Consider the following 576716-nt stretch of genomic DNA (forward strand, 5'->3'; position numbering starts at 1 on the left):
AAAAATGGCCAGGTCATTAAGGTCAAAATAGGCTGGGTCATGAAGGGGTTAAAGTTGACTCAATCTTTGTCCTGTGTCCTTGTGTGTACCACATTGAGCATGGAAGAAAGAAAGAAGACCAAAGAACTGTCTGAGGACTTGAGAAACCAAATTGTGAGGAAGCATGAGCAATCTCAAGGCTACAAGTCCATCTCCAAAGACCTGAATGTTCCTGTGTCTACCGTGCGCAGTGTCATCAAGAAGTTTAAAGCCCATGGCACTGTGGCTAACCTCCCTAGATGTGGACGGAAAAGAAAAATTGACAAGAGATTTCAACGCAAGATTGTGCTGATGTTGGATAAAGAACCTCAACTAACATCCAAACAAGTTCAATCTGCCCTGCAGTCCGAGGGTACAACAGTGTCAACCCGTACTATCCGTCGGCATCTGAATGAAAAGGGACTGTATGGTAGGAGACCCAGGAAGACCCCACTTCTTACCCCGAGACATAAAAAAGCCAGGCTGGAGTTTGCCAAAACTTACCTGAAAAAGTCTAAAATGTTTTGGAAGAATGTTCTCTGGTCAGATGAGACAAAAGTAGAGCTTTTTGGGTAAAGGCATCAACGTAGAGTTTACAGGAGAAAAAAAGAGGCATTCAAAGAAAAAAATCACGGTCCCTACAGTCAAACATGGCGGAGGTTCCCTGATGTTTTGGGGTTGCTTTGCTGCCTCTAGCACTGGACTGCTTGACCGTGTACATGACATTATGAAGTCTGAAGACTACCAACAAATTTTGCAGCATAATGTAGGGCCCAGTGTGAGAAAGCTGGGTCTCCCTCAGAGGTCATGGATCTTCCAGCAGGACAATGACCCAACACACACTTCAAAAAGCACAAGAAAATGGTTTGAGAGAAAGCACTGGAGACTTCTAAGGTGGCCAGCAATGAGTCCAGACCTGAATCCCATAGAACACCTGTGGAGAGATCTAAAAATGGCAGTTTGGAGAAGGCACCCTTCAAATATCAGGGACCTGGAGCAGTTTGCCAAAGAAGAATGGTCTAAAATTCCAGCAGAGCATTGTAAGAAACTCATTGATGGTTACCGGAAGCGGCTGGTCGCAGTTATTTTGGCTAAAGGTTGTGCAACCAAGTATTAGGCTGAGGGTGCCAATACTTTTGTCTGGCCCATTTTTGGAGTTTTGTGTGAAATGATCATTGTTTTGCTTTTTGCTTCATTCTCTTTTGTGTTTTTTCATTTAAGACAAATTAAATGAAGATAATAATACCAAAGAATTTGTGATTGCAATCATTTTCAGGAAGAAATTGAGCATTATCTGACAGAATTGCAGGGGTGTCAATACTTTTGGCCACAACTGTATAACCAGCATTAAAGCCCCCTTTACATTTAGCGATGCACCAGCAATCCGACCAGCGATCCGACCCGGTCAGGATCGCTGGTGCATCGCTAAATGATCGCTAGTGAGCTGTCACACAGGCAGACCTCACAGCGATGCAGCAGCGACGCAGCGCACGATACTCACCTTTCACACACAGCGATGCTGGCGTCCTCCCGCCCGCCTCCACACGTCGCTCGTCATCACAGCAGGAAGCTGACGAAGAGAAATGGAGCCGGACATTCTCGCGTGATCAGCGATGGACAGCGGGGGAGCCGGTCGGAGGTAAGTATCACACATAGCGATATCGCTAGCGATATCGCTATAACGTCACAAAATCGGTGACGTTATAGCGATATTGCTAGTGATATCGCTATGTGTAAAACCCCCTTTAGCTAAGTTTGAATTTATGTCTATACTGGCTGATCTATAACTTGGGCATGGTGCAATATGAAGGCTTATAGCAATCCTTATGCTGATATGAAGTGAGGTGATATGAAGCTATAATCAGTAATAAGCTAAGTTTCAATTTGTGTCTATATGGCTGATTTATAACTTGGGCATGGTGCAATATAACAATTAATAAAGTATATCTGTTTTTAAAAATTATTTTTTTGTTTAGTAGCCGTAATAACTGTTGTATCTACAGGAGGGTTGAAAAATGAATTGGCATAATGAACTGAAGATTTTTAATGTGTTAGGATAAATGTATTGCAAATTAAGTGTATTTGCCCAATTGTGCAGCTGAGACATGCAATCAGCAATCAGAGGAGTTATGATCAATAATGTGAACGTACTGTAAATTAATAGATCTAAGATGCCATTTCAGTTAGTTGCTTCACTTATTCCTGTAGTAAGAGAATCAAGTTACTTTGTCTTGCCTCTCAACTTATACTTGTGAACATTCCTTGTTTTTTTAAATGCTAAAACTTGTAAACATATATACTACAGTATAAATCAAATCACAATTTCACACTCTTAACAGCAGAGATGCAATGAATGGAAATAACAATCTGAGAACAGCATGATGTAGGGGCAGAGACCATGATTCCAGCAATGTGTCACTTACTGATCTGATTGCTGTCATTTGATAAAATTATTGTTTTATCTGTTATAGATTTACCAGTTCTCTGAGTGCTGAGCTCTGTATAGCCCCATCCCCATCACTGATTGGCCACTTTCTGTGCTCTGTACACTGTGCATTGCCAGCAATCTGCCTATCAGTGGTGAGGGCTGGTTATACGGAGCTGATGAATACAGAGGAGGACTACCTGGCAGCAGGTTTACTATTATTGTAGTGATAATCTCCTGCAGATAAAACAGTGATTTTATCAAAAGAACAGGAAGCAGCCCAGTAAGTGACACATTGTTGTAATTAGGGTCTCTATCTCTTCCTTATTGTGAACAGATTAGGTATAAAAACCTGGTGAACAGATTCCCTTTAAGCAGGTTTCTGTACAGTGAGAAAATATAATAAATAAAATAGATACAATTGCACACCATTTTTGAAGGAAAACGGCAGTCAGACTGTTCCAAACATCTTGGAGAACTAACCACAGATCATTTGTGGATGTCGGCTTGCACAAATCCCTGTCTTTTCGAGGGATGATTGTCCTGCTGCATAATAAATTTGGAGTTAATCAGATACCTCCCTCATAGTACTGCATGATGGATAAGTATCAGCTTTTAGGGCACTATGACCATGTCTGAATACTTATGACCATGTGATATTTCAGTTTTTCTTTCTTAATAAATTTGCAAAAATGTCTACATTTCTGTTTTTTTCAGTCAAGATGGGGTGCAGAGTGTACATTAATGAGAAAAAAATGAACTTTTTTCAATTTACCAAATGGCTGCAATGAAACAAAAAGTGAAAAATTTAAAGGTGTCTGAATACTTTCCATACCCACTGTACATTTCTCCTTGGAGCTGTATAGAACTCTATACCACAAGGTGTGGTGATTGATAAATATTGTAGGGATTCAACTCGCTCAGGAGCCACGGGAGTCAATCGGGAGGCACGTTCTTTTAAAAGTTCATAGGGTTTATTGCTTCATAACCCATAAAGCAGCACATAACACAAGGAATAGCCTTTAGCTCAGGCGAAAGCAAGCATAAGTGTCCATGATTTCAGGCTCAGTCCTGGAGCCTCAGCAAACACAGGAGGCTTATCCGTCCTCACATACAGCCAATATCCACAGCTCTCACTGGGTCAGCAGCCTCAGCACGTGGTCTTTAGGAAGGTAGCACACCTTCCTCCACCTAGGCCTGCCGGGACCTTCCACATGGCCCAATCAGATCCATGCGCTCTCTCATGTGAGCTACTCTGGTTACCTTATATGGTCAGTAGCCACGCCCACCGGATCACATGGCTATGACCTCATTGCAGGTCCTATATCATATTCACACACATACAGCTTAGTATGGGCGTTTTTAGACACACACCCCTAGGTGGGTTTGTAGGTAGCTGGTTCCTCCCATCTCACCAGCTACTTGGAAAGCTCTCACTGACACAGTGTAACAACAGCTCAGCAGTGCCTCTACTGATCAACACACATATTCAAGCTTCCATCCCAAGGCCACCTACCTTGAGATACATAATGGTCATTCAGCATCCTATACCCATTACCACAATGGATATGCCTGTAGGCCCGTCCTGGGACACCCACAGTGCCCACTAGTGGACATAGTGGTCACTACACCACAATATATAGCAATCACACCGCCTCAGCTGCTAAAAAACATCATATATGACTATTCTATACAGAGCTGTATAATAAACTTCACTAACTTCACTGTACATTACTGTATATGGGTTCTGAATACAGAAATTGCATCACCTTAGCTGCTGCAGAACATCATATTGTCATGCTCGCCATGTCTGTTATGTCCGCCATGTCTGTTTTACCTCATGACCCTGGAGCGGTGTGCACGTGCATCTCATGTCTGCTATCCTGCTTGTTCCCTAGAGCAGTGTGCACACTCACCTCATGTCTGCTGAGCTGCAAGATGCCTGCGTTTCTGCTTTGCCTTCTGTGATCTTCTCGTCATGTCTAGAATCCCTGATCATGTGTCTTTCCTAGGATCCTGCACTGTCTGGTTCTGCAATCATCTCGTCATGTCTGAAACTCTGATCATGTGACCTTTCCTAGGATCCTGCACTGTCTGGTTCTGCAATCATCTCGTCATGTCTGAAACCTTGATCATGTGATGTTTCCTAAGATCCTGCACTGTCTGGTTCTGTGAGCATCTCGTCATGTCTGAAACCCTGATCATGCGACTGCGCTCTGTGATCCTGGAGCATCTGAACTAGGAAGTTCTCCCCTGGTCCTGACCCGGAAGAGGAGGTGCTGTGCCCTATATTAGACCGCCCCTTCCTGTGCTCAGGGCCTGAGTATTGTGTGGTGTCCCTGCATGGCTGCTTGGTCTGTGGGGCGCTCCTTCTATTCTGTGCCCTTGCACTCTGCTCTGTCGTGCGTCTCTGCACACGCTCCGTGCTCGTACTCCATCTCTTGTCCCGTGCCTTGTCTTATGTTTGTCCATTGTGCCATGTTCGTCCTTGTCCTGCTTGGACTTGTAGTCCTGTTATTCTCTGCCTTGCCTGTTTTCGCTATGCCTTGTTTTGTACCTTGCCTTGCTCTGCCTTGTTCCTCCCTATGGTCTCAGTCTTTGCTTGCTCTGCCTCGCTCTCTCCTATGGTGCTCTGTAGTGCTCCCTGGCACACGCACCATCCCTCCTTTCTTTCGTGCTCCTTTCCATGTCTAGTCCCAAGGCTCTGCCTTGGCCCGGCTCTGGGCTTCGCCTATGCTCTGCTGCTAGACTCTTTCCTATTGTGCTCTCTTGCACGTTTCCAGGCTAGTCCCAAGGTTCTCCCTTGGCCCGGCTCTGGGCTTCGGTCTACACTCCGCTGCTAGCTCTGTTCTTGCTCTGACCTGATTCCGTGTTTCTGCCTATGCTTCCGTCCCTGGTTCTGTACTCTGTCTAAGCTCTGCCTGGTTTCTTGTCTTGTCTTCCCTTGCTGCTTCGTATGCTCTTTGCATGCACCTGGCCTTCCTGGCCTCCTGTTTGTGCCTCAGCTGTGCCCGCCCTAGCCGTGCCAGCCTGCTTGTGCCTCAGCCGTGCTCGTTGGTCAGTGACAGCTGTGTCGCCTGCCATGCCTCAGTCAGGTTTGCTGGAGTCTTGCCCGTCTGTCAGTGCCGCAGCCCAATCAGCTAGCCAGTGCCCCAGCCATGCCCTCTGTGCTCCCTTGCACTTCACGCTGTTTCCGCACTGTGCTCTGCGTGCTCTCTAAAGCACGCGCAGGCCCTCGCCTGCCCATGGCATACCTCCCCGTGCTTCTGTTAAAGTACGCGCAGGCCTTGCCATGTCCCCTGTCGTGCCTCTCTGCACGCGCAGGACTCTGCCTCGCCTGACCCTGGCGTGCCTCTTTGTACGCACAGGACTCTGCTTTGTTACCTAGTGCCTTGGCGTGTCTCTACACACGAACTCTGTCTTAGCTTGTGCTTTGGCGTCTCTCTACACACGCACCCTGTCTCGTTTTGTGAACCTTGGCGTGTCCCCTACACACGCACCTTGCCTTGAACCCTGGCGTGTCCCCTACACACGCACCTTGCCTTGCACCTAGCCTTGAACCCTGGCGTGTCCCCTACACACGCACCTAACCTTGGACCTTGGTGTATTCCCTAACACGCACCATGCCTGGATATCTGATGTGCCTCCTTGCCGGAACCCTGGTTTGCCTGCCGGATGCCCGGAACCTGCCGATCCCTGCCAGAGATCGTAAGCTGGATGACTGCGGCCTGATGTCCGGAGCTGATGTCCGCAGCCTGATGCCTTGATCATGTCGATCGTTGCCAGCTGTCCGGAGTCCGATGCCATTGTGCCTTTACCTGTACCTAGGCGTGCCACCTGGCACGTACCATGCTATGGACCTTGGCGTGCCCACGCACGCACTTTGCACGTTTTGCTTGTTCTCACGTTTTTACACTGAATGGGATTCTGAAGTTATCCTAATGAAGATACCTTGCACCTACGTCTTGTCTTGTCTTGCTTCTTGCTCGTCCTGTTGCCAGACACTCAATAGTGTCTCCTTAGCCGGCCGTCTGGTCCCAGCAGTCGTGGTGGCTCACCCCCTTGGTCTTGCCCCTGACACTCCCTGTACAGGGGGTGGGTTCTCACTAGGTCAGCTCGCCCTAGGTGGGTGGGTGGCACGGCCCAGAGGGTCCACTCTAAAAGGGAAGATGGGCTCAGCAGAAGCTGGGTCCGTCACACATATATGACTATAATATATTAAAATAGTCATATATGATATTCTGCAGCAGCTGAGGTGGTGCAATTTCTGTATTCAGAACCCATATAATGTACAGTGAAGTTTATTATACAGCACTGCAGCAGGTCTGTCTATAGAATAGTCATATATGATGTTCTGCTGCATACAGAACCAGTATAAGAAATACTATCTTAGGCTACTTTCACACTTGCGTTTTTTTGTGCTGCGCTGCGTGCGCAGTGCAAACGCGCATAAAAAACTCATCATGCGTTTTTATGCATTTTCTTGTTTTTTTGCGCATGGTTTTTACAAAAAACGCTTGCATTTTTTTTACGCTGACGTGCGCCTGATGGCCATGCGGCGTGTCCGGCTTTTGCTGGATACGGCAAAAAATGCCTGTCCGGTGTCTGCAAAAAACGTTCCCTGCAACGTTTTTTGACAGCGCGTGCCCCAAGACTCTCCCTTTCCTGCACCGCCTCTGGCCTAAACAAATGATCCGGCGGGCTGCAGCTTCTACCAGATCAGGTTTGACAACTTTTCGCCGCAGCCCGCCGGATTTCAAAAACTGGAGTGTGAAAGTAGCCTTACTGGACACAAATCACAATGGACAATTACCACTAGGTATGCTGACTAGAGTCAGCTGGCCATGGCTGTGCCACTAAGTTGACCTGGGTCTGGCCTGGAGCCGGAGGTCAAGTGACGGACCCGTTGGACAGGGACTGATGGAGGAGTACTGATGGTGGAGTGAAATGGGGCTGCATGACTTGAGACTGGAGAGGAACTATGTCAATCAAGTCTGTCTTATGTCTTTTTTTGCTAGTACTCTTAACGAGTCAGTCGACTGGACCGCATGACAGAAAAAGATGGCAGCTGGCATTGGTGTCTTCTGTTGTTGTGGCGAGCTGGCGGCCGGCGGGACAGGTGAGGAGGACACAGGGTGGTGCAATGGTTGGTAAGCACAGAAGAAGCTTACCACTATCTGGCTCAGGGCCAGGCTGACGTTGTGACACCTCCTGTCCTTCCAGACCAGGAAGCCAGGAATGTATATATGCGGTTTGCGAATGTGCAGTACTACACTTCGACGAAAAAAGAAAAATCACAGGTGATGCTTTTTTCTGCTGGACACTACAGACAGCAGAAAAAAGCACTTGGTTTTTACGGACTGTAAATAAATTTACGGATGGTTGGCAACTGCGATTGATGTGGCTCCAAACAGTAGTTGGATGTAGCTGGATAGCACTGGTTGCTGCGAGTTCTTAGCTGATGGCACTGCTGGACATCTTCCGATTTTGAAAGGACGTAAGCATGATGCGTTGTTCATCTGTTTCCTTGGCTGACTACTGTGTCTACGATCTTAAATGGTGCTCATTTCTTGATGCTTCTATAAAAAATCTTGAATAACACATATTGAATCCTCAGTCTGCTTTAAACTCTTTTACTTTGAGAGACCTTGGTGATGCAGTACAACTACCTTGTGTCTTGTTGCTGTGTTTGGTTTTATACGACCTGTGACATGAAACTGTCTTCCACAACCACATATTTTTAGCAGATTTTGACTGTATTTCACTCAGTTTTAAGCCTCCTACAGAGTTTTTTTTCCATTTCAGTTAATGACTGTGTTTCACTGTACATATAGTGTCAAAGAAGTAATGTTTCTCCTTGTGGAGAGTACAAAGTAGAGACTTAAAGGCCATGTAATGCTCCTCTGGGAATTTAAATATGCAAATAGCTTTTTCAGAAAGAAAGAGGACTTGAACGTCAGTGCCAACTATTTAATGTAGGAATCCTAAAAGCTAATATCGACCCCTTAAAGATCCTTGCCACTTGACTTAGGATAAGAAGCCAAATCAGACACTCCATTTGTAGACATTTTTTGTATAGTTCTCTAGGTTTATTAGAAAAAAAATCCAGTATAACTTGTATTTTATTCATTGACATTTCTGGCGCTTGTATTTTTGTGAGTCCAGGGCCACCCAAAAGACATAACGTATTTATCGGATTATGAGGGTGTGTGCACACGCTGTGGATTCTGCTGCGGTTCCACAGCGGATTTGGCCCTGCGGATCCGCAACAGTTTCTGCTGCGGTGTACAGTACCATTATTCCCTATGGGAAATGGAAACCGCTGTGCAGATGCTGCGGAATTTTCTGCTCAGATTTTCTGCGGTTTCTAAACAGCAGAAAGAATTGACATGTCCATTCTTTCTGCGGATTCCGCAGCGGTTTGCCATCTCCTCCATTGTGGAGATGGTATAACCGCAGGGCAAAACCGCAGGATAATCCGCAGGATCAATTCGCAGCAGATTCCGCAGCATGTGCACACAGCCTTAGACGCACTTTTTTCCCTCAAATTTGGGGGGAAAATGGGGGTGCGTCTTATATTGTGTATATACCTTACCAGTACCGTTGCTGCAGGCTGGAATGAGGGCAGTATTGGACTGGAGCACTTTGGGCCCACCAGAGAAAATCCTTCTTGGGGCCCACTATGTAGCTACATAGAAATAAATACAAGACCACCAATTGTGTGGTAAAACACGCTAATATCAGGGTATAATATAAGGTAGTACACGTCTTAATTATGTAGCAGGGGTTGGGGTAAAATCATAGAATCATAGAGGGGTAGCCCCCTCATAGAATATAATGTAGGGTCCCTCATAGAATATAATGTAGCCCCCTTCATAAAATAATGTAGCCCCCCTCATAAAATATAATGCAGTACCCCACAAAATATAATGCAACCCCCTCATAAGGTATAATGCAGTCCCCACCATAGAATATAATGCAGCCCGCATAGAGTATACCGTAGCCCCCTCATAGGGCATAGTGCTGCCCCCCTCATATAGTATGATGTATCCCCCCAGAATATAATGTAGTCCCCTGAGAGAGTAATGCAGCTCCACCACAGAATATAATGCAGCCCCCCCATAGAGTATACTGTAGCCCGCTCATATAGTAATATATAGCCCCCACAGAATATAATGTAGTCCCCTGAGAGAATAATGCAGCCCCACCACAGAATATAATGCAGCCCCCCATAGAGTATACTGTAGCCCCCTCATATAGTAATATGTAGCCCCCACAGAATATAATGTAGTCCCCTGAGAATAATGCAGTCCCCCCACAGAATATAATGTAGCCCCCTCATAAAGTATAATGCAGCCCCTCTCCACCCCCATCATTGTCCTCATCACCACCTCCATCATTACCTCTCCCCACCACCATCATTGCCCATCACCTCCATCATTGCCTCCCCCATCACCATCATTGCCCATCACCTCCATTACTGCCCACCACCACCATCATTGCCCATCACCTCCATCATTGCCTCCCCCCACCAATATCATTGTCCATCCCCACCACTCCTCTCTCACAAACACACAAAGCACCGCATCACTCTCTCACACTCACACACAAAGCACCGCACCACATACACACACGCAGACACACAGCACAGCTCACCTCACCTCACCTCCCCAAAGCAGCAGCAGCACATTCCGGCAGCCTCTTCCTCTCTGGCAGCTTTCTGTCTTAGACAGCGCACTGGATGATGACATCATCCAGCTGGGCTGTCTCAGACAGGAAGTGCCAGGCAGGAAGCAGGACGTCAGGATGTGCTGCGCTGTGTGTCTGTAGTGCGGTGCTGGGTGTGGTGTGGTGTGGTGTGGTGTGGTTTTACATGTGGGCAGTGCTAGCTGCTGCCTGCTATTAAAAAGAAATGGTATTCATGCCTCTCCACGCCCATACGGGCATGGGGAAGTGTGAATATTCACTTTGCTTTAGCAGCGGGGACAGGATCCTGTCTCCAGCTGCTGCTACGCTGGCACAGGGTGGGCCCCCTTGACTTAGGGGCCCCACAGCCACTGGCTGGGGGCCTCTGGAGCAGTGGTGGCCCTAGAAGCTGCTGGCCAGTATCCCAGTAGGTGTCAGTGCCTGGGCCCACCAGAGAATCCTCCGGTGGGCCAGTCCGAGCCTGGATGAGGGGGTGTCCGGCGGTACTGCGGGTGCCTGGCGGTGCTACAGGGGGTGTCTGGGGCTGTAGGGGTGTCCGGCGCTGCTGCCCGGGTCTCCGGTGCTGCTGCAGGGGTCACCGATGCTGCCGGGGCTCTAACGACATCTTGTGAAAGGCCAGAGCCCCGACAGTCTCATAGTTTCCTGTGCGGTGGACTCAGGGAAAATGGCCGCCGGGGGCGGCACATGCGCAGATGGAGATCTCGGCACCAAGATCTCAGGAGATGAGATCTCAGCGCAGATGTTCATTTATAATGTAATGATTGTATATATTATGTTTTCCTTGTAGTTTCACCGCACATCAATATACCATCCAGTTCAATAAAAGCACAGACTCAACCTACAGTCTCCTTATTGGACCCCGGTATAGCGGTTTAGCTGCCTGTATAGCTACATGATTTCTGCTTCATTTAGTGAGGACAGAACACATGGAGATCTCCAAACAAGTCAGGGACAAAGTTGTTGAGAAGTACAAGTCAGGGTTGGGTTCTAAAAAAAAAAAATACCCCAATAGCTGATGATCGCCTGGAGCATCATCAAATGTAAAGAACATGGTACCACAAGAAACCCGCCAAGAGAGGGCTGCCCACCAAAACTCTCAGCACGAGCAAGGAAGCAGCTCAGAGACCACAGTAACCCTGAGGGAGCTGCACAGTTCCCAAGTAGAGACTAGAGTATCGGTCAAATACAAACACAATAAGCCGTACACTCCAAAGAGGTGGCTTTTATGGAAAAGTGGCCAGAAAAAAAAAAAAACTTTACTTAAACACAAAATTATAAGGCTCATTTTGAGTTTCCAGAAGACATGTGGGAGACCCCAAATGTATGGGGAAGGTGCTGTGGTCAGATGTGACCAACAGGGGAAATGTGCAAATGTTTCGGAGTGGCCTAGTCAAAGTCCAGACCGTAATCCAGTTGAGAATCTGCGGTCAGACTAGGAAGATTGCTGTTCACCAGAGGAAATCATCTAACTTGAAGGTGCTACTGTGGGTTACTGCAGGGTAACACAATCTCCACTAGATGGCAGGAGAGTGGACAATGAACTGAATTGTGCAATGAAGCAAACCAGCAGTAACGCAGTGAAGCGACCACTAGGTGGCAGCGGAGTAGTCACAGAGGCGAGTCGATACCAGAGAGTAGCGCAGTACTAAGGTGAAATGCAAAGTCGCAAGTCAGTTCACATGCTAGGGTCAGAATGCCAGAGAAACACCGGATAAGCAGAGGAGCAATCACAAACAGGTAGTCTGAACATGGTCCAAAGGTCAGCCAACACGGGTCAGGTCAGAAGAATGCAGTAAGACAGATCAAGAAGTCACCAGACCAGTGTCTAGCTCATGCCGAAGGTAAGCAGTATAACTGGCACTGCACACAGGTTGCAGCACAGATATATAGTACACCTGACACAGGAATGAGGCAGGGAAAATTAACTCCTGAAATGACCAGACAGGAAAAGGAGAGATAAGGCCACTTTCACACTTCAGGCTTTTGGTATCCGGCATGGTGCGGCGAAAAACTGGACTGCCGGATCCGGCGCCTGTTACGACCAGATGCAGCTTTATCCCCGTGCTGTTTCATTGGTGCTGCATTGCGCCGGATGGCAATGTGGCGCGTCCGTTTTTTTCCGGATCTGGAGAAAATAGCCGGTCCGGCGTCTGGAAAAAACGTTGCATGCAACGTTTTTTCCCCAACGCCGGACCGGTTTTTCGCACTGCGCATGCCCGGAAAGCTTCTCTGCCAGGAATATATCCGGCAGAAAGAAGGATCCGGTGTCTGCGTTTGCGGCTGGATCCGGTAGTCTGGTTTTTCGCCGCACCATGCCGGATACCGAAAGCCTGAAGTGTGAAAGCGGCCTAAGACAAAAACCAACCTGAATCATGACAAGGAGCTCTACAAAGTACTGACTTTAGGGTGGTGTGTGAATATTTATGCACACTGAATTTTTCAATTATTTTGTCCTATTTGTTGTTTTTTTCACAATAAAAAGAAAACCAAATGTTCATAGTTGTAGGCATGTTCTTTACATGAACTCAAGCAAACCCTCGAACAAAAAAAAAAACTGACATTCCAGGTTGTATGGCAGGAAAGCATGAAAAATGCCAATGGGGGTGAATACTTTCGCAAGCCACTGTAGATATCAGAACAATGAACAAGTTTTCAAATTGCAACATAGAAACGTTTCAGCTTCAAAGAGGTTGACTAAGGATCTTTGCCAAAACACTGCTTTTTTGCACACATGGCAAATTAAAAGTTTGTTCATACTTTTAATACTTATATAGAGCGCTGCCTGGCTTATTTTTTGTATGCATATTTTGGTTACTGGGCTGTAACTTGAGGGCTGGCACCTAACATCTGATCCTTGTTAGTTTGTGCTGCCTCACTTTTTGTCTTAAAATAAGGGTATGTTTCCACGCTGCGTAGTAGCAGCGCTTTGGATGCAGCGGAAAGCCCGCTGTGCCCAAAGCGCTGCCCCCTTTTTATGCGCGGTGATAACGCATGTGCTCATTGAACACATGCAGAATCACCGCATCCTATCCATAGATTGGGTTATTTATCTTGCGGAGAAGGAGCGTCTCCGCAAGATAAATAGACATGCTGTGGTCTATAAAGACGTGCCTCATGTCCGATTTCGTGGGTGTGACACCCGCGTCTTTGTACACATAGTGGATACTGGATTTCATAAAATCCCCTCCTCTATGCTGTAACATCTGGACCCTGTGGATTGAAAGCTGTGACTATATGCAGCATTCAATCGGCAGCAAATCCTGATGTATTACGCCACGTGGAAACATGCCCTAAAAGTTCAAAACATTTAATAAATTCTGACAAGCTTAATAATTGTGAAAGTCTGTATATTAGTAGAAATGTCAAAACACCGCTTTCCCAAATGTTTAATCAGTTACTTTATATAATTTACTGATGATTCATAAATGTTTTATTCTATGTTTGCTCTTCCACATTTCATAGCAGTCAGACTCAGGATAAATGTAATTATTCCACTCCTGACTAATGCTCATTATAACAGCCGTAATAAGGAATCCCAAATTAGCAAATCCAAACTATACGGTATAATATACTATATAGCAGCAATGTTCCCTAATGATCGGAATGAGAACTAAGGATTTATTATACGGTTTCTTTGCAAATTACTATAGAAATAATCCTGCAGCTCAGAGTAAGGCTGGAGTCACACACAAGGTAGAAAAATATGGACCGTATTTTACGTCCGTAATACGCATAAATGGTCCCTAAATAGTGCTCCATATGTCATCCGTTGTCAGGGTGTGGCCGCGTATTATTCTCATGTAAGCATCCGTATGTAATCCGTATGGCATCCGTATACCGTTTTTTCTCGCAGGATTGCCAAACGGACATATAATGGAGCCCAATGACAGGTTTTCAAATGCAAACGAAAGAATAGATATATACACATAGAATACATATATATATATATATATATATATATATATATATATATATCCAACAATGTAGACCAGCTCACTCCTGTGAACCACCTGGAACCTCAGCTGACCTGGTTAACTCCGTTGTGCCCGGATCTGGATGTAGGAGTCCATCCATACAAATGTGAACAACGACAAAGCAAAGTCCAGCAATAACGTGAGCAATGCAGGATGCTATTAAAAAATTTCTTCTTTTTATTCATAAATCCATTAAAATGCAATGGTCCAAGCAGTTCAAAACAGCAATAACGCAGGAAAGTCGTGCAGATAGGACTACGCGTTTCAGCGGTAGAACCCGCCTTCTTCACGGTCCAGAAGGCGGGTTCTACCGCTGAAACGTGTAGTCCTATCTGCACGACTAGCATAACGTCCAGTTATTGCTGGACTTTGCTTTGTCGTTGTTCACACACATATATATATATATATATATATATATATATATATATATATATATATACACACACACACACACACACACGTCATTGAGACACATATATATTTATATTTCACAGAGTTCTTCATAGCAGAATAGCCGCTAATTCAATTGCCGGATTCTGTCAAATCATTCCCCAACCCAACATGAAATGACACATGGTTTACATACAGTAAACCATTTCATTTCATGTTTTCTTTTATATGTCCCTAACTAATAATTAGATGAGGGTTTGGGTGCAAAATTTGGGAGGTGTAGGTGTTAATTTAAGGGGTTAATTCGTTGTAAAAAAAATGCGTGTGCTCCCGCTGTAATTTGTCAACCAGAGAGGTAAAGCGGGTGAGTGAGGGCAGATTTTAATAGCCATGAGAGAGACCATTGTTTTTGGTCCCCCCCGGCTACAAAAATCTGCCCCCAGACACCCCAGAAATGGCGCATCTATAAGATGTGCCATTCTGGCACTTATCCTCTCTATTCCCATTGCCCTGTAGCGGTGGCAAATGGGTTAATATAACAAAGGGTTAATGTCACCATTCGATTGTAAGGTGAAATTAAGCCGATTAATAATGGAGAGGTGTCAATAAGACACCGATCCATTATTAACCCTATACTAAGAAAGGGTTAAAAACCACACACACACACACATTAATTAAAAAGTCTTTTAATGAAATAAATACACCAAGTTTTTGACAAATTTTTATTAGTCTGGTAATCCAAAATAAAACCATGACCTGCAACAAAAATAACATAAAAAATCACCAATATCCTTACCTACTAATCTACTACAAAATGAATTGATTCAGCTCTGCGCAGCCTCAATGGCTGCCTGTAGATGAACTAATTACCGTGGGAAAGTTTCTGACTTTTTTCCCACGGTCATTAGTTCATTCACAGATCAGCCGGGGGACTCCCCACAGCCTCAGAGACATCAGCAGGAGTTCCCGGCTGATCTGTGAATGAACTAATGACTGTGGGAAAAAAGTCAGAAACTTTCCCACGGTAATTAGTTCATCTATAGGCAGCCATTGAGGCGGCACAGAGCTGAATCAATTCATTTTGTAGTAGATTACAGTGAGGCTGGTCGCATTAGCACCAGTCCTCATTGTAAACTATTTTACCCCCTTCTGATGGATTGCAGCGTGGGACATGACTGAACTGCGGAGAGGTTTTGGTGATTTTTTAGGTTTATCGTATGAATTAGCGGGCTATTCTACTATGTAGAACTCTATGAAATATAAATATATAGGTGTCTCAATGACATGTGTATATATATATATATATATATATATATATATATATATATATGTATTCTATGTGTCTAGATCTATTCGTTTCTTTATTAAACCTGTCAGTGTGATTTTGCTGTATAGCGCACTGAATTGCCGGCTTTTCTAAAAGACACCGGGTGCGTATTTCTCGCAAGTCACACGTGTGGTCCATGTGTAATGCATATTTTTTAGCGCACCCATAGACTTGCATTGGCGTACTACGGCCGTAGTACGCTGACAATCGCAGCATGCTGCGATTGGCACGGACCGTAAAATATACGCAAGAAAAATACGGCTGATGGGAGCTACCCCATAGAGAATTATTGGTCCGTGTGCAATGCATTTTTTTTATCGCCTCTCACTCGTCCGTATTCCTCTCTAGTGTGATGCCGGCCTAAGGAACCATTGAGCTGGAACTCTACTAATCTGGCTACTGACATATAACGCCAAATTGGACACAGACCATGTACTTCTGCCAAGTAGCGTGAGTGTCCTGTAAGCAGGCAACCTAATAGTGTCCTACAGTAAAATAGCCTTAAAGAAATAAAGATTCTACATTATCAAACATTTCATAATATCAGAATGACAAGTAGAGGAGAAAATTCATTCAAGATCAGAAGTTTTCAGGTAAGAGAAACAGCCCAATGAATTTTAATGAGTAGCACACAATTAAACGAACACTACGCATCTCTCTCCCTCCAGAGCCACAAGGTAGAAAGTTCACAAGCCAAATCCGCACAGCAAAAACAATGGAATCCGCAGGAAAACCGCAAGGAATCCGCATCAATTCCGTAGGAAAACCGCAAGCGTTTTACCCTGCATTTTTCTGCCAAGAGTTGCGGATTCTCTGCAGAAAATTCCACAGGCTAATCCGCAACATGTGCACATACCCTTAATTTATTTTATGCATGTTCCTGAAACAAGAAGTCTTGTAGAAATCCTGCAAGAGTGTAGGGTTCGAGCAGGCTCACAGGATGCAGTGACGAGACACGAGACTGAATGTGGGGTGAAATATACTTTTATAAGTTTAAAGCCGCAAGGGCTAAACTGCTTCGATGAAACAAAAGGGGAAACACCTATTTGTCCTCGCAGGGACTCGTAAAACAAACATTCAAAACAAAAAGGGTCCTTATACTCTATAATGCACTTAGCCTCCCGGGCGTCGCTCGAGTCCACGAACACTCAGGGATTGCAGATGTGGCTGCCTTGTAATCCAAGATTTCACGGAAGGACTTGGGCTCGTCCGGCCCTGAAGAAACCAAAACGGTGGGGCGCAGCAGGCCCTGAAGGAACCGGAACGATGGGGCGCAGCAGGCCCTGAAGAGACTGGACGGTGGGGCGCAACGGGCCCTGAAGAAACCGGAACGTTGGGGCGCAACAGGCCCTGAAGAAACTGGTCGGTGGGGCGCAACGGGCCCTGAAGAAACCAGTACGATGGGGCGCAACAGGCCCTGAAGAAACTGAACGGTGGGGCGCAATGGGCCCTGAAGAAGCTGGAATGGTGGGGCGCAATAGGCCCTGAAGAAACTGTTCGGGGGGATAAATCTCCCAGGCGTCCGTTTAAAGGCGCTCGTCCCCCAGCCAGGTCATGACGCAGTCCAAAAACATAAAATCTTAACAAACTCTGCTCAGTGTCCCCTCAGTAAGCGGGACAGGGGCTCTGCGGCCGCCTATAGCGAGGTGGCGTCCCCTGATGTCGGTAATGACGGGGTCGCAGCTGTGGGAGAAGACAGGGGGGCAGTGTCCTGGCCACTATACCGGATTGCTGTCTCGTCGCAGCGGTTGCCTGAGATCCCGGTCCTGTCACAGCACGGAGGGAATCAGCGGGCATCAATTTATCTGTATGTATCCGGGGAGGGACTCCCGGGAAGAGTCTCTTATGCGCCGCTCTTCGGACAGTCTCAAATTTTCCTTTGACAGTCTCCTGCCTGTCTCTCTTCCCCACACCGTCAGTTGCCACAGTCCTCCCCCTGCCACATGGCTCTCTCTCTCCTGTCAGGCTCTCTTCCAACTGCCACCTCAGCGCGTCCCCTGCTCCTTTTACCCTCGCCCCGCCCCCTGTTGCCCTGACAACTTCAGTCGCATGTCTCCCTTTGTAATCCCCCTGATGTGGTTTCTTCAACAACCCTGATGGCGGTCCCCCTGGTTCTAGCCCAATCACTGTATGGGGGTCCTCCTCCCCACATTCCCCCACCCTGTAAGCTCGCCAGTCCTCGGGCGAGGGTGTTAGTCTATTGAGATTGGTCTGTAAAGGTGTCAATATTTGTTGCCATACGAACTGGTCTTGTTCATACCGTTCGGGGGGTTTGCCGGCTGTTGACCGCTCGGAGCGTCTAAGTTCGACTGGGGTGGAATCTTCTGGGGTGGTGGACGTCGGTGAGCTGCAAGATGCCGGTGGGTTAATTGTGTCAACTGGCTCATTATTGGGTGGAGGGCCCTTGGGAACTGGAGGGAAATCCTCGTCGTCTGAGTCCCAGCATATGGACTCCGGTTCGGATGTCTTCGGGACGGGTTCCAGTTGCTTCGGGTCGGAAGAAATACACAGGCGTAACATATTACGATGCACAATGCGAGTGGGCAGTGTTTCATCCTGCTCGGGCTGTATTTCGTACACAGGTCCTTCTGAATGGATACGGCGTAGTACCCGATAAGGACTCTCTTCCCAACGTGACTCCAGTTTATTCTGGGGGCGTTGATCTAGTACAAGCACACGGTCCCCACTTTGGAGATGGGGAGGGGAGGTTGTATTCTTCCCGGGGTGTTCCCAGTCTTGAAGTTTGGTATGTACAATTCGGTGAAGAGTTTGCAACCTGTGGCGATGATTTCGGACCCAAGACGACACTCCGGTCCAGGGCCGAGGCTCTTCGGGGTCCAACTCTACCTCCGTGATCCCTTTACCCTCTCGTCCGAACAGCAGGAAATAAGGAGTATAGCCCGTTACTCGATGTACCCGATTATTATAAACCCACACTAATTCAGAAACATATTCAGGCCAACGAGCTTTCTTGTCACTCTCCAGAGTGCGTAGCATTTGAATCAATGTCCGATTAAATCGCTCACAAGCCCCATTCCCTTGCGGGTGATATGGTGTGGTCCGGGATTTATCAATCCCATAAAGATGATGTAGTTCTTCCATAACTTTCCCCAAAAAACATGCTCCCTGGTCGGAATGTATGCGTTGAGGACAGCCGTACACTTGTAAAAAATTTCTGCAAATTGCGGAGGCGGCTGACTCCGCGGTCTGGTCTCGAGTAGGGGTGACCACAGCGAATTTAGTGAAATGATCCACCATGACGAGGCAGTGTTCGTATCCCTGGAATGCGGGACCAATGTGCAGATAATCCACCGTCAAGAGCTCCAAGGGTTCTGAAGTCACAATCGTCTGTGTTGCGGCCCTCTGAGCAGGCGGTTTGGCCAATTCACATAAGCGGCAAGTACGACAAACTTCGTCCACAACAGCCGACAAGCGTGGGTGATAAACTTTCTGTTGTAACCATTGCAAAGTCTTTTTGACTCCAAAGTGGGCCCCTTTTTCGTGAGCCTCTCGAGCCAGTTCGTGTAGTTGAGCTCCGGGCGTAACCACCTGCCAAACAGTCGTTGAGGTTGTTTGCGAAGTGATCTTACGGTACAGTAATCCCCTTCGGATAATCAGTCTCTCCCATTGTCGCAGCATCAGCGACAGGTCTTGGGTCAAAGCTTGTCGTTGAGTGTCAGTGGGTAATTGACCAGCAGCGACCCATTTCCGGAGAAGTCCAACTTCTTCATCTTCTTGTTGCTGTTGTATCCACTTATTACGAGATTGTTCCAGGATGCCCCTGTGGGCCTCTGGGGAAGATACTTTTGCATCAACATTGGTGAGCACGGCAGCGGTAAGAGCGAACGGTATTTCCTCTCCTTCTAATTCTTCGTCTCGATTCTGTCCAGGAGTTGTATGTCGAATCCTAGAGAGAGCATCTGCATGAACATTCTCGGCCCCTCTTTTGTAAATAATCTTGTAATTGTACTTCGCCATTCGGGCCACCCATCGCTGCTCCAAAGCCCCCAACTTGGCGTTTTCCAAATGAGCCAGTGGGTTATTGTCAGTTCGCACTACCACCTCGGAGCCCGCTAGGTACTCTGCGAATCTCTCTGTCATAGCCCACACCACTGCGAGGAGCTCGAGCTTAAAAGAGCTGTAATTGTCAGGGTTACGCTCGGAGTCATGGAGTGAACGGCTTCCATATGCGATCACCCTTTCCCGGCCATCCTGAACTTGTGACAACACAGCTCCTAGCCCGTGAAGACTCCCGTCAGTGTGCAGGATGAACGGCTGAGAAAAATCCGCATAAGCCAACACTGGGGCATCCGAGAGTGCAGCCTTGAGATCTCGGAAGGCCTCTTCCTGAGGGTGTTGCCACTGGATTTTCCGCCCATTGGCCCCAGCGGGAGCCCCCTTCAGCAGGTCATGTAGGGCTCGAGCTCGACATGCAAAATTCTTTACGAAACGACGGTAATATCCAGCTAACCCCAGAAAAGCCCGCACGTCTTTCACCGTCTCGGGGGTAGGCCATTCCTGGATAGCAGCAATCTTCTCCCGGGATGGCCTCACACCTTCTGCCGAAACGACATGACCCAGATACTCAATCTGAGAGTGAAATAGGTGACATTTCTGAGGCTTCACCTTCAACCCGTACTTTTGCAGCCGGCTGAGTACCTGTCCCAACCGCTTCAGGTGGTCCTCGAAGGAGGCGGCATAGACGATGATGTCGTCCAGGTAGATCAACGTGGCCTCAAAATTGAGATCCCCTAGACATCGCTCCATCAATCGCTGAAATGTCCCGGGGGCGTTGGCCAGCCCGAATGGCATTCGATTAAACTCAAACAGTCCCATGGGCACTATGAACGCCGTCTTAGCTCTGTCCTCTTCTGACATAGGCACCTGCCAGTACCCACTGGCCAAGTCCAGGGTCGAAAAATATGTTGCTTTACCCAATGCAGACAGAGATTCTTCTATGCGGGGCAGTGGGTATGAGTCTTTAATAGTGCAAGCATTCAATTTACGATAATCCACACAGAATCGTAGTGTACCATCTTTCTTCCGAACCAACACGATGGGGGCCGCCCAAGGGCTTTGACTTTCCCGTATCACCCCTTTTTGTAGCATCTGAGCCAGCAAAGTTTTCACCTCCTGATAGAGTTGTGGCGGGATCTGTCGATATCGTTCTCGGATAGGGGCCGCTCCTGCTGTGGGGATCTCATGAGTGATGGCGGTGGTACACCCAAAGTCGTCCTCATGACTAGCAAATACTTCATGGTACTGTCCCAGCAATGCTTTTACTTGTGAAAGTTGGGCCGCAGTTAGTCCAGAAAGCTCGGCCCGCATCTGCTCCAAAATATTTCGGCCCTTCTCTTGTGTCGAGACTTCGTGGGCCTGTAGGGTTCGTATTGTTACCTCCCCGGGATCCTCGGGGTGTACTCGTAATTGAACCGCAGCAGCGGGCAGCACTTCTTCTAGAGGCTTTACTAGTTTGGCCAGTACAGTCCGTGCTTTCAGAATGATATCTCGGTCTTCAAGGTTAACGCAGCGGACCAGGGCGGTTCCTTTTCGCACCGTAGCGAGGGAACGGGCCACCAGTATGCCAGGAGGTAAGTGCTCTGAGTGACACGGCTCCACCTGCACCTCTACGCCTTCCAAAGGTATCGGGGCCCGAATTGGCAGGGCCACCACTGTCTGTCCAGGAGGCAGCACAAGCAGGGGTGCCGCTGTCGCGATGACCTTGCCCAGAGCCTCACCCTCCTGGCAGTCCCGATGCACCCGCGCACCTCGCACCAGCTGCTGGAATACCTGTCCCTGAGCTGTGCGAGAACCCCACTGCTTCAGTGTCCTTTGTGTGGGATCATTAAGCAACAGGTTACCAAACTCTTTTAAAATATTCATGCCTAGGGTGACGGGGTGTCGTTGATCAGCTTCTCCTTGAGTCAGCACCACCCCTCTGCGGCCGAGGGGTTTACCGCACAACGTCACCTGCACCCACACTACCCCGGCAACCGGAACCGGCAGTTGGTTGGCGGCTACTAGTCTAATCATGGGCCCCCACTGAGGCCTTGCTGCCTCCGGAAAGTTTTGTTGAAAGTACGATGCGGGCATAGTGGTTACTTGTGACCCCGTGTCTACCAGACACCGGACGGCCCGGCCCTCTACTTCTGCCCAAACTTCAGGACACTTTGCTACCAAATCTTTGGGACTTCCACCACCCCTAGTTGTGGTTTTCGGCTCAGAGCGGCGTCCCCCCAGCCCGGAGCCCTTTAGTTTTAATGGCCGCCGGGGTGGGTATCTCCCACGCCGCGGACACTCTCGGGCGAAGTGGCCTGGTTCTCCACACTCATAACACCGGGCCGGTAGAGATTGACCACCTCGCGGAGAGCGTGACCCCCAGGGACCGGGATTAGCACTGGGTCGTCCAGTCTCCGGTTCGGTTCTTCTCTTTACTTCAGCCAACTCGCTCTTTATATTTTTCAATTCACGCTTCATCTCCTCCACCCATTGAGGTTCCTCAACTGTGTTCGAGGAGGCCTCCACACCTCGGACCTTCCCCACGGGGACCGCCATCCCCTGCTCTTGCTCCTGAACCCGTGCCTGACTTCCCACTTCTGAAAAGTCGATTTGGGGATTCATTCTGATCCGTTCCCTTAAAGCCTGCTTTATCAGTGGATCTCGCAGTCCAGTCACCAGTAGGTCACGTAGGGTTATGTCAACAGGTCCTACCCCTACCCCATCTTTTCTTTCAATAGCCGTATGCAACTCTTGGAGTACATTCATATACTGAGTAATCGTCTCCCCTTCTGCCTGCATCCGGCTAAACAGTCGGGTCCTTAACTCTCCCACATTAGTGGGATCCCCGTGGGTCTGTTCCACTATCTGCAACACCTTTTCAAAAGTGTTGCGGTGCCCCGGGGGTTTCAACATCACTGACCTCCGCACCTCCCCGTCTAGGGCCATGAGTGCCACTTCAGCTTCCAGGTCAGGGGTCATTGGGTGCATCCGAAAAAGCCCCCTCATCCGCTCTGTCCAGCTCCATAGCATAGTATTTGAGCCAGAGAATCTAGGCAGGTTGTTCAACATGGCCCCCAATGAGATGCTGGTACGGGGACCCTCATTATTTACAGAGCTTACAGCTCCCCCATGTTCGGGGCTACCACTGTCCGCGCTCGGAGACTGCATCCTGCCGACTACGCCAAGTGTAGGGTTCGAGCAGGCTCACAGGATGCAGTGACGAGACACGAGACTGAATGTGGGGTGAAATATACTTTTATAAGTTTAAAGCCGCAAGGGCTAAACTGCTTCGATGAAACAAAAGGGGAAACACCTATTTGTCCTCGCAGGGACTCGTAAAACAAACATTCAAAACAAAAAGGGTCCTTATACTCTATAATGCACTTAGCCTCCCGGGCGTCGCTCGAGTCCACGAACACTCAGGGATTGCAGATGTGGCTGCCTTGTAATCCAAGATTTCACGGAAGGACTTGGGCTCGTCCGGCCCTGAAGAAACCAAAACGGTGGGGCGCAGCAGGCCCTGAAGGAACCGGAACGATGGGGCGCAGCAGGCCCTGAAGAGACTGGACGGTGGGGCGCAACAGGCCCTGAAGAAACTGGTCGGTGGGGCGCAACGGGCCCTGAAGAAACCAGTACGATGGGGCGCAACAGGCCCTGAAGAAACTGAACGGTGGGGCGCAATGGGCCCTGAAGAAGCTGGAATGGTGGGGCGCAATAGGCCCTGAAGAAACTGTTCGGGGGGATAAATCTCCCAGGCGTCCGTTTAAAGGCGCTCGTCCCCCAGCCAGGTCATGACGCAGTCCAAAAACATAAAATCTTAACAAACTCTGCTCAGTGTCCCCTCAGTAAGCGGGACAGGGGCTCTGCGGCCGCCTATAGCGAGGTGGCGTCCCCTGATGTCGGTAATGACGGGGTCGCAGCTGTGGGAGAAGACAGGGGGGCAGTGTCCTGGCCACTATACCGGATTGCTGTCTCGTCGCAGCGGTTGCCTGAGATCCCGGTCCTGTCACAGCACGGAGGGAATCAGCGGGCATCAATTTATCTGTATGTATCCGGGGAGGGACTCCCGGGAAGAGTCTCTTATGCGCCGCTCTTCGGACAGTCTCAAATTTTCCTTTGACAGTCTCCTGCCTGTCTCTCTTCCCCACACCGTCAGTTGCCACAGTCCTCCCCCTGCCACACGGCTCTCTCTCTCCTGTCAGGCTCTCTTCCAACTGCCACCTCAGCGCGTCCCCTGCTCCTTTTACCCTCGCCCCGCCCCCTGTTGCCCTGACAACTTCAGTCGCATGTCTCCCTTTGTAATCCCCCTGATGTGGTTTCTTCAACAACCCTGATGGCGGTCCCCCTGGTTCTAGCCCAATCACTGTATGGGGGTCCTCCTCCCCACAAGAGCACAGGGTTAGTTTTCTTCCACCACTCCGAGGTTTGGTTGGAATGTTTTATCTGACAATTAGACACTTAGCGATGCACCAGCGATCCCGACCAGCGATATGGCGCGGTCAGGAACGCTGGTGCATCGCTAAGTGGTCGCTAGTGAGCTGCCACACAGGCAGATCTCACCAGCGACATTGCAGGGGTCGGGGGGGTCGTTACTTACCTGTCAGACGAGGCGATCCTGCGTCCTCCCGCCCGCGTCCACGCGTCGCTCGTCTCCACAGCAAGAAGCCCAGCAGGAAGCTGACGACGAGAAACGGTCCAGGACGTTCTCGCGCGATCAGCGATAACCAGCGGGGGAGCGGTCGGAGGTAAGTATCGCTATAACGTCACAAAAACCAGTGACATTATAGCGATATTGCTAGCGATATCGCTTAGTGTGACAGGCCCTTAAGATCACATTACTGAATTTTTAGTCTGATTGTTGCCAGTGAAAAAACGGATATCAGCACTACGAACAATGATTGTCAATAAGCTTGTTCAGATAAGTCTTTTTTTTCACAAACCAAATCTGCCTGTGAAAAAAAAAATAGTTCCATGAACAGGTTTCTTCTGTGTGCCAGATGAAACTCACCCATTCAAATCTATATGTCCACAAAAAAAAATTGTATTCCATAAGGGTGAAGATGAAGATAAAGGTGACACCATTTTGGAAACTACACCCATCTAGGAATTTAAATCCATAGGCGATTCATGGAATTGTATAATACATTTTTCCAATAAAATGCTGTTTTAGCTCAACAGTTTAATTTTCAAAAGGGCTAACAGGAGAAAATGGACCACATTGGAGTGTAGATTTTACTGGAATGGTTTGTGGATGCACAGTGTGGTAGTTAAACTCACGTAGTATGCTGGAGGAAAATACTGCGGTTTCATATCACTGGCGCCATTAAGCGCAGCAACACTTATATCCCCTCTATTACATTACCAGTAACTTTGTCATATATCCACTCTCCTCTGCCCAAAGCCGGTGGTTTTGGCACCTTTACTCGCTAAGCAGGGGAGTCTGGACAGGGCATCTGCATTCCCGTGCAACTTTCCTGGCCTATGCTTGAAATGAAACATGAAATCTTGTAGGCCTAAAAACCTCCTAGTTACCCAAGCATTTTTACCCTACTTTTCCCTCAACCACCTCAGAGGGGCATGGTCACATACCAGCTTACGGGTGTGTGCACACGCTGCGGATTCTGCTGCGGATCTGCAGCGGTTTTGGTCCTGTACCATTTGGTGTACAGTACCATTATAATCAATGGAAAAAGAAATCCGCAGTGCACTCTGTGCAGAATTTTCCACGCGGATTTGCTGCGGTTTCAAAACCGCAGCATGTCAATTCTTTGTGCGGATTCTGCTGCGGTTTGGCACCTGCTCCATGGCAGGTGTCAAACTGCAGGGGAAACCCGCAGGCTAAACCGCAGAAAATCTGCAGCTAAACCACAGGTCTTTTGACCTGCGGATTTACACAAATCCGCGTGGAAAATTACGCAGGACAATCCGCAGTGTGTGCACACCCTAAACCTGCTGCCTAGCAGGTAGTATCTCAGGGTATCTACAGCCCATTTTATAGCCAAGCACTCTTTCTCAAGGATGGCATAGTTTCTCACGTATGAAGAGAGCTTCCGGCTCAGATGCAGGATTCTCTTACAATAACCACGTGAGCGAATCTTCGGCCAAATCTCCGCTTTTTGTGGTCTACGGTCAACACCCCAAAGTGTCATTCCCTGTGGCTGTCACCTCAGATATTCCAGCTGGCGATTCCCTCATCAGGAACTTTTCCAAGATCTCGGAGGACACCAAAGAGTCTTTAGTAAAATCCTAGGAACGGATGAAAAGAAATACGGATAAGAGACATTTGCATTCACCTCTGTTTCATCCTGGAGATAAGGTCTAAAGGCTATCCATCGGTTTCTCGGGTTTGCAAACTATTATCACCAATTTATCTTGCATTTTTCTTCCCAGACTGCACCTCTGTTTCATCCTGGAGATAAGGTCTGGCTATCATCTAAGAATATCCACCTGATGTTATCATCCTATAAATTGGGTCCTTGCTTTATTGGTCCCTTCGAGGTGTTGAAACGAATTAATCCAGTATACAAAACCTACACAAGAAAAAATAAAAAAAAACCCTGCTGTAATTAAATACATAAAAAGCAAAAGTGCATTTAAATAATTCAGAGTTCTTAGTAATACTGTATTTGATCAAAAATAGCATAAAAGTCGTCCCACCGTCGACAAGGTGACTGATCGGGGCGGTCCTACACTGTCTAGTATTAAAAACCTTATCATTTGTCAAAGTTGATGTCAGTGTGTGAATAAGGGCAGACAAGGACCGGGTCCCTACCAGTGGACACCAGTCAGGGGAAGCCTTTAAATACAATTTCCAGCTCAGGAGAGTGAGGCCACACCCCGGCTTGCACAGAATGCAAAAATACCACACACAAAAAAAAAAAAAAAACTGAGCTTGGTTTAAGTTGGTATACAGTGGGGAAAAAAAGTATTTAGTCAGTCAGCAATAGTGCAAGTTCCACCACTTAAAAAGATGAGAGGCATCTGTAATTTACATCATAGGTAGACCTCAACTATGGGAGACAAACTGAGAAAAAAAAAATCCAGAAAATCACATTGTCTGTTTTGTTTTCATTTTATTTGCATATTATGGTGGAAAATAAGTATTTGGTCAGAAACAAAATTTCATCTCAATATTTTGTGATATATCCTTTGTTGGCAATGACAGAGGTCAAACGTTTTCTGTAAGTCTTCACAAGGTTGCCACACACTGTTGTTGGTATGTTGGCCCATTCCTCCATGCAGATCTCCTCTAGAGCAGTGATGTTTTTGGCTTTTCGCTTGGCAACACGGACTTTCAACTCCCTCCAAAGGTTTTCTATAGGGTTGAGATCTGGAGACTGGCTAGGCCACTCCAGGACCTTGAAATGCTTCTTACGAAGCCACTCCTTCGTTGCCCTGGCGGTGTGCTTTGGATCATTGTCATGTTGAAAGACCCAGCCACGTTTCATCTTCAATGCCCTTGCTGATGGAAGGAGGTTTGCACTCAAAATCTCACGATACATGGCCCCATTCATTCTTTCATGTACCCGGATCAGTCGTTCTGGCCCCTTTGCAGAGAAACAGCCCCAAAGCATGATGTTTCCACCACCTTGCTTTACAGTAGGTATGGTGTTTGATGGATGCAACTCAGTATTCTTTTTCCTCCAAACACGACAAGTTGTGTTTCTACCAAACAGTTCCAGTTTGGTTTCATCAGACCATAGGACATTCTCCCAAAACTCCTCTGGATCATCCAAATGCTCTCTAGCAAACTTCAGACGGGCCCGGACATGTACAGGCTTAAGCAGTGGGACACGTCTGGCACTGCAGGATCTGAGTCCATGGTGGCGTAGTGTGTTACTTATGGTAGGCCTTGTTACATTGGTCCCAGCTCTCTGCAGTTCATTCACTAGGTCCCCCCGCGTGGTTCTGGGATTTTTGCTCACCGTTCTTGTGATCATTCTGACCCCACGGGGTGGGATTTTACGTGGAGCACCAGATCGAGGGAGATTATCAGTGGTCTTGTATGTCTTCCATTTTCTAATTATTGCTCCCACAGTTGATTTCTTCACTCCAAGCTGGTTGGCTATTGCAGATTCAGTCTTCCCAGCCTGGTGCAGGGCTACAATTTTGTTTCTGGTGTCCTTTGACAGCTCTTTGGTCTTCACCATAGTGGAGTTTGGAGTCAGACTGTTTGAGGGTGTGCACAGGTGTCTTTTTATACTGATAACAAGTTTAAACAGGTGCCATTACTACAGGTAATGAGTGGAGGAAAGAGGAGACTCTTAAAGAAGAAGTTACAGGTCTGTGAGAGCCAGAAATCTTGATTGCTTGTTTCTGACCAAATACTTATTTTCCACCATAATATGCAAATAAAATGAAAAAAAAACAGACAATGTGATTTTCTGGATTTTTTTTTCTCAGTTTGTCTCCCATATTTGAGGTCTACCTATGATGTAAATTACAGACGCCTCTCATCTTTAAGTGGTGGAACTTGCACTATTGCTGACTGACTAAATACTTTTTTTCCCCACTGTACATGCAGCACATAAACGCATGTTTACATTGGCCATAAAGCATACAAAACCTACAAAAGACAGAAGAAAAAACCTTGCTGTAATTAAATAAATAAAAAGCAAAAGTGCATTCATATAATTCAGGGTTCTTAGTAATACTTTATTTGATCAAATATAGCATAAAAGCCATCCCACCGTTGACAAGGTGACTCTGTGATGGTGGTGGTCCTACACTGTCTAATATTAAAAACCTTATCATGTGTCAAAGTTGATGTCAATGTGTGAATAAGGGCAGACAAGCCTTTAACCCCTTAACCCCCAAGGGTGGTTTGCACGTTAATGACCAGGCCAATTTTGACAATTCTGACCACTGTCCCTTTATGGAGGTAATAACTCTGGAACGCTTCCATGGATCCTGGTGATTCGGACATCGTTTTCTCATGACATATTGTACTTCATGTTAGTGGTAAAATTTCTTTGCTATAACTTGCATTTATTTGTGAAAAAAAATGGAAATTTGGCAAAAATTTTGCAATTTTCCAAATTTGAGTTTTCATGCCCTTAAATCACAGAGCTATGGCACACAAAATACTTAATAAGTAACATCTCCCACATGTTGACATCAGCACAATTTTGGAACCAAATTTTTTTTGTTAGGAAGTTATAAGTTAAAAGTTGACCAGCGATTTCTCATTTTTACAACCTTTTTTTTTTTTTTTTTTTTTTTTTTTTAGGGACCACATCACATTTGAAGTCACTTTGAAGGGTCTATATGATAGAAAATACCCAAAAGTGACAACATTCTAAAAACTGCACGCCTCAAGGTGCTCAAAACCACATTCAATAAGTTTATTAACCATCCAGGTGCTTCACAGGAATTTTTTGAATGTTTAAAAAAAAAAAAAAATGAACATTTAACTTTTTTTCACAAAAAAAATTACTTCAGGTCCAATTTTTTTTATTTTACCAAGAGTAACAGGAGAAATTAGACCCCAAAAGTTATTGTGCAATTCGTCCTGAGTACGCTGATACCCCATATGTGGGTGGAAAAACTGTTTCTGCGCATGGCAGAGCACGGAAAGGAAGGAGCGCCGTTTGACTTTTTCAACGCAAAATTGGCTGGAATTGAGATCGGACACCATGTCGTGTTTGGAGAGCCCCTGATGTGCCTAAACAGTGGAAACCCCCCCAAAGTTACCCCATTATGGAAACTAGACCCCCCAAGGAACTTATCTAGATGTGTGGTGAAAACTTTGAACCCCCAAGTGCTTCAAAGAAGTTTATAACATACAGCCATAAAATTAAAAAAAAAAAAAATCATATTTTTGCCACAAAAATTCTTTTCACCCCCAATTTTTATTTTCCCAATGGAAATAGGACCCAAAAAGTTAATGTGCAATTTTTCCTGAGTACGCTGATACCCCATATGTGGGGGTAAACCACTGTCCATGTCCGCTCCTGGCACATTGCAGCTGACACCCGGCCACGATCAGCCGCGCTCCCCCCGTGAGTGCGGCTGATCGCCTATGACGTACTATTCCGTCCATGGGCATTAAGTCCCAGGGCACATGGATGGAATAATATGTCTAAGGTCATAAAGGCGTTAAATACAATTTCCAGCTCAGGAGAGGGAGGCCACATCCTGGCTTGCACAGAATGCAAAAACACAAGAAAAAAAAAAAACACAAAAATTGAGCTTGGTTTAAGGAGTTCTAAAGAGAATAAGCAAGTGGAACTTCAGTGTAACACAGTACTAAAAGCACCTAAAAATAAGCGCTAAGAAGGAGACTACACAACCCATCTGCATAGAGATTCCTAAGTTGCTTCCAGGCTAGCCAGCTCCTGTGCCATCTGTAATCAAGACCCTGGACTGCATTTGCCAAGCAAAGTAAAGGTAAAGAAACTGCATCCTGTTGTGTCCTTGCCTTCTTCCTGCAACCACGTCAGCACCGCTTCATCCCTGTGCCAGGCACTGCACCCTCTTCCTCAACACCTATCCTCACTGCCCTGGGATTACTGCCCTACCTGTGGAGGGCCACATCATGGCTGCACCACACCATCTGTCCCAGGGGATCAGTCCGCAGCGTCGGCTTAACATCTTCATTGCCGAACACCACAGGTGTCGTCACGAATCATTCACTCATAAACTTTATTCCCTCACTTAATCCCTTTTACATGGGCGCCCAGGGCCATGGACCGGGTCACCGCTGCTGTGACATTCCCCACTGAGAGACCGGCCCGGTACCGAGTACCCCACAGCCCTGGGAGGGCGACCCATTTTGGCGTCACAAACAGGATTTACGGAGCCCGGTGTCCCCGGGTCCTGTGTGCCAGAGACTGTTGTGTGCCATAGACTATTTGTGCAAATGCCGCCATTACCCAGCCGCTTGGCGCGCGCGGGAAGCAAAAGGGGCGGGCCGTCGTGGGCGGAGCCAGCCGAAAAGCGCAAAAAAGGGAAGTGCCGCACGGGAAGAGGCCAGCGCGAGAAGTGAGAAGCAGAGGCCTGCAGTCCCGGCATCCCCTGATCATCCAGCCTGCAGAGCTGCAGACGGTAAGCCAGCGCAACCCAGGGATTGGCCAAACGTTAACTAGGGGGGGAAGAGAATGTCTGAAGCAAGAGCAGACGCAGCGGTGGACGCCACTGCAAACCCCACAGTGCCGCAAGCTGCAGGGCCCAGCGCAGCTGCGGCTCCAATGGCACCGCAGAATCCAGCAGCCAGCGCTGCCTCCACAGCACCGCAAGAATCAGCACCCACCGCAGTGGTCCCCATCATGCCGCTGTCCATGCCCTATATACCGGGAGCGGCCTGGCTACCGCAGTACTCAGGGGAGTCATATACCTTGAGTGAATTTAAAGAGAGACTGTGCAGCTTGTTTGAGGTGTATCCTCTGTCTGAAAGCCAGAAAATGAACATCCTTATTGGACAGCTAACTGGTGCAGTGCAAAGTGAAGTAAAAGCCTGGCAGGACACTGATAAAGAGACTGTTAAAAAGATTCTGGCTAAGCTAAGAAGCACCTTTGACACCTGCCCTGCAGCTGAAATAAAGATGAGATTCTTTGGGTGTAAGCAGAGGGCGCAGGACAGTATACTGGACTATGCTCTTAACCTGCAGGAGGCGCTGCGAGCCATAAAGTAGATTGATCCTGACAGTGAGAAAGATGGAGACAGACTGCTAAAGGAGCAATTTATTGAGGGCCTCCTATCCAGTACCCACAGAGCACAGCTGCGCATCATAGCCCTACAAAACCCTGACCTAGACTTTGCAGACTTCAAAGACAGGGCTATTCGAGTGCTGCATGAACCAAATGTCAGCTGTCCAGCACCCCCTAGACACCCAGCGATCACATACCATCAAGAAGCAGCATCTTTCCCTCTCAGCCCAGTGGAGGCTGATGCACAGATTCTGGACAAAGACCCTTCTGCCGAACTGCGTCTTCAGGTCCAAGAGATGACCAAAAATATGTCTGCACTTGCCAAAACTGTGCAGTCCCTGCAGGTGTCAAAGGAGAAGATCCAGCTGGCCTCCAGTCCAGAGGATGTCCCATGGCTACGGAAGACGAGGATCCTGCCACACCGAAGGAGAGAACAATCGCTATGACCTGGACGGACGTCCCATCTGTCGTCACTGCCACAAGGCAGGCCACATTGCAAGGTTCTGTTATTTAAACGAGCAACCCCCGGGGCAGAGGGCCAACCCCCAGGAGTAGGACCACAAGGTCCAAAGAACTGGCGAGCCAAGCATGTTGGAGGGTGACCGGTCCTCCCAGTGGTGATTGACGGCATCCCCATGAACGCTTTGCTGGACACTGGCTCTCAGGTGACAACTATGCCATATATCCTTTACAAGCAGTATTTGTTGTGAATTCATTTTCTGGTTTACCTCTGGCTTCTGGTGAGGGTGGTGGAGCTGGCTGTGTTGACAGAGGAGTCATGAGTTCTCCTTCCGGGCTCCCTCTGGTGGTGACAGCAGGTAATGAAGCTGATCTAAATGGCAGAGACCTGCCACCTGAGGAGGAGGACTGTGACTGGACATCAGGAGTCTCTGACTGGATTTAAGACTGCCGACTCCCTAATTTTCTGCTGGTGATTTTTTCCTGCCCTGAGGTTCTGGTTTCCAGTTCTGTTCCTGCCTTCTCAAGCTAAGTGTGCTCTGCTATTTTTTCACATGAGATTTGGTCTGGTTTACTCAGTTTTTGTGGTCAGCCAGCCCCTGCTTTGGCTGTGCTGAATTTCCATTCTTATGTCTCTGTTTATGCCAGTTTGCTTTTAGTCCCTGATCAGATTGGTCTCTTTTTGCTCTGTCTTCAGAATATACTAGAGTGCTGATATAGGGAATTGAAGTCTAGCAACTTCGGGGTTTTTGTTATCAGAAAGTGTTGGACATTTTTTGGCAGGGTTTTGTGCGAGATTGCAGACAGCATCTTTCCTTTCCTGTCCTTTCTAGTTAGTGTGGGACCCATCGTTTGCTCAGCCTATCTTTCTATCTGTGTTTGTGTTTTCATCTTGTCTCACCGACAATACATGTTTGGGGGCTGTCTATTGCTTTAGGGTCTGCTCTGGGGCAGTTTAGATTTCCCCTTTTCTTGCTTTAGGCTTATTTAGTTCTCCGGCTGTGACGAGGCGTCTAGGATCATCGTAGGTACGCTCCACGGCTACTGCTAGTTGTGTGGATAGGATCAGGGGTCTGCAATCCACTTAGTTACCAACCTCTCTGGTTTTCTGGGGCTCAGCTTGTTTTTGTTTTGCCTCCTCGGTGACTCATTCATAACAGGTATTGGGCTGACTCTGAACTTACTCGCGGCCCAAGTGATGAACTCACAGTAGTTGCCAGCAATGGTCAGTCTTTGCCGCAAGTAAGATGTAAAGAGATTACTATTAAAGTGGGGTGAGTAGAGTTAAAATCTCAAGTTCTGATAGTTGTAGACATTGATCGACGAGAATGTAACCCAATGATGACCCTTGGTACTAATGTGATTGAAAATTGTCTTGCTGAGGTTATTGTTTTGTTGCAACAGGTAGCCGAGACTGGTTCCAGTGAACAACGAGTCCTGTAGAAGGAGATCAAGGCCCTGATGCAAAGACAGCAGGTAGAACTCTCTGGCGGAGAAATTGGCAGCGTCAGAGTGAGTGATCCTTTCCCCATTGCGATACCCCCCAGATGAGAAATGTTAATTTGGTGTCGGGCAGTCATAGGCCTTAGAGGAAAAGATTACCAAGCATTGGTAGAGCCAGTGTACTCTGATAGCCGGCCCACTGTCCTGACAGCCAGAGGGGTAGTTGATGTCCGCAGAGGGAGAATACCTGTACACCTCTTGAATTGTTGGGTGGAGGAAGCCACAATACCTCGGTATGCCACAGTTGCTAAGCTGCTTACTGTCAGTAACCATGCAATACGGGCAGCAGAGCCCTTGGTCTCTTCCGACCAGGTGGAGGACAATGGCTGTTATGATTGAGTCACCGTAGGAGGCAAAAATAGAAATGCTAGCTAAGTCCAGAAAACCAGAGAAGTTGGCAGCTATCGGATTGCAGACCCCTGAACCTATCAACACAACTAGCAGTAGCCGTGGGGAGCTCCTACGATGCCCTAGGCCCCTCGATCACAGCCGGAGGACTACATAGCCTAAAGACAGAAAGGGAAATCTAAACTGCCCCAGAGCAGACCCCAAAGCAAAAGGCAGCACCCCACATAATGACGGTGAAGCAACAAGAAAGAACAAAACACAGACAGAAAGATAGACTGAGCAAAGATGGGGCCCCAGCTAGCTTAGATAGGAAAGGACAGGAAGGCTGCTGTCTGCAATCCATGAAAAACCCTATGAAAATAAGAGCCAACAACTGACAGTAAAAAAGGCCCTGAAGACGCTAGGCTTCAAAAAAGGCTATGTCAGTACTCAGGAATATTCTGAAGACAGAGCAACAGGCAAAAGGAGATTCAACTCACCCCAGCAGGGAATGGCATAATCCAGAAAAGCAAGGAAAACAAAACACTAATGCAAAAAGGCAAAGCAAAAATCTTAGCTTTAGATGAGCAGGAATCAGACTGGTTTCCTAGAAGTCCACAGAGAAATCACCCGCAGGCCAGAAGGGCGTCGGCAGCCTTATATCCAGTCATTAACTCCACTCAGCCAGTCATCATCACCAGCCCCAGGTGTTTGACAATCAGGCTCACTACCTTTCTTCACCAGAAGAGGGAGTTCCTCGGGCCTCAGTAGTGAAGGGGAAAATGAACTCACAACAAATGGCTCTGTAAAGCAGCTGGAGGAGTGGTGTCAGCAGCTGCAGGTGGGAACTGACTCCACCCCTTCATACCAAAAGAGTGGGGTTTACCGAGTGACTCAGGAGTATGAGCGGGTATTCAATAAACACCCTCTAGACTTTGGGAAGGCAAGAGGGGTTCAACACCATATCCCCACTGGAAATCATCCACCCATTAAAGAAAGGTACCGGCCTATACCCCCAACACAATATTAATGTGCCAAAAGTATGTTGCGGGAAATGAAGGAGGCTGGGGTGATCAGAGACAGTTGTAGCCCCTGGGCAGCCCCAATAGTCTTTGTGAAAAAGAAAGATGGTACCATGAGAATGTGTGTTAATTACAGAAAAATTAACAGCATTACACATAAGGATGCCTTCCCATTACCCAGAATTGAGGAGTCATTAGCTGCACTTAAAACTGCTATTTTTCCACCTTAAATCTCACTAGTGGGTATTGGCAGGTTCCTGTGTCAGAGGCAGACAAGGAGAAAACAGCGTTCACTACCCCAATGGGTCTCTGCGAGTTCAACTACATGCCGTTCGGGCTCTGCACGGCTCCAGAGACATTTCAACGGCTAATGGAATTCTGTCTTTGACACAAGAACTTCGAGACAGTTCTGTTATACCTTGATGTCATTGTTTTCTCCAAGACTTATGAAGACCATCTGAAGCACCTGGCTGAGGTGTTTGAAGCCTTGTCCAACTTTGGCCTGAAAGTGAAGCCTTCCAAATGCCACCTCCTGAAGCCCAAGGTACAGTACCTCGGTCATGTAGTGAGTGCAGAAGGCGTGGCACCAGATCCTGACAAAGTCACTGTCATCCGGGACTGGCAGAAGCCCAGCAACCTCCATGAAGTACATCAATTCCTTGGGTTGGTAGGCTACTACCAAAGGTTCATCAAAGGCTTCACTGAAATAGCCACGCCTATGCAAAATCTTCTGGTGGGCCAGCCCAAGAAAGCCAGAAAGAAGAGTCCTACATTTGAATGGAATGAGGAACTGGAGAGGTCCTTCACTCGACTGAAGATGGCTCTCACAGGAGATGAAGTTCTGGCCTACCCAAATTATGACCAACCATTTGTTCTGTATCCTGATGCCAGCAACGTGGGACTGGGAGCAGTACTGTCACAGGTACAGAATGGCAAAGAAAGAGTGATCTCCTATGCCAGCAGGAAGCTTCGTCCCACAGAAAGGAACCCTGACAACTACAGTTCCTTCAAACTGGAGTTCCTCACCATAGTCTGGGCTGTGACTGAACGATTCAAGCATTACCTAGCTTCAGCCAAGTTTACCAACTTCACAGACAACAACCCATTGACTCACTTGGAAACTGCCAAACTAGGTGCACTGGAGCAGCGATGGATGGCCCGGCTGTCTAACTATGAATTTACCATCAAGTACCGAGCAGATCACAAGAATGCCAATGCTGATGCGCTGTCCAGAATGCCCAATCTGCCAGATGCAGGAGAAGACCCTGAGGCACTCGAAGAAATAGAGTTATCTGCCTTCCACCGGCCAATGGTGGCCCAATGTGCCCAAGGAGTGAGAAACAGACGGTCTATCATGAAAGAGGCCACCCTAAATCCTTTGCCTCAACATGACTGGGTAGAAACCCAGGATAGCGACCCCGAAGTCTGCCTGGTAAAGGAGCTACTGTCACAAGATGACTCACGCCCAGGTCCAGATGCTCCTGAAAAAACACAGCAGTTGTGGAAGGAGAGAGGCCGGCTGTTCATCTATGAGAGAAAGCTGTGCCGGAGGAGTATCAATGCCCGCACTCATGAGTTGGTCTGGCAAGTAGTAGTCCCAAAGAGGGAGGCGTCAATGGTCTTGGAAGCATACCACAATGGAGCTGGACGCTTCGGATGGAAGAAGTTGGAGGCCTTGCTCCGGGAGAGATTCTACTGGGCTGGTATGAGGAAGGCCATTGAAAATTGGTGCCGGGAGTGTGGACAATGCAACCTGCGCAGGAAGGACCGTAACAGTCATCAAGCTCCTTTGCAGCCAAAAATAACCAAACAACCACTTGAGTTGGTCGCCCTGGACCATGTGAAGCTGGTTCCAAGCCGTTCAGGCTACCTTTATGCTCTTACCATCGTTGACCACTACTCGAGATTACTTGTAGTCGTGCCTGTCAAGGATCAAACAGCCAGGACAGCAGCCAGAGCATTCCAACAGCACTTTTGTCGACCACACGGATATCCCGAGTGAGTGCTTACAGATCAAGGTCCAGCCTTTGAGGCAGAAGTGTTCCAGGAATTCTGTAACTTGTACGGTTGCAAGAAGGTCAGGACAACACTGTACCATCCACAGACCAATGGCATGTGTGAAAGGATGAATCAAGTGGTGATCGATCTACTGAAGACCTTGACTTTGGAAGAAAGGAATCTGTGGCCAGAGAAGTTGCCAGATCTGGTCGACCTCTACAGTCACATTCCTGTGAATTCCACCAACTGCACTCCAGCCTACCTAATGAGAGCGAGGCCTGGCAAGCTGCCTATTGATTTGGATATGGGAGTCCTGACACCTGAGGTAACATCACCAGATGCTGATTGGGATACAGAGCGTCAGCAACAGTACCATAGAGTACAAGAGTGCGTAGAAAAGAGTCTAGCTCAGGCGAGACAAAAACAAGAAAAGAACTACAATCAACATGCACCTGCAGTTCCCTTGTCACCAGGAGAACAAGTCCTAAAGAGAAAAAGAAGGATGCATAAATTGGATGACCAATGGGAAGCTGAACCCTACACCGTCTTACCATCAAACTTCGACAACACCAAAGTGTGCCTTATCAGCAAGGATGGAGGAGAAACCTCATCAGCAGTGTTGAGAGATCATCTGGAACTGTGCCCTGACCAGCTAAAGGAAAGGATGGAAGAACAAAACCACCTTCAACCCATAGAAGTAGAAAAGGTCAGCACTGTACTTGGAGAATTTCCTGCAAACTGGACAAGAGTGTAGTTCCTGTCCTAATCTTTCCCCAGCCTACTGCAACTGAAGTAGCAGAGACTCAAGACAACTCTGAAAATCAGGAAGTTCAGGCAGCGGATGTTACACCAGCAGTGGAGCCAGAGAACCTTTGCCCTGCCAGTGGTGAATCTGTCATGCCCACAGTGAGTCTAAGGCTGAGTTCACACGTGGCGTTTGTTTTGCGTTTCCACGGCGGTTTTAGCCGCGCGATTTTGCTGCGAAAACGTGAATAAGCATCCCATGCATTCCTATGGGATTCCGCAATGCTGTGCTAATGCTGCGGTTTTTACCGCGGCGGAATCGCTTCGAGGTAAAAAAACGCAGCATGCTCATTAATTTTGCGGAATCGCGGCGATCCCGCACCCATAGGAATGCATTGTTCCGCTTACTTCCCGCATGTGGCTGTGCCCACCATGCGAAAAGTAAGCAGAACAATTGCGGATGGTACCCACGGTCCGGAGGAGAGGAGACTGTCCTCCGGGTTTTTTGGTACCATATCCCTGTAAAAAATAGAATTTAAAATAAAAAATATTGTTATTCTCACCTTCCGACGTCCCACGCAGCCTTCCCGCCTCTCTCCACGCTCCCGTTCCCAGTAATCCTTTGCGAAAATGCCTGCGATGGCGTCTGTTCTCACGGGATAGCGAAGTCTCGCGGTAATTCGCGCGACGTCATCGCGAATTACCGTGAGACGTCGCGATCCCGCAAGAACGGACGCCATCGCCGGCATTTTTGCAAAGGATTACTGGGAAGGCTGCGCGGGACGTCGGAAGGCAAGAATAAACACCATTTTTTATTTTTTTTTTACATTTTATCTTTTACTACTGATGCTGCATAGGCATCCTCAATAGTAAAAAGTTGGTCACACTCGTCAAACACTGTGTTTGACGAGTGTGACCAACCTGTCAATCAGTTCTCCAAGCGATGCTACAGATCGCTTGGAAAACGCTAGCATTTTGCAAGCTAATTACGCTTGCAAAATGCTAGTTTTTCCACGGGAAAAATCGCAGGAATTTAAAATGCGATTTTCCCGCGGAATGGAATTCCGGAATTCTCGCAGTAATTTCCGCGAGAGTTCCGGTACGTGTGAACTTAGCCTTAGAGTTCACAGACGGTTACTACCTAGTTTACCCACACCAGTGCTACGTAGGTCTGTCCGTAGTACCCAAGGTATTCCACCCCTAAGGTTCCGCATATAGATAAGTTTTGTAAATGTTAATCTGTAAATATGCAACGTTTCAAGTTTTGGGCTTACAGAGACTCTGTAAGACTTTTTGGATATTTTCTTTTGTTTCAAAGGACAGTTGGACCACAGGACTATGTGTGGTCAAAACTCTACTTGTAAATAGTTTACCAACTTGCTCAAGAATTGGACCATGGACATTGACGCTTGGACTAACCGTCATCAGGACTATTTTTGAGCTTTGGTTTTTGTATTTTTCTTTTTTTTGTAAATCTTGTTATATTTATAATTGTTTATATGTTTACATGTTTTCTCTTCAGTCCGGGAGTACTGAATTGCACTAGGGGGGAATGTGGCACCCCCAGGAGTATGGCCCCCCAACAATGGCATTGCCTTCCTCCTAGGGAGTGTGATGTCATGCTTGCAAGGAATAAAGGATCTCTCTGGCAGTTAAATACAACATACAACAGCTCCCACTCCAGGCAAGCAGAGGGAGCTCTGAACCCAAAACTGGGGGAAGAGCTGCTCTCTGGGGGCCAGGAAGGGAAAATTAGTGAGTTCGTGTGAGGAGGGCAACGTGTGTGGACGTGGAGGAGAAGAGCTGGGAGATTGAGCAGAGAGTTCAGGCTCATTCCCAGCTATAGCGCATGATATGGAGCCCGGTCTCCAAGGCTGTATGGACACTGATGGTCCAGCAACAGAAACCGGAGGAATAGGAAGCTGTAAATGCTCTATTCCCACATAAGACTTGAAGGCACAACAGCGACGTGTGAGTCAGAAGAGGAAGGCTACAGCTGTCTGCCATACAAGGGAGTTCTAAAGAGAATAAGCAAGTGGAGCTTCAGTGTAACACAGTACTGCAAGTACCTAAAAATAAGCACTAGGAAGGAGACTACATAACCCTTCTGCTTAGAGAGATTCCTAAGTTGCTTCCAGGCAAGCCAGCTCCTGTGCCATCTGTAATCTGGACCCTGGACTGCATTTGCCAAGCAAAGTAAGGGTAATGAAACTGCACCCTGTTGTGTCCTTGCCTTCTTCCTGCAACCCCGTCAGCACTGCTTCATCCCTGTGCCAGGCACTGCACCCTCTTCCTCAACACCTATCCTCACTGCCCTGGGATTACTGCCATACCTGTGGAGGGCCACAACATCATAGCTGCACCACACCATCTGTCCCAGGGGATCAGTCCGCAGCGTCGGCTTAACATCTTCATTGCTGAACACCACAGGTGGCGTCACAAATCATTCACTCAAACTTTATTCCCTCACTTAATCCCTTTTACATGGGCATCCAGGGCCACGGACCGGGTCACCGCTGCTGTGACATTCCCCACTGAGAGACCGGCCCGGTACCGAGTACCCCATAGCCCTGGGAGGGCGACCCATGTGAATAAGGGCAGACAAAAGAACCGGGTCCCAACCAGTGGACGCTAATCAGGGGAAGCCTTTAAATACAAGTTCCAGCTCAGGAGAGGGAGGCCACACCCCGGCTTGCACAGAATGCAAAAATACAACAAAAAAAAAAAATTTCTCCTCCTGGAGAAATTTCTGACAGGCTTACAAAAGAGCAGGCATAAGGAGGGTACTCTATCGCCCGCATCTCTGCTTGCAGCCCTCTCTCCTTGCAGAGACATCAGCGTATTCCTCGCCAAGGCTCCCGTCCTGCTTCTTCCGGGACTGCTGCTGCCCAGGGTGCATACACTCCTAGCAGGTCTCCAGGCAATGTGCTTAGAGTGTGTGCACACTTCCTCTTTCTTAATGGGGCTGCGCGCATTCCTCTAAAGTGTCCCCAGCCAATAGGAGGTGCCGGTACAATGTTGTGAGTTTGTTCCTTACACGCTTGACAGTTCTCAGGTCCCTGTACTAGCATCTCAGTCTGCTGCACCCGCCAGTGCTTCCTTCAATGGTTCCAAAGCCAGCTTTACCAGCCAGTGCTCACCTCAATAGCAGCAGAGCTAGCTGCACCCGCCAGTGCTCTCCTCAATGGCAGCTGAGCCAGCTGCACCCGCCAATGCTCATCTCTCTGTCAGACTGTCCTGTTTGCACCTGCGGTTCCTGTCACCTTCTCTACCTGCCTGCATCTGTTGGTCATTCCCCCGGGCCATTCCAGCTATCCGCTCCTAGGGGTCAGCCGCCATTTACCCAAGGTCCGTCCTGGAGTACCACATCCCTCGTCTCTCCATGCACTGCGGTGTCGTTAGCTGCTGCATGTCTGTGGTCGAATTGGGTGAGGCTACTAGTCACTCCCTTCAGGTCTTCCTTGGGCTTTGGCACAGTGGTTCCACCACCCAGTCTGTTAGAATTAGTACAGAATGGACCACATTTTTTGCTTCAATTTTTTTCTATTCCTCCTCTAAAATCTAGGTGCGTCTTATAGTCTGAAAAATACAGTAGATTCTGTGTAACAGTAGCACACCCGCTCTTATGCACACATTCTTAACCTTAGAAGTAACATGACTTTGGGTAAAGGAAAAATGATCAATTGCGGATACTTGATCAGGATGACAAGAGGTTGAAACTGTGTACCCAACACTCAATAGCAAAATCACTGTCAATGAGATGTAAGGCAGAACCTGAGTCAACAAATGCAGATGTAACTAACTCCACATTTGGTAAACAAAGACACTTGTAAAATACAATTAGTAGTATGCATGAGAAAACCTCAAACCTTTAGAACCAGTGTCTTTACATATTAATGATTTGTTTCTTTCTGTCTCTCTTTAGCTTTAAGAAATTCATTATTGTATCTGGAAAAACTAAAACATGACATGACCCATTCGATCGCAGTACAGACAGAAATAAGCAGGTGTTTCAAGTTTCATTCCCTCCTGGTACTCTCCGCAGGCCCCATTTTGCATCGGTTCTCCTGCTTCAAAAGGATGAGAGGGAGAAGTCACTAAAACACCCTCAAAAGTTTTATTGTGCCTAAAGCCCCCGTTACACACTGCGATTTTGCTAGCAATATCGCTGTAAAGTCACAGATTTTGTGACGTTACAGCGATATTGCTAGCGATATCGCTACATGTGATACTTACCTCCGACCGGCTCCCCCGCTGGTTATCGCTGATCGCGCAAGAAGCTGCTGGACCATTCCTCGTCGGTCACTTCCTGTGGCGCTTCCTGCTGTGACGACGAGCGACGCGTGGACGCGGGCGGGAGGACGCAGGATCGCCACGTCTGACAGGTAAGTAGCGATCCCCGTCCCCTGCGGTGTCGCTGGTGAGATCTGCCTGAGTGGCAGCTCACTAGCGACCACCTAGCGATGCACCAGCGATCCTGACTGCGTCATATCGCTACTCGGGATCGCTGGTGCATCGCTAGGTGTAACAGTACCCTAAGACGTCTGTCCAAACGCACTACCAGTGACATGGCCTCATTCAGGGACAAAGGGGAGGGTCTATAAGCCATCATATCTCCTATCTTGATAGGAAGACCCTGTTTTATATATGACAAGGACCCTTACAGCAATTGTAGATATAGATTAAAAGCTAACCTTTAATAAAGTCTAAATATAAGACAACACAACCACACACTAATAACAAACAACCGTGTCACCTACTACACCCTACAATGGAGACCTGATATCACAAACTGCCTAACAACGGAGGTTGGCACCCTAAACATTGTCGAGATTGGCGCCCCTGTTCCGCGGCGGCTGTACCCTAAACCTCCTAGATAACCCTGAATAAGTGCCACATATAGTCACTCAATTATTCAGAAAAGGAGTGTATAGGAGTTGCCATTAGGTAGTATGGTAGGCAACTATAAAAAGAAGTGCAAAAATAGTGCAAAAAAGACGAGACATTAAAGTGACATGTGCAGGTTGGAGTACCTAACTATCTGTTCCCTGTATGTAAACACCTTCCTGTCAGCGGAGGTTGGCACCCTACTGGTCAGCGGAATGGCGCCCCCGCTCCACGACGGCTTACCCTAAAATTGCCCTATTGTGACTATTGATGGAACATTAGGGTAACAAAACAATATTTTTGAAAGGCAAAACCATGCAAATGATCCATAATGCAACAATATATACAATTTGTTGATAACAAATAGAGGGGTATTCAGATTTTGATGATGGATAGGCAAAACCTCAATGCGTTTCTCCTAACAGGATCATCAGGAGTTGGATAGTTAGATGCAGTGTGGAAAAATGACCAAACACCCCATATAAATAGACGCTTTAGCCAATTGATAATGCCCACTTCCTACATACCATAGAGATCTCTTAGGCTAGATGTCACAATAGACTCAAGACAATAGCTTTAAAACAGACCTCATACACACCAATTTGTGCTCTATCAACCAAAGCAAGTCCCTCATGAGTGGCCAGTTAGCCCGTCATTCAATCTCATAATGAGTAATTCAGAGGGATAATGCCGCCATTGCCCTAACGTCCGGCGTGCGTTCCACCATCAGCGCACCTGCATGACAGCTGATGTCACTCCCAGCGCTGCGATAATCCGGCGTGCGTGTCAAAGGCAACGCCGCGATAGGTGGGCGTGCGTTCCAGGGGAGGCGCCAATGCTTCCTGCTTTGGTGACGCATGCTCAGTGCGAGGAGCCGGGCAGCGCAGGACAGGAAGTGCCCAGTGTGGTAAACATCATGCGCCGTCATGACAACGCATACAACTCCTGCCCCTCTGACACTGCGCATGCCCAATAAGAGCACTACGTGGACATTATGTCCATTAACCCGTCCTGCTTTGGTGACGCATGCTCAGTACAAGGAGCCGGGCAGGACAAGAAGTGCCCAGTGTGGTACACATCATGCGCCGTCATGACAGCGCATACAATTCCTGCACCTCTGACACTGCGCATGCCCAATAAGAGCACTACGTGGACGTCATGTTCATTAACCCTTAGAGATAAATTTATCCTCCCTATCAAGGAGCTGCACACAAAGGCGAGCCACGCCAGAAAATATTGCATATACCACATATAGCATTACATTTTAGATATTGATGTGTGCACCAATATGCTCCTGTCCTTATAAAATTAAAAAAGGGGAGGGAGGAAAAGGGAAGGGGGCGGTTAAGACATTATTAATATTAAAGGCATAAATTGATAACAAATAATCTTATCCATATAGAAATATCGCACAATAATTTGTGCATCCCATAGCCATGGGAAATATCTGGTCTAGCATGACATTGCCCAAAGGAAACACTGATGCCTATAAAAAAACAAGCATAGGATAGACTCTCATTAAGGCCATTTGGCGACATGGACTCCAAGCGGTGAATCCAGGTGCATTCTCTTTGCAACAGTAACTTAAAGTAACTTGGCACTCAACTGAATAGTCCTTTGCAAATTAGATAACGTTTCGGCCTATTATCGGCCTTCCTCAGTCTGCTATATAAAGGTACAAAATATATACAGAAGAAAATCATAATGGGTCCTCATAAAAATATACAATGTTGTACAAACATATTGATTAATAATCTTGATGTAAATCACAGGTGATATAATCATATAGTGGTATCCGCATTGTATACAGAGAAATATATATCACAATATTGAGAGAGGAGAACCTATGGAGATCTATGGTGAATCAGGTGAATGGTTATGGTGGTGAAATATCTACTGATGGTGATATCAATAGGTGAATGTTGTGGTCATACCTACTTCAGAATGTCATGTTGATCTAAATGGTATCTCCTATTATTATGAGTGGATATACTGATTTAAATGCCTGGGAAATGAAAAATAAAAAACAGAATGAAAAAAAAAAAAATTGAAAAAACTGTGCAAAAGTTTATTTTTATCTTACAAGGATGAGTAAAAATGAGTGGAAATAGTCAGATTTTATACCTTGCAAAAAGGAATATATAACCATACATAGAGAAATGTATAAATCTCCTTGGAGGTATCATCGACGCTTAATCTGTTTGAAACTAGTGCTGTATAGTCCAGGAGGTAAATGGGTCCATATGAAGCTGAGGCACAAAAGGAAAAAAAACATGTATGCTCAGCAATAAAAAAGCCTCTACCAAGCCCTGTAATTAAGTAGAAAAGGGACTCTGCTGTAAAAGCATACCTTGTTTAGATATGGCGGTGGCATACACAGGTGGGACGCGGTATTCCCCCGCTCGTCAGCTGGCCACGTGTGCCCATGCCAGCAATCCTAAATAATGTGGAGGCGGGACAGCGTCCACGCTCACAGGAAGTGGTGAACAGGAAGTGTCCGGCTCACTGTGTCAATCATGCAGAGCCCCGTGTCTTGTGTATAGGAGCTGCTGCGCTCCAATGACAATGGAGGAGAGTGTGACATATGGGAGGACTGGGAGGAGCTGAGTGAATGGGATTAATCTGAACCTTTGCATAGGGAGAGAGAAAAAAAAAAAAGTATGTAAAAAAGGGAAGCCCTAGCGTTCTTAAACAGTAACATCCCTAACGATCAGAAGGGAAAACTGTAGTGTTGCAGTAGTGAAAAAATGATGAATTTAGTGGCCAAATAAATGGGAGAAAAAATTGGAAAAAAAAGGGGGACTTAAAATAAGGCTGGTTGAAGGTGTAGGTCATGACTTGTGGCTGTGCAAAATTTCCTTTAACCCCTTCCTGACATCAGACGTACTATCCCATCCATGGGACCCGGGCCCCTATGCCCATGGACGGGATAGTACGCCTACCGCGATCAGCGGTGCCCACGTGGTGAGCGCCGCTGATCGCGGCCGGGTGTCAGCTAATTATCACAGCTGACACCCGGCACAATGTGTCAGGGGCGGTCACGGACCGCCCCCGACACGTTAACCCCTTGCACACCGCGATCAAACACGATCGCGGTGTACCAGGGGTTAAAGGGAAGCATCGGCAGGGAGGGGGCTCCCTCCGTGCTTCCCTGAGCCCCCCACGGCAGCGCAATGTGCAGCGCTGCTGCGGGGGGCTCCTTTCCTGCAGCCCCCCGAATCCAAGATGGCAACGGGGGCCTTCGGGGGCCTGCAGGAAGCTGGCTTCCTCAGTGCCTGCAAAGCGCAGGCATGAGGAAGCCTTCGGCACTGCCTGTGACAGATCGCTGCTCTGTCACAGCGATCTGTGATGTGACAGATCAGCGATCTGTCACAGGACAGTGATGTCCCACCTGGGACTATTTAATAAAGTAAAAAAAAAAATTAAAAAAAGTGTTAAAATAATGAAAAAAAAATCGCCAAATAAATTAGAAAAAAAAAAATATTCCCCCAAATAAATCAATTTTTTGGAAATAAAAAAAAAACAATAAAAGTACACATATTAGGTATCGCCGCGTCCGTAACGACCCACCCTATAAAACTGTCCCATTAGTTAACCCCTTTAGCGAACCCCTTAAAAAATAAAAATAAAAAAACGAAGCAAAAAATAATGATTTATAATCATACCGCCAAACAAAAAGTGTAATAACGCGCGATTAAAAAGACGCATATAAATATCCATGGTACCGCTGAAAACGTCATCTTGTCCCGCAAAAAACGAGCTGCCACACAGCATCATCAGCGAAAAAATAAAAAAGTTATAGCTCGCAGAATAAAGCGATGCAAAAATAATTATTTTTTATATAAAATAGTTTTCATTGCATAAAACCGACAAAACATAAAAAAAGACCTAAATGAGGTATCGCTGTAACTGTACTGACCCGAAGAATAAAACCGCTTTATCAATTTTACCGCACGCGGAACGGTGTAAACGCACTCCCCCAAAAGAAATTCATGAAACGCTGGTTTTTGTTCATTCTGCGTTCATTCTGCGTTCATTTTTGTCCCAAAAATCGGAATAAAAAGCGATCAAAAAATGTCACGTGCCCGAAAATGGTACCAATAAAAACGTCAACTCGTCCCGCAAAAAATAAGACCTCACATGACTCGGTGGGTCAATATACGGAAAAATTATAGCTCTCAATATGTGGTGATGCAAAAACTATTTTTACAATAAAAAGCGTCTTTTAGCGTGCAACAGCCGCCAAACATAAAAACCGCCATAAATAGTAAATCACACCCCCGTTATCACCCCCTTAGTTAGGGAAAAATAATAAAATTAAAAAAATGTATTTATTTCCATTTTTCCATTAGGGCTAGGGTTAGGGCTAGGTGTAATGTTTTAGGTAAAACTACGTCAGAGAGTGGACCCTCTGGATCGCGGATCCGGAGCCCCTGGGCCGAGCACGCCAGGTGAAGACCGACCCCTATACAGGGATCGTTTGGGGCAGGACCACAGAGGACGAAGGCGCGACAGCCGGAACCAAGAGGGACGGCTCCACGGACACAAGGGGGCTCGGAAGACGGAGGGCTGAGATACGAGCAGAGACCGGAGGCACAGAGGAAAACACAATACGGGGAATGGCAAGAGGACAGGCCAGGGCTGACTGGAGACAGAGGAGAGGGGCACAGAGGATAGCAAGGAAGCAGCGCCTGGACAGACTGGGGAGGGCGAGGGAGACGAGGCCGAGGACGGCAGGGAGGCAGAGCCTGGTGGCCCTGGAGGAGAACAAGGCAGAGGACGGAAGAACTACAGGAGTACTGTAGTGGCCAGAGGGTGCAGAAGCTACACAATCATCAGGCGTCCTCCTAACAGCGGGGACGCCTGAAATATACTAACCCCCGGAAGTGCGTCCACCAGTCCAGCCCCTCAGCGCCGCCCACCGCTGGAGAGGGAGAGCGGGAGGGGGCGTGCGCGTGGCAGGGGGCGGGTGCCAGGAGCCGCAGTGAGGGCGAACGTGCGACGGGCGCGCGCCTGGACGGGGGCGCGCAGGTAAGGGGACGCTGCGGCGCGCGCTGCCGCTGGAGGGGCATCGGCGGGCATAGCCGCCGATGTCACAGTACCCCTCTCCTTACGTCCTCCCCTACTGAGATTGGCCAAAAAATTTTTCAGAATCCGGGGAGCGTTGATATTTTCTCGAGGCTCCCAGGACCTTTCCTCGGGACCAAAACCCTCCCAATCGATAAGAAAAAGGGTCTTACCCCTGACTCTTTTCATAGCCAAGATGTCCTTGACCTCAAAGACGTTGTCCGAGATAACAGGTGAAGGAGGGACTATGGAAACTGGTTGGAACCGATTCAGGACTACGGGTTTCAAGAGCGAGACATGGAAAGCGTTGGGAACCCGGAGCAAAGCAGGCAACCTCAGTTTATAAGCCACTTCATTAATGCGTCCAATCACTTCAAACGGCCCAATGTACCGAGGACTCAACTTGTAAGAGGGAACTCTCAGACGGATATGTCGAGTTGAAAGCCAGACTTTGTCACCTGGATGGAACGGAGGCACGTCCTTTCGTCTTTTGTCTGCATGTTTCTTGATTCGGTTGTTGGCACCCTTGAGCGCTTCCTTGGTCTCTCTCCAAATCTGCGAGAATTCCTTTGCGAGAGAATCAGCTGTGGGCACTCCCGTAGACGTGGAAAAAGGTAACGGAATACCTGGGTTTTGACCGGTTACCACAAAGAATGGTGACTTGGCGGTAGATTCGCTGGGATGGTTATTGTGCGAGAATTCAGCCCAAGGTAGGAGCGCGACCCAATTGTCCTGATGGGCGTTGGAGAAGTGACGTAGGAAGGTGGTTAACACCTGATTAATTTGCTCCACTTGCCCGTTGGTCTGAGGATGGTATGCGGAGGAGAAGTTGAGAGATGTACCAATAAGCCGGCAGAGAGCCCTCCAGAAGCGGGAGGTGAACTGGATCCCCCGATCCGACACAATCCGCTGAGGAAGACCATGCAGCCTGAAGATCTGGTGGATGAAGATCTCGGCCAACTTCGGGGCGGACGGCAGTCCCGGTAAGGGAACGAAGTGGGCCATCTTGGAAAAACGATCTGCTACGACTAAGATGGTGGTACATCCAGCTGAGCGGGGTAAATCAGTCACAAAATCCATGGCGATCTGCTGCCAGGGGGCCTCTGGAACTGGCAATGGGTGAAGAAGACCGGCGGGCAAAGTCCTAGCCACCTTGTTCTGGGCACAGATTGTGCACGAGGCTACATAGTCCATCACATCCTGGCGAAGCGTGGGCCACCAGTAATACCGGGAAAGCAGCAAGAGAGTCTTCTTAGTCCCAACGTGTCCAGCAACCTTGGCGGAATGCCCCCAGCGCAACACCTCTGTGCGTCTGCCTTGAGGGACGAAAGTTTTACCAGGCGGAGGAATAGAAAAATTCACAGGGGCCACGGTGATCATCTTAGTAGGCTCGATAATATAGGATGGGACTTCATCCCTCTCCGATGACTGTAACGACCTGGAAAGGGCATCGGCCTTGATGTTCCTATTACCAGGTCGAAAGTGAAGTTGAAAGTCAAAGCGGGAGAAATACAGGGCCCACCTGGCTTGCCGGGCATTGAGTCTTTGGGCAGACTGCAGGTAAGTCAGGTTCTTGTGGTCCGTGAGGATGGTGAAGGGATGTACAGCCCCCTCGAGTAAATACCGCCATTCAGCCAAGGCCATCTTAATGGCAAGTAATTCTCGGTCTCCAATGGAGTAGTTGCACTCCGCAGGCGAAAAGGCTTTAGAAAAGAAGCCGCAAGGGGCCAGCCATCCGGATGAAGCCTGCTGGGACAGGACCGCCCCCGCTCCAGTGGAGGAGGCATCCACCTCTAGGACGAAGGGCCTGCTGGTCACAGGCCGATGCAAAATGGGTGCTGATGCAAAAGAATGTTTCAGAGCCAGGAAGGCGTTTTCAGCTTCGGGGGACCAGCTGTTGGGCTTCGTTCCCTTACGGGTCAAGGCCGTGATGGGTTTGGTAACCGTAGAAAAATGAGGCACGAATTGATGGTAATAATTTGCGAACCCAAGGAACCGCTGGATGGCCTTTATCCCCACTGGACGGGGCCACTTGAGTACCGCACTGAGTTTTTCGGGATCCATCTTCAGACCGGAATCGGTGACGATATATCCCAAGAAGGGCAGTGACGTCTGCTCAAAAAGGCATTTCTCAATCTTGGCGTAGAGTTGGTCCTCTCGAAGGCGATGCAAGACCAAGCGTACGCTCTTGCGATGGGAGGACAGATCGGGCGAGAAAACGAGAATGTCGTCTAGATAGACGACCACACAGGAATAGAGTAGATCCCGGAACACCTCGTTGATAAATTCTTGAAACACAGCTGGGGCATTGCAAAGGCCGAATGGCATGACTAAGTATTCATAATGCCCGTCACGGGTATTGAAGGCCGTTTTCCACTCATCCCCAGCACGGATCCGGACCAAATTGTAGGCTCCCCGCAGATCTAACTTCGTGAAGATCCGAGCTCCTCTCAGCCGGTCAAAGAGCTCCGGAATCAACGGAAGGGGGTATCGATTTTTAACGGTGATATTGTTTAGGCCCCGGTAATCGATACAAGGCCGCAGTGATCCGTCTTTCTTCCGGACGAAGAAAAAACCTGCGCCCGCAGGAGAGGAGGACTTCCGGATAAACCCCTTGGACAGGTTTTCATGAATATATTCCGTCATGGCAGAGGTCTCGGCAGGAGAAAGAGGGTACGTTCTACCTCTGGGAGGAACAGCTCCGGGAATCAGGTCGATAGGGCAGTCATAGGACCGGTGCGGGGGCAGGGAGTCCGCTTCCTTCTTGCAGAAAACATCAGCGTAGGCGTGGTATGGAACAGGAAGGCCCGGGAGATCCGTTGGCCTAGGCTGAGAATGGGAACGAGCAAGGGTACACAAAGAGCTTGCATGGCAGGTGTGCCCCCAGCGCAAGATCTCCCCGGAACGCCAGTCGACAACTGGCTCATGCCGCCTAAGCCAAGGTAGTCCCAAGAGAATGGCGTGGGATAGTTGAGGCAGGACATAAAAGGCAATCTTCTCGGAGTGAAGTGCGCCAATTTGTAGTTTTACTTCAGTGGTAACCGTGGTGATGAGCCCAGGCAGAGGTTTTCCATCGACGGAGGTGATTGCTCGGGGATTACTTAAGACGACCACGGGAATCTGGAGTTTGTCAACCTCTTCCTGGCGGATGAAGTTGCCTGCTGCGCCCGAGTCCACATACGCCTCCACGGAGCCACGCCCCCGACCTGTAATAAGCAGAGCTGAAAGAGTAAGTGGAAGAGAGGGGGTCTGATCACCTAGGGGGCCCTCTCCTACCTGGCCTAGGCGGATGCGTTTCCCGGTCTCTCAGGACAAGTGCGTACGAAGTGATTGGCCCCTCCACAATATAAACAGAGTCCCTTAGTCATCCTCTCCTTGCGCCGTTGTTCGGACAGCTTGATGCGATCCACCTGCATAGGCTCGGGAGCAGAGTTACTAGAGAGAGCAACAGCGCGCGGAATGGGAGCTTGGTATAATCTAAAGGGCCTCTTCTCCCTGGCTGACTCTCTAGCGCATTCCTGAAAACGCAGGTCAATACGAGTAGCCAGAGAGATGAGATCTTCCAGGGTGGTTGGGAGGTCACGCCCGGCCAACTCATCCTTGATTTTACTAGAAAGACCTCTCCAAAAGGCACCGACCAGGGCTTCATTATTCCACCCCAGCTCCGAGGACAAGGTCCGGAAACGGATAGCGTATTGCCCTACCGTAAGGGACCCCTGGCAGAGGTTAAAAAGGGCCTCTGTAGAGGAAGCAAGGCGTCCGGGTTCATCAAACACCTTACGGAATGTTTCCAAAAAACTCTGGATATTAGTCACCACCGGGTCATCCCTCTCCCACAACGGATTCACCCAAGCCAACGCCTCTCCCTCTAGATGGGACACTATAAAGGCCACCTTAGCACGGTCCGTGGGGTATTGTTGGGGCAGAAGATCAAAGTGCAGTCTGCACTGGTTTAAAAATCCCCTACACAACTTTGGGTCCCCACAGTACCTAGGCGGCTTTCCAAGACGGGGAGGTGGGAAAGAGACGGCGTCCCGGACTTGGGTAGAAGCGGCCGCAGAGGACTGCAAAGAAAGCAGCCGATCATCCACGGACGCCATATACCCCAAAATGTGAGATTGCGCATCGCGCTGCTGTGCGAGCTCCTGCTGGAGGCTGACTAAGAGAGGTGCATGCGCTGGGTCAGCGGTTTGCAGGGCGGAGAGCCGGGTGTCCATGGACTTCATGAATGACATAATTCGGGTCTGATTCTCTCTTAAGAAAAGCAGTTCTTTTTGAGTGGCAGCCGCGGCACCGGCGGGGTCCATGGCCTGATGATACTGTAATGTTTTAGGCAAAACTACGTCAGAGAGTGGACCCTCTGGATCGCGGATCCGGAGCCCCTGGGCCGAGCATGCCAGGTGAAGACCGACCCCTATACAGGGATCGTTTGGGGCAGGACCACAGAGGACGGAGGCGCGACAGCCGGAACCAAGAGGGACAGCTCCACGAACACAAGGGGGCTCGGAAGACGGAGGGCTGAGATACGAGCAGAGACCGGAGGCACAGAGGAAAACACAATACGGGGAATGGCAAGAGGATAGGCCAGGGCTGACTGGAGACAGAGGAGAGGGGCACAGAGGATAGCAAGGAAGCAGCGCCTGGACAGACTGGGGAGGGCGAGGGAGACGAGGCCGAGGACGGCAGGGAGGCAGAGCCTGGTGGCCCTGGAGGAGAACAAGGCAGAGGACGGAAGAACTACAGGAGTACTGTAGTGGCCAGAGGGTGCAGAAGCTACACAATCATCAGGCGTCCTCCTAACAGCGAGGACGCCTGAAATATACTAACCCCCGGAAGTGCGTCCACCAGTCCAGCCCCTCAGCGCCGCCCACCGCTGGAGAGGGAGAGCGGGAGGGGGCGTGCGCGTGGCAGGGGGCGGGTGCCAGGAGCCGCAGTGAGGGCGAACGTGCGATGGGCGCGCGCCCGGACGGGGGCGCGCAGGTAAGGGGACGCTGCGACGCGCGCTGCCGCTGGAGGGGCATCGGCGGGCATAGCCGCCGATGTCACACTAGGGTTAGGGTTGGGTTAGGGTTAGGGCTAGGGTTAGGGCTGAGATTAGGGTTAGGGGTGTGTTGGGGTTCGGGTTGGAGTTAGAATTGGGGGTTTCCACTGATTGGACACATCAGGGGCTCTCCAAATGCAACATGGCGTCTGATCTCAATTCCAGCCAATTCTGAGTTGAAAAAGTCAAATGGTGCTCCTTCCCTTCCAAGCTCTGCCATGCGCCCAAACAGTGTTTCACCCCCACATGTAGGGTATCAGCCTATTCAGGACAAATTGCAAAACAATTTTTGGGGTCCAATTTCTCCTGTTACCCTTAGGAAAATAAAGAAATTGGGGGCAAAAATATCATTTTTGTGGAAAAAAATGATTTTTTTATTTTTACGTCCGAGCGTTATAAACTTCTGTGAAGCACTTGGGGGTTCAAAGTGCTCACCACACATCTAGATAAGTTCCGTGGGGGGTCTAGTGTCCAAAATGGGGTCACTTGTGAGGAGTTTCAATAGTTTAGGTACATCAGGGGCTCTCCAAACGCACATGACACCCGCAGACCATTCCATCAAAGTCTGCATTCCAAAACGTCACTGCTTCCCTTCCGAGCCCCGACGTGTGTCCATATAGTAGTTTTCTCCCACATATGGGGTGTCAGCGTACTCATGACAAATTGTACAACAACTTTTGGGGTCCAATTTCTCCTGTTACCCTTGGGAAAATGAAAAAATTGGGGACTAATTGATCATGTTTGTGGAAAAAATACGATTTTTTTATTTTCATGCCCGGGCATTATAAACTTCTGTGAAGCTCTTGGGGGTTCAAAGTGCTCACCACACATCTAGATAAGTTCCTTAGGGGGTCTCGTTTCCAAAATGGGGTCATTTGTGGGTGTTTCCACTGTTTAGGTACATTAGGGGCTCTCCAAAGGCAACATGACACCCGCAGAACATTCCCTCAAAGTCTGCATTCCAAAACGTCACTGCTTCCCTTCCGAGCCCCGACGTGTGTCTATACAGTAGTTATGGGGCGTCAGCGTACTCAGGACAAATTGGACAACAACTTTTGGGGTTCAATTTCTCCTGTTACCCTTGGGAATATAAAAAAATTGGGGACTAATTGATCATGTTTGTGGAAAAAATACGATTTTTTTATTTTCATGCCCTGGCATTATAAACTTCTGTGAAGCCCTTGGGGGTTCAAAGTGCTCACCTCACATCTAGATAAGTTCCTTAGGGGGTCTAGTTTTCAAAATGGGGTCATTTGTGGGGGGTTTCCACTGTTTAGGCACATTAGGGGCTCTCCAAAGGCAACATGACACCCGCAGAAAATTCCATCAATGTCTGCATTCCAAAACGTCACTACTTCCCTTCCGAGCCCCGACGTGTGCCCATACAGTAGTTTTCTCCCACATATGGGGTATCAGCATACTCAGGACAAATTGGACAACAACTTTTGGGGTCCAATTTCTCCTGTTACCCTTGGGAAAATAAAAAAATGATGACTAAAAGATCATGTTTGTGGAAAAAATACGAATTTTTTATTTTCACGCCCGGGCGTTATAAACTTCTGTGAAGCACTGGGGGGGTTCAAAGTGCTCACCACACATCTAGATAAGTTCCTTGGGGGGTCTAGTTTACAAAATGGTGTCATTTGTGGGGGGTTTCCACTGTTTAGGTACATCAGGGGTTTTCCAATCGTGACATGGTGTCCGATCTCAATTCCAGCCAAAAGCGTCAAATGGCGCTGCTTCCCTTCCGAGCTCTGCCATGCGCCCAAATAGTGGTTTACCCCCACATGTGGGGTATCAGCGTACTCAGGACAAATTGCACAATAACTTTTAGGGTGCTGTTACCCTTGGAAAAATAAGAATTGAGGGTGAAAAGATCATTTTTGTGGAAAAAATATGATTTTTTAATTGTACGGCTTTATGTTATAAACTTCTGTGAAGCCCTTGGAGGTTAAAAGTTCTCACCACATATCTAGATAAGTTGCTTAGGGGGTCTAGTTTCCAAAATGGTGTCATTTGTGGGGGTTTCTACTGTTTTGGTACATCAGGGGTTTTCCAATCGCGACATGGTGTCTGATCTCAATTCCAGCCAAAAACGTCAAATGGCGCTGCTTTCCTTCTGAGCTCTGCCATGCGCCCAAATAGTGGTTTACCCCCACATGTGGGGTATCAGCGTACGCAGGACAAATTGCACAATAACTTTTAGGGTCCTGTTACCCTTGGGAAAATAAAAATTGGGGTGAAAAGATCATTTTTGTGGAAAAAATATGATTTTTTAATTGTACCGCTGTACGTTATAAACTTCTGTAAAGCCCTTGTGGGTTCAAAGTTCTCATCACATATCTAGATAAGTTCCTTGGGGGGTCTAGTTTCCAAAATGGGGTCACTTGTAGGGGGTTTCCACTGTTTAGGTACATCAGGGACTCTCCAAAAGTGACATGGCGTCCGATCTGAATTCCAGACAATTTTGCATTGAAAAAGTCAAATGGCGCTCCTTCCATTCTGAGCTCTGCCATGCGCCGAAACAGTCGTTCCCCCCCACAAATCAGGTGTCAGCATACTCAGGACAAATTGCACAATAACTTTTGCAGTCCAATTTCTCCTGTTACCCTTGGTAAAATAAAAAAAATTGAACTTGAAGTATTTTTTTTGTGAAAAAAAGTTAGATTTTCAATTTTTTTAAATATTCAAAAAAATTCCTGTGACGCACCTAAAGGGTTAATAAACTTCTTAAATGTGGTTTTGAGCACCTTAAGGGGTGCAGTTTTTAGAATGGTGTCACTTTTGGGTATTTTCTATCATATAGACCCCTCAAAGTGGCTTCAAATGTGATGTGGTCCTAAAAATAAAATGGTGTTGTAAAAATGAGAAATCGCTGGTCAACTTTTAACCCTTTTAACTTCCTAACAAAAAAAAATTTTGGTTCCAAGATTGTGCTGATGTAAAGTAAACATGTGGGAAATGTTAGTTATCAAGTTTTTTGTGTGCCGTATCTCTGTGATTTAAGGGCATAAAAATTCAAAGTTGGAAAATTGCGAAATTTTCAAAATTTTTGCCAAATTTCCGTTTTTCTCACAAATAAACGCAAGTTATTTGAATGAAATTTTACCACTAACATGAAGTACAATATGTCATGAGAAAACAGTGTCAGATTCACCGGGATCCATGGAAGCGTTCCAGAGTTATGACCTCATAAATGTACAGTGGTCAGAATTGTAAAAATTGGCCCGGTCATGAACGTGCAAACCACCCTTGGGGGTGAAGGGGTTAATGAAAGCACTACAATTACTATACCCGTAATGCTATAGTACAGTATAGTGAAAGGAAAGATGAGGAGTTACGGTTACCAGTATCAATATTTTGCGGTCGGGTGAAAGGGTGATAAAGTGAAGTCCAGATGAACGTGATATGTGAGGATAGCCAATTGAGATCAGTAGAGGCGACTCTAGAATAAAGAAAAAGACAAAATTAATTTTCATAATATCGGCCAATGATTGACAGGTAAATATTCAATCATACAACGTGATATTCAATTTCCTTGTCGCCCACAGGAAACGAACACACAAATATAGCGAATCGGACATCATGGTCATAATTCCACATCATAAGTAGTATTACCAACTTAAAGAGAATTATCCTGAAATCATATGATGGATAATAGGTCATAATCTCTATTTAGTCCCCGAGGGGCAAGTGTTTGCAACTCATGAATCCAATAGGATTCTCTCTGTTTTAATAACCTGATCCGATCACCCCCCCCGTCTGGGCATTGGGACATGTTCGATCACTTGGAATTTAAGCTGTGTGACATTATGTCCGCGTGTGTGAAAATGGTGGGGCAAAGGGAGAAGTAAATTCTTACATCTAAAGGTCGATTTATGTTTACTAATCCTGTCCCTTATGGCCTGAGTTGTTTCCCCTACGTAGAGGAGCCCACACGGGTATTTTATGAGATAAACTACATAATTTGTGTCGCTAGTGGAGTAGTCTTTAATGGAATATTTTTTTCCCGGAATATGGGTGGAAGAATGCGTCTCCTTTTTGTACATTATTGCATTGATGACAATGTAGGCAAGGATATGTACCCATGCGAGGATTCTTCAAAAATCTCTGTGTGGATTTTCTATGTCTAGGGCCAATGTCAGCTCTAATGAGAGAGTCACGTATGTTGTTGGGCCTTTTTCTAACATGGGAGAAACGGGTTTTGGAATTCTGGAACCTCAGGGTATGCGGTAGATAATAAGCTCCAATGTTTCCTGATAGTTTTGTGCAAAATGTTAACATAGGGATGATAAGTATGAACAAATGGTATCCGTGAAGTTATCTTTCTACGGGTGGTCACTTGTAGCCCCAGAGCCTCAGCTAGTAATTCTTGTGGATAACCGCGTTCCCTGAACTTGGAATTCATCTGCTGTAATCGTATCTTTTGTTTCTCCGGATCTGAGACGATCCTACGGACCCTCGTGAACTGAGATTTAGGACTAGCCTTTTTAACAGCTGGCGGGTGTAAACTCGAGTAAAAGAGAAGGCTATTCCGGTCCGTGGTCTTGGTGTATAGGTCAGAACTCAGATTACCCTGCTCATCTTTAATGATCATTGTGTCTAAAAAACTAACCTGTGACACACTACTTGTGACGGTAAACGAGAGGCCGGGCCAGGATGTATTAAGAACATTAAAGAATATGTCTAATGACTCAGAGGTCCCAGTCCAGATGCAGAATATGTCATCAATGTAACGTTTCCACACCAAGCAATGTAATTGAAATAATGTGTTGGTATAAACACATTATATGGACCCATTTACCTCCTGGACTATACAGCACTAGTTTCAAACAGATTAAGCGTCCATGATACCACCAAGGAGATTTATACATTTCTCTATGTATGGTTATATATTCCTTTTTGCAAGGTATAAAATCTGACTATTTCCACTCATTTTTACTCATCCTTGTAAGATAAAAATAAATTTTTGCACAATTTTTTCATTTTTTTTTTTTCATTCTGTTTTTTATTTTTCATTTCCCAGGCATTTAAATCAGTATATCCACTCTTATAATAATAGGAGATACCATTTAGATTAACATGACATTCTGAAGTAGGTATGACCACAACATTCATCTATTGATATCACCATCAGTAGATATTTCACCACCATAACCATTCACCTGATTCACCATAGATCTCCATAGGAATCCTTACTTGGGTACCGGATTAGTATTTCGCGATAGCAGTCGGGTATGTCCCCTCTCTCTTCTATTTCAATTTTATTTCAACTTTATTTTTCCTTTTCACCTGGTTCTCCTCTCTCAATATTGTGATATATATTGTGATATATATTTCTCTGTATACAATGCGGATACCACTATATGATTATATCACCTGTGATTTACATCAAGATTATTAATCAATATGTTTGTACAACATTGTATATTATTTTTATGAGGACCCATTATGATTTTCTTCTGTATATATTTTGTACCTTTATATAGCAGACTGAGGAAGGCCGATAATAGGCCGAAACGTTATCTAATTTGCAAAGGATTATTCAGTTGAGTGCCAAGTTACTTTATTATTCGATTATGCCTGATGTCACCAGCATGTTCACCCACTCTGCGCCGAAATTCCCTCAGGGTTTTCCCCACATAATCATGGGGGTAGCTACAAGTAGCCATATATATTACACCCGAGGTTTTGCAGTTAGAGAAATCTCTGTGGTAAAAATTTTTTACATTATGGGAACTACTAAAAAATTTGCATGATCTCATAAACTTGCAGTTCAAGCAGTTCCCACATTTGAAAAAGCCACAGGTTTTATGGTCCAGCCATGTCCCAGTGGGTGTAGCTCTCCTAAAGAAACTGTGTACCAGGCTATCTCTCATAGAGCGCCCCTTTTTGAATGTAATCATTGGGCGTGGGCCAACGATGCCATTGAGGTCTGTGTCAGATGTTAGAATGTCCCAGTGTTTATTGAGAATACCTCTCACTCTCTTATTCTGGTGATCGTAGGTCCCTATAATCCTGGTTATATCAGGGACCCCCATTGGGCTATTATCTCGACTTTGTAATAAAGAATTCCTGTCTTTAGAAAGGGCATGTTGATAAGATTGTTCAACAATAGCTCTAGGATAACCCTTATCCAGGAATCTTCTTTTCATGTCTATTGACTTGAGTTGGAAGGTATCCATGTCCGAACAGTTCCTCGTCAACCTTAAGAACTGGCCTTTAGGGATGCCACGCTTTAATGCTTCGGGATGATGACTATCCCATCGAAGCAGGCTATTTGTACTTGTTGGTTTACGATAAATCTGAGATTTCAGAGAGCCATTATCCTCTTTCTTAATCAGAACGTCAAGAAATGGTAGGGTAGTCCTATTAATTTCATATGTAAATCTCATTCCAATGTTGTTATCATTTAGCTCATTAACAAACTGTACGAAATTGCTCTCTGTCCCCTGCCAAATGACAAATACGTCATCAATGAATCTGTGCCATATTCCTATATGTTCTTGCCACCAATGTGGTTCATCCGAAAAGACAATGGTTTCCTCCCACCAGCCCTGGAACAACCCTGCATAAGTTGGGGCACAGGGACTGCCCATAGTGGTGCCCCTGAGCTGGAAGTAAAGACGCACCCCCAAATTTGGTGAAGAAAAGAGAAAAAAAAAATGTTTTATGTTAAATGGAGGTGTGTCTTATATATGATTTGTAAGACGGACACTGGCATTATATGTCCCTCATCCTGGTATCTATATAACCCCCATCCTGGCACATGGCCCCCTTGTGCTGGCACATAGCCCCCCATCCTATCCTGGATATGACCCCCCCAGTCACTATATGCCCCCCTGCGGGCACTCACATGGCCCCCCTCTCTCTATATGCCTCCCTGCTGGTACGCACACGGCCCCCTGGCCCTATATTTCCCCTGCTGGCACACATTGTCCCCCTGTCCCTATATTCTCCCCTGCTGGCATTCACACAGCCCCCCCGTCCCTATGTTCCCCCCTGCTGGCACACATTGTCACCCCGGTCCTATAATCCCCCCTGCTGGCACACATTGTCCCCCCAGTCCTATAATCCCCCCTGCTGGCACACATTGTCCCCCCCCTCCATATATTTCCCCCTGCTGGCACACATTGTCCCCCCCTCCACATATTCCCCCCTGCTGGCACACATTGCCCCCCTCCATATATTCCCCCCTGCTGGCTCATATTGCCCCCTCCCATCCCTATATTCCCCCCTGCTGGCACACATGGCCCCTTGTTCATATATTTCCCCCTGCTGGCACACATTGTCTCCCCATCCCTATATTTCCCCCTGCTGTCACACATGGCCCTCGTCCCTATATTTCCCCCCTGCTGGCAAGCACATGCTAAAATAATAAACAGTTAACTCACCTACTGATGATCGCTCCTGCTCCCAGCTCCCCCGTGGCTTACCTGTGTCTGTGCTGAGTCTGCTGTCATCCTCCTACTGCAGGGCACACACAGCTGCTGCTCATTCAAGCAGCTCATTGTAGCTACAGGACCTTCCATGCTGTGACCAATAGGAGCTGCTTAGCTGCGGTCATGTGACTCGCAGTGCACACTGGGAGTCATGTGACCGCAGGTCCTATGGTCACATCATGCAAAGTCCTGAAGCGATGAGCTGCCTGAATGTGTTGCTGCTGCCGCTCACCCTGCAGGAGGAGGATGACAGCAGACTGGACACAGGAAAGCCATGGGGGAGCTGAGAGCAGGAGAGATCATCAGTAGGTAAGTGTCTATAGTGACTGGGGGTGAGTGCAGGCTCATGTAATATGCACCGCTCCACTGTCTACCAACTCGGCGCTGTTTCAGCACCGAGGTGATGGACAGCGGGTGCAGTGAATATTACATGAGCCTAATGAGCGGGAGCACAGGACCTCCCGCTGTCTCTGCAGCCCCCATCCATCCCATCCCAGCCCCCTGACTCCATGCCAGAGCCGCCCCCCCCACTCTATAGCACAGCAGCACACAGATTCGCTTTATAAGATGCACCCCCCACTTTTCCCCAAAATTTGGGGGAACAAAAGTGCGTCTTATAAAGCGAAAAATACGGTACTTCCTGTCAAAGAGGAAAAAATTCCTGACAAAATTTACTGCGGATAGCTGGGTCATTCAAGGAGGTTTCCACTGTCCGAACTGAGAGCAGTAGTCCTCCACACTACGATTTCCCTGAACCAACCTGCAGATCATTGATTCAGGAACAGCAACTTTATCAGGGTTGTCATAAATGGGCCCCAGAGCATATGAAAAAGTGTAAACTGAGGAGAGCACTGGAGAGTCCTCAGGGAGAGAAAATGTCCAATCCCGAGGATCTTCACGGAGCAACAACAGAACAATGCCCTAGAACGCATTGATGCTCTACTTCGGATGAAACAGGACAGAGATAAAAAAAAAAGCAACTTATAGGAAGAAACAAAAAATAGAAAACTTACTTTGGTCCCCAAAGAAACAATCTGGCAAATCTACCTTAGGCTCAGAAGGTGGTTTTAGGTGTAGTAGAACCTGCGTAGCAGCAGTTAACACATGTTGCTGTTGCTGCTTGATGTCTGTCACCTCCAATGACAAGGACTGCCGGTTCCTGTACAGACAAGAAATCTTGACCCCCCCCCCAGTCCCTAGTGATTCTTGCGTGAGGTGAGATAGCCCTAACCACAGATTAGAAGATGGCGACACGGACCTATGCAGCCTGAAATGCCATCGAGTGCTTCATGTTCCTCCTGAAGAAACGGAGGGCACAGTGAGTGCAAAGTACTGTGGTAGACCGGCTCACTCAGATGTACACGGAGGTATACACGGGAATACTGTCTCTTTAAGAACTTAATTTGATTTATTGTAGGCAGCATAAACCAAGATGAAGTAAAACAAACACGGTCCTTTGGGCAAAGCAGGAAAGCAAAACAAAATGGTAGCACAAAGCACAGTCCTTCCGCTCATTATTAGCAGAACATACACAGTTCAGGTTGGTTCCTGCACAACTTGTTCTCTGGAGTGTTTCCCTCCAGACACTAAACCCCGACCGCCACTGGAGGCTAACTATTTAAACCCCAGACCACACCCTGGAGTGGAGATAAGGTGGACAACCTCCCACCTGCTCGATGGTTGTCCACAAAAAACCCAGCCCATTAAACAAATTATCTGTTAACCCTTCACAGCACTTAATGTGCTGGAGGAAAATCTCTGGGTTTTATATCACTGATGCCATTATGAGCAGCAAAACACATCTCGCTTCCAGCACTTTACCAGTGACTTTGTCACAGTGCCTACAAAAGGAAAAGTGTGCTGAAAAAATGAAAAATCCCAGAGTGAGTAAAACAAACCATTGAATACAAAATAAAGAATAAAAAACATACTGTTAGATAATGACCCACATACTTTCTAAACAAAAACAGAAAATAGGAGAAAAGAACAGACACGGCATAGGGTAAAACCCTAGCTAGAATTTCACTGACTGACTTTAAACTACAACAGAATGGCTGAACATCTAAATGAGACGATCAACAGCAGGAAATGCCAGCAGGGAGAAAGAATATAAAGACGCACCTGAAAGGTGGTAGGGCAGACAAGTGAAAACACCTGTGCTATGCTAAACAAACTGCAGCCAGAATAACAGGACCTAAACATTCAGAGAAAAGGTGTGTCTACTGTGGCTTGGCGGACAGAGAAGCCTACCATCATACTTCTCAGGAAGATGACGGGCTCTGTGTCCCAGAGATGAATGTGATTTGGTTCAACATGTGCATATCAACTCAATTACAAAAGCAAAAGACCTTGTGAAGATGATGATGGAAGCTGGTAAGATTGTGTCAATATCTAGAGTGAAATGAGTACTGTATCAACATGGGCTGAAAGGACACTCTGCCAAAAGAAACATAAAATAGCCAGACTAAAGTTTGCAAATGCACACAGGAGCAAAGACCTTAATTTTGGACACATGTCGTGTGGTCTGATGGAACTAAAATTGAACTTTTTTGCCAAAATGACCATCCTTACGTTTGGAAGAAAAAGGGAGAAGGTTGGATGCCTAAGAGCACCATCCCAAATATGAAACACAGGGGTGGCAGCATTATGTTGTGGGGTTGTTTTGCTGCAGGAGGGACTGGTGCATTTCACAAAATAGATGGCATCATGAGAAAAGAAAATTATGTGGAAAAACTGAAGCAACATCTGAAGACATCAGCCAGGAAGATAAAGCTTCCAAATGGACATTGACCCGAAGCATACTGCCAAAATGGTAAAGTGGCTTAATAATAACAAAGTCAATGCTTTGGAGTGGCCATCACAAAGCCCTTATCTCAATCCTATTGAAAATTTATGGGCAAAGCTGAAAAGGCAGGTGCAAGCAAGGCAACCTACAAACCTGGATCAGTTACACCAGTTTTGTCAGGAGGAATGGGCCCAAATTCCAACCAACTATTGTGAGAAACTTGTGGAAGGATATTCCAAACGTTTGTCCCAAGTCATTCAGTTTAAGGGCAATGGTACCAAATACTAATGAAATGTATGTAAACTTTTCACTGTGCAGTAAGTAATAAAAATGTCTTAAAACATTCTCTCTCATTATTCTGGCATTTGGCAAATATTATTAATTATGATAATTTTAATTGACCTAAAATGGGAAAGGTTTATTCTGATTTCATGTCTGATACTGAGAAAAACATGCATATGTGTCTTTTTATATAGTGTATGTAAACTTCTAGTTTTAACTGTATGTTTCTTGTAGAATTATAACTAAACAATGCTGATATACTGTATAAAAACTCAGCGTTAGCCACAGAAAAAAAGTCTGGCTATTATATATAGGCACATTACTGTTTTTGAGGAGCAATAAAAACAAATCTTGTTGTCTATTATACAGTATATAGGCACATTACTGAATCTGGGGCATATGTAACTATTGCAAAAATAAAGTATAGCACAGTATAGTCTAATACAATATAGTAAAGCACAGTATAGGACAGTATACGGTAGCCACTCCGGTGTGACTCATTTTCTAGCCTCCCAAGGGCGGTAATGTGACTTATTGTCTATTTACCATAATGCTGTTAGACCACAAGTGCTATTTGTAAGCCATATAAAACTCTGAGCTGTTTAATCACTATTCAAGGACAATATGCTGTTGATGTAATACCAAGGGCTGGAGGGTTTAAATGCTTCTGTGGGAAAAAGTAAATAGTAAGGTTTAAAAATCTAAGCTCCAAGTTGATAGCGATAGCAATCACTACCCGGAATATATGAATATAAATGTATTAGAGTAGAACACGTTTGCTTCTACATCAGTAGTCTGTCATTCCCTTTCCCTACAAGCAGACTTTCTATATATGTTCAAAAATCGCTTGCCTCCAATGATACATCTGGGCCAGGAATGCACAAGATTTTCTGTTCTTCAGACCACACTATCCATTGTACAATTCTTATGGACCACAATAAAATGTTATCTAGTTGCTGACTCCCCAAATGCTATAAAGTCCAGATTGTTCATACCTGTTTTAAAACATCCTGCAGAATTATCCTTTCTTCTCTCACTCCGCCTCCATCAACGCTATGCCCCTGCTGTTTTTAGATACCTTGAAAAATGAAGTTTTACTCCGAGACCAATTAGAATGATTTCAAGCATGAAGGCCAAATGTTGCAGCCACAGTGTCGTGGTGATATGCACAAGAAATTACAGTTTTACAACAAATCATAGCTATTTACCCTTACCTAATTAATCTATTTCGTAAAAGGTAACTTGAAGAAAATAACTGTTTTTCCATTTTTTTCTTCTATTTTAAATAGGAGAAAATCTTGCACCACGTGGATGCTCTATACGATAAAGGGGTTGTCCAGTCTTAAGCTCCAAGTCTGCAGTCACTCTATTTGAGGACGTACTGCACGCAGTGAGGACTCTCAGGCATCGGGAACACAATATGCAAACTCCCAGCCACATTCCGACTAGACTGTTTACAGCCAGTATGCACATAGCATACTTGCAGTCACATGACTTCTGTTTTCGACACCGGAGAGTCCTCACAGCGTGTAGTGTGAGCGATGCGAGGATTCACAAGTCTGTATTCACATAGAATGACTACAGACTTGTAGCTTAAGACTGGACAACCCCTTTAAGAAAAAACAAACACATATAGAGTGGCAGAGGAATAGAACAAAAATATAGTATTATATCGTCACTTGGCTTGTAAGGGGATTGAAAATGAGTTTACCCACCAATTGCAAACATTACAGACTGTGGCCATCTGATCCGCCATTGCTTCCTGGTGAATTGTAGAACTATGGTAATGCCATATTAATGTTATATGTTTCTACAGTATATACACAAAGAATACATATATATATTTATATACATGTCATTGAGACATATACTGTATATATATTTATAGTTCATAGAGTTCTACATAGCATAATAGCCGCTAAATCAATTGCCGGCTTCTGTAAAATTATTACAAAACCCGACATGAAATGACACATGGTTTACATACAGTAAACCATTTCATTTAATTTAGTTTTTATATGTCTTTGACTAATAATTAGATTAGGGTATGCGTGTAAAATTTTGGACATGTAGGTGTTAAATTAACGTCACTGAGGCTGCGCGGAGTCCACGGCTGACCGGAGGTGAACTGACAGCGTGGGAAAAAGTTCAGAAACTTTCCCACGATTATTAGTTCATGCCCGGTCAGCCGGGGCGCCTGTGCAGACATGATTTCATTCATTCTGCAGTGGTTATAGGGGGGCCGGTAGCATTAGTACTGGTCCCTGTTGTGAACTAGTTAACCCCTTGTGATGGATTGCAGCAGGGGACCTGACTAAACAGCGGAGAGATATGGATATTGTTGGGTTTTTATTTTTTGCTTTTTTTTACAGGACAACAAGGGATTCTGTTGGATTAGCTGAATAATAAATGTAGTCAAAAACTTTGTGTGATTATTTCATTAAAAGACTTTTTAATTAATGTGTGTCTTTTTAACCTTTTACTACTATAGGATTACTAATGGAGAGGTGTCATATTGACACTTCTCCATTATTAAGATGGCTTAATGTCACCTTTCAATAGCAAGGTGACGTTAACCCATTATTATTAACCTATGAGCCACCACTAAAGGTAATGGGAATAGAAAGGCTAAGTGCCAGAAAAGGCGCATCTTATGGATGTGTCTTTTCTGGGGTGGATCGGGGCAGATTTTTTTTTTTAGTTGGGGGGGGCAAAAACATTGGTCCCTCTCTAGGCTATTAATATCTTCCCTCACTCACTGGCTTTCCCTCTCTGGCGGAGAAATTGCCGCGGGAGCCCAATTTTTTTCAACGAATTAACCCCTTAATTTAACACCTACATGTCATGTCCAAAATTTTACACACATACCCAAATCTAATTATTGGTCAAAGATATATAAAAAAAACTAAAAAACTAAATGAAATGAAATGTTTTACTGTATGTAAACCATGTGTCATTTCATATCGGGTTTTGTAATGATTTTGCTGAAGCTGGCAATTGATTTAGCGGCTATTATGCTATGTAGAACTCTATGAAATATATATATATGTGTGTCTCAATGACATATATATTGTGGTACGGTAACCTCTGTTAAAGCTAGGGGATGCTGTATATGCTACTCAGAATATGCATGTGGGCGTGTGTCTGAATGCCCAAGATAAAGCCTGTATGTGCGTGGCTGTATGAAATAGGACCTGTAGTGAGGTCATGACCATGTGATCCATACCTCACTTGTGGGTGTGGTCACGCACCATATAGTGTGACTGAGGTCTGGTCACATGGGTTGTGTGTTTGATCCTAAGTGGTCAGAGTGCAAGGTCCCGGAAGGCCTGTGTGTGTTGTAAGTGTCTGGGACTGAACTTCCTGGAAGAGCACATGGAAAGGCCCGGCCTTTGTAGAGTCTGTGACGGCTCTGCCTTGCTGTGGCTCTGAAACTGTAGACGGCCTAGTGAGCGAGGCACTGTCTGGAGCAGTGATCCCAGTACGGCCGCTTCCCTGATATCCCGTGAGGGATGAACTGTGAGTAACGCTGACCGGGGTCAGTAAGAGACTTTGTATGCTTTATGTGGTAATGCTGCATGTTTAACGGACGGTGTACTGGAAGCTACATGCTATTATGTTCATGAAGAGTGGTTTATGCTGATGTCTAATAAATCGAATGAACTGTTTAACCTGGAGTGTCCCTGAGCATGCCTCAAAGACCGGCCAACCGAGTAAATCCCTGTCCATTTATTTGGTGGATCGCTACAATATATATATGTATTCTATGTGTCTATATCTATTCTTTCGTTTGTGTTTTAACCTGTCATTGGGATCCATTATATGTCCATTTTGCAAGGCGGCGAGAAAATATCAGCATACGGATGCAATACGGCTGTCATACAGATACTTACATGCGCAAAAATCGCATCCTAGCCTTGCCAACGGAAGACATACAGATCACTTTTCAGGGAACATTTCTGCGTATTACGACCGTAAAATACGGACCGTATTTTTATACGTTGTGTCTGACTCCAGCCTAAAGAGAATTATCACATCAGAGACATCCAGAGATAAGCACCTGTGTGAGGAACTGTGATGCAGTAATAGAATAGGCCACAAGAGTGTGCAAGCTGCTGCATATCAACTGCTTCACTGCACCATTGCCAAGAGAGGAGATTGTGAGTAAGGGCCATGAGCAGGACTGTAAGATATATGCTGCACTTTGAAGGAAACAACAGGATTGTGTTTGTGTGAAGGAAATGTTGCTGAGGTGTTTGCCAACAAACTATAAGTACAAGAAAAGCATTACCAATGTTAACTAATTAATGTGTAAAACAACCAAGCAATAAAAAATTGCAGCATCATGTGAAAAATTAAAGAACCTTAAAAGTTAACCTTTTCTTAATAATTTAAATGATGTAAGCCGCAGCTATGGATATGCACACAATACAAGACAAATAAAAATATATACCGCCAGAGATCAGTCATTCACGGAGTATAATGAATATCAAAGGTCACAAAAATGACACCAGTATGCTATGTACTGTATCTGATGGATGGGCCTTCAATGGGAGGTCTATGTGAACAAAACTTGCAAAGATCCAGCTTCACTTAAATAAGCACTTCATGCAATAATTACATATGTTAAGTGTTTCATGACAGAATGTTTGCACCCAGTAAGCAGTGTATGGTAAATGTGTACAAAGCTAAACACACTAATGAATCTAATTCTTTGCTCCAAAGCAAGACAGAGACACAGTATTTAGTTCCATTCAGTATCAGGGGGAAGAAATACCCTATTATGTCAAGCTATAATGCCATAAAGTACTGTCACGACTCTGTTGTCAGGTGTCCGGGGACTAAGGGCTCCTTCCCTGTCCCTAACACTAGATGCACCCTAGCTCACCCTGTTCCCTGGATTACTTCTGATGTGTAACGCCAGTGACTCTGCATCCCCTTCCCTGGCATAGACACCGACACTCTCACCGCCGCAGCCCTGCACCTCTGACTCATCTTCCTGCCTTGTCCCCGGTTCCTTTGCTCTCTGCCTCCCTAATTCAGCATAGGCATCGACATACTCACCTCCGCAGTTTCGTGCCCCTTCCTCATTCTCCAGCAGCTGCCTGGGGTCTACGCACTGCTGGCAGATCCCCAGGCACAGCGCTTACGATGTGTGTTCGGTTCCGGCTTCTTAAAGGGACAGCACGTGCCGTCCTAAAGCGTCCCCAGCCAATGGCTGGGGAGCTCCTATTATCTAGGGCACCTCCATCAGGTGGGAGATGCCTGTACAATGTTGTGTGTTCTTAAACATCCTTCTCAGTTGTCAGGTCCCATCACTTGCATTCCTGTATACCAGCCTGTCTATCAGCTGTACCTGTCAGCACGTCTATCAGCCATGCCCTCCAGCCTGCCTATCCACCGACCCAGCCTGCACCTGCCAGTGCCCATCTTCTCACCATACGGTCACGTCTGCATCCGTGGTACCTGTCGTCTTACTCCACCTCCCTGTATCTATTGGACATTCCCTCAGTCTGCTTCACTACCCATTCCTAGCGGGACAGCGGCAATCTACCCAAGGCCAGTCCTGGAGTAGCACCTAGACCACCTCCCTTGTTGCTCCTTGGATCTCGGTATCGTACGCTGCTGCGTATCCAAGGTCAGATTAGGTGAGGCTCCTAGACACGTCCCACCAGGTCTTTCTTGGGCTCCGGCACAGTGGTTCCACCACCCAGCCCGTTACATGATGGTGAAGAGTGAAGATGCCTGGGCCATGTGCTTTGCCTTACAGTAGCTCCTGAATACGCCATCAGTATGTACCCTTCCCCCACCCTGGGAAGAGGGGAGTAGAAGTGTACTGTAATACACCAACCAGACTAACAATGTAATACAAACAGGAATAAAAGAAAACACCAATTATACAAATATACTCACATAAACAACAGAGGTAAACACCGGGTTATAGAAGATGGGGTGAAACCAAAGTAGGAGAAGGAGGGGAATTAGTACATAACCACAACCAAGAAACAGTCTCAGATAAATCCACCAAATGCCTTCACAAACAACAAACCACAATCTCCTAACCATTCAGCAGGAAGCTAGCTCTGGCATTGAGTGCTTGCCAGGGCCCAGAATATATAGGAGAGGAGTGATCAACAGTGAACAGCTGAGAGCCTTAATGCAGGAAACCTTCCAAGAGCTTTCAACTGAGCAGATTAACCCTTGCACTTCTAAAAGAAACTTGCACAGTTTAATATGTATGTTAAGTGCTTCTAAACAGTGCAGGAGTAGGAGAAATCAGAGGCTGCGGTCCTCTGGTTTGTGGTAAATCGGTGACAGGTACCCAATTAATTCCACATCTGACCCTAGATACAGAAATGCCCCGTATATAATTGTATATACACAATTTCAAGGGTGCCAACACTATTGGCCATGACTGTGTATATATATATATATATATATATATATATATATATATATAGATATATAAAATATATAGATATATATTTTGTGAGGCAGTGACAGGTGTTACAGGTAGAGGTCGCAGTTTGTTCTCCCCAGGATGCGCACGGAGGCATATTGAGGTCATGAGGGGCATTGCAGTCGCAGGTATAGCTATGATTGCAATGTTTCGCCTTCTTTTTACTATCACCCCCATACTTCTCTACTTCTCTCTAACTCCTGCAATACCTCCACCCAGTAAGGAATTTGTCATTTCCCCCTCCATCCTTCCCAGCCATCTCACCTCTTCGTCACAACTGTTCCTCCACATACAATCCTTTTTCGCCAGACACACACGGCCACATCATGTCCTATCCTGCTCCCACCTTCTAATGCTCTGTCTACTACTCCTCATTGCTGGCGACGTATCCCCAAATCCAGGCCCTCCTCAACACATCCCTACACTCACTTCTATCACCCTGCCACGATCCTCTACACGTCTTCACAACCATGATAACCTCATACCCATTCATCCAGCCCACACTCCCCCAACCCCCTTACCTGTCTGCAACAAGCTGTCATTTATCCATGACCTCTTTATCACCAACAAACTCTCCTTCCTTGCCATCACTGAAACCTGGCTCACTCCCTCTGACACAGCCTCTCCAGCTGCGCTTTCCTATGGCGGATTTCATCTCTCTCACACCCCTCTCCCCAGCAACAAACGTGGTGGAGAAGTTGGCTTGCTCATGTCTGATACCTGCTCATTAAACCCAATTCCTCTGCCACCCTCCGCTACTCTTCCCTTGTTCGAGGTGCACTCCGTCCGCATCTATTCCGCCTCCAACCTCCAACTGGCTGTCATCTACGGCCCCCCAGAACTAGCCATCTCCACCTTTCTCGACCACTTCACCACCTGGCTACTCCATTTCCTCTCTGCTGACATCCCCACCATCATCATGGGTGACTTCAACATCCCCACTGACACTTCCACCCCGGCTGCCTCTAAACTTCTATCGCTCACGGCTTCCCTTGGCCTCACTCAATGGTCCTCTGCAGCCACTCACACAGATGGTCACACGCTGGACCTTATCTTTACCCGTCTCTTTTCCCTCACTAATCTCAATAACTCACCCCTCCCCCTGTCTGATCACAACCTACTGACATTCTCTTCCCTCTCCTCTCCTACTGCGCAACCCCCACTTCACAAACTCACTCACCCTCGCAGGAATCTCAAACACCTCAATTTACAATCACTCTCTGAGTCCCTTCTCCCTCTTACAGACATAGCTTCCCTTCATGACACAGATGCTGCTGCCACTTTTTATAACACCACAATAACAGCAACACTTGATTCGGCTGCACCCCTCACGCAGAGCAAAATTCGAACAATCAACAGGCAGCCCTGGCTGACCAGCCTGACCAAAGAACTGAGACGGTTTCCAGGGCTGCTGAGCGGAGATGGAAGAGAACCCATTCTACTGAGCACTTCAGCGCATACAAGCAGTCCCTTGCCAGCTTTAAGTCCATGCTCTCTGCCGCAAAACAAACTTACTTCGCACCTCTCATATCCTCCTTGTCTCACAACCCTAAACAGCTCTTCAACACTTTCAATTCTCTACTCCGTCCCACAGCACCTCCTCCCCCTCCTCTCATTTCTGCTGAAGACTTTGCCTCCTTCTTTAAGCAGAAGATGGACACGATCAGAGAATACTTTGGCCCGCAGCCCCCAATGCCCCTCTTAGCCGCTCAGCCCTGTTCTGCAAAAGCCAGCTTCTCCACCATGACAGAAGATCAGCTCTCCACCCTTCTGTCAAGATCACACCTCACCACTTGTGCCCTCGACCCACTCCCGTCTCACCTCATCCCTAACTTGGCCACAGTCTTCATCCCATCTCTAACACACCTCTTCAACCTTTCACTTAAGGTACTGTCACACTTAGTGATGTACCAGCGATCCCGACCAGCGATATGACGCGGTCAGGATTGCTGGTGCATCGCTAAGTGGTCGCTAGTGAGCTGCCACACAGGCAGATCTCACCAGCGACATCGCTGGGGACTGGGGTCGCTACTTACTTGTCAGACGAGGGGATCCTGTGTCCTCCCGCCCGGCTCCACGCGTCGCTCGTCGTCACAGCAGGAAGCTGACGATGAGAAACAGTCCAGGACGTTCTCGCGCGATCAGCGATAACCAGCGGGGGAGCGGGTTGTAGGTAAGTATCACACACAGCGATATCGCTAGCAATATCGCTATAACGTCACAAGTTATAGCGATATTGCTAGCGATATCGCTTAGTGTGACAGGCCTTTTACAAATGGTGTCTTTCCCTCATCCTTCAAACATGCCTCAATCACACCCATCCTCAAAAAGCCTTCCCTTGACTTCATTTTCTGGAGTAAATTCAAGGTTGCCAACACTTTCGGCAATGACTGTATATGATTTACCTGATGGAAAAAGTTTAAACCCATATTCCATTGGTTGAAATTTTGCATTCTCTTATAGCAACCCACTAAATAATCAGATAAGTTACTTTACAAAGCTTAAACAGAATCACAATAAAACCATACTGGTATACAAACTATCACTGAGAGCCAAACAGACAAATCTGGATGTCTATTATATTCTTAGTGTGACATCTAGTGTTTGCAAATAGAAATATTAAGATAAATGCAAAACGCAAATGCTTCATGACGAAGGCAAGCAAGATATGTGCTGTATGTAATTAATTCATGGAAATGTCAGGTCCACCAAAGTGTGGGTCACTCCTTATAATGTCGCACTATTGGATTAGACACCCCACTGTTATTAAATACTGCTCTATTTGCAAGAAATAATTTATGAAATGTACTTTATGAATACATTGATTGTTCAAAACACACAAGAAGGAACTCTAAACTGAAAAGGAACTTTTTGGATTAATGTGCCTACGAGAAGTCACCCAATCTTAACATTACGATGTAAAAAATATATATATAGGCCAGTATTCCTTTAATATTAAATTATTGTGCCTGTATACAGATATACTGTATATACAAACACTATGCTATAGCACTCAGCAAACAACACGTTCCAGACCTGGCGATTTTTTATTTTTGTGCTTTCCTTTTTTTCTCCATTTTTCTAAGAACCATTGAGTTTTTATTTCTCTGTCAAAACAACCATATGAGGGCCATTCAAGGACTTGGCTTTTTGAGGGACTAGTTGTACTTTCGAATTATATCATCAATTTTATCATGTGATCTATGGGAAAACTGGGGATAAAAAATCCAATTGTGACAAAATTGTTTAAAATGCACAATTCCGCAATTTATTGTTTGCTTTTTGTTGAAACCCCCCCATCACAGGATGCAGATTTTAGGCATGTGAAGAGTTGAAACAAAAGCATGATGGGGTTCAAAAATAGCCGGGTTAATAGGTGTGCAGCAACAAACTGCGAACAAAGGTTCACCTCTCTTACCAAGGGCTGTGCAAATTTTCATATAAAAATAAGTTACAAGCAAAAATGTTACTAAAAAATGATACAGTTCCCACAAGTATTGCCACAGTCTGTGCATCAGACTGGGAGCATGGGTGAATAAAACACCTTATTTATTAACTAGGCTCATAATTTGGCTCACAGACAGCGCAAGACCCAGAACTGTAGGAAGCAGGAACTTACTTCTCATTTTGTTATTACTTACAACATATTGTGGCGTGGCTAAGGGTGGTATAGTTGATGGGAGGTATGTGGCTCAGAGATGGGTGCGCTCTGTAATGTAAGCCCTGATTAATATCATTCTATTTTTGATGTTTTGCAATGACCTGTGGTGAGGTCACAATCACGTGACCAGTCAGCTGCTGGGTTCGTGAGTGTGGCTAGAACTTTATAACCTACACTACTCCTGAAACGCAGGGCTGTATGTGAGGAGGGAAAAGCCTCCTGTGTGTGCTGAGGCTCCAGGACTGATCCTGAAGGAATGGACATTTATGTTTTTTCTCTTGAGCTGAAGGCTGTTTCTTTTTGTGATCTGCTGTTTTGGTATATGAAGCAAATAACCCTATGAATTTTATATGGAACGTGTCTCCTGATTGTCTCCCGCTGCACCTGAGCGAGTAGAATCCCTACAATTGATGCTAGACGTGCGGGCAGCGGTCCCAGCAGAGACTTGAGACAGTTGCTGCATGCCCTGGGTCAAGTTTTCAGCGAGTCAGCAAGCTCTACCTGGAATATTGGAGGACCTGCTGAATCACCTGGTCCAGTCCCAGGCACAGCAACAGGAGACCAAAAGGCTGTTGTTACAGCAGAGCCAGCAGAAGCACCGGAAGCAGTTCCAGCAGAGCCAGCAGGAGCAACAGCAGCATATGCAGCTTCTGGCAACTGCCATCCAGGAGGGCAGGGCGAGTGCCCCAACCCCAGGTCTGGCTGATGACACCCACGTCAGGAAGGCGGTAAGACGCGCATTACAAAAAATTACCCCTGAGGATGATGTTGAGGCCTTCCTGACAGTGTTTGAGAGGGTGGCTGAGAGGGAAAAACTTCAGCCAGAGCAGTGGGCAAAGGTACAGGCCCCACACCTGACGGGGGGAGCCCCAGAAGGCGTACTATGATTTGACTTTGCAAGATGCTAAGGAGCGTCCCAAACTAAAAGCCGCATGTTTGGGGGTGACAATGACTGTCAGGACACAGCGCATTCACCGCTGGGCCTATCACTGGGACAAAGCGCTGCGCTCCTAAATGTTCGACCTGTTGCACCTTGTCCAGAAATGGCTGCAGCCCGAGTCTTCTACGCCTGCGCAGATAGTAGAGCGAGTGGTGATGGATCGATTTGTGCATTCCCTGCCGAGACCCCTACAGACTTGGGTTGCCCAGGGTAATCCCCAAAATGCTGATGAACTGGTTGGGCTGGTCGAGAGGTACCAGGGGATGGAAGGTTCCTTGGGGAAGCAGCCCATTCCGTATTGGGGGTCCCAGCAGGGAGCGGAGTCCCAAAAAGGGGTGGGGCGTCCAAGGTCAAAAGGGGCGGGGGAGGCGGTGCCCAAGGTTCCCACGGGTGATATTATTTGTTGGAGATGCCAGGAGCCAGGACATATAGCTGCCCGTTGTCCCCAGACCACTAAGTGGATGGACTGCAGCATGGGACGCTGTAGTTCATACTATGCATACCCAGCCTGCAGTGTGAACTCTCCACCCAACGAGGGGCCTCAGGCGTGTCCCGTGAAGATGAACAATCGAGCAGCAATGGTGCTTCTGGATTCCGGGAGCTTGGTGACCCTTGTAAAGGCCACTTTTGTTTTCAACCTACTCCTGGGTAAAAAGGTCAGCGTTCGGTGCATTCATGGTAATGCAAAGGACTACCCTATGGCCAGGGTGAATATTGAAATGGCACATGGTAACGAGTCGCATGAAGTTGACGTCGTTCGGGACTTGTTGCATCATATAATTATAGGCCAGGATTTCTGTCTGTTTTGGGAGATGTGGGGTAAGGGTTCTGAGTTTGCTAGCAAGAGCAGGGAACCAATGCACCCAAATAAGGTATCGCCATCACCAGAGGCAGACGGGTTTCCTTTATGTGTCCTTGTGGGGGATAATGAGGAAGGGTCCCCTGTATCTGACATTCCGGAGTTAGGGGTGGCCGGTGAGAATTTTGGGACTGCCCAACATAGGGACCCAACGCTGAGAGAAGCATTCAACAATGTCACTGTAATTATGGGGTTGCACAAGAGCCGGGAGCAGACACCAGGTTCTCCTATGTTATGATGAGTGGGGACTTGTTATACCGGGTCATGAAAGTAAGGGGGGAGTTGGTAGAGCAGTTAATAGTACCTACCAGGCCCCTATAGACGGAAAGTGTTGGACATGGCCCATTCACACATCTTGGGGGGGACACCTGGGGGTGGAAAAAACACAGGAACGGGTTGTGCAGAGGTTCTATTGGCCTGGGTGTCACCGGGAAATAGCAAACTATTGCAGGTCCTGCACCACATGTCAGTTAACTGCCCCCACCCCTCATTTCCGGAGCCCCTTTGTGCCATTGCCCATTATTGAGGTACCATTTGAGAGAATTGCCATGGACGTGGTCGGTCCCTTAGTTAAGTCAGCCCGGGGCCATCAATATATATTAGTCATCCTGGACTATGCCACACGTTACCCTGAGGCAATTCCCCTGAGAAACTCCTCCACGAAGAGTATAGCCCGCGAGCTGGTCCATGTGTTTTCCCGGACGGGTTTGCCGAAGGAGATCCTGACCGACCAGGGGACACTTTTTATGAGCAAGGTGATGAGGGAGTTGTGCAGGGTTCTGCAAGTATCCCAGCTGAGAACCTCAGTGTATCATCCGCAGTCAGATGGCCTTGTTAAAAGATTTAACAAGACACTGAAGAGCATGCTAAGAAAAGCCATAGAATAAGACGGTAGAGACTGAGATTGTCTCTTACCGTATCTACTGTTTTCTATCCGTGAAGTTCCCCAGGCCTCCACAGGGTTCTTGCCCTTTGAGTTGCTGTATGGCCGACATCCGCGAGGTCTCCTAGATATAGCCAAGGAAACCTGGGAAGCCGAAGTCACGCCCCACAGAAGCATTATTGAGCATGTGGCACTGATGCAGCAGAGGATTGCAAAGGTGATGCCCATCGTAAAGGAACACCTCCGCCAGGCACAAGGAGCTCAGACCAGGGTCTACAACCGGACAGCCAGAGTGAGGCAGTTCAACACGGGAGACCGAGTTCTCGTGCTGATTCCGACAGTAGAGAGCAAGTTCTTGGCCAAATGGCAAGGGTCATATGAGGTTGTGGAGAAGCTTGGGGAGGTAAACTATAAGAACCACCAACCCGGAAGGCGGAAACCATACCAAGTTTACCATGTCAACCTCATCAAGCCGTGCCAAGATAGAGAGTCAGCGGTAACTCCGTGCTTGCTGGGCAACGTAGAAGGTGAGGTTGGAGCAGTTACCATAGTGGAGACGCTATCGAAGGCCCAGAAACAGCAGTGCCAGGAGTTACTCCAGAGAAACAGGGACCTGTTTTCAGAATTGCCGGGGTGCACGAAGGTCGTGGAGCACAAAGTTCTGACCGAGCCACATGTACGGGTGAATGTGAAGCCTTTTCGAATTCCTGAGACCCGTCGAGAAGTAATCTCCAAGGAGGTGCAGCGTATGTTGAAGCTCGGGGTCATTGAGGAATCCAAGAGCGGGTGGTCGAGCCCGATTGTCCTCGTCCCAAAACCGGATGGTGAATGGAGGTTCTGCAATGACTACCGGAAGCTGAATGAGGTCTCCAACTTTGATGCATATCCCATGCCACGTGTTGATGAGCTCATCGAAAGACTTGGACCTGCCAGGTACATCACCACCTTGGATTTGATCAAGGGATATTGGCAGATCCCCATGGCACAGGAAGTCAAGGAGGACTGCATTTTCTACACCAGACGGGTGCTTCCAGTATGTCCAGATGCCTTTTGGCCTGCAGGGAGCCCCGGCAACCTTCTGGAGGGCTATGGATAGAATCCTTGCACCTCATAAGCTACACGCTGCAGCGTACCTGGATGATATCGTCATCTTTACCCCGGACTGGGAGACTCACCTGGAAAAGGTCCAAGCAGTGTTTGATGCTATAAGGGAGGCGGGGTTTACAATAAACCCGAAGAAGTGTGCCTTGGGTAAAGAAGAAGCCAAGTACCTCAGATATGTAGTGGGACGTGGCGAGATCAAACCCCAAATCAATAAAGTGGAGGCAATTCAAACATGGCCGAGACCTCTGGCCAAAAAGCAAGTTAAATCCTTCCTGGGGATCATGGGATATTGCAGAAGGTTCATCCCAAACTTCGCCACGATGGCTGCGCCTCTGACTGATTTTCTAAAAGGGACAAAATCAGTAATGGTCAGATGGTCCGAAGAGGTAGTCAGTCTTCCAAGAAATGAAAGGGGTTCTATGTAAGCAACCCGTTCTGGTGGCCCTGGACTTTAAACGAGAGTTTATCCTTCAGACAGATGCCTCAGATGTCGGGATAGGAGCAGTCCTTTCCCAGGAGATATGTGGGGAGGAGCATCCTGTCCTCTACCTGAGTAGGAAGCTATCTTCTTGTGAGAGAAATTACTCAGTTGTAAAGAAGGAGTGTTTGGCCATAAAATGGGCAGTGGATACCTTACGGTACTACCTGGTGGGATGGAAGTTTAGGTTAATATCCGACCATGCCCCAATCAGATGGATGAGGGAAATAAAGGGTAAGAATGCTAGGATCACCCGCTGGTTCTTTGCCCTGCAAGACTTCAGCTTCCATGTAGAACATAAGGCCGGGAAGCTACATGGTAATGTTGATGCCCTCTCATGAATCCCTTGTCTAGTAGGTGAAAGTCCCAAGCCCCACGGCTTTAGGCAGAGGGGGGAGGTATGTGGTGTGGCTAAGGGTTGTATAGTTGATGGGAGGTATGTGGCTCAGAGATGGGTGCGCTCTGTAATGTAATCCCTGATTAATATCATTCTATTTCTGATGTTTTGCAATGACCTGTGGTGAGGTCACAATCACGTGACCAGTCAGCTAATGGGTTCGTGGGTGTGGCTAGAACTTTATAACCTACACTATTCCTGAAACTCAAGGCTGTATGTGAGGAGGGACAAGCCTCCTGTGTGTGCTGAAGCTCCAGGACTGAGCCTGAAGGAATAGACATTTGTTTTTTCTCTTGAGCTGAAGGCTGTTTCTTTTGGTGATCTGCTGTTTTGGTTTATGAAGCAATAAACTCTATGAACTTTACATGGAACGTGCCTCCTGATTGTCTCCCGCTGCACCTGAGCGAATAGAATCCCTACAATATTTTGAGACATTCTGTATTGAATGTCCATCATGAAGAAGTTTAACAATCCTTTCCATTGTTTCATCTAACTACTATATTATTGAGGCCATGTGTTCTTTCAATAGGGCAAGTTGAATGGCTTGGTAAGGTTTATAGATATTTGTTTTCAGTTTGTTTTTCACTCATTTTTCAGACCTCTAACGTTTTTTTAACTCTGAGTGATCCCGTCATTTTGTCTTCCACTTGATCAAGAAAAAAAACATATGCCATTAATTAAAAGGAATACTTTCATATGTTTTTACAGATCACAGCTAATCGCTAAAGTGATTACCCAATAGATTAACCCCTTAAGGATTGAGTCGCCTTTGGCGTTATTGACCAGGCCTCATTTTTCAAATCTGATATACTGTGTATATATATATATATATATATATATATATATTAGTGTTGAGCGACTTTTGTTTTTTTAGGGTCGAGTTTCGTTTCATGAAACCCGACTTTGCCAAAAGTCGGCGACTTTTGAAATTTTTCGACCCGTTTCGCTCAACTCTAATATATATATATATATATATATATATATATATATATATATATATATATATACAGTATGTCACTGTATGGGATAACACCTCTGGAATACTTCAACAGATCAAGGTCGATTCTGAGAAAGTTTTTTCCGAGACACGTTTTTCTTCATGATGGTTTTAAAAAAATTTAGGTCAGTGCTCAAGATCTTGATCAAGACTGTTATGTCGAAATGCGTCATCTGTTTCTGAAGTGTTTTTTTACATGCCCAGCAATCCTGTGCCATTCGTGTTTTAAACTAATGGATTAAAGATTATATTTTAGTCTGCGATCTACTCGCTGGTTTTTTCTTTTTTTCCTATTTCCAGCTTAAGGTTTGTCTGTTAAATGAACATAGTGTGAATATGCTTGTATACCAATTTATGTCTGTAGCTCATTTCTTTGATTTTGCTATAGTTTCTTGTACAAACAGGGGTGTGGCTCCCCCTTTTTGAGCTAGGCATTTCTCTCCATAGCTTCCCATGGGAAAGTATCTCAAACAGTCAGGTTCCGTCTTGCTCTAGCCATTGCTCTGTACATTAAGGTCGTCTGACAAAAGGTGAGGTTTTAATATTAGAGGATAGGACAGTCCCAATTGGAGTACATCTTGTTGCAGTGGGTTGGCTTTTACACTTTTTTGTCAAAACAGTGTATAATAAGTCCACTATGTTATTTATATTGTAGTGCAGCAGTGTCCACGCTGTGCAGTGATGAGGCAGTGACCCAAGCAAGTTCAAAAACAAATGTGTTTATTGTCTAAAAAAGAAAACTCACACAGTGCACCACACACTGTATTCTCCAGATCGCAGCCGGGAAAATCAAATACAGTCCAGGACTGGCTGTCGTGAGCAACGGCAACGCCGTGTATATGCTAGTGGTGTCAGACCTTTTGGCTCCGCTTGGCCTTGTGTTACCTCACACAGGGAGTGCTCTGCAAACCTACTGCTCTGTGTGCCAGCAAGCTCAAAACTGACTCACGCAAACCCTTCCTGCAGGGTTTTTTTTCCTTCACTCCACTCTGTGGCCACGGGCCGCTTGTAAGATCTGGGCTGGAGGAAACGGACCAGTCCCCACTACCTTCCTGCAGTCCATTTAAAAACTAAAAGCTCATACCGGGTTTTCCTGAACAATTCCTTGGTCAAGTAACTTGACCAAGTTCACACTTTTATTCTGCCTTGTGACTCACATGCATCCTGCTGTGACCACAAGGCACTCCAGCGGATCTAATACGCTTCTGAGCGCATCATGTGGGACACATAGCGACCCTCACATATGACTCCGGTCTCTGCCTCACAATATGTACTATTACTACTTATTTAATTACTGCAGGGTGTATGCTAATTGTGTTTCTATCTTAGGTTTTGTCTGTTATATGGCCACAGTTAACATGCTTATACATTAAACATGTATACCAACTTATGTTCCAGCTAATTTCTTTCATTTTGTCAGGGAAATGAAAGATTGCGTTTTTTCCAAAGAAATGTTGCTTTATCCCCAAATAAATAATTTTGACAAGGTAGCAGCAGAAAATTTACTCCACAATTTGTTGTATAATTTCTCCTGAGTATGCAAATTTGTCTGGAATTGATTGCAGACACCATGTAGCATTTGACGAGCCCCCAAAGTGCCTGAACAGCAGAAACCTCAAAGAAGTGACCCTATTTTGGAAACTACACCCCTCGATAAATTAATCTAGGGGTGTGATGAGCATTTTGAACCCATTGGTGCTTCACAGAATTTCATACTATTGGGCCGTAAACATGACGTATTACTTTTATTTAAGGGGAAAATACTGCTCTGGCTCCACATTTTTAATCTTTACATGGGTAACAGGAGAAAATGGACACCATAGTTTGTTGTGCAGTTTCTCCTGAGTAACCGATATTCCACATGTGGTCAGCAACAGTGGTTATAGCACACAGCAGGGTTTGAAGGGGAAGGAGCACCATCTCTTTTACTGCAGCACAATTTGGACTAGAATAGATTAGAGATACAATATCACATTAGGACAGTCCCTGAGGTGGCAAAACAGCATATCCCACGACTGCCACATGTAGCTTGCGGGCCCATGATGTGGGGCTCGCGGTTGTCTGCCAGCTTAGTGCATTAGCACCAGGTGTAGCAAACAGAGTAGATCTCTAGATAGTGACTTTTGTGTTTAGCCCTGCACAGAAGAGCAGATCTAAATGGGGGTAAGATAGAAAACCCCAGAGGCTGGCATACTGCCTTGGTGTGATTTCAGTGGAAAAACTTTGGCTGTTATTATACCAGTAATAGGGGGCTCTGGGTGTCATGACTGTGAGTGGGGCAGGAACCGGATGTGGCTCGCGACACGGTCTAAAAGCTGAATGTGGTTCGCAACCCTTTTTCATAGTTGAATGTGGCTCTCAAGGTCAGAAAGGTTGGCGACTTCTGGTCTACAGGTACACTGAGCATTTTAAACCCATTAATGAAATTGTATAACATTACGCTATGAAACTTAAAAATGAATTTTTTTTTCTACTAAAATATTTTAACTGCACTTTTTTAATTTTCAAAAGGGTAAATAGAAGAAAATGAATGACACAATTTGTTATGCAATTTCTCCTTAGTACATCAGTAGCGAATTTGTAGTCAGAAACTACTATCTCATTTGTTCCAGAATTTCTTTGGATTGTGGCATGATGTCTAGGTTCTGAGGTTCTTTAGGTCTACTTCACGAAGTCAGGCAGGTCCTATTTAACCCCTTAGCGACAGAGCCAGTTTGCAGCTTAATGACCAGACCAATTTTTACAATTCTGACCACTGTCCCTTTATGAGGTTATAACTCTGGAACGCTTTAATGGATCCCGCTGATTCTAAGACTGTTTTTTCGTGACATATTGTACTTCATATTAGTGGTAACATTTCTTCGATAAGTCTTGTGTTTATTTATGAAAAAAATGGAAATATGGTGAAAATTTTGAAAATTTTGCAATTTTAAAACTTTAAATTTTTATGCCCTCAAATCAGAGAGATGTGTCACACAAATTTCTTAATAAATAACATTTCCCACATGTCTACTTTACATCAGCACAATTTTGGAAGCAATATTTTTTTTTGTTAGGAAGTTATAAGGGTTAAAAGTTGACCAGCGATTTCTCATTTTTACAACAAAATTTACAAAACCATTTTTTTTAGGGACCACATCATATTTAAAGTAATTTTGAGGGGTGTACATGACAGAAAATACCCAAAAGTGGCACCATTCTAAACACTAGACCCCTCAAGGTGCTCAAAACCACATTCAAGAAGTTTATTAACCCTTTAAGTGCTTCACAGAAGCTAAAGCAATGTGGAAGGAAAAAATTAATATTTAACTTTTTTTGCAAAAAATTTAATTCAGAACAAATTTTTTTTATTTTCACAAGTGTTAAAAGAGAAAATCAACCACAAAATTTGTTGTACAATTTCTCCTGAATACACCGATACCCTATATGTGGGGGTAAACCACTATTTCAGCACACGGCAGAGCTCGCAAGGGATGGAGCGCCGTTTGACTTTTTCAACGCAGAATTGGCTGGAATTGAGATCGGATGCCATGTTGCGTTCGGAGAGCCCTTAATGTGCCTAAACAGTGGAAACCTCCAACAAGTGACCCCATTTTGGAAACTAGACCCATTAAGGAACTTATCTAGATGTGTGGTGAGCACTTTGAACCCCCAAGGGCTTCACAGAAGTTTATAACGTAGAGCCGTGAAAATAAGAAATCTATTTTTTTTCCACAAAGATGATCTTTTCGCCCCCAAATTTTTATTTTTTACAAGGGTAACAGGAGAAATCATACCCGCACAGTTGTTATGCGATTTGTCCTGAGTACGCCGATACCCCATATGTGGGGGGGAACCACTGTTTGGGCGCATGGGAGAGCTCAGAAGGGAAGGAGTGCCATTTTGGAATGCAGACTTTGATGGAATGGTCTGCGGGCATCATGTTGCGCTTGCAGAGCCCCTGATGGGCCTAAACAGTGGAAACCCCCCACAAGTGACCCCATTTTGGAAACTAGACCCATTAAGGAACTTATCTAGATGTGTGGTGAGCACTTTGAACCTTCAAGTGCTTCACAGAAGTTTATAACGTAGAGCCGTGAAAATAAAAAATCCATTTTTTTTCCACAAAAATGATCTTTTCGCCCCCAAATTTTTATTTTTACAAGGGTAACAGGAGAAATCATACCCGCACAGTTGTTATGCGATTTGTCCTGAGTACGCCGATACCCCATATGTGGGGGGGAACCACTGTTTGGGTGCATGGGAGAGCTCGGAAGGGAAGGAGTGCCATTTTGGAATGCAGACATTGATGGAATGGTCTGCGGGCATCATGTTGCGCTTGCAGAGCCCCTGATGGGCCTAAATAGTGGAAACCCCCCACAAGTGCCCCATTTTGGAAACTAGACCCATTAAGGAACTTATCTAGATGTGTGGTGAGCACTTTGAACCTTCAAGTGCTTCACAGAAGTTTATAACGTAGAGCCGTGAAAATAAAAAATCCATTTTTTTTCCACAAAAATGATCTTTTCGCCCCCAAATTTTTATTTTTACAAGGGTAACAGGAGAAATCATACCCGCACAGTTGTTATGCGATTTGTCCTGAGTACGCCGATACCCCATATGTGGGGGGGAACCACTGTTTGGGCGCATGGGAGAGCTCGGAAGGGAAGGAGTGCCATTTTGGAATGCAGACTTTGATGGAATGGTCTGCGGGCATCATGTTGAGCTGGAAGATGGGCCTAAACAGTGGAAACCCCCCACAAGTGACCCCATTTTGGAAATTAGACCCCCTAATGAACTTATCTAGATGTGTGTTGAGCACTTTGAACCCCCAAGCGCTTCACAAAAGTTTATAAACGCAGAGCCGTGAAAATAAAAAGTCTTTTCCACAAAAGTGATTTTTTAGACCCCAATTTTTAGACCCCCAAAGTTGGCAAATAGTGGAAACCCCTCAATTCTTGCTCCAACCCTAATCCCAACCCTAATCCCTAATCCGAATTCTAACCCTAATTCTAGTTCGCCCTAACCCTAATTCTAACCCTAGTCGTGACCCGAGCCCTAACCCTAGCCCTAGCACAACCCTAACCCTAGCCTAACCCTAGCCCTAACCCTAGCCTAACCCTAGCCCTAACCCTAGCCCAACCCTAACCCTAGCCCAACCCTAACCCTACCCTAACCCTAATGGAAAACTGAAAAAAAAAATATTTTCTTTATTTCATTATATTGGCCTATATAAGGGAGTGATAAACGGGGGGGTTATGTACTATTTTTTTTATTTTGATCACTATGATCGTTTATCAAAGTGATCAAAATAATGAATGGAATCTGCCAGCCGGAGACGGCAGATTCCCGGCGGGCGCACTGCGCATGCGCCCGCCATTTTCAAGATGGCGGCGCCCATCGGAGGATGCCGGCGGGACGTGGGACCACCGGGAGGGGACGGAGGGCCACGGAGAGGTACCGGGGGGGGATCGGGGACCCTATTTCTCTCTCCTCTGATGTGCGATCACATCAGAGTAGAGAGAAATTAAATGTAAAATCGCGGCTTTTTTTTTTTTTGTGGTCGCCGTTATAGGGTTAATAACGGCGATCGCAAAAGCGGGGGTCGGTAAAAACCGACCGATTCATGTTCGCTGGGGTCTCGGCTACCCCTGGCAGCTGAGACCCCGGAGAAAATCCGACACTGGGGGGCGCTATTCACTTAAATCACAGCGCCGTGAATTAACGGCGCTGTGGTTTTAGTACCCTTAATTACCGCCGTTAAAAGGCGTATCGGCGGTCGTTAAGGGGTTAAGTTACTTCTTGATTGAGAACAAGTGTGGCAGTATTCAGGCCTGAGCGAAGCAAGAGAGTTTGAAATCAGTTTCCCAGAGATGTGATAAACCACAGTTAATTTATGTTTTAAGGTGGTGTGCAATCACTTTTTCACACAGGACCCTGTAGGTTTGGTTTTCTTTTTCCCTTAATAATAAAGACCTTCATTTAAAACTGCATTTTGTGTTTGTGTTATCTTTTTCTAATATTTAAATTTGTTTGGTGATCTGAAACATTTAAGTGTGACAAACATGTACCTTCCATCTTTATGCGATGTCATCAACCTGCTTGCCTCGTGTCGCACTCCTGAGCAGGCGTACTGATCTGCCCTGTTGAGAACAGAGCAAAGTACAGCAGTGTGCAGGCGCCAGGAAAGGTCAGAGAGCCCCAGCGCCTGCGCACTGCAGTACTTTGCTCTGCCCTCAACAGGGCAGATCAGTACACCTGTGAAGGAGCACGACACGCAGCAAGGAAAAGGACGACATCGCATGAAGATGAGAGGCACCGGAACCGGGACCTGCGACACCCATCAGACCGGACCGCCCCCGGGTGAGTATAATAAAACGTGGTTTTCTTCTCTTTCAGGTCAGACCGAGAGCTTATCTACAGCATTACAGAATGCTGCAGCTAAGCCCCGAAAGGTGGTGGCCGCATCTTATAGCGGTAAAATGAGGTAACAGGTTCCCTTTGAGGACTCTCAAATTTTAATATATTTCTATCTACTGGTTATCACTGTACAAAAATATATATTTTTCCTGAACAATTGTTATGGATCTATAACTCATTTACGTTGTAGAATGGAGTTTGTTCTCTGGGATGTTATTTGAGCACAAATAGCACTTTATTATGGGAATTGATGATGCAAATGTAAGGAATAAATATACAACAGGGATGTCAAGAAAATGCAATTTCACATGAATAAAAGTATAGGGTGTGGGCAAGTCGGAATGACCTAATGTTCCTATGGACCGGTTATACCAGAAATATTAGTATCCATAATAAAACCAAATGGACCTAGGGGTGACAGATAGCGTCACATAAAAGTGACCTCTTCAGGGGTCTCAAAGTAGTATTAGGTACACTCTGCACACATTAAATAGTAAAAAAGTATATGTACGATGTAAATTATATTAACCCAGTACAGAGAAATATATGTGGAAACAAAAATAAACCACATGAATGAGAATGGTAAATAGGGAATCAGGTTATCTTACCCATAGTAACCCTTGTGATAGAGCACAGCAAAATAGCAACCCCAACGCGCGTTTCTCCACTCTATCTCTATATATGTTAGTCTATTTGCATTTCGATACAAAACTTGCATAGATTTAATTTTTTTTAGAGAAAAAAAATTTAAGACTGTAAAAAAAAACTGCTTTGTATCATCTGTACTGATGATAGTTCTGGTGATGTATTCAAGTACTGGTGATGGTACTTTTATTTAATTAACTCACATATATAGCACCATTAATTCCACAGCGCTTTATCATCATTATCGGCACTGTCCCCATTTGGGCTCACAGTCTACATTCCGTATCAGTATGTCTTTGGCTGGTGGGAAGAAATCGGAGCACCAGGAGGAAACCAAGGCAAACACGGGGAGAATATAAAACTTTTTTTTTTCATGGTTCTGGTGCCGTTTTCATGTAGTGATGGTGTTTCTGGTGATGTATTAATTTACTGATAATAGTTCTGGTGCCATATTCACGTACAGATGGTGATTGTGGCGACATATTCATGTATTTATAGTGGTTTTGGTGCCATATTCATGTACTGGTGAAAAAACATTTACTAAGTATGGCTCTAGTGTTCTATTTACAGTATGTACTGATGATTTTGGTTCCGTATTCTTGTACTGATGATGGCTCTGGTGATGAATGCATCACCAGAACCACTCTCAATACATGAATGTCACCACAGTCACCATCAAGCTGTATTTGTCATTTGATGGATACAAAACCCATCAGACATATTTTAGCTATAATAGGGTCTGTTTTGTTTTCATTAGGCTGTCCTCCAAATGCTGGACTCCTTAATTGAATTGAAACGGTCCTCATTATAGTTAAATTATATTAGTTTCCATGACAGTCCTTGGGTCTGACATTTAACCCCTTAACGGCCGCCGATACGCCTTTTAACCGCAGCAGTTAAGGGTACTTATTTCTCAGCGCTGCTTTTTAATGGCACTGAGAAATAAGAGTATAGCATCCCCCAGAGTCAGCTACCGGGGGTAGCTGAGACCCCAGAGAACATAATTCAGGACGATTTTTACCAAACCCAGTGTTCTGATCGCTGTTATTAATGAAATAATGGCAAACACAAAAAAAAGTCAGATTTCCCATTTAATTTCTCTCTCCTCTGATGCGATCGGACAGCAGAGGAGAAATAGGGTCTCCTGATATCCCCAGTACCTCCGGTGTCCCTGGACCCTCCTGCATCCCCAGGTCCTGTCCCCCGCACTGCTCATGCAACCGTCGAGATCTGATATAAGAGAGGAAAGCGACTTGCCTATATAATGGGAACACCGCATGTATAGGTTATATAAGCAAAGTTTATTGAGCAAAACCTACACAGACGTGGAATAACACTAACTCCATAAAAACATTTAAAAACATGTACACACAAGAAAAACTGGTCCCGTCGAGATCTGACACACACAGTCCAGGCCATCACAACATCCTTCGGGTAAAGTGAGGTAGGCGTGCTATCAGGAATCACAGAACGCCGAGTCTCTTGGTGCCCGACGAGGTCAACCTCAACAGTGACCTGGGCCTTTTCCTCCAGATTGATGGAAAGCAGAGATGGATAAACTTTTGTCTTGGTATCCTCACCCACTGACAACGTGGGAGCTGAAGGCATACACTCAGGATCCATATTCAGTTCGTTATCCAGAGGCAGACAATCAAGAAGCAGGGATGCTCCTGGGAACAGAACACTGGTATAGTCGTTGGAGCCGTGTAGAGAGAACGCCAACGCTTCCCCTTCATTGGAGACGTCATCACACCTAGACTCGCTGACTAGCAGACCAGAGGAAGAAGACGAGACTGCTGATGCATGGGAACCAGATACCTCTTGCAACTTGGTTGTTTCATCCGAAGCACCTTGCTGGGTCTCCAGACCTGAACAGGTAAAGGAGTTCTTGGCTCAGAATGTCCCATGTTCATACCAAACAGCATATGAAAGATGAACTTCTTTGTGTATAATTCTCCTACTTGGAGTTCAAATTGTCCCTGAAGGACAAGACTGTTTTAAATAGGGCTCGGCCATCACTAGACAACGCCCATGCCGGATTCTGGAGCTGTAGGATGGAGATCACTCACCGACTCCGTATGGCTGGCGGCTTAAACACACCAAAGCTCCCAGAAGGCAGAGAAACAGTCATAGATTTTAATGGAGAGGGAGTACTCTCGCCAAGGGCCACCTCTCCTACAGGCCCAGGGTTTTGGTGTATAGGCATCACAGGGCAGAAACCGTCAGGATTTCCTTCTCAGGACTAGACTCTGGCTGCAGCATTGCCAGCCCATTTTTATTAGACCTCTTGGATCTTGCATGGGAGACCGTCTTGGCAGCCTGTGATACAAGTGGGTCATGGACGATTATGGACAGATGAGACGATTTTCTCAAAGGTCACTTTCGTCTGCTGTTTCTGGAAGCTTGGGGGGGAACTTTTCAGGAGACTCTGTACTAGGCATGTCGAAGGCTTTTATATATTCAGGAGAACAGGAGTGATTGAATCCAAAAGGATTTATTTAATATCAAGCAAATTGCCAATTTATTAGTACAAAAACACATAAAAATATGTAACAATCATAGCACAGTTGCACATAATATATGACATCAAAAAGCCAGGAGGGATATGTGGGGATAATTAACAAGGCACCATCATGCTGAAGCTCATTGTGAGGGTATGGCCCCTGAATATAAACCCGCTATCTCTATAGAGTATTGTCAGAATCATAATAAATCAATAGTAGCGGTAGGGCCTCACACAAAAGCTCAATACGCATAGAAGATGGTAACAGTGTAACACGTTCCACAGTACGTCATTATACCCAAATGGAGAGGTAGCCAAAAGACAGGAACGTTTACCTAATGGTGCACAAGTCCCCCAGGTGGTGACACGAACGCTCCGACGCGCGTTTCGCGCTTCCCAATAGCGCTTTATCAAGGAGTCTCGAGGTGATGGGATCCCTTGCTTCCCAGAAAGGGTTAAGCCACTCCAAGGCATCCCCTGTTAGGTAGGACATTAGGAATCCTACCTTTACCTGATCAGAGGCAAAATGGGGAGCATGCCATTTGAAGAATCGTAGGCACCGCTCTAAGAACATACGGCACCGCTTTGGATCCCCATCGTAACATGGCGGATCCGCTGAGGGTTCAGCTTTAGGAGCGCATGCCTCAAGACTATTAAATACAGTTAGGTCCATATATATTTCATGCAGTCTTCTCTTTATGGTAGATTTGGATATTGATACGCCTACCTCCTGGAGAGTGTCGTTCACTTGGTTGGCTGTTGTGAAGGGGTTTCTCTTCACCATGGAGAATATTCCACGATCATCCACCACTGTTGTCTTCCATGGGTGCCCAGGTCTTTTTGCATTGATGAATTCACCAGTGCTTTCTTTCTTTCTCAGGATGTACCAAACTCTAGATTTTGCCACTCCTAATGTTGTAGCAATTTCTTGGATGGGTTTTTCTGTTTTTGCAGCTTAAGGATGGCTTGTTTCACCTGCATGGAGAGCTCCTTTGACCGCATGTTTCCTTCACAGCAAAACCTTCCAAATGCAAGCATCACACCTCAAATCAACTCCAGGCCATTTATCTGCTTAAGGCTATGTGCCCACGTAGCGTTTTAAACCGGACACTCAAAACCGGACTCCTTCCCAGAAAACGCGCGTTTTTTTCCTGCGCGATTTTGTTCGTGATTTTCGCGTGCGATATTCAAGCACTTTCCAAGCGATTTGAAGCATCGCTTGGAAAGTGATTGACAGATTGGTCACACTCGTCAAACATAGTGTTTGACAAGTGTGACCAGCTTTTTACTATTGAGGCCGCCTATGCGGCATCAATAGTAAAAGATAGAATGTTAAAAATGATAAAAAAATAAAAATCGGGGTATATTTATCTTCCGACGTCCTGCGCAATCTCAGCGGCGCTCCCATTCCCAGCGATGCCTTGCGAGACCTGTGATGACGTTGGTCTCGCGTTGCTATAGTGATCTCACGAGACCGGTAGAGTAACGCGAGACTACGTCATCACAGGTCCTTGCCGAAAGGCATTACTGGGAACGCTGAGGCCGGGAAGGCAGTGCGTGACGCTGGAAGGTAAATATACCCCGATTTTTTATTTTTTTTTACAGGGGTATGGTACCCAGGGCCTAGAGGACAGTCTCCTCTCCTCCACACCGTGGGTACCAACCGCACATGAGACGCTTAGCTTTGCGCATGGTGAGCATAGCCACATGCGGGAAGTAAGCGATTCTCATGCATTCCTATGGGTGCGGAATTGCGGCAATTCTTTGCGATTACGCAAAAAGAATGAGCATGCTGCGATTTTTTCCGCGATGTGATTCCGCCGCGGAAAAAAGCGCATTAGCACAGCATGTGCAGAATGCCATAGGAATGCATGGGGGGCGTTCTGTACGAGATTTTAAACGCTTTCATGCCAAAAATCGCAACAAAAACGCTTAAAAATCGCTACGTGGGCACACAGCCTAATTGTGAATGACATAATGAAGGGATTGCCCACACCTGTCCATGAAATAGCCTTGGAGTCAATTGTCCAATTACTTTTGGTCCCTTTAAAAACAGGGTGGCACATGTTAAGGACCTGAAACTCCTAAACCCTTCATCCAATTTTAATGTGGATACCCTCAAATGAAAGCTGAAAGTCTGAACTTCAACTGCACCTGAATGGTTTTGTTTAAAATCCATTCTAGAATCAAAATTAGAAAAATGTTGTCTCTGTCCAAATATATATGGACCTAACTGCAGCTCATTAGAGACTATGATTGTGGGTGGTGCAAGAAAAGTCTGAACTTCAGATTGGGTAAAGAAGTCATTTGATTGCTCACGCTGGCAGGAAAAAAGTTCATCTGGCTCCAAGAGCGAAAGGACATGGGACTCAGCGGGGACCTTGGCTCCGGCATTACAGCCTGCTCGGTCACCATTTTGCTCGATTTTCACAAATTAAATCCCCAAATATTTGGATTTGTTATAATCAGAAAAGTTCCGGGAAATCTGGAATAAAATCAGTTCATGTGGATTGTGACGTGAAATCCACACCCGCGCACACGGCAGCCTCAGCCTGTCACACTGGGAAAGAGAGGCGCTGCCCTGTCCACTCCGCTCTGCAGCCCGCCGCACCGTGACTGACTGGCTGGCTGGCTGAGCACACAGAGGCGGCGGCGCGAACGTCTCTGATTTACTCCGGAAACCTCGCGAGATCTCCGCCGCTTCCATGTTGCCACGTTCAATCCTCCTGGAACGCATGAGAGGAATCCCAGCTCCGGGGCAGGCCACGCCCACTATTGTGCTTTATTGGGGTCCAGGGCTTAGGGAATGGTCTCTTCCCGGGGGCGTGGTCATCGATGAAACCACGCCTTCATGTGACCGCTATTGGCCCAAATCTGCTGTCGGTCAGGAAATTGGGCGTGTCTTGTGAAACGGAGAACGGGGAGGTGGGTGGTCACGTAACAAAGCGTGGCTCAGGCTCGGTCCAGGTGAGGAGGCTGACGGCGACTGTCACTGCATCACTTCCCGGAGGGACGGCGCGGCTTCTGCTTTCTCTCACTTCCTGCTCTTCCATTTACCTCTAATACCCACAACGACAATCATGGCTCCCAAGAAAGGCAAAGCAGTGAGAAAAGGTCAGTGCCTCCAGTGCTCGGGGGTGAACTTTGACCTGGCAGTGAAATATTCCGATTTTTGGCAACAGCAAAATCTCCATGGTGTTGTGGGGAGCAGGGCATGATAGGAAGTGTAGTTCTCCCGTCTCACTGAGCCACATGGGTGATGCTGGCTGTGCGGGGCCGGGATCCTCTGTATCCGGCTATGGCAGCAGCTTCTCCAGGCAACGTTGGAGCAGTTATAGGTTATCGTCCTCATACACCTGTAGTGTGGGGTCATGGCTGGGACTGCTCACCAGGTCGCCCCACATGCCAGATCTCTCGCCTGCCGCCAGATCTTTCACCCGTCACCAGGTCGCCCGCGTGCCAGATCACTCGCCCGTCTCCAGGTCGCCCGCGTGCCAGATCACTCGCCCGTCACCAGGTCACCCGTGTGCCAGATCGCCCGTCACCAGATCTTTCACCCGTCACAGGTCGCCCGCGTGCCAGATCACTCGCCCGTCACCAGGTCGCCCGTGTGCCAGATCTCTCGCCCGTCACCAGATCTTTCACCCGTCACAGGTCGCCCGCGTGCCAGATCTCTCGCCCGTCACCAGGTCGCCCGCGTGCCAGATCTCTCGCCCGTCACCAGGTCGCCCGCGTGCCAGATCTCTCGCCCGTCACCAGGTCGCCCGCGTGCCAGATCACTCGCCTGTCACCAGGTCGCCCACGTGCCAGATCTCTCGCCCGTCGCCAGATCTTTCACCCGTCACAGGTCGCCCGTGTGCCAGATCACTCGCCCGTCTCCAGGTCGCCCGTGTGCCAGATCACTCGCCCGTCTCCAGGTCGCCCGCGTGCCAGATCACTCGCCCGTCACCAGGTCGCCCGCGTGCCAGATCACTCGCCCGTCACCAGGTCGCCCGCGTGCCAGATCACTCGCCCGTCACCAGGTCGCCCGCGTGCCAGATCACTCGCCCGTCACCAGGTCGCCCGCGTGCCAGATCTCTCGCCCGTCGCCAGATCTTTCGCCCATCACCAGTTCGCCCGCGTGCCAGATCAATCGCCCGTCTCCAGGTCGCCCGCGTGCCAGATCTTTCGCCCGTCTCCAGGTCGCCCGCGTGCCAGATCTTTCACCTGTCCCCAGGTCGCCCGCCTGATCAGTTTTTCACCACGATTTCTTAGGTGAGATGCATTCTCCTCTGTGATTGCCCCATGTTTTGGTTCACAGTGGAAATGAATGAGTTGCATTGCAAATGTCACTTTTTCTAATGGGTCCTATCCTGAAGCGTTGGTTTAACTATAGCAACTGCTATAGGGCCCAGAGGGTGAGGGCCCACCTGGGTGTCACAGGATGGCATTTTTCTGCTATCTCCAGCTACTATGTGGTAGTAGCCCATAACCCCACCTCGGATTCCTGGTGCTCGGGCCGCTATTGTAGGTTTTTGCCAATAAGTAGTGGGGATTAGTTTCATTTTTGCTCTGGGGTTCAGTGTTTTCTAGTTGGCTCCCTGGTTAGAGGTCATCATGTACAAGGCAAAGGTGGCAGGAATGCCCAGCTGCCATCAGGGGTGTAACTCATGGACTCCAGTGCTAAATTTTCAACTGCAGTTTTCATAGGTCGTTAATAGTATTGACTTTTTTAGGCTTCAGGACCCACATGCGACTGCAACCCCCGTACCCACTATAGCTACACTCTTGCCATCAGAGGTGTAACTTGAAGCTCGTGGTCCACAATGCAAAATGTCCAACCCCTGATATCATGGGTCTTTCATAGTATTAGTCTTCTCATATGGGACTTTTTTAGGCTCAGATGTGACCATCACCTGCTCCACTATCGTTATACCCCTGACCGTCAGGGCTTTCAGTGATCTGGGACTTTCTCCTGTGCTATTTTTGATGTCACAAGAAGCTGAGTTCCTGACTATAACATTTCCAGCTGAGCTGCCTTTGGGGCGGTGATCATCATTACTAAGTGAAAGGACATCAGGAATTTGCAGAGCAGTGATCTCAGATTAATGATTGCAGGACAACTCCCAGCAGTCACTGTGAATAGACATTGGCATCTGGCTCCTAAATCTTGGTGGTGGTTTTTTTTTTTAATTGATCACTTTGGAAGCTCTGGCCACTATGTCGGCCTCCTGCAGTCCTCCGGGCCTGGCCACTAAGTCGGCCTCCTGCAGTCCTCCGGGCCTGGCCACTAAGTCGGCCTCCTGCAGTCCTCCGGGCCTGGCCACTAAGTCGGCCTCCTGCAGTCCTCCGGGCCTGGCCACTAAGTCGGCCTCCTGCAGTCCTCCGGGCCTGGCCACTAAGTCGGCCTCCTGCAGTCCTCCGGGCCTGGCCACTAAGTCGGCCTCCTGCAGTCCAACAGACCCAGTAGCTCAATTGTTTCCAGACATGCAAGACATGTAAAATAAGCCGGCACTGTGACCAGCATTCATAAGATGTAAGGAAATGAAGAGTGAATGAACTGCTGTGTCTTCAGATGGAGAGAAAAATCCTTCCCATGTGGCTCTCCAGTCTGCTCACGTGTCACTTTGTAAGGGGGTCTAAGGAGATTCCGGAGGAGGGGTTCTGTGGAATGCAGCCCGCACCTCCCTGCTGTGTAGTGGAGCTGGTAGCACTAAGCTGTGATCCAGATGTTACAGTGACTGAGGACATTGGGCATGACAGGCCGGGGATGGATGGATGCGGCGTCCTGATCCTTCCTGATATCTATCACATTCTTTCTAGTTACACGTTAACAAGGAGAGGTGACTGCAGTTTATAAGCGATCCTTCACCTATCTTCACCATAGTTTAGGCCTTCACCCTTTATTCACTTGTTATCAGTTTACATCTCTGACAGTGTCATATAATTTGCACAGTTTCAGCTTATGGATCCCATTGACTTTGTTTTCCTGTTAAGCTTCATTCAGACGTCAGACTTTCACATACAGAACTCGTGCCCTTTATAGTCTATGGGGCTTTTCACATGATCTAGTGCAGGGTTCCCCAACTCCAGTCCTCAAGGCCCCCCAACAGATCATGTTTTCAGGATTTCCTTAGTATTGATAATTACTTCATCTGTGCAATACAAAGGAACTCCTGAAAACATGATCTGTTGGGGGGGCCTTGAGGACTGGAGTTGGGGAACCCTGATCTAGTGCATAGATGAAAATGGTCAGTTTTTTCATGCATACAAAAAAAGGACTTCTGCATGAATTCTTGGTTTCAACTTTTATTAAAGTGGTGTTCCTATCTGTGTGGGTCATGGCATAGGTAAAGGTGTGGCTCCCAGCTGTGAGATCCTTCTCTACTCCAAGTTCGAGGCCCTCTAGCGCGTTTCTGTCAGTATAGAGGTGGCTGCACATGAGCGTCTGTTGCCATTTATTTGTATCCAAGTGAAAGCAGGTGGATTCAGCATCCATTAAAGGAGTTGCCCAAGTTTGGCACGAAAGTCCGCAGTCACTCTGACTGCCGACTTGTTAATCCTCACATTCCACACAGCTCATCCGGTCAGTAGTCTCTGGGAGCATGTGACCGCAAGTTTGCAATGTGTATTCTCCTGTTCACATTCCAACTAGACATGCACAGTGAATTGGCCAAGGCTGCACACGTCTAGTCTTAATGTTGTCGGAAGTATGCAGATTTCATATTTGCGGTCAAACGACCACCTGATCTCGGCACCAGAGAATCCTGTTGCCTGACCAAAATCTCTGTGTAGCCTAGCCCAAACCTTGCTAATATAATGATCTTTTTATCTAGGACGATCAGTAGCCATTGTTACATTTTTGGACCGACCTCTTATGCATTAACGTTTTTTGACACTTCTGGACCATGTGGGCAGTAATGATCCCTGATGCCTTTGTAACATCTCTGCCCTTGGTGATGAGAAAAGCTCTTCTGTGGCTTTTTCAGTGTGGCAGAGGGCCATGTAATATCACTCCGGTGTATTTCATCCTAGGTTTACATGACGGCATTTACTGTCCAGCTGACATTAGTGGTTGTCCAATCGCTGCTGCTCCAGTAATGAAAGCTGGGCTCAGTAAGGTGGCAGTAATGTAGTGATGTGTGGTTCAGTGCATCACAAAACATCACAGCCGTCTACAAGGGCTGAGTCAGCTGTATCTTGGCTGGCAAAGATCATGGGACATTCCTTCTCTGAATTACATACCCGGGGCTTCATTAACCGTTTTGGCCCCAAGACTAGAAACAAATTCCTCCTACTTAGCCGAGAACTGGTACTTTTGCCTAGAGTTTTACAGCTGACAATGCACGGTCTGACCGTGGGCCTCTCGACTCGAGCGTGGCGGCCTCAGAGAAATATATGAAGCTGTCGTGCCCCGATCATGCCCTTAGGGTGTGTGCACACGCTGCGGATCCGCAGCGGATTTGGTCCTGCGGATCCGCAGCAGGTACAGTACTATTATAATCAATGGAAAATTAAATCCGCGGTGCACACGGTGCGGAATTTTCTGCGGTTTCAAATCCGCAGCATGTCAATTCTTTGTGCAGATTCTGCTGTGGTTTGGCACCTGCTCTATGGCAGGTGTCAAACCGCAGGGACCCGCAGGCTAAAATGCAGAAAATCTGCAGTTACCTGCAGATTTACACAAATCCGCACTGAAAATTCCGCAGCACAATCCGCAGCGTGTGCACACACCCTTACCCTCTCTTGCTTTTCTGTACAGAACTAAGAAACTTTCCTGGGCTTTCAAAGGCTATGTTCACATGTAGTTTTTTTTTTTTTTTTTTCTGTAATTTTTTTTAATGCAAATTACAGTGCGAGCAAAAGTTTTGATATTTCATAAGTCTCATGCATCACCAAATTCTCATACTGTTTTTTTTTATTTTCTTACTGAATTTTACAACTGCAGCGTTTTTGAAACATGCAGCATGTCAGTTCTTTCAGCATTTTTCGTGCAATTTTTGGTGAATAAAACTAACTTTAAATTTCCTAACTTTATATTTCTCACACTGCGAGCGGCTGACATCAGTAAAGTGACTTCAGTTCATCAGCTGTCACCTGCGTTAACCTTACTGACATTGGCAGCAACCCGATTCACATGCTACGGTCATTGTGTTCCGGCTGATGTGGTGAGCGGTCAGATGTAGCAGAATTGGGGATAGTCGTGTGGTGGTCTGATTATGGATTTACGGCAGACCCCTTTTTTAGATTATTTTATTTTTTAAAGGTAATGGGTAAAAAGTTCAGAGAATGCTTTTTACAATTAAAAGACTCCTCTGTATGTGTGTTTATTGCTTTTGACTATGGGGTTAGTAATGGGTGTGTCTGATGGACACCTCCATTACTAACCCCTGGGTTTGATGTTAGCAGGCATTAGACGGCTGATATGAAACCCCAAACTATTACCCCGATTTGCCATAGAGTATTGGCAGTTGGGGAGAGCCGAGGCTAGGTGTCAGAATTGGCACATCTAATTGATGCTCCATTTCTGGGGCAGCTGAGGGCTGGTGTTATATTGTCTGGCAGGTGGCCAATATCCATGGCCCCTTCCCAGTCTATTAATATCAGCCTGCAGCTGTTTGCTTAACCTTTGCTGGTTATTAAAAATAAGGTGGACTCCATGCCATTTTTTTCCCCATTTATTAGCTAAATACAAGTACAGAAAGCTACACATGCACAGCAATTATATCTATCTGTATTTCAGATTGTTTTGACTAGAAAACTAGCTTGAAATGACAGATAATTACTGTATGTAAAAGCTAATGTTAAAAACCCATTGCAAACAGATTGCATCCGCATGGAATACTGATGCTAGGTGATGGAAAAAAAAATGCATGACACTCGCCAGATGCGCTCCAACTTTGAGAATCTCAGCTACTTTATATACACAGATGTGAGAGAGCCCTTAGGCATGTCATACACATGAGATTGCTGTCTATCACATGAACTTTCAGCTGACTGCTTTCTCTCTCGATTTCCTGGCTGAGCGTTTGTGCGTTTTCAGTAGGGAGAGAGGAGAGAACTGCTGCCAGCCACCAGAAGTGACATCTCTGTGCTGCCAGCCACCAGAAGTGACAGCTCTGTGCTGCCAGCCATCGGAAGTGACAGCTCTGTGCTGCCAGCCACCGGAAGTGACAGCTCTGTGCTGCCAGCCACCGGAAGTGACAGCTCTGTGCTGCCAGCCACCGGAAGTGACAGCTCTGTGCTGCCAGCCACCGGAAGTGACAGCTCTGTGCTGCCAGCCACCGGAAGTGACAGCTCTGTGCTGCCAGCCACCGGAAGTGACAGCTCTGTGCTGCCAGCCACCGGAAGTGACAGCTCTGTGCTGCCAGCCACCGGAAGTGACAGCTCTGTGCTGCCAGCCACCGGAAGTGACAGCTCTGTGCTGCCAGCCACCAGAAGTGAAAACAATGAATCGGTGTTGAAATTCTGATTGCTCAGCCCTCATCTCGAGGGGCCACTATACTAATCATGGTGGTCGGTTGGTCCAGCTGAAATGTTTTTTGGGGTCTTTATTCAGGGGTTTGCATTATGGAGAATTTTGCAGTTTGTACTGCCCCACAAAGAATTCCCCGATTGATTTATTTCTGGGAGCCCAATTCAGCAGGAGAAAGTAACCTCCAAGCACTAATGGACTGAGAATATCGGACAGATATTGATTATCGTTGTTATTGTCTGAATATGTTATAGGGGAGCGTTTACACACCGTGGATCCTCTAAGTAATTATCCTAAATTAGGCTAACACGATGTGTCGCATGACTGTCATATCGCAGCATCAGATGGCGACGTTGCTTCTGATGATTTCTTACGGTGTCGCACGGCGACCTGTGACCTCCTGCAACCCCGCGACCTCCCGCAACACCAAGTCACAAATCAATTCCAAGTGTGTTTTATTTTGTCGCCAGTTTTAAGTTGCATGCGACTCGCTTGCCATGGAATTCACATGCAACGTATCTTCGATTTGGCCTTTTATTTTTTTATTTCTTTCTGTACAGCAAAATCACAGCTGTAAAATAGTCTCAACAAGTTGCACAGGTGTTTTTGGCTGCTCTGAGATTTGCTGTCGCCATGTAGGACTAACCTTAATGAGTGCCCTTTTTTTTATTAACGTCACTGGTGTTCAATCATTTTGCGACACATCGAAAAACAAAAATAATAATGAACGTAAGTAATGGTTCCCCTGTCACTTTAAGATTCCCATGGCTGTCATTGATAAGACTTGGGGCAGTTGACAGTAATGAGTCATTCCGGTTTAAGGTGTGCCACTTCTTCCAGATGAATTCTTCTGATAGTCATGATTAGTTTGGCAATGAATGCTATCAGTCTGATCAGTATCTGAGTTTGCGCACAACACCATGTTGCTTGCTCTTTATACCCCTGTATTGTATAGTGTCGCAATACAACCCCCTAACGTAGCCCGTGGGGCTCTGCTGCGCCTCCACATGGAATAAAAAGGAAATATTCCTGCGTGTAGTGTTAGATTGTTCTGTAAAATGTGCACAGTCTGTGAAAGGAGAACTAAGGGTGGCCCTCACCATCCCAATAAAACGTCCACTTTATTCAAGTTGCTTAAAACATCAGAGACAGGAGAGTCCCATGTGTCGCTCAATGGATGACGGCCGTTTCACGCAGTGTGCGCTTCTACGAGTCAAAAAGCTCCAGAAGTGCTGGAGAAAGACTATACAATGCCAGAGGTCAAAACCATAAAAAAGACTATGCGAGCATGTACTGAAGGGTCTACTTGTTGAAAACCATGGTGGGCTTGCCTCCTGAAAGAGACTCACTATGCACATATCTTACTACTTGTCCCTGTGCGCGAGTTATCCTGCCCCCTGGTGGCAGCACTTTGTTAGAAGTAATGTGCCTTTTACTGTGTTTCTTTCTTGTGGGTGGGACAAGGGACAATAAGGGCAAGTGGTGAATCCTGGACTCTTTGGACCTTTTTTCTAGTGAGATAAGCGTTGTAGAAATGTTTTACGTTGTGGATTCTTGCTCATCCCTAAACGCCACGATGCGAGGCCTAAAATCCTATAACCGAAGACTAATTTTGTTTTTGTTGGGTTGTCCCTCAAATTCAGATCTTGATCTCAAGTCAGAAGACACGTGTCATGAGGAAGTGACCAGCCTGGTAATTGTGTGGCCTTGGTGTTGTGCCTCTTGGTTGATGCCATATTTCTGCTCGTTTTTTGTGTTTCATACTTGCATGGTGTTTGTAACGTCTTTGATCTAATTATGCTGGTTAACAATGCATGGAGTGAGCAATTTCCGATTTTTATATGCTGTATATACAGGGTGGGCCATTTATATGGATAATTAAAATTTGCGCTTAATAATGAACCCCTTTAGCTTGTAGTGACCTAAAAAATACACACAAATGAATTGTATTGTTCCAAGTTAGGTAGCTATTACCTTAAAGTGTAATCTGAGCAAATGTCTGGACTCCAGAGGACCAGTAAAGAGCGCTGTGTGTCTTGATGTGAAGTCAGGTTGAATGATGTTTGCCAGATAAACGTGGGTTAATAGCACGGCTCTTCAGGAGTGCTGTCCCGGCCGGTGACTGAAACTCCACGCTCCCCTCTTCCTGCTGCGTGCCGTGTGCACGATGTGAAGCTGTGGCGTGAGATGAGCCAACAGGACCTTCGTGATGTCACTGGTCAAGTGATAGATTACAGGGAGCACAGTGGACCAATTTCTCTGCGACTAGTTTCGGAAAAAACCTGATGAAGGAAACCGCGTTTTTTCCGAAACTAGTCGGAGAGGAATTGGTCCACTGTGCTCTATCACATGACCAGTGACATCACGAAGGTCCTGTTGGCTCATCTCATGCCGCAGCTTCACATCGTGCACGCTGGCGCGCCGCAGGAAGACGGGAGTGTGGAGTGTCTGTCACCGGCTGGGACAGCACTCCTGAAGAGCCGTGGTATTAACCCACGTTTATCTGGCAAACATCATTCAATCTGACTTCACATCAAGACACACAGCGCTCTTTACTGGTCCTCTGGAGTCCAGACATTTGCTCAGATTACACCTTAAGGTAATAACTACCTAACTTGGAGCAATCCAATTCATTTGTGTGTATTTTTTAGGTCACTACAAGCTAAAGGGGTTCATTATTAAGCGCAAATTTTAATTATTTATTTATATTTTATTGATCACATTGGTGGGGTGTGTTCCTAATTTGCAGCAAGTGTTCCTCTCTCTTTTCTACAGTTACTAGCGCCACCTACAGTCTATACTAGGTCATTTATATGGATACACCTGGGTGGGCTGACTTCAAAATGGCCGCCATGGTCACCACCCATCTTGAAGAGTTCCCCCCCTCCCATATATTAATGTGCCACAAACAGGAAGTTGATATCACCAACCATTCCCATTTTTAATTTGGGTGTATCCATATAAATGGCCCACCCAGGTCTAACCTTTTAAATGGCCCATCTTGTATATTTTTTTTTTTTTTTTTTTTGTATTCAGGTAGTTCTGTGCATTTTTTTTCTTAATGTATTTACATTGTGGGCACCTGTAATCGTAGGGATTAGACGCATCCTTCCTACTGGTGAGAGAGCCAACACAGCCACCATTGGCTTATGTATGTGATTTTAGGGTTGTAGACATATTTTAGTGCAGTGATTAACCCCACGTGTCATGCTCCACGTAGGTGCATGCAGATACATCCGCTAGAAGCATGCATTCTGGATAATCTCAGTGTATCGACAGTGTGTAGAATGTGCTTAAAGTAATATCTGCACTTTTATTGTATTTTTTCTTATGTGTAATGTGAAGGTGTGAGGGGCACCTGATGCTTCGTACATGCAGTCTGATCTGTGGACAGCACAATGTAGAGGAGAAGCGGAGCAGAATGATCTACAGGTTTGTTGGAAAAATTCACTATAAATTGTACTTTAGTCATTGAATTCCCTGATGTATTTATTCAAGTCCTAGAGGTGCTCCTATTAGTCTGACAGCTATACCTGCATGCACAGTCCCAGAGGGAAGACTGTCAGTCACTTAATCGGACCGCCCACTGGACTCGTGTGCATACAGACATCGGGGATCTCATTGAATGAAATACAAGTTTTACTGAAACCTTTCCCATACAAGTGTATCAATCTGATCAGCTCCTCCTGCTCTAACGTTATTCCTGAAGAATAGATGCAAAAAACAAAACATTTTTTAGTTAACACAAAGCCCTAAGCCCCCATACTCATTAGAGTACCGTCCACCATTCCCACGGCATCAATAAGTTTGGCTGATGGTCTTTTGTTTATTGCGGCCTCCTTATTATCAACCGACCAGTGCTGTAGGGAACGGAACAATCTGGCTTGTGTGGTTTCGGAATGGCGATCCTTTTGTTCTCTAAGAGATCAGCCACCTTGTCTAGCGCAACTTTCTAATAGAGAACATGGGAGCGCCAGACAGAATGGGTGGTTTTGGTTACATTTTCAGCCTTGCTTTACCTGGCAATGTTGTCGTTTTCAATCTTAATGAATTTAAAGAAGCTCTCTCATCATAGTTTTTAACCTCTTACAGTATTGCAGTCTTCATATTATAGCTCTGCCCTGCGCTGCTCAAGCAGTTTTCTCTATTCCAGCTGACTGATGAAGGTCCTGAAACTGCCCTGGAGTGCTACCTGGCGACGACCTATGGCCAAGCCTAATCTCACCACCAGAGGCTCTAGCGATAACCAGGTTATTAGTCACACCCATCCAGGGTAAGCACGGCCCGTGACACAGTGGCTCCACATCCATCAGCATTACAGAGAGTATATTGCAGGGGGGAGGAGCCGAATAGCCATATAGAGGAGGGAAAAGAGAAGAATTAGCTGGGTAGCAGTGCTACAGTTGTGGCCAAAAGTATTGACACCCCTGCAATTCTGTCAGATAATACTCCGTTTCTTCCTGAAAATGATTGCAAACACAAATTCTTTGTTATTATTATCTTCATTTAATTTGTCTTAAATTAAAAAAGCACAAAGAGAATTGTCCTAAAGCCAAATTGGATATAATTCCACACCAACATAAAAAAGAGGGTGGACAAAAGTATTGGCACTGTTCGAAAAATCATGTGATGCTTCTCTAATATGTGTAATTAACAGCACCTGTAACTTACCTGTGGCACCTAACAGGTGTTGGCAATAACTAAATCACACTTGCAGCCAGTTGACATGGATTAAAGTTGACTCAACCTCTGTCCTGTGTCCTTGTGTGTACCACATTGAGCATGGAGAAAAGAAAGAAGACCAAAGAACTGTCTGAGGACTTGAGAAACCAAAGTGTGAGGAAGCATGAGCAATCTCAAGGCTACAAGTCCATCTCCAAAGACCTGAATGTTCCTGTGTCTACCGTACGCAGTGTCATCAAGAAGTTTAAAGCCCATGGCACTGTGGCTAACCTCCCTAGATGTGGACGGAAAAGAAAAATTGACAAGAGATTTCAACGCAAGATTGTGCGGATGTTGGATAAAGAACCTCGACTAACATCCAAACAAGTTCAAGCTGCCCTGCAGTCCGAGGGTACAACAGTGTCAACCCGTACTATCCGTCGGTGTCTGAATGTAAAGGGACTGTATGGTAGGAGACCCAGGAAGATCCCACTTCTTACCCCGAGACATAAAAAGCCAGGGGTTTGCCAAAACTTACCTGAAAAAGCCTAAAACGTTTTGGAAGAATGTTCTCTGGTCAGATGAGACAAAAGTAGAGCTTTTTGGGCAAAGGCATAAACATTGAGTTTACAGGAGAAAAATAGAGGCATTCAAAGAAAAGAACACGGTCCCTACAGTCAAACATGGTGGAGGTTCCCTGATGTTTTGGGGTTGCTTTGCTGCCTCTGGCACTGGACTGCTTGACCGTGTGCATGGCATTATGAAGTCTGAAGACTACCAACAAATTTTGCAGCATAATGTAGGGCCCAGTGTGAGAAAGCTGGGTCTCCCTCAGAGGTCATGGGTCTTCCAGCAGGACAATGACCCAAAACACACTTCAAAAAGCACCAGAAAATGGTTTGAGAGAAAGCACTGGAGACTTCTAAGGTGGCCAGCAATGAGTCCAGACCTGAATCCCATAGAACACCTGTGGAGAGATCTAAAAATGGTGGAGAAGGCACCCTTCAAATATCAGGGACCTGGAGCAGTTTGCCAAAGAAGAATGGTCTAAAATTCCAGCAGAGCATTGTAAGAAACTCATTGATGGTTACCGGAAGCGGTTGGTCGCAGATATTTTGGCTAAAGGTTGTGCAACCAAGTATTAGGCTGAGGGTGCCAATACTTTTGTCTGGCCCATTTTTGGAGTTTTGTGTAAAATGATCAATGTTTTGCTTTTTGCTTCATTCTCTTTTGTGTTTTTTTTTCATTTAAGACAAATTAAATGAAGATAATAATACCAAAGAATTTGTGATTGCAATCATTTTCAGGAAGAAACTGAGTATTATCTGACAGAATTGCAGGGGTGTCAATACTTTTGGCCACAACTGTATATGATATGATGACAGCAATATACTAAGGGTATGCAAACTGTTGAGTGCTTCTTTAATTTCCAAATTCTTCTTTCTGCAAGAACAAATGTGCATATAGAGTGCTGTGTATGAAGCATCTGCTTGCAAGGACTGTTGAAGCGTAAATTGTGTAATCACATGTGATGTAGCGTGCAGTGTCTGGCATATATATATATATATATATATATATATATATATATATATAGTATATATTTTTTTTTTTTTTAGGGGCAGGGTTGCTTATAGTTTTAAGTTCACAGGATATTGGAGGTAGAAAGAATGTTGTTCTGTCTTGGCAGGTTTCTCGTGGAATGAGTAGCATTTCACTTTACTATTGTGTAGCTGCAGCTCTGCAGATGATGTGTGACCTGCACAATGGAGGATCTATATCGCTGCCTGTATCATGCTTCTGGTCATTAAAGTCTAATATTCTGGGAACAAAGCCATCAAACAGAACATGTTATTAAAGTGTTCCTATCACCACGAATAACGCTTGTATCCTGCAGGTATAGGGTTAATCTGCAGGTTAACAGGATTATGATGCTGCCCGAAGCCTGCACATTGCCGACTGCAGCGGGGAGAACATGATGTTTATTCTCCCAGCCAGCTTTCAGTATTCAGTCATTGGGATGGGGCTCGCGCCAGTTCAGTCACCGCTCTGAGCTATAGGGGTGGGGCCAACGCCAGTTCAGTCATCGCTCTGAGGATAGGGGTGGGGCCGGCGTCAGTTCAGTCACCGCTCTGAGGATAGGGGTGGGGCCGGCGTCCGTTCAGTCACCGCTCTGAGGATAGGGGTGGGGTCGGCGTCAGTTCAGTCACTGCTCTGAGCAATAGGGGTGGGGCTGGCGCCAGTTCAGTCACCGCTCTGAGCAATAGCGGTGGGGCCGGCGTGGGTTCAGTCACGCTTTGAGTATACAGATTGGCCACTTTAACCGCGTCTCCGACCCTGACTGACAGCTGAGCCTCAATGAAGCGTTAATGTCGGTCGGGGGCACGGTTACAGCGGCTGCTCTGTATACTCAGTGTGACTGAACCCATGCCGGCCCTCACTCCTATGACTGAATAACAAATGTTGGGGGGGGGGGATAAAGATAATTTCTCCCCACTGCATCAGTCCCCAGGCAGCATCATAACACTGTTAGGCTGTGTGGATTCCCATCGGAATTCCATTCCGCTGGAAATATGCGAGAAATCCGCATTTTAAATTCCTGCGGAAAAACAAGCGATTTGCAAGCGTAATTAGATTGCAGAATAGCATTTTCCAAGCGATCTGTAGCATCGCTTGGAAAACTGACAGGTTGGTCACACTTGTCAAACATAGTGTTTGACGAGTGTGACCAACTTTTTACTATTGAGGCTGCCTATGCGGCATCAGTAGTAAAAATATATAAAGTTTAAAGTAATAAAAAAAAAAGTAAACAAACATGTTTTTCTCACCTTCCGGCGTTCCCAATCATCGCGATGCTCCCGGCAAGTTCCGTTCCCAGCGATGCCTTGCGACAATGACCTTTGATGACGTTGCGGTCTCACTGCGACGTCATCAAAGGTCATTGTCGCAAGGCATCGCTGGGAACGGGAGATGCTGGAAGCATCGGTGAGGCCTGGGGACGCTGCGAGGACCGCTGGAAGGTGAGAATAACATGATTTTTTTTATTTTAATTCTTTTTTTAGCAGGGATATGGTACCCAGAGCTTGGAGGAGAATCTCCTCTCCTCCAGACCGTGGGTACCATCCTCAAATGTTCTGCTTACTTTTCGCATGGTGGGCACAGCCACATGCAAAGTAAGCGGAACAATGCATTCCTATGTGTGCGGATTTTCCTGCGATTCCGCACAAAGAATGACCATGCTGCGGATTTTTCCATGATGCGAATCCGCCGCAGAAAAATCCGCAGCATTAGCACAGCATGTGCAGAATGCCATAGGATTGCATGGGATGCTTTTTTTTTTTTTTTTTTTTTTTGCGTTTTCGCGGCAAAATCGCGCGTTCAAAAACGCCGTGAAAACGCAAAAACAAAATCCGCTACGTGGGAACTCAGCCTAAACCTGCAGATTAACCCCATATCTGCAGACTACCAGGGTTATTCCTGGTGACAGGTGCCCTTCAACACTAACCCACAGCAGGACTAGGCTAGGTCATCATGGTGACTAGGAAATTATCTCTGGGTTTGCTCCCTGCCTTCCATGTATTTGGCCACATAATCTATCTAATCTCCCTGCAAAGGAGGTCAAAGACCAGGCCTTCTGGGCAGGGAGAGGGCTGATTTTTCCAGCAGTAAAACTTGCTGAGCGCTTTCTGCCAAAAGTGAAGTCATTCATGACATGAATTCAAAAACCGTTAGGCTGTATTAGTTTAATTGGCCCAATAATAAGACAGGTTTGTGGAAGCGCTCGCGACATTTTCTCCCACATTGCACATAGACAGGAGAGTCTACTAGCCGTAAGTTTCACCCATAGACTGAACGGACCTGATTATCCTGGTAAACGGCCTAGAAGGCAAAATTTAATCTCTGTATATACCTGTGTGACGTTCCTTTTATTGTACTATGATGAATTTGTAAATGTCTGACCTCTGTGCAGATTAGTGGCAGTAAAATGGCTTGAAACTGATCTAGAAGTCCTCCAGGGCATCCCCTGCCATGCCTATCTGTAATGCATGGGTTAAATACATCCAGATGTGACTGGCAGCAGCATGGCTATTTGTGTTTTATTAGCTGTAAGTGATTGTCTCAACTTCTTACATAAAAAAAAATTCCACAGTGCCTGTAAAAAGTGCAGCATTGCAATTAACCTCTTATTAAAAACCATTTCCGTCTCTCAAGAATGGAGATCAGCGGTGGCCAGTGTCCTAAGCAAGGAGTGCTATGCTTACAAGCTCTTTGTATTTGGGCTTGCTAGTGCTACTCTGTTGCGTTCAACGCGGGTCGCCACATCGTCAGAACGAAGCATGCGGAGGCATCTGCATACATCCGCACGACCTGCATACCCAATGTTAAAGATAGGGTACGCAGGCCGCATGCAGAAGTATGCGGACGTAGGCAAAGTTGACCGGAGGAGGCGCAGCAGGGGGCGGAGCTTCATGGCGGAAGTCCGCAGCCTTCCGCAGCTCCTCCATGCGCAAATGTGAAACCAGCCTTTAAAGGGAATCTGTCACCCCTTTTTTTCCGAATATCTACAAATAAAAAATAGATATAAAAATAGCTATAAAAGAAATGTCTGACTTTCATCTGTTCATTTTCATAGATTTTTGATTTATTACTTTTGTCAGATTCAAGTTACTGTATTTCTGTAACCATTGTGGGTTTTTCTGTCATTAAACGAGGGGTGGCAACAATTTTGACTACATGTGTACATGAAAATAAAATTATATAATGTTTTCATGTATACGGAGGCTCATACAGTATACAGGGGGCCTATGTAAGGGCTTATATTGTATGTAGAGCAGCTACTGTATGTGGGAGCCTTTACGGTGTGTGTTTGGACTCAAACGGCATATAGGGGATGTGAACATACTTAAAGGGGTTTTCACATGAACAAAGTAGATTTTAATCAATAGATCTTCTAGTTCTGCAATTAGATGTGTTAAAAAAATGTTTCTGTTCTAAGATAATCTTATAAATGGGCCCCTGCTGTGTACTGTGTAATGCCTGTGTCTGACCGTGCAGGAACATGGTGTGATCATACCACATCTCCTGGGCAGGGGAGGAAACAAGAGGTATTGCAGACATTACAGCATGGGAACACAGCTGATCCTTTCTGTGAGGTAAAACCTTTAAGCAAAGTTTTACCTCAGAGAAAGCAGCAGCTGTGATCCCGTGCTGTAGTGTCTGTATACTTTCCTCCCCTGCTCTGGAGCTGTGGTACAGTCAGACACGGCCATTACACAGTAGGGACACATTTATAAGATTATCTCAGCACAGAAACATTTTTTTTAAACCCATCCAATTTTGGAAATAATTTTAATCATTATTTAAATCTTTGAAAAATATACTGTGAAAACCTCCTTAATTATGTTCAATATTAAGTGATACAAATACTAATAATATAAAATTATTTTTATTCCTATTGAGCAGAAAATTGGCTTGGCCTTCCACAACAGTCACATTCTCTCATGTGGCATCTTGGGAAATGAATTTCCCACCTTTGGTCTATGATATACTGTGATACAGACATCAGATGTTTTACAAAATACACATTATTATACAGTATACTATCATCAGGTGTCTGTAGTCCCAGTTTATCATATGCTAGTCACGTATTTTCCTGTATACTGTGTGTGGTGCATTGTGTGCACAGACATCAGATGTTCTGTTCAGTATAATGTGTGATTGGCATAATATCTGATGGCTGTAGTCATGGTGTATTATACAGTATAACAGTCACATACTATCCTGTATGTAATATCTGATGTCTGTAGTCATAGTGTAATATCCTGTGTATAATATCTGATGTGTCCATCACTCTATAATACCGTATTTTTTGGACTATAAGAAGCACTAAACCATAAGACGTACCTAGGTTTTAGAGGAGGAAATTAGGGAAAAAAAATGAAGCAAAAAATGTGGTCAATTCTGTACTCCACATCCCCTATCCTGGTATATATGGTCCCATGATCCCTATCATTATACACATGGCCCCCTCATCCCTATCCTGGTATGCAGGGCTCCCATGTCGTTCTAGTATGCATGGCCCCATCCCTATCGTGGTAAGCATGGCCACATCCTTATGAATGGCCTCCACCCTCATCGTGGTATGCATGGCCCCATCAGAAAACATTAAAAACAAACATTTACACTTACCTTCCCGGCGCTCCCTTGCAGTGTCCTACTCCGTTGCCTGCAGCTGCTTTATGCTTGTAAACAGTGCATGGCAGGGACGTCATGCACTTCTCACAAGCTGAGCACTGCAGCCGGAATACTCAACTGTTCTACATGCCGGTAATGTGGTCACAGAGAGCAGTGAGTGTTCATTGCTCTTCAGTAGCGCACACAGTTTCAGCCGGAGCCTTCCTGCTGCTGCCGGCGGTCACGTGTGCCTGCTACTTAAGAGCAATGAACACTCATTGCTCTCTGTGCGCCCAGTCCCGTCGTGTAGAGCAGTGAGTATTCCGTCAGCTGTGCTCTGCTGGTGAGCAGCCCATGACGTCCCTACCATGTGCTGTTTACAAGCATAAAGCAGCTGCTGGCATTGGAACAAGATGCTGCGAGGAAGTGCCGGAAAAGTAGGTGTAATGATTTTGGTTTTTTTATTGTTTTTCTGATGGGGTCATGCATACCAGGATGGGGATAAGGGCCAATCATACCAGGATAAGGATGGGGCAATGCATACCAGGATGTGGGTGAGGGCCAATCATAAGGATGAGGCCAATCATACCAAGACACTATGAGAAATGAATATTCATTGCCCTCCACACCCATGGGTTTGGAATGCAGTGAATATTACCGTATATACTCGAATATAAGCCGAGATTTTCAGCCCGTTTTTTTGGGCTGAAAGTCCCCCTCTCGGCTTATATTCGAGTCATATACACCGGGGGTCAGAGGGGGAGGGGGGCGGGGGTGTCAGGTCATACTTACCCGTCCTGACGCTGTGTCTTGAGCCCCCAGCTTCTCCCCGTGCTCTCTCTTCCTGCCTTCAGCGGTCACGTGGTGCCGCTAATTAAAACTCATGAATATGCGCATATTCATGAGTTTTAATGAGCGGCACCACGTGACCGCTGAAGGCAGGAAGAGAGAGCGCGGAGAAACTGGGGGCTCAAGACACAGCGTCAGGACGGGTAAGTATAGCGATACTCACCTGTCCTGCGTCCATGGCTGCTTGCTGCTGTCTGTCATCGGTCAGTGACTTCAGACAGCAGAGGGCGCGGTGACGTGATTAGTGCGCGCCGCGCCCCCTGCAGTCTGAACGTCACTGACCGATGACGTGGCAGATAGCGGTGAGCAGCCATGGACGCAGGACAGGTGAGTATCTGACACCCAGCGACGGAGAGGTGAGTATGTCATTTTTTTTATTTTTACATGCAGCTGCACATGGGGGCATAATCTAAGGAGCTTCTTATGGGGGCAGCATATGGGGGAACAATATGGAGCTTCTTATGGGGGCAGCATATGGGGGAACAATATGGAGCTTCTTATGGGGGCAGCATATGGGGGAATAATCTATGGAGCTTCTTATGGGGGCAGCATATGGGGGAATAATATGGAGCTTCTAATGGGGGCAGTATATGGGGGAACAATATGGAGCTTCTAATGGGGGCAGTATATGGAGCTTCTAATGGGGGCAGTATATGGGGGAACAATATGGAGCTTCTAATGGGGGCAGTATATGGGGGCACAATATGGAGCTTCTAATGGGGGCAGCATATTGGGGAACAATATGGAGCTTCTAATGGGGGCAGTATATGGAGCTTCTAATGGGGGCAGTATCTGGGGGAACAATATGGAGCTTCTAATGGGGGCAGCATATGGGGGCACAATATGGAGCTTCTAATGGGGGCAGCATATGGGGGAACAATATGGAGCTTCTAATGGGGGCAGTATATGGAGCTTCTAATGGGGGCAGTATCTGGGGGAACAATATGGAGCTTCTAATGGGGGCAGCATATGGGGGAACAATCTATGGAGCTTCTTATGGGGGCAGTATATGGGGGAATAATCTATGGAGCTTCTTATGAGGGCAGCATATGGGGGAATAATCTATGGAGCATTTCCCACCCTAGGCTTATACTCGAGTCAATAAGTTTTCCCAGTTTTTTGTGGCAAAATTAGGGGGGTCGGCTTATACTCGGGTCGGCTTATACTCGAGTATATACGGTAATTTCTCTTTAGCAGCGGGCACAGGAGTTAGCTGGAGCTGCCAGCTTCTGCCTCTGTTACCCGCTGCTACCCCAAAACCGCTCCCCCACCTCCCCATCACAGCCAGAGCCGGTACATCCGGACTATTAAGACCCCCCCCCTCCGTTTTCCTCCACATTTTTGGAGGAAAGTTGTGCGTCTTATAGTCCGAAAAATACGGTACATACCAGTCACATATTATGTATATAATATCTGATGTGTCCATCACTGTATAATATAATACCAGTCACATATTATCCCGTATACTATATGTGCTATTCTATATGCACACATTCCATATTGTATACAGGATAATAAGCGGTTGGTAAAATATCTGAGATCTGTAGCCAGTGTATATACTAGTCATATATTCTACTATATAATATATGTGCTGTACTGTGTACACAGGCATCCAGTGCTATATGCAGGATAATGTGTGGCTGGTGTAATATCTGATGTCTGTAGTCATAGTGTAATATACAGTACAATGGTCACATGCTATCCTGTATGGAATATCTGATAAGTGTAGCCATAATATATCCTATACCAGTACAGGTCAGCAAATATGTTCACAGGACACAGGTCAAACAGTCATGTCAGTAGTCCATGGCCCCCAGATCCGAGTCCTGCGAGCCTCCTCCTGCCTCTTCTGATTTGTAGACCTTGTGTGATGTCATCTTTGCGGTGTGACACATACCGTACATAACATTGCATCAGGCTGCAAATAAAAGGAAGAGAAAGAGGATGCCGCCAATAGGGGGGGTCTCAGGGTTCTGGTCTGGCTGCTATTGATGATTGATCTGCCCGCTATACCACGCTGCTCATGTCTGTATACCAGTAATTTAGTCTCCTATATACTGTATGTGGTATACTACTCAGGATAATAACAGACTTCTACATCATATACTGGAACTTCTTTTCATTGCTGTGACATTGTACTTTACATTGATGATTTGATTAATCAGGTATGTTTGAAAAAAACACACAAAAAAAATATTCCTTCATATCTGTCTAGTAGAACTGTGCTCCTGTGTGACACCATTACTCCGAGGATATGTTTGTTTTTTTTAGGAGTGTGGAAAAGCACAGCATAAGTCGGTTTACTACATACCTGACAACATATAGCCGGCTTAAAGAAAGTAAGCACAGGTGTAATGCGCCTGACAAGTGCAAAGGCTCATCTGAACTGGTCGGAGTGCTGTCAGGTCTTTCTGTGAATATAGCCTATGAAGCAGACAGAAGGAAACTTGTTGAAGTGGTTGTCCAGTCTTGGGCTCCAAGTCTGCAGTCACTCTGTATGACTGCAGACTTGTGAATCATCACATTGTGTGTACTGCACACTGAGGATTATCCAGTGCCGGGAGCAGCGGGATATGCCCCGACTAGATTTGCTTGGCTTCACTCAATGCAGGGGTATTGAACGAGGCTGGAAAAAGTCTAGTAGGAATGTGGCTGGGAGTATGCAAATTGCATACTTGCAGTCACATGACCTCCCGCCACCCGAGTGACTGCAGACTTGGAGCTTAAGACCGGACAACCCCTACTGATGTGCCACAACTTATGGGCCCCTGCTGTTTGCTTGCCCTCCCAGGCTAAAATTTGCCAGCCAACCCCTGAATGTTCCCCAACTCCGGTGTTTGAGAGCCACCAACAGGTCAGGTTTTCAGGATTTCCTTAGCATTGCTCAAGTGATAATTGCATCATCTGTACAGGCAACAATTCCATCACCGGTGCAAATCTAAGGAGATCCTGAAAACATGACCTACTGGTGGCTCTGGAGGACCAGAGTTGGGGAACACTGCCTTAGGGAATGTGCAAACCGTTTTTTAGAATGAGTCTACTCCAAAAAAAACATGAAAATTGCTCAAAGAACGCTTGAAAGACTTTTAATAGTTTCTTTAAACCATTTTGCTGTTTTATACATTCAGTGTTTTGAGCATTTTTCCTTCTTCAAGTTTTTAAAATCTCCAGGTGGAGCAAAAAGTGCACGTCGCTTCTTTGAAGCAGAATGTGAAGAAGTCCGCTCCAAATTAGGCACTGACCAATCAAAACCTGTATTAAAAAAAAAAAACTTTGAATCTGTTGCAGTAAATAGAAACACTCCTCCAAAAACTCCTAAAAGAAGCTGTTTTTAGTAGAAAATTCATCATTTATGACCGACTCAAAAAATCCTCCTTGTGCATACACCCTTAGCCAACAGCAATATCTCCTGAGACCACCATGGTTGAATGTACTTGAATTATCAGGGGAGTAAGCCACAATAGATTGCCTGATTCCGCTTAAAAGGGCAGGTTTTGCCTACTTTTTTCTTCTATATTTTTGAGTGTGGCCTTAAACGAAGTGATCAAATGATTGCATCGTTTTAAAACCACAAACACAGGTAGCTCTATCACCTCCATCCCCTGCGTCCTGGGCCGACTCTCCGCCTCTGTGTTGGTTATAGTGGTCGCCTGATGACTGGCTGCAGCAGTGATGTGCGCGCTGTAATCGTCAGCAGAGCCGCTGTAATCGTCAGCAGAGCCGCTGCGATCAATGATTGACTGCAGCCGTGGCTTGCGATGCAGTTCTGACTTCACCGCTGCAGGCAGTCCATAGAGAGTGGATCAGTGATGGAGAGCCGACACTGGATTCAGGGAGGGTGAATACTATCTTTTGATGTTTGACAACCATGGAATTGTTTGGGCACTGTTTGTGAGAAAGTAGAAAACCTTCCTTAAGAATATGTGCACGCAACTTCATTAAAGAGGACCTTTCACTAGATTTTTTTTATGCTGAACTGGACATACGATGGAATAGTGGCTGGAGAGTGGAATAAAACTTTATTTTTTTTTTAACTTATTAAACTAATTTTTCTTTATTGTCTCCATTTTGGCTCCTATTTCCTGAACACACCCTGAAGATTTGCTCACCTTCGGAGGGTTAGATTTAGTAACTTTTTTTTTCCCCTTTGTGAATACTAGTGGTTGCATTTAGTTTTGCTTATGGGAATGTGGACTGTGTTGGGGTGATTTATGCTCGATTTCCAAACCGATTGGAATATGCACATTTAGTAATTGGGAGTGAATTAACCACTTAAGCCCCCAACAACGCACCCCCCCCATATCCCATATACAATATCGATGGATGTCTGCTTTCTCTTCCGGCTACTCTGGAGTGATCGGCAAAGCTAGCCGCTACCAGACTCCTCTCTCTCATCGGGAACAAAAGGATTGCAGTCTGAAATTGGATATGGTGGATCCATCTTTCCACTGAAATAATCTGTGGAGGGAAGATTCGGATGCCCCCATACACATTAGCCTGTCATCCGAGCCAGGGCTGTGGAGTCGGTAAGCCAAACCTTCGACTCCGACTCCTCAATTTCCATGACACCGACTGGGCTCCGACTCCACAGCCCTGATATTGGCGTGTTTCACCGATGTTAGCCCAATGTCTAGGGGGGCTTTTAGAGTATCATCCACATCACATGGTGATAAGGAGGATATGGATAGCTTCTGCTCGGATAATAGATTTTAGGTTCTGACAATTCCCATACAGTATGGAACCAGGGCTGCAAAAACCAAAGGCGTTGGGGAATAAATGACCTTCATTTTTATACCTTCTGTCTAGAAGGGCTACCTAAAAGGTCCTCCTGCCTCAGATAAGCTGTTAGTTGAGCAGCCGGCACATGGCCCCTTATCGCTGCCGTGGGTGGATGCCAGCGTTGCCCTTATAAGACCCTGTTATTGGAGAAGCGGGGGGCCGTCCGTGCTTCCGGTGATTGCGCGTCTTGGTTGGGGCTATATACTATTACATATTAGTGAATCCTGAGACCTGACCTGTAACATTACCCCGGCGCACGCCCAGTGCCAGGCTGCCGCATCCTCCGGCTGTAGAGACCCAGCAGAGGCAGAACGGTGGAAGGAATAAACCCAGAAATGAGGAAAGTGTGGAATGATCTCCCTTTATTTTTGTATTGATTTTTCATGAGAAGTAAAACATCTGTAGCTTCTGTTTCATAGTAAAAGGATTCTGAAGGTTTCTTTATGGAGGAAAGTAATTTCCCAGCCTGCAGAATTCCTGCTAGCTGAAACGACTGCCAGATTAAAGGGACACTAAGCCGTTTATTAATAACGCTGCTTGGTGATGAAATGAAAAAGCAACTCTGTAATATACATGAGCATTTATCATTTTCCTGCTCGTCATAGGCCCTTAGCAGGGGAATTCAAGATCTAAGATCCACCGGTATGCCCCTGATGCTCCCTGCAGGCCTTCTGTCCCGTATACCCTTCATTGCTGCTGCAGCCAATCACTAACGTCAGCTGTGTACATAATGAGACATCTGAGGCCAGTGATTGGCTGCAGCAGTCACGTTGGGTATATGGGACACGATAAATGGAAGACCAACTGGTAGCATCGGAGTGTGAGCCCTGGGATGGTGGGTAATAAAAGGGCAAGTATTTTAGGTGCATAGCCTTCTGGGTGCACCATTTTAAAGATCTGACAACCCTTTTAATGTATTTATCATTTTATTTTCTATATACATACCATAGCCTGCAAACATTCATAGGGAAGAAATTCCAAATTCTATAAATCCCAAATGTTAGGACATTTATAAAACTCTTTTCCAGCAAAATATATAGCCAGATGTAATTTAGTTATTAATATAGTCCCATTAGTTCAGGTTCCCCTTTCCTCTGCTAGCCGCTGCATTCAGGGTCACAGAAGAGCGCCAGCTCATCTATTCAATTGGCATCCGGCCGATACACGTAGAGACCAGCCTGTCTCCTCGTCAGTCCCTCTAGAATCCTGCAGGTAAGTGACCTGTGTGACCATGATGTCCTAACCTCAGAATAGAACCGCTGGGGGGCCCTGAGTAATTGCCCAGTTTGCCGCCCCCTAATGCCGGTCCTGACTGTAACGGTGGCTTATTTTTGGTGTAGGGCTTATATTTTAAGCATACTCCAAAAATCTTGGGAATACATGCAGCCTCACACTCCGGTCCTGAGTGCCGGCGGCTGTGCCGGGTATTGATGTGAGAGACTCACGCTGCACATGCAAGTGTGAAACCAGCCTAAGGCTTAATTTCGTGAAAACATAGTAATTCTATATTTGTAAGTTATATAATTTCATATTTAAAGATACAATGGTTAAAGTTTTTCTTTTCCACTGAATAACCTAAAGCTCCAAAATTATATTGAACTGCCCTGTTTATAATAATCTTCTTTATTTTTTATATAGCGCTAACATATTCCGCAGCGCTTTACAGTTTGCACACATTATCATCACTGTCCCCGATGGGGCTCACAATCTAAATTCCCTATCAGGATGTCTTTGGAATGTGGGAGGAAACCGGAGAACCCAGAGGAAACCCATGTACCCTTACAGCTGTTGTCCTTGGTGGGATTCGAACCCAGAACTCCAGTGCTGCAAGGCTGCAGTGCTAACCACTGAGCCACCGTACTAGCCCATATAAATATGGGAAAGCCAAACCCATTTAATGGACCGTCGTGAACTATAGTCCCATGAAAGCGTCATTGGGACGTAAGATGTACCTTTAAGGATGGTTTCTTCCCGAGTCTGTGCTACATTTACTACTATATGAATACAATATATCACCTCTGTGAGGTTTATAGGCTGGTAAATGTTATATTTAGTACAATAAAAAATATCAAAGGAAGCGCTCCATAGTGTAATACCAAAAGGGCGAGCTGGGGCGATGCTCACACTGGCTGGTTGTGCACAGGTCGGGCACAAGACCAAGTTTCATCCAGAAAAGTGGGACCATTCTTTTTTTCTCCCATTATCCGTGTGTAATCCATATTTTTACAGTCGCAATTATTAATCGATTACACGAGAGCTTACAGCTTCCTATGGTACAAAATTGTAATGCATTCGTAAATATCGGATGCCATACTGTGGCATCTGATTATTTGTTTTGTCCTCGCACCCATGGGTTTGAATTGGGTGTGTCTCATCCGATTTCAGGGTCAAATCGCAGCATGACAGATTTTTTTTTTTTTTTTTTTTCAGACAATCTGACTGTGAAAAAAATTGCATCTGCACCGTGCCGTTGAAAAACATGGGGTCAGTGTGCTATCCGATACCAAAAAAAAAAAAAATGTGCTAGCACTCGTCTGATTTATACTCTTGTGTGCACAAGCCCTTAGGGTACAGATACACTTAGCGATGCCCCAGCGATCGCGACAACGATATGGATCGCTGGTGCATCGCTAAGTGATCGCTAGTGAGCTGCCACACAGGCAGATCTCACCAGCGACATAGCAGCGGTCGGGGGTCGCTACTGTTTGTCAGACGCGGCGATCCTGACGTCCTCCCGCCCGCATCCACTCGTCGGCGCCACAGGAAGCCCAGCAGGAAGCGCCAGGCGAGAATTGGTCCAAGACGTTCTTGCGAGATCAGCGTTAATTAGCGGGGGAGTCGGTCAGAGGTAAGTATCACATGTAGCGATATCGCTAGCAATATCGCTGCTGCGTCACAAAATCAGTGACGTTACAGCGATATTGATAGCGATATCGCTATGTGTAACGGGCCCTTTAAGCTGGATAATCTAATCTCCACCTGTAGAACCAACCAAGTGTGAGTTTGCTGCGAAGTGTAAGAAAAAAAGAAGAAACTGGATTAGAATGAGCGCTGCAAGTAGGTGTGACCAGCGCCACGAATAGGTGTGACCATCGGCGCAAGTAGGTAGTGTAGTAGTTACTTCTTTTTTAGCTAAAACTTTTTCTTTAGTTTTTAAGATTTCCACAATGCTGACCCTTAATGGGAAACTTACGGTAATAATCTAATAATATTATTATTGTTGTTGTTAATAATATAATTTTCCTGTGTTGGTTGTTCGGCGTAAGAAATGCAGTCGTGTTGGGAAACATCCCCCGATACCTGTTTCTTTGGTCAATTGAATACCCTTAGGCTATGTTCCTAATGAATGGGAGAAAAACACAAGTAGTAATGCGGCACAATAACATGCGTATTACACGTTTTCCTGCCAGCACCCTGATTTTTGGTTTACAAAACACTCCGCAAAAACTTGTGAACATGGATGGCATAGCATCACATTCTGAGCAGGGACCACCACATACCAGACTGTGTGTTAGGGACGGCGGAACGCACTAAATATAAATAATAGGAAGTGCGTTAGCCACCCGGGGTCCACTGTGCAGTAGATGTAACAACCGCTGCTGAGTAATGGCAGACTCGCTATATGGTGGTACACTGCGCTCGGGTTAAACGTCACCCGAGGTGCGCAGAGCGGACTCTGTTAAACTCAGAGGCGCTTTAGTACAAATAAAGCATAAACGCCGAGCCTGTTAGCTTCACAGGTCTCAGCTGGCGTGCACACACGGTATATGGTCACAGGACACGGCCCAAGGCAGAGGTCGGTGTCCGGCTTGACCTACTGTGCGTGCGGCGTCGCTACCGCGGACGCCAGTAAGTGCTGCTAACTGCAGCGCGGCAGTAACTACTGCCACTGTACGACAGTGCCGTGAGGCATCACACTATTGGACGCTAGTGTAGCGGTGCGGTATGCACTGTGGCGCATGGCCCGCCACTGACCGGCGCTGACTACAGCGCTAATTCCCTATCCACATGCGTAATATCAGAGGGAAGGGGTTTCATAATGAGTCAGTCACCAGAATCATACATCCGTCACCATTCACACATAGCAAGTATAGTTTATACTAGCGCATGGCCGAGCAGCCATGCGGGCCTTTTATAGCCATGCGCTTCCGGGACCTTCCAGACCTCTGAGATGGGCCAATCAGATCAGGACAAGGACCTGAGCACGTGACCCCCGATCTCCACTAGGAGATCGTCCTGTGGGCATGCCCAGTAGAGCGGCGAGATGACTTAGCCTCTGGAGTGGTTTCCTGCAAAGCAGGTTGCCCTACCATTGCTGGTCCAGAGGTGGCAGCAACATCCAGACCCAGAGAGCTGGTCTGAGCAGGGCGCCTGGATCGCCGAAATTGCTGTGCAGGTCTCTGAGCGGTCGGAAAGGAATGGGAGACCGCTGGATGTATGGCTCTGGATTCCTGCTGTGCAGCTGCAGGAATCCGACGCCTAACACTGTGTTTTGGGCTAAGGAGTTTGGGTCAGGAGATCCTCAGACAGTGCGTACTCAGACCGTGAAACAGGTGCGAGCAAACTACCCAAGGACGAATTCAGATGTTCGTAAAACATGGTTTGTGTACCAGGGCTGTGGAGTCGGAGTTAGTTTTGGTTGGAGTCGGTAGAAATGTACCGACTCCGACTCCAGCTTTAAAAAAAATGTATTAATATTTCATACTTGAACTTTCATATGAATTTTGTAAATGTTGCTCAAATATATATGTTCTATCAAACTATGAACAACAGTGATAAGCAGTTCTGCTGGAGATAGACATTTCTTACTTCTTGTGTGTCACTGTTCTCCACTGCCCTTATCTAATCTTATACTTGGTTAACCTCATGCTGCCCCAACCCCCCTACTTACAATGTATGAAACTGAAAGAGAAAATGTGTTGCAAATTCTTAGTAGTAAAGCTCCTCCTCTAGACTAGATGATACTAGGTGTGCGTCTTCCAAGCATCTCACAGCTGCCTGCTACTCAGAAGAGGAAGACTGTAAGAAGTATTATCCTTTCAACAAACTTTGCATCAGTTAACTGTGAGTACATGAGGAATACTAACAGTATTACTGACCACTATATCAGTTGTACGACCTGGCAATAATTTTGTACAATTGTTTTTAGGAAAAACAATTGTCATTTGGATTGTGAATGCAGAATTAAAAACCTGAGAATGTCAAAGAAGCATCACATTAAATCAGCTGTATTTGAATATTTCACCATCACTCAAGATAGAAAACATTGTCTGTCAGTGTATGACAAATGATCCAGACGAAAACAAATGCTGTGAAGCCAAGATGAGTGCATATTCAGGCAAAGATAAAAATGCTCCTACCAGAGCTTCTAATCTAAAGAGACATTTACAGCGCTTTCATCCAGAAGTACTGAAAGCAGTGGATGAGAGAGACTGCATCCAAACCAATGAACCAGTGCCCAGCTCTTCCAGCCAAACAAAGGAGCAGAGAACTTTGCAGCCATCAGTTGCAAGATATTTTGTCAGTGACAAAGTTACTGTGACAATGACAGTAGATACATTTAAAAAACAGATCATAGAGCTTGTTGTAAAGGATAGTGTGCCTATTTCATTATTTTCACGACCAGCTTTTATGTGTCTGAATGGGGAAATGGCCCGCAAGCTTGGTGTTTCTCTGGAGAGAGAGAGTATTAGAAAATTAGTAATCGAAGAAGCTTTTAAACAAAAGGAAGAACTTAAAAAAACTCTCAAGGGACGCTTTCTGTTTCTTAAAATGGATGCCTGCACACATCAGAGTGAACTATTTTGCCATCAATGTCCGATTTGTTTGTGACAAAAATGAAAGTTACCAAGACATTGGCAGTAAAAGACACCAAAGCTCATCACACCAGTGAGTTTCTCCAGGTCTTGGTGGAAAAGGTTCTGCAAGACTATGAACTTAAAAAAGAGCAAGTTCTTTCTGTCGTAACTGACAATGCTTCAAATATGATAAGTACTAATAAGCTAATGAATGAGAGTAATGATGGTGACCAGCAGCTAGAAGAACATTCTGGGTCCACAGACACAGAAATGTTTGAAATAGAGGAACACAGTATTGTAACTGAGGAGCAAACTGAAGTTGCTTCAGATGAACAGCAACATGATAGTTTAGATGATCTTGTTGAAACTGTGTCAATATGTTCTTTCATTCATCACATGCGCTGTGTTGTGCATACGCTACAGCTGGCTATAAGAGACAGTCTGCAGGAAGGACATGCTGCTGCACTGATTGGCAAGGTGAGAAAATTGGCTACTGTTGCCAGAACCCCTAAAGTTGACTCAATTTTGAAGAGACGTGCTGGAAAAGGGGCAATTATTGATCAAGCCACACGATGGGGCAGTACTTACTTAATGATTCAGAGCTTGGTTGAACTGAAAACCTTTCTTGTAGACATGGCTAACTCTCAACTGACGCTAAATGAAAGTCAGTGGAATCAGGTGACTGAGCTGGAAAAATTGCTAGAGCACCCATTTACAGTGACTAAAAAATTACAAGCAGAGGACTTAACTCCAGGTATTTTCTTAAAGGAGTGGAAGAACCTGATGTTTCGCCTGTCCCAAAGAGGAGGGTTAATTGCAAGTGGCATTGCTACATCAATGAAACGGAGAGAGGAGCTACTATTACAAAATAACATTCTTTTGGCAGCTGTTTATGTAGACCCAATGCATCGGATTCTTCTAGATGATCAACAGCTAAGTAAAGGAAAAGAAGCTCTGTTTGAAATAGCAGTAAGGATGAAAGGTTTGCAGAACAGTCAGGAGGAACAAGAAGAATTTGGTCGTCCTGCCACATCTTCACCCTCATCATCAACTGATGAAGAATTTATTTTCGAAAAATATTTGGATCACAAGGACCGTGCAAAGCGTTCCCGCATAGAAGAAGAGTCATCCCCATCAAGGAACACAGCCAGTACATTTCAGCAGAATTTTTCATGTGCACTAAAAGAAATTGAGAAATTTGACCGTTCATCAAAAATAACAGTGCAACAAGCTATTCCTCTGTATCCTGACATTGTCAGAGATGTTGCCCGAGTGGTTACTGCTTTGCCACCAACACAAGTTAGTGTAGAGAGGTTGTTCTCTGCTCTCAAAATAATTAGATCAGATTTGAGGGCATCCATGAAGGAGGATCTGACAGAGGCAATACTTTTTCTGAGGACAAATTTATAGATTTCTTCTTATTAACTGTAAAAAAGTGTTTATTGCATATTTACTTACAGTTTAGAAAAGTTATTTGCTATATTCTAATTGTATTCTAATAAATGTAGTTTTTGCTCTAAGTGGTCTGATTACTTATATGATGGTGAGAAACTGAATAAGCACGATGTTTAATATTTTACAACAGTAAATTTGTTATGAATTGGCCATTTATGAAGGAGTCGGAGCCTGATAAAATCCAGGAGTCGGAGTCGCAACTGTGGCTTACCGACTCCACAGCCCTGTTGTGTACGGACCTTGAAGTACAGACTGGTCACGAGTCTCCCAACCTGAACCCAACTGCATTGTTTAGGCCTATGAAGCTGTCAAGTTCTGGTCTGAAGACTCGTGGCGAGTCCAAGCATTGCGATCCTTAAACAGACTATGCTTCCTGGAATGAGGTCTAAGTTGTGTTATTAACAATTATTACAGTTGTCCAACCCTTCGTGATCCCGTTTTAATAATGCCTGGATCCATTACTGGCATTTGTACTTCCAGTTCGCTGCCGTCAGGCACGTGACCTGTAATTGGTTTAGTGGTCACATGCCCATTTGAACCCAGCAAAGTACAGAGATCGGCATGGGATCGGTAACTAGTGTCTTTATTTTCCCCGAGGCTGAACCGCTTTACATTCTGCCTTTGCTTTTACATACATCTGTCTTTGTTGAATATGCATGTAATGATCACTATTATGGGTGGTTTTAATTTTTTTTTTTGTCTTCAGACATTTGTCAGATATGTGAGACCTTGATGGATTACCACATGGCTTACATAACAAAGTCCTATGCTGTAAGGTTCTCGCATTCCTCCTAAAATAACTTTTGAATAACTCACACTCTGCATGCAAATGACGGCTCAAGTGTCAGCTGGGCGTATTCTGGTGACCAAGTGTCCTGATCATTCTGGTTCTTTGACAGGTATGATACTTCATATGGCTGTTAAGAAGCACTTTCAGCTTGGTGTCTTGTGCATCTATAATCATTGGGTTTCTCTGACACCTCTCACTTTTGCAGTTGGAGATGGAAGGGTGCCTCCCCGGATGTGCACAACAGCTGTCAAATTTTGTGCACTAAACCTATTCTAATGAGTAGGACAGATGCACAATACCACAGACTGCACACACCCTGGCCGACATTCCACCTCCCAAAGAAAAATATATCCTTAGAATAGGTCATCCATATCAGATTGTTGGGGGTTTGCTACCCGGCATCAGCTATTTTGAAGCTCCGGCAGTTGTATATAAACATTGTGCAGAGCCAATACTCATCTTGGGTTCTGTAGCTCAGCTCCCATTCACATCAGTCTCCTTTGAAATGTGATGCTGGAGAAGGAAGCTATCCATACCATGGATGGCAAGAAGAACAAGCAAATCAATTTTGGAACAAATCAAGCCAGACATGTCACTCAAAGCAAAGGATTACCAAGCTACGGCTTGCCTACTTTGCTCTTTTCGTATGATGTGTCCAATCACTGGAGAAGGACATCGTGGCCGGAAGAATAGAAGGAACAAGTCGAAGAGGAAGACCAGCAATCGGATGTCTTCACACACTCAAGATAACGTCGGAGAAGGCCCTGGTGGACCTAGCAAGGCTTGCACAAGATCGATCTTCCTACAGAGCGTTCATCCATCAAATTGCCATGGCTCGAGATTAAGCTGAAGGCCATTAATAGTACTACTACTAATAATAATCTGAGCTGCAGCACATGAGAATCGCACTACACGGTGCACGGAGCTGTGCTGTTCCAGCGTTGAGGTTATATCCAGCTGGCACAGTAAAACACTTCGCTGGGGCAGCCAGGTATCAAACCCCCACCAATTTCATATTGATGACCCTAGTTATGGACATCCAGTTTTAAACCAGAGCCAGAACAACTATATCTGCTGCATTGGTTGAAATCTTGAAGTCTGACTGTATTTCTATTTCTTTCATTGTTGATTGATTGTTTAGACTGGCAAAAGAAAATGCCAGCGGAGCATTTATTTCTGGGCAGATTCTGTAATGGCTGCTGCTTAATTGATGCTCTTCCACAGTAAATGGATTGCTGGCTGTATGTGGTCTGGAGCCAGCTGTACTGCAGCCCGCTCTAATTCTCTCTCCAAATAGTTATGGATTATATGGTGCAGAGCTGATTGAGCCGGTCTGTCATAGTCTGCTGCAAGGTATGTACACAACAGTGGCGAGCTCTCGCTTGATGTCGCCGTCTCCTAAGACTTCGCCTCTTTCTGTGGCTATGAAGGAGTTAAGGCTTGTTCCATAACCCAGGATTTCCATATGAGTGCCTGCAAGAGTTTGGCTTTGGAAGGCAGGACTAATAATAGATATTCAGCAGCTTCGCTGGGCAGGTCTAGTTTCGGAATCCAGCTGACTTAACTGTGCAGAGCCATTCCACCCCTGCTGGATGGGGGACACTGGATCTCTTCTTGGGTATTATCGGTCAGAAGAAGCAGAGTGATTTTCTGGAACCATTATTTTGCTGATGTTCGTGGGTGAGGAGTGCTGACAGCATGATGGAGGATACAGGTACTATAAATCTATAACATATAGGTGTTTAGGTTAAAAACCAGGCTTGGAGTAAGAGAACTCCAGTCAGTTATGTTGTGCACTGTGTAGTCCATCAAACTGGCTTTGGTGATATTAATTTTTGTATGCTAACGAGGATCAGATTGTTAGTTACAATAATCTTCTCGGAAGTCCATGAGTCTATAGGTTAAAGATTTTGGTGGCCGGTGGCAGTCTATGGGCCCCCCACTCTTCTCCAGACACACAAGCCACAACTGTTTTAGTTCATTTGAATATCTCCTATTGCTTTCTTGTTTTTACATGAGGGTACAGGTCGAGCCTTGGGGCACATTCCTATGCATAGCTCGTGCTCCACGTGGAAGGATCTCCATAACTTACCCGTCTGGATGGTGTCGTCTTCTCTTTGGGTCTTTAGATTGAATCCTCAGTTCTACTAATCAAAGACTTTAATAACTAGTTGATTTTGATGATTATCTTCTCGATCTATATTGCATCATCCTTGTTTTGTTTTGTTTTTTTTAATGGGACTAGGAAGAAAATTAAAATTAGAACTGCATCTTCTGATGTTACATTTGCTGGCAGATTGGCTGCTTATGTCAAAATAGCATCATGAAAGGAGAGCGTTCTCCAACAGTCAGCAAAATACACTGCGCCGAAACAATTCTTTTTAAAGTCAAGGGTCGAAGAAATAAAAAAACCTGATCTTTTTATGTCTTTGCTTACTGGCTGGCACGTTTTTGTAAGAAGTTTAATAATTTTAACTCAATAGTGATACTTTATCCAGATACGTTTGTCACGTCTTTGGTCGGCATCATCGTAATAAGCAAATGTAAGTCAAGGGGTTGTTGTCACATGAACAAAGTACATTTTATTGGATAGATCTTTAAATAATAATAAGTTCCACTATTAGGTGAGTTAAAAAAATATTCCTGTGCTGAGATAAACAGATACATGTGCCCCTGCTGTGCCTGACCATGCACTTCAATACATGATCAATATACACCACAGCTTCTGGCCAGGGTAGGAAGCACAAGTCACTTAAAGGGAATCTATCGCCCTATTTTTCGCCTATCAGCTGCCAGCACCGCCATCAGGGGCTTATCTACAGCATTCTGTAATGCTGTAGATAAGCCCCCAATGTACCCTGAAAGAGAAGAAAAATGAGTTAGATTAAACTCACCCAGGGGCGGTCCGGGCCCGGAGGGGGTCGGGGTCCGGTCCGTCGCCTCCCAGCAGATAGGCGAAAAATAGGGTGACAGATTCCCTTTAAAAGTGAGTCTATAGGCTAAACAGGGGCTTACAGCTGCTGCTTTTTGAGGTAACCCCTTTCCTTCCCTGTTTTATCACAGGAGCCGGTGTTTTTGCTACGTTTCCAGATCTGTCAGCTCATCCTAAATCAAGTCAGAACCAGCAGCCATTGAGCTTATGATATCATTTATGATGAGCTCAGAAGGCTGGCATTGCAGCAGAAACGCTCGCTCCTGTGATAAAACGGGAAGGGAAATGCTGTATGTTACCTGAGAAAGAAACAGCTGCGAGCCCCTTCTGTTTCATCTGTATACTCACTTATCACTCCTAGCCAGGGGAAGGCATATGCCTAAATATCCATTAAGTGTTGCTCCTAAATGTGTCAATTTTTGAAGCTACTCTCTTGTCAACATGCTACAAATATTTGCAAATGGCACAAATGTCCTTTTTAGTGTGATATACTTACGAAGATTTAAGGCTTGATTTTTTTTTTTTTATATTGCTAATACAATGCAATAGTTTCATTTTTGTCTCTTACGGTTGGTTGGTGTAATGAACTATTTCCATATTGTGATAACCAACCTATATGATGAAAAATTAGATGGGATTGGGTTTTTTCTGTTTTTGTTCTTCACTTAAGATTAAATGTTTTTGAACTCGCTGTCTGATAAGTAGCCAATCATTAGAAGGCGACATGCCCACAGGGACCGCAGTGTATGCGATTCTCAAAGGTCTCATACACACACTACAAAGCATGTCGTGAGCAGGTAAATTTATGCAGCGGATGTTACTGGGGGTTTCGCACTTTGCTGTGTGAATGGTGACATATTGCAGCTGAAATGCCACATGGGAATGTATACACATAGGAAATATACATATTTTTCACTGGTGAAGTGAAATGTCCTGAAATTTACAGCATGAAGCGGATATCCTCATTGAGATTGCACCCTTTGTAATTCTTGCATGACCGCGGTGCCAGCTCATTGTATATCTGCGTTCGTGACTGTGAGGAGAGAAGGATTGGGTGGATGAAGTGTAACAGGCTTCCTTCTTTATTACAAAGAAAATTAAGCCGCCGATCCAGGCATTGTCTTACAGCAACTATTACTCTATCGTGAGCCGCCAAGTGTTCATGTGTCTAGGGGGAGTCTGGAGGAACTGTCTCCTTTATGGCCATCACTATAAAAAAAAAAATAAACTGCGTGCACAGTTCCTAAGTGCAAATATAAGTTTTGGCACCTTTTTTTGTTGAAAATGGCATTCACTGAGTTCAAGACTTTTTGTTTCGCTCCTTTTTAAGTCTGTAGAGAGCTTACTCTGGAGATTTTCATTTCGAGGAGTATATACACTGCTCAAAAAAATAAAGGGAACACTTAGGGTATGTGCACACGTTGCGGATTGTGCTGCGGATTTTTCCGTACGGATTTGGCTAAATTCGCAGGTCAAAACCTGCAGTATGTGCACTGTTATTCATTTTCCATTGACTTTAAAGGTACTGTACAATGCAGCAGAATCTGTTGCGGATCCGCAGGGCCAAATCCGCTGCGGATCGGCAGCAGAATCTGCAATGCGTGCGCACACCCTAAAACAACAGAATATAACTCCAAGTAAATCATAATTCTGTGAAATCAAACTGTGCACTTAGGAAGCAACACTGATTGACAATCAATCTCACATGCTGTTGTGCAAATGGAATAGACAACAGATGGAAATTATTGGCAATTATCAAGACACCCTCAATAAAGGAGTTGTTCTGCAGGTGGGGACCACAGACCACATCTCAGTACCAGTGCTTTCTGGCTGATGTTTTGGTCACTTTTGAATGTTGGTTGTGCTTTCACACTCGTGGTAGCATAAGGTGGACTCTATAACCCACACAAGTGGCTCAGGTATTGCAGCTCATCCAGAATGGCACATCAATGCGAGCTGTGGCAAGAAGGTTTGCTGAGTCTGTCAGCGTAGTGTCCAGAGGCTGGAGGTGCTACCAGGAGACAGGCCAGTACACCAGGAGATGTGGAGGGGGCCGTAGGAGGGCAACAACCCAGCAGCAGGACCACTACCTCAGGCTTTGTGCAAGGAGGAACAGGAGGGGAGTGTATGGTTGGTGGGCCGGGCTGGGGGGTGGTTCCTCTGTATACCGCGCCGTAACGTACAGACACAAGCTGGAGGCAAGTTTCGGGTGCAACAGGTCCAAGTTTATTCTTTCTCTTGCCGTCCGCCAGACTGCTTCACAGCTCTCCGGTTACAGAACACATTGTGACACCGTGCTTTCTCCATGGACGTATATATACGTACTGTCCCCTCTACACTCAGTGACGCTCCGTCACTGTGGCTGTCTTAGGCCTATACACCAACAGTAATTTCACCGGTCAAACGTCGTTCCAATACGGTGTCCCACACCCAGAGCCTCGTCTATACTGCGGTACCTCGTGTCAGGACTTCTCAGTCCCCTGGTTAGGTTTTCCTCACAGTGCACCAACTGTCAGTCTTCTTGCCACTTGAGCTCCCCCTGGGGACTGGGACTTTCTGGAACCCTCCTGTCAAATTTATAGCTTTCCCGGTTCCCTGTAACCCCGCCCCCCCATGACCAACGGTTTCTTAGCCCTAAGCTGATGTCAAGTCCTATGCTCACACTCCTCCCTGCCCTCTAATGGTCAACTCAAGGTACTGCACGTCACCTACACTTTCCTAGCTGTTTTCCCTTCTGAAATCTAACCAGTCAGTCCGTCCGTCAGGTCACCTTCCCTACAGGAGCACTGCCAGAGCCCTGCAAAATGACCTCCAGCAGGCCACAAATGTGCATGTGTCTGCACAAACGGTTAGAAACCGACTCTGTGAGTATGGTCTGAGTGCCCGACGTCCACAGATGGGGGTTGGACTCACAGCCCAACACCGTGTGGCCCTCCAAAGAAATGCCACCCCACACCATTACTGACCCACTGCCAAACCGGTCATGCTGAAGGATGTTGCAGGCAGCCGATCGCTTTCCACGGTTTCTCCAGACTCTGTCATGTCTGTCGCATGTGCTCAGTGTGAACCTGCTTTCATCTGTGAAGAGCACAGGGCGCCAGTGGCGAACTTGCCAATCCTGGTGTTCTGTGGCAAATGCCAAGCGTCCTGCACGGTGTTGGGCTGTGAGCACAACCCCCAATTTACTTATATTCTGTTGCTTAAGGGTTCCCTTTATTTTTTTGAGCAGTGTAGTTTTTGCAGTAGAAGGCAACTAATTGTCTTTTTTTATGGATTCTTAAAGCAGGATAATGTAGAGACAGAGGCCCTGATTCCTGCAATGTATCACTAATTAGGGTCTACAGAACCGATCGCCATTATGCAGGTATTGTCTATCCAAACTGTAGAGCGATAGAGGTGACACGTCATCTATCCATCTTCAGACAGTCGTACTAAGTGTTTGGGGTTTGTATTACAGATGCACCATCTGGACCCCTGTATAACATTCTACGTAGATGTTTGAGGGAATCTGTAAAACCACTTGAGATCAAGACATTGCACCCGTAATATACTCCCCGGAAGCATGATCATATACTATGGCTGCTTAAAATGGGTGGCCTTAAACTTTTCTAATTTAAGAGAAACCTGGCCAGTTGATGTCAGTGGTAAAGAGTCACTCATGCTATCATCTTGGTTTCATTGGCAGCCATAACCTCAGTCCATCAGGTAGAGATGCAACGACTGCAGAGCAGATAATTCTGTGTTTTTTGTTTGCTTTGTTTTTTTGTTTTTTTTTTTAGCTCAACTTCTTGTTTACCACTAATTCAGACAGACATTTGTGAAAGAAAACCATTCCTGTCATTCTGAGTTTGGAGAGCTGCGTTTCTGTCTCCTTTGATTAAAGGGTTGGTCCGAAAGCTACAATTTATATAATCCTAAATGCCTATCTATTGTCATAATCTTTCAAGACTTTTCTAATATACTTTAATTAAAAGTTTCTCTCACTACACAAACTGCTTTATTTTTATTTTATACTACTTCCTCTTTGACACTTTATTTCAGACTCCCATAACGTCACTTGTGGCGGCGGCGCTGGTCTCTGCTTTTCCAGCACACCGAGTATTCTTACAACATGCACTGACAGTGCACTCTCTTGTTGGCTTGTTCCTTTTGATCTGAGCGAGCACACTGTTACTGTGCATATTGTACTGATGCGGGCGCAGTCAAACAGGGACTAGCCCAGACCCTGAAACAGACGTCACTGACACCCCCTGGTTTCGACTCATTTGACTATCCCAGCATGCACTGGGATTCTCAAACAAAAAATCATCAAAGAGGAAGTGGTAAACAAATAAATACGGCAGTTAGAGTAGTGAAGGAACAATATAACTTTTTAATTTAAAGTATATTAGAATATTAGTGTCAGAGACACCGCACTACACTTGCTCATAGAGCCAGTGCGCGTGTCCTGAGTACATAAGCAGTGCTAAGAGTTACCTGGGGAGCAGGGCAGCAGAGGTGACAAAGCGTGCTTCAACTAATAGTGTCAGAGAAGCCAGAGAACTCAGATTATGGCAAAGCAGAAGTCATGCACGGTACAGACCAGCGAGGTACAGGAGGGATAAACAGATGGGAGGTCAGACAAAGCCAAAGGTCATACACAAGATATCAGTACAGTACCAGGGAGGAGACAGAGCGGATAATCAGGGCCAAGCAGAGATCAAAACCAAACAGACATAGGAGGTACCAGGCGATATCCAGGGAACAGACCGAGTCATACACAGAGAATCAAGCAACCAGAACACAGCACTAACACACTCAGGGGTCACCACACAAATGCCAAGGGCAAAAGTAAAACTGACAGGGATGGGAGCGTCCTGAGGCTATAAGAAGCCTCCCCCCAGAACCAGGGAGAGGCCACAATCATAGCCCCAGGTGTGCAGGTAAGCCTGCATCGGGATCACAACCTTTAACCCCAGAAATGCCAGTCATCAGCACTGGTTCCAAACATTAACCCCACGTGTGCGAGTCAAACCCGCACTGAGATCATGACAGTACCTCCCTCTCAACGGGGGGCCTCTGGACCCCCAGGCTTGCCCGGGTACTTAGCATGGAAAGCCCGTACCAGGCGATCAGCATGCATCAACCGGGCCGGTACCCAGGACCTGTCCTCCGGTCCATACCCCTTCCAATGAACCAGGTACTGTACCCGACCGCCTTACCAACCTGGAATCTACGATATGACCAACCTCGTACTCCACCTGCCCCTCGACCAAAACAGGAGAAGCAGCAGACTCGGAGTCTCCCCGGACTGCTTCAAAAGGTTTCAGTAGAGATTTGTGGAAGACGGTAGGGATCTTGAAAGCAGGGCTGTGGAGTCGGTAAGCCAAACCTGCGACTCCGACTCCGACTCCTCAATTTCCCTTACACAGACTCCGACTCCAACTCCGACTCCACGACTCCGACTCCCACTCCCACACATACAGTGGGGCAAAAAAGTATTTAGTCAGTCAGCAATAGTGCAAGTTCCACCACTTAAAAAGATGAGAGGCGTCTGTAATTTACATCATAGGTAGACCTCAACTATGGGAGACAAACTGAGAAAAAAAAATCCAGAAAATCACATTGTCTGGTTTTTTTTCATTTTATTTGCATATTATGGTGGAAAATAAGTATTTGGTCAGAAACAAAATTTCATCTCAATGCTTTGTGATATATCCTTTGTTGGCAATGACAGAGGTCAAACGTTTTCTGTAAGTCTTCACAAGGTTGCCACACACTGTTGTTGGTATGTTGGCCCATTCCTCCATGCAGATCTCCTCTAGAGCAGTGATGTTTTTGGCTTTTCGCTTGGCAACACGGACTTTCAACTCCCTCCAAAGGTTTTCTATAGGGTTGAGATCTGGAGACTGGCTTGGCCACTCCAGGACCTTGAAATGCTTCTTACGAAGCCACTCCTTCGTTGACCTGGTGGTGTGCTTTGGATCATTGTCATGTTGAAAGACCCAGCCACGTTTCATCATCAATGCCCTTGCTGATGGAAGGAGGTTTGCACTCAAAGTCTCACGATACATGGCCCCATTCATTCTTTCATGTACCCGGATCAGTTGTCCTGGCCCCTTTGCAGAGAAACAGCCCCAAAGCATGATGTTTCCACCACTATGCTTTACAGTAGGTATGGTGTTTGATGGATGCAACTCAGTATTCTTTTTCCTCCAAACACGACAAGTTGTGTTTCTACCAAACAGTTCCAGTTTGGTTTCATCAGACCATAGGACATTCTCCCAAAACTCCTCTGGATCATCCAAATGCTCTCTAGCAAACTTCAGACGGGCCCGGACATGTACAGGCTTAAGCAGTGGGACATGTCTGGCACTGCAGGATCTGAGTCCATGGTGACGTAGTGTGTTACTTATGGTAGGCCTTGTTACATTGGTCCCAGCTCTCTGCAGTTCATTCACTAGGTCCCCCCGCGTGGTTCTGGGATTTTTGCTCACCGTTCTTGTGATCATTCTGACCCCACGGGGTGAGATTTTGCGTGGAGCACCAGATCGAGGGAGATTCTCAGTGGTCTTGTATGTCTTCCATTTTCTAATTATTGCTCCCACAGTTGATTTCTTCACTCCAAGCTGGTTGGCTATTGCAGATTCAGTCTTCCCAGCCTGGTGCAGGGCTACAATTTTGTTTCTGGTGTCCTTTGACAGCTCTTTGGTCTTCACCATAGTGGAGTTTGGAGTCAGACTGTTTGAGGGTGTGCACAGGTGTCTTTTTATATACTGATAACAAGTTTAAACAGGTGCCATTACTACAGGTAATGAGTGGAGGAAAGAGGAGACTCTTATAGAAGAAGTTACAGGTCTGTGAGAGCCAGAAATCTTAATTGCTTGTTTCTGACCAAATACTTATTTTCCACCATAATATGCAAATAAAATGAAAAAAAACCAGACAATGTGATTTTCTGGATTTTTTTTTCTCAGTTTGTCTCCCATAGTTGAGGTCTACCTATGATGTAAATTACAGACGCCTCTCATCTTTTTAAGTGGTGGAACTTGCACTATTGCTGACTGACTAAATACTTTTTTGCCCCACTGTATTGCTTATATTTAAATGAAAAATTTATTGTAGTACAATGTGAACCTCAGACATTTAATCATTTTTATGATCCAATAATCAAGATATTTAGATAGAACAGAATATATATTGGTGTACTACCCGGTTTTCATTCTTTTTGGTACAGATACGATATGGATAGACAGATATGGATAAATGGATAGAGCAGATTTCTAATCTGCTTTTGCTATTGAAAACTTTATCTATGAGCTCAAAAACCTTTCAGGTGATGCGGTTTTTTAAAAAGATGATCAGCTTTTGCAGCTGAAAAACGTATCCTCAAAAAACACAGGAAAAACGCTGTGTGTGAATGTAGCCTTAGATCAGGAATAGAACCGCCATTTATAGGACATTTCATAACTTTCCCAAACTATGAAAAAATATTCAGCACATCCTGCATTGAATTACTGTACCCAATTTATTATATATTTTAGGAGTCGGAGTCGGTCCATTTTATACCGACTCCAACTCCGACTCCACCAAAATGAGCTACGACTCCGACTCCACGACTCCGACTCCGACTCCACAGCCCTGCTTGAAAGAGGATGGAAGGCACAGCCTATACGCCACTGGATTGATTTTTTTCCACAATCTTGTACGGGCCAATGAATTTGGGTCCTAACTTGGCTGACGGAATCTTTAACTTAATGTTTCGCGTGGAGAGCCAAACTTTCTCTCCCACCCGAAACATGGGACCAGGTGTTCGTTTCCTGTCCGCGAAAAACTTATACCTGCCTTGAGACCTGGATATACGCCGCTGGACTTCTGCCCATGTATCTTTTAACCGCTGAACAGAGTCCTCAGCCCCCGGGCACCCCGAATCCAGACGAGAAAACTCACCAAAATGAGGACTGAACCCATAGTTAATCAAGAAAGGGGACCTACCAGTGGATTGACTCACCCGACTATTGAAGGCAAATTCAGCCAACGGCAGTGCATCGCACCAGTCACTCTGTCTAGCAGAGGTTAGACACCTGAGGATCTGTTCCAGGGACTGGTTAGTGCGCTCCGTCTGCCCATTGCTCTCAGGATGGTATGCAGACGAAAAGGACAGAGACATACCTAATTTTTTGCAGAAAGCACGCCAAAACCTAGCCACAAACTGCACACCACGATCAGACACCACATTCAGGGGTACCCCATGCAACCGGATCACATGCTGCACAAACAACCTGGACAACGTCTCAGCTGACGGTAGTGCGGACAGGGGTACGAAATGAGCCTGCTTAGAAAACCTGTCCACCACTACCCATACCACTGTATTACCCTTAGATGGAGGGAGATTGGTAACAAAATCCATGGATAAGTGAGTCCATGGCCTTTCGGGCACTGCCAAGGGTATCAGCTCCCCTGCCGGCCGGCTATGAGAGCTTTTAGAACGAGCGCAGACCCCACAACCAGCAATGAATTTTTTAATGTCCGAACCAAGGGTAGGCCACCAAAAGATCCTAGCCACCGCCAGACGTGTGGCTGAAATACCAGGGTGAGCACTCAGCTTGGATTCATGGAACTCCTGCAAGAGTTTCAGGCGAAGTTGCTCTGGGACAAACAACTTCCCCTCCGGCTTGGCCGCCGAGGCCTGCGACTGGGCCCCCTGAATCTCCCGTTCCAATTCAGATGAGACCTCTGCTATCACAACCCCAGGGTGAAGAATGGAGGACGGTGGCTCAGGGGGCGACACCGGCTGAAAACTGCGTGATAAGGCGTCAGCCTTGACATTCTTAGACCCTGGACGAAATGTAATTGTAAACTGAAAACGGGAAAAAAAAAGTGACCAACGGGCTTGTCTGGGCGTTAGTCTTTTAGCAGACTCAATGTACGACAAATTTTTGTGATCCGTGATCACCGTAACCGGGTGACTGGCCCCCTCCAAAAAGTGCCTCCATTCTTCAAACACCAATTTGACCGCAAGAAGCTCTCTATTGCCTACGTCGTAATTTCTTTCCGCAGCAGAGAACTTCTTGGAAAAGAAAGCACATGGCCTGAGGTTGGTTAGAGTGGCAGGCCCTTGGGACAACACCGCCCCCACCCCCACCTCAGAGGCGTCCACTTCCACGACGAATGGTTTGGACGGATCTGGCTGCACTAACACAGGAGCAGACATAAAACATTTTTTCAGCGTCGCAAAGGCCTCTTTTGCGAGCGAGGACCAATTTCTCACATCCGCACCTTTGCATGTTAGATCCGTGAGAGGTTTGACCACTTGCGAAAACCCCCGGATAAATTTGCGGTAATAATTGGCGAACCCCAAGAAGCGCTGAAGACCCTTAAGATCTCGGGGTTGCACCTAATCCGCAATGGCCTGCACCTTCTTGGGGTCCATGCGAAAACCCTCACCGGATACAATTAACCCCAAAAAGGACAACTCTTGTACACAGAATACACATTTTTCCAATTTAGCATACAAATGATTTTCTCTCAGCCTTTGGAGCACAGTTCGTACATGTTCCAAATGAGAATACTTGTCGGGGGAATATATCAAAATATCATCTAAGTAGATAACGACAAAACGACCAATGAGATCCGAGAATACCACGTTGATGAAATTCTGAAATATGGCAGGGGCGTTGGTAAGACCAAACGGCATGACTAAATTTTCAAATAGTCCCTCGGTCGTGAGGAACGCGGTTTTCCATTCATCCCCCTCTCGGACCCTTATCAAATTATATGCCCCCCGAAGGTCCAGTTTAGAAAACCACTTTGCCCCTGATAGTTGGTTACATAAATCGGGAATCAACGGAAGGGGGTACGTATTCCGTACAGTAATTTGATTAAGCTCCCGGAAGTCGAGACAGGGACGTAACCCGCCATCTTTTTTCTTTACAAAAAAGAAACCTGCCGCCACAGGTGAGACTGAAGGACGTATGTGTCCTTTGCGCAGACTTTCAGTAATGTACTCCTTCATAGTCAAGCGCTCAGGACCGGACAAATTAAACAGACGGGCTTTGGGTAATTTAGCCCCCGGGACCAGCTCAATAGCGCAGTCAAAGGGTCTATGTGGCGGTAACGTCTCGGCCTCGCTTTCGGAGAATACATCTTCGAAGTCCTTCAGGCATTCCGGAATACCTTCCAGCTCGACAGATGATACAGACACAGATTTAACAGGTTCAACCAGCAGTGCGGATTTATCATACAACTCAAAATCATTAAACCCCCATTGTACAATCTCCCCCGTTTTCCAGTTAATAACTGGGTTATGGTGTTGTAACCAGGGCATGCCCAACACCAACCCTGCAGGTAGATTGTCCAGCACAAAACAACTTATGTTTTCCACATGAGTAGCGCCCACTCTGAGCGAAAACACATCAGACATAAAGCGAATTCCCTCCTTAGTGAGGGGAGATGAGTCAATGGCCATCACCTTGATCGGAACCTTGAGCCTAACTGTCCCTATCTTGCTGTGTGTGACCAATTGGGAGTCAATAAGATTAATAGATGATCCGCAGTCCACGAAGGCTGTAGAGGAAAAAGAACTACCGTCCACAAACAGTTCCACAGGCAGTACTACTTTAGAAAACGAGGAAAATGGTACCTGAGGGTCTGAGCAGCCTCCCCGTTGACTACCCAGACCTAGTCGTTTCCCGCCGACCGGGTTTGAAGACGGGCAATTCGGGCACTCCCTTTTCCAATGTCCCGTTTTACCGCAGTAAAAGCATAACTGCTTGTCCTTCCGGCGTTTCCTCTCCATATCCTTCAGGGAGAGGGCGCCTACATCCATGGGCTCAGGGGCAGTCTCTTTTCCACTGGGGAATAATGGAGTATCCACCTGCATCACCCCTCTGGCCCGCAGCCTGCGGTCCATCCGGACGGCCTGGGTCATTGCGTCCTCGAGAGAGTTAGGTGGGGGATGTAACGCCAAGGCATCCTGCAGCCGCTCGGACAAGCCTCTGCGAAAGAGTCCTCGGAGTGCAGCGTCGCTCCAAGAGACCTCTGCCGCCCAGCGGCGGAACTCAGAACAAAACCACTCAGCTGAGTGTTTCCCCTGACAGACACTCATCACCATGTCCTCTGCCAATCGCACTCGGTCAGGTTCATCATAAATGTGCCCGAGGGCCTCAAAGAATGCGTTCACTGACATACGTTCAGGAGCAGAGGAAGACAGTGAGAAAGCCCATGCTTGCGGAGCCCCCCGAAGTAGGGAAATAATGACCCCCACCCTCTGGAACTCATCCCTGGAGGAGCGGGGCCTTAGAGAAAAAAAAAGCTTGCATCCTTCTCTGAAAGACCTGAACTCCTTTTTATCCCCTGAGAAAAGGTCTGGTAATTTGACCGGAGATTCAGGGGACGCTAATGACACATCCCTACCCCCAGAACCAGAAGCCCCTGCATCGACAGCCCCCTGCACAGTAACCACCAACTGTTGCTGGGTCTGGGCCATCGTGCGTTGTTCCACATTGAGCTTATGGAACATTTGGGTCAGGTGCTTGACCTGATCAGCCAAGGCTTGTATGGGATCCATGAGGATAACACACACTTTTTTTTTTTTTTTCTTCAGAAAAAAAAAACAAAAAACTGAATTGGTCAGTTATAATGTCAGAGACACCGCACTACACTTGCTCATAGAGCCAGTGCACGTGTCCTGAGTACAGAAGCAGTGCTAAGAGTTACCTGGGGAGCAGGGCAGCAGAGGTGACAAAGCGTGCTTCAACTAATAGTGTCAGAGAAGCCAGAGAACTCAGATTATGGCAAAGCAGAAGTCATGCACGGTACAGACCAGCGAGGTACAGGAGGGATAAACAGATGGGAGGTCAGACAAAGCAAAAGGTCATACACAGGATCACAGTACAGTACCAGGGAGGAGACAGAGCGGATAATCAGGGCCAAGCAGAGATCAGAACCAAACAGACATAGGAGGTACCAGGCAGAATCCAAAGCGATATCCAGGGAACAGACCGAGTCATACACAGAGAATCAAGCAACCAGAACACAGCACTAACACACTCAGGGGTCACCACACAAATGCCAAGGGCAAGAGTATAACTGACAGGGATGGGAGCGTCCTGAGGCTATAAGAAGCCTCCCCCAGAACCAGGGAGAGGCCACAATCATAGCCCCAGGTGTGCAGGTAAGCCTGCATCGGGATCACAACCTTTAACCCCAGAAATGCCAGTCATCAGCACTGGTTCCAAACATTAACCCCACGTGTGCGAGTCAAACCCGCACTGAGATCATGACAATTAGATTATTATATTTAATTGGGCATTTAGGATTCAAATAAATTTTATTTTCGGTTCAGCCCTTTAAGATCAGAGTTAGGATGATTCATGATCTTCAAACCGGTCCTGAAAACTTTTCCGGTGTGCCAGGAGGCATTCTCCTGATGAGTCTCGTATCACTAGGTAATAGGCATCGTTGAAAGGGGGCTTTTTTGGTCTGCAGAAATGTGTAGGTGGGCCGTGTGTGTCACATAACATCCACGAGTGCCGGATGCTGAACCTGGGTCATTTCTGAAACATAAACTCTTTCAGCGTTGGGCAGTCTGACCGATCTGGGATGGACACAGTCTATTATAGCCAGCATTTAAGGGGTTTTCCAGGCTGAAAGAATACAAGTTTTTACTCTATTGTATACTCCTTGGGAAAATACAGTTTGTAGTGATGGAATCTTCGATGGATGTTTAGCCGCATGATGGCAAGGATTAAGTAGAGCACACTGTGAACCACAAAGACATGTATTCTGACTCCATTACTAGGCTTGAGATACTGTTTCTATGGCTGTCTCTATGTACCAGTACTCACACAAAGAGATTTCATCAGATAGTTTGACACTACTCTAGTGGCACGTGTAAAGATTCCGGGTTTATTTTCGAGCTGAATTCTTATAGTTATGCACAATTACAGTAGCAGTAGCTGTAACAGCTGCCATGGGTAAAAAAAAACACTATTCTGAACCAGAGCTGCAAGACCTGTAGCTTCTAAAGACGCCTGCCAAACTCAACTCACAATGTGGGTGAAGGTGGGTTGCTGACATCAGCGCTAGGGAGGAGACGAGGAGAGGACAAATTCTAAAATGCAAGCCTTATTGCATTGCAGCAGCACGATGCTGTATGATTCCCAAGCCATGAGACATGACAACATGAATTGTTAATTTGCAACCGTGATGGCTCATTTATTCAAGGCTAGGTCATGCATTTTTATTGATGTTATAGCATTGCAATAAATGAGTTATTTTTCAATGATTTGAGCATCTATGTTTCTGTACATGGGTGATCGACTTCTCTCAGTAGAACACTTCAGCAAGTCACCACAATATACAGATATCCTACACTGGGTCATGTGACCACCCGCTTGTGCTGAGATTACCAAATCGTGACAGTGTGATTCCCGATCATTCACGTGGCGTGATTGCAGACTTTTTTCTTTTCAGCCTGGAAAAAGCCCCCTTACTGTTTTTGATCCAAACTCATTGCACAAATTCCTGAAAAACGCAGTCTCCTCTCCAAGAACATCAGTGACTGCTGGACGCCCCATAAGGCCTGTTTCACACATCAGTTTGTTATGTCAGTCGTAATCCGCCAAAATGGCGGAAAACGGATCCGCCTTCGTACGGACATCAACGCGTGGCACCGGACCGTTTTTTTTTTTTGTTTTTTTTTCTTTCTTTTTTACGGATCCGGCGAAGGAAGAAATTTAAAGGAACCACTGTCTGGGGGGGGAGAGAGAGAGAGAATTTTCAGCCGCCAGAACAGAGTTTAGGGTTAAATTTGCGGCCGAGGCAAGTCCTCCGGGCATGCGCAATGTTAAATGCGGATCCGGGAGCCGAAAAAACATTGCATTGTCCGTCCAGGCATGTCGGTGGATCCGCAAAAAAATGGATCCAACGGATGGCCATCCGTCAAGATCCGCCGGTAATGCAACTCAATGGGAAAAAAAAAACGGATCCGCCAAGCAAAATGTCGGATCCTTTTTTTTTTACAAAACGGCGGATTTTGACTGATGGTAACAGACGGATGTGTGAAACAGGCCTAACCCGGTCACCTATTCACTGGTTAGACCTCTGTATACCTACAACCCTCCCCACCCCCATCATTGTAGAATTTCTCTTATCCAATCATTTAGTCTTTACAATTCACTTTTTGTTTTGGTTGCATAGATTCTTACTGTCCTCACATGTGCCAAATATATATCTTTTTTTCTATTCTATTCCGTGTTCTGTATTGTGTGTTAGTGGTGTTGTTTTTTTTATTATTTGTGTAAAAATATATAGAATGAGATATATATATATATATATATATATATATATATAATATATATTATAGAGAGAGAGATATATTTATATTTTACCACTGCTTTTATTTCTAATAATTATTAGCGTGTACAAGAATACTGAATTTCCTGTGTTGTTCTCAGCCTGTGTGAGGATACATTGCTCTCGGCTATAGTTGTCTGTGACAAAAGTACTTCTTTGTCCTCAGAACTTGCCTGCGTGGTACTGAGAGTAAAGTTCACAGTGCTGACAGCCCGGCCTCGGTGGGATCTGCGTTACTTCCTGATATGGTTATCTTTGCTGTCTTTCCAGAAAATAATGTACATTTGTTAATATTTCAGCCCTAAAATATAAATTAGGAATATTAACCCTCATGTGTATGCCTCCTTTATCCCTGCTCTCCGGTTGACTGTGACTTTTCGGTCACCCGCTCTGGCTGATAACCACAGGAAATAACATAGTCCGGAATAGTGTTAGCGCCCATGGTCAGTGCTTTATCTGACACATCGTGAGGTCTGAGAACCTCTGGAAACATTGAAATACATATGTGAGATTAAGATTAGCAGCTTTTATGTAGGGCAATTTTTGTTCTTGGCGATCATTATCATTGTTGTAGAAACAAAGACCAACCACAAAGCTATTGTTGGTGATTATTGACCACAAGACTGTAAAAATCGTTGGTGTCTGTGCCTCTTGCTGGAGCCGTCATTGCGAAACGGTTATGCTCATCCCTGAGCCATTCCTCTCTACTTTTAGATCGATTCGACATTGGAGCTTCTTCACCCTTCTTTGTGGTCAAGAGTGGTCTGGGACCGTACATAAAATGTTTCCTGCCTGTCGGGGTGCGTTTTTTTGGGTCTGTATGTACACCCAGTGAATGGCGCCTGCTCTGTAGATATCATATGTTCATTTAATACTTCCACTTAAAACAAAATTTTTTAAGGGCTTTGATGTAGTTTGCATCCATTCTCGCACCAACCAAGTTCATTCAGCCGGTTACACAATTTATTGTAGGTCTAATACAAGCAAGGTACAACATGACTATAGACCACACAGCTACAAGCAATGGGTCATGCTAGAATAAGTCATTGATCACGGTGATTCCCATCCTGAAGTCGTGCAGTCGCTCTTCTTATAAAATAAACAATATGAAGTCTTTTTATTGTGTGTTCCATTTCTAACAATTTATTATTTTTTTCTTACTCTATTCTTTTCAAACAGACCAAAAACATGGTGGTAAGAATGGGAAAAAGGAAGGCCTGTCCGGCAGCTCCTTCTTCACCTGGTTCATGGTCATCGCTCTGCTCGGTGTTTGGACATCGGTTGCCGTCGTATGGTTTGATCTTGTAGACTACGAAGAAATTCTTGGTAAGAACTCTGGTTATTTCTCGAATTGATAATTGTCTTTATTTTTTCTTATGTTGGTTTACTGACACTATTTTTATTAATTACGGTTTTTATTTTTTGTTTGGGGGGGTGGGTGGGTAATTGAATCAGCATTTCTTACTGTCCTCCCAGTTTACAAGCCCATATAATATACAAATTGTTTTGTAGGTAAGGAAACATGACTCAGTCATTTCATGAAGATAAATTCCAAGTAAAAATAGAAAATTTAGATGTGGATCAATAAACCTTCATGTAACAATTATGTTATGAGTTGGCTTAAAGGGAACCTGACGGCTGATACATGCTCCAAACTGTGGGCAGCATGTATCAGCCACTGGCTGTAGAGTCTCAGTCATGTAGGTTTGTCTCTGAAACACTGCGGTGTTTCAGACAAAAACTTGCTTTGAATGGCCGCCGTCGCATTGTGCACTAGTTGTGCAGGTAGGGGGTCCCTGGCGGCTTCTCTCCTCCACTGACCATGACTGGCAAGCTTTTGCCTACGTGAGCGTTTAGGCAAAGTCTTATCAGTCACTGTTGGTGGGCGAGGAGAAGCCACTGGAGACCCGCCTATATGATTAGACACCTACAGGGCTCGGTCCCCGGCATCTATTATATATTTATTTTTTTTCTTTCCTGAAACGCCGCAGCATTTTAGAGACAAACATACATGGCTGGGTATACTACAGGCAGTGGCTGATGTATGCTGCCCAGAGTTAGGGCAGCATGCATCAGCTGACAGGTTCCCTTTAAACCCATTGTCTGATCACACCTATTGATGCTCTATCCATTGAATAGGTCATGAATATCAGATTGGTGAGGGTCTGACACCGTACACCCCCTACTGATCAGATGTTACATGCTCTGGTGGCTGTCAAATGTAATTTCATTGTACGGAGCTGTAAAAATATAGGAGCTGTTCTGCAGCACCCGCAAAGTCCGCTGCACCTTAAAAGAGCTGGTCTCTGCAGCTTAGTTCAAAGTGTTAACATCCGGCGGTCCCTGGAGCATATAACAGGAGAGTGTTGGAAGTAACGTGTTTCCGGTAAGCCCGAGTTAATTGCCACTGTCAGAGATTGACAGCGGCATTTGCCTAGTTAACAGCCACGGGTGGATTACGATTCCACCTGCGGCTGTTTGGGGCACATGATAGCTGATCAAATCATCTGTCATGTGCCGGAAAAGATGCAGGCTCGGTGCCGGAGCCCTCATAAAAGAGGGATACTCAACCTATGACGTATATGTATATCATAGGTCGTGAAGGGGTTAATGACCTTCTATGGATAGGTCATCAATATCTGTAACCAGACAACCTCTTTAAATTAATGAACTAGTAAATGACAGTATCAAAATTTACTCCCAATTTTTTTTATACTTTGTTGAGATTCATTGAGGTGAAGTCATGCAAGAAACAGATTTTAAGATGCTTTCCCAAGAGACCGCTAGACGCCTGCTGGAAGACCATATTTTATGGCAATGGTGGCATTTGACAATGCTGTGTGGTTTTGTTTAGTTTTTTCTTCTTTTTCTCTGTATTAATCCCATTTATAAAGTGTACAGGTTACAAGTAATGTATTATACGTATTTCTATATTCACACATGCAGCCAAGGCAAAGGATTTCCGCTATAACTTGTCAGAGGCTCTTCAAGGTAGGACTTGTTAGCGACAAATGTTGTAACCATGTTTTTTTTTATACATTTTTAGTTTGGTATTTCCAATAACCATTTCCAGGCTTTCTCTAGATCTGACTTCACTTTTTTTACCCTTCTATGTTGTCTTCTCAAAATAACCATATTTTCCTTTTTCAAACTTTCTATTAAGTAAGAGTATGACGGGTACATCAACCTTCCATCCAGCCTTTCTTGGCTTTATAGGCTTATGCCAGACATCTGAAAGTTTGTCGGAGATTAGGTCAGACAAGAGCCATAAAGCAGCTCTGTTCCGTTAGTCTGCTGTTCCAAGTGCGACCACATAATAGACGTATAGGTCTGTTGAATAAAATCTCTATAAAAAATGCATTTTTTTAATTATTATTCTTCATAGCAATGTCCACTACTAGACAATCCTTTTATTTATGGGCTTTAAAAAGGAATCAAAATAAAATTCCAGTTTCACTCTTTTGTCCATTTGCCCAACATCAGGCAGGGGCGTCTTGTGAGCGTGGCGCTGGACCACCTCGCAACGTTCACATTTTGTCCATGCCAGAAGACACAGCAATAAAGGCCTTGTTGGCTTGTCTAGAAGTAAGAGCCAGCAAGAAGGATGATCTGGAAAATTGTTTAATTTAGATAAAAAATCATCCAATCTGAAAGAATACATTTAACATAAATCTGTCAGATTCCAATAAAACCTTCTTTTTAGATAGTATATTTTCAATAAGCTTAGAATAAAGTCGTAAAAATGAATATAAGAAACTTTCTAATATCATATTAGAAAAAAGCCTCTTTAGGCTGTGTGCCCACGTAGCGTTTAAGCGTTTCCGCAGCGCTTTTAGACAAGCGTTTCTGCTGTGGAAACGCTTAAGAAAAGCATCTAATGTAATAGAATGGAAAACGCACATGATGTGCTAATGGTGCGTTTTTTTCCGCTGCGGAAACGCTTAGCAGAAAAAAACGCAGCATGTTCATTAATTGTGCGGAATCGCATGCGATTCCGCATACATACACTGTAATTGCAAAAACGCATAGGAAAACGCTTGTCAAAACGCTTGACAATCGCGTAAAAAAGCGTGTCAAAAAGCGCATGCGTTTTCCCTGGCAAGGGCATGCATTTCTGCTCAGGAAAAAAACGCTTGAAAAACGCTACGTGGGCACATAGCCTTAATTATCAAAACCTTTTTCTCCCTCCCCTTCCAACGACTCCGTGTCCCGATTTTTATAATTCATGCTGAATATAAGGCTAAGATCTTCGACTTATTAAGCAATTTAGTTACATTCTGCGCAGGTCTATTCAGAGGACCGGGTGGAGGAAGGGTTTGCTGCAGAGTGTGACACACGCACAAGCCTTCTGCTGTTTTCTCACTCCAGTTCTGGATGCACAGCTACACTGCTCAATGCTGCTGTATAATGCCCTTCATGCTACTGAGGATGTTAGAGAGCGGTGGGGGAGCAGAATCTCCACCTGTGTGTACTGTGCATGGGAGACAACATAGCACTAGTCTCCACCCACTATCTGTGAAAATTTTGGTTCCAGTTCAGAGATGTTAAAACTTGCATCTGCCACTTTTTATAAGTTATATAATGTCTGGAAACGTACAACTCCTTATGCACATACAAGGCAGATTATTGTAAAAAGCCAACTAAAGCTACAGGTATGAGTTAATGGGAACCTGTCCTCTACAAGAAATTCTATTTACCTGTGAATATAGAGCTAATCTGCAAGTAAATAGCATTTAAATCCTGCTAGTCTGGTTTACTGGACGCCCAGGTATAGGGAAATTGATGTTCTGTTCTCCTTGCAGCCGCTCTCTTCCAGTCATCGGAGCGGTGCTGGGGTCTGTAATAGTCCCTGCTCAGTGAGTGCTCTCATCTCGTCCCCGCACACTGACGGACAGCGTGCTGTACAATATCTAGCAGACCTAGCTTTTGGTTATAGTGTGCACTGTGTAGGGAGCGGTGCCCAATACAGCCCCCTGCACGGCCCTGATGATTGGAAGAGAGCGGCTGCAAGGAGAATAATTATTTTCTAAAAGCCTAACCTGATTTTTAAAAAGGTTTAATAATTTTGGATCCAGACAGATTATTTAAAAAAAGAAATAAAAGCACCAAAAAACCCCTTAACTTGACTCTCCATCTCTGGGTCCAGTGCTGAGTCTCCACATCTGCCTTGGTGTCTCTTGTCTGCAGCGCTAACATTTTGGTGAGCTTTCGGTAGCTCGTGCTGCTGAGCTCCGTTATAGGCTGCACCGCTGTCGACGTGACACTACAGACCCTGGGGCGGCAGCTGAGACTCAGCGGAGGACCCATGGAAGGTGAGTAAAGCACAGTGGGTTCCCTCCCCCTACAAACTGCACCTGGATACACATTTCCTGAGAATGGAAAACCCCATTACACGCTATTTACCTTGGTTTTCCACTACAATTTGTGTTTGGCGGATTTCTTTAGGGTAATGTGAACACTTGAGGTTTTGAGGCAGAAGGTCCATGTTTTTGAGGGCAAGATGGAGAGTTTCTGCTCCACAAACTCCGTGTGCACATACTCTATCATAAGCAATGGCATCTGATGTTACACTGCGGGTCGCAGAGAGCTCCGTTATTGTTTGTGGGCATTGATGGGTGAATACTCTTTGTTTTCTTCCATTATTTCTAAGTTAATGATTCTGAAGTAAGTTGTCCTCTGCTTCATTCTGTGCGTAGAAGAGATTAGTATATTTAGTTAGCTTTGCCTGTTGCTCCTGGCCTGTAGTAGCTTAAACTGTTTGGGCCAAGTTTTTTAGTTTGGATAGGGAATAAAGATTAAATATGGAATAAATTTGTGATCCCTTGGGGGGGTCACTTGCTGGAATCCCCTATAGCCATGAAAATGGGGCTATACAGAACTTGATCTGACTTTGCTACAAAAAAAAAAAAAGACAGCAATAGCTGTATGGAGGACATTATACATCAGTACTGAGCAGTGTAGCTGTGACATACAACACTTAAAGGGAACCTATCGCCATCAGTGCTCATATGAGGTCTGCTGTATACAGCAGTCTCACTCTCTTATGTGATGTATAGAGCACCTAGGATACACTGGGACTTTTGTGTATATACGTGACAGTGGAACAGGTGTATATACAGAGGAACTGGTGCGCACAGCGCACTATCTCTGCCCATGAAGAACGTTTGGCCAGCGCCAGGTTGTAATATTTTATTGCATGTGCCGCTGCCTTCCGTAGTGAGCGCTGTGTGTTCGTGGTCACGGGCTAAGGAGAAATTAACGGCTAACGGGCCGGTGGCTAGCAAAACTGTGTCGGCGGCCCAAGTACTGTGGTCCCTGGGGATTGAGCCACACGGGAGACTGCTCGGACAGGCAGGTCCTTTTTCATACCAATTCATAACTCGGTCTCATTTTCTTTTTATAGGAAAGCTGGGAGATTACGATGCCGACGGCGATGGAGATTTTGACGTGGATGACGCCAAGGTTTTGCTAGGCAAGTACACGTTTCTTTGTTTTGTGCAGATTGATTTGCAGAGAGCTCATTCTACAAGCAATTTACTATGTGCTTTACCTTTATTATGTTTGCTCATGTCCTAAAATAAAACGTCACCAATCCTGTGCCACATTAATTAGATGCTACTACAGTGTGTGTGTTTAGTGTCTCCCAAGCGCGTGTTCACACCATGCATGTACCCACCCATTGTGTCTATGCACTTGGATGAATGTGCTCATTTATGTCTTTATTTCTATTTGGCGGCTTTAAAGGGACTTTCCGGGGACTAAAAGGCCTCGTGATATTAAAATTTGGAAAACTCCTCTAACTTACATGAAATAGTTTCTGAGAAGCTGGCTTCTACATTCCCCATCTCTCTTGCTGATGGGCAGTCATCATTCACGCACGTTCGCTCATATTGTCTCTTACTTTGCATGCTTCCTGAACATTAAAGCATGAATAGCGAGCTGCTTTGATAAAAATTATGACGTATGAAAAATGTTTGTTAGAGAGAACTGAAATCCGATCTGTCTGACAGCATGCATTATGATATATATTTTAGACCAGATGAGGCCGATGTACTAGTCAGAATGGCTGTATGATTCTATTTAAACATTTTACACTCAGTCTGCTGACCCAGCCTGATTGACGTCTCCTCAGTGTACGCCTTCACGCCGCTGCTAAAATGTCCCAGTGCTCGGTCCAAGCTCCAGTTATCAGTGAGGCTGGGTGGGCGGGACTCCATTTTCTAAATAGATACTCCAGGCTCATCTGGTCTAACATATTTATATACATATGCAGTTAATGTTGTGAAATCTGATGTCAGATCCACTTTAAAGAATCTTTCCACCCTCTAAAGACAATGTCCATGTCTTAAAGGGTTATTAAAGGGAAGTGCATGCCTCCCAGCTTCCTGGTCTGCTGGATCTAGCCTGTCTGTATATTACATGGTAGGCTACTCGGTTAAATGCCTCGACAAGGCCGATCAGGTTTCTGCAACGATTGCTCTGATTTATGGTTTTTATGTTAGACGTAAGTCCAGTGAGTTCAACCTATACCCGAAAATATTGATGCGGAGGAAGGCGAGAACCCCATGAGACAGATAATTGACCTTATATTAGGGGAAACATTCCTCTGTGTTAGGGGGAAAATTCCTGACTAGTTCCCTGGAGTAATGTCCCATCTTCTAATGTTACGGGTACTGGATTCTAATATTCAAGAATGGCATCCAGGTCCTCTTCAATTTTTTTTAATTAATCGACCAGTACAATATCATGTGACAGAGAGTTTCATAATCTCACTGCTCTTACTGGAAAGAATCACCATACCCCTTTTATGTAATAAAAATGCAGTTACCAAAGAAACATCTCTCGTCCAGTTATGCAATATGCCAAAATCAACTCTACCTGAAATGTATCTGCAATCATTGGCTGATCAGGCACAATACTTGAATTTTTTTTCACCTCCTGTTTTAGATTTTTTTTTTTTTTTTTTTTATGGTAGTTTTTTTTTCTTTTTTCTTGCCGTGTAACTTAAATTTTCTATAAACTTTGTGTAATTTTTTATGAATTTCACATAAAGGACGAAGTTAATGTAGTTTTCACTGCCCAACCCTTTTCTACAATGGTGCATTATTAGTCAAACATTGGTGTCGCCCAGTCTTTGTACAAAGAAGGGCGTACTCTCTTCTGTGTGCTCAGCATTGTCAGGCGCTGCTCGCATCGCTGCCACTATTCACTGTCGGTACTACTCGGTACATAAAACCCTATTTGCTCTTGGAGCATTAATCACACTTGGAAATGTGTAGCTTTGTCCTATAAAATGGTTTAAAGCTAAAATTTAATTTGATTTATTTTTTTTCTCCTTTACCTGTTAGTAAAAAATATCAACCCCTTAGTTTATTGTTCATGGCGTTTCCCGGTCATAAGATTTATGATGACTTCTCCAAAAAGATAGGTCATCCATTCCAGATTTGGTGGGATTCCAACATTTGATACCTCCTCACTGATGAATTGAAATGTTCTCTGGAGATTAGAGCTGTTCTGCAGCACCCAGCAGCGGCAGCTACACATTATACAAAGCTGTAGAGCGCGCCTCTATTCAAACTGTTTATACTTGGTGGCCACCAGAGCAGATTTCAGCTGATCAGCGGGGGTGCCGTATGTCAGTCCTCCACTGTTCTTGCATTGATGACCTATCCTATACATATGTCATCAATGTATTATGTCCTAGGTTATACTAAGCCTGAGTTTTGTCTTCGGGTAATATTACATGGGTTGAACTTGATGGAACTGTCAATTTTCAACCTTTTTCTCGATTAATTATACGTCGTCACTAAATTATTTATAACTCACAGTGCCATTTGTTATAAGAAAAGCATTCTGCCCTTTTTTGACTACTGATATAGTAGCTGCCTTTACTCCCGCCTGCGGTCTGGCGTTCCTCAGTCTAGCTACTCTATCTATAAAGAATCCTTCCCAATTTAGATGATAGAATTGCCTTTCCTGCACATGTGATGTGGTCCTTGGAAGGAGTAAATAATGTGCCAGTCCTTTGTACTGACGACATATGTATACTTGTATGCATATAAACTATATCACCTCTGAGGCATCTTTTTTCTAACCTCTCGTTATAAGGGAGACCTTCCATCCCATGTAATAATTATTATCCGACTAAGTTTTGTGTCATCAGGTAGAAAACTGTAACTTTACCTCTGTGATTTGGGATTTTGAGTATTCATGTTGTGATGAAGAGAATTGGGTGACTTTAGCCTATTTTGTGCACACACCTTTTTATAATGACTCGGTTTCCTGTCCATCAGTTTTTTGTACCGATATACATATATTATCCCATAGTCCCTGCTTCTGAAGGTTGCATCTGTAGCATTGAACGTATATTTGATGCTCTTGTTTTGTCATGTTCATCACTTTAAAGGGGTTCTCCAAAAATACAGTAAAATTGTCCCTGTAGCATATGTCAAATTACAACATGTCTTAGTCACGTGTCAGGGTGGGTTGCAGTCTGAAGAATCACAGCTCCTGAGACCTGTGTCTCAATGACACAGGAGCTCAATTGTAAGCACACATTCCGGAGAGCTGCTGGAGAAGGGAAAAAAATAAATCTTTTCAGATGATTTGAACACAAAGGAATTTTTTTCTCCAGCCTCAGTCCTCCATGTGCAGTTGGTGAAAGGAGAAGGCTTATTTCTTTTCCTGACAGTCTTTCTCCGGCAGCTAACCAGTATGTTTGCTTACGATACATCTTCTCTGTCAGTTTAGACACAGTTCTCGGTACCTACGTTTCTTCAGACTGCAATCCATCCTGCCACGTGACTAAGATGGGTTGTAGTTTGCATTGCATGACGGGCCATTTTTATTTTGTTCCTGAATAAACCCCTTTAAAGTAGTTTGTCCATTAAATAACCTGCTGATGTAGTAAGAATCCGCATAACAAATCCGGAGAATGCAAAGGCCACAGAGCTGGTTTTGGTCACCACCTGCACAGTGAACTTTACGTATGCTCCAGATCAGTTCATTCTTTGGACCGAAAAAGTGATGACATTTCATTGCTATGTGGCATGACTTTCTCTGTTAGAAACTATCATTCAGCGTATTAACGGAGTTGTCCATTATTTTTACATTGATGATCTATCCTTAGTATAGGTCATCATAGAATCGCAGAGTTGGAAGGGACCTCCTGGGCCATCTGGTCCAACCCCCTGCTCAAAGCAGGATTCGCTAAATCATCCCAGTCAGATGTCTGTCCAGCCTCTGTTTGAAGACTTCCATTGAAGGAGAACTCACCGCTTCTCGTGGCAGCTTGTTCCACTCATTGATCACTCTAACTGTCAAAAAGTTTTTTCTAATATCTAATCTGATCATCAATGTCTGATCATTAGCTGCCCCCAGGTGTTGCACAGCCTCCCCCTATTAAAATCAATAGTCGACTGAGTAGCTTCGTAATTAAGCACTTCCGGCCTCCACTGGCACCTAGAACTGGTACCGGGTGTCGGACTCCCATTGATCAGACATTCATAACCTTTCCAAAGGATCGGTTATCAGTATTAAAGTAATGGACAACCTCTTTGACAAATGTAAAGGAGGTTATGTGAAATCTAGTTACCCTGGATTGCTCTGTACTGTTCTTGTGGATTCCATATCGCAAATCCATCGGAATTGTTGTGTTCTTCTGATCTCCTTCTCTCCCTTGTCTGCATGTTACCCCCTCCTTTATGTTGAGGTGGATGGAGTGCGCCCTTGTGTCCTAGTAAACATCTGCATGATCTGTTTTTTTGTTTTGTACATCAAACGGTCATTCACTTTTTCTTTTCTGCTTCCGGTCTCCATTGTCTGAGAGAAGTGAGTGGATGAAGCAGTTGCGCATCCCTGCTCTCCATGGCCCTTCTGTCTACTAAACTGCTCCTCTTCTTTCTTCTTTTCTTTCTTTCCTTTTTTTTCTTCCCCTTTTACTCTTGTGTAGGCCTCACCAAAGATGGCAGTAGTGTGAATATTGATTCTCTAGAGGAAGTCCTTAATATTTTAGCTGAGGAAAGCTCTGATTGGTTTTATGGCTTCCTCTCCTTTCTTTATGACGTAATGACTCCTTTTGAAATGGTAGAAGAAGAGGAGAACGACCCCTCAGATGATGTTGATGGTACGTCACAGAACGAAGGGGTTCAGGGCAAAAAGACCTGTGTCATACTGGATTTGCAGAACCAATAACCTCTCTTCACAGACCAGATACTAATTTCTCTCTGGTTTTGTTTTTTTCCTCATAAGTAAAGCCACAAGATACGGGATCACCCACTTCTTCATAGTGGACAGTCTGGATTCAAGGAGCCATATGGTGGCCACATGTCCGAGTGTCCTACTTAGCAGATCCTGTACACAACAGAATGATTGTTAGTATGGGTCGCTCCTGAATCCCAGTGAAGATTTCTGCAATTCAGGTCTTGTTTGTTTTTTTGCCTATTTTTAGTTTAAGTTCATTAAGCTTTGCACAATGACCCTTCCATGGCTTAGGAGGCAAGCACCGGCGACATTTTATTACTAACGCCTTTGACCATCGGTCATATGCCACATGCTTCCAGCCAGCCTGCAATATTCCATGTCCTGTATCGTCCCAAGACCCTAAATGCAGCAAGACTAAATTAGTGCTCCCCAAATTTCTTTTCTCTTCTCATCTTCATCTGTCTCATTAGTCTCTTATGTCCATGCAGCCTGGGAGTACATCATCTTGCAGTGAGTGTGACTGGAGCACCAGAGACCTAACCTTGCACTCGCTTGGCTGTAGCAAACTTATGGCACGATTCTCAGGTCATACTTTTTGCTTGGCTGTGTAACTGTCCTAATCCTGCTTTCTAAAAGTTGTTTGGGACTTCTTTCATCTGTGCAAATAAAACCTGATTACTTTTATCCTTTTTGTGTGTCATACGTAAAACTAAACAGATTCAATTTGTCTTACTGGTTTTAATTATTGGTAATTTAAAAAAAATAAAAATAATAATGTTTTTGATGCAAATAAAATATTTCCCAATATGTTCTGAGTAGCATGTTTGTTAGAGTCCTTGTCTGATTAAAATCTAAAGCGAACAGTCTGCTCCGGCTTAGAGGGTCTACATTTGACAAAACGTGAGGGATTTATTTAGGAAGACCACAGGTTTTATTAATAGGGTCGTCTACTATTGGGACAACCCCTTCTTGCATACTTTATTTCCCCTAGTAAAATAAAAGCACCTTTATACTCCACTCCCGGACAGGCACCGATCCAGCGATGTCGGCTCTGGGTCTCCTGAGGCTTTCAAGACATTATTGTGCCTCGCTAGCCCTGCAACCCTTCAGCTATTAAACTGTTGTGCCCTCATGTCCTTTGGACGTTCTGGAAGGTGTGAACACTATATCCCTAAAGTGGCTAGTTATTGGCTGCAGGGCTCATGTAGCACAATAATGTCATGCAAGCCTTGGGACACCCAGCGCCTGTATGGGAGCTGAGTATAGGGATGCTTTCATATGCCGAGACTCATTACTTGGACAGCTTACGTCTGATGGTACCGCCGCTGTTAATACTCTTAGTGTGGGACCTATTCACTTTTTTTTTTCTTCTAGTTGACAAAAAAGACTTATTAAGCTTGTTGTTATCCAGCTTTTTTTTCCCCGTGTAGTAGTTGACTAACTTATTTGTTTGGCCCATTTGCACTTTATAAGTGGTTATGTTTATAAAAATGCTCATGTAATTTTGGTTAAATGTTTAAATCTTTGTTAACGAAGCACTCCTCCCATCAAAATGTTACTCTGCAGTTTTCATATTATACAGCACTGTGTACTAATTGCTAATTTTGCCTTTCTACCCAGCTAATTCTTATTTTTTCCATTAAATCTATGACATCACATGATTAAAAACTGACCACCTGAATCGTTCTAAGTTCCATGTAGAAACAGGAGGCCAATTTTCCCTGTATGAGTCATGAGTCACTGCAAAAGTCTCTGGCAGGGGAGGAGGCAGCAGCTGGGTCAGGAGTTGAAGAGGGGAATGATAATTCAGGGACAATAGACTCCTGTTTCTACATAGAGCAGAGAAATGAGAAGAATTATCTGGGTAGAAAGGCAAAATGAGCAATTGTAAGTACATAGTGCTGTATAATATGATTGGAGAATATTAAGAAGGTACAGACTTTGCTGGGAGTGCAAACAAATAGTATTTGTTATTATGTCAGCAACACAAATTGTCTCTTCAGAGAGGAAGATGACTCGAACTCTGGTGACACTTTTTGGAATTTGTAAGCCTAAAAGCCCAATATCGACTCTTTCACGATCCTTGCCACATGGCTTAGTATAAAAGTCAAATCAGAATCTCAATTTACAGACACATGTTTCGGAGTGTTTCCCCTTTTCAGTACAAAGCATGAGATTTGATTTGGCTGTATGAGAGAGGCCTCTGGCTATTGTCGAAGGGGTTATGTTTCTCCTTGTGGGGAGTCAAAACATGCATAGGAAGGGAACCTGTCAGTTGGCTTTCACGATTGCAGATACAAGACTATTTTCGTGCTGCCTCAGTCCAGTTTCTTCCATTCTCCTCTAGTTGATTGTCAGGTCTTTCGCACGTTTCAGCGTTTTGGAAAGAAACATACCTGGCAGCAATCGTGCAACCTGACTATGGTTTAAGCTGCCCTGGCTTGGGCAACATGGATTGACTGATTAGGTTTCCTTTAAGAGAACGTCAATCAATTATGACTAAAATTAAACAGCGTGTATTTCTGCAAAATGAGAGGCTCACGTGCATAATACAGTATACTTGCCATGAAAGCCCCTCTTGGAATGCCCTAGTAACCTAGCCCCCTCTGTATTTGCCAACAATGCCATGAACAAAGAGCAGCTCTTGTGCGCTAGGCCATCTATGACATGGTATCGTTAATATTATATATTTATATTTAGCTTACTGTATTTTTGGTAACCTCCTGCCATGTAGTCTTCCATATTCATAAGCTCTGCATAACCCCGCCCCCACCACTGATTGGCTGTTTTCTGCCTATGCACAGTGTACAGAGAAAGTTGCCAATCACTGGGGTGGGCGGGGTCATTCAGAGCTCGACATTCAGAGAACTGGAAGAGCTGCAGCAGATGAAACAGTGATTTTATCAGTAGGCCAGTAAGTAACACATCGTTGGAATCAGGTTACCTGCCCCTGTATTCTGCTGCTGTCAGAGAGGGTAGCAAAAACCTGCTGACAGATTCCCTTTAATGGCAAGATATGTTACTGGACCTGGTTTTATTGTCAAAGTCCATTGGCCAGACTATACATAGCATTGCTCCTTGCAGCGCTCTGGAGGAGTTATTTGTGTGACGAACGCATTTTCAATATCCATAATGCAATAATATCTGTTAAATGCACCTAATGTATGTCTGTGTTCACGGCATGGGCTCACTGTGCATTCTGGGAATACTTTTCTAGGAAGGAAAGAACCCCTGAATTCTGTGATCGCCCTCGATATTTGGGGATAATTGACACTAATATATATGTAAAAATATTATATTATAAAATCTGCGTTCATTATAGTGCTGTTCTTTTACTTTGGAAACTTGTGGATAACCGTTGACGACTAAACTGATGTAATCTACTGTAAAATGGAGTAATTGAACTTGTTTGAGGTTTTATTGTAAGACGACATCAGTTCCCTTTTCTCTCCATTATCACGTTGTTGGCTTTACTATACATACGGTTGTGTAATAATGTGGTAAGAAAATAGCTGATGGGCTTCAACACAACAAAATATGTCCTTTATGCAGTTTTTCACTTCTCTGTCGAAGATTTTTTGGGAGAAAATGCCTTTTAAAATAAGACAGTATGCAAGTGTGATGTGCCGATATTGCATTGAAAGGGGACCGTTAACCAAATTTTCATGTTGTACTGGACACCGGATGTAATGGCAGCTGTAGAGCACAATAAAATCTCTAATTTTTTTTTTTTTTTTTTTTGCCACACTGTTGCCCGGAGTTATTAGCAATCAAAGTATTTGGCACTTATTGAGTTAACTTTTTTTCTTTAAGTCCAAGTGTTATAGTTTTCACTAAGGGCATGTACTCCTCATTCTGACCAATCATAAGCAGGCAGCAAGACTCAATGGAAAGACCTTTCCCTGCACCATAGTATAGAGCAAGGTTTCTAGGTGTGTAAGATGTAATGATACAGCTCTGATCTCCTTGCAAAACCTCCTATGTGAATCAGTAATGGGGGGGTAGTGCAATTGAGTTTACCTGTGCCATATTACAAACCCTCCTCTCCAAGCACTGTACTCTGCTGTAATGCCTCTCCAGTCAGGTTACTCCAGTTTGACATGTAATTATAGCCTTGCTATCTGTCACGCCATGCTCACCTGGGGGCGGGACCTCGGTCCCGAAGTCATCTCTTGCGGAGCCGCGGTCACTCCGGGGGTCCCTGGCTTGGTCTGCCGTGTCCCTGCCTGGCTGTGCGCTGTATTCAGGTCCTCTGCTTTGTACTTGGTTGTGCCTCCTGGCACACGCTCTGACCCTGTGCTCTGTCTCGTACTTGGTTGTGCCTCCTGGCACATGCTCTGACCCTGTACTCTGTCTTATCCTCAGTTGTGCCTCCTGGCACACACTCTGATTCCGTGCTCTGTCTTATACTCAGTTGTGCCTCCTGGCACACACTCTGATTCCATGCTCTGTCTTATACTCAGTTGTGCCTCCGGGCACATGCCCTGATCCTGTAATCAGTCTCTTACTCTGTTGTGCCTCCTGGCACATGTACCAATCCTGCGCTGTCTTATGCTCTGTTGTGTCCTCTGGCACACACCCTGCTCCTGTACTCTGTTACACCTCCTGGCACACCTGCTGCCTGACTCAGTGCTCTGACGTGCGCCTTGCACAAATCCTGCTTCACTCACACCCGGACGAACGTAGTCTCTGTATACCACGTGTTGCCGTGTCCACGCTTTACACGTTCCTGCAGACACACTCACCCACTCGTGTCTCCTGTGAGCCGGCCGCCTGGTGCCAGCAGTCGTGGTGCCTCACCCCCTGGGGCTTGCCCCTGACACTCCCTGTATAGGGGGTGGTCTTCACTAGGTCAGCTCACCCTGGGAGGGTTGGTGTCACGATCCAGAGGGTCCACTCCAGGAGTCGTCACAATATCACTTCAGGGCAGACAGAAGTGTGATTACTGACACACCCAGAGGTTTGTATTATGACACAGCTAAACTTCGCTGCACTATGTCCCCCACCTACTCATATAGGAGGTTAGACCAGGAAACCTAAGCTATGGTGGATGCGTGCTCTTCTTTCCTTTAGAGTTCTTGCTGCCAGCTTATGATTTGTCAACATTATACAGGGAGAAGTAGTACCAGTGAAAACTAATAACACTCGGATTTAACTTTTTTTTACATAGAATTTTTTTTCCCCACTATGGTCTGTTTCTAACAACTTTTTATTTAATAAACCTCAGGATTTGAGTCTCCAAAAGCGGAGAAAGCCATCAAGGCACCAGGTACTTTGGGATTTCCATAACTGCTCTATATGGATTGTGTAATGCTAATCATTGCATGCTGTGCTTGAGTTAGCGCTATGCCAGAACAATAGTGTTCTGGGGCAAGTGCTCTCCATGACTTACTACATGGTGCCCTGAAGTTTTACCATAGTTATAGAAGACCTCAACTTTTGCAGAATGATCTTCAGACCCTGATATCCTTTGGGTAAATTGTTAGTGGTGCATGATTCGTGTTGTGGGATAATTCAGGCCACGTTTCTTACTGATCTGTTCAGTACAGGAAAGATGAATATCTTTGTACCGTGTTAGCCAGTAGATAGAAAATTTAGAATTGAGAGTCCTCAGTGGTTGATTCTTCAGATGTTGTATTAGTTAGCCTGATGAAGAGACCTGAGTAGTCTCGAAAGCTTGCAATGTGTTACCATCTTTTCAGTTAGCCACTAAAAGGTATCAACCACTGAGGATGCTAAATTCTAAATATTCTTTGATCCTTGCAGTGTAAGCCTTCGTGGTGCTGTAAGCTTGGACTCGGTGTGAATTTAGTGATGTGCATGTTGGTTAAGAGGATGAGAGAGCCGTCACAAAACGGTACAGCAAATCGAGCGCCTGAACGTCGCTCCATTCATCCTATACGATCAAGCACAGCGCCCTGCATCTCCATAAGGAGTGATTGGAGCGAAGGTCACGCATGTGCACTGACACTCCTTTTCTAACGGGTATAAAAGTTCCCTATTCTGCTAATATATGTAGCCGTAGAGTAAAGCAATCGCCTTGTATGGATGTGGATTGTGCAGGTGTCTCGTATCTGTCAAAGAATTGCCACCCAACTAGTCAACTGGTCTTGTCTCCAGGGCTGTGGAGTCGGTAAGCCAAACCCCCAACTCCAACTCCTCAATTTCCATGACACCGACTCCACCAAAATGGGCTTCGACTCCATGAATCCGACTCCACAGCCCTGCCAGGCCTGTGGAGTCGGTAAGCCAAACCTCTGACTCCTCAATATCCATAACACCATCTCCGACTCCACAGCCCTGCTTGCCTCCATTATAAGGTGGTGGCACCAGCACAAACCGCTTTTAATTTTGTTTGGCTAGCAGGTGGATTTTATTTTTTTACAAAACAATTGGTGGCTATCCAAAAAAACAACCTGAGGCAGATTTTTACCTTATATTTTTAATCTGCATCACAGTTCCATGTTTTTGTTTTTTTTTTTATGCTTTCTGCAACACAGATTTCAAATCTGCGCCATATATACAGGGGCTGTTGAGTCAGAGACTGAGTCCATTTGGTGGAGTCAGTATAAGATGGACCGGCTCCTCCCAAAATATATAATAAATTTGGCTCAGTAGGACAATGCAGGATGTGCTGTAAATGTTTTCATAAGAATATAAGAGTTATGAATTGTCCTATGAATCAGGACTGTGGAGACGGTAAGCCAAAGCTCCGACTTTGACCCCACAGCACTGGTCACTACTGAGCATGTGCATAAAGTGCAGCACAGATTCATCTCCTCTGACCCCACAGCACTGGTCACTACTGAGCATGTGCATAAAGTGCAGCACAGATTCATCTCCACTAAAAGCTGAGATTAGGAACAGAACAGACATTTATAGGACATTTCATAACTTTCCCAAATTCTTATAAAAATGTATCCTGCACTGAAATACACTACCCAATTTATTATATACTTTCGGAGTCGGTCCATTTTATACCTACTCCACCAAAATGGACTCTGACTGCACAGCCCTGCTATTAAATGTCTGTCCTGTTCCTGATCTAAGGATCTGGGCTTTAGTTGAGCTAAATCTGTGCTGCACTTTATGTACATGCTCAGTAGTGAGGCCGGGCTGGGGGTTGGGAAGTCAGGGAAATTGTGGAGTCCGAGGTTTGGCTTACCGACTCCACACTCCTGTGATAAACTCTGGCTCCTATTCTCATTAAAATGAATAGGAAATGGAACAGTTTTTGTAACTTTCTTGTTGGCCAGGTAGACTTTTGTTACTAGTCAATCTGTTATTGTTTAGCGGCTTTCCACCACCCAACTTTTGGCATTAATTGTTCCTAGTAATACTTGTTCACCATAACCTTGCAGTGTAATTTTTACCGTCTTATTGCTTGTATTTTATTTTTTCTTAGTGTGTTGTTAATTCTGATATATTCAACCCTAAACTCAGATATATCAGGAGGTGTAACCAAGACAAAATCCAAGGCAGAAGGTATTTTGCATCCTTTGTGGTTCTGCTGTTTGGTGCATGTTGGTTTTGGAGTAAAATATTTTGCAAATCTTTGTTTTAGGCTGTGTGCCCACGATGCGTTTTGTTAAGCGTTTCCGCAGCGTTTGAGCCGGATCAGACGCTGCAGAAACGCTTAAAAGATGCAGGCTTTCTGTGCCAATGCATGCGTTTTTAACCGCTCAGGAATCGCTTAGCGGCTAAAAACGCAGCATGCTCATTAATTCCCGCATTGCTCAGCGTTTTTAGCCATCCCCAATGATCCCAGAAATCGCATGTCAAAAAACGCGTCATAAACACGTCAAAATCGCGTCAAGAATCGCGCAAAAAACGCACGGAAAAAGACGCGCGATTTCTGGGAAGGGGATCCTTTTCCTGAGCGTTTAAAAACGCTAGCGTGGGCACATAGCCTAAAGAGATGTAAAATCTTATCTAAATAAGGTTTGTTTTGCTCATTATAACCTTTTTGTATTGCAATTATCTGCAGTTGCATTTATAGCTATGTTAACAAAATGGAGTTTTTGTATTGCTCAATCCTCAGTTTCACACTTCAGCTTCATCACCACAAAGGTCGGCCATTGTGTCATACTTGGTGACTTTAATGGGAACCTGACTCATTACACATGTAGTCTGATATGTGGACGGCATGGCACAGAGAAGAAGCTGAGCATATTATACATATGATACATGTTCTAGGATTGTGGAGAAAGATTCTGCAAAACCTGTAGTTCATTCATTGACTTCCTTGGTGTTGGTATAGATAGGAGTCAAGTGGGCGTTCCTGTTAGTGTTTGACAGTTTCCCGCGTATGAATGTGCATGCAGAGATAGCTGTCAATCACAGAGCAGGACCGCCTACTGGACATTTCCATACGAAGGCGCACATCCAGTTGAAGTTTGCACTGGCGTCGGTGGGCCCCTCACCGGCATGGGTCCTGTTGCGATGTCTGCGACCATGATCGTCACGCCCCTGTCCCTGCATTATACTGCTCTCAGATGGGGTAGTAAAAGCCTAGTGATGTTCCCATTAATTGACACTAGCATAATTGTGTTTTAATATAGTTCCATCTATTTTTCGTGGCCACTCGCCCTGTAAATGCATATATATAGCATGTCAAGGAAGCAACTAAATAGTTTTACTTACACTGGCTGTAAGAAATAAGCTTTTAATTATTTTCTTGCATGGTACGTGAGTGAAAGCCTCAACCCCATTTGGAGTCATCGATAACAACCAGTATTATCATGACAATAAAAGAGTGAAGTTTTTAAGTATACTTAGCGATACAGTTATAAGAGGCAACTTAATTTGAAATGCGTTTTACATAGTTTTTACTTTAAAAGGCTATTTAAGTCTCATCTATGTGACCCACATCTTTTAGACATTTATGATGTATGCAGTGGACGTTCCAGAAATGTCTGATGTGGATCTCCATTTTAATACAATTTTGAAAATATATATTTTTTTAACTGTTTACTGTCACCTTTTAAAGGGGCTGTCCTACAAACAAATTATATTTTAATTAGTAGATCTTAGAATAATAGAATGTATTAAAAAAGTTCCTCTTCTGAGATAACTTTGTAAATGTGCCCCTACTGTTATTTGCTGTGTCTGTCTATGAGGAGCTGCTACGTTTCATGGCCATCACATGCCACCGCTCCTGTCCAGGGGAGGAAGCATAAGTCAATTTATAATAAGTGAATAAACAAATAAAGTCCATGGAGCCTCATGTCTCAAAGACGGGTCTAGCCAGATCTTCCTCCAGGGAAGGACCCAGGCAAGGGGTGGCTCCTTTCGGAAACCACCATTACCACCATATTAAGTGGCCCTTTAAGTCAATATCCAGCTCTTTACGGGTTTACAGATATGACAAGGGAAATACCAAGGCCAGGTATCCATCCACAGACAGCTGTTTCGGGGTGTTGCCCCTCATCAGTGTGGAGTAGGATTCTGGCTAGGTGGGAGCAATGCCTAGTAGACCAACATCACAAAACAATCACTGGGTCCTTCCCTGGAGGAAGATCTGGCTAGTCCCGTGTTTGAGACTCTTAAATGAGGCTCCACGACTTTATTTGCATATTCATATTTCCCAGGGAGCATTGCACCTAGGATTTCACTGATTGAGCGCCTTTGCCGGCTGCCGCAGTGTTTTCTTTGACTGGTCTCCCTGAGGTCAGTGATTGTTTTGTGATGTTGGTCTACTAGGCATTGCTCCCACCTAGCCAGAATCCTACTCCACACTGATGACGGGCAACACCCCGAAACAGCTGTCTATGGATGGATACCTGGCCTTGGTATTTCCCTTGTCATATCTGTAAACTCGTAAAGAGCTGGATATTGACTTAAAGGGCCACTTAATATGGTGGTAATGGTGGTTTCCGAAAGGAGCCACCCCTTGGCTGGGTCTTTCCCTGGAGGAAGATCTGGCTAGTCCCGTGTTTGAGACTCTTAAATGAGGCTCCACGGACTTTATTTGCATATTCATATTTCCCAGGGAGCATTGCACCTAGGATTTCACTGATTGAGCACCTTTGCCGGCTGCCGCAGTGTATTCTTTGACTAGTCTCCCTGAGGTCAGTGATTGTTTCATGAAATTTATAATAAGTGAGCATACAGACAAAATAGGAGCTCGCAGCTGCTACTTTTTGCATTAACACATTTGCCTGCCTGTTTTATCACAGGAGTGCGTGTTTCAAGCTTTCTGAGGACATCATAAATCAAGTCAGGGACATTGGAGTTCCACTGCTGCTGAACCTGCTGACCTAATATCACTGACTTTGATTTATGATGAGCTCAGAGGGCTGGAGACATGGCAGAAATGTTTACTCATGTGAGAAAACAGAGAAATATGTTAACTCAGAAAGCTGCAGCTCTGAGCCCCTGCTTATGATTCCTCCAATGCCCGGGCCTGTGGTATGCGTTGTCCATGAACTGGAGCAGCTGTGCATGGTGAGACACAGCCATTACACAGTACATAACAGGGGCACATTTATAAGATTTTATAAGCATAGGAACATTTTATTGAATACATCCAATTGTAAAGCTTATTATTCCAACATCTATAGATTAAAATGTACTTTGTTCATGGGGCAAATATTATCAACTATGGTGCTCTTGTGAGAAGCATCATTGGAGAAATGCTCAGTTGTGTTTTTTTTTTGGCAACTATGAAAAGTGTTTTTTTTTATCATTGTTTCTCTATTTGGGGTTCTGTGCTTTTAAAGTTACTTCATTATTAAAGGGCTAGGTCCATTACTTTTTTTCTTTTTGTTTATGATGCAAGTTAAAGAGGGTATAAAAGAGCAACTAAAAAAGGTAAAAGAAAGATATCTAGGTCATGGCAGAGAACACCCAAAGGATAAACCAACCAGAGAGTCTAAGGACAAAGAACAAAAACATGAGAAGAACGAATCAAGGAGGAAAAAAGATGAGAAACCCCGGGAGACTACAAGGAGGACAGCAAGCGGCAGGACCTCAAATGGAGACAGGGGTAAAAAGACTGAGAAAAAGGTGGACAAATGATAGATGATTGTGTATCTGGTACGGGATGCCAAAAATAAAACGTCAGCTGAGAAGGAAACATCCGTGGCCTGTACTGGCTGATGAGTAACAGAGAACCATTTTGCACTGTTTGCTTAAGTAGTACTCTGAATTAGTAATAATGCAAAACTACAAAACTGAATGAGCTGTAAAATGCAGAAAGAATTGTAAATTAGTGTGAATGAACGGGTGCACTTCGTTGCTGTATAGGAGCGTTCAGCTGTTGGCCAAAGCTTTAATTTTCTTCTTGCTTGTGACTAGTCTTTTGAATATGTGGCACTCGTTGATTTAGTAATATATGAAATGGAGATGTTGGTATTACCCGTGTAATCGTTACTTGCTTGCGCTGATTACAAGATTAGGGATTTAAATAAATACCGATGTTTTAAACGCTCTGTTGTCTTGTTTGTCTGGGCATCAGGCTTTTTGTTTAGTAGCTGGACATGATGACAATGTCTCACAACTGGGTTTGTAATCTATCAGTTCGTAGATGTAGCAGAGCTGAGAAAGCTACCCCTGACTACACCACTGCTTTCTATCTACATGGTCTATTGACAGTGAACTGCTTATCAGAGGAGGAAGCGTGGTCTGTCTAGTGGCAAGCTGTCCCCCGCCCACACCACAGCTTCCTATCTACATGGTCTATTGACAATGAACTGCTTATCAGCGGAGGAGGCGTGGTCTGTCTATTGGAAAGCTGCCCCATCCACACCACAGCTTTCTATCTACATGGTCTATTGACAATGAGCTGCTTATCAGAGGAGGCGTGGTCTGTCTAGTGGAAAGCTGCCCCCCGCCCACACCACAGCTTTCTATCTTCATTGCCCATTGACAATGAGCTGCGTATCAGAGGAGAAGGCGTGGTCTGTCTAGTGGCAAGCTGTCCCCGCCCGCACCACAGCTTCCTATCTTAATGGTCTATTGAGAATGAGCTGCTTATCAGAGGAGGAGGCGTGGTCTGTCTAGTGGCAAGCTGTCCCCGCCCACACCACAGCTTTCTATCTTCATTGCCCATTGACAATGAGCTGCTTATCAGAGGAGAAGGCGTGGTCTGTCTAGCAGTCTCTGAGCTGTAGTGCTAATAATTTGATAAAACCTTTGTTAGGGCCCCGTCACACATAGCGACGCACCAGCGATCCCGACAACGATGAGACCTTGTCAGGATCGCTGGTGTGTCGCTACAAGATCGCTGGTGAGCTGCCAAACAGGCAGCTTCACCAGTGATCCGCACCAGCAACACGGGGTAACAAGCGACGCACGTCGCTTAGTTACCCACTGTGTACCTTAGTTACCAGCGTGCTGGTGCAGGGAGCTGGTAACCAAGGTACACATCGGGTTTCTAAGCGGCGCGCACCGCTTAGAAACCCTGTGTTTACCTTAGTTACCAGCGCCAGGTCGCTGGTCTCCCGCCTGTCACACGCAGTGATGCATGCTGGCCAGCAGGAGACCAGCGATCAAAAAACTGTCCTGGCCATTCCAGGACGATCAGCGATAGCCGGCTGGTGAGATCGCTGTTGCGTCACAAAACTTGTGACTCGTGTGACAGGGGCTTTACAAGTAAACCGCACACATCCAAAATGCCACATCTCTGAAATCTGTATTTCAGCCCCTATCTCATGATGGCTTCAGATAACTTCTGACGGATTCCTTTTAAGTATTTGCTGCAGACTTTTCTGCAGAACAAACACTGCATCGAAAACATGCATTTTTTTTAAAATGAGATTTTCTCCCCCCCCCCCCCCAATGTATTAAAATGGGTGAAAAACATTGAAACGATTGACATACTGCAGATTTGAAACTGCTTTAAATCTGCAAAGACGAAATAAGTAATCGCATTCACTTTGCTGGGACAGTAAAATGCTATATTTTTTCACACAAAAAACACAAATTGTGCACATATTTTAAAGACCAACACTTAAAGAATTCATCTCGATAGATGTTGCTTTGTGAACCTGCTTGGATTATTGGAAGAAGTGAGCACCGTAAGCACAAACTTAGCAAATGCGGTTCCGCTTGACAATGAACAATAAGGCATTTGACATACATAGGTGCACATTAGATGCGTTTTTGACTAGTTTTTTGCCGCAAAAATGCACTAAACGCAAGAGAAATTGATATGCTGTGGCTTGAGGGAAAAAAAGCACCGCAGGTGAGTTTACGGATGGTACAAAAGAAGCTCTATAAAAGCTTTCTATAAATCCCATCCACTGTACTGTAAAATGCTAATGTTCTATTTTAAATGATCATCCAAATTCTTTTTTTTTACCGTTAATGCTTCCTGTAACAATGCTACAACTCAACCTATTTCAGTGCCGTATTCTTACTAATGGAAGATTGGTTTATTTTAGTTGCATTCTAAGGCCGGTTTCACATTTGCGTTACAGGCCGCAGCGCCGGCCTGCGCTCGGCTGCCGCTAAGCCCCGCCCCTGCCGCACCTCTGGCGGTAGCTCCGCCTCCGGGTGCATGACGCGGGGCTTAGCGGCGGCCGTGTGCAGGCCGGCGCTGCGACCTGTAACGCAAATGTGAAACCGGCCTTAGTGATCTCTGTATGACACTCATTAAGAAGACCAGAAATACATGGATGACCTGTTCTTATCCTATCAAACACAGTATTGCTGCTCGGAAACCCCAATTCTCACAGGTTCTAATTACAGACATAAATAGTATGTAGGGGAACGAACAGTAGAGTATGAGATTAAAGGGGTTTTCCCACAAAGAAAAGTTAATTTAATGATTAGCTCTTGGAATGACAATGATTTCCACAATTAGATGTGTTTAAATAACATTTTCCTGTGCTGAGATAACCATATAAATATTCCCCTGCTGTGTACTGTGTAATGCCTGTGTCTGACCGTGCAGGAACATGGTCTGATCATACCACAGCTCCTGGGCAGGGGAGGAAACAAGAGTATACAGACATTACAGCATGGGATCACCGCTGCTGCTTTCTGTGAGGTAAAACATTTCCCTGCCTGTCACAGCTGCTGCTTTCTGTGAGGTAAAACATTTCCCTGCCTGTCTCAGCTGCTGCTTTCTGTGAGGTAAAACATTTCCCTGCCTGTTTTAAAGAATGTTTTACTTGAAAGAAAGGGAATCAGTTGTGATACCATGACGTAATGTCTGAATATATATATATTTTTTTTTTTTCACCCACCCCAAGATCTGTTGATTGAAATGAACTTTAGTTTGTGGGACAGCCCCTTTTAAATTTTTGAGTTATGATCATATAATAAAGTATTTGCTGAAATAAAAAATGTGTAGCTTTAGTAGTTGATCACTTTCATTATATTAGAATCATAGAATCGTAGAGTTGGAAGGGACCTCCTGGGTCATCTGGTCCAACCCCCTGCTCAAAGCAGGATTCGCTAAATCATCCCAGTCAGATGTCTGTCCAGCCTCTGTTTGAAGACATCCATTGAAGGAGAACTCACCACTTCTCGTGGCAGCTTGTTCCACTCATTGATCACTCTAACTGTCAAAAAGTTTTTTCTAATATCTAATCTGTCTCCTCCCATTCAGTTTCATCCCATTGCTTCTAGTCTTTCCTTGTGCAAATGAGAATAAAGATGATCCTTCTACAATGTGACAGCCCTTTAGATATTTGTAGACAGCTATTAAGTCTCCCCTCAGTCTTCTCTTTTGCAAACGAAACATTCCCAAATCCTGCAACCTTTCCTCATAAGACAGGGTTTGCAGACCGGTCACCATTTTGGTTGCTCTTTTCTGAACTGCATATTTTCCTTTTCACATTGGATGCATTGGTGTGCAAAAGAATCACCTTATGGAGGTGCCGGGATTTCTGCTACATAAAAGAAAAGCATATACAAGGATGTTTTTGTATAAAATACAAAGTACGGTAAATGTCATATTTTAACTTTAGGCCTTTTAGAAATCATTTCATCTTCAACTTGGTCAACTGTTCACAATAACAGTAATTTTGACCAGGGGCGCCCAAACTTTGACATGCCACTGTACACTTTTATAGTTTTATACATGATGTATACACATTTGCTCTATACGAGCAAAAAAAAAAAAAAAATTAAAAAAAAGCTATACGGTACTTTTGTAGATAAGGACATCTGAATGGAGCGGAGGTAAAATATATGCACACTGCCCTTCATTCATTTGTTATGGAAGTGCTGAGACCGGCTCAGCACCAGATTTGGCCATCTCTAGCGGTCCCACTGACAATGAATGGAAAAATGTGTGCCTGTTCAACCTTCGCTCCATCCATACTGGGCTCTTCTGAGCTCCAGTCTGAGGATCGATGGGGTCACAGTGATTGCCAAGCGATCACTTTCAAACTTGGCACAACCCCTTTAAGCAACATGTTTTCCCTCACCGTGTCTGTCAAGGAAAAACTTGCAGCATGCCCAAGTTTGATCCGAAATTTGCAAAGCATTCTGTTATTCAAATCAATGAGTGTGTGGGAAACAGCGGACTGCACTCGGATGACCTTTGCGTGCAGTCTGATTTCCGCTACCTCATCCAAGAGAATCTAAGCACACTACACTATGTTCACGCTCTGATCAAACTGAGTGTGATTTGCATAATCGGTCCCATTCTCTCGGCTGAGAGGTTGTACGGCCGTAATCACCTGCCCTAAAAGTTGTAGCGGTGTAATAACAGCCATGAAGCCACATTCTATAGTAGGCATTCATGATCGTGAGCAGTAGCGAGGCTGAAATAAGCTTGTCGGGATGGTAAGTCTTATCTGCCATTGCTTCTTACTACCCTGTCCTGTCCAGTTGACGGCCAGAGTACTGTGTAGTCTGTTGCACTGTGCTGGCCATTGGGAATAGACAGAGTGGAGTTTTGGTGACATGAGCAAACATAAATGTAAACTTGTTATTTGCATTTTCACTTTTGCATGTAGTCACTATTGTAATAAATTGTAACTGGGAAATGCAGGACTGAAAGAGAGAATCGTGTCGAAGAAAATTTCCGAAGACCTCGATGAGACAGACTCCGTGCCGTCAGGTAAGTCCCCTTCTGGCCCAGTCTTGAGTCATCTATTTTTTCTTCTCTTTTAGCATTTGATAAGTTACTATTATTTTAAAAGCGATGGGGGGAAAAATCCAATTTTTTTCTTTTATTACGTATCGCTAAATACTGATACACGTTTTTTTTTCGAATCTGTTTTTTTTATTTTCAGATTGTAGAAGTTTTATTTTTTTTTACAATTGCAGGCTTTTTTTTTCTCTGAGTCATCAGTGACTGAGTTTTATTTGTATCCAAGTTACAAAATTTGCCATAAAGGTGTAAGATTAAGGGCCCATTTCACCGACCGATACGGAGTGTTCCAGTCCTAAGAATATTATTATTGGTCTGGCAGTTGCCTGAATAATATGGAAAAACACTCATTATTGGGGTGAGAATTTTTAGGCTTGCTTAAAAATTATCATTCTATGCAGCACAGCATCCTGAGTAAATTTCTGCTGTTAACTTTGATATTTCTGTGTGCAGTCCGGCTTGTCTAAACAGGCCATAAATCTTTGTAGAAAACGCAGCATACTCTAGAAATGCAGTTGAAATTCTCAACATCGAAAACTCCCTAAATACTCATAGTGGGAACATGACCTAAAAGTGCAAAGCGTTAAAAGCTTCTGAAATACACTGCTCCAAAAAGTAAAGGGAACACTTAAACAACAGAATATAACTCCAAGTAAATCAAACTTCTGTGAAATCAAACTGTCCTCTTAGGAAGCAACACTGACTGACAATCAATTTCACATGCTGTTGTGCAAATGGAATAGACAACCGATGGAAATTATTGGCAATTATCAAGACACACTCAATAAAGGAGTGGTTCTGCAGGAGGGGACCACAGACCACATCTCAGTACCAATGCTTTCTGGCTGATGTTTTGGTCACTTTTGAATGTTGGTTGTGCTTTCACACTTGTGGTAGCATGAGATGGACTCTACAACCCACACAAGTTGCTCAGGTGGTGCAGTACATCCAGGAAGGCACATCAATGCGAGCTGTGGCAAGAAGGTTTGCTGTGTCTGTCAGCGTAGTGTCCAGAGGCTGGAGGCGCTACCTGGAGACATGGAGGGGGCCGTAGGAGAGCAACAACCCAGCAACAGGACCGCTACCTTCGCCTTTGTGCAAGGAGGAAAAGGAGGAGCACTGCCAGAATCCTGCAAAATTACCTCCAGCAGGCCACAAATGTGCATGTGTCTGCACAAACGGTTAGAAACCGACTCCATGAGGTTGGTCTGAGTGCCCGACGTCCACAGATGTGTGCTCACATATTCTCCAATGTAAAATAACAATACTCTGTACTCACAGTTCACACTGGCGCTGGTCCATGAGCCCTGCGCTCACATATTCTCCAATGTAAAATAACAATACTCTGTACTCACAGTTCACACTGGCGCTGGTCCATGAGCCCTGCAGCCAATCAGCTGCCAGTTTGGGATGATGTGCTCTTTGCATAACCCCTGTAAAGGCAGTAAGAGCAGAGCAGCTCTGTGGCAGGTGCTGACTGGCTGCAGGGCTCGCATGATAACACCTTTTAGTGACTTCGAGAGATCCCGCGCCAATGTAAAAATATACTGTAGTTTTATATTTCATAAATTAGTAGTGCATATACGATAAATTAGAATTTTATTTTTCTCAGAGAAATCTTTCTCCTTTTAGGGCTGATATTTGTTTTTCAAAAGTCTCAATTCCAAAGATAAAATCTGTATTTGAAGACTGAATGTTACAGTACTGAGCTGGGAGATGATTGTTGGTTTGTACTGAGCTGGGAGATGATTGTTGGTTTTTATAAGATTCTATGTGAATAAAAGAAGGGAGGAGCTCTCCATCTAAGGCCGGGATCACACACAGCGAGATACGGCCGAGTCTCGCAGGTTAAAACCAAGCTCTGGCACCGGCACTCTGGAGCGGAGCGTGCAGCTCCATGTATTGCTGTGCGGCTGCACGCTCTGCTCCGGAATGCCTCCGTCAGAGCTTGGTTTTAACCTGCGAGACTCGGCTGTATCTCGCTGTGTGTCATCCCGGCCTAATACTTACCTCCTCCGTCCCTCTGCCCTATAAACAATCTTATCAGTAGCAGCCGCCATCTCCTTTCTCAGTAATGGAACAATCTGTCTTCACTGGATACAGATTTTACCTGTAAATTGTGAATTTTGAGAATGAATGCTCAGTCCTGGCGGAGAAAGAAGCAGATTTGTCTGGTAGGATATATTACAAGTTTTCTTATTTTCGTGTGTACAGTCATGGACAAAAGTTTTGAGAATGGCACAAATATTAATTTTTACAAAGGTTACTGCTTCATTTTTTCTAATGGCAATTTGCATATACTCCAGAATGTTATAAAGAGTGATCAGCTTAACAGCAATTACTTGCAAAGTCAATATTTGCCTAGAAAATGATCTTTATCCCCCAAAACACATTTCAACATCATTGCAGCCCTGCCTTAAAAGGACCAGCTAACATCGTTTCAGTGATTGCTCCATTAACACAGGTGTGGGTGTTAATGAGGACAGGGCTGGAGATCAATCTGTCATGATTAAGTAAGAATGACACCACTGGACACTTTAAAAGGAGGCTGGTGCTTGGCATCATTGTTTCTCTTCTGTTAACCATGGTTATCTCTAAAGAAACACGTGCAGTCATCATTGCACTGCACAAAAATGGCCTAACAGGGAAGAGTATCGCAGCTAGAAAGATTGCACCTCAGTCAACAATCTATCGCATCATCAAGAACTTCAAGGAGAGAGGTCCCCTTGTTGCCAAAAAGGCTCCAGGGCGCCCAAGAAAGACCAGCAAGCACCAGGACCATCTCTTAAAAGTGTTTCAGCTGCGGATCGGGCTACCAGCAGTGCAGAGCTTGCTCAGGAATGGCAGCATCTGCAGCATCTGCACGCACTGTGAGGCGGAGACTCTTGGAGCAAGGCCTGGTCTCAAGGAGGGCAGCAAAGAAGCCACTTCTCTACAGAAAAAACATCATGGACAGACTGATATTCTGCAAGAGGTACAGGGAGTGGACTGCTGAGGACTGGGGTAAAGTCATTTTCTCTGATGAATCCCCTTTTCGATTGTTTGGGACATCTGGAAAACGGCTTATTCGGAGAAGACCAGGTGAGCGCTACGACCAGTCTTGTCTCATGCCAACTGTCAAGCATCCTAAAACCATTCATGTGTGGGGTGGCTTCTCAGCCAAGGGAATGGGCTCTCTCTCAGTCTTGCCTAAAAACATAGCCATGAATAAAGAATGGTACCAGAATGTCCTCCAAGAGCAACTTCTCCCAACCGTCCAAGAGCAGTTAGGCGATCAACAATGCCTTTTTCAACATGATGGAGCACCTTGCCATAAAGCAAAGGTGATAATTAAATGGCTCAGGGAACAAAACATAGAGATTTTGGGACCATGGCCTGGAAACTCCCCAGATCTTAATCCCATTGAGAACTTGTGGTCAATCATCAGGAGACGGGTGGACAAACAAAAACCTTCAAATTCAGACAAAATAAAAGCATTGATTTTGCAAGAATGGACTGCTATCAGTCAGGATTTGATCCAGAAGTTGATTGAGAGCATGCCAGGGAGAATTGCTGAGGTCCTGAAGAAGAAGGGTCAACACTGCAAATATTGACTTGCTGCATTAACTCATTCTAACTGTCAATATAACCTTTTGTTACTCATAATATGATTGCAATTATATTTCTGTATGTGATAAAAACATCTGACAAACACACAAAAACCAGAGGCCAGCAGATCATGTGAAAATATATTATTTGTGTCATTCTCAAAACTTTTGGCCATGACTGTACTATTGATTTATGAAATAAAATGAAAATGACGGTTAGTCTTTAACCCCTTCGATAACATGTACAGCGCAAAGCTGAAGCGCTGTATGGCACGGGCTCAAATGGTGAAAAGTCCGATGTATCAATATATAAAAATAATAAACCCAATCATTAGACTGCGTAAATGGGGAAAACGATCACCAAAATTACGGGGTTTTTTGGTCACTAATTTCACAAAAAGTGCTGTAACTAACAATCAAAATGTCACATCTATCCCAAAATGGTATCAATGAAAATGTCTCACCTCGCAAAAAATAGAACAGTCACACATCTCCATTGACCAGAAAAAATACAGGTCTCGGAAAATGGCGATACAACGCCCAAATTTTTTTTTTGCAGACTTGTGATTTTTTTTTTTTTCCCCCCCAAAACTAAAATAATGAAAAAACAAAACAGGACATGTTTGGTATCACCCTAATCATACTGATGAGCAGGATCATATTGTAAAGTTATTTTTACAACAAAATGTACACCGTCAAAACAATTCCCAAAAAACAATGTCAGAATTGCAGGTTTTTTTCACAATTTCTCCCCGCTTGGATTTTTTCCCCCATTTTTCAGAATGCTATATGGTAAAATGAATGGTGTCACTCAAAGGTACAACACATCCCACAAAAAACAAGCCCTCATATGTCTGTCGACAGGAAAAATTAGTTAGGACTCTGTGAAGAAGGGGAGGAAAAAGGAAAACTCAGAAACAGAATTTAGTCCTGTCATGAATGGGTTAAGCAAACGCTGGAGTGGTGCTTCTAATTTAAGGTCCTTGCTCCTGGTCTTCTACTCGGTCTCTAGCATCTTCACCTTTTTTCGACGCCGCTCCAGTCTCGCAAAACACCATCTTGTGACCGCAAATTTGGATATCCGGAGGTCAAAAGTTACGTCACAAGCTCTCAGTGCAAGTCTTATGAGAGCCAGAGCAAAGCTCTCAGACTAGCATTGAAGAGAGACCTTCGCCTCGCTCCACGAAACACTGGAGTGATCTGGGAGGTCAAAAGCTGCCGGAGACCGACGAGCAGCGGTGATAAAAGGTGAAGATGGCGGCAGATGAGCATATGAGTAGAGTCAGGGACCTTAGATTAGAAGCACCACTCCAGTAGTGATATAAAAAACACTGGAGTGGTGCTTTAACCCCTTACTGCTAGCTGACGGAATAGTACTAGCAGTTACTAACTAGTTAAATGCCACTGTCAAACGCTGACAGCATTTAACAAGCGCTTCTGGCCGCCGGGCCGGAAATACGCCCATCGCTGACCCCCGTCACGTGATCGGGTGTCAACGATGCGTTGCCATCACAACCAGAGATCTCCTGAAGACCGCTATGGTTGTCGATGACGGATTGCAATGAGCGCCACCCTGTGGTCGGTGTTCATAGCAATGCTGTAATTCAGCTACATAGAGGTGATCTGTGCATCACCTCTATGTAGCAGAGCCGATCGAGTAATGGATGCTTCAAGCCTCCCATGGAGACTATTGAAGCAAGTCAAAAGTAAAAAAAAAAAAGTGTTTAAAAATATTAAAAGATAAAAAAACATAAAAGTTCAAATCACCCCCCTTTTTCCCCAATCAAAATAAAACCTTAAAGAATCAAACCTACACATATTCACATATTTGGTATCAGCGCGTTCAGAATCGCCCGATCTATCAAAAAAAAAAAAAATTTCTCGGTGTAGCGAGGGAAAAAAATAAAAACACCAAAATTAAGGTTTTTTTGGTTGCCGTGACATTGCATTAGAATGCAATAACGGGCGATCAAAAGAACGTATCTGCACAAAAGTGTTATTAAAAACATCAGCTCAGCGCGCAAAAAATAATTCCTCCCCCAACCCGAGATCACGAAAAATGGAAACTCTACGGGTCTCGTAAAATGGCTCAATTTTTTTTTTTTTTTTTGTAGCAATCTTTGGAATTTTTTGTCACCACTTAGATAAAAGAGAACCTAGACATGTTTGGTGTCTATGAACTCGTAATGACCTGGAGAATCATAATGGCAGGTCAGCTTTAGCATTTAGTGAACCTAGCAAAAAAGCCAAGCAAAAAACAAGTGTGGGATTGCACTTTTTTGCAATTTCGCCACACTTGGAATTTTTTCACGTAGTCCCCAAAGTCTTGCACCTGGATATAATATTACAAAAGGATCTGGATAAGATGATTGAATGGGCAAACGCTTTGCCAGTGAGGTTTAATGTAGAGTATTTTACCTAGGACTGAGTAATCCTATTGCTGCATATACATTAGATGAGAGTATACTCAGGACTACAGAACAGGAGAAGGACTTGGGTATTCTGGTTACAAGTAATATTATATTGTTAAGCTCTGTTTTTATTCTACAAAGTTTTACGTCCTCAACAAAGACAGACACTTAACCCTCAATCCCATCCACAAGGTCATTAATAAAGAGTAAACAGAACTGAGTTTAATACAGATCCTTGTGCTCGCGTCCGCTGGTCCTTGTGCTCGCGTCCGCTGGTCCTTGTGCTCGCGTCCGCTGGTCCTTGTGCTAGCGTCCGCTGGTCCTTGTGCTCGCCACCGCTGGTCCTTGTGCTCGCCACCGCTGGTCCTTGTGCTCGCCACCGCTGGTCCTTGTGCTCGCCACCGCTGGTCCTTGTGCTCGCCACCGCTGGTCCTTGTGCTCGCCACCGCTGGTCCTTGTGCTCGCCACTGCTGGTCCTTGTTAAAATATGATTTTAAAACCATGACCAAACCATGAGATAATCCGAAATATTGTGCTATGCTAACTGATACAGCTTGTAAAGCAATTTAATTAATCTCATGATGGTAAAGAAAGTGATGAATCTAACTATAAAGTGCTGTAGAGGAGAATACTTTGTGTAAGGTACCCTGTATGGTATATACATACAAAAACCTATCAAGTTCTTGTCTTGCTGTGAGCAAAAAAATAAAAGATAAAACAAAAGTGGAGCTTAAAAAGAAAGAATGTGACCGCAAAAATTAAAGGATAAAGTAAATTTCAACAGGATCCAACAAATTGTGGGTCTGCGACCCATGTTCTGGCAGGAGAGTAAGATTTCCCAAGCTAATAGTTACAATCGCAACTTCGCCAATGCATGCTGGAAGTTGTAGTTTTACACCAGCTGGAGAGCCACAGGTGGCTGACCCCTGGTCTGGTGTCTGGAACTTCCTCTGAATGACTTGATATTTTTCAGTGGGATCATATATTTACAGTGCTAATCACAAATGTAAATGTTCACATCCCTCTTTCATGTTTAAACCTGTCTGGTTGTGTACTCAGGGCTATATACTGATATACACTGACCTTAAGACGCCCTAATCCTGTGTAAATGGCAAGTGTGCAGTTGCAGAAAGAAGGTTTTATTATTTCACTGTACTTCTTCCAGACATCTCCGATGCTACTTTAGAGGAGGTGCTGAAGGATATAAGAGATTTCCAACCGTCTGAGAATGGTAAGTGAAGTTTCTCCTATTTAATAACTGTTGGTGTTCCCATCTGAATAGTTATTCAGGGATCCAACAGAAATTGCAATGTAGTGCACTACACTGTGTTCCAAATTATTATGCAAGTGATATTTTTCTCTGATTTTCCTAAATAGTCGGTACAAATGACAGTCAGTCTAATAAAAGTCATCACCGGTTAGAGTATACATCAAATTTTATTGAAGAAACCTCCCAATAATAACAGTATAATCTCCAAAATGAATAAAAACTCAAATTGCACTGTTCCAAATTATTAGGCACAGTACAATTTCTAAACATTTGATATGTTTTAAAGAACTGAAAATGCTCATTTGTGGAATTTGCAGCATTAGGAGGTCACATTCACTAAACAAAAAGGATATTTTGGAGTTAAATAGCTTAACAGGCCAAGTTACATGTTAACATAGGAACCCTTCTGTGATATCACCTTCACAATTCTTCCATCCATTGAACCTGTGAGTTTTTTGGAGAGTTTCTGCTTGTATTTCTTTACATGAAGTCAGAATAGCCTCCCAGAGCTGCTGTTTTGATGTGAACTGCCTCCCACCCTCATAGATCTTTTGCTTGATGATACTCCAAAGGTTCTCTATAGGGTTGAGGTCAGGGGAAGATGGTGGCCACACCATGAGTTTATCTCCTTTTATGCCCATAGCAGTCAATGACTCAGAGGTATTCTTTGCAGCATGAGATGGTGCATTGTCATGCATGAAGAGGATTTTGCTCCTGAAGGCACATTTCTGCTTTTTATACCATGGAAGACAGCTGTCAGTCAGAAACTCAATATACTTTGCAGAGGTCATTTTCACACCTTCAGGAACCTTAAAGAGCCCTACCAGGTGTTTCCCCATGATTCCGGCCCAAAACATGACTCCTCCACCTCCTTGCTGACGTCGCAGCCTTGTTGGGACATAGTGGCCATCCACCAACCATCCACTACTCCATCCACTATTCCATCCAGGGTTGCTTGACCCTCATCAGTAAACAAGACTGTTTGAAAATTAGTCTTCATGTATGTCTGGGCCCACTGCAACCGTTTCTGCTTGTGAGCACTGTTTAGGGGTGGCCGAATAGTAGGTTTATGCACCACAGCAAGCCTTTGAAGGATCCTACACCTTGAGGTTCGAGGGACTCCAGAGGCACCAGCAGCTTTAAATATCTGTTTGCTGGTTTGTAATGGCTTTTTAGCAGCCGCTCTCTTAATCCAATGAACTTGCCTGGCAGAAACCTTCCTCATTCTGCCTTTATCAGCACAAACATGTCTGTGCTCAGAATCAACCACAAATCTCTTAACAGTACAATGATCACGTTTAAATTTTGGGGAAATATCTAATGTTTTCATCTCTTGACCAAGGCATTGCACTATTTGATGCTTTTCAGCAGCAGAGAGGTCCTTTTTCTTTCCTAAATTCCTTGAAACCTGTGCCCTGCTTAATAATGTGGAACATCATTCTTAAGTAGTTTTCCTTTAATTGGGCTCACCTGGTAAACTAATTATCACAGGAATTTGAGATTGATTTCAGTGATCCAAAGAGCCCTGATACACAATACCATCTACCGTGTTTCCCCGAAAGTAAGACCCTGTCTTACATTAATTTTACCCCAAAAAGTCCCACCCTGTCTTACTTTCGGGGGAGGTCTTACATTAGCCGAAAAAAAATGACAATTTCTTTTTAACCAATAAATTAACATTTATTAACATGCTGTTATACCCCATAACAGTGCCGTATCCCACTGCACACAGCCCCACACCCCATAACAGTGCCGTATCCCACTGCACACAGCCCCACACCCCATAACAGTGCCGTATCCCACTGCACACAGCCCCACACCCCATAACAGTGCCGTATCCCACTGCACACAGCCCCATACCCTATACAGTACATGTTTCCCTACTTGGTTTTTAAATGCTGGACGTTTTCCTCTGCGGTGCGGCTGTGGGTGCGGAAGGCCTGTGCTGCAGGGAACGCTGTGCCAATCAGCAGGGAAACAGCGGTGACGTGGGGCTGGGGCGGCCAATTACAGCCCGAGCTGCTGGACCAATCAGTGCTCGAGCCGGGGGCCGGCGGTGACGTGGGGAACAGGGGCGGCCAATGAGCTGTTGAGCTGGGCGGATTGCGGGGTTAACACTGCGAGTTAACCCCATGAGCGCTGGACCCGCCCAGCTGCACCTGAGGACACCTCTGGAGCCTGGGGACCCAATGGGGGACAGCGGCGGCCCAAAGGTAAGGGCCTTACATTTCACAGCGGCCCCCAACCCTGCCTTACATTCGGGGGAGGCCTTACATTGAAGGACCCCCCCGTAACCCCCACCCTGTCTTACTTTCGGGGGGGTCCTACTTTCGGGGAAATACGGTATGAGTTTATTTGAAAAACAAAAAATTACATCTTTATGACACTTAAATCCAATTTGCATAATAATTTGGAACACAGTGTATATATTAATGTCAACCAAGTCTAATGCTGTCGTACCCTGTAGTCAGAATGTTTTCTGCTTTACTATTTATTTTAAATTTTAGAAAATTTCCCTTTGTTTCAGATGTATTTGACTTAGAAGATGCGCTGGACGATCATGAAACACAAGATGGTAATGATTTTTCCTTTGTTATTGTTATCCAATTTTATGTTGGCACATTGTTGGGCAACTTGAGAACTTAAAGAAGCCCTCCTCCTCCCATCAAAGTTTTTATCCTCTTAATATATTGCAGTCCTCATATTACATACCACTATGTACTTAGAATTGCACATTTTGCTTTTCTGCTCCGCTAATTCTTCTCTTTTCCATTAAGTCTATGACATCACATGATTAAAAACTGACTAGCTGAATCCTTCTAAGCTCTCTGTAGAAAAGGGAAGTCACTTTTTTTTTTTCCCCTGCATGAGTCATCCTGCAAAGGTCCCTAGCATGGGGCAGCTGGGTCAGGAATTGCAGAGGGTGATGACTCATGCAGGGAAAAGATCTTTGGTCAGGCTGGTGTGTCAGGGTTGCCTGTTGATTGTGCGAGCTTTGATATGTGTGGAGGGTGACCGATTCGAGAAGTGCAGCTGTTGTTGATTTTTTATAAAGTGGCAGCAGCATCTGCATTGTGCAAGGAATAGTGATGAGCAGACAAGCTCGGATAAGGTGTTATCCGAGCATGCTCGGGTGCTAACCGAGTGACTTTGGCGTGCTCGATTATTATGTTCGAGAGTCCCTGCGTCTACTTGTCTCATGGCTGTTCGACAACCTGAACACATGCATGGATTACCCCATCAGAAGAACTATACTACATTGATGGAGTTACTTTGTACTCTGCCTGACCTCATTTCCATCAATGTCCACCTTTTCTAGGTGGGTGCAAAAATGTACTCTGTGCTTTTGCTCTTGCCTCAAAAGGGTGGACACTGATTAAAATGAGGCCAGGCAGAGCACAAAGTCACTCCATTTTCTTCGTGAAAGGCCACTGACGAGTGTCTTCTATGTGATGTGATCCCAGCCTTAAAGGGGTTGTCCACTACTAGGATAACCCCTTCTCGATCTGAATCTTTGCTCCCTTTAAAATAAAAACACCTGTACTCTCCTCCGATGCTGAGGCTAGCCCCTCACTTTCTCTTGATTACTTATACTTTGAAATCGGGGACAGTGACGCCAGGGCTGATTGGGCGCTGAGTTTTGACACCACTGAAACAGCGCCAGCACTGGAGGAGAGTATAGGGGTTTTTATTTTAACTGGCCAGTTCTGTCCTTCTCCAGGTCAGTGGGTCGGGGATCAATGGAAATGAAAAAAACTAATTTCTCCTGCCACTTTGAGCCTTGAATGCAAACCTTTCCAACTTCTGAGATTAATTCTTTGAGCCCTTTTTATGTTTTCAGATGCAGCAAGTGAATTCTCCTTAGAAGATGCTTTGGAGCCCAGTGTTCATGGATCTCTTCGCTCTGAACCAGGTATGTTTAGTAGAAATTTAATTTATTACATAAATGGAGGGAACAAATGTGGTGTTCTTATTTCTATTTTACAAAGTGCCATCTGCACTAGTTTTCTTGAACATCCCATATTTATTCAGTGTTGAAGTGTCTGAAGAAAAAAAAAAATCTAATATTTAACACGTTTCTATTTATTCAGTGTATTTCTAGTCACAATAAGTTTTTGTTTTAGCGCCTTAGATTATAGGCTACGGTCACCTTTGTACTGACTTTTGCATTTTGCAAAGTAAGCCATTTTCTAAATAATTTTCAAATACACATTTCCTACCATTTTGCTGTTGTAAAGACTTTAATTTTAGCTAGTTGTCCTGACGTAGAACTGTCAGCACTGGCCCCTTTTGGCGTTCTGCTCTGTCTGTGGTTCTGTGGAAAATTTGCACGTACAGACTGATGACATCCTAGTGCTGTTCGTTTGATTGAAGATTGATAAACCTCCATCAGTGTTTTTTGGCATTTGAGAAAAACTAGTGAAACTATAATGGTAAAAACGGACACTGATTAAATTCTGGTCCAGAACTTAAAATTGTTCAGTGATTTTTGTTTCTTTGCATATGATAATAATCACTGATCACTATGTGTGACTATGGACTTATGAATCCCCCCAGTGCGCACACTGTGCGCTGTGAGGATTTCCAGGTTTCTCAGCCAGGGACCAGCGGGTACGTATGCAATATGCATAAATCCGGCCATAGCCCGACTAACGGGCGCAGCCTCTCTCCATACTGATTGCAGTCTTTTTAATTTAGACCGGGCAACCCCTTTAAGGGAGTGTGCACACAACGTATTTTTCAGCCAGGTCTGCTCCAAATCCTGCATAAAAAGCATTACTCTATGCACAGTAATGTCAAAATTACTTTTATATTCAGTTCTTTGGAGCTTCATTTAAAGGGAACCTGAAAGTTGATACAGGCCGCCCAATCAGCAGGCAGCATGTGCAAGACATTAGTTGCATGATTTCACCCATATGCAGTACAAACCAAAAGTGTGGACACACCTTCTCATTCAAAGAGTTTTCTTTATTTTCATGACTATGAAACTTGTAGATTCATTCTGAAGGCATCAAAACTATGAATTACCACATGTGGAATTATATAATTAACAAAAAAGTGTGAAACAATTGAAAATATGTCTTATATTCTAGGTTCTTCAAAGTAGCCACCTTTTGCTTTGATTACTGCTTTGCACACTCTTGGCATTCACTTGATGAATTTCAAGAGGTAGTCACCGGAAATGGTCTTCCAACAGTCTTGAAGGAGTTCCCAGAGATGCTTAGCACTTGTTGGCCCTTTTGCCTTCACTCTGCGGTCCAGCTCACCCCAAACCATCTCGATTGGGTTCAGGTCTGGTGACTGTTGAGGCCAGGTCATCTGGCGTAGCACCCCATCACTCTCGTTCTTGGTCAAATAGCCCTTACACAGCCTGGAGGTGTGTTTGGAGTCATTGTCCTGTTTGAAAAATAAATGATGGTCCAATTAAACGCAAACCGGATGGAATAGCATGCCGCTGCAAGATGCTGTGGTAGCCATGGTGGTTCAGTATGCCTTCAATTTTGAATAAATCCCCAACAGTGTCACCAGCAAAGCACCCCCACACCATCACACCTCCTCCTCCATGCTTCACGGTGGGAACCATGCATGTAGAGTCCATCCGTTCACCTTTTCTGCATCGCACAAAGACATGGTGGTTGGAACCAAAGATCTCAATTTTGGATTCATCAGACCAAAGTACAGATTTCCACTGGTCTAATGTCCATTCCTTGTGTTCTTTAGCCCAAACAAGTCTCTTCTGCTTGTTGCCTGTCTTTAACAGTGGTTTCCTAGTAGCTATTTTACCCTGAAGGCCTGCTGCACAAAGTCTCCTCTTAACAGTTGTAGAGATGTGTCTGCTGCTAGAACTGTGTGGCATTGACCTGGTCTCTAATCTGAGCTGCTGTTAACCTGCGATTTGTGAGGCTGGTGACTCGGATGAACTTATCCTCCGCAGCAGAGGTGACTCTTGGTCTTCCTTTCCTGGGGCGGTCCTCATGTGAGCCAGTTTCTTTGTAGCACTTGATGGTTTTTGCCAATGCACTTGGGGACACTTTCAAAGTTTTCCCAATTTTTTGGACTGACTGACCTTCATTTCTTAAAGTAATGATGGCCACTCGTTTTTCTTTACTTAACTGCTTTTTTTTCTTGCCATAACACAAATTCTAACAGTTCATTCAGTAGAACTGTCAGCTGTGTATCCAACCAGACTTCTGCACAACACAACTGATGGTCCAAACCTCATTTGTAAGGCAAGAAATCCCACTTATTAAACCTGACAGGGCACACCTGTAAAGTGAAAACAATTTCCAGTGACTACCTCTTGAAGCTCATCAAGAGAATGCCAAGAGTGTGCAAAGCAGTAATCAAAGCAAAAGGTGGCTACTTTGAAGAACCTAGAGTATAAGACATAATTTCAGTTGTTTCACACTTTTTTGTTAATTATATAATTCCACATGTGTTAATTCATAGTTTTGATGCCGTCAGAGTGAATCTACCATTTTCATAGTCCTGAAAATAAAGAAAACGCTTTGAATGAGGTGTGTCCAAATTTTTGGTCTGTACTGTATATTTAACACTTAAACCTCTATATTATATTTTTTTTTTAAATAAATCGCTGCCTTGAAAAACAATAAAAACATGACAAAATGATTCATGTAAAACATTGTCTAAAAGACGTGTGCACATATTCTTAGCGGCAGCACGAGGTAGTAAGGATTCCTCCTAGGCTGTAGGAGAAAGCTGCATAGAATAAAGCGGTGCTAATTAATGAGAGCTAGTGAAGGCAGCTCATCCCGTACACAGACTTTGTCCAGCAACTATGGGGCTACGTTCCCATGATGAGTATTTGGTAAGTTTGTTGTTTTTTTTTTTTTTTTATGTTGCTGCGTTTCTGCACCTATTAGGTATCTCATGTTTTTTTTACATGTGCTTTTATCACTTTTTTATCACAAATTTATGGTTTTGTCTTTTTGATATGTAATGTTTTAAAGAAGGCTTTGACCAATCATTATCGATGCAGTCATGTGTGGATCATATTGTTTTACCTGCGGATTTTCCATATCTAATGATATTCTATGGAGAAAATCTTCACAAAAACTCTTAGAGTACCCACAAGAGAAACTGATCTATTGTGGATTTCTAAAAATGCAATGCAGATCAGATTGTGCAACATCAAAAGCTCATTGTGGGAACTTACTGGGAGCGATATGCCACATGAGAAAAGTCTGAAACTATGTAAAAGTAGCAAACTAAGGGTATGTGCACACGTTGCGAATTAGAATGTGGAATTTTCTGCAGAGAATCCGCATCTCTTGGCAGAAAAACGCAGGCTAAAATGCTTGCGGTTTTCCTGCGAAATTGATGCGGATTCCTTGCGGTTTTCCTGCGGATTCCATTGTGTTTTTGCTGTGTGGATTTGGTTGAGAGAGAGAGATTTCTATGTGCCAGAATAGAAACTGCAGCTGCGGATCCGCAAAAAGAATTGACATGCTGCGGAAAATAAACCGCTGCATTTCCACGTGGAATTTTCCGCAGCATGTGCATTTCCCATTCATTAACATTATGGGCACAATGCACTGTGGATTTCATGCAATTTCTGCGCGTCCAAAAACGCTGTGGAAACGCATCAAAACCCGCAACGTGTGCAGATGCCCTAAGTATTGGGGCATAAATCTGAATGATGAGAATAAATGTGCAGACTGAAACTTCAATGGAAGATGTGTCTGATGGATGGGTCAATAGTTGCCTATCAGTAAAGTTTTCTCCAAAAAGCCTGGACATATATTTTATCTTCTGTCATTGATTGCCAGACATTAAATAGACCTTTATTAATTGTTTTCACCGTCTTTAGAAGTAAAAGAAGAGCCGGTGGAAGAACTAGTAATAGAGGAGCGTGTTAGTGTGGACGAGCCTGCAGCAGAAGAACTCGTCTTTGAGGATATTTTGGAGCGCGAAGCTGCTGCTGATGACAATGAGGAGGAAGAAACATTAAATCCGGAAGATGAAGCAGAGCCTGTATATGAGCAAGAGGTAGAGGAGACAGAAACTGAATTCCTGAATGCTCCGACTACAGACACAGAAGAGCCTGTACCTGCAGATGACGAGTCTGAAGATGAAGAACCTGCAGAGCCGGCAACAGAGGAACAAGAACCGTGGGATGACCATTTTGAGAACGACCCAGAGACCGATGTGCCACAAAATCAAGAAACTGAACCACATGAAGACTTGATAAACCAGGCCGCTGATGAAGCGGTGTTTGATGATGATGAAGGTATTTACATTGTTCTTTTATTTAAACATCGTTCTCTCCATGAGATGAATTGGCTACTTACGGGGTAGGGGTAATGTCATTGTGGAGAATCTAGTGTATGCGGTTAATGTTATTTTACATCCATGCCAAATAATGGAATAATAGGTTCCAACATTTACACGCACCGTTTGCAGTACCGTGCACGTATAGAACTGTCCATCTAAGGGTCGTTGTCCTCTAAAAAACTAAGGACATTCCAAAGTGTTTCTTAAATATGGTGCCTTGGTTGCATTTTTTAACAGAGATTTGGTCTTCGCATAACATGATTGGTATTATGAACTCCGCCACAAAAATGCATTGCAGTTCAGCACACAGTATTTTCTTAGAGCAGAAAACTAAAAAAAAATAGTCTACAGGCAGCAAAGTTCCAAAGATGCTCATACCCTGAGCACACTCACTTTAAAAATAAACCTGAAAGCACTGAAAACCACCAAACTGTAACAAGCCACAATGCATCATACAATAACATCTGTGCTGCCTTGCAGTAAAATGAATTGTGTTTTCCCGAAGAAGGAATCATTCAAACCAATGTAGGGGTTTGTGCACACAACGCCTTTTAAACGCCATCGTAACTGCGTCGTTTAATCAGAAAATACCAGCTCAAGCGTCGGATTTGTCATCTTAGATGATTTTACCTTGCTGCCGTCTTTTTACATATAAAATATTGGCATAATAATCCGGTCTCTTTTAGCCACTTGTTGGATTTTGCAGCGTTAACCCCTTTCAGCACCTTGTGATTTTCCATTTTTGCGCTTTTGCGGTTTGCTCCCTTTTTCCCCAGAGCCATAACTGTTTTTATTTTTCCATCAATATGGCCATGTGAGGGCTTGTTTTCTGGCGGATGAGTTGTACTTTTGAATGACACCATTAATTTTCCCATATAGCGTACCAGAAAACGGGGAAAAAATTCTGAGTGCGGCGAAATTGCAAAAAAAAATGCAATTTTACAATTTTTTGGGAGTTTTTTATTTACCATGTTCACTAAACGCTAAAACTGATCAGGCAGTATGATGCCAAATGTGTATTTTATTTTTAATTGTTTTATTTTCAATGTTGCAAAAAGGGGGTGATTTGCACTTTTTTTTTTTTACTGCAACGGTTTTTTTAAAAGCCTTAAAGCAGTGTTCATCCGATCGCCAGTGCTACACACATGGCTGTGCCACGCGCCGGCGTTCATAGGGGATTTACAATGTTGGGCATGGAGGACTTCTGGAGACCCCTGGTTGTCAGGATGACAACTCATTAGCGCCACGCGATGATGTAATGGGTGCTGATGGGCTGGTCTTGGGACACGCTTCCCTCCCAACGGTGAGTGTTAAATGCAGTGAATCTTGTGTCCAGAGGACCGACAGCTGATCGGATTAGCTGTCGTGCGTGGAAAGGTGCAGGCTCAATGTCGACGCTTTCATCTTAGGCAGGGACACGACCTTGGATGTACCTATACATCCAAGGTCATGAAGGGGTGAAGCCTTAAAGAAGTTTCAAAGAATGGAACATTTGCACCGCAAGTCGATATTGCAGTTCCTATATTCTCTCTTACACTTTTTTCCATATACAGGTGTTTCTCACAAAATTAGAATATCATCGAAAAGTTAATTTATTTCAGTTCTTCAATACAAAAAGTGAAACTCATATATTATATAGTCATTACAGAGTGATCTATTTCAAGTGTTTATATCTGTTAATGTTGATGATTATGGCTTACAGCCACTGAAAACCCAAAGTCATTATCTCAGTTACCTAGAATACTTTATAACACCAGCTTGAAAAAATTATTTTAAAATCCAAAATGTTGGCCTATTGAAATGTATGTTCAGTAAATGTACTCAATACTTGGTCGGGGCTCCTTTTGCATCAATTACTGCATCAATATGGCGTGGCATGGAGGCGATGAGCCTGTGGCACTGCTGAGGTGTTATGGAAGCCCAGGTTGCTTTGATATCAGCCTTCAGCTCGTCTGCATTGTTGGGTCTGGTGTCTCTCATCTTCCTCCTGACAATACTCCATAGGTTCTCTTTGGGGTTAAGGTCAGATGAGTTTGCTGGCCAATCAAGCACAGTGATACTGTTGTCTTTAAACCAGGTATTGGTACTTTTGGCAGACAAGTGCCAAGTTCTGCTGGAGAATTAAATTTCCATCTCCAAAACCTTGTCGGCAGAGGGAAGCATGAAGTGCTCTAAAATTTCCTGGTAGACGGCTTTACTGACTTTGATCTTGATAAAACACAGCGGACCTACACCAGCAGATGACATGGCTCCCAAACCATCACTGATTGTGGAAACTTCACACTAGACCTTGGAAATCAACATCCCAGAGTCTGGAGGAAGAGTGGAGAAACAGACCATCCAAGCTGCTTGAGGTCTAGTGTGAAGTTTCCACAATCAGTGATGGTTTGGGGAGCTACAGTGGGTACAGAAAATATTCAAACCCCTTTAAATTTTTAACTCTTTGTTTCATTGCAGCCACTTGGTAAATTCAAAAAAGTTCATTTTTTTCTCATTAATGTACACTCTGCACCCCACCTTGATTGGAAAAAAAAAACCAGAAATGTAGAAATTCTTGTAAATTTATTCTAAAAGAAAAACTGAAATATCACCTGGTCATACGTATTTAGACCCTTTGCTCAGAATTGAGTAGAAGCACTCTTTTGCGCTAGTACAGCCATGAGTCATCTTGGGAATGATGCAGCAAGTTTTTCACACTTGGACAAGCTGATCAGTACCTCTCAACTGCCAATGCAGAAGGGCTTAATGCTGGACAACCCCTTCAACAAAACTGCCCTGGTCTAAATATCCCTGTCAGTCCAAGTTCCTTGTAACTCCAGTTCCAGCTTTTCTTGACATATGAAAGTGGAATCCGTGCTGTGTGCATGGGCCAGTCATTAGCGCCTTATCGCCAATAACCACATATAACAGCTATATTTCTTTATCGCCTTATTGGGGGACACAGATTACCATGGGTGTATGCTGCTGCTGCTAGGAGGCTGACACTGTGCAAAACAAGAAAATTAGCTCCTCCCCGGCAGTATACACCCACCGACAGGCACCAAGTACCTCAGTTTGTGCTTAGTGTCTGTAGGAGGCGGACCGGGATCTCCCCAGATCCGCAATTAACCATTCATTTCTTTTTTTTTTTTTTTTTTTTTTTTTTAGGGCTTAATTGTGTGTATTAATCTCTCTCTTTTCAATCTTTCAGATTCAGCATCAGGAAACAGGGTGTAAGTTCATCCTGCTTTTCAATATTTGGCGGCTGAGCGAGCAGTGTGGTGTTACCCACATCGCAACTCTCAGGACCGCAGGCAGGACCTTTTCCCATATCACCGTCGGGTGCTATCGGCGGATACAGGTGGCCGGTCCTGCCGATTCCCCTCCTCATCCCTCTCCCAGGACAGGGCTGAGAGGAAGACGGCGGTCACTGGCGGTGACGTTCCCATTCTAGTTGGCGCCATCTTCTGCACCAAGTGGACATGGTGCGGGTACAGAGGACCTTTTCTCCCAGCGGCCTGCTCCCTACCCGTGGGCCCCTGTGGTTATCTTCAGGATTTTAAGGTAAGCTGGATAAATGCCCCTCCAGCTCTGCATTCAAATGGATAGAAGCAGACCTCCCTAGTCTGACAGGGGCCACTACAGGCGACTCTGGTAGCATTTACATCGGTCCCTGTTTGAAGCTCTGTAGCTCCTTTCTCAGAAGTCCCTGTTTGAATCTCCCGCCCTTCCTTCCTCATCGCTCACCTCCACGGGGTTCAGCAGTGAGTTGCGCAGGCACGGTTGGCCCCGGGTTTTCATTAGCTTTAACAGCACAGGTTCCCGGTGCACCGTAGGACATAAGCCTCGGGGGGGTAACCGGTAACTTTCGCTTTCTCTTTGAAAGCCTCCTCCTCCTTGCTCTGCGCGTGCTCTTTTCGCGCTCTTTATTAACCCATTACAGGGCTATTTTCACCTCAGCGCTACCAGTCTCAAGGTTTACCTAACACCCCCCCCCCCCCGCAGTTTCTTCCAATCACGCGGCTCCGCCACTGAGCTCCGCCCACCGCTATCGCCGTTCTGTCTGCCTGGAAGAGAGTTTTTCTCTCCTTCGGATCTCTGCTTGGGGGACACAGCGGCGTTCCTGGCTGCACTTCTGAACCTGGGTAGGCTCTGCTCTGATTTCTTCCTAAGGCTGCAGTTAGCTCCCTGCGGCAGTTTCACCTCAGTTCGTGCGACATTCTGTCACACTCTATACATATGCCCAACCCTGCAAGGGCTCTCTGTTCTAGACTCACAGCCATTCACTATGCCTGTGCGTGTTGCAAAAAGAAGTGGGCATCAGGTCAGTCGTCTCCCTTCTGCCCGTCCTGCAGTCCTTCCATTATGTCGGCCCCTCAGGAGCACACCGAAGCCCAAAATGAGAGCTCTCCACCTCCACCACAGTGGGCCGTGGCAATGTCTCAGTCGGTTTCTGATCTGACTAAAGTCTCTCAGTCCCTGGTCCAGGTCTTAGAACGTTTGCCGCAGCTATCTACAGCCACCGGTGCGCCGACCGCCTCTCACGGCGTGTCGTCCGCTCCTGACGGCGACCTTCAGAGGGACAGACCGGGTAGGAGTTCTAGGAAGCGGGCTCTGTCTGGCTCCTCTTCCAGCTCGCAAGGTCCTTCTGCTTCGCCCAGGTTTCCTTCGTCGGCTCCTTCCTCAGAAGACGACCTTTGGTCAGACAATGATTCCCAATCGGGATCTGACTCAGAAGCAGGCAACGTATCTAAAACACGGGACACGGTCGATAGTCTAATTTCGGCTATCTTCGAAACCCTCAAAATTAAGCAGAATAAAGAGCCCCCTCAGGAATGTTCTGTCCTCTTTAAACGAGCTCGGCCTCCATCTCGAACCTTTCCCAATCACAAAGAGTTCAATAGTACTCTATCCAAACACTGGGAGCACCCTGAGCAACGTTTCTCAGGCTGCAAGTACTTAGATGTGCTCTACCCCTTTGATGCGGACCTGCTCACAAAGTGGACCAAGGCTCCCGAGGTGGATCCCCCAGTTTCCCGGATAGCCTCTAAAATGGTTCTATCCCTTCCAGACGGGGCATCGCTTAAATATCCAACAGAATCTGTCAAATCAATTTTTGAGGCTTCCGGCGCCTCTCTGTCCTATTTTCGCATCCGTCTTGGTGGCGAAAGTCATTTCGGCTTGGGCAAAAATTCTTCGCAAGGGCATCTTAGCGGCAGCCCCGCAAGATGAGCTGGCAGATCTAGCAGATCAAATTAATCATGCAGGTAAATACCTGTTGGCCGCCTCCTTGGATGCGGCCGGGTGCGTAGCAAGGGCTAACAGCAACATAGTAGCCATACACCGAGTCCTTTGGCTAAAGTCATGGAATGCGGATACCACTTCTAAAAAGTTGCTTACCAACCTGCCATTCCATGGCTCTAGGCTTTTTGGAGCCAAGCTGGATCAGATAATTTCCGATGCCACTGGTGGTAAAAGCACTTCTCTTCCCCAGTCTCGACCAAAACGCTTTTTTTTAACAAGAAGGGTTTTCGGACGTTTAGGCCTTTTCGTCCCTTCTCTTCCACAGAGAGATCTACCCAGCAAGGTCGGCCTTCCGCCTCTAGGGAGCGGGAGCAGAAAAGACCATCTTACAAGCTTGCTCCCCTCTGGAGATCTAGAGGACAATACTCCAGGTCTTCAGGCGCCCATTCCGGTAGGTTTTCCTCCAAGTGACGGGTCACTCCCACCTGGAAGCTCTTTCAGGGTGGGAGGCAGACTTTCCTTTTTGGTGGACGCTTGGTTGTCTGTTGTCGACGATGCTTGGGTCAGTGAAATCGTCGCATCCGGATACAAGATCGATTTTTGCATCCCCCCCAAACAGACGGTTTTTCCTGTCTCGACCTCCAAGACAGCGGTCCCAGATTCCAGGGTTCTTTCAGGCCGTCTTCTCCCTTCTTTCCGCCGGAGTGATCGTTCCCGTTCCCCCAAACGGACGGTTTTCAGGATTCTATTCAAATCTGTTCGTAGTCCCGAAGAATGACTGTTCCTTTCGTCCAATCCTGGACCTCAAATTGCTCAATCGCCACGTGAAGATTCTCCATTTCAAAATGGAGTCCCTTCGAACGGTGATAGCCTCAATGGAACCCGGAGAATTTCCCTGCTCTGTGGACATACGGGATGCATATCTTCACATCCCTGTTTGTTTGCAACATCAGAAATATCTTCGTTTTGCAATTTCAGGAAAATCACTACCAGTTCACGGCTCTTCCCTTCTGCCTAGCCTCCGCTCCCCTTGTTTTCACGAAGGTGATGGCGAAAGTCATGGCCATCCTTCTCTCCAGGGGGATCCTCATCATCCCTTATCTGGACGATCTCTTGATCAAGGACTCGTCCCATCAAGACTGTCTTCAGAGTCTTCGCATAACCCTGGATACTCTCTGCCGCCTCGGATGGATAGTCAGCAAGGAGAAGTCCATTCTGAGCTCCACTCAGCGCCTGACCTTTCTGGGCATGGAATTCGACACGAATCTAGCCCGGGTGTTTCTTCCTAGGGAAAAATTTGCGCCTCTTTCCAAGGGAATCCGAAGCCTCAATCGGCCAACGCCCATTCCCCTTCGATCCTGCATGAAGGTTCTGGGGAAGATGGTAGCCTCCATGGAAGCAGTGCCCTTTGCACAATTTCACCTTCGCCCCCTCCAGCTGTCCCTTCTTTCAGCCTGGGACAAGACCACGTTGGCCTTGGACTGCCCCATTCTCCTCCCTCTCAGAATGAGGCAAATCCCTGACTTGGTGGACAATGCCAGCGTCAGTTCTACAAAGAAGGTCCTTTCTTCTGCTTCAGTGGCAAGTCATCACCACCGATGCCAGCCTTCTAGGGTGGGGAGCGGTTTTCCATAAGAAAACAGCCCAAGGATGCGGGAATCCACAGGAAGCTTTCCTCCCTATCAATCTTCTGGAGATCAGAGCAATCTTCCTTGCCCTCCTCCGCTGGCAGCCTCTCCTCGTAGGCAAGCCAGTCTGCATTCAATCAGACAACGCCACGGCTGTGGCGTACATAAACCATCAGGGGGGCACACGCAGCAGACAAGTAATGTCAGAAGTGGCAAAGATACTGCGCTGGGCAGAACGTTACGTTCCGGCAATCTCCGCCGTTCACATTCCAGGGGTGGAAAATTGGGCAGCCGACTTCCTGAGTTGTCAAGGCCTAGCATCAGGCGAATGGGTTCTTCATCCCACAGTCTTCAATCAGATATGCCAGCGCTGGGGCTCACCGGATGTCGATCTCATGGCATCTCGGATGAACCACAAGGTTCCGCGCTTCGTAGCCAGGTCCAGGGATCCCCTAGCCGTCGCTTGCGACACCCTAGTGATTCCGTGGTCCCAATTCCAACTTCTGTCTCTGGTTTCCGCCTCTTGCCTTGATCCCAAGAGTGGTCAAGAAGATAAAATCGGAAGGCGTCCCAGTGATTCTAGTGGCTCCAGACTGGCCAAGACGGCCTTGGTACGCGGAGCTGGTGAACATGCTCGCGGACGTGCCCTGGAGGCTTCCAGACCGTCCAGATCTTCACTCGCAAGGCCCCCTTTACCACGAGAATTCTCAGTCTCTGAGTTTAACGGCATGGCCGTTGAGGCCGCGATCCTGAGGGAATCGGGTTTGTCCATCCAGGTGATTCATACTATGATCAGAGCCAGAAAACCAGCCTCTTCCTGCATTTACCATAGGTACTGGAAGGCTTTTTTCCATTGTTGCGACGATGATAAAGTCTTTCCAATGTCCTTTTCCATTCCATCCATACTTGGTTTTCTCCAGTCTGGCTTAGATGCGGGTCTGTCCCTCCGCACCCTCAAGGGCCAGGTCTCTGCTCTGTCTATCCTCTTCCAAAGAGAGCTCGCTTCCTTACCGCAGGTTAAGACTTTTCTCCAAGGGGGTCGCCCATGTCGCTCCTCCTCATCGTTCGCCGATAGACCCGTGGGATCTCAGTCTTGTTCTTGGCGCTCTCCAAAAGGCGCCGTTCGAGCCTATCCAGGACATTCCTTTATCCCTTCTCTCATGGAAGGTAACCTTCTTGATTGCCATTACATCCATCAGAAGAGTTTGAGTTGGCGGCCTTGTCATGTCGTTCTCCTTACCTGATTCTCCATCAGGACAAGGTCGTCCTCAGGCCCGTTCCTTCTTTACTTCCAAAGGTGGTATCCTCTTTCCACATCACTGAGGATATCGTTCTCCCATCTTTTTATCCTGCTCCTTCTCACCCTCTTGAGAAGTCTCTCCACAAACTGGATGTAGTTAGAGCCTTGCGTGTCTGTCTCGCCAGGACCGCTTCATTTCGTCAGTCCCGATTCCTTGCTGGTCATTAGAGTTGAGCGATACCGTCCGATACTTCAAAGTATCGGATCGGAATGGATCGGCCGATCTTAAAAAAAAAAAAAAAAAAAAAAAAGTATCGGTATCGCCGAAATCCGATACCGGAAGTCCCATTCAAGTCTATGGGACTTCCGGTATCGGAATAAGAAAAACCCTGTTTTTGCCTTGTACAGCCTCTCTGGGGTCTGTACGGGCCTTTCGGGGGGCTGTGCCGGCCTGCCAGGGGGTCTGTGCCGGCCTGCCGGGGGGTCTGTGCCGGCCTGCCGGGGGGGCTGTGCCGGCCTGCCGGGGGGGCTGTGCCGGCCTGCCGGTGGGCTGTGCCGGCCTGCCGGGGGGCTGTGCCGGCCTGCCGGGGGGCTGTGCAGGCATCGTCCGATGGGACTACAAGTCCCATCGGGCGGTGCCTGCTACCATGACAGTGATTGACACATTAGCCAATGATGGGACAGTAGTAGTCCCATCATCCGGCTAATGTGTTGAATGTAAAAAAAAAAAAAAAAATTACATGCTACATACATGCTACATTCATACTACATACATGCTACATTCATACTACATATATACTACATGCAACATACATACATATATACTACATGCATGCAACATGCATACTACATATATACTACATGCAACATACTACATATATACTACATGCATACTACATATATACTACATGCTACATACATACTACATATATGCTACATACATACTACATATATACTACATGCATGCTACATACATACTGCATGCTACATACATACTACATGCTACATACATACTACATATATGCTACATACATACTACATGCATGCTACATACATACCACATACATACTACATACATACATGCATGCTACATGCTACATACATAACACATATATACTACATGCATGCTACATACATACTACATGCTACATACATACCACATACATACTACATACATACTACATGCATGCTACATACATACTACATGCTACATACATACTACATATATACTACATGCATGCTACATACATACTACATGCTACATACATACTACATATATACTACATGCATGCTACATATATACTACATGCATGCTACATGCATGCTACATACATACTACATGCTACATACATACCACATACATACTACATATATACTACATGCATGCTACATACATACTGCATGCTACATGCATGCTACATACATACTACGTACATACTACATGCTACATACATACCACATATATACTACATACATACTACATACAATACATTCATACAATACATACATAGACATACAGTACATATAACATAGAGTAACATACTTACCAATACTTGTCACATTGTTCCCCGAAGCCATTGTCTTTTACGGAATAAATATTAACATAACAAACCACAAAAATACTCACCCACGATCCGAAGCAGTCCACGAGTGTGTCCCACGACGATCTTGGGTAGAGAACTGCAGCATCAGCTGATGCTGCCGTTCTCTACGGGCTGCAGGAATCCAATGACGGAAGGTAGGTATCCTTCCGCACTGTATTCCTCCGCCACTTAAAAAAAAAAAAAAAAGTCCCTAGTCTCACTTTATGCCATTGCTGTGTGGGAATTTCCCACACAGCAATGGCATAAAGTGAGACTAGGGACTTTTTTTTTTTAAGTGGCGGAGGAATACAGTGCGGAAGGATACCTACCTTCCGTCATTGGATTCCTGCAGCCCGTAGAGAACGGCAGCATCAGCTGATGCTGCCGTTCTCTACCCAAGATCGTCGTGGGACACACTCGTGGACTGCTTCGGATCGTGGGTGAGTATTTTTATGGTTTGTTATGTTAATATTTATTCCGTAAAAGACAATGGCTTCGGGGAACAATGTGACAAGTATTGGTAAGTATGTTACTCTGTTATATGTACTGTATGTCTATGTATGTATTGTATGAATGTATTGTATGTAGTATGTATGTAGTATATATGTAGTATGTATGTAGTATATATGTGGTATGTATGTAGCATGTAGTATGTATGTAGCATGCATGTAGCATGTAGTATGTATGTAGCATGCATGTAGCATGCAGTATGTATGTAGTATATATGTAGTATGCATGTAGCATGTATGTAGTATGTATGTAGTATGTATGTAGTATATATGTAGTATGTATGTAGCATGCATGTAGTATGTATGTAGCATGTAGTATTTATGTAGTATGTATGTAGTATTTTTTTTTTTTTTTTTTAACATTTAACACATTAGCCGGATGATGGGACTACTACTGTCCCATCATTGGCTAATGTGTCAATCACTGTCATGGTAGCAGGCATCGCCAGATGGGACTTATAGTCCCATCGGACGATGCTTGCACAGACCCCCGGACATCAGCACAGCCCCCCGGCAGGCCGGCACAGCCCCCCGGCAGGCCGGTACAGACCCCCACAGGGTGCACAGACCACCGGCAGGCCGGCACAGCCCCCCGGCAGGCCGGTACAGACCCCCACAGGGTGCACAGACCACCGGCAGGCCGGCACAGCCCCCCGGCAGGCCGGTACAGACCCCGGGCAGTCCACACAGCCCCCCGGCAGGCCGGCAGAGACCCCCGGAAGGCCCGAAATGACGGCGCATCATGATGCGCACACACCGCGCATCATGATGATGTCATTTCGGCTGTCAATCAACTTTGAACTTCCGATGCCGACTTCCGATATTGAAAAAATATCGGAAGTCGGTATCGGAATTCCGATACAGCAAGTATCGGCCGATACCCGATACTTGCGGTATCGGAATGCTCAACACTACTGGTCATCTCTGAAGGTCGCCGGAAAGGGCTTCCGGCATCCAAATCCACGATCGCTTGCTGGATTCGTTCTACCATTCTGGAAGCGTACCGACTTCAGGAAAAACGGCCCCCTCCGGGAGTGAGAGCTCATTCCACTCAGGCTGTGGCAGCTTCGTGGGCCGTTCGTCACCAGTCTTCGGCTTTACAAATTTGTAGGGCCGCGACTTGGTCGTCTTTGCACACTTTTGCGAGGTTCTACAGGGTTCATACCCAGGCCTCGTCTGATGTAGTTGTTGGTAGGAAGGTTCTGCAGTCGGCGGTGGCGCATCGGCCAACCTAAGCCCTTCCTGGTTTTTCGTTCCTCTATTGCTGTTCCCGCCCTTGGGACTGCTTTGGAACGTCCCATGGTAATCATGGTAATGGATTTTTGGTTCTTACCGTAAAATCTCTTTCTTGGAGCCTTCATTGGGGGACACAGCACCCTCCCTGTTTAAATTGTACCGTGTTGGGTCTTTGAGTCCCTTGTTGGGTTGGTACATATCTTTAGTGTTTTCGTTGCTTCTCCTACTGCTTTCTCACCAACTGAGGCACTTGGTGCCTGTCGGTGGGTGTATTCTGCCGGGAAGGAGCTAATTTTCTTGTTTTGCATAGTGTCAGCCTCCTAGCAGCAGCAGCAGCATACACCCATGGTAATCTGTGTCCCCCAATGAACGCTCCAAGAAAGAGATTTTACGGTAAGAACCAAAAATCCATCTTTTACAGCGTCATCTTTTTATGATGACACCGTAGAATTGTATGACGCTGGAAGTATCGCAAAAATCTCTTTGTCTGGAGGCACGTGAATAAGGATATGGAACCCAGTTTATTGGTCCCTTCAGCTGTGATAACGGTGATCATAGCGGACTTTGCTCTGCTGCAGCTCCTTATTTCTCACTTCTGGTTTTGAGAAAGGAGACCCCAAGACCTCCTGAAGGAGCTGCCCTTACTGGGAAAATTGTCACCTGTGTGGTTAAAAAAAAAAAAAAAAAAAATTTTATACTACTGTAAGGGTACGTTCACACTGGACGTTTTTGCTGCATTTTTTATGCTAGTTTTCAGCTGCTTTTTCCATTGCCAGCAAAGCCTATGAGATTTCAGAAATCTCATGCGCACACACTGTTTTTTTTGTGTCATAAAGGATCTTGTGCTATACTGCGTTTTTTTGGACATAGAGCATGTCACTTCTTTCAGCATTTTTGCAGCGTTATTGCAGCGTTTTTCACCCATTGGCTTGAATGGGTATTGGAAAAAAAACGCAAAAATGCAGGTATCATTACTTGCTACTTTTTTTCTGCAGAAAAGTCATGGACAGCAGGAAGTGACCTCCCAGCCAAGAGCTTGGGGTGTGGTTAGTGAGGTGTCCATAGTGACAGTGAGCTATTGTGGGGTAGTGTCAGGTAATGAGGTGTCCTGATTGTGAGCTATTGTGAGGGAGTATCTGGTAATAGCCATGTCTTGGTATAGGAGAATGAGCATTAATGTTATGGGTGGTTCTACAGGAAGCAGCTATCTCTTCTATTTTTTATTTTTTTTTTTCCTCTGGGGGCACTCAACTTTATTAGCATGCACAAAGAGACACAAAAACGCATGAAAAAAACGCACAAAAACCTGCGTTTTTGCCACAGCTTCTTTCCTGCCAAGAAATCAGGTTTTGCTACAGAAAAAAAAGCAGCAAAAACACCCTGTGTGAACTTACCCTAAGGCTGTGTGCCCACGTTTCTTTTCTTAAGGGTTTCCGCAGCGCTTTTAGACGCGCATTTCTGCAGCGGAAACGCTTAAGAAAAGCCTCCCATGTAATCATAATTGAATCCGCACATGTTGGGCTAATGGTGCGGTTTTTTCCGCTGCGGAAACGCTTAGGCTATGTGCCCGCGTAGCGTTTTAAAACGCTCACTAAAAACCGGACTCCTTCCCAGAAATCGCGCGTTTTTTTCAGCGCGACTTCACCGTGATTTTACCGCGATTATGATCGCGATTTTGCCGCGATTTTCGCGTGCGATATTCAAGCACTTTCCAAGCGATTTGAAGCATCGCTTGGAAAGTGATTGACAGGTTGGTCACACTTGTCAAACATAGTGTTTGACAAGTGTGACCAGGTTTTTACTATTGAGGCCGCCTATGCGGCCTCAATAGTAAAAGATAGAATGTTAAAATGCTAAAAAAAAATAAAAAAATCGGGGTATATTTACCTTCCGGCGTCCCGCGATGCATTCCCGGGCCTCAGCGTTCCCAGTAATGCCTTGCGAGACCTGTGATGACGTAGTCTCGCGTTGTTATAGTGATCTCGCGAGACTACGTCATTACAGGGCCTTGCCGCAAGGCATTACTGGGAACGCTGTGGCTGTGGACCTTCCAGAAGGACAAAGTCCCCAAACCGACTTCAAGAAGCACCCATAAATTGATGGAAACAAAGCGCTGGAGGGTTCTCAAGTGCCCAGCAATGAGTCCCGATCTAAATCCCATTGAACACCTGTGGAGAGATCTTAAAATTGCTGCTTGCAAGAAGGCGCACTTCAAATATGAGACACCTGAGAAGAAGCTTGTTGATGGTTATAGGAAGCAATTGATTGCAGTTATTTATTTCAAAGGGTGTGCAACCAAATAATAACCCCTTCTCGACCTGTGACGCAGCGTATGCATCATGAAAACCTGTGCCTTTTTTACCTGTGACGGAGCATATGCGTCATGATGGGATCACATTCCTGCGGGTCGGGTGACTTGGGTCACCCGACCCGCAGGTACAGGAGGACTTGTACTTCACCCCAGGGGAGAGGCTTTGCCCCCCCTTCCTGTGGCTACGATCGCTCTGATTAGCTATTTCACTTTCAAAAGCTAATCAGAGGAATTGTAATATTTCACCAATGAAACTTGGTGAAATATTACAATCCAGCCATGGGCGATGCTGCAGTATCATCGTCCATGGATGGAGACAGCGATCTGCCGCCGTGTTTGCTCCCCTCCATCCTGTCCTCCGCTCTCTGCTCGGTCCAATCCCACCCCTACCCCTCTGTACCTCCCGAGTCCCAGCTTCCCTCAGTCTTCCTCCATGGGTGCAGCCATCTTCCAAAATGGCGGGCGCATGCGCAGTGCACCTGCCGAGTCTGCCGTCCGGCAGATTCATTTATTCATTCCAGGTACATTTTGATCACTGTGAGATAGACCCTCACAGTGATCAAAATAAAAAATAGTAAATAACCCCCCCCCTTTATCACCCCCATAGGTAGGGAAAATAATGAAATAAAGAAAATTTATTTTTATTTTTCCACTAGGGTTGGAATTAGAGTTGGAATTAAGATTAGGGTTGGGGTTGGAGTTAGGGTTGGGATTAGGGTTAGGGTTGGTGTTAGGGTTAGGGGTGTGTTGGGGTTAGGGTTGGGATTAGGGTTAGGATTGTGGTTAGGGTTGGGATTCGGGTTAGGGGTGTGTTGGATTTAGGGTTGAAGTTAGAATTGAGGGGTTTCCTGTTATGATTGGGTCACCAAGGAGGAGAGCAAGACCAAGCTAAGCCACAGAAAACCAGAGAGGTTGGTAACTAAGCGGATTGCAGACCCCTGATCCTATCTACACAACTAGCAGTAGCCGTGGAGCGTAACTACGATGATCCTAGACGCCTCGACACAGCCATAGAGCTAAATAAGCCTAAAGCAAGAAAGGGGAAATCTAAACTGCCCCGGAACAGACCCCAAAGGAATAGATAGCCCCCAAACATATATTGTCAGTGAGATAAAATGAAAACACAAACGTAGGTAGGAAAATAGACTGAGCAAACGATGGGGCCCACACTAACTAGACAGGAAAGGAAAGACAGTCTGCAATCGCGCAAAAAACCCTGCAAAAAATGTCCAACACATCTGATAGAAAAATACTGAAGTCGCACGACTACGCCCACTATATCAGCACTCTGGTATATTCTGAAAGCAGAGCAAAAAGAAGCCAATCTAATATAGGACAAAAACAAACTGGCACAAGCAGTAACATATGGATGGAGATTCAGCACAGCCCCACCCGGAGCTGGCTGACCACATAAAACCAGATCAAATGTGAACAATAGTAAAAAACACTTAGCTGAGCATGCAGGGACTGAGCTGGAAACTAAGACCTCAGGAGGCAGGAAAAAATCACCAGCAGGGATAGAGAGAGTCGGCTGTCTTAAATCCAGTCAGAAACTCCAGATCTCCAAACGTCGTCCTCATTATCAGATGGCAAGCCTCTGTTAATCAGATCAGTTCCATTACCTTCAATAACCACCAGAGGGAGTCTAGAAAGAGAACTCGCGACCCTTTTGTCAATATATCCAGCTCCACTACCTTCACTAATAACCAGAGGTAGGCCAGAAAGCGAATTCACAACAGTTCCACTGTTTAGGCACATCAGGAGCTCTCTAAACGCGACATGGCGCCACCATTAATTCCAGCCAATTTTCCGTTCAAAAAGTCAAACGGTGCTCCCTCCCTTCCGAGCCCCCATGTGTGCCCAAAGGTTTACCCCAACATATGGGGTGTCAGCGTACTCAGGAAAAAATTGAACAACAACTTTGGAGGTCTAATTTCTCCTGTTACCCTTGGGAAAATAAAAAATTGGGGGCTAAAAAATTATTTTTGTGGAAAATTTTTTTATTTTCACGGCTCTGCGTTATAAACTTCTGTGAAGCACTTGGGGGTTCAAAGTGCTCACCACACATCTAGATAAGTTCCTTGGTGGGTCTAGTTTCCAAAATGGGGTCATTTGTGGGGGGTTTCTACTGTTTAGGCACATCATGGGCTCTCCAAACGTAACATGATGCCTTCAGACCATTCCATCAAAGTCTACATTTCAAAACGTCATTACTTCCCTTCCGAGCCCCGACGTGTGCCCAAACAGTGGTTCCCCCCAACATATGGTGTACCAGCGTACTTAGGACAAACTTATGAGGTCCAATTTCTCCTGTTACCCTTGTGAAAATAAAAAATTGCGGGCTAAAAAATAATTTTTTGAAGCACTTGGGGGTTCAAAGTGCTCACCATACATCTAGGTAAGTTCCCTGGGGGGTCTAGTTTCCAAAATGGGGGGGGGGGGGAGTTCCAAAGTTTAGGCACAACAGGGGCTCTCCATACGCGACATGGTGTCCGCTAACGATTGGAGCTAATTTTCCATTCAAAAAGTCAAATGGCTCTCCATTCCATTCTGAGCCCTGCCGTGCGCCCAAACAGTGTTTTATGACCACATATAAGGTATCCGTTTAATCAGGAGAAATTTCCCAACAAATTTTAGGATCCATTTTATCCTGTTGCCCATGTGAAAATGAAAAAATGAAAATTCTTGTGAAAAAAAGTTTTTTCATTTTTATGGATCAATTTGTGAAGCACCTAGGGGTTTAAAGTGCTCACTATGCATCTAGATAAGTTCCTTGGGGGTCTAGTTTCTAAAATGGAGTCACTTGTGGGGTAGCTCCAAAGTTTAGGCACACAGGGGCTCTCCAAACGCGACATGGTGTCTAACGATTGGAGCTAATTCTCCATTCAAAAAATGGCGCTCCTTCCCTTCCGAGCCCTGCCGTGCGCCCAAACAGTGGGTTTCCCCCCACATATGGGGTTTCAGCGTACTCGGGACAAATTGGACAACGACTTTTGGGGTCCACTTTCTCCTTTTACCCTTGGGAAAAAAAAAATTGTTGCTAAAAGATCATTTTTGTGACTAAAAACTTAAATGTTCATTTTTTCCTTCCATGTTCCTTCTGCTGCTGTGAAACCCCTGAAGGGTTAATAAACTTCTTGAATGTAATTTTGATCAGATTGAGGGGTGTAGTTTTTAGAATGGTGTCACTTTTGGGTATTTTCACTCATATAGACCCCTCAAACTGACTTCAAATGTGAGGTGGTCCCTAAAAAAAATTGTTTTGTAAATTTTGTTGTAAAAATGGTAAATAGTTTGTCAACTTTTAACCCTTATAACTTCCTAAGAAAAATAAATTTGTTTCTAAAATTGTGCTGATGTAAAGTAGACATGTGGGAAATGTTATTTATTAGGCTAGTTTCACACTAGCGTTACCAAGCGCAGCGCAGTGCCGATGCTAAGCTCCGCCACCGGCCGCGCCCCCTCCGGTCAGCTCCTCCTCTGGGCGCATGACGCTGCATGTGATCAGCGTACCCTATATTTAGCATTGGGTACGCTGGCCGTGTGCTGGTGTGGTTTTGCCGGCGCATGCGCCCTTTTTGTGCTGCACCGATGTGCGCCGAACGCACTCTGTTGCATTTTTGTGCGCTCGGCGCAGCGCAAAAAGGGCGCATGAGCCGGCAAAACCTTACCACCGCTCGGCCAGCGTACCCAACGCTAAATATAGGGTGCGCTGATCACATGCAGCGTCATGCGCCCAGAGGAGGAGCTGACCGGAGGGGGCTCGGCCAGGGGCGGAGCTTAGCGGCGGCCCTGCGCTGCGCTTGGTAACGCTAGTGTGAAACTAGCCTTAACCATTTTGTCACATAACGCTCTTGCTTAACAGAATAAAAATTCAAAATTTGAAAATTTTAAAATTTTCAAAATTTTCGCCAAATTTCGGATTTTTTCACAAACCAAAACTTATTGACATAAATTTACCACTAACATGAAGCCCATTATGTCAAAACAGTCTCCATATCGCTAGGATCTGTTGAAGCGTTCCTGAGTTATTACCTCATAAAGGGACACTGGTCAGAATTGCAAAAAATGGTCCGGTCATTAAGGTCAAAATAGGCTGGGTCATGCCAACAATTTTTTCCTGCCAAATTTTGGGACTTTGTGAAATTATGTCCAATTTGCTGTGTTTTTGTTGTCTCAATGCACACAAAGGAAATATACTTGTATGACAACACGTGTAATTCCAATTATTTTCTGGGAGAAATACTTAATTTTCTGGAACAATTTCAAGGGTGCCAACGCTTTTGACCATGACTGTATATTAAGTTATAAACGCGTAATTAAAACTCAAAGTATGACTTATACCGCAGAATAAGTTTAGAACATTTTGTGATCTTTTGTTGTGGATTGATGTTTTTTTTTTTTTTTTTTTTCATTTTTATTTTTTCTTAACGTAATGTCCAGGAGCAAATGTGAAACAATTTTAGCTGTTGTCCAGTCCTATATTGATGACCTATCCTTAGGATGGGTCTTCTATTTCAGACCAGTGGCGATAAGACACCCGGTTACTCCCATGATCACCTGTTATTAGCTCTGGTGATGGCCGGGTGTGAACATTGAATGGAGATGAACAGCCCTGTACCATTCAGTGTGTCGAGAACCACAGAACGGCTTCTACGTAAGATATTAGGAGCTCCATATCTTCTTTACTTCACTGAGAACCATTAATAACAATTTACTCAACGAGTTAAGTGAATTGTACCAGATATCTGGGTTATTATATTATGGGACCGCCGAAGCTGCACATGGGGGCTTTCTTATATCGTATACAGCAGAATTTGAAGGACTGAACCACAAGATGTCAGTATTGTTTTCCTAACAAACATAGCCATCCAAGCTCATAGTGATAGCCGTAGTTCTGACGCTAGCAATCTGCTTCATGTTACAGTCATAGATTATGCTTGTGTGTATAATTATATGTTTGTTTTGCTTTCAGTCAATGAATATAGTCCTCAAACCGAACTGGAAGAGGAAGAACCAGCAGAACTGTCAGGTATGGAAGGTGACCTGCATACTATATGTAGAGGACTCGTTGGGTCTGTTCACCAAATACTGACTTATTGGACATATTTAGGAGTAGGAACATTTTTATTAACACTCTATTCCCTGGTGTTGTGCAGATTTTCCAGACGCAAATGAAGTGCATGAACAAGCAGAGGAATCTGCAACAGACACAGCAGGTAACAGCTTCCTTCATCCCTTGATATTGTAATTCTAGAACCTAGAAGACTTGGTGATGTAGGAATCTGGCCATGTCCTCAGCCCACCATTGTGTCATTACTATGTAATTCTGTGTCCTCAAAAGAGGAGCAGTAGTGATGATTGATCATGCTCAGATAAGGTGTTATCTAAGCATGCTTGTGTGCTAACCAAGTGTCTGAGGCTGAGTGCAGACGTACTTTTTGGCCCTGCGGATTTTTCCGTGTAGAATGGAAGAAAACCGCAGGTCAAATGACCTGCATTTTTCCTGCGGATTTCTTCCATTTTTCACGCGGTTTTCATGCGGTTTTCCATTGCGGTTTTCCCCCTGCGGATTTGGTGACAGGGGAGATAGAAAACCGCACAAAAGAAGTAACATGCTGCAGATTTTGTACCGCAGGAAAACCGCGCTGAAAAATCTGCAGCGTCTGCACAGCGGTTTTTTTTTCTTTGCTTTTAATGGTACTTTACATCACAATGCGGATATGCAACGTTTCTGCGCGGTAAAATCCGCTGCGGAACCGCTGCAAATCTGCATCGTGTGCACACAGCCTTACATGTTCGAGTCCCCGCGGCTCCATGTCTCACTGGTGTTCGATAGCCACAACACATAACAGGGGTTTCCGGTTTGTTCGACAGACAGAACACGTGCAGGGATTGCCAAACACCTGTGACACATGCAGCCATGGGGACTTGAACATGTTTTTTGAGCATGGTGAAGACACTGTAGCACCCGGGAATTTTCAGATAACGCCGTATCCCAGCACTTTTGCTCATCATTACGGAGCAGTTATCTGTCTTGATAAGAACAGATTGCTCCACGCTATGGGTTATCGGCAGTATCCCCCAATGCAATGATTTTCAGAAATGATTGTACTGCTAAGTCCAGCACTATATTCATTTTGCTTTTAAAACTGTAAGCGCTTGTTAAACCTCATTTGAGCCATTGATTAATAGTCAAGTTGTAGCCACAACTAAAATTGCTACAAAATGTATAAAGGATCTAAAAGATATACAGCTCTGGTGAAAATTAAGAGACCACTGCACAGTTTTATAAAAATCAGCTTCTCTACATGTCTGACAGCCATTCCATTCCATTGTCAGTTGAATTCCAACCAGAGTACACCTCATTCTACTTAATGTGCTTTTGATTAGGTGATCACCTGAACCAAATCTTATTTAACAAAGCAAAGTATAAAAAACCCTGCTGTGGTGTTCACAATCCTCTTGCAATAGGACAAGCTGGATGGCAAAACAAGTGCTAGTAATATCCCAAAAGTAATAGGAATAAAAAAAATAACTTTTAACCATGCCAAAGGAGTTGAAAAGAAAAGTCTTGAGTGAGGAAAAGGGGGGCTCAATTCTGGCTTTACTAGCAGAGGGATAGAGTGAGCATCATGTTACCTCCATCCTATAAAATTTCTAAGACGTCAGTCCATTACAACAGGGTCAAGCAGCAGACATTGGGGACAACAAAGCTACAGACCAGAAGAGGGCGAAAATGACTCTCCACTGACTGGGATGACCGTCATCTTATTTGAATGTCACTCAGCAACCGCAGAATGACATCATGTGACCCACAAAAGGAATGGCAAATGGCAGCTGGGGTGAAGTGCACGGCAAGAACAGTTTGTAACAGGCTCCTAGAGGCAGGGCTCAAGTCATATAAAGCAAGAAAAAAGCCTTTCATCAATGAGAAGCAAAGTTGAGCCAGGCAGAAGTTTGCCAAAGACCATAAGGATTGGACTATAGAGGACTGGAGTAAGGTAATCTTCTCTGATGAGTCTAATTTTTAGCTTTGCTCAACACCTTGTTGTCTAATGGTTAGCCGGAGACCTGGAGAGGCGTACAAGCCACAGTGTCTTGCACCCACTGTGAAATTTGGTGGAGGATCGGTGATGATCTGGGGATGCTTCAGCAAGGCTGGAATTGGACAGGTTAATCTTAGTGAAGGAGGTATAAATCAAGCCGCATACAAGGTTATCCTGGAAAAACAGTTGATTCCTTCTGCTCAGGCAATGTTCTCCTACTCTGAGGACTGCTTTTTCCAGCAAGACAGTGCGCCATACCACACAGCTAGGTCAATCAATGTGTGGATGAAGGACCACCACATCAAATCCCTGTCATGGCCAGCCCAATCTCCAGACCTGAACCCCATTGAAAACCTCTGGAATGTAATCAAGAGGAAGATGGATAGTCACAAGCCATCAAAGAAGAACTGCTTAAATTTTTGTACCAGGAGTGGCATAAGGTCACCCAAAAGCAGTGTGAAAGACTGGTGGAAAGCATGCCAAGACACAGGCCTGGCGTCAGCACCCGGCATACCCGGGCAAGTGCTGGGGCCCTGGCGAGACGGGGGGCCCACTCACACTGTCTGGGAATGCGACCTTAGCTTGAATCAGTGGCGGCGGCGGCAGCAGACGCGCTTCTATTGGACGCATACATTCTCATTCAGGCCAATGATAGCGCGTCGTCAGCCAATCAGAGTCCAGGCAGTCAGGAGTGTCTTCCTGTGTTTGGTGGAGAGCTCCCCTGTCCCCCCTCCCCCTGTCTCTTCTCACATGTGCCACGCAGGGATGAAGCGACGAGGCGGAGACAGGAGGAGGCGGGCGGAGGACAGAAGCTTAGTTTGAAAACGGAACGGAGGGACCGTCCGGAGACACTGACACATCCAGGCGCTCGCTGAGGCTCCAGTCCTCGCTCCAAGTGGCGGCTCCTACCTGCTGTGGTAGCTGGCACCGGCGGACACCGACACATGATCCCGGCGGGCAGCGGCACTCGCTGAGGGCTGAGGCTCCTTGCTCCCCAAGTGTTGGCTCCTGCTGCAGCTGGCACCGGACACCAACGGCGACACATGATCCCGGCGCTCACTGAGGCTCCTCACTCCAAGTGGCGGCTCCTGCTGCAGCTGGCACTGCAGGTACTCAGACTGTAGTAACACTTCTCAACCCCCAAAAAAGGTGATTTCTGGCTTTAGGGAGGGGGTGATACCTGGGGAGGGGTGATGATAGTTACAACAATGAAAAAATGATTAGGGGGGACCGAGCCGGGGCCGAGTTCTCATTGCTTCATAATCATTACAACTCATCAGGAGGAGCGCGCTGATAATGACAAACCTCCAGGGGGACTCCGAGGAGGGTATGGTATGTAACTTATGGAAGCCATTAGTGATGAGCCCAGCGGAGATGAGAATGAGCCCAGCAGGGATGAAAATGAGTCCAACGTGGGAGATGAGCCTATTCTCTATGGGGCATTATATGGGGCCCATTACCCTGTTTCGAGCATTATATGGGGCCCATTGTTCTGTATGGATCATTATATGGGGGCTCATTATTCTGTATGGATCATTATATTGGGCCTGTTATTCTGTATGGAGCATTATATTGGGCCCGTTATTCTGTATGGAGCATTATATTGGGCCTGTTATACTGTATGGAGCATTTTATTGGGCCCATTATTCTGTATGGAGCTTTATATGGTTTCCATTATTCTGTATGGAGCATTATATGAGGCCCATTTTCTGTATGGAGTTCTGTATGGAGCATTGTATGTTGCCCAATATTCTGTATAGAGCATTATATGATGCCCATTGTTAGGTAAGGAGCATTATATGAGGACCCTTTTTCTGTATGAAGCAATATATGGGGCCCATTATTCTGTATGAAGCAATATATGGGGCTCATTATACTGTATGAAGCAATATATGGGGCTCATTATTCTGTATGAAGCCATATTTGGGGCTCATTATTCTGTATGGAGCATTATATGAGGCTCATTATTCTGTATAAAGCAATATTTGGGGCTCATATTGTATGGAGCATTATATGAGGCCCATTATTCTCTATGAAGCAATATTAGGGGCTCATTATTCTGTATGGAGCATTATATGAGGCTCATTATTCTGTATGAAGCAATATATGGGGCCCAGTAAACTGTATGGAAGACTGTGATGCCCAGAATACTGTATAAAGTTCTATACTGTCCAATCTAAAATGAAAACTTTTGAGTCCCCACCTAGGGCACTGTGCTCTGCGAGGATTTGCTGGTTTCTGAGCTATTGTAGAATTTACAATAGAGATCACTCATGTAATGTAAGAAGTAAGTGATATCTTTGGCATTGTACTATACCTATATTCCTTTGCCGTATCTGTGCATCATGAATTGTGGTACATGTTAAAGGGGCCCACTGAGACACTTTCGCCCGGGGCCCACAAAAACCTGGAGCCGGCCCTGCCAAGACACATGAAAGCTGTGATTAAAAATCATGGTTATTCCACAAAATATTCATTTCTGAACTCTTCCTGAGTTAAAACATTAGTATTGTTTCTAAATTATTATGAACTTGGTTTCTTAGAATTACTTGAGGTCTGCAAGCACTGCATTTTTTTATATTTTGACCATTTCTCATTTTCTGAAAATAAATACAAAATTTAGTGCTTGGAAATTCGAAGACATGTTGTCAGTAGTTTATAGAATAAAAGAGCAATTTACATTTTACTCAAAAATATACCTATAAAGAGAAAAATCAGACAAAATGAAAATTTTGCAGTGGTCAATTTTTGCCAGAGCTGTATATATGTATACGCCTTAACGTGTGTTGTGTTGGTGTTAACATTTGTAACTCAAATACTGCCACCATGTGGTTGGATGGCCACATGACACACTAAGGCATTTTTATGTGTGGGCCAATAGAGGGAGACTTGACACATTCTTGTTTGTCGTAGAGGACACCGTGTCCTCCACTCACCTCCCAGGGTATGGGGGCTGAGGGAGAACTATGCTGCGCCACCAAGTCACCAGTGTAGTATAGAGCGCCCCCTGCTACACCTATAGCCATCACCCATATCACAGCGCTGTAATGGAATGTACAGCGTGATGTGATACCAAGCAGGAGAGCAGAATCTGGTCTTATCCAAGCTCACTCCTCCATGCCCTGCACTTGGAATGCAGCAGAGATAGTGTCCAGCTCCACTAACCTGCACGTTTGCCTCAGGTGCTCCTTCTTCACCAACCCGTGGCTGGCCACCTCTACTGCGTTCATCGCCCATATTAAAGCGCTGTTCAGGGTTTGCCCAGCATGTTTTGGGCATTAGCAAGAACAAAGAGGGTTCACGCTTAGCGGTGCCTGCTGCCCAAGGACAGAAGGGTGGAGGACACGCGCCTCTCAGATCATTGGCTCCAGTGCTCAGCGGATCCTGAGTGTAGGGTGGGGGAGACTGGACTCTGACTGCGTAGACCAGTGGGACAACACGCAAAGGGACCTTCCTGTTGGCTCTTCCTGGGTACTTTATGTAGCTAAAATAGCGGATGCCTTTACATTGCAACTCTCATTTCTAATTTCAGTATGAGAACTTAATTGGATGCATTTTTTTATCCTTCCTACTTCATTTCTCATAATCCAAACTAGACATTAAAAATCAGTAGATGCGCTTTTTTTTTTTATTAATGGTGGGGTGGGGGGAAATCGCCAGCCTTAAAATGTCTAATGGAAACCCCTCATGATATTGGACGTGGGGTATTTTGTGGCGGATTTTGCCCAAGCTCCACCTTGAGGTACAATACAGTGCTATTGAATGAGAGTTTCACAAAACACTTACACGAGGCAGGTAAAATGCAATGGGAAGTGGTCCAGACCACCAACGGTTAAAGCTTTGATTGTATTTATGCGTTTGTTGAAGAATCAAATTGATATCATTTTTTTTTTTTTTTTTAATCTAAATCTCTAGATACAGCTGAAGATCATGTAGAGGGTAAGATGGACGCTTTATACCTTATAACCGTCGTCTGAAACTTAAAGGGAAGGTGCCATAAAAAAAAATGTAAAGAATTAATGTTTAAATTTTCTTAAAAAATATTATCATTTGTTTATATTTTAGCAAAATATGAAAAATAATTTTAAAAGTTTTGGCATTTCCACTTTCAAACACTAGGGGGAGTAGCTACTGAAACTTGACAAAAACCTAGTGTACAACAAGCTCACATTACTGCCCTGCAGTAATTATGGGCGGAATATGCTGACATGGGTGTGATGTCAGTCCTTTCTTCCCCTTCTGGGTGTTTGCTAAGGGAAAAGAGAGGATGAGATTCAGGAACACAGTGAGCAGCCATTTTGAAGGTGACTGAACAGTTATACTGACAAGCAGACAGTCACCGAGGATGGCAGGCAGCAAGGATTCTGGGAGAGGAGCAGGGTGACAGCAGCACAGAGTATTTCAGGAGAGCAGTGTGCTGGTCTATGGGGGATAAGATACACGGTTCAGCACTCAGTATCACACAGGACAGGATTAGAAATACAGCTCAGCAGACAGTATCACACAGGAGAGGATTAGATACACAGCTCAGTATCACACAGGTCAGGATTAGATACACAGCTCAGTATCACACAGGTCAGGATTAGATACACAGCTTAGCATCACACAGGTCAGGATTAGATACACAGCTCAGCATCACACAGGTCAGGATTAGATACACAGCTCAGCATCAAACTGGTCAGGATTAGATACACGGCTTAACAGAGTATCACACAGGATAGGATTGGATACACATGTAGATGGACAATGTGCCAGGGTGGCTGTCAGACCTTCTGCAGAATCCTGGATCCATCCCTGAAGCTGCTACCCACCTCTTTACACTATGCAGCCCCCTCTGCTGCCTGCCTGCACACTGATCCCCCTACCTGCACCATGCACTGCAGGCAGGGAAGGGTTAACCACTACAGGCCAGCCTGGCTTTCGGTGCCGCCCCTTGTAACCATGCAGGGATCCTGCTCTATCTGCAGATGCATTGATCACTGCAAGGAGACTCCAGGCTGTGGTCTGTACCGACAGTCACTGTATCAGGGTGATGAGGTGCAACACATCCAGCCAGAAATCAGAGCTCCACAGAAAAGCAGCAGACATAACGCTCCATGTTTCTGCAGCAGCTTCTCCCCGACATCTCCTGACACCACAGCACATGCAGGCTACAACAAGATGGCCGCGATCTCCTCCCACAGCTGTGATGTGAACAGCCTTGGAGTGTGCCCAGGTCACAGCTGAGAGGCAGGAGGAGCGGCCTCAATGTAAGAGATTGGGTCGGAGTCCGACTGCAGTTTCTTATGCCCATGGCTGCCGTGAGGAGTGAAAGTGTCGTTACAACCACACTAACAGAGATGGCAGCCTCCAGTGGCAGAAGTAAAAGGTAATAAATAAAAAAACTATGAAAGTAGTTCATTTAATTTTGTATTAAAAATAATTGATTATATAATCAATAATTATTAATACAAAAATTAAAATCACGGCACCTTCCCTTTAAGAAAACCTTTTTTAAGGTGGCACTGAGTTCATTACAGTGGAAGCGTCATTGCCGTGGGTCCGTGCCACAGAGCGTTAAAGGGTTTTTGTTTTTCCTTTGGATGGGTGAGGGTGTAGACAAACAATATCTCAACTCTCGCCAGCATTACAAACATCTGTTTGTGATACTAATGCTGTAAAACTGGTCATACACATGGGACAGTTTAGTTTAGTTGGGATCGGAAGATGAGCTGCTGCTTCCTGCGTGCCGGTAGCAGTGTGTTCCGGAAGTCTGAACTCCGGCCAGCAGCATGGCACAGCTCTGGCCTAAACTGTGCTTTCCCTTGCCATTCTGCAAGCAAAGGCAACTTTGTCTTCAGTATTGGTGAAGCATGAGGCCTTTGAAGTCGGTCTAATTTCCGGATGCAGACCACTACAAAGCAGCACTTGCAAGCTCTCTTTAGGTGGCCGGTAACGTAGGCAACCATAGAATTAGGAAACCTCTCTGTTCTTGAGTTGCTTGTTTGCAATTTTACTCATTTCTGATTATAAAAAGAAAACCTTTAAAATTGAGCAGTCAGCAGGTTATTCAACACCCTAATGGTATTATGGTAAAGCCCCTTTAATTCTTATTATATTCAGGACTTGCTAGTAGAATTTTATTGGAGCACTTTTGAGAAGTGTATTTTTTGAAGTTTTGTGCGAAAGTGCATTGTTGCGGGTACTTGACTGCTCAGTTGCTGCTCAGCTCTGCGGCACGTTGCTGCTCAGCTCTGCGGCACGTTGCTGCTCAGCTCTGCGGCACGTTGCTGCTCAGCTCTGCGGCACGTTGCTGCTCAGCTCTGCGGCACGTTGCTGCTCAGCTCTGCGGCACGTTGCTGCTCAGCTCTGCGGCACGTTGCTGCTCAGCTCTGCGGCACGTTGCTGCTCAGCTCTGCGGCACGTTGCTGCTCAGCTCTGCGGCACGTTGCTGCTCAGCTCTGCGGCACGTTGCTGCTCAGCTCTGCGGCACGTTGCTGCTCAGCTCTGCGGCACGTTGCTGCTCAGCTCTGCGGCACGTTGCTGCTCAGCTCTGCGGCACGTTGCTGCTCAGCTCTGCGGCACGTTGCTGCTCAGCTCTGCGGCACGTTGCTGCTCAGCTCTGGCCTCCAGTTGTAAATTGACAAGTCCCTCTTCCCTTAGTGTCCTGTCTTCCCTTTGCAGGCGCCCTCATTGCCTGGGTTTGTTTCATCAGGGTGGGCTGTTCCTGCTAAGTGAGCTCCTGATGACGCTGCAACATCAATGTGCCAGCTCCGGCAACGTTATTAGTCGCTCCCTGCGGAGGTGCCATACTTGCAATGAACCCGGGCAATGAAGGTGCTTACGCAGGGTACACGGGTCACTGAGGGAGGAGTGACCTGTCAATCAATGACCAGAGGCCTGCGGTGGGTGGTGAAGTACAGCAGAGCTCAGGAGTTCAGTGCCCGCTCGATTGCAGTTGAGCATAGGACTTCAAAAATGGATTTCTCAATTTCTCAATAACACGCAAAATAATATTCTACTAGCAAGGTATAAATGAAATAAGCATTAAAAGGGCTTTACACTCATATCCTGCTGACAGGTGATCTTGGGGATTGTGCCCCTGGATGGGATTTTTGTACAATAATTTGTCCCCTTCCTGCGCTGCACATCTGCAGTAACCTCTGATGCTTCCTTTTGGATAGCTTTTTACAGGTGATGTACTAGTCAGGTGTTTGTATGGTCGGCTTTCTTTAAGCTGACATGGCAGGAATCTGCGCCAACTTGCAATTAGCTTTAAGTGTTGAGTTTGGGATTTTGCGGTTATTCTCACTTCTGCTAATGAGATCAGGGTATTAAATACTACAGTGTTTTGTTCTAGCGCCTCCACTTTCTATTCTCCTCAGTCGCTGTATTCTTTTTCATTCCCCTCTAGCTACAGAAGATGTTTTCAATGATGACATTGAAGATGAGGTTAATGGTAAGAACCGTTTAGCTCCATGTGATAAGTATATGATGATTTAACATAACCCGCCACTTGTGTAAGCACAATACTTTTCTAGCCAATTAAATCAGAAATGCATGTTAGGAGGATTCTGTGCAAGTTACACAGCAATAATTAGAAATGTCAGGAAATGATTAATGATCGGTAGGGGCCCGGTAACTGCAGATGGCAGCATATTCTGTATAGATAGGAGCCTGTGTGTACACCCATAAGTATATGGAGTAGAGGTGCAGTATAAATTGTACAATATGGGCAGTGCTATGATTGAATCTTGGTGCTTATCTGGTCCAGCACGTAGCCATCCTCACACCATTTGCACCTATGTGCAGGGAGCTGTTGGCTTTCCTTCTATTGCACAAATATGCAAGTGAAAGGAACAAAAAGTGTGCTATTGCCTGTGCTGGGCCTGAATGGAGAGTATATGATGTAGGCATTCAAGGCGAGATTCCAAGTGTCACACACACTGTACCCTCAGGTCCTGCACTGGCCTTAAAGCACCACTCCAGCGTTTATTTTGTTATTTCACCCCTGGAGTGGTGCTTAAAATTCAAGTCCCCTGCCCCCTGTCTGATACTCTCCTTCCAGAGTTTCAGTTTCCGCCATCACTCCGACTCATCTCCTGCAGTTTTTGACCTGCCGACTGCTCCAGGGTTTCATGGAGCGAGCTGGAGGTCACTTACTGGTGAATTATCTTCTGAGCTCCAGCCAGTCAGAAGCTGAGCTCACAAAATGGCACGCAGGGACGGAAGCGGTGGCGAAAAACAATGAAGATGTCAGAGGGTGGGAATATAACCGGGTGCAAGAGACTTGCTCTTAAAGCACTCCAGCAGTGAAAAAAAGCAGAACGCTGGAGTGTTGCTTTTAAGGCTACAGTCACACAACTGTGCGCTGCCATCCAAAAGTACAAACCAGCTTTATTTAATTTATTTTACTCCTCGGCCGTGACCCTAGTTGCATTTTTTTTTTTTTTTTTTTTTTACTTTTGAAGCCGAAAGACTGTGTACACTTTTTTTTTTTCTTCATTAATGTTCTCAATTGCTCAGTTAAAAAAAATTATCTAAGACTTGGATGGGATATTGAAGAACACAGTATGTCCTCAGGGTCCTCTTTTTTATACTGATTCCCTTAGATTTAGATGACCTAGTCTAATCCTCAAAATGGATGAGAATAGGACCTGCTCCGAGTCTCATGGACCGGACACACGGATCCATTTTTAAGATTTGTGGGTGGATCTATGAAATTATTAGTCAGTGTGATGTCCACACGGACATTTTCCATGGATGTGTGATTGTAACCTAAAGCTTTATTCAAACATCCGTCGCTCACATACGTGTTATATCCATAGTTTTCAAATAAATTGCGTGTTCGTGCAAAAAACTCGGAGACATACCGTTTTTCTTCCGACATCACGTATGACCAGCACCATTACAAGTCTATGGCTCCGTGAAAATCACGGCTCGCACACGGGTAGCATCAGTGTGTAATCAATAATGTCAATCAGTAATGTATAGGAGAAGCTTTGTCATTTATTTATCCATGACTCTTGGATCAAGAACACTGACCATTACATTTTTTGTATACATGAACAAACAGACAACTGAATAATGTCATAGGTCTTGTTCAGACATCAGTGTTTTTCACATATGCATAAAAAATGGCTGCTGTGTCCTCGGTGTTTGGCCGGCGCGTCCTCGGTGTTTGGCCGGCGCGTCCTCGGTGTTTGGCCGGCGCGTCCTCGGTGTTTGGCCGGCGCGTCCTCGGTGTTTGGCCGGCGCGTCCTCGGTGTTTGGCCGGCGCGTCCTCGGTGTTTGGCCGGCGCGTCCTCGGTGTTTGGCCGGCGCGTCCTCGGTGTTTGGCCGGCGCGTCCTCGGTGTTTGGCCGGCGCGTCCTCGGTGTTTGGCCGGTGCGTCCTCGGTGTTTGGCCGGCGCGTCCTCGGTGTTTGGCGTGTCATCACTGTTTTTTCAAATATGGCTAAATAAATAAACTACAGTGCTTCTCCTATTCTTTAATGTGTTGTATACGGACAGCACATGGACTTCACGTTGACGTCATCCATGTGTCATCACGGACCCATAGACATGTATTGGGACTACTGATGAGCGAGCGTGCTCATGTCCTGAATATGTATTTTTTTCGAAGACGCAGAAAATACTCCAGTCGCAGGTGCTGCATGTCTTGCTGTTCCGCAGCCGCAACACGTGCAGGGATTGCTTAATAAATAGGCAATCCCTGCGTATGTTGCAGATGTCAAACAGCTGTTACACATGCAGCTGCAGCAACTCAAGCATTTTTTCAACATGCCAAAAACGCTTGTTTAAGACACAAGCATGCTCGAATAACACCTTATCCGAGCACGCTCGCTCATCACTAATTGGGACTTTCTTCTGTGTTGCCAATAAAAAACATACATGTCTGATTTTTTCCTCCTTACACTATTTCCATCTGGCGGCTGTCTGTTTTGCACACTAATGATCTCTTGGGGTATGTTTTTTGCTGTTTAGCTTTTGTTATGAACAAAACTGAATTTGACATTTTCACTGATTTACATCCATTTGTGCTTTCTTATCTAGAAGCTGAAACTGAGGAACCAGAGAGTCGTAAGTAATGGCTTTCCTCAGATCATATGCTTACAGCGCATTGGTATTATAGGGAACCTGTCACCAGAAAAATACTATTAGCCTGCAGATACAGTTGTGGCCAAAAGTATTGACACCCCTGCAATTCTGTCAGATAATACGGTACTCAGTTTCTTCCTGAAAATGATTGCAAACACAAATTCTTTGGTATTATTATCTTCATTTAATTTGTCTTAAATGAAAAAAACACAAAAGAGAATGAAGCAAAAAGTAAAACATTGATCATTTCACACAAAACTCCAAAAATGGGCCAGACAAAAGTATTGGCACCCTCAGCCTAATACTTGGTTGCACAACCTTTAGCCAAAATAACTGCGACCAACCGCTTCCGGTAACCATCAATGAGTTTCTTACAATGCTCTGCTGGAATTTTAGACCATTCTTCTTTGGCAAACTGCTCCAGGTCCCTGATATTTGAAGGGTGCCTTCTCCAAACTGCCATTTTTAGATCTCTCCACAGGTGTTCTATGGGATTCAGGTCTGGACTCATTGCTGGCCACCTTAGAAGTCTCCAGTGCTTTCTCTCAAACCATTTTCTAGTGCTTTTTGAAGTGTGCTTTGGGTCATTGTCCTGCTGGAAGACCCATGACCTCTGAGGGAAACCCAGCTTTCTCACACTGGGCCCTACATTATGCTGCAAAATTTGTTGGTAGTCTTCAGACTTCATAATTCCATGCAAACGGTCAAGCAGTCCAGTGCCAGAGGCAGCAAAGCAACCCCAAAACATCAGGGAACCTCTGCCATGTTTGACTGTAGGGACCGTGTTCTTTTCTTTGAATGCCTCTTTTTTTTTTCTCCTGTAAACTCTATGTTGATGCCTTTGCCCAAAAAGCTCTACTTTTGTCTCATCTGACCAGAGAACATTCTTCCAAAACGTTTTAGGCTTTTTCAGGTAAGTTTTGGCAAACTCCAACCTGGCTTTTTATGTCTCGGGGTAAGAAGTGGGGTCTTCCTGGGTCTCCTACCATACAGTCCCTTTTCATTCAGACTCCGACGGATAGTACGGGTTGACACTGTTGTACCCTCAGACTACAGGGCAGCTTGAACTTGTTTTGATGTTAGTCGAGGTTCTTTATCCAACATCCGCACAATCTTGCGTTGAAATCTCTTGTAAATTTTTCTTTTCCATCCACATCTAGGGAGGTTAGCCACAGTGCCATGGGCTTTAAACTTCTTGATGACACTGCGCACGGTAGACACAGGAACATTCAGGTCTTTGGAGATGGACTTGTAGCCTTGAGATTGCTCATGCTTCCTCACAATTTGGTTTCTCAAGTCCTCAGACAATTCTTTGGTCTTCTTTCTTTTCTCCATGCTCAATGTGGTACACACAAGGACACAGATCAGAGGTTGAGTCAACTTTAATCCATGTCAACTGGCTGCAAGTGTGATTTAGTTATTGCCAACACCTGTTAGGTGCCACAGGTAAGTTACAGGTGCTGTTAATTACACAAATTAGAGAAGCATCACATGATTTTTCGAACAGTGCCAATACTTTTGTCCACCCTCTTTTTTATGTTTGGTGTGGAATTATATCCAATTTGGCTTTAGGACAATTCTTTTTGTGTTTTTTCATTTAAGACAAATTAAATGAAGATGATAATAATAGAATTTGTGTTTGCAATCATTTTCAGGAAGAAACTGAGTATTATCTGACAGAATTGCAGGGGTGTCAATACTTTTGGCCACAACTGTATGGGGTTAATCTGCAGCTTAATAGCATTATTAACCTGCATGCACTTAGCTGAACGCTGTGGGGAAAAAATTAACTTTACTCCCCCGCATAGTTCCGGTTTCTGCCACAGGGGCGGTGCCAGCGCTGGTTGAGTTGTGGCTTTGAGTATATAGATGACAGCCGCCAATGCAGAGCAAGCCGCCAGTGAGTGCAGGGGGCGCTGTTAGAGCCGCCACTCTGAAGCCATGACGGAATCCGCGCTGCCTCCTTGAAACTGGAACACGCTGCAGGAGAATAAGGTTTGTTTTCTCCATTCAGAGTTCGACTAGCTTAGGGCGCCGGACAGGTTATTAACACTATTAATGTGCAGTTTAATCCCATATCTGCTGGTTAAAGGGGTGGTCCACTATGAGGACAAACCCTTTTTAAACTCAATGTTTGGCCTCGATTTAAATAATAAAACCTTTATTTGCCGCCAGTGCCTTTCCCGCGGTCTCAGTATTTGCTCTGCCCGGGCTGTGATGCGGTGTTGTGACATGTGACGCCATCTCCCAATCAGCGGTGGTGTCACTGTCTGCGCCTTTGGACAAACTGAACATGCAGAGGAAGCAGCTCATCCCTGACTTCCTATTCATGTTCAATTTGTCCGAAGGCAGAGACGGTGACGCCAGCGCTGATTTGGAGCTGGGCATCACGTGTCATTCCGCCACATCACTGCCCCTGGACCGCGAATGCTGACACCGCTGGAACCGGGTTGAACATTTAGTTTAAGAAGGGGTTGTCCTAGTAGTGGACAAACCCTTTAATAGCGTTTTTTCTGATCACAGGTTCCCTTTAAAGGAGTGGTCACATTTGACATATTTATAAATATGCAATATGGGGCATACCCCTTTTTTAATATTCACTAGAAACAAATGTATTCATCTCTCACTGAATATATAAAATTTTGGGCTCTGCTATATACACGATACTTATCAAATGTAGGTAATTGGTGAAAAATTGTCCAACTCATGTGTGCCCACCAGCCATGACAAGTTTTACCTTTCTTTTATGGGACCCTAAACCTAAAATTTATCTAACTGGCCTCTGCTACAAATAAAAAGCCTTAAGGTATGTGCCCGCATTGAGAATTTACAGGAGAAATTTCTGCACCAAAAACGCATTTCTTAGGATAACAAGCACTGTGTAAAGTACGCACGTTTTCAACACTGTTTTATGTGTGTTTGGTGCAGTTTTTTTTTAGACATTTTTTCACTGTTCTTTTGAATTGGTGAAAAATGCTACAAAACCCTAAAAGAATTGACATGCTACAGGTATAAACATGCGTCAAATCTGCAAGACAAAAGATAAGCAGCATGTGTATGAGATTTCAGAAATGTCATTCATTTTTCTGGTACTATAAACTGCAGGTTTTTGGAGCAGCAGCTTTGGTACAGAAATTTCTGCGCAACTACTTAACATGTGCGCACGTTTGTAGGAGGGGCACATTTGATAAATATTAGATGTCGAGTCCCATCAAAGGAAGTTAAAACTTGTTGCAGCTGATGGGCGCTCATCAGTTGGTCAATTTATGCACTAAATATCTTCGTTCTAGAAGTAGATTCTGTATAGCAGTAATGTAGTCCTAATTTCATATATTCAGTGTTTTCCGACATCTTGGCACTTGCAGAGCACTGCTGTATTCTTTTTTTGTGTATATTATGTAGTAACAAGCTCTCATATAGCTCCATTGGCGGAAACGTGCCTGGTCATTTTACCATGCATGAATGCTATAAAAACTGAACCCAAGAACTAATGGCGGTATTGCGTTTTGTTCACGGGGTATTTTTTCCCCACTTTCCAGTATATTATATGGTGGGATGAATCCTTTCATTCCGCACCACAACTCATCTCTCATAAAACAAACCCGAATACAGCTGCGTCAATGGAAAATTGAAACTATTATGGCTCTTGAAAAAAAGATGAGACAAATGTTCGAAAATGGAAAAACTGCCTGGTCTGGAAGGAGTTTTCTTTAATATATCCATGTTTTTGCACCAATATTACATGCTATTTGTTCTATCTTCGTCTGTGGTGGCGTTATATAGATAGGTCGCAATTAAAGAGCCTTTTACCTGTACGACGCTCACAATCGCTTGTACTGAGGTTGGCACTGTGCAGCAACGTGTCATAGGAGACGAGTTACGGCAAGGTCCTGTCCGCCTCTTTATTGCATTCTCTGTGTTCCCTTTACCTGTTGCAGTAACCTTTGCATTTTCTTGTAGCTCACGATCATGCCGAAGTAGAGCAGGATGAAGTACCTGGTAAGGATCAGATCGCTCTTCAGTGATATTCATGATGTGTTTCTGCTCACACAATGTTATAGTTGTTAACCGTAACAGTTTTTTTTTGGTTTATTTTTTTCTTTTTTTCCCCTATGTAATAGAAATGAAAAGTGAAAGGCTACTTTAAAAGTCAGTGTGTGCATCAAAACACAGGAGTGACCATAACTGTGCGAGTGGATGACACTTGCCGTTTCCAGTGCTCTTGTGACCCAGTGGTGTCTTGCTCTGTTTACAGCACCACCTCGAACGAGGATCCGTTTCATCGAAGTGCTGGAAACTGTGGGGCGGCGCTGGTGTCGCTCTATTATCACCACCCCTAATGGTGATCTGTTTCATGGCAGTGCTAAAAGCTGTGAGGCGGCGCTGGTGTCGCACACTGCTTTTATCACCGCCCCTAATGATGATTTGGTTGAGGGCGGTGCTAGAAGCTGTGAGGCAGTGCTGGTGTCACTCACTATTTCTATCTCTGCCCCTTGACGACGTCTTCTTTCACAGTTAGAAAATGCAGCGGCGGAGATAGCGAGTGCAGCACCCGCTTGCTGCTTCTAGGACCCAAGACGTCTTCAGAGGGGGCGGCGATGTAATAAACTGTAGAAAGTAATTGCAGTGCCGATCCCTGATCACATCCTGTTCCTGGAGTGGCGATAGATGCTGTGAGGAAGTGAGTGCAGCTCCAGCCTCCTGTGATGTCCTATTTGAGACTCCTCTCAAACGAAACGTCACAGCAAGTGACGTAAGAAAAAATGCATTTGTGGATTAGCGGGATAGGGAGAAATGCAGGGAACTGTATAATAAAGCTAATTATAAAGTGGTTCAGGTATAAAAATAAATATTTAGAAAGGACATTTTAGGTACCAGACCAACCCACTAAAACTAGTGGCACTAAGATTAAGGCTTTACCATATGCCTTCTTTCATGTTCAGACCCCCTTGTAGTGACCCAGTCCAGAGTGTGTCTGTCCCTTTAAGTAATACTGAATTGTGAGTAGCTTCTGTACACTACTGCTCACTCTCTAACTGGCTCTCTACATTATTTGTGAGCTGTAATTCTCCATTTCTAGTCTCCTTCATTTTAGATGCAATGCATTTCTCGTTTACTGTGTTCTGTCGCCATCTAATGGTGAAGGTGTACAATGACTGAATTATTGTTTTGTAAGGATCTGAGATGTGAATTCAGTCTCCTATTGGCCAGCTCCTAGTCACATGGTCAATATGAGCTGTTTTTCCAGGCAAGTCTAGAATGTTCTTTAGTCTGAGGGATGCCTTCAGGGAGAGCAGAACACACGTGGAGGAGGTTTTTACCTCAAGATATCCTGCAGGCGTAAAAGCCTGAGTTCCCTCTAACCGGTACAGACATCATTCTATTGCTGACAGGATTCACCACATGTAAAGTCTTTATGACAGGATTCACCACAGTTTCTACATTCACCTATAAGTACTTGTGCACGTCCCGTGACACACTGTGGAGTTAACCCCGAGTACAGGTCTGTAACCTCTAATTGCTGCATCTACCTCCTTCTGTAAACTACCATAAGACACAGTCCAGTGCTCTTAAAGCTCCAGACCCCAATCACATCTCAGTACCTAAGTGTGAACTGTAATTGCCCTGGACTACCCATGAGAGACTGTTCCTTATTTGTTCCAAGTTCCCATAATTCCAGTTCCTGCTGAAGTAAAAGCAACTGTTATCCCCGAGACCGGTGTGTGTCATAACTCCTCCGGCTGCTGACACTGTGTGGGGGTGGATAGCAGGGAACGTTTGGCCTGGTCATTACACCCTGATATGTGATATGCAATTTGCAACTCCTGTTTTGGGACTTGTGTTATGTGGACTTGTGCCTCCCAGTGATCCACACAGGATGCAGTTACTGATTTGTCCTCTTACAGCCCATGAGGCATCTCTCCTTACTAATGTTGTAGAGTATAATTTCCGCCTCCCCATGCAGTTTCTGCATTAGGATCTTTCTCTTTTCCTGCAGATACACAGGCTGTGATTTACCCCCGGCCAGGTCGCACTGCTGTGTGCACGTCTCCCGATTTACACGATTTTTCCACCTTTCCACTCTGTTCTTCTTTCCTTCTGCTCCTATATTTAACTCTAAATGACTTTATACGCATTAGATTATTTTTAATAAAAAGAGCAAAATCTTAAGAAGGAACAATTGTTTTAGCCGACCAATCCTTTTTCAGCCAAAAAGGTTTTGAAAAAAGAAAAGATCTTTCAACCATTAACGATTTATCATTGAAAGAATATTCCCAGAAAGTTTGCTAGTTTGTCACCTGGTGTCACTAAACATGGCCAGGTTAACGGGCATTATGGACTGAAATATGTATAGCACTGTTGGCCTTGAGCTCTTTTCATGAAATGATGGTTCAACCAGCAACATTCATTAACCTGATCCTTATGAGACCCTTTAAAAGGGTTGCCTGGCTTTCGGGTCCAAGTCTGCAATCACTGTATGTCAGCACGCACTCCCTGGATTTTCTGGTTCCGCAGCAGCTGGTCACATGCTGACTAGACGTGCTCTGACCCGCTCAATACAAGTGAACTGAACAAGGTCTTCAGTCTAGTCAGAATGTGGCATGCAGTATGCCATTTGAATTATTGTGGTCGCATGACCTCCCATTCCCGGCACCAGAGAATGCTTGTACCCCAAAGCCGGACAACCTTTTTAAGAGAAGGGAGGGGAGAGCAGAGAGAGATTGGGCACAGCCAGGAACAGCTGTCAGAACTGTGCTAGAAGCAGCAGGACAGCTAGCTATGTGCAGTAGGTATTCAGAATCTGCTTAATTGTAATGCTGACTATTTAGAAAGTGTTAGTGTTCATAGCCTTTATGTCCGGTTAGACTTGTTGGTTACCAGTATTTTTGTCCTTTCAGACCACGTTTCTTTTTTCATGAAATTGTGGAAAGAATATTTTATGTATACACCGTTTATATGGGAAAAATACAATAATCTGTTTTATTGCTGAACATGCAATATCATCACTTTCTGCAGCTATATTTCAGACTACAAAAGAAATGGTTAAATATTCCCCATCTTTACAGTGTCTAATAAAAATACTTTATTTTGCAGAAAATCCAGTTGTGGATGATAGGCCAAGTGAAAAAGCAGAAGGTTTGTGTACCCATTTGCATCTTTAGTGTTATTATCAATTTTAATAATATTTTGTGTCCATGTGATCATACAATCGTTGTAATGAATTCTAGCACGACACCATATTCCTAACCTGCTACAATTTTGTGTGGACACATCTGCAAAGGATACTCTAAGCCAGATGTGCACATGGCATCCTCTGTATAGGCTGGAGATGGGTCTCAAGGCTCACCAGTTCGAGGAGTCTGCCGCCTGATATGAGAGCAGCATGGTACAGAGACATAGACGCTGATTCCAGTGATGTCACTTACTGGGCTGCTTGCTGTAGTTTTGATAAACTCACTGCTTTTTCAGCAGATTATCACTAGAGGATTAGTAAACCTGCTGTCATGTAGTACTACATATTCATGAGGTCTGTATAACCCTGCCCCTCAACTGACTGCTTTCTTTCTATGCACAGTGTACACAGAAAGCTGCCAATCTGTGATGTGGGCGGGGTTATACAGAGCTCTGCATTCAGAGAACTGCTAGATCTGCACCATATAACAGGGACTTTGTCAAAACAGCAGAAAGCAGCCCAGTAAATGATACATCCCTGTAATTAGGGTCTCTTACCCTAGAGCATGCTGCTTTTAGATGGGGTAGCAAACCCTTAGTAACATATTCCCTTTAAAGTGCCCAGTGCTTGCAAGATCTTTTCCATTAAGCTTGTAAGCACTGTTTTGAACCTGACAAGGATTGTGGGATTAAATAATCACAGCCAGCTTTAATGCAGTAGTAAAGAAAACAATATTGTTAATAGCTCATATATGGCGGAACATTTTAATAAGCAGTAAATTGCAAAAGTGCTAGTGCTTGTAAGAACAATCTGACAATATCCATTAGTAAAAATGGGCATAGCCCTTTAACCCCTTCACACACTGACTTACCCGTATGTCATGGTCGGGAAGAGGTTGCCAATCGTTGACATATGGATATGTCGTGGTGATTGTGTGGGGCACAGGAGCTGTACCCGCTCAATTGCTGCCAGCTGAACTGATAGCTGAGGTCCTCAAGGCTCAGGAGAAATTGCACAACAAATTGTATAGTCCCATTTTCTACTGTTACCCTTGTGAAAATGCAAAATTTGGGGCTAAAGCAACATTTTTGTGGACAAAAGTAAAATTTTCATTTTTTTTTTCCTGCCACATCGCTTTTATTTCGTGAAGCACCTAGAAAGTTAATAAACTTCTTGAATGTGGTTTTGAGCACTTTGAGTGTTGCAGTTTTTAAAATCTTGTCACTTTTGGGTGTAATCTGTCACATAGGCCCCTCATTCACTTTAAATGTGACGTGGTCCCTAAAAAATAAGTCATGTAAATTTGGTTGGAAAATGAGAAATTGCTGATAAAATGTTAACCTTCTAACTTTCTAGGGGAAAAAAATGCTTCAAAACTGATGGCGATATAAAGTAGAGATGTGGGGAATGTTATTTATTATCTGTTTTATGTGATATAACGCTCTGGTTTAAGGGCATAAAAACTAAACGTTTGAAAATTTGTGACATTTTCACCAAAATTCTGGTATTTTCACATACTCAAAAAATACCTAAATTTACCACTAACCTAAATTACAATGTGTCCCGAAAAACCTCAATCACTACGATCCGTTAAGGCGTTCCAGAATTATTGCCTCATAACGTGACACTGGTCAGAATTGTAAAAGAAGGTGAAAACAGACTCTGGGTGTGAAGAGCTTAGCGCTCTCTTTGTGAAATACAAAAAGATTTGTCAAAACCAGAAGCTAGTATTTTTGCTTCGTATGTTCCTAATCCTAATGCTGGTGATCCTATGTGTTACATTTGTTCTGCCTATCCTACTTTTCTTTCTCCGCTGCATACTAAATACACTGTTGAGTAGGGATGAGTGAACCCGAACTGTAAAGTCCAGGGATCGTACCGGACACCTAGTGTTCGGTGCCGAATTCCGAACAGGGACTTGTTCCCAGATGTCCGTTTTACTGTTTAAGTTTGATGCCGAACTTTCCAGGGCAAGTGTCCTGCTGTTACTCCCATTTAACTTCCTTTTGCAGCCCCCATAGCTCTCAGGCTAGTTTCACATTTGCGCTTTATAGCGCAGTGACGGCCTGCGCTCGGCGCCGCTAAGCCCCGCCCCTGCTGGCTCCCTGCCCGCCCCATCCGGTCATCGCCGCCTACTAGCGCACATGGGCGCTTGCGATCTGTGCACCCTATCTTTAGCAGATCATGCGCTGGATGTGCGCTAGCAGGATTTTGCCGTGCGCTGCGCACTTTTGAAGGTGCGCCCGTGTGCGCCGAACGCAGCATGTTGCATTTTAGCGCGCACGACGCACCTTCAAAAGTGCGCAGCGCACGGCAAAATCCTGCTAGCGCACGTCCAGCGCATGATCTGCGCACCCTATGCTAAAGATAGGGTGCGCAGATCGCAAGCGCCCATGTGCGCTAGTAGGCGGCGATGACCGGATGGGGCGGGCAGGGAGCCGGCAGGGGGTGGGGCTTAGCGGCGGCCGTGCGCAGGCCGTCGCTGCGCTATAAAGCGCAAATGTGAAACTAGCCTTACTATGACCATTTTACAGCACCAACGTTCATGTTCCCATTGGCTTCTATTGAGTTTGGTTTCGGGCTCAAGTTCTAACTTTATACTACAGTTTGAATGAACTTGACGAACTTGAACATCCACAGGTCCGCTCATCCCTACTGTTCAGTTCTCCGTAGATCATGGATCTGGTGTCTCCCATTGTTTTACATAGGATCAGCTGGTTTATTAATTTCGCAGTTATTTAGAGTCTCAGAGAAGTCCATCTTTCCACTGTGAACGTGCGGCAGACAAGACAAGAAATCCTCTTTATTACTCTTTATTGGGATTATCAAAAATTCAACAGAACGCAGACTAGGACACGGCCTTTATTGGATTCACTACAGGAAGTTAATCTGACTTCTTATTGCGGAAAGTTGGCTGTGCTACAAGAGTGTGGGAATAGAGAGACATTTAAGGGATTTTGCTTTATTCATGCATTTGCTAAATTAAATTAAATATTTATAATATTTCTTCCAGAACAAGAGGTGGAGACCTTAGAGGGTCAACACGGAGAACATGCAGGTAAATTCTTTTGCTTGATCTTCTGGTACTATCTGGTGAAATTTCTAATTTACGCAATAAAGCACCCTCATATTGCAGACTACGAGGGTGAGAATTGTCTATTGCCAAGTGTCCTTTACCTGGTTTATTGTCCCACATTGATTGTAGATGGATCAGACCATGCATTTCAAGTCTTACACAGATTGTTCTACCTGAATGATGCGATCAGTACCGTCATATCGCACGGATTCATATGACATTCATTTCTTAAATGCATGTATATGGGGCTTGGCATCATTTTTATGGTTTGGGTCCCATTAAAAATGTTGCACCTTTTGGCTTTTATTGGCTCTTTGTGCCGCTGCACATTCAACTTTGATGTGGTCTGTGGTCTTAAATCAGAGGTGCTCCTAAAAATACAGAAAAGAGTTGAAGCTCATTCAGACACACTTGCGGCTGTCGGACAGCCACGAGATGTACAGCCACGGGGGCTCGAGCATGTTTTTCGACACACGGTTAGCGCACAAATCATGGTCGCATAACACCTTATCCCAGCACGCTTGCTCATCACTGTTCCATGAGATCATGCATCTCATGGAGCAGGTTACTATGGCGTTACTTCTGCGTTACGTCCTGAGTTGCCGTCACCATTCCGTACTCTCTGTAGCTGAATTTAGGATTAATGGGAAGCTTGACTTCTGGAGGATAAGAGTGAAACCCGTGAGTTTAGTCCTCAGAGATAAGTGAAGGCAACGCTGATGTCATCCAAACCTACAATCCTAAATCAATTAGTTATTTTATAGTCGGGAAACCAAGGCTAAACTGCTGCCGTTACGTTGCTGAGGGGATTAATCCGGTGCCTCTGGACGGCCTTGGATACACAAATGAATTTGTTGTTGCTGTGTTGTGTCCTGACAGATAATGAGGCTGGTGCTTGCCCAAAGGACGGCAAATGAATGGTTTATGTCCCCAAGGAAACTTAATTTGGCACTGCTTCCTGTCCCTGAGGTTCTCAATGTTGTTACACTGAGGATGAATTGGGAGTTACAGCTAGTGATCAGACATCAGCATTGTATGGAGGTATAAAGCCAAGAGACAGAGAGTAGAAGGTCTGTAATATTTGCCCTCGATATGCCCTCGATATCTTTCTGGTATGAAATTCCCTTATTTGAAGTACATGATATAGAGTAGATTATAATTGACAAAATATGGTGAAAAAGAACCTGTTGTAAGGTACGTCAGGTAGGTTGAAGTCCACGGCTAGTGATCCTACATATTCTCTACCCTCGGGCAATGATTGGGAGGATGCGGCTGGGTGATACTCGCCCTGTATGTTCCCTATAATGACATTTTGCAGACGTCCACAGACTCCATATAATACATAAAAGGACTATCAGAGAGCTTTTTTTGAGTCCAAATATCAGTAACCCTTTAGTCAATATAATTAAAGACAGATATAGGTAAAAAAATCAATGTCTTTATTGAAAATTACATAAATACCGATAACAATCCACAATAGTAAAATATATCACGTACTCAAGAACAGGCGGGCAGCTATATAACCATACAAGCAATGGTTAACACCATCAAAAATGGACAAGTCAATCGTCTATTTACAACAAAGTAAGAAAGTAATTAAAGTGCATAGTGCACTGCCCCACGAGGAAGCCACAGCGAAACGCGCGTCGGGGCACTTGCACACTGGTCACACATTTATCATGGGTAAGCTCTGCATGAGGCAGTTTCAACGATCACTCATATGCTAATTTTGTACCTTTGTATCATTAATTATTGGGCACACTGTGTATCATTGTATCTATTAGTCTAACAATGGAGCTGTTCTAACTTCTTGTTATAATGTCCTCCCTGCATTGCTTACACGGACATAATTTATGTAAAAATTTCATTGTTATTTAAAAAGAGCTGCACTATGCACTTTAATTACTATCTTTCTTACCTTGTTGTAAATAGACAATTGACTTGTCCATTTTTGATGGTGCTAACCATTGCTTGTATGGTTATATAGCTGCCCGCCTGTTCTTGAGTACGTCATATATTTTACTATTGTGGATTGTTATCGGTATTTATGTAGTTTGCAATAAAGACATTGATTTTTTACCTATATCTGTATTTAATTATATTGACTAAATGGTTACTGATATTTGGACTCAAAAAAAGCTCTCTGATAGTCCTTTTATGTATTATATAGCATTTTCGAGAGTATCCTTGTAATAAGGAATATGTATCCTATAACCCAGTTCTCCCTAAATGTATTTCTAGTCCACAGACTCCATGTAGCGTTCTGTGTGATCTTGGGTTTGGCTACCTTGGTGAGACTTTGGGTACATCTTTTATGTATATTTTGTTCTGTACCTAGTGGAAAGCAGGGAAGCATCTGGTCTCTGTTTGGGGCATTCACAGTGTGTAGTGTATGTTGGTTAAATACATCAGACCGATCTGTAGGCATACGCCACCCATAGGCTCTTATGCTAAAGATGTTGTCTGGTGAAAACAAATTATCACCTAGTCATGGGATTGGTGATAACGTGTCGATCGGTGGAGGTCTGACTGGTGAGATTTGCAGAATGGGCACCTTTCATCCCTTTTAGAATGGAGTGGCAGTGCACATTTGTGACTTGTGCTCCGTTCAGTCCCTATGGGGCTGCCAAGAGTCATACATGGCTTTTTCCGTCAGTCCTTTTAAATAATGAATGGCGCTGCGGTCAGACATTTGACCTATTGCACCGTTTTGTAGCGGGATATAAAAATTTCCAAATCGGTCGGTCGTTGCAGGTCCTTTAGTTGGACCCCCCCAATCAGAAAGTTCTCTCCTATCCTAGTGATAGGTGATCACTTGTTTTCACCAGAGAACTCATTTAATATAGTTGTATTAATTAACTGTATTGCTCGCTATTAAATACTTCTGATGACTGCACTAAAGACAGTACACTGTTGTATCCACTGATGGATGGGTTTGATGTACACATAGGAAGCTTTCCCGGCACACGGAAGACTTTGTGCTGAACATACATGTGATCAGGGTCTACTGTATATCGCAATATTGCTGTAAAATTGATCCGGTATATCTGTATGTGCTAAACCTTGGATCCACGCACAGATTTTCACTTGGACCCCTCGTTCCCCTCATCCCCTGACTTTCCTATGGGGCATAAAAAGTAATAACTAATCAGTCCTTTTTTTTTTTTTTGTCTTATGGCACAATCTACATAAATCTTTGTAGAGGTTATACAGACTTTTTCATGGTGCTGAAAAATACTTGTTGCGTAGACAATGTGGAAAAAACATATCCATTATTATATACAACACTGGAAAACATGACTAAACTACTTTCCTATAGGGCTCGTGCTCATGACAGTGTTTTTTGTCCAAGTGCAATCCGACAAAACATCGGATCGCACTCAGATCAATGTTATTTTGTAGGGTCGTGCACTTGTCCAATATTTTCAGGCCGTGCCGTGCCATGCAAGACAATGAATCAGTGAAAAACATCAGACTGCACTTGGATGACATCTGAGTGCGGTCCGATTTTTACGGACTGACATAAGACTGTGAAATGTTTTTTTTTCCTCATCCGAGAAAATCTGATCACGCTACGATCGTACTGTGATGAGCGTGTAATTAGCATAATTGGCCTGATTCGATTGGATGAGAGATAATATGGTTGTGTGACCCGAGCCTTGTTGTGGAGCCTTGGGATTAGTGTTTTTGACTTCATATCGGCGGCACCTAGATCCCAGATGCATGGAAAGAGTGATTGCAGACTTAGGTTTCCATGGTTTATCTTGTCTGTGTTATGTAATGTGTGATTTGTACCACAAGCTTTCTTCTGGACGAGCAGTAAAGGGCGATGAGCGCAGCATTGCTGTCTGTTCAGTCCCAGCCATATTCCTTATGGAGTAGATAATTTTAGCCCCTTTTTTTTACAATGAGCATTGCCTATTTTTCTATGCCAGTCATCACAAGCAGAAGCAGAACCCTTTAGTCAGAGCCAGCAGACCAGTGTGGGAAGCCATGCCTGCCCACACATCTCTCTCCATAAATAAATGGTTATTGGATGAAGATGAGATGTAACCATGTACCTTCACAATAAAGAAGGAGCAGTCAGACGGCCGTATTAGTCGCGCATCGCATGAACTGGCCGTCGGCTCTCCTGACCTGAGCGTGGCAGCTGCATAGAAATACATGCTGTGACACTCCGGTCAGGAGAGCTGCCGGACAGTCCGAGGATTACAATTCAGTCATTGCGTGAGTAATACGGCCGTCTGACTGCATCCTTAAGATGAGGAACATCGATAAAGCGAATATTTTAGTTTATAGAAAATGCATTCATAGTTCTGAATATCCAGTTTTTGGACACCATAATCAGGTGACCTCATCTCGGAGTAAAAAGAAAATTGGCAAGTTTGTCTGTATTTCCACTTTTCTATCACTCTGGATATATACCATCAGTTTGGTAATTAGGTTATTTTCTTCAAGAGATGTTAGCATTACCCTGCTTTCTTGATGATTGTTCTTTTGTCACCTTTGCAAAAATGACTATCTACCATATTGGTTACATCACCAACTGGCTTCCTAGTAGCCAAAGTTTTTGAAGTATATACTGGACAACAGATTATTTACTGTAATAGCAGTGACACTGGGAAGTTCTGCAGAGGAAGTTGTGGCTAATCTGTCAGCAGGTTTTTGCTACCTTATCTGCTTGATGTAGGGAAAGAGACCCTGAATCCAACAATGTATCACTTAGATTACTGGGTGCAGCCATTGTGATATAATCAGAGTTTTTAGATTTGGCAATGAAGCAGAGCTGAGACGACTAACTCTGCCCACACGACAGCTAACCCCGCCCACACCAGAATCTGTAGGTACAATATCCATAGACAGAGAGGTACCTATCACAGGAGCTGCTGTGTCCCAACAAGGTTTAGCACCAGGAGCTCATCAATCATTTCAAGCAAACAAAACCACAGAGCTTGATAAGAGAGGCATCCCTCAAATCTGTGTGTTAACCCCTACAGCATGCTGGCTTCAGATTACATAGCAAAAACCTGCTGACAGATTCCCTTTTAAATGGCCTGTCTTAGATAGATATAATATACCGTGTGTGTGTGTGTGTGTGTGTGTGTGTGTGTGTGTGTGTATATATATATAATATTCATAGGTCATGTCCCTGCACTCTATGCGGGCTCCGACAATGATCCCACATGTTTTCTGGCACGTGACAGCTGGTTCGATCAGCTGACATGTGGCCCTAACAGCCGCCAGTGGAATTGCGATCCAACCGCGGCTGTTAACATGTTATATGCTGCTGTCCTTCTCGGCGACATTTATCATGGCTGCGCCAGAAGCGCGTCACTAATCCCGCCCATCAGCACAATTGTCAAATGATCGCGGGATGCTGATGGGTTGGCATGACAACCCGGGGGCTACAGGAGACCCCTGTGGTGGTCATTGCTGATCTGCTGTGATTTCCGCCTCGTGAAGCCCTGCTATGTGTAGCACAGACTATCAAATGATCGCAGCTTCTAGTCTTCCATGGAGACTATTGAAGCCAGTAAAAAGTAGAAAAAAATGTTTTAAAAATATTACAAAGATTAAAAATATGTAAAAAGTTCAAATCGCCCCCTTCAAAATAAAACAATAAAAAAAATTTGGTATCGCCACATTCAGAATCGCCCAATCTATCAAATGGCCTAACAAGAGAAAATTAAAAACTCCAGAATTGTTTTTTTTGGTTGCAGCAACATTGCAATAAAATGCAATAACAAGCGATTAAAAGATCATATCTACCCCAAAATGGTATCAATAAAAGCATCAGCTCGGCGTGCAAAAAATAAGCCCTCACGCAGCCCCATATTCTGAAAAATTGAGATGCTACAGGTCTCGGAAAATAGCGCTCTTTTTTTTTTTTCCCACCACTTAAATAAGAACCAATACATATTTGGTATCTGTGAACTCTTAATGACCTGGAGAATCATAATGGCAGATCAGTTTTAGCATTTAGTGAACATGCTAAAAAAAAAAAAAAATAATTGTGGAATTTTACTTTTTTTGCCATTTCACCACATTTTAACATTTTTTTCCCCGTTTTTCCAGTACACGATATGGTAAAACCAATGATGTCGTTCAAAAATACAACTTTTTCCGCAAAAAAAAAAGCCATCACACGGCCATATTGACAAAAAAAAACTAAAAAGCTAAAGCTCTGGGAAGAAAAGGAGCAAAAAATGAAAACGCTAACATGGAAAATCTGAAGGTCGTGAAGGGGTTAATGACCTATCCTAAGGTTATGCCATCAATGTAAAAGTACTGTAAACTCCTTTAAATTCATGAAAAGGGGCCAAGATGTTGATTAAGTGTCAGCATTACCTGTTGTATATATTAGAATAGTGAAAGAGTTGTTACCCAAAATTGAGCAAAACAATCTATGCCTATGTATTCTATATAGATCTATTTTTTTTGTATTGTGTTTCATGTTCATTGGGTTATGCTTGCTGTTCACTTCTCTCGTTTTTTTATTCCTTGTGCTCGGCTATCTGTTTTGCTAATTCTTAATCCTGGGATTAATCGCTGCAGAATAATTTGATGAATTAGAGGATTTGTCTTTCATCAACTTTATGTTAATGAGCCAACTCCAGATTTAAAAACTCCCTGTAGCATAGACCTGCTGGTTGTCCTGATCACACAAGTGTTTCTCAAACTTATAAAGTCTAACCTTTAAGAATAACTAAACTTTTGACCCTTTTTTTTTAAAAAAAACCTTTTGTAGGCCCTTTAATTGCCTGCAGATCATTTTGGTTCCTGGTCCTGAATCCTCCACCACTCAGAAGTGTGAACGTCTGCTTGTGGGAGTACATGTCTCCAGCCTGAGTGTACGCAGAGAGGAATATAGAGCCAGTAGAAATCCGTACCTTTTAGCCGAATCCGCACTCCGCTGCTAGCGGTCGCTCAGTCCGTGCACCCTGCCTACTGAGCTGTGAACTTCTCAGTGGTCTTCTGAGCCATTGGTGGGAATCTCAGGACCAGAAACCCTGCTGAACTGCAGGCCGTTAAAGGGTAAATGATTATTCTTTAAGAGACTTCCATCATACCAAGATTATTTTATATCTCATAGTAGGCCATGCTGGGTATTACTCTTGAGATTGCGTTTTGCTAATAGTGAGGACTTGTGACTAAGGGTGGACCAAGTTATAGATGGCCCAGGTTCATAAGACTCATTTGTCTTTCATCTGTGGTCGTGGGATGGCTCCTTAGAGTTGATACTAGATCTTGAGAGATGGAAACATATTAACATAGTTTTAAGTAAATGGTTGTATCTCAATTTCTATTTATTTTTGGTGGGGTGGGTGGTTATGCACACTCCAGGTAGAGTACCACCCAACGCAAGTCTCTTATGCCTACATTTCCAAAGAATAACGTGAAATCAGGCAAATCTGACCTGTAAATAGCATTATTATATTATTTTTTGACTTGTAAAATTATTTCATATGTATTTGGTTGGTCCTTAATTTAGATCTCCCCTTATTTTTACAGATGCTTAAGAAGTTCAAAAAGCCTGCCCCTACATCAAGAGGACCAGCCCTAACCAAATACTTCTCAAGGGAACAGAGGGTTTAATGGAACCCATGAAGTATATTACACAGCAGCAGTTCCTGAGTCTCTGGGAGAGAACACTATTTCTATTAGATTATTTCTATAGGTTTTTTTTTTTTTTAGGGTACACATTTTTATGTTTGAATATCTTTTTAAAGCATTAGGTTTTTTTTTAAATAGATTTTGATTTTTTTTTCCAATCTCTAGCCAAGATGTGTGTGGGTTTTTCTTGTGTTTCTGTTTTGTCGTTGCGTTTGTTTGTACCCTTCTCCATGTCTTAATGGACAGTTTTTGTTAATATTCTATTTATGAGGTAGAAGAAGTGGGTCTGGTTTTTAGATGTTAATGTATGTTGTGGGTATATAGCTAGACCTTCTTGTAGGCTTTGCGTGAGCTTGTGTAATTTATAATGACTAAATGGATGTTATTTGTAACACTAACAAATCAAAACTTGTGTTTTTTTTTTATGTAGAAAAATGTGTGTTCTCCATGTTCTTGTGTTTTACCAGCACAATTTCTACGTCAGTGTTTGTGTTCAATGACATTTAGGCTACAATATATTACCACATAGGGGTTTCTGGTTGATCTACATAACATGTTGACCCATGTTTTGTTCTACTTTCTTATTCTAGTGATCAAGTATCAAATAATTGAGCCCGTCGGGACCTTCTCTTTTGGCTATGCATAGACAATCACTGCTTTCTGATGTTTTTATTAATGATATAGCAACTGTGTTCTGAGGTTGGTTCTCAGACTTATAGTATTTTTCTACTGATCTCTTCCTCTGTCAGGCTGGACAGTACTCAGGGGTAAAGGACACATACATAGTGTGAGTAGCACGTTCTGATATTGAGCCAATGTTGACGGTACAGAGTAGACCTTCAAAGTGGACGATGCCTCCTCGTACATTTTGGCAACTGTGAAAAGTGTTCTGGAATCATGGCCTTGTATTAAGACTCTGGATGTCTGGACATTGGCTTGATAGGTGTCCCACAACATAAGCTGTAGATTTACGTACTCTGAAGATGCGTCCTGTGTGGGTGGCTCAGTCACTGCTCCTCCAGGAGTAGGATCACGTGAAGATTTTCTAAGATAAAATGTGGTATTTGTAGAAACTAAAACTTGAACTAAATTTGGTGTCCCAGGAAACGGAATAGCTAAATTTCTTGTCGGGCACTTTTTTTTGTAATATTAAAAGATGTTTTCCATTCTCCTCTCACTGTAGATTCCTTTTTGAAGTAACTCCCAAGCTTTGTTTTAAGGGTGTCCCAATATGTTGATTGGGTAGAAACTTAAAGACTCCACTAAAATAAAAAAAATTACAAGAAGAGTTAACAGTTTTTCTTTGGAAATCAAGATCATACTTGTGCTTGACTTCTGAGGTGCCACATGCTTCATATCACAACCCCCAGACGGACTTGTAGGCTCCATTTTCCTGACCCCAATAATTACTGTGCCCACTGTATAGAAGAATCCGATACATATTTGTCTTTTAAAGCCGATTTTCTTTGATTTCACGGGTTATTTACCACTAGCCATATATTTACCTGAAACCCAACACCATTGTGTACACGGTAGCTCTACCTACTATAGATTAATAATCCTTAAAACATGGCCATTGGTCATACTTGCAGAGACGGTATAACTATTTTCATACATGTATCACTCCAGGATTGGGAGGATGAGCAATAATCTTCCAAAGATGTGATTTTTATTTTTTTTTCTTCTTATATTGTGTAAAAGAACAGTCAACTTTATTTTGTGATTTACTAACGTGTTTATAACAGAGCCATATTTTATGAGAGGGATCAAAGATAACCATTTGCAGTTGCTTATTTTTATGTCTTTAATGAAAAAAATAAATATTAAAAATGGAGGTTTACATTTTTGCCTAATGCATTATATAGCTAATCGTTTTCCAGACGAATGATTGCGTGACACAAGTTGTCGTGTTTGTATGTGATAATAAACATAGGTTGCTGCTCATCTTAGGAACGCATAATGCTGTGAGATGATTTTACTTGGAGCTTGTTTATCCCTTTTACTGAATTTTTCAAAGCTTGGTGTTTTATGAAAGTGTGCCAACCTTGATGAGGTTTATAGGATTTTCAAGATAATGTACAGTAATGCTCTCTCGTATTTTTGTCTGAAATAAAATACAGAAGAGTAAGCCATCTCTGTGTCATTATTGGATTTAGATTTTTTTTTTCTTTATTTCAATGTTTAAAGCTTTTTTTTTTTTTTTTTAAACCGTTTTGAGTTGATCTGAACACTTGTCCCTCTGAATTCATCTGGTGGGAATGTACAATTTAGATAAAAGATTGCCTGATACAGCAGAGATCAGTGCTCAGCTTTTTCTGGCTGTTCCATTAAGAATAAATGGAGAAGTCAGGGGGGCAAACCATGTATTTCAGACCCTTGGTCAAGAGATCAATTGGGGTTCCAAGAGGTTGGATCCCACCACCAATCGTCAGAATAGGTGATAACTTTCACTCTTGGGAATAATCTCTTACACTGTTGCAGATGCTTGTGGTCTGTACAGCACATTGTGCATGAAGTGAAGAAAAAGAATATATGCTGTAACGGGGTCTACCCTGGCTGGGGTGCCTCTTTGAGTACCACCCCGTGTTTTCAGAGGTCCGCTCTTCGTTGGCTGGAGTCTGAATGAATGACGCTGGCTGGAATTCCTTGGTTACATGGGCGCATATAAAAGATCACTGCTTCTCCACATATTCCCAGTCTGACAACACTTTACTCACAGGACACAGAATATATCACACAGATACAGAGGGCAGGCCAATAGAAAAGCGGCAGGCCAGACATGCATTACAAAAGCCGCAGGTGGCCGGAGCCTGCGGATGTTTACTGTGGGAATTACAAAGGTGGGGGGGAGGGCGGACAAAAGGAGAATATCGTGTCCCCTCTGCCCAGGGGTGCAGCCTGTGGGCTGATGCATTAGGGACATGCATCTCACATAGAACCTATTATACATACATATAACTGCACAACATATTCTGGGTGCTAAGTGGTTCTGTAACACGTAACATACGCCATCACATTATTGGCACAGCTAAATAATTACATTTTATTAAAGTCACCAATAATAAACAACGGAGGGGAAAACCTAATTAAAAACATTTAAAATGGCCTGAAAGCTGGAAAAATACCTACATAACGGCTAAAAGTAAGACACTTTTCTCATCTAAAGATATAGTCTAGTAACATCAATGAATAAACATCTTAAATATATATCATTGAATAAAGTGATGTAAAAAAATTACAAAAACACATAAAATAGAAGTACATATATATATGTACAATGAATGTTTGAAGCTATTGTCTGATGCTTTACAGTTTGCATGCATTATCATCACTGTCCCCGATGGGGCTCACAATCTAAATTCCCTATCAGTATATGTCTTTAGAATATGGGAGGAAACCCACGCAAACACGGGGAGAACATACAAACTCCTTGCAGATGTTGTCCTTGGTGGGATTCGAACCCAGGACCCCAGCGCTGCAAGGCTGCAGCGTTAACCACTGAGCCACCGTGCCGCCCTTACCTATAACCTGTATACCTATAACCTGGATGATGGAGATAATAAGAAAGGGAAAGACGCCTCCTCTGTATCTCTGGGTTAACCAACTTCTTCAGTGCTGAATGAGGGAAATCCATACAAGACTTTAAATAACCCTGTTGAATAAAGCATCATTAAAAATCTGGAAAAAAAAATCAAATACCAGTTCATTGAAGTGTAGAAAAGACAGATCGAGAACTGGGTTGTTAATACTACATAAAATATTAAAATTTGAGAATACTTAGTAGTTGATACCATCTTTTCAGTTATTAAAAGATAACAGATTGCAAGCTTTCGCGACTACTTTGATCTCTTCATCAGGCATAGAAAAACACAATCTGAAGAGTCACATATTTATGCATAAGAGGGCACAGGAATAATACAATAGATAAGACAAGTGACATGACAGACAGCTATCAGTATGGGAAGGGGAGAAACAGCTGAGGCCATAAATATTGGAACAGTTCATAGATAAGGAGTGTGAAAGTTTTATTGACTTGTGAGTGGGTCTGGTCCATGACTGTGATGCCCCCCTAATGGTTTGAGGAGCACATTACTTAGTTGATGTAGAAAGACATAAATCCATGCGACACATTCATTCCTGCACTGAAAAACCACATTCACTCTAAAGGTTGTTTAATTCACCTTGTTTTCTTGTAACATCAGCCAGACAAAACTGCTTCCATTTTCCAATTTTGGTTATAGGCCTTTCTTCAGGTTTTGATGGTAAGAAACCAAAAACAAGCCTAAGTTCTAAGATTGGCCATCTGCATACCGTGTTTCCCCGAAAGTAAGACCCTGTCTTACATTAATTTTACCCCAAAAAGTCCCACCCTGTCTTACTTTCGGGGGAGGTCTTACATTAGCAGAAAAAAAATGACAATTTCTTTTTAACCAATAAATTAACATTTATTAACATGCTGTTATACCCCATAACAGTGCCGTATCCCACTGCACACAGCCCCACACCCCATAACAGTGCCGTATCCCACTGCACACAGCCCCACACCCCATAACAGTGCCGTATCCCACTGCACACAGCCCCACACCCCATAACAGTGCCGTATCCCACTGCACACAGCCCCACACCCCATAACAGTGCCGTATCCCACTGCACACAGCCCCATACCCTATACAGTACATGTTTCCCTACTTGGTTTTTAAATGCTGGACGTTTTCCTCTGCGGTGCGGCTGTGGGTGCGGAAGGCCTGTGCTGCAGGGAACGCTGTGCCAATCAGCAGGGAAACAGCGGTGACGTGGGGCTGGGGCGGCCAATTACAGCCCGAGCTGCTGGACCAATCAGTGCTCGAGCCGGGGGCCGGCGGTGACGTGGGGAACAGGGGCGGCCAATGAGCTGTTGAGCTGGGCGGATTGCGGGGTTAACACGGCGAGTTAACCCCATGAGCGCTGGACCCGCCCAGCTGCACCTGAGGACACCTCTGGAGCCTGGGGACCCAATGGGGGACAGCGGCGGCCCAAAGGTAAGGGCCTTACATTTCACAGCGGCCCCCAACCCTGCCTTACATTCGGGGGAGGCCTTACCATTGAAGGACTTTCGGGGAAACACGGTACTAAAGGTGCTCACATACTTTAGATACAGTATATGCCGGCTGAACACTCCACCTTATCCACCTGAGAAACAAGAGTTGAGTGTCTCCTCGGGATGTGAGATATTAAAGCGTCCTCTCCGTTGTTGTGATGAAACATGTGTGACAAGTAACTAATGCCAAAGTATCATTACCTTATCAAATTGATGTGTGGAGCGTCTATTTTTTATACGGCATCCTTTCCTATATTAAAGAGGTTTCTCATTACATTCATCCATTGTGCTCGACTGGGAGTTCTACCATGCAACCATCACATCCTGGATCAGTTTCATAGCTATGAACAGCATTTCTCAAATTAGAATACGGGGATAATGGGGCTGGACCTCGAAATCTAACAACAAACATTAAAGGCGAGCACGGTATTGAAGAATGGAAAATCACATTAAGGAGATTAACCACAAACTTGTCACTACAACACACTGCCCCACTGGGTGAATAAAGCCTGCCTTTCCCATACCTAAGAAAGTTTGATGGGGGAATTCTTTCCTTTTTATTACAACATATGGGAGTTAAAGAGGATTTCCCACCAATGAATTTCATTTTAATCGATAGATCTTGGAATAATAAAAACTTCCACAATTGGATGTGTTAAATATATTGTTCCTGTGCTGAGATAATCTTAGAAATATGTCCTTGCTGTGTATTTTGTTATGGTTGCGTCTGCCTGTACGGGGTTTGATCATACCACATCTCTTGAGCAGAGGCGGAAGTAAAAAAAAAAAAGTATACATTATACAGACATTACAGCAGGAGGTCATAAATAATTATTTCTTTGAGATAAAGCATTTCCCTGCCTGTTTTTTGTTTAATTATCTCCCAAAAAGAATCGCTGTGATCCCATGCTGTCCTGTCTTTATACTCTCTTTTGTGCCTTCCTTTGCCCAAAGAAATGTGGTATGATCGGACCATGTTCCTGCACTGTCAGACACAGCCATTACACAGCACATAGCACGGATACATTTATAAGATTATCTCGGCACAGGAACATTTTTTTTTTTTTACACACCCAGTTGTGCAAATTATTATGATTCAAAGACCTATTCAAAGAATCAGAATGTTAACGTTAGAAGGGACCTCAAGGGTGATCGTGTCCAACCCACTGCTCAATACAGGATTCAATAAACCATCAGACAGATGTCTGTCCAGCCTCTTTGTGAAGACTTCCATTGAAGGAGAACTCGACATCTATCGTGGCAGCCTGTTCTACTCATTGATCACCCTCACTGTGAAAAAGTTTTTTTTATAATATCTAATCTGTATCTTCTCGCTTTCATTTTCATTCAATTGCTTTTCGTGTTTCCATGTGCAAATGATAAGGATGATCCCTCTACACTGTGATATTCATTCAGATATTTGTAGACAGCTATTAAGGCTATGTGCACACAATGCGGGTTTTTCCGCGTGGATCCGCAGGTATAGTGACCTGCGGATTTGCCTGCTGTTTTTCCCTTGCGGTTTGAGACCTGGACAATGGAACAGGTGCCAAACCGCTGCAGAATCCGCAGAAAGAATTGACATGCTGCGGTTTGAAAACCGCGCGGAAAAAACCGCAGCGTGAGCACAGCGGTTTTGAAAACCCATAGGATAACATGGTACTGTACCATGTCTGCAGAACTGCTGCAGATCCGCAGGGCCAAAAACGCTGCGGAACTGCAGCAGAATCCGCAGCGTGTGCACATACCCTAAGTCTCCTCAACCTTTTTTTGAAAGCTTAACATTCCCAGACCCTTTAACCATTCCTCATAGGCCATACTTTGCAGTCCGCTCACCATCCTGGTGGCTCTTCCCTGAACTTGCTCCAGTTTTTCAATGTCTTTTTTAAAATGTGCCCCTCAGTATTCCAGATGAGGCCTAGCCAAGGAGCAGTAGAGGGGGATAATTACTTCACGAGATCTAAACTCTATGCTTCTAGTGATACTTCCCAGAACTGTGTTTGCCTCTTTTGCTGCTGCAACACACTGTTGACTCATGTGCAGTCTGTGATCTATTAGTATAGCCAAGTCTTCAAAAGTGCTGCTGATTAAAATCAACTTTAAAACTTTGTTCGTGGGAAAACACTATAAGTAGCATTGGTGTAATATACATGTATTAAGTTGAATTAGTCTATTATTAATCCATGGTGAAACATGCTTGAGGGATTTTAGTGCCTCCATTAATTCCTCATTTGTAAGGGAGGAAAGAGTCCTCTTACCTCTCCTCTGCCAATGAAGAGCTAAGTGAACATTTCCTAATGATTGGGCCATTGGCTATGAAGAACTCCTCTGAGAGTGTAGATAGAAATATATTGAACCCTAAGAAGTTGTGTCTGGAGTGCTTGTCTGAGTTGTAGAAATCTCCTCAACCTCTATGTTTGTTATATTTGTGGCTATATCTAAACTAGAGCATGTACTGTATGTTGATATCACTCGACCATATCTCCTAGCACTGACCATCTGGTGAGTTTGTGATAAATAAGCCCACCTCTGAGAAAGTAGAACTGCGGGGGATAGTGAAAGTAGAAGCCTAAATCAAGCATGGGACAGGAGGTGTGTCTCTGGCTACTTGCATGCAGTATACCTAAACTGTAGTCACAGATCACAGCTCTGAATTAATGGATCTTAGTTGGCAAGTAATAAGATCTGAGAACAATAAATGGGAGTGAAGTATCACCTATATAAACTGAGGTACCCATCATCTGAATACTGGCAATATGCATCTGACTAAGCAATAGCCTATACAGTATATGGATATGGGCAGAAACAGAGCACTACTAATGACCACAGGCCAGTTTAACACATCCATGAAACATGCGATTTGCTCTGATCACAATACACAGCCCGACTGATGGGTCTCCTGATCGGAGCTGGCAGACCAGGCGATTGGGGTGAGACAAGGCATATTATGATCCAGGCAGATGTTTGAAAATCAACCTTGTATAGAGGTGAAACAAAGACAGACAGGTCACTGGCCACCATGCGTTTGTTTCCCAAAATTCACTAGGAAATCATAGGAAGCCAATTGACAGTGCGAGTCAAATAGAGTACATGGTGGAAACACATGCATATTCCATGCAGCTATAACCCTTGGTCAGATTAGACCCAGCAATTCAAAGCTTAAAGGCAAGAGTGATGCCCACTGGCAGTATCTGAACTGGATCCTAAAAGGATCACTTAGCCACTCAAAATCTTTTGAAATCCATTTAAAATGTGAAGTAATAAAAGTAATACCTTACCAATCTTCTATTCTAAAGATTACCTATATTTAACCTATTAAATACATTATTTATAAAAAAAAAAACAAAACTGTGGGGTCCCCCAGATTTTTAATAACTAGCTATGGGAAAATAGACAGCTGCAGGCTATCAGACTGGGAAGGGCCCAATAACCATGGAGCTTCCCAGCCTACTAATATCACCTCACTGCTGTCTGCATAGTCTTTACCAGTTATTTAAAAAGGAGGCACCCTAAAAAAAAATGATGAGAGTCCCCCCTATTTTTAATAACCAGCAAAGGCTAATCAGACAGCTTTGGGCTGATTTTAGCAGGCTTGGAAGGACCATAGATATTGGCCCTTTGCAAGCCTAATAAAACCAGCCCTCAGCTGCCTCAGAAATGCCGCATCCTTTAGATGCGTGAATTCTGTTGCTTAGCCTCAGCTCTTCCCGATGCCATCAAGCCCTGGGGGTTAGTAATGGAGAGGTGTCTGTCAGACACCCCCATTACTAACCCCATAGTCAAAAGAAACACACAGAAAAGTTTTTTATTTGTAAAAATCACTCCCTGACAATTTCCCTTTTCACACATTTATTAAAAATTAATAATAATAATCCACACCGGTCCACCGTAATCCAAATGGAGGTCCCACAGTGATCCCCTTCTTATTGATCTAGTGGTCTAGTGTATGTAACAGAAATAAACACTTGAAACAGATCACTCTGTTTGTAATGACGCTATATAATATATGAGATTCTCTTTTTGTATTGAAAAACTGAAATAAATTAACTATATGATGATATTCTAATTTTGTGAGAAGCACTTGTATATCTTATCCATATGCATATTACTTGGCCAACGGTAAGGTTTTTGATATTATAGATAGGACTGTCACAATTACGGTCACCGTAAAGAGGTGGGATGGCTTTTGCATTTTTTTTTTTTATCAAAAACCATGTTAACTAAGCACCCTATATTATTTTCATGCACTATGTTATTTATTTACTGCAGGGTATTGAATCATTATGTTCCTGTCTTTGTTTTTTTCTGTTTAGTGACTAGTGGGAACATGCACTTACTGTACATGCTGCATGCACACCAATTTATATCCCAGTTCATAGCTTTGTTTTTTTTCTATCTACAGTATACATAAGATTGATTTATTAGTTAGAAAACTAGCTTTAAATGACATAATTTTTTACATACAGTAACTCTATGTTAAAATCGCATTGAATATGGATTGAATATGCATGGAATGCAGACGCTAGGTGAGAAAAATCTCATTGTAATCGCATGACACTTGTCCCACTTTACTGGATGAACATCGGCCCTTTTTTACACACTAGTGTTTCTCCAGCCTAACAATCACATACACAATTGTCCACGGCAACTCTAGCAAAAAATAACAGGCTTGTAAAGGGGGCATCCAATGATGATGCCATTATGAAAGTCATCAAGGTCTAAAGCAAGATCCTTTCTGCTGATATTTATCTGTGGAGGTCATATGACTTAAACGGAGCCTTTCACCACCAGAAATGCTATTTAGGCCGGGATCACACATGTGAGAAACTTGGACGAGTCTCGCATCTTAATACCTGCCGGCACTGCCGCCGGCACTCGGGAGCGTAGCGTGTGGCTGCATGTATTTCCACTCCCGAGTGCCGGCGGCAGTGCCGGGTATTATGATGCGAGACTCGTCCGAGTTTCTCGCATGTGTGATCCCGGCCTTACTTGTAGATATATGGTTAGTCTGTAGGTAAATAGCGTTAAAAACCTGCCTACCTACAACACTGGAAGCAAAGCTACAGGGAAAAAAATGAACTTCTATTTTCCCTAGATCCACTTGCCTTGCGTTATTCGGGTGGTGCAGGGAGCGGGTACAGTCACCGCTGACTATACAGTGACAGCATTGTAATCACTCCCTGGAACATTGATTGACAGCAGCTCCGCAGAGTTTGTGTGCAGTGTGTAGATACAGAGCTGGCTGTCAATCAGTGTCCCAGGGAGTGACTACAGCTGTGTTCACAGTATTGTTAATGGTGACTATAACAGCTCCTGGCACCGCCCCAATGACTGGAAGAGAGCGGCTACAGAGAGGATATATGTTCATTTCGTCCTGTAATGTGCTTCCGGTATAGCAGGATTTTAACACTATTTACCTGCAAGTAAAGGGTTAATCTGCCGGTGGACAGTGTTTCTGGAGGTCACAGGTTCTATTTAAGCAACTGTTCAATGCTAAAGCTTCTCTCAAAGTGTCCCTTTGCATAAGAATCTTTGGGTTTACTGTTGCCTCTGCATCAGTCGTGCCCAACATGCTGTTACTGGGGGCAGCTTACTTTGGATTTTGGACCACCCCTTTCAGCACTCAACAATTCACGATTGTAAGGCTTCCTCGGTCAGATATAACGTTTGTTCAGAAGTTTGCATAGCATTTGGAACAAAACTTGTGTGTGAATTCAGCCTTGTGCAGGTTTTTTTCATCATGTTCTTGTATTTTTTTCTTTTCTAGGAGGTGAATCATCGTCACAGGAGAAAAAGGAGAAAGGTAGAAGGATTTCTTCATGAATAATGTATCTGTTTACTGTGTTCACAATTGTGAGGAATAACAAATGACAGATAATCACAGATTGTGCTATACTTAGAGGCATTCCTTACTTGTAGATTTAGGATGAACAGGCTGGTGATGTGCGTGATTTATGTGCTATTTACCATATGGACAGTTTGTTTCCCCACAAGTGTTGCACATTGATGAGACTTGGTTGTTACACTTATGAAGGTGAATTTACAGTGACTGGTGATCATAAACGCTTTATCCCAGGAGTCGTGCAGGTAACATCTTTTTTAGGCAGGTCCGCCCCCAAACCCTCCTGGCAAGGGCGCTAGGGGAATGCACAAAAAAAAGGAATATCCTTATACATTTCAGGCCTCTTTTTGAGGCTTCCTAGCATATATATCAGAGACTTTTAGGCTATGTGCCCACGTAGCGTTTTAAAACGCTCATTAAAAACCGGACTCCTTCCCAGAAATCGCGCGTTTTTTTCCGCGCGATTTCACCGCGATTTTACCGCGATTGTGATCGCGATTTTGCCGCGATTTTCGCGTGCGATATTCAAGCACTTTCCAAGCGATTTGAAGCATTGCTTGGAAAGTGATTGACAGGTTGGTCACACTCGTCAAACAGTGTTTGACAAATGTGACCAGGTTTTTACTATTGAGGCTGCCTATGCGGCATCAATAGTAAAAGATAGAATGTTAAAATGCTAAAAAAAAATAAAAAAATCGGGGTATATTTACCTTCCGGCGTCCCGCGCTGCATTCCCGGGCCTCAGCGTTCCCAGTAATGCCTTGCGAGGCCTGTGATGACGTAGTCTCGCGTTGCTATAGCGATCTTGCGAGACCACGTCATTACAGGACCTTGCCGCAAGGCATTACTGGGAACGCTTAGGCCGGGAATGCAGCGCGGGACATCGGAAGCTAAATATACCCCGATTTTTTATTTTTTATTCTTTTTTTTACAGGGGTATGGTGCCCAGGGCCTGGAGGACAGTCTCCTCTCCTCCACACCGTGGATACCAACCGCACATGAGACGCTTAACTTCCCGCATGGTGGGCATAGCCACATGCGGGAAGTAAGCAATTCTCATGCATTCCTATGGGTGCGGAATCATGGCAATTCTTTGCGATTCCGCACAAAAGAATGAGCATGCTGCGATTTTTTCCGCGATGCAATTCCGCTGCGGAAAAAAGCGCAGCATTAGCACAGCATGTGCGGAATGCCATAGGAATGCATGGGGGGCGTTCTGTACATGATTTTTAAACGTTTTTACAGTGTTTTCGTGCCGAAAATCGCTGCAAAAACGCTTAAAAATCGCTACGTGGGCACACAGCCTTAAAGTGGTTTTCCCAAGAACAAAAGTTCACTTTAATCACTAGATCTTGGAATAATAATAACTTCCACAATTAAATAAAATGTCCTGTGCTGAGATAATCTTATAAATGTGCCGCTGCTGTGTACTGTGTAATGCCTGTATCTGACTGTACAGGAACATGGTCTGATCATACCACAGCTCCTGGGCAGGGGGGGGGAGGAAAAGAGAGGATACAGACATTACAGCAGGGCGTCACAAACGATTCTTTCTTTGAAGTAAGGCATTATTTTAAAATTTTAAAACAGGCACAGAAATGTTTTACCCCACAGAAAGAATCACCTGTGATCCCATGCTGTAATATCTGTATACAGTATGTACTCGAGTATAAACTGACCCGAGTATAAGCCGAGGCACCTACTTTTGCCACGAAAAACTGGGTCACCTTATTGACTCGAGTATAAGCCGGTTATGCATTGTCCCCACATCCCTATGTGGTATGCATGGCTCCCCTGTCCCCAGTCCCTGTCATTGTATGTATGGATGTATGGCTCTCCAGTCCTGTTGTGAGTTCATTTTTCCCTTCACCAGTGAGGTCTGATGAACTCCCTCTTCTGGCGAAGGAAGGTAGTGAGGCTGATTACCAAACAGCTGAGCAGGTAGATGATGACTGGGTCACAGGAACTTATGACTGGATATAAGGCAGCCGACGCCCTGCTGCCTTGCCGGTGATTTTCCTGCTGGATTCTTGGAGACCAGTCTGATTTCTGCTTCTCAAAGCTAAGTTTTGCTCTGCCTTTTGTACACTTTAGTTCTGGTTTTGTTTGCCTTGTTTTTTGGAATTCAGCCATCCCCGGCCGGGGTTGAGCTGAATTCCATTTTTGTCTCTGATCAGTTGATCTCTGGCTCTGTCTTCAGAATATACCTGAGTGCTGATATAGTCTTTTTGAAGCCTAGCGACTTCAGGGCCTGTTTTTCCTATCAGTCTGTTGGTTCATTTTTGGATAGGGTTTTTGCGGATTGCAGACAGCAGCTTTTCTATCCTGTCCTATTTAGTTAGCTTGGGCCCCATCATTTGCTCAACCTATCTTTCTATCTGTGTTAGTGTTTTTTCATCTTGCTTCACAGTCATTATATGTTGGGGGCTGCCTATTGCTTTGGGGTCTGCTTTGGGGCAGTTTAGATTTCCCCTTTCTGTCTTTAGGCTAATTTAGTTCTCCGGCTGTGATCGAGGGGTCTAGGGCACCGTAGGAACACCCCACGGCTACTGCTAGTTGTTGTGGATAGGTTCAGGGGTCTGCAATCCGATAGCTTCCAACTTCTCTGGTTTTCTGGACTTAGCTATTATTTTTGTTTTTTCCTCCTTCGGTGACTCATCCATAACAGAATCACCGGCCATACCGCAGACCCTAGGGTACTCAATAGCAGGAAAGAATTGTAAAAAAAAAAGGTGTCAGAATTTCTTTGTGTATATTTTTTCCTCAATATCTCTGAGGCCGTAGGGGTAATTTGTTTTTCTCTCAATGGAGATGAAGCAATTGTCTGATCGTGTGGAGCAGTTCGCTGCGGAAGTGCGGGGAATTTCCGCCTATCTTACTCATTCACATGCTGCTGAGCCAAAGATCCCCACTCCTGATGTGTTTTTTGGGATCGGTCTAAATTTTTGAATTTCAAGAATAATTGTAAATTATTTTTTGCCTTGAAGCCTAACTCGTCGGGGAGCTCCGCGCAGTGGGTTAAAATTGTCATCTCTTTGCTGCGCGGCGATCCCCAGGATTGGGCGTTTTCTTTGAAACCTGATGATCCTATTCTAAATAATGTGGATGCATTTTTTCAAACCTTGGGGTTGTTGTATGATGAACCTAATGCTATTGATCAGGCTGAAAAGGCCCTGTTGGCATTGAGCCAGGGTCGGGATTCTGTAGTTGTTCTGTCAAAAATTCCGAAAGTGGGCGGTCCTTACTACCTGGAATGATGATGCCTTGGCAGCTCTCTTTCGGAAAGGTTTGTCAGAAACCGTAAAAGATACTATGGTGGGATTTCCTGTTCCCTCTGGTCTTGACGATTCTAGGTCATTATCCATTCAGGTTGATCGTCGTTTGCGTGAACGCAAGACTGCACGAGAGGTGTTGCCACCTGTTGAACAAATGTCTGAACCTATCAAATGTGATAGAGTTTTGTCCAGGGCGCAACGTCAGGAGTTCAGAAGGCATAATAAGCTGTGTTTTTTTTGTGGAGATGCCTCGCATATTATTTCTGTCTGCCCTAAACGAGAGAAACGTTGTGCTCACACGTTTTCTGTGGGTGGTGTTCAACCTAAGTTTCTTCTGGCAATTACTCTGATCTGCTCCCTGTCCACATTTTCCGCCAAGGCTTTTGTGGATTCGGGAGCAGCTCTGAACCTGATGGACTTGGATTTTGCTAAACGTTGTGGATTTCCTATGACGCCTTTGCGGACGCCTATCCCTTTGAGGGGTATTGATGCGACTTCTTTTGACGAAAAATAAACCTCAGTTTTGGACCCAGGTGGTAATGCGGGTCGCCCCAGACCATCAAGAAAATTGCAGATTTTTGGTGTTGCATAATTTGCATGATACCATTGTTCTGGGGTTTCCCTGGTTGCAAATCCATAATCCAGTTTTGGATTGGAAATCTGTGTCTGTGGTGAGTTGGGGTTGTCGGTGTGCCCTTAGTGATGCTCCTGTTTTCTCCACCTCTCCCCAGTCGCATGATGTTCCTGACTGTTTGGCTGACTTTTATGATGTATTTAGTGAGAATGAGTCTGCGTCTTTGCCTCCTCATAGGAGTTATGACTGTGCAATTGAGCTGAGCCCGGGGTGTAAATTTCCCAAGGGTCGGCTTTTCAATTTATCTGTACCCGAGCACGAGGCTATGCGATCCTATATTAAGGAGTCGTTGGAGAAGGGTCATATTAGACCATCCTCTTCACCCTTAGGTGCTGTTTTTTTTTTGTGGCTTAAAAAGATGGTTCATTAAGGCCTTGTATTGACTATCGTTCCCTCAACAAAATTACTGTTAAATATCAGTATCCGTTACCCCTGATTTCTGATCTATTCTCCAGAGTTAAAGGTGCTTGCTGGTTTACCAAGCTTGACCTCAGGGGGGCGTATAATCTTATTCGCATTAAGCATGGGGATGAATGGAAGACGGCGTTTAATACTTCGGAGGGACATTTTGAGTACCTGGTGATGCCTTTTGGGCTCACTAATGCCCCTTCTGTCTTCCAATCCTTCATGAACGATATTTTCCGAGACTTTGTGGATAAATTTTTGATTATCTATCTGGATGATATTTTGATCTTTTCCAAGGATTGGGACTCTCATGTGGAACATGTTTGGACTGTGTTCCGGATTTTGAGGGAGAATTCCCTGTATGTCATGGGATCGAAATGCCTTTTTGGGGTACAGAGGATATCATTTTTGCGATTCATTTTGTCTCCGTCAACTATTGAAATGGACCCGGCCAAGGTACAGGCAATTTATGATTGGGTTCAGCCCACTTTGAAGGCCCTCCAGAAGTTTTTGGGTTTTGCTAATTTTTATCGGAAATTTATAGCTAATTTTTCTAGTATTGCCAAGCCTTTGACTGATTTGACTAAGAAGGATGCTGATGTGCTGAATTGGTCTCCGGAGGCTGTTTCTTCCTTTCAGGAGCTGAAGCGAAGATTCACTTCTGCTCCGGTTCTGCGGCAACCTGATGTCTCACTCCCGTTTCAGGTAGAGGTGGACGCCTCTGAGATTGGTGCAGGAGCTGTTTTGTCCCAAAAAGATCCTGTGACATCTAAAATGAATCCCTGTGCTTTCTTTTCCCAAAAGTTCTCCCCATCCGAACGTAACTATGATGTGGGGAATCGGGAACTGTTGGCCATGAAATGGGCATTTGAGGAGTGGAGACATTGGTTGGAGGGAGCTAAGCACCAGGTTGTGGTCCTTGCTGACCACAAGAATTTGGTTTACCTGGAGTCGGCCAAACGCTTGAATCCTAGACAGGCTAGGTGGGCTTTGTTTTTCACACATTTTGATTTTGTGGTCTCTTTTCTTCCTGGCACTAAGAATGTCAAGGCAGACGCCCTCTCTAGGAGTTTCTTTGCTGATTCTCCTGTTGTGACCAAGCCTGCTACCATCTTAGGCGAGGGGGTAGTTCTTTCTGCCATCTCACCCGATTTGAGACGTGCTCTGGAAGAGTTTCAGGAGGACAAACCTGAGCGTTGTCCCAGTGGAAAGTTGTTTGTTCCTGACCAGTGGAGGAAGAGAGTGATGTCTGAAGTTCATTGCTCTGCATTGGCTGGTCATCCAGGTATTTTTGGTACTAGAGATCTGGTGAGTCGGTCTTTTTGGTGGCCCGCCTTGTCTCGTGATGTCAGGAATTTTGTGCAGTCCTGTGGGACTTGCTCCCGGTCTAAACCTTGTTCTCGCTCTAGTGGGTTGTTGATGCCTTTGCCGGTGCCCAAGAGGCCATGGACCCATATTTCAATGGATTTTATCTCTGATATGCCTGTCTCTCAGAGAATGACCGTTATTTGGGTGATTTGTGATAGATTCTCTAAGATGGTCCATCTTGTACCACTCCCTAAGTTGCCATCTTCCTCTGAGTTGGTGCCCTTGTTTTTGCAACAGGTAGTTCGCTTGCACGGAATTCCTGAGAACATTGTGTCTGACAGAGGAGTTCAGTTTGTGTCTAGATTTTGGAGGACTTTCTGTTCCAAGCTGGGAATTCAGTTGTCCTTCTCCTCTGCGTTTCACCCTCAGACCAACGGGCAGACGGAGAGAACAAACCAGACTTTGGAGTCGTATTTGAGATGTTTTATTTCCACTGATCAGGATGATTGGGTTTCATTTTTGCCCTTGGCCGAATTTGCTTTAAATAATAGAGCTAGTTCTGCCACTTTGATGTCACCTTTTTTTGTAACTTTGGGTTTCATCCTCGATTTTCTTCAGGGCAGGTGGAGCCTTCTGCCTGCCCAGGTGTTGACACTGTGGTGGAGAGAATGCACCAGATCTGGGACCAAGTGGTGGATAAGTTGTCTCTCTCCCAGGAAAATGTCCAGCGGTTTTCCAACCGGCATAGGTCCATTGGTCCCCAGTTTAAGGTGGGTGATATGGTTTGGTTGTCATCAAAAAATATCGCTATGAAGGTGGCTTCTCCTAAGTTTAAGCCTAGATTTATTGGACCTTACAAGATTTTGGAGATTATTAATCCGGCCTCTTTTCGGTTGGCTCTTCCTGTCACGTTTAAGATTCATAATGTGTTCCATAAGTCTTTGTTGAAGAGGTTTGTTGAACCAGTAGTTCCTGGGGTGGCACCTCCTGACCCTGTATTGGTTGAAGGTAACATGGAGTATGAGGTAGAGAAGATACTGGATTCCCGTCTGGCTAGACAGAGACTCCAGTATTTGGTTAAGTGGAAGGGTTATGGTCAGGAGGATAATTCCTGGGTCTCTGCCTCTGATATTCATGCCGAAAGATTGGTGCGTGCCTTTCATCGGGCTCACCCTGATCGCCCTGGTGGCATGGATGAGGGTTCGATGACCCCTCCTCAAGGGGGAGGTACTGTTGTGAGTTCATTTTTCCCTTCACCAGTGAGGTCTGATGAACTCCCTCTTCTGGCGAAGGAAGGTAGTGAGGCTGAGTACCAAACAGCTGAGCAGGTAGATGATGACTGGGTCACAGGCACTTATGACTGGATGTAAGGCAGCCGACGCCCTGCTGCCTTGCCGGTGATTTTCCTGCTGGATTCTTGGAGACCAGTCTGATTTCTGCTTCTCAAAGCTAAGTTTTGCTCAGCCTTTTGTACACTTTAGTTCTGGTTTTGTTTGCCTTGTTTTTTGGAGTTCAGCCATCCCCGGCCGGGGGTGAGCTGAATTCCATTTTTGTCTCTGATCTGTTGATCTCTGGCTCTGTCTTCAGAATATACCTGAGTGCTGATATAGTCTTTTTGAAGCCTAGTGACTTAAGGGCCTGTTTTTCCTGTCAGTCTGTTGGTTCATTTTTGGATAGGGTTTTTGCAGATTGCAGACAGCAGCTTTTCTATCCTGTCCTATTTAGTTAGCTTGGGCCCCATCATTTGCTCAACCTATCTTTCTATCTGTGTTAGTGTTTTTTCATCTTGCTTCACAGTCATTATATGTTGGGGGCTGCCTATTGCTTTGGGGTCTGCTCTGGGGCAGTTTAGATTTCCCCTTTCTGTCTTTAGGCTAATTTAGTTCTCCGGCTGTGATCGAGGGGTCTAGGGCACCGTAGGAACCCCCCACGGCTACTGCTATTTGTTGTGGATAGGTTCAGGGGTCTGCAATCCGATAGCTTCCAACTTCTCTGGTTTTCTGGACTTAGCTATTATTTTTGTTTTTTCCTCCTTCGGTGACTCATCCATAACACAGTCCCCCTGTATGCATGGCTTTCCAGTCCCTATCCTGTGTGCATGGCTCTCCAGTCCCTATCCTGTATGCATGGCTCTCCAGTACCTATCCTGTATGCATGGCTCTCCAGTCCCTATCCTGTATGCATGGCTCTCCAGTCCCTTTCCTGTATGCATGGCTCTCCAGTCCCTATCCTGTATGCATGGCTCTCCAATTCCTATCCTGTATGCATGGCTCTCCAGTCCCTATCCTGTATGCATGGCTCTCCAGTCCCTATCCTGTATGCATGGCTCTCCAGTCCCTATCCTGTATGCATGGCTCTCCAGTCCTTATCCTGTATGCATGGCTCTCCAATCCCTATCCTTTATGCATGGCTCTCCGGTCCCTGTCCTTTATGCATGGCTTTCCAGTCCTCTCTCTCCTGGTATGCATGGCTGCTCCTTATCCCCTTATCCCTATGTATGATTCCTGTTAAAAAAAAAGCGAAACATCCTATTTACCTGCCTGCGCTCCCTCGGTGGCACTGCATCTTGTTCTGGCTTCCAGCAGCTCTCTTCCAGCCGAGCGGTCACGTGGTAACGCTCATTAAGGTAATGAATATGCGCTTCATGCCTATGAGAGTGGAGAGCAGTGCATATTCATTACCTTAATGAGCGGTACCACATGACCACTTGGCTGGAATACAGCTGCTGGCGCCGGCACCTGGAACGAGATGCAGTGTTACCGTCTCACCGAGGGCGCACAGGCAGGTGAGTATGTGTCCTGGAAGCCGATGGCTGCGGCACAGGTTTTAGCCACAGCCGCCGGCTCCTGGCTCTTTGACCCGCAGTTCCACAGCCCCCCCTCCCCTGCAGGCTCCTGTCTCTTACACGCTGCTCTACCGCTCCCCGTTCCCTGCCGGCTTCCTGGGACCGTGACTCGTGTATAAGCCAAGGGGGTGTTTTCAGCACAAAAAAATGTGCTGAAAAACAGCTTATACACGAGTATATACGGTACTCTTTTGCTTCCTCCGCTGCCCTGGAACTGTGGTATGATCAGACTATCTTCCTGCATGGTTAGATACAGCCATTACACAGTATGCAGCAGGGACACCTTTATAAGATTATCTCAGCACAGGAGCATTTCATTTAAACACATCCAATTGTTGAAATTATTATTATCCCAGGATCTATTGATTAAAATGTACTTTTGTTCATGGAAAAACCCCTTCAACATAATGTGAACCAGACCCTTAGCCACATTTAATTGCTCCATGCAGATGTCAGCAGCAAGTAGTTCTTTGATTCAAAAACTTAAAGGGGTTGTTCAATACTGAGTGATGTGTACCGTATATACTTGAGTATAAGCCGACCCGAGTATAAGCCAAAGCCCCTAATTTTGCCACAAAAAAACTGGGAAAACTTATTGACTCGAGTATAAGCCTAAGGTGGGAAATGCAGCAGCTACTGGTAAATTTCAAAAATAAAAATAGATACCAATAAAAGTAAAATTAATTGAGACATTAGTAGGTTAAATGTTTTTGAATATCCATATTGAATCAGGAGCCCTTGATAATGCTCCATACAGTTCATGATGGCCCCATAAGATGCTTCATACAAAATACGCCCCATTTAATGCTGCACTAATGTTAATAATGGCCCCATAAGATGCTCCATAGATTAATATGCCCCATATGCTGCTCCATAAAGGTTATGACCCCATAAGATGCACCATAGACTCCTTCCTGGCGCGGTCTCTGCAGCCCCTGCTTCTCCAATGGTCTCTGGCACTGCAGTTTTTCCAGTGTCCAGCGGTCACGTGGTACCGCTCATTAAAGTCATGAATATGTGCATATTCATTATTTTAATGAGCGGTACCACGTGAACGCTGAACACAGGCGCCGGAGACCATGGGAGAAGCAAGGGCTGCAGAGACCACGCCAGGAGGGGTAAGTATGATCTGACACCTGCGCTCCCCCTCCCCCGCCCACCCCTTGGTATATGACTCTAGTATAAGCCAAGAGAGTGACTTTCAGCCTTAAAAAATGAGTTGAAAATCTCGGCTTATATTCGAGTATATATTGTAATTGTTGTGTCACATCCTGTCTGCAGCCAATCAACGGCCACTCGTTAACTGCAGCCTCTACTGTTTTGTTGGAGCAGACATCGGAATATTGATTAGCTGCAGCCAAAGAGTGGAACTGATTGGCTGCAGCCGCCACGTAACACAACAATGTCACATTACGCTACAGGAACAGTGGAATGGATATCGCTGGAAAGGCACTGCTGTAGAATGTGAGTATGCATTACTTTTATTTTAACTTGGGTCCTGATTTGATTCAATCCCTTTCATTTCAATTTTATAGAAAAGATTGGCACAGGCATGCTCGTCTTGCTTTATGGCTGTCGATTTTGGGCCAAATGATTGTTAAAAGGAATTTTAGTATCATGCAAACTGGCCTGTTATCTCATTTGGGGTCTTCAGATTTGGGGTCTTCAGAAGCACGAGCAGTGTGCTAATTATTAACCCTCCTGACTCGTTTGATGAACAGTCACTAATAGCAACCAATGAAGCACATTAGTATGTGCACCCACTTATAGGATAAATAATTATAGAAATATCGTTACTAGTGGGGTCCATTCTCTCTAGAATATATATATATGTTGTTAAATGGTGATACACTGGTACATGGTAAACACATGTTACAAATATACTGAGCAGATGTCCAGGAACCATGATATTTCTGTAATAGCTGTGGTTGGTCTCTAAAGTCATATGCGATACATTATCACTGACTGAGCTCATCAGGATTAGTAGATCACAATGTAAATTTGTGATTCAGGAGTAGCGCAACACCATACCTCACCAAGGATTAAAACCTTCTTAAAGTGTCCAGTAGGTGGCCCCAGAAATCAAGCTTTCTTTGAGCCATTTCTATACGGTGCATTTTCGTGTTCTGGATAACTAAGGATCGTCATCTCACCGCATTTTATCATACGCATTGGAAATAAAAGTCTGCTAAAAATAATTAGACAAATGTGTCTGTTTTATCCAAATGATGCGTAAATAGGGTCTTATCCAGGTAAAACAGAATGGTAAGTGTGAATTATGTGCTCACCTTATGGGGTTTATATGACAGAACCACTATGTCCGCCTTGTATCAGCTGCTGCGGCACCCACCAAAATATAGAACTTGTCAAGTTGTTGGGAAAGTGGATTTACTCCTCGCTGCTGGTTTTCTGGTCAATGATCCATGAGGATAGTTCAAAATAGTTTGTCAACGCGTTTCAAAGTAATCAGACTCCTTCTTCGACTCTAGAGTTCCCTCTAAATAAAAGTTTTCCAAAATAGCCGATTTTGACCACAACGAATAACATTAGCTGTTTTTATGAATCATTTGTTTGCTCCGATGACTGACAGACAAACATTCATTATCGTTCAAAACAATGATCACATGAGATTTTGCCAGGTGATGGTCAGCCTGGTCTGCTTCATCGGCTGCAAAAATCCAGCCTGAAATATATTTGGGTCCATTGATGAATGATCGTACAGCTGCACATTTTCATGTAATGTGTGTGAAGGCCTTAAAGAGGTTGTCTACCTTCAGGACAATTTTGTTTTTGCTACTTAAATACATGCACTTTGGGGCTAGAAATCATATATTCAATTGGGTTTCATTAAAAATTCAGCATCAAATGCCTGGTATAACATCTGCATTGTACTGTCTATTGCTCGCTACAGAATGAATAAACTGCAAATCCATCAGTAACGCCGGTATGATGGTCTGGTGGGGAGGAATTTGAAACTATTTTATCTATGTTTTTCTGAACTCCTCTGTGCTGAATTATGACCACAGACCACATGAAAATTGAATGTGCTGGGAAACAAAAGGTCTTTAAAATACAATATGTTCAAAAATTTCAATGAAGCCCAATTGCAAAATTGGTTTTAGCATCAAATTTTGAGACGTTGAGCTGAAGTGATTGGCTGCAGCGGTCATCTGTGCTACAGACATGACATCACTGCTCCAGCCTGTAAGCAAAGATCGGAGCAACAGTAGAGAGCCGGCACTGGAGCATGGGAAGGTGAGTAACTGATTAAATTACTTTTAATGCATATTGATGGTGGATAGGAGATTGAAAAGGGAAATGTCATTAAAGAGTTATAAGAAACCTGTCATGTCAACAAACGCTATTAACCTGCAGGTTGACGCTATTAACTTGGGGTAAATCTGCAGGTTAATAGCATTCCAAAGCCGTGCATCCACTTCACTGAAAGCCTAGCTGCTGGGAGGAAATTAACATTATTCCTCCCTGAAGTCTCCGATTTTCAGTCATCAAGGCGCAACCCGAAACCCGGCTGTCAGTATGAATTGAGCAGTTACTGAAGCAGCGCTTCTATGATTGAAATCTGCTGGCTGCCAGGTGGAATAAAGTTCACTTCCTCCCAGTAGCCGGGCTTTCAGCGCAGTGGCAGGTAGCTTTGGAACGCTATTAACCTGCAGATTAGCCCCATATCTGCAGGTTAATAGCGTTTGGGGATGTGACAGGTTCCGTTTAACTACCCAGATAGCACCTTGTAAGATATACTGATCTGCCCTTAGTCCAGGGCATATTGTCATGTTCAATGTTGCATCGTGCCTTAACACTGAAGAGATGGCCTGGGCAGAGAGAGTAGTGCTGAGGAGGCAGCCTGAGGAAACAGAAGAATGCTGAGTAGATGACCTGATGACAGAGAGGAAAGCTGACTAGTCACTAGACAACCTGAGGACAGAGAGAAATGCTGAGGAGGCAGGCTGAGGTCAGAGAGGTATTCTGAGAAGATTGCAGAGAGGAAAGCTGACTAGCCAACCTAGAGATGGCCTGATGGCTGAAAAAAAGAAACACTAAGAAGATGGCCAAAACACAGAGAGGAACACTAAAGGCCCCGTCTCACTAAGCGATCTCGGTAGCGAGATCGCTGCTGAGTCACAACTTTTGTGACGTAACAGCGATCTCACCAGTGAGATCGCTGTGTGTGACAGCGATCAGCGAGCGGCCCCCCTGCCGGTATCGCTGATCGCTGGAAGAAACCTCTGGACATTTCTTTGGTCGCTGGTCTCCCGCTGGCCAGCATGCATCGCTGTGTGTGACAGCGGGAGACCAGCGATCAGGTGTAAAAAAATAATAAAAAAAAATAAAAAATATAGTTATTCTCACCTTCCGATGTCCCGTTCAGCCATCCTGCCTCTCTCCACGCTCCGGTCCCAGTGATCCTTTGCATGAATGACCGCGAGACTTTGTTATCCCGCAAGACCGTGACATCTCGCGGTCATTCGTGCAAAGGATCACTGGGACCGGAGCGTGGAGAGAGGCGGGATGGCTAAACGGGACGTCGGAAGGTGAGAATACTATATTTTTTATTTTGATACTATTTTCTACAGCGATAGCCAGCGATGCCGGGCGCACGGCATCGCTGTGCTGATCGCTGGTGAAGCTGTCTGTGTGACAGCTCACCAGCGATCACATAGCGACTTACCAGCGATCCTGACACCTTCATATCAGTGTCGGGATCGCTGGTGAGTCGCTTAGTGTGACGGGGCCTTAAGGAGATGACCTGAGGGCAGAAGGGAATGTAGAGATGGTCTGAGGGCAGCGAGGAACGCTGAGGAAGCGGCCTTATGGCAGAGAGGAACACTAAGGAGATGGCCTGAGATCAGAAAGGAATGCTGAAGAGAATGCTAAAGAGATGGCCTGATTGCTGAAAGAAACACTGAGAAGATGGCCAGAATGCAGAGAGTAATGCTAAAGAGATGGCCTAAAGGCACAGAGGAATGCTGAGGCGATGACTTGAGGGAAGAGAGGAATGCTGAGAAGACAGCCTAACAGCAGAGAAGAGCACAAAGGAGATGGAATGAGGGCAGGGAGGAACGCTAAGGAGATGGCCTGATGGTAGATACGTGACGCATTTGTTGCCTCGTTTTGTCTTCTTTAAAAGTTGGGAGGTACACACGTGGTCAAAATTGTTGGTAACCCTCGTTTAATGACAGAAAATGCACAATGGTCACAGAAATATTTTGAATCTGACAAAAGTAGTAATAAATCAAAAATCTATGAAAATGAACAAATGAAAGTCAGGAAAGATGTATATCTTTGTACCGTGTTATTGTATTAGTCTATGCCTGATGAAGAGACCTGAGTAGTCTCGAAAGCTTGCAGTGTGTTACCATCTTTTCAGTTAGCCATTAACAGGTATCAACCACTGAGGACTCTCAATTCTGAATATTTTTCAAATGAAAGTCAGACATTGCTTTTCAACCATGCTTCCACGTGCAATTCACATATGGGCACTAATATCATTATGTTCTAGAGATACTTTTGATTGTAGAAAAGACATCCTAACATTATCTTGATTTGAGTCTTTGGGAATATAAAGTCCCATCTTGTGCCTTGGTTGGTGCTAGTGATGAGCGAATATACTCATTGCTTGGGTGAACTCTGGGTGTTTTGGCATGCTCGGAGATTTAGTGTTTGTCGACGCAGCTGCATGATTTGTGGCTGCTAGACAAGCTGAATACATGTGGGGGTTGCCTGTTTGTTAGGAATTCCACACATGTATTCAGCTTGTCCAGCAGCTGCAAATCATGCAGCTGTGTCAACAAACACTAAATCTCCGAGCACGCCAAAATACTCGGAGATCACCCAGCAACGAGTATACTCGCTCATCACTAGTTGGTGCCATATATTGTCCTTCATGAATAGTGGGTTACATCATTGTGTTCCCCTGCAATGCATGCTATACAAGATGAGGTTTACCATCACAGCCTTCATCAGCTGAACACTTAATTACACATCACTAATTAGCTATTAACATAATTCTAGATAAATGTTGAATTACCAGTAATCAAGAAATTAACATATGCTTATTTAAGCCATCACTGAAAGAAAATCAATATTTAATGACATTAAATTATTAGCTTTTGCACACATTTTCTAATTAGTTCTCAAATAATAAGTCAGATTAAAAAGAGCTTCGCTTTATTCTTTAGTAGTTCTCCTCAATCGTCTTAATTAGACTAAATGGTAATTAGGCAGTTAGGCATTACAAAAGGAAGGAGTAAAATATGCTGGAAAATCTCTATGTTTCCTACTTTGTGCTGGCAGTGACTGTAACATTCTCCCATAGGAAGAGATATAGGTCCGCCAGTCCCCTGACTTAGCAGGTCCAGTGCCTACATGGTGTGCCTTACTGAAAGTGGCACCAGCAAAAATATATTTATATTTTTTTTCCTTAGATCCCTTACCCTAGGGAGCTACCCACTGCCTAACCCATCAGTTGGATCCGAACCACAGATCTTACATTGTTTGACATTCTCTGGTGTTACTGTACACTAGTTTTCTGTAGAGTGTCCTCATGGATAGGGACAGGCCACCAGGAAAAACTACATTAGTAGGGATGAATATCTATCTATCTAGAAAAAAATCAAGGCAGCACCAACAAAAAAAATGGAGGGTGGGGCAGGGTGCAGAGTCTCGCAGGCATAAACTGATCCTCCAATATACAGTGCCTTGCGAAATTATTCGGCTCCCTGGAACTTTTCAACGTTTTCCCACATGCTGTATCATGATTAAAACATAAAGATACCAAAGGTAAATTTTTTGGTGAAGAATCAACAAGTGGGACTCATTTGTGAAGTTGAACGAAATGTATTGGTTATTTTAATTTTTTGTGGAAATTCAAAAACAGAAAAGTGCCTTTCGCAAGGCACTGTACATGCAAAAATGAAAGCAGCACTCCCAAAATAGAAAATTGGAACAATTTATTAGCCCAAAGTAACAGCAAGTTTGAGAAAGGTCCTCAATTGGACCAAAATGTTGCAGTCACTTTGGGCTATTATATTTTTCTAATTTTCTATTTTTGGAGTGCTGCCTTCATTTTTTGTATGTCTATCTATCCATCTACGGTATCTAAAAAGAAAAAGACAAAAGCAGCACCAGCAAAATTGGGCTCAAAGCCTCCCAGGTACAGTTGGAACTAGAAGTTTACATAAACTATATAAAAAGACACATATGCATGTTTTTCTCAATATCTGACAAGAAATAAGAATAAACCTTTCCTGTTTTAGGTCAATTAGGATTACCATAATCATTAAAATTTGCCAAATGCTATAATACGTAGAGAGAGAGAATGTTTTAAGTAATTTTTATCACTTGCTGCAAAGTCAAAAGTTTACATACACTAAGAATACTATTAGAGATGAGCGAGTATTCTCGTTGCTCGGGTTTCCCCGAGCATTTGGCGTGCTGCATGATTTGAGGCTGCTGGACAGCCTGAATACATGTGGGGGTTGTCTGTTTGTTAGGGAATCCTCACATATATTCAGCCTGTCTAGCAGTTGTAAATTATGCAGCTGCATGGACACAAACTAAATCTCTGAGCACGCTAAAATACTCGGAGGACATCTGAGAATGCTCGGGGAAACCCGAGCAACGAGTATAATCGCTCATCACTAATTATTATGCCTTTAAACAATTCTGGACTGCCCATATGATGATGTCATGTGTATGGAAGCTTCTGATTTTTTGGCAACATCTGAGTTAATTAGTGACACACCTGTGAATGTATTTTAATGCACACCTGAAACACACTGCTTCTTTGTGTAGCATCATGGGAAAGTGTAAAGAAATCAGTTAAGATATCAGGAAAAGAATTGTGGACTTGCACAAGTCTGGCTCATCCTTGGGTACTATTTCAGGATACCTTAAGGTGCCTTGTTCATGTGTACAAACAATTATATGCAAGTACAAACAAGAAGAGAAAGTCCAGCCATCATACCACTCAGGAAGGAGATGGGTTCTGTGTCCCAGATTTGAACGTACTTTGGACTGACATGTGCTTATCAACCCAAGGACAAAAGCAAAAGACCTTGTTAAGATGATGGCAGAAGCTGGTGAGATTGTGTCAATATCCACTATGAATGTGATTTTTTTTTTCTATTTTCACGGCTTAACGTTATAAACTTTTGTGAAGCATCTGGGGGTTCAAGGTGCTCAATACACTTCTAGATAAGTTCTCTAAGGGATCTAGTTTCCAAAATGGTGTCACTTGTGGGAGGTTTCCACTGTTTCAGGGGCTCTTCAAACGCGACATGGCGTCCACTAATTATTTCATCAAATTTTGCATTCAAAAAGTCAAATGGTGCTTCTTCCCTTCCAAGCCATGCCGTGCGTCCAAACAGTAGTATTCCCCCACAAATATGGTATCAGCATACTGAGGAGAAATTGCACAAGAAATTGTGTGGAGCAATTTCTCCTGTTACCCTTATGAAAATGCAAAATATGGAGCTAAAAAAGATTTGTTTGGGAAAAATTAGATTTTTTTTTTATTTCCACGGCTCTATGCTATAAATTTCTGTGAAGCACCTGTGGGTTCAAGGTGCTCAATACACATCTAGATAAGTTCCATAAGGGGTATAGTTTCCAAAATGATGTCAATTGTGGGGGGTTTCCACTGTTTAAGCACATTCCAAATTCGAGATGGCGTCCTCTAATTATTCCATCAATTTTTGCATTCAAAAAGTGAAATGGTGCTCCTTTCCTTCCAAGCCCTGCCGTGCACCCAAACAGTTGTTTTCCTCCACATATTTGGTATTGGCGTACTGAGGAGAAATTTCACACCAAACTATATGGCGCTAATTCTCCTTTTACCCTTATGTAAATGCAAAATCTGGAGATAGACTTATTTGGGACAAATGTGATTTTTCTTATTTTCACGGCTCTACGTTATAAACTTCTGTAAAGCACTTGTGGGTTCAAGGTGCTCAATACACATATAGATAAGTTCCCTAGGGGGTCTAGTTTCCAAAATGTGTTAATTATGTTTTTTTTCACTGTTTAGGCACATCAGGGGCTCTCCAAATGCGACATGGCAACCGATAATTTTTCCAGCATATTTTACATTAAAAAAGTCAAATGGCGCTTCTTCCCTTATGACCCCTGCCGTGTGCCCAAACAGTAGATTTCCCCCACATATGGGGTGTCAGCATGCTCAGGAGAAATTGCACAAAATGTATGGTCTATTTTCTCCTGTTACCCTTGCAGAAGTAAAACAAATAGGTATAAAGGAAAATTTTTGTGAAAGAAAAGTCAATGTTTATTTTTTCCTTACATATTTCAAACATTCCTGTGAAGCACTTGAAGGGTTAATAAACTTACTGAATGTGGTTTTGATTTTGAGTACCTTGAGGGGTGCAGTTTTTAGAATGGTGTCACTTTTGGGTATTTTCTGTCATATAGACCCCTCAAAGTGACTTCAAATATGAGGTGGTCCCTAAAAAAAATGGTTTTGTAAAATTTGTTGAAAAAATGAAAAACTGCTGGTCAACCTTTAACCATTCTAACTTCTTAACAAAAAAAATTTGGTTCCAAAATAGTGCTGATGTAAAGTAGACATGTGGGAAATGTTATTTATTAACTATTTTATGCGATAAGACTCTCTGGTTTAAGGGCATAAAAATTAAAAGTTAGAAAATTGCAAAATTTTCACCAAATTCCCATTTTTTTCACAAATAAATGCAAGTCATACTGAAGAAATTTTACCGCTGTCATAAAGTACAATGTGTTATGAGAAAACTCTCAGAAACACCGGGATCTGTTGAAGCGTTCCAGAGTTATTGCCTTATAAAGTGACAGTGGTTAGAATTGTAAAAATTGGCCCGGTCATTAAGGTGTAAACAGGCTTAGTTTCACGAAGTGACTGGCCCTGTGTGACCCGACCCAACAATCGGTCACTAAACAGCAAGACAAACAAGGGAACACCGGGGCACAATTACAACGGAGGGCCCTGCAGTAAGGAACGGTGAAATGGACACTTCCTGCACTCTCCTGAGGCTGTGTCCTGGACTATCCTGACATCCCTATACAGCTTCTTTCAAACCATATCCAAGCAGGATACCTCAGCCCTCACTTGCCCTGCACCTATCCCTCAGTAGGGAAGTGGCTAGTGCGGACACTGGTCCCACCGCTGCTCTAATACAACACCAAGGGAAGAAATAACAGACAAGGAAAAACAAACAACACAGCTTTCTCTGCTGCCATGCACCGCACAGCAGAGTAAGGCATCTGAACACAGCTTTCAGCTGAATCACCACTGCACCAGCAAGCTCCTCTCTTCAGCACGGTTGGTTTCCAAAAGGACCTGTATAACCAACAGTCAACTTCCTTTAAAAGGACCTTTTAAAGGAAGATGGGTGGGGTCACCACCTGCATCAGCAAACTCATCAGCCATGTAACACCAGCGACCACCGAGGAAAAAAACTGATATTAACCCCCCGATGGCCTGAAAGGAAAAAGTTGCGGCAGGTTTGGCGGTGGTGCGGGTGGCTCCACCTGCATCTTGTGAAAGTCCAGAGGCCCTGCATATCCATTGCTGCAATGTGGTGGCCTCTGGGAAATTGGCCACCGGGGGCAGCACATGCTCAGATTGAGATTTAAGCAACGATCTGGGGAGACAAGATCTTGTTGCCGAGATCTCAATCTGAGCAGCAACGAGATCTCGTTCCGAGATCTCAGGAGACGAGATCTCGTTGCCAAGATCTGAATCTGAGCATGCGCCACCACCGTTGGCCATTTTCCCAGAGGCCACCGCATCGCAGTAATGGATGTGTGGGGCCTCTGGGCTTTCACCAAATGCCGACGGAGCCCCCTCGCACCACATAGCACCACCGCCGAACCTGCCGCACCAGCCTGGGAAGGGAGTGTGATCATCGCTCAGTAGCGTCAGACCGGGATCACCGCAGAATCGCCCGACTCCTGCTGCCGCCACAGTATTTGTAAGTATATTCCAACTATAAGACACCCCACCCATTTTCCCACAAATTTTTTGGGAAAAAAGTGCGTCTTATAGTCCGAAAAATACGGTAAATCTTACAAAAGTGAGAAAACTCTCAAAAAGTAAAGTTTATTAAAAAAATATAATGCTTTATTAAGAAAATACGATCAGGACATATGAAAAATGACTCACACAGTAAAAAATGGGTGACACATACTGCAGGATGAGACAAATGCATGATGCTTAAATAAGATGTAAATGTAGTAATTAAATGAACCCTAGATGGGTGTAATATTTCAGGGTCATTTCTATGTATAAATGAAGAAATAGCCACAATAGTTATATGAGTAACTAGGTGGAAGAGCTGAAACAACACAATAGTCTAAGTCAGGGGTTTAAAACTCAGCTGGGTAGATGGGTCGCACATAAAAAAAATTTGAATTTTTAGGGGGGGCACATTCTTTGGTGGACAAAATGAGGGTTTTTTTAAACTATTTTTTTTCTATACACCTTTTATAATTTTTTTAAACATTTTTGCTGTTTATTTTATTTTTTTAAATGGCATTCTTCGTATGGGTTATAGTACAGTTTACTAGCTTGGGTCGTTATGGATGTGGCAATAACAAGCGTGCACTTTTTTGTTTACTTTAGTTTATATATAAAACAGCATTTTTAGTGGCAAAATATTTTTTCATGCTTTATTTAAATTTTATTTTTTTTTTACATGTTTACAATTTTGTTTCCTCCAATTGGCCACACACAGTAATACTGTCTTACAATTAGCAGTATTTAGTAATTCTGGCAAGCATCTTATAGTAATGTCCCCTATCCTGGTTACCATCTTGTAGTTATCTCCACATCTTTGTCCCCATCTTGTAGTAATGCCCCATCCTAGTCCTTCTTGTAATAATGTCCCTATATAGGTCCCAATATTGTAGCAAGGTCCCCATCTTTTTCTAATGCCCCATCCTGGTCCTCTTGTAGTAATTGCCCCATCCAGGTTCCCTTCTTGTAGTAATATCACCATCCTGGTCCTCTTCCTGTAGTAATGGCCCCATCCTGGTCCTCATCTTGTAGTAAAGTCCCACATCCTGGTCTCCTTCTTCATGTAATGCCTCATTCTGGTCCCCTTCTTGTAGTAATGTCCCCATCTTGGTCCTCATCCTGTATTAATGTCCCCATCCTGGTCCCCTTCTTGCAGTAATGTCCCCATTCTGGTTACCTTGTTGTAGTAATGTCTCCATCTTGGTCCTCATCCTGTATTAATGTCCCCATCCTGGTCCCCTTCTTGCAGTAATGTCCCCATTCTGATCACCTTATTGTAGTAATGCTCCATCCTGATCCTCATCTTATTGTAATGTCTCCCATCCTGGTCACCTTATTGTAATAATGCGCCATGCTGGTCACTTTATTAGTAGTAATGTGCCCATCCTGGTCACCTTATTGTAGTTATACCCCATTCAGGTCACCTGATTGTAGTAATGCCCCATCCTGGTTATCTTATTGTAATAATATCCCCCATTCTGGTTCTCACTTTATAGCAATGTCCCCATCCTGGTCCTCATCTTGTAGTAATGTGTCCATGCTGGTTCTCATTCTGTATTAATGTCTCCAATCCTGGTCCCCTTTTTGCGGTAATGTCCTCATCTTGGTCACCTTATTGTAGTAATGCCCCATCCTGTGCCTTATCTTGTGGTAATGTCCCCCTTCCTGGTCCTCGTCTTGTAGTAATGTGCCTGTCCTCATCTTGTAGTAATGTGCACATCCCTCATTTTGTAGTAATGTGCCCATCTTGGTCATCTTAGGGTACGTGCACACGCTGCGGAATCCGCTGCGGATTAATCCGCACGGATTTTGCAAAAACCGCAGATAAACCGCAGGTCAAAAGACCTGCAGATTATCTGCGGTTTTGACTGCGGTTTGGTCCTGCGGATTCACCATCTCCACAATGGTGGAGATAGGAACCCGCTGCGGATTCCGCAGAAAGAATTGACATGTCAATTCTTTCTGCGGTTTCAAAACAGCAGCAAATCCGCGCGGATTTTTCCGCTACGTCTACACAGCGGTTTTTTTATACCATTCATTTGAATGGTACTGTACACCGCAGCTAAAACTGCTGCGGGTCCGCAGCGGCCAAAACCGCTGCGGAAATGCAGCGGAATCCGCAGCGTGTGCACGTACCGTTATTGTTATAATACCACATCCTGATCCCATTTTTGTAGTAATGCCCCATCATGGTTTTTGTTATTGTAATAATGTCACAACCTAGTCTCCTTCTTGTAGTAATGCCCCATCCTGGTCACCTTATTGTACTAATACCCCATCCTGGTCTCCTTCTTGTAGTAATGCCCCATCCTGGTCACCTTATTGTAGAAATACCCCATCCTGGTTACCTTATTCTACTAATACCCCATCCTGGTCTCCTTCTTGTAGTAATGCCCCATCTTGGTCACTTATTTGTATTAATGTCTCATTCTCATCTTCCTTTTGTAGTAAAGTCCGCATTCTGGTCCCCATACTGCAGTAATGTCCCCTATTGTGACATTCTTCATATACACATAAAAGAGAAAAAAAAGATTCTTCTCCCCTGTCCTCCATTTCCTCGGCATCCTTTCTGCACATGCGGACCACAGGTACTGTAGATCCCTTAATGATTGCAGTCTGGTCTAGGGGGCCGCCGACGTCAGCGCTTGATTTCAGTTGAATGTGCATCCTAAACAAGTACAGTATACTTTGTCAGTCCCTCCTGTTTTCAACAAGATGGATTTTAGCAGTATTTCGATGTTAATGATTAACTTGTGGGAAATTGTTGGCAAAAGCCAAAAAATAAGCATTTTTCTGTAGAAAAAGCAAATATGTTCTAAATTTTCTTATATATGTTTTATTATAAAAATAAGTTCAAATGACTGTGAATGTTTAACCATTTAGTTTTAAATTAGAAAAATTGAGCTTCAATCTCATTTAATATATGACTAAATATTTAATCAATAAAATTATGAATCACTTTAGATTAAAAAAAAATGTGTTGCAAAATCTTTTGAATCCAAAATGAACATAGTTTATATTTTTTACAGCCATGAAAAAGAAGCCCAAGCTGTTAAACAAGTTTGATAAAACAATAAAGGCTGAACTTGATGCTGCTGAGAAACTACGGAAAAAGGCAGGTTTTTTCTTATCACATTATTATCATTAATATTTAGTGTTGAGCATTCCGATACCGCAAGTATCGGGTATCGGCCGATACTTGCTGTATCGGAATTCCGATACCGACTTCCGATATTTTTTCAATATCGGAATTCGGCATCGGAATCGGAAGTTCAAAGTTGATTGACAGACTGACGTCATCATGATGCGCGGTGTGTGCGCATCATGATGCGCCGTCATTTCGGGCCTTCCGGGGGTCTCTGCCGGCCTGCCGGGGGGCTGTGCCGGCCTGCCGGGGGGCTGTGTGGACTGCCCGGGGTCTGTACCGGCCTGCCGGGGGCTGTGCCGGCCTGCCGGTGGTCTGTGCACCCTGTGGGGGTCTGTACCGGCCTGCCGGGGGGCTGTGCCGGCCTGCCGGTGGTCTGTGCACCCTGTGGGGGTCTGTACCGGCCTGCCGGGGGGCTGTGCCGGCCTGCCGGTGGTCTGTGCACCCTGTGGGGGTCTGTACCGGCCTGCCGGGGGGCTGTGCCGGCCTGCCGGGGGGCTGTGCTGATGTCCGGGGGTCTGTGCAAGCATCGTCCGATGGGACTACAAGTCCCATCGGGCGATGCCTGCTACCATGACAGTGATTGACACATTAGCCAATGATGGGACAGTAGTAGTCCCATCATCCGGCTAATGTGTTAAATGTTAAAAAAAAAAAAAAATACTACATACATACTACATGCATGCTACATACATACTACATGCTACATACATACTACATATATACTACATACATACTACATACATGCTACATACATACTACATGCATGCTACATACATACTACATGCTACATACATACTACATGCATGCTACATACATACTACATGCTACATACATACTACATACATACTACATACATGCTACATACATACTGCATGCTACATACATACTACATACATACTACATACATACTACATGCATGCTACATACATACTACATGCTACATACATACTACATGCATGCTACATACATACTACATGCTACATACATACTACATATATACTACATACATACTACATACATGCTACATACATACTACATGCATGCTACATACATACTACATGCATGCTACATACATACTACATGCATGCTACATGCATGCTACATACATACTACATGCTACATACATACCACATACATACTACATACATACTACATGCTACATACATACTACATATATACTACATGCATGCTACATACATACTACATGCTACATACATACCACATACATACTACATACATGCTACATATATACTACATGCATGCTACATACATACTACATATATACTACATGCATGCTACATACATACTACATGCTACATACATACTACATATATACTACATACATACTACATACATGCTACATACATACTACATGCATGCTACATACATACTACATGCTACATACATACTACATGCATGCTACATACATACTACATGCTACATACATACTACATATATACTACATACATACTACATACATGCTACATACATACTGCATGCTACATACATACTACATACATACTACATACATACTACATGCATGCTACATACATACTACATGCTACATACATACTACATGCATGCTACATACATACTACATGCTACATACATACATATATACTACATACATACTACATACATGCTACATACATACTACATGCATGCTACATACATACTACATGCATGCTACATACATACTACATGCATGCTACATGCATGCTACATACATACTACATGCTACATACATACCACATACATACTACATACATGCTACATATATACTACATGCATGCTACATACATACTACATATATACTACATGCATGCTACATACATACTACATGCTACATGCATGCTACATACATACTACATACATACTACATGCTACATACATACCACATATATACTACATACATACAATACATTCATACAATACATACATAGACATACAGTGCATATAAAATATAGTATAACATACTTACCAATACTTGTCACATTGTTCCCCGAAGCCATTGTCTTTTCCGGAATAAATATTAACATAACAAACCACAAAAATACTCACCCACGATCCGAAGCAGTCCACGAGTGTGTCCCACGACGATCTTGGGTAGAGAACGGCAGCATCAGATGATGCTGCCGTTCTCTACGGGCTGCAGGAATCCAATGACGGAAGGTAGGTATCCTTCCGCACTGTATTCCTCCGCCACTTAAAAAAAAAAAAGTCCCTAGTCTCACTTTATGCCATTGCTGCGTGGGAATTTCCCACACAGCAATGGCATAAAGTGAGACTAGGGACTTTTTTTTTTTTTAAGTGGCGGAGGAATACAGTGCGGAAGGATACCTACCTTCCGTCATTGGATTCCTGCAGCCCGTAGAGAACGGCAGCAACAGCTGATGCTGCCGTTCTCTACCCAAGATCGTCGTGGGACACACTCGTGGACTGCTTCGGATCGTGGGTGAGTATTTTTGTGGTTTGTTATGTTAATATTTATTCCGGAAAAGACAATGGCTTCGGGGAACAATGTGACAAGTATTGGTAAGTATGTTACTCTATGTTATATGTACTGTATGTCTATGTATGTATTGTATGAATGTATTGTATGTATGTAGTATATATGTGGTATGTATGTAGCATGTAGTATGTATGTAGTATGTATGTAGCATGCATGTAGCATGCAGTATGTATGTAGCATGCATGTAGTATATATGTAGTATGTATGTGGTATGTATGTAGCATGTAGTATGTATGTAGCATGCATGTAGTATGTATGTAGCATGCATGTAGTATATATGTAGTATGTATGTAGCATGTAGTATGTAGCATGCATGTAGTATATATGTAGTATGTATGTAGCATGTAGTATGTATGTAGCATGCATGTAGTATATATGTAGTATGTATGTAGTATATATGTAGTATGTATGTAGCATGTAGTATGTATGTAGTATGTATGTAGCATGCATGTAGCATGCAGTATGTATGTAGCATGCATGTAGTATATATGTAGTATGTATGTAGCATGTAGTATGTAGCATGCATGTAGTATATATGTAGTATGTAGCATGTAGTATGTATGTAGCATGCATGTAGTATATATGTGTTATGTATGTAGCATGTAGCATGCATGTAGCATGCATGTAGTATGTATGTAGTATATATGTGGTATGTATGTAGCATGCATGTAGTATATATGTAGTATGTATGTTGCATGTAGTATGAATGTAGCATGTATGTAGTATGTAGTATGAATGTAGCATGTATGTAGTATGCATGTTGTATGTATGTAGCATGTAATTTTTTTTTTTTTTTTTTTTTTTTTACATTTAACACATTAGCCGGATGATGGGACTACTACTGTCCCATCATTGGCTAATGTGTCAATCACTGTCATGGTAGCAGGCATCGCCCGATGGGACTTGTAGTCCCATCGGACGATGCCTGCACAGACCCCCGGAGCCTACACAGCCCCCCGGCAGGCCGGCACAGCCCCCCGGCAGGCCGGCACAGCCCCCCGGCAGGCCGGCACAGCCCCCGGAGCCTGCACAGCCCCCCGGCAGGCCGGCACAGCCCCCCGGCAGGCCGGCACAGCCCCCCGGAGCCTGCGCAGACCACCGGCAGGCCGGCACAGACCACCGGAGCCTGCACAGACCCCCTGGCAGGCCGGCACAGCCCCCCGAAAGGCCCGTACAGACCCCAGAGAGGCTGTACAAGGGCAGGAAAGGGTTTTTCTTATTCCGATACCGGAAGTCCCATAGACTTGAATGGGACTTCCGGTATCGGAATCGGCGATACCGATACTTTTTTTAAAGATCGGCCGATACCATCCGATATGATACTTTGAAGTATCGGACGGTATCGCTCAACTCTATTAATATTATTATTTATGTTTAGAGCGCCATTGATTCCATTATGCTATACATGAGAAGGGGATGTACAGTGGGGAAAAAAGTATTTAGTCAGCCACCAATTGTGCAAGTTCTCGCACTTAAAAAGATGAGAGAGGACTGTAATTGACATCATAGGTAGACCACAACTATGAGAGTCAAAATGAGAAAACAAATCCAGAAAATCACCTTGTCTGATTTGGTAAGATTTATTTTGCAAATTATGGTGCAAAATATGTATTTGGTCATTAACAAAAGATCATCTCAATATTTTGTTATATATCCTTTGTTGGCAATAACAGAGGTCAAACGTTTTCTGTAAAGGCCCCTTTACATTTAGCGATGCACCTGCGATCCCGACAACGATACGACCCGGTCAGGATCGCTGGTGCATCGCTAAATGGTCGCTAGTGAGCTGCCACACAGGCAGAGCTCACCAGCGACGTAGTACCGCAGCAGCGGTCATTACTTACCTTTCAGACGCGGCGATCCTGACATCCTTTCACCCGAGTCCACGCGTCGCTCGTCGGCGCCAGCAGGAAGCCCAGCAGGAAGCGCCCGACGAGAAATGGAGCTGCAGGATCTCGCGCGATCAGCGACAGACAGCGGGGGAGTCGGTCGGAGGTAAGTATCACACATAGCGATATCGCTAGCGATATCGCTGCTGCGTCACAAAATCGGTGACGCTTTAGCGATATCACTATGTGTAAAGGCCCCTTAAGTCTTCACAAGGTTGACACACACTGTTGGTGGTATGTTGGCCCACTCCTCAATGCATATCTCCTCTAGAGCAGTGATGTTTTGGGCTTGTTGCTGGGCAACACAGATTTTCAAATCCCTCCAAAGGTTTTCTATGGGGTTGAGATCTGGAGACTGGCTATGCCACTCCAGGACCTTCATATGCTTCTTATGAAGCCACTCCTTCGTTGCCCTGGCGGTGTGCTTGAGATCATTATCATGCTGAAAGAAAGACCCAACCACGTTTCATCTTCAATGCCCTTGCTGATGAAGGAGGTTTGCACTCAAAATCTAACGATACATAGCTCCCATTTATTCTTTCATGTACACGGATCAGTCATCCTGGTCCCTTTGCAGAGAAACAGCCCCAAAGCATGATGTTGCCACCCCCATGCTTTACAGTAGGTATGGTGTTCTTTGGATGCAACTCAGCATTGTCTCCTCCAAACATGATGAGTTTTGTTTCTACCAAACAGTTCAGACCAAATCAGACCGTATGACATTCTCCCAATACTCTTCTGGATAATCCAAATGCTCTCTAGAAAACTTCAGACGAACCCGGACATGTACTGGCTTAAGCAGGGGGACAAGTCTGGCACTGCAGGATCGTAGTCCTTGGTGGCGTAGTGTGTTACTGATGGTAGCTTTTGTTACGGTGGTCCAAGCTCTATGCAGGTAATTCACTAGGGCCCTCCGTGTGGTTCTGGAATTTTTGCTCACCGTTCCTGTGATCATTTTGACCCCACGAGATAACATCTTGCGTGGAGCCCCAGATCGAGGGAGATTATCAGTTGTCTTGTATGTCTTCCATTTTCTTATTATTGCTCCCACAGTTGATTTCATCACACCAAGCTGTTTGCCTATTGCAGATTCAGTCTTCTCAGCCGGGTGCAGGGCTACAATTTTGATTCTGGTATCCTTCGACAGCTCTTTGGTCTTCACCATAGTGAAGTTTGGAGTGTGACTGTTTGAGGTTGTGGACAGGTGTCTTTTATACTGATAACAAGTTCAAACAGGTGCCATTACTACAGGTAATGAGTGAGAACAAAGGAGCCTCTTAAAGAAAAAGTTACAGGTCTGTGAGAGCCAGAAATCTTGCATGTTTTTAGGTGACCAAATACGTATTTTCCATCATAATTTGAAAAATAAATCTTGCCAAATCAGATAAGGTGATTTTCTGGATTTGTTTTCTCATTTTGACTCTCATAGATATGGTCTACCTATGATGTCTATTACAGGCCTCTGTCATCTTTTTAAGTTGGAGAACTTGCACAATTGATGGCTGACTAAATACTTTTTTTCCCCACTGTATGCAAGATATAAATATAAAATACGGTGAACAAACTAATAATGACAGACTGGTACAGAATGGAAAGGACCCTGCCCTTTTGGGCTTTCTTTTTAAAGGATGATGAGGAAGGAGGCATTAGGTTAAGGGGTTGCGGCAGCTCCTGTTGTGATGAGGTAGCAGAGGGGTCATTGTAGGCAGTAAGCTTTCTTGAAGAGATGGGTTTTCAAGTTCCTTCTGAAAGATCTGACTGTGGAGGATAATTGGATGTGTTCAGCCACTGAATTCCAGAGAAAGGGGGATTCACAGAAGAAGTTTTTGAGGCGATTGGTGGAGGAACATATAAGTGTGGAGGAGAGAAGGAGGTCTTTGGAGGACCATAGGTTGCGTGTTGAAAGATATCGGGAGATTGATTTGGAGATATATGGAGGAGACAGATTATTGACAGCTTTGTAGGTCAGTGTTAGCAGTTTGAACTGAATATGTTGGGGAATTGGGAGCCAATGGAAGGATTTGCAGAGGGGAGAAGCAGAAGAGTAGCGTGGAGAGAAGTGGATTAGTCGGGCCACTGAGTTAGCGACAGAAGTGGGAGGTGTAAGAGTGTTAAGGTACTGTCACACTTAGCGATGTACCAGCGATCCCGACCAGCGATATGACGCGGTCAGGATCGCTGGTACATCGCTAAGTGGTCGCTAGTGAGCTGCTAAACAGGCAGATCTCACCGGCGACATCGCTGGGGTGGGGGTCGCTACTTACCTGTCAGACAAGGCGATGAAGACGTCCTCCCGCCCGCGTCCACGCGTCGCTCGTCGACACAGCAGGAAGCTGACGACGAGAAACGGTCCAGGACGTTCTCACGCGATCTGCGATAACCAGCGGGGGAGCGGTCGTAGGTAAGTATCAGACATAGCAATATCGCTAACAATATCGCTATAACGTCACAAAATCCAGTGACGTTATAGCGATATTGCTAGCGATATCGCTTAGTGTGACAGGCCCTTTAGCAAAGAGGCCATAGAGTAGAATTTTGCCATAGTCGAGGCAGGGGATGATGAGGACATGCACTAATATTTGAGTAAATCCAGGGTTGAGGAAAGGATCAATTCTGGAAATATTTTTGAGTTAGAGGCGGCAGGAGGTGGCAAGAGCTTGGATGTGCAATTTGATGAACAGGGCAGAGTCAAGGGTTATTCCTAGGCTGCGGACTTCCTGTACTGCAGAAAGCATGATGTTACTAATTGTGATAGATTGGGTAGGAGGAGTAGGGGAGATAATGATGAGTTCAGTTTTGTCCACATTGAGTTTTAGGAAGCGAGAGGAGGAGGACATGGCTGACAGACACTCTGGGATTCTGAACAGCAGAGAGGTGATGTTTGGACTAGAGCAGTAGATGTGGTAATGGAAATCATGGGACTTTATGAGCTGTCGCAGGTCAAAGGTATAGATTGGGAAGAGTAGGAGTCCCAGTACAGAGCTTTGAGGGACACCGACCGAGAAAAGACAGAATGAGGAGGTCGAATGGGAGTGATTGACATTCACCAATTCAGTCATTACAGTGCTATAGGCCCTAATTTATCATTTGCGGATATTTTTAAGTTACTTTACTTTTTTTGTCTTGTATGTATAGTTGTTGTTTTTGGCAACAAATTCTTCAAAATGGTGCATAACTCTGTCTTGAACTGTTTTTGCAACTCATTGGCATCAAAAGACAGGCATTTCACAAAATGGCACGAAAATGACTAAAAACACACCATATGGACACACTGGAATGAAGTTGCACCAAATTTAGCAACTTTTTTAAAAAAGTCACAATTGATTAATCTAAACATCTGGAATCACTAAACTTCAAACACAAAGAGAAAAAAAACAGGCGAGGATATAAATATACTTCAAATATACAACAGATCACACAAGCGCTTACCAAGCAATCAACACTAGTAGTTCCCCAGCTGTTAGGTCTAATGCAGGTCGGTGTCAGCCTACAGTTTAAAAAACAAATACAAAACAAACAAGACCTGCGCTGAAAGGATTAAATAGAGGCTACAAAAGTGGACAAATGATAATCAAAGGCACCACCTAAGTAAACATGTACCAGTTCAGTAAAGGTGCAAACTACAAATACAATAAATAATTGCACATAAAACAATAATACTAAATACGCATCCTCAAGGGAACAAGCATGCACTCACCAAAAAAACCATGATGATGGGCTACTGCTCCATCATCTCACACCGACAGGAGCGGCGGATGGGAGTATTCATCTGCCGCTCTTGCGCTGTATATAGAAAAAAAACTGCATGGGGTCCCCCTTATTTTTTGTGCCAACCAGACAAAAACTTACAGCTGGGTGCTGCAACCCTCAACTGTCAGCTTCAACAAGGTTGGTTCTCAAGAATAGAGTGGTCCCCACGCTGTTTTTTAAATTATTTAAATAAATAATTTAAAAAAAACAGCGTGGGGACCCCCCATTTTTGACAACCAACCTGACTAAAGCTCACAGCTGAGGGTTGATATTGTAAGACTGCTAAGGGGCCATTGATCTTGGCCCCCCAAAGCCTAAAAACAGCAGTCTGCAGATGCCCAGAAAAGGCGCATCTATTAGATGCACCTATTCTGGAGCTTTGCCCGGTTCTTCCCACTGCCCTGTAGCAGTGGCAAGTGGGCTAATGAGGGGTTAATGTCACCTTGCTATCCGAAGGTGACATTAAGCCGGCTTAGTAATGGAGTGGTGTCAATAAGGCACCTATCTATTACTAATCCTAGAGTTGCTAAAGAGTTAAATAAACACACACAATAAGAATAAAGTATTTTAATGAAATAATACACTACCCATTTTTTCCATGTTTATTAAACTGCTATTCCCATATCAAAGCCCTCGTTGTCCTGCAAAAAAATTAAAATAATAAACCATCAATATCACATACCTGTCTGGCGCTCAGCTCAGTCAAGTCCCACGCTGCAATCCATCTCAGGGGGTTAATCAGTTTACAACCGGGAGCGGTGCTAATGCGACTGCTCCCGGCTGTAAACTACTGGGGTATGAATGAGAAGCAGCGCGCACAGACTCGGTGAGTAGCGGTGACGTCACTCAGTCTGTGCTCGCTGCCAGCATGAACTCCTGTGGCCTCAGCACTATGGGAAAATGACTGCTGAGGTCACAGGAGTTCATGCCAGCAGTGAACACAGACTCAGTGATGTCACCTCACTGAGTCTGTGCTCGCTGCCAGCCTGACCTGAGGGGAACTCTTCATCTTTGGAAAATGACAGTGAAGAGGGTACCTCAGGTAATCAATCCATCCCACCATCCATCCATCCCATCATCCATCCCACCATCCATCCGTCCAACCATCCATCCATCCCACCATCCATCCATTCATCCCACCATCTATCCATCCATCCATCCCACCATCCATCTATCCCAGCATCCATCCATCCATCCCACCATTCATCTATCCGTCCATCCCACCATTCATCCATGACATCCATCCCACCATTCATCCATCCCACCATCCATCCATTCCATCCCACCATCTATCCATCCATCCCAGCATCCATCCATCCTACCATTCATTCATCCATCCATCCCTCCCACCATTCATCCATCCATCCCACCATCCATCCACACATCCTTCCCACCATCCATCCCACCTTCCCACCATCCATCCATCCTTCCCACCATCCATCCCACTATTCATCCCACCATCCATCAATTCATCCCACCATCCATCCATCCATCCCACCATCCATCCATCCCCTGTCAGTGTGATTTTACTATCCCCCTCCCTGTCAGTGTGATTTGCACTTGATTTGCTGGCTTTTCAAATGAGGTATAGTTCTACAGGAAGTTATTTATTAGCTTGCACAAAGAGACACAAAAAATGCATGAAAAAATGCACCAAAAACGCACCTAAACCTGCATTTTTGACGCAGCTTCTTTCCTGCCAAGAATTCAGGTTTTGCTGCAGAAAAAAGCAAAAACGACCTATGTAAACTTACCCTATGGGTACTAGATTCTGTGATGGAACGTTGGTCCAGGGATCTAGTCTGATTGTCATATGTGGAGTTGGAAAGGATTTTTTTCCTAATATGGAGCTATTATTGTCTGCTCCATGGGGTTTTTGCCTTCCTAAGGATCAAGGTTGAACATGATGGACTTAGGTCTGCCTTCACCCCTAAATACTATGAGCACTATGGAACGGGGCACAAGGTCTTAGTATGCTTTCTGAGGGAAAGCTTTGACTATCATCACACCAGTCATGGTGAGTTCTGAGTGTCGCTATTGTGAGAGAGGGGAGGAGAGAGGGGCGCTGGATGTGGCTCACGACCATCTCTCAGGGTTGAATGTTGGCTTTCATGGTAAAAAAGGTTGTGGACAGCTTCTCAGGACTTAACCTATTTAAACGGAATCTTTCAGCAGGTTTTTGCTTTTTAATCTGAGATTAGCATAATATAGGGAAAGTGAACCTGATTCCAATGATGTATCACTTAGTTTACTGGGTGCAGCAGTTGTTACACAGAATTCTTAGATGCAGCAGAGCTGATAAAGCTAACCCCACCCACACCAGGCTCCCTATGCACATAGTTTATTAACAGTGAGCTTCATATCAGAGAGAGCCATGGTCGGACCAGGACCTACGTGCTGCTGTATCCCAGCAGTGATTATCTACTAGTGAAAAAACCTTCATAGTAAGTAAACAACAACACACATCCAAAAATTATCCATATCGTTGAATTCAGTGTTTCAGTTGCTATCTCATGCTTTCCTCAGATTACATAGCAGAAAAAAAGCCTATAGATTCCCTTAAGGTGTTGATTAGTCTTGAAAACCCATTTTCCAATGTCTTTGGAAATTAAAAACTATGGGTTCCCCATTTCGGACAGGATTCTGCTGATTAATCTACAGACCACATGCTAGAAATTCAACATGTAAGTTTTTTGTGATGTCTAAGGGTGAATGCACACGTTGTGGATTCTACTGCAGAATTTTCCGTGCGGATTTGTTTAAATCCGCAGGTCAAAAGACCTGCGGTTTATCTGCGGATTAGCCTGTGGTTTTCCCCTGCGGTTTGACACCTGTCATGGAGCAGGTGCCAAACCGCTGCGGAATCCGCACAAAGAATTGACATGCTGCGGTTTTGAAACCGCAGCAAATCCGCGCAGAAAAATCCGCAACGTGTGCACTGCGGTTTTCATTTTACATAGACTTATATGGTACTGTACAATGCAGCAGAAACTGCTGCGGATCCGCAGAGCCAAATCCGCTGCGGATCCGCAGGAGACGTGTGCACACACCCTAAAAGTAATGTTGTGTCATTAAAAAAGTTCCATTCTTTAAATCAAGTTTTATGTTTAACTAAATTTTTTTTTTAATTTTTGGTATTACTTCCTGTCCTTCTATAGATCTCTTTTTAGCAGTTATTATCACAAGTAGAGTTACAGCGAAAAGTATCAGCTATAAGTTGATAACACAGGATCAAACCAATCACATTAGCCAGTGGTCGCAAAGACCTCCACACCCTTCCTGCACAAAGACCTCTGCACTGGTCAGAACATACCTAGAAAGCTCTCCTCAATGAGTCAGAGGCTGTCTATTGATGTGTATAGGTCAAGCCCATACACATCAATCAACTGGTATTGACCAGTGCGATGCAGCAGCAAAAAAGGCGAACACAATTCTGGGATGTATTAAAAGAAGCATAGAGTCTAGATCACGTGAAGTCATTATCAGCCTCTACTCCTCCTTGGCCAGGCCTAATATAGAATACTGTGTCCAGTTCTGGGCACCACATTTTGAAAAAGACATTGAAAAACTGGAGCAAGTTCAGAGAAGAGCTACCAGAATGGTGAGTGGAATGCAAACCATGTCTTATGAGAAACGGTTAGAGGATTTGAGAATGTTTAGCTTGCAAAAGGAAGACTGAAAGAAGACTTAATAGCTGTCTACAAATATCTAAAGGGATGTCACAATGTAGAGGGATCATCCTTATTCTCATTTGCCCAAGGAAACACTAGAAGCATTGGGATGAAACTGAATGGAAGGAGACACAGATTAGATTTTAGAAAAAACTTTTGGACAGTGAGGGTGATCAACGAGTAGAACAGGCTGCCACGAGAGGTGAGGAGTTCTCCTTCAATGGAAGTCTTAAACAGAGGCTGGACAGATATCTGTCTGGGATGATTTAGTGAATCCTTCATTGAGCATCTGGGGTTGGACACGATCACACTGGAGGTCTCTTCCAACTCTGACATTCTATGATTCTAAAGGTACTGTCACACTAAGCGTTATCGCTAGAAATATCGCTATAACTTGTGACGTTATAGCGATATTGCTAGCGATATCGCTGTGTCTGATACTTACCTACGACCCGCTCCCCCGCTGGTTATCGCTGATCGCGCGAGAACGTCCAGGACTGTTTCTCGTCGTCAGCTTCCTGCGGCGCTTCCTGTGGAGCGACGAGCATGGAGTCAGGCGGGAGGACGCAGGATCGCCTAGTGTGACAGGTAAGTAACGACCCCCGACCCCTGCGATGTCGCTGGTGAGATCTGCCTGTGTGGCAGCTCACTAGCGACCACTTAGCGATGTACCAGCGATCCTGACCGCGTCATATCGCTGGTCGGGATCGCTGGTACATCGCTAAGTGTGACAGTACCTTAAGTCTCTGCAGTAAAGCAAATCTCTAAATGCTGATAACAGAAGCTCCAGCAAGATGTCTTCTCCCATAATCATGCACAGAAAATAGCATTATAAATCAATAAAAACTAGCATACAATATGTATTATTATATGCTTTTACTTATTTAAAAATAGTATACACCATACATTCCTTTGAATAGGTAAAAAATAATAATTTGTATGAAACATTCCCTTTAAATTCTCTAGTGGGATCACTACAGAAGATTAAACATTTTCTGCTGAATTCCCCCACAGTTTGCAGTTGATTTCTATCAGTGACACAGTTTGAGATATCAGTTGTTGGTGGACCCTTCTACTAAGAAGGGATTTTGAGCTCCTGAAGGTCAATGATGTTGCAACGTAATATTGTTGCCTTGGAGATTGGAATTTATTGCACAAATTTTTTCGGAAGATTGCACATCTGTCACTGTGCTTGGCTATTCCAAGATGAAAGCAGAGTCCATCTCTATGTAGAGATCTGCCAGTGAACAACGCCAATGTGGGGCTTAGTATACAGATAACTGCAGTGTATCACGTCACCGGGAGCTCTGGTTCTACATAGGCGTTAGTGATTGCATTAAATCTCACAAGGATGAAATATTAACACTGCCTGTCCTATAAAGGGGGTGAGGGGCATTTCTTATGTACATGAACTGATGGCCGGTATCGTGCACTCTAAAAATATATACAGATTTATTACTGAATAGGCCTGTAATACAGAGATAAACTGAGGCATCAGTACTGCCTCCTTCTTCTGGGATCTTGGATTAAGAGATCACTTTGCATCACATACAGTGTAATCCTATTTGACCATATCTCCAAGTCATAACCAGCCGACATTAATGAAAATAAAGCTGCATTAGTTTTCCCATCATGGAGGCCTTTCCGTCAGGCAGAATTTAGCTGCAGTTTATCAGCTGAATGTGTCATTCTCCGGGCAACAGCAGTGTGAGTTATCTTGTCATAGTTATGGCATTTCTCTGCTGCTTGCTCCTGTATGCAAGTCATGCATCACTTTCTCTCTTCACCAGTCCTGGTAATAATAGTCTGTTAATGTATTATTCTGTCATGGGGTAAGAAATGTATATTACTTGTATAACCATGTCATATACAACTCACTATAACTATGTCACCCACAATCCACTGTAACCATGTCATCCACTATCCACTATAACCATGTCATCCACAATCCACTATAACCATGTCATCTACAATCCACTGTAACCATGTCATCCACAATCCACTATAACCATGTCATCTACAATCCACTGTAACCATGTCATCTACAATCCACTATAACCATGTCATCCACAATCCACTATAACCATGTCATCCACAATCCACTATAGCCATATCATCTACAATCCACTATAACCATGTCATCTACAATCCACTATAACCATGTCATCCACAATCCACTATAACCATGTCATCTACAATCCACTATAGCCATATCATCTACAATCCACTGTAACCTTGTCATCTACAATCCACTATAACAATGTCATCTACAATCCACTGTAACTATGTCATCTACAATCCACTATAACCATGTCATCTACAATCCACTATAACCATGTCATCCACAATCCACTATAACCATGTCATCCACAATCCACTATAACCATGTCATCTACAATCCACTATAACCATGTCATCTACAATCCACTGTAACCATGTCGTCTACAATCCACTATAACCATGTCATCTACAATCCACTATAACCATGTCATCCACAATCCACTATAACCATGTCATCCACAACCCACTATAACCATATCATCTACAATCCACTATAACCATGTCATCTACAATCCACTGTAACCATGTCGTCTACAATCCACTATAACCATATCATCTACAATCCACTATAACCATGTCATCTACAATCCACTATAACCATGTCATCTACAATCCACTGTCACTATGTCATCTACAATCCACTATAACCATGTAATCTACAATCCACTATAACCATGTCATCCACAATCCACTATAACCATGTCATCCTCAATCCACTATAGCCATATCATCTACAATCCACTGTAACCATGTCATCTACAATCCACTGTAACCATGTCATCCACAATCCACTATAACCATGTCATCCACAATCCACTATAGCCATATCATCTACAATCCACTATAACCATGTCATCCACAATCCACTATAACCATGTCATCTACAATCCACTATAGCCATGTCACCCACAATCCACTATAACCATGTCATCTACAATCCACTGTAACCATGTCATCCACAATCCACTATAACCATGTCATCTACAATCCACTATAGCCTTGTCATCTACAATTCACTATAACCATGTCATCCACAATCCACTATAACCATGTCATCTACAATCCACTATAGCCATGTCATCTACAATCCACTGTAACCATGTCATCTACAATCCACTATAACCATGTCATCCACATTCCACTATAACCATGTCATCTACAATCCACTGTAACCATGTCATCTACAATCCACTATAACCTTGTCATCTACAATCCACTGTAACCATGTCATCCACAATCCACTATAACCATGTCATCCACAATCCACTATAACCATGTCATCCACAATCCACTATAGCCATATCATCTACAATCCACTATAACCATGTCATCTACAATCCACTATAACCATGTCATCCACAATCCACTATAACCATGTCATCTACAATCCACTATAGCCATATCATCTACAATCCACTATAACCATGTCATCTACAATCCACTGTAACCATGTCATCTACAATCCACTATAACCATGTCATCCACAATCCACTATAACCATGTCATCTACAATCCACTATAGCCATATCATCTACAATCCACTGTAACCATGTCATCTACAATCCACTATAACCATGTTATCTACAATCCACTGTAACTATGTCATCTACAATCCACTATAACCATGTCATCTACAATCCACTATAACCATGTCATCCACAATCCACTATAACCATGTCATCCACAATCCACTATAACCATGTCATCTACAATCCACTATAACCATGTCATCTACAATCCACTGTAACCATGTCGTCTACAATCCACTATAACCATGTCATCTACAATCCACTATAACCATGTCATCCACAATCCACGATAACCATGTCATCCACAACCCACTATAGCCATATCATCTACAATCCACTATAACCATGTCATCTACAATCCACTATAACCATGTCATCTACAATCCACTGTAACTATGTCATCTACAATCCACTATAACCATGTCATCCACAATCCACTATAGCCATATCATCTACAATCCACTATAACCATGTCATCTACAATCCACTATAACCATGTCATCTACAATCCACTATAACCATGTCATCTACAATCCACTGTAACTATGTCATCTACAATCCACTATAACCATGTCATCCACAATCCACTATAGCCATATCATCTACAATCCACTATAACCATGTCATCTACAATCCACTATAACCATGTCATCTACAATCCACTATAACCATGTCATCCACAATCCACTATAACCATGTCATCCACAATCCACTATAGCCATATCATCTACAATCCACTGTAACCATGTCATCTACAATCCACTGTAACCATGTCATCCACAATCCACTATAACCATGTCATCTACAATCCACTATAGCCATATCATCTACAATCCACTGTAACCTTGTCATCTACAATCCACTATAACCATGTCATCTACAATCCACTGTAACTATGTCATCTACAATCCACTATAACCATGTCATCTACAATCCACTATAACCATGTCATCCACAATCCACTATAGCCATATCATCTACAATCCACTATAACCATGTCATCTACAATCCACTGTAACCATGTCATCTACAATCCACAATAACCATGTCATCCACAATCCACTATAACCATGTCATCCACAATCCACTATAGCCATATCATCTACAATCCACTGTAACCATGTCATCTACAATCCACTATAACCATGTCATCCACAATCCACTATAACCATGTCATCTACAATCCACTATAACCATGTCATCTACAATCCACTGTAACAATGTCATCTACAATCCACTACAGCCATATCATCTACAATCCACTATAACCATGTCATCTACAATCCACTGTAACCATGTCATCTACAATCCACTATAACCATGTCATCCACAATCCACTATAACCATGTCATCTACAATCCACTATAACCATGTCATCTACAATCCACTATAGCCATACCATCTACAATCCACTATAACCATGTCATCTACAATCCACTGTAACCATGTCATGAACAATCCACTATAACCATGTCATCTACAATATACTATAACCATGTCATCTACAATCCACTATAGCCATGTCATCCACAATCCACTACGGCCATATCATCTACAATCCACTATAACCATGTCATCTACAATCCACTATAGCCATATCATCTACAATACACTATAACCATGTCATCTACAATCCACTGTAACCATGTCATCTACAATCCACTGTAACCATGTCATCTACAATCCACTGTAACCATGTCATCCACAATCCACTATAACTATGTCATCTACAATCCACTGTAACCATGTCATCTACAAACCACTGTAACAATGTCATCTACAATCCACTGTAACCATGTCATCTACAATCCACTGTAACAATGTCATCTACAATCCACTGTAACCATGTCATCTACAATCCACTGTAACCATGTCATCCACAATCCACTATAACCATGTCATCTACAATCCACTATAACCATGTCATCTACAATCCACTATAACCATGTCATCTACAATATACAATAACCATGTCATCTACAATCCACTATAGCCATGTCATCCACAATCCACTACGGCCATATCATCTACAATCCACTATAACCATGTCATCTACAATCCACTATAGCCATACCATCTACAATCCACTATAACCATGTCATCTACAATCCACTGTAACCATGTCATGAACAATCCACTATAACCATGTCATCTACAATATACTATAACCATGTCATCTACAATCCACTATAGCCATGTCATCCACAATCCACTACGGCCATATCATCTACAATCCACTATAACCATGTCATCTACAATCCACTATAGCCATATCATCTACAATACACTATAACCATGTCATCTACAATCCACTGTAACCATGTCATCTACAATCCACTGTAACCATGTCATCTAAAATCCACTGTAACCATGTCATCCACAATCCACTATAACTATGTCATCTACAATCCACTGTAACCATGTCATCTACAATCCACTGTAACCATGTCATCTACAATCCACTGTAACAATGTCATCTACAATCCACTGTAACAATGTCATCTACAATCCACTGTAACCATGTCATCTACAATCCACTGTAACCATGTCATCCACAATCCACTATAACCATGTCATCTACAATCCACTATAACCATGTCATCTACAATCCACTGTAACCATGTCATCCACAATCCACTATAACTATGTCATCTACAATCCACTGTAACCATGTCATCTACAAACCACTGTAACAATGTCATCTACAATCCACTGTAACCATGTCATCTACAATCCACTGTAACAATGTCATCTACAATCCACTGTAACCATGTCATCTACAATCCACTGTAACCATGTCATCCACAATCCACTATAACCATGTCATCTACAATCCACTATAACCATGTCATCTACAATATACAATAACCATGTCATCTACAATCCACTATAGCCATGTCATCCACAATCCACTACGGCCATATCATCTACAATCCACTATAACCATGTCATCTACAATCCACTATAGCCATATCATCTACAATACACTATAACCATGTCATCTACAATCCACTGTAACCATGTCATCTACAATCCACTGTAACCATGTCATCTACAATCCACTGTAACCATGTCATCCACAATCCACTATAACCATGTCATCTACAATCCACTGTAACCATGTCATCTACAATCCACTGTAACAATGTCATCTACAATCCACTGTAACCATGTCATCTACAATCCACTGTAACAATGTCATCTACAATCCACTGTAACCATGTCATCTACAATCCACTGTAACCATGTCATCCACAATCCACTATAACCATGTCATCTACAATCCACTATAACCATGTCATCTACAATCCACTACAGCCATATCATCTACAATCCACTATAACCATGTCATCTACAATCCACTGTAACCATGTCATCTACAATCCACTATAACCATGTCATCCACAATCCACTATAACCATGTCATCTACAATCCACTATAAGCATGTCATCTACAATCCACTATAGCCATACCATCTACAATCCACTATAACCATGTCATCTACAATCCACTGTAACCATGTCATGAACAATCCACTATAACCATGTCATCTACAATATACTATAACCATGTCATCTACAATCCACTATAGCCATGTCATCCACAATCCACTACGGCCATATCATCTACAATCCACTATAACCATGTCATCTACAATCCACTATAGCCATATCATCTACAATACACTATAACCATGTCATCTACAATCCACTGTAACCATGTCATCTACAATCCACTGTAACCATGTCATCTACAATCCACTGTAACCATGTCATCCACAATCCACTATAACCATGTCATCTACAATCCACTGTAACCATGTCATCTACAAACCACTGTAGCAATGTCATCTACAATCCACTGTAACCATGTCATCTACAATCCACTGTAACCATGTCATCTACAATCCACTGTAACAATGTCATCTACAATCCACTGTAACCATGTCATCTACAATCCACTGTAACCATGTAATCCACAATCCACTATAACCATGACATCTACAATCCACTATAACCATGTCATCTACAATCCACTACAACCATGTAATCTACAATCCACTGTAACCATGTCATCTATAATCCACTATAACCATGTCATCTACAATCCACTGTAACCATGTCATCCACAATGCACTATAGCCATATCATCTACAATACACTATAACCATGTAATCTACAATCCACTGTTACATGTCATCTACAATCCACTGTAATTATGTCATCTACAATCCACTGTTACCATGTCATCTACAATCCACTGTAACCATGTCATCTACAATCCACTATAACCATGTCATCTACAATCCACTATAACCATGTGATCTACAATCCACTATAACCATGTCATCTACAATCCACTATAGCCATGTCATCTACAATCCACTGTAACCATGTCATCTACAATCCACTATAACCATGTCATCTACAATCCACTGTAACCTTGTCATCCATAATCCACTATATAGCCATATCATCTACAATATACTATAACCATGTCATCTACAATCCACTATAGCCATATCGTCTACAATACACTATAACCATGTCATCTACAATCCACTATAACCATGTCATCTGCAGTCCACTGTAGCCATGTCATCTACAATCCATTATAACCATGTCATCTACAATCCACTATAGCCATGTCATCTACAATCCACTGTAACCATGTCATCTACAATCCACTGTAACAATGTCATCTACAATCCACTGTAACCATGTCATCTACAATCCACTGTAACCATGTCATCTACAATCCACTGTAACCATGTCATCTACAATCCACTGTAACCATGTCATCCACAATCCACTATAACCATGTCATCTACAATCCACTATAACCATGTCATCTACAATCCACTACAGCCATATCATCTACAATCCACTACAACCATGTAATCTACAATCCACTGTAACCATGTCATCTACAATCCACTGTAACCATGTCATCTACAATCCACTGTAACCATGTCATCTACAATCCACTGTAACCATGTCATCTACAATCCACTATAACCATGTCATCTACAATCCACTGTAACCATGTCATCTGCAATCCACTGTAGCCTTGTCATCTACAATCCACTATAACCATGTCATCTACAATCCACTATAGCCATGTCATCTACAATCCACTGTAACCATGTCATTTACAATCCACTGTAACAATGTCATCTACAATCCACTGTAACCATGTCATCTACAATCCACTGTAACCATGTCATCTACAATCCACTGTAACCATGTCATCTACAATCCACTATAACCATGTCATCTACAATCCACTACAGCCATATCATCTACAATCCACTACAACCATGTAATCTACAATCCACTGTAACCATGTCATCTACATTCCACTATAACCATGTCATCTACAATCCACTGTAACCATGTCATCCACAATCCACTATACCCATATCATCTACAATATAATATAACCATGTCATCTACAATCCACTATAGCCATATCATCTACAATACACTATAACCATGTCATCTACACATCTACAATCCACTGTTACCATGTCATCTACAATCCACTATAACCATGTCATCTACAATCCACTATAACCATGTCATCTACAATCCACTGTAACTATGTCATCTGCAATCCACTATAACCATGTCATCTACAATCCACTGTAACCATGTCATCTGCAATCCACTGTAGCCATGTCATCTACAATCCACTATAACCATGTCATCTACAATCCACTATAGCCATGTCATCTACAATCCACTGTAACCATGTCATCTACAATCCACTGTAACAATGTCATCTACAATCCACTGTAACCATGTCATCTACAATCCACTGGAACCATGTCATCTACAATCCACTGTAACCATGTCATCCACAATCCACTGTAACCATGTCATCCACAATCCACTATAACCATGTCATCTACAATCCACTATAACCATGTCAACTACAATCCACTGTAACCATGTCATCCACAATCCACTGTAACCATGTCATCTACAATCCACTGTAACCATGTCATCTACAATCCACTGTAACCATGTCATCTACAATCCACTGTAGCCATGTCATCTAGAATCCACTCTAACCATGTCATCCACAATCCACTGTAACCATGTCATCTACAATCCACTATAACCATGTCATCCACAATCCACTGTAACCATGTCATCTACAATCCACTATAGCCATGTCATCTACAATCCACTGTAACCATGTCACCCACAATCCTTTATAACCATGTCATCTACAATCCACTAAAACTATGTCATCCACAATCCACTGTAACCATGTCATCTACAATCCACTGTAACCATGTCATCTACAATCCACTATAACCATGTCATCTACAATCCACTATAACCATGTCATCTACAATCCATTGTAACCATGTCATCTACAGTCATGGCCAAAAGTTTTGAGAATGACACAAATATTAATTTTTACAAAGTCTACTGCTTCATTTTTTCTAATGGCAATTTGCATATACTTCAGAATGTTATAAAGAGTGATCAGCTTAACAGCAAATACTTGCAAAGTCAATGTTTGCCTAGAAAATGAACTTTATCCCCCAAAACACATTTCAACATCATTGCAGCCCTGCCTTAAAAGGACCAGCTAACATCGTTTCAGTGATTGCTCCATTAACACAGGTGTGGGTGTTGATGAGGACAGGGCTGGAGATCAATCTGTCTTGATTAAGTAAGAATGACACCACTGGACACTTTAAAAGGAGGCTGGTGCTTGGTATCATTGTTTCTCTTCTGTTAACCATGGTTATCTCTAAAGAAACACGTGCAGTCATCATTGCACTGCACAAAAATGGCCTAACAGGGAAGAGTATCGCAGCTAGAAAGATTGCACCTCAGTCAACAATCTATCGCATCATCAAGAACTTCAAGGAGAGAGGTTCCCTTGTTGCCAAAAAGGCTCCAGGGCGCCCAAGAAAGACCAGCAAGCGCCAGGACCGTCTCTTAAAAGTGTTTCAGCTGCGGGATCGGGCTACCAGCAGAGCAGAGCTTGCTCAGGAATGGCAGCAGGCAGGTGTGAGTGCATCTGCACGCACTGTGAGGTGGAGACTCTTGGAGCAAGGCCTGGTCTCAAGGAGGGCAGCAAAGAAGCCACTTCTCTCCAGAAAAAACATCATGGACAGACTGATATTCTGCAAGAGGTACAGGGAGTGGACTGCTGAGGACTGGGGTAAAGTCATTTTCTCTGATGAATCCCCTTTTCGATTGTTTGGGACATCTGGAAAACGGCTTATTCGGAGATGACCAGGTGAACGCTACCACCAGTCTTGTCTCATGCCAACTGTCAAGCATCCTGAAACCATTCATGTGTGGGGTTGCTTCTCAGCCAAGGGAATGGGCTCTCTCTCAGTCTTGCCTGAAAACACAGCCATGAATAAAGAATGGTACCAGAATGTCCTCCAAGAGCAACTTCTCCCAACCGTCCAAGAGCAGTTTGGTGATCAACAATGCCTTTTTCAACATGATGGAGCACCTTGCCATAAAGCAAAGGTGATAACTAAATGACTCAGGGAACAAAACATAGAGATTTTGGGACCATGGCCTGGAAACTCCCCAGATCTTAATCCCATTGAGAACTTGTGGTCAATCATCAAGAGACGGGTGGACAAACAAAAACCTTCAAATTCAGACAAAATAAAAGCATTGATTTTGCAAGAATGGACTGCTATCAGTCAGGATTTGATCCAGAAGTTGTTTGAGAGCATGCCAGGGAGAATTGCTGAGGTCCTCAAGAAGAAGGGTCAACACTGCAAATATTGACTTGCTGCATTAACTCATTCTAACTGTCAATATAACCTTTTGCTACTCATAATATGATTGCAATTATATTTCTGTATGTGATAAAAACATCTGACAAACACACATAAAAACCAGAGGCCAGCAGATCATGTGAAAATATAATATTTGTGTCATTCTCAAAACTTTTGGCCATGACTGTACAGTCCACTATAACCATGTCATCTACAATCCACTATAACCATGTCTTCTACAATTTACTGTAACTATGTCATCTACAATCTACTGTAACCATGTCATCCACAATCCACTGTAACCATGTCATCTACAATCCACTGTAACCATGTCATCTACAATCCACTATAGCCATGTCATCCACAATCCACTGTAACCATGTCATCTACAATCCACTATAGCCATGTCATCTACAATCCACTGTAACCATGTCACCCACAATCCTTTATAACCATGTCATCTACAATCCACTAAAACCATGTCAACTACAATCCACTGTAACCATGTCATCCACAATCCACTGTAACCATGTCATCTACAATCCACTGTAACCATGTCATGTACAATCCACTGTAACCATGTCATCCACAATCCACTATAGCCATGTCATCTACAATCCACTGTAACCATGTAATCCACAATCCACCGTAACCATGTCATCTACAATCCATTGTAACCATGTAATCCACAATCCACTATAACCATGTCATCTACAATCCACTGTAACCATGTCATCTACAATCCACTGTAACCATGTCATCTACAATCCACTGTAACCATGTCATCCACAATCCACTGCAAACATGTCATCTACAATCCACTATAACCATGTCATCTAAAATCCACTATAACCATGTCATCTACAATCCACTATAACCATGTCATCTACAATCCACGGTAACCATGTCATCCACAATCCACTGTAGCCATGTCATCTACAATCCACTATAACTATGTCTTCTACAATCCACTATAACCATGTCATCTACAATCCACTATAACCATGTCATCTACAATCCACTATAACCATGTCATCTACAATCCACTGTAGCCATGTCATCTACAATCCACTATAACCATGTCATCTACTATCCACTATAACATTGTCATCTACAATCCACTATAACCATGTCATCTACAATCCACTATAACCATGTCATCTACAATCCACGGTAACCATGTCATCCACAATCCACTGTAACCATGTCCTCTACAATCCACTATAACCATGTCATCTACAATCCACTATAACCATGTCATGTACAATCCACTATAGCCATGTCATCTACAATCCACTGTAACCATGTCATCTACAATCCACTGTAACCATGTCATCTACAATCCACTATAGCTATGTCATCTACAATCCACTATAACCATGTCATCTACAATCCACTAAAATCATGTCAACTAAAATCCACTGTAACCATGTCATCCACAATCCACTGTAACCATGTAATCTACAATCCACTGTAACCATGTCATCTACAATCCACTGTAACCATGTCATCCACAATCCACTATAGCCATGTCATCTACAATCCACTGTAACCATGTAATCCACAATCCACTGTAACCATGTCATCTACAATCCATTGTAACCATGTAATCCACAATCCACTATAACCATGTCATCTACAATCCACTGTAACCATGTCATCTACAATCCACTGTAACCATGTCATCTACAATCCACTGTAACCATGTCATCCACAATCCACTCTAACCATGTCATCTATAATCCACTGTAACCATGTAATCCACAATCCACTATAACCATGTCATCCACAATCCACTGTAAACATGTCATCTACAATCCACTATAGCCATGTCATCTACAATCCACTATAACCATGTCATCTACAATCCACTATAACCATGTCATCTACAATCCACGGTAAACATGTCATCCACAATCCACTGTAGCCATGTCATCTACAATCCACTATAACTATGTCATCTACAATCCACTATAACCATGTCATCTACAATCCACTATAACCATGTCATCTACAATCCACTATAACCATGTCATTTACAATCCACTATAACCATGTCATCTACAATCCACTGTAGCCATGTCATCTACAATCCACTATAACCATGTCATCTACTATCCACTATAACCATGTCATCTACAATCCACGGTAACCATGTCATCCACAATCTACTGTAACCATGTCATCTACAATCCACTATAACCATGTCATCTACAATCCACTATAACCATGTCATCTACAATCCACTATAACCATGTCATCTACAATCCACTATAGCCATGTCATCTACAATCCACTGTAACCATGTCATCTACAATCCACTATAACCATGTCTTCTACAATTTACTGTAACTATGTCATCTACAATCTACTGTAACCATGTCATCCCCAATCCTCTGTAACCATGTCATCTACAATCCACTGTAACCATGTCATCTACAATCCACTATAGCCATGTCATCCACAATCCACTGTAACCATGTCATCTACAATCCACTATAGCCATGTCATCTACAATCCACTGTAACCATGTCACCCACAATCCTTTATAACCATGTCATCTACAATCCACTAAAACCATGTCAACTACAATCCACTGTAACCATGTCATCCACAATCCACTGTAACCATGTCATCTACAATCCACTGTAACCATGTCATCCACAATCCACTATAGCCATGTCATCTACAATCCACTGTAACCATGTAATCCACAATCCACCGTAACCATGTCATCTACAATCCATTGTAACCATGTAATCCACAATCCACTATAACCATGTCATCTACAATCCACTGTAACCATGTCATCTACAATCCACTGTAACCATGTCATCTACAATCCACTGTAACCATGTCATCCACAATCCACTCTAACCATGTCATCTATAATCCACTGTAACCATGTAATCCACAATCCACTATAACCATGTCATCCACAATCCACTGTAAACATGTCATCTACAATCCACTATAACCATGTCATCTACAATCCACTATAACCATGTCATCTACAATCCACGGTAACCATGTCATCCACAATCCACTATAGCCATGTCATCTACAATCCACTATAACTATGTCATCTACAATCCACTATAACCATGTCATCTACAATCCACTATAACCATGTCATCTACAATCCACTATAACCATGTCATCTACAATCCACTGTAGCCATGTCATCTACAATCCACTATAACCATGTCATCTACTATCCACTATAACCTTGTCATCTACAATCCACTATAACCATGTCATCTACAATCCACTATAACCATGTCATCTACAATCCACGGTAACCATGTCATCCACAATCCACTGTAACCATGTCATCTACAATCCACTATAACCATGTCATCTACAATCCACTGTAACCATGTCATCTACAATCCACTATAACCTTGTCATCTACAATCCACTATAACCATGTCATCTACAATCCACTATAACCATGTCATCTACTATCCACTATAACCTTGTCATCTACAATCCCCTATAACCATGTCATCTACAATCCACTATAACCATGTCATCTACAATCCACGGTAACCATGTCATCCACAATCCACTGTAACCATGTCATCTACAATCCACGGTAACCATGTCATCCACAATCCACTGTAACCATGTCATCTACAATCCACTATAACCTTGTCATCTACAATCCACTATAACCATGTCATCTACTATCCACTATAACCTTGTCATCTACAATGCACTATAACCATGTCATCTACAATCCACTATAACCATGTCATCTACAATCCACGGTAACCATGTCATCCACAATCCACTGTAACCATGTCATCTACAATCCACTATAACCATGTCATCTACAATCCACTATAGCCATGTCATCTACAATCCACTGTAACCATGTCATCTACAATCCACTGTAACCATGTCATCTACAATCCACTATAGCTATGTCATCTACAATCCACTATAACCATGTCATCTACAATCCACTAAAACCATGTCAACTACAATCCACTGTAACCATGTCATCCACAATCCACTGTAACCATGTCATCTACAATCCACTGTAACCATGTCATCCACAATCCACTATAGCCATGTCATCTACAATCCACTGTAACCATGTAATCCACAATCCACTGTAACCATGTCATCTACAATCCATTGTAACCATGTAATCCACAATCCACTATAACCATGTCATCTACAATCCACTATAACCATGTCATCCACAATCCACTGTAAACATGTCATCTACAATCCACTATAGCCATGTCATCTACAATCCACTATAACCATGTCATCTACAATCCACTATAACCATGTCATCTACAATCCATGGTAACCATGTCATCCACAATCCACTGTAGCCATGTCATCTACAATCCACTATAACTATGTCATCTACAATCCACTATAACCATGTCATCTACAATCCACTATAACCATGTCATCTACAATCCACTATAACCATGTCATCTACAATCCACTGTAGCCATGTCATCTACAATCCACTATAACCATGTCATCTACTATCCACTATAACCTTGTCATCTACAATCCACTATAACCATGTCATCTACAATCCACTATAACCATGTCATCTACAATCCACGGTAACCATGTCATCCACAATCTACTGTAACCATGTCATCTACAATCCACTATAACCATGTCATCTACAATCCACTATAGCCATGTCATCTACAATCCACTGTAACCATGTCATCTACAATCCACTGTAACCATGTCATCTACAATCCACTATAACCATGTCATCTACAATCCACTGTAAACATGTCATCTACAATCCACTCTAACCATGTCATCTACAATCCACTCTAACCATGTCATCTACAATCCACTATAACCATGTCATCTACAATCCACTATAACCATGTCATCTACAATCCACTATAACCTTGTCATCTACAATCCACTGTAGCCATGTCATCTACAATCCACTATAACCATGTCATCTACAATCCACTATAACCATGTCATCTACAATCCACGGTAACCATGTCATCCACAATCTACTGTAACCATGTCATCTACAATCCACTATAACCATGTCATCTACAATCCACTATAACCATGTCATCTACAATCCACTATAACCATGTCATCTACAATCCACTATAGCCATGTCATCTACAATCCACTGTAACCATGTCATCTACAATCCACTGTAACCATGTCATCTACAATCCACTATAGCTATGTCATCTACAATCCACTATAACCATGTCATCTACAATCCACTGTAAACATGTCATCTACAATCCACTCTAACCATGTCATCTACAATCCACTATAACCATGTCATCCACAATCCACTATAACCATGTCATCTACAATCCACTATAACCTTGTCATCTACAATCCACTGTAACCATGTCATCTACTATCCACTATAACCATGTCATCTACTATCCACTATAACCATGTCATCTACAATCCACTATAACCATGTCATCTACAATCCACTATAACCATGTCATCTACAATCCACTATAACCATGTCATCTACTATCCACTATAACCATGTCATCTACAATCCACTATAACCATGTCATCTACAATCCACTATAACCATGTCATCTACAATCCACTATAACCATGTCATCTACAATCCACTATAACCATGTCATCCACAATCCACTGTAACCATGTCATCTACAATCCACTATAACCATGTCATCTACAATCTACTGTAACCATGTCATCTACAATCCACTGTAACCATGTCATCTACAATCCACTATAGCTATGTCATCTACAATCCACTATAACCATGTCATCTACAATCCACTGTAAACATGTCATCTACAATCCACTCTAACCATGTCATCTACAATCCACTATAACCTTGTCATCTACAATCCACTGTAGCCATGTCATCTACAATCCACTATAGCCATGTCATCTACAATCCACTATAACCTTGTCATCTACAATCCACTGTAGCCATGTCATCTACAATCCACTCTAACCATGTCATCTACAATCCACTATAACCATGTCATCTACAATCCACTATAGCCATGTCATCTACAATCCACTATAACCTTGTCATCTACAATCCACTGTAGCCATGTCATCTACAATCCACTCTAACCATGTCATCTACAATCCACTATAACCATGTCATCTACAATCCACTATAGCCATGTCATCTACAATCCACTATAACCTTGTCATCTACAATCCACTGTAGCCATGTCATCTACAATCCACTATAACCATGTCATCTACAATCCACTATAACCTTGTCATCTACAATCCACTGTAGCCATGTCATCTACAATCCACTATAACCATGTCATCTACAATCCACTATAACCATGTCATCTACAATCCACTATAGCCATGTCATCTACAATCCACTATAACCTTGTCATCTACAATCCACTGTAGCCATGTCATCTACAATCCACTCTAACCATGTCATCTACAATCCACTATAACCATGTCATCTACAATGCACTATAACCATGTCATCTACAATCCACTATAACCTTGTCATCTACAATCCACTGTAGCCATGTCATCTACAATCCACTATAACCAAGTCATCTACAATCCACGGTAACCATGTCATCCACAATCCACTGTAACCATGTCATCTACAATCCACTATAACCATGTCATCTACAATCCACTATAACCATGTCATCTACAATCCACTATAACCATGTCATCTACAATCCACTGTAACCATGTCATCTACAATCCACTATAACCATGTCATCTACAATCCACTATAGCCATGTCATCTACAATACACTGTAACCATGTCATCTACAATCCACTGTAACCATGTCATCTACAATCCACTATAGCTATGTCATCTACAATCCACTGTAACCATGTCATCTACAATCCACTATAGCCATGACATCTACAATCCACTATAACCATGTCATCTACAATCCACTGTAACCATGTCATCTACAATCCACTATAACCATGTAATCTACAATCCACTATAGCCATGTCATCTACAATCCACTGTAGCCATGTCATCTACAATCCACTGTAACCATGTCATCTACAATCCACTATAGCCATGTCATCTACAATCCACTGTAGCCATGTCATCTACAATCCACTGTAGCCATGTCATCTACAATCCACTATAGCCATGTCATCTACAATCCACTATAACCATGTCATCTACAATCCACTGTAACCATGTCTTCTACAATCCACTGTAACCATGTCATCTACAATCCACTATAGCCATGTCACCTACAATCCACTGTAACCATGTCACCCACAATCCTTTTTAACCATGTCATCTACAATCCACTAAAACCATGTCATCTACAATCCACTGTAACCATGTCATCTACAATCCACTATAACCATGTCATCTACAATCCACTATAACCATGTCATCTACAATCCACTATAACCATGTCATCCACAATCCACTGTAACCATGTCATCTACAATCCACTATAGCCATGTCATCTACAATCCACTGTAACCATGTCACCCACAATCCTTTATAACCATGTCATCTACAATCCACTAAAACCATGTCATCTACAATCCACTGTAACCATGTCATCTACAATCCACTGTAACCATGTCATCTACAATCCACTATAACCATGTCATCTACAATCCACTATAACCATGTCATCTACAATCCACTGTAACCATGTCATCCACAATCCACTATTACCATGTCGTTTATAATCTACTATAACCATGTCATCGACAATCCACTATAACCATGTCATCTACAATCCACTATAACCATGTAATCTACAATCCACTATAGCCATGTCATCTACAATCCACTGTAGCCATGTCATCTACAATCCACTGTAACCATGTCATCTACAATCCACTATAGCCATGTCATCTACAATCCACTGTAGCCATGTCATCTACAATCCACTGTAGCCATGTCATCTACAATCCACTATAGCCATGTCATCTACAATCCACTATAACCATGTCATCTACAATCCACTGTAACCATGTCTTCTACAATCCACTGTAACCATGTCATCTACAATCCACTATAGCCATGTCACCTACAATCCACTGTAACCATGTCACCCACAATCCTTTTTAACCATGTCATCTACAATCCACTAAAACCATGTCATCTACAATCCACTGTAACCATGTCATCTACAATCCACTATAACCATGTCATCTACAATCCACTATAACCATGTCATCTACAATCCACTATAACCATGTCATCCACAATCCACTGTAACCATGTCATCTACAATCCACTATAGCCATGTCATCTACAATCCACTGTAACCATGTCACCCACAATCCTTTATAACCATGTCATCTACAATCCACTAAAACCATGTCATCTACAATCCACTGTAACCATGTCATCTACAATCCACTGTAACCATGTCATCTACAATCCACTATAACCATGTCATCTACAATCCACTATAACCATGTCATCTACAATCCACTGTAACCATGTCATCCACAATCCACTATAACCATGTCGTTTATAATCTACTATAACCATGTCATCGACAATCCACTATAACCATGTCATCTACTATCTACTTTAACCATGTCATCCACATTCCACTATAACCATGTCATCTACTATCTATATATATAAAATTGAATGTGTGTGTATCACCAACCAATCACGAAGCATCTTTCATTTCAACAGAGCTGTTTAAAAGAAGCTGAGCTGTGATTGGTTGCTATGAGCAACAGTTTTCTCACTGCATGACAACACCTCAGCAGACACTGACATGGTGGGAGAAATCTAGGATCCCCGGGAACATAAGCTCCCAGCCATTGTCTGCTCCCCAGAAAGGAGCAGAGAGCACGACAGAAATGATTCACCCCATCCTGTGCCCATATCCCCATCACACATCATCCATCCCATAGGCACATCTTCCCTCTTAAAGGGATCTCCGGTATGGAAGTTAGGGCAAATCCCTCAGTGCTCTGATACTGACCCCAGGCCTTTCTTAAAGGGATCATTGGTATGGAAGTCAGGGCAAATCCTTCCAGCGCTTTGGTTTTGACCCAAGGCCTCTCTTAAAGGGATCCCCGGTATGGAAGTTAGGGCAATTCCACTCAGTGCTCTGGTTTTGACCCCAGGCCTCTCTTAAAGGGATCCCCGGTATGGAAGTTAGGACCGTTCCACTCAGCTCTGTGGTTCTGACCCCCCCAGGGTCTCTTAAAGGGATCACTGGTATTTAAGTTAGGGCAATTCCACTAAGCACTTTGGTTCTGACCCCAGGCCCCTCTTAAAGGGATCCCCGATGCGGAAGTGAGAGCAAATCCATTCTGCGCTTTGGTACTGACCCAAGGCCTCTCTTAAAGGAATCTCCGGTATGGAAGTTAGGGCAAATCCCAAAGCGCTCTGATTCTGACCTCAGGCCTTTCTTAAAGGGATCATTGGTATGGAAGTCAGGGCAAATCCACTAAGCACTTTGGTTCTGACCCCAGGCCACTCTTAAAGGGATCCCCGGTATGGAAGTTTGGGCAATTCCCTTCAGCGTTCTGGTTCTGACCCCAGGCCTCCCTTTTTATTATTATTATTATTATTATTATTATTATTATTATGCATTTATATAGCGCCATTTATTCCTTGGCCCTTTACATGTCAAAGGGGAATTATAGACAAGTGTAATATATACAAGAATAATAAACAAGTGTAAGACAAGGGACGCACAAGTACATAAGGAGAGGGGACCCTGCCCGCGAGGGCTCACAGTCTACAGGGATGGATGAGGATACAGTAGGAGGGGATCCCTCTCTTAAAGGGATCCCCGGTATGGAAGTTTGGGCAATTCCACTCAGCGTTCTGGTTCTGACCCCAGGCTCTCTTAAAGGGATCCCCGGTATGGAACTTCGAGCAATTGCCTTCAAGTGCTCTGGTACTGACCCCAGGCTCTCTCTTAAAGGGATCCCCAGTATGGAAGTTAGGACCATTCCACTCAGCGCTCTGGTTCTGACCCCAGGCTGACGGGATGATGTGGGATATTAGGGGTGGTAGTCTGCTGGCTCTGGCTGATGGGATGATGTGGGATATTAGGGGTAGAAATCTGATGGCTCTGGCTGACGGGATGATGTGGGATATTTGGGGTAGTAGCCCGGCGGCTGTGACTGGATGATGTGGGATATTAGTGGTAGTTGTCCGGTGGCTCTGGCTGACGGGATGATGTAGGATATTAGGGGGAGTAGTCCGGTGGCTCTGGCTGATGTGGTATATTAGGAGTAGTAGTCCGGTGGCTTTGACGGGATGATTTGGTATTTTAGTAGTCCGGTGGGTCTGGCTGATGGGACAATGTGGCATACTAGGGGTAGTAGTCCGGTAGCTGTCGCTGACGGGATGATGTGGGATATTATAGTGAATGTGGCTATGCGGAGTGGGCGGGGCTATACACTCAGATATATTTTTATATATATATATTCATTATAATTTGTTATAACTAACCGTAGTTAGTTACCATGCCCGAACAGAGCCGGGCTCTTCAGCTAGTCCACTATAACCATGTCATCCACAATCTACTATACCATGTCATCCACATTCCACTATAACCATGTCATCTACAATCTACTATAACCATGTCATCTACAATCTACTATAACCATGTCATCCACAATCCACTATAACCATGTCATCTACAATCCACTATAACCATGCAATCTATGATATAGAAGGGTTAATGGGTTGCCTTTAAATGCCTTTAACTGCCTTTAATTCTTCAAATGCCTTTTGCTTTTCATTGCTAGAATTTATTCTTATGACACAGCAGTTTTGCCTGTCTCCTCTTCAAAGAAAATATGCTTCTTATCATATATGTTCTCAATAGTCAGCCACAACGTGTTCTGGGTACATTCTAAACAAGGTATGACCCTGAGGTGATGGTGGGGGCCACATGAGCTCCTTAGAATTACATATTGTTGTAAATTGTATAAAAGATTGCCTTGTGTTTCATTACGTCAGATAAAGTGATTTGCCCACGACCTGTGTGTGCAGTCTCCTTTGTCTCAAAGTGCTTGTATAAATTAAGGGCGTAAACTACTAATTTGGCCTCACTGGTGATCTGTCAGACCTGACTTTGGTCAGAACGAAAACAACTACGACAGTTTTGGTGCCCAAACGCGGGACCGTGGAATCCAGCCTATTCGGAATCCGAATGTGGGAGCTTCCTGGGAGGTTGAACATGCAAAATCCAGCTGCAGCAGGTGAGAAAATGTATTCTTACACTTTGATTTTGCATATGCAATCTCTCTGTGGATCTCTACATATCTCTGGGTAAGGCTGTACAACATGGTTCAAAAGAACCTACATCACCAGTGAGCAGTGAGTATGTCCCTATGAGAGTTGAATAATAGAGTAATAAGATAATAATTGTCATCTGTATTATTATCTGTCAATCTGTTCTGTCAATATACTATCTGGTTGTGTACTGTGTAGCACAGAGCTGGGATACTCCGTGCAGTGTTGTTATTTTGGTCATTTTGGATTGGCAGTAAATCATATGAGCTGTAATTGTATAGGGCTGTGGTTTTTGGTTTTTGTGGTTTTTGTTGTTCTTGTTGTTTAAGAAGTTGGCTTTGGTGTTCTCAGAGTGTCAGTGGATACTGCTGTAGTTTTATAAGTTGTGTTAATTTCAAAGTGCAAAATAGGCAGGCTGTGTGAATCCTTGTATGTATGTGTATGAGAACCTCTGAATGAGATGAGAGATGAGTAATTGAGTATAAGGGATATAAATAAATCCCTGATTGATGAGGGGTTCCGTTAGAAGTGGTCCTCTGTATGTGACAGAGGACATTATTCATCTCACTTTGAGCTGAATTAGGAGGAGTGATTGAGATAAGGGATTTTTGTTCTTTTCTTTTTGTAAAATCAAATGACCACTGAAAAGTGAAAGAGAAAAAAAAAATCCCTGAATGAGCATGTATGAATGAATCATCACACATCATTATGTGTCAAGAGATTGTTACCTTTCTAGTTCTTGTGGGAGATCCCGGACAGATGCGTTATAGATATTTCAAATCTTCATCTGAGACTAAATGAATAGTAATGATATAGCTCGTGTTATATGTGGCATTACATTGTAACGTTTCCTGGATGCATTTGGACAGAAAAGGGCAAGACTCGGTTACTCACAGTTATCTGCTCTTGCAGTGAAATCCCGTGATTTTGAGGGTTTTGTAGAAATTGATTTTGATTAGGTCTAAGAACTGCTGCATTCTGTTTCTGTGTGAAGGACACTAAATTTCTAAAATTCTGATGGGAGGGGGGAATGATGCCCCTGCCCGGTTCTCCTCTGATATCTACGCTGAGTGTCTAATGGGAGGGGGCATGGAGCTCCGCACAAGATTCTCTGTGTTTCTGTCCTTGGTGTAATGCTCGCTAGGAGATTTGTGCATTTTAAAGCAACAATACTTAATTGAAGTGGAATGAAATTTTGTAAGTTGAAGTTGGAAGTTGAAACTAAAATATGGTGCCTAATTTAGAAGGAAATTGTAAGTGATTGTTTGGTCATTAATGTGTTTGAACTTGCTTCTAGTTGTGTGATTGATTTATAGCAAATTGAGGATCAGCAGAAGGAGGTATACAACTGCACGGCTGATAAAGTAGGGTAGAGGCCTATCACATCTGGGTCTTCTTACTCTAGTCAGCGGGTTTTTTGTTGTGGGTGAGAGGCGAAGGCAAGGAGCCTTCTGGCTACACCTTGGCAGGCTTGTTCTGACTTGCTATGTGTGGCCTGTAAGATAGTGTCCAGGCACACTGAGAGGGCATTTCAGAATAAAGGTGAGCTGTCTAAGTTGAAGCAGCCTTCCCATGTTCCATGGAGCTGGGCTAGTAGGTAGAGGCCTATTCCTATCTAGTCAGCTGAGCTAACGGGTGAGAGGCAAGGAGCCTTCTCTTTACATCCTGTAGGTCTACCGGGTGAGAGGCAAGGAGCCTTCCCGCTACACCTTGGCAGGCTCGCTCTGGCTTGCTACGTGTGGCCTGTAAGACAAAGTCCAGGCACACTAGAGGGGCATTTCAGAATAAAGGTGAGCTGTCTGACGAGTAAGTTGAAGCCATGGCAACTTATTCTGTGTGTGCAGTCAGGGCCTCCCAATGGGATTCCACCGCTATGCAGATTGTAAAAGACAGAGAAGAAAGGAAGCAGTAAAACAGGTGGCACCAATATTGAAAAAGGCAAAAATGCCAGAGTGTGAATGTTTGAATGTACAAAAAGGCACAGACAAGGGAAGAAAATAGCAAGTGAATAAATGATGTTTGAGAATGTGCAGCAGTACGGAAGTAAGGTGTATTATGAATGTTTTGATTGACAAAGTTTAACCAGAGACCCAGACAAAAGAGATGGACTTGTAAACACTGTGGTCAGACTCAGACAAACCCAGACTGAATAGCTACTTGTGTGACCTGTGCTACTGACCTAAGCAAGTTGCGCTAAATCCTATCTGGACAAGATCATATGCAGTGACATAAAAAGCTGACATAATAGTGTGGGTAGTGGGGACATTGACCTTTGAGGAGTAAGCTGACAGTAGACACCAGATGACCAATCACATCAGGACCTAGAAGGGTGACTGGAGTAAGAAAGATGCAGGAGTGTTATCCCTGGAGCCCCTCTGACCAGCTAGCTATGCTGAAGCAGCTGCCCGACCCCGAAAACCAACCATTCCCGTTTTACAGACACATAAAGGAAATACAGCGGACACATAAGTGTACCTGGGCAGACCTAGAGAGGTTGGTGAGTTTAAAGGCAGGTGACGTACTAGGACATATAATTAAGACACATACAGATGTGACTATAACCATGTCATCTACAATCCACTATAACCATGTCATCTACAATCCACTTGTCATGATCCAGGTTGGATGATGACAGATAAAAGTGCAAGTAACCTTTTTTGTTTCCTTAAGCTGTGTGCTTAAAGATAGTTTTGCCCCCAGTGGCCATTAGGGTCATTGCACTGTGGTGGTTTCAGTTCTAGTTTTGCCCCCGGTGGCCGTTAGGGTCATTGCACTCTGGTTACTTTAGTTTTGTGCACATGATTATGAAGCAGGTGTGATTGCTGGCTCTTACCTGTAAAAGAGTGTCAGGTGTTGCAATCACGGTTGGTGATATTGGTCATTTCAACCATCCTTGGTGGAGGAGCTAGAGAGAGTTTCTGGCAGCTCAGTCAGAGTCCTGGTGTGGAAGGAGCTAGAGAGAGTTCCTTGCAGCTCTGACAAAGCTTGGTGGCAGCTGTTCAGGAGGAAAGCTGCGTTCCGGTGGTGGACTCTGTTGCTGGGAGCAAGAGCAACAGACCAAAGATAAGTGGTGTTATCCCTGTTTGTGACTTCCCTTATGTGTGTTTCAGTGCAGTGGTGGGATTAGTTTCTGCGCCGTCCATTTCACTAGAGCGGGCTAGGTGCAGGGCGAGCTAGGGTTCTTAGGTTCCAGGTCGGCGACAGGTGCGGAGCCTGTATAGGGACTGTTAGGAGTGTAGAGACTGGCTCAGGGGAGTGCAGTAGGTCTCCACGTCCCCGTTCCCTATCGCAGGGCCCTCCATTGTATAGGTTTCCCTGGTGTTTCCCCTTATTATTTAAATTCGCCCTGCTGGAGGCGGTGTATCCAGTTACACATGTAATTCTGAAATTCGCCTGCTGGAGGCAGTGTATCCGGCTGCACCTTGTATTATTTAAATTCGCCCTACTGGAGGCGGTGTATCCAGGGTCACGTGTGCCATAGAAATTCGCCCTGCTGGAGGCGGTGTGTCCAATCACACGTGACCATCACACCACTATAGCCATGTCATCTACAATCCACTATTACCATGTCATCTACAATCCACTATAACCATGTCATCTACAATCCACTATAACCATGTCATCCACAATCCACTATAATTTTTTTTTGTACCAAAATCAGATAAAGCAAAGGAATCCAATCAAAAGAGTGAACATATATTCCCTTAAAAATACTCTTTAATAGAAATACTAAAAAACACCTGTCCCACTGAACAAGAAAACTGGAAAATTCCACAATTACCTAGACCTAAAATAGCCCTATAAAACCCTGCGATAGGCCTATTATGACACCTTCCTTCCTGTGGAGGTTGGCACCCTAAAAAGAAACTATTTTGGCACCCCCACTCAACGTAGACTGTCCCTTGCTCCCCTATCTAACCCTAAATAAAAAGGTGAGAAAACAATAATTGATAGGGAAGCGGCAATAACCAAACAACCACATTCAAAATAACTTAGCATGCATAGGATCTTGGCCAAAAATTAATACTGTGCACTAATATGACCAACCAATGGTGTCATAGACCCAAGATGAAAATGGCTCAAAGGTTATAAGCCCAATAAAGTAAATGCATTGATAACAACAAAAACTGAACTCCACATTGAAGATCACTTATCGTGCATAGTGTACGCCCCGGCGAGTTTCCCCGCTGTAACGGTTCATCAGGAGGCTTATACAGAAGAGAGGATACCACAGATGTCAGGTGCCGTCAGATGCTGGATGCCATGTTGAAAATTGCATCATTCCACTATAATCATGTCATCTACAATCCACTGTAACCGTGTCATCTATAATTCTCTGTAACAGTGTCCTCCACAAACCACTATAACAACGTCAACCACAATCTACTATAACCATTCCCCAAAAATATGGTTTTATTCAAATACAATATATAAAGATATATAAAATATAAATAATTAGGCAAGGTAACTCAAAAAGAAAAATGAATGAAATGCTAATGAAAGTGACATTAGCGAAGTATAAATAAACTATAAGGTACACAAAAAATGAGTGCATTGGGTGGTGTGGTAACAATATATTATAATAGATCTCATCCTTACCTTATATACGGTGACTTCCAAAAGTATTCACGCCCTTGGAATTTTTGCCCATTCCTCAAGGCAAAACTGCTCCAGCTCCTTCTAGTTAGATTGTTCCCTCTGGTAAACCGCAATCTTCAGCTCTGACCTCAGATTCTCAGTTGTATTAAGGCCTGGGCTTTGACTAGACCACTCCAAAATATTTACACATTTCCCCTTAAACCACTCGAGAGCTGCTTTAGCAGTATACTTTGGGTCATTGTCTTGTTGGAAGGTGAAACGCTGTCCCAGTCTCAAATCACTGACAGACTGAAACAAGTTTTACTCAAGAATATCCCTGTATTTCGCACCATCCATCTTCCCTTCGACTTGGAGCATTTTCCCTGTCCCTGCTGCCAAAAAACATCCCCACAACATGATGTTGCCACCACCTTATTTCACTGTGGGGATGGTGTTCTTGAGGTGGTGCTATGTTGGTTTGGCCCAGACATAGCATTTACCATGGTGGCCAAAAAATTAAATTTTGGTCTCATCTGACCATAGCACCTTCCTCCATACACTTTGGGAGTCTCCCAGATGTCTTTTGTTACAGTCAAAACAAAATTTATAATTTTTGTGTGTAAGTGAAGGCTTTTTTTCTGCTCACTCTTCCATAAAGGCCATCTCTATGGAGTGTACGGCTTATTTTGATCATATGGACAGATACTTCAGTCTCTGCTTGGGAACTCTGCATGTTGTGAGTTCATTTTCCCCTCCGTCACTGAGGCCTGGTGAACTCCCTATTCTAGTGAAGGAAGGTAGTGAGCCTGATTATCAGGCACCTGGGACTAATGAAGACGATTGGCTCAGTGGAGTCACTGACTGGATTTAAGGCAGCCTACGCCCTTTCTGCCCTGCGGGTGATTTCTCTGTGGACTCTTGGAGACCAGTCTGATTCCTGCTCTCCTAAAGCTAAGTTTTCTGTTTTGCCTTTTTGCATTTAAGATTTGTTTTTGTTTTTCTTGCTTTTTGGATTCTGCCACTCCCTGCTGGAGTGTGCAGTGGTTCCGTGAGCTCTGTCTTCTGAAAGTACCTGAGTGCTGATTTAGTTTTTGAAGCTTAGTTGCTTCAGGGCCATTTTTATATCAGCTTGTTGGCTTTTGTCTCTGATAGGGTTTTGGCAGATTGCAGACAGCAGCCTTCCTATCCGTTCCTATCTAGGTAGTTTTTGGGCCCCGTCTTTGCTCAGCCTGTCTTTCTGTCTGTGTAAGTGTTTTCATCTTGCTTCACCGTCATTATATGTGGGGGGCTGCCTATTGCTTTGGGGTCTGCTCTGGGGCAGTTAGATTTCCCCTTTCCTTCTTTAGGCCTATGTATCTCTCCGGCTGTGATCGAGGGGTCTAGGTCATCGTAGGAACCCCCCACGGCTACTGCTAGTTGTGTTGATAGGTTCAGGGGTCTGCAATCTGATAGTTGCCAACTTCTCTGGTTTTCTGGACTTAGCTAGCATTTCTGTTTTTGCCTCCTACGGTGACTCAATCATAACATCTGCAGCTCCTTCAGAGTTAACTTTGGTTTCTGTGCTGCCTCTCTGATTAATTCCCTCCTTGTCCGGTTTCAGAGTTTTGGTGGGCAGCCCTCTCCTGGCAGGTTTGATGTGGTGCCATGTTCTTTCCACTTGATGATAATGGATTTGATGGTGCTCCGGGGGATCATCAGAGATTGGGATATTTTTTTATAACCCAACCCTGACTTTTATTTATGAACAACTTTGTCGCTGACTTGTTCGGAGATCTCCTTGGTCTTCATGGTGTTGCTTGGTTAGTGGTGCCTCTTGCCTAATAGTGTTGCATCCTCTGTGGCCTTTCAGAAATGGTGTGTATATACTGACAGACCATGTTACACTTAGATCGCACACAGGTGGACTTCATTTTACTAAGCATGTGACTTATGAAGGTAATTGCTTGTACCAGAAATTTTTAGGGGCTTCATAGCAAAAGGGGTGAATACATATGCACATGGCAATTTTTAGTTATTTGATCTCATAAATTTGTTTTTTGCCTATATTTTTTTTCACTTCACTAACTTAGACTATTTAGTGCTGATACATCACAAATCGAAATACAAAAATATTTCAACACTGGTTGTAATGTAGCAAAATAGGTAAAAAGCCAAGGGGATGAACACTTTTGCAAGCCACTGTGTATGTGTAATATATATATATTGTGATAGGTTACGTGTCGAACGCACAGGTGCCACATTTTTCCCTTATGCACTATACATCACAATAAGGGTTGTAATAAGGGATGGTACTGTACATAACAAGAGAGGTCGCTATGTAAAAACAGATGGTGCTATACATAAATGGAGATGCTGTGTAATAGAAGTCAACTATACTTATCAAAAGGGATGCTAGGTGATAAGGGATAGAGCTCTATTTAACAAGAGAAGGTGCTTTGTAATAAGGGACAGCACTATACATAACATGAGAGGACACTATATAATAAGGGACGGCGATGTACATAATAAGGTTTTCTGCACACGTTAAGTATTTGCAGCAGAAATTTCTGTACCTCTTGACAGAAAAAACGCTGTGTTTTTGTTGCAGATTATCCCCCACTCATTACTGTGGGTGAAATCTGCATCAAAAATGCTAATAGAGTTGACATGCTGCAGATATACATCTGCTGCAACTCTGCAAGGAAAAATGCGTAACGTGTGCTTGAGACTTCAGGAATCTCATTCACTTTGCTGGCGTTAGGAAATCCTTCAAGTTTTGTGACAAATCTGCAGAGAAAAAAAGCGACAAAAACACAACAAAGCTGCAACGTGTCCACAGGCCCTAAGGGCGTTTCTTTTACAAGCAAGAGTGTTACTCCCATCATCTTTCTAGAAGTAAAGCTACATTTACACTGAAAGATAATGGTGAACAAGTGTCCTTAAGAACGCTCGATTCTCAATAATCTCTCAGTGTACACAGATTGCTGATCACCTGATGAATTTTTAAACGTAGTAGATATAAATAAGAGTAGTGGACAAGGTGAACATACAGAACCCTTAAAAGAATATGTATTAATTACTATAAAAAAACAAAACAACCCGTGTACCAGGAGTAAACAGTGAGGCATTGTATCTGGAAGATCTACAACCAGTATGTGCAGAGATTCAGTAATCCAGATCTGTCCAGAATAAAATAGATAGATCCAGTTGACCTATACAAAACAATGTATCCAGATGACGCAAATCCATTGTGTGAATCTACCCAGAGATAGAATGGGAAGTATACAGATGGACTTGCAGATCATGGGACCAGAATGCGCCTGTGATCATCTCTTCACAACTTGGACATCAAGCCTCCTGATGACCCTACAAAATGGGGGAAAATGGTGGGCTCCCCTAATGCTTATAATTTTATGTTGTCTATATGCAAATGTATCTATTCTATATTATCAAGTCTGAATAGGGACAGCTAGAGAGAGACAAGGAGAACCGCCGTTGAGTGTGGGCACCACATTTCACATATCTAGGGTGCCGACCTCTGCGGCTAGGCAGGAGCAGCTTAGGTATCTATCTAGGGTCTCTCAGGCTTACTTTGATGTGACCTGGGACACTTGTTTCATCCAGTATTCCTGACCTATATGCATGATCTGCAAGTCCATTTTGTATACTCCCCATTGTATCTCTGGGTAGATTCACGCAATGGACTTGGGTCATCTTGATACATTATTTTGTATAGGTCTTTTACACAGATCATCAGGACTCCCACTGGTGAGAAATATGTCAGCCTATGCGCACTGAGCGCTCTAGTGTAGATCGATCATCATTTGCTTTGGTTTGCCTGTCTGTAAAGGTTTGCTGATCAGTGGTCATTTAGTGCCTCTGGGTGGGCCTAATACAGTGTAGGCACAGAATCAGTATTTACATCCAGTCACTTACCGCTGATGTCTTCTCTATTTAGAGGCACTTTCTTTGTTTTCTGAATATAGAAATTTTCCATACTTCACCGCTGAATACAAACACGCGCTACACCATTAGGATATAATTAGCCATTGTGCAACTGACCATTCAAAACATAAATTGATGATCCTGCACTGTGCCCTGCAATAAAATTAGCCACTGTACTCTTTCCCCAATCCAGCCCTTTGTCCTTATGCCCCCACCACTGTTCTCCTCCCTCACCACCAATTCATAATTACATGCCCCCTAATTCATGTCCTCTCTCCCACCCCTACACCCCCAATTCATAACATTTCCTTGTCCTCTCTCCCACCCTTGACCTCCAATTTGTTAAACTTTCATGTCTTCTCTCCCACCACCCTCAATTTAGGATATTTTCTTGTCCTTTCTCCCTTCCTCACTACACTTCAGTCAATTAAAAAAAAAAAAGAATCCTTTTTCCAGAAGATCCCACACAGCTCTGACCTCTTCTGGTCAGCGGGTATGTGCTAAACGACATGGCTGGTACAATGAAATCATTGCGCCTGCTGAGTCATGGAGAAAGTTCTGGTCAGGAAGCCAAGAATAGTCCCTGCCGGTACACTGAGATTCTTTTTTGCCAGCAGTGGAGCTACAAGAATGCTCCTGGCCCGGTGGACATATACCGCCGATGGTGGTGAAAAAAAACACTATAATGAGTACAATCTGGCCATGGGCCCCACTGACGCCTCGGGACCCGGACGTATCCCTGATTCCTTTCATTGTAATCAGCCCCTTCCTATTAGCTCTTTTTGCACCAGAAATGTGCAGCACAATTTTAGTGCAATTTTTTCTGAATGGTAAATAATCAAAAAATCACACAAGCGCTTACCCAAAAATTAAACACTAATAATTCCCCAGCTGCTAGGTCAAATGCGGGTCGGTGTCAGCCCGCAATTAAAAACAATGGTAAAACGATCAGGGAGACCTGTGCTGAAGGGCTAAACAGAGGCTGTCTCCAGGGACGCCACCGGCCGGAGCGCCACGCACGGATCCCCCACGGCAACACCACTCACAGGCCACCACCGCTGGCATGCATCCGCCACCACCTGGGCGCGGTGGGGAGCGGCGTTGCCGTGGGGGATACATGTGCGGTGGGCGTTCTTCCGGGTGGGGGGCGTGTGCGTGGGGTGTTAGAGGCGGGGGGGGGGCTCCGGCCGGTGGCGTCCCTGGAGAACCGCCTGGATATGCCTGCTTATCACAGAGCGCCCTCAGCTCATTTCTCCATGCAGCTCTACACTTCCAGGCCAGCACTGGCACCACGTTCATGTTAATCATCCTCTGCAACTCACGTCATCATCATTTCTTTTGGTGAGTGCTTTCCTGTCTGATTCAGGATTATTTCATGCAATTATCATTTTCTATGTGCATTAGTATGTTGTATTTATCTTTGCATTATTGCTGTACCGGCATTTCATTTATTTAAATGGTGCATATGACCTAGAATTGTCCATTTGGCAGCCTCTGTTTAGCCCTTCAGCGCAGGTCTCCCTGATCGTTTTTCTGAATGGTGTTGCACATTAGAAAACACCTATTTTCTGTGACGCCACTCCCTTTTGTCAAATAAGGCATAAAAAGTATCTAAAACACAATAAATATGGTAATGGTAATGAAAGACAATAATTTTAGTGCAATAATTGTGGTCAATATAGTCTGTTAAATCTCCCCCAGAGTCACTGGTGAAGTGATGGAGGGCATATACGTGTCATTGCACATGATGGAGTCCGTGACGTAAAACCAGAATAGTTTCCTCCAGCACACTGCGTGTTGGGATGGTTTATTGAAAGTTATATTGTGGTCTGGTTTTAGTATACATTCATAAAGTGGGAGGGAGAATGTCAACGTATCTCCTCCTGCATTGTCCTGACAGGACCTGTATGATGTCAGGATGATGTGGTCAGTCACATCATGGAGGAGTCACAAGGTCTGGGCTTAAATGGCTGAAGGAAAGAGCTTTCAGTGTGTGCTTGGAGAAGGAACACTCCAGGAAAGTGCTGCTTGGGCTTGTCAACCTGAACAGTGTGTGTTCTGCCAGCCGTGAGCAGGAGGAACCCCGCTCACAGAAGAACTGTGTTTGTTCTGTCACCATTTTTTTTTGTTTTGCCCAGAGGGCTGTATTTTCTTTACTACCCCTTGGTTTATGCTGCCTACAAAAAAACAAAAGAAGTTCTTAAAGCCGCAGTGTACCCGTGTCTACCTCCGTGTGCAGCCGAGTGAGCCACTCTACCACAACTAGTAGAAACAAAAGAATACACATAGGCCTGTGCACACTGCAAACAAGTCTGTATGACAGTGTTCACACCACCAAAAGACTGAAGCACAGAAAAATACAGTAAAACAAACGTAAAAATACTCTGTTGAAAAAAGTAGCAGTAGAAGAATATTCTTGACTGTATTTAAGGTTTGATATTTGGACAGAACTCATCTTTACCAGTTTTCCACAAGATGGAGACAAATTGGTGGTTATGGAAAGTTAACATGATCATTGACCGTTGTCTCGCTCTGCATTTTGGTCCTCGGGGGGATATAGATAGTCATTTACACTTATATGTATCTATACATCTTACAAGTCTGATATTGTTCTTAATGGTCGTATGTAAATCTGTCAGGACATGTAGAGGAATAAATGCTTGGGCATTCCTTCATTTTCTTGCTGTATAAGTCAACAGTAGCCTGTTTTGCCAAGCTTTGCGGCTGTCATAGATTTCTCTCCGAGAATTACAGCTCTATTTATAGCATGCTTATATCATATCCTTTTCTTTCACTGCTGGTTTATTCAGCGGCACTCGGGATTCTGGATGAAGTCGATGCAAGGTCATACTGCTAACCCACCTCTGGTCATGGGGAATAATTTGATTTGTGCTCAGATTGAGAGCTCAGGGTGAATTTTATAGCAGCCACCATATTTAGCAGAAGCAGTCAAGCGACTTTCTAATGCAGGAAGGTTTATCAGAAAGGTCCGCCGGTGAGGCTGTCGTTGTGCCGACCTTTATTCTTATCACGGCTCTCTCCCCTTTGCCCACTCATTCTTTTATTTTTCCATAGAGATTTATTAGTGTGTTATGCCGAGGTAGTTATATGACTTGTTTTGTTCAGTGCTTTACATTTTATATTTACAATAATTATTACCTTCTTTATGATCCATAGGGAAAAGTGGAAGAGGCTTTAACAGCTTTTGAACTTCTGGTGACTAAATATCCCCAGAGTCCAAGAGCCAGATACGGGAAAGCTCAGGTATGTTACTCCAAGATGAATGTAATATTTTACTGCTTTGTCTATACAGTCTAACCATCTTATGGGTCTCCAGGGTAAGTAGTAGGTAATATCTCAGAAAGTCTTTTCCAGCGTTTTTCCGTGGCGTAGTCTTGCAAATAACATGAAAATCTACCATGGTGTGACTAATGGTCCTAAGGTGAACGATTACTGTTCAACATCATTTTGTTTTATAACCTTTTATAGATATATTCTAGTATACAGGTCACACCAGCTGAACAAGAGGGTGGAAACCAGGAGCGTAACTATAGTGAGTGTATGGGGTTGCAGTTGCACCTGGTCATGTGGGCCAAAAGGTTTCTTTGGCCTATTTAAGACCAATTATCTATAGCATCTTCAGAGAGAAAGAGGAAAGGAACTCTAGTGCCACTGACTGGAGGTGGCAATCCTAAAAGTCAATGACAACCCTTTAAAGGACCTTGCCAAATGAATTTGGGTAGGAAGTCAAACCTGACACTCCATTTGCAGGCACATGTTTCAGGATTCTTGCCCCTCATCAGTACAAATGAAGAGAACTGGTTTGGCTGGGTGAGAGGTTTTTGAAAGGGGTAAAATTCTCCTTGTGAAGAACATCAAGTTGGCATAGAGAGACTTACAGGCCAAAGGGAGACTAATAGGCCAAAATTCTCCTGGGAATTTTAATATGCATATCCTTTTCCTCTTCAGAGAGGAAACACACTGGGGCTTTAGTGCCAATCCTACAAGCCAATATCTACAATTTAGGAGTCCTCTCACCCAGTCAACCAGTTCTCTTACTTTGCACTAATGAGGGTCAAAAACCCCAAAGCACATGTCTTCAAATGGAGCTTGTGGTTTGGCTTCCTATCCTAAATCATGAGACATGCACCCTTAAAGAGAATACAATCCCACATGCCTTTGCATATGGTCGATTTTTTACACGGACTAATGGTCCACATGGTAAAAATTGCTGCATGCCCTATTCTAGTCCATGACTGGCTTTGTGTGCTCATTTGCATTGTAGACAGTGCCGGAGTTGTCTTTACATTGTATGCACTGATCTGGCAGTCTTATCAGACCAGAAAAGTGCACCAATGTAAAAACATCTTCAGACATGTCCGCAGTACAGAGGCGCATATGAAGCCAGGCACCTTCGCAATTTACGGACCGGACTGGCCCTTTTTTTTTAATACAGATATCTGAACATGACCTTAGAGTCTTTCCAAGAGAACTCCATAAGTTAAAATATCTATGCATTTCCAAATCAGCCTAACTTCTTCTAACATTAGTCCATGACTGACATACCTTGCTGGTTCTATGATTAATGTATTATCTTCTGAAATCTGTAGACATTCTAACTCGTGATGAGCGAGTATACTCGTTACTCGGGTTCCCCTGAGCATGCTCGGGTGGTCTCCCAGTATTTGGATGTGCTCGGAGATTTAGTTTGTGTCACCGCAGCTGCATGATTTGCGACTGCTGGACAGGCTGAATACATGTGGGGGTTGCCTGTTTGTTAGGCAATCCCCTCATGTATTCAGGCTGTCTAGTAGCCGCAAATCCTGCAACTGCGGCGACACAAACTAAATCTGTGAGCTCGCCAAAATACTCGGAGGACACCCAAGCATGCTAGGGAAAACTCGAGTAATGAGTATACTCGCTCATCACTAATTCTAACCAATAAAATACTAGAATAGAATCCACTGTCTATTACAAGCATTCGCTCAGCAGCACAGGAATAAAAAGCTTCCTCTGTATGTCTACTTATCACTACAGGCCTATCAAAGAAGCACTTTAGTATATACTAATTGGACCATTTAAGGGGTAAAGGCGTTTTCTTAGCATATGCTGTCAGCATGTAATGTATGTGGTATGTATGTGTCCATCCTTTATGTCTAATATTTCATTTTCTTCTTTTGGCACGTGCTCACTGAATTGTATGATTTGGGTAGGTGATATATTCCACAATGTAGAATTGCCTAGTGTATAGTAGAGTAGTGCCGAAATGTATTTCATAACAATGTTTCTGTATTATTTCGTTACTGCCATTAGCCAGTCTGCATGCTATCTAGAGCCTCAGAAAGCCCTCCAATAATACATCTTTATGACTGATTGTGGAGGGAATCTCACATGTGTGCTTCACTGGTCCCTATGTAGCGGCAATAATAAACTACAGTAGCGGCAATCATAAACCCACCCTGACACAAGTCGCTGTAATTTTGCTATGAAAAATACTTAAATGCCTGAACTAACGCTGCAGGTGAACTATACATAAATGTTCATTCACTGCTGTTGAGCATTTGCATGAATAATTTTACGCTAACCTTGCTTTTTTTTATCAAGCAATAGAAATAAAATTCAGCTGTAATACAGTTTCACAAGATAGTAGGAATGAGCAAATTGATCTGATGCAAATTAGATTTATCTCAAATTTTTCGGAATTCTCTGTTCTTAGTAAATAAAACAACAATGTGTGATTTGTTTGGCGCAAGTTGCTTAACTGCTTAAAAAGCAGATTACATCAGCCAGAAAAGGCGGACATGACCTCGGACCTGCCAGGCAGCCTAGCAGCATTAGGTCCCACGGGAGGAACTCTCAGGAGAGACTGTCATCAGGAGGTGAAGGACTTAGGGGGAGACAGGGAGGGATAGAGCTGTTCACACTGCCAACAGAGATGAATACGTTGCTGTGATTAGAAACCAGTGGGTGCCATACCTGCTGGTGATTGCAGCTGACAAAGAAAAAAACTAGGGTAGTTTTCGGCACTACCAACTGGATAAAAAATGTAATGTCTAAAGGCCCCGCTACACGCTTCAATGTCCCAGCGATCCCACCAACGATCCGACGTGGATGGGATCGCTGGGACATAGTTAGCTGATCGCTGGTGAGCTGTCACATAGGCAGACTCACCAGCGATCAGGACCAGCGAGCACGCTGGTATCCAGGGTAAACAGCGGGTAACTAAGCGCCACGCAGCGCTTAGTTACCCGCTGTTTACCCTGGATACCCGATCAGGACCGGCGAGCACGATGGTATCCAGGGTAAACAGCGGGTAACTAAGCGCCACACGGCGCTTAGTTACCCGCTGTTTACCCTGGATACCAGCTCCCAGCGTCTGCTGTATGGCGCTGGGAGCTCGCTGCTCGTTGGTCTGTCACACGCAGCGATGTCTGCTGCCCAGCGGGAGACCAACGATAGATTTATGGCCCAGACCATTAGGCAACGATTAACGATCAGCCAACTGATAGTTGCTACGTGTCACACGCAACGATGTCATTTCGACATCACTGCAACGTCACCAAACTGGTGACGTTGCAACGAGATCGTTCACAATATCGTTGCGTGTAACAGGGCCTTTAAGATGCCTTGATATGCCATAAAAGCATCAGGTTTTAACTTTTAATGGACTTTTAACTTGATTCAATAAACTTACTTTTTTTATCCAGTTACTTGTGCTGAAATACTACCCTCGTTTTTTTCTCTATCATCAGGAGGGACTATCGTTGCCTGTATAAAAGCAAAAGCAGAAAAAGCCGCAGTCATTTTGCAGTGAATCTAGATACTGAGACAACATCATAGCTTAGTCGTAGAGAGAGGGAGAGAAAGTCATAAAACAATGAAAAAACTGTCCAGATAGTGTGTGACAGCACAACTGTGATGAACAGGTACCATTGGTTTACCCATGGCCAGATATGTGGAAGTCAATCTGACATTACTATGGCTGTGTTTGTGTTAAAATGCTTGAAAGTGTTTAGACTCAGTGTCGTACACATCTTGTCAGAGCAACTGGAGACTTTGCGTTACTTTAGATTTTATGCAAATTAATTTACCGCAAATAACTTTTTTTTGGCAAAATTGTTGAATTTGATTTTGAAAAGATTTACTTGTCTTTACCAGATGGATGTTAAGAAAATGTACACAATTTTCAAATTACTTTCATTAATTCCTTGCACATTTTAGGATTTTTAGGGGGATAGAGATTTTTTCTGGTCATGTGATGGTCACTCTGGTGAACAACTCTGATAAGTTTAACCGTACCTTCGGTGTAATCAATGAAAGTTCCTATTGCAAACAGAGATCTTGAAATTCATTTATAAAAGGTTTGAAAATGTGATAATTTTATATTACGCAATGGTTCCCTTTATTAACTGACATCTTAGTATCTATTTAATGGGAATCAGTCACCAGGTTTTTGCTGCCTAATCTGTGCACCATAATGAAGAGACAGAGACCCTAATTTCAACGATGTGTCACTTACTGGGCTCCTTGCTGTATTTTTTATATAATCACTGCATAATCAGCAGGAGATTATCACTGCAGTAATAGTAAACTTGCTGCTAGGTAGTGGAGCATATTTATGAGCACTGTACACTGGGTGCAGAATTATTAGGTAAATGAGTATTTTGATCACATCATCCTTTTTATACATGTTGTCCTACTCCATGCTGTATAAGCTTGAAAGCCAACTGCCAATTATGTAAATCAGGTGATATGCATCTCTGTAATGAGGAGGGGTGTGGTCTAATCAACACCCAATATAAGGTGTGCTTAATTATTAGGCAACTTCCTTTCCTTTGGCAAAATGGGTCCGAAGAAAGATTTGACGGACTCTGAAAAGTCAAAAATTGTGAGATGTCTTGCAGAGGGATGCAGCAGTCTTGAAACTGCCAAACTTTTGAAGCGTGATCACCGAACAATCAAGCGTTTCATGGCAAATATCCAACAGGGTCGCAAGAAGCGTGTTGATAAAAAAAGGTGCAGAATAACTGCCCATGAATTGAGGAAAATCATGCATGAAGCTGCCAAGATGCCATTTTGCCACCAGTTTTGCCATATTTCAGAGCTGCAACGTTACTGGAGTATCAAAAAGCTCAAGGTGTGCAATACTCAGGGACATGGCCAAGCTAAGGAAGGAAGAAAAACAACCACCTTTCAACAAGAAACATAAGATAAAACGACAAGACTGGGCCAAGAAATATGTTAAGACAGATTTCTGTAAGGTTTTATCAACTGATGAAATGAGAGCGACTCTTGATGGGCCAGATGGATGGGCCCAAGGCTGGATCAGTAAAGGGCAGAGAGCTCCACTCCGACTCAGACACCAGCAAGGTGGAGGTGAGGTACTGGTATGGGCTAGCATCATCAAAGATGAACTTGTGGGACCTTTTCAGGTTGAGGATGGAGTGAAGCTCAACTCCCAGACCTACTGGCAGTTTCTGGAAGACACCTTCTTCAAGCAGTGGTACAGGAAGAAGTCGGTATCATTCAAGAAAAACACGATTTTCATGCAGGACAATGCTCCATCACATGCATCCAAATACTCCACAGCGTGGCTGGCCAGTAAATGTCTAAAAGATTAAAAAATAATGACATGGCGCCCTTGTTCACCTGATCTGAACCCCATAGATAACCTGTGGTCCTTCATAAAATGTGAGATCTACAGGGAGTGAAAACATTACATCTCTCTGAACAGTGTCTGGGAGGCTGTGGTGGCTGTGGCACGCAATGTTGATCGTAAACAGATCAAGCAACTGACAGAATCTATGGATGGAAGGCTTCTGAGTGTCATCGTAAAGAAAGGTGGCTATATTGGTCACTGATTATTTTGAATGTCAGAAATGTTTATTTCTAAATTTTGTGTTGCTCTTTTGGTTTACCTGGTGAAAATAAACAGGTGAGATGGGTATATATTTGGTTTTTATTAAGTTGCCTAATAATTCTGCACTGTAATAGTTACCTGCTCAAACTGATATCCTCCTAAGATAGCCAAATCTAAAAAAAACCCCACTCCAACTTCCAAAAATATTAAGCTTTGATATCTATGAGTCTTTTGGGTTGATTGAGAACATAGTTGTTATTCAATAATAGAAAGAATCCTCTCAACTACAACTTGCCTAATAATTCTGCACACGGTGTATAGCACCACCACTGATTGACGGCTTTCTGCCTATGCACAGTGTACACCGAAAGCTGTCAATCAATATTGGGAGTGTGGTTGTACAGAGTTCAGCATTCACAGAACTGATAGATTTGAAGCAAGTAGCCCAGTGATACATCATCTCATGATACATCTCAGAGACTCTGCCCCTACATCATGCTTCTTCAGATGGGTTAGCAATAACCTGGTGACAAATTCCCTTTAAGAATTTTGGAAGCCAACATTTATTTCACTTGAAAAGACTATTATTGTGCAGAAAAAAAAATAGGCTCCCAATAGACTCCAATACAAGTCAGTGTGCTCAGTCCATTTAGGTGTATGGTTCATAGAAACTTCTCTTTAACTACTTCCATCCATGACTTTTCTTTCAGTCTGAAGATGAACTCGCTGAGAAGAAGAGGAGCAATGAGATTCTGTTGCGTGCTATTGGCACTTATGAAGAAGTGACTGGGTTGCCCAATGTTCCTACAGATCTTGTGAAAATCGCACTTATGAGAAGAGCTAATCGCCAGCAATTTCTTGGTAAGATGGCTCTAAAAATCCCTGGAAAAAGAAATGACATCTGATGTTTTACAATTATACAGTTAATATGTGCAAGGCTAGTTATGATGTGAATTAGTATGTGCTGTGGTGTTTGCAGGTACGCAGGATGCAGTGACGAGTCGCGAGACAATTTGGTGCTTTCTATAATAATGTTTATAAGCTTAGAGGGAACTTTCCTCAGTCACGGCCTTATCACCAAAAGGGGTAACATGGGTTGCTCTCGCAGGGGCTCTATGCAAGCAAACACAAACGGGTAGAACACGACTACTTCCGGCAATTGCCGGTCACTATAGGGCCGCGGTATGGCCGACTATGGGTCCTTAATTATATAGTCAACTTAGCTGTCCAGACGTCCCTCGCCATTTGGGATGGTGGTCTTTCGGCGTAGTAGTTGCTGGGCCCAGTTGCTGAGGCGTTGACGAAGTCTTCGCGCGCTCCAGCGCACTGATGACACTGGAGCCCCACAGGCCCTGGCGGAGTCCTTGGATGGGCGGCAGCGATGTGGGATGGCGAATGACAGGCCCCCTGCGCAGCTGACGCTGCGACGGGGAGTCCGCGGCCACAGAGGCTCGGCCCCTGCTGCGGACTGGAGCGGGACAGTGGTGGCCGCCGACGGCCTTGTACTTGCCGTGGCCCCTGGTGAGAGCAGGGCAGCTGCGGGTGGTGGGGAACAGGCCACAGCCGCGGGCTGGAGCAAGACGGCAGTGGCCGCGGGCGACCGCGGGTAGGCCGCAGCCGCGGGCTGAGGTGAGGCGGCAGCGGCCGCGGGTTGAACTGGGGCCGCAGTGGCCGCGGGCTGGAGCGGGGCAGCAAGTCTCGGATGATCGCCTTGGCGCCGTCCCTCTGGAGTCCTCAGTGAGCATCTCCCCTGGCACTGGTAAGTCGCTCTCGCTTTCAGTCGCTCCCACGGTCTCCTGCTTCCTCTGTCCCGGTCTGCTGACTCATCGTCCCGGGAATTCCCCACCTCCTTTATACTGGTCCCTCCCCCAGCCCATCTGTCTGTCACAACGGTCCGTCCCCGAACTCTGTCCCCCGGGGACAGTTTCCCCCGGAACCCAGATGACGGCTCCCTTGGTTCCGGCCCGGACACTCGACGGGGCCGTTCCTCCCACACTCCCCCGCCCTGTATGCTCGCCAGTAGGGTTTTCGTAGACTCGGGTTAGTTTTTTGGGACGACAGTCCTTGTCGCCATACGAACTGGTCCTGTTCGTAACGTTCAGGAGGTTTGCCAGCTGTTGACCGCTCGGAGCGTCAAAGCTCGGGTGTCGTGGAGTCTTCTGGGGTGGTGGAGGGTGGTTGAATAGTTGGTTCTGGTGGGATTCCCGGGTCTACTGTAGTGCCACTACTGGGGCGACCCGCACATACGACGGGGAAGTCCTCTTTGTCATCCAGGTCCCACACCGTGGGCAGGGGGTCGGGGACCTGGAGGGTCGGTTCGAGCCGCGGGGGAACGGTAGACGTACAACGCCGTAACATGTTACGGTGCACAACTCATGTGAGAGGCGCATTGTTTCCTTCAGATTGTATTTCGTACACAGGCCCGTCGGGGCTTATTTGGCGCAACACTCAGTATGGGTTCACCTCCCACCCTGGTTCTAACTTGTTATGGGGACGTTGATCAAGTACAAGTACCCGATCCCCAGTCTGATAGTCAATAGGTGGGGGCAGTGCTCCCCCTGGTGTTCTAGATCCTGGAGCTTCGTATGGACGATACAGTGGAGGGTCTGCAGCCGGTGCCGGTGGTTTCGGACCCACAAGGATACCCCGGTCCAGGGTTGAGGTTCCTCCGGGTTCAACTCCACCTCCGTAATTCCTTTGCCTTCCCGTCCGAACAGCAATGAGTAGGGGGTGTAACCAGTCACTCGATGCACCCGGTTGTTATATACCCACACCAGCTCGGGGACATATTCAGGCCAGCGGGCCTTGCGGTCGCTCTCCAGGGTGCGCAGCATTTGGATTAGCGTACGATTGAATCGTTCGCAGGCTCCGTTTCCCTGCAGGTGGTACGGTGTAGTCCGCGATTTATCGATACCGTAAAGATGGTGTAGCTCTTCCATGACTTTCCCTAGGAAGCACGCTCCTTGGTCCGAATGTATTCGTTGTGGACAGCCTTACACTTGAAGAAAGTTCTTACAAATCGCATAGGCAACCGACTCCGCTGTTTGGTCTCGGGTGGGGGTGACCACGGAGAACTTGGTGAAATGGTCCACCATAACGAGACAATGTTCATACCCCTCATAGGCAGCACCTATGGTCAGATAGTCCACTCGTTGCGCGGGGGCTTAGCGAGCTCACACGGGCGGCAGGTTCGACATACTTCTTCTACAGCAGCGTGCAAGCGTTGGTGGTACACTATCTGCTGTAACCATTGTAAAGTCTTTTGAGCATCAAAATGAGCCCCCTTCTCATGGGCTTCCCGGGCCAGTTGGTTGAGATGGGCTCCGGGCACGATCACCTGCCATATCGTAGCTGACGTGGTTCGTGACATGGCTTTTCGATATAAAAGTCCCTTTTTGAAGACTAGTTTTTCCCACTGGCGCAACATCAGCAACATATCTTGGGTCAAAGTCTGTCTATGTGAGCACGTGGGCAATTTACCGATGGCCACCCATCAGCGCAGGAGTCCAACTTCAGTATCTTCCTGTTGCTGTTGAATCCATTTGTCGCGGGGTTGTTCCAGCATCCCTCCTAGGAGTCCCGGATGAGGCGCTTCTTGCGTGTTGACTGTGAGCGCGGCGGTGGTGGGTGAATGGCGTTTCGTCTGCTTCTAATTCGTCGTCTAGACTTCTCCCTGGGGTGGTGTGTCGGATTCTGGAGAACGCGTCGACGTGCACGTTTTCAGCTCCCCGTTTGTAGATGATCTTATAATTGAATTTGGCCATCCGAGCCACCCACCGCTGCTCTAGGGCCCCCAGTTTGAGATTCTCCAAATGGGCTAACGGGTTGTTATCGGTCCGCACTACTACTTTGGAGCCCACCAGGTAGTCTACGAACCGCTCCGTCATTGCCCACACTACCGCGAGGAGCTCGAGCTTAAAGGAGCTGTAATTGTCCGGGTTGCGTTCGAAGTCGTGCAGCGACCGGCTACCGTATGCGATCACTTTCTCCTGGCCGTCCTGCACCTGTGACAACACAGCTCCTAGTCCCTGGAGGCTCCCGTCGGTATGCAGGATGAATGGTTGCGAGAAATCCGCATATGCCAATACCGGGGCGTCTGAGAGAGCAGCTTTGAGATCTTGAAATGCATCCTCTTGCGGTTGCTGCCACTGGATCTTCCGTCCATTCGCCCCGGCAGGAGCCCCCTTCAGCAGGTCTTGCAGGGCTCGAGCTCGGCATGCAAAATTCTTCACAAACCGACGGTAGTAGCCGGGCAACCCCAAGAAGGCCCGCACGTCCTTCACCGTCTCGGGGGTAGGCCACCCCTGGATGGCAGCGACCTTTTCCAGGGATGGTCGGACGCCCTCTGCCGAGACGGTATACCCCAGGTATTTGATCTGGGTGCAGAACAGGTGGCATTTCTGGGGCTTTACCTTTAATCCGTACTTCTGTAGCCGGCCGAGCATCTGCCCCAACCGCCTCAGGTGGTCCTCAAACGTGGCGGAATAGATGATAATATCGTCCAGGTATATCAATGTGGCTTCAAAGTTGAGGTCTCCCAGACACCACTCCATCAACCGCTGAAAAGTTCCTGGGGCGTTGGTCAGCCCAAACGGCATCTGATTGAACTCGAACAGTTCCATGGGAAGGATGAATGCCGTCTTGGCTCTGTCTTCCTCAGACATCGGCACCTGCCAGTACCCACTGGCCAGGTCTAGGGTGGAAAAGTATGTTGCGTTCCCCAGGGCGGACAGAGACTCTTCTATGCGGGGCAGTAGATACGAATCCTTTATGGTGCAGGCATTCAACTTCCGATAATCCACGCAAAAACGCAGAGTGCCATCTTTTTTCCGAACCAGGACAATAGGGGCCGCCCAAGGGCTCTGGCTTTCTCGTATGACCCCCTTCCGGAGCATTTGGGCTAGTAGAGTTTTCACTTCCTTGTATAGCTGCGGTGGTATTTTCCGATATCGCTCCCGGATGTGGGCCGCTCCTGCCGTGGAGATCCCATGCGTGATGGCCGTGGTACATCCGAAGTCGTCCTCGTGGCTGGCGAAGACACTGTAAAATTGTCCAGGGAGTGTCTCTACCTGGAGAAGCTGGGCTGGCGCTAGGCCGGAAAGTTCAGCCCGCATTCTCTCCAGGATGACTCGACCTTTTTCTTGGGCCGAGGATGCGACAGTCTATTGAGTTCGTACCGTTACTGCCCAGGGATCTTTGGGTTGCACCCTCAACTGAACTCCGGGGTCCGGCAGCATCTCCTCCAATGGCCTTATTAGTTTGGCCATCTCGGCCCGGGGCTTCAGGGCGATATCCTGATATTCCAGGTTGACACAACGTACCAAGACGGTCCCTTCCCGCACTGTGGCCAGGGAGCGGGATGCCAGGGTGCAGGCGCTCCGAGTAACATGGTTCCACCTGCACCTCCACGCCCTCCAGTGGCAATGGGGCGCGGATCGGCAGAGCCACCCCCGTCTGCCCCGGAGGAAGCACGAGTGGGAGGGCCGCTGGTGCGATGACGTTGCCCAGCGCCTCACCCTCCTGACACTCCTGGAGCACTCGCGCCTCCTGCACCAACCGCTGGAAGACCTGCCCCTGGGACGTGCGAGAACCCCACTGACTTAGGGTCTCCTGCGTGGAATCATTGAGGAGTAGATTGCCGAACTCTCGCAGTATGTTCATGCCCAAGTTGATCAGATGACGGTCGTTAGTCTCTCCTTGGGTTAGGACCACTCCCCGGCGGCCGAGGGATTTACCACACAATGTCATCTGAAGCCACACCATTCCGGCGACAGGTACCGGCAGTTGGTTTGCGGCCACTAGTCGTATCGAAATGCTGCCGGAAGTACGTTGCCGGCATGGTCGTTACCTGTGACCCTGTATCCACTAGACACCACACAGCACGACCCTCGACTTCAGCCCATACTATTGGGCACTTAGCGACCAGTTCTTCAGGACTTCCACCACCCCTTGTTGTGGCTTCCGGCTCCGAGCGGCGTCCACCATGCCCGGAGCCCTCTAGTTTAATGTCCACCGGGGTGGGTATTTCCCATGCCGCGGACACTCCCGTGCGAAGTGGCCCAGTTCTCCACACTCATAACACCGGGGCGGTGAGGCTCGGCCACCCCGGGTATTGCGAGGCCCCCAGGGCCCGGAATTGTAGCCAGGTCGGCCAGGCACGGGCTCCGTTCTCTTCTTCACTTCAGCCAGCTCGCCCCGGATACTCTTCAGTTCTTGTCTCATTTCCTCAATCCATTGAGAGGTTCTTCGACAACGCTTACGGAAGATTCCATGCTCCGGGCCTTCCCCACAGGAGCCGTCATCCCCTGCTCTTGCTCTTGCACCCGGGCCTGACTCCCCACTTCGGAGAAGGCTAAGCCTGGGTTCTCTCGGACCTGTTCCCGCAATGCCTGCTTGATTAGTGACTGAACAACCGGGTTCTCAACTCCCCAACGTCTGTTGGATCCCCATGGGTCTCTTCCAGGATCTGCAAGACCCGGACGAAGGTGTTGCGACGCCCCGGGGGTCTCAACATTACCGACTTCTGGGCTTCCCCATCTAGCGCCATAAGGGCCACCTCAGCCTCTAAATCGGGGGTCATGGGGTGCATGCGGAAAAGGCCCCGCATACGCTCTGTCCAGCTCCACAACAGCGTATTGGAGCCAGAAAACTGGGGCAAGTTACTTAGCATAGCCCCCAGGGAGATGCTGGAGCGGGGGCCCCCATCATCAGCAGCGCCCGCAGCCCCACTCTGATCAGGCGCACCGCCGTCTGCGTTCGGAGACTGCATCCTGCCGACTACGCCAAAATGTGGTGTTTGCAGGTACGCAGGATGCAGTGACGAGTCGCGAGACAATTTGGTGCTTTCTATAGTAACGTTTATAAGACTGGAGGGACCTTTCCTCAGTCACGGCCTGATCACCAAAAGGGGTAACACGGGTTGCCCTCGCAGGGGCTCTATACAAGCAAACACAAACGGGTAGAACATGACTACTTCCGGCAATAGCCTGTCACTATAGGGCTGCGGTATGGCCGACTACGGGTCCTTAATTATATAGTCAACTTAACTGTCCAGATGTCCCTCGCCATTCGGGATGGTGGTCTTTCGGCGTAGTAGTTGCTGGGCCCAGTTGCTGAGGCGTTGATGAAGTCTTCGCGTGCTCTGGCGCGCTGATGACACTGGAGCCCCACAGGCCCCGGCGGAGTCCTTGGACGGATGGGCCGCAGCCCCCGGACTGGGGCAAGCGGCAGTGATGTGGGGTGGCGAATGACAGGCCCCCTGCGCAGCTGACGGCTGCGATGGGGAGTCCGCGGCCAGCAGAGGCTCGGCCCTGCTGCAGATCGGAGTGGGACAGTGGTGGCCGCCGACGGCCCTGTACTTGCTACGGCCCCTGGTGAGAGCAGGGTGGCTGCGGGTGGCGGGGAACAGACCGCAGCCGCGGGCTGGAGCGAGACGGCAGTGGCCGCGGGCGATCGCGGGTAGGCCGCAGCCGCGGGCTGAGGTGAGGTGGCCGCGGGCTGGGGTGTGGCGGCAGCGGCCGCGGGTTGAACTGGGACCGCAGTGGCCGCGGGCTGGAGCGGGGCAGCAAGTCTCGGATGATCGCCTTCTCGCCGTCCCTCTGGAGTCCTCAGTTAGCGTCTCCCCTGGCACTGGTAAGTCGCTCTTGCTTTCAGTCGTTCCCACGGTCTCCTGCTGCCTCTGTCCCGTTCTGCTGACTCATCGTCCTGGGAATTCCCCGCCTCCTTTATACAGGTCCCTCCCCCAGCCCATCTGTCTGTCACAACGGTCCGTCCCCGAACTCTGTTCCCCGGGGACAGTTTCCCCCGGAACCCAGATGACGGCTCCCTTGGTTCCGGCCCGGACACTCGACGGGGGCCATTCCTCCCACAGTGCTACCAGACCTTTCACTGTGAATGAACCACCAGGCATGTAGAGGTTCAGTTGTGTCTGCCAATGGCAGATGCGGTTATTTCAAGTCAGCACCCCATGTTAAAATTAATTGCAGACCACAAAAATGGCAAAGTCCTCAGCAGTGGAGCAGTGGAGGGTGCAGGAGGGAGTTAAAAGTATTGAATAACTGTTTTGGTATGTAGGCTAAGGAAGATACGAGGGTTGTGAAGTAGGCCTGCTTAGCAGTGGCGAGGGCAGATTTGAAAAGCGAGTGTTGCTTGCTTGAATGCAGGGAAGTCATCCTGCAAATATGTTTTCTTCCAATGTCGCTCTGCAACCCTGGACACTTGCCAAAGCTTTTCAGTGAGGCTATTGTGCCAGGGTTGTCTATTGATTCTTCCCATGCCTAAATGGGGCAACCTCGTCAATAGCTGATGCGAGAGTGACATTGTAGAAAGTAGTGGCGCGGTCTGTGTCATGGTGTGAAGATTTGGACATCAGTGGTAGAATAGAGTCGGAGAGTGCATGAGTGTCTAGATGTGCAGGGGGTGCTAGTTGCTGGACATGGGTGGGAGGTGAGGAAGACAGTGATGAGAACGTGAGTAGATGGTGGTCAGAAAGGAGGAGAGGGGAGATTGTGAGGTTAGATACGGAGCAGAGTCGGGAGAAGATAAGGTCTAATGTTTGTCCTTCTGTGTGGGTGGCTGAGGAGGACCATTGAGTAAGTCCAAAAGATGAAGTAAGTGACAGTAGTTTAAATGTTACTGACTGGTGGGTGTCAGTGGGAATGTTAAAATCACCTATGATGATGGTGGGAATGTCAGTAGAGAGAAAGTGAAGATGCCACGTGGAGAATTGCTCAATAAAGGTAGTGGCTGGGCCTGGAGGTCGGTATATGATGGCTACGTGGAGGTTGGAGGGAGAGTAGATGTGGACAGAGTGGACTACAAAAGAAGGGAGGATGAGGGAGCGTAGAGGTAAGATAGGGTTGAAGGTGCAGTTGCTAGAAAGGAGAAGACCAACTCCTCCACATTGTCTATTGCCAGGGGGAGGAGTGTGGGTGAATTGGAGGCCGTCGTAACACAGTGCAGCAGAGGAGGCAGAAAATACATATAAATATGTGAGGTATTGGTTGATATTTTGGCCAAGATATGCAAGCTCTTTACTACATGGGTTTGCGGCTTCCTGTTCACATGGGATGCATTTAGATAGTGCTGGGCAGCCTGCCTGATCTAATAGTATGGGCGTCACTAATAGGCTGTAAGCCACATACTGTGCACCACCTGTATGTGAACAACACTCTGTACAAGCCACTTTTGTGCAATCATATACTAAGCAATCACCCCCTCCATGAATTGGTAGGGTGTGAGTGGTTGTCTCATCAGTATTTTGCACCTGTGTTGCCGCCATCTTTACTACATGAATTTGCTGCATCGTGATAGTGCATTTGTTCAGAGACCTGGACAGATAAGCACTGCTGCCTCTTTTCTTCTGGACTAATTCTTTAATTTCTGGAGGATTTTTAGTCCTCTTTTTGTGGCTTTGCTATTTGAGGCCCAGGAAGGAAACATTGTAAGACCAATCACTGTGCAACTTTCATTTCATAAGCTGATCTGGTAAACGGAAAGCTGCTCTGTGATTGGTCGCTGTGGATATCAAAGACAGTTCTCTCTATAGACACTTTTGATAAATCTGCCCCAATGTTCCTTCTTTTCTGATTACTTTTTACAGAATTTAAAATGCTGCATAAGTTTAAAGGGAACCTCTCATGTGAAAAAATGCTATTAACCTGCAGCTATGGGGTTAATCTATAGGTTAATAGTGTTCTGAACCTGTGTGTCTGTTGCCGTTGAATCCTGTTTGCCAGGAGTAAAGTAACTTTATTCCTCTTGGCAGCCTAAGGGCCCCGTCACACATAGCGACGCACCAGTGATCACGACAATGATATGACCTTGTCAGGATCGCTGGTGAGTCGCTACATGATTGCTGGTGAGCTGCCAAACAGACAGCTTCACCAGCGATCAGCACCAGCGACACGCGGGTAACAAGCGACGCACGTCGCTTAGTTACCCACTGTGTACCTTAGTTCCCAGCGCGCTGGTGCAGGAAGCTGGTAACCAAGGTACACATCGGGTTTGTAAGCGGCGCGCGGCACTTAGAAACCAGATGTGTACCTTGGTTACCAGCTCCCTGCACTGGCGCGCTGGTAACTAAGGTACACATCAGGTTTCTAAGCGCTGCACGCCGCTTAAGAAACCCGATGTTTACCTTCGTTACCAGCGCCAGCTTGCTGATCGCTGGTCTCCCGCCTGTCACACGCAGTGATGCGTGCTGGCCAGCAGGAGACCAGCGATCAAAAAAATGTCCTGCCCATTCCAGGACGATCAGCGATACCCGGCAGGGGGGCCGGTCGCTGGTAAGTGTCACACATAGCGATCTCGCTGGTGAGATCGCTGTTGCGTCACAAAACTTGTGACTCAGCAGCGATCTCGCTAGCGAAATCACTGTGTGTGACGGGGGCTTAAGACTTTTAGAGGCGCGGCTGTTGAGTCTTCAGTTACTACTCAGTGCATAGTGAGCGACTACTGTAACCATGCTCCTGCACTGACTGACAGCCGGCTCAGCAGTGCATCAATACAAAGCGGGATGCAGTCAGTGTTGGGGCGCCATTACAGCCGCTGCTCAGTATGTACTGAGCGGTGACCGAAGCCGCACCTCGACTGAAAGCCTGAGGCTGCTGGGAGGAATAATGGTCATTTCCTCCTAGCTGCGGGGCTTTTAGTTTGGTGGCTGCACAGCTTCAGAACACTATTAACCCCACAGGTTCCCTTTAAAGGGAAACTTTCACTTGAAAAAATGCTATTAACCTGCAGAAGTGGGTTAATCTGCATCGTAATTGCTTTCTAACCCTGCCCGGTCCCGGCACTTAAACCTTTGCTGCTGGGATGAAATAAACTTTATTCCTACCAGTACCAATACCATTCGGGTTTCAGTCATGAAGGCACCACCGGTGCAGGTTCAGTCACTGCTCTATGTATAAAGAGTGGCGGCTTTAGCTGTGTCCCCCGCACTGACTGACATCCACCTGAGCCGCCTTTCAGTGCCAGAGGCGCGGTCACAGCCACCACTCTATACGCAAAGCGGTAGGTGAACCGTGCCGACACGGCTCCGTGACAAAAACCCAAACGCTGCGGGGGGAAAGTAAAGTTAATTTCCTCCCAGCAGCGGGAGTCTAAGTGTCAGCTCCGGGCACATTCAGAATGCTATGAACCTGCAGATTAATGGCATTTGTTTCTCCTAACATGACATCTGGAACAATTCACCTTTTGATATTCACTGGCTTCGAAACCTCTTTGAGACCTGAAGCAAAAGCTTTAAATCCATCTAAAAGATGATGTGCATTAGCTTTAGTGTCCTTTATACAATGAATTCACCTGGCTGCTGAAAAACCTCTTTAGGAGCCTTGTCAATCACTAATATAAGGATTGAAATAGAAGCTGAAGTAGCACCCTCCACTGTAAGATGTTCTGATTACTTTGTTCTGATGTGAGCAGGTTGCAGGATGCAGTGACAGACAGGAGGCAGAGCAAGGGTTAACAGATTTATTAACAGAGGTATACTCCACGCGGGGAGATAATGTGTTAAGCAGGAGGGTAAGCAAGGTGGTTTTATCATTGTAAGGGTGCAAGGTGAGGTATAAGGCAAAGCAACTGTTCATGAAAGGGTTAACTTATCAGTCCGCTGGCTTCCTGGCTGCAGGGCTGTAGGTTCCAATGGTGGCGCCCACGCAAGTGGCATGTGATGTCTCCGGTGTTGTCCTGAAGAAGTTGGGAGTCTGGTTTCCAGTGATGGCGATGGGTCCTCGTTGTCCTAAGCAGGGTCCTTGATCCAGGGTTCGACGTACGAGATGCAGAGCAGTCTGTGTTACCACCAGAGCGTGACTCAGCTCGGCAGTAATATGCGGGTGAGGAATTACACAGTTCAAAATGAGTCATATGGTCTGTCTTAGGCGGCTCTCGCGCAGCAACCACCGGACCTGAGCATCTTCAGCTTTCGGTTACCGGGGAAAACGGGCACACGGCAGATTGCTGTCCACAATCAGTGTCCCTGGATGCAGGGAATTTACAGTGCGTGCCTGCGCTATCATGATGCTCGACGGACGGAGCACCATGCTTCCCCTGCTGCGCGTTCTGTCTTCCCGCCAAGTCTCCTCTCTCTTTCCCGCACACAGCGCCTTTTATCAAATGGTAATGCGCACGTATGCGCAAAAAAAGCATGCGTTTTTTTTTAAAACACACCCAAACCCGCAAAAAAACGCACACAAGCGCATGATGCGTTTTTTTATGTGCGTTTGCACTGCGCGTGGTGCGCAGCGCAAAAAAACGCAAGTGTGAAAGTAGCCTTACACTGAGGTATTATTTACATGTATGTAAGTAGAGATTCTCTGTTGACATGAATTGTACAGAAATTAGTTGCTGGTCCTCATAGATAATTAGTAACTCAGAAGCAATTGGATTTAGTTATGATTGCTTTAGTCCCGTGTACTTACAGTGGCAGTGAGGGGGACACTTAAAAGCCCATGAAAACGTTCAGATCCTTACTGATTGAGAATTAGAAATCATTGGGGAGAAGTGTGAAGTTCTGAACTCTGTAATTACCAAGTGACATAGCCTGGAAATAAAGGTGTTTCTACTACGCGACTGTGCGATGACATGACGGGTGGCACAGTATGATTACTTAGTGGACTCAGCGTTCCTTCCCTGGATACATTAATAATACAGAACAGTAATGGAAATGACAAACTTTCCGGAACAAAACATTTCCATTATCACCTGTAGTCATTCTCATTTAAGCAACAGAAAAGAATATGCTATTAGGAGACTAACAATGCAATCATGTTGTGCTGCAGTGAAACAACACTGGAATGAATAAATGGTACTTATAGTTTAATTTCTAAACACACACTTTATTACCAACAAGTCAACCTTTTACTGTTTACTTAGAAAGTAACTATACTTTGAATTTTATGTTAGAAATCATCTGTAGGTGAAGATAAGAAACTTTCTTATATATTTTATTAAAAAAAAAAATACTTCTATCCCACTTTTTACACTTCTCACCTGCACTGATCACATACTCTAAATAATTGCTCAAATCTGTCTACAGATCTGTCTTCAGTGAGGGATAAAATCACACATGCTACATATAGGGGGTGAAGCTGGAGAGAGAAAGAGCCAGAGTACATAAGGAGAAGTTGATGTAGCTTTAGGCTATATGCACACGTAGTTTTAGGTGCTGCGGATTTGGGAAAATCTGCAGGTAAATCCACAGGTCAAAAGACCTGCGGTTTACCTGTGGATTAGCCTGCGGTTTAGCCCTGCGGTTTCACACCTCTACAATGGAGAAGGTGTGAAACCGCTGCAGATTCCGCACAAAGAATTGACATGCTGCAGATTTGAACCCACAGTGTTTTTCAGTTTACCATTGAAAACAATGGTACTGTACAACGGAGCTAAATCTGCTGTGGACCCACAGAGCCTAAAACACTGCGGATCCGCAGCAGGATCCGCAACGTGTGCACATACCCTTATTGACCAGAGCCTACAAAAGAAAAATAGCTAGTTAATGCAAGTCATAGAAGGGCCTCAAATCGTGTCATTCCTCATATACAAACAACAGCTGATCCTGAAAAATTACCTGAAAGCGCAATTACACCTGAAAGAAGACAGCTCGACAAATTTTTCATGTTGAACTGGACATACAACATGAACATACATTTTTTTTTTTTTTTTTTACAATTTTTCTACTCTGTTACAGAGATATTAGCAATCAGAGTGTTTGGCACCTAATGTATTAACTTTAGTTAAGTCCAAGTGGGTGTTCAGATAACAACTTATACAGGGAGACGAGAACACACCCATTGAAGAGTAAGGGCCCCGTTACACGTATCAATGTCCCAGCGATCCCACCAACGATACGACGTGGATGGGATCGCTGGGGCATAGTTAGCTGATCGCTGGTGTGCTGTCACATAGACAGCCCCTCCAGCGATCAGGACCAGCGAGCACGCTGGTTTCCAATGAAAACAGCGGGTATCAAAGAGCCGCGCGGCTCTTAGATACCCGCTGTTTACCTTGGAAACCAGCGTCGCTGATCACTGGTCTCTCGCTGCCACACGCAGCGATCCGCGCTGGCCAGCGGGAGACCAACGATCAAAAAACGGGCCAGGACGATGGAGCACGATCAGCGATACCCGGCAGGGGGGCCGGTCGCTGATCCATGTCACACAGCGATGTCGCTGGCGAGATCGCTGTGGCATCACAAAATCAGCAATCTCGCTGGTGATATCGCTGTGTGTGATGGGGCCTTTACTAATAACACCTACTTGGACTAAAGTTAACACATTAGATGCCAAATGATTGCTAATATCTCCCCAACAGAGAAGTAAAATTAAAGTTAAAAGTTTTATTCCATTCTGCAGCTACAATTACATTGTGCATTCAAGAAAGATTTTGCTGGAGGTCCCCTTAGGCAAAAACCAGCAGTGGGTGAAAAATACAGAAGTGGTGCTCGTGTTTCTATTATACTTTTCCTCTGATTTTTCCACTCCTGGTTTTGGCTTACAGATACTGATGTAAAATACTGACCAAATACTGAACGTGTGAACGTTGCCTTAAAAAGATTTTCCAGCCTCTGAATTTCATTGTTGGGCGGACACATATTAAATGAAAATAATAAATGAAATTATAGTCCCTCTGAATTATCACTTGCAGTTTCTGTTGAAGCGCTCACCTGGTCACCGATGGTCTGTACTTCCGGTCCCATATTCAACGCGCTGGAAGTGGCTGGAAATGCTCAACTAGCCAATTACTGCAGACAATGATTGTCGAAATGGGCATTTACGGACATTTTCTTTGCATTGGGGAAAGGCCCAAAAAACACAGAGCAATGGGGCCCTGGTAACACTTGAATGGGACTTGTGGGGGGAGGGGGTGATCAATTAGGGTGAGTATTGTTTCCTTTATGATTGTTTAACTGCTCTGAGCCCCTTTAACAAAAAAATAAATCATTATAAGAGTATGCGCACACAATGTTCTTTTCAAGCAGATACCGCCCAGAATCTGTCTGAAAAAGCACCCCCTAAAGTGAATATAAGGCCGCATTCACACATCCACGTTTAAACACATCAGTTAAAAAAAATGTTTCTGATGTCATCAGTGTTTTGGATCAGTGTGTCTGTTTTTACCACCAGTGTCAAAATGACGGGAACGACGACAAAGCTACCGGTGAAGCCACCTAGGGTAGACAAATGCAGATGTTTTCCTGAAGCAGCTTCACCTGGCAAGACTCGGTGGCTGCAGCCGCGTCTAATAGACGCCTTGTGCACATAACCTTAGCTCTACAGATGATCAGAGCCCTCCTACCCCAAATCCTCCGAATTTATTGAATAGTAGAACAATTGTCTTCAAGTTCATGCAAATGTTTTCACTGGTAAAACATTGATAGGACATTGATCTTCTTCCTACGAAGCGTTTTTTTAGGACACTTTCCTTTATATCAGCTATTGAACTGCTTTTTTCATGCGGAAACTAATAGTAACTTTTCGGCTTTGTTTTCACATTCCAGGCCGCATGCGAGGATCTATACTTACTCTCCAGAAGTTAGTACAGCTGTACCCTGAAGATACATCACTCAAGAATGAGCTCGGTGTCGGCTACCTTCTGCTAGGAGATAATCAGAAAGCCAAAGAAGTGTATGAAGAGGTAAATCGAGTACATTAAACCTAGTTTTGCAAGTGTTTTCCTCTATTTGCTTTTATATGTTTAGAATTTTGATAATTTAATAAAGATTTTTCATAAATAGAGTTCAATATAAAGATTTACAGGACTCTAGTCCAGCAGCCACAGCAGTAGTCATTGGCCGCCTAACCAGAGCTTGCAGACCTCCTACTCCCTGAAACATCCTTGGCGCCTCATATGATTAGTAGATCTTTTTGCCTTTATTACTCTGCAACGCTAGGAACACATGATGTCCATAGCCTACTAATCAAAAGAGGCACCAGGGATGTTAGGAGCTAGGAGGAGCTTTGCAGGGCTCTGGTCCAGTGTCGTAGTTCTACAACTTTTATTTACGTTTTCAGATGTTCAGAATTCCAAAATTTGTATTGTAGATCTTTACTCTGATCTTTAGATGAACCATTTACACTATGCACGTCAAGAGTTTTAAAGGTATAACCCTGATGGCTTGATGTTAGAATAATCTATCAATATAGGAGTTTTGGGGCTCCACACTTTTTTACTCCCAGTAACTTACATAAAAAGCAAGTTGGGGATTTTTGAGAGTGTTACCCAACAGTCTCATCCATGTGGCTGAGTACAAACATGGTGGCCTTCACTCTAGGAAGCCACATGCCCCATGTTCTACTATTAACAAATTTCTGTCTCTGGGACCTGTATATCTGCAATAGAGCTCTGTCAATGATATTTTTCTTGTAAGAATGAAAAACACGACAGCAAAACTCAATAATCCCAACATATCTCAGTGGGATTCACATTACCTGAAGGATTCAGCTATGCATTGTGGTTCCTAAAACAAACTATTATTATTATTATTATTATTTATTGTTATAGCGCCATTTATTCCATGGCGCTTTACATGTGAGGAGGGGTATACATAATAAAAACAAGTACAATAATGTTAAACAATACAAATTATAACTGGTACAGGAGGAGAGAGGACCCTGCCCGCGAAGGCTCACAATCTACAAGGGCTGGGTGAGGATACAGTAGGCGAGGGTATAGCTGGTCGTGCAGCGGTTTGGTCGATCGGTGGTTACTGCAGGTTATAGGCTTGTCGGAAGAGGTGGTAGTTTGCGACCTCATACATGAAGGCTTCTTTTGGAAGGATTTTATTTCTTATTGAGATATACTCAAGGAATGTCTTCTTTTCTTGTTTCAGGTTTTATCCTTGGAACCTACTGATGGTTTTGCCAAAGTACATTACGGATTTATCCTCAAAGCAGAAAATAAAATTGCTGAAAGCATTCCTTATTTAAAAGTAAGGAGCAAAATTTCTTTAAAAAAAATAAACATTTCAGACATCTTTGCATATTTAAGTCATGCCTCTTTCTAATTTAATTTATTCACTGCAAACATTGGACACCACCAGCTTTATTTTCAACCAGCAGCAACATTAGGGCAGATTGTCAACACGCAAAGAAATACTGATTTTGCTCTGACAAAGCTCTCGAGTATTGACGTAGGTCCGACTATATTGGTGGACATTCATGATTGTATTTGCATCTATTTTTGATACACACTACTCCACAATAACGTCTACTCTGTTTTGTAACATTTATTAGGCATTTGGGCTACAATTTAAAGCCATTTGAAACATGCGTGTCAGTTTTCCCCCCCCAAAAAATAAGTGGACATGGCTTTCTATTTGGCTATTATTTAGAAACATGTAGTAAATGTAAAACTTTTTTAAAATTCTCAAAATAATTTAGAAAATTAGAAAAAAGTCAAATCTTTACTTTGCACAGGCTATGATTTCGAAAATGTGATATTTTCTCCAGTGTGAAAGTTGTGAAAAGTGTGAAATCTTGTGTCAGAAATGTGTCTCAATATTTGTCTATAAATTAGATTAGCTTTAACTTCAAAATTGGCTAAAATGGTTCCACTTTTAAAAAAAAATGGCCAAAGTTTTAGTTTCCTAGCTAGGAACAAACCCAAGCATGTATATTGAATTAATATTATTGTTTGCTTTCAATAGTTTTTTTTTTTTACCAAATACTCGTTTGGTCAACAATTAATATTCAATAACACCACAACAAATTATTGACACAATAAAGTTAAGCAACCAGAAAATAATTTTTTCTTAAGTTGTTAAAAAAGCTCACATTGGGTCACATTAAAAAAAAGAGTAGTTAAGGCAATTAAATAGAATTCTACAACTGATCAAACAAGATGTACTATTATAAGCTTAAATGGATAGTCCAGTTAATCCAGGATAGGTGTTAGCTACTAGTTCACCATAACAGAGTCTCTGGTTGAATGGAGCTGTGGTTGAGCATGTGCAATATTGATCCATTCAATTTTATGGGACTGCTGCAGATAGACTATTGCTGTAGTTGGTTACTTCTGGCATGCCCATAGAGACTGAATGGAGGTATATTCACAATGGCTATTTAATGGAATCTGTCAGCACAAAATGACTGCTCAAACCAAGCACAGGCTTTCAATGCACTATTGGTATGACAAAACCATAGAATATGGACAAATGGATGGCACAGAGATGAAAATCGAGTTTTCTGTATGACAACTGGATGATTTTTTCATACGCTCGTATGACCCTGACATAAATTTGGCAATTCTATATATGTTATCCTGGACTTCTTCTTGATGTTAGTCCAGAAAGACAGGAAAGTTGTTTTTTTATTTAAAAAAATGCTTCCTAAAAGGAGAGATGTGGCCAGATTAAAGCATTTATTATATTTCCCGATGAATCCTTACAGGGAATGTGTCAGCAGGTTTTTGATATGTAATCAGAGAGCAACATGAGGTAGGGGCTAAGACACTGCTTTCAGCTGTGTCATTTATTAGGTGTTACACACAAGGTTGCAACTGGGTCGCCCTCCCAGGGCTGTGGGGTACTCGGTACCGGGCCGGTGTCGGGGGGATGTGTCACAGCAGCGGTGACCCGGTCCGTGACCCTGGGCGCCCAATATCAATGGCGGTGATGTTTGTAATGTAGTTTATAGGAATAGTTCGTGACGCCACCCGTGGTGGTTGGCAAGTAAGATGGTAAGCCAACGCTGTTTGCAGATCCGCTGGGACTGATGGTGTGGTGCAGCAAAGATGGTGTAGCTCCCCACAGGTGGATCTGTAGACCCAGGGCAGTGTAGGTGCAATGGATGAGTAGAGGCACGGAATGGGGTGGATGTTGATACCCAGATGTAGCGGTGCTGATGCGGGAATGAATGGAGGACGCCAGAGCTTGTAGTTTCAAAGCTTTACTCACAGTTCGTAGTGCACACTGGTGCCTGCTTCAGTACCGTGTCCTCCGGGGCAGATGTCCAGCCAACCTCCAGGCAAGATAGGACTCTCCTCGCCCGCACCCCGCCAACATGTGCCTTCCTGAACGACTCCGCTAATGCTCCTTATGGTGTGAAGCACTCCAGTACTTAGTTACCCTGGAATACCTCCTTCTAGATGTTCCTAGAACTCTCACTTGTATGACAGACAGCTGTAGCCTGATCAGGGACCTCCTGGATCCTGGCTCTCTATCTGTGTTGCTGTTGTGTCCCAAGTCTTGGATGGGAGTAGTGCATTTACAGCCAACTACTCCACCTGTGTCTGCTGCAGAACCATAAGTGTCCATACAACCTTGGGGACCGGGCCCCGGCCTTGCGCTGAGAACCTATAGGCAGGGTTCCTCTTCCAACCCACAACTCCTCTCTGTTCTCCTACTCCTTCGTTCCACGCTGTTCCTTCTCTCTCTTATGGAAATGCAGGTTACAGTTCTACGCCTCTTTCCTTCTCCTTCCTTTCCCGTGCCAGCTGGTTCAAGTCACTGAGGCAGCTGCAGCACTCCTTCCCTTCTTCCAGGGATCCTCACTCCTGTCTGAGTGATTTCTTTCTCTCCCAACTGCGGTGAGACTCCTCTGACTGCCTGACCTCCCGGTCTCCACTGAACTCAACTCAAACTGAACTGAACCGAACTGAACTGACTTAATCCTATCTTTCCCCTTCTTTTTATACTAACTCCACCCACCTCCCAGCACATCTCGTGTTACGAAGCAGGGATCCACGAAAGGTGCTCTGCTACCCACTAGCACTGAGCTGCAATCTGCTCCTGTGCTGAACTATCCTGTGTGTGGGATGCAGGTGTTGGAGTGTGGCAAGGAGTTCCCACCTTACCTGGATGGTGGGGCACTACACCTTAGGAAAAGGTGCAGTACCTCTGTGGCGACTGAGCTTTAGGGGTGCCACATACCCCCCCGTTAAACACAGCACGTCCGCGGGCTGCAAGGTAAACAAAGTAGACAGCAAAGAAACGTGCAAAAATTTTGTAATGCATAATAAACTTTTCTTATACTAAACTTCCTAATATAGGAGGTACTCATCTTGAACGTTACCAACAATCCTATTTAAAATTCTATGTTAAACAGTGCAATTATTTCTTAATTCTAAGTGCAATTCTTACTTTCAAAGTGCTATTCTCTGTAACACATTTCTTTTATTACTTTTCTCTTACTCTCTCTCTTCTCTACTAGACGCAAGACACTGACCGCTAATACCTGGTCTGTCACCTGTCAATTTCAATTCTTTATTCACATTGTTCATCGCTATATCAGACATTCCTAATTTTCTATAAAAGCTATTTCTCAATTACTAATATTCTTATAAAACACATTATCACAATAAAACATTGCAAAGATTCTTGTAAGGCTGGACACCGCTCCTAGCCGGGATTTCTTGCAGTGTCCTTTGAGGTAGACATCATCTTCGAAAAGTGTCCATGCAAAAACATTATCTTCGCAAAGTGTCTCTTTATGTAAAACCAAGATAGGGCACCTAAAGAGGTGCAAAGTATTTACAATGCAGTTCCGGATCAATCAGCGTCTATGATCTCTTCAGTTCAATAGGGGGAAAAACGCTGCCAAAGCAACTAGGCAACAAAAGTGCAAAACATGATGAACAAAAATATGAAAAGGCACAACTGGTGCAACAATACCCTCCTGGGTAACGAGATTTGAAAAGTTTCTTAATTGTGGTCCCCTCCTGGGGTTCTGGAACTCGAACTGGAACTGCTACCATATTCAACGTCTTCATCTTGATTTTGGTTTCTGGTTAAAGGACCTTGAAATTGTGGCAAAGGGAACCCATGATGCATGCCTATCCCCATTAACTGTTCTTCCTCCATGGGTAGTTCCACTGTTCTGGTGTGCGGTCTAGCTCCTAGGGCTTCCGCAGCTTGGCGGCTCTGACAGGCAACTACCTGGGGACCCGGCAGTGGAGGAATCCCAAAATCACCGTCCCAAAACGACCCAGATCCCCCTCTGACCTGTAGATGTCGGATCAGGTGCGCCGGCTCCAACCGTACCCCCAGCAGCAAGGTCCTTCTTCTCCTCACCATCAACCCGTTAGGAAGGCCAGGGTATATACCTGGGAGTTCCCGGCGATGTGGCGTCTGCTCTGGTGCAGGGGTAGTGGCAGTGGATGCCGCCCGGTGGGACACCGGGGTTGGCGGTGGAGCTAACGGCGGTTCCGGTTCCGCGGGAGTCGCTGGCGGGACCTGCGCAGCCTCGCCAGGTCCAGGCAGGAGTTTCTCTTCCTCCGCTTCAGCTCCCTGGGCTGTGTGCAACTCCTCCGGTATTAGCGGCAAAGAAGGGACAGAGTACCCTGCTGATGGCATGGCAGCGGCCACAAGCTCGACATGGTCTGCCCAGAAAAGGTCCGGCGCCACAGCAGCAGGTACCGATGGAGAGGGTACCGCATGTGTGGGCCCTGCCAGGGTGCGCTGCCATCTCAGCCTCCTCAAGGCCTCCTGCCTCAGCTGCAGACGGGTAGTCAGTTCGATAATTTCTTCGGCTAATTGCTGGCAGTTCATTCCGGAGTCAGGGTTGGAGCTGTCAGCCATGGCACCAGGGAGATCCGTTTCCCTGCGCTCAGCAGGCCTCCTTCCCTTGCTCTCCAAGATGGCGTTCTGGCGTTCTTCTTCCTGCCTCGGCCCCTTTCCCGCCACTGGCTTCTTCTGCCCCTCCTTCCGGGGGCGGCGTCTTCTTCCAGCGCCTCCATACCAAGCCAGTATACGGACCCCTCGGGGGGTGGGCCATGTCGCTGTCACATAGTAATTCAGGCAGGGGAGGCCCAATACTCTTCGCGGTCTTTTCTTAGGACCTCCCATCTCTTCACGCCCTTCTTCTCTGCGCCAGCGGCCATTTTTAATGTCCATTTTACAGTCTATCAAATCAGGTCTTCTGCACATTTTCAAAAGTTCAAAGTCTCACAAATTTCAGGCACACAGAACCCGATGGCATCGGGTCTCGTCATCCTGTTCGTGACGCCAAAATTGGGTCGCCTTCCCAGGACTGTGGGGTACTCGGTACCGGGTCGGTGTCGGGGGGATGTGTCACAGCAGCGGTGACCCGGTCAGTGGCCCTGGGTGCCCAATATCAATGGCGGTGATGTTTGTAATGTAGTTTATAGGAATAGTTCGTGACGCCACCCGTGGTGTTTGGCAAGTAAGATGGTAAGCCAACGCTGCTTGCAGATCCACTGGGACTGATGGTGTGGTGCAGCAAAGATAGTGTAGCTCCCCACAGGTGGAGCTGTGGTCCCAGGGCAGTGTAGGTGCAATGGATGAGTAGAGGCACGGAATGGGGTGGATGTTGATACCCAGATGTAGCTGTGCTGATGCGGGAATGAATGGAGGACGCCAGAGCTTGGAGTTTCAAAGCTTTACTCACAGTTCGTAGTGCACACAGGTGCCTGCTTCAGTACCGTGTCCTCCGGGGCAGAGGCCCAGCCAACCTCCAGACAAGATAGGACTCTCCTCGCCTGCACCCCGCCAACATGTGCCTTCCTGAACGACTCCGCCAATGCTCCTTATGGTGTGAAGCACTCCAGTACTTAGTTACCCTGGAATACCTCCTTCTAGATGTTCCTAGAACTCTCACTTGTATGACAGACAGCTGTAGCCTGATCAGGGACCTCCTGGATCCCTGCTCTCTGTCCGTGTTGCTGTTGTGTCCCAAGTCTTGGATGGGAGTAGTGCATTTACAGCCAACTACTCCACCGGTGTCTGCTGCAGAACCATAAGTGTCCATACAACCTTGGGGACCGGGCCCCGGCCTTGCGCTGAGAACCTATAGACAGGGTTCCTCTTCCAACCCACAACTCTTCTCTGTTCTCCTACTCCTTCGTTCCGCGCTGTTCCTTCTCTCTCTTATGGAAATGCAGGTTACAGTTCTACGTCTCTTTCCTTCTCCTTCCTTTCCCGTGCCAGCTGGTTCAAGTCACTGAGGCAGCTGCAGCACTCCTTCCCTTCTTCCAGGGATCCTCACTCCTGTCAGAGTGATTCCTTTCTCTCCCAACTGCGGTCAGACTCCTCTGACTGCCTGACCTCCCGGTCTCCACTGAAATCAACTCAAACTGAACTGAACCGAACTGAACTGAACACTGAACTGACTTAATCCTATCTTCCCCTTCTTTTTATACTAACTCCACCCACCTCCCAGCACATCTCATGTTACGAAGCAGGGATCCACGAAAGGTGCTCTGCAACCCACTAGCACTGAGCTGCAATCTGCTCCTGTGCTGAACTATTCTGTGTGTGGGATGCAGGTGTTGGAGTGTGTCAAGGAGTTCCCACCTTACCTGGATGGTGGGGCACTACACCTTAGGAGAAAGTGCAGTACCTCTGTGGCGACTGAGCCTCAGGGGCGCCACACAACCACTGTGCCACGGTACAGGGAGAGCCTGGAGGGCCATGACTAAGCAAACACCTGGCTCTTCACTAGAGACCCTGATGGTGTGGTTAGTGTTATGAATGGGTCACCGAGGAGGATGGCAGGAACAGGCTAAGCCACCAGAAGACCAGAGAGGTTGGTAACTAAGCGGATTGCAGACCCCTGATCCTATCCGCACAACTAGCAGTAGCCGTGGAGCGTTCCTACGATGCCCTAGATGCTCCGTCACAGCCAGAGGACCAACCAAGCCTAAAGACAAAAAGATGAAATCCAAACTGCCCCAGAGCAGATCCCCAAAGGAGCAGACAGCCCCCAAACATATATTGTCGATAAGACAAGATGAGACACAAACACAGGCAGAGAACAGACTGAGCAAACGGTGGGGCCCAAACTGTCTAGACAGGACAGGACAAAAAAAGATGCTGTCTGCAATCACGCACAAAACCCTGAAAAAGTCCAACACTTCTGATATACAAAAAAACCTGAGATCACATGATCTCACCCCCGCTAGATCAGCACTCTGGTATAAACTGGCAGCAAGCAAAAAGATACTAACATAACAGGGGACTGAACAAGCTGCAATTTATGAAGCAGGACCCAGCGCTGCCCCCAGCAGGGAGCACGCTGAACCCTAGCAACAAAGCAGAAAGCAAAAAAAGACACAACCAGATTAGATGCAAAGGATTAGCAAAAGAATCACTAAGCTGAACATGTAGATCAGGCAGGGGACAAAAGAGCTCCAAATGCACACAGAGGAAAAAATCACCAGCAACCTTCAAGAGCAGCCAGCTCCATTATATGCTCCCAGCCAGCAATCCCAGATTCCCAATTATCATCGTCAGGTGGAGAATGTCCATCCACCTGGCCAGCTCCACTACTCTCAGTATCCACCAGAGGGAGCAGAGGGAGCTTCGACTCAGAAATCCGAGCAAGGGAGTTCACAACAGGTTAGACTTGAAGCCAGGTGAATGCAAGGTGCTACTCCAGGACAGGGTCAGTTAAACAAAATGAACAGGATCAGATTCAGAGCGCACAAGTAAAGGGACCGTACAACAGTGTAGAAGGAAACTCACTGATACAAACGTTGCTAAGGCACCTCCCATTTGGGGAAGGTGCCTTAAATACCTAATATCTCCCAGCCATTCCCTGGGGACATTATAAGAAGTTTGCACATGGCCTCTTCACGAAGCAGCCCCTTTAAGAAGCAGGGAGCATGCCCTCTAAGCATTCTCCCAGGAAGTCTATGTGCTCTCTGCACAGGCCCTGGGAAGGAGACGGCGGGGACCGGAGCACCATGGAGAGGTGAGTGACCATGTCAGCGTCTCTGCTGAAAGGAGGAAGGGGACTCATACAGGGGTGCTGCGCTGTCCTAACATTAGGCTGCGTACTGTTGTTTCAATACAATGAGTATTTTATCAGCAGTAGATTATCGCTGCAAGATTAGCTCTCTCATGTATCTTGTTCCAACTGCGCCCCCAGCACTGATAAGCAGCTTACTATCAATAAACAATGTACACAGAGAGCTGCTTATCAGGGGACTGAGCTGGGTCAGCTTTCTTGAGCTTTGCTACATGTTACATCTAAAAACTCTGATTGCATCATGAGTGCTACTCCCAGTAATCAAAGTGATACATATCTTGAATCCGTGTCAGATGAGGTAGCAAAAACCTGCTGACAGATTCCCTTAAATCAGTGTACCATGTTGTGCTTATTTTTCGATCCTGTTACTGTGCTTGTTATTAGTTTCAGAGTAGATGTTTCTTGTGTCAGTTCACAATGATCTGTATTTCAGGATGGCCTGTTGTCTGGTGAGCCTGGCACCGATGATGGCCGCTTTTACTTTCACTTGGGGGATGCTTTGCAAAGAGCTGGAGACAAAGAGGTAAGGAGTTCATTAAAACAAAACATGGGGAGCACCTGTCAACATGAAACACTTCTCTGGAGGCAATAATCAGCAACCATCTGCTCACAGTAGAATGTGTGATGGATTTAGTTATGTCACCTTCACAGCTACTAAGACTGAGGCTTCTTGGAGACAAGGGCAATTTACAGTTTTAACAGTTTCAAGCTACAACTGCAGACCAAAAGGATCCTTAGATTTCATGCAACTGTGAGCACTTCTGTGTACTGCAACCGTCAAGGGAAAATTGAGGTATAAGTCTTCATATAATTCCAGCTTAAGGCCCTTTTTAGACTGCCCTACTGCAGACACCTCCTAGTTCCAGTAGATGGGTGACGTTTAGAGATGAATCAATATATTCAATCAGAATTGAATGTGTGTTGCATTTTTGTTTTAATTTTCTGAACACGGCTAATTGGAACAAATTGTGATTTTCATTGATGTAAATCTGGAAAATTACCCACCAGTGATTTACACAATGTGAAGAATGCATCAGCCAGAGAGGACTCACATGACCTCAGGTGTGACCAGGCGGGTTTCCAATAATTATTAATTCATTGCAGCTTTTACATCACATATTATAGCGCTGTGTATTATAGCCTGTAATAAAAGTCGAGGCTGGGAATGCAGTGCAGCAACCATTTTTGGGTGAATTATTTAGTGAGAGGTCACAGCTTACTGGTTAGTAGTGATGAGCGAGTATACTCATTGCTCAGGTTTTCCCAAGCATGCTTGGAGATTTAGTGTTTGTCGAAACAGCTGCATGATTTGCGGCTGCTAGACAGCCTGAATACATACAGTTAGGTCCATATTTATTTGGACAGAGACAACATTTTTCTAATTTTGGTTCTAGACATTACCACAATTAATTTTAAACAAAACAATTCAGATGCAGTTGAAGTTCAGACTTTTAGCTTTCATTTGAGGGTATCCACATTAAAATTGGATGAAGGGTTTAGGAGTTTCAGTTCCTTAACATGTGCCACCCTGTTTATAAAAGGGACCAAAAGTAATTGGACAAATGACTGAAACTCCTAAACCCTTCATCCAATTTTAATGTGGATACCCTCAAATGAAAGCTGAAAGTCTGACCTTCAACTGCACCTGAATTGTTTTGTTTAAAATTTATTGTGGTAATGTCTAGAACCAAAATTAGAAAAATGTTGTCTCTGTCCAAATATATATGGACCTAACTGTATGGGAATTCCCTAACAAACAGGCATTTCTCACATGTATTCAGCCTGTCCAGCAGCCGCAAATCAGCTGTGTCGACAAAAACTAATTCTCAGAGCACGCCAAAAAACTCGGAGGACACCCGAGCATGCTCTGTGAAACCCAAGTAACGAGTATACTCACTCATCACTAGTAAGCACGATAAATAAGGAGAAAAAACTCTGAATATACTGTACAGATGATATGTGATAAAATGTCAGTAAAGAACCGTTACCATACCTTTACCCTTAGCCAGGGGAAAATAAGTATTTGATACACTGCCAGTTTTGCCACCTACAAAGAATGGAGACGTCTGTAATTTTTACTGTAGGTACACATCACCTAAAAAACAGAAAGTCACATTGTATGATTTTTACATAATTAATTAGCATATAAGTATTTGATAATTATGGCAAGTAATTAGGACAGTTTTCAAATTAAAATTTTGTTTGGACTTCTTTAAATTGCTTCATTCATTTGAATGCTGACGTAATCCTACTTGTTTTCTATTCCTCCCTAAATCTAACATTTCTAGAACTCTGAAATATTACAATTTTTTATCAGGCATATACTTGGTACGAGCTTGGACACAAGAGGGGCCACTTTGCCTCTGTCTGGCAAAGGTCTCTTTACAATGTGGACGGACTAAAAGCCCAGGCATGGTGGACTGCAAGGGAAACTGGTTACACGGATTTAGTCAGGGTAAGTCTTAAATGGATATTTTAGTAAAAAAAAACGGACATCATGTACAGAATCGATTATCGCGTTTCTGTGAGATCCTGTTCTCCCATGAGTACCAGGTGTATTCCAATTGTGACTCATATATTGCTGGGCCAGTTGTCCAGTATCAGCACCTTTTCTGTCCAAGTGTAAAGCAATGATAAGTAGTTACTGTATATACACAACACTGCTGATTTTCCTCTTGTAAAAACTGCACAACCAGTTTAAGTTTACATAAGGTTGTATAAAAGAAAGTAGACGAAAACTCAGGTTGGGAAGTTGTATGTGAGATGGAGGTTGATTAGGAATTAGGGGGTTTATGATGTGGCCAGTAGACCACAGAAGATGGCTACCTGTACGCTTCCAAGATGTGCCATATGTTGACTCCTTTTTGTGCATAAGGGTACCGTTACACCTAGCGATGCACCAGCGATCCCGACTAGCGATATGACGCGGTCAGGATCGCTGGTGCATCGCTAGGTGGTCGCTAGTGAGCTGCCACTCAGGCAGATCTCACCAGCGACATCGCTGGGGACGGGGGTCGTTACTTACCTGTCAGACGTTGCGATCCTGCGTCTTCCCGCCCGGCTCCACGCGTCGCTCGTCGTCACAGCAGGAAGCGCCGCAGGAAGTGGACGACGAGGAATGATCCAGGAGCTTCTCGCGCGATCAGCGATAACCAGGGGGGGAGCCGGTCGGAGGTAAGTATCACATGCAGCGATATCGCTAGCAATATCGCTGCAACGTCACAAAATCGGTGACTTTACAGCGATATTGCTAGCGATATCGCAGTGTGTAACGGGGGCTTAAGACTTTGATGATTAGATATTGAGGCTCCAGATCTGAAGGAAGTTTGATTACTGGCAGTCGAGTGATTGACTATTAGACTATTATCAAATGGAGCTGATGTAGCCTAGTTATTACATTACCCCCAAGTTTTGGACTGCTGGATTCTTGCATTATTTTTTTTATCAAGGAGATGTAAGTTATGGTGAACCCATCACCTCTCTGGGGTAGCAGACAGTTGTGATTTGCACGCTGATTTCAACCATGGGTCTGTTTTTATTGATTTGCTTAAGTTTGTCCAAAACTATATTTTATTTGTTACAACTTGCAAATCGAAGTCTGATGTATTTGGTGTATATAGGCTCACCCCACGCCCTGCTGACAATCACAAGTGATCCCTTTATTACCGTGCACAGAGAGAAATCTATCAGTCGCACTGTATGGGGGAACCTACGGCTCATGAATACGCCGATCTCCTTCCTTGCAGAGCACTAGATCAACCAAAACATGTTTGACCAAAGGATAGAAAATACAGAATATGTTTTTGGCCTCCATCTGGTGAATGGGAGTCTATAGGAACTTTATGGTATTTTTTGTGCCTATGCAGCATAGATAGCTGTTGGCTGATTGTTCGGATTGCAGCTTTCTCAGCATCTTTCCCATACACAGGAATGCTCACTCTGTCACTGAGTTCTTTATAAGAGAGCGGCTACCAGACATCTCTGATGGCCACTTATTTCAGGAAGACCAAAGGTCCAAAATTGGACTGTCCCGACATCATGCATCTGGAACTCCCATACAGACTAGACTGTCCTAACCCAGCATTATCAATGGATTTGGCCAATATTAGTCTAAAGAGGGCGCAGGGACAAAAACATCATGACAGAAGATACCGCCCTGTCATGGCGATACCCTGGCGTGCGTTCCACTGACACTTCCTGTTCAGGATGGCACATGCGCAGTGTGGAGGAAAGGATGAGCACAAGAGATAGACCATACATTATGTTGAAACATGTGGCGCTGTCATGACAACACTTAAATTTAATGCAGACATCAACCTGCCACTAAACGTGCATTAACATAACAAGAGGGACGTCATATTGAGATGGGCGTCATGTTCCTCCCCTAATGAATATATTCCTCTTCCCAACCAAAAACCTGCATAGGCAGGATGATAAAGTGCAGCACTAGGCAGCAAACACCTCCCATTACCAGCATGTTCAAGCCCCATCAAGGACACAACTGAGGCGGTGCCATATACCAAAATTAACCCTGTTTATTGCAGATGGTTAGAAAAAGGGAATACATAATGAATAAACAGATCTCGCTGCTGTTAAAAACAAATTATTACCCTCTTGATGACTAAACATATCATATTAACATATACCTGTGCAATGGCAAGGGAGGAAGGGAAAAAGGGGATGCAAAAACCATTATCAACATCAAAGGTATAAATTGATATCCAAGGAAATCAGTTTAATTAAGAATATTGCACAATAATTCGTGGCCCCCCACATCAATGGGAGGAAAAATGGTCTAGCATAGCATGGCCCAAAGATTCTAATGCCTATAGGAAACAAGCATAAGATAAGCTTTCGTTTAGGCCACTCGGTACCATGAACTCCAAACGATGAATCCAGTCGCATTCTCTCTGCAACAATAACTTATCAAAATTACCCCCCCTGGGATTCCTTTTTACCACCTCAATGATACAAAACTGGACTTCTTCTATTTTACCACCATGTGTCTCATGCATATGTTTTGCCAGGGGGCATCTCGATTATGCCTAATATCCCCAGCATGTTCCCCCACTCTGCGTCAAAATTCTCTCAAGGTTCTCCCCACATAATCATGCGGGCAACTGCACCTGGCTACATATATGACACCAGAGGTTTTGCAATTTGAAAAATCTCTGTGGTAGAATTTCTTCCCATTGTGGGAACTGCTGAAAAATCTACACACCTTCATAAATTTGCAGTTCACACAATCACCACATTTAAAAAAAACCACAAGTTTTTCGGTCCAGCCACAAGCCAGTGGGTACAGATCTCTTAAAGAAACTATGCACCAGATTATCTCTGATAGACCGTCCTTTTCTAAATGTGATCATAGGACTTGGGCCTACAATTCCCTTGAGGTCTGGGCCAGATGTTAAAATATCCCAGTGTTTATTAAGGATACCTCTCACTCTCTTATTTTGACAGTCAAAGGTCCCTATAATTCTGGTCATATCCGGAGCCCCTATAGGGCGATTTATACCACTCTGTAACAACGAATTCCTGTCTCTTGAAAGTGCATGCTGATAAGACCGTTCGACAACAGCTCTAGGGTATCCCTTGTCCAAAAACCTTCTTTTCAAATCTATTGACTGATATCTGAAGCTGTCCATGTCCGAGCAAGTTCCCCTCAATCTTAAAAACTAGCCCTTAGGGATGCCACGCTTCAATGCTTCGGGATGATGACTATCCCATCGAAGCAGGCTATTAGTACTTGTCAGTTTACGATAAATCTGGGAACTCAAAGAACCATCTCCTCCTTTCTTAATTAACACATCAAGGAATGATAGAACGTTCTTATCAACTTCATTCGTAAATCTCATTCCAATATCATTATTATTTAACTCATCAATGAATTGTATGAAATTGTTCTCTGTCCCCTGCCATATGACAAATACATCGTCGATAAATCTGTGCCACGTCCCTATGTGTTCTTGCCACCATTTGGGTTCATCAGAGAACACTATGGTTTCCTCCCACCAGCCCAGGAACAACCCTGCATAAGTAGAGGCACAGGGGCTGCCCATTGCAGTGCCCCTGAGCTGGTGGAAGTACTTCCTATCGAAGAGAAAAAATTTTTTGGTAAGGGTAAAACGCAATAATTCGAAGAGGAATTGATTATGCGCCCTATAGTGAATAGCTTTGGTTTTGAGGAAATAATCGACCGCCTTTAGACCCAGTTCATGTGAAATGTTGCTATACAATGCCTCAACATCTATTGAGGCCAACAGAGAGTTTTCAGTGACATGGATACCTTCTAATTTCAAAAGAAGGTCAGAGGTGTCCCTTATATACGAGGGGAGGGCCAAAACAAAAGGACGAAGTAACCGATCGATATAGACACCACAGTTCTGTATCAGAGAGTCTGATCCTGATACAATTGGACGCCCCTTCAAGGGGTCCAGCCTCTTGTGTATCTTTGGTAGGGTATAAAATGTGGCTACCAATGATTGAACAGGATATAAAAAATCAAACTCATTTTTAGAGATCAGATCATTATTTCTAAGCCTTTGTGAGTATTTCTTTCAACTCGGCTTTATATTCCAAGGAGGGATCAGAGCACAAAATTTCATAAGTTTGTGAATCAGTTAAAATGCTTAAACATATCTTAAGATAGTCATCCTCCATCATAATCACGAGGTTGCCACCCTTGTTCGAGGGCTTTATTATCAAATTACTTTGATCCCTTAATTTGACCAAAGCCTCCTGCTCATCTCTTGAAAGATTACTAACAGATGGATTAGATGGAATCCTTCTGAGATCCCTCCACAAGTTTCAAAAATATATCAATACTTGAGATATCAGTTTGATACGGAACGGAAAATAATTTCTCTCCCAGAGGGGGCAGACGCTATAGATCATGGAGAGGCAGAGGAAAATATTTTACAAGAGCACAGAGAGGTGGAATGACATACATGAATCCGAAAGGATCAAATATTGTAAATGGGCCTCCCATGTCTGCTCCTTCATCCTCTTCCTTGGCCTCTTTTTTAGAGAGGAATGCCAGGACAGGTTATTATCTGAGACCCAAGTAAGTCTCAATCAAAGTCAAATCATTAACCTGTCAAATCATACTCTTACTAAGGAGGACTATAGTGTCTTAAGAAAGGGGTTGAATTATGTTCCTACAAACAAATTTGATTGCTTCACCTGGACTAAGGATATAAATTTATTCTGCCGCAAACTAAAATGGAAAAAATTTTTATCTTGCAATGACCAGACTGAATGTGAATGATTGGGCCTGCAGAAGGACGAACTTGAGGGATTTAGGGCATTAGTGGGGCTACTGGAGGAAAATGATACCAGCGAAGGGGTGGACCCCTTTACCAACCTTAGGAATAATAGCACTAAAATGCCCCCTCAAACTGATATCTCAAGTATTGATATATCTCTGTGCTCCTCTTGTAAAATATTTTCCTCTTCCTCTCCATGATCTATAGCGTCTGCCCCCTCTGGGAGAGAAACTATTATTCCCTTCCGTATCAAACTGATATCTCAAGTATTGATATATTTTTGAAACTTGTGGAGGGATCTCAGAAGGATTCCATCTAATCCATCTGTTAGTAATCTTTCAAGAGATGAGCAGGAGGCTTTTGTCAAGTTAAGGGATCAAAGTAATTTGATAATAAAGCCCTCGAACAAGGGTGGCAACCTCGTGATTATGATGGAGGATGACTATCTTAAGATATGTTTAAGCATTTTAACTGATTCACAAACTTATGAAATTTTGTGCTCTGATCCCTCCTTGGAATATAAAGCCGAGTTGAAAGAAATACTCATAAAGGCTTAGAAATAATGATCTGATCTCTAAAAATGAGTTTGATTTTTTATATCCTGTTCAATCATTGGTAGCCACATTTTATACCCTACCAAAGAAACACAAGGGGCTGGACCCCTTGAAGGGGCGTCCAATTGTATCAGGATCAGACTCTCTGATACAGAACTGTGGTGTCTATATCGATCGGTTACTTCATCCTTTTGTTTTGGCCCTCCCCTCGTATATAAGGGACACCTCTGACCTTCTTTTGAAATTAGAAGGTATCCATGTCACTGAAAACTCTCTGTTGGCCTCAATAGATGTTGAGGCATTGTATAGCAACATTTCACATGAACTGGGTCTGAAGGCGGTCGATTATTTCCTCAAAACCAAAGCTATTCATAATAGGGCGCATAATCAATTCCTCTTCGAATTATTGCATTTTACCCTTACCAAAAATTTTTTTCTCTTCGATAGGAAGTACTTCCACCAGCGCAGGGGCACCGCAATGGGCAGCCCCTGTGCCCCTACTTATGCAGGGTTGTTCCTGGGCTGGTGGGAGGAAACCATAGTGTTCTCTGATGAACCCAAATGGTGGCAAGAACACATAGGGACGTGGCACAGATTTATCGACGATGTATTTGTCATATGGCAGGGGACAGAGAACAATTTCATACAATTCATTGATGAGTTAAATAATAATGATATTGGAATGAGATTTACATATGAAGTTGATAAGAACGTTCTACCATTCCTTGATGTGTTAATTAAGAAAGGAGGAGATGGTTCTTTGAGTTCCCAGATTTATTGTAAACCGACAAGTACTAATAGCCTGCTTCGATGGGATAGTCATCATCCCGAAGCATTGAAGCATGGCATCCCTAAGGGCCAGTTTTTAAGATTGAGGAGAAATTGCTCGGACATGGACGCCTTCAGATATCAGTCAATAGATATGAAAAGAAGGTTTTTGGACAAGGGATACCCTAGAGCTTTTGTTGAACGGTCTTATCAGCATGCACTTTCAAGAGACAGGAATTCGTTGTTACAGAGTGGTATAAATCGCTCTATAGGGGCTCCGGATATGACCAGAATTATAGGGACCTTTGACTGTCAAAATAAGAGAGTGAGAGGTATCCTTAATAAACACTGGGATATTTTAACATCTGACCCAGACCTCAAGGGAATTGTAGGCCCAAGTCCTATGATCACATTTAGAAAAGGACGGTCTATCAGAGATAATCTGGTGCATAGTTTCTTTAAGAGATCCGTACCCACTGGCTTGTGGCTGGACCGAAAAACCTGTGTTTTTTTTAAATGTGGTGATTGTGTGAACTGCAAATCTATGAAGGTGTGTAGATTTTTCAGCAGTTCCCACAATGGGAAAAAATTCTACCACAGAGATTTTTCAAATTGCAAAACCTCTGGTGTCATATATGTAGCCAGGTGCAGTTGCCCGCATGATTATGTGGGGAAAACCTCAAGAGAATTTCGACGCAGAGTGGGGGAACATGCTGGGGATATCAGGCATAATCGAGATACCCCCCTGGCAAAACATATGCATGCGACACATGGTGGTAAAATAAAAGAAGTCCAGTTTTGTATCATTGAGGTGGTAAAAAGGAATCCCAAGGGGGGTAATTTTGATAAGTTATTGTTGCAGAGAGAATGCGCCTGGATTCATCGTTTGGAGTCCATGGTACCGAGTGGCCTAAACGAAAGCTTATCTTATGCTTGTTTCCTATAGGCGTTAGAATCTTTGAGCCATGCTATGCTAGACCATTTTTCCTCCCATTGATGTGGGGGGGGCCACGAATTATTGTGCAATATTCTTATTTAAACTGATTTCCTTGGATATCAATTTATACCTTTGATGTTGATAATGGTTTTTGCATCCCCTTTTTCCCTTCCTCCCTTGCCATTGCACAGGTATATGTTAATATGATATGTTTAGTCATCAAGAGGTTAATAATTTGTTTTTAACAGCAGCGAGATCTGTTTATTCATTGTGTATTCCCTTTTTCTAACCATCTGCAATAAACAGGGTTAATTTTGGTATATCCCTGAGGAAGGTGCCAGGAAGGGCGCCGAAACGCGTAGGAAGGAATAAAGAAGTACTTTGTTACAACATCTTGCATCCCAGGTGATTTTGTAGACTCAGCAGCGCGGACTGTGGCACACCTTGCTTCCCATATTTTCTGGCAGTTTTTCCACGTTGGAGTGGTCGGTGGAAGTCCTGAAGCAGCTGATACTGTGTTATGTCTTCAAGCCAGTTGTGGGTCACACAACTGGAATAGGTGAGTGGAACTGCATTACACCACTCACATTGTAGTGTCACTAGTGATAGGGCACTATTGCGCCTCTTGTTCCCCCACCCTTTTTGTATCTCAATATGACGTCCCTCTTGTTATGTTAATGTACGTTTAGTGGCAGGTTGATGTCTGCATTAAATTTAAGCGTTGTCATGACAGCGCCGCATGTTTCAACATAATGTATGGTCTATCTCTTGTGCTCATCCTTTCCTCCACACTGCGCATGTGCCATCCTGAACAGGAAGTGTTAGTGGAACGCGTGCCAGGGCATCGCCATGACACGGCGGTATCTTCTGTCATGACGTTTTTGTCCCTACGCCCTCTTTCATCCATACCACGCATGCGCCGCCCAGAGCAGGAAGGATTATGAGCCCTGTGGAACGCACGCCATTTACAGCGCGGCATGTGGAGCGCACGCTGGCTCATTGTGCAGGAGAGGAGGCACAGGTGTGTTTTATGCGGGACATATGGCAGCATTTGATATTTGGTTATCCAATATGAAACGGAGTTGGTCATGAATGATTTTATTAGGCTTACAGGTGTGTGAGAGGTGGGCCCTCTTTAGTGCACAGGAAGTGGGCCCTTTTCATTATCCTGACATGACTATATATATAGGGGCTGTTTGACCTTTTTTTTCCACATAATATCCATCTATCCACCTCCTGATGATCCTGTTGGGAGAAACAAGTTGAGGTTTTTGCCTATCTTACATCAAAAAATCTGAGTATCCCTCTATTTGTTATCAATATTGTTGGTTATATTGATATTAATGTTTTAATGGATCAGTTGTCTTTTTTCTCCTTCCATATGCTTATTTGTGCCACCCAGTGGTGAATGTATAGCCATATCAGGGTATTCCCAGGGTGAGCCGTCGTGGAGCGGGGGCGCCATTCCGCTGACCAGTAGGGTGCCAACCTCCACTGACAGGAAGGTATACAGTTATAGGGGACAGATAGTGAGATACTCTAATGCACTTGTCACTTTATGTCTTGTCTTTTTTGCACTATTTTTGCACTTTTTCTCTTTGTGGCCTATTGAGCTTCCTATCTGGCACTCCTTTTCTGAATAATTGGTTGACCAAATGTGGCACTTATTCAGGGCTATTTAGGAGCTTTAGGGTTCAGCCATCGTGGAACGAGGGCGCCAATCTCGATTGTGTTTAGGGTGCCAACCTCCGTTGTTAGGCAGCTTTCATATCAGTACCCCATAGTAGGGTGTAATAGGTGACACGGTTGCTTGTTGTTTATGTGGTTGTTTTGTCTACTATTTAGGCTTCATTAAAGGTTGTTTTTATGCATATCTGTATCTAGAAGTTGTTGTAAGGGTCCTTGGTTTACTAAACTGGGAGGGATTCCAAAATACAGAACAGGTGTACATTTCTAAATTACAGTTTTTTACTGCAAGTTACACTCCCGGTTTTAGCTTGTGAACACTGACGCAGAATACTGACCAGTTAATGATGTGTAAATAAGCCCTTAAGGGTATGTAATTACGGCATCTTGTTCACATAGATTCTGCCTGAAAAAGCTCATAAAAAATGTTAACATTAATGAACATATGCACAGCAATGTCAAAACAACTTGTTGTGCATATGCTCAGTCTTTTTGAGCTTCTTTTAACCACTACAGTTTTTGAAAGCCGTAAACTGGCGAAGTGACTGATCCCCATTCTTCATGCGAATATACGGTATGTGTAATATATAAATATATATATATATATATATATATATATATAGTCGACGCTGAAAAAGTGTTCGACAGAGTCCATTGGGGCTATCTTTTCCAAACTCTTAAAAAATTTGGATTTGAAGGTAACATTTACAACTCCATCGCATCTCTCTACTCCAATCCCTCAGCTAAAATCATGACCAATAATGTCCTTTCAGATAAAATCATACTTACCAATGGCACAATACAAGGATGCCCTCTATCCCCCACCCTCTTCAATCTTTACATAGAACCCCTAGCAGAAAAAATTTGATCGAACTCTTTAATTAATGGAATTCTTGCTCGACAAAAACAATATAAAATCTCCCTATTCGCAGTCGATATCCTCATTACAATTTCTAACCCACTGGATTCAATCAGAAACCTACTAGACACAATTAAACTCTTCTCCACTTCTTCTTATTACAAGATAAACTTGACTAAAACCCAAATCCTACATTTCAACCGACTAACTCTAAAAATCTTAAAATCAGAGTTTAAACTGATCTGGGACAATGACAATATCGAATATCTAGGTATTAAACTCACCAGACCTCTTACATCCATTGTAGATACTAATATTAACAATATCTTTAAAACATTGCAGATTAACACCCAACATCTGGCAAAGCTAGAAATTTCATGGCTAGGTAGAATTACAGCCTACAAAATGTCCCTTCTACCAAAACTTCTATACATCTTTAGATCTATCCCCATATCCATACCGAAGAGATGGTTACAAAAACTCCAATCTCAACTAATTTCCTTCATCTGGGCAAAACAAAAACCTAGAGTAGCTAGGTCGATTTTAGAGAAGAACAAAAAATGAGTTGGACTCTCCCTTCCAAACCTAACCGCCTACCACCATGCCACACTAATTAAACTTTTCAAGACTGGTGGACAGAAAAGGACGGACCAACATGGCTAATGCTAGAAGATCCTACAAAATCCAAAGGTACACTCAGTCTATTCACTCTCTCTTACTTATGCGACAAAACTAAGAAACTACCGGAGGAAATCATAGTCAAATCCGCAATTCTCTCTTGGAAAGCTCTATTGAAATTCTCTCTTAAATCTTTTCCCGTGGACTCTCCTACTTGGATAGATATAGGTATTTTTGAATTTTTATCTACAAGAATTAAACTTAACTCATGGAGACTACAAGGCATTCATTATATATCAGATATAATCGACGTGAATAACAAACTCATTCCCTTCCAACTTATTAGAGAGAAATTCAAGCTTGACAATTCAGAAGAGACGACATGGAAGAAAATCCAAGACCTCATAAACTTAACTTTTTTCTTCCACAAAACCTTCAGCAGATGTTCAAATATCCCAGAACTCTCCTCTTCTGGAAAACTAGCCACATATATCAGAACCTCAACCAGGATACTTACTTTTCACACACCCCTAACCTAAAAGCTTTGGAAATGGAATTGAACACTAACATCACAACTGACCTCCTACACACAACTTTTAAGTCTATCTACTCCTTCATCCCTAGTTAATCTCTTGTAGAAACCCACAACAAAACATATACTCGTTGGTATTACACCCCTCTTAAACTACATAAAATTCAAAATACAAACTCCCCCTTATGCTGGAGAAATTGTCAAGCTACCGGAAGTTTAACGCATATCTTCTGGAGCTGTCCATGTCTTAAAAACGTTTGGGGTGCACTAGAAACCTTAATTAATAATATTACTAACCTGAAATTACAACTATCTCCGGAACTAGTACTCCTCCTGGTTGGCCTAGACACCATCCCGCATATATATAGACCTATAGTTTCGCATATATTACTTACAGCGAAAAAACTACATTGCCGCCCTTTGGAGAGACCCTATTCCTCCAACACTAAACAAAGTAATAGACAAAATCTCCTCCCACAACACGTATGAATACACGTTCGCCCTTAGGAACAATATCTTACAAAAATACTCAAAAAAATGGAACCACTGGAACCATTTTATGTCTTCAACTAATTTACCCAATATGACTTCAGGATCCCAACGTTGTATCACTTGGACCTAATCGATTAGTATGAATGATCTTCATCAGAAGAACTTATACGCCATCATGGCAAACGGACTTTTGTTCCAACACATAGCGGGCATAACCACCTACCCTTCTACCCAATATACCCATCCCTTTCCTTCTTTTAAAAACACTAATGCTTCCATCCATGTAAATAGTTGTGTTATGACACCAATTCTAAATATGAGACCAGCATAAGTCTTTTCTTTATCTTATGCTCCTTATACCTCTAGATGCAAAATTTCTAAATGTGAATTATCAACTAATTATCAATTATTATATGGTTATGTTACTTTTGAATTTGTTACAACTGTATAACCACACTTTATTGTAACTTATTTTGAATATACTTAAGTTCAACGAATACTTCTTCTTTGCATGTTAAAGTGATTTCACTCAATAAAAAATTAATTGAATATAAACACATATATATATATATATATATATATATATATATATATATATATATATACTGAAGACAATCACCAAAGAAACAACATAAAGATGCAAGAAAAATATGCTTCAGGACAAAAGATGCCACCATGTCCTGAAGCGTCTTCCTCTGGCAACACTCGGCGGGTACCCTGTCATCTAAAAGACGCCGCATGCAAATAACCTGAGACTGAGCAACAGGCATGAACTACGGACGTGGGTTGTAGTGTTCATGAAAAATAGCAGACCCCTTTTTTTGTAATCTCATGAAATCTTTGTTGTCCTTCTTATTTGCCTTCTAGAAGTTTGTTTACTCATTTTATAGAAGAATTGAACTATTAAAGGCCCTTTTACATTTAGCGATGCACCAGCGATCCCGACCACGATACGACCCGGTCAGGATCGCTGGTACATCGCTAAGTGGTCGCTAGTGAGCTGCCACACAGGCAGATCTTACAGCGATGTAGCGACGCAGCAGCGGTCGTTACTTACCTTTCAGACGCGGTGATCCTGACGTCCTCCCGCCCGCGTCCACGCGTCGCTCGTCGGCGCCAGCAGGAAGCCCAGCAGGAAGTGTCCGACAAGAAATCGAGCTGCACGATCTCGCGTGATCAGCGACAGACAGCGGGGGAGCCGGTCGGAGGTAAGTATCACATATAGCGATATCGCTAGTGATATCGCTGCTGCGTCACAAAATCGGTGACACTTTAGCGATATCGCTAGTGATATCGCTATGTGTTGTGAGGTAGCACTGTCATTTACTTAGGGGATTCTCACTTGCAGCGAACAAAAACCAGTTCCGGCACGGATTTTCCATCAAATCATACAGTCCTTGCGGTTTATTCACGCCTCATAAACCACAGCAGCAACAGAAAGTTCACTTAATAGCATTACCAGCATAGCGTCCATTATAATGCTTCACTCTTATTATCAATGTCCAGTACGCAGGCTCACTTAGCCTCACAATTATCTCACCCACGTCAGGGCTCCTCATGCGGCTGCAGCATTCTGCACACGTTCGTTCCCTCCAGGGAACTCTCAGGCACACATTTCCATTGCTCCCAGCCACTTCACACGTGCTGTCTGGGAGGAAGCTTCATCTCTGCAGGACCTTCCACACTGGACCAACCAGGTCCAGCATTCACCCCATGTGACCTACCCTGGCCACATTATATGGTCTATAGCCACGCCCACCAGGTCACGTGACTATGACCTCGTCACAGGTCCTTCACACACTCACATAGCTTTTATTAATACAGGCGTTTTCAGACACACTCCTGGGTGGGTTTGTAGGTAACCGGCCCGTCCAACTCCCGAGTTACCTGGAGACTTCTCCCTTATACCTTGAAATAACACGTCAGCAATATCATTGCTGTTCAATACGCACAACTAAGTCTCCATCTCAAAGCCACCCACTTTGAGATACATAACCATCCTTCCGGATTCTGCCAGACATCCTTTCTCTTGGAACCTCCACACAGCGCCCCCTGGCGGACATAGTGGTTACTACACCACAGTGTAAATGTCCCTTAAGAGTATAATGATTCCCAGTGCGATTCATTCATACAGGAAATTGGCACTTTTGTAATCAGAACGCTATTGTTCTGTGCCTCAATAGTTAAGCAGCTGGAGAATAATGTAGTAAGCCATACTTATTACCACATTCTCAGTAGACCCTTAAAATACCAGTAAAATAGACATTTATCACTCGGAAACATTGCCCATGAATAATGAGCATCCTATTATTCACCAGATTGATTAGCAGGAGTTCAATTATTCACAGCGTGATTCTCCTGCGTTCTAGTGGGACCGTGCATTTTATACACTGCATTGAGTTTCAGTATATTTTATACCCGGATTGTCTTTATAATGAGATTGTGCAAAAGACTCTCACTGCTTTTTCTTTCTGTGTGTGAAATAAATCCTCAGGAGTTTAAAATGGACTTTTCCTTTTCACGCCACAGCCATTCATGGCATTAAGCAGTATTCTTTATATGAATTTGGGATATCCCTTACTTATCATAAGAAAATGAGCTATTGTTTTAATCAGGTTTTTATGTAAAATGTCATTTTAAACAATTTTGGCATTTTTTTGACATCACAATCTGTATTAAAAATTAAAAAAACCTTTTTAACTTCCTCTTTTTTCAAGAAATCCACATGTACATTAGCAGCAGTGAACAGATCTTGATCCCATTTTGTGTTGACGCATCTAATGAGCATTTGCAAAGGCCAATGTGAAGGGAGAAGGGAGCAGAGTCAGCTGTGTGTCCTATTTCTGCCTCTAGAGATAAGGAGCCTGCTGAAAACTCTTCCTCAAAAGCTATAACTTATTAGTCTACAAAAGCTGCCAAGGCCAGTGTGAAAGCTACAACATTACTAATTTTATTTTTTTCATATATATATATATATATATATATATATATATATATATATATATATATATATATATATATATATATGAACAAAAAGGAAATCCAGCAAGAACTCAGCAAAAAAGGGTTGGAGTAAAATGTTGCTTTTCTTTATTTCTTCAACAAGGTATAAAAACGACCCACAAGAATCAGAAACCAGAGTACATGGCAGAAATAAGCGCAAATGGGACTACGCGTTTCGGCGGCCTAATCCGCCTTCTTCACGGTCCAAACCTAATCTGCTCCTTGTATGTGGAGCCATATAAAAGGCAATCCTGAATAAAATTAGTGCAAATAATTACAAACGTGTGCAGAAAAAGGGTTTAACCAATTCGCTATTGTGGATTAACTAACAGCATTGCTACAGAAAAGACAACTTTTTCTTATGTAATAAAAAATACAAATAAACATCCTAGTTAATGACATGATGTATAGGATGAAAAAAAAAAACAAAAACACCAAAAAAAACAAAACAAAACCCTGGTTTGCTGAGTTCTTGCTGGATTTCCTTTTTGTTCACCTATTGAAGGATCTACTCCTAATCCAGTCCGTGCAGGTACTTGATTACCAGGTGGGAAAGACCCATGAGTCTCATTGCTGCAGCTGGACACTGATACACATACTTTATATATATATATATACACACACACACACAGTGGGCGAAATAAGTATTAAACACGTCACTCATTTTCGAAGTACATACATTTTTAAATGTGCTATTGACGTAATTCTCACCAGATGTCGGTAACAACCCATCCAATCCACACAGGTGAAGTAATTAAACTATAGATATCCATAAATTAAGTTATGTGTAATAATGAGAAATGACACAGGGAAAAAGTATTGAACATGCTTACAGAAATTTAGTTAATACTTTGTACTAAAGCTTTTGTTGGTGTTGACAGCTTCAAGACGCCTCTTGTATGGAGAAACTAGTCGCATGCATTGCTGAGGTGAAATTTTGACCCATTCTTCCACACAATCACTCTTCACATCCTGAAGGTTCCGTGGGCTCCTTCTATGAGCTTTAGTTTATTTAAATTTCTGTTGGGTTCAGGTCAGGTAATTGCTAACATTAGATGGATATGAAAAGGTACAAAGAGATCTATCTTTGCTTCATTCACTACATTCACGGTAGTTCATTGCTTCATTGGAATACCATGAGGGATATAGGTATGCCGAACCATTTGTTCAACCTGATTAGGAACCTTTACCTCAACCAAGAAGCAACAGTCCTAAAGGAACATGGCTACACATCATGGTTCAAAGTAGAGCTAGGCATCAGACAAGGCTGCATCTTGCCTCCATTTCTCATCAATTTGTATGCAGAAGCTATTTTCAAGAAGGCTGGACTTGCTGAAAAAGAAGGAATCAAAATTACTGGACAAATTATCAACAATCTTAAATATGCAGGTGATACAACATTGATAGCAACAAGCATAGAAGGAATGAAGGACTTTTTGCTTAGTGTCAGGATGGACAATTCGAAGGACATTATATAATGCTAACAATAATTTATGTGTGTCTATGATTATGTATGTGTACGTAAAATGTCCAAGCGAAGTAGTCGTGGGCAAGCTTCTGTTCCAACTCGCTTTAGCATCCTACAGACATCTTGTGTCCCAGTCCCGGTTTGCTACTGTATGTGAGGTGCATCACACTTACTTTAGGGCTGCAGGTCTCTTCTTCTTCTGACTCCATGAATCCCTCTTCTGGAAAGAGGGAAGCAATTCATCTAGGAAATACGAGGTTCATAAGAACAGCCAAACCTTTACTTGGTGAATATCAGTATTTACAGGCAGATGTAGACGATAAGACCCAACAGGTTGTCATCTTTCCCACAGGTACCAGATACACCTTCAGCCCTGGTTCTCAGTATAGCTAGAATGTCCCTCTCACTGTTTTCTCTTTCCGTAGGGAGTCTTCTCCGTCACTTGCAATATATTCAGATTGCAATACATTCCACCCCATATAGTCTCGGTCCATCTTTCCCTGTAGCTTCTCAGGCTGAGTTCACCCCAGGCCTCCGACATCCATCTCGAGGTTGCCCCAGGCCATTAGACGGATTCACACAGAAGGGTTTTTTTGGCAAACGCCTGAGTATTAGGCCACACTGTCCCTAGCAGCCTGTTGACTTAAGCCTACTACTTCACACACTGCTCTCCACACTCTAACTGGCCCTGTCTTGGACTTGCCACTAACGCTCAGTTCCCCCCTCCCAAACTGGGCCGGCCACTGCAGTTAAACCTGTCTAAGCTAACTGCAGCCCCATTGGTTATCATCCTTTTATCTATTTATATAATTGCCTTGTAATGTTTTCATTTCCTGCTCTGTTCAGATGCCACCGTATCCGATAAATTCCAAGCAGAGGAATTTCACCGAACGCCATATTGGGACACCCAAGTGATGGGTGTCTCAATATGGAAACTGCTGCTGGTACCAACCTATTGGGGGTACCACCAGTGGAACATCGTTGCACTAACACACACACACACTCTCTATATGCCGTACACACCACACACACACACACTCTCACACACACATTCACTCTCACAGTCACACTCATACACTCACACACTCACACACTCTCAAACTCACACTCAGACTCACACACTCACTCATACACTCACACACACACACACTCACGCAGCCTCTTGCACGGTACCACCAGCGGAACACCATCGCATTGCGGTGTGCGAATTCTGCGCAGGCGCAGTGAATCATTCGGCTGATCCCGGCGGCAGATGCACGACGTGTCTACAGGCAGAGGAAGCCGGTAACATTAAAGGGGTTTGCCCATGAACAAAAGTTCATTTTAAAAATTGTCTGTGTCTGACCTTGTACGGAGCATACCACATCTCCTGGGCAGGGGAGGAAGCAAAAGACAATACTGACAATACTGACATTACAGCAGGATATCGCAGAGGATACATTTTGTGAGGTAAAATATTTCACTGACTGTTTTTAAACAATATTTTACCTCACAAAATGTATCCTCTGCGATCCCCTGCTGTAATGTCGGTATTGTCTTTAGCTTTCTCCCCTGCCCAGGAGCTGTGGTATGTTCTGTACACGGTCAGACACAGGGGTGAGAGAGACAGAGCACGGGGAGAGACAGCTCAAACGGGACAGCACATGAGGGGAGAACACAGCACAGGAAGGAGAGAGACAGCAGACACGGGGGATGATAGCACATGGGGTAGACAGGTCAAAGAAGTCAGCACATGGGGAAAGAGAGAGTGGATAGGTGGGTGAGCACATGGGGGGAGAGATTCTCAACGCTGCAAAGCCTGCCCCCATCGTGACATTACCGCCCTCCAGATGCGATAGCATCGGACCTCCATCTAGTACTGTAGTATACATAAACGTCAAATTCATTTAACCCTTGGAGTGTCAGGGAGCAAACCATCAGCCCCCACCACTGCTACAAATGTACCCAGGAACATATTTTGAATACTTTATTAAAAGTTGTATTTTATTAGTCTAATTTTTGCTATATCAATGTGTGAACATAGCCTTAGATGGTCTATATGCGCATGGAGGAAGCTTGAGTCTACATCTTTGTGAACTTTTTCATGAGGTATCATTTCATGTCACAAACAGAGTGAGAATAGAGTGGTTCATAGGGGTAAGCCTTGCTAATGGTTCCCTTTGAGGTTAAACATGGAATAATATAGATTCTACTAGTACTCCTGTGGCCATATGAATCTGAAAGGAGCAATACACATATCTCTGCTTTTGGTAAGGAATTTAGAAAAGCTGAGAGCTCAGATATGATAGATGGAGCTCAACAATAAATAGATTGTCCACTAAAAATGAACATTATTATTCTTTATTTGCCCTGTAGCCAACACTTCATCAAAGCATTTCCCCTGGGAAATAACAAAGTACAGAAGTGTGAACTGTAAAGTTTTAGTAGAGCTCTGTCTTCACTGATGATTAATTGCAGTTATGAGGCCAAACGTAATCACTTTACCAGTATACTGCATCAAATTTCATGTCACGGTAAATATATACATAGAACAGGTTTTGTCAGACATCAATCATAAGTGTAGTCCACTACGCTCACATCTAGGGTAATTGATTCTTCTTCCTGTTCCAGTGTTGTGACCATTCTTTTTAGCATATGAAAGTGTTTTCTGAGACTAATAATGGTTAGGATAGGGTGTCAATATCTAACTGGTGGGATTTTGACTACCTGCACCCCCAAGAGAATCGGTGTGAATTGTAAAACCAAATCTGATTAGTGTTTACATGGATCTTTACAGGGTAAATAATGATAGGGACATGGTGCCCTCTGCAGCTCCGCAACCCTTCACTCAGCTGATCATAGTGAAGCTGGGAGTCCATTCACAACATCCCATATTAAAGGCCAATCCTAAGGATATCAATATCAAAACCCATAAATATCAATGTCCTAAAAGTATTTTTAAGTCATTAGTCATATGTCATGAGTAGGGTAGTGGAATTTAGCTTTCAGTGGGATCACTGCTGCCACACTGTCAACGCTTCCTATACTTTTGTCTTTGTACACTGAAAATTCTGCTTTTCTCATACACCCTGGATTAAATGTGATTCATGATGATTTGAGCACTGAAGTAAAAACAAATTGCATTTACAGGATTGTTCTTAGATTGCTTTAATTAGTTACACATCAATAAGCAAGTTTGCAATTGATTTGCTTTTTCTATTGTTGTCATTCACCTTGCAAAGAGAGTTTTTATCTTTTAAAGTGTACAGCTAGCTTGGCCCATAGTGTACAGTAGTTACATTCTAGGAGAGCTGTTAAAGGGATTCTCCTCCAGGTCGATAAAAAATCATCCTAATGCTCATACCATCATAGAATATTAGGATAACATGAATAGTGCTGTTTTCCATCCTCACAGTAGTTGTAATTCTATGATACTGAAGCTGCTCTTTGGTGCTCCCCCTCCCTTCTGGGACTTACAGCACACATCAGGGGGTGTGGCCAGCTCCTAGCTGCTAGCAGTCACCTGCCCCCTAAGGGTATGTGCACACGTTGCGGATTCTACTGCGGATCCACAGCGGATTTGGCCCTGCAGATCCGCAGCAGATTCTGCTGGGTTGTACAGTACCATTAAAGTCAATGAAAAATGAAAACCGCTGTGCACATGCTGCGGATTCCGCATGGAAAAATCCGTAGCAGGTGCACAGCGGTTTTCATTTTTGCTACGGATTTTTCTGCGCGGAATCTGCAGCGGTTTGACACCTGCTCCATTATAGAAATCCGCAGGTGTCCAAACGCAGGGAAAATACACAGGCTAATCCGCACTAAATCCGCAGGTCTTTTTACAAGTGGATTAAACCAAATCCGCACGGAATAATCCGCAGGGCAATCCGCACCGTGTGCTCATACCCTAATGCTATCTGCTTTTATTCCGTCTGATATCAGGGAGTGTAGTGGGGGCGTGGCCTGCTCCCCGCTGCTAACATCAGACAGCCACACGCTGCTCGCAGCAGCCAGCACCCCGCTGCTAGCAGCAGGCAGTCCTTGTTACCATTTGCTTGTATTCAGTCTGAGGTCAGTGGGCGTAGTGTGGCGTCACCTGCTCCCTGCTAGTTGCTGCCAATATATATTCACTGACCCATTAACTTTCATTGCCAAGTTTGATCCGACACTCAGATCAACGTCGGACATTCCTCTTTGATTCTGTACAGACCACTCTGTCCACAAAAAATCATGGACATTTGAACAGCCCCATAGGCTATCATAGGTATGGGTTCAATCCATGAAAAACATGGACAGCTTTTATATGCAAAAAAAGATGAGTGTATGAGCCCTAACTTTTCCACTGGCAAATATTCAGTCACTAGTCAATGTGGCGGTGGGGTCCTTTGATGTGACAAAATTAGTGTATAAGAATGGATTGACATTAATGTTTACTTCAAGGTCTTTATGCTTTTGATTGTTTTTTATCTTAGTGTTCATAGTAAAATACATAACATACCATAGCAGCCAGTAACGGTGTAGACGTAGCTTTGTATTATTATCATGTTCCTCAGAAGTGACTGTTTATGTGACTGGATAAGAACATTTTTGATGTAATGTATTGGAGAACTCTTTACAATACCTCATTTTCTTTGAGCGTCTTTCCGGTAATGAATGTTAGCCCAAGTTCAGCGTAGGTGTAAAACGGCTTTGGGAATGCACGTTACTGTCAAAACACAAGGCTCATTAGCTCCTCGGAGACAATACCTCAGTCATGCTATCACTTCACAAATGACAATCCGAGCTTTTTCATCTACAGTCAAAGCACGGCAATTACTGTGTTTCACTGAATCTGTCGCATGCTTACAATGGAGGCGACCATGTGGCGGGCTAATATTTATGAGTAGGTAAACTGTGAGCCAGAGCCTATACTGTCACACAAGGAATGGGTCGATATTTACTTGTGGTACGCCATACAATGTACATTCATTTCTATATTTACATGACAGAAAATCAGTAGTTTTGTGTTGAGGAATATAAGATGAGGCTCACAATTTTGAAAAACAAGTCGGACTCCAAATTGATTAGAGTTTAGTGTTAAAAGATCAGTTTATTGCTTAGGACAAGTTTACTCAAAGTGTATAGTCTTTAGAAAAAACAAAGTTACGGTAAATGGTCACTGACTTTTCAACAAACTTTGCGTAAATCAGTAACACAAGCCTTTATAAGAAGCTTTATAACATATATTGTGAGAGATATAGGCTTCTTTCTCCACTTCTTCTCAATGTCCAGCCATCTGACTATTCACTTAGAAAAACAGCTCAAGTCCATCCAGATCAAAGCAAGATAGACCTCAAACTCACTGAAGTATCAGGTTACAGCTCATTATAAAGTGAACCTGACTGCTGTAAAAGGCAGCTCAAACCATGGGCAGCATGTACAGGCACTGGCCATGTGATCTAAGCAATTTATGTTTGATGCTGAAATGATACAGCCTTATCAGAGAAAAACATACATGAAAAGCAGCGCTGGAGCTAGGCAGAGACCTGTTAATCCAGGGCAGCGGGTGGTGAGAAGTCGACGGAGACCCATCTGTCCGACGAGAATTACATTCTCCATCTTCTCCTCACCTGTGATAGTCATGCAAGAGAATCGGCTCAAGCTCTGATCAGAGTTTGAGCCGAATGTCATTACCATAATCAACGCGATTCTCTCTGAAGAGAAATCCATTGCTTGTGCCTGGCTGGAAGATAACATTGATAGATCACCAATCAGGAACTACGGAAAAGCCATATCAGGAAGAAATAAAAGAACAAATGGGTCCAATATAATATTTGCTTTTTTTTTATGAAAACGGGCAAGTACTATAACTTTGCATATGTTGATTTGACCAATGTTAAAAAAAATCATCATGTGACAATCCATTTAATCAGTGTTGGACTAGGTGGAGACTGTAGTTGCAACAATAACATAAAAAATTAAGGAATCGACTTACAGTTAGGTCCATATATATTTGGACAGAGACAACATTTTTCTAATTTTGGTTCTAGACATTACCACAATGAATTTTAAACAAAACAATTCGGATGCAGTTGAAGTTCAGACTTTCAGCTTTCATTCGAGGGTATCCACATTAAAATTGGATGAAGGGTTTAGGAGTTTCAGCTCCTTAACAGGTGCCACCCTGTTTTTAAAGGGACCAAAAGAAATTGGACAGATTAAATAATTGTAAATAAAATGTTCATTTCTAGTACTTGGTTGAAAACCCTTTGTTGGCAATAACTGCCTGAAGTCTTCAACTCATGGACATCACCAGTCGCTGTGTTTCCTCCTTTTTGATGCTCTGCCAGGCCTTCACTGCGGTGGTTTTCAGCTGCTGTTTGTATGTGCGCTTTTCTTTTCCAAAAATTTTATTGTTTAAAACATTAAACAGAAGGGGGGGGGGAGGGGGAGGGGGAGGAGGGGAGAGATAATAGGGAATTAGAGAACAAGTATCAGTTGACAAGGGATGCAACCCTTGAGTCCTAAACAAAGTCAACATTATAATCTGATATATAATACAAGGGTATTAACTAAGGCAATGCAGAATAAACTGCATAAAGAGAGAAACAGTATTACAAAAATACACAATAGCGAGTCTGTATAGAAATATAGAGTTTAGATTGTGTAAGGCTGAAGTAATAGCGATATTGCAATATAACACTCGTGTGTCTTTGGAGAGAAATAAATCAAGTAGGTAGATAGGACTGAACTCTAGCATGGTAATGTTTAAGTGATGGGAGATGGGAAGACTTCGTCCCATTTTTGCCATTTACTAAAAAATGATTTGAACTGGTTGTTAGACAGAGCGAACTTTAGTTCATGGGGGCGATGGCGAGAAACTAATTGTATAATGTCATTAGAGTTAGGAAGTGTAGGCCTTTTCCAGTGGTATGCAATGGAGTTTTTTGCTACCATGCAAATATGTAAAAATAATGGTTTTAAAGAGGGTTCCCATTCTGCTATGTCTAAGGAAAGAAGTGCAGATTGTGGACTTACAGTCATAGTAGAGCTGACAAGTTTGCTTAGGATAGAAAAAATCTGAGTCCAAAAGGAGTGTGCTATTGGGCAGCTCCAAAATATGTGAAATATGTCTCCTTTTTTCCCACAGTTTCTCCAACATTGAGCTGAGTTTGACGAGCCAAAGTGGGCCATTCTGGCCGGAGTATAATACCAGCGGGAGGACACTTTGTAATGCGCCTCCTGCAAAGGCATGGATAAAGTGAAATTATAGGTTAGAGAAAGGGAGTCTTCCCAATCTTCTATGGAGAGTGTGCGATTGAGAGTTTTTTCCCAGTTGATCATGTAAGGGTTTTTTTTTTAAATTGAATCACCATTGAAACTGTCATATAAGAAGCTATGACTCCAAAATCTTGGATGTCCGCAGTTACATAGCAGCTTCAAAGAGGTCTCAGAGAGGGTAGGTCTCTTATTCAAGAACAGCCTTAAGCTGTTTTTTAGAATCAGGAAATCCATAAATAGTGACGAGGGGATATTGTACTTATTCTTGGGGGAGCTAAAGCTTAGAAAGTCTTTACCGTTAAAGATATCTCCTAATTTTTTGATATTCAAATCTGCCCAAGTAGGAGGAATAGTATGACCAATTATTGTATAAGATAAAGATAGAGGGATTTCTTGCAATATTTTTATCTTTGGAGTTTTATTATCTGATTTTAAGATTTTTAGCCAGGCAGTAGTTATTGCTTGGAAGACGGGATATATTTGTTGAGTCTGATGCCTACAGATTATTTTATCCAGTATTAAAAATTTAAGGGGTTTGGTATTATTAATAGCAGTTTCAAGATCAAGCCAAGCTGGGTCGAGTGAATTAGAAAGCCAAGACAAACTGTGTTTGAGTAGGAGGGTGAGGTAATATGCATTGAGGTTGGGAAAGCTAATTCCTCCATGAGATTTTTTCTTATACAGGGATCTGTTGTCAGTCCTAGATCTTTTATTACCCCAAATAATTGAGTTTATTAGTGCTTGAATGTTCGTAAGACATATGGTGGGGATGGGCAGGGGTAAGCTTCTCAGGATGTACAGAATTTTTGGCAGAGTAAATAATTTTACCGCAAGATTCCTCCCCCACCAGGTCAAGTCTTTGTCCTTGAAAGATCTACTGTCTTTAAGAATTGATTCCTCTATTTTTTTAACGTTGGATCTGACTGTTTCTGATAGATCCTTATTAATGATTACACCTAAATAAGTGAACTCCTTTTCGCACCAGTTCAATGTGGTTACAGCTTTGATGATTGTGAGTTGTTCTTTTTGAACATGAAGTGGAAGAATGTTTGATTTTTGGTGATTTATTTTGAAATTGGAGAGAGTTGAGAATCTATCTATTTCTCTGAGGGCTTCAGGGGTGGAGAGTTCAGGCCTTGTGAGAGTGAGTATTAAGTCATCGGCAAATAGACTCAATTTATGCTGACGAGTATGGGTGGTAAGACCTGTTATATTAGGATTTTGCCGTAGGTGTTCTGCTAATGATTCCATGGCCATGTTGAATAGTAAGGGGGAAAGGGGACAGCCTTGTCGTGTACCATTGGAGATCGCAAAAGTCTTAGAAATATGGTTATTGCATACAATTTTTGCCTTGGGGCACGAATAAAGAGCCATGAAGGTAGTAGTTAGGGCTTCATTGAAGCCAAATTTTTTTAGAGTATATTTTAGATAACACTAGTTTAAGCGGTCAAACGCTTTCTCAGCGTCTAATGATATCAGAACTGTCGGTGTTTTTGACGTATTGGCTAATTTAATAGATCCAATTAGCCTCCTGGTAGCATCGGCCGGCTGTCTCCCCTTCGTAAACCCCATTTGGTCATTTTTTATTAATGTTGGCAGTAGGGGACTAAGTCTGTTGGCTAGAATCTTAGAGAATAATTTAACGTCTGTATTTAGTAATGATATTGGGCGGAAATTATCTAAAGATTCAGGATATCCCTTTTGTTTTGGAATAAGCGTAATTGCCGCTTCTAACATCTCCGGGTGGAAGTGGCCTTTTTTTGAAATGTAGTTGAATGTCTCAGCCAAGTGTTGTGACAGGGTGTCATCAAAAGCTTTGTAGTAGGCGTTGGTGAACCCCGGGATTTGTGCATTTTTAATTCCTTTATTGTTCCATCTATTTCTAAGGGGGTGAATGGTGCTGACAGACTTATAAGGTCTTCATCACTCAGAAGGGGTAGGTTTATTTCTGAGAGATATTTGTTAACATCATTAGGATTAAGCTGTAGGTGAGGGAGGGGCAGATTTCAAATTGTATAGTTTGTTGTAGTATTTGGCAAACTCATTTGCTATCACCTGCGGATGGGAGAGTTTGGAGGCTCCGTTAAGAGTTTTAATTCTGTTTATTTTATTATAAATTCTTTTGTGTTTGATACGATTTGCCATGTACCGTGTCGGTTTGTTAATAGAAGCGTAGAGCTTATATTTCGAGGAACTCAATGCTGCTTCATACGGGGAATAGAGAATAGATCTCAGCTCTTGTCTTAATTGAGTTAGCGCTGACTGTATTTGGAGGAAAGGGAGTGCCATGCCTAACAGGGAGTTCTCTAGTTTGCGTATGGAAGATTGGATTTTCGCTATTTTTTCTCTTTTTTCCTTTTTCAGTTTAGAGGATATGCCAATGAGAACTCCCCTGATGACTGCTGTATGGGCACACCAATTCAAAGCTGGATTTGTGGCTTCCGATTTGTTTTCAGCAAAAAAGTTGTCGATAGCAGTTTTCAAGGTGGCTTTATTGATGGGGTCATGTAGTACATAGGAACTGCATTTCCACAGACCGGCTCTATTCAAGGGGAGACCTAGGGACAAATCTACGAAGACCGGAGAGTGGTCCGAAATTGATCTGTGCCCAATAGAAACTTTTGTGATCATAGTGAGGGAAAAAATATCAGCTATGATTAGGTCGATCCTTGAAGCAGATTGGTGAACAGTGGAGAAATGTGTGTATTCTTTAGAATTTGCATTTAAACACCTGAAGGAGTCGAACAATTCATTTTTATCCAACCAGAGATTCAAGTTATCAGGGTCTTTTGTTGGAAGAGGAGTCTAAGGAGCTGTCTGGGGTGATATTAAAGTCTCCTAGCAATAGAAGAACCCCTCTTTTTACTTCTGATACTTTCCTCATGAGTTTGGACAAAAATCTGATTTGGTTTCTGTTTGGGGCATAGACGTTTACTAAAGTGCATTCTGTACCATTGATTTTACACACTAATATGTGGAATCTACCACCTTCGTCCCCGTATTCCTCCAAGGCTTCAAAAGGGGTAGATCCACTGATGATGGTCGCTACTCCTGCTTTTTTTTGGGGACCACAAGCTTCGAATACATGAGGGAAATTCTGGTGTGTGAAGTAGGGATGATTGCCTGCCAGGAATTTCGTCTCCTGTATACAAGCTATATCGGCTTTAGCATTTAAAAGTTCTCTCCAAAGGGTATGTCTTTTTTGTGGGCTGTTCAAGCCCCTAATGTTGTAAGAAACAAGTGTAAGACTCATGTTAGCAAGTTAATATGGACAATGAGTTAACCAGTGAAAATATGTTAAGTTATACAAGAGATATAACTCGCCAATGCCTGCAGAAGGCTTAGAACCTTAAGTGTGAGCCTAGAAAGACAAACAGTTATGCAGAAATATGGACTATAGAACAAAGAAAATGTCAACTTTCAACAAATGGGTATAGAGTTAAGCATTAATGCTACAAGAAGAGAAACTGTTCAGGAAGTCCACTTTAAGAGGACTGCCTCTTATTACTGGGCGTAATCCGTGCCGAAGGGAATACGAGGGAAAACCTCAGAACTGTGGTGGTGTTCGAAGAGCCAGCCAACAGAGTAGAGGAGCAAGATTAAGTTTAGGCTCATTTGCCATTATGAGACTAAACTCCTCCAAGTGATCTAATGAAATCAATTCCATCTTCCGGATTGAATATTGGGATTGTTCTCCCTTTATGAAGAACCAACAATTTTGTGGGGTAACCCCACTTATAGGGGATGTTTCTGTCACGAAGAGCTGCAGTAATTTTGCCGAAGGACTTCCTTGCTTCGAGAGTGTCCTTGGAGAAATCTGGGAACACTTTTAATTCTTTATGAGGTTCTGGGAAGGTTCCATGGGTTTTTAGGAAAGTCATGATCTTCTCCTTTGTTTTGAAAAAATTGGATCCTGAGGATGGTGTCTCTTGGTAAATCTGATGAAATCTTCGATGGTCTCGGTAGTCTGTGGGCCCTATCAATGGCTAGATCCGGTTCACTCAGTTCTGGTAAGGCTTGTCGGAAGGATGTGACTTGTCAAATCATCTTGAGCAATGCTCTCGGGGATTCCCCTGGATTTTTATATTGTTGCGGCGTCCTCTATCCTCGAGATCCGCTAATTTCACTCTGAGCTTATGAACTTCTGATGATAGGCGGTCAAGTTCGTCGTATGTACTCGAAGATCTACGCTCTAGCTTGTTGGTATGTGGGCTTTTCTATCTGAAGTTTAGTCTTTAACAAGTGAAATGCAGGCTCAATTGGGTTGAGATCAGGTGACTGACTTGGCCATTCAAAAATATTCCACTTCTTTGCTTTAATAAACTCCTGGGTTGCTTTGGCTTTATGTTTTGGGTCACTGTCCATCTGTAGTATGAAACGACGACCAATCAGTTTGGCTGCATTTGGCTGGATCTGAGCATACAGTATGGCTCTGAATACCTCAGAATTCATTCGGCTGCCTCTGTCCTGTGTCACATCATCAATAAACACTAGTGGCCCAGTGCCACTGGCAGCCATGCATGCCCAAGCCATCACACTGCCTCCGCCGTGTTTTACAGATGATGTGGTATGCTTTGGATCATGAGCTGTACCACGCCTTCACCATACTTTTCTCTTTCCATCATTCTGGTAGAGGTTGATCTTGGTTTCATCTGTCCAAAGAATGTTCTTCCAGAACTGTGCTGGCTTTTTTAGATTTTTTTTAGCAAAGTCCAGTCTAGCATTTTGATTCTTGATGCTTATGAGTGGCTTGCACCATGCAGTGAACCCTCTGTATTTACTTTCATGCAGTCTTCTCTTTATGGTAGATTTTGATATTGATACGCCTACCTCCTGGAGAATGTTGTTCACTTGGTTGACTATTGTGAAGGGGTTTCTTTTCACCATGGAGACTATTCTGCGATCATCCACCACTGTTGTCTTCCGTGGGCGGCCAGGTCTTTTTGCCTTGATGAGTGTACCAGTGCTTTCTTTCTTTCTCAAGATGTACCAAACTGTAGATTTTGCCACTCCTAATGTTGTAGCAATTTCTCGGATGGGTTTTTTCTGTTTTTGCAGCTTAAAGATGGCTTGTTTCACCTGCATGGAGAGCTCCTTTGACCGCTGTTTCCTTCACAGCAAAACCTTCCAAATGCAAGCACCACACCTCAAATCAACTCCAGGCCTTTTATCTGCTTAATTGAGAATGACATAACGAAGGGATTGCCCACACCTGTCCATGAAATAGCCTTGGAGTCAATTGTCTAATTACCTTTGGTCCCTTTAAAAACAGGGTGGCACATGTTAAGGAGCTGAAGCTCCTAAACCCTTCATCCAATTTTAATGTGGATACCCTCAAATGAAAGCTGAAAGTCTGAACTTCAACTGCATCTGAATTGTTTTGTTTAAAATTCATTGTGGTAATGTCTAGAACCAAAATTAGAAAAATGTTGTCTCTGTCCAAATATATATGGACCTAACTGTATGAAATTAGTGAGCACAGCTTTTGATGGTAAGAATGTCTCCCAAGAGAGTCTCCTGTTGAATATCTGACTTATGGATATTTCCTGACATAACTTATTGAAATGTCTATAAAAGAATAATGTCAATTTTACACTGGCCAATTCACGCCATTAAGCAACCCCTGATTAACAATAAGCCTGTTTAGACAGGCCAACAAAAAGTCATGGGTACAGAACAATTATTAATATGATCGATCTGTGCCCATAGACTATCATTGTTGTTGGCATCACATCACCTGTTTACATTGGACAATGTGCTGCCATAATGATGATTTTATTCCTGCATAAAAGATTCATCTCACTACAAATGAGCATTTTCTCCTGTGTTTTATGATTTCCGGTGAGTTTACACCTGACATTAATGGGTGAATGAACTTTCTGACAAACGAGGTGTAACGTCGCACACTATCTGTGGACGGGGATTACTGACTTTGCTGGTCACTGAGGCATATGCTGGGACACTCAGGGTTGAAAAAGTCCATTTAGTTTATTAGTAAACAGCATAAACCGCTCCTTAGGAACCCAGTAGTATGCAGCCAGTACAATGTCCGTTAAACATTCAGCTCTATAGGAAAACACAGTCTCTCACTGACCTCGGTCAGGATAACTCGGATTCCTGTCCATTACCTGTTGGTGTCGGCCACACAGGTTCCCGGATGCCTCTTATCCTCAGAGGTATCCCATAAACACAGTCTCTCACTGACCCCGGTCAGCATAACACGGATTCCTGTCCGTTACCTGTTGGTGTCGGCCATACAGGTTCCTGGATGCCTCTTATCCTCAAAAGTATCCAATAAACACAGTCTCTCACTAACCCCGGTCAGCATAATACGGATTCCTGTCCATTACCTGTTGGTGTCAGCCACACAGGTTCCTGGATGCCTCGTCTCCTCAGAGGTATCCAATAAATACTCATCACTGACCCCGGTCAGTATCACTCACAATTGTCAGACCGTCCACTCCATAGTGTCCAGCCTGGACACATGGAAATCTGTCCACACTGACAGACTACCAAACACTCGCTTCCATGTGCCAAACACACCTCCATTACATAGCTGTAACCACACCCAGGTACCTATCACATGGCTAGTCACATGATCATGACAACACTGCAGGTCCTAAAACACACAACCACACAGGCTTCTGCAGGGAAAAAGGGGTACAGTGAGCACCCTCACCTCGGGGTAAGGTATATGGGTAGCCTGACCCTCCCATCTCTCAGAGCTACCTGTAACCTGGACACAAGTGTGAACAACAACCACTTAGGGCTTACGTGTACTAAAGAAAAAATACTCCGGGTTACATCACAGGGAGCAGTCATCCCTGTGACACATATTTTCCATTAATTATGAGGCCATTAGTCACACTACAGGGGTCTTTAGAGAGGTGTGAAGTGCAGAACTGGTGGGTGTTCATACGTACTCCGCAGCAGACCCTATCTTACACCTGAATAATGGAGCTATTTGATTAGGACTTTTGTCAGACTTGCCAACCTTATTTTTTCTTTTTTTCTGGTCAAATCAGAGACAATAATAATCTTTATTTTTGTCATGATCTGAAGTGGATCTGACAGTTTTAAAAGCACAGACTGAACTTTTTTTTTCCTTTTGGCAAGTTGCCAAAGTGACTTGACTGTCCCCGGTGGTGGTTAGTGGTATCGTACTTTAGGTTTAATGTGCACGTAATTATGAATCAGGTGTGGGGCTCTATAAATGAGTCTCAGGGTGTGCAATCACTGCTGGTGATATTCATTCATTGATTGATTCTGAGTTTGTGAGAGCCTGGTGGAAGGATGGAGCTGAAGAGGAGTCCTGCGTCGTCAGCCAGAGGAGACGAGTGGCAGCTAATGGTGTCTGCAGGAATTGCTGGCATGGCGTGGAGGAGTCGCAGTTTATGGTGTCGGCGGGAAGTGCGTGCATGGCTTGGTGGAGTGGTGTCTATGGAGAGAGTTGCCCTCGGCATGCTCGACTTGGTTGCCGAGAGCTGGACTCAAGCATGCTTAGATTCTTGGCAGAGGCTGACTCATCCTTTGGACTCTGTGACTGGACTGCTGCAACTGGTGATGGACTCTGCTCCAAGGCGGCACTATGGAGAAGGATCCTGTTATGGTGATGGATCCGGGTGGAGGAGAAGACTCACGCAGGTGGTGGGGCTCCGTTGCTGGGAGCGTACGCAACAGAGCAAAGCTAAGTGGTGTTTCCCCTGTATTGTCTTCTTTCCTTATGTGTTGTTAGTGCAGCGGTGGGATTAGTCTCCGCACCGACCTACTCCCTAGTAGGGTTTAGGGTCAGGGCGAGCAAGGGTTTAAGGTTCGCGTGCGGCGACAGGTGCGGAGCCTGTATAGGGAATGTGAGGAGTGCAGGGACACTGGCTCAGGGGAGTGCAGGAGGTCTCTACATCCCCATTCCCTATTGCAGGGCCCCCGTTGTTAATGTTACCCAGGTTCCCCCTTATTATTTAAATTCGCCACTGGAGGCGCTGTATCCAGGGTCACGTGTGTTATGGGTTCGCCTTGCGGTAACATCTGCGTCCAGACACTCGTTGACCGTGACAATTTTTTTATATAATCTGTATTTTTTCATATAGCGCTAACATATTTCGCAGCGCTTTACATACATTAAAATCACTGTCCCCGATGAGGCTCACAATCTAAATTCCCTATCAGTATGTTTTTTTTTGGAATGTGGGAGGAAACCGGAGTACCCAGAGGAAACCCACGCAAACACAGGGAGACCATACAACTCCTGCCTTCAACCGCAGGATGACATCAAGTGACCTATGAAAGGAATGGAAAATGGCAGCTGAGGTGAAGTGCATGGCAAGAACAGTTCGTAACAGGCTCCTAGACTCCTAGAGGCAGGGCTCAAGTCAAGTAAAGCTAGAAAAATGTCTTTCATCATGGAGAAGCAAAGGAGAGCCAGGCTGAAGTTTGCCAAAGACCATAAGGATTGGACCATAGAGGACTGGAGTAAGGTAATCTTCTCTATTGAGTCTAATTTTCAGCTTTGCCCAACACCTAGTCGTCTAATGGTTAGACGGATAGCTGGAGAGGCGTACAAGCCACAGTGTCTTGCACTCACTGTGAAATTTGGTGGAGGATCAGTGATGATCTGGGGATGCTTCAGCAAGGCTGAAATTGGTCAGGTTAATCTTTGCAAAGGATGTATGAATCAAGCCACATACAAGGTTATCCTGGAAAAACAGTTGATTCCTTCTGCTCAGGAAATGTTCCCCAACTCTTAGGACTGTTTTTTCCAGCAGGACAATGCGCCATGCCACACAGCTAGGTCAATCAATGTGTGGATGAAGGACCACCACATCAAATCCTTCTCATGGCCAGCCCAACCGCCAGACCTGAACCCCATTGAAAACCTCTGGCATGTAATCAAGAGGAAGATGGATAGTCACAAGCCATCAAACAAAGAAGAACTGCTTAAATTTTTGCACCAGGAGTGGCATAAGGTCACCGAAAAGCAGTGTGAAAGACTGGTGGAAAGCATGCCAAGACACATGAAAGCTGTGATTAAAAATCATGGTTGTTCCACAAAATATTGATTTCTGAACTCTTCCTGAGTTAAAACATTAGCATTGATGTTTCTAAATGATTATAAACTTGTTTTCTTAGCATTATTTGTGGTCTGCAAGCACTACTTTTTTTGTTATTTTGACCATTTCTCATTTTCTGAAAATAAATACAAAATTTAGTGCTTGTAAATTTGAAGACATGTTGTCAGTAGTTTATAGAATAAAAGAGCAATTTACATTTCACAAATTTTATAAAGAGATAAATCAGACAAACTGAAAATTTTGCAATGGTCTCTTAATTTTTCCAGAGCTGTAGTCACAAGTATACTCCCATTTAATGTATATGCAGCAATAGGATTACTCCGTCCCATTACTCTACATTTACATACATTAAACCTCATTTGCTAAGTGTTTGCCCATTCAGTCATCTTGTTCAGATCATTTTGAAATATTGTAATGTCAAGATCAGATTTTAATATCCTGCATAGTTTGGTGTCGTCAACAAAGACTGACACTTTACTCAAAATCTTATCCATAAGACCTTGTTTAGATCTGTATAATGATAAGAATCTACGGTAATACCTTTAAGAGCCTCAGTGTATCCAAGTAGTTTTAGGATTCAACAGATCCAAGGATGACTTTCTGTATTGGGGTAGATTCCAGCCGAATCGGAAGGAGACCAAGGCTCGGTCAGTGTGATCAATTATGCTTTACTATGGCGCACACAAGCAAAAAACAACAACGTTTAGGCATACAGGTCTCCTTAAAATGTTGAGGAGCTGTGTACTTCTTGGGAAGTGCAATAGCAGTAATGACTTTATAGGCATTTTCTGTGATTATTTTATGGAACCTGTTATATGGAAAAATTTTTGAGTAGTTCTGTATCATGGATACACATACTACACATGAATGGTTAATTGTATGTGGGTGTAAAGGAATATAAACAATTAAGGATCCCTCCATAGAAAATGTCAGAATTAGTGTTGAGCATTCCGATACTGCAAATATCGGGTATCGGCCGATATTCGCTGTATCGGAATTCCGATACCGAGTACCGATATTTTTTCAATATCGGATACCGGAATCGGAAGTCCCCATAATGCAATGAGCCACTGTTATGGCTGTGATTGGCTGCTGAAATGATGTCATCATGATGCGCGGTCTGTGCGCATCATGATGCGCGGTCTGTGCCGACTGCGGGGGGTCTGTACGGGCCTGCCGGGGGCCTGGGCCGGCTGCCGGGGGTCTGTACGGTCCTGCTGGGGGCCTGTGCCGGCTGTCGGGGTCTGTACGGGCCTGCCGGGGGCCTGTGCCGGCTGCCGGGGGTCTGTACGGGCCTGTCGGGGGCCTGTGCCGGCTGTCGGGGGTCTGTACGGGCCTGCCGGGGGCCTGTGCTGGCTGCCGGGGGCCTGTACGGGCCTGCCGGGGGCCTGTGCCGGCTGCCGGGGGTCTGTACGGGCCTGCCGGGGGCCTGTGCCGGCTGTCGAGGGTCTGTACGGGCCTGCTGGAGGCCTGTGCCGGCTGCCGGGGGTCTGTACGGGCGTGTCGGAGGCCTGTACGGGCCTGCCGGGGGCCTGTGCCGGCTGCCGTGGGTCTGTGCGGGCCTGCTGGGGGTCTTGTGTGTGTGCAGGCATACAGAACTCCGACAGCCGGCACAGACCCCCGGCAGGCCCGTACAGACCCACGGCAGCCGGCACAGACCCCCGGCAGGCCCATACAGACCCCCGGCAGCCGGCACAGGCCCCCGGCAGGCCCATACAGAACTCTGACAGCCGGCACAGGCCCCCGGCAGGCCCGTACAGACCCCCAACAGCCGGCACAGGCCCCCGGCAGGCCGGTACAGACCCCCCGACAGCCGGCACAGACCCCCGGCAGGCCTGTACAGACCCCCGGCAGGCCCGCTCCGACCCCGCCGGCACACACAGACACGCACAGTGTCCGCCCACACACCGCCCACACTCTTCCCCCCTCCCGAAATAGATGTGCAAGGAAAGAAAGGTTTTTTTTTAATTCCGATATTTCTGTCCCATTGACTTGAATGGGACTTCCGGTATCGGAATCAGCGATACCCGATACTTTTTGGGTATCGGGCCGATCTAAACCGATCCGATATTTCTCTATATCGGCAAGTATCGCTCAACACTAGTCAGAATGGATCCTATAACCAACTTGAAGCTCCGCCAGATGTAGTCAACCTTTAGTCTGGATCTGCACAATAACTTGCATGGCCGATGATTGTGCTATCTAGCTGTTATATCGCTGCGTAATAATTAGCGCATGGGGTCAGGTTCTCAAGACTGCACAAAAAGAATCAAGCAAGTTACTAAAAAGCGAAATGATTTGAACTTTTTACAGCTAACTGGCAAGATGCAGCGATGTAGCATCATTATGTTTTTAGGTCCAAAATTCTGAACTGTTCAATTTCTGTGTAACAAATAGAAGGAAACGTGGATATCACGTGCATCTCCTGAGGAAGAAGTCATATGTACGTCGAAATGCGTGGAGTGATTAGTGAATAAAAATACCATCTTTTATTATCTACAAGCCTGGATCGTTATTCATACAGCAGCGCGGGTGATATCCATGTTTCCTTCTATTTGGTACTGTGAATCGGTGAATGATCTGACCTGTGGATCCGCAACAGCTGGTGGCTCTGATGAGTCTTGTATGCCTTTGCATTGAGGAATATCAGGTTAGTGCAAGCTAAAATCATTTTTAAATGTTATCACCGGCTAAGACCCTATTTGCGCTTTTCTCTCCTACATTGTCTCTAAAGGGGGTTTTACACATAGCGATATCGCTAGCAATATCGCTAAACCGTCACCGATTTTGTGACGTTATAGCGATATCGCTATGTGTGATACTTACCTCCGACCGGCTCCCCCGCTGTCCGTCGCTGATCGCGCGAGATCGGGCGGCTCCATTTCTCGTCGTCAGCTTCCTGCTGAGGCTTCCTGCTGTGACGACGAGCGAAGCTGGACGCGGGCGGGAGGATGTCTGGATCGCTGTGTGTGAAAGGTGAGTATCGTGCGCTGCATCGCTGTGAGGTCTGCCTGTGTGACAGCTCACTAGCGATCATTTAGTGATGCACCAGCGATCCTGACCGGGTCATATCGCTGGTTGGATCGCTGGTGCATCGCTAAATGTAAAGGGGCCTTAAGTTTCCAATTTCTGTGTAAAGGAGCTTTGCTATTAACATATAGATTTCAACAGCTAGAATTCTACTCAGCCTGATCAATATGCATCTGATTTCATTGAGTAGTCCACAGCTTTAACTGCAGATAGCCACTAGGACATTATCATGGCATGCATGAGCAATCACAAGCACCATAGAAGTCATGGGCCCGGCCGGTATGGTGCATAAGTCAGTGTGTGAATATTACTTTACCAGTAGCAGTATTTTACCATGCAGAACCATGTAGAATCGCACAGGCCGAACATCTGACAGGTGGCACCTAGTATGTCTGCATGCAATCTTGAGAAAATGCCAATAGCGGATTCTGGAAGTATAGCCAAGCGCTTATGTCTGATATATTAGCTGTAGTACATGCTTCTAGTCCTATAATACCCATTATTGAATTCTGAACTGTTACCCAGTATATATACTCTTGCATCACAACTGAATGCGTATTTTATGTGTAACCAGACATTTCAGCCCTGAGAGAGCGCAATACTCAAAAGAATTTCTGAACATAAGTCCCCCAAAAATGCTGTAATGATGAGTATGTTTTCTGACACATCTCCTCTCCTGATAACCTCCAGGATCTCGCGCATACAGATGTGTGAGGAATTATATTAGCATCTCTATTACAAGCTGCCCTACTATTAGATTGGTGTATTAGTTCTCCATTACGAAAACAGTGTCCAGAATCTGAAATATGTTTCTAGTCCTTACTTCCAATAAGATATGTAAATGGTCTTTCACTTTCTCCTACGGCGATTTTAATATGTGTAGGCAGTGATAAGATTTCTCCCCGGTGCTGTGCCTTCTGCATACCAATGAGCAGGAGACGCAGCGTCCAGGCAAACATCTCTTGTTTTATTATTCACAGCCGGTTACCTGCTCTATATCCTACGCTAACATTTTGTTTCAATGAGAAACCAAATAAAGCTTTTTTTCCTCTCTGAAATCCTTATTAAGACCTGATAACTGCTGGACGCATTATTTTCAGATAATCATGGCATCACACAGATGTACAATATATACGGGGCAGTCTGCTTATTAGGGTTGTGGTGACGTTCTGTGTTTTCTTCTTTTTTTCTTACCTCATGAAGGCCTTGGAAGCCAACTGGAAGGTTATTCGTGATGAGGGCCTTGCCGTCATGGATGAATCCAAAGGCCTTTTCCTTCCTGAAGATGAAAATCTTAGAGAAAAGGGTGACTGGAGTCAATATACATTATGGCAGCAAGGTAACCACTTAAAACTGTGCCTGTCATGCTGTTAGGTGGGCTCCATTGAGGAGGAGCCCCCAGTTGTTGGTAAATCGGTACATTTTCTAAGGTTGTCAGCTATACTGCGATGTAATATGACCCAAGAAGAAGGTATGTTCACCTTCATTAATGTCACCACTGAACTTCACCTTCCAACGATCTTGTGTTTTATAACCTTATAGTCCTTGTAGGTCCATCTGACTAAAAGGCCAATGGGTATAAGTACACGGCCAATAAACAAAGCTGCTGTATGGATGTTGCAAGGTGCCATCAACAATTAAGTCCCATTTCAATATCTTTCTATGGAGTTTTGTGGTCACTTGTTGCACCTTTCCTGTGTGCATTATGCCATCTTTATTACATGCAGTATATAATATATAGTGACAGCACTTTTTACATTAATCCTTGCATTATGAAATTACACTGTGCCGAATCTTCATCTGCTCCTTGTTTGTGCTATGATATCACCGTGTCAAACATCTTCCTTATATGCACTGAGGATTACACTGTGCATTATCACACTTCCATGACATCTCTGTGAGCATTATCCTTGCACTGAGACACCATCATGTGAATTATTTCTGGGAAGTGACTTCTCTGTGACTTGACTGTGTGCATTATCTAGGTGTAGCGAGCAGCATTAGAAAAAACAAAGACAGGGAGCAGAACACGCGGTCGCAAACATGCAGGCAGCGCTCAGACAGTGCTCACTCTGGGAAGCAATTTAATTAATTCCTGTATATTACATTGCAGTATATTATCTACCTGTTTTAATAGACAAGTGGTGCAAAGAATTATCTAAAATAATGAGACATTTTCATGTTTCGAACTCATTGGTAATGGTGGTAGGGTGGCTGTGGTTGGGTGAGAATATGTTCTAAGTTTCGCAGAAGAGTCCCTTAGTTACTTGTTATTTCATTTGATAGCCTATTTTAATATATGTAAAATATTGCTAAATGTTGACAGCAATAAATTATGCGCTTCATATTTAGGAAATCTGTCAATTGTATTTCAAATACGGTATATTAAGGTTCATAAAGTTTTTTTTATTAAATAAAAATAAAATTATTTCAAAGATTATAATAATATTGCGGCTTATCAATGCATTATAGAATTGAACAATGTAAAAAAAATAAGAGTTTCCATTTTTCTAGAAACAGCACCACTGTCACTCTTAGACTTTGTCTGGTATTCCAGTTTATTCACTGTAATGGGTCTGAGCTGCAGTACCAGACAGAGCCCTTAAACAAGAGCTTTCTATATCTGAGGGAAGAGACCATTTTTTTCTAATCCCGGACAGTAGTGATGAGCGAGTATACTTGTTGCTTGGGTTTTCCCGAGCATGCTCGGGTGTCCTCCTAGTATTTTGGTGTGCTCGGAGATTTAGTATTCGTCGTCTCAGCTGCATGATTTGCAACTGCTGGACAGCTTGAATACATGTGTGGAATGCCTGTTTGTTAGGGAATTCCCACATGTATTCATCCTGTCTACAAGTCGCAAATCATGCAGCTGAGACGACGAAAACTAAATATCCAAGCACGCCAAAATACTCGGTGGAGACGCGAGCATGCTCGGGAAAACCCAAGCAATGAGTATACTCGCTCATCACTACCGGACTGTCATGCCCCCTACCGGTGTCATGCCCCCTACCGGCCATACTTACCAGCGCGGCCCCGCTGCTCTCCTGCACGCCTCCCGGCGCGCTCCTGCTCCACGTCGCGTCCCCGCTCCAGATATCCGGACTCCCCGTCGTCGTTCCTGCGCACCTGCGCCGGTCTATTCCCTTGGCGCTCAGACCTCTGGGAGCAGTGACGCAGTAGCTCCGCCCACAACATGGCGGCGCCCACCGGCTATTTCAGCAAGGCATCTTGTCAGGTAAGATGCCTGATTATCTTCTGCGGTGACGCGGTTCCTGTTCTAGCGTTTCCGCTCCTCTCAGGTCCCTGTATCCTCTGCGCTATCCTGCTGTCCTGTTTGCACTGCCTCCAGTAGCTTCTCTGCTCCGTGGCCCCACCTGCCTTGTCCAGTGTCTCTGTCTTGTCCTTAGTGCCTCTCTGGTCCGTTACCCTCTGCTATCCGTCCGGCCGCTCTGTGTGTTGTCCGTACCTGGCTCTCCTTCCCTCCTCGCCACAGACTCTCTTATTTCTAGCCCTGGTCGTCCCTTTGGCTCCGGCTGTTACGGTTCCATCCCTCGGGGGCCTGCTCCTAATGCTCCCTGTATAGGGTGTAGGTTTCACCTAATCGGCTCGCCTTCGGGGGCTCTGGAGCTGTGACCCAGAGGGTCCACCTCCAGGTTCCTCCTTTGTTTCCCACACCGTAACACGGACAGTCCTCTCAATTTGATTATTGTGTTCCTATTTGTTCAACTCCTATGTTACATTTTTAGAATCCAAATGATTTACAGAAAGAAGCAGGAAGCACTATCGGTATTCGAGTTTTCTAACCGTTATTTGTTAATTGTTTTACAGGGCGAAAAAATGAGAAATCTTGTAAAGCCGCACCTAAGACATGTGCTTTGTTAGAAAGGTTCCCTGAGTCCACTGGATGCCGCAGAGGACAGGTAAGAGATGACGCTGATGAAAATGTACACATTGTTTCATCAGCAGGAAATTAAAGATGTTATCGAAAAATTTAAGAAAATTGCCGCATATAATAAAGGAACCTAAACTCCACTGATAATCCTACTGCCTCTCTGGCGCTCCCCATCTGTTTGTGTTAACCTTGCTCCTGTAATGACCCTCATGACTGCTGCAAAATATTAATTTCAGCCACCAGGCTTTGTGGAGTATGTACTGTATATTACCTGACAGTAACAGATTTCACCGTTACACAACTCTCCACATAGCAGCAAGAGTTTTCAAGTTGCGCTTTGACTTTCTTAGGTGAAAAAAGCTCATTACAAAAAGTAATGAAGGTAGCAATAATCATTGTATAAAGGGGTTTTTTTTTAAAGTGTGGCAGTGTTGTTCTCAGTAAATTTTTCCACCTTCCAAAAATGAAATATTCAAAACATTTCATGCTGGATGATGGTCTGGTAGACGGTGCACGGCAATGAATCTCAGCCAGCTAATGGATGCCACAATCTAATTATATCTTTAGAAAATAAGGAAGTTCCATCGCTCATAGAAAAAAATTTGAAGCCTTTATTTCATTAGATTAAAATCCTATATTATAAAAAAAATCCAGGTAGAAAAGAATAGACTTATGTAACTATATTGTTCCAGTAGATCCTACTAACATTTTGTGACCGGTTTTGCGTGTGGCCCAGTTATGTCCCCTCTGCCTACAGTTCAACTTGTAATTCTTTGAGGTCATAGGTAAACTGTACAGCCTTGTGTCATCACAAACTCGTCCACTAGTTCTTTACCTTAATGAAGACTTGAATTTTCTTCCACAGATTAAATATTCCGTAATGCACCCAGGGACTCACGTGTGGCCTCACACAGGACCAACAAATTGTAGACTACGAATGCACTTGGGTTTGGTTATACCAAGGCAAAGCTGCAAGATAAGATGTGCCAATGATACCCGGTATGTTTTTACCTGTAGCGTTTTACATCTATTGTGTAAAGATATAAGTACAATAACTAAAGTCTAAAGGACTCACTTACAATTATTATTATTATTATTATTATTTATTGTTATAGCGCCATTTATTCCATGGCGCTTTACATGTGAGGGGGGTATACATAAAAACAAGTACAATAATCTTAAACAATACAAGTCATAACTGGTACAGGAGGAGAGAGGACCCTGCCCGCGAGGGCTCACAATCTTCAAGGGATGGGTGATAATACAGTAGGCGAGGGTAGAGCTGGTCGTGCAGCGGTTTGGTCGATCGGTGGTTACTGCAGGTTATAGGCTTGTCGGAAGAGGTGGGTCTTCAGGCTCTTTTTGAAGGTTTCGATGGTAGGTGAGAGTCTGATATGTTGTGGTAGAGAGTTCCAGAGTAGGGGTGATGCGCGAGAGAAATCTTGTATGCGATTGTGGGAAGAGGAGATAAGAGGGGAGTAGAGAAGGAGATCTTGTGAGGATCGGAGGTTGCGTGCAGGAAAGTACCGGGAGACGAGGTCACAGATGTATGGAGGAGACAAGTTGTGGATGGCTTTGTATGTCATGGTTAGGGTTTTGTAATGGAGTCTCTGGGCAATTGGGAGCCAGTGAAGGGATTGACAGAGGGGAGATGCTGGGGAATAGCGGGGGGACAGGTGGATTAGTCGGGCAGCAGAGTTTAGAATAGATTGGAGGGGTGCGAGAGTGTTTGAGGGGAGGCCGCAGAGCATGAGGTTGCAGTAGTCAAGGCGAGAGATGATGAGGGCATGGACTAGGGTTTTTGCAGATTCTTGGGTGAGGAATGAACGGATGCGTGAAATATTTTTGAGTTGAAGTCGGCAGGAAGTGGAAAGGGTTTGGATATGTGGTTTGAAGGAGAGATCAGCATCAAGGATTACTCCGAGGCAGCGAGCTTGTGGGACTGGGGAGAGTGGGCAGTCATTTACTGTAATTGATAGGTTCGTAGGGGGGGTCACGTGAGATGGGGGAAAGATGATGAATTCTGTTTTGTCCATGTTGAGTTTCAGATATCTAGTGGAGAAGAAGGATGAAATAGTGGACAGACATTGAGGGATTCTGGTTAGTAGGGAGGTGATATCTGGTCCAGAGATGTAGATCTGTGTGTCATCAGCATAAAGATGATACTGAAAGCCATGAGATTCTATGAGCTGTCCCAGGCCAAAGGTGTAAATAGAGAACAGCAGGGGCCCTAGGACTGAACCTTGTGGGACTCCGACAGATAGGGGGCGAGGTGAGGAGGTGGTGTGTGAGTGGGAGACGCTGAATGTCCGGTCTGTTAGGTATGATGAGATCCAGGAGAGGGCCAAGTCTGTGATGCCGAGGGATGAGAGGGTCTGTAATAATAGGGAATGGTCCACTGTGTCAAAGGCAGCCGACAGGTCCAGGAGGAGGAGGACAGAGTAGTGTCGCTTGCTCTTGGCAGTTAAGAGGTCATTGGTGACCTTAGTAAGGGCAGTTTCAGTGGAGTGGTGTGACCGGAAGCCAGATTGTAAGCGGTCGAAGAGGGAGCAAGAAGAGAGATGGGAGGACAGTTCAAGGTAGACGTGTTGTTCCAGTAGCTTGGAGGCGTATGGGAGAAGTGATATAGGGCGATAGCTAGATACAGAGGATGGGTCAAGAGAGGGCTTTTTGAGGATAGGTGTGATGGAGGCATGTTTAAAGCTTGAGGGGAAAACACCAGTTGTTAGTGATAGGTTGAAGAGATGGGTTAGGGTTGGGATGAAGACTGTGGTGAGGTTTGGGATGAAGTGGGATGGGATCGGGTCGAGTGCACAGGTGGTGAGATGTGATCTTGAGAGTAGAGTGGAGAGTCGATCTTCTGTAATGGTGGAGAAGTTGGTTTTGAAGGTGGAGGGCTGGGAAGTCGGGAGGAAGGGCTCTGGGGGTTGTTGACCAAAACTGTCCCTGATGTTATCAATTTTCTCCTTGAAAAATGAGGCAAAGTCTTCAGCTGAGATGAGTGGGGAGGGAGGAGGTGCTGGGGGGCGGAGGAGAGAATTGAAGGTGTTGAATAACTGTTTAGGGTTGTGAGACAGGGAGGATATGAGAGATGAGAAGTAGGTTTGTTTAGCTGTGGCGAGTGTGGTCTTGAAAGTAGTGAGGGACTGTTTGAATGCGATGAAATGCTCGTTGGAGTGGGATCTTTTCCATCTGCGCTCAGCAGCCCTGGAAGCTCGCCTCAGCTCTTTGGTCAGGCTGGTGTGCCAGGGCTGTCTGTAAGCCTACAATAAATGTAGGCTTAATGTAAATGGATAAACATCAAAAGGACATGACATTATAAATTGCCAATATAAAGTTAAAGTTTATTATTATTCAAAGATAAGATGAAAAGGAAAAATAGAAAACAGGGTTGCTGCTAAGCAAGCAGGGACCATGTATTGCATGTGGCCAGTGAATACAAAAAAGGATATATATAACCTGATTAGAACTTAAGCAGATGGTGCCAATACAAGTATAAAGGATAAAATGTTCCTAATAGTCTAATATATCAGGCAAGAAAGATAAAATGAACGGCACTTACATGACTAGATGTTTGTGTGTACCCGATGTCCCCGCCGCCCCAACGCACGTTTCACTTCTTTGTCAGGAGGAGTGTGTTGAGGAAGGGTAAGAGGACTTAAGTAGTACAGGCAACAGATCAAAAAAAAAAAGTGAGTGTGTGGTGTATACGAGTGGCTTTGGCTTTACCCAGAAAGAAATGAGATAAGAAGATGTATCTTTACATTTATTCTACATACTCTCCACTGATGTCAACACTCTTCTTACATCAGTATTTCAAGTTCTGTAAGCCTTGCAAAAAAGAAGGATTTCAGTTGTGCCACAAACCAGGCATCCGTAACAGCCATGGCATCAGAAATGGTGTGAAATTTGGTACCCTTGAGGTGTTTCTTCAGGTGTGGAAACAGATGATAGTCGGAGGGAGCTAAATCAGGTGAATAAGATGGGTGTTCAACCAGCTGGAAGCCCAGCTCCGCCAGTTTTGCCTTCGTCGCTTGTGCAGTGTGAGTGGAGAAGTCGTCTTACAGGAGCAAAATTCCTTGGACAGCTTGCCGTGCCTTGGCCTTCAGAGCTGCCTTCAATTGGTCCAAAAGTTCAATATAATACCTTGCATTGATGGTGGAACCCTTTTGAAGGTAGTCCACTAACAGCATGCCCTCCTTATCCCAGAACACAGACGCCATCACCTTAGTGCCTGATTTTTGCACCCTGAACTTCTTTGGATGAGGAGAACCACTATGCCTCCACTCTTTTGACTACTCCTTGGTTTCAGAGTCATACAAATAAATCCAGGTCTCATCCATAGTGACCAGTCGATCCAAGAAGTTCTTATCAATCTGGAAATGCTGACAAATGGACCGGGAAGTTTTCACTTCCATGCTTTTCTGATCTGTTGTCAAACATTTGGGGACCCACTTTGCAGATAGCTTCTGCATGTCCAAATGTTCATGGATAATTACACAAATACGTTCACAGAAAATCCCCATGATGTCTGCTATTCCTTTAGCTGAAATTCACCGATTCTTCAGTATGAGGTTGTGCACAGCAGCGACGATCTCCGTAACAACAACCACTCTCGGTCGTCCAGGACGTTCCTCATCGTTGGTGCTGAAGAGGTCCGTTTTAAATTTGGCAACCCAGTTCTTAACATATATTAGACACATAAGGCTTTCATGTGATGTAACACTCATTACCATAGAAACAAAAAAGATCACAAAGCCAAAGACTTATTAGCAGCCCCTCGTATATATCCTTTTTTGTATTCACTGGCCACATGCAATATGCGGTCCATGCTTGGTTAGCCGAAACCTTGTTTTCTATTTTTCCTTTTGTTATCTTATCTTTGAATAATAATAAACTTTCACATTTTATTGGCAATTTATACTATCATGTCCTTTTGATGTTTATCTGAATTCAGTTTTTGCCTTTCAAATATCGTGTTTGGGTCCCCAATGTAGTTATCTTTAATGTAAATGGAGGCTCCTGACTCTCTTGTGATGGCAAATGGGAAGGGAAGAGCAATCAAACTTGTTGTATTTCAAGTGGCTTATTATCGTCTCCCTATTGAAAAACGTACAGATTTGTGGTGAAGTCAAAAGAACAATTGTCGACTGACTGATCCTTCAGCTGACAGCTAGGTTGTCTGTCCTGTCAGCCAAAAATCTTTTACTCCGATTAATAAAGACTAGAATGTTTCACACCATTCTTGTTGAGGAGTAGAGTGGAGTGTGAGGCGCCTGAGTCATTAAAAGGTGCATGAATCAGGTGAGGCGTGAAGTGGTGCGAGTCTCCATGTGCACCTCACCACAAATCTTACTCTAGTCAGAGACTGAAGTGAGATTTGTGTAATAAGGAACACCACAGCTCATCAAGAATTGGATGAATGGTGGTCGCCAAGCCCTCATCCCAGCACAGCTTTGCCCACTTTGTCAGAGCTGGGCAAAAATGGCGTGAAAACGACAAAAGTCTCAACATTTTTGTGCAGCCTTGCATTGCACAAAAGTGTTGTGACTTTTCAAAGCTTTTTAACAACCATTTTCTGGTGTAAAAGCTTTAATGAATCTGTGCCTAATTGAGGTATCTTCTTTGAATACAACATAACGTTTGGTATAGCGGGTTTCGTACAATTTGGTTTAATAAGCACTACTTTTTCTTTCAGAAGGTATTAACAGCAAAGCAAAAATCGTAAAATGTAATAATAGTTGTAGTTTTCTGTTTCGGTCTCCTGAACCGCGTTTGTAGCCATCTTAAGTGAAGTGTGTGCCGTATAAATAAGTAAACACGGCTGGCATCACAGCTCTCCTTAAGGCTTCCAATTAGGCTGAGATTTTACTGTATTAGTCCTTGCAGATGATGACATGCTGTCTCAGCTAATCTTTAATTTTTCCTATTGGTTTTTTCTGCTTATTTTTCCACTTGTGATTTTTATAGAAGAGTATCGATATGTGTTGTTGTGACGATAGAACAAGTATCTCTTGTTCTTTTCACTGCTTACATTCTCCACATACAAAATACTGTCATGGTTTGAGCTCCCCTTGTCCAATTATTTATTCTGTTCATCTTTTCTTTATTATTGTAAGGTCTAGGAACTTAATTAACTTTTGTGTCTTCAATATATGTAGACAATCCTGAGGTATAATACATTTTGTGATCCCTCAAGCCTCTCGGATGTTACACCCACCATCCATGAGCTCTTCTAAGCAGCTGACGTTCTGAAATGAAAGATAATTGACTCTATTCATAAAGTTTGAGGAGGCTCTAAAAATACTGTATATCTACATGTTTCTTACTTGTACATGTCTTTTCTGATGTGTGACTAAGAAAAGGAAGTTATGCCGGACATCTGGTAGACATCAGAAAATAGAACTGTCTATAGGACAGCAAAAAGAAACTCCCATATTACAGCCATGGACCATCCTGGATGGTCATTAGTGTAGTGGTGCCAGTACACAATGCGGTATTTCTTATAAAAACTTAGTCTTGCATGCGAGAGGCCTTAACAGAAAACCTTTATGGTAATTTTATCACAAACGTCAATGTGAAGAATGGGTTCAACAGCTGCAAAAGGTTAATGTGCTTGGGAAAACTGTAGACAAAAAATGTGCAATAGTGCAGGGAAAAAAACACTTTGAATTGAACTACAAATGTCAATATTATTTATTGTCCATCTGGGACCACCCCATTTTTTAATCAGCTTCCCAATAATCTGATCACCAGGGGTCAGGCTTCTGGACCACCAAATGATCACTAAAGAAAAGTGGTCTGTGTAATACCTTGTTGTGAATGTTCAAGCCGCAATCCCAGATGGTTGTTTGCTGACCTTAACCAGCCAGGAAAAAGTCTAGGGGAGTCACTGACTTAGCAGTCTCCATATCTCCATTAAATTAATGATAAAAGAGCCACACGGATGGATGCCTTTCATCTCTTATCTGTGAGTGTGGGAGTCAGGTGGCATCTGGATCCCAGACATGTCAGCATCCACCAGTATGATGTTCAGATCCACTGATATAAACAGGAGATGACTTGATTGGAGTCTATTACAATATGCAGTATGGGCCATGAGTACAGCAGTCACTTCTGTAATTTATCAAATACACTACCGTTCAAAAGTTTGGGGTCACCCAGACAATTTTGTGTTTTCCATGAAACCTCATACTTTTATTAATCAAATGAGTTACCAAATGAATTTAAAATCTAGTCCAGACATTGAAAAGGTTCGAAAAAAAGATTTTTATTTGAAATAATAATTTTCTCTTTCAAACTTTGCTTTCGTCAAAGAATGCTCCCTTTGCAGTAATTACAGCATTGCAGACCTTTAGCATTCTAGCAGTTAATTTGCTGAGGTAATCTGGAGAAATTTCACCCCATGCTTCCAGAAGCCCCTCTCACAAGTTGGTTTGGCTTGATGGGCATGTTTTGCATATCATACAGTCAAGCTGCTCCCTCAACATCTCAATGGGGTGGAGATCTGGTGACTGCGCTGGCCACTCCATTACAGATAGAATACCAGCTGCCTGCGTCTTCCCTAAATAGTTCTTGCATAATTTGGAGGTGTGTTTTGGGTCATTGTCCTTTTGTAGGATGAAATTGGCTCCAATCAAGCGCTGTCCACAGGGTATGGCATGGCATTGCAAAATGGAGTGATAGCCTTCCTTATTCAAAATCCCTTTTACCTTGTACAAATCTCCCACTTTACCAGCACCAAAGCAACCCTAGACCATCCCATTACCTCCACCATGCTTGACAGATGGTGTCAGGCACTCTTCCAGCATCTTTTCAGTTGTTCTGAGTCTCACAAATGTTCTGTGTGATACAAACACCTCAAACTTGGATTAATCTGTCCATAACACTTTTTTCCAATCTTCCTCTGTCCAATGTCTGTTCTTTTGCCCATATTAATCTTTTCCTTTTATTAGCCAGTCTCAGATATGGCTTTTTCTTTGCCATTCTGCCCTGAAGGCCAGCATCCCGGAGTCGCCTCTTCACTGTAGACGTTGACACTGGCGTTTTGCATTTACTATTTAATGAAGCTGCCAGTTGAGGACCTGTGAGGCGTTGATTTCTCAAACTACAGACTCTAATGTACTTGTTTTGTTGCTCAGTTGTGCAGCGGGGCCTCCCACTTCTCTTTCTACTCTGGTTAGAGCCTGTTTGTGCTCTCCTCCGAAGGGTGCGTGCACACCATTGTACGAAATCTTCAGTTTCTTTGCAGTTTCTCGCATGGAATAGCCTTCATTTTCAAGAAGAAGAATAGACTGTCAAGTTTCACATGAAAGTTCTTTTTTTCTGGCCCTTTTGAGAGTTTAATGGAACCAACAAATGTAATTCTCCAGTTTCTCAACTTGCTCAAAGGAAGGTCAGGTTTATAGCTGCTCTAATCAGCCAAACTGTTTTCAGCTGTGCAAACATACTTGCACAAGGGTTTTCAAGGTTATTCTAACCATTCATTAGCCATCTTACACAGTTAGCAAACACAAAGTACCATAAGAACACTGGAGTGATGGTTGTTGGAAATGAGTCCCTATACAGCTATGAAGATATTGCATTACAAACCAGACGTTTGCAGCTAGAATAGTCATTTACAAGATTAACAATGTATAGAGTCTACTTCTGAATCATTTCATGTTAGTTTCATTGGAAAAAAACAGTGCTTTTCTTTTTAAAATAAGGACATTTCTAAGTGACCCTAAACTTTTGAACGGTAGTGTAAGTAACAAAAAGTGAGATATTGAGGAACTAGGTATGTATTTGGGATATTATGCAAGCTAAAATGAGAAGAAATGTCAAGCTTCACCTAAAACTGATCTGTTATCAGATTTGACAATACAAACTGCATACATTATCAAATTGATCTCTTAGAACTGATGAGGCAGGAGTACTTACTTTAAAAATTAATATCTTAGAGTGGCTGCATATTCCTGATATTATAATGAGCATTTTATCAGGCCAGGTAATAGTTAGAGCTCCAGAGGGTCCAGATGTGTTTAGTCCCCACTCACCCAGTCTGACTGACAGCTGCAGCTTGTCCTGAGCAGTGTGCGATCTCAGCAGTAGGAGGGAGAAGGTACAGTGAGGAGCTGTCAATGACACCATTCTGACATGGATTATAAGTACATTAGCCACATCAGGTCTAAGAGATCGATTTAATAACGTATGCTGTTTGTATTGTAAAACCTGGTGACTAATCCAGTTTAAAGAAACACTCCCATCAAAGTTTTCATCCTCTTACTATATTGCATTCATCATATTATATAGCACTGTGTACTTACAATTGCTCATTTTGCCTTTCTACCTGTTTCTATGCCCGTGACCTGCATGCCTTCTAAGTGTCGCCCTACTCACTGCTTGTTCTGCTCTGCTCCATCCAGTACCTGACCATTGCTTCGAGCTGCCATGTACTTCACTTACAGCACTGCTGTTTCTGCCTGTTGCTGTGAGCTTCCACCTGGCTATAGGGATGCGCAGCCAAACTCTGCAGGAATTTGTAGCTGCTCTGTCTTGCAGAGATCTGCTTCCCAGGTCTATCACCTGTCAGGCAACACCATCCTCCTCTCCTCCCCTGAACATAGGTTCTTTGTAGCTCAGTCTCTAGTTCCTGTATTGGCGTATTCTTGTTTTGTTTTTCCTGTTATCGTCCCAGAGCTTGCATATTCATTTACCCTGATCTTTCTGTTCCTGACCTCTTCTACATATATTGAACCTGTGCTGTCTGCTCTGACCTCAGATTGTCTGACCACATCTTTGCCTTCACTCACATGTACCTCGTATCTGTGTCTCTGACCCTTCGGTCAGCTGCTGCAGACCCTGGGACTGCCCTGGGGTGGTACCTGGTGTCTACCGGCGGCCAAACCTAACCTCACCACCAGAGGCTCTAATAAATACCCGATAGACACTTAGTCATGCTGCTCCAGGGTAAGCCTGGCCAGTGACACAGTGGGTCCACACCCACCAGCGTTACACTACCAGTAAATTCTTTTCTTTTCTCTCCTTTATGTAGAAACAGGAGACTCTTTTCCCTGCATGAACCATTCCCTTCTTCAACTCCTAACCCATCTTCTCCACTTATCCACCCTGCCAGGGACTATTGCAGTGACTCATGAGCCATACAGAGAAAATTGACCTCCTGCTTCTACTTAGGGTTCGCAAGGATTCAGCAGTTTTGAATCACATGATGTTATAAACCCAATGGAAAAGAGAAGAATTAGATGGGTAGAAAGGCAAAATGAGCAATTGCAAGTACACAGTGCTTTATAATATGATGATTTCAGTATGTTAAGAGGGAAAATCTTTGATGGGAGGAGTGTTCTATAAGTTCTTAGAAGGGAGCACAAGGAAAAAAACACAGAAGCTTGTTAACCTGCTCCTAATATTTTGCAGGTCATGGGAAGAAGGCAAAGTGCTCATATTTGATGATTCCTTTGAACACGAGGTTTGGCAAGACGCTAACTCTTACCGCCTGATATTTATCGTGGACGTATGGCATCCAGAGCTGTCACAGCATCAACGGCGGACACTGCCAGCTATCTAGACACTGGCAAAAGAGAGTTTACAAGGTCCAATATGTGAAGGAGAAGAGGGTTTCTGGCTGAAGCCCCCACAACATTTCCCATTGTCGCTGCCTATTTGTATGAGTATATGTTGCTTTTTTACTGAATACTATTTTTACAAAAAATGTAATTAACTTGTGGTCGTAGAAAGACTAATTGAAGGCATTTCTTATAATTCACATTCTCTTATTCTGTTTTTTTTGTGAAAGAAAAACCACTATAATTGTTTTCCAGAATTGTATTTTGTATTTAAACGGTTTTTTACATAATAGCATCACCCATCACTTACTGTACCCAGACACTAACTACCAATATTTGCCAAGGCCTATTATTATGTCATGGAAGAATATTGGGATTGAGCTGTTTTTATAGTGAATTATGCACAGCCATAGTTTGTTCACTGTGAAATGTATATATAATCACAAAACAGATAAAATCTATTGAATGCAGTCATTGTGTGCAGGAATTAGAATGTAACCTCAAGGTAAACCCGGAGCAATTATTCTGGATGCACTGAAAATAATGTACCACACTACAGTACCTGACATTGCGGTGCCCTCTGCAATATTCTTTTATTGTACTGCTTTTTGGGCACTTGATATTAAAGGGTTATTTTGGAGATTTTTTTTTTTTTTGTTCAATTCCTCAGGGTGCTCTAAAATTAAAATAAATATTAGTCCACATTATCATTATGGATTGTAGACATGTATCACTTATAATCTTACATGGGTGGTCGGAAACTAACACTGATTTAATCCTAATTGTCCATCTATTTAGTGCAATAATCTAATAGCTTTTCTAATATACGGTACTTTAATTAAAAATTCCCTACCAATCCCTCTCTACTCTAACTGCTTTTTTTTACCAGCTTCTTTTTTAATGACATTTCAGTGCATGCTGGGATTCTCAAACATGACTTCATAATTGAGGAGAGGTTGAGGTCACTGCCGCAACCCCTGCCCCCTCCCTGATACAAAGCGTCATAAGTGATGTCCTTTTCAGGGGGACAGTCTAGTCCCTCCTCTAATGCGCATACGTCGGTTGTGAATTCCAATGTATGCTCAGTAGATTATTGTCATTGGGCAGTATTCTTTTTAATACACACTGACAGTGCACTTTCTTGTTGACTCATCACATCTCATCAGAGGCTGAGAGGGAGCGCACTGTCACTGTGCATTGAAAAGAATATTGCGCAGTGACAAGATCCTACAGAGCATACAACAGAATTGACAACCAACACATGCTCAGTAGAACAGGGACTAGCACAGGACTTGAAATGGACATCACTGATGATGCTTTGTTTCTTGGTGGGAACAGAGTCTGCGGCAGTAACTGCAACTTCTGCCACCTGATGACATCTAGTTTTAATATCCCAACACGCACTGGGCATTCTCAAATGAAGCGTCATCAAAGAGAAGAAGTAGGTAAAATTGTTTTAATGTAACTGTAAAAACTGTCTGCTTTCTGTGATTTTTGGATAAGTTGCCCAGAAATATAAAGTAAAAGAACAAGTTGTCAACCCTGGTTAGGACTCTCACAATCTGTATAAGTTCACAACATCTCCACCATCCGGTCTATCGTGAATGCACTTTATGTGCTGTTTATGGTAAGAAAAGGGCATTAAAAGAGTATATGCTGGAGCGGGTTATTATGGGTTTATGCTGCTAAAGTTGTATATTCTGCGCTCATTTTTCTGTATTGTATAAACGACTTTTCACTTTCTGTGTCACATTAAACGGATCGAACACTTGGCTCAGAATGACTCTATTAACTATTTATCATACACGTCAAAATTGCTTCCATTTACACTACTGGGTAAATATATTCCACTCCTTTTGTCTTTAGTTCACTCCCTTTGCTTCTGAGGTCGTGTTTTATTTGATGGTAATCTTATATATTTCCGTTTGATCTTTCAGTAATAGAAGTGTGGGCTGCTTCATCATCTTAAATCACAGCTAAACTAAGGCTTATTGAAAAACACATATATGTCATTATCTGCGTCCTCGGCTCATGCACTTAACCAACAGAAATGGAACATAATTGTATTTTATTCACACGCTATAGGCTTGGAGAAATGTGCTTAATCCCAGACTTCATAGCTGGGTAAATTCAGTTTGTATTTCTGCATAACAAGGCACATTTGCCATTTGGGATGTTAGGAAAATGGAGTCTGGGGGCTGCAAAGGTACAGTTAAAGGGAACCTGTCAATACTATGCCTGCACAAGCAGAGGTAATGTGGGATAGGGGAGTGGAAAACATTATGAAGGATACCTATTATGGCACCATCTACTGTGTCTGTGGCTCCTTTTTTGCTTCTCCCCATCGGTTCTGCCTCTGCTTCTTCTCTGACAGTGTAGACAGAGTCTCCGCAGCATAATGTCACCATTGTTCTCCCATGTCTCTCCAGATGCGAGATTCTGTGGCACTGGGCAGAAGCCAAAGATTGATGCCCACTGTGTACATTTCGGCAACTATACAAATCTGATATTACATCTTCTCCAAGGTTAATGGCTAAGTGGTTTCTGGACAACAGTTTTACTTGCAAATCCATGTCAATTTGCAGTAAAACTGGTTTTCAGCCTCACCTCTCTCTGCCCCAATGTGGTCGCTGCATGCGGTAGCTATCTGGGTTTTTTTTTCCACGTGTAACAGCCCTTTAGGGCTACCACGGTACCCTGGGTGTTATGGGGGGGTCTCACCTCTCTAGGGCACTGTGCCTCCACCCGAATCTTGATTGGAGCTCTGTCTCTGGGGCTGCAGAAGGACAGTTATCTTCTGCCAGGGGTTGATTCGGGAAGCCCCTGTCACAGCTCGGTACACACTCAGGAAACAGGAGTAAAACAGTTTAACAGATTTATTGCTATGCAGCAGAATTGAGGTGGGTTTAAAGGAATAAACATACAATGCAATTAACGGTGCTCTATAAAAGTCATATACACATCACAATCTAAATCAACTCCAACCCTGCAAATATAACGTGGCAGGTTCCCCCTCTTTTGTATTGACTCAGTCCAAACGTTGGGGCCCAGTTGCCGCGGATGTTGGCACGCAAAGTAGCAACCGTGGGTGCACTTAGATGAATTTTGCTGTCAATAGTCTAGGTTGCTGTGTACTCACTGTAAATAGCGCTGATAGAACCACAAGTCTCAGAAGGGCACTCACTGTGTCTCTAACGGCCGGAGGATTCTTTGGACTCCAGCTGTGGGCTGCAGGATTTAGACCTTTATGCGATGGGAGTGCCGGCAGGACTCTCTGGATCTTTGCTCTCTCCAGCTACACGGGTATCTCCGTGGGGTCCCCCACACTCTGCAACTTAGGGAAATCAAGATCCACACCGCTCTGTCTCTCATAGCAAGCAGCAGCCACGTTCTCCCTCCTCTACACATTTACTTTCACTTTCTTCACAGCATCCTCCCCCAAGTCCCTCCTTCTCTCTTCTATCACCTCACTGAAACAAGGGTCCCTGGGAATTGTAGTCTTCTTTCACTCAGGAGAAAAATGATTAGTGTCTGTAGGTCCCTGTTTAACAGCCACTGCAAAACTCTTCTTAGGGTCTGTAAGTTCCAATATGTCGGTAGATGCTCTGACAGTTCCCTGTGCAGGTGTTACATTCTCCCCCTGGTGAGTCATTAAAAGTGTCCCATCACGATATGAGGACTCACCACTTGAAACATGAAGGGGGGTTAGGGCATCCTAATACCAAATTTACATGCACACAAACCACCACCTGGACACATGGGAGATACAGAGAAATAAGACCAAACAGAATTTGAATTAGGGGGTATCAGCCTAGGGACCTCAGTGGTATGTCCCATTCTATCATAGGTCAACATCAGGGGTGGCCTAATGTCCCGTTTGGGACGAGTGTGTACCGAGGGGGCCCCCCTCCTCAGCCCCCGAATCTTGTCTCTCCAAAACGGGCTCCTCCAGATGGATCTCTTCATTCAATAACTGTCCTTCTTCTGAACTCTCCCAATTGTGGGCAGAGCGCATTAGCCTCCTGACAAATGTCCTTTGTTCGTGTTTCCACTTCAGGAGTCTGGTTTACAGGGCCCAAGCCTACGGGGCATGGGTCCTCGGTCCATCTGTAGCTCCATTGACCGTTGGTTTCTCATTCATCCCCAGACTCGCTGTCACTTCCTCCTGAGGCAACCCCAAGCTGGGGTGGGGGTTCACCCCTACGACTTCTCCTATTGCACAGAGGGGTGGTACGACCTCCTTGAATCGGCAATGGTGGTAAAGGGATGTTTTGTCCCACAGGCAACAAAAGGTGTCGATGATAGGTTTTGACAGCTCCGCCCACTTTCTCAGGCTTTACTCTGCAGGTCGGGACACCAGGCAGCTTCTCCATCACCACATAAGGGTCAGGACACCACCGATTAGCAAGCTTGTGCTTCCCAGGAAGGCCCAAAAGTTGGATAAGGACTCTATCACCAGGCAGTAAAACTTGTTCTCGAACTCTACAGTCATAGCGAGTCTTATTGCGCCTCCCTGACGACCCAGAGGCCTGTTCTGCCAATCTGTAAGCTTATTTCAAATCTTCTTGTAGCTGGGACACATATTTTAAGTAGGTCGTCCCATTTAAGTTGTCAAAGGATGTCCCAAAACTGATATCCACTGGTAGCCGGGCCTGTCTTCCAAACATGCGGAAGTAAGGCGAGTATCCTGTTGACTCATTTGTGGTGCAATTGTAGGCATGAACCAACTGACTCACATGCCTGCTCCAGTGTCCTTTCTTCCTGGGATCGAAAGTGCCTAACATGTTCAAAAGGGTACGGTTGAACCTCCCGGGTTGAGGGTCCCCTTGGGGGTGATAGGGGGTGGTTCTGGATGTCTTGATCCCACAGATAGCACATAGCTCCTTGATTAGTCTACTTTCAAAATATCTTCCTTGATCAGTATGGATGCGGGCTGGCAGCCCGTAATGTACAAAGAACTTCTCCCATAGGGTTTTTGCCACAGTAATTGCCCTTTGATCTTTAGTGGGGTAAGCTTGGGCATATCAGGTGAAATGATCAGTGACCACAAACACATTACTGACATTACTTTCATCAGGCTCGATGGAGAGGAAATCAATGCACACTAGCTCAAGTGGGCCATCACTGGTAATGTTCACAAGGGGGGCAGTTCTCAAAGGCAAAGTTTTTCTCAACACACAACGGGAGCATGATTTGAAGTATTCTTCTATATCCGCTTCCATCCGAGGCCAGTAAAATCGGTCGGCCACAAGACCCATAGTCTTCTCGATGCCAAGATGTCCATGATCATCATGCAGGGACTTCATGACCATCCTCCGAAATCGGGTGGGTAACACCAGCTGTCTACGAACTCCTCCCTTCTGGCGCTTTGCCTCCCGGTATAGTAGTCCATTTCTTACTACTAGCGACTCTAGCTGCCGAGCCAGCAGGACAGACTCCTCTGTTCTCAATGCATTCTTCTCGGGCCTCAAGCCCCTCTTAACCCACCATCGGACTACCCCCACCAACCGATCCTCCTGCTGCACCTTTCTAACTTGATTACGAGTCAGTTGAGGAAGAGAATTTGAGGTCACATTTGTCACTTGGCAGTACAACAACGGGAGCGCTTCACTGGATGCTCCCAAGAATTCAGCACAGCACTGCATAGGGAGGGCATTAGTTTGATGTCTATGGCACAGAGTCTTCACCTCCGAGGCAGGGACTTCTATCCATCCTCCCTCTTCTTCCTCAATTAAGGGTTCCCTAGGCAGGCGAGAAAGGGTGTCTGCATCAATGTTAATGATCCCTGGTCGATATTTTAAGCTGAAATCGTACAAAGAGAGTGCGGCAAGCCATCGGTGCCCCGTGGTTTGCTGTGGTTCTCACGTAGGTTAATGGATTGTTGTCAGTATGAACCACGAAAGGTACCCCATAGAGGTAGTCATGCAGCGTGTCCACTACAGCCCATTTCAGAGCCAGAAACTCCAGTTTGTGAGCTAGGTAGTTGCATTCACTAAGAGTCAATCCTCGACTAATGTAGTAAACGGGATGCAGATAGCCATCATGGTCCTGGTAGAGAACACCTCCTAGTCCATCGAGAGAAGCATCCACATGTAACACATATGGTTTACTGGAGTCTGCATAGGCCAACACTGGAGTTTGGGTCAAACATGACTTCAGTTTCTCAAATGCCTCATCGCATACAGGTGTCCATCTTTCCCCAAAAAGTTAATTAACTCAGAAGCAGACCCTCTTTCTTGACTTTGAGGCGTGGGCTGTCCTCCCGGAAGGGGGATACCCTTGGGTAAGGGCAGTTAATGGCTTCGCAATCCGAGAGTACTGGGGTACAAATCTTTGGTAATAGCCACAAAATCCTAAAAAGGACCTAAGCTCCTTCAGTTTGGTGGGCTTAGGCCAGTTTACAACAGCCTCCACTTTGGCGGGATCGGTGGAAATTCTTTCTCTGCTGACTATGTGCCCCACATACTTCACATTCGTCTGGCAAATTCGGCACTTGTCAAGGGACAACTTCAACCCAGCCTCTTTCAACCAATCCAGCACCTTGAACAACCGCTGGTTGTGTTCGTCCAAAGTCTTCACAAAAACAATAAGATCATCTAGATAAACCAGGACCTCATGTAAGTGCATGTCCCCCACCACTTTGTCCATACATCTCTGAAAAGTGGCCTGAGCACCTGTCAGTCCTTGAGGCAGTCTCTTAAACTCGAAGAACCCAATAGGGCAGATAAAAGCGGTCTTCTCTTGATCTTCTTTTGACATGGGTATCTGATAGTAACCACTCCGGAGATCTAACACAGAAAACCATTGGCTCCCTTGCAGACAATCCAAAGCTTCATCGATTCGGGGGCACAGTGAACTGGTCAGGGACCGTACGTTTGTTCAAGGTACGATAATCCACACACATCCGAATAGCTCCATTTTTTTCTTGCTATCACGATAGGGGAAGCATAGGGGCTACTAGACTCTATGATGACTCCTGTGTCCAGCATTCCGCGTAAATGCCGCCTGACATCTTCGGTATCCGCCGGAGCCAATCTTCGGGATCTCTCTCGGAAAGGCTTTTGATCCTTCAACCGAATGCGATGCTCTACTCCTTGGGCAAGGCCCATGTCCCATTCGTCCAGAGAGAACACTGCCCCCCGCATCATCATGCTGTCGATGACCAGCCTCCTGTCTTCTCCTTCCATCCTTCCAACTCACTTCCTTCAAAACAAGGGTCAAAGCTTTCAGGCTGTAGTTCCCTCTTCTCCTCCGTTTTCACATAGGCTTCCAAACAGACTGGGTGGATGGATAGGGTCTGCGAATAATTTTCTCCCCCAATTTCCCGACACCACTGAGCTAACATATGGAAGATGTTAGAATTTGTCCCCACTATGACAGGTGTTGGTCTCTCATCTGCCTCTGCCTCCGGGCAGATTAACGCTATGATGGGTATCTCTTTATCCACTCCAACAACAGTCTTTGGGAATCGTAAGGTCACGGACACGTACCCTCTGTAGGGGTAGCTGTGCTCACTCAGTCCCCACACCACGAGTTCAGACAACGGTTTCAGAGGCACGTTGGATAAATATCTCTTATACCATCCTTCGAAGATGATGGACACTTGAGATCCGCTATCCAGCAATACTGCACAAGGTTGACCATTGATATATGCAGGGACATGTGGGGCGGGTTCCACTAAACCTTCAGGCTGTGGTTTCTGATGAGGCACTATTGGATGGGGCGGTAGAGTAAGACTTAGCTGCTGATGGGGGACACCGTATGGGGTTCTACTGGCCCCCCTTTCCCGTTTCCAGACTGCCCCTGAGTGTGATGGGGAAGATGTGAAGAGTTCTTTGAGCTCCACTTCTTCGGACACTGACGAGCCATATGGTCTGGACTCCCACAAACAAAGCACCCTTCTGGTTTCCTACTCTTTACTCTACAGAGGTCATCATTCTCGCTTCATGAAACCAGGGTTTTCTTCTCGGCTACCTCCGCAGCATTCTGTATTGTCTTGGCCTGGGCACTTAACAATTGTGTAATCTGCTCCCTGTTTCTCGATGACTGTCAGCAGTTCCATCTCTCGGCAGTCGGCTGCTGGCTTCAGGGCAACAGTAGTCACCCGAGGGGATGTCTTCTCTCTTGCTGCCAAAATAACCTCCTCCTTGCGAACTTCCTTAAGCAGCTCATGAAAAGAACCAGGAATCTTCTCTCTGTCACAAGACCTCATCCGCTGGGCAATTGGATCATGCGTGAAAGCTCCTCTGAGTACTTGTTCCAGACGACACTGATCAACTTCTTTAGGGCTGACTCCACCTTTAAATACTATTCTATGAACCAGCTTGTCTAGTCGGTAGAGATAGTCTGACATCTTCTCATCTGTCAGTTGGTACGGAGTTTATAGAGAAGATCAGTAGCATCTTCAGGGAATCTTCTAAAGCACTCATGTAATCTTGATAAGTTGCTTGTGGCTTGCTCCGCCAAGCAGCCTGCACCACTTCCATAGCAGTACCCCTCAAACTTTCTACTATTCTCTGCTTCTTTACTGCATCCGTGCACTGCCACTCTTCTAAGCACAGCAAAGTGACATCCCTCCAAGTCTCATATCCTTCTCCAGCAGGGGTGGGGAGGGAACCCGAGAAAGTTCTTAGACTAACTGATTTTTCCATAGCTGTCATAAGCACATCTGCCGGGGCCGCGGTCTCTTCCTGACTGGCTCTAAATGGAGTAGAGGGTGGGCCTTCACTAGTCTTTCAAGGCTGAGTGGTGGATTTCTGTTGCTGGGTCTCCACTTCGGACTCAGTAGGCCAAGTGATCCTCCATTGTCGACCATGCTCTAGGGACACAGCTATCAAGGATGGGAAATATTCTTTCCTCAAGATCAGCCCGATTGAGATCAGGACTGTGGGTAACTGTCCCCCTTTTTCCTTCCTGCGGTCAACCACTTTAGGGTGGGCAAGTTCAGTGAGTCGGTTGACTATTTCCAATATTTCCTCATCAGACGCATCACGGAGCTTACCACTCACTGCAAAGCTTTGTTTAGCTGTAACATCCATCTCTCTGCACCACAAATACGCTTCTCGCTCTGTTAAAGTCTCCATAGTAAATACTCCTGTGTTAGTTCTGATCTCAGCAGTGCCTCCACTGTAACACCCCTTTAGGGCTACCACGGTACCCTGGGTGTTATGGGGGGGTCTCACCTCTCTAGGGTGCTGTGCCTCTACCCGAATCTTGATTGGAGCTCTGTCTCTGGGGCTGCAGAAGGACAGTTATCTTCTGCTACGGGCTGATTCAGGAAACAGGAGTAAAACAGTTTAACAGATTTATTGCTATGCAGCAGAACTGAGGTGGGTTTAAAGGAATAAACATACAATGCAATTAACGGTGCTCTATAAAAGTCATATACACATCACAATCTAATTCAACTCCAACCCTGCAAATATAACGTGGCAGGTTCCCCCTCTTTTGTATTGACTCAGTCCAAATGTTGGGGCCCAGTTGCTACGGATGTTGGCGCGCAGAGTAGCAACCGTGGGTGCACTTAGATGAATGTTGCTGTCAATAGTCTAGGTTGCCGTGTACTCACTGTAAATAGCGCTGATAGAACCACAAGTCTCAGAAGGCACTCACTGTGTCTCTAACGGCCGGAGGATTCTTTGGACTCCAGCTGGGGGGCTGCAGGATTTAGACCTTTATGCGATGGGAGTGCCGGCAGGACTCTCTGGATCTTTGCTCTCTCCAGCTACACGGGTATCTCCGTGGGGTCCCCCACACTCTGCAACTTAGGGGAATCAAGATCCACACCGCTCTGTCTCTCATAGCAAGCAGCAGCCACATTCTCCCTACTCTACACATTTACTTTCACTTTCTTCACAGCGTCCTCCCCAAGTCCCTCCTTATCTCTTCTTCTATCACCTCACTGAAACAAGGGTCCCTGGGAATTGTAGTCTTCTGCCACTCAGGAGAAAAACGATTAGTGTCTGTAGGTCCCTGTTTAACAGCCACTGCAAAACTCTTCTTAGGGTCTGTAAGTTCCAATATGTCGGTAGATGCTCTGACAGTTCCCTGTGCATGTGTTAGACACGTGGCCATTGAAATGCATTGGTGAGTTTGATCAATGTTACAAATCAAAGTAGGATATGTCTCCATTTTTTTCAGTCTGAAAAAAAAAAAGAACATGTGAAAAGGCCCATTGACTAAAATTCTTTCATTCTGCAAAAATAATGGATGGCACACACGTATAAAAAAAAACTGAAAGAGCCCTAAAGCCCCCCGTCACACACAGCAAGATCGCTGCTGAGTCACAAGTTTTGTGACGCAACAGCAATCTCACCAGCGACATCGCTGTGTGTGACAGGTATCAGCGACCGGCCCCCCTGCCGGTTATCGCTGATCGTGCTCGAATGCCCTGGACTTTTTTTTTGATCGTTGGTCTCCCATTGGTCTCCAGCGCGGCACTTAGAAACCCGCTGTTTACCTTGGTTACGAGCTCCCTGCACCAGCACGCTGGTATCTAAGGTACATAGCGACGCGCCCGCTCGTTGTCGGTGGTGAAGCTGCCTGTGTGGCAGCTCACCAGTGATCATGTAGTGAGACACCAGTGATCCTGACAAGTTCATATCATTGTCGGGATCGCTGGTGAGTCGCTATGTGTGACGGGGCCCTAAGGGTTGAAGCACACAGTAATGCCGAGACTGCGGAAAATGGCCGCATGATTATTAAACAAAATTGGCCAACACAGAGTTTTGGCAACACCATATGGTCTCATTCTAAGAATTGCGTTAAAAATTAAATGTCAGGACTTTTGAAAGCTGAGCGGTGAACTGAAGCGGCAGCATTTAGGCTCATGGCATTGAAGCTAAAGACACTAGACTGATGGTTGTAACACACTTTGTAGAATGCCAGGCAGAGACTAAGGCCGGGGTCACACTGGCGAGGAATACGGGAGAGTGAGAGGCGCAAAAAGCATGCATTAGACACGGACCAATGATTCTCTATGGGGTCCCTCGCACCAGGCGTATATTTCTCCTCAGTATCCTACGCTCCGTGCCACTCGCAGCATGCTGCGATTGTCAGCGTACTACGCCCGTAGTACGCCAAGGCAAGTCTATGGGTGCGCAAAAAATACGGATTACACACGGACCACACGTGTGACTTGCGAGAAATACGCACCAGGTGTCTTTTAGCAAAGCCGGCAATTCAGTGCGCTATACAGTAAACTCACACTGACAGTTTTAATAAAGAAATGAAAGAATAGATATAGACACATGGAATATATATATATATATATATATATAAATATATATATACACGCATTCTATGTGTCTATATCTATTCTTTCATTTCTTTATTAAAACTGTCATAGGGCTCCATTATATGTCCATTTTGCAAGCCTGCGGGAAAATCTCACCATACGGATGCCATACGGATTACATATGGATGCTGACATGCGCAAAATACGCGACCACACCTTGATTACGGATGACATACGGAGCACTGTTTAGGGGTCTGTCATCCGTATTACGCATGTAAAATACTGACCGTATTTTGCCCAGGTTAGTGTGACTCCATCCTAATGCATGAAATCACAGGTTTTTTTTACTCACCTAAATAGGAAGTGGGATGTGTCAATCAATAAGGCCTCATTTAGACATCTGTGAATCACATACATGTTTTATCCAGGTATTTCAAGGTTAGAGCACGTACCCGTTGTAATCTATGGAGCTGTTCACATGTGTCTGCGTTTTTGCAGACTGTGTGTCCACAAAAAAATTTCAGAGACATGTCTGTTTTTGATCTGAGTCAGAAATGACAAATACCCATGTAAGTCTATAGGTCAATGAAAAATCACTGATAGCACGTAGATGCTGTGTGCTATCATTTTTAACTATGTGATTGGTAGGAGAAGCTTTGCAATGTAATATGTTATGATTGAGTCACCGTAGGAGGCAAAAATAGAAATGCTAGCTAAGTCCAGAAAACCAGAGAAGTTGGCAGCTATCGGATTGCAGACCCCTGAACATATCAACACAACTAGCAGTAGCCGTGGGGGGCTCCTACGATGCCCTAGGCCCCTCGATCACAGCCGGAGGACTAGATAGCCTAAAGACAGAAAAGGAAATCTAAACTGCCCCAGAGCAGACCCCAAAGCAAAAGGCAGCCTCCCACATATAATGACGGTGAAGCAAGAAGAAAGAACAAAACACAGACAGAAAGATAGACTGAGCAAAGATGGGGCCCACGCTAGCTTAAATAGGAAAGGACAGGAAGGCTGCTGTCTGCAATCCGTGAAAAAACCCTATGAAAATAAGAGCCAACCAACTGACAGTAAAAAAGGCCCTGAAGACGCTAGGCTTCAAAAAAGCTATGTCAGTACTCAGGAATATTCTAAAGACAGAGCAACAGGCAAAAGGAGATTCAGCTCACCCCAGCAGGGAATGGCAGAATCCAGAAAAGCAAGGAAAACAAAACACTAATGCAAAAAGGCAAAGCAGAAATCTTAGCTTTAGATGAGCAGGAATCAGACTGGTTTCCTAGAAGTCCACAGAGAAATCACCCGCAGGCCAGAAGGGCGTCGGCAGCCTTATATCCAGTCATTAACTCCACTCAGCCAGTCATCATCATCAGCCCCAGGTGTTTGACAATCAGGCTCACTACCTTTCTTTACCAGAAGAGGGAGTTCCTCGGGCCTCAGTAGTGAAGGGGAAAATGAACTCACAACAGTACCTCCCCCTTGAGGAGGGGTCACCGAACCCTCAACCACTCCACCAGGGCGATCAGGGTGAGCCCGATGAAAGGCACGCACCAATCTTTTGGCATGAATATCAGAGGCAGAGACCCAGGAATTATCCTCCTGACCATAACCCTTCCACTTAACCAAATACTGGAGTCTCCGTCTAGCCAGACGGGAATCCAGTACTTCCTCTACCTCATATTCCATGTTACCTTCAACCAATACAGGGTCTGGAGGTGCAACCCCCGGAACAACAGGTTCAACAAACCTCTTCAACAAAGATTTATGGAACACATTATGGATTTTAAATGTGACAGGAAGAGCCAAACGAAAAGAGACCGGATTAAGAATCTCCAAAATCTTGTAAGGTCCAATAAATCTAGGCTTAAACTTAGGAGAAGCCACCTTCATAGCAATATTTTTTGATGATAACCACACCATATCACCAACCTTAAATTGGGGACCAATGGTCCTATGTAGGTTGGAAAACCGCTGGGCCTTTTCCTGGGAGAGAGATAACTTATCCACCACTTGGTCCCAGATCTGGTGCATTCTCTCCACCACAGTGTCAACCCCTGGGCAGGCAGAGGGCTCCACCTGCCCTGAAGAAAATCGAGGATGAAACCCAAAGTTACAAAAAAAAGGAGACATCAAAGTGGCAGAACTAGCTCTATTATTTAAAGAAAATTCGGCCAAGGGCAAAAATGAAACCCAATCATCCTGATCAGCAGATATAAAACATCTCAAATATGACTCCAAGGTCTGGTTTGTTCTCTCTGTCTGCCCATTGGTCTGAGGGTGAAAAGCAGAGGAGAAGGACAACTGAATTCCCAGCTTGGAACAGAAAGTTCTCCAAAATCTAGACACAAACTGGACTCCTCTGTCAGATACAATGTTCACAGGAATCCCGTGCAAGCGAACCACCTGTTGTAAAAACAGGGGCACCAATTCAGAGGAAGACGGCAACTTAGGGAGTGGTACAAGATTAACCATCTTAGAGAACCTATCACAAATCACCCAAATAACAGTCATCCTTTGAGAGACAGGCATATCAGAGATGAAATCCATTGAAATATGGGTCCATGGCCTCTTGGGGACAGGCAAAGGCATCAACAACCCACTAGAGCGAGAACACAATTTAGACCGGGAGCACGTCCCACAGGACTGCACAAAATTCCTGACATCACGAGACAAGGAGGGCCACCAAAAAGACCGACTCACCAGATCTCTAGTACCAAAAATACCTGGATGACCAGCCAAAGCAGAGCAATGAACTTCAGACATCACTCTCTTCTTCCACTGGTCAGGAACATACAACTTTCCACTGGGACAACGCTCAGGTTTGTCTTCCTGGAACTCTTCCAGAGCACGTCTCAAATCGGGCGAGATGGCAGAAAGAACTACCCCTTCGCCTAAGATGGTAGCAGGCTTGGTCACCACAGGAGAATCAGGAAAGAAGCTCCTAGAGAGGGCGTCAGCCTTGACATTCTTAGTTCCAGGGAGAAAAGAAACCACAAAATCAAAACGTGTAAAAAACAAGGCCCACCTAGCCTGTCTAGGGTTCAAGCACTTAGCCGACTCAAGGTAAATCAAATTCTTGTGGTCAGTGAGGACCACGACTTGATGCTTAGCTCCCTCCAACCAATGTCTCCACTCCTCAAATGCCCATTTCATGGCTAACAGTTCCCGATTCCCCACATCATAGTTACGTTCAGATGGAGAGAACTTTCGGGAAAAGAAAGCACAGGGATTTATTTTAGATGTTACAGGATCCTTTTGGGACAAAACAGCTCCTGCACCAATCTCAGAAGCATCCACCTCTACCTGGAACGGAAGTGAGACATCAGGTTGCAGCAAAACCGGGGCGGAGGTGAATCTTCGCTTCAGCTCCTCAAAGGAAGAGACAGCCTCCGGAGACCAATTTAACACATCAGCACCCTTCTTAGTCAAATCAGTCAATGGCTTGGCAATACTAGAAAATTTTGCTATAAATTTCCGATAAAAATTAGCAAAACCCAAAAACTTCTGGAGGGCCTTCAAAGAAGTGGGCTGAACCCAATCGTAAATGGCCTGTACCTTGGCCGGGTCCATTTCAATAGTTGACGGGGACAAAATAAATCCCAAAAAAGAAATCCTCTGTACTCCAAAAAGGCATTTAGATCCTTTGACATACAGGGAATTCTCCCTCAAGATCCGGAACACAGTCCGAATATGTTCCACATGAGAATCCCAATCCTTGGAGAAGATCAAAATATCATCCAGATAGATAATCAAAAATTTATCGACAAAATCTCGGAAAATATCGTTCATGAAGCACTGGAAGACAGAAGGGGCATTAGTGAGCCCAAAAGGCATCACCAGGTACTCAAAATGTCCCTCCGGAGTATTAAACGCCGTCTTCCATTCATCCCCATGCTTAATGCGAATAAGATTATACGCCCCCCCTAAGGTCAAGCTTGGTAAACCAGCAAGCACCTTTAACTCTGGAGAATAGATCAGAAATCAGGGGTAATGGATACTGATATTTAACAGTAATTTTGTTGAGAGCACGATAATCAATACAAGGTCTTAATGATCCATCCTTTTTGGCTACAAAAAAAAAAAACAGCACCTAAGGGTGACGAGGATGGTCTAATATGACCCTTCTCCAACGCCTCCTTAATATAGGATCGCATAGCCTCGTGCTCGGGTACAGATAAATTGAAGAGCCGACCCTTGGGAAATTTACACCCCGGGCTCAGTTCAATAGCACAGTCATAACTCATATGAGGAGGCAGAGACGCAGACTCATTCTCACTAAATACATCATAAAAGTCCGCCAAATAATCAGGAACATCATGCGATTGAGGAGAGGTGGAAAACACCGGAGCCTCACTAAAGGCACACCGACAACCCCAACTCACCACAGACACAGATTTCCAATCCAAAACTGGATTATGAATTTGTAACCAGGGAAACCCCAGAACAATTGTATCATGCAGATTATGTAACACCAAAAACCTGCAATTTTCTTGATGGTCTGGGGCGACCCGCATTACCACCTGGGTCCAAAACTGAGGTTTATTTTTAGCCAAAGGAGTAGCATCACTCCCCCTCAAAGGGATAGGCGTCTGCAGAGGTGTCATCGGAAATCCACAACGTTTAGCAAAATCCAAGTCCATTAGGTTTAGAGCTGCTCCCGAATCCACAAAAGCCTTGGCGGAAAATGTGGACAGGGAGAAGATCAGAGTAATAGCCAGAAGAAACTTAGGTTGAACACCACCAACAGAAAACGTGTGTGCAAAGCGTTTCTCGCGTTTAGGACAGACAGAAGTAATATGCGAGGCGTCTCCACAGAAAAAAAAACCCAACTTATTACGCTTTCTGAACTCCTGATGCTGCTCTCTGGAAAAAACTCTATCACATTGCATAGGTTCAGACATCTGTTCAACAGGTGGCAACACCTCTCGCGCAGCTCTGCGTTCGCGTAAACGCCGATCAACCTGAATGGCTAAAGACATAGAATCGTCAAGACCAGAGGGAACAGGAAATCCCACCATAGTATCTTTTATGGCTTCTGACAACCCCTTCCGAAAGAGAGCAGCCAAGGCATTATCATTCCAGGTAGTAAGTACTGCCCACTTTCGGAATTTTTGACAGTACAATTCTGCAGAATCACGACCCTGGTTCAATGCCAGCAGGGTCTTTTCAGCCTGATCAATGGCATTAGGTTCGTCATACAACAACCCCAAGGCCTGAAAAAATGCGTTCACATTAGTCAGAATAGGATCATCTGGTTTCAAAGAAAACGCCCAATCCTGGGGATCGCCACGCAGCAAAGAGATGACAATTTTAACCTGCTGCGCGGAGCTCCCTGACAAGTTAGGCTTCAAGGCAAAAAATAATTTACAATTATTTTTGAAATTCAAAAATTTAGACCGATCCCCAAAAAATACATCAGGTGTAGGAATCTTTGGTTCAGCAGCATGTGAATGAGCAAGGTAGGCGGAAATTCCCCGCACTTCCGCAGCGAGCTGCTTCACACGATCAGACAATTGCTTTATCTCCATTGAGAGAAAAAAAAATTCCCCCTACGGCCTCAGAGATATAGAGGAAAAAATATACACTTTTTTTTTTTTCTTTTCTTTATACAATTCTTTCCTGCTATTGAGTACCCTAGAATCTGGGGTATGGCGGGTGATTCTGTTATGATTGAGTCACCGTAGGAGGCAAAAATAGAAATGCTAGCTAAGTCCAGAAAACCAGAGAAGTTGGCAGCTATCGGATTGCAGACCCCTGAACCTATCAACACAACTAGCAGTAGCCGTGGGGGGCTCCTACGATGCCCTAGGCGCCTCGATCACAGCCGGAGGACTAGATAGCCTAAAGACAGAAAGGGAAATCTAAACTGCCCCAGAGCAGACCCCAAAGCAAAAGGCAGCCCCCCACATATAATGACGGTGAAGCAAGAAGAAAGAACAAAACACAGACAGAAAGATAGACTGAGCAAAGATGGGGCCCACGCTAGCTTAGATAGGAAAGGACAGGAAGGCTGCTGTCTGCAATCCGTGAAAAAACCCTATGAAAATAAGAGCCAACCAACTGACAGTAAAAAAGGCCCTGAAGACGCTAGGCTTCAAAAAAGCTATGTCAGTACTCAGGAATATTCTGAAGACAGAGCAACAGGCAAAAGGAGATTCAGCTCACCCCAGCAGGGAATGGCAGAATCCAGAAAAGCAAGGAAAACAAAACACTAATGCAAAAAGGCAAAGCAGAAATCTTAGCTTTAGATGAGCAGGAATCAGACTGGTTTCCTAGAAGTCCACAGAGAAATCACCCGCAGGCCAGAAGGGCGTCGGCAGCCTTATATCCAGTCATTAACTCCACTCAGCCAGTAATCATCATCAGCCCCAGGTGTTTGACAATCAGGCTCACTACCTTTCTTTACCAGAAGAGGGAGTTCCTCGGGCCTCAGTAGTGAAGGGGAAAATGAACTCACAACAGTAATAATTTTGTTCATATTAGAAAAGGACTAACGAAAATCGGACTGTTTTTTGTGTTTGAGAAAAATCAATGATGTCTGAATGAGACCTCAGACTTTGCTTTTAATGACCCTTTTAGTTCTCAACAGTTCCTGAGTTCCAATGACTCATGGTATTACCAAGTACCAGCAGTTTATGGCCGAAAACTGCACTACCAAAGGTCTAAATACTGAAGCTGCTACATGCGCTGATTCCACTTCCACGTCTTATGCTGTAAATGAAGGCTTCGTTTCAGGGAGGGGGCATTGGATGTCTCGTTTGACATCATGCACTGGGGATTCTCAAATGAAGCATCATCAAAACTGAAATAAGTAAAAAAAATAAGATAAACCATATTAGGAAAAGTATTACATTATTAACATAAACAGACACATAGGATGAAAATCAAGGTTCGTTTCGGAACACCCCTTTAAATGCCATGAAAAGCAGATTTTACAGCACTCTGGACATCTCTCCTTTACTAGGTACTAGTATCCCACAAGAAATCATCACAACGGAAGAGCATCTTTAAGATGTACCATAGCTGTAGCGCAAGACATGGATCGCACATGCAAAACTTATACATTGATCTACTGCGGCTGAGAAAAAAAGTACCAACTGACCATGAGGTTCTCAGTTTAGCATTCTGAACAGACTGAATGAAGCGCACTGCCATGTCATGGCAAACCCCTCAGTGGGTCCCTAACCTGAAAGGTGCCAACCACCGCCACGTGAATGGTGCAACTCATGAAACTTATGTTCCGTTTTGTAAAGTTTTCTTTAGATCAAAGTATACGTTTTTGATGCGCGGTTCATGACTTCTCTACAGCTATGACATCTTTAAGATGTTAATGAGGGCTCCTGCAGGGCATACTGTAATGGCCAGATATTGAACATGGACAACACACTGACCCATGTTACTCCATAAAGACTGTTCAGATTACCAATTTTGTTTCTCCGTCCAACTGTCTGTGACACAAAAACCGCAGCATGCACTGTTCTCTTCAGAGTCTCGTCTACTCAAGTCTATGACTACATAAAAAACACGGATCCTACCCAGAACATCCATGTGGCATCTGATGTTACTGATACATTTCCATTATTAACCTAGGAAACTGTATTTTTTACAGACACATATAAAAAAAATTGTCCCAAGTTTTCAGGATTAAATCTGGACAATTTGTCACTTGCTCGTCTGTCACTGGCCTAAGGCATTAGGTGTGTATGTGACCTATATGTAAATGGATTCATACATTTCCGAGAAGAACATCAGAGGAACAGAGTTGCCCCTGCAGTGTCTTTTCAGGTAGTGTACAAGTAATTAGTAAAGCAGACATGTTAGGAAAATGGCAGGTCTCTTTAAATGATGGTACAAGCATGAATCCCAAGGAGCAAAATAGTTAAAGTTTTTCCATCATTGCATTCTATAGAACGGCGGGCTTCAATCCCTCCTGCTTTTGGTTGCCAAGTCATGCTGAGAGTTGTAGTTTTTCAATGGGTGGAGACCTGGTAAAAATGAATATGAACAAAACGATATACAGACCTCAAGGTAAAATGTTCTATTTTGTTATCATATCTCGTTGTCCACAGTTCAGAATCTTGAATATTTTCTCTGGTGAAATGCCTAAAGATGTATTTTGTGCTTTTTTCTATTGTTTCTTGTATTTTTCAAATAAAATACGGATATTAAATAAAGGTAAATGGATTGTCGTACATACATCCAGGCTACTGTAAGCTTAGCTGCCTTTAAAGGGCCATATCAATCTTCTACACTTATGGCATGTCTATAGGCTGTATCTTTAGTAGATTCAGGTCCCTCATATGGGACCTACATCATTCTTGAGATGGACCCCATTGCTCCTGAAGTGAATGAGAATGTGTATCCCCTCTCCACTGACAGTGCTCACCAGTGCACTGTTCTTAGATTTGGGTCCATCTAAGGCTGCCAGCTTATTTTTTTATTTTTTTTGTGAACTATTTATCCAAAAATGAAAAAGACTTCCAACATCTTTTATTGACACACTGGAAAAGCATAATGAATCAGTAAAGGGTTTGTCCACTTTCAAAATCTGTTGTCTGTAGGTTTGGTTACCTTTAAAATACCTGAACTTTACTTTCCCTCCCTGGGTCCTATGCTGCGCCTCTGCATTCTCTGTTGTTTGGCTGCAGCGTTGATGTCATGTTGTCAGCACTGCAGCCAATCACTGAGCCCAGTGACTTTTCCAATGTATCCCACTCATCTACAAGGAGCTTGCATCCATTTGCTTGTTGCCAAAGCAAGCCCATTCTGGTGAATGGAACTGATGATAGTTACCGTAGATTCCGAATCTCAAATTTCAACAATTTATTGTGGGTAATTTTCACCTTGCTTTAAATCATCCGTGACCCATTAGTCCATCCATAACCAGGGCTCACACAACACAAATGGTACATATCGAAAAAAAAAATTCAGCAAGGCAAATGATATATAGCAATAATTTTATTAACATGGTGAAGAACTGGCATTGCAAATAAAAAGAAAGCAAAGCAAATCTTTGGCACTTGAGATTTACTGTTTCGAACCAACCTAGGTCTTTTCATACAATCACTCTGTCAAAACTGCCAAATGAAGAGGGTAACCTGTGCTACCAGCAGTAGTGTGGCATCTAAGGGGCATTGCCAAGGACGCCAGGAGGATACAGTGTAAAGCGCAGTGAGCACAATCAGCAATGATAACATTCTGGTGAATTACTATTTCCTATTGAAATAAAACAAGCATCATGTGAAATGTTCCGTGAGCACGGCTGATAATCTTCTTTTTGACTCTTTGGAATTTTCCAGTCCTGCCAGCACCGTCATATTAACGCTGAGAGCGCACCTTATTTATTGTATACCAGAGGAGCTGGTTACAACTCTGGTCTTTTTTATATTCTCACTGTTGAAATCTTCCATTTTCTCCCAGTTTAAAGGGAAGCAGTCCAGTCACTCACACTGCGCTGAATGAGCCCTATAAGTGTGAGTGTGTGTGTATATATACTGGCTGAAGAGCCCGGCGCTGCCCGGGCATAGTAACTAACTGTGGTTAGTTATAGCAAATTATAATTATCCTCCATCCCATAGTCCCGTACCCATATACCCATCATACATATCCACAATCCCATAGGCCCGTGCCCATATACCCATCAAACATATCCTCCATCCCATAGTCGAGTGCCCATATACCCATCACACATCCTCCATCTCATAGTCCCATGCCCATATACCAATCATACATATTCGCCATCCCATAGTCCCGTGCCCATATACCCATCATACATATTCGCCATCCCATAGTCCCGTGCCCATATACCCATCATACATATCCTCCATCCCATAGTCCCATACCCATATACCCATCATACATATCCTCCATCCCATAGTCCCATGCCCATATACTCATCATACATATCCGCCATCCCATAGTCCCGTGCCCATATACCCATCATACATATCCTCCATCCCATAGTCCAGTGCCCATATACCCATCACACATCCTCCATCTCATAGTCCCGTGCCCATATACCCATCATACATATCCTCCATCCCATAGTCCCATACCCATATACCCATCATACATATCCTCCATCCCATAGTCCCATGCCCATATACTCATCATACATATCCGCCATCCCATAGTCCCGTGCCCATATACCCATCATACATATCCTCCATCCCATAGTCCAGTGCCCATATACCCATCACACATCCTCCATCTCATAGTCCCGTGCCCATATACCCATCATACATATCCTCCATCCCATAGTCCCATGCCCATATACCCAACATACATATCCTCCATCCCATAGTCCCATGCCCATATACTCATCATACATATCTGCCATCCCATAGTCCCGTGCCCATATACCCATCATACATATCCTCCATCCCATAGTCCAGTGCCTATATACCCATCACACATCCTCCATCTCATAGGCCCGTGCCCATATACCCATCATACATATCCTCCATCCCATAGTCCAGTGCCTATATACCCATCACACATCCTCCATCTCATAGGCCCGTGCCCATATACCCATCATACATATCCTCCATCCCATAGTCCAGTGCCCATATACCCATCACACATCCTCCATCCCATAGTCAACCATTATAACATCATAATGAGCGGTGGGGCTTGCAACCTATGATGACATCAGTGTCACCATGGCAACCATTATGACATCATAATGAGGGGCGGGGCTTGATACACACACACTTTTTCCCCATTATGTAGCTAGGGGCAAAATTATTTGGTGAATTGGAACGCACGGGGTTAAAATTTTGCCTCACAACATAGCCTAGGACGCTCTCGGGGTCCAGACGTGTGACTGTGCCAAATTTTGTGGGTGTAGCTGCGACGGTGCGGATGCCAATCCCGGACATACATACATACATACATACACACACTTGAGCATTATATAATAGATATATATACACTTTACCTTGATTTCAGAGAAAATATGATTCCAATAGATTTAGGGTTTGACATCTGATATCTAATTTTGTGGTCAACTCTGCACGTCTGCCAAAGGAAGTCTCACCTGAATTTTTCCTATGACCATGATCCAATGTTCTGCTATACCTTGTCAAGAATAAAGAGTCACAATACAATATATATATACATACACAGCTCTGGCAAAAATTAAGATCACTACAGAATTTTCAGTTTGTCTGATTTTTCTCTTTATAGGTATATATTTGAGTAAAACGTAAATTGCTCTTTTATTCTATAAACTACTGACAACATGTCTTCGAATTTACAAGCACTAAATTTTGCATTTATTTTCAGAAAATGAGAAGTGGTCAAAATAACAAAAAATGCAGAGTGCTTGCAGACCTCAAATAATGCTAAGAAAACAAGTTCACAATCATTTAGAAACAACAATATTAATGTTTTAACTCCAGAAGAGTTCAGAAATCAATATTTTGTGGAATAACCATGCGTCTTGGCATGCTTTCCACCAGTCTATCACACTGCTTTTGGGTGACCTTATGCCACTCCTGGTACAAAAATGTAAGCAGTTCTTCTTTGTTTGATGGCTTGTGACTATCCATCATCCTCTTGATTACATTCCAGAGGTTTTCAATGGGGTTCAGGTCTGGAGATTGGGCTGGCCATGACAGGGATTTGATGTGGTGGTCCTTCATCCACACATTGATTGACCTAGCTGTGTGGCATGGCGCATTGCCCTGCTGGAAAAACCAGTCCCCAGAATTAGGGAACATTGCCTGAGCAGAAGGAATCGACTGTTTTTCCAGGATAACCTTGTATGCGGCTTGATTTATACGTCCTTCGCAAAGATTAACCTGCCCAATTCCAGCCTTGTTGAAGAATCCCTAGATCATCACCACCTAATTTGACAGTGGGTACAAGACACTGTGGCTTGTACGCCTCTCCAGGTCTCTGTCTAACCATTAGATGACCAGGTTTTGGGAAAAGCTGAAAATTAGACTCATCAGAGAAGATTACCTTACTCCAGTCCTTATGGTCTTTGGCATACTTCAGCCTGGCTCTCCTTTACTTCTCATTGATGAAAGTGTTTTTCTACCTTTACATGCTTGAGCCTTTCCTCTAAGAGCCTGTTATGAACTGTTCTTGCCATGCACTTCACCCCAGCTGCCATTTGCCATTCCTTTTGTAGGTCACTTGATGTCATACTGTGGCTGCTGAGTGACATTCCAATAAGATGACGGTCATCCCAGTCAGTGGAGTGTCATTTTCGCCCTCTGCTGGTTTGTAGCTTTGTTGTCCCCAATGTCTGCTGCTTGACCTTGTTGTAATAGACTGCCATCTTAGAAATTTTAAGGATGGAGGCAACATGATGCTCACTGTATCCCTCTGCTAGTAAAGCCAGAATTGAGCCCTTCTTTTCCTCTCTCAAGACATTCCTTTTCAACTCCTTTGGCATGTATAAAAGTTATTTTATCATTCTTATTATTTTTGGGATGTTACTAGCACTTGTTTTGCTATCCAGCTTGTCCTATTGCAAGAGGATTGTGAACACCACAACAGGGTTTTTTTTATTCTGTCCTTCGTTAAATAAGATTTGGTTCAGGTGATCACCTAATCAGAAGCACATTAAGTAGAATGAGGTGTACTCTGGTTGGAATTCAACTGACACTGGAATGGAATGGCTGTCAGACATGTAGAGAAGCTGATTTTTATAAAACTGTGCAGTGGTCTCTTAACTTTTGCCAGAGCTGTATATATATACAGTATATATATATATATACACTCACTGGCCACTTTATTAGGTACACCTGTCCAACTGTGTGTTAAGACTTAATTTCTAATCAGCCAATCACATGGCGGCAACTCAGTGCATTTAGGCATGTAGACATGGTCAAGACAATCTCCTGCAGTTCAAACCGAGCATCAGTATGGGGAAGAAAGGTGATTTGAGTGCCTTTGAACGTGGCATGATTGTTGGTGCCAGAAGGGCTGGTCTGAGAATTTCAGAAACTGCTGATCTACGGTGATTTTCACGCACAACCATCTCTAGGGTTTACAGAGAATGGTCCGAAAAAGAAAAAAAATCCAGTGAGCGGCAGTTCTGTGGCCGGAAATGCCATGTTGATGCCAGAGGTCAGAGGAGAATGGGCAGACTGGTTCGAGCTGATAGAAAGGCAACAGTGACTTAAATTGCCACCCGTTACAACCAAGGTAGGCAGAAGAGCATCTCTGAACGCACAGTGCGTCGAACTTTGAGGCAGATGGGCTACAGCAGCAGAAGACCACACTGGGTACCACTCCTCTCAGCTAAGAACAGGAAACTGAGGCTACAATTTGCACAAGATCATCGAAATTGGACAGTAGAAGATTGGAAAAACGTTGCCTGGTCTGATGAGTCTCGATTTCTGCTGCGACATTGGGATGGTAGGGTCAGAATTTGGCGAAAACAACATGAAACATGGATCCATCCTGCCTTGTATCAACGGTTCAGGCTGGTGGTGGTGGTGTCATGGTGTGGGGAATTTTTTCTGGGCACTCTTTGGGCCCCTTGGTACCAATTGAGCATCGTTGCAACGCCACAGCCTACCTGAGTATTGTTGCTGACCATGTCCATCCCTTTATGACCACAATGTACCCAACATCTGATGGCTACTTTCAGCAGGATAATGCTCCATGTCATAAAGCTCGAATCATCTCAGATTGGTTTCTTGAACATGACAATGAGTTTACTGTACTCAAATGGCCTCCTCAGTCACCAGATCTCAATCCAATAGAGCATCTTTGGGATGTGGTGGAACGGGAGATTCGCATCAGGGATGTGCAGCCGACAAATCTGCGCCAACTGTGTGATGCCATCATGTCAATATGGTCCAAAATCTCTGAGGAATGCTTCCAGCACCTTGTTGAATCTCTGCCACAAAGAATTGAGGCAGTTCTGAAGGCAAAAGGGGGTCCAACCCCTTACTAGCATGGTGTACCTAATAAAGTGGCCAGTGAGTGTATATATATATATATATATATATATAATATAGTTTGACTTTTAAAGGTATGAAAAATAGGATAAAGGCACTTTATTGGATTTTAGCATTGATGGCTTATCCCACCAAATCAGCTGATGGTTCCCTTAATGTTTAATTAGATACAGTGGGGCAAAAAAGTATTTAGTCAGTCAGCAATAGTGCAAGTTCCACCACTTAAAAAGATGAGAGGCGTCTGTAATTTACATCATAGGTAGACCTCAACTATGGGAGACAAACTGAGAAAAAAAAATCCAGAAAATCACATTGTCTGTTTTTTTTCCTTTTATTTGCATATTATGGTGGAAAATAAGTATTGTGTACAGTCTCCTGTATTCTTCATATGTCTGGCCTGTGGGGTAGGATGGCAATGCAAAATCATTTTCTTACGAACAAAAACATCCAATCCCAACTATGTTTTGACAAAAAGTACATCATGTCTGCCAAACGCATGTGGGAAAACATATTATGATCTGATAAAACCAAGGTTAGACTTTTTGGCCATAATTCCAAAAGGTATGTCTGGCGTAAAGCCAATACTGCACATCACAAAAAAGATCATTATACCCACAGTGAAGCATGGTGGAGACAACATTATCCATTAGGGGTGTTTTTCAGCAACTGGAACTGTGGCTTTAGTTCCAAATATCCATTAATTTTGCATGAAAGCCTTAAAGCCCCTGCTAAAAAACTGAAGATGAAGAGGAATTCTACCTTTCAGCACAACACCAACCCTAAGCAATACCTAAGAATCATCAAAAGAATGGATTCGCCAAAAGAAGATCAAAGCTTTGGAATGACCCAGCTAGAGCTTAGTCCTGAATCCAATTAAAAATCTGTGGGTTGACCTGAAGAGGGCGCTGTACACAGGAGATGCTGTTGCAGTTCTGTCAGATTTTGGAGTGCTACTGCAAGGAAGAATGAGGAAACATTGCCAGCTGTAGTCATGCTGATAGACCCCAACCCCAAAAAATCTTAATACTGTCATGAATATAAAGGGTACATCAGCAAAATTTTAGTTTAAGGGTGTTCATATTTATGCAACTACATTAAAGGTGGAAAATGTTCTGAAATGAATATTCTTGGTATGATTTTATAACATAATACAAACCAAACCTGGAAAACCAGGGGTGTGTAGACTTTTTACATCAACTGCATACCATGTAGAAAAGAAAAGTCAGGATTATATGTTACAGGCAACATTTCTTGATGCTAAGGGATTTGCCACTGATAAAAGTAAACTTAATGTAAGGTGAATAGAAAATGCCATCGGTAATACCCAGGCCAAGACTGAGTTTGACAACCAGACAACTGAAAGTGGAATGCCTCAGCGGGAACATCCAAAAGGGTAGAAGCATAATAAGTGATTGAAAAAGGACATGAACACAATAAAGCCAAATGTGTCATCATAATGTAGGTTTTATATCATTTTAAAAAGCATTTGCAAAGGGAGGACAAACCATGAATTTATTCTATACTCTTTGTGGAAAAATGCACTGGAGAGATTTACTGATCCTGTATAACAGTGTAAACCAATGGAGGCAGACCGTGCAGCTGCTATGATTCCCGTGAGTTGGGAAAGTGGAGGGACCAAAGCTAAATAGCTGTGCCTCTCAGGTAAATACTTACCCCTTCAGTGGGTGTTGAGGTCAGGGTAAATTTTTAGTTGTATTCTCATTGGAGAAAAAAAGCAAGTTTCTTGCAAATTTGAGCGTTACGAGCACCGCTGTAATTGCTGGAGCAGCAGAAGACTCAGCGGTCAGAGCTCTTTCACCACTGACGACCCATGGAAGGTAGCGGTGATGACCTCTTAGAGCGCCCTAGCTTCACCTCCACAACTATTCAAACTTAGTGTAAGTAACATACTGACACCACTGCCAGTGCCACCACCTCTGTGCCCATTTTAACACGAATAGTGATTTGTTCCAGTGCCCTGGGTGGTTGTATAAGTAGGAATTTTTCATGAGGCCCCATGATTTCTACATGTACAGTGGCTGATGTGGGTGTATTTGAAGCATCATTAGACTCTAGTCTAGTTTTTCACCATTTTTTAAATCAAGTTTTTAAGTTATTCCTCATCAGTAGGACAGAGGATAACTTACTGCTGTCTTGGAGTCTCACCAGCTGGGACACCCACTGATCCTGAGAATAGGGTCCAGCAGTCTCCCATCTGCTTGGAGATGAGGTGAAGATGGGGCACCATCGCTCTATTCATTCTGGACGAGACTGCTGAAGAAGATGTCAGAGTACAGCATGTTGCTATCTCCGGCAATCCAAGAGACAATGAATGGAGCAGAGGTGCACACAGGGTTGGACTGGCCCTCCAGAGAACTGGAGGCCCTAGCTTCTCCTTCAGAAGAGTTCATAGTGCAAACCTTGCAGCTGCTATATGGCTTTTCAGTGGAGGAGAAAGATGGGCCCTCAGAATCAAATCCTCCGGTGGGCCCAATGTTCTTCAGTCTGACACTGGGTGCACATGCCCGACCTACGCTCTATTCAGATGGCACTCTGTAGAGCCAAATGTTCAGGATCCCTGAAGGTCCCAACAATTGGACCCTGTCCAGGGCAACATGAAGAATTTCAGGGAATTGTAAAAATCAGTAATGATAACCGGCATAACTAATTACATAAAAAAACTAATTAATGCAATGTCTTTTAATATTTAGTGTATAGTGGAGACCACCCAATCAGGACCTCAGGCAATAACGGGTAAACCTGCTTACATTCAGTCTGATGTGTGTACATGTGAATAGATGTGCGTACATTGGTACAAAAACATTCAATACACACTGGATCCAATTCCACAAGGCAAGAACAATTTCCAAAAAATGATAAGCAAAAAAATGAAAAATATGTTACAGTGTGCCAGGTATATGCGTCTATGATCACAACTAACCTGATCTCTTTAATAGATTCATTATTTAAACTTCAGATTTGCTTAAACTTTGTCATATTTTGCCAACTTTCTGCTGGTGATTTACTTGGTACCTCTTGGGATCCATAAGACATGGTATAAAAATACTGGCCATATAAGCTTTTCCCAGAAAATGCCCCCTATATATTTCCTTTACATTAGGCAGTACAGTATATGTCTTACTATATGGAGAGCTCTAATGCACTTTGTTAGGTCCTTTTTGGCAGTTACAGAATATTCACAGTTATATCTCCTGTTATTGGCACTATGGCAATGAAATTAAACAAGTCTTTGCACTTTGTCCAAAAAGCTGGTGAATATTTTGCAAAGTGACAGAAAAAGAAAAAAAAAGACTGTTGGTGATTTGTAAAGTGATTGCAGTGGTGTCCAGGAGATCAGTCCAGGGCGAGCAGCGGCTGAGTGTTCTCACTGTCTCTGTGGTCCTCGTGCATCAAAGTGCCAGGTTCTACCACAGATTGGGACCTGATGGAAAAGAAGAAACAGCATATTTTGTAATTCTATACCAAACTAGTGAAAATCAGAGATCTAGCTATAGGATGTGCTGAGACAACAATGACATGTGGGCCCTAGGCCCTAACGAAGTACATTGGCCTCTTCTAACATATGAATAAAAATGGTGCTAGGTATGTGGACGGCACTGTTTATTGATTATGTGTCGGAGTTCAGGAATTTCACATTTAATGTCAAATTAGTCATTTCGGTGAGTTTGCTGTCTGTGTGCACAACGGTCCGTAGTGTGATGGATGGAAGTCAACGTGGTAGTGGGCATGAGCAGCATGTAGTAGTGTTGTCTTTGTGGACTAGATTTTGCTAGTTTCAGTAGCTTGTAGCTATGTCTGTGTTGTAAATGAGAGTACCATGCTGCATACGGGTGCAATCATGTCTCCAATTTGTTGATATGACTGGCCCAAGAATTCCACATTTTTCCACCTACATTCAGAGGCCTCTTCGTGGTTCTGTCACTTTAACTGCAAGAATTGTATATCGTGCAGTGAAATCAATGGAGTCTTGAAATCAATGAGGTCTGTCAAACACGCTTCCACTTTAATGTACACCCATTATGAACAGAGGCCATATCGAAGATGTTACAAGTGCCTAAGCCATGGTAGAGGAGCACCATATCTAACTTTTCTGCAGAGACATTGATTTTTATGAGTATCCTAAAATGCTATAGTTTTTCTTAGTAGAAATGCAGTTTCTCCATATTATATCAAATCATTGTGGTACTGTCACGGATATACTGCAACAGAGAGGGGCTGGAGGATTGCCACTTCTGGTTAGAAGTATTCACTATCGTATTAAACAGTGCAGTTTTTTCCTTGCTAGCAGTGCAAGGGTTAATCTGTTCAGTTAAACCTCCTGGAGCTCTCCTACCTGGATTGCCTCTGCTGTTCAGTGTTGGCCACTCGTCTCTGCTATATATGCTGGACTATGGCACTTTGCTGGACTATGGCACTATGGCGGCCTTCTGCATTGCTGTAGACCCGGCTGCGGAGGGCTCTGCGGCCTCCGCCAGGCTGAGCGACGCCTCTGCCCACGTCCCCGAGCCACCCCGCCCGGCGGCGCCACGTCCGGTGTCGCCGGTGCAGGACCAGCTCGCTGCCGACGCTGCTGCGTTCCACCTACCAGCAGCGGTCTATTCCCTGAAGCCGGCCGCCGCTCCGGCCCCGTCCACGACTCCAGTTGCGGCCTGCCCCACAGCCGCATCTGCGTCACCCCTGGAGCCGGCCGCGGCCTGCTTGTCGACCCCTTCGGCCTATCCACCGGGACCTGGGGCTGCCCCTGCCCGCCGCCCAGCCCCAGCGGCTGCTGGGTTGCCGGAATCTGTGGTCGCCTCTGCCCCGCTCTCAACCCTGGCCGTGTCCCGCCCACCGGACTCCGGGGCCTACACCGGACCCTCCGTCCGGGTCGCGGAGGTCATACGGAAGAAGAAGGCCAGGGAGCAGGAGGTCTGGAACCTGGTCCATGAGAGGGGAGGCTGGCATGGTGGCTTCACGATCTATGGGGCGGCTCGTGTACACCAACCTGGAGAAGGGATACGGGTTCATTCGGGACCTCGCAACTGGCCAGAAGGTGTACATCAATGTGACCTCCATCCGTCATGGCCGGACGTTGCAGGAGGGGGACCTGGTATCGTACTACAGGGAGTACTGTCCCCATGGCTACTACGCGGTAGCCGTAATCGCTGAACCCGAAGACCATGAGCGCCCATAAAAAGGACCCCTAGAGACACTCCCTGTATCCCGGGAGCTCCACGGCTGTGGGGCCCCTTGCTACCGGCTAGATGGCCCGGACTGTCGGGATTTCGCTGCACCGTTGTGCAGGCCACAAAGACAGTTTTTCGTCCAGGTTAAACAAAAAACGTTCTTTATTGCTTTACCTTTTTCTCCTGACATAGCGGGGATGTGGGGGAGAAGATACTAATGCTAAAGGGAGGGGGAGCATTTATATTCCGTTTTAAACAAAGATGTTGTGAGAAAATGTTGTGTTGAAAAAAAAAAAAGAAAAGAAAAAAAAGAGGAAAACGGAAACGAAAAACAAAGGAAAAAAAAAGAAAACAGGGTTACTCCAGTTGAGTAACTCCTGTTGTTATTAAAGTAAAAGTAACAGTATGTTAAAGTTGATTTAATAAGTAGTGTGTTTAACAAAAAAAAAAGTGTGTGTAACAGGTCCCGGGTATGAGGTAAATGTGACGAAAACGCCTACCATGACTCTTTTTAAGTGAAGGACGAAGAGACGAGAGATATCGCACTAGACAGTGGTCCGTCAGTCAGGTCCCTGACACCATGGACACCCCAAAAGGATGGGCGGGCACCAGTGATGACCTGGTAGGCAACAGGCCTCGGTCCTGGCATTCCGGACAGCTGAAGGTAGTAGAAGGGGAGAGAGGGGAGAGAAGTGGGGGGTACATGCTGTAGAATAGTCCGGGTGGACCTCACCAACCTGAAAGGAGTTGTCACGTGGCATACGTGCCGGCGAGTAGCAGTAGGCTGCTCGGAGCATGATGCTTCCGGTTTGGTTCAGCCCCCGTGGGCAGCAGGTTTGGCCCAACGACCGGTCCGACAACAGACTGTGGACAAGCTTCAGGACGACGTAGGTAGGGCGTACGATTGTCGGGACGACAATGGACAAAGGAAGGGGGAGTGTGGGGAAGGTGACTTGACGCACAGACTTGACTGGAAGTAGGAGGGAACGGTTGGTGCACTATGGACAGAGATTGACAAGGACAGCAGGGTGATAGCTGGGAAAGACAGACAAGAGAGTGCAGTACCTAGAAATGACCACAAGATCGCAGGGGGGGAATAGTTCAGGACTCAACAGCAGCTTAGGGCTTGAGAAACGCTTAGTCAGGGGGGGCAGGGAGATAGGAATCCAGGAGGGGAATTCCCGGTGAGAGAGGGGATAAATAGGACTGGTTGGGGTTCCAGGCAGGCTAGTCCCGGGAGGCGCTCGGCGAAGAGCTCGACTAGGGGACTTGACAGGAAAGAGACAGTCAGGGGGTGGCCCTGACCCGACGGACCGCAGGACAGACGAGGCCCCGGGGGTACCGATTGGACGACGACCTCGAGCAGGTGAAGTGCTGGCGGTAGATTGGTCTAGGACAGCCCCAGCGAAAGATCCGCGAGGGATGTTACTTCGACTGGAGGAAAGGTGCAGGTACCCAGGCCTGGAGACGGAGAACTGTAAAGAGGCTGCGGTGCGAGGTTGTGGTCGTCAGGAGGACGACGATTAAAATCCTGAACTGTTACAACTGAACTCTGCCTCCGTCTTGTCCTTGCTTCGCCTGGTGTCTGTGTCGTCCTGACGTGGTAAGCAGTGGACCACCCCCCAGTCCGGCCCCTGCCACATATAGACCATATTAAAAGGTGTTGTCCACATTCTGCCTCTTTACAGAAACAAAGGAAAACTTTTCTAAATACATTTATTTACTTATTTGACCCTGTTTCCACTGTGAAGTAGTGGTCCCGTCATCCCACCTGTCTTCTACCCTTTACCGGTGATGATTTCTCCTTCCTGCCCCCAACCACAGAGGAACGTCAGTGACGTCACCCTAGAAAAGGGGTAGGGAATCTTTTTTCTGCCAAGGGCCATTTGGATATTTATACCATCCTTCGGGGGCCGTACAAACTCCGCCAACAAATTACATCCTGACTCTGGCACTGGTGTCATGATGTAATCTTTCATTGCATGCCCTTCAGTGTTCATTAGTGAACACTGCATGTGTGTGCTAACAGAGCAAGAAGAAATTAATGAGTTTGTGGCAATCAAAATACCCAAGAATGCGGTCCCTGAAAATCTGCCCAGGGGCCTGATAAAAGGTCATTGAGGGCTGTAAATGGCCCTGGGGCCTGAGGTTCCCCATCCCTGCCCTAGAAGGTCTCAGCAGCAAAATCAGAGGACTGCAAATGAGACATAAATCACATACCGTATATACTCCTGTATAAGCAGACCCGAGTATAAGCCGAGGCTCCTAATTTTGCCACGAAAAACTGGGAAATTGACTCGAGTATAAGCCAGGTATGCATTGTCCCCTAAACCCTATTCTAGTATGCATGGCTCCTCATCCCCATCCTTGTCTGCATGGCTCCTTATCCCCAGATTAGGTAGCAAAAAACAGATTTTCTTTAACAGATGCATAAGAGATATTGTCTAACAGCATTGTGCCAGCCAAGATCATTAAGAAAGGGCAATAATGTCTCCCTCCTGTACTATCACGTGTGCTCAGATGTTTGCCCTAATCTATATAAATGATCTCTATATTTCCTACAATTATGAAAACTGTACATAATAATCCCATGAAAAATCCCACAGACTTATGAAACAAGCAAGAATTTGGATCCCAGTACTATTCAGAGTGTAAACCATGCGGTGGAATATTAAATTGCTATTTTAATTGCCAACATGTCCTTGGTGTAGGTCAGTGCCATTAATCTGATTGCGAGTCACAGCTGCGACGGCAGAGCCACAGTTGTGCTGCAGGGCAGGCTGCTATACAACTGGGGATAGATAGATGGCTGCTTTCTTCCATTTATGTCATGTTATTTAGATATATAAACCTTGAAAATTATGCATCATGTTTGTGTAAGCCACAGCACGGTTTTGCAGCACTGATATGTCTTGTCTATTGGTTGGTAGAAGACGGGTGAAGCGGTTTTGTATGTGACCAGTGTTGTAATGGCTAATTACATTGTATCAGACCTAAATCTTTGCATTGGGTTATATATACTTTGTCCCAGCAAAGACATATGGTGTGTGTGTGTGTGTGTGTGTGTGTGTGTGGGAGGGAAGGGTAGACATTAAAAATGACCTAACACCAGTTTTACTGTATATCACAGTCACATATTTTTGTGCAATATGTAGTCATGCAAAAATGTGTGACATCTTTGTCCCCTTTCCCCCCACGCTCACCACTGTTCTAACTCAGCGTTGGATTTAGTGGTAATGGACAGGACTGGTCATGGCCTAACAAAAGTTATTATACCAGAAATTTGCTAATTGTCATCATCTAATTGTCCCCCTAAATCTCAATTTGTGGCACTTGAGCGGCCCCACATTTGCCTAATTTATTAACAGATTTTTTTTCTTAAAAATTTGGGGGCATTTTACGCCAGAGGACCTCTCATCGAAGTTTTCATATTATTCGGAACACAGAATGTAATTATGGCTTCAAAGAGGAATAAATTATTATTATTATTTTTAATACTGCCTCTCTATTTTGGAGATAGCAGCTATCAAAGTATTTTGCCTCGAATAAGTGGGTGTTATCAGAATTTTCACTGGGGGCGTGTACTTCTCCCTATATGATGCTGACCAATCATAAGCAGGCATCATCACTCAAAAGAACACGCCCCCACCACAGATTAGGTTTCTGAGTTTATGAGATGGACTGATATAGCCTTGATCTGGTCTAACCTCCTTGTCCTCTTTAAGACTGGGGAATGAATGCTGATATTAAATAAATGTTTACAATGGTCTTTCTTGGAGTGAAAACAGTTTCATAGTTGTAAAAAAACAAAGGAAGCAGGGATATAGATAAGAGAAACAGGGTTATTTTAGACAGTGTAGAAAATAAATCGAATTCGATGACTTTGATAGAAAATAGATAGTTAGGGATCCTTCACACATATGCATGCACACACAGATTTTCTCACCTTTTTAAACAATTGATTTTGGCTTTTTTATTTTCTAGTATTATATACCATATATTAGTCCCTTAAAGGGACCTGTCAAGTGATTCTTCCTGCTCAAACCATAGGCAGCATGAATCAGAGCCTGGTTGCACCATTTTAACCAGGTAAAGTCTGACACCACTCCAAGTTCTAGGTGGTTGAAGGTCTCCCACTGTGAAAGAAAATGGGAAGAAGCAGTGCCAGATTAGTCTTGCTTCTTCCTATAGTCCTCATCCGAGTTTGCCAGTTTTTTTCTGAATTGTGCAGTCAGGCTCTGATTCATATGGCTTGTGTTTTGGACATCATGAATCAGCTGATAGATCCTCTTTAAAGCATAGGTGATAATTTGCCAATTGGTGGGTGTTCAAATATAAGAACCTCCAGCGACCCTGAGAACAGAGCTCTGTCTGAAAAGAGCGGTGGCTGGACATGCTGGACATGCTCTGCTCAGTTCCATTCATTCTCTGTGGCATTGCCTGAGATAGCCAATTGCTGTTGTCCACGGTTTCCACCATGCCTTTAGAGAATGAATGGAACAGAGGTCCAGATTTCACTTCTGCTGCATTAAGATGAGGCTCTTCAGAGTCTTCTAAAGATTGGTGTGATCACAGCAGTCGAACACTTAGCGAGTAAGTTATCTCCTAGCCTCTCGATAGGGAATAGCTTAAAAAGTTGGTGGAACCCCTTTAAGCACAAGTAAACCCATTAAAGTTGCTCTAGATTTTTTACTTCAGGAGTATTAATAGTGCTGGCATCTTAGAGGATAGGTAGGGAGGAACTGAGGCACTACACCATGACATTACCAATAATTCAGATATGTGAGATCTGTTTTTGGTTCCCCAACTTCTCATTCCTAGTAACAATCAATTTTGCTCCTCTGTTAGGTACACTGCTGATATTGACACCATACACACATCTTACCAGAACCCATGATACCAGTGTTTTTATTCCTTTTGTACCAAACATACCTTTCACCCCTAAACTCTATGTACATAGGTTATTCGTGAGTCATAAAGCAAGAGTAGTAAGGGCTGCCCACCAGATTTCTTTATACATTGCACATGTGTGTGCACATAAAACAGCCATGAATCAAATATATTGGTTTGATAAAAGCATGTCTGCAATTTCAAAAACTTTCCCATATGAAAATAAAAAATAAAAAAGCCATATATACTAATAATAATGGGAACAGAAAATGGTGAGATATTTTGTGTGATGAAGAACGGTCTAACATTTCCCCTTTACATCTCCTGACTATTGACCAGATTGTCAATGGGGCCAGTAAAATGATGACCGCACACGGCGTCTATAGTCGTTATAATTAGAGTTGAGTGACTTTGGTCGGATCGGGTTTCGTGAAACCCGAATGAAACAAAATTTGAGTTGGATGAAACTGGTCCGACTAGGACAAAAAAAGTCGGAGTTTCGTCCGAAACCCGACCCCAATGCAAGTCAATGGGAAATAAAAGTCGGCATTGAGCGGATGACATTCATCCATTCAATGCCGACTTTTATTCCCCATTGACGTGCATTGGGGTCGGGTTTCGGACGAAACTCCGACTTTTTTTGCCCTAGTCGGACCAGTTTCATCCGACTCAAATTTTGTTTCATTCGGGTTTCACGAAACCTCATCCGACCAAAGTCGCTCAACTCTAGTTATAATGATTTCTTGGATCTCCATGTCTGATATCTCTTTCTCTTTTTTATATGTCTTCTCACCATTAATTTACTTAATATGGCTCACAAAGTGCAGAAAGATTGGGATCTCTGACTTGTAGCCCAGGAACTATTAGACACTGATGTATATGCTCACTTTTATGTTTTGTAAAGTATTGCTTAGAATAAAGGACTACTAACATGTTGGCCCTGGTTTTATATTGAGAGCAGATAATTACCTTTTCATGTATTTTGGAGAGCAGTCTCTGTCCACATTGCTGGGTGCGTACTTCACATGGATAGCATTGTAAGACGTGTGAGTATACTCATTTTCATCATTGTAATCAGGACCAAGAAGAGTCCTGGCCCAGGTCCCCATGTCATACGGAGGAAGGGTACCCCCAAATTCAGAGGGCAAACATTCTGGATGGATCAGCTGGTGCAGACTGTTGAGATTGTTACCATGGAGGAAAATCTGCAAATAAAAACAAATCATGTGAATATTACAGGAAAATTGTAATTACTCGAACAAATTTTCATCCATAACCATGCTCCATACTGTGTGTTATACTTCTAATAAATGTATTTCCTTGTATTTCTTTACTCTTACACATTTCTTTCTGACCAGGACTCCAGAAATAATGAGCTATCCTTAGCACCCCGCTGATATCTGGCCAACGCAGGAGCAGATTTCAGACACCCATCGATCTACAGGTAGAGCATCAATTGTTGAGTCCCGGACAATCCCATTAAGATCACATCTGCCATGTTGCCAGCTGCAATGCCAGATGCAACTAATGATAGTGAATGTGCCTGAGCAGAAATCCTAAAACGTAGATTTCTGTTGCCTGTTGGGTCGCAGTTACAGAAACCTTCAGACCTCAGCTTGTGTACACTACTGTTGGTTGTGATGTTGTAAGTAATAGCTCATGGACCTTATGGGAAATATCCAACATGGCCCCCAGCTGTCACGGGTCTTCTCATATAGGTCAAAGGGATCTTTTTTATCCCCCACCATCCCAGGCTCCACAGCAATTGCAACCCCTACACCCATTAAAGTTATGCCCCTGATGTTGTAGTGCAACCATGTGATCCTAAGTTGCAAGTGTGGTCTTAGCCTAACAGTTATTTAGGTGGGTTACAGGATGAGATTCTTGTAGAGCGATGACACCATGGCATCACAAATAATTACTTAGGTCGCATGATCATTTAGCCCTCTCACTGATTTATAGTGTATGACTCCTATTACTAAATTCTTCATGACAGTTACCTTTGAGTCCCTTCTCACCTCTTGTGATTTATTACTCTGTGCTACCTGAGTTGGTGCATACTTCTACAGCTTCACATAGCCCATGAGGAAGGCAGACAAGGTCACTTGTGTTTTTGCCTTATTCCCGAATCCCCATTTCAGCTGAATATACTGCCGCTATACTCGAACAAGCTCTCCGCTCTCAGGCTATGTTCACACCACATTTTCGGTCCAAGGGCTGTTTGTAAAAAAAAAAACCTGACAGCATTTGGGCCAATGTTATTCCATAGAGCTGTTCAAATGTCCGCATGCACAAAATCATGGCAAGCACTAGTCTCTCCTGTATTTGGGATGAGAGTCGCCTATTCAAGTCTATGGATGTGCAAAAAAATGGATCCTATGTTAATCATAGAATCATAGAATCATAGAATCATAGAATCATAGAATCATTCATATCGCATCCGATTTTTACTGATACATTGCAATTTTTTCTAATAGGGAACTGTATTTGGTCTTGTAAATTTTAATTAATGCTGACGTATAAAAGGATTCCATCTGGATGACACTACAGATGAAAAAAAAACGTCCTTTTTTTTCTGGATGAAAATTGAACGACTTTTTATTCAGTTGTGTGAATTTAGCCCAATGGAGAGATAAAAGGTTGGAATAGACCCATGGAGAGTAAGATATATCATCATCTGTCAACCATTAATGCACATTGGAATTTTTTTCTAATATGGGCCTTTTCGAAAATGTCTTTCTTCCACCTCTACCTCCTTATGATTTATTACGTCAAAGCTGAACAAATACGGCCGCAGGAACATAATGAAATTATAAAACAGAGCGCCTTCTGGTGTGGATAGAAATGCTTGATTCTGTACGGCAGCTGGACCTTTATGCAATCGTCTGTAATTACAGCTTCTGGTGCTGCCAGTAGTTTTAATATGTTCCCCCTTCATATCACAAATGAGTTTCTGACTGGTTAGTTCCTGTTCTTTCTAGAGATCAAAGATGCTCTCATCCCAAAGACTTAGACTGAATGTAATCCATTGCTATAGCTTTATTGATCAGATGCAGGCAATCTGCAATTTGCAGCTGCGACCACAACACACCATATGCCTTCATCTCAGAGGTCACCAGGAAAAACTGACTCAAAGAGGTCTCTGGAGATTTGGAGAAAGTCCAGGATGCAGCCTTCCACCAGTTTTTATGTCTTACCCTTTTTCTCGTCTTGTCTTTTAGGAAAGGTTTAATGATCGTATACAGAGCATGGATGTACCAAGGTTGATTGACGAAGTGGACACCTCCAAAACGAGCTGGAAAACTGTCCTAGAAGCGAGAGGAAAACAGACGCTCATTATCGGACATAAAAGAGTGGCCAGCTGGAGAGCACGGCAATCTGTGACACGCGTTTACTACAATTTTATCACTCAACCTAGTTATATTTCTGTGCGGATTAACTTAAAAACATACGAGTCGGTCCAGCAAAAAAAGGATGATGTGCTGACTCCTATGAAATATAACTCTTAGCATAGGCTAATCCTCGGAATTTACCGCATGCCCAATGTTATTAAGGATTACAAATAAGGGTAGGGGGAAAGAAAGGAAATAATGTTTGGTTCTGACTAAAAATTCATTCTATTTGAAAATTTTTAATATTTTATTTTACTATAATTAAATTGTATTTATTTTTTGAGAATAGTATTACAGAAAGGAAGAAGAAAATTGAAAACATTAACAAATATATTTCTTAAGATAGCAACGATTAGACAATTTCTAACAATACAATATTTATTATTTTAATATTTTATTTCTTAATTAAAATAAATGCATACAGATTTCTTACAGTGGCCATCAGAAGAAATTCACAGGTTTATATGCCTCCACTAGTATGCAAAGAACAAGCAATTAAAGGCGTTCTCCGAGAAATGTAATAAAATAAAAATATACGGTAACACATATTAAAATATTAAATATTTTTCTAAATACCTTTATTTTGCAAAAAAGGTATGCTTTATCTAGTGCACTCTTTCGGGATTTTAAAGATGGCAACTGTCACCTACACTATATCATTGTGCAGCCCATTCTAGATCTTAGAAGACCCATGTGAAGAACAAGGCAGGCGCACTAAAACGGTCAGTCTCATTGAGGTGCATGTTCAAGCTCCATCAGCTAAAGAAACGTTTTTATCTTCTTCAGTCCGGCTCCACTCAGTGTCCTGTCAGGTTGACTGAACAGAGGATTGTGAGTCCATGTGGCCTGATCAGGCGCTGCTCTGACTTGACTTCTGTCTTGCTCAGATGTTCTTCATGCAGTCCGTCCTACTACGTGTCCTCTGTAGTGTAGGATTGTTTGCAAATGATAGCAGTTGCCATCTTTTATATCCTGATATGCTGCCCTAGATAAAACATATTTTTTGCTACATAAAGATATATAGAAAAATGTTTAATATTTAAATGCGCATTTATTTTATTACATTTCTCAGAGAACCCCTTTAAGACGATACTCAAAACAAATTAGTAAAAAAAATACACCTATACAATTCCTACCAAAAAAAAGATGGAATTCAATAAGTTGCTAGGTACACAAGTTGCCTATAAGCCTATAAATGTAATATGGAAGGTATAATATCTCAGCCCTCCTGCAGATGCTGAGATACATTTATAATTACGTGTATGGGTATGAGATCCCAGAGCAGTAATAGGATTGTGTGGGCAGTCCAGCATTTTTATTATCGCAACACTACTGCTGCTAAAGGAATCAATTCTGCAGCCAATCACTGAGCGCAGCCATTTACGCAGCCTACATCGGCAGAGCCACTGAGCTCAGTGATTGGCTGCAGTGCTCTTATGCTATAGTCATGATGTCACCACTGCAGTCTGTAAACTAAGACCAGAGCAGTGACCGAGCTCAACACCAATTGCATCACTGATATAGCTGATGCCTGGAAATTGTCAATCTTTTTTTCTTGTGTGCTTTTGTGATCCTTGTCCTGGAGAATACTTTAGTACAGGGAAATTTCTAGCGTTCTATGTTCCCATAACATTTTCTACTTTTTACAAAATGTATTCACATGTAGAGAAGGGCAATATGTATTTACATGCATTAATACATGGGAATACATCTCCCTTTTTTAATATGTCCAGAAATATGTAAGCTGAGAGCACCATGATGTAGTGAAGGGAATCTGATTTCAGGGAAGTACATTTCAGAATCAGAAAAAAATTGCGTTATATTCTGAACTCTGCCAGTGAGTGAAGGGTGTCCAAAGTCAGATAGATGCAGATTCTTTTTTTTTTTTGCATTACGCGTTTCAGAGTTGATCCAACTCCTTCCTCAAATACATTAAAACAGGATATCACCTCTAACCTTTAAAAGAGTTAGTGATGATGTTAGGTCGGGGTCACATTTGCGTATGGCTTCCGATGCGAGTGCATCGGATGCGATATGCTAATGACCCTCGGCTCCTGCTCTGCTGCGAGCTGGAGCTGAGTGTCATGCAACTGTGCTTCGATCCTCTCGCACAGCTGCGGAGGCGGCAGAGAAACTAATTTCTCTATCTCCTCCATTGCCAGCGTTGGCATGTAGCGCGCAGCACTCGGATGGTATCTGAGTGATGTGCGCTGTGTCACTCGCACCCATATGCTTATATTGGTGCGAGTGCGCCGAGACTCAGCTGAGTGTCGGTGCAAATCGCAGCATGCTGCAATTTCACTCGGACGCTTAAAACGGACGAGAAAAATTACATTTATGGGAGCTGCCCCATAGATGAATACTGGTCCGAGTGCTATGCGATGTTTTATCGCATAGCATTCATCCGTATTCATCGCAGGTGTGACCCTGCCTTACAATTATTATCACACATGATAAACAACAATAAATACATTTAACAGCAGTTAGTTAATTTTAAAACACAACTAAAAAATTGCTAATAGTAATCGCCATCAAATTGTAACTTCTTATAGTGGTTATATTAACACATATATACATATATATAGCATGTTAAACTGGCCACATCCTAAAATAGCAGAAGCAGAGCTGAATACAATATAATTTTATTTTTTATTTCTCATCTTCTGTGCTTAGATATAAGCTTTTAAAGTTTATATGCTAATTTCTTCTTCAACCAAGGGGGCATTAGCATAGATTAATCTCTGCCGGCCTTTACTTTTACTCTTGCAATGCGATGACCAATCAGAAGCAGGAGCCATCATGCAGGGAAAAAAGTTAATGACCCCAGAGAATGTCAGACCTGGCTTTTTCTGAGTGAGACACAGAGTGGGGAAAGTATTTGATCCACTGCCGATTTTGCAAGTTTTCCCACCTACAAAGAATGGAGAGGTACAGAATTTTTATCGTAGTAGGTACACTTTAACCCTTTCCTGACATCCGACGTACTATCCCGTCCATGGGACCCGGGCCCCTATGCCCATGGACGGTATAGTACGTCTACCGCGATCAGCGACGCCCACGTGGTGAGCGCCGCTGATCGCGGCCGGGTGTCAGCTGATTATCACAGCTGACACCCGGCACAATTTGTCAGGGGCGGTCACGGACCGCCCCCGACACGTTAACCCCTTGCACACCGCGATCAAACATGATCGCGGTGTACCGGGAGTTAAAGGGGAGCATCGGCAGGGAGGGGGCTCCCTCCGTGCTTCCCTGAGCCCCCCACGGCAACGCAATGTGCAGCGCTGCTGCGGGGGGCTCCTTTCCTCCAGGCCCCCGAATCCAAGATGGCGACGGGGGCCTTCGGGGGCCTGCAGGAAGCTGGCTTCCTCAGTGCCTGCAAAGCGCAGGCAAGAGGAAGTCTTCTTCAATGCCTGTGACAGATTGCTGATCTGTCACAGTGATCTGTGATGTGACAGGACAGTGATGTCCCACCTGGGACTATGTAATAAAGTAAAAAAAAAATAAAAAAAAGTGTAAAAATAATTTTAAAAAAATCGCCAAATAAATTAGTAAAAAAAAAAAAATATTCCCCAATAAATTCATTTTTTGAAAATAAAAAAACCCCAAAACAATAAAAGTACACATATTAGATATCGCCGCGTCCGTAACGGCCCGCCCTATAAAACTGTCCCATTAGTTAACCCCTTTAGCGAACCCCTTAAAAAATAAAAATAAAAAACGAAGCAAAAAATAATGATTTATTATCATATTGCCAAACAAAAAGTGTAATAACGCGCGATCAAAAAGACGCATATAAATATCCATGGTACCGCTGAAAAAGTCATCTTGTCCCGCAAAAAACGAGCCACCACACAGCATCATCAGCGAAAAAATAAAAAAGTTATAGCTCGCAGAATAAAGCGATGCAAAAATAATTATTTTTTATATAAAATAGTTTTCATTGCATAAAACCGACAAAACATAAAAAAACGACATAAATGAGGTATCGCTGTTATTGTACTGACCCGAAGAATGAAACCGCTTTATCAATTTTACCGCACGCGGAACGGTGTAAACGCACTCCCCCAAAAGAAATTCATGAAACGCTGGTTTTTGTTCATTCTGCGTCCCAAAAATCGGAGTAAAAAGCGATCAAAAAATGTCACGTGCCCGAAAATGGTACCAATAAAAACGGCAACTCATCCCGCAAAAAATAAGACCTCACATGACTCAGTGGGTCAAAATACGGAAAAATTATAGCTCTCAATATGTGGTGATGCAAAAACTATTTTTACAATAAAAAGCGTCTTTTAGCGTGCGACAGCTGCCAAAAATAAAAACCGCCATAAATAGTAAATCAAACCCCCCGTTATCACCCCCTTAGTTAGGGAAAAATAATAAAATTAAAAAAATGTATTTATTTCCATTTTTCCATTAGGGTTAGGGTTAGGGCTAGGGTTAGGGCTAGGGTTAGGGTTAGGGCTAGGGTTAGGGCTAGGGTTAGGGCTAGGGATAGGGTTAGGGCTAGGGTTAGGGCTTGGGTTAGGGCTAGGGTTAGGGCTGAGATTAGGGTTAGGGGTGTGTTGGGGTTCGGGTTGGAGTTAGAATTGGGGGTTTCCACTGTTTGGGCACATCAGTGGCTCTCCAAATGCAACATTGCGTCTGATCTCAATTCCAGCCAATTCTGAGTTGAAAAAGTCATATGGTGCTCTTTCCCTTCCAAGCTCTGCCATGCGCTCAAACTGTGTTTTACCCCCACATGTAGGGTATCAGCCTACTCAGGACAAATTGCAAAACAATTTTTGGGGTCCAATTTCTCCTGTTACCCTTAGGAAAATAAAAAATTGGGGGCAAAAATATCATTTTTGTGGAAAAAAATGATTTTTTTATTTTCACGTCCGAGCGTTATAAACTTCTGTGAAGCACTTGGGGGTTCAAAGTGCTCACCACACATCTAGATAAGTTCCGTGGGGGGGTCTAGTGTCCAAAATGGGGTCACTTGTGGGGAGTTTCAATAGTTTAGGTACATCAGGGGCTCTCCAAATGCACATGACACCCGCAGACCATTCCATCAAAGTCTGCATTCCAAAATGGCACTGCTTCCCTTCCGAGCCCCGACGTGTGTCCATACAGTAGTTTTCTCCCACATATGGGGTGTCAGCGTACTCATGACAAATTGGACAACAACTTTTGCGGTCCAATTTCTCCTGTTACCCTTGGGAAAATGAAAAAATTGGGGACTAATTGATCATGTTTGTGGAAAAAATACGATTTTTTTATTTTCATGCCCGGGCATTATAAACTTCTGTGAAGCCCTTGGGGGTTCAAAGTGCTCACCACACATCTAGATAAGTTCCTTAGGGGTTTTCGTTTCCAAAATGGGGTCATTTGTGGGTGTTTCCACTGTTTAGGAACATTAGGGGCTCTCCAAAGGCAACATGAGACCCGCAGACCATTCCATCAAAGTCTGCATTCCAAAACGTCACTACTTCCCTTCCGAGCCCTGACGTGTGTCCATACAGTAGTTTTCTCCCACATATGGGGTGTCAGCGTACTCAGGACAAATTGGACAACAACTTTTGGGGTTCAATTTCTCCTGTTACCCTTGGGAAAATAAAAAAATTGGGGACTAATTGATCATGTTTGTGGAAAAAATACGATTTTTTTATTTTCATGCCCTGGCATTATAAACTTCTGTGAAGCCCTTGGGGGTTCAAAGTGCTCACCTCACATCTAGATAAGTTCCTTAGGGGGTGTAGTTTTCAAAATGGGGTCATTTGTGGGGGGTTTCCACTGTTTAGGTACATTAGGGGCTCTCCAAAGGCAACATGACACCCGCAGACCATTCCATCAATGTCTGCATTCCAAAACGTCACTACTTCCTTTCCGATCCCCGACGTGTGCCCATACAGTAGTTTTCTCCCACATATGGGGTATCAGCATACTCAGGACAAATTGGACAACAACTTTTGGGGTCCAATTTCTTCTGTTACCCTTGGGAAAATAAAAAAAATGGTGACTAAAAGATCATGTTTGTGGAAAAAATACGAATTTTTTATTTTCATGCCCGGGCGTTATAAACTTTTGTGAAGCACTGGGGGGGTTTCAAAGTGCTCACCACACATCTAGATAAGTTCCTTGGGGGGTCTAGTTTACAAAATGGTGTCATTTGTGGGGGGTTTCCACTGTTTAGGTACATCAGGGGTTTTCCAATCGCGACATGGTGTCCGATCTCAATTCCAGCCAAAAATGTCAAATGGCGCTGCTTCCCTTCCGAGCTCTGCCATGCGCCCAAATAGTGGTTTACCCCCACATGTGGGGTATCAGCGTACTCAGGACAAATTGCACAATAACTTTTAGGGTGCTGTTACCCTTGGAAAAATAAGAATTGAGGGTGAAAAGATCATTTTTGTGGAAAAAATATGATTTTTTAATTGTACGGCTTTATGTTATAAACTTCTGTGAAGCCCTTGGGGGTTAAAAGTTCTCACCACACATCTAGATAAGTTCCTTAGGGGGTCTAGTTTACAAAATTGTGTCATTTGTGGGGGGTTTCCACTGTTTTGGTACATCAGGAGTTTTCCAATCGCGACATGATGTCCGATCTCAATTCCAGCCAAAAACGTCAAATGGCGCTGCTTCCCTTCCGAGCTCTGCCATGCGCCCAAATAGTGGTTTACCCCCACATGAGGGGTATCAGCATACTCAGGACAAATTGCACAATAACTTTTAGGGTCCTGTTACCCTTGGGAAAATAAAAATTGGGGTGAAAAGATCATTTTTGTGGAAAAAATATGATTTTTTAATTGTACCGCTGTACGTTATAAACTTCTGTAAAGCCCTTGTGGGTTCAAAGTTCTCACCACATATCTAGATAAGTTCCTTGGGGGGTCTAGTTTCCAAAATGGGGTCACTTGTAGGGGGTTTCCACTGTTTAGGTACATCAGGGACTCTCCAAACGTGACATGGCATCCGATCTGAATTCCAGCCAATTTTGCATTGAAAAAGTCAAACGGCGCTCCTTCCATTCTGAGCTCTGCCATGCGCCGAAACAGTCGTTCCCCCCACAAATCAGGTATCAGCGTACTCAGGACAAATTGCACAATAACTTTTGCAGTCCAATTTCTCCTGTTACCCTTGGTAAAATAAAAAAAATTGAACCTGAAATATTTTTTTTGTGAAAAAAAGTTAGATGTTCATTTTTTTTTAAATATTCAAAAAAAATTCCTGTGACGCACCTAAAGGGTTAATAAACTTCTTGAATGTGGTTTTGAGCACCTTAAGGGGTGCAGTTTTTAGAATGGTGTCACTTTTGGGTATTTTCTATCATATAGACCCCTCAAAGTGGCTTCAAATGTGATGTGGTCCTAAATATAAAATGGTGTAAAAATGAGAAATCGCTGGTCAACTTTTAACCCTTATAACTTCCTAATAAAAAAAAATTTTGGTTCCAAAATTGTGCTGATGTAAAGTAAACATGTGGGAAATGTTAGTTATCAAGTTTTTTGTGTGCCGTATCTCTGTGATTTAAGCGCATAAAAATTCAAAGTTGGAAAATTGCAAAATTTTCAAAATTTTTGCCAAATTTCTGTTTTTTTCACAAAAAAACGCAAGTTATTTGAATGAAATTTTACCACTAACATGAAGTACAATATGTCACGAGAAAACAATGTCAGAATCACCGGGATCCATGGAAGCGTTCCAGAGTTATGACCTCATAAAGGTACAGTGGTCAGAATTGTAAAAATTGGCCCGGTCATGAACGTGCAAACCACCCTTGGGGGTGAAGGGGTAAACTGAGACAGACATAATCTTTTAAAAAATCCAGAAAAACACACTGTATGACTTTTACATAATTGGTTTGCATTTTATTGCATAAAATAAGTATTTCACACAATAGAAAAACAGAACAATATTTGGTACAGAAACCTTTGTTTGCAAATACAGAGGTCAGACGTATCCTGTAGTTCTCGACCAAGTTTGCACATACTACAGGAGGGATTTTGGCCCACTGCTCCATACAGATCTTTTCCAGAGCTTTCAGATTTCAGGGTTGTCACTGGGCAACATTGAGTCTCAGCTCCCTCCAAAGAATTTGTTAGATTCAGGAGGGCTGCCAAAATATTTTTCAAGCCACCACCACGACAAGGTAGACTCTTTTGGCTGGGCCCTACTTTACTCTAACCTATTAAACATTTCTTAAAATATTCAAAATCTTGCAATACATAACCCCATCCATCCTCCCTTCAATAAGATGCACTCGTCCTGTCCCCTTTGCAGAAAACCACCCCCAAAGTATGATGCTTCCCCCACGCTGCTTCACGGTTGGGGCGGTGTTCTTGGGGTTGTACTCCTCCTTCTTCCTCCTCCAAACATGGCAAGTGGAGTGAAAACCAAAAATTTCTATTTTGGTCTCATCTGACCACATGACTATGTCCCATGCGTCTTCTGGATCATCCAGATGGTCATTGGCGAACTTCAAATGGGCCTGGACATGTGCTGGTGTGAGCAGGGTGACCTTACATGTTCTGCAGGATTTTAAACCATGACAGCGTAGTGTGTTCCTAACGGAAATGTTTGAGACTGTGGTCCCAGCTCTCTTCAGGTCATTGACCAGGTCCTGCCGTGTAGTTTTGGGCTGATATAAGACCTTTCTCAGAATCATCCTTACCCCACGAGGCAAGATCTTGCATGGAGCCTCAAGCCAAGGAAGATTGACAATTATCTTGTGTTTCTTCCATTTTCTAATAATTGCACCAAGAGTTCTGTTTTCTCGCCAAGTTATTTGTCTATTGTCCTGTAGCCCATCCCAGCCTTGTTCAGGTCTACAATTTTGTTCCTGGTGTCCTTAGACAGCTCTTTGGTCTTGGCCTTGGTGGAGAGGTTGACTTGTGATTGAGTGTGTGGACAGGTGTCTTTTATACAGGTAACGAGTTCAAACAGGTGCAATTAATACAGACAATGAGTGCAGAGTAGGAGGACTTCATAAAGAAAAACTAACAGGTCTGTGAGAGCCAGAATTCTTGCTGTTTGGTAGGTGAATAAATACTTTTTTCTGCAATAAAATACAATTTAATTATACAAAAATCATAAAATGTGAAATTCTGGTTTTTAAATTTTTTTATTCAGTCTCTCACAGTTGTAGTGTACCTGCGATAAAAATTACAGACATCTCAATTTCTTATAGGTGGGAAAACTTGCAAAGTCGGCTGTGTATTAAATACTTATTTCCCCCACTATAACACCTCTGTATCTACAGTTATACTCTTACAGCATTCTCAGCTCTGCTGTACTCATTCCAGAGTGCCTTGAGATGAAAGATGCAGACGCATCTGAGCACTTCAATGCATACAAGCTGTCCCTTGCCAGCTTTAAGTCCACGCTCTCTGCCGCAAAACAAACTTACTTGGCATCTCTCATCCTCCCTGTCTCACAACCCTAAACAGCTCTTCAACACTTTTAATTCTCTACTCCGTCCCACAGCACCTCCTCCCCCTCCTCTCATTTCTGCCGAAGACTTTGCCTCCTTCTTTAAGCAGAAGATCAACACGATCAGACAAAACTTTGGCCCGCAGCCCTCAATGCCCTTCTTAGCCGCTCAGCCCTGTTCTGCAAAAGCCAGCATCTCCACCATGACAGAAGATCAGCTCTCCACCCTTCTGTCAAGATCACACCTCACCACTTGTGCCCTTGACCCACTCCCGTCTCACCTCATCCCTAACTTGGCCACAGTCCTCATCCCATCTCTAACACACCTTTTCAACCTTTCACTTACAAATGGTGTCTTTCCCTCATCCTTCAAACATGCCTCAATCACACCCATCCTCAAAAAGCCCTCCCTTGACCAATCCTCTGTGTCTAACTATCGCCCAATATCTCTTCTCCCTTAGGCCTCAAAACTACTGGAACAGCATGTATATCTTGAACTGTCCTCCCACCTCTCCTCCTGTTCCCTCTTTGACCAGTTACAATCTGGCTTCCGACCGCATCACTCAATTGAAACTGCCCTAACTAAAGTCACTAACGACTTACTAACTGCCAAGAGCAAGCGACACTTCTCTGTCCTCCTTCTGCTGGACCTGTCCTCTGCCTTTGACACCGTAGACCATTCCCTCCTGCTACAGACTCTCTCATCTCTTGGCATCACAGACCTGGCCCTATCCTGGATCTCATCATACCTAACAGACCGAATATTTAGTGTCTCCCTCTCACACACCACCTCCTCACCTCGCCCCCTGTCTGTTGGTGTTCCCCAAGGCTCTGTCCTAGGACCCCTACTATTCTCCATCTATACATTCGGCTTGGGACAGCTCATAGAATCCCACGGTTTGCAGTATCACCTCTATGCCGATGACACGCAGATCTACCTATCTGGACCCGACCTCGCCTCCTTACTGACTGAAATCCCACAATGTCTGTCTGCTATCTCAGCCTTCTTCTCTGCTCGTTTTCTCAAACTGAACATTGACAAAACAGAATTCATCATCTTTCCCCCATCTCACTCTACCCCTCCACCAGACCTATCCATCAATGTCAACGGCTGCTCTCTTTCCCCAGTCCCGTACGCTCGGTGCCTTGGGGTGATCCTCGACTCTGCGCTCTCTTTCAAACCACATATCCAAGCCCTCGCCTCCTCCTGCCGCCTCAAACTCAAAAATATTTCCCGGATCCGCTCATTCCTCAACAATGAAACCACAAAAACACTAGTGCATGCTCTTATCATCTCCCGCCTCGACTACTGCAACCTCCTACTCTCTGGCCTCCCCTCTAGCATTCTGGTTCCGCTCCAGTCCATCCTCCACTCTGCTGCCCGACTAATCCACCTGTCTCCCCGCTATTCCCCAGCCTCCCCCCCTATGCCAGGCCCTTCACTGGCTTCCTATCGCCCAGAGGCTCCAATTCAAAACCCTAACTATGACATACAAAGCCATCCACAACCTGTATCCTCCATACATCTGTGACATGGTCTCTAGGTACCTACCCGCACGCAACCTTCGATCATCTCAAGAGCTCCTTCTCTACTCCTCCCTTATCTCTTCTTCCCACAACCGCATACAAGACTTCTCCCGTGCTTCCCCCATACTCTGGAACTCCCTGCCGCAACACATCAGACTCTCACCATCAATGGAAACCTTCAAGAAGAACCTGAAGACCCACCTGTTCCGACAAGCCTACAGCCTGCAATGATCCTCGGTCTACTGAACCACCGCACGACCTGCTCTACCCTCTCCTACTGTATTCTCACCCATCCCTGTAGACTGTGAGCCCTCGCGGGCAGGGTCCCCTCTCCTTATGTACTTGTGTGTCCCTTGTCTTACACATGTTTACTATACTTGTCTATATTTCCCCTTTTCACATGTAAAGCACCATGGAATAAATGGCGCTATATAAATGCATAATAATAATAATAATAATAATAATAATAATGCAGAGATATTTGTAATGACACACAGCTTTGCTCAACTACCATCCCCTCCTAATATTCACATTAGATACAGCAAGTAAGATCAGTGATGAGAGCAGGGCTGTGTGTCACAACATGTCTCACACAGAGAGAGTCGGGTATGAACTGGGGAATGTTCTATTTTTGCCCCTGCTTGATGTCTCCTGCTATTATTGGTCAAATTCATGAGGGAAAAAAGGCAATGCCCCTAAAAATGAATCTCTGATATTGCTCACTTAGTTGAAGGCAAAAATAGCACATACGTTAATATCTCTGGGATGGGAAATTAATAAATAAAAACCATGTTATACTCAGCTTTGCAGCCACTATTTCATGATGTGGCCAGTTTAACCTTGTATAACTGGTGAAATGTCATTTTAAAGCAGCATTGGAATGTTTAGATTGTTGATGCTGACTATATAACCTGCAGATATCACATATAACTGCTATCATGAAAATGTTTACAAGTAAATTGACAATTTGTCAGACATTTCTTTAATCAAATATTTGCTATGCAGTGTGAGTACAATGCAGCAGACAATCCAATGGCTTTCATGTTGCTTCCTCACCCACACAATCCCTTAGGTCCCCAGTGAAGCCACCTGAAAAAAAACTATCCAGAAAATAAACAATGCCTGTGCATAATTCAGAGCCCTAATTCCCAGTGAATCCCCTAACATGCAAAATAGGAACAATTAAAACATTGAGTAGGAACCTCATATCAGTATTCTGTAAGCATTGTTAGGCTATGTGCGCACGTTGAGTATTTGCTTGCAGAAATTTCTACAAGGTTGCTGCATCTATTGGCAGGAAAAATGCTGAGGCAAAAACACACGTTTTTGCATGCATTTTTGCCGCAAATTTGTATGCGTTTTTGCATACATTTTTGTACAGCAGTGAATGCTTTTTTGAGCTAAATAAAGATATTTAAAAAAAAAGGTTTTGGATGTAATTTATTGGTTCGACACCAGCTTTTTCATGCTGATGCAGTGACATCACAATAATGGGATTAGGGCTTGGTGTCAGCAGCTGTCATTGACACCAAAGTCTAGGCTTATTAATGAAAAGGTGTCAGCCTGACACGCTCATTACTAAGCCGATAAGCCAACACAAACGCACACACAAACACACACACACAAACCTACACACACTGTCACCAGCCTATGTAGGAGTGTTAACAGAACGAATGTACATAGGCTGTAACCTGACAGCAACTGTTAATTTTAAAGGAAAAAAATGGTATGGGGTCCTGCGTAATTTTAATAACCAGCAGAGGGAAAGCCGATGGCTTGAAATAGAGGTTTATAGCCTGGGAAGGGGGTAATACCCATGGAGTTTCCCAGGCTATTAATATCAGCTCACAGCTGTATACTCAGCCTTTACTGGCTATTAAAAAAAAAATGATGTGTGGTCCCCCTATAATTAATAACCAGCAAAGGCTATGCAGACAGCTGCAGGCTAATATTAATAGCCTAGGAAGGGGTCATGGATACTGCCCCCCAGGTTAAAAACATCAGCTCTCAGCCGCCCCAGAAAAGGTGCATCTCTAAGATTTATTTGTCTGCCCTTATTCACAAACCAATGTCAACTTTGACACATGATAAGGTTTTTAATCCTAGACAGTTTAGGACCTCCCCGATCAGAGTCACCTTGACGACGGTGGGATGGCTTTTATGCTATATTTGATCAAATACAGTATTACTAAGAACTCTGAATTATTTAGATGCAGTTTTTGCCTTTTATTTATTTAATTACAGCAGAGTTTTTCTCATTCTGTCTTTTGTAGGTTTTGTATGCTTTATGGCCAATGTGAACATGTGTTTATGTGCTGCATGTATATCCACTAAAACCAAGCTCAATCTTTGTATTTTTTTAATGAAGATAGGAGGCAAAATTTCTTCCAGGCACCGCACGCCTCAAAGCCTGGAAGAAATTATTAACATAAAGAAAGGATATAACAGTTCTCAACATCAAGACCATTAATATGAGGCATACAGGTAGGACTAGTGGAACATTTCTGTTACCTGTATACCCTATTAATAGGTTATGTACGTCCGTGGGAGTGAAAGATTCACTTTAACATATATTATATGTTACAGTTGTGTCTAACTGTGTTAGGTAAGGGAATAATGAGGATTATTAATAATGTTGGCTGGCAACAGCCACAATACTAACAGCAACAGTGCCAGGCTATGGATACCCAGCAGGGGAATACACAACATAAAATCAGCATAAATAAGGCATTTGCATAATATTAAAGCCACTAAGATAACTAGGTAGTATCTCTGCTGCAGCAAGGTCACACACAGCAAAGAATATATAAGTCCTTGACAATTCAGAACATTGACGTTTAAGTAGCACAAATCCTTAATGTTGGACGGCGGTGGCCTTTTTCATTAATTTTGATTAATTTTGGTCTCATTGTATAGAATTCTGTACTTGTAAAGCCATCCCTGATGATGGTAACATCAGGAGGAATCCTGCAAAATTGAAATGAATTGTGGTTTGTGCTAGTATAACTTTGTCTTATTTGCTTCTGATGATTGCTAACAGACTTAGGCCTCTTTCACACATCAGGTTTTCGCCGTCAGGCGCGATCCGGCGCTTTTGACAGAAACCGGATCCGGCGAAATGCAATGCCGGATCCGGTTTCCCCCCCCCATTGACTTGCATTTGCGCCGGATCGCGCCGGATGGCCATGTGTTTCATCCGGTTTTCGCCAGATCCGGCAATGTGTCGCGATCCGGCGTCTGGAAAAAACGGCTACTGTAACGTTTTTTGTCTCCGGCGAAAAAGCCGGACACGCCGGATCCGGCGCGTCCGTCTTTTTCACACAATGAAAGCCTATGAGCGCCGCAATGCGCCTGATCCGGCGAAAGCCGGATCCGGTGGCCGGATCCGGTTTTTTTGGTCTGAGCATGCTCAGTAGCTCTGCCCACAAGACATATATAAAAGCAAGACAGTGGGACCCACAGCCACACCCAACATGCCACCCAAGAAAGCAACCAAGCGCAGCAGGAGAAGGCAGGAGACCACTGCAGCACCATCAGCACCACCCCAAATGGAGCAGCAAATGGAACATGCTGAGGAGGGGAGGCCAGCAGCAGATGAGAGACGGTAATTATCAAATCCCCCATTCCTCCAAACTAGGGCTATTGAATATCAAGATATTCATTGGCCCTTTGTTTCTCTTTATTCAACAGCCGCCCAATAGATGCAGCAGCAGCAGCAGCAGCAGCAATGGCAGCAGCTGGAACACCACCCACAGGCATGGAGTGTGGCCACCAGGAAGACAGCACATCATCTTCTGGGAGCCCTCCCTCGCATCGTCAGCGTTTGACGGTAAGTTTTTATTTCCAAAATCCATCATCTCTGTAATATATGTCTATTCATTGCCTTTTATTTCAAAACAGGATTCACAAGATGAAGAGGAGCTCCCAGAAGAAGAAGGAAGGGGTGGACAGACACCTGGAGTGGGCTCACAATTGGTAAGTTTTTTGCATCAAATGCAGAAACACAACATCACACTACACACAACACATAGAAAACAATGTTCTGCAGACCACACACAGCAAACAAATGCCTACATCCAAAGACATAACATTTTTTGTTTTCTTCTCTAGTCTTCCCAATCTGGTGCTCGGCCAAGAGGTCCTCGCAGTGCCTCCCAGGGTCGTCGGCGACAGCAACGCGGCGGTCACCAGCGTGTAAGTATAAATATTTTTGCTTTGTTTTTTTGCACTTTTTATTTCATTTCTTTTGTGGAGGCTAATTATGTTATTTTTGTCTTTTTCTTTAACAGCCTTCACAGCGTGCTCCCGACTCTGACGGTGAGGATGGAGGACTCGATGTGGACCACCTCATCGATCTCGTCAGAGAAAGGGAGCCGCTCTGGAATATGGCTGACCGCCGCCACGCTGACCTTATCGTTACCCGACGACTCTGGGAGGAAATCTGTTCGCTCTTTGTGGGCCGCTGGGAGGACCTCGATGTTCGGGCCCAGATTAAAGAGCGTAAGTATATACAGTACCGGTTGCTTGATGTAAACCAGTGTTTCCCGAACTCCAGTCCTCGTGGTCCCCACGGATCATGTGTTCAGGATTTCTATTTACTATGGAAATCCTGAAAACATGACCCCTGGGGACCATGAGGACTGGAGTTTGTGAAACACTGATGTTGTATACTAACCACTCCTTTCTCGTTTCAGGGAACAGAATTGTGAATCGGTGGCGGTCTGTGAGGGATCGTTTCAAGAAGGAGTTCAATAAAGAGATGCGGGCCCCGAGTGGATCTGGAGGACGCAGGAGCAAGTACAAGTACGCACAAGCCCTGTCGTTCCTCCGGGAAACAATGGTCACTAGAAGGTAAATATTACACACCACATGTGAAAAAAAATGTTAGATGTAACTTTTTTTTTTCAGCCAGGGCCATACCATGTCAGTATTTTAATTGTTTTTTTTTCTCTTTATTCCACAGCACGGTGAGCAGCACTCGGGAGCCTGCACGATTGGACCCTTCTGAGGCGATCCCTGAGGAGACCGGCACCGAGGGACACTTCGACCGCCCCGGTACATCTGCACCTTCCCAGCCTTCCCACACATTCGACCCATCTGTCCCATCCACCAGCACAGGAGCATCGTGGCCGCCTACATTACATGAAGCTGCTGGTGAGGAGATCGCTTTCCCTTTACCCCACCCTTCTGCCCCTGCCACCTCTAGTACACCTGCGGGTACTGGGCGGCAGCGGCAGAGGGGTCAGGAAAAGAGTTATGCGCCAGAGTTCTTGCATCTGAATGCATCTTTCCAGAACTGTCTAAAAGTCTTGTCAGAGCAAATCTCCGCAGGCTTTCAGCAGATCAACTCCAGCATTCTGGAGGTGAAGACACTTCTGCAAACCATGCATTCAGAAGCAAGATCTTCGCCAAACCACACCTTTTTCAGGTCTGTTGTGGAGCGCATGGCAACACTATCTCCTACCCAGCAGATGCATGTAATGCATTCGTGCCACGGTGCTCTACAGCAGGTTACCTCCCAACCTCCACCTCCCACCACTGTAGTTCCTCCACCTGCACCCCCTCCAGCCACTTTCCATCCTCCCCCTCCTATTACATCTGCACCCCCTCCAGCCACTTTCCATCCTCCCCCTCCTATTACATCTGCACCCCCTCCAGCCACTTTCCATCCTCCCCCTCCTATTACATCTGCACCCCCTCCAGCCACTTTCCATCCTCCCCCTCCTATTACATACCAGCAACCTCACCAGTACCAGCAACCTTCCCAGTACCAGCAACCTCCCCAGTACCAGACATCTCCCCACTTCCAGCAACCTGCCCCGTACCAAACTCCTTCCCCGTACCAAACTCCTTCCCCGTACCAAACTCCTTCCCCATACAACTTTCCATCAACATCATCTGCTCCTACAGTCCCTGCCCAACCCTCCACTCCACCGCCCACCACCTCTTCTGCCTCCCACATGTCCACCCATTCTGTAGCTTTTTCCACACCATCACCTCTAACTGTTCCTTCCCCACCACGATCCCAGTCCTCTCTCCACACTCCCATTGTCGAAGTGTCCCGCAGCCCCTCCAGCAGTATTTCCACCCCACACTACACCGAGTTATAATGTTTTTTTTGTAATAAAAATGCCCATTTGGTTGGTTTCAAACCTTTATTAAAAAAGTTTTTTTAACTTTAAAAACAGTTTACACAAAAAAAAATATTTTAAATAAAAGTTAAATTATTGTTTACACTGGTTGTCTGTCATTTCTTTCTGCGGCGAAATATGTTTAAAAAAAAGGTTAAATACAGGGTATTTAAAAGGTAAAAAGGTATTCAAAACCAGGTATATAACTGTGGGTAAATTTTAGCTTTTTGCCACAGTTGTGTTCCTGGTTGTGTTTGAAGCAAAGTATTTCACCTGAAAAGTTGTGTTTATTGTTGGTGATTTCCTAACAATGTACACAACTTTTGTTAAAAGGTGAAATACTTTGCATAAAACACAACCAGGTACACACCTGTGGCCTAAAGCTAAAAATAGAGACCATGACAAGATAGCCAACTTTGGTTGGCAAAGGTATATACTGTTGGTACAGAAGGTACACAAGTTTGGTTAAGGGCACAAATCTTTCACACTCTGTCATCCTGCCAGTGTACTCTGCCTTGAGGTGACATAAAGTATAGTGCAAAATTGTCCCTCATTACTGAAACCGTCACAGAACTTCTAGTGGTAATATTTCCAATGACAACATCCATCTTCGTCAGTAACTTGCTCTTCTCTCCAACCTGCACTTTCTCCTCTACAACCTGTCAAAGAAGGGCTGTAGGAACATGCTATATATAGTTTTCCAGCAGCCAATCCCGTTCGGAAGGCCACAAGGGTCAATTTTAAAAACCAGATCCGGCGCAATCCGTCGAAAAACGGATAGAAAAACGGATGAACCGGATGAGACGGATCCGGTTTTGTCTGTCAAGAACAAGACGGATCCGGCAGAAAACCGGATCCGGCACATCAGGTTTTACAAAACATTTGCCGGATCCGGCATTCCGGCACGACGCCGGATCGCGCCTGACGCCGAAAACCTGATGTGTGAAAGTAGCCTTAAATCCGAATGACGTTCCATTTTTGGACATGACAGTAATGAAAAAGCGACATCTGCCATAATAAAGTGACAGAGCTGGTGTGCCAAATCATAATGTGTGTGGCTAAGTAGAGGATCAATTGAGTGAAACTATTGCAATAAAGACAGTTGTGAATGCAGTAAAGAAAATCACTGTGTGTGAAATGCTGGCGATGTTCTAGCGAGAAGACATCTGATTAAGAGATTGAAAATCTGTAACCATGTGATGTGTGTTTTGTAGCCTATAAATAACTGGTAAAAGAATTGCTGATAATTTCTGTTTGCTAAAGACTGGATGGATGATGCTTCACATGGGAATAGTGCCCTCCTTTAAATCCAACATTTTAGTAGGACACCCATATGGTAATAGAATCTTTAACTTAAGGGTATGTGCACGTCATGTTTTTTTCCGCATGTTTTTTCAGCAGAAAAAAAAGCATTTTACTGTCCCAGCAATGTGAATTACGGTAGATTTCTGATGTCCCATACACACGTTGCTTACTTTTTACTAGCAGATTTGAATCACTTTTAATAATTTCAGCTTTTTTGCAGCATTTTTCACCAGTTCTAAGGAATATGAAAAATGCATTAAAAAAGCACTTAAATTTTATTCCCTTAATCCTCTTTCCCACCCTTTTCCCTTTCTTTCCCTTCTTTACCTCCCCTTTTCCCAACCCTTGTTATTTACTAAAATCCAATAAAAATGTTTGAAAACAAAAAAGCACTCAAAAAGCATGCTTTTTACATAGCTTTTTATATAGCGTTATTCCCGCCAAGAGACACTTTTCTGATGCAGAAACGTCTGCAAGAAATACTTAATGTGTGCACATATCCTAGGTATTAGGGCCCACGTTAGCTTTTCAAATGATATTAATGGCATACTAGTGATCCACAAAGAAATAGTGCCTCCTTTAGTACAAGTACTTCAGTTATTCCCCCTCTTTCAAAATGGAAGTTACCCTAAGGCCGGAGTCACACTAGCCGACGCAAAATACAGTCAGTATTTTACATGCGTAATACGGATGAATGGCCCCTAAACAGTGCTCCGTATGTCATCCATAATCAAGGTGTGGTTGCGTATTTTGCGCATGTCTGCATCCGTATGCATCCGTATGGCGAGATTTTCTCGCAGGCTTGCAAAATGGACATATAATGGAGCCCTATGACAGGGTTTATAACAGAAACCAAAGGATATAGACACATAGAATGCATATATATATATATATATACAGTGGGGCAAAAAAGTATTTAGTCAGTCAGCAATAGTGCAAGTTCCACCACTTAAAAAGATGAGAGGCGTCTGTAATTTACATCATAGGTAGACCTCAACTATGGGAGACAAACTGAGAAAAAAAAATCCAGAAAATCACATTGTCTGTTTTTTTTTCCTTTTATTTGCATATTATGGTTTAAAATAAGTATTTGGTCAGAAACAAAATTTCATCTCAATACTTTGTGATATATCCTTTGTTGGCAATGACAGAGGTCAAACCTTTTCTGTAAGTCTTCACAAGGTTGCCACACACTGTTGTTGGTATGTTGGCCCATTCCTCCATGCAGATCTCCTCTAGAGCAGTGATGTTTTTGGCTTTTCGCTTGGCAACACGGACTTTCAACTCCCTCCAAAGGTTTTCTATAGGGTTGAGATCTGGAGACTGGCTAGGCCACTCCAGGACCTTGAAATGCTTCTTACGAAGCCACTCCTTCGTTGCCCTGGTGGTGTGCTTTGGATCATTGTCATGTTGAAAGACCCAGCCACGTTTCATCTTCAATGCCCTTGCTGATGGAAGGAGGTTTGCACTCAAAATCTCACGATACATGGCCCCATTCATTCTTTCATGTACCCGGATCAGTCGTCCTGGCCCCTTTGCAGAGAAACAGCCCCAAAGCATGATGTTTCCACCACCATGCTTTACAGTAGGTATGGTGTTTGATGGATGCAACTCAGTATTCTTTTTCCTCCAAACACGACAAGTTGTGTTTCTACCAAACAGTTCCAGTTTGGTTTCATCAGACCATAGGACATTCTCCCAAAACTCCTCCGGATCATCCAAATGCTCTCTAGCAAACTTCACACGGGCCCGGACATGTACAGGCTTAAGCAGTGGGACACGTCTGGCACTGCAGGATCTGAGTCCATGGTGGCGTAGTGTGTTACTTATGGTAGGCCTTGTTACATTGGTCCCAGCTCTCTGCAGTTCATTCACTAGGTCCCCCCGCGTGGTTCTGGGATTTTTGCTCACCGTTCTTGTGATCATTCTGACCCCACGGGGTGGGATTTTGCGTGGAGCACCAGATCGAGGGAGATTATCAGTGGTCTTGTAAGTCTTCCATTTTCTAATTATTGCTCCCACAGTTGATTTCTTCACTCCAAGCTGGTTGGCTATTGCAGATTCAGTCTTCCCAGCCTGGTGCAGGGCTACAATTTTGTTTCTGGTGTCCTTTGACAGCTCTTTGGTCTTCACCATAGTGGAGTTTGGAGTCAGACTGTTTGAGGGTGTGCACAGGTGTCTTTTTATACTGATAACAAGTTTAAACAGGTGCCATTACTACAGGTAATGAGTGGAGGAAAGAGGAGACTCTTAAAGAAGAAGTTACAGGTCTGTGAGAGCCAGAAATCTTGATTGCTTGTTTCTGACCAAATACTTATTTTCCACCATAATATGCAAATAAAATGAAAAAAAAAGACAATGTGATTTTCTGGATTTTTTTGTCTCAGTTTGTCTCCCATAGTTGAGGTCTACCTATGATGTAAATTACAGACGCCTCTCATCTTTTTAAGTGGTGGAACTTGCACTATTGCTGACTGACTAAATACTTTTTTGCCCCACTGTATATATTTATATTCTACATGTATTCTATGTGTCTATATCTATTCTTTCGTTTCTTTATTAAACCTGTCAGTGTGAGTTTACTGTATAGCGCACTGAATTGCCGCCTTTGCTAAAAGACACCGGGTGCGTATTTCTCGCAAGTCACATGTGTGGTCCGTGTGTAATCCGTATTTTTTGCGCACCCATAGACTTGCATTGGCGCACTACGGGCGTAGTACGCTGACAATCGCAGCATGCTGCGATTGGCACGGACCGTAGAATACGGATGAGAAATATACGGCTGGTGCGAGGGACCCCATAGAGAATCATTGGTTCGTGTCTAATACATATCACGTGTCTAACACAACATATCAGACTCTCACCTACCATCGAAACCTTCAAAAAGAGCCTGAAGACCTACCTCTTCCGACAAGCCTATAACCTGCAGTAACCACCGATCGACCAAACCGCTGCACGACCAGCTCTACCCTTGCCTACTGTATTATCACCCATCCCTTGAAGATTGTGAGCCCTCGCGGGCAGGGTCCTCTCTCCTCCTGTACCAGTTATGACTTGTATTGTTTAAGATTATTGTACTTGTTTTTATGTATACCCCTCCTCACATGTAAAGCACCATGGAATAAATGGCGCTATAACAATAAATAATAATAATAATAATAATAATAATAATACGTGCTTTTAGCGCCTCTCACTCGGCCGTATTCCTCGCCAGTGTGACCCCGGCCTAACCCTTTTTTCCTCATCACATGCTGCAGGCTCCTGTTGGTGTGGTGGACAATAACATCATCGTATTCCTCCAACCCGCACAGGGGTTTCAGCATCTCCTAGGTTGTAAGCTCAACCATATATCTTGTATAAAATAAGTAGACCATTCCACAAAATCCTCATTTCAAAGTGCAACACCCGTCTCATATTTATAAATGTCATGACTTACCCAAATCTTACCTATACGTTTGACTGTTTTATTAAAGGAGCATTTCCAAGTTTTTAAATTGCTTCAGTTAGTTATATAGCATGAAAATAAGCAAGTTTGCAACTGACTTGCTTTTTCTATCTGCTTTTATACTCATGCAATGGGAGTTTTATCTTTCATAGTGTACAGCTGATTTTTATGGAGCTCAGTCACAAGTGCATGGCCAAACCCTGGGTGAGTATGTGCAGTAGATAAATTCTAGGAGATGAATTAACTCCAAATATCCCAGCCACCATCTCTTTATATCCCATTTATTTCTATGCAGCAGTTATCTGCTCATCACCATCCCCTTCCCTCTCCGCTGCTGACTAGGAAAATCACCAGCCTGTCTGTCAGGTCTCTTAAGGCCCCATCACACTAAAGCCCCCTTTACATTTAGCAACGCACCAGCGATCCCGGCAATGATGCGACCCGGTCAGGATCACTGGTGCATCGCTAAATGGTCGCTAGTGAGCTGCCAAGCAGGCAGATCTCACAGCGATGTAACGACGCAGCAGCGGTCGTTACTTACCTTTCAGACGCGGCGATGACGTCCTCCCGCCCGCATCCATGCATCCCTTGTTGGCGCCAGCAGGAAGCGGCCGACGAGAAATGGACGTGGACGATCTCGCGCGATCAGCGATAGCCAGCGGGGTAGCTGGTCGGAGGTAAGTATCACACATAGCGATATCGCTAGCAATATCGCTGCTGCATCACAAAATCGGTGACGCTTTAGCGATATTACTAGCGATGTCGCTATGTGTAAAGCCCCCTTTAGCGAGATCGCTAGCAATATCGCTAAAGCGTCACCGATTTTGTGACGCAGCAGCGATACTGCTAGCGATATCGCTATGTGTGATACTTACCTCTGACCGGCTCCCCGCTGGTTATCGCTGATCGCGCGAGAACGTCCTGGGCTGTTTCTCGTCGGCCGCTTCCTGCTGGGCTTCCTGCTGGCGCCGATGAGCGACGCGTGGACGCAGGCGGGAGGACGTCTTCATCGTTGCGTCTGAAAGGTAACGACCGCCGACCGTTGCTGCGTCGCTGGTGAGATCTGCCTGTTTGGCAGTTCACTAGCGACCACTTAGCGATGCACCAGCGATCCTGACCGGGTAGTATCGTTGTCGGGATCATTGTGCATCGCTAAATGTGACGGTACCCTTAGTCACAGTTCAGCTCGATTTTGCTATCCTGAACTTTGTGCTTATTAAAATACCCTGTAATCTCTATTTGTAACTACACTGATAACATTGATAACTCAAACCACTGATATTTGAGTGTGTTATAGCAGAACATGTGCTGAGCTTTATAGTTCTACTAACATTGTAGCTCTGCTACTCACCCATCCTGTCACTCAATGAGGAGAGATCCACCCTGCCAGGAAGTGAGGAGATTGTAAGAAGACTGCATAGCACTCAGCTCACAGGATACAGTGTGAAAATACCCCTTTAACAATGTTTGCATCCGAATGGTCAAAATACTATATTTCAGCTACGCAAAAAAGTAAAAAAATATTTGGGAGAAAAGTCACAATTCTTTTGCTGCTGAAAACAGGAGATAGTATTTTAGGACTTCTTTCCTATAAACAATATATTTAGTGGTGATACACCTGGATTAATATTCTATAAAACCTTTCATGCATTTATGTTCCATTTCATTTCAACAGATAAACAAACATTTTAAATTCCAAATCTATGCAAGTACTAAACAAATACATTAAAAATCTCTAAATAGTACATAATTTCAGCTGTCTGGCAGTAGACAACTGTAGTGATTTTTTGTTCACATACCTGCAACCCTTCGATGGCTAGTCTTAGGATTGATGGGGTAAGCTTGGAGGCTTGCTTGAAGGAGAAATTGCTCCAGTCTATGATTAAAATGAAGCCATTGATTTGAAGCTCTTGGTCTTCTATTAGAACTTCTAGCGAAAGGAGAATGGCACGCATGATGTCCACAAAGGAGTTCCTTAAAGAAAATAAATTATATTTAAGCAGTGACTCATATAAGGCTTATCTTGAGAAAATGTATCATATAAACTGAAACTGCATGCAATGATTACAGGAAACATTGAGGTCAGTTTTATCCAAGAGGGAAACTTTGTTGGAAAGAAGCTTCTAGGGGTATGTGCACAGAAGTCTTTTTCAAGCTGCCAAAATTGGCCGTTTTTCAAAAGGTAATCCCTGCATGTGTTGCGGCTGTCGAACATCCACAAGACATGCAGGTGCGGGGACTCGAACATATGTTTTGGAACTATATATTTCAGATACCTCTGCTGCTGAGAAAAATAATGGCTTTAAGACTGTGTTCACACGTAACTTTTTTGGCGTTTTTGCTGCATTTTTAAACTTGCGATTTGGCCGCGAAAATGCAAAAAAAAAAAGCATATCATGCAATGCTATGGTATTCAGCACATGCTGTGCTAATGCTGCCTATTTTTCCACGGCGAATACGCAGCATGTTCATTCTTTGTGCGGAATCGCGGGAAAATCTGCACACATAGGAATGCATTGTTCTGCTTAATTTCCGCATGTGGCTATGCCCACCATGCGAAAAGTAAGTGGAAAATTTGCGGATGGTACCCACGGTCTGGAGGAGATGAGATTCTCCTCCAGGCTCTGGGTACCATATCCCTGTTAAAAATAGAATTAAAATAAAAAATCATCATATTCTCACCTTCCGGCGTCCCTCGCAGCATCTCCAGGCCTCAGCGATGCTCCCGGCAACTCCCGTTCCCAGGGATGCCTTGCGACAGTGACCTTTGATGACATAGCGGTCTCACCACGACGTCATCAAAGGTCATTGTCGCAAGGCATTCCTGGGAACGGGACTTACAGGGAGCATCATGAGGAACGGGAACGCTGCGTGGGACGCCAGAAGGTGAGGAAAACACGATTTTTTATTTTTTTTATTATTTTTAACATTATATCTTTTTACTACTGATGCCGCATAGGCAGCCTCAATAGTAAAAAGTTGGTCACACTCGTCAAACACTATGCTTGACGAGTGTGACCAACCTGTCAATCAGTTTTCCAAGCAATGCTACGGATCGGTTTCCAAAACGCTAGCATTTTGCAAGCTAATTACGCTAGTTTTTCTGCGGGAAATAGGCAAGAATTTAAAATACAGTTTTCTCGCATATTTCCCATGGAATGGAATTCCACACATGTGCACATAGCCTAAGGAGTATACAAAAACCTTCCAGAAAGCACTAAATGCAATAACTGATTTAAAGGAAGGCTGAATTCTTTTGTCTATAGTGACTTTACCACAAGGGCAGACACAAAAGAAGCGGGCCTCTGTGTAAAAACAATTTAGGCGCCCTCTGCAATGTTACACAATTCCACATTTTGTTGTACAATTCCACTTGCTTTGGAGATTGATTAGGGCCACTTTACCTCTTGGGCCCCTGTAGAGCTGAACAGGTTGCACCAATGGTATATTGTTGGCAGTGGATTACTCACGATACTTTCCAAGCGTGTGACAACAGAGCTTCTTTATTCAGGAACAAACAGGAACAATATATGATAAGCTTAATAGATCAGGAATAAATCATTTGTGTGTCTCTATCTGTGCAGCAGGCTGCAGCAGGCTGCTTCTCTCATACACAGACACAGGAAAACAGGAAATACAGTCACAGGCACTCCCTGTGTGAGCCTCTGGGAGTTTTTTTTTTGTTCTAACTTTATGAACAGCATACAAATCTAGCAAATAAACATTCATAGACAGGAATGGAGTTGTTGCACCAAACATATTCCAACATATATCCACACCTGCGACATCATATATAATACATTTTCTTAGAATGGCAGAATTGAGTGGCGAGGGCTTACGAAACCCGACAGCTAGAGTACAGTTTCAGATGAAAATACTCCAAATCTTATATCGATGCAGGAAGCTTTAGGATTTGGTTTTCTTATTGTAAATTTTTTGGAGGCATGAATTTTTTGCGAATATTTTAAGTTTGTACCATCTGAGAGGTCTTAACAAACAAAATTAAAAAAAAATGTGGGCTACTAAAAAAATCATTACTTTTTGGCATGCCTTATTTCAAAACTTAACATTTTGCTCTGGACTTAGAGTCAAGAATGAGGAATGGCCAAGAAGTGGTTCAATATTTAGCAATGATAGGACATTTTCTGTTCACATCAGTGGCGTAGCGTGGGGGGGGGGCAGTCCGCCCCAGGCGGCACATGTGTGGGGGCAGCGCGGCAGCAGCAGCAATTCCTCCTCTCCTCAGCCCCCCGCTGACTGTGCACCATTTCCATGACCAGCGGTGTTCAGGGACAGTTGCTATGAGACAGTAGAAGCGAGGCTTGGCCCTCACCGCTCCGCCCTCTCTGTGTGAGCGCTCAGCTGATGTGGTCATGTGACACCGTCAGGTCACGTGACAGACAAAGTCCGGACGGCGTCATGGCAGCAGCTGAGGGGTGAGTGTCGGTGCCCGATGTCGTGTGAGAGAAATGTCGCAGCTATTTTAGCAAGACTTATTTTTATTCCTGCAGAACGTTAGAGTGAGAAAACCCACAGTCCCTGCCCGCTGGTTCAGCAGAAACTGTATGCTGGGACTTATAGTGCTTCAGTATTAGTATGTTGCCTGCTGATAGTCATACTACTGTGTATGCTGGGATTTGAATTCCCACATGATATTACAGGCTGTGTCCCTTCCTCCTGCAGGCCTGCTGGTCCTTGTAGTCCTTCTGTATATGGTACGGACTACCTGTCTGGGCTCATACTTACAGGAAGCTGAGCTATGAGGGGCTGTTTGATGAAAGCCGCACACTGTCCCAGCCCCATTACCCCCTGAATATGTGTCTGTTTGCGGCCGGGGGAGAAAGGTGTCGGGTGCAGTCCTGCAGGACGGCTGTTATGTTCCTGCAGAGTCAGCGAACGGCGGAGAAGTGAACTTTGAGAAGAGATTACAGTGAGAGGAGATAGCAAGCGGAGGGTTAATCATCCGAGATCACCCCTCTGTATGCACCTGCCTCCCACTTCCCCAGCACAGATGCTGCCTCCCACTTCCCCACCACGGACGCTGCCCCCCAATTTCCTCGGCCCGTACGCTGCCCCCATTTCCTCGGCCCGCACGCAGCCCCCCCATTTCCTCGGCCTGTACGCTGCCCCCCCATTTCTCCAGCACGGACGCTTCCCCACCGTTAAGGCGCTCCCCCCTAAGCCATGGTATCCCCTATACAGACCGTGTCCCTATTTGTTTACGTGTGTTTACTGGAGACCGGACCACAAAGTGTCATCATACAGACCATAAAGAGGAATTGACGAAAGGCGTCAATTTGTGGTAGAGCTTCTAATACTGGAACAACTGCAACTCCCAGCATGTGCTGCGAGCTCTTGTGGAGCCACAACTCCCAGCATGTCCTGCGAGCTCTTGTGGAGCCACAACTCCCAGCATGTCCTCCAAGCTCTTGTGGAGCCACAACTCCCAGCCTGTCCTGCGAGCTCTTGTGGAGCCACAACTCCCAGCATGTCCTGCGAGCTCTTGTGGGGCCACAACTCCCAGCATGTCCTGCGAGCTCTTGTGGAGCCACAACTCCCAGCATGTCCTGCGAGCTCTTGTGGGGCCACAACTCCCAGCATGTCCTGCGAACTCTTGTGGGGCCACAATTCCCAGCATGTGCTGCGAGCTCTTGTGGAGCCACAACTCCCAGCATGTGCTGCGAGCTCTTGTTGGGCTGGGGCCACAACTCCTAGCATGTCCTGCAAGCTTTTGTGGGGCCACAACTCCCAGCATGTCCTGCGAGCTCTTGTGGAGCCACAACTCCCAACATGTCCTGCGAGCTCTTGTGGAGCCACAACTCCCAGCATGTCCTGCGAGCTCTTGTGGGGCCACAACTCCCAGCATGTGCTGCGAGCTCTTGTGGAGCCACAACTCCCAGCATTTCCTGCGAGCTCTTGTGGGGCCACAACTCCCAGTATGTCCTGCGAGCTCTTGTGGAGCCACAACTCCCAGCATGTCCTGCGAGCTCTTGTGGAGCCACAACTCCCAGCATGTCCTGCGAGCTCTTGTGGGGCCACAACTCCCAGTATGTCCTGCGAGCTCTTGTGGAGCCACAACTCCCAGCATGTCCTGCGAGCTCTTGTGGAGCCACAACTCCCAGCATGTCCTGCGAGCTCTTGTGGGGCCACAACTCCCAGCATGTCCTGCGAGCACTTGTGGAGCCACAACTCCCAGCCTGTCCTGCGAGCTCTTGTGGGGGCCACAACTCCCAGCATGTGCTGCGAGCTCTTGTGGAGCCACAACTCCCAGCCTGTCCTGCGAGCTCTTGTGGGGCCACAACTCCCAGCATGTGCTGCGAGCTCTTGTGGGGCCACAACTCCCAGTATGTCCTGCGAGCTCTTGTGGGGCCACAACTCCCAGCATGTCCTGCGAACTCTTGTGGGGCCACAATTCCCAGCATGTGCTGCGAGCTCTTGTGGAGCCACAACTCCCAGCATGTGCTGCGAGCTCTTGTTGGGCTGGGGCCACAACTCCTAGCATGTCCTGCAAGCTTTTGTGGGGCCACAACTCCCAGCATGTCCTGCGAGCTCTTGTGGAGCCACAACTCCTAGCATGTCCTGCAAGCTTTTGTGGGGCCACAACTCCCAGCATGTCCTGCGAGCTCTTGTGGAGCCACAACTCCCAACATGTCCTGCGAGCTCTTGTGGGGCCACAACTCCCAGCCTGTCCTGCGAGCTCTTGTGGAGCCACAACTCCCAGCATTTCCTGCGAGCTCTTGTGGAGCCACAACTCCCAGCATGTCCTGCGAGCTCTTGTGGGGCCACAACTCCCAGTATGTCCTGCGAGCTCTTGTGGAGCCACAACTCCCAGCATGTCCTGCGAACTCTTGTGGGGCCACAATTCCCAGCATGTGCTGCGAGCTCTTGTGGAGCCACAACTCCCAGCATGTCCTGCGAGCTCTTGTGGAGCCACAACTCCCAGCATGTCCTGCGAGCTCTTGTGGAGCCACAACTCCCAGCATGTCCTGCAAGCTCTTGTGGGGCCACAACTCCCAGCATGTCCTGCGAGGTCTTGTGGAGCCACAACTCCCAGCATGTCCTGCGAGCTCTTGTGCGGCCACAATTCCCAGCATGTCCTGCGAGGTCTTGTGGAGCCACAACTCCCAGCATGTCCTGCAAGCTCTTGTGGGGCCACAACTCCTAGCATGTGCTGCGAGCTCTTGTGGAGCCACAACTCCTAGCATGTGCTGCGAGCTCTTGTGGGGCCACAACTCCCAGCATGTCCTGCAAGCTCTTGTGGGGCCACAACTCCCAGCATGTCCTGCAAGCTCTTGTGGGGCCACAACTCCTAGCATGTCCTGCGAGCTCTTGTGGGGCCACAACTCCTAGCATGTCCTGCAAGGTCTTGTGGGGCCACAACTCCCAGCATGTCCTGCGAGCTCTTGTGGAGCCACAACTCCCAGCATGTCCTGCGAGCTCTTGTGGAGCCACAACTCCTAGCATGTGATGCGAGCTCTTGTGGGGCCACAACTCTTAGCATGTCCTGCAAGCTCTTGTGGGGCCACAACTCCCAGCATCTCCTGGGAGCTTTTGTGGGGCCACAACTCCTAGCATGTGCTGCGAGCTCTTGTGGAGCCACAACTCTTAGCATGTCCTGCAAGCTCTTGTGGGGCCACAACTCCCAGCATGTCCTGCGAACTCTTGTGGAGCCACAACTCCTGGCATGTGCTGCGATCTTTTGTGGAGCCACAACTCCTAGCATGTCCTGCGAGCTCTTGTCGGGCCACAACTCCCAGCATGTCCTGCAAACTCTTGTGGAGCCACAACTCCCAGCATGTCCTGCGAGCTTTTGTGGGACCACAACTCCCAGCATGTCCTGCGAGCTCTTGTGGGGCCACAACTCCTAGCATGTGCTGCGAGCTCTTGTGGAGCCACAACTCCCAGCATGTCCTGCAAGCTCTTGTGGGGCCACAACTCCCAGCATGTCCTGCGAGCTTTTGTGGGACCACAACTCCCAGCATGTCCTGCGAGCTCTTGTGGGGCCACAACTCCTAGCATGTGCTGCGAGCTCTTGTGGAGCCACAACTCCCAGCATGTCCTGCGAGCTTTTGTGGGACCACAACTCCCAGCATGTCCTGCGAGCTCTTGTGGGGCCACAACTCCCAGCATGTCCTGCGAGCTCTTGTGGAGCCACAACTCCCAGCATGTCCTGCGAGCTCTTGTGGAGCCACAACTCCCAGCATGTCCTGCGAGCTTTTGTGGGACCACAACTCCCAGCATGTCCTGCGAGCTCTTGTGGGGCCACAACTCCCAGCATGTCCTGCGAGCTCTTGTGGGGCCACAACTCCCAGCATGTCCTGCGAGCTTTTGTGGGGCCACAACTCCCAGCATGTCCTGCGAGCTCTTGTGGGGCCACAACTCCCAGCATATCCTGCGAGCTCTTGTGGGGCAACAACTCCTAGCATGTGCTGCGAGCTCTTGTGGAGCCACAACTCCCAGCATTAGGTCTTCATCCAGCATCATCAAGCTAATACGTACATATATATAGAGAACTGCAAGAAGATGAAAGTCTAGAAATGTAGAAATAATAACAGCAGAGTTAGTAGCAGACTAAAAATTAGATCTTTGAGTGTAGTGTGGGCTCTTCGGATGCTTCCGGATTATCAACGACCAAAGGGGCGGCAAATTTTTCGACCGCCCCGGGCGCCACAAACAGTTGCTACGCCACTGCATCTTGTCATACTTTGAAGTGTCTCATCTTCCACTTATATGGAAGTTCTGAGCTATTACAGCAGACATTGTGTCTGAGGCCAGATCTATCCAACTAGTTCTTACTGAAACATCCAGTAATTGATTTTTCTATCAGGAACACAATATTGCAAATAATAGAAATGACAAATACACATCCGCTCTTTTCATGGTCAATAAAATATCACACTGAACTTGTAGATCTACTGAGCTCTATGTCTATGTTAGAGGACTTCACAATTTGCTGGGACATTTAAATCAACCTGGACTTGCATACAATAAAACGTGTCTGTCACTATTTTCTAAGTCATAATCAATACTGCCTAAAAATATCTTTGTGTGAAAAGTTTAAAAAAATACTGATGACTTGTAATACTTGTAATGTTCTGCTGAGATATTCTAAATTTCAATTAGATATAAATGAGTCTTTGGGATCAAATGGCACATGGCAATGTCTGGAGCTGCACGGTTGGTTTGCAAAGTCCATATAATACACATGGCAACATAGGACCCAACAAACTTAAATACTCTATAATAAATAAATGAGACATCCAGACATATGTGGAGAAAAGTGGCCATGTAAACTTTATTAAGGGTTACTGAAATCCATGGGAAAAACCAAAATCCACCAAATAATTAATTCTTTAATAAATAATTCCATAAATAATTCCTATATTAATCCGATAACCAAAATTCGCTCATTGAAAAGAGCAATCGTACCCAACTCTAATAAAGTTTTCATGACGGAAAAAGAGAGAATTACATAAAATTGGGGAGGGCGGGCGGGCATCTTCTTAACTTCAAAGTTGAAAAGTGATGAAATCACCTCAGGTTCCGGTATATATAGTCCTTTACTCCCGCCGAAAAGGCAGACCAATCAAAGCCCGTTACCGGGTCAATTCACACAACTCGATTTCTTATTGGTTAATAACCAGCCAATTAATAAAACTCAGAACCTGAAAGAAGAAACTTAGAGACAGCATTAACCCTTAAACTACCCAACCCAAATAAAAACAGGTCCATGTTGCCATGTAACCATCGAAAAGGGTCCACTGCTTTGACACTCTGTTGGACACTTTTTTCCCCAAGGAATCATATGAAAACTTACAGAGAAAAAAAACCTACACATGAAATTCAAAATGTTCCGAGGGATTGACTGTAGAAATTTAAAATTTTCCTCTAAATTACTTTGAACAAAAATGGTTTCTGATTTTATATTGAAAAACAGAGCAATGATAATTAATTTTCAGTTGTATTAATTAGCAGCACTATGCTGATGACCAGAAAGATTACATCCTATGGAGCTCATTGAGAGCAGGAGTGACAGGTATATAGACTAATCATTGCATTTTGTGGAGACATTGAAGTCTCATACAAAAGTAACAATGAAGTGGGCACCACTCTCAGGCAAAACTAACAGGTCAAGGAAATTCTTATCCTCTCTTGCTGACAACTTTATCTTCCAAAAGGTAGGGGAGAAAACAAGGGGAACTGCTACCTTGGATCTAATCCTTATAAACAGGGAGGAAATGGTTGAGGAGGTAAAAGTGGCTGGGACCCTAGGAGGTAGCGACCATGCTATTTTAGAATTTTGGATAACTAGAGGCGGAAGACCTGTGAAGACTCAGACGTCAAGGTTAGATTTCAGAAAGGCAGATTTTAAGGGATTCAGAAAGAGAATTGGAGGGATCCAATGGCTGGATATCCTTAAAGACAAAAATGTCCAGGAAGAATGGGAAATCTTGAAAAATGAAATTCTCACAGCACAATTGTTAACAATTCCGAAAAGAGGGAAGAATAGGAAGCATTTAAGGAAACCAGGATGGATGAACACAGAACATAAGCACATGCTAAAAAGGAAGAAAAAAATGTTTATAAAATGGAAAGAGGGAGTCATATCTAAAGAAGAATATAATGCTGTCTGCAGAACCTGCAGGGCACAAGTCAGATTACTAAAGCTGACAATGAATTGAGGCTTGCAAGAGATGTCAAAAGCAATAATAAAGGATTTTGGGGATATGTCAAAAGTAAAAGAAAAGTCAAAGATGCTATAGGATTTTTACAGGATGAAAATGATGAAATGGTAAGACAGGATGTTGAGAAGGCCGAACTTTTAAATTCCTATTTTGCATCTGTTTTCTCTCAGAAAGGATATGTAACATCAACTGTTCTTCACTGTCCTATTAAGGGAATAGAAGAATCCAGGATATCTATAAACTGAAAGATAGTGAGGAAACACTTAGCTAACCTAAATGAATTCAAATCTCCAGGTCCAGATGAATTACACCCCAGAGTACTGAAGGAGATAGCAGAAGAAATTTTTGAACCCTTCTCCATAATCTTTGAAAATTCTTGGAGAACAGGAGAAATCCCAGAAGACTGGAGAAGAGCAAATGTTGTTCCTATCTTCAAAAAGGGGAAGGTGGATCCAGCCAACTATAGGCCGGTGAGTCTGACTTCTATACCAGGAACGATCTTTGAACAAATTATTAAACAACATGTATGTCAGTACCTGGATAAGAATGAAGTGATTAAACAGAGTCAGCATGGGTTTGTAACTAATAAGTCATGTCAGACTAACTTAATTTCCTTCTATGACGGAATCACTGATTGGGTGGATCAAGGAAATGCTGTAGATATAGTATATCTTGACTTCAATCCTTATTGAAAAAATGACTAAGTATGGAATGGACAAGGCAACTGTTAGGTGGATTCATAACTGGCTTAGTGATCAGACCCAAAGAGTGGTCGTAAATGGCTGCACATCCAGTTGGAAGAATGTCTCAAGTGGGGTACCACAGGGCTCAGTCCTGGGCCCTGTATTGTTCAACATCTTTATCAACATTTTAGATGAAGGAATTGAGGGTAAACTGATTAAATTTGCTGATGACACAAAGCTAGGAGGGATAGCTAATACTAGAGAAGAGAGAGAGAGAGTATTCAAAAAGATATAAATAAACTGGAGAAGTGGGCAGCAACTAACAGAATGGTTTTTAATAGGGAAAAATGCAAAGTACTACATCTGGGCAATAAAAATGAAAAAAGCATATACAGAATGGGAGGAATAGGCCTAAGCAACAGCACATGTGAAAAAGACTTGGGTATACTAATAGATCACAGACTGAATATGAGTCAACAGTGTGATGCAGCAGCAAAAAAGGCAAATGCAATTCTAGGATGTATTAACAGAAGCATACAGTCTAGATCACGTGAAGTCAATATTTCCCTCTACTCCTCTTTGGTCAGACATCATCTGGAATATTGTGTCCAGTTTTGGGCACCACATTTTAAAAAAGACATCAACAAACTGGAGCAAGTTCAGAAAAGAGCAACCAGAATGGTGACCGGTCTGCAAACCCTGTCTTATGAGGAAAGGTTGCAGGATTTGGGATTTATTATCTGTACATGTGTGCTGCATCTTTATTCTTTTCTGAATACAACCTGACATCATGTTAGAGGTAGTGTCCCCAAGGCTCTGTTTTAGGACTCCTACTCTTCTCAATCTATACACTTGGTCTGGGGCAACTCATAAAGTCCCACGGATTCCACTACCACCTTTATGCTGATGACACCCAGATCTACCTCTCTGGCCCAGACGTCACCTCTCTGCTGTCCAGAATCCCAGAGTGTCTATCAGCCATATCCTCCTTCTTCTCCTCTCGCTTCCTCAAGCTCAATGTGGACAAATCTGAACTCATCATCTTTCCTCCATCTCTCAGATCTTCCTTACCCGACCTAGCTATAAAAATTAATGACATCACACTTTCCCCAGTACCGGAAGTCCGCTGCCTCGGAGTAACCTTTGACTCTGCCCTGTCCTTCAAACCGCACATCCAAGGTCTTTCTACCTCCTGTCGCCTCCAGCTCAAAAATATTTCCAGAATCCATCCTTTCCTCAACCCTCAGTCTACTAAAATGCTTGTGCATGCCCTCATCATCTCCCGCCTCAACTACTGCAACATCCTTTTCTGTGGTCTCCCTGCTAACACCCTCGCACCTCTCCAGTCCATCCTTAACTCTGCCGCCCGACTAATTCATCTCTCTCCTCGCTACTCCTCCGCTTCTCCCCTCTGCATATCTCTTCACTGGCTCCCATTCCCTCAGCGTATCCAGTTCAAATTACTAATACTGACCTACAAGGCCATCTATAACCTGTCTCACCCATATGTCTCTGAACTAATCTCCCGATACCTTCCCTCACGTAATCTCCGGTCCTCCAAAGACCTCCTTCTCTCCTCCACACTTATTCGCTCCTCACCCAACCGCCTCCAAGACTTCTCCCGAATAGCCCCTATTCTCTGGAATTCTTTGCCCCAACAAGTCCGACTATCAACCACATTTGGATCCTTCAGACGGAACCTGAAAACCCACCTCTTCAAGAAAACCTACAGCCTGCAATGACCCCGCTGCCTCCTTCTCTCTCACCACTACCGGTGATATCACCTCAACCAACACCAAAACTGCTGCAACCCACCAAGCTACTGTCTCCTTCCCCACCATCCTGTAGCATGTAAGCCCGAAAGGGAAGGGTCCTCTCTCCACTCTGTATCAGTCTGGCATTGTTAGTTTGTTTACTGTAAGTGATATCTGTAATTTGTATGTAACCCCTTCTCATGTACAGCACCATGGAATCAATGGTGCTATATAAATAAATAAATAATAATAATAATAATAATAATAATAATAATAATACCTATCTCAGATATCCACTACAGTTACTTGGCTCTATAGGTCATGCCGGTTGTATGGATTGCATCCCAGTACCAATTTTTGACCTAGGAAACAAGCTCTGTCGCATTGTGCACATTTTGAAATGTTTTGATTCATCTTGCTAAGCTTTATGTGTTTGTTACTTAATAAAGATTTACATTGTTTAATTTTGGAATTGCAACCAATCTTTTGGACACTGGAGACACTAAAATCATGACATCCCTAAACTCAGTCTCTAGAGCTAGTAAATGGATTTTCCTATAAGAGGTGCAATCCTACAAGTCACTGTCGACCCTTTAACGAGTCTTGCAATATCAGTTAGGATAAAAACAAAATAAGAATCTCAATTTGCAGACATGGTGTTTCAGGGTATTGCCTCTCATCAGTACAAAGTATGAGAACTGATTGGCTATATGAGAGAGGCTCTGGACTGATGTCTAAGGAATAACGTTTCTCTTTGAGGAGAATGACATACCAGCTCTTGCATGCCAAGGTAAGGAGGCTTATTTGCCGTGCAATGCTCCTCTGGGAAATTTAATATGCAAATTGCCTCTTCAAAGAAGAAGAGGACTTGAAGTTTATAGCTGCCACCTGTTGGAAGCAGCAATACCCCAAAATACAGTGTCTGCAAATTTAGATTCTCATTTGGCTTTTATCCTAAGTCATATTGCAAGTCTCATTAAAGGGTCTATAGTGACATGTAGAATTGCTGCTTCCAACAGGTGGCGCTACCACTGCTCCATTCAAGCTCTTTCCAACTGGTGTCTTGTGGCTGGAAAGAACAGGTGATAGTGATCTATGGTGGGAGCATTTTTGTTCCACCATAAACAATCCAATCATCTGATGAATGAGCATCCATATCCACCTTTACAGGATCATCTACTTATATTAAGTTAAAGTTGAATTATTAATCACCATCCTGGTATTCCAGAGTCCCTATGACAACACTTCCTGTCTTGCGTTGTTATGAACTCACTTGGGTGCACATTAGTGAAAATGCTGAACTTAGTGCCTTGTAAGTTCTGCCTCATAACTGTCTAAACATTTAGGATTTAAGGAGGTACCCTACCACCATGAACATCTGAAGAATGAAGCCTGCAGAGGGCGCTCAAGCTGCTATTGTATGGCTATTACAAGAATTTCAACCCCTTCACCCCTGGGGAGAGTTTCCGTTTTTTGTTTTTTCTTCCTCCTCCATAACTTTTTTATGTTTCTGTCCACATAGCCATATGAGGGCTTTTTTTTTGCAGGATAAGTTGTACTTTTGATTGACACCACTCATTCTACCACAGAGTGTACTGGAAAAAGGGGGAAAAAAATTCAAGGCCTTTGCAATTGAAAAAAAAAGTGCAATTCCACTATTGTTCTTTGAGTTCTTTATTTACCACATTCACAATATGGTAAAACTGACCTGGTAATAGGATTCTCCAGGTCAGTTCTAGTACGCAGATACCAATCATGTATAGTTTTTTTTAAGAGGTGAAAAATAATTATGAAATTTGTAAGAAAAAAATGTTGCTTTTGTCGCCATTTTTCAGGATATGGGGCTGTGTGAGGGCTTATTTTTTCACCCTGATCTTACGCTTTTACTGATACCACTTTAGGGCAGATACAGTGTGTTAGGCTGTGTGCCCACGTAGCGTTTTTTAAGCGTTTCTGCAGCGCTTTTAGACAAGCGATTCTGCTGCAGAAGCGCTTAAGAAAAGCATCCAATTGATTTTTAATGAAAAACGCACATGTTGTTCCAATAGTGCGTTTTTATCCACTGTGGAAACGCTTAGCGATTAAAAACGCAGCATGTCCATTAATTTTCCATCAATTATATGGCCAAAAATGCTTGACAAACGCTTACAAAAGCGCGTCAAAAAATGCATGCGTTTTCCCGGGAGCAGGGTGTGCGATTCTGCTCAGGTTTATTCTGCTTCAGAATCGCTACGTGGGCACATAGCCTCAATCTTCTCTTCTTGTTTTATATTTAAATATTGCAAAATTCTGACATTTTGATTTTTTTCATCATCTAGCCGTTAACCAATCGGATTAATTTGCTCAATATTTTATTAGATCGGACTTGTACGAATGCAGCAATATCAAATTTGTGCATTTTTTAAATTTGTTTTAATGCTATTATCATTGTAGTACCTGCTGTAGAAGGGACCCTGATAAATTCTCCAGTTCCCTCCTAATGCCAGCCCTGCCCGCAATAAGCACCCCGTTGCCCTGAGATTAATTTTAATCCTCCCGGCATCCTCGGTCTTCCAGTCATAAGGGTGGGCGGGTGCAACTTCAGTCACCGCTCAGTGCACAGTGATCAGCGTCTGTAACCGTGCCCCGGCACTGACTGACAGCCGGTACTAATCTCTGCTTACAGTTTTATATTGTGTTTGAAAATCAGTGCCCCCGTAGTCCAATAGATGCTGTTCGCAGCCATCTACTACTTTGGTGCTTTCTATGTTTTGTCAGGAAAAAAAATGTCGCCTATTCAAATATCTTCAAAGGAAAATCCTGAAAAGACTGAAATGTCATAGATGTGAATTGGGTTATATCTGTAGCTAATGCATTGACCTTTATAAACCTCACTCAGATACAGAACTGCCATTTAAACTGTCCAAGAACATGCCCTAATAGTTAAAGGGGTTTTCCAGGCATGTCCGGGGATATTGATGAAGTATCTTAAGGGTATAAGCCTGAAAAAAACTTTTAATCCTTGTTAGCGTCACAATAAAAAGAAAAACAAATGTTCACACTTGTACGTACGCTTGCTTCTTTACATGACCTGATGGAAATCCTTATAGAGAACCTGTCAGCAGGAATTTGCTAAGTAAACTACAGGCATTGTCAAGTTGACATAGTTACACTGATAAAAATGATACCTGGGGTGAAGAAATTCGTCTTGCACTTCTTTGTAAACAGTGTTAGAAGTTCTCAGTTAATGATATGCCTGTGCTTCAGGGCGGAACTGTAGGCAGAGTCTTATCTTGGTGCACTAGGCCAAAAACCAAGGAAAGACCCGTCCCTAAGCACAAACATGTTCCTCATCGTAGAGACAGAGCGAGAGAGAGAGAGAAACACAGACAGAGACAGATACACAGAAGCAGACAGATACACAGAGGCAGACAGACAGACAGATACAGACAGATACAGAGACAGACAAAGAGGGTGAGAAAGACCGACAGAGGGATGCTCGGGTGGGGTCACTGACATACTCTGTGCTGCTTTGGTGGGCATCGCTGACATACTTTGTGCTGCTGTGGCGGGTTCTATGGAGGGGGCTGTGTACGTATGAGTGTTTGATGTATAAGAGAGAGAGAGACAGTCTGTCTCTATCTATGATGAGGAACATGTTTGTGCTTCGGGAAAGGCCAGTGCATGTTCCTCATCATAGAGAGAGACAGACTGACTCATTAACCACTCATGCATACACATTCCCCTCCAGAGACCATGCCACAGCAGCACAAAGTATGTCAGCGACCCGCCACAGCATCTTTTTCTGCCTCTCTCTGTCTGTCTCTATCTGTCTCTATATGTATGTCTTTGTCTGTCTCTGTCTCTGTTTGCTTGCCTGCCTGTCTGTCTGCCTGTCTCACTGTCTGTCTGCCTGTCTCTCTCTTTGTCTCTTGCTCTCTGTGTATGTCTGTCTGCCTGTCTCTCTCTCTCTGTTTCTGTGTATCTGTCTGTCTCTCTCTGTGTAGCTCTCTGTCTCTATCATGAGGAATATGTTTGTACTTCGGGGCGGTCTTTGGGCAGGTATGCCTACAGTCCCACCCCAGATCATGTGTATCTCATTACCGGAAAACTTCTTACATTGATTACATAATAACCACAGGACGGATTTCTTCACCTCAGATATCATTTTTATCAGTCTAACTATTCCAACATGACAATGCCTGTAGTTTACTTAGGAAAATCCTGCTGACAGATCCACTTTAACAAAATCAGTGAAATTCCAGGTTGTCAGGTAGCAAAACACCAAAAATACCAAGGGGGCAAATATTTTTGCTAGCCACTGTATATACTTGACCAGTACCAATATGGATATTATTAGCAGAACTATCTCAAGGATCCATAAATAACAATACAAACCTGATATTTTTTTTTACAGATCTTTGGATTTTATGAAAGAACATTTTTTTCTTGCACAGGAACAATATATACATATACACATACAGGAGAGTATGCCTCATCAGAAGGCGTCATCCTGCTGGGTCTGGACATCTATACTGATATTGCTTTTTGCCTAATCCTTTGGTATTATATAAGATATTATGTTTTTTTTGTTTTGGAACTGACCCACCTACATGCCCAAGTGTGATTGTTAAACTTATATTTGCCTGTTTAGGCTCTTTTGTGTACACTTTCTTTGGCATTGAGCTGTGAATGTGTTTACATTTCATTCTGGCGCACACATCTTTGACTATATTTCTTCGCGTCTGATTTCTGTGCATTTTGTGCTTATGTCCATGTGATGAACACTAATTAGGCGCATGCAAGTTGAAATTTCTTCATAGTACTTTTACCTACGTATACATGTTCAAGTATTTCTGCACGCGGACACCAGTGGGTTTCTCCCATGCAGAACCCATTGAATATCTCTGGTAACTTGTGTACAGTACTTTATACTTTGTTGTTTTTGTATGACATTTAAGACTCTATGTTTGCCATTTTATCACCCCTAAGGAAGCTACTTTGAATAACATTATATGTGGGGATTTCTGCATCCAGACTTACTCCTGATAGTTAACCTGGCATTTGCCATTATTTCATACAACAGTTACAAATTTTGTATGAAATATTCCCTTTTGGTGGCATTGCCTTGACATTATGTATTTGCCCATACATATTATTTATTGATATTCATGTGATGTAAAGTTATTGTTTGCATAGTTTTCACATTATTGGTGTATTTATATACATATTTTGTCTGTAGTACTGGCCACTACACTTATTTCATATTGCATTATAGGGTGCATATTGCATAATGTGGTGCATTATACTACTATGGGGCTGCATTATACTATGGGGCTGCATTATACTGCTATGTGGGTGCAATATACTGCTATGCGGGTGCATTATACTATATATTACTATGAGGTACATTATACTACCATGTCGGTGCATTATACTGCTATATATGACTATGGGATACATTATACTATTATGGATGACTATGGGGCAATATGGAGAGACATGGGGAAGTATGGAGAGACATGAGGCAGAATTGGAGGACACATGGGGTCCAGAATGAGAGGACATGTGGGGTACAGAATGTGGGACATTATTACTGTAGGGGCTTATTAAAGGATATTATTTTTGAGGATACTGTTTTCAGTGTGGGGAGGAGAGGTCCTGTTACTGTGCAGGGCAACATGGTCGCTTTTTTTTCATCTGGTGTAGTTTAGAGGTTGGGGAAAAACTGAGGAATGTGCTTTAGATAACTGTGTTATTTTCTGCAGAGACGAGTCCTGGCTGGAAGACGTAATGGCGGTGTGTGCTGGATGAAGATGAAAAGCAAAGATGAAGGACTTCAACTAGAGACTTCACCCGTGAGTCAGTGTGTTACCTGTACACTGACACTATACACTGTACACTATATACAGAGCTCCTGTGTATAACGTCACTGTTGATCATTGTATTATCTGTAAACTATACATTATATACAGAGCTGCTGTATATAATGTCACCGGTGATCACTGTATTACCTGTACACGGACACTGTATACAAAGTACAGATCTCAGTTGCATAATGTGACGTTCAGGAAGAGATAACGTCCGAGAGTGGACCCTCTGGATCGCGGATCCGGAGCCCATGGGTCGAGCGCACCAGGTGATGACCGACCCCTGTACAGGGATTGTTTGGGGCAGGACCGCAGAGGGCAGAACCGCGACTGTTATGATTGAGTCACCGTAGGAGGCAAAAACAGAAATGCTAGCTAAGTCCAAAAAACCAGAGAAGTTGGCAGCTATCGGATTGCAGACCCCTGAACCTATCAACACAACTAGCAGTAGCCGTGGGGGGGTTCCTACGATGCCCTAGACCCCTCGATCACAGCCGGAGAATTAAATAGGCCTAAAGAAAGAAAGGGGAAATCTAAACTGCCCCAGAGCAGACCCCAAAGCAATAGGCAGACCCAACATATAATGACGGTGAAGCAAGATGAAAACACTAACACAGACAGAAATATAGACTGAGCAAAGACGGGGCCCAAGCTAACTAGATAGAAAAGGACAGGAAGGCTGCTGTCTGCAATCCATGAAAAACCCTATGAAAATAAGAGCCAACAGACTGACAGTGAAAAAGGCCCTGAAGACGCTAGGCTTCAAAAAGCTATGTTAGTACTCAGGAATATTCAGAAGACAGAGCAACAGGCAAAAGGAGATTCAGCTCACCCCAGCAGGGAATGGCAGAATCCAGAAAAGCAAGGAAAACAAAAACAAAACACAAATGCAACAGGCAAAGCAAAAAACTTAGCTTTAGAGGAGCAGGAATCAGACTGGTGTCCTAGAAGTCCACAGAAAAATCACCCGCAGGGCAGAAGGGCGTCAGCAGGCTTATATCCAGTCCGTGACTCCACTCAGCCAGTCATCCTCACTAGACTCAGGTGCCTGATAATCAGGCTCATTACCTTCCTTTACCAGATTAGGGAGTTCACCAGACCTCAGTGACGAAGGGGAAAATGAACTCACAACACGCGACTGCTGGAACCGAGAGGGGCGGCTCGAGGGACTGGAGAAGGCAACCGGCTGGCAAGATTTACCAAGGGCCGGAACTCCGTGCAGGAGGATGAGGACAGAGGGCTGAATGCTGGGCAGGGAACAGAACGGACACCGGAGGACGGAACAGAGACAGGGAACCGGGGAGACGAAGGTAATGGCACTAGGAGTAGGCAGGACAGATGGCGGGCAGGAAGACAGGGCAACCACCAGAGGTAGAGACAGCAAGACTAGGGAACGTAAGAGACGAAAAGAGACCTATAGGAACCTATAGGCGGCCAAATTAGAGCAGGTATGGACACACAATAATCAGGCATCCTCCCCTTGTGGGAGACGCCTGATATATCCCCTGCTGGTAGGCGATAGGCTGGCCACTAATCGGCCGCCGCCCACCACAGGGTTAAACTACCCGACGGCCGCGCCCGCGCCCTAATGCGCATGTGCGGGTCGCCGCTGTTGGGAGACCAGGAAGGCGGGCCGCGCGAGAGCAGGAGGAGGAAGGAGGCGTGCGTGGACCGGAGGAGGGAGGAAGCGGCGGCGCGCAACGGAGCAGGTAAGAACTAGCCGCGGGGGGGCCCGGAGCTAGGGGACCGGCGGCGGTTACGACCGGTGCCGTTACACATAATGGCACTTATGGTGATATTAGTATTGTGGTTTTTTTTTAATGATCTGTATTTGGTCACTGTGGTGGTAATATGTGGTCCGGCCATGGTGTGGTGGTATTTGTTCCTTGTATGTGCTATTATTCGGTCACTATGTGGTGGTAATATGTGGTCTGGACATGGTGTGGCGGCATTTGTTCCTTGTATGTAGTATTATTCAGTCACTATGTGGCAGTAATATGTGGTCCAGCCATGGTGTGGTGGTATTTGTTCCTTGTATGTGCTATTATTTGGTCACTATGTGGTGGTAATATGTTGTCTGGACATGGTGTGGTGGCATTTTTTCCTTGTATGTAGTATTATTCAGTCACTATGTGGCAGTAATATGTGGTCCAGCCATGGTGTGGCGGTATTTGTTCCTTGTATGTGCTATTATATCGTTACTATGTGGTGTAATATGTGGTCTGGTCATGCAGTGGTGGTATTTTTTTCCTTGTTTGTGATATTATTGGTCATTTTAAAAATTGAAAAATAAATAAAACTATACTGAAATTGTATTGGATATTTTAACAAATGTTTAGTAAGTTACAGTAGAGAAGAGCATGGCCAAAAGAGTCTACCTTGTCATGGTGACAGATTAAAAAATCTTTTGGCCAAAACAAAAGCTGCTGGCTATGTTTGTGGTGATGGGAACTGTAAATGTGTGATTGGTGAGGATGTGGTGCAGAAGTGGAGTTTTTCCAAGAGAGGGTGGTGGGACTGTGGACAGTTTGAGATGGGGAGTCGGGGCTAGAGTGGAGCCTGGGTGGACTCCCAAGGGGGTCCTGAAAATTTTGCCTATATGGGGCCCCGAAATTCATACTGACAGCCCTGTTAGTCAGTCATTGCAAATTTTGCCAATATGGGGCCCCGAAATTCATACTGACAGCCCTGTTAGTCAGTCATTGCAAACTAAATGTTTCAAATAACCAGAGAAAATATTAGATAAAGGTAGATAAAAGAGAAATTGTCATTTTCTTGTAACTGGAACATAAAAAGTCAACAATATGTATGACTACTAGAGTGGATCTTTTGAAATTTAAATTTTACTCAAAATGAAGGCTATAGAGAGGGAGGTAGACAGACAAGGGGAATGAGGGAGTGAGAGATTAGGGAGTGAGGGAGGGAGATATAGAGGGAGAGAGAGGGGGAGAGAGAAAAAGAGGGTGAGACAGAGAAATACAGAAGGAAGGAGAAAGAGAGAGAGGAAGTGAGGAAGGAAGGGAGAGAGAGAGAAAGATGGAGTGAGACAGAGAGAGTGGGAGAGAAATAGGGAGAAAAAGAGGGAGGGAGAGGGAGAGAAAGAAGGAGAGAGAGGGAGTGAGGATGGAAGGGAGAGAGGGAGTGAGTCAGAGAGAAAGGGAGGGAGAGAGACAAAGGGAATGAGGGATTGAGAGAGATGAGGGAGAGGGAGAGAAAGAGAAACAGGGAGAGAGAAAAAGAGGGTGAGAGAGAGAGGGAGAGACAGAGAGAGAGAAGGAGGGAGAAAGGGAGAGAGAGGGAGTGAGGGAGGTAGGGAGAGAGAAAGAAGGAGTGAGGTAGAGAAACAGGGGGAGTGAGGGAGAGAGACGGAGAGAAAGAGGAAGGAAGAAATGGGAAATAGAGAGAGAGAGAAGGAGGTGGAAAGAGAGAGACAGTGAGAGAGGAAGGGCGAGAGAGAGGGAGAGAAAGGTGGAAAGAGAGACAGAGAGAAGGGGAGAGAGAAGAAGAGATACAGAGAGAGTGAGGGAAAGAAAAAGATAGATGGGGACAGAAAGACGGAGAGAGGGAGCGGGAAGGAGGAGGAGGGAGAGAGATAGTTGGGGGATTGACAAAGTGAGAGAGAAGGATTAAGGTAGGGAAAGAGACAGAGGGAAAGAGAGGTAAGGAGAGAGTGAGGATGAAGATAGAAAGAGAGAGTACAATGTATCATATTATGATACAATGATCACCAATATACAAGGTAGATCAATGCTGCAGAGAATTATAGTTAAGACCAAGGTGGCCACACAAAATGAGACTGATGCGGATGCTTCAGCAGTGTGGGGGATGATCCTGGGCAGGTAGCTTTTGGCTAATTGTAAATTACCTAGTGTCCAAATTCGTGTGGAAATTCAAATTTCTGTAAATTCATCTCAAACTGCATCCTCTGTGGATTGATCTGTTCATCTCTAATGACTACTCAACCAAGTTCTTTTAGAGAAGATCTTTTTTAAAAAATACAACTTTGCTAAGATAAAAGAACCTTTGTAATGTATTCTCTTGGCAGCAGCATCTTTGAGGAATTTCTAACTAAAACATAAACGTTATGCAATAAGTTCTTTCAACAATTTGCTCCTTACAAATGGCTTCCCAATCTTTCTAGCATACATTTAGGAAAATAAAAAGTGAAATCAAATCCGACAACAACAACATACGGCATGCAGCTCGGCAATTACAGTCATGGCCGACTAAGCACATTTACATAGAAATAAGCGCCAAAGAACTCATAACATAATTATGTTGAAAAACCAGATTCAACCACCAGCAGATTTCTTGCAACATCCAACTTCTATTGTCTCCAAAGTGTAGCTCAAGTTCATGACAATGCTTTTGTCATGATCCCAGTGCAGGTTTTTGAGCTGTACACCGGGGGTTAATGTCTGGAGCTCTGTGCAGGTTTTGACCTGCACACTTGGGGTTAATGATTGTGGCCTCTTTCTGGTTCTGGGAGAGCTTCATAAACCTCTGGGTAGCTTCAATCCCTGCCAGTTATACTTTTGCCTTTGGCCTAGTGTGCTGACCCCCGTGTGCCTGTTTATTGCTATAGCTTGTTTATATGGTTCTTACCCGATTCTGTTTCCCGTTGTGAGTTTGCCTGTTGAATTTGTACTGCGTTATTATCTGTGTATGACTCGTTGCCTGTGACCTGACTACTCTCTGCTCGCCCCTCTTGTACCTTGCAGCTATCTGTGTATGACTCATTGCATGTGACCTGACTACTCTCTGCTCGCCCCCTTTGGTACCCTACAGCTATCTCTGTGTGTGACTCATTGGCTACGTCCTGACTATTCTCCCTGTCTATGCCCCTTGGTAACTTTGTCTCGCAGTTACTCTGCTAGGAATTGTCTTGCAGCTCCTAGCTCTGTGGAGTTTAGGCCACGCCTCTAGCAGTCACATGCTTCAGGCCCTGCAGCTCTGAAGTACGCATCTATTCGGTTGCTGCCCGCTCCACAGGTAGCTTTGAGCACGCTTTCGCTTTACTCAGGGCACGCGCACTGGCTCAGTGAGCAAGTTCAGTGCGGTGTCTTTGACATTATAACTGGCCTACAATTTTTTTTTCTCTCCTCACTTCTGCAGCATGGACCCAATGTGTGCTTTATCTGAGCAGGTGAAAAGCTTGACTCAGTCACTGCAGAAGCTTAGTTTGGAACACCAAGCTCTGGCCCAGTCCCAACGGCGGGTTGAGGACTCAGTTCAGGGGGTACTTTCCGCTGGCTTCCAGCAGGTGGGGAATAGAGATGTCATTTTAGTCCCACCTGAATCCCTGGTTAAATTACCAGATATGTTTTCTGGTAACAAGGATGATTTCAGGGCATTTAAGGAGGGCTGTAAGCTTTTTTTTTCTTTGAGACCCCGCTCCTCTGGGGATGAGAAACAGAGGGTGGGGGTGGTGATGTCCCTGCTTAGGGGGTCCCCACAAGCCTGGGGCATTCTTGCTTTCCTCTTCTGCCCCTGAGAGAATGTCTGTGGATGCATTTTTTGAAGCCTTAGGGCTTATTTATGATGAGCCTGATAGAGTGCGGTTGGCTGAGGACAAAGTGATGAGTGTCTGTCAGGGGGAGCACTCGGCCGAATGGTTCTGTACTGAATTCAGACGTTGGGCAGTGGATATTTCCTGGAGTGACGCCGCCCTGCGGGGGCTGTTCCACAGAGGCCTGTGTGAACGTCTGAAGGATGCTTTGGCACTTCATCCTCCGCCTGACTCCCTGGAGGATGCCATGGTCCAAGCGGTTCGTATGGATCGCAGGCTGCGGGCTAGAGGCATTATGCAACGGGAAATGCCCTTATTCTTCAGTGGAGATGAGACCCAGACTCTTCCTATGGCTATGGAGGTGAACGCTGTCACCTGTGAGGGAAAGGAAAGAAGACGCTGCCGGGAAAAGCAGTTGTGCTTCTATTGTGGGAAATCTGGACATTGGAAGAAGGACTGCCCCTCCTGTCCGTCATCCTCCAAGATGGCGGGAAACGACTAGGTCTGGGTAGTAATCGAGGAGGCTACCCAGACCTTCAGGTACAATTTTCCTCATGTGCAAAAATGGTGCTGCAGGTGGAACTGGAACTTGGTTATGGTCCTGTTCAGACTACTGCTTTTATTGACTGCGGTTCGGCTGTGAAGCTGATTGATACCAAGGTTATGACTCTTTATAAGATAGGGACAGTCAGGCTTCACGATCCTGTTAAACTTGTGGCAATTGACTCATCTCCTCTTACCCAAAACGGTATCTGTTGCAGGTCTGAACTTTTTTCTCTAAAAGTGGGTTCCACTCATGTGGAGAAACTAAGTTGTCTGGTGGTAGATAACTTGCCTGCAGGACTGGTACTGGGGATGCCTTGGCTTCAACGCCATAATCCTACCATTGATTGGGTTACAGGGGAAATCACTCAATGGGGATGCAATAGTAAATGTGGTAACCGGGGACATCTTGTTAACGCTGTTAAATCAGTGTCTGTGTCGTCTGTCGATCTGGAAGGTATTCTGGAGTACCTGAAAGATTTCAAAGACGTTTTTTCCGAAAGTGAGGCTGAGGCGCTGCCACCACATAGACCCTATGATTGTGCCATTGATTTAGTACCCGGAGCCAAGTTACCTAAGGCTTGATTGTTCAATTTGTCTGGGCCTGAGCGCCAAGCCATGAAGGAGTACATAGCTGGGAATCTCTGCAAAGGGCATATCAGGCCTTCTGTGTCACCTGTGGCAGCAGGGTTCTTCTTTGTGAAGAAAAAAGATGGTGGTTTGCGGCTGTGCCTCGACTTTCGGGAACTGAACAAGATAACGATTAGGAACTCTTACCCGCTTCCCCTCATCCCAGACTTATGTAACCAGTTAGCTGGGGCCCAATGGTTCTCCAAGTTGGATCTGCGGGGGGCCTACAATCTGATAAGGGTTCGGGAAGGGGACGAGTGGAAAATGGCATTCCTCACATCAGAAGGACTCTTCGAGAACCTGGTAATGCCATTTGGGTTAACTAATGCACCCGCTATTTTCCAAAACTTCATCAATGTTGTGTTTTCTGATCTGATAGGCCGTTTTGTTATTATTTATTTGGATGATATTTTGGTGTATTCCCCGGACAGTCAATCTCACTTGCAACATCTAAAGACAGTTCTCCAGAGACTCAGGGAGAACCACTTGTTTGCCAAATTGGAAAAATGTTCATTTTTTGTACAGGAGCTGTCTTTTTTGGGGTTGATTGTGTCCTGTGAGGGGTTTCGTATGGATCCTAAGAAGGTGCTGGCGATCGCTGACTGGGTTCAGCCTCGAGATCTCAAGGGGCTCCAACGCTTCTTAGGATTTGCGAACTATTGCCGGAGATTCATTAAAGGTTTCTCACAAGTGGTTAAACCACTCACGGATCTTACCCAGAAGGGAGCTGATGTAAAAAATTGGTAGGTACTCGCTAAGGAATCCTTCTCAGCTATTAAGAAATTTTTTATGTCTGCCCCGGTGTTGGTGCAACCTGACCCGTCCAAACCATTCATTGTGGAGGTGGATGCTTCTGAAGTGGGGGTGGGGGCTGTGCTGTCCCAGGGTCCGGCCACCCTTACCAATCTCAAACCCTGTGCCTTCTTCTCCAAGAAGTTCTTTTCAGCTGAGAAAAACTATGATGTAGGCAATAGGGAACTTCTTGCGGTCAAGCTGGCATTTGAGGAATGGAGGCACTTTTTGGAAGGGGCGGCTCACCCTATCACGGTTGTCACGGATCACAAAAATTTGGCATACCTTGAATCTGCTAAGAGGCTTACTCCTAGACAGGCCCGTTGGTCACTTTTTTTTTCACGATTTCAGTTCTCAATTACTTTTCGACCGGGATCCAAAAATGTTAAAGCGGATGCCCTGTCCAGAAGTTTTGATCCAGTGTCTCCCCCTGAGCCGCCGTCCTCCATTCTTCCCCCAGGGGTGGTAGTGGCGGGGGTCTCAACTGAGTTGGAACAAGAAATCCTAAGGGCTCAGGCCCTAGCTCCGGCAACCAGGCCAAGCGATAAACTGTTTGTTCCTGATTCATTGCGGCCTAGACTTCTGCAGGAGTTTCATGATTCTAGGCTGAGTGCTCATCCAGGTATCACGGCCACTAGAGAGGCAGTAACCAGGGGTTTTTGGTGGCCTTCATTAAGGTCCGTTGTCAAGGAATTTGTTTCTGCATGTGGCATGTGTGCCCGTTCCAAAAGCTCGCATAACCGACCGGCTGGGGAACTCATACCTTTACCGGTTCCTGATAGGCCATGGACTCATCTTTCCATGGATTTTATTACCGGTCTTCCACCTTCCAGGGGCAATACCGTGATCTGGGTGGTGGTGGACAGGTTTTCTAAACAGGCCCATTTCATTCCCTTGGCAGCATTACCTTCAGCAGAAACATTGTCAAGGTTGTTTGTGCAGCATGTGGTCCGATTGCATGGGCTACCCCTGAATGTTGTGTCTGACAGAGGTGTGCAGTTTGTGGCCAAATTTTGGAGGGCGTTCTGTATGAAATTGGGCATCTCACTCTCCTTCTCGTCAGCATATCACCCGGAGAGCAATGGTCAGACGGAACGCACCAATCAATCCCTGGAACAAATTCTCAGGTGTCTGACCTCTGCCAGACAGGAGGATTGGTGTGATGCGTTACCGTTGGCTGAATTCGCTTTTAACAACCGGGTGAGTCAGTCCACCAACATGTCCCCATTCCTGATTAACTACGGCTTTAATCCGCATTTTGAGGAGTTTTCTCGGGTGGATTCCGGTTGTCCAGGAGCAGAGGGGTCCGTTCAGCTGTTAAAAAACCTCTGGGCTGAAGTCCGGCGTAATATCTCTCGGGCCCAGGGGAGATACAAATATTTTGCCGGCAAAAAGAGAGCCTCGGGAGACATGTTTCAGGTGGGAGAGAAGGTTTGGCTCTCCACGCGTAACATCAACTTAAAGGTACCATCAGTTAAGTTGGGACCAAAGTTCATTGGTCCGTACGAGATTATGGAGATAGTCAACCCTGTGGCATATAGGTTGCGTCTCCCCGCCTCCTTAAAAATATCTAATGTGTTCCATAAGTCTCTGTTGAAACCAGCAGGATCTGTCAAAGAGAACTCTGAGACTGTTGTTCCTCCAGTGCTGGTGGAGGGTCAATTGGAGTATGAGGTAGGACATATTGTGGACTCTCGGCAGGTGCGCCGCTCTTTGCAGTACCTGGTCCACTGGAATGGATATGGACCCGAAGAGCGCTCATGAGTCCCTGCTCGTTCGGTACATGCAGATCGCCTGGTTCAGGCGTTCCATGCCAAGTACCCGGGGAAGCCTGGGGGTCCAGAGGCCCCCTGTTGAGAGGGGGGTACTGTCATGATCCCAGTGCAGGTTTTTGAGCTGCACACCGGGGGTTAATGTCTGGAGCTCTGTGCAGGTTTTGACCTGCACACTTGGGGTTAATGATTGTGGCCTCTTTCTGGTTCTGGGAGAGCTTCATAAACCTCTGGGTAGCTTCAATCCCTGCCAGTTATACTTTTGCCTTTGGCCTAGTGTGCTGACCCCCGTGTGCCTGTTTATTGCTATAGCTTGTTTATATGGTTCTGACCCGATTCTGTTTCCCGTTGTGAGTTTGCCTGTTGTTTTTGTACTGCGTTATTATCTGTGTATGACTCGTTGCCTGTGACCTGACTACTCTCTGCTCGCCCCTCTTGTACCTTGCAGCTATCTGTGTATGACTCATTGGCTACGTCCTGACTATTCTCCCTGTCTATGCCCCTTGGTAACTTTGTCTCGCAGTTACTCTGCTAGGAATTGTCTTGCAGCTCCTAGCTCTGTGGAGTTTAGGCCACGCCTCTAGCAGTCACGTGCTTCAGGCCCTGCAGCTCTGAAGTACGCATCTATTCGGTTGCTGCCCGCTCCACAGGTAGCTTTGAGCACGCTTTCGCTTTACTCAGGGCACGCGCACTGGCTCAGTGAGCAAGTTCAGTGCGGTGTCTTTGACAGCTTTTTTTTTGTTGAACTTTTTTTCTTGTGACCTGGGCAGTGCCACCACCAGGGCATTACTGCCTTTACTGCTGTTTGGGGCCCGGTGAGCAGAAGCAAAGAGGGGGGCCTGGGCGCAGTCCAGGCCTCCCTGTTTTAATTCTGCTCACTGGGCCCCAGGGTGTAACAATGTACCGCGCGCTGGTGCCCCACCATCAGCGGCACACATCTCGGTACAAGTATCTTTCCTGGTGCTGCACAGCTGTCAAAACAGAACAGCCAAGCATCTCCAGGGTTATCTCTGCCTGTTTCCTCCAGGGCTACCTATGCATGCCACTTGCGAGGATAGAAGTAGTGGAGCTACACCTGCAGGGGATTATCTTAGAGGTAAGTATGAAAAAAAGTTCCTGTTCCTCTTCCTTATTTGGACTATTGTTCATTTGGGTCCATGAACCTTTGAACTGGCATCCACCCCTCCGTTGTGCTGTCAGCTGCTCTTTGCTGTTTATCGTTTGGACTCTGGCGGGCTTGCACCGGATTGAATATGGAAACTACTAATCCAGAGGTGGGTGAACTGGATACTGCCATAATTTTTTCCTACACAGAGGATGATGCGAAAAGGATTTTATCTGGAGCCCGGACAGATATGTCCTTTTTAAACAAACCTACTGCTGATATGCTTAAAAAGAAATATGAAACAGAAAGAAGGAAATGCATATCGTATGAATTGCATGCTACCACATTATGTGAATATTATAAAGTCCATAGGATTCCACGTGGTTTAAGACCGCACTTACGTCCTACATTGCTTGCAGATAATTCACAATTTTGCAGTAGGTTTGAGTCTATTACAAATAAGTTTGCATTTGATTTAATGCTTCTGAATGTTGAGTTTCTCCATATAGAGGTGGAGTCTGTGAAGAGAAACATTGCCGATCTGGAGCAGCAATTGACAGCTGAATTGACAACACAGGAGGTGGACTTATTTAAATCTCAGTTGGAGGATAAGTTGGTGAAATACCGAGGTGATATAGAGAAAACGAAACGTACGAAATGGTTTCGTGATGCTGATGATTACAGATCTGGTCGTATTTTCTTATGGCAAATGGGTCAGCAAAATACTCCATACCCTAGGAGAGATCGACCTTTGCCAATGCGTAGAAGGAGGAGACCACCAGTTAAGGATCAAAGATTTGGGTTCACTACTGCTGAGTCTGATTCAACGGATGACTCTAATATGGGTGCAGCATCTTCATCTTCTATTTTTTTAGGAAATGACAAGATGGACAATATGACAAGAAAAGGAGGACCCGTCGAGGAGGTAGAAAGCACAGGAGAAAGAGGAATGTCACGCAAAGTACCAATGCGAACGAGGAATATGGAGGTGAAAAACAGAACCCAGTAACACAGAGAGACTTGGTGGTAAATATCTCGTCGTGTGTGTTATCTGAAGTGGACTATGAAGTATTGTCTAAGGGACTGTCGTTTTGTCCCACAAATTCCCCTGATTGGTTTGAAATCGAGTGTGATCTGTTCTCTTTTTTTAGGAGGCTACGATTGGCATCCTTTTTCTCTGATAAGGAAGAAAATTCATGTGTAATTAGTGATGATGATAAGTCTATTGGTTTTACGCTCCAGGGTGTTGGATTATACAGTAAGAGTAATTTTCAACCACCTGTTAGGCCTCTTTCACACATCAGGTTTTCGCCGTCAGGCGCGATCCGGCGGTTTTGACAGAAACCGGATCCGGCGAAATGCAATGCCGGATCCGGTTTCCCCCCCATTGACTTGCATTTGCGCCGGATAGCGCCGGATGGCCATGCGTTTCATCCGGTTTTCGCCGGATCCGGCAATGTGTCGCAATGTGTCGCGATCCGGCGTCTGGAAAAAACGTCTACTGTAACGTGTTTTGTCTCCGGCGAAAAAGCCGGACGCGCCGGATCCGGCGCGTCCGGCTTTTTCACACAATGAAAGCCTATGAGCGCCGCAATGCGCCGGATCCGGCGAAAGCCTGATCCGGCGGCCGGATCCGTTTTTTTGGTCTGAGCATGCTCAGTAGCTCTGCCCACAAGACATATATAAAAGCAAGACAGTGGGACCCACAGCCACACCCAACATGCCACCAAGACAGCAACCAGGCGCAGGAGAAGGCAGGAGACATCTGCAGCAGCACCATCAGCACCACCCCAATTGGAGCAGCATGCTGAACAACGGGAGGGGAGTCCAGCAGCAGATGAGAGACGGTAATTATCAAATCACCCATTCCTCCAAACTAGGGCTATTGAATATCAAGATATTCATTGGCCCTTTGTTTCTCTTTATTCAACAGCCGCCCAATAGATGCAGCAGCAGCAGCAATGGCAGCAGCTGGAACACCACCCACAGGCATGGAGTGTGGCCACCAGGAAGACAGCACATCATCTTCTGGGAGCCCTCCCTCGCATCGTCAGCGTTTGACGGTAAGTTTTTATTTCCAAAATCCATCTTCTCTGTAATATATGTCTATTCATGGCCTTTTATTTCAAAACAGGAAGCACAAGATGAAGAGGAGCTCCCAGAAGAAGAAGGAAGGGGTGGACAGACACCTGGAGTGGGCTCACAATTGGTAAGTTTTTTGCATCAAACGCAGAAACACAACATCACACTACACACAACACATAGAAAACAATGTTCTGCAGACCACACACAGCAAACAAATGCCTACATCCAAAGACATAACTTTTTTTGTTTTCTTCTCTAGTCTTCCCAATCTGGTGCTTGGCCAAGAGGTCCTCGCAGTGCCTCCCAGGGTCGTCGGCGACAGCAACGCGGCGGTCACCAGCGTGTAAGTATAAATATTTTTGCTTTGTTTTTTTGCACTTTTTATTTCATTTCTTTTGTGGAGGCTAATTATGTTATTTTTGTCTTTTTCTTTAACAGCCTTCACAGCGTGCTCCCGACTCTGACGTTGAGGATGGAGGGATTGATGTGGACCGCCTCATCGATCTCGTCAGAGAAAGGGAGCCGCTCTGGAATATGGCTGACCGCCGCCACGCTGACCTGATCGTTACCCGACGACTCTGGGAGGAAATCTGTTCGCTCCTTGTGGGCCGCTGGGAGGACCTCGATGTTCGGGCCCAGATTACAGAGCGTAAGTATATACAGTACCGGTTGCTTGATTTAAACCAGTGTTTCCCGAACTCCAGTCCTCGTGGTCCCCACGGATCATGTGTTCAGGACTTCTATTTACTATGGAAATCCTGAAAACATGACCCCTGGGGACCATGAGGACTGGAGTTTGGGAAACACTGATGTTGTATACTAACCACTCCTTTCTCGTTTCAGGGAACAGAATTGTGAATCGGTGGCGGTCTGTGAGGGATCGTTTCAAGAAGGAGTTCAATAAAGAGATGCGGGCCCCGAGTGGATCTGGAGGACGCAGGAGCAAGTACAAGTACGCAGAAGCCCTGTCGTTCCTCCGGGAAACAATGGTCACCAGAAGGTAAATATTACACACCACATGTGAAAAAAAATGTTAGATGTAAATTTTTTTTTCAGCCAGGGCCATACCATGTCATTATTTTAATTGTTTTTTTTTCTCTTTATTCCACAGCACGGTGAGCAGCACTCGGGAGCCGGCACGATTGGACCCTTCTGAGGCGATCCCTGAGGAGACCGGCACCGAGGGACACTTCGACCGCCCCGGTACATCTGCACCTTCCCAGCCTTCCCACACATTCGACCCATCTGTCCCATCCACCAGCACAGGAGCATCGTGGCCGCCTACATTACATGAAGCTGCTGGTGAGGAGATCGCTTTCCCTTTACCCCACCCTTCTGCCCCTGCCACCTCTAGTACACCTGCGGGTACTGGGCGGCAGCGGCAGAGGGGTCAGGAAAAGACTTATGCGCCAGAGTTCTTGCATCTGAATGCATCTTTCCAGAACTGTCTAAAAGTCTTGTCAGAGCAAATCTCCGCAGGCTATCAGCAGATCAACTCCAGCATTCTGGAGGTGAAGACACTTCTGCAAACCATGCATTCAGAAGCAAGATCTTCGCCAAACCACACCTTTTTCAGGTCTGTTGTGGAGCGCATGGAAACGCTCTCTCCTGCCCAGCAGATGCATGTAATGCATTCATGCCACGCTGCTCTCCAGCAAGTTTCCTCCCAACCTCCTCCTCCTCCCACCACAGTAGTTCCTCCACCTGCACCCCCTCCAGCCACTTTCCATCCTCCCCCTCCTATTACATCTACACCCCCTCCAGCCACTTTCCATCCTCCCCCTCCTATTACATCTACACCCCCTCCAGCCACTTTCCATCCTCCCCCTCCTATTACATCTACACCCCCTCCAGCCACTTTCCATCCTCCCCCTCCTATTACATACCATCCACCTCCAGCCACTTTCCATCCTCCCCCTCCTATTACATACCATCCACCTCCCCAGCACCATCCACCTCCCCAGCACCATCCACCTCCCCAGCACCATCCACCTCCCCAGCACCAGCAACCTCCCCAGCACCAGCAACCTCACCAGTACCAGCAACCTCCACAGTACCTGCAAACTCCCCAGTACCAGCAACCTCCCCAGTACCAGACATCTCCCCACTTCCAGCAACCTGCCCCGTACCAGACATCTCCCCACTTCCAGCAACCTGCCCCGTACCAGACATCTCCCCACTTCCAGCAACCTGCCCCGTACCAGACATCTCCCCACTTCCAGCAACCTGCCCCGTACCAGACATCTCCCCACTTCCAGCAACCTGCCCCGTACCAAACTCCTTCCCCATACAACTTGCCATCAACATCATCTGCTCCTACAGTCCCTGCCCAACCCTCCACTCCACCACACACCACCTCTTCTGCTTCCCACATGTCCACCCATTCTGTAGTTTTTTCCACACCTTCACCTCTAACTGTTCCTTCCCCACCACGATCCCAGTCCTCTCTCCACACTCCCAGTGTCGAAGTGTCCCGCAGCCCCTACAGCAGTATTTCCACCACACACTACACCGAATTATAATGTGTGTATTTAAATAAAAATGACCAGTTTTATGGTTTCAGTTTTATAGTTTCAAATTTTTATTAAACATGTTTATTAAAATTTTAAAAAAGTTTACTAAAAAAACCATTTTTCAATAAAAGTTAAATTATTTTACACTGGTTGTCTGTCATTTCTTTCTGCGGCGAAAAAGGTTAAATACAGGGTATTTAAAAGGTGAAATGGTATTCAAAACTAGGTATATAACTGTGGGTAAATTTTAGCTTTTTGCCACAGTTGTGTTCCTGGTTGTGTTTGAAGCAAAGTATTTCACCTAAAAAGTTGTGTTTATTGTTGGTGATTTCCTAACAATGTACACAACTTTTGTTAAAAGGTGAAATACTTTGCATAAAACACAACCAGGTACACACCTGTGGCCTAAAGCTAAAAATAGAGACCATGACAAGATAGCCAACTTTGGTTGGCAAAGGTATATACTGTTGGTACAGAAGGTACACAAGTTTGGTTAGGGCACAAATCTTTCACACTCTGTCATCCTGCCAGTGTACTCTGCCTTGAGGTGACATAAAGTATAGTGCAAAATTGTCCCTCATTACTGAAACCGTCACAGAACTTCTAGTGGTAATGTCATGGTAATCTTGCAAGGTGGTTTCTTCAGAGGTGTCCTCAATGGAAATGGGTTCCTTGCAGATAACAAAATTGTGGAGTACCACGCACGCTTTGATCACCTCGTCCACAGTTTCTGTCTTGAGGTTGATCGCAGTCAATAGGACCCGCCATTTGGCTGTCAGAATACCAAAGGTACATTCAACCATTCTTCTTGCTCTTGTGAGGCGGTAATTAAAAATGTGTTTTGGTCTTGTCAATCCTCTGCTAGAGTACGGTTTCAAAAGGTGTTCTGACAGCTGGAAGGCTTCATCCCCTACACAGACAAATGGCATAGGTGGACCAGATGTTTGCGGCAGCGGTCTAGGTGGTGGGAACTGGAAGGTGTTTCCATACAGTTTACGCCCCATGGCAGACAGTTTGAAAACTTGAGAGTCATTGGAGCGGCCATAGGCCCCAATATCAACCGCAATAAATTTGTATTCCGCGTCAGCGATGGCCATGAGGACAATTGAAAAATATTTCTTGTAATTGAAATATTCCGATCCCGATCCAGCTGGCTTTACAATGCGGATATGTTTCCCGTCCACAGCGCCCAAGCAGTTTGGAAACTGACATATCTGTTGAAACTTGTCAGCAATTTCAATCCACCTCTCTGTTGTGGGCTCTGGTAAAAACTCTTCAGCTAAGGAGTCCCACAGTGCACGGCATGTGTACTTCACAATTCCAGATATGGTGGAAATCCCGAGTCTGTACTGGAAATGCAGTGACGAAAGGGATTCTCCAGTTGCAAGAAATCTGTGGGGAATTAACAAACAATAAATTAGTTTTAAATCACAGCATTACATACCAAAACTGACCTATAACACTTGGAGATACAAATTACCACCAACAAGATTGCAGTGAAAGTGTGCTCTGATGCGATCATATCCAATAAATGTGGCTTACCTTAAAGTCACCATCAGACGCTCTGCGGGTGAAACTGAGAAGCGGCAATAGGTGTCCGCTTTTCTTATGAGGTGTGCAATGCGCTCCACCAAGTAATCAAAATTCTCCATTTTCATCCTAACATATCCAAAAAATTTATCCGGGTTTCGTCGAAGGTCCATGCATAGTGTAGAATAGACCCCACGCGTCATTCTCTTGGCTGTGATGGGGTGGATCCACAAACGTCGTCTACGATGCCTGATGCGCTGCTGTCTCGCTCTCTCCTTCTCCAGAACAATCACCCTCAAACGATTTGCCTCCGCTGTAAAATCCGCCAAATTCTTCAAAATATTTCCAATGACAACATCCATCTTCGCCAGTACTTGCTCTTCTCTCCAACCTGCACTTTCTCCTCTACAACCTGTCAAAGAAGGGCTGTAGGAACATGCTATATATAGTCTTCCAGTAGCCAATCCCGTTCGGAAGGCCACAAGGGTCAATTTTAAAAACCGGATCCGGCGTAATCCGTCGAAAAACGGATAGAAAAACGGATGAACCGGATGAGACGGATCCGGTTTTGTCTGTCAAGAAAAAGACGGATCCGGCAGAAAACCGGATCCGTCACATCAGGTTTTACTAAACATTTGCCGGATCCGGCGTTCCGGCACTACGCCGGATCGCGCCTGATGCCGAAAACCTGATGTGTGAAAGTAGCCTAAGGAATAACTTTGTTGAATCATATATTCAGTTGATCGAGAGAGATATTACACAATTGAAGGGAGAGTTTCGGGGTCAACATAGGGGGAATCTTACATACTCTGAAAAACAGGCATTGGATAATCTTTCAAAAAATACTGCTATTACGATAAAAGCTGCAGATAAAGGTGGTGCGGTAGTTGTTATGGATACAGACAAATATAAGATGGAGATTCTTGGCCAACTTTCCGATACTGCGGTTTATGTTAGATTGACTGGTGACCCCACCCCCTGTTTCTTGAATGAATTGCGGCTCTTGGTAGATGAGTCCTTGCTTAATGGACTCATTGATCAGAAGCTATCCGAATATTTGGTGGTGGATGCTCCCCAGACACCAATATTATACACGTTACCGAAAATACATAAAAGTTTGGAGAATCCACCTGGGCGTCCCATAGTATCTGGGAGGGGGTCATTATGTAGTAAGGTTTTGATTTTTCTTGACAAAGAATTGCGACGTTTTGCTACCTCAGCACTCTTATATTGTAGACACAAATGATTTTTTGCAGAAAATTAGTGACGTTAAAGTTACTCCTCATATGATGCTTGCATCCTTTGATGTGGTTTCTCTATATACGTCCATTGAGCATGATAAGGGTTTGGAGGCCGTCGATGTGGTGCTGACAGGCTCGGACATGGCACCAGAGTGTGCACAACTGGTCCTAGCACTGTTAGGTTTCATCCTCAGGAGGAATTTTTTTCTCTTTGGGGATGATTATTACCTACAGTTGCGGGGTACCGCCATGGGGTCCAATGTGGCCCCAACCTATGCTAACATCTATATGGCGGTATTCGAGGACCGGTATGTGTACAATTCCACCTACTGGTGCCATGTCCGGGCCTGGTGGCGCTACATCGACGATATCTTCTGTATTTGGAATGGTAGTCTGGGGGATCTTCTTGATTTTCAAAATGAATTGGACAATGTATTCTCTGAGCTGAAGTTTACATTGACCCACTCTTATGATCAGGTCCAATTTTTGGACATGCTGGTCTATAAGAAAGATGAGTCTCTGTATACCAATCTTTTTGTAAAAGAGACAGGTAGGAATAGTCTTTTGGTGTATGATAGTAATTACCCAAGACGGATGGTGGAGTCACTTCCATGGAGTCAGATGTTACGTGTACGGAGGATTGTCAAAGAGGATGATAAGATGGATCTAAGAGTGGAACAGATGTGTACAAAATTTGTCAATAGGGGTTACCTGATGGATCGAGTTAATTCTTATAGAGTTAAGGCTCAAAATATATCGGTGGAAGATTCTAGCCGTAAGCGAATTAAAGGGCCTATGAGACGTGTTCCTTTTGTCTCAACATATTGCCCAGTTAGTGGCAGGATTGGAGGTATCCTGAACAAACATTGGAGCCTCTTACAAAAGGGTCTGCCTCAGATATCAGAATTTGTGGACAGGCCATTGCTTTCATATAGACGTGGACACAATCTTAAAGATAGATTGGTAAGGTCAGATATTGGTTCATCAAAAGTCAACGTACAAAGGACAATATGTCCTCCTAAGATGGGCAATTTCCCATGTTTGGGATGTGCCTGCTGTGGCAATATGTTAAAAGGTGATAGTTTCAATCATCCTCGAACCGGAAAAAAGTTTTCTATTAAAGAGAGGTATACGTGTTCGTCAAGTTTTGTGATTTACTTGATTTTGTGCCCATGTGGGCTTATGTATATAGGAGAGACCACCATGGAGATTAGGGCCCGCATTAGTAAGCATAAGAGTACAATTAGGACTAAACTTGTGGAGTTGCCGATTCCGAAGCATTTTTTAGAGTGTAGACATTCAGTGAACCAGTTACGATTTAGAGTGATAGATGGGGTTCCTGTATTGAGACGTGGGGGTGATAGGGTTAAGATGTTGAAGAAAAAGGAGTTGAGATGGATATCGATTCTTGATACGTTGCAACCAAGGGGTTTGAACTTGGATTACAATCTACATACTTGTGTCACCTAATCCCTCACCTTGCGCCATTATTCTTTGTTGTGGGTATATACTTATCTATGTGGCCTTTATGGTCTTTTAATTAAATGCTTTTTTATTTTTAGTGTTTATAGGTGATACATTTGGATGGAGTGGAGGACACGGGGACTGAACAGTCCTGAATTACGAAGAGGATGTTGTCCTTTGTGAATTTTTGTCATTATTTCTTGCCTGCCATTCCCCGTGCCCTCTTTTCCTTTTTTGTTTTTCGTTTTTTCTTTTCTGCAATTATCCCAGTTTTGCTCCTTATATAATGTGCAACGTATGCGAATTTCGTAAAGTATGGAACATTATTAAAGTTACTATGGATATGGTTCCTTGATTTCAAATGTCTCTTATGTGCTGCATTGTTTGGGAGCATTTTGGCCTATCTGTGTGGACTCATTTATTCAAGTGTGGTATTACACTTGTTTTCGTTAATCAGCACATGCGCGGGTTTGTGAGGGAGTGCGGTATGTGATTGCGTGCTCTGGGGCTCTGCGCGTGCGCGGTCCTCCCCGGTGGGCGGTTCGTGTGGCTGATCCCTTGCATAGCACCGCGCATGCGCGGTGCTCTGTGACGGAGACGTCACGTGACCGGACCTGCGGGGATGGGTGGCGCGCGCGCCGTGACCTGGTGGTGCGCGTCGTTAGACTGCGCTCCTGATACAACCTGGCTCTGGCTGATGTTGTCATATGGGGAGAGGGAACTCTGCCGATATAGGGATTTGTGAGTCCTCATATGATTGGTCCATTGGGGTTGGCGCCACTATTATGTGATCAGGGATTGGCGGTTTATATATGGATATGTATTACTGCAATTGATTGGTGCGTTATTTCTATGGATACCTTTCATGCATCACGATCATTGGTGGGCTGATTTGGGGATTGTTGTTTATATATGAAATGCTTTTGCAATATTTCTAATATGTATATGACCATTATTGTTAACGACTAGATAAACTGTGCTATTGAACATATATGTATCTGATGGATGTATTTATATGTATTTTATGTATGGATTTTCTGTGATGGGTGTTACCTGCAGAGTCCTGCAGTGCGCAGGCACCGCGAGAGGTCCGGCGCCTGCACACTGCAGTATTCTGCTCTGCCCTCAACAGGGCAGAGCAGGGCGCCTGCACCGGAGCCACGGCAGGCAGCAAAGAAGAGGACATCATCGTTAGAAGATGGAGGTGCCGGACAACAACACCCATCGGACCAAGACCGGACTGCCCCCCGGTGTGACACCCATCGGACCGGACCGAGCACTGGGGTGAGTATAATCTAACTCTTTTTTCTTCTCTTTCAGGTTACATCAGGGGCTTATCTACAGCATTACAGAATGCTGTAGATAAGCCCCTGATGTTGGTGCCGGCAGCTCATAGTCGAAAAATGGGGTGACAGATTCCCTTTAAGTCACTTTTGAAATCTAGAGCAAAACCAAAACATAAAAAGGAAAGAGAAATGTACAGGAATTGTTCTTTAGTGAATGTATTTTAGAAATTAAAATACTTTTGAACAAAAAAATCAGTGACTGTAATATAAGGAAGAAACTTATAGTTCAGGACCGCAAAGTCAGCCTGCAGCTTTTTCACAGAGAACACAGGAGCTCTTGTCCAAGTAAGCACTCTTGTGTATGAGAGATTCAGCTTATGTAAGGAAATGGAAATGCTGCCCACACCCACCTTGAAGATAAAATGTAGTTGCGTAGTGGACTGCACTGTTTAAATGTGATTTTGTTTGGTTAGTAATTTGCTTACACTTAGTTGGGTACAGACAGAGTTAATAATTGGGACTAACCCAAACTGGGAGGGGCTATGTGGAAAGACAGAAGAAGACTTCCTGGTAGCAAGTCAGATAGGGCTTAGGAACAGGTATTGTAAGACCTAAAGTCTGACAGCAGACTGACATGCAACAGTGTTTTGTGTGCGAAGAGATAGGACTACTTTACATCAGAAAATACATCCTGAGGACTGAGGAAACGTAACAAGAAATTTTACAGATTGGAACACAGGATAAAGAGGCCATTCAAAGGGTACAGAACTTTGCCCAGGGGAAGTAGAAGGCATACTTGTAGAGAATTGGAAGCAGAGAAGGAGTTGTATTAGCAGGGCGCTAGTGAGCAGTTGTCTGCATTGAAAGGAAGCTCAATTGTCTGTATGGAAAGGAAGATATAGTCACTATATTAGGAATTCTCCTAAGGAGAGCGGTGGACTTTCAAGGTTCTAGTGAGTAGTACTGACGTATCTCGAACAGTGTGGTGCTCGTTAGACAGTTGGGAACTGAGAGTAGCTGTGCGCAGCAGTAACATTACATCCCGACCCGAGCAGCCCGCTCAGTGGAAGATGAAACCTCCCATAATTGTTTACTGAATTGTCATGAGGTGCAAGAGTATGAAGTGTCATTAAAGGACCAATCCAGCATTTTTTTCTATTGCACTGCTGGCCCTTTTCTCATACCCACCTGCCATTGCTTTTATCCTCTTCCAGCATCGCTTCCGTCGGTCTCCGAAGGTCACTTTTCAATACATCTCTATGGGAGCCTCGTTCTGGGTCTAATAGAATTGTATTGAACTCTTGTGATGTAAGTTCTTACCTCCGGCCAGTCAGAAGTTATGGGCACGAGATGGCGCCGCAGGACTGGAGCAGTGTCGGTAAAAGGTGAGCCACTGGAAGGTGAGTATAAGAATGGCTGCAGGGGCTTCCACTTAAAGTGCCACCACAACACTGAAAAAACAACAACGCTGGACTAGTGTTTTAAATGAACTGCCCATGTCTGCTTAATGCAAGAGAAATGTTTATGAAGTATTGTGCCTATTATCGGAAGAGTATATAGTTCTTATCACGTTTATGTTCTGTAAAAATAAATTTATTGTTGGACCTTGGTCTCCCTCACTAACATCTGGTCCTGGCCTTCAAAGTACAATGGCACCATGTGGTCTGCAGAGGCATACAGCTCAGGCAATAAGAAGAGCGCACACCTATCCAGGACCCACATTTTCATGTAGTGTTCCGGGGTGTGAAACACGGGAACATCAACCACGGCTACCACCCCACGCCACGTTACACTGAGTTGGCTGTCAGCCTATTGATTGACTGAAGGATCATTCAGTCAATGGATATCTAGTGTGTAAGACCAGCTTTACTGTAGCCATGAAATCTCAACTGTAGCTTACATAAATAGATTGGTTATTCCAGGTCTATTACTTCTGTATCTGGAGATGAGTGGGCTGGTGATGTCAAAACTACTGATACCTACTGATTGTTCTTGTATTCTGGTAGGTAACAGTAGACTTAATGGCACTAGCCCTACACACTTTCAAATACGGAAGTGAGTAGAGCAAATATAACCCTTTAAGGCCAACTGTGATACATGGTAACATGTAGGTAACATTACAGATGTATAAATATCCTTTATAATACTCTTTAGAATATTAGTTTACGTTCTTGTTTAAAACAGATGAATTTGAAGGTGACACATTATTGTAGTATATTACCCATGAAAACATTATATATACTGGTACTGATAATGAAATATTTGATCTAACGCAGACAAAATTCAGGCCATTCAATATAACAATCAGTAGAAGGACTAAATGCTATCTACATTTACCTACTCTGGTCCCAGTTGGCTGCAAAAAGTAGAAGAATCTTCCTCCCATAGTGATCACGACTGTCCAGGACACCAGGAAATCCATCCATGAGAGCACGCTTAACCCCAGGGTCATCTGCTTTAAGATTTTTAAACATGTCCAAATTAAGTTGACGATACTGGAAATACTGGGCGAGAAGTCGGAAGGCTTCCATCTGGTTGAACTTTCTTGCTCTTAGAAACCTTAGTATGAAGGCATCATCTGTCCTTAGGAAGCCAATATCTGGTCTAGTGATGATCATGTCTCTGACTTGTTGGATATCCTGATGTAAAGTGTCTGGATTTTCATTCAGTTCCAAACGGGCTTTCTCTATTGTCTCCAGACTTAGTCCTACTTGTAAGTGGGTCATATTTATAACTTGTAGATATGCTAAACCTTAATTTCTCCTTAATTATTCTCAAAAATGATCATGCCTTCCACCAAGTCTGAACATAAAATCCTCCGAAATTAAATGTCACACAAATCCAGGATCAAGAGAAAATGGAAGGGAGAAATGATGGTGGTATATCCAGAAATAAAGTCGTTATATCTGCAAACATAAAAATCACAATGTCTTAGTTATCAATTGTTTAGTAAAATACCGTAAGTTCTACCATATACAATATCGCTCGGTCAAAACTATCATTTTATTCCCTTTAATTTCAAATGTAATTAACTTCTGTTGAATTGTGAGAAAATAACAGCAAATTCAATAATTCTCTGTGTAAAAGTCATAGGCAGTTGGGATTAGTTGGCATTAACAAATGACTTTTTTTGCTATAGAGAATCATTGAGTAAGCTGGCTGTATAAAACCTGATAAAATGCCTAGAGGACATTTTTGCTGTTTAAATGCCTAGAGGAAATCAACTCTCATGTGCCTGAAAAGATGCGGGCTCATCGCCGGAGCCCTCATTAAAGGGGGAGACAAGACATATGACGTATATATACATCATATGTCGCGAAGTGGTTAAGATTGCAAAGTATAGGAGAAGCTTGGTAATTTATCTATTCATCTGTGAAAACCACTGACGACACACACCGATGGTAAAAACGGACATGTGGATGAAACGCTAATCCAAAACACTGACAACAGTACCCATACTATTTTTTCATGTATGTGTTTAAATACGTACATGTGAATGAGGCCTTACAGAGCATTTGCCTCTCGTCACAGCAAAGGACAAGAACTAGCTGGCAGAATGAGAAGCTTCTAACAGTACATCTAAGGGGTAAAATGTCTCCTTGTGGATAGTACTAAGCTCTTGTGAGGAGACTTATAAGGTGAGCAATGCTCCTCTTTACAAGGAGAAACTTTACCCCTTAGATCCCTAATTTAAAAACTTCAGATTAATTACCTTTAGACTTCCCTATGGTCTTAAAAGGTATGCAACAATTTCAAGAATTCCAACTAGGAAAACATTATGGTCCGATGTGAGTCCCGGTAATGACGTATCTTATCTATATGACTCATACACGAAAAACTGACGTGAATGCAGATATACACAAATTATCACCCAAAGAGAAGAAGCCAGAAGGTCTTCTCTACTTACTTGATTAATGTTAAATAGGGCTCACAATATGTGAGTTGACGTACCGTGGTACCTGGTACCTTGGTGACATACCCACGCTACAATATTTTGAATTAAAATGCACCCACTTGTGCAACTCTGATTGAGGTCGCCTGTGCCGAAGAAAAGGTCTCTTAAATTTTTAAAGAGGTATCAAAAATGAATGAATGTTGGAGACTATAAGCACATTGCTGGAGTGTAACTAATAAGAGCACTGCTGGAGTGGAAAAAAAGTGTTGCCTATTATCTATAATGTTATGGAAAAGTAATACATGACAGAGATTATTGAATTGGCTGTCAAGTGTCCATAGTACATTTAATAATACATTATCATCCACTTTACACATTGTTCTGCAGATAAACATGCCATGCTGGCAGTACAGCCTGGCACACTGTCATCTACAGTAGCATGTAGAAGTTTGGGCACCCCTGTTCAAAATTACTTTTATTATGAACTGTTAAGCAAGTCGAAGATGAAATGATCTCTCAAAGACCTAATGGTAAAGATTACACATCACCTTTGTTGGTACCCCTCGTTTAATGACAGAAAAACCCACAATGGTCACAGAAATAACCTGAATCTGACAAAAGTAATAATAAATAAAAAAATCTATGAAAATGAACAAATGAAATTCAGACATTGCTTTTCAACCATGCTTCCACAGAAGTTTAAAAAAAATAAAACTCATGAAATAGGCCTGGACAGATATGTTGGTACCCCTGAAAATAATGTGTGACAAATAGGACATGATATATCAAGGTGTGTCCGCTGATTAGCATCACAGGAGTCTACAATCTTGGAATCAGTGAGTGGGCCTGTATATAGGGCTACAGATACTCACTGTGCTGTTTGGTCACACGATGTGTATCACACTCAACATGGACCAGAGGAAGCGAAGGAAAGAGTTGTCTCAGGAGATTAGAAAGAAAATTATAGACAAACATGCTAAAGGTAAAAGTTATAAGACCATCTCCAAGCAGCTTGATGTTCCTGTGACTAGAGTTGCATATATTATTCAAAAATTTAAGATCCATGGGACTGAAGCCAACCTCCCTGGACGTGGCCGCAGGAGGAAAATTGATGACAAATCAAAGAGATGGATAATACGAATGGTAACAAAAGAGCCCAGAAAAACTGCTAAACAGATTAAAGGTGAACTTCAAGCTCAAGGAACATCCATGTCAGATCGCAACATCCGTCGTTGTATGAGCCAAAGTGAACTTCATGGGATACGACCAAGGAGGACACCATTGTTTAAAAAAAATCATAAAAAAGCCACACTGAAATTTGCCAAACTACATGTTAACAAGCCACAAAGCTTCTGTGAGAATACCCTATGAACAGATAAGATAAAAATGGAACTTTTTGGCAAGGCACATCAGCTCTATGTTCACAGACGGAAAAATGAAGCATATCAAGAAAAGAACACTGTCCCTACTGTGAAACATGGAGGAGGCTCTGTTATGTTCTGGGTCTGCTTTGCTGCATCTGGCACAGGGTGTCCAGAATCTGTGCAGGGTACAATGAAATCTCAGAACTATCAAGGGATTCTAGCAAGAAATGTGCTGCCCAGTGTCAGAAAGCTTGGCCTCAGTCACAGGTCATGGGTCTAGCAACAGGATAATGACCCAAAACACACAGCTAAAAACACCCAAGAATGGCTAAGAGGAAAACATTGGACTATTCTGAAGTGGCCTTCTATGAGTCCTGACTTAAATTCTATTGAGCATCTTTGGAAAGAGCTGAAACATGCCATCTGGAAAAGGCAACCTTCAAACAACTGGAGCAGTTTGAGATTGAGGAGTGGGCCAAAATACCTGTAGAGAGGTGCAGAAGTCTCATTGACAGATACAGGAATCATTTGATGCAGTGATTGCCTCAAAAGGCTGTGCAACACAATATTAAGTTAAGGGTACCATCATTTCTGTCCAGGCCTATTTCATGAGTTTTATTTTATTTTTTTAAATTCTGTGGAAGCATGGCTGAAAAGCAATGTCTGACTTTCATTTGTTCATGTTCATAGATTTTTTATTTATTATTACTTTTGTCAGATTCAGGTTATTTCTGTCACCATTGTGACTTTTTCTGTCATTTAACAAGGGGTACCAACAATTTTTACCACGTGTGTGTGTGTATATATATGTACAGCTTATATATATTATATTCAGCTTTTACATTTAAAAATTATAAAAAGGAAAATGGGCCAATGCAAAAGTTTGGGCACCTTTGGAGATTTTGTGCTCAGATAACTTCGACCAAGGTTTGAGACCTTAATTAGTCTTGTTCACGATGATCATTTGGAAAGGCCAGGTCATACAAATTTCCCAGCTTTATAAAAACCCAGCCTCCTCTAACCTTGTGCCAAAAAACAGCAGCCATGGGTTCTTCCCAGCAGCTGCCTAGGGCTCTGAAAATGAAAATTGTGGAGGACCACAAAATAAGAGAAGAAGATAGCAAAGCGTTTTCAAGCTGCCCTTTCATCAGTTTGAAATGCAATTAAAGAAATAGCAGTTAACAGGAACAGTGGAGGTCAAAATAAGGTCTGAAAAACCAAGTATAATTTCAGTGAGAGCTGCGAGTAGGATTGCTAGAGATGGCAAATCAGAACCCCTGCTTGATTGCAAAACACCTTCAGAAAGATTTAGCAGACTCTGGAGTAGTGGTACATTGTTCTACTGTTCAGAGACACCTGGAGAAATATGACCATCATGGAAGAGTCATCACCAGAAAACCTATCCTGCTTCCTCACCATAAAATTCAGCTTCAGAAGTATGCAAAAGAACATCTAAACAAGCCTGATGCATTTTGGATATAAGTCCTGTGGACTAATGAGTTTAAAATAGAACTATTTGGTCACAATGATCAAAAGGTAAGTGTGGAGAAAGAAAAGGCACAGAATTTCAGGAAAATTACATTTTGCCAACCCTTTAGCATGGGGCGGATCAATCGTGCTTTAGAGTGCTAATGACACTGGTAACATTTCACGGGTAGAGGTAAGAATGGATTCAATAAAATTTCAACAAATTACTGAAGCAAACAAAACACCATCTGTAAAAAAAGCTGAAGTTGAAAAGAGAATGGCTTCTACAGATGGATAATGATCCTAAACAAAAGTCAAAATCCACAATAGACTTCCTCAAAAGGCGCAAGCTGATGGTTTAACAATGGCCCTCACAGTCCCCTGATCTAAACATCATTGAATATCTGTGTTTAGAATAATAATAATAATAATAATAATACTCACAAATACCTCCAACTAGCTTACTGTCATTATATCAGTGGTCATAACCATAAATACCTAAGGTCCTGCAATGCCTGCACATAAAGAAAGACATAGCAAATCAGAAAAGCTCTACTACCTTACTCATTGGAGGTATTTGCTAATATTATTATTCCTACTACATGTTGGGATAGGATCTTGGAGATGGAAATTCTGCATTAATCAAGGAATGCTGGAAGTATTGTTTTTAGGATCCTCTTCTAGATTAGATTGGATTGTGATACAGGCTATAACTCATGACTAAATCAAGGTCTTATATGTAAAGCAGTTTATCTACAAGATGATTCAGAGGTTTATGTGAATTAAAATGGATTTTAAAGGAGTGATTTAATGAAAAACTTTGATAGCAATCACTGTGTGATCAATAGAGGTCCACCATGGGCCAGCCACCAAACAGGAAAATGAAGGGTCTGCAGTGTTCATGTGAAAAGATCTTAACAATGGACCAAAAATGAGCTTTAAACTTTAAAAATTAAAATATTTTTATATACCACGTTAGGATATACTCATTAATCACAATTGCAGTTTGACAGACAGCAGAAATCAAGTGTCGATTAGCACTTGGGCGTGCAGCCTCAGTAACATTCAAAGACTGGTCACTGCAATTCGTGTTCCCAGTTGCTACAAATGGCTGGGAGACGTGAACACTAGGGTGGTCCTTAATGCAAGCAAAAAATTATATTTTAAATTTTTTGATGGGACACTCTCTGAAATGCTTCATTCGGGTAAAAAACTAAGTAAAACACAAACATTTTAGAAATCTTTTCAATTTTATAGGTACCTACCAATGAAGATATGTAGTAATTTGAACATATCTTGGTAAAAATGAACCATTATGATCAACAATTGCAAATCATGTTTGTTTCTCAACAAAAACAAAAACCTTTTATTGCCTGACAGGTAAATACTTGTTTGATAGAGTCACTTTTATTTGCAGTCGATTAGTCTTTTTCAATCTATCTCCATATTGTTCTCGATACTCCTTGACTACCAGCAGCAGAAATTTTTCTGTTCTTCATTTGTTTCGTGCAACTTGCTATATTGTTTCATCAGTGCTACTCCTCATTGTGTAGTATCATTAGTCCCTCTCATACCACTGACTGTTTTCTTGGCAACCTGGTAGTCTTTATCTGCAGACCATAGATCTACATCTTTGGACAGGAACACCGATGACATACCGGTGATGCTAAAGAACCAGAAGGTTTTCAAAGTGACAAAGTCTTCCAGGTTCTTTGTCACAACTGATGCTGAATGCACAGTTATCTTCTTGGGAGAATGTTCTACCACTGGTGTTTGTAGGGCTGTCACCATCAGACGATTTGTGTCATTTGACACAGCATCATCAAACAAGGATAGAGCAATCACTTCCTCGGACAAGTACAATAAATGTCTTTTTATCTTCTTCAGCGCGACTTCTGACTCCAAGTTGTCCTGTTCCTTGTATTAATAAATGTCTTTGAGCAGCTGGAGATCAATGAGTGAAGCTGATGGTGCTGACAGCGCCAGGAACCATGGCTTCACTTAGATCAAAACAGTAAATTGACAGATGTCTGTGATAACCTTTTCTTCCTCATTTGACGACAAGAACTGACTCCTAAACATCCACATTTTTAGAGCATAGATGGTTTTACCATCCATCTGGCTTGATGCAGTCCAGCTGGAGCTCGGAATGAAATTCCTCTAGATGGAACACCACCAAGGAAAATGATTTTTAACTCCAATAATTCTCGGTAGTCCTCATGAGGTTGGTACCAAAGCAGTTGCATCTCCCCAATGGCCATGATTTCAGCTGCAATATGGGAAACTGCTGATGACATGATCTGGTCTGATAGTGCTGTCTGAAAGATAGTCAAGACAATGATCTGTCAGTTGTTCTTAAACCTGCTGTAGATAATTTTTCTGGACTTTTCGATTGACCAAGGCAATGAACAATCACTGCTTCCAGCACTATTTCATTAGCACAAACTTCACCTGTTCCTTTGGCCAGCTTTGGAGTTCCAAGCCACTGATCAATGCTAACTCCTGATACCAGAATGTGAAGATAGTCTACAGTTTTCCTGCCACTGATGTCTTTTAAGAGCTTTCCATCCCAGTGAATTGTTAAAGGTACAGTTGGCTGAAATTCCTGTGTCAGGTTTAGATCCATTGTTTGAAAGGGTTTTATTCTTTCTCTATGAACTGATGAACAATTTACATTGAAATCTGCAGGATCAAGGCTAAAGGTACTGTCACACTTAGCGATGCGCCAGTGATCCTGACAACGATATGACCCGGTCAGGATCACTGGTGCATCCTTAAGTGGTTGCTAGTGAGCTGCCAAACAGGCAGCTCTCACCAGCGACAAAGCAGCGGTCGGCGGTCGCTACTTACCTGTCAGATGAGGCGATGAAGACATCCTCCCGTCCGCATCCATGCGTCACTCGTCCCCACAGCAGGAAGCCCAACAGGAAGCTGACGACGAGAAACTTCCCAGGCCGTTCTCGCGCGATCAGCGATAACCAGCGGGCCCTTAAGATGCTGAAGAGTTTGTGTGAGAATTAATGCTGCATTTCTTTTACTAACTTTGGCCACGTCAAGGTTTGCTAATAGTTTGTCATCTGCTACAGTGACTCTTCCTCTTTTGGCTTGTTTTGCTGACGGCAGTACCTCTGGTGTTTCATATGTTTAACCGTCTTCCGTATCTACTTCATCAGATGATGACTTCAACACCTCCTTTTCCTCTCTAGCACTTCTTTCTTGTCTATGTTTCTCAATTCTTTTCTTGTAATTTGCCTCTCTTTTTTCAAAACTTTAGTTTTTTTCTCAATCTCTTTGTCAACAACTCTCTTTTTTCCATCAAGTTTGTCACTGTGTTAGCTAAAACTCCTCGTCTTCCAGTATTCTTGTCATATCCATAGCCCTAGCATGCGTGATATCAAACAAGTTGTCTAAACCTGTGGTCCATTCTCCCTCCTTCTTCTTCAGACAATCAGAACATTTAGTTTTGTTCTCTTTTCTTTTCTTCAGCTTGTCATATTCTTTGAAAAGAACTTCCACTTTTTCAACCACGTTTTTTAGTCTCATGGGGATGCCTTCCTTTGCCCAGACATCAAGAACATCATTAGCTGTTAAACGGACTGCATCACGACCTGTGTGTTTAGTTGCTTTCTTATAGTAGTAGAACAGTGAAATAAACTCTCTCTGATGGCAGTTTAGTTGAAGATAAACTGCTATCAGACATTTGTCCAATAAGCCACAAGTTTGTTTAGCTTCAGGCTGTTAGCTTTGACATACAGCAGTGCAAGTTGCTATGTTTGATGTTTTATTTTTCTCCAGACTCTGGATGCTATTACGAGCCAGTGGATCTGCTGTGAAGACTATGGATTTCACTCTGGATGTGAGTATAGAAGCTATGAAAATGTCAGTCTGTCTCTCTTACTGCAGTCTGTACTCACTTCTCTCTCTCTTACAGCCTTCTTCAAAGATGTCCTCAAGTGAAGACCAGAATTCCTCCCAGAGTGGACAGAAGACTGACGAAGTGAGGACATTTGCTATACTGATAGGTATGTATTGACTGTCAATATGACACATGTGGTAAAATCATGTATTTTCTTTACAGTACAGTTCCAGTGCGGAAGAGCAGGAGCAGTTGACTTGGACCCAAGTTCCTCAGGTGGAAAGACGGCGTGTAAGTATTCTTGAATGTTTTTGAGTTTAAGTGTTTTATCTTTACAAGAATATATATGACCAATGTGTTTCATTGATTTCTAGGTTCCGCAATGTAAGGAGTCCACCATTGATAATGACCTTTTGATTACATTGGTGCAAGAGCGAGTAGCGTTGTGGGACACCCCTGATCGGCAGCACTCGGACACCGTAGTGATTTGACAACTCGGGGAAGAAATGGCCAGATCGCTGTTGGATGATTGGGACAAAGCCATTCCGCAAGTCAGAAAGGATTTTCATAAGTATTGCAATGTGGTCTGACTCGGTCGTTCCCCCTTCGCAGTGAAGAGAGTAAAAGTCCTTTGGTGTTCAATGAAGGATCGCTTCAATAAGGACATGAGAGAGGAGAACCTAGTTTGAAGTGCTACTCCAAAGATTTCTAAATACAAGTACCATGGTAACCTCTCCTTCCTGAGGCTTGCGGTTGCTCATCGAACGTAAGTAATTTTGTGATGTATTCCATGGTATAACATCTGAATTTTTCTATTCCACAGGATATGTTGGCGCTTTTAAAAATTTTTTTTTTATAGTAATGTTTTTAATTTCTTTTCCACACAGAACCTGGAGCAGCACCACCGAACCTGGATCTTCCTCTGTTGGAGCAGCCCCTCATCGACCAGCCACCAAACAGTCCCAGTCATCCACCAGCGATGCAGCAAGTGGGCATGCTTCACAGGCTGGGAACAGGCAGCCGGTCCAAAAGGTTTTCCCCTCTACCAGTCCTCTGCCAATGTTTTTCTGGGTCTTCTCACCAGCGGCAGAAGGCCTGGGACAGGCCAGTCATGCCTGAGTTTCTTCACTGGAAAGAGGGTTCACCTATGTGAACACACTTTTCCAGGAAGTCAACCAATGCCTTGACTGCCTGGAAGCCGACCTTCAGAGACCGGCACAACATTTTTTTTCTGCTATAGAGCGGGGCATGTTGGAAAACCTTACTCCAGAAATCCAGCTGAATTTTATGCAGGCCTGCCAGGCTGCTTACAGCCAGGCAGTGCAGCAGTCCCGGTCCTACCAGCAACCACACCACATGGCATTTTTAACACAGCAAGAAGAGCTGTGGCAGAAGACGGCGACCTATCCTCCACCATCACCGCTGGACACCAGGGCTATTCCACCATTACCTAGCTACACCACAATGCCAAGTCCAGCAGCACGCCAGTCTGAAGCCACCACCATTCCGAGTCCTGAAGCACGCCAGTCAGAAGCCACCACCATGACGAGTCCTGCAGCATGCCAGCATTCAAACCACCACCATGACGAGTCCTGCAGCACGCCAGCCTCAAGCCACCACTATGCCGAGTCCTGCAGCACGCCAGCCTCAAGCCACCATGCCGAGTCCTGCAGCATGCCAGCCTCAAACCACCACCATGCTGAGTCCTGCAGCATGCCAGCCTCAAGCCACCACTCCCACACAGCCAAGGAAAAAAGCAGGAAACAGATGCCCAGTACCAGTTCTGCTCAGCACCACCAGAAGAGGAAGACTAGGAGCATCCAAACGTCGCCCCAAAACTGTCCAACCAATTCCACCCTCACCTACCAATGTGTCTCTGTTTTCTAATTTGTTTCTCCCTTCCAATGTGTCTCTCCCTTCCAATGTGTCTCTCCATTCCCACGATTCCACTCCTAATGTGTCTACTCTCACCCATGACCTCCCAGACCCCATGCATTTTATAGGCCCTTCCCCTGGAACGCCTTCATCATCCACTCATGGTAGCCACTCACGCCAACTCCACACCCCCCACATCCACAATATCACACCCTCTGGCATACCCCAAAGCTATTTACAGATTTTATTGTTCAATAAAAATTTGCTTTTGTTTGCACAATGACTGTGTTTTCTTTGTCTCTTTATGCGCCACAAACACACACATGTGTATATTGTATTGTTGAGGTAACTTGTAACAGGTGTTTCACTAGAGGTGTTTTATTAACATTACAGGTACATAACATTACAGGTACATATTAGTGGCTTAAACCATATTGTCTTGCCATGACACATGTCCAATATCCGAAACAAAGTAGGCAGCAAATGTATCCCTCATTTGGGCAACTTCTACTGTAGTCCTCAGAGGGTGATCTTGCAATGTGGTAGCAACAGGTTCATCAAGTTCTAAGTTGGGTCGCTCTTTTGCCAGGATGTAATTGTGCATAACAACACACGCTTTCACAACCTCATCAATTGTCTCAGTTTTTAGATTGAGGGGTGTTCCCAAAATGGACCATTTAGATGCCAGCAAACCAAAGGCACACGCCACAGTTCTTCATGTCCTTGTCAGTCGGTAGTTGTAAATCCGTTTGGTGTGATTCAAGTCCCAACTTGAGTACAGTTTTCTGAGGTTGGCACTAGTGATGAGCGAGTATACTTGTTGCTCGGGTGTCCGAGTATTTTGGCGTGCTCGGAGATTTAGTTTTCGCCGTCTCAGGCTAGTTTCACATTTGTGTTTTTTTTCGCGGTATTTTAGCGCTAAAAAACGCATGCGTTTTTTTCCCTATACTTTGCATGGGATGCGCTTATGTGCGCATACACATGAGTTTGTATGCGTTTTTCCGCGCATGCGTTTTTTTGCGGTATGCGCTCGGGCGCACAAAATGCATCCTGTTGCATTTTTTGGGCGTCCGACTTGCCTCAAAAAAACGCATGCGCACGCAATGTGTTTTTTTACAGCAAGACACCCATTATAAGTCTATGGGTGCGCATATGTGCGCATTGGCATGCTTATGTATGCGTTTTTTTGCGCATGCGTTTTTTTTTTTACCATTAGTTGGACAATGGAATTTAGGGGTTTGGGTTAGAGTTAGGGTTAGTTAAGGGGGTTTAGGGCTAGGGTTAGGGTTAGCTAGGGTTTAGGGTTAGGGTTAGGGTTAGGGTTAGTATGGTTTGGTTAAGGGTTAGGGTTAGGGTCAGGGTTAGGGTTAGGGTTAGGGTCAGGGTTAGGGTCAGGGTTAGGGTTAGGGTTAGGGTTAGGGTCAGGGTTAGGGTTAGGGTTAGTAAAGTCATGGTTTGGGTTAGTGTAAGGGGCCACCTAATGTTGGAAAAAAACGCAAACGCGGTAAAAACGCACTAAAAATGCATACAAACGCATAAAAACGCTGCATTTTTTTCATGCATGCTCATAAAAATGCTTGAAAAAAACGCAGCATTTGTATGCGTTTGTATGCGTTTTTTCAATGCGTTTTTTTGCGGGAAAAACGCGCTGCAAAAAAAAGCAAGTGTGAAATTAGCCTTAGCTGCATGATTTGCGACTGCTAGACAGCTTGAATACATGTGTGGAATGCCTGTTTGTTAGGGAATTCCCACATGTATTCAGCCTGTCTGCAAGTCGCAAATCATGCAGCTGAGATGACGAAAATTAAATCTCCGAGCATGCCAAAATACTAGGAGGATACCTGAGCATGCTTGGGAAATCCCGAGCAACGAGTATACTCGCTCATCACCAGTTGGCACACATTTGAAATGCCTCATCCCCAACCACAACAAACGGCATTGGCGGTCCTTCAGAGGTCATGGCTTTGGAAGATTATAATTATTCCCATACAAACTTTTGCCCATGTCAGAGTTTCTGAAAGTCTGTGAGTCATTTCCTCGTCCAAATGAGCCAACGTCCATGGCGACAAATCGAAAAAGAAAATGGAAAAATATTTTTTGTAATTGAAATACTCGGATCCACTTCCAACAAGTTTCCTAATCCAAATGTGTTTGCCATCCACAGCCCCCAAACAGTTAGGAAAATTACAACTGTCCTGGTATTTTGCAGCATTTTCCAGCCAGAGTTGAGTTGTGGGTTGGGGGAGGAATTCCGCATACAGAATGTCACATAAAGCCCTGTAGGTGTCTCCAACAATCCCAGAAAGCGTGGACACTCCAATCTGGAATTGGAAATGTAGAGATGATAAAGTCTCTCCGGTAGCCAGGAATCTGCGGAACAGAAAATGGAAAAAAAAAATCAGTACATGGCTTTTATAACAATAATATTATGACAGGTGTTTCTTTTTCAAAATTACATACCTGAGGGTCACCAACAGACATTCCTCAGCAGGAATTGCTCAAAGTAGTTGTGGGTCCTGCCTGGTGATGGATCTTCGGACACGTAGCATCAAGTAATCGAAGTTCTGTTCTGACATCCTCGTGCAGTCGAAAACTTCTGAGGGTTTGCAAGCAGCTTGGTGTACAACGAGTGGTAGGCTCCACGGCTCTCTCGGACTTCAACGATGGGGTGTTGCCAGTAGCGCCGCCGACGTCTTCTCCATCTTTATCTTATTCTTTCTTCTTCACAAGCCACAGTAAAGGCAACAGCCAATTGCAAGTCCAAATCCAGATTACGACAGAAGCTCTCCATGCCAAGATCCATCTTGCAGCTGAATACAGCAGCAAAAGTTGAGGATTTCATCTGTACAAGGGTCTATATACAGAATTTCCATGAGACACGCCCATTGGACGTGGCTTGTGTCAATGAAATTCTCCTGGAAAAGCATTGTCCTATCGATCGCATGCGCATAAATAACACAAATGCATGCAAAAACGCATGCAAACGTCGCATTTTTTTGCGTCATGCGTAAGCTGATGCGGATAAAAAATGCTGCATTAGCATGTGTTTGCGCATGCAGATGATACGCTGCACACATATATGCAAATGCGAACTTAGCCTAAGAGACATTAATCCTCCCATAGCTGTATAGCCACGGCAACGTTGGGAAGGAGGAGCAGCATCAGAGGACAGGAACGATTGGCTGAGCAAACTGGAGAAGGATGGTGTTATTAAAGTCAGGCTATATTCAGCAAAATTTGAGCTGTCCTGCCACAAACATATCTTTTTGACGAGGTGCAAATGGGACTTGACCATGGCAAAAATCCAGAAAGTTTGATGGTAGGTAGAGTCTCCTAAATCTGTGTGCATCTCACATTTTCTTCATTTTTAGCTTACATACAGAAACAGAATAAAGGGTGTCTACTGAAGAAAACACACTTTTGAAAGTAAAGACCACCCTAGTGAACAGTCATGAAAGCAGACAGAAGAAAAATTGAAGCCTTTGAATTGTGGTGCTGAAGAAGACTTCTACGAATCTCATGGACAACTAGCATGACCAACACAGATGTTCTTGATCATATCAACCCAGAGATGTCCTTGGAAGGCAAGACCACCAGACAGAAACTGACTTTTTTGGATATGTAATGAGGGCAAATTCACTAGAAAGCAAAATTCAATTTGGAATGGCAGTGGTAAAAGAAAACGGGGCCCGTTGATTGGACACCATCAAGGATAACCCAGGAAAAATCAGCAAGAAATTGAAAATAGCCATGAAAAACAGAAAAGCATTGTGAGAACTGGGCTCCAGAGTATTCAAGGGCTGGACTCACCTGAATAGATAAAATCAGTTAGGAAATTCAGGGTTATTAGAAATGTGTCCTATATGCAGGATCTTGAGCTTTTTGCCAGATCTGAAAGTTATTACAAGGAGTGTTTCTCCTCTGGAGGACATGTCCTGTCTTGTGTTACACAAGCAACCCATTCATTTAAATGGGCATGGGGTAATGCTTAGCTTTCCTTGTGGTGCCTGGTTTCGTCTAACATTTTAGCTGATCGCTTGAGGACTCGTAATATATTTATTTTCAACAATACCCTTAGGTATCATTAGAAAGGGAGAGGCCCTATGACAGTAAACTGGTGGTGATAGAAGAATATATACTTGAATTCAAAGTTGGAACCTTACATTCCCTTATTTTTACTATGTAATTGATATTTGCAGGTTGCATCTAACCCACAATGTTTTACATATCTTAGGTAACATCAGGAATCTTTATCTTCAAGTGATGATATCCTGTGTTCAGAGCAAAGGAAAAATCTTCTGATAAACAATCAAATTGGCAAAGACGCCTTTCTGTGCCGCATGGTTTTAGTAAAATTACACAAATGCAAGTAAATATCTGATGTTGCTGATGAACAAGCCATTCTACCAGTTAAAAGATTTAATGCAACCACATGATTATGTCGGCCGATTCTTCAACCCTTTGTAAATTAAATAGTTCAAGGCAGTTCTCAATCTCACTAATGCTCTACTTCACAAAAGACTCTTCAAGATCAGCTCTGCAGCTGCGATGTTCATTGAAAAGAATGTGTGCACATATGCTAAACATCTGTCAGATTATACACAGAGTCCACAGATATCGCACCCCTGTTTTTAGAATATTTCACAAAATAATAATGTGTAAATGGTATTAGCATAACATTCAAGTGCTGCTGGAAAACAACACAAGTTTACAAGTTTATATATCACATGTATACAGTCAGTGCATTAGATAGATAGCTAGTAGTGGTGAGTGAGCATGTTGGCCACTGCTCGATACTGGATCGAGCATCAGGGTGCTCAAGCATGCTCATTACTTGATCGAGTATCGCAAGTGCTCGAGTGCCACGATCATGTCCCTGCCCTCATGTGATTGTTGCCTGTTAGATAGAAAATAAACATGGGAAGATTGCTAGACATAAACGGTAATGCCATAGCCATCTTGGGTACTGGCATTACTGTGATTGGCCGGCTGCATTGCTTCATAGTCTTATATAAGCACCTGTGACGCGATGCTCGGCACACTGTCCGCAGGAAGCAGTTCAGGGAGAGTTGTTATTGGAGGGAGAACGTAGTTTAGAGCAGGCATATACAACATGCAGTGTTTAATATTGCTATTACTGCCCTTGTATACTGCTGCTGCAGCATTAGGCATGTCTACTTTACAAGGTATGATGCTGAGGATGACTTACTTCATTGACACTTAAAGGGGTATTCCCTTTTCCAAGATCATATCCCAATATGTATTAGGTGTAATAATAAAAGTAATATTATTATTATTACACCTTCTACATATTGGGATAGGATCTTGGAAATGGGAATTCCCCTTTAAGGTTGTGAATGACTGTTGTGATGAGATGAGCTACTTTATTTTAATGTAATATACAACACATTTATTAATTTCCCTAATTAATTTTAAAACTGTATTATATATATATATATTTATATATTATGTGCAATTGCACTTTTTATGATAGGTTATTCTGTATTTTCTATATGAATGTAATTTCCATTAAACATTATCATCTGATCATGTATGGACTATTTGCAAATTGCATTTTTATGCTTTTTATCTATGTGAATTGTGGTGATTGACACTTCTAATTAATGCTGTGCTGTGCACCCTGTATTCACTTGAAAAAGGCTTAGTCCTAGAACCAAAATGTTGTAGACTTTTAGCATGGAATAAACCAACAGAGTTTATTCATCACATTCATACGTGAGTGCCGCCTGTTTTAGAACTTTAGATAGATAGATAATAGATGGATAAATAAACAATAGATACATACATATACATATATATATACACAGTATATATATATATATATATATATATATATATATATATATATAGTATATACATAATACAGTCATGGCCAAAAGTATTGACACCCCTGCATTTCTGTCAGATAATACTCAGTTTCTTCCTGAAAATGATTGCAAACACAAATTCTTTGGTATTATTATCTTCATTTAATTTGTCTTAAATGAAAAAACACAAAAAGAATTGTCCTAAAGCCAAATTGGATATAATTCCACACCAAACATAACAAAGAGGGTGGACAAAAGTATTGGCACTGTTCGAAAAATCATGTGATGCTTCTCTAATTTGTGTAATTAACAGCACCTATAACTTACCTGTGGCACCTAACAGGTGTTGGCAATAACTAAATCACACTTGCAGCCAGTTGACATGGATTAAAGTTGACTCAACCTCTGTCCTGTGTCCTTGAATGTACCACATTGTGCATGGAGAAAAGAAAGAAGACCAAAGAACTGTCTGAGGACTTGAGAAACCAAATTGTGAGGAAGCATGAGCAATCTCAAGGCTACAAGTCCATCTCCAAAGACCTGAATGTTCCTGTGTCTACCGTGCGCAGTGTCATCAAGAAGTTTAAAGCCCATGGCACTGTGGCTAACCTCCCTAGATGTGGCCGGAAAAGAAAAATTGACAAGAGATTTCAACGCAAGATTGTGCGGATGTTGGATAAAGAACCTCCACTAACATCCAAACAAGTTCAAGCTGCCCTGCAGTCCGAGGGTACAACGGTGTCAACCCGTACTATCCGTCGGTGTCTGAATGAAAAGGGACTGTATGGTAGGAGACCCAGGAAGACTCCACTTCTTACCCCGAGACATAAAAAAGCCAGGCTGGAGTTTGCCAAAACTTACCTGAAAAAGCCTAAAACATTTTGGAAGAATGTTCTCTGGTCAGATGAGACAAAAGTAGAGCTTTTAGGGCAAAAGCATCAACATAGAGTTTACAGGAGAAAAAAGAGGTATTCAAAGAAAAGTACACGGTCCCTACAGTCAAACATGGTGGAGGTTCCCTGATGTTTTGGGGTTGCTTTGCTGCCTCTGGCACTGGACTGCTTGACCGTGTGCATGGCATTATGAAGTCAGAAGACTGCCAACAAATTTTGCAGCATAATTTAGGGCCCAGTGTGAGAAAGCTGGGTCTACCTCAGAGGTCATGGGTCTTCCAGCAGGACAATAACCCAAAACACACTTCAAAAAGCACTAGAAAATGGTTTGAGAGAAAGTACTGGAGACTTCTAAGATGGCCAGCAATGAGTCCAGACCTGAATCCCATAGAACACCTGTGGAGAGATCTAAAAATGGCAGTTTGGAGAAGGCACCCTTCAAATATCAGGGACCTGGAGTAGTTTGCCAAAGAAGAATGGTCTAAAATTCCAGCAGAGCATTGTAAGAAACTCACTGATGGTTACCGGAAGCGGTTGGTCGCAGTTATTTTGGCTAAAGGTTGTGCAACCAAGTATTAGGCTGAGGGTGCCAATACTTTTGTCCGGCCCATTTTTGGAGTTTTGTGTGAAATGATCAATGTTTTGCTTTTTGCTTCATTCTCTTTTGTGTTTTTTCATTTAAGACAAATTAAATGAAGATAATAATACCAAAGAATTTGTGTTTGCAATCATTTTCAGGAAGAAACTGAATATTATCTGACAGAATTGCAGGGGTGTCAATACTTTTGGCCATGACTGTATGTTGAAGATAGATAAAAATAATGAATGCAAACAGAAAAGAGAAATACACAGATGAATAGATAGATAATAGAAATATAGACAACGGAAGGATAAATTATCAGAAAATAGATAAGTACATAGATATATTTATCTATATCCTTTTTTGTAGATATAAGTAGATACATACATGTCCTGTGTTCTCATCAATGGATACAATCAATGCATGTAGCCTAATTTATCTTGATAACCTGGTAACCATTATACATTGGCGGTATAATTTATGATGCTGGTAGGATCACTGTAAAGCACTTAATTGTTATACTGAATTTTCAATAAGAAATGGGACAGAATCAATGCTAACTAATTGTTATGTTGACAGATTTCATTTACACCCTGCATTTTTAAGATCCTTGCTTTGTGTGCTTTCCATCTGTCACAGTCTAGCAAATGCCGGCTGCTCAGTGTAAGTATGCTTCTAAAGTGTTCTTAGCTTTACTTCTATAATGAGGAGCATGAACCACAAACAGAAGTCTGAATATTCTTCTCTAATTGTTAGACAGAACACTCAATTTCTTGTATTTTCACTAGTGAGATATGGTATTACCGTGGAAAGACTAGCATAATTGTATGCAATATACTGTGTCAACTAAGCACCAAGGCTTTATCTTGTATTTAATTTGACTAAGATACTTAAGAAGATCAGTTTGAGCATGTTAAACATCATGAAATAGTGTCTGCAAAGCTGAATAAAAAATAGCTTTTATTTTTTAATTCCTCATCTTCATTGCAGAGATATTAGTTTGCAAACTTTAGGTTATAAATTATATTAAACCTAACTGGGCATTACCAGAATTTTGTATCTGGGGGTGTGTACTTCTAGTCCTGCATGAGGTTGACAAATCATATGAAGGCAGCAACACACAGGGGAAAAAGTAATATGTTCTCCTCTCCTCACTGATCTCTTCCTTCAAAACACTTCCAGCTCTCATCTCAGTCAGTGTGGGGGAGGGTCAGAGCTGACAGCACTGAGAATTGAGACCTGGTAGTGCTTGTGATGATACATAACTCAGTTCTGCTGTATATCTACACAGTAGCTGTGGCGTTATATGTAATCATAAATACATCAAGATTTCATTTCACGGCCACCCAGTACTATAGGAGGGTGTCATATCTTACACGCTAAAATAAAATCTGGAAGTGTTTGTAAAGATACATAACTCTGCAGGTACCGCACAACCCCTAATTTTATTCCACCATCTGCACAGCCTTCATCTTATTCATCCCCTCTGCACAGCCCCTCATTTTATTCCCCCATCTGCACAGCCCTGCATTTTATTCCCCTCCATCTGCACAGCCTCTCATTGTATTCCTCCCATCTGTACAGCCATTCATTTTAGTCCATCTCTCAGTGCAGACCTTCATTTTATTCCCCCCTTCTGCACAGCTTCTCATTTTATACCTCCCATCAGCCAAGCCCCTGTATTCGTGTCTGACAGATACAAATACAATTGAGTGCAGGCAGAGAGAGGGTGAGTGGTGTTAGTAACTGACACTGCTCCTCTGTGTGTGTGCATGCAACCCGGCCATCATTGTGCTGAGTGTCTGCAGCCAGAGGAAGGTGTCGGGTGGCAGCAGGCATTGAGCAATTATTTTTTTTTAAAGTGCGCCCCCCTCAGGTAGGCAGCGCTCTAGGCAGGTGCCTACGCTACTTACCCCTTGTCCCAGCCCTGTCTGAGCTTAACATAAAGACCTAAATTAAACTGTAAAAGCTAAATATTTCTGCAATGCAGAGGAGAAATTAAAAATAAAATCGAATTTTACTCAGCTTTGCAGCTACAAGTACTTGTTGCAGCAAGTTTAATATGCTCATATTGGTGAAAATCCTCTTTAGGGACACACAGGAAATCAGTAGTACTATACACTGCAATCTGTTCTTACCAGGCTCAGTTTACACTGTATTATGGTCAATGAAATGTTCCGCTAAACACAAAGACATGCAGTATGCAATTGTAAGTCTATACAGGCATCTGCCATTGACTACTGTGGACCGCACAGTATAATTTTTTTCATTTTATACAATTGTTGAGCTCACCTTTCATTACTGTTGAGGTGGATAAATAATGACTTAGACTGGATAAATATATGGCAAAGTACCACCTACTGTATATTTGGTCAATTAGTCTAGGAGGACAAGAAGCCTGACGCGTTTCGAGTGCATCAAATGCACTCTTATTCATAGGATACAAGAACATGCAATGAAACAAATATATATATATATATATATATATATACAAAGGACAAACCAATCAAAATACAACAATCATTAGTTACATATATGCAAGATGCACTAATGATTGTTGTATTTTGATTGGTTTGTCCTTTGTATATATATTTGTTTCATTGCATGTTCTTGTATCCTATGACTAAGAGTGCATTTGACACACTCGAAACGCGTCAGGCTTCTTGTTTTCAATATTGCTTGATTTGCCAAAATAAACTTTTTCTATTTTTCCACTTTTGAAGTGCTGCCATTTTTCTTCTTTCTGCGATTACTACGCTTACTAGCTTGGATGTGCACCCTCCTGCCTCATATGTTTTGGCTCAACCAATTTGGACATATGGACTAATTTCATAGCAGCTCCAAGTCTCCCTTCTATGTATTAGTCTAGGAGGACGTCACATGTATACAGTGTGAAAAATAATCATTTGACACTGTCATGATCCATGTGGGATCATGTCAGATAAGAGCACTGGTAACCTTTTTTTTCCCTCTCTCTAAGCTTTGTGCTTAGAGATAGTTTTGCCCCTGGTGGCCAGTATGGTCATTGCACTGGTGTTTTTAGAGATAGTTTTGCCCCCGGTGGTGGTTAGTGTAATTTCATGGTAATTACTAACAGGTGTGTTTACTCAGTAAATTTGAGTCAATTGTGCTCACTCACGGTGGGTGATATTGTTGGGCTTTTCCAATCATGCTGGGTGAAGGAAGGAGCTGAGGAGAGTCCAGGACAGCTCAGTCAGAGTCCTGGAGTGGCAGCTTTGGTGTCAGCGAGGAGTTCGTGTAAAGCATGGTGGAGTGGCAGCTATGGTGTCAGTGAAGAATTCTTGCAAAGCTTGGTGGAGTGGCAGCTATGGTGTAGAGCTGCACTCAGTTGCTGGACTCTGTTGCTGGAAGCTGCACTCAGGTGCTGGACTCCGTTGCTGGACAGCTGCACTCAGGTGCTGGACTCCGTTGCTGAACAGCTGCACCCAGGTGTTGGACACGGTGGGAGGAAGATGCACTCAGGTGTTGGACTCTGTTGCCTGGAGCAAGTGCATCAGAGCAAAGCTAAGTGTTTCCCTGTTTGTCACTTTTCCTCATGTTGGTGTTAGTACAGCGGTGGGGCCAGTGCCTGCACCACCCAGCTCCTTAGTAAGGAATAGGTGTAGGGTGTGCTAGGGTGACAGGTATCCAGATTGGCGACAGGTGAGTAGCCTGTATAGGGAACGTTAGGAGTGTTAGGGACACTGACTCAGGGGAGTGCAGGAGGTCTCCACGTCCCCCGTTCCCTATCGCAGGGCCCACCATTGTAAATGTTTCCCTATCCCCTGTGTCTTGTTGTATTAGTTACCGGCCTGTGGGCCGCGTCACACTGGACAATTACACGTGCCATGTCCTGTTGTATTAGTTACCGGCCTGCTGGCCGTGTCGCACAGGACGAGGCACGTGACAGATACACTGCTGATTTTGTTTTCCTCCCTACCATGAATGAAGAGACAGATTCTTAAAGAAAAATCCAGAAAATCATATTGCATGATTTTTACATAATTAAATTGTATTTTATTGAATGAAATAATTATTTGATGAAATAGAAAAACAGAACATAATATTTGGCACAGAAACCTTTGTTTTCAATTACAGAGGTCAGAGGTTTCCTGTAGTTCTTGAACAAGTTTGCACACACTGCAGCAGGGATTTTGGCCCATTTCTCCATACAGATCTTCTCTAGACCTTTTAGGTTTTGGGGCTCGCTGGGCAACATTGGGTATCAGCGCCCTCCAAACATTTTGTATTAGGTTCAGGTCTTGAGACTGGCTAGGCCACTCTAGGACCTTGAAATGCTTCTTATGGAGCTACTCCTTATTTGCTCTGGCTGTGTGTTTTGGGTTATTGTTATGCTAGAAGACCCAGCAACAACCGATCTTCAATGCTCTTAATGAGGGAAGGAGGTTTTTGGTATCATGATCCCAGTGCAGGTTTTTGACCTACACATCAGGGGTTAATGTCTTGAGCTCAGTGCAGGCTTTGACCTGCACCCCTGGGGTTAATTATTATGGCCTCTCTTTGGTTCAGGGAGAGCTTTTTATAGCCCTGAGAAACTCAAATCCCTGTCAGTTATACTTTTGCCTTTGGCCAAGTGTTTTGACCCCTGTGTGCCTGATCGTTGTCTTATAGCTTGCTTAAGTGGTTCTGATCCGGTTCTGTCCCCCGTTGTGAGTTTGCCTGTTGATTCTGTACTGTATATTTGCTTCTCTGGTTTCTGACTTCTTGGCTACGTCTTGACTATCCGTTCTGTCTAGCCCTTTGGTAATTGTCGTGCTATCTCGTGCTTTGACCCCAGCCTGATCTGGTTTATGTCCCTGTTTATGCCAATTAGTAACTTTGTTCCGTAGTTACCAATCTAGGAGTTTTCCTGCAGCTCCTAGCTCTCTGGAGTTTAGGCCATGTCCCCAGCAGTCACGTGCTTCAGGTCCTGCGGGTCTGAAGCATGCATCTTTTCTGCTGCTGCCCGCTCCACAGGTATCTCTGAGCACAGTTTGTCTTACTCAGGACCCACGCACTGGCTCAGTGAGCAAGTGCAGTGTGGTGTTCCTGACAGTTGGCCAAAATCTCGCGATACATGATGCCAGCCATCCTCCCTTCAATATGGTGCAGTCATCCTGTCCCCTTTGCAGAAAAGCACCCCCAAAGTGTGATTTTGTCCCCCACCATGCTTCATAGTTGGGATAGTGTCCTTGGGGTTGTAGTCACACTTCTTCCTCCAAACACAGTGAGTGGAGTTCATACCAAAAAGTTTTATTTTGGTCTCATCTGACTACATGACCTTCTCCATTGACACCTCTGGATCAACCAGATGGTCATTGGGGAACTTCAATTGGGTCAGGACATGTGATGGTGTGAGCAGAGGGACCTTGTGCACCCTGCAGGACTTTAATCCATGATGGCGTAGTGTGTTTGGTCTGATTCCTAACCTTTCTCAGGATCATCCATACCCCATGAGGTGAGATCTTGCATGGATCCCAAGACCAAGAAAAATTGACAGTCATCTTGTGTTTCTTTAATTTTCTAATAATTGTGCCAACAATTGTTGCCATCTCACCAAGCTGCTCGCCTATTATCCTGTAGCCCATCCCAGCCTTGTACGGGTCTGCAATTTTATCCCTGGTGTCCTTATACAGCTCTTTGGTCTTGGCCATGGTGGAAAAGTTGTAGTGTGATTGATTGAGTATGTGGAAAGGTGTCTTTTTTTACATGTAACAAGTTCAAACAGGTGCATTTAATACAGGTAATGAGTGCAGAGTAGGAGGGCTTCTTAAAGAAAAATTGAAAGGTCTGTGAGAGCTGGAATCCTTGCTGGTTGGTAGGTGATCAAATACTTATTTCATGCAAAAAATTGCAATTTAATCATTTACAAAATCATACAATGCAATTTTCTGTTTTTTGTTTTTAGATTCCGCCTCTCACAGTTGAAGTGTACCTACGATAAAAATTACAGACCTCTCCATTCTTTGTAGGCGGGAAAACTTGCAAAATTGGCAGAGTACTTCCCCAAATCAAAATTTTCCCCACTGTAAGTCAAAACGATTTCCTAGTATAAATGCTTAACATAGACCCCAAACTCGATGTGAGCCAAGGAATATTTGACTATTAGGAATTTTATGACATTTTCTACTGCTGCTCTGTTTGGTGAAATCAACAGAGTACAGTTGTCATATGCTATGCCATTGCAGAAAGGACAACTCTTCTTTGGCTGGCATCCATTTAGCTCAACAACGGAGTTTTCTTAATAATGTCTTAAAATGCCAAAAATATGAAATGTAAAAATTGTGCCAGAAGTTTGAAATTGCTCCATGCAAAATAATTAAAAGGGTTCTCTACTTGAAGATTTCGGTCCTCAATTAGTCAGTACTGTTTTAAAATAATTAAATCAAATTGTACTCACACTCCCCTGGTCCAGTGTCGGCTCTTCTTTGCTGAATGCAGTCTCTATGTTTTGTCTGCAACAGTCATATCACATCTACAGTACAGTTAATTTACGATCACTTAGCTCAGTGGCTTTGCCAATATCGACTGAACAAGATGAGCTCAGTGATTGCCTGCAGTGGTGAAGTTTGCACACTGCATTAATTATATCACTGCTGCAGTCAGAGACCAAGGCAGCAACAAAAAACTCAAGCTGATGACTGGTGGACAGGGAATGACATTGTGTCCCCCACTACAGCTGAACTGATTTTAGCTAAATCCATTATATTGTGCTATAACCGCTGTACATTTATATCATAGTATGCTCCACTGATGAACCCTAAAAGAGAGGGGGGGAACTCATCGAGCAATTGGCATACTGTTTGAGTTTTTTTGTTGCTGTAATACAGCATGAGGATGTTAATAATATGGGCTGCTGATATCACTATTAATTAGTCATCATTATTGGACATACAGTTTGTATGTTTTTTTCTACCACTGTGTGTCTGTAGATGACCCACCGTGGTCTGAGAATATGTGCAATCTTGCCAAAATGACTACTCAAGATGTGGGATTGAGTCTAAGCTTGGAGTTGGAGTCATGATATGGAGTCATCTAACTCTGCTGCACTAATTTATTTGTCTGAGAAATTTTTCTTTCCTTTTTTTTCCCTAAAATAATTTATAAGGAGTTGAACACATACAGTATATACTCATTTAGAGGTTAAAAAATCATAGATTGATTCTGTACTTCTAAATATTGGTTTAGTAGGTTACCAGCTAATCATGATAAATTCTTGTCTTGTACTTATGGTCACTCACTATTGTCTCTATCTCTTCCTCTTTCAGTGCCTTATAGGGTAAGTTAGGGTGAGTTGACGTTCAAGCGGAGATGCCAATGTGCAGGTGAAGGCTGCCAACCTCCGCAGCAAGGTAGGGCCGCATCAGACCCAATATAGGGTATATTTTCTTTTTCTTATTCTGTATTGACTTGAGCGTATACAGCAATATGTGAGACACACACATTGATGTCATTTATACCAGTATTAAGATCTTGTAAGGGTTAACTGACTGAGCTACTATTTATCTATCCATGCAGTAGCATACTCTGTAAAAATTATTTTTTCTATTTCCTTGAACAACTTGCCACTATTGAGATGTACCATCCCCTATTTTGTAGTTGCTACTGAGGTGTACTCCCCACCTTAGGCCTCTTTCACACTTCCGTTTTTTATAATCAGTCACAATCCGCCAGGTTTTGAAAAAAAACGGATCCTCAATTTTTTTTTGAGGATCCGTTTTTTTCCCATTGACTTGCATTAATGGCGAATTGTGACGGATTGCTGTCCGTTGCATCCGTTTTTTGTGAGGATCCGCCAAAAGTTGCTGTCCGTCACCATCCTCAAAGATTTCAAAACGGAGCTTGTAACGTTTTTTTCTCTGGCGGATCCTCCAGACACTCATTTAACCCGAAATTCTTTCTGGGTGCCGGACAAAAAAAAAAAAAAAATTCTCTCTCTCTCTCTCGCCAGCGATTCCTATAAATTTCTTCATTTTCAGGATCCGTCTGAAAACGGATCCTGTGCCATCAGTTGAGAACGGATCCGCTTGTCCGCCTTTTTGGCGGATTATAACTGATGCAAAAAACTGAAGTGTGAAAGAGGCCTTATTCTACTTCTTTTATAGGGATTTCTAGGGACAGACAGGGAAAGTCGATGAACGAGCTGGGGCGTCAATGCACAGGTATAGGGTGCCAACCTATGTTAAAACTCCAGGTGCTTCACATTAATTAATGCAAAGTAGAAGAATAAAAAATTAAACATAACATTTTTGTTTGCAAAAGTTTTGCTTTAGTCCCATATTTTTCATTGTCACAAAGGTAAAAGGAGAAAATGGACCATGCAGCTTTATTGTGCATTTTCTTCTGAGTACATTGATTCCCCATATGTGGGCAGAAACTACTTTTTAGATACATGGCAGGGCTCGGAAGAGAAGAAGAGCTATTTGATTTTTGGAATGTAAATTTGGCTGGAATAGATCATGGATAACCTGTCACATTTGCAAAACCCACAAGATGCCAAAGTAGCAGAAGCCCTAAAAGTGACCCCATTTTGGAGGGTGTCCAAAGTGACTCCATCTGCCTCATTTCAGTGAATGATTCCATCAGCATTTTTGGGGGATTTAGACAGAAACTCTGAGAAAAGTGTTCAGCAAATAATACAGTATAAATGTTTTTTTTATTTTACAGTTAATGTGAGTTATCAGCAGGAGTCCCCAAAATATTAATTTGTACATGTACAGTAGATCTTGTAAAGACAGATCCATCAATACCTTCCTTTAACATGGCCAGTCGGTTCTTCTGTACAGAGGAATCAGCTTTTGGATTAATCTGTTAATGAAGATGAAGAGCCATTTGTAGATCTGGTAACTCTGTCACTCCAGCTCTATTCCCTGCCTAACACCACCTTCACCTGCTTTACGGAGAGCTCCTTTACCCAAAGTCACACACCATAGAGTCTGCCAGTTAATCGGGAGGAGGTGGTGCTAGGTAAGGAAAGGGCAGTAGTGACAAAGGAGGCTGCACATCTACCATATCCATTTACAAATCAATTCAAACTGTTATTCTTCAGTAGCAGAAGAATGGACTGGTCATGTAAAGATATTGTTGGACTTTAATTTGAAATAGCTACATGTGCATATATTTAGTTTAGGGCTGAAATAGAACTTCCATGAAATAAGGAAACTTCATGATTTACTTGTTGTTACAATTTTGTTGTATTCCTGAGCCATCAAATATGGTCTTGTAACCACCAGATCCTTTTTTTCTTGAAAGCATAGAGTACTGAGATTTACTGTATTTTCAAGAAATGTATCCATTTTGTGACTTCATAGGAGTCTCAGGATGGTGCTTTGTAGGTGGAGTGGGTGGATGATGAGGATGGGAGTGAGTGAGCTGTGGGACATATACAGCTCTGCCTCTTGGGAAATGTAGTCTAGAGTCATGTTGGGAGAGCTGGCAGGAAGATCAGGATGTACATATAATAGACCGCCAGAACGACTGAAGGGGGATAAAAAAAGGAGTTAAAAAAAGTAAAAAGGGTTTTTGGGCACTCATTCCAAGCATTAGACCAAAATGTTGTGACTTTACAAACTGTTTTATGTCAGATTTCAGATGTAAACTCATAGATGAATCGTTGACCTAGACGTCTTATAGATGTCTCAAAACTGAGGAGGTCGGTTTAAGTTCTAAAAAACATAAGTGATTGGCGCAATATATACTTGATTTATTATTAGTATTTATTTAGTAAATCTCTCATTATTTTTAGTTAGATGCTCTATAAACAATGTTGCTTGTGTCTTTTATGGTTTTAGTAGCCCTCCATGAGTTCTTAGTACAGAGAAGTTACTAATGGAGGTATTTTGTGCGAGTTGTCATATGATTTATACTGATGACAGATCTCATTTATCTAATGTAATCACCTTGGAAAATATATGGAAATACAACAGCACTGATAGCTTAAGAAAATGTTTCATAGCCATGATTCCGATCATTAATAATGTATAGAAGCTGTGCTATACAATTTATCAGAAATACCAGAATCACAGCTACTAAAATTTTAGAGTATTTCTGGCATTAGAAATGATATTTTTACATTCAGATTTCCCTGACTCTTCAATGCTAAGAGGCATAAATATATGGAAATAATGTACAATACCGTATATTCTCCTGTGTGCATTTTTCATGTTTATTTTTTGGGCAAGTTACAGCAATCCACCCGCACACTGTCAGGATCCATAAACCTGCCGTCACATAGAGTGACTGCATACTTGTATCAGAAGCCCTGACAAGCCCTTAAACCGTGTGCCTGGAAGTAAATTTTCTTACTTATGTTTGTTTTCTATCTTATTATATTTATACTGCAGTAAATGATATCTCCGACTTGCTGTATATGTCTTTATCGCAATAAACTTAGAGATAGAAAACCACTTTTGAGATGAATTGCAGAATGCCAGGTAATTATGCACATTGTAGTTCTCTGATTTTACGCGATAATAAAACAGACTTCCCTGAGTGCTAGAATGATTCAATAGTAATCTGTAACGCTACCAGGGGGATTTCAGATTCATTGTGGTCACCCTGCAGATTCATTAGTAGACCATAAGCTGCCATAAAGCAGCTGTTGGGAGTATTAGGATCATACCGAGCTGGCTGACGATCTACCTTGGGAAATTTAAAACGCCTAATATTAATGGATAACTCACCCAGATACATGCAATATCAATGACATCATCATGGTTATATCAATGCACAGCCTATATACAGTTTTTAAACATGTCTTTTTGCTTATATGTAAGTTATTTTACCTTTTAAGATAATCCTTGACATAAAAAACTGTATTGGGTTAAGCATGGCTCAAATATTGTCACTATCATAAAAATGCTAAAATATGAGAATTGTGATTGTAAATGACATATTTTTCTTTATAGTATCTATGATATATATTGGCAGTGTTAAAGGGAATCGGTCCACCAGTTTTTTAATGTCTGAACAAATGCCACCACCTTTATCAGCTTCTGTGCTGCATTCCACAAACTTGCATATGCATATAAAACCCCTGGCAAAAATTATGGAATCACCGGTCTTGGAGGATGTTCATTCAGTTGTTTAATTTAATAGAAAAAAAGCAGATCATAGACATGGCACAAAACTAAAGTCATTTCAAATTCCAACTTTCTGGCTTTAAGAAACACTAAAAGAAATCAAGAACAAACAATTATTGTAGTCAGTAATGGTTACTTTTTTAAACCAAGTGTAGGGGAAAAATTATGGAGTCCCTCAATTCTGAGGGAAAAAATTATGGAATCACCCTGTAAATTTTCATTCCCAGAACTAACACCTGCATCAAATTAGGTCTGCTCGTTAGTCTGCATCTAAAAAGGAGTGATCACACCTTGGAGAGCTGTTGCACCAAGTGGACTGACATGAATCATGGCTCCAACATGAGAGATGTCAATTGAAACAAAGGAGAGGATTATCAAACTCTTAAAAGAGGGTAAATCATCACGCAATGTTGCAAAAGATGTTGGTTGTTCACAGTCAGCTGTGTCTAAAATCTGGACAAAATACAAACAACATGGGAAGGTTGTTAAAGGCAAACATACTAGTAGACCAATCAAGCCATCAAAGCATCAAGACCGGAAACTTAAAGCAATATGTCTCCAAAACAGGAAATGCACAACAAAACAAAAGAGGAATGAATGGGAGGAAACTGGAGTCAATGTCTGTGACCGAACTGTAAGAAACCGCCTAAAGGAAATGGGATTTACATACAGAAAAGCTAAACAAAAGCCATCATTAACACCTAAACAGGAAAAAACAAGGTTACAATGGGCTAAGGAAGAAAAATCATGGACTGTGGGTGACTGGATGAAAGTCATATTCAGTGATGAATCGCAAATCTGCATTGGGCAAGGTGATGATGCTGGAACTTTTGTTTGGTGCCATTCCAGTGAGATTTATAAAGATGACTGCCTGAAGAGAACATGCAAATTTCCACAGTCATTGATGACATGGGGCTGCATGTCAGGTAAAGGTACTGGAGAGATGGCAGTCATTACATCTTCAATAAATGCACAAGTTTATGTTGATATTTTGGACACTCTTCTTATCCCATCAATTGAAAGGATGTTTGGGGATGATTAAATCATTTTTCAAGATGATAATGCATTCTGCCATAGAGCAAAAACTGTGAAAACATTCTTTGAAAAAAGACACATAAGGTCAATGTCATGGCCTGCAAATAGTCCGGATCTCAATCCAATTGAAAATCTTTGGTGGAAGTTGAAGAAAATGGTCCATGACAAGGCTCCAACCTGCAAAGCTGATCTGGCAACAGCAATCGGAGAAAGTTGGAGCCAGACTGATGAAGAGTACTGTTTGACACTCATTAAGTCCATGCCTCAGAGACTGCAAGCTGTTATAAAAGCCAAAGGTGTGTTAGAGTGATTTTTGGTTGTTTGTTTTTCACGATTCCATAATTTTCCCCTCAGAATTGAGTGATTCCATAATTTTTCCCCTATGTTTGGTTAAAAAAGTAACCATTACTGACTACCATATTTTTTGTTCTTGATTTCCTTTAGTGTTTCTTAAAGCAAGAAAGTTGACATTTGAAATGACTTTAGTTTTGTGCCATGTCTGTGATCCGCTTTTTTTCTACTAAATTAAACAAGTGAAAGAACATCCTCCAAGGCCGGTGATTACATAATTTTTGCCAGGGGTTGTAATCTCCTGACTCCCCCTGTATACCCCAAAAATACCTTTTGAATTGTGATGTACATTAATCTGGTAGGTCCTTTACAATGGGTGTCATTGCTGTGTCATCCGTCTCTCATCTCTATTGCTAATCATCCTCCGGCTCTGATTGGTGTGGATGATGCATCTTGCGTCAACCACATAGCCCAACCAAATCTCACGCCTATATCGGAGCATCACTGGCTCGTGCATGCACACTTTGCTGTGCCCTACTCGGGCACAGGATAAAACATGCGCATGCCTGCAGTAGGGCAGAGCAAAGTGCGCCTGCACGAGCCGGCGATGCTCTTACACAGGCTAGAGATTTTGCTGGGCTATGTGGATGAAGTAGGATGCTTAATACACATTGAACAAAGCTGGAGGACAGCGATTAGATGCTAAAGCAAGGATGCCCATCTGAGCAGGGAACTTCTCACCATGAAGTGCAGTCTGTTCTGTAGGCACCATGTTATAGAGCAGAGGGAGTGGAGTAGATTAATATCTTGAGTTTTGTGAGAAAAGATTCAGTATAACCTATTTGTCCAGTAGGTGGTCCCATCAGTGACTGACATCTTTCTTTGTATAAGCCTGCATACAGAAGCAGCTGTCAGTCACTGACAGGACCGCCAATTGGACACAAAATCCCAGAAAGAGATGTTCAAATATTTAAAACACCAGTCGTATTGAATCTTTTCCCACAAAACCATATATCAGTCTGCTCTACAACATGACACATGCAGGTTAGACTGCATTTTTCTGGTGACAGGTTCATTTTAATAAATAACTGGAAATACATATGAAACACTTCTGATAATCTGTTTGCTATTCATATTTAGGAAGGGTAGGGTGCAGAGCTCATGTTCTGCTACAACATTCAGTGAGACCTTTTTGTTGTTGGTTTTATCCATTGGGTAGAGTTTTCTCTCATACAATGTCACTTCTTTTGGAACTAGAAGCTGAATGCAGCATTGACTCTGCCTTCATTCATCTTTGACAACTTTTCACTTTATATTTTTTAGGACATCTGTAGTTTCTATTTTTTCTCTTCCATGTGGTTGACGTAGGCATGGCATGAGTGGTCATCATGTATCAACGGTCAATAGAAGGCAGAAGAACGAATATGACATTTTGGGTTTTGTCCACTTTGGACCATTCTTGTTTATATACTGTAAATGTTGTACCAATCATGTGCTGATGACTGGGAAGACTGACAACGTTATAATTTTGTAACTTCATTTTTTATTATTTGGGGGGCAGAGGAAGAGGCTAATCAACTACAAGCCAGTTATTTCAGTACAAATAAAATAATTAAAAAAGCTATGTGATGGGGAGGGTCCCAACACATTTCTGAAGTACAAGTATAGAGCGATCTTTCCAAAACATGTTTGAAATACCAATGATTATAAAACCCCCAAAGACTTTCTGCGCCTTTATGAACCCAACAGGTTAGCAGGCTGTGCCCTAATTTTCACAATTTTATCTTCATCAGATTAAAGCAGATTTCTTATCCAAATATATAAGCTTACATCAAGACCTACATAAAATCAATCTTTACTAGCAGTTGTCTAATTTATTACTAAGGTCATTGATTGAAATACTTAGATGCAGAAAATGTATATTTTTGGGTTAGTGTGCATTATACAGCAATACTGAACACAAGGCACCTTGGACTACACTTGACATGGTCCGCAGTGATTAGGCCTTATTAGCGGTGTAACGTATGCAGAGCTATAATACTGCATATAATATTATATACATTGCGTATGTTCTATTTTGAAGATTTTAAGCAGCTATTATCTGAAATTATGTTCGAGATTGTTTTTTTCATTCCTTGATTTACATTATTCACCTCTGAAAATTGTATCTATAAATTATATTAAATTAGCTTAAGTGTAATCTCAGGATTATATTACTGATCCAAATCAGAAGCATATACAATTGTACGTTCATTCATCTACAAAAAACGAAATCTAAAATCGAAAAAATAAAAAATAATTGGCAGAAAATGCGATTACCTAGCAGACAGATACGGCTTATATAGGCACATACATGTTACTATAAAATAGATGTTAACTCACAGGACGTAAGGTTAATTAATTTATTTTCCAATATTTTCAGCTCTACAGAAAGTCACGTTGGGATGCACTAACCTTTCCCATTTATAGGCATCTTCTATAAACCTTAGCCCTTGTCTTTTATACCATCAGCTTTGTTTCTTCCAATCTACGTTAACCCATTCACTACACAAGGCCTACGATTACCAGCAGCATCTGCTTTTTCCAACACACTCATCTACATAATTTAATCTTCTCGCCAGCAGCCTCATACCCATTGCAAACCGATCACTTTTCGCCTGCTCGTTGCTTAAGGCTGTCTTCTGCTTTTCATTGCTTTGTCTTTCATTCATTAGCAGCAAACCTTTCTTGCTTTATTAATACATAAAATGGCATATTATATATTGCCTCCGTACTTATTTCCCATATTGTACATTGATTTAATCACAGACCCCGCTATATTAGTCTCTGGTCCTCTACGCTGACTCACCAGAACCATCAGCATGTCCTGGTCCTGAACTCTTGAGCCTTTTGTCTCTGTAATAGCATAGGGGTTGTGTGCAATCTGCAGAGCCTTGTTGGGCAGGGAAGGCTTGAGCTGAGATACTGCAGATGGGAGCTGTCCATGCGCTTAAGTGCTGAAATGCTGCAGCTACAGAGAATCAGAACCTTCTATAATCTTCACATACCTGTTACGCATTAAATCCGTGCTGAAAGAAGCAAGCTGTCCATCTTGGATTTGGAAATATGAGCTGTCGACTTTAGTCAAGTTTTCAGAATAATGTCTTCAGCTGTGGGGTTTGCCAGAAGGCTTGCGTTGCCGGAGAGTGAGCTGGAAGGAGGCAGTGAAAGACTCCTCCCCAGGAGTGCTTGTCTTCAAGGCAATAAAAGGAAAAAAAGATTTGCTAGCAAAAGCAGACCCACCCCTGATATCTCATTGGCCGATCTGAAATTGTGGAGCAAATATTTAAATTGAATTTTACATTTCTTCGTAGAACAGAAGCCCCTTCATACAAGCAGAAAATCCGATACTACAGTGAAAATTTATCGTACGCTATTTAATACAAATCTGCCATGCCTAAAATCTGTCTGTTTTTCTCCACATAATATTACTATGATCCTGTTTACAATCATCTCAAAACCATAAAATTCTGATATTTGGTTAATAAAATAACCAAATGAGTGAAAAACTATTTATTGGATGTATATAACACATATACTGTAGGTGATGTATAAAATCCATGCTCTGAGGGGCCCACACGAAGCTATGCTACTGTAACTGTATCAGCATGCGTAGCACACCGATACAGTTTCATTCTGTGGCAGAGCAGGGAGAATCGATCTCCCTGCTTTGCCGCCCGGCCGCTATGGGGCCCCTGAGCAGGCGGTGGCGGGCTCGGTGCCAGCAGTGGGCCCACCGCCCGTCATCGCAGGGTCACCTGTATTGGCATCTAACCGATACAGGTAACCGCACTGATCAGAGAAGGAGCCAGCGCTCCCTCTCCCATCATCCCCCTCTCAGCATTTGACAGCGGGCCCGCTGATGTCACTGCACTGCGCCTGCTGTCAGGAGATGAGCGGGAGAGCAGTGAGCAGCGCAGGAGCCAGGAGGAAGAGAGATGAGTATTTATTTATTTTTTATGGGGGTGCATGATTTTACAGTCTGCCTATGGAGAGGTGCTGCATTACCTATGAGTATGCCTATGGGGGTGCTGCCTTATTTCTCAGTCTGCCTATGGGGGTGCCCTTGCCTATCGGTCTGCTTATGGGGGGGCTGCCTTATTTCTCAGTCTGCCTATGGGGGGGTGCTGCATTACCTAAAAGTCTGCCTATGGGGAGGCGATGCTGCCTTATTTCAGTCTGCCTATGGGGGGGTGCTGCCTTATTTCTCAGTCTGCCTATGGGGGGTGCTGCCTTACCTATACGTCTGCCTATGGGGGGTGCTGCATTGCCTATAAGTATGCCTATGGGGGGGTGCTGCCTTATTTCTCAGTCTGCCTATGGGGGTGCCCTTGCCTATCGGTCTGCTTATGGGGGGGTGCTGCCTTATTTCTCAGTCTACCTATGGGGGGTGCTGCATTACTTATAAGTCTGCCTATGGGGGGTGCTGCCTTACCTATATGTCTGCCTATGGGGGGTTTGCTGCCTTACCTTACATTCTGCCTATGGGGGGTGCTGCCTTACATTATAGTCTGCCTATGGGGGGTGCTGCCTTATATTACAGTTTGCCTATGGGAGGGTACTGCCTTACATTACAGTCTGCTTATGGGGGGCTGCATTATACTATTATACTATAGAGTCTGACGATGGGGGGCTGCATTATATTGTAGACACTGCCTATGGGGGCTGCATTATACTATATTGAGGACTATCTGGTGTATTATGCTATGTAGGGTGCCATCATACAGTGTGGAGATTACAGTGAGGGGGCCATCATACAGTGTGGGGATTACAGTGACGGGGCCATCATACAGTGCTGGAGCCATCAAAAAGTTTGGGGGATATTAATGGGTAAGAATATACAGTGAGGGGGCATTATACTGTGTATAAGAGCACATCATACTGTATATAGGGGAGCTGTATAGGGGGGACTGTGGACTTTATTAAATGTAAAGTGAGCACTTATTGTTATAGGGGAACTCGGGTAACTGTGACTGTCAAAGGGGCGCACACAGGGCATTATTACTTTCTAGGGGGCAAAATGTGGCCACTGTTTTCTAGAGCACTTGTACCCAGCATCACTATATTATGGAGAGTTGCTTTAGAATTTAAAAGGGCACAGAGAACCACCCAGCAGGTGCAGAAATAGGGACACATACGGCAGCAGTGGCTCAGTATTGGGGTATCAGTAGGATGAGGGGTTTGTGCAGGTTGGGGATACATGGTGATGGGGCTGGAATATGAGAAGTGAAACGTGTCTTTCTTGTATTCTCTGTAGCTAAGTCCTGGCTGGAGAATTGTCATTGTCGGTCTGGGCCAGATGGAAAAGACATGAAAAGTGAACGATTCCATCAGAAAGAATGTCGGCGGTATGTCACTATCTGTAACTCTGCTGTAATCACTTATATGTTCTGTAGGACTGGTATCTACCATTGACCATATGGCGGTAATATCAATATTGGTCTTTATATAGAGATTATTTTCAGTAACAGTGCAGTCATCTGCTGAGGTTCTCCTACATCCACTATGACGGTGCGTCACTGAGTTGTAATCAAGGTTACCTGGTTAGGGGCCCACTCAGAAGTTTCGCCCCCCCTGAATCAAAATCCTAGCTACTCCTCTGCATAGAAGCCTTTGTGTAATGTAGTCCCAGTGTCAAAATTTCTGCCAGCAAGTAAGATGATATAGGTACAAGGCATTACTTGTTGGTCTAAGTAAACTGTGAGCCTAGTAGACAAGTATAGCACCGCATCCTTCCAGCCCGACGCATGTTTTGCCCTGCTTCTTCCGGAAGCGTGTGAATCTTTCAGACTGAAAATCTTTGCAGCAGGACCCCATTGGAGTGGTGGAGGATCTCTGTGGTAATCATATAGACACAGCTATGTTATTACAAGTATGATATTCGTTTGACCTGACAAATTTTGTGATTCGATTGGTGCAAATTGTAAAAAAAAAAAAAGAAAAAAAAAAAAAAAGCCTGCCAACATTTTACATATGATATCACAGAAGATTGCGTCATACAGAGACCTTGGGCACAGTTATATCATCACATTGTGAAACACAGCCACCAGAATGGTCTACGATAGCTTAGTTAAAAGCCAAGGCAGGATTTTCAACAGCCATTTTAGATTGATTCTGAATAGTGAGAGGACATCAGAGCATACGGCTTAGCAATAGAGATAGGTACAGAAAGCCATAAAACATTGGCCAAATGATACAGACGATGTGTTTTGTACAGATGCAGCAGTGAAGAAGATGAGTGTAATAGTCTGTGAATTATGCAGAATTTCAATTGATAGGAGATAAGAGAGGTGCTAATGTAGGGAGATGGACCGGGCTGGGGCAGCTTCTTGTGTGTCTGGGCTGGAACCATCGAGGGGAAGGTTTTCCTGATCGGAGCAGACCTTGGCACCTGACTACAGGGGGGGAGACATAAAAATAGGAGAGCACGTGAAGCTGTGGCTTTTGGCAGGAAGACAGCTTACCAAGAGGAAGGAGGTTGATTCTGTCTCCGCTCACACAGGCCAGACACAGAGCCTGCCCTCCCCTGCGCATGCTGACTGTGCAGTTTCAGACTCCAGTTCTTTTCATACTGTCCCCCCGTGACTAGTGTTGAGCGATACCACCCGATACTGAAAAATATGGGATCGGAATGGATCGGCCGATCTAAAAAAAGTATCGGGTATCGACGATTCCGATCCCGGAAGTCCCATTCAAGTTAATGGAACAGAAATATGGGAATTAAAAAAAAACCCTTTCTTTCCCTGTCGGTTAATTCTACATGAAGAAAAACAACTAATAATAATGTAGAATGTATTGTGGGAGGTGTAGGAGACATTAAAGCCATAGAGGTTTGGCCCAATCAAATGGAATAGCAGGATTTTTTTTTTTTTTTAAAGACGTTCGTAGTTACAGAGATATTGACTATGTTAAAGTCTTTAATTTTTTGTCAGATATGTATGTTTCACTACTTCCATGGTCTTCACCTTCTTTTTTACTTGTCCCACACTTTCTCCTTCATGATCCTCAGCAGCAGCAGTATCTTCTTCTTCTTCTTCTATTCTTCTTCTTCTTCTTCTTCTTCTTCTTCTTCTTCTTCTTCTTCTTCTATTCTTCTTCATATTCTTCTCCTTCTTCTCCTTCTTCTTCTTCTTCTTCTCCTTCTCCTTCTTCTTCTTCTTCTTCTTCTTCTTCATATTCTACTTCTTCATCTTCTTCCTATTCTTCTTCATCATATTCTTATTTGTGTCAGGCATTCCTGTAGTTGTTATCTATAAAAGTTTGAAGATTACACCTTCCGTTCAGTCTGTCACAAAAGATTTACAACAGGATTTGTCCGCGTTCAGTTTGGCCTGCAGCAGCAGGCCTTTTCCAGGGGCACCACGAGGAGGAACGGACTCACCCCCATACACTGCTTAGTCTTCTTCTGCTTATAAATTTGATAATCTCGTTTGCTCAGATTTTTAGTCTTATGATTAATGTTCTTCTGCTTTTGGTTTTTATGTTTCTTGGTCTTCTGTCTCTTGTTGTTCTGCATCTTGGTGGTTGTCTTCTTGTTCTTTGTCCTCTTGGTCATCTTCTTCAGGGTCATCTTTTAGGTATTCTTCTGTGTGGTCTTCAGGGTCGTCATCTTCAGGGTCATTGTCAGGGAGATCCAGAGTGAGAATCAAAAACCATTTCCACAAGCTTGAACTTTGAAAAGTAGCAGAAGTTACAAGAAGGCTGAGGAACTGGCGAGAACCAGCTGATGGTACTGGAACCCGGAGTGGCAGCAGAATGAACAAGAGCCAATGGCACAACCGTGGACCAGCTGACAGTGCTGGAACACGGTTACTAAGCAGGAGGTACCTGTGCTCCAAAGCACTACCAAGGACCAGCAGACGTTGGTGGAACTAGGATACCGACAAGTAGCCACCTAGGCCAAAGGCACTGCCGAGAACCAGCTGACGGTGCAGGAACCCGGATGGGTAGCAGAAGCTGCAAGAGCAAATGAAACTAGCGAGGACCAGCTGACGGTGCTGGAACCCAGAGGGGCAGCAGAAGGGACAAGAGCCAATGGGACAACCGTGGAACAGCTGACGGTGCTGGAACACGGTTACAAAGCAGGAGGTACCTGTGCTCCAAAGCACTACCAAGGACCAGCAGACATTGGTGGAACTCGGATACCGACAAGGAGGCACCTAGGCCAAAGGCTCTGCCGGGAACCAGCTGACGTTGCTGGAACCCGGATGGGTAGCAGAAGGCACCCATGATTAACAAAGTGTCGCGTCCGCGAGCAGGCTGCAGTTACCGAAACCAACAGTCCTACAGGGGGTGCTTTTCCTATTGGCACTATGGAACCAGCCTTTGTTATCAGAACCCGCAGTCTACATAGGAAGCACTGAAACTGCAGGCACCATAGACTCGGCTAACCCGACCGCAACACGACAGGACAACGTATCAGTGGCAAAGTGACGTTGACACTACCCGGAAACAGCAGGCGTGCTGTAACCAGGCTGGGCAGGAGGGAATACCCGTGCCAAAGACACTGCCGAGAACCAGCTGACGGTGCTGGAACCCGGAGGGGCAGCAGAATGAACAAGAGCCAATGGCATAATCGTGGACCAGCTGATGGTGCTGGAACACGGTTACTAAGCAGGAGGTACCTGTGCTCCAAAGCACTAACAAGGACCAGCAGACGTTGATGGAACTCGGATATCGACAAGGAGGCACCAAGGCCAAAGGCTCTGCCGGGAACTAGCTGACGTTGCTGGAACCCGGATGGGTAGCAGAAGGTACCCATGATTAACAAAGTGTCGCGTCCGCGAGCAGGCCTGTTATGAATGAGTCACCGGAGGAGGAGAAAACAAAAATACAAGCTAAGTCCAGAAAACCGGAGAGGTTGGTAGCTATCGGATTGCAGACCCCTGATCCTATACACCACAACTAACAGTAGCCATGGGGGGTTCCTACGGTGCCCTAGACCCCTCGTCACAGCCGGAGAACTACATAAGCCTAAAGAAGGAAAGGGGAAATCTAAACAGCCCCAGAGCAGACCCCAAAGCAATAGGCAGCCCCCAACATGTATTGTCGGTGAAAAACAGATGAAAACACAAACACAGACAGAAAGACAGGCTGAGCAAACGATGGGGCCCAACTAACTAGATAGGACAGGACAGAAAAGATGCTGGCTGCAATCCGCAAAAAACCCTACCAAAAATGTCCCAACCGTCTGATAGGGAAAAAGGCCCTGAAGTCGCTAGACTTCAAAATCACTATATCAGCACTCAGGTATATTCTGAAAACAGAGCAAAGAGATCAACTGATCAGACACAAAAATGGAATTCAGCCAGTCGCAACCAGGACTGGCTGAATACAAACACGAAGGAAACCAGACAAAATCTCATGGAATAATAGCAGGGCAAAAAACTTAGCTTTTAGTAGACAGGAAATAAACTGGATGCAAGAGCTCAGAGCAGAAAGGATCACCAGCAGCCCTGCAGGGCGTCGGCTGCCTTATATCCACTCAGAAATTCCAGATGTCCAATCACACTCCGCCTGTTCAGATGACAGGTTCTTCCCATCCCAATCAATTTCACTACCTCTCTTCACCAGCAGAGGGAGTTCATCAGACCTCAAAGGTGAAGGGGAGAATGAACTCACAACAGTACCTCCCCCTTGAGGAGGGGTCACCGAACCCTGAGCCACGTCACCAGGGCGATCAGGATGGGCCCGATGAAAAGCACGAACCAATCTTTCGGCATGAATATCGGATGCAGGGACCCAAGAATTATCCTCCTGGCCATGAACCTTCCATTTAACCAAATACTGGAGTCTCCGTCTAGCCAGACAAGAATCCAGTATTTTCTCAACCTCATATTCCACATTACCTTCCACCAATACAGGGTCAGGAGGTGCCACCACAGGAACCACTGGCTCAACAAACCTCTTTAACAGAGACTTATGAAACACGTTATGGATCTTGAATGTAACAGGAAGAGCCAATCGAAAAGAGACCGGTTTAAGAATCTCCAAAATCTTGTAAGGTCCAATAAATCTAGGTTTATACTTTGGAGAAGCCACCTTCATAGAGATATACTTTGATGACAACCAAACCATATCACCCACCTTAAACCGGGGACCAACGGTCCTATGCCGGTTGGAAAACAGCTGGGCCTTTTCCTAGGATAGAGACAACTTATCCACCACTTGGTCCCAGATCTGGTGCATTCTCTTCACCACAGTGTCAACACCTGGGCAGGCAGAAAACTCCACCTGCCCTGAAGAGAATCGAGGATGAAACCCAAAGTTACAAAAAAAAGGTGACATCAAAGTGGCAGAACTAGCTCTATTATTTAAAGCAAATTCGGCCAAGGGCAAAAATGAAACCCAATCATCCTGATTAGCAGAAATAAAACATCTCAAATACGACTCCAAAGTCTGGTTTGTTCTCTCCGTCTGCCCATTGGTCTGAGGGTGAAACGCAGAGGAGAAGGACAACTGAATTCCCAGCTTGGAACAGAAAGTCCTCCAAAATCTAGAAACAAACTGAACTCCTCTGTCAGATACAATGTTCTCAGGAATCCCGTGCAAGTGAACCACCTGTTGCCAAAACAAGGGCACCAACTCTGAGGAAGATGGCAACTTAGGGAGTGGTACAAGATGGACCATCTTAGAGAATCTATCACAAATCACCCAAATAACAGTCATTCTCTGAGAGACAGGCATATCAGAGATAAAATCCATTGAAATATGGGTCCATGGCCTCCTGGGCACCGGCAAAGGCATCAACAACCCACTAGAGCGAGAACAAGGTTTAGACCGGGAGCAAGTCCCACAGGACTGCACAAAATTCCTGACATCACGAGACAAGGCGGGCCACCAAAAAGACCGACTCACCAAATCTCTAGTACCAAAAATACCTGGATGACCAGCCAATGCGGAGCAATGAACCTCAGACATCACTCTCTTCCTCCACTGGTCAGGAACATACAATTTTCCAATGGGACAGCGCTCAGGTTTGTCCTCCTGAAACTCTTCCAGAACACGTCTCAAATCGTGCGAGATGGCAGAAAGAACTACCCCCTCACCTAAAATGGTAGCAGGCTTGGTCACAATAGGAGAATCAGCAAAGAAACTCCTAGAGAGGGCGTCTGCCTTGACATTCTTAGTGCCCGGAAGAAAAGAGACCACAAAATCAAAACGTGTGATAAACAAGGCCCACCTAGCCTGTCTAGGATTCAAGCGTCTGGCCGACTCCAGGTAAATCAAATTCTTGTGGTCAGTTAGGACCACGACTTGATGTTTAGCTCCCTCCAACCAATGTCTCCACTCCTCAAATGCCCATTTCATGGCTAACAGTTCCCAATTCCCCACATCATAGTTACGTTCGGATGGGGAGAACTTTCGGGAAAAGAAAGCACAGGGATTCATTTTAGACGTTACAGGATCTTTTTGGGACAAAACAGCTCCTGCACCAATCTCAGAAGCGTCCACCTCTACCTGAAACAGGAGTGAGACATCAGGTTGCTGCAAAACCGGAGCAGAAGTGAACCTTCGCTTCAGCTCCTGAAAGGAAGAAACAGCCTCCGGAGACCAATTCAGCACATCAGCCCGCTTCTTAGTCAAATCAGTCTATGGTTTGGCAATACCAGAAAAATTAGCTATAAATTTACGATAAAAATTAGCAAAACCCAAAAACTTCTGGAGGGCCTTCAAAGAAGTGGGCTGAACCCAATCATAAATGGCCTGTACCTTGGCCGGATCCATTTCAATAGTTGACGGAGACAAAATAAATCCCAAAAATGAAATCCTCTGTACACAAAAAAGGCATTTCGATCCCTTGACATACAGGGAATTCTCCCTCAAAATCCGGAACACAGTCCGAACATGTTCCACATGAGAGTCCAAATCCTTGGAAAAGATCAAAATATCATCCAGATAGATGATCAAAAATTTATCCACAAAGTCTCGGAAAATATCATTCATGAAGCACTGGAAGACAGAATGGGCATTAGTGAGCCCAAAAGGCATCACCAGGTACTCAAAATGTCCCTCCGGAGTATTAAATGCCGTCTTCCATTCATCCCCCTGCTTAATGCGAATAAGATTATACGCCCCGCAAAGGTCAAGCTTGGTAAACCAGCGAGCACCTTTAACTCTGGAGAATAGATCAGAAATCAGGGGTAACGGATACTGATATTTAACAGTAATTTTGTTGAGGGAACGATAGTCAATACAAGGCCTTAATGAACCATCTTTCTTGGCCACAAAAAAAAAACTAGCACCTAAGGGTGAAGAGGATGGTCTAATATGACCCTTCTCCAACGACTCCTTAATATAGGATCGCATAGCCTCGTGCTCGGGTACAGATAAATTGAAAAGTCGACCCTTGGGAAATTTACACCCAGGGCTCAGCTCAATTGCACAGTCATAACTCCTATGAGGAGGCAAAGACGCAGACTCATTCTCACTAAATATATCATAAAAATTAGCCAAATAGTCAGGAACATCATGCGACTGGGGAGAGGTGGAGAAAATAGGAGCGTCACTAAGGGCACACCGACAACCCCAACTCACCACAGACACAGATTTCCAATCCAAAACTGGATTATGGATTTGCAACCAGGGAAACCCCAGAACAATGGTATCATGCAAATTATGCAACACCAAAAATCTGCAATTTTCTTGATGGTCTGGGGCGACCCGCATTACCACCTGGGTCCAAAACTGAGGTTTATTCTTCGCCAAAGGAGTAGCATCAATACCCCTCAAAGGTATAGGCGTCTGCAGAGGTGTCATAGGAAACCCACAACGTTTAGCAAAATCCAAGTCCATCAGGTTCAGAGCTGCTCCCGAGTCCACAAAAGCCTTAGCGGAAAATGTGGACAGGGAGCAGATCAGAGTAACTGCCAGAGGAAACTTAGGTTGAACACCACCCACAGCAAATGTGTGTGCAAAACGTTTCTATCGTTTAGGGCAGACAGAAATAATATGAGAGGCATCTCCAAAGAAAAAACACAGCTTATTACGCCTTCTGAACTCCTGACGTTGCGCCCTTGACAAAACTCTATCACATTGCATAGGTTCAGACATTTGTTCAACAGGTGGCAACACTTCTCGTGCAGTTTTGCGTTCACGCAAACGCCGATCAACCTGAATGGCTAATGACATAGAATCGTCAAGACAAGAGGGGACAGGAAATCCCACCATAGTATCTTTTACGGTTTCTGACAAACCCTTCCGAAAGAGAGCTGCCAAGGCACCATCATTCCAGGTAGTAAGGACCGCCCACTTTTGGAATTTTTGACAGTACAACTCTGCAGAATCCTGACCCTGGCTCAATGCCAACAGGGCCTTTTCAGCCTGATCAATAGCATTAGGTTCATCAAACAACAACCCCAAGGCCTGAAAAAATGCGTCCACATTAGTTAGAATAGGATCATCAGGTTTCAAAGAAAACGCCCAATCCTGGGGATCGCCGCGCAGCAAAGAGATGACAATTTTAACCTGCTGCGCGGAGCTCCCGATGAGTTAGGCTTCAAGGTAAAAAATAATTTACAATTATTCTTAAAATTCAGAAATTTAGACCGATCCCCAAAAAACACATCAGGAGTAGGGATCTTTGGTTCAGCAACATGTGAATGAGCAAGATAGGCGGAAATTCCCCGAACTTCAGCAGTAAGCTGCTCCACACGATCAGACAATTGCTTAATCTCCACTGAGAAAAAATTCCCCCTACGGCCTCAGAGAAATAGAGGAAAATATATACACACAAAAAAAAAAAGTTCTGACACCTTTTTTTTTTACAATTCTTTCCTACTATTGAGTACCCTAGAATCTGCGGTATGGCTGGTGATTCTGTTATGAACCAGTCACCGGAGGAGGAGAAAACAAACATACAAGCTAAGTCCAGAAAACCGGAGAGGTTGGTAGCTATCGGATTGCAGACCCCAGATCCTATACACCACAACTAACAGTAGCCATGAGGGGGTTCCTACGGTGCCCTAGACCCCTCGTCACAGCCGGAGAACTACATAAGCCTAAAGAAGGAAAGGGGAAATCTAAACTGCCCCAGAACAGACCCCAAAGCAATAGGCAGCCCCCAACATGTATTGTCGGTGAAAAACAGATGAAAACACAAACACAGACAGAAAGACAGGCTGAGCAAACGATGGGGCCCAACTAACTAGATAGGACAGGACAGAAAAGATGCTGGCTGCAATCCGCAAAAAACCCTACCAAAAATGTCCCAACCGTCTGATAGGGAAAAAGGCCCTGAAATCACTATATCAGCACTCAGGTATATTCTGAAAACAGAGCAAAGAGATCAACTGATCAGACACAAAAATGGAATTCAACCTGTCCCAACCAGGACTGGCTGAATACAAACACTAAGGAAACCAGACAAAATCTCCTGGAATAATAGCAGGGCAAAAAACTTAGCTTTTAGTAGACAGGAACTAAACTGGATGCAAGAGCTCAGAGCAGAAAGGATCACCAGCAGCCCTGCAGGGCGTCGGCTGCCTTATATCCACTCAGAAATTCCAGATGTCCAATCACACTCCGCCTGTTCAGATGACAGGTTCTTCCCATCTCAATCAATTTCACTACCTCTCTTCACCAGCAGAGGGAGTTCATCAGACATCAAAGGTGAAGGGGAGAATGAACTCACAACCCAGGCCGCAGTTACCGAAACCCACAGTCCTGCAGGGGGTGGTTTTCCTATTGGCACTATGGAACCAGCCTTTGTTATCAGAACCCGCAGTCCATATAGGAAGCACTGAAACTGCAGGCACCATAGACTCGGCTAACCCGACCGCAACACGACAGGACAACGTATCAGTGGCAAAGTGACGTTGACACTACCCGGAACAGCAGGCGTGCTGTAACCAGGCTGGGCAGGAGGGAGTACCCGTGCCAAAGACACTGCCGAGAACCAGCTGACGGTGCTGGAACCCGGAGTGGCAGCAGAATGAACAAGAGCCAATGGCACAACCGTGGACCAGTTGACAGTGCTGGAACACGGTTACTAAGCAGGAGGTACCTGTACTCCAAAGCACTACCAAGGACCAGCAGACATTGGTGGAACTCGGATACCGACAAGGAGGCACCTAGGCCAAAGGCACTGCCGAGAACCAGCTGACGTGTCTGGAACCCGGATGGGTAGCAGAAGCTGCAAGAGCAAATGAAACTAGCGAAGACCAGCTGATGGTGCTGGAACCCGGAGGGGCAACAGAAGGAACAAGAGCCAATGGGACAACCGTGGAACAGCTGACGGTGCTGGAACACGGTTACAAAGCAGGAGGTACCTGTGCTCCAAAGCACTACCAAGGACCAGCAGACGTTGGTGGAACTCGGATACCGACAAGGAGGCACCTAGGACAAAGTCTCTGCCGGGAACCAGCTGACGTTGCAGGAACCCGGATGGGTAGCAGAAGGTACCCATGATTAACAAAGTGTCGCGTCCGCAAGCAGGCCGCAGTTACCGAAACCCACAGTCCTACAGGGGGTGCTTTTCCTATTGGCACTATGGAACCAGCCTTTGTTACCAGAACCCGCAGTCCATATAGGAAGCACTGAAACTGCAGGCACCATAGACTCGGCTAACCCGACCGCAACACGACAGGACAACGTATCAGTGGCAAAGTGACGTTGACACTACCCGGAACAGCAGGCGTGCTGTAACCAGGCTGGGCAGGAGGGAGTACCCGTGCCAAAGACACTGCCGAGAACCAGCTGACGGTGCTGGAACCCGGAGTGGCAGCAGAATGAACAAGAGCCAATGGCACAACCGTGGACCAGTTGACAGTGCTGGAACACGGTTACTAAGCAGGAGGTACCTGTACTCCAAAGCACTACCAAGGACCAGCAGACATTGGTGGAACTCGGACACCGACAAGGAGGCACCTAGGCCAAAGGCACTGCCGAGAACCAGCTGACGTGTCTGGAACCCGGATGGGTAGCAGAAGCTGCAAGAGCAAATGAAACTAGCGAGGACCAGCTGATGGTGCTGGAACCCGGAGGGGCAGCAGAAGGAACAAGAGCCAATGGGACAACCGTGGAACAGCTGACGGTGCTGGAACACGGTTACAAAGCAGGAGGTACCTGTGCTCCAAAGCACTACCAAGGACCAGCAGACGTTGGTGGAACTCGGATACCGACAAGGAGGCACCTAGGCCAAAGTCTCTGCCGGGAACCAGCTGACGTTGCAGGAACCCGGATGGGTAGCAGAAGGTACCCATGATTAACAAAGTGTCGCGTCCCCAAGCAGGCCGCAGTTACCGAAACCCACAGTCCTACAGGGGGTGCTTTTCCTATTGGCACTATGGAACCAGCCTTTGTTACCAGAACCCGCAGTCCACATAGGAAGCACTGAAACTGCAGGCACCATAGACTCGGCTAACCCGACCGCAACACGACAGGTCAACGTATCAGTGGCAAAGTGACGTTGACACTACCCAGAAACAGCAGGCGTGCTGTAACCAGGCTGGGCAGGAGGGAGTGCCCGTGCCAAAGACACTGCCGAGAACCAGCTGACGGTGCTGGAACCCAGAGTGGCAGCAGAAGGAACAAGAGCCAATGGCACAACCGTGGACCAGTTGACGGTGCTGGAACACGGTTTCTAAGCAGGAGGTACCTGTGCTAAAAAGCACTACCTAGGACCCGCAGATGTTGCTTGAACTCGGATACCGAGAAGGAGGCACCTCAGCCAAAGGCACTGCCGAGAACCAGCTGACGTGTCTGGAACCCGGATGGGTAGCAGAAGGTACCCATGAAAAACAAAGTTGCAAGGCCACGAGCCGGCCGCAGTTACCGAAACCCACAGTCCTACAGGGGGTGCTTGTCCTATTGGCACTATGGAACCAGCCTTTTTTACCAGAACCCGCAGCCCACATAGTAGGCACTGAAACTGCGGGCACCATAGACTCAGCTAACCCGACCGCAACACAACAGGACAACGTATCAGTGGCAAAGTGATGTTGACACTACCCGGAAACAGCAGGCGTGCTGTAACCAGGCTGGGCAGGAGGGAGTACCCATGCCAAAGACACTGCCGAGAACCAGCTGACGGTGCTGGAACCCAGAGGGGCAGCAAAAGGAACAAGAGCCAATGGCACAACCGTGGACCAGCTGACGGTGCTGGAACACAGTTTCTAAGCAGGAGTTACCTCTGCTAAAAAGCACTACCAAGGAGCGGCAGACGTTGCTGGAACTCGGATTCCAAGAAGGAGGCACCTAGGACAAAGGCTCTGCCGAGAAACAGCTGACGGTGCTGGAACCCGGCTGGGCAGGAGGGAGTACCTGTGGCAAACACACTTCTGAGCAGCAACATGCGATGTTGAAGCCCAGGGGTCAATCATGCAGCAGGCTGAGGCCAACTTGGAGCCAGTTTTATATTGGTTGTGCACAACTACTGATTGTAACCATGCTCCACTTTGGCCTCTGGCTAAACTGTCTCTAGTATTTCCCCTGGCTCCAACCATGCCAGTTGCTGCTCTGCAGTGTTGTCTGCACAATGCACACTTGTTCCTGAGTTACTGGGGCTCAGTCACGTCAGTTGATCCCCTGATGTGTGTCCGGCAAGGTGTCCTGCTCTGTCCACATTCCCACAACTATTAATGGGAATGGGGACAGAGCAGGAGACATTGCCGGACACACATCAGGGGATCAACTGACGTGACTGAGCCCCGGTAACACAGAAACAAGTGTGGAATTTGCAGACGGCACATCAGAGCAGCGACTGGCGGGGTTGGAGGCCAGGGGAAATACTAGAGACAGTACAGCCAGAGGCCTAAGTGGACCACGGTTAAAAGTCAGTAGTAGTGTGATGTTGGAGGCAGCAGTAGACTTTGCCATCCGCACAGCAGGGGAACAGCTGGCGTTACTGAACCCCACAGACACAGGAGCGAGTGTTTCTATCTGTGCGGACGGCACTTCCAAGCTACAACTGGCTGTGATGAAGCCCAGGATCAATGCTCCGAGCAGGCTGAGGCCTACTTGGAGCAAGTGGAAAATAACATGTAGTGTGATGTTGGAGGCAGCAGGAGACTTTGCCATCCGCACAGCAGGGGAACAGCTGGCATTACTGAACCCCACTAACACAGGAGCTAGTGTGTGTTTCTCTGTGAAGACGGCACTTCTGAACACCAACTGGCATTGTTGGAGACCAGGATGAGGCATGGAGCAGGCTGAGGCCTGATAGGGTTGGCATGTGGAGGCAGCAGGAGACTTTGCCATCTACACAGCAGGGAAACAGCTGGCATTACTGAACCCCACTAACACAGGAGCTAGTGTGTGTTTCTCTGTGAAGACGGCACTTCTGAACACCAACTGGCGTTGTTGGAGCCCAGGATGACGCATGGAGCAGGCTGAGGCCTGATAGGGTTGGCATGTGGAGGCAGCAGGAGACTTTGCCATCTACACAGCAGGGGAACAGCTGGCATTACTGAACCCCACTAACACAGGAGCGAGTGTGTGTTTCTCTGTGAAGACGGCACTTCTGAACACCAACTGGCGTTGTTGGAGCCCAGGATGAGGCATGGAGCAGGCTGAGGCCTGATAGGGTTGGCATGTGGAGGCAGCAGGAGACTTTGCCATCTACACAGCAGGGGAACAGCTGGCATTACTGAACCCCACTAACACAGGAGCTAGTGTGTGTTTCTCTGTGAAGACGGCACTTCTGAACACCAACTGGCATTGTTGGAGCCCAGGATGAGGTATGGAGTAGGCTGAGGCCTGATAGGGTTGGCATGTGGAGGCAGCAGGAGACTTTGCCATCTACACAGCAGGGGAACAGCTGGCATTACTGAACCCCACTAACACAGGAGCTAGTGTGTGTTTCTCTGTTAAGACGGCACTTCTGAACACCAACTGGCATTGTTGGAGCCCAGGATGAGGCATGGAGCAGGCTGAGGCCTGACAGGGTTGGCATGTGGAGGCAGCAGGAGACTTTGCCATCTACACAGCAGGGGAACAGCTGGCATTACTGAACCCCACTAACACAGGAGCTAGTGTGTGTTTCTCTGTGAAGACGGCACTTCTGAACACCAACTGGCATTGTTGGAGTCCAGAATGAGGCATGGAGCAGGCTGAGGCCTGATAGGGTTGGCATGTGGAGGCAGCAGGAGACTTTGCCATCTACACAGCAGGGGAACAGCTGGTATTACTGAACCCCACAGACACAGTAGCGAGTGCGTTTTTCTCTGTGAAGACGGCACTTCTGAACACCAACTGGCGTTGTTGGAGCCCAGGATGAGGCATGGAGTTGGCTGAGGCCAACTTGCAGCATGTTTTATAGAGATTGTAGACTACTACTGATTGTAACCGTGCTCCACTTAGGCCTCTGGCTCCACTGTCTCTAGTATTTCCCCTGGCCTCCAACCCCGCCAGTGACAGCTCTGAAGTGACGTCAGCACAATCCACACTTGTTCCTGTGTTACTTGGCCTCAGTCCCGTCAGTTGATCCCCTGATGTGTGTCCGGCAAGGTCTCCTGCTCTGTCCTCATTCACACTACTAGTAATGGGAATGTGGACAGAGCAGGAGACCTTGACGGACACACATCAGGGGATCAACTGACGTGACTGAGGCCAAGTAACACAGAAAGAAGTGTGGATTGTGCAGACGCCACTTCAGAGCTGTCACTGGCGGGGTTTGAGGCCAGGGGAAATACTAGAGACAGTGGAGCCAGAGGCCTAAGTGGAGCAGGGTTAAAAATCAGTAGTAGTTTGAATGTGGATGGAGCAGGAGACTTTGCCGTCCACACAGCAGGGGAGCAGCTGGCATTACTGAACCCCACTAACACAGGAGCGAGTGTTTCAATCTTTGCGGACGGCAATTCCAGGCTACAACTGGCTGCGTTGTAGCCCAGGATCAATGCTCCGACCAGGCTGAAGCCTACTTGGAGCGAGGAGAAAAAGCGTTGTAGTGTGAGTTTGGAGGCAGCAAGAGACTTTGCCATCCACACAGCAGGGGAACAGCTGGTGTTACTGAACCCCACTAACACAGGAGCGAGTGTTTATATCTCTGCGGACGGCACTTCCAGGCTACAACTGGCTGTGTTGTAGCCCAGGATGAAGCATGCAGCAGGCGGAGGACAACTTGCAGCTGGTTTTATAGAGGTTGTAGACTACTACTGATTGTCACCGTGCTCCACTATGGCCTCCGGCTCCACTGTCTCTAGTATTTCCCCTGGCCAACAACCCTGCCAGTTACAGCTCTGAAGTGGCGTCTGCTCAATCCACACTTGTTCCTGTGTAACTGTGGCTCAGTCCCGTCTGTTGATCCCCTGATGTGTGTCTGGCAAGCTCTCCTGCTCAGTCCTCATTCACACTACTAGTAATGTGAATGTGGACAGAGCAGGAGACCTTGCCAGACACACATCAGGGGATCAACTGACGGGACTGAGCCACAGTAACTCAGGAACAAGTGTGGATTGTGCAGACTCCACTTCAGAGCTGAAACTGGTGGGGTTGTTGGCCAGGGGAAATACTAGAGACAGTGGAGCCAGAGGCCTAAGTTGAGCACAGTTACAAATCTGTAGTAGTTTTCATGTGGATGGAGCGGGAGACATTGCCGTCTACACAGCAGGGGAACAGCTGGCATTACAGAACCCCAATAACACAGGAGCTAGTGTGTGTTTCTCTGTGAAGACGACACTTCTGAACACCAACTGGCGTTGTTGGAGCCCAGGAAGAGGCATGGAGAAGGCTGAGGCCCGATGGTGTTGGTATGTGGAGGCAGCAGGACCCTTTGCTGTCTACACAGCAGGGGAACAGCTGGCATTACTGAACCCCACTAACACAGGAGCGAGTGTGTGTTTCTCTGTGAAGACGGCACTTCTGAACACCAACTGGCGTTGTTGGAGCCCAGGATGAGGCATGGAGCAGGCTGAGGCCTGATGGTGTTGGCATGTGGAGGCAGCAGGAGACTTTGCCGTCTACACAGCAGGGGAACAGCTGGCATTAGTGAACCCCACAGACACAGTAGCGAGTGTGTTTTTCTCTGTGAAGACGGCACTTCTGAACACCAACTGGCATTGTTGGAGCCCAGGATGAGGCATGGAGCAGGCAGAGGCCTGATGGTGTTGGCATGTGGAGGCAGCAGGAGACTTTGCCCTCTACACAGCAGGGGAACAGCTGGCAATACTGAACCCCACTAACACAGGAGCTAGTGTGTGTTTCTCTGTGAAGATGGCACTTCTGAACACCAGCTGACGTTGTTGGAGCCCAGGATGAGGCATGGAGCAGGCTGAGGCCAACTTGCAGCACGTTTTATAGAGGTTGTAGACTACTACTGATTGTAACCGTACTCCACTATGGCCTCCTGCTCCACTGTCTCTAGTATTTCTCCTGGCCTCCAACCCCGCCAGTGACAGCTCTGAAGTGGTGTCAGCACAATCCACACTTGTTCCTGTGTTACTTGGGCTCAGTCCCGTCAGTTGATCCCCTGATGTGTGTCCGTCAAGGTCTCCTGCTCTGTACTCATTCACACTACTAGTAATGGGAATGTGGACAGAGCAGGAGACCTTGCCGGACACACATCAGGGGATCAACTGACGTGACTGAGGCCAAGTAACACTGGAACAAGTGTGTATTATGCAGACGCCACTTAAGAGCTGTCACTGGCGGGGTTGGAGGCCAGGGGAAATACTAGAGACAGTGGAGCCAGAGGCCTAAGTGGAGCAGGGTTAAAAATCAGTAATAGTTTGAATGTGAATGGAGCAGGAGACTTTGCCATCCACACAGCAGGGGAGCAGCTGGCGTTACTGAACCCCACTAACACAGGAGCTAGTGTTTTTCTCTGTGCAGACGACACATCTGAGCGACAACTGGCTGTGTTGAAGCCCAGGGATTATAGTTCAGGTGGTAGAAACAAGAACACAACAGGAGACCTGGATACAGTTGCCAACCAATTATTTAGTCGGGAAGACGACTGGCAAATTCTGGGGAGATCCAGGCCTTGTTAATTTTCAGAAAAGTCAACGTTATCGGAAGAAAGTCGCGTGCGACGGTCTGTTAGTACACCACCTGCGGCACTAAAGACGCGTTCCGATAATACACTGGCAGCAGGGCAAGCCAGCACCTCCAATGCATACTGGCTAAGCTCTGGCCATGTATCCAGCTTAGAGACCCAAAACTTGAAGGGGGAAGAGCCATCTGGGAGTACACTGACAGGGCAAGACATGTAGTCTGTCACCATCTGACGGAAACGTTGCCTCCTGCTGACTGGAGCCGTTAGTGATGGTGTAGACAATTGTGGCGGACACACAAAACTTTGCCACATTTGGGCCATAGTGGTCTTGCCTTGTGCTGAGGCGCTGCTTCTGCTCCCTCTTTGTGCTGAGTTTCCTCCACTGGCTCGACGCACAGAGGTGCTTTGTAAAGCACTAGCACCACTGCTGTCGGGTGGAATGGAAAACATGATGGACTGCACCAGTGTGTCTTGGTACTCCTGCAGTTTACGCTCCCGGTTCAACGTTGGTATGAGGGTTTGCAAGTTGTCCCGGTAGCGAGGATCTAGGAGGGTGTACACCCAATAATCAGCCGTGTAGAGAATGTGGGCGATGCGGCGGTCGTTTCTCAGGCACTGCAGCATGAAGTCAACCATGTGCTGCAGACTCCCAACTGCCAAAGAACCGCTGTCCCCTGCTTGAGGCGTGATCTCTGCCTGCTCTGCATCACCCCACCCTCTCTGTACATACTGACTAGAGCTTTGTGTACCTCCCTCCTCTGGAGAGATGTCTTCTTCCTCCATCGACTCCTCCTCATCCTCCTCACAAAGTGTCCCCTGCCTAGGCCTTTGTGAGGAAGCACGTAGCGCAGACTGTCCAGAAGCAGATGGCATTTAGGACTCCTCATCCTCCACCTCTTCCAAAACCTCATCCCTTAGTGTTTGCAGTGTTTTTTGAAGCAGGCAGATAAGGGGGACAGTCATGCTGACTAGTGCAACATCTGCACTCGCCATCCGCGTGGAATCATCAAAGGCATGCAAAACGAGGCAGATGTCCTTCATAGAGGCCAACTCAGTGGTGCTGAAGTGTGACCGGCGCACATTGCGACTTGTTTGCGCCTGATGCAGCTGGTACTTCATGACTGCTGCCTGCTGCTCACACAACCGCTCCAACATGTGTAACGTTGAATTCCACCTGGTGGGTAGGTCACATATGATGCGATGTTCCGGAAGGCGCAGCACATCACTTGTAACTCTATCGGTGTAGTATACTATGCCATATGTCCATGTGAAAAAATATATGTCGGCATGACCTCCAGACCCTTAAAAATCAGAGTAAGGGAACACTATAGGGACATCAGGAATGCCTCTGAGACTGAGGACAATACAACTCTCAAGCCAGTTCAGAGACATTTCAAATTGTTCCATGGGAGTAATCCCAAATTACTTAGGGTTTGTGGGATAGATAAGGTCCACATTGACCATCGTGGTGGAAATTGGAGGAAAATATTAGCTCAAAAAGAGGCTGAGTGGATATATAAGCTGGGAACACTCCAACCAAGAGGACTTAATGAGGTTCTGAGCTTTGCCCCATTTCTGTATGATGCTATATGGTGAAGGTTTACTTGTTTTTAATATACTTTTTTATTCTTAGTTTTATTCTCAGTATATCGTCTTTTATATCGTCATTGCTACGTGGTGCGCATGGACAATGGGTTGGGAAGGCGTCTTCAAGCAAACTGTTGGAGAAGCTGTCACAAGCCATCATACATTGGAGAATATCCGAAAGTACTTGGTCCACATTTATGAGAAATCAAGAGAAAACCTGATTATCCTGTGGGCTGTCTTCTAGGACTGTTGTATGCAAAAATTGGGGGTTTCCTTTTTAAACAAAAAGATGTATACATCAGCATGCTTATGTGTTCTCTTTAGGTTCTCACAATAAAAATTAAACACTTTTTGGAGGGATTTATCCCTTCAATTTCGACACACTATGTGCCGAGAAGTCTGTAATATATTGAAAATTGATGGACATTTTAGCTGCAATTATTTTTCATGCATTTCTGTTTAGGGGATTAATTGTGCCTATAGGATAGTGTCCTTATAGAGTAACAGGCCTGTGTTTTCAGGTTTTAATATGCATGTTACATGTTTCTTAGGGATTAATTTCCATACTGCTATATACTATATACTGTATAATTTGCAATATATTGAGGATTAGGGGATATTCCATGTTATAATGACTTCCCATGTATCTTGTGATTAATATCTTATGTAGGAGAGACTCTCAACCATTGGTACAAATGAAATGGCAATATTGAATCCATCCTGTAGGGGTTATCAGCATGGTTTTCATATATATACTTCTTTGGAATTGCTCTCTATATTGTGTTGTATTGTGTGACAAATTATCTATTTATTATACATCCAAATGGAGGGACCATTGGGTATATGGATCTCTAACACAATTTAGTAGGGCGATTTCTGCATCTCGTATGCACTTGCATCTCATGCATTTGAGTATTAAAGCTCTCTATTTGCTGGTATAATATTAAACTTTTGGCATACCGACATTTTAATGTATCACCCAGTGCATTGTGCATACTCTGTGTGGAAACGTCTGCTGGACGGGCCAAGACCGCCTCTCTGCCCTGACACGTCGGGCGGAGGAGTGGCTTGCCTGTCCGCAACGTCATCCTGCAGCGTGGTGTGTTGCCTTGGTAGCGCGTTCTCCCTGGCCTAACCCAGCCGTCTCCACATCGTGACGTGTCTGATGAGGAGTGGCTGTATGGCCGGGAGATGCGCGCCATGATGACGTCACACGCCGGGCACTGGGCGACTTCTCAGGTGTGAGAGATTTGTAATCATGCCATTATATATGCCCTTATGCACCTCGTAGCCATACTCACTTACCTCCCCGGACGAAGCTAAGGCAAAACTCGCGTCGGGGATCGCGGTATCACAGGTCATATGTTCATTTTTTCTTAGGGGCTGCTGTCACATACTCTGAACAGGGGAATGCATGCCATGTGCACATCTGTGTTGTTCATTATATTGCTTTGATGGCATTCAACTTTGAGTATACAAATATCTTTTGCACCTAATCTAGATAGTGTTGGGCACTGAGTCTGGCGGCATACTTATATATATTGGAGTGAGTCTCTCTATTTTCACTTTCATGTTTATTACTTTGGCCATATTTAAATGTATTATCTTATGATTTTGGATGCCATTGGAATACTATTGTCCAGTGTCATTGCTATTGCAGCAGATTAATACTAACTATTAGCACATTTTTATTATATGCTTTCTGTGCTACTGCTATTGTAGCAGATTAACACTAACTATTAGCACATTGTTATTATATGCTTTCTGCCTAAAATTTAGTTAGTGTTATGCACTGATTTTGGCGACATTTTACATAGTCTGTAGAGAGCCTCCCTTCCATTGCAGGGTTAACTGTTTTGGCTGTACATAACATATTATCTCGTAATCTTGGATGCTCTTATAGCATCTCTATCAGGCATTACCATTATTGCAGTAGACTACAGCTTTTCCGCCTATGATTTTTTGTGTCCTGTATACCCGCTATGCTCCATACTGGATGTATTTTATTATGACTTTTTGATACATTACCTCTGGTGTACACTTTCTACATCTAATTAGTACATATGTATTTGTGATATCCATTGATATACCCATCTCTTCTTATGATGTCTGTGTCTTTTGTATGATAAGTTAACACGTTTATTACCGTTCCTAACTCTGCACCGTTTAGTGTTTACTATTTGTGTATATCTTAGACCTATCAAACCCTCGTGCTTCCTGCGCAGAGCGTTTACTACTAGTGTCTTTTTGCATAAAGAACCTGTTAATTCTTGTTCTGCCTCCTTCTCGTCATTGCATCCCGCATTCCTGCTAGTACCTTATATTTGGCGTAGTCGGCAGGATGCAGTCTAACAGCAAGGAGGCGGCAGATCAAGCAGTTGAGGAAGGCCCAAGGACCAGTATCTCGCTGGGAGCAATGTTAAGCAATTTGCCAAAATTCGCGGGTAGCAACACTATATTGTAGAGCTGGACTGAGCGAATGCGAGGAATGATGAGAATGCACCCAATGATCCCTGCATTAGAAGCCGAGGTGGCCATTATGGCATTAGACGAGAACCTAGAGACTCAGTGATGTTACGGGCCCCAAGAGAGCAAGACACTTAACAAGGTGCTCCAGAATCTGGAAGACATCCATGGAGACTCCATTGACATAGGGGATTTGAGGTCGCATGCAGAAGGAAGGGGAGACTGTGATGCAGTACATGTACGCCCTACAAGAGCTACATACTATGATTGTCAGAAATGACGGTATTGGCGTAGGCCCTACGGACATCACACTGCGAGACCTATTAGTGACGGGCTTGCAAGATGCGCTGACAAAACAAGTCCTGCAAGAGCGCGTGTGGGTGAACCCTCGCTTAACATTTCCTGAGATAGGGAGTGAAGCGTGCACGAGAGAACAAGAGCAGGGGGTGCCAGTCCCGGTGGGGAAAGTTCGGGGTGCAGAAGTGTCCGTGAATACAAATGCTGCACCTCAATGGGTGAAAGAATTACAGAAAGAACTTCTGAATTTGAAAGGAGAATTGGCTGAGGTTAAGAAAAAGACCGAGGCTGTTGCAGATTCTTCAGGGACCAGTAGAGGCCCGGAGTCTCAGCGGTACCCCAGAGGGTACCGTCAACAAAGGCCTATTATGTGCTTTGACTGTGGCGGACATGGACATATGGTGGGGGAGTGCACACGCCGGGGAAGAGTTCAGCCCCGACACGCGACATCGGTTAAACTAGAGGACGCCGGGGGGATGCCGGCCGGAGCCAGGTCGGGCGGGGAGGAGTAGTGGAAATCCCGCAAATTTAGTATCTACGTGCCCATTGGTCTGGGCTGAGTTTGACGGCCTAGTGGATACAGGCTCTCAAGTGACAACAATGTCAGAGGCTTACTTTCGGCGACATTTTTCTGAAATCGGACTGCCTGAGTGGGGCCCGATGATAAAGTTGATGGCTGCCAATCAATTGCCCATTCCTGTCAGAGGGGAGGCGTGGATGCAGATCTCTATGTGTGGTAAAGACCTGGGACGTAGGGGTGTGGCGCTGACCCGCAGAGATGAGAACGACGGACACACAGTTACTCTGGTAATGAACGTCTTAAGAGAGTTTGGAAGTCTTCTAATGAACGAACCCTCTAATGAGACCCTGAAACAGTGGAGTTCCCACACCCTCAGAGAAGAATATTCCAACAGTTGGTCCGTGTAGCTCAAGAGGAGGAGTCATACCAGGATGGAGAAGCATTAGGAAGAGTGATTGTGCCCTCTTCTGACAAACTCGTGTTGCCCCCTGGTCAAACGGTGGTGACTCTGCCTGTTCGAGCCCGTATTCCGCTGGAGGGAGTGGAGATTCAAATTGAGCCTTCCAGTTCAGAGAAACTACCTTCGAGATTTTTGGTAGCCCGTACGTTGGCCACTGTGCGAGATGGAGCCATAACCATATCATGTGTTAATTTAGAGGACTAGGACATTACTATTTGCCCTAGAAGTGAAGTGGCCAGAGTTTTTGTGCATGTCTGAAGAAATAATGCCACCCCAATCAGTGCAGTTGAAAGAACACCAGGAAGACCCCTGGACCGTAACAGTGAATGCTTCAGTGTCATCAGAGCCAAAGCACATACATGAGGGGCGAATTATTCTGGACCAAATGCGAGCTGAATTGGTTGAACTCACCCGGGAACAGATAAAACAGGTGGAAGCTCTATTGGATAGATATAGGGACGTGTTTGCTTGTCACGAAGACGATTTTGGCTGCACCACGGCCATCACACACGAGATACCCAAGGAAAATACAGCGCACAAAAGAGAACGATTTCGGCAAATTCTGCCGCAATTATAACAGGAGGTGAAAAACATGCTGGGACAGATGTTGCAGAAAGGCGTAATCAGACCGGTGCACGGATGAAAAGACATGTGGACAAAAGGCGGATGGATCTCCCACCATACCGGCTTGGCGACAAAGTCTGGCTCTCGACCAAACATATCCGTCTGAAAATTCCTTCATACAAACTGGGCCCTCAGTACATCAGTCCCTTTGAGATTCTCGGACGCATTAACAACGTGGCCCATAAATTGAAGTTGCCTGCTTCACTCCAGGTCCCGAATGTCTTCCATGTCTCGCTCCTAAAACCAGTCATCCTTAACCGGTATCGCCCTGCACCACTCGCTACTCCTTAGCCAATAGGGGCCAACAATATTTTTGAAGTAAGGCCGGAGTCACGCACAACGATGAAAAAATCGGTCCATTTTTCACGGACCACAATCGCACAAATGTTTCATGAACAGTGATCCGTATGTCATCCGACTATCATGCGAGGATGCGATTTTCTCGCATCTGAGCGTCCTTTTGACATCCGTCTGGCGAGATTTTCTCGCCGGCTTGCAAAATGGACATATAATGGAGCCTAATGACAGGTTTTAAACACTAACGAAACAATAGCTAGAGACACATAGAATACATATATATATACAGTTTATACATACTGTACATGTCATTGAGACACATATGTATATATTTACATTTATAATTTGTATTTCATACAGTTCTACATAGCATAATAGCCACTAAAACAATTGATGTCTTCAGTAAAATCATTCCAAAACCCGACATGAAATGTCACATGGTTTACATACAGTAAACCATTTCATTTAGTTTTTTTTATATGTATTTGACTAATAATTAGATTAGGGTTTGTGTGTAAAATTTGGGACATGCAGGTGTTAATTTAAGGTGTAAAGGGCCTGTCACACTAAGCGATATCGCTAGCAATTTCACTATAACGTCACTGGTTTTGTGACGTTATAGCGATATTGCTAGCGATATCGCTATGTCTGATACTTACCTCCGACCGCTCCCCCGCTGGTTATCGCTGATCGCGCGAGAACGTCCTGGGCCGTTTCTCGTCGTCAGCTTCCTGCTGGGCTTCCTGCTGTGAGGGACGAGCGACGCGTGGACACGGGCAGGTGGACGTCTTCATCGCCTCGTCTGACACGTAAAAAAATCGGATGATGGGAGCTGCCCCACAGATTAACATTGGGACGAGTGCAATGCGATTTTTTATCGCACTCGTCAGATTTTCTCCCTAGTGTGACTTCGGCCTAAGAGATATTCTGGCCATGAAGAGAGTTAGGGGAAGAACCTTCTTCTTTATCGATTAGAAAGGGTTTGGTCCTGAGGAGAGGTCTTGGGAGCCTCGGGAGAATGTTAATGCTCCACGTATTCTGGAAAAATTCTTGGCCAACCTCAGGAGGGGGAAACGTAAGGGAGGGGGTATTGTCACGTCGGCGCCTCCCGTCCTTCTGGCCCATAGCGCTCCTGCGCATGGCCTTAGCCAGCGGGCACACACTCCCCAGCCTCTTTAACCCTGCAGCACCTTCCCGGCAGCACTAGAGCCCCCAATCAAGTGTTGACACAGGGTATATCAGGCAGCTCCTCCATATTGGAGGTGCCTGATTTCTGTGTGCATACTCTGTGTAATTGGAGCGCCCCGCGCATGGGAGAGAGAGCACGCGCGGTGCAGGGCCATGGGGTACTTGGTACCTGGCCCGTCGACTTCAACGGGGGACGGTGTCACGGCGGCAACCCAGTCCGTGGCCCTGGGACGTCTATTAAATAAAATAAATAGGGGAAGGGGGAAAGTTGTTTGATGTTGAAGTGTGGTAAAAATGAAGATAAAGTTTATAGATGATTAAATACGTGATGCCACCTGTGGTATTCTGGTCAGAGGTGACCAGCACTGCGGTGTTGTTCCCCTGAGACTGTTGATGTGTCGCAGCAGAGGTGAAAATGGCTCTCCACAGGTAGAGCAATAGTCCCAGGGCAAAGATGTTTGATTAATAGTTAGGATGGTTGTGAACGTTGGGGTGCAGAGAAATGAGAGGACACAGAGAGGTGCAGTTTCTTTACCTTTTACTGGCAATTGGTTGCAATCCGGAGTACCACATACAGGTGATGGAATGAGTCTGGCTCGCCTGGAGGCATTTAGGGGATCCACCTTGCCAGGTGGGGGTGTAGGACCTTCCTTCTGCGCTTTGTGTGTGGGTCTTTGCTGTTTATAACTAAGCTGAGACCCTCAATTGCATGATGATTTCACTAACCTGTACGGCTGTCAGCATGAGCCTATTCCACGGGTACCGTCCTTTTTACCATCATCCACGGGCTCCTTATCTGCTGCCGTGCCCTCAGGTGTTCAATGTCGCACAGGAATTTACAATCCCCTGTACTTTCAGATTCAGCGGTCAGAACATACAGCTCCTGACCACCAAGGACTCTGACGTCCCTTTTCTCTTTATTAGCGCTTTGCTCTGGAGTCGGCTATATGCAGTTTTTTAGCTTCCCCAGAGCCTCTCTGTCTCTGCTCGTGTCCTTTCCCTCTTCACAGATCAGCTCCCTGTCTTGAACTCCTCACAGATCAGCTCCCTGTCTTGAACTGACTGGATCTTCCAGAAATTTCTTTTTACCTGACTTTTAACTGTCTTGTCATTTCCTCACAACTCACAGCTGCTCTCGTTTCCATGACAACCCCCTCAGCTCACTTCTAGCTAACTCACCAACCCCCTCTGCTGGCCAGAATTTATAAGGCAACTTCCTCTTCTGACCTGCAGCAGGAATTGTGATTTAATCTATGCTACCTGGCATGGGGGTCCCCTTTCTGCCTCCAAGCTTGACTTCACCTCTTAGAGGGAGGCAATGTCACTGTGACAACCGGACTCTGGGGTGTCACATTATCCTGGCCTTTCTTGTGGGTTCTGCCCATTACCTTGATGGTTCCTGCTTCGTCCTGATCTCCCTGTTCCATCCTGACATCCCTGCTCCATCTTGACCTTTCTGCTCCGTCCAGTTAAACCTGTACCTCCTGCTCCGTCCTGTCCCCTCTGCTCCGTTCAGTCATCCTGATCCTCCCCGTTCCATCCTGTCAACCTGTGTCTCCCTAGCCCCATCTGGGCCTGTGCCATCCTGTTCCCCTAGCCCTGTCTGCTCTGCTTCTCTGCCTCCCTTCTGAGTTTTCCCTTTTGGTGTCAGCTGTCGCGGTACCTGACTCCCTCAGGTCTGCCTTAAAAGATCCCTGTATAGGGGTTGGCTCCACCTGGTCCGCTTACCCGTGGGGGCTTCAGTGCCGTGACCCAGAGGGTCCACTCTCGGAAGCATGTCATCCTCTAGGTGTCACAAAAGCCTTGTGGTCACAGCAGGGTGCCTGTGAGTCACCTGTCAGAATAAAAGTAAGTATGAGCCTGGTCAAGTTATTTTTGACCATGGAGCTTGTTCAGAAAAACCCGGTAAGGGCTTTTCTTTTTGAAACAGAACGCAGGAAGGTAGTGGGGTCTGGTGCATTTCCTTCAACTGAGATCTTATAAGTGGCCCATGGCCACAGAGTAGAGTGAACGAAAAAAAATGCTGCAGGAAGAGTTAGGGTGTGTCAGTTTGGTCTTGCGAGCAGACAAAGCAGTTGGTCTACAAAGCACTCCCTGTGTGAGGAAACACAGGGCCAAGCAGAGCCAAAGGGTCTGACACCCCCTGCATACACGGCCGTGCAGTGGCTCACGGTACGCAAACCCTTTTGTTTTCCCGGCTGCGATCAGGAGGATACAGGGTGCTGTGCACTGTGTGATCTTTTGGATATTAAACACGTTTTGTTTTGAACTTGCTTGGGTCACTGCCTCATCACTACACAGCATGGACACTGCTGCACTACAACAGGTATAGTACAATATATGGGCACCACATTGTTCTCCATACAGTATTATTGACACCTCATAGTCCTCCATACACTATTATGGGCAACCACATAGTCCTCCATACAGTATTATGGGCATGACATAGTCCTCCATACAGTATTATGGGCAACCACATAGTCCTCCATACAGTATATCATGGGCCGTATATAATGCTAATATAATGCTCCTCCATACAGTACATCATAGGCCCCACATAATGCTCCTCCATACAGCATATCATGGGCCCAATGTAATGCTCCTCCAAACAGCACATTACAGGCTCCATGTAGTGCTCCTCCATACAGTACATTATGGACCCCATGTAATGCTCCTCCATACAGTACATCATGGACCCCATGTAATGCTCCTCCATACAGCACATCACAAAGCCCATGTAATGCACCTCCATACAGTAAATCACGGGCCTCATGTAATGCTCCTCCGTACAGCACATTATGGGCCTCATGTAATACTCCTCCATACAGCACATCATGGGCACCATATAATGCTCCTCTGTACAGCACATCATGAGCCCCATGTAATGTTCCTCCAATCAGCACATCATGGGCCCCATATAATGATCCTCCGTACAGTACATCATGGGCCACATGTAATGCTCCTTCATACAGTACATCATGGGCCCCATGTAATGCTCTTTCATACGGCCCCCACATGCTTGATAGGTAACCACTGAGGTTCAAGACGTAGTTGGTCTGTCACCAACAGCGTGATGTAGGGGCAGAAATTGTGATTCCAGTGATGATGTCCCTTACTGGGCTACTTGCTTCAGTTTTGATAAGATGAAAGTTATCAGCAGCAGATAATCACTATAGGACCAGTAAACCTGCTGCCATGTGGTCTTTCGTATTCATGAGCACTGTATAATCCTGTAAGGTCTGTGGGATGCAGCAACGCGCAGGAGGCAGAGCAAGGGTTAACAGATTTAGTTACAGGGGAAATACTCCACGCAGGGAGGTAAAGTATTAAACAGTATTAAATGCACAGTAAAATACAAAGTTCAAATCAAGACAATTAGGTAGCAAGAGTATCAGGAAGTCCTAACACTGCAGCTCCTGCAGCGCACTCAAAAGCACCAGCAACGGTGGGCGCAGCGCCTTCTCCTGGATGGTACTGTAGTTGTCCGTTTTCTGGCGACAGTGGTCGGTCTCCAGTACCCTCCACTGCCCCTTGTCCATATTCTGCTGTGGCTATTAGGGATGGGCGAATCTACTCGTTAGGACTCGTTACTCTGCGAGTAGTAGGGGACTCGCAGGAGTCGGTGCTCTGCGAGTTTCCAAGCGATTACTCGCACAGTAACGAGTCCAATGCAAATGAATGGCAATCCTAGTTTTTGCAGAGTTTCTTAGCGATTTTGTGTCAGCAGCTGGACACAAAATCGCTAAGAAACTAGGATTGCTTGTATTAAACTGTGAAAAAACTAGCTAGGAGTTCTCTCTCTCTGTTTTGCAGCGATTCCTGTGCTGGGGGATTCCTGTGCTGGGGAGGAGGAGAATGGGGATGCAAGTTTTGCAGCTATTCCTGTGCTGGAGGGGAGGAGCGATTCCTGTGCTGGAGGAGAGAGAGAGAGAGAGAGAACTCCTAGCTAGTTTTGTGTGTCCTAGCTGGACACAAAATCGCTAAGAAACTAGGATTGCTTGTATTAAACTGTGAAAAAACTAGCTAGGAGTTCTCTCTCTCTCTCTCTCTCTCTCACAGTAATCGCTGCAATACTCACATCCCCATTCTCCTCCTCCCCAGCACAGGAATCCCCCAGCACAGGAATCGCTGCAAAACAGAGAGAGAGAACTCCTAGCTAGTTTTTTAACAGTTTAATACAAGCAATCCTAGTTTCTTAGCGATTTTGTGTCCAGCTGCTGACACAAAATCGCTAAGAAACTCTGCAAAAAAAAAAACTCTGCATCCCCAGCACAGGAATCGCTGCAAAACTCGCATCCCCATTCATTAACATTGGACTCGCTAGACTTGCAAGGAATAGCAAGTTTCCAAGTCGGACTCGTTACAGCCTAGCGATTCCGAATATTTCAGGATTCGCCCATCCCTAGTGGCTATTAAAGGCATGGGCCACAGACCTGAACGAGCCCAACGTGGCTCCTTAACTGTCTTAACTGATGCAGTAAGGTTACAAAGGTCAGGACAACTATTCTGTGTCCACGTCAGGGTGCGAGTGTCAGTCCTATGTTGTCTCTCTTGGGCAGCACGTGTGCGGTACTCGCGGTCACATCGTGTACGGCACCTGGTGCTCTCTGGTTGCTACTGGACACACACCGCACATCATGCTCTCCTTGGTCCCCGCTGTTGGCGGCAGGCGACGCTGGTCTGCTTGGCGCTGGTATTCACGGCTGGAGCACTCCTCTCTATGACTGTTGCAACACCCGGCTCGGCTCCACTCTGGGTGCATGGCTCTGCTACGCACCGCTCTGCTTTGCATGGCTCTCTCTATTGGATCGTCTCTCTGCTGAAACTGCTCTGCTCTGCTGGCACGGCTCTGCCCTGCCTGGCTATCTCTGCTCACACAGCTCTGTTCTTCTGGCACAGCTATGTTCTGCACAGCTCTCTCCGCAGGCAACGGGGGCTCCTTCTATACGGTCCGTCACCAAGTTAGTCCTCTCAGGTGGAGGAAGCAGATCGAGCCACTCACCGTTCTGCGTGCTGCTCTCTGCGCTGCCCTCTGTGCTGCTCTGTGCCGGCGCCAGACTGCCCTGCTTCGCGTGCTTTCTTCTCTTATTCTCCCGACCCTGCGTGCCCTTTTTCAACTCTCCTTGCCCTCCTGGGACAGCAGGAATCTTCGTTTCCCCAGGCTTCCCCCAGACAGCAGGGGAATGTCCGCGCCACTCAGTCTTCCCCTCGGGAACAGGAGATGCAGACCTTTTAGTTCCAGACCCGGCATGCAGGTATCCGCAGTCCGGTCTATCTCCCTACAGTCCCACCCCATCAAGGATTGGCAGCTTTCTGCCTATGCACAGTGTACCCAAAGAGCTGCCAATAAGTGGTGTGAACAGCTCTAACAGGTCTCAAAATGCTGAGTTCTGTATATCTGCTGCAGATAAAACAGGGATTTTATCAAAACTGCAGCAAGAAGTCCAGTAAGTGACACATCACTGGAATCGGGGGTCTCTGCCCCTACATCAGGCTGCTCTAAAACAGAGTAGTAAATGCCTGGTACAGAACAAGTATTGGAATTATATCTGCAGTGTGTGCACTGGTAATGATTTGAATTTGCATATTAGCAGATTTGCAATGTTTTTCCACAACAAAATAGATCTGTGTGTTATATATAAATGTTTGTTGTGTTTTTCGCCATATACACTGGTCATGTGTTGTGAGTTTTTTTCTTTTTTTATCATGTAGAAAGTTTCCACAATATGTGGATGAGATTTTTATAACCTAATCTGTTATGATGTTATGCGATGTATTGTGCTATGGATTTACCATAGCAAGTAAGCATTTACCTTAATGCAGATTTATCAGTCTGCACCATTATATGTGCCATGTTTACCACTGCATGCACAGCACTGGGGAGAGACTGGCACACTGCTGGTTCATGGTGGCAGACTTTATTAACCCCTTTACCCCCAAGGTTGGTTTGCACGTTAATAACCAGGCCAATTTTTACAATTCTGACCACTGTCCCTTTATGATGTAATTATTCTGGAACGCTTCCATGGATCCCAGTGATTCTGACACTGTTTTCTCGTGACATATTGTACTTCATGGTAGTGGTAAAATTTCATTGATATAACTTGCGTTTATTTGCGAAAGAAATGGAAATTTGACGAAAATTTTAAAGATTTCGCAATTTTCCAACTTTGAATTTTTATGCCCTTAAATCACTGAGATATGGCACACAAAAAACTTAATGAGTAACATTTCCCACATGTTTACTTTACATCAGCAAAATTTTGGAACCAAAATTTTTTTTCATTAAGAAGTTATAAGGGTTAAAAGTTGACCAGCGATTTCTCATTTTTACAACACCATTTTTTTTTAGGGACCACATCACATTTGAAGTCACTTTGAGGGGCCTTTATGATGGAAAATACCCAAATGTGACATCATTCTAAAAACTGCACCCCTGACAGAACTCAAAACCACATTCAAGATGTTTATTAACCCTTCAGGTGCTTCACAGGAATTTTTTGAATGATTAAAAAAATGAACATTTAACTTTTTTTCATAAAAAATTACTTCAGGTCCAATTTTTTTAATTTTACCAAGTGTAACAGGAGATATTGGATCATATCAGTTATTGTGCAATTTATCCTGAGTATGCTGATACCCAGTGGCGTAGCAACTGTTTGTGGCGCCCGGGGCGGTCGAAAAATTTGCCGCCCCTTTGGTCGTTGATAATTCGGAAGCATCCGAAGAGCCCACACTACACTCAAAGATCTAATTTTTAGTCTGCTACTAACTCTGCTATTATTTCTAAATTTCTAGACTTTCAACTTCTTGCAGTTCTCTATATATATGTATGTATTAGCTTGATGATGCTGGATGAAGACCTAATGGCTTTTTTTAATAATAATTTTTAATAATGTGACAGAAAAAAACCCAGAAAGTACAAATTATTTTGGCGGACAGGGGGCGGACACTGACAGCTTGGGGTCCCTGTGCAAGAAATGTGTCCGGGCCCCCCTCCTTTTATGGCGTCAAAGCTACGTGTGTGTGTGTATATATATATATAGATAGATAGATTATTGATATTATATAGCCACACACACACATACAGGTATATATTACATAGTCTCCTTTATTATGTATATTGCTGTCCCATACACAGTGCCTTCTCTTGTTATGTACAGTTCTGTCCCTTACATATTGGATTATATAGAGCCCTGTTTTTTATTACATACCGTCCTGTCTTGTTAGCTGTATAATGCAATGATGGCTGATGGAGCATGGGAAAGCTTCCTTTCTAATGGAGGAGCTGATGGACTGGTCGTCTGGTCACCGGCTCCTCGATCAGCAGTCATTTTATATCTAACAAGAGAGGGGACCATGTAATAAAAGAGGGCGCTGTGAATAACAAAAATAACAAAAATACACTATGTAAGAGACAGCACTATACATAACAGCAGAGGAAGCTATATAATAAGGGACGGCACCATATATAACTAGAGAGGATGGTAGGTAATAAGGGGCGGTGTTATACATAATAAAAGAGGAAACTATGTAACTAAGGATGGTGTTATACAGAATTAGTGAGTACACTATATACTAAGGGACTGTGTTAGACATAATAAACGATAATGTCTTCCTCCACCTCCCCCTGTTCCTAAGGCCATTATAAGTCCCCCTTCCTCCCATCCCAATCCCCCACACCCCTCATTGTCCTCCTCCCCTCGCATCCCATTATTGTCCTCTCCCCCACCTCCATCATTTTCTTCTCCACCACTATCTTTGCTTTCTCCCCCACCACTCCCATCATTGCCCATTCCACCACCTCCATCATTTCCTCCTCCTCCACCACCCCCATTTATTGCCCTTTCCACCACCACCATCATTGCATTCTCACCCACCACCCCATCATTACCCTCTCGACCATCACCCCATCATTGTCTTCTCCCCATCACTGCCTTCTCCATCACCCCATCACTGTGCCCTTCTCCCCATCACTCCCATCATTGCCTGCTCCATCACCCCATCACTCCCATCATTGTCTGCTCCATCACCCCATCATTGCCTGCTTCATCACCCCCATCATTGCCTGCTCCATCACCCCATCACTGCCTTCTCCATCACCCCATCACTGCCTGCTTCATCACCCCATCACTCCCATCATTGTCTGCTCCATCACCCCATCACTGCCTGCTCCATCACTCCCATAATTGTCTGCTCCATCACCCCCATCATTGCCTGCTCCATCACCCCCATCACTCCCCTCATTGCCTGCTCCATCACCCCATCATTGCCTGCTCCATCACCCCCATCATTGCCTGCTCCATCACCCTATCACTGCCTTCTCCATCACCCCCATCACTCCCCTCATTGCCTGCTCCATCACCCCATCATTGCCTGCTCCATCACCCCCATCATTGCCTGCTCCATCACCCCCATCACTCCCCTCATTGCCTGCTTCATCACCCCATCATTGCCTGCTCCATCACCCCATCACTGCCTGCTCCATCACCCCCATCACTCCCCTCATTGCCTACTCCATCACCCCATCACTGCCTGCTCCATCACCCCCATCATTGTCTGCTCCATCACCCCATAATTGCCTGCTCCATCACCCCATCATTGTCTGGTCCATCACTCCCCTCATTGCCTGCTCCATCACCCCATCATTGCCTGCTCCATCACCCCATCATTGCCTGCTCCATCACCCCATCACTGCCTGCTCCATCACCCCCATCATTGTCTGCTCCATCACCCCATAATTGCCTGCTCCATCACCCCATCATTGTCTGCTCCATCACTCCCCTCATTGCCTGCTCCATCACCCCATCATTGCCTGCTCCATCACCCCATCATTGCCTGCTCCATCACCCCATCATTGCCTGCTCCATCACTCCCCTCATTGCCTGCTCCATCACCCCATCATTGCCTGCTCCATCACCCCATCATTGTCTGCTCCATCACCCCCATCATTGCCTGCTCCATCACCCCATCATTGCCTGCTCCATCACCCCATCATTGCCTGCTCCATCACCCCATCATTGCCTGCTCCATCACCCCCATCATTGCCTGCTCCATCACCCCATCACTGCCTGCTCCATCACTGCCTGCTCCATCACCCCATCATTGCCAGCTCCATCACCCCATCATTGCCTGCTCCATCACCCCATCATTGTCTGCTCCATCACCCCATCATTGCCTGCTCCATCACCCCATCATTGCCTGCTCCATCACCCCATCATTGCCTGCTCCATCACCCCATCATTGCCTGCTCCATCACCCCCATCATTGCCTGCTCCATCACTGCCTGCTCCATCACCCCATCATTGCCTGCTCCATCACCCCATCATTGCCTGCTCCATCACCCCATCATTGTCTGCTCCATCACCCCATCATTGCCTTCTAGACCATCACTCCCATCATTGCCTGCTCCATCATACACACAGACACACACACACACACAGACATACATACATACACACAAGACACCACCTCTCTCCTCTCACCTGTCCGCAGCATCGCCCGCGCTTCCTCCCTCACACAGCAGCGGCCGCTGAATGATGACGTCACTCAGCGGCGCTCCTCTGTGTGAAACAGGAAGCGCGGCCTCCGGGCAGGAAGCAGGACGGACCATTGCCGCTCCGCTCCTGCTATTCACTCTTGCAGGCAGCGGAGCTGCCGTGATCGCATCGCTCCCTGCCCGCCGCTAAGAACTGCACTGCAGGGTGGAATTGCTGCTGCCGCGCCGCCCCCACACACATGCCGCCTGGGGCGGACCGCCCCCCCCACGCTACGCCAGTGCTGATACCTGATATGTGGGGGGAAACCACTGTTTCGGCTCATGGCAGAGCTCGAAAGGGAATGAGCGCCGTTTGACTTTTTCAACGCAGAATTGGCTTGACGCCATATCGCATTTGGAAAGCCCGTGATGTGCCTAAACAGTGGAAACCCTCCACAAATAACACCATTTTGGAAACTTGACCCCCCCCAAGAAACTTATCTAGATGTGTGGTGAGAACTTTGAACCCCCAAGGGCTTCACAGAAGTTTATAACGTACAGTCGTAAAAGTAAAAAAAATCATATTTTTTTCCAAAAAAATGATCTTTTCACCCCCAATTTTTTTTCCCAAGGAAAACAGGACCCCAAAAGTTATTGTGCAATTTGTCCTGAGTATGCTGATACCCCATATATGGGGGTAAAACACTGTTTGGGTGCATGGCAGAGCTCAGAAGGGAAGGAGTGCAGTTTGATGCTGTTAAGCGTCTGGGTTCTGCGTCTGCTCTGCAGGAATCCAGAGCCTCACATTCTGCGGTCTCCTGCTGTCTATCTACTGCAGAGAAGATTACTTTGCTGCAGACCGCTCCAGAGACTAAGTTCCTCTGTGCTCCTTCTGGGCATGCTCACGAGGCTATCTCCCATTGGAGATCGGGAGTTATGTGCCCAGGTCCTGCTCCAGATATCAGTGGTCCATCTCGGAGATCTGAAAGGTCCCGCACGGCTATAAAAAGCACGCATGACCGTTCGGCCATGCGCTAGTATAGACTTTTCAAGCTAATGTGTGAATGGTGACGGATGTATGACTCTGGTGACTGACTCATTTGAAACCCCTTCCCTCTGATATTACATTTGTGGATAGGGAATTAGTGCAGCAGTCAGCGCCAGTCAGTGGCAAGCCTTAGGCCACTGTGCACATCGCACCTCTACTCTAGCGTGCGACATTGTGCCTGCTTCCTAGCTTTGTCGACTAGCGGCTGTGCCCTACGCCGCGCTGCAGTTGCAGCCCTCCTTGGCGTCCGCAGTAGCGATGCCGCACACACGGTAGGTCTAGACGGACGCAGCTCCTCTGCCTTGGGTCCTGCTCCTGTGACCAGATACCGTGTGTGCATTTCCTTGTGGTCTGTGACACTACCAGGCTCAACGTTTTTGTATGTTTATGTTGCGGCGCCTCTGTGTGTGAACAGAGCCCGCTTTGCGCACTTCGGGTGAAGTCTAACCTGTGCGCATTATACCACCATATTGCTTGTCTGTCATTACCTAGCAGCGGTGTAACATCTACTGCATGGTGGACCCCGAGCGGCGAACGCACTTTATTATTTATTTTTATTTAGTGCAGGGGTGGGGAATCTGTTTTCCTCCAAGAGCCATTTAGATATTTATTCCATCCTTCGGGGGCCATACAAACTCCGCCCACAAAGTACATCCTGACTCTGGCACTGGTGCCAGGACTTAATCTTTCATTGCATGCGCTTCAGTGTTCAGTAGTGAACACTGCATGTGTGTGCTAATAGGGCAAGAAGAAATTAATGAATTGGTGTCAATCAAAATACAACTCCCTGCCCAAGCACTGCAGTCCCTGAGAATCTGCCCAGGGGCCTGATAAAAGGTCATCGTGGGCTGTAAATGGCTCAGGGGCCTGAAGTTCCTCACCCCTGATTTAGTGCGTTCCTAACATTATACTAGCGCCAGGGTCTGGCTAGTAATGGCAGATCAGCAGCAACTCCTTCAGTGCATTCGCCAGCTAGAGGGCCGGTTGGCTACTCTTGAGAGTGTTATCTCAGCGGCGAAGTCTTTGGAGTCTGCTGTACAGGCGATCGCAGAGGCGGTTTCACGTATGTCCACGTCCTCCCCTGCGCCGACAGTTTCCCGCCTCCCATTGCCCGATAAATTTTCTGGCGATTGCGCCTCCTGTAGGGGTTTCGTGAGCCAGTGCTCTATCTAGCTGGAGTTACTGGCTTTGCGATTCCCTACGGAACGGGCTAAGGTGGGGTTTATTATTTCCCTTCTGTCGGGCGTTGGAGTGGGCCACGCCATTGTGGGAGCGTGGAGACCCTGAGGTTCGGACCGCTCCTCAGTTCTTAACATCTATGAAGCAGGTTTTCCTGGGACCATGGGTCTCGCACGATACCTCTCTTCAGCTCCTTGCATTAACTCAGGGATCCCTCTCGGTCAGCCAGTATGCCATTCGTTTTCGGACACTGGCTTCCGAGCAGGAGTGGTCTGATAAAGCCCTCATCTCTGTGTTTTGGAGAGGTTTAGCTGAGCATGTTAAGGATGCTCTTTCTACCAGAGAGGTTCCTGCAAGTCTGGAGGAGCTGATTGCCATTGCCACCCGTATTGATCTCCGTTTCTCGGAGTGCGGGCTGGAGCGTGCTCAATCCAGACGGAGGGTTACTCCGGCTCCCAACCTCTTTGAAACTCTGGAATCACCCGAACCAGAGTGTTCACTCCCAGAGCCCATGGAGGTGTCTCGCGCCAGTCTCGAGGCGCGTCCGGCACTAAGACTCCACTTGCGGCTGCCACTGTCAGCACTCTGTTCCCCAGGATAATGGGGCCCCGCAATGGCCAAACTCTGTGCCGCCGGGCAAGACTTTTGTCTCCCCTCGCCTTCGGCCGAAGGTTCTCGCATGGGCACACGCGTCCAGGGCGGGTGGTCAGTGTGGCTACATGCAGACCACAAAACTCCTGGCAGGGTCGTATTGGTGGCCGCACAGGGCTCGGGACATTAACAAAATGTATTCGGGCATGCGCCTCATGTGCTCGGGATAGCCTCCTTAAACAGAGAGTGGAAATGTCCGCCGACACACCGCGGCGTTCCACTTCAATCTATGCTCCGGGCGGTTTTGCCACTCCCGTTGTCTCCCACGTGTCCCTTCTTAAACCTGGCGCTATTGCCACCTCTGATACCTTCCACGTGTCCCGGTTTTCCGTGTCATCTACCGGGACATAAGACTCGCCTTCGGACGAGTCTGAGACCTATGCTTCTGATGGGCACAAGGTGGTGGATTGGAAGGCTCAGGGGGGAGGGGGCCCTAGGAGGGGGTGTAATGTTAGGCGTCTAGGTTCTGCGTCTGCTCTGCAGGAATCCAGAGCCTCACATTCTGCGGTCTCCTGCTGTCTATCTACTGCAGAGAAGATTACTTTGTAGCAGACCGCTCCAGAGACTAAGTTCCTCTGTGCTCCTTCTGGGCATGCTCACGAAGCGATCTACCATTGGAGATCGGGAGTCATATGCCCAGGTCCTGCTCCAGATCTCAGTGGTCCATCTCGGAGATCTTGAAGGTCCCGCACGGCTATAAAAAGCGCGCATGACCATTCGCCCATGCGCTAGTATAGACTTTTCAAGCTAATGTGTGAATGGTGACGGATGTATGACTCTGGTGACTGACTCATTTGAAACCCCTTCCCTCTGATATTACAAATGTGGTTAGGGAATTAGTGCAACAGTCAGCAGCAGTCAGAGGCAAGCCTTAGGCCACTGTGCACACTGCACCTCTACTCTAGCGTCCGACATTGCGCCTGCTTCTTAGCTTTGTCGACTAGCGGCCGTGCCCTACACCGCGCTGCAGTTGCAGCCCTCCTTGGCGTCCGCAGTAGCGATGCCGCACACACGGTAGGTCTAGACAGACGCAGCTCCTCTGCCTTGGATCCTGCTCCTGTGACCAGATACCGTGTGTGCATTTCCCTGTGGTCTGTGACACTAACAGGCTCAGCGTTTTCGTATGTTTATGTTGCGGCGCCTCTGTGTGTGAACAGAGCCCGCTTTGCGAACTTCGGGTGAAATCTAACCCGTGCACATTATACCGCCATACAGTTGTGACCAAAAGTATTGACACCCCTGCAATTCTGTCAGATAATACTCAGTTTCTTCCTGAAAATGATTGCAAACACAAATTCTTTGGTATTATTATCTTCATTTAATTTGTCTTAAATGAAAAAACACAAAAGAGAATGAAGCAAAAAGCAAAACATTGATAATTTCACACAAAAGTCCAAAAATGGGCCAGACAAAAGTATTGGCACCCTCAGCCTAATACTTGGTTGCACAACCTTTAGCCAAAATAACTGTGACCAACCGCTTCCGGTAACCATCAATGAGTTTCTTACAATGCTCTGCTGGAATTTTAGACCATTCTTCTTTGGCAAACTGCTCCAGGTCCCTGATATTTGAAGGGTGCCTTCTCCAAACTGCCATTTTTAGATCTCTCCACAGGTGTTCTATGGGATTCAGGTCTGAACTCATTGCTTTCCACCTTAGAAGTCTCCAGTGCTTTCTCTCAAACCATTTTCTAGTGCTTTTTGAAGTGTGTTTTGGGTCATTGTCCTGCTGGAAGACCCATGACTAGAGCTGAGAGAAACGGGTCGAAAAAATTCAAAAGTCGCCGACTTTTGGCAAAGTCGGGTTTCATGAAACGAAACCCGACCCTAGGATGAGGTCGGCCACGAGGTCGGCGACTTACGCGCCAAAGTCGCGTTTCAAAAGTTTGTTTTGCGCTCTTTTTCAGCCAATCAGGATCCACGGACACTGTGGGCAACGTGATGACATAGGCACGGGTCACCACCATCTTTCAGAAGGGCATGCAAGTGATTGGCTTGCTTTGGTGGGCGTCACAGGGGGTATAAAAGGGCGTGCACGCCGACCGCCATCTTACTTCTGCCGATCTCAGTATAGGGAGAGGTTGCTGCTGATTCTGTAGGGAGAGCGTTAGGCAGGGAAGAAGACCAAAAAACTGCTTCTGCTGCTAGCGATTTGGCCTGCACAACACACCAGTCACTGTGTGTGCAGTGCAAGGGGAGGCTATATAGTGGTGTATCAGTGGTGTTGGTTGTTGGGATGCCTTCTAAGGCTTCCTGACAGGCTGGCATTGCTGTTTACCCACTGCTCCGCAAACTGCTTTTTTTAAAGCAATCCAATCTCCCTTATCCTCTAGTCACTTTGGTCACAGCTGTGCCATCGAGCCTGTCACATAGCGCTCAGATATTCATTGGGCCTCAAACTGCTTTTTTAAAAGCAATCCCAATTTTTTTTTTTTGTCCTGCTGAGAAGAAAAAAAAACTGCTTCTGCTGCTGATAGCAATTTGGCCTGCACAACACACCAGTCACTGTGTGTGCAGTGCAAGGGGAGGCTATATTGTGGTGTATCAGTGGTGTTGGTTGTTGGGCTGCCTTTTAAGGCTTCCTGACAGGCTGGCATTGCTGTTTACCCACTGCTCCGCAAACTGCTTTTTTAAAAGCAATCCAATCTCCCTTATCCTCTAGTCACTTAGGTCACAGCTGTGCCATCGAGCCTGTCACATAGCGCTCAGATATCAGTGGGCCTCACACAATCCAAAAGTGTCCAGTGTCCAAAAGTGTGTGCAGAGATTCAAAATCTCACTTATCCTCTAGTCACTTAGGTCACAGCTGTGCCATCGAGCCTGTCACATAGCGCTCAGATATTCATTGGGCCTCACACAATCCAAAAGTGTCCAGTGTCCAAAAGTGTGTGCAGAGATACAAAATCTCACTTATCCTCTAGTCACATAGGTCACAGCTGTGCCATCAAGCCTGTCACATAGCGCTCAGATATCAGTGGGCCTCACACAATCCAAAAGTGTCCAGTGTCCAAAAGTGTGTGCAGAGATTCAAAATCTCACTTATCCTCTAGTCACTTAGGTCACAGCTGTGCCATCGAGCCTGTCACATAGCGCTCAGATATCAGTGGGCCTCACACAATCCAAAAGTGTCCAGTGTCCAAAAGTGTGTGCAGAGATTCAAAATCTCACTTATTCTCTAGTCACTTAGGTCACAGCTGTGCCATCGAGCCTGTCACATAGCGCTCAGATATTCATTGGGCCTCACACAATCCAAAAGTGTCCAGTGTCCAAAAGTGTGTGCAGAGATTCAAAATCTCACTTATCCTCTAGTCACTTAGGTCACAGCTGTGCCATCAAGCCTGTCACATAGCGCTCAGATATTCATTGGGCCTCACACAATCCAAAAGTGTCCAGTGTCCAAAAGTGTGTGCAGAGATTCAAAATCTCACTTATCCTCTAGTCACTTAGGTCACAGCTGTGCCATCGAGCCTGTCACATAGCGCTCAGATATCAGTGGGCCTCACACAATCCAAAAGTGTCCAGTGTCCAAAAGTGTGTGCAGAGATTCAAAATCTCACTTATCCTCTAGTCACTTAGGTCACAGCTGTGCCATCGAGCCTGTCACATAGCGCTCAGATATCAGTGGGCCTCACACAATCCAAAAGTGTCCAGTGTCCAAAAGTGTGTGCAGAAATTCAAAATCTCCCCTGTCCTATAGACACCTTGTACCTTGTTTTACATACTATATAGTTTGTTGGCTTTTGTCTACATTTCTACCAAAAATGAGGAAGGCTGGTGGAAGAGGCCGTGGAATTGGGCGGGGGTTGGCAGCTGGTAATGATGGTGTTGGTGGTGGATCTGATGGTAGTGGCAAGAGCAAAATAGGACCGAATGCAGGAGGTGTTGAGCCTGCGTCATCGTCTGGCTACATAAGGCCTCGAACGCTTAGTTTTCTAGGAGTTGGCAAACCGCTTTTAAAGCCAGAGCATCAGGAAAAAGTTTTGTCTTACATTGCTGACAGCCTCCAGCTCTATCGCCTCCTCTTCTTCAGTTGTAAAAAGTAAAAGCACTGAGTCGTCATTGGAGGCTCATGTTCATGAACCACACCTTTCCTTGTGTCCTTCACCCCAACCAAGATTGAAGGATGACGCAGGCCATACTACTGATTACTCCATGGAGCTGTTTTCACATACCATGCCTGGATTATCAAGTGAAATGGTGAATTACCCAGGCCAAGATGAATCTGACATGGAGTGCACTGATGCACAGCCGCTGATGGATGATTCTGCTGGTACATTCACTCAGAGCACTACATTGTCCTCGCAGTGTACAGAGCCAGATTCTGACCCTGATGAGACTCAGGTGCCCCTTCCCGCACACTATACCACCATACACGGTGACACAGAGGAAGGTGCACATGACATAGAAGAGGAGGTGATGGATGACCCAGTTGTTGACCCAGATTGGCATCCATTGGGGGAAGAGGGTGCTGCTTCCAATAGCTCAGATGAGGAGCATCCACAGCAGACATCGACATCGCAACAGCTGTTATCTGGCAGGCCCGGAGCACTCCAAAGACAGGTTCCAAACATCAAAAGAGTTGCTGGACAGCTTGTCCAGAGGGTCAAAAGATCACAGCGTGCTAGGCCGCAAAATGTCTGCCAAAGTAGGAAGAGTGCAGTGTGGCACTTTTTTGAACAAAATCCTCATGATCAGGCCAAGGTTATCTGTAAGAAGTGCGCAAAGACCTTTAGCCGAGGGAAAAATCTGAAAAATTTGAATACCAGTTGCATGCTTAGACATTTAACCAGCATGCACTTGCAAGCGTGGACACAACACCAAACCTCAAGTGCCACATGTGCAACTGATCACAACGAAGGTAGTCATCAACGCTACATTGTTTCTCCCACTGTAAGCCCACCGGTTAGCACAGCAGCAAATGTTGAGGTGTCGTTGCAAGGCCACAGCAGTCAGGGAATCCCACTGTTATATCAACGAAAGACTGATTCTAGGCCATCAGAAAGAACACCAACTCCATCACCATCATCAACCCTCTCTCAGTCCGCCCTGTCCACCGCTACTTCCACCATATGCAGCTCTCAAGTCCAGCTCACCCTCCCAGATACTATGAGTAGGTCAAGAAAGTACTCAGTCTCTCATCCGCGTACACTGGGTTTGAACGCCCACATTGCCAAACTAATCTCGTTTGAGATGATGCCCTTTCAGTTGGTGGAAAGCACAGCTTTCCGCGAACTCATGGCCTATGCAGTACCACGCTATGACCTACCCAGTCGCCACTTCTTCTCTCGCAAAGCCATCCCAGCCCTCCACCATCATGTGAAAGACCGCATTGTCCATGCACTCAAGCAGTCAGTGAGCGGAAAGGTGCACCTCACAACTGATGCATGGTTCAGTCGGCATGGCCAGGGCCGTTACGTGTCCATCACTGCGCACTGGGTTAATGTGGTGGATGCAGGGTCCACAGGGGACAGCGGTGGTGGGACAGTGCTGCCTAGCCCACGGTATAGGAAACAGTTGGCTGTAGGCGTTCCACCCTCCTCCTCCTCCTCCTCCTCCTCCTCCTCCAGAAGCGAAAGCTCGTCCACAGAGCGCAGTCGTACGAGCACTCCATCTGCAGCTGCCACTGTTGCACATGATGTGTCCCCCTATCGAGCAGCTAGTGGAAAGCGTAAGCAGGCTGTGTTGCAGATGATGTGTTTGGGCGACAGACATACCGCCGAGGTGCTGGCCGAGTACTTGAAGCGACAAACTGAGTCATGGCTGGGCAGTGTACATCTTGAGGCAGGCAAGGTAGTTAGTGATAACGGCCGTAATTTTGTGGCAGCCATAGCCCTTTCAAAACTCAGCCACATACCTTGCTTGGCTCACACCTTGAACCTGGTGGTGCAGTGCTTCCTCAAAAATTATCCGGAGTTAACAGCCCTGCTCCAGAAGGTGCGAAGACTGTGCGCACACATCCGCCGGTCGCCTGTACACTCCGTTCGTATGCAGAAGCTGCAGCGATTGCTCCACCTTCCCAACCACCGCCTCATTATCGACAATGCAACAAGGTGGAACTCCACCCTGCACATGGTGGAGCGGCTGTGCGAGCAGAGGCAGGCCATAATGCATTTGTGGGAGGATACACGGCCAGGCACTTTGAGAGCAGACATGGAGTTGACAGGTGTGCAGTGGTCGAAGCTGAAAGACCTCTGTAAAGTCCTTCAGTGTTTTGAGGAATGCACACGGCTGGTAAGCGCAGACGACGCCATCCTAAGCATGAGCATCCCACTTATGCGTCTGCTCATGCAAACTTTGACGCACCTTAAGGAGCAGGCGTCTGCAGCCAATGTTGATGAGGAGGAAGAGGAGGAGGGAATCCTTGATGACATTCAGCCATTGTCTGCTCAGGGACCTCTCCTGGACGAGGTGGAGGAAGAAGAGGAGGAGGAGGATGATGATGGGGATGATTACTTAGGGGAGGAGGATGCATCTCGTGGGGCAAGTGAAAATGTTGGCGTGGCAAGGTCTGGTACAGGGTTTGTGCGTGACTGGAGGGATGTGGATTTGCCAGAAAGTGCTCCTCCAACCAGCACTCGCAGTGCATCATTGACACCGGGAACATTGGCCCACATGTCAGATTATGCCTTGCGGATCCTAAAAAGGGACCCCCGCATTGCCAAAATGATGAACGATGACGACTACTGGTTGGCCAGCATCCTGGATCCACGCTATAAAGGCAAATTACAAAACATCATGCCACAGGAGAACCTTGACCTAATATTGGCTAATAAACAAGCAACCCTGGTAAATCGGTTGCTTGAGGCATTCCCAGCACACAGCAGCGGTGATGGTTCTCACACGAGCCGTACGGGCCGGGGGCAGCTTGGCAGAGGTGTTCGTGGTGCACACAGCAGAAGTGGCGTTGGAGACAGGGGTTTCATGACAATGTTGTGGACTGATTTTTCAAATACCGCTCACACAACTGGTAATACTGCATCGATGGAAAGTGACAGGAGACAGCAGTTGTCAACCATGGTTACAAACTACTTTTCCTCCCATATCGATGTTCTCCCACACAGGTCATTCCCCTTTGACTATTGGGCCGCTAAACTGGACACCTGGCCTGAATTGGCACAATATGCCTTACAGGAGCTCGCTTGCCCAGCTGCAAGTGTGCTATCGGAAAGAGTCTTCAGTGCAGCTGGATCAATCCTGACAGAAAAAAGGACCCGTCTGTCAACCCAAAATGTGGATGATCTAACCTTCATTAAAATGAACCATGCATGGGTTTCCAAGGATTTTGTCCCACCTTCCCCTGATGACACATAGGGTGACAGAAAAATGGCTTGCTTTGGTCCACCTCTTCCTGGGACTTGACCTATTTCGCCTTTTGCATCAGCTGAATGTCCAACATCAACATATGCCACTTTCTAAAACTCCCTAACTGTGCTGCCTCCCCCCCCATGGCCGGGGTCACCACCTAGCGCACGACACCGTGCGAGTGCCGTTGCCCTGGACAGGTGGGTAGGCCGACTCTTGGGCGCGGGCACTGGCACAGGGTCCCTCATAGTGCAATCAAGTGTCTCTGACGGTGGTGGTGCACACCCGCCGTCAGACACACCGCTGTACTATGAGGGGCCCAGTGCCAGTACCGACGCCCACGAGTGGGCCCCCCTTGCTTGGGCAGGGCCCCAGCATTTGCAATCTTTACCTCTCCCTGCTCCTCCGCTGTGTAATCTGGGCCGTCAAATCCATACTGTGCCTGACACCGTCTGAGCCTGCCTCCTGAGACATATATTTTGAATGTGTACGCTATCCATACATGTTATCCGGGGATACGGTACCCTTTCTAACCTTTGTGCAATCACGTGCAATCCATACTGGGCCTAACACCGTCTGAGCCTGCCTCCTGAGACATATATTTTGAATGTGTACGCTATCCATACATGTTATCCGGGGATACGGTACCCTTTCTAACCTTTGTGCAATCACGTGCAATCCACACTGGGCCTAACACCGTCTGAGCCTGCCTCCTGAGACATATATTTTGAATGTGTACGCTATCCATACATGTTATCCGGGGATACGGTACCCTTTCTAACCTTTGTGCAATCACGTGCAATCCATACTGGGCCTAACACCGTCTGAGCCTGCCTCCTGAGACATATATTTTGAATGTGTACGCTATCCATACATGTTATCCGGGGAAACGGTACCCTTTCTAACCTTTGTGCAATCACGTGCAATCCATACTGGGCCTAACACCGTCTGAGCCTGCCTCCTAAGACATATATTTTGAATGTGTACGCTATCCATACATGTTATCTGGGGATACGGTACCCTTTCTAACCTTTGTGCAATCACTTGTAATCCATACTGGGCGTGAGAACGGCTGGCGAGCTGTTAAGCAAGCTACAGCACCTGTGGTTTGCACACGTAAGTTTTTCATTTTTTCAGGAATGACGGTTAGGCCTAATTCCGGAACTGCAGTTGACCTGCACTTACTGGGAAATCATTGTTCGCGGGTAATAATTGTAATCAGTGATCCCCATCACTAACGTTGTTCAGCGGGTTATCTGCACCTGTAAGCGACAAACGCTGGCCTTTTCAGTGTAGCGCACATGCAGCCACAAACATGTAAGGGCATGACACACCAGTTATTGGCCAATCTCATGTTCCAGAGCCTCACGTGTCCCTCTAGTAAGCTGGACTCGGACCGCGGGGCATGACGGAGTCTCGTTCGTTAACGGAATTAAGCTTGCAATGTGTGCATCTGTTCTGTAGCTGGCATGGTTGAGGTTTCCCAGGTGGAGTCGAATTTAACCGTAGGCTCCACTCCTGGTGGTGCCCTTCTGGACATTCCTTTAAGGTTCAGCTTTGCAACCATACTGCCCACGTAAAACAAACACTTTGCCTTCATGAACACTGTTTGGAGGGTCATGACTCGTGGGAATAACGCCGCCCAATCAGTTAACCTGCTAGAGAGATCGTTCGTTGCTCCCAAGCATGACATCACACTCCCTAGGAAGAAGGTAATGCCACTGTGGCGACCGTACTCCTGGGGGCGACACAAGTGCACTGATGCCCAGCCACTGCTCGATGAATCTGCTGGTACATTGACCCAGACCACTACATTCCCCTCGCACGCTACACGGCCTGAATCTGACCCTGATGAAACTCAGGTTACCCTTCCCATATACAGTTCCATCTTACACGGTGACAAAGAGGAAGCTGCAGATGAAAGTGCAGGTTCGCCCCACCCGCCATCAGACACACCACCGTACTATCAGAGGCCCTGTGCCAGTGCCGTCGCCAACGAGTGTGCCCCCCCTGCTTGCTCAGGATCACAGCACTTGCAAGGTTGAAATACTGTGCAGTGAGATGGAAGATGGGGACGACGAGGAGTCCAGACTAGTACAGGGATTCCCTAGTGAGGAGACTTATTTGATTGTTTTCAATGTTGGGACAGCAATTTTTGGGGAGCACTATACTCTGGAGAATGATAGATGGGGCCCACCATACACTGGAACATTCCAAAGGTGGACATCAGACACTGGAGCAGCATTTACAGGGCCCATTATACACTAGAGCATTAGAAATGGGGCCCATTATGTTTGGAGCATTATTTGGGCCCATAAGACAGTGGAGCTTCATCCATGGGGACCAACATATACTGTAGCATTATGTGGAGCTCATCATATACTGTTTCAAACATTATATGGGACCAATGATTCTGTATGGAGAAATAGATGGGCCTTGTCATGAGATGTAAA

General features: G+C 44.5%; 2 protein-coding genes and 1 long non-coding RNA gene across 13 annotated transcripts; 1 reads left to right on the plus strand and 2 right to left on the minus strand.

Moving 5' to 3' along the window:
* Nucleotides 1–25452: 25452 nt before the first annotated feature.
* LOC141096982 (uncharacterized) lies at nucleotides 25453–45171 on the minus strand. The gene is made up of 3 exons (XR_012233821.1): nucleotides 44780–45171; nucleotides 26288–26370; nucleotides 25453–26086 (listed from the first exon to the last, which is right to left on the minus strand). It is a non-coding gene; the product is annotated as an uncharacterized lncRNA (long non-coding RNA).
* Nucleotides 45172–91219: 46048 nt separating this feature from the next.
* On the plus strand, nucleotides 91220–394921 carry ASPH (aspartate beta-hydroxylase). 10 transcript variants are annotated; one of them, XM_073583934.1, is made up of 29 exons: nucleotides 91252–91486; nucleotides 140779–140925; nucleotides 142546–142590; nucleotides 146003–146071; nucleotides 166751–166819; nucleotides 174016–174081; nucleotides 176648–176695; nucleotides 177962–178033; nucleotides 181952–182371; nucleotides 201121–201177; nucleotides 201305–201364; nucleotides 207110–207133; nucleotides 210588–210632; nucleotides 213228–213254; nucleotides 217233–217271; nucleotides 220368–220409; nucleotides 223460–223504; nucleotides 241981–242016; nucleotides 264575–264660; nucleotides 310784–310870; nucleotides 317177–317327; nucleotides 331963–332099; nucleotides 333295–333393; nucleotides 341604–341693; nucleotides 343488–343625; nucleotides 379896–380031; nucleotides 382521–382612; nucleotides 383450–383583; nucleotides 393001–394921. In XM_073583934.1, the coding sequence occupies exons 1-29, from the start codon at nucleotides 91453–91455 to the stop codon at nucleotides 393149–393151; spliced, it is 2646 nt and encodes an 881-aa protein (XP_073440035.1). In that variant the 5' UTR covers nucleotides 91252–91452; the 3' UTR covers nucleotides 393152–394921. The 10 variants fall into 10 exon arrangements, with proteins under 10 accessions (XP_073440039.1, XP_073440040.1, XP_073440042.1 ...); XM_073583935.1 differs by lacking the exon at nucleotides 91252–91486 and adding an exon at nucleotides 123859–124044; XM_073583936.1 differs by lacking the exon at nucleotides 142546–142590.
* Nucleotides 394922–418647: 23726 nt separating this feature from the next.
* CLVS1 (clavesin 1) lies at nucleotides 418648–528417 on the minus strand. 2 transcript variants are annotated; one of them, XM_073583945.1, is made up of 6 exons: nucleotides 528245–528417; nucleotides 495370–495938; nucleotides 455391–455565; nucleotides 431581–431691; nucleotides 429353–429588; nucleotides 418648–421749 (listed from the first exon to the last, which is right to left on the minus strand). In XM_073583945.1, exons 2-6 carry the CDS (start codon nucleotides 495756–495758, stop codon nucleotides 421662–421664), a joined length of 999 nt encoding a protein of 332 aa, XP_073440046.1. In that variant the 5' UTR covers nucleotides 495759–495938; nucleotides 528245–528417; the 3' UTR covers nucleotides 418648–421661. The 2 variants fall into 2 exon arrangements, with proteins under 2 accessions (XP_073440046.1, XP_073440047.1); XM_073583946.1 differs by having other exon boundaries at nucleotides 528046–528417.
* Between the last annotated feature and the right edge of the window lie 48299 nt (nucleotides 528418–576716).

The sequence above is a fragment of the Dendrobates tinctorius genome, unplaced genomic scaffold (genome assembly GCF_039654945.1).
Source record: "Dendrobates tinctorius isolate UK_male_01 unplaced genomic scaffold, ASM3965494v1 ptg000082l, whole genome shotgun sequence".
NCBI lineage: Eukaryota > Metazoa > Chordata > Amphibia > Anura > Dendrobatidae > Dendrobates > Dendrobates tinctorius.

Coding starts and splice junctions, on each gene's coding strand:
- ASPH (XM_073583934.1), top strand. CDS start 91,453: ATGGCTCCCAAGAAAGGCAAAGCAGTGAGAAAAG. Junction 182,372..201,120: donor GGTGTTTGATGATGATGAAG/GTATTTACATTG, acceptor TTTTGCTTTCAG/TCAATGAATATAGTCCTCAA. Junction 382,613..383,449: donor CTGGATGCCGCAGAGGACAG/GTAAGAGATGAC, acceptor TTTCTTCCACAG/ATTAAATATTCCGTAATGCA.
- CLVS1 (XM_073583945.1), bottom strand. CDS start 495,758: ATGACCCACTTACAAGTAGGACTAAGTCTGGAGACAATAGAGAAAGCC. Junction 429,589..431,580: donor AAGACAAGACGAGAAAAAGG/GTAAGACATAAA, acceptor TTTTATTTGCAG/ATTTTCCTCCATGGTAACAA. Junction 421,750..429,352: donor TCTCCAAAATACATGAAAAG/GTAATTATCTGC, acceptor CTTTTCCATCAG/GTCCCAATCTGTGGTAGAAC.